This window comes from Tyto alba, unplaced genomic scaffold, assembly GCF_018691265.1.
Source record: "Tyto alba isolate M040663 unplaced genomic scaffold, T.alba_DEE_v4.0 Super-Scaffold_20000042, whole genome shotgun sequence".
Lineage (NCBI taxonomy): Eukaryota > Metazoa > Chordata > Aves > Strigiformes > Tytonidae > Tyto > Tyto alba.
In genome coordinates this window covers 7,262,580-7,836,688 of record NW_024881293.1, presented here as the reverse complement: position 1 = coordinate 7,836,688, position 574,109 = coordinate 7,262,580, and the positions used below count along the sequence as shown (strand labels likewise).

At 40.0% G+C, this 574,109-nt stretch overlaps 11 protein-coding genes and 2 long non-coding RNA genes across 41 annotated transcripts; 6 read left to right on the top strand and 7 right to left on the bottom strand.

Moving 5' to 3' along the window:
• The first annotated feature begins 12,096 nt into the window (after window positions 1–12,096).
• Window positions 12,097–45,785, top strand: MMEL1 (membrane metalloendopeptidase like 1). 2 transcript variants are annotated; one of them, XM_033007794.2, is made up of 23 exons: window positions 12,097–13,077; window positions 13,215–13,378; window positions 21,383–21,442; window positions 22,304–22,465; window positions 22,888–22,968; window positions 23,443–23,538; window positions 24,142–24,260; window positions 24,870–24,935; window positions 27,190–27,324; window positions 27,924–28,013; window positions 28,284–28,420; window positions 28,912–29,005; window positions 29,233–29,361; window positions 29,645–29,743; window positions 30,419–30,502; window positions 30,772–30,875; window positions 34,589–34,647; window positions 36,747–36,866; window positions 37,950–38,083; window positions 38,652–38,717; window positions 40,958–41,053; window positions 41,969–42,045; window positions 42,402–45,785. In XM_033007794.2, the coding sequence occupies exons 1-23, from the start codon at window positions 13,028–13,030 to the stop codon at window positions 42,550–42,552; spliced, it is 2,373 nt and encodes a 790-aa protein (XP_032863685.1). In that variant the 5' UTR covers window positions 12,097–13,027; the 3' UTR covers window positions 42,553–45,785. The 2 variants fall into 2 exon arrangements, with proteins under 2 accessions (XP_032863685.1, XP_032863686.1); XM_033007795.2 differs by having other exon boundaries at window positions 12,100–13,077; window positions 42,453–45,785.
• A 946-nt stretch (window positions 45,786–46,731) lies between these two features.
• On the bottom strand, window positions 46,732–57,030 carry TNFRSF14 (TNF receptor superfamily member 14). Of its 9 annotated transcripts, none has more exons than XM_042794745.1 (11): window positions 56,531–56,737; window positions 56,252–56,420; window positions 55,802–55,927; window positions 55,135–55,290; window positions 54,628–54,718; window positions 53,927–54,090; window positions 53,596–53,612; window positions 49,268–53,019; window positions 48,600–48,705; window positions 47,993–48,408; window positions 46,732–46,758 (listed from the first exon to the last, which is right to left on the bottom strand). In XM_042794745.1, exons 1-8 carry the CDS (start codon window positions 56,537–56,539, stop codon window positions 52,912–52,914), a joined length of 840 nt encoding a protein of 279 aa, XP_042650679.1. In that variant the 5' UTR covers window positions 56,540–56,737; the 3' UTR covers window positions 46,732–46,758; window positions 47,993–48,408; window positions 48,600–48,705; window positions 49,268–52,911. The 9 variants fall into 9 exon arrangements, with proteins under 9 accessions (XP_042650679.1, XP_042650680.1, XP_042650684.1 ...); XM_042794746.1 differs by having other exon boundaries at window positions 46,732–48,408; window positions 49,268–49,365; window positions 50,600–53,019; XM_042794750.1 differs by lacking the exon at window positions 56,531–56,737 and adding an exon at window positions 56,799–57,030 and having other exon boundaries at window positions 46,732–48,408; window positions 56,252–56,357.
• Window positions 57,031–63,979: 6,949 nt separating this feature from the next.
• On the bottom strand, window positions 63,980–65,698 carry LOC104361283 (transcription factor HES-5). Its single transcript, XM_009967400.2, has 3 exons — window positions 65,600–65,698; window positions 65,238–65,418; window positions 63,980–65,109 (listed from the first exon to the last, which is right to left on the bottom strand). The coding sequence occupies exons 1-3, from the start codon at window positions 65,660–65,662 to the stop codon at window positions 64,868–64,870; spliced, it is 486 nt and encodes a 161-aa protein (XP_009965702.1). The 5' UTR covers window positions 65,663–65,698; the 3' UTR covers window positions 63,980–64,867.
• A 7,745-nt stretch (window positions 65,699–73,443) lies between these two features.
• On the top strand, window positions 73,444–80,051 carry LOC104361284 (transcription factor HES-5). 6 transcript variants are annotated; one of them, XM_009967401.3, is made up of 5 exons: window positions 73,444–73,563; window positions 76,879–76,994; window positions 77,995–78,237; window positions 78,573–78,753; window positions 78,973–80,051. In XM_009967401.3, the coding sequence occupies exons 3-5, from the start codon at window positions 78,172–78,174 to the stop codon at window positions 79,233–79,235; spliced, it is 510 nt and encodes a 169-aa protein (XP_009965703.3). In that variant the 5' UTR covers window positions 73,444–73,563; window positions 76,879–76,994; window positions 77,995–78,171; the 3' UTR covers window positions 79,236–80,051. The 6 variants fall into 6 exon arrangements, with proteins under 6 accessions (XP_009965703.3, XP_042650989.1, XP_042650993.1 ...); XM_042795055.1 differs by having other exon boundaries at window positions 73,444–73,700; XM_042795059.1 differs by lacking the exon at window positions 76,879–76,994.
• Window positions 80,052–87,428: 7,377 nt separating this feature from the next.
• HES5 (hes family bHLH transcription factor 5) lies at window positions 87,429–88,166 on the top strand. The gene is made up of 3 exons (XM_042795060.1): window positions 87,429–87,512; window positions 87,647–87,812; window positions 87,913–88,166. Exons 1-3 carry the CDS (start codon window positions 87,459–87,461, stop codon window positions 88,164–88,166), a joined length of 474 nt encoding a protein of 157 aa, XP_042650994.1. The 5' UTR covers window positions 87,429–87,458.
• Window positions 88,167–89,845: 1,679 nt separating this feature from the next.
• On the top strand, window positions 89,846–114,363 carry PANK4 (pantothenate kinase 4 (inactive)). Its single transcript, XM_033007531.2, has 19 exons — window positions 89,846–90,145; window positions 93,410–93,492; window positions 94,331–94,539; window positions 96,629–96,812; window positions 97,359–97,451; window positions 98,989–99,142; window positions 100,143–100,324; window positions 101,809–101,890; window positions 103,023–103,123; window positions 104,841–104,996; window positions 105,965–106,077; window positions 106,553–106,640; window positions 108,518–108,669; window positions 110,150–110,205; window positions 110,786–110,835; window positions 112,186–112,293; window positions 112,695–112,795; window positions 113,297–113,365; window positions 113,939–114,363. The coding sequence occupies exons 1-19, from the start codon at window positions 89,986–89,988 to the stop codon at window positions 114,150–114,152; spliced, it is 2,355 nt and encodes a 784-aa protein (XP_032863422.1). The 5' UTR covers window positions 89,846–89,985; the 3' UTR covers window positions 114,153–114,363.
• Window positions 114,364–115,779: 1,416 nt separating this feature from the next.
• Window positions 115,780–129,924, bottom strand: LOC104363574 (probable glutamate receptor). 4 transcript variants are annotated; one of them, XM_033007536.2, is made up of 12 exons: window positions 129,842–129,923; window positions 129,075–129,272; window positions 127,634–127,744; window positions 124,688–124,719; window positions 122,210–122,269; window positions 121,364–121,543; window positions 120,469–120,695; window positions 119,521–119,618; window positions 118,811–119,028; window positions 117,556–117,781; window positions 116,700–116,947; window positions 115,780–116,147 (listed from the first exon to the last, which is right to left on the bottom strand). In XM_033007536.2, the coding sequence occupies exons 3-12, from the start codon at window positions 127,704–127,706 to the stop codon at window positions 116,046–116,048; spliced, it is 1,464 nt and encodes a 487-aa protein (XP_032863427.1). In that variant the 5' UTR covers window positions 127,707–127,744; window positions 129,075–129,272; window positions 129,842–129,923; the 3' UTR covers window positions 115,780–116,045. The 4 variants fall into 4 exon arrangements, with proteins under 4 accessions (XP_032863427.1, XP_032863426.1, XP_009968345.2 ...); XM_033007535.2 differs by having other exon boundaries at window positions 127,634–127,741; XM_009970043.3 differs by lacking the exon at window positions 129,075–129,272 and having other exon boundaries at window positions 127,634–127,741; window positions 129,842–129,924.
• Window positions 129,925–133,803: 3,879 nt separating this feature from the next.
• On the bottom strand, window positions 133,804–252,886 carry PLCH2 (phospholipase C eta 2). Its single transcript, XM_033007776.2, is given in 25 exon segments — window positions 133,804–136,954; window positions 140,528–141,587; window positions 148,675–148,754; window positions 149,701–149,847; window positions 150,358–150,442; window positions 153,950–154,074; window positions 154,260–154,367; window positions 154,791–154,973; window positions 155,769–155,866; window positions 156,819–156,900; window positions 156,903–156,918; window positions 157,395–157,487; window positions 159,449–159,607; window positions 160,991–161,098; window positions 161,330–161,501; window positions 163,491–163,611; window positions 164,704–164,907; window positions 168,516–168,609; window positions 171,485–171,655; window positions 175,824–175,953; window positions 176,515–176,758; window positions 177,111–177,257; window positions 234,854–235,339; window positions 247,017–247,907; window positions 252,843–252,886. Coding segments are annotated over 23 exon segments (5,487 nt in total). The 5' UTR covers window positions 234,966–235,339; window positions 247,017–247,907; window positions 252,843–252,886; the 3' UTR covers window positions 133,804–135,206.
• On the top strand, window positions 252,880–259,766 carry PEX10 (peroxisomal biogenesis factor 10). Of its 3 annotated transcripts, none has more exons than XM_033007779.1 (6): window positions 253,126–253,291; window positions 253,500–253,580; window positions 254,075–254,481; window positions 255,322–255,497; window positions 255,790–255,925; window positions 259,274–259,766. In XM_033007779.1, exons 1-6 carry the CDS (start codon window positions 253,186–253,188, stop codon window positions 259,367–259,369), a joined length of 1,002 nt encoding a protein of 333 aa, XP_032863670.1. In that variant the 5' UTR covers window positions 253,126–253,185; the 3' UTR covers window positions 259,370–259,766. The 3 variants fall into 3 exon arrangements, with proteins under 3 accessions (XP_042650214.1, XP_032863670.1, XP_032863671.1); XM_033007780.2 differs by lacking the exon at window positions 259,274–259,766 and adding an exon at window positions 258,359–258,602; XM_042794280.1 differs by lacking the exons at window positions 255,790–255,925; window positions 259,274–259,766 and having other exon boundaries at window positions 252,880–253,291; window positions 254,075–255,420.
• Window positions 259,767–260,894: 1,128 nt separating this feature from the next.
• Window positions 260,895–268,966, bottom strand: RER1 (retention in endoplasmic reticulum sorting receptor 1). 5 transcript variants are annotated; one of them, XM_033007783.2, is made up of 8 exons: window positions 268,750–268,966; window positions 266,020–266,099; window positions 265,613–265,698; window positions 264,957–265,061; window positions 263,695–263,794; window positions 263,118–263,196; window positions 262,882–263,017; window positions 260,895–261,984 (listed from the first exon to the last, which is right to left on the bottom strand). In XM_033007783.2, the coding sequence occupies exons 3-8, from the start codon at window positions 265,691–265,693 to the stop codon at window positions 261,895–261,897; spliced, it is 591 nt and encodes a 196-aa protein (XP_032863674.1). In that variant the 5' UTR covers window positions 265,694–265,698; window positions 266,020–266,099; window positions 268,750–268,966; the 3' UTR covers window positions 260,895–261,894. The 5 variants fall into 5 exon arrangements, with proteins under 5 accessions (XP_032863674.1, XP_042650215.1, XP_032863673.1 ...); XM_042794281.1 differs by lacking the exon at window positions 268,750–268,966 and adding an exon at window positions 268,662–268,743 and having other exon boundaries at window positions 265,984–266,099; XM_033007782.2 differs by lacking the exon at window positions 268,750–268,966 and adding an exon at window positions 268,662–268,743.
• A 116-nt stretch (window positions 268,967–269,082) lies between these two features.
• Window positions 269,083–448,463, top strand: LOC116965284. Of its 5 annotated transcripts, none has more exons than XR_006165484.1 (17): window positions 269,083–269,201; window positions 271,407–271,514; window positions 272,557–272,644; window positions 281,127–281,223; window positions 283,391–283,589; window positions 284,599–284,706; window positions 304,682–304,767; window positions 310,219–310,325; window positions 312,193–312,273; window positions 319,514–319,587; window positions 353,867–354,061; window positions 369,003–369,275; window positions 371,534–371,596; window positions 419,618–419,676; window positions 442,828–443,268; window positions 444,881–444,936; window positions 447,141–448,463. It is a non-coding gene; the product is annotated as an uncharacterized LOC116965284 (long non-coding RNA). The 5 variants fall into 5 exon arrangements; XR_004409255.2 differs by having other exon boundaries at window positions 444,881–447,258; window positions 447,786–448,463; XR_004409253.2 differs by having other exon boundaries at window positions 444,881–447,855; window positions 448,014–448,463.
• On the bottom strand, window positions 348,426–361,692 carry LOC116965285. Its single transcript, XR_004409256.1, has 3 exons — window positions 361,617–361,692; window positions 353,266–353,422; window positions 348,426–349,057 (listed from the first exon to the last, which is right to left on the bottom strand). It is a non-coding gene; the product is annotated as an uncharacterized LOC116965285 (long non-coding RNA).
• On the bottom strand, window positions 444,219–564,031 carry SKI (SKI proto-oncogene). Of its 2 annotated transcripts, XM_033007778.2 has the most exons (8): window positions 563,305–564,031; window positions 562,271–563,192; window positions 459,255–459,380; window positions 458,644–458,759; window positions 456,651–456,925; window positions 455,386–455,687; window positions 452,522–452,752; window positions 444,219–449,079 (listed from the first exon to the last, which is right to left on the bottom strand). In XM_033007778.2, exons 2-8 carry the CDS (start codon window positions 563,180–563,182, stop codon window positions 448,891–448,893), a joined length of 2,151 nt encoding a protein of 716 aa, XP_032863669.1. In that variant the 5' UTR covers window positions 563,183–563,192; window positions 563,305–564,031; the 3' UTR covers window positions 444,219–448,890. The 2 variants fall into 2 exon arrangements, with proteins under 2 accessions (XP_032863669.1, XP_042650213.1); XM_042794279.1 differs by having other exon boundaries at window positions 562,271–564,031.
• Between the last annotated feature and the right edge of the window lie 10,078 nt (window positions 564,032–574,109).

The following is a 574,109-nucleotide window of genomic DNA, read 5'->3' as shown; positions in this document are numbered from 1 at the left end:
AGGAGGCTCTTTCTCCACCTACTCCTGCTGTGGGTTCCAGGAATGTCTTTTTCATATTAATTTATTCTGTAGGATGCCAAAAGAATACTGCAGACCTGCACCTGCCTCACAGACGTGTATAACTCTGACACCCCAAGCACAGGACCAGTGGCTTATTTGGTCACAAAGTGAGAGGGTAGAAGACACATAGAGGATGTTATTGCTGTTTGTAGCATTCAGCAGTTGAGAATGTATGAGGACAGGTGAGGAACAAATTGCCGTCCCAAATGGCAAGGTTAGAGAACATGAGCCAGTCCCAAAGATATGTCAGCAGGGAGTGGAAAACAATCATGATCATAGTGATGTTATTTTCAGTTTCTCACCAATGGACTGGCAATAGGTGTGCAAGTGAAAATGCATAACTTCTGGTCAGCTGCCATTGCCGAGTCTTGGCCTTCCCTCTTGTCACAGCCTGGTGCCACCAACCCTCTCGCTTCCACACCTCAATACAGATGTATAACGTATGCATCTAAGACCCATGCAACTATTTAATTGTCAATTAATTTCATTTCCGAAGCTTATTTTGGGCATATGATGCATGGCCAAAGCCTCCTTGAGACCTTGACAAGTCTACTCTGTGTTCCTGAGAACCACTGAGTACTTGTTCTGCACACAACACAAGACTGAGTTTAACCTGCCCGATTAGCTGCGGCTTTAAATGTCTTACCACCCAACGCGATCATTTTTGTATTTGTGTGTTCCCTACACAATTCCAAAAAATCAAGAGTTACAGAGAATAAACTAGCATAAGGGTTTCCCCACAGACTGTAAAGGAAATTAGGAACAGTATCTGATAATGTGTTTGCATGTCTCATTCCTGAACTGCATCTCAGTAAAGGAGAAAATTTAGCTGTAAAGCCAGAGGGGGAGTGTAGGACGGAGCAGGAAACACAGGAGGATGTTAATGATTCCATTCCATTCCTGTTCTGCATTTTGTTATACCCCTCAGTTGTACTTTCATCTCCAGGTCAGTGCTGTGTATGCCAAACGCAACCTAGCAAATGCACTTCAGGGGTGTCACATAGCATGAAGTTATAGGGAGCTGAAGTCACAAGGGAGCCACGTTTTTAGATGCAGATCAGTAGTGGATGAAATGAAAAACTGACAGTGATTAGTATTTTCCCCACTTAAAATGACCATCTCATGGAGCATCTTGATTGCTTAGAAACCTCAGATGTCATATTATAAGACATTCAAACACTGATAACATACTGGATATGTTCTCTAAAAGTCACATTAAAATCTTAGAATATTAGGAACACCTCTGAGTACTGGTAATGGTGTAGGGTTTTTTCTTTCAGTATAGACTTTTAACAATAGAAACATTAATATCTTTCCATTTTCCTTTTTGTTTGTGGTTTTGTTTGGCAACCTTGCCAACACTATTTTTACAATGCTGTTTCTTCTCATGTATCATTTGTCCATTCTTGGGCAATAAAATCTACTTACTGGAGAAAACAGGTAATTAGCCATCTACATAAATTGCCCTGTGTCTACATCATTAATGTGTTTGGATGTTTTAATTGATTGCATTCTCAACTGTTTTGGATGGCTTAAATGCCAGCTAATGCAATCCAATTAAGCCTCCTAATAAACCTGACTGATGAACTACAATATAATCACATATCAAGTAGAGATGTAGAGGGAAATGTCACAGAACTGACAGTTTAGAATAGGCTGTGTCATTCCGAAAGACCCAAATCACTTCTCAACAAGGAAACTTCTAATTGACTATAACTGGTGGTGGATTTGGTATCCAGGACCTGATTCAACACACCTTATAAGCACACACTTAAACCAATTCCTATCCACAAAACATTTTTCATACAACCATAGAATGGCCCAGGTTGGAAGAGACCTCAAAAGATCAGCTGAGCCAGCCTCTCATGGGAAAGGGAGCCTAGATGAGATTATCCACCTGTCCAATTATATGTTGAAAACCTCCAGTGATGGGGACTCTACCACACCCCTGGGGAGGCTGTTCCAGTGATTGATTATTCTCACTGTAAAAAAAAAAAAAAATAATAAAAATAAAATTTCTTGTATCAAGATGAAAACTTTCATAGTGCAACTTGCACCCATCGCCCCTTGTCTTCTTCTCCACATGGCTCCTTGTGAAGAAAGAGCCTCCATCCTCTTTGTAGCCACCCTTTAAGTACTGGAATACTGTGACAAGGTGCCCTCTGAGCTTTCCCTTCTACAGGGAGAAGAGACCCAACTCCTTCAGTCTTTCCTCATGGGGCAGGTTCTCCAGCCCTTCGGTCATCGTGGCCTTCCTCTGGACCCTCTCCAGTCTGTCTGCCCAAGTGTTACTGACTGAATTTCCTCCCAAAAGCTTCCACTATAATTGTCTTCTCCATTCCGTAACATTTGCTACAATTTATTGCCATTTCTGAAATTATTTATTTCTAGACTTTGCAAATTTATAGGGAAATCAATTTCTTTGACTCTTCGACATCTAAAAAGTTTATTCAACAAGTACGTAAGAGTCCCAGAGGTAAGATCAGGAGTTTTTATTCCACGTTCATTTTCAGCTAAGCTAAACTAAGTAGTAATTTTACCACAAAAGTGCCTTTTAATATTCTGTGACCAGTCACCTGAATACTAAGCATAGAGTTAAGTTTTCTAAAGTTGATTGTATTGTTATTATTTTTATTATATAACACACAAAGAGCAATACACATAAGACCTTATTAATGAAGGCTCTAATTCTACAAATACTGGGCCACTCGTGTTTCCAAAGATTTTCATACTATTGTCATTGCAGTAGGGGCAATGAATAATAAGGGCAATAAATAAAACAGATAAGGTGGGAGAGAAGAAATTAACAGTAAATGCTAAAGATGCTTTCTAAAAATCATCTAGCACTTTTTAAATTATGAAAAGCCTAAGTCCTGTTACCTAAAAGAGTGAGTTAAGGGCATGTGTAGACTAAAGAAATAAGAAACTCAGTGTTGTCAGCTTATCCTGGAGAAGGTAGCAACCTGATAATTATCTCTAGGTAGCAGCAATGCAAAGGAGATTTCAGGCAATATGGGGGCCTCTTAAAAAATATATATAATTCAAACAAAACAAGATGAGGCAGCTAGAAGTTAAACAATCTAATACCAGAATACGATACAGGCTTCCAATAGTGTCCTGCAAGCAACTTATTTAAAGATGGCATAGTGTCTTTCTGTCATCTCTGGAAGTCTTTTTCTAAGCCCAAACAGAGGTTATTGATTTAAGGGAGTAATCTCTGTGAAATTCTCTGCTCTGTTCTGCCAGATGCCAGACAACATATAGCAACTCCTCTGGCATCAACATCTGTTAATCTAATCTTAACTTTGATTCGCTGTGGCTGTTTCATCTGTAAAACGGGGATAATACACTAGTTCAGATGCTTGTCAGCATCTCTCCATTCTGGGTACAAAGTGCTTTGAAGATGACACTATTTTTTTACATTCTACGTTATTGTAAAAGAGCTACAGATTCTCATCAAATTCCTTCAACAATCAGTGATACTATTAAAGGTCAACCCTCTGTTCTGTGTCCAATATCCACTTGTTTGTTTGTACAACCATCTCTGGCGCAAGTAAAGGCAGAGAGAGCCTCAGTCCTCAGTGGGAACAAGAAAGCATCCCTGGCATCCCGCAGCATGCTGGTACAGATGTTGTGTTTACTTTGTTGACAGTAGCAAGGGTTAAGAAACAATAAAATATTTAGATACCTTCTTATAAGTACTGCCTAACTTTTAGCCCCAGAGTCTTTGCTGTATGTTGGAATCCACGTGCCATTTGGGCCCACCCCATACTGCTGCTGAGAGCGAACATATGTGAACCAACTGGTACCTAATGGGAAACCAAGCACAGAGGTGCATCTAGAATCCAAATCCTGTTCTGGCAAGCACTCGGGTACCACTCTGCATCCCCCGAGCCAGGGTCCACTCCTGATGTGAGGCATCTCCAGCAGTTACTACATGAAAGAACTGATTAGACCTCTCTACCTTCTTTCATCCTGCAGCTCCTGATACTGCCACAACCACTTTCCACACAACCAATTGTTCATTCAGGAGGCAAGTTCAATACATCTCTCCATTTTGATGGGAATGATGCAAACCTCCTAGCTTCAACAACAACGTCCTAATCATCAGTGGGCGTGCAAGAAGGAGGTAAGGTATGCGTGGAAAGGGGGAAGTTTGCTAGAAGTTAAGCATATTTATAAGCATTTTAATAACTCAGGACTTCACAGCATGGACAGTCTTGCTGAAGCATAGTGTGACAATTTATTGAAGATCTTATGGTTTGGTTTTCTGTGTTCAATTAAATGGTATGTAGATGGTGTCTAAATGCATATGACTGGTTATATACTCTTAAATGCATTCAACTATCTTCTGTGACTTGTAAGATATAAACAGTACATTTAATAGATATTACAGCTGAAATGTGTACATGCTCCATAGCTGATAATAATTTCAAGTAAAATATCTTAAATTCAGTTTCTTTGTAATCCATCTTCCTATACAGCAAAATAATGCAAAAATATACCTTTTAAGTCATACACATATAATATTAATATGTTGCATCATTAACAATGTAACTGAAATATTCATCACTGTACTGAAATTAAGTGTATGGAAAATGAGACACTGCCTTCCAGAAGAAGTCTTCCTGCCAAGGATACTCAACAAATCCCCTGGGAAGAATGTAAAGAATGCTATGTAAAATGAGAACATTCCTAAGAATTAATTACTGTAATAGGACAGACTTTTCAAAATGCTAACAAGCTAGGAAATCGTCTTGTCCACTTAAGGACAGCGTTGCTTGTGCCTGCTGCACAATCAATTTCCCAGTCTAGATATAAAATCAGCTGAATTCAAATATGGTGGAAAGGGTTAATTCTCCCTGATAAGTCTGAGCAGAGCATTTAATTCATTGGGCATTCTAAGCCACCTGTGTGTGAGAGGGAATGTACAAGGGAAAGAGAGGGGGAGATGTAGGCACAGTTACTTTGCAAGACCATTACTGGGGAGAGCCTGTTCATGAGATCAATGCTGATAATAAAAATAAGCATTTGTTTCTGACTGCCAGAAAAGGTAACCATTCCAATTACATCCCAGAAACCACACAAGCCACCTGACCTCTGCAGCTAAAAAACATTCTCCACAAGACAGAGGTAAGACAACTTCACATTTTTACCTGCTTCTCTGTGCAAAGTGCATGCATTTAGAAATTCATTGCAAGAAATCATTGCATACCTTTTAAACCTGATACCATTAATGTAAGATTTTTTTTTCTGATGATGATGTTCAAAAGATCATTATCTCTAAAGGGAGGTTGTATGAAGAGTTGTGAAATATCATCTAAACTTCAAGGTTTTCCTGATTCTAATGTGTTTCAGATGTGCATCTACTAGGAGTTATTTACTCCACATACATCTGGTACCCAACCAGCTATAAGATATTTGAGGACTGATTTTTATTTTTTTTTCAATGCTAGTTGACAGATGACAGGGTTACACTGGCTCTCAAAGACAAACCCATTATTTCTGAGCACAGTGAGTTATTCTCTGTAGTTGGCATCCTTGCTACAATAAATCAAAGGGTAGCATCCAACCATTGTCCTGGAGTCATTCATTGTGCTGATTTACTGGGGGCTAGACTGTTTGGTTGTTTATTTTTTAATGTCACACAAGACAATCTGAAGGTACAGGGTATTTAAGGTAAATGTGTATACTAGACTCATTTCTATCACAGTTTCTTAAATATTCTTTTCACTCTTCAGAAAGCAACTGCTTAGTCTGAGGAGGCTGAGGTTAATGAAGACATTTGCTAACATTCAACACTATGGAATAGTGCATACTGTTTTGAATATTAAAACTAGTGATGTTGGTAGTAAATCTAACAGTTTTAGACATGCATTATAAACCTTGGTTCAAGTGAGCTTTCCTATTTAGATTAATTCATACACACAGAAGAAATATATCTCTGTATCTGTGTAACCTGAACATGGAAACCTGGTGACAACAGACATTAGCTATATTTCCAGCCTCATAGTTCTTTATTGTACTAAAGACAAAGAAGCAAGCAGCAAAACAGTTTTTAAGCAGTCTTTTCAAAAAGTTTTGAAGCTACTCTCCATACCTCTGCTTCTCACAGACACACAGAGGAGGTGGCAATTTGTAATCAGCACTAAAGAAGAAATGCAAAATATTTAACATGCAAGTGATTTCAGGTCTGGTATTGCACTTCTACTGGGATATGGGGATAGTTGGATTGTACATGGTGAATAAAACTGACTGAAAGGAAAAAAATTAGGATTTCACACATTTTTAAAAAATCCACTTGTAACTGACCCATCTGTTCTGAGTGTGAAATATTTGTTATCCATCAGTAGCAGAATCCAAAGCAACAGAAAAAAAGTAAAATGCAAAGCTGCAATGCAAGATAGCATAAGCATGTGCTTTGTCTATTAACACATTCATTACATTCTTTATTGTGCCCCCACTAGAATTAAGGTACCACCCAGTTCTAAAACTCTCTGAAGTGAAATATGACACAATTTTCCATATTGCTATGTTTTCCTCTATTGAAAGATAAAAGGGCTTAAAGAAATCAGATGGGAAAAAAGCAGGTATGTAGGGCAAAAAATATTATATTCATTGGCAAACTACTTGTCTTTGTTTTCTCATCTATGGACAACTTTACAAACAGCAGAAGTAGCTTGTTTTGAATCACAGACAAGGAAAATATGTTTCCACAGTATAATTCTTGTTGGATTATTATTGGAAGAAAACTACCCATCCAACACACATTACAGAATTTTTTCTTGCTAGATTTTGCAATGTCCTTTTTGCATGTGTGAGCCAGAAAAATCTTTACCTACGTAAGGTGTTTGGGAAATGAAATAGTAAGAAGAGTTTTGCAGCTAATCAGTTCTCATTTCTAAAGCCAGAGTCAAAACATATGATCAACAAGTACTGAACCATCACCTGTTCTGCAAAATTAGTGCTAAATTTTCAGAGACATTGCATGATGAAGTGCAGGGTCCTTTCCAGTCCTTCCTTGGAAGCTGCATCTGTATTATGCCAGTTTGACAACAGTGCTGCTGCACCAAAACAGAGATGGCTCTTCACACTTTGATGTGCCAGCAACATCCAAAACAGGTCGGGCCATTCCAGAGGAACGGATTTATAGAAAAGTTACACGTCATAGCCACATCACACTCCTCTAGGAGTTGCACTGACTTCTTGTGGAATGTCACATCGCAAGTAGTTGCCAAGGCCAGCCCATTAAAGCCCTTCAAAAGCCTCTGCATTAACCACCTGGTACAGAAGTGATATCGTGACAGAAGTTGCATGCCCATATCATTCGAAAGGACTTGGATGACTGCCTAAAAATCAAGATGTCTATGTGACTTTTTGCACGGGCAAAATATTCAGGGCAAAGTACAAAGCCCTGGCATCCAGAGGTACGTGATTTTCTCTCACATCGTAGTATGGATCAATTTATAAGGAGATACAAAATGTAACAGATAGAGATGGATACCTTGTTTCTATGGTAGCAATAAGACACATCATACTAAAGATGATGTCAGCACCACATCCTGTTTGGTTTTGATTGCTTTAGGACATCAAGTTGTTTATACAGTTGTATAATACCTGCAGGAGAACCCCAGAGCAGTGGCTGGGAAATAACTGCCCTGTTGTTCATGCAGTCCCTGATTTTCTGGAGTTCACAGACAGCAGCAATGACTAGAACATCTATTCAGGTGACCCAGCACTTTCAATTACATCAATACTAAACACAACAAATTGTCTTAGTGCAACCAGAGTAAGCTGGGAGAAGGTCATAGTCAGCAGTAAGGAAAGACTGCGCAAAATCTCAGGATGGCGAGAAACTAAATTAGGTAATATATTCTCATATAAGCCTAGCAAAGGGTTTTTGAGGTACACATCACCAATGGTAAAGCGAACTTATGCAGAGAGAAAAAAAATGCACAACCCTTCACAAATTTATCTTCAGAATCAGTTCCTTCCAAGTGGAGAGTTGAAGGTCAATTTGACATTGTAGGCAACTAAGACATAGCAACCAAACTTCTGAGAAAGATGGTAGTGTCCCTGAATACTGTCTTCTCCCAGCAGTGTCCCAGGTATAGCCATGATTATTCCAGATTCTCCAAGGGAAATATGAAAACAAAAATATTCACAGCCCTGAATCAAGTACAGTCTTCCAAGCAAGTGAGGTACTGGCTAGACTATTTGCTGTTCAGGGCTGGAACTCTCTGACAATAAATACCAACTAGACTTGAAAAGTTTCCCAAGAAAAGCATTGGGTAAAAACTCCAGACCAGCTCCCTCTCTCGGTACCAGAACTGTAGTAGTTCTGTGTGGTTTGGGATGCCTTATGCCTGAGGAAGCACCTCTTCAGCAAACAGTCATATGTGGGGTCTTAAAGTTCACAGTAAAAACATCCTAAAAGAAGGCAGTCATCCAGACTGGCTACTCAAGCCCCACCCCTTCAAAATCCAAGCGTAAAAATCTACGATTTCATGCTTTTCTAAAAGTGCAATCCTGCCATTGCAAGCTCCTGACAAATCCAAATTCCAGTAACAGAAGAACCTCCTTTAGTTACAAGGCAAGCAAAAGTGGAAAAATCCTTTCAAAGTACCCCAGTAGAAACAGCAAATGCCTCATTGCTTCATGTTTTGGGTCTAAATTGCTTTGCGGAAGGAGCATGTTTTTCAATAACTGAAAACTCCTGCTGCTTCTCAATTTCTGGGAGAAGTCCCCAGATCAGTGTTCACTCTCACATTATTGTAAATAGAGATTACACTTTTTAAGTCAGTTTGTAAAACAAGGGTCTAATTGATTATGAACTAAACCAGCAAATGACTAGCACATGAAAATTTCTGCAGGCAGTGGGTGCCATTGTAACTTTGCCAAGTCACAACACTTTCCTGTGCCTCAGTTTCTGCATCAGGGTATAAAGGAACTGAACTTCATTTAGTAATTTCTAGTTGACATGCACTGCAGAAATAAAAAAAAAAAAAATATATGAATAATTTAGTTGAATGTGAGATTTAGGGGGAAAAAAAAAAAAAGAACAAAAAAACTGCTTCCACTTTACATCATCAGATCTCCTTTGCTGTAAAGGCTACAAGGTGATACTGAGACTGTGTCAGAAACCAAAATAGGCCTTTCCCCTTAGAAGCAATGAACAGAACGGGGACCTCACTGCACCAGTGGAGAACTGTCAAAATGACGGATTACTCTATTTCAGTGACCACACAAAGTTGCTCAAGACAATCAAAATTAAACATTCTGCAAATATGTCCTTTACAGTTGCTGGTGCTTCTCCTCATAGAGAAGAGAAGCACTGTTATTTTTTTTATTTTTTTGCTATGTTACAGCATACCATTACCAGATTTCCCATGATGAAGAGAAACAGCTAATAAAACCAAGATACATCATTCTTAAATCAAAATCACACTGTCTAGTATTGCTACCTCCTTGTCTATCAATGTCTATGTTATAGCTCATGTCTCCCCTTACAAGCTTCAGCACAAACCAGAAACTTATCTTTTCACAAGATCCTTTCACACCCATAAAAATCCTTTACAGAATATTCAAGGCTTACCACCCTCAGCATGTCTATACTAGGGGCATAATTCTGCTCTCACATACAGCTCCCTTGATTGCCTTTAATACTAGTTCTGCTGCCCCTCCTTAAGGGAGAGAATTTACCAATAGATACATCAAGTAGAAGAAAACAGTTAAAAGGTATGAAAGGACTCTCTTCAGGAATGTCCACATCAAATTTTCCCAGTATATTTCATCAGCAAAAGTGGTCAGTGGTTTATTTCATCAATACTTTAAGAACAATGACCAATTTCAGCTTCCTTAGATCCAGCACATGGGATTTTATTATCTGCTTTCTGTATAATTTAGTTGTCTGAAAGCACATACTGATGTGATGTTCATTAGTTGCAACAGTTGCTGCTCCTAAGCCTACGGGCTGTTCTGATTGTGTGCCTCACTGCCAGGCACATCCTTTTGCCTTCCAATTGACATGGTTATACTTGCCTGGAAAAGACAACATACATATGTGTGTATATATATATATACACACACCTAAAGACACTTAAATTATATGTTGTGTTTGCCAATCACTCCAGATTTGAATCTTAAGAGGACAAAACCAGCTTTTCCCTAATAGAAAATGGCATTAATAGTCAGGCACTTTCTTTACTTCCCTGCAACAACTGCAAACTTCTGGATGACTGCTTTGGGTTGTACACTGCTATTGCTCACCCAGATGCTGACCCAGTGTGGAAAAACAGGTTAAAAAAAAAAAAAAAAACAAACAAACAAAACAAAACAAAAACAAACAAACAAACAAACAAGCAAACAAACAAAAAAAACAACAAACTTTAATAGGAGCTGAAGGAACATGATAAACTTAGTAATCCATTTTCTCCCTTTTCTGACATTCTCTAACCCAAAACAGGCTCAGCACTACCTAAACCATTTGTCACTGATACCTGCCTAAGAACTAACAATGGAAGCATCTTTCAGCTTTATTTCAAAGCTAAACTGCAAGAGTAGAAGAAACACAAAATAGTTGTCACTACTGAATTTCTAGTCTAATGTTCAGATTGGCCTAACGTAACCTTTAGAAAATGCAAGCCAACGCCATTGCTACACCCAAAGTTCCTTGTACTTCCTATTGGAAGCAGTACACCTTTTCCTCAGCTCGACGAGGACGTGAAGCCATTAGAGATACAGGAAGAGATTCTTGTTATAGTTCCCACTTCCAAAAGGAAAAAGGTGTTTTATGATAAGTCCGTGCTTTTTGAGGGAATCTATGAATTTTCTGTGGACATGAGAGAGATATACATTCTTGGTGCTCATGTATAACCTCAAGTCGCTTTGGGCCATGTTCAAATCCTTTACTACAGATGTTACTTAGGACTTTGTAAGTCCTCTGTCTCTTGATCACATGCAGGGCTAGGGTCTGCACCCTGAGTAGCAGGCACTCTGAATCATGCACAGCATTCCTAGCCTGAGAAACTATCTGAGCCACAATGGCTACAATAGGCACGCACAGAAAGCAGCAGGAATAAAGCTCTTGTATTCTTGGCATCTTGATTCTTATCTCACCTGTGAAACAGAGAAAATAATGCCCTTCAGTATCTTATAGCCAGGTTACAAGAATAACTGCATTAAATCCTGTGAGGCACTTGTCTATCGCAATATTATGGACCTCCCTCAGAGCCAGCTATGTGGTAACGTGACAACAAAACTGTTCTGCAGTAAGGAAGATTCACATGCATAGGAAACTACTCTTTTTTAGCTGTAGAACTTCCTGCAAACAGAAATAAGGGATCACTTAACTTATCATTGTGTGGATAGCTTTGTCCTTAAAAGCAGCCTTCCCTTCTGTAACTAGTTTTCACATATGGGCACCAAAGATCTGTGAGTGCATGCATTTCTTGCAGATCTTTGTGTTCTTATACTCCTCTTCAGATGGTGGGATGAGAATAGCTGCCTTCACACTTGACAGAAGCCAAAGATAACGTGACTGAAAAAAAAGGCAAATTCTCATAAGGGTTTTGAGTCAGAATACTGACTAGAAGAAGAGTCTTTGACTCCTGGCAGAAAAAAAAAAACAGCATTCACTGTTTCTTACCCCATTCACGGAAACAGGTCTGCCTTCACATGCTTGGAACACTCTGTGTGTACATTCCCAGTAAACAGGACTGCCACAAAGAAATCCCTGCTCTGCCTCAGCACTTCCTCCTGAATAAACACAGAATTTGGAGTGCTGGTGAAGCATTTGGGTCGAGAGAGGTACCAACCTTAAAACTTATATAGTGTGAACTTTGGCAGCGAGTTACACTAGCTCAATAAACCAGCCTGCAGGGGGAAAAGCAAAGGAAAGCAAAGCAAAACAAAACAAACAAACAAACAAAAAAAAAAAAAAAACAAAAAACAAAAAACAAAAAAAAAAAAAACAAACCAAAAACCTTCTTCTGCCTTTTTCCAAAGTCTGTTCTGGAAAAGAATAAAATAAAACCCAAGGGAAATCACATGCCTATCCTGCCCTTGCTTTTGCTGGCTTTCCCAGTTGTTACCAGATAAATTTCCAAGCAGTAGCGTAAAAGAATTCTGTGCATAGCCTGCAGAAAAATCTATAAATTGGGGTGTTTTCAAGCAAGAAGTTGTTCCCATATATTGCAGCCAAAAGCTGCCAGCACTCTGAGCCACAGGGTTTCACTAGGTTTGCACCTCTCCAACTTCACGCTCCTTCTGAGAGCACAGCAGCCAAACAACCTAGGGGAGGATTTCAGGAAAGCTAGAGGAAACTTCGGGGAAGCTGCAGCAGAGCGGAGCTTGTGCTGCTGGCAGGCTCGGAGCGCCCAGCCCTGGCTGCCGCTGCGATGCGAGCCCTCCTCCCGCTGCCGCTCGGGAGCGTTTGCCTGGAGCTGGGAACCGCACACGGCTGAGCTCAGAAGTTTGGGCATGGCTCTGAGGAGACTGAGAAGCTGGAGAACCCAGACTCCCACAGACCGGAGTGCTGACGCACGTCCTAGGAGCCTTCTATTTCCCAGAGCCTTCATCTGCGCTAGGGACAGAGCAGGCACAGCTCAAAGACACTCACACCTGAAAGGATCTCATTTTGGATTCTGCTGCTGTTAACAGAGCTCTACAGACCTGCTCATATCCACAGAGGGGAAAAAAAAAAAAAAAAAAAAAAAAAAAAAAAAGAGGAAAATTCTTCGAAACAGCAAGATACTTTTCAAGAAGGGGAGTGGAAGGAGGCAGTTTTTCCCCTCCTTCCCTGTTTGGGAGAAAGGAGTTGCCCAACCTGGTCATGAGACTTTTCCATACTTCCCAAAACAGGCTCCTGAAGTTCTGACACTGCTCCACTGAGAGCCTGGGGTAGCGTAGTCCAGAACAACCCCCCAGCAGCACACCCTGCGTGCAGGCAGCCTGGTAGGCACAGGAGATGGAGAATGAGGTTGGCAAATCCGTGGACAATCAAATGGACAAATACATGTAATAATTCAGAAGTTTTCTTTATCTATCCTGGCTTTTATTCTGCTTCCTTTTTCTCCCTGATTTGTCATGCATTTATCCCTATGTTGATTTAGCTGCGTTGTTAATTCTTTCTTACCCTCCCCTCCTCAATTTAGAGTTACAATAATGGGGAAATCAGAAAGTCAAATGGATATTGTGGAAAAATCAACAAAATCTGGGAAGAAATCCGGGAGCTTTGTGGCAATTGGTCTGGCTGTCTTGCTGCTCCTCATGACTTGTGCAGTGGTCGCCCTGGTGATCCTGTATGCCAGCAGCAGAGGTAAGGAACCTGTGAATAATTCTCTTCTTCCCTCTGCAAACAGACAAGTCTTTTTGCAGAGGTACATGAAAAAAAAAAAGAATTACAGGGAGAGAGTGAAGTCACCTCTATGAGGGACTTTGCTGTCTCTGCCTTCTTCCAAGTTCATGCATAGACAGAATTGTTGGATTTTTATTTCATTTTTAAATTATGTCATGTAAGATTCTGTGTTTTTAAATAATTCTATGCATTTTATTGAATTCAGCACTGTTTTAACAAAGGTAAAAAAATATTGCACTATCTTGGAGGGGAAGGTGTGTGTCTGTGACTGTGTGTAAGGCTTGACATTTCCGCCTGAGTCAAGATTTATTATTGCCAGGACCTATAAAGAAACAGCTGCTTAGCAGATCTAAAGGGATGTTGCTTGCTACAACAACAAAAACCAACAAACAGACTGTGCTGCTAAGGAAAGGGAGACTTCTAATATTACATCAGGCAATTTGCTCTCACCTTCCCTAGAAGGTGAGATTCGGTTCAGTGACTTTCATGCAAGTGTTTTACTAGGAACCTGACAATAAGGCATGCTACTTTGAGGTGCTTTGCCTAATATGTTAGCTGCAGAGTATGCTTACTCTCAAAACTAAGTTTTTCCAGTAGCACACCAAATACAAAGTCCCATTTAAAAATTCTGTGAAGCAATCAACATGATTGGTAGCAGCACCTGCCTCATGTTTGTCATTCCCATGAATGCGCCTCTGATTCAGAGCTAAACATGAGAGAATAAGAAGTATAACTAGTAAAACTGAAGGAAGGCATTGCTTTCTCCTTACATTGTCTGTGCATCCCCTGCATGCAGTGAACTGCTTTCTTCAGCGCTTGTAAAATACTGCACAATTCTGAGTAATAATTAATGAGGAAAGCCTCTTCACTGTTCACTTCTTTTGCTATCAGCAATTGAATGTTACCAGCATTTGTTCCAGTGTTAAATGAAACCTCTGAGTATTTGGTATTCATAATACTCATCAGAAAGGTGCTTAAATTTATTCTGTTAGCTCAGAGACAGCAGGAAAGAAATTCTCCAGAGCTACATCCCAGGGTAGGAGTTTCTGAATCAAAATATTGAGCTATGCAGAATTTTGTTGCTTGCTTGCATGCATAAAGTATTTGAGAAATTTGCTCTGTGTCTTGCTTCTTGCGTTCAGGCAAATCAGAATTCAGGTATTAATAATATTTGCCCAAATGTTGGTGTCTCATCCAAATCCATGGGAAGAGTCTGTGTCTGTAAATCAAGTGCTATTACATTTCTGTGATGGAAGGCTTATCTGTGAGAAAGCAGTTCCAAAACCTGAATATTTTGCAGGCTCATATCAGCAATTAAACTTCACTTGGAAACGTGTCCCAGATTCAGACATTCCTGAGCAAAATGTGAGTGCAAGGTGATTGCAGAGCTGCTATGCTGCTTGTCCTGCGCAGCGTGCAGCTCCTCCCGGCTCTTTTCTCATGCCTTAAAGGAGTGTTTCCAGCACTGACCTAGAGCTGATTTCTGCTTCTCTGTTTCAATTTGAGGGTACATAGTTGAACCACTGCAATAGGTAACACCGAGATGTAGCCATACCCTAGACTAGCCACGAGCTTTAGGTAATTCACAGGTAGGAATTGAGTAGCAGGAACCTCAGTCTACACCATGTTTTAGAAGAGTGCCTATATGCACTATTTGGGACTAAAACTGAGAAAGCAAGAGCTCTTCAGTGCAACCAGTGAATGTTCCTGAACAGGAACATTGTTTGTCCTGAAAGGTTTTGTCCAAATACTCCACTTAGCTCTGTGTTGTTTTGATGTTACATCTAGGCCCGTACCCAATACTCAGTCAAAAGGCTGAAGTCCCTCTTAGACTTATCAAGTGAAAAGCATGTATTGCTCAAAGCTGTGTAACAAATACAAATCCTACACAGCAACAGGAAAAAAAAGAAAAAATGTTGCTGAGCAGCATTCTTGTGATAGAACCAAGCATCTTATCCTTGGGATTCTTTTATTTCTAATTTCACTCAAATGTTAATTTTGAAAGGTGTATGGAATGCTGGATTGTTTACTAAGAACAGATTCAGATTCACGAGTTCATCTTGGTACATCCTTTATCAGAATGACATTATCCAGACAAGCTTCTAAAAAATAATTGTTTAGTTAATGGAAAATTAAAAATATTACCTGTCATGCCTTACATTCTTTCTTTTTGAATATATGAAGATATATATAAGCTTTGTGGTTGAGGGAGTATATTTTTGTTCTGCTTGTATAATAGCTTTCAGAAGAGCATTGTGGTACCTGAAACAGGCCTCTGGTTATAGCAGTAATGCCTGCAATACAGGTTAATACTGACTGTGTTTTTTATCTATATACCCAGACAACAAAAACACTGAAGCTCTCGCAGAAGTGCAGTTATATAGTTCTAAAAACAGTTTGGGGCTTTTTGACATCCAAATAAGTTTTCCTACCCATCAAATATCGTCTAAATAAGCTAAAAGAAAATAGAGTAAAAGAATAGCAGAGTAATATTTGGGTGATCATAGAAGGGGGAAGCAGACAGAACTGAAGTACTTTGGTTTTGAATCCAAACACACCATGCTCTCAATCTTTCCATCACACCCACACATACGTCTTCGCAGCCTTTTCACAGCTCTCTCAGCTATGTTCTACAAATATTTACTAAACTCCCAGTCTCATCACTTGTTGGAAAGGTTACAGTCTGAAGAACATTTCAACACTTATTGTAGCTGACACATCAAGTCACAGTCAGCAACTTCTCCAGACAACTTAGTTACAAGCAGCTTCCATTCTCACCTAATTGCTGGTCCTGGCTGCTCAAAAGTCGTGTTATTACTTTAATTGATATTTTACTAACTTGCTGGCTTCCAAGTTTGTAGGGTTTCTCAGAAGTAAGATTCACAGATTTTTATTTTTTTGTGTGTGTCTGCATCCCCACAGATTATCACTATTCACATCTATTATACAGCCTGTTAGAAAGCTAGAGGTCATGCTTATGCACCTATGCACTATCCTGTTAGGCAGGCTACAAACAAAGATAAATACAATAGTCGAACTAGGAAGCACTTTGTTCTGGGAGTGGATTTCAAAAAGCCATGTTACACTCCTCCACGTCCTGTGCTGTGAATGCAGTTAGTATGCACTTGAATAATAGATTTGCAAGAACCTGCTGACTAGGGACAACACCTAAACATGAATAAAAGGTTGTGGCTGAGATCTGGCTTGTCACTTAAACTGATGCCTGGTCATTCTTTGACTTCATGAATGTTCATTAACAAGGCATCTATTCAAAAGGAGATGGAGAATTTAAAGAAGTGGCAGCTAACACAAGTCATGAAATAATATTTGAGTGGCAAGACTCTTCTCAATTGTACTCAGATGGAGCTACATAAATGTAAAGTGTGAATGTGGAGTGACAGGCCATACGGGGCTGCAAAAGTGGACAAATAATACTCAGTTTACAGATTCTCACAGGAAATTCTGTCTCAGCCATGCTTACAGATAGACTATAGGTAAGAAATCATAAGAAAGGTGGAATGAAAACAAAACACTTGTGTTATGGAGGCCATTTGAAGACAGTAACATCTGGTATAGACCGCCCTCACAGGAAAAAAGCTAAATTTGGCAATTACATTATTTGTTGCAAACGATTCATTGTTATAATAGCAACAGAGGCACTCTGCAGTGCTGCCAGCACTTCTGCAGATGAGATCTGTGCGAGAAATAGATAAGGTGCTGAAAGGTAAAGCTCACACTTGACTGCCTGATGACAACTGTGGATCTAATTGTTTCAGTGTGTGCCATCCCCAGCCATCTGTGGTCCTCAAAATGCACAGTGGGAAAACACTAAACACAAACACAAACTGTGCTTCAGAGACAGTACAGAATGATTTGCTTTGCCTTTGTTATCTAAAAAGAAACTTCAGTAAGGCTGTGAAAAGCAACTTGTATTTTAAAAAAATTTCATTCAAAAGATGAACTACTTAAGATGACTACAGGTCTCGACAGATCTCAGAAGTTATTCTTATATCCTGCTGCTGTCCAGGAAATGTAATACTGTTCAGTGGCTTCTTACAAAGTCAAATTAAGCCGATAGAATTCTCTACAGTGAATCTAGTTGGGTCTGAATCATGTCCCATCTCTGCCATTTTTCAGGTGAACAGCTGACCTCTGAAGTAGTGTCTGGAATGCTTATTTTTCCCCCATTTTCTTCCATTTGGAGTAGTCCCACAGCTAGAGTCATTTTATTTAGCTCCATTAAAGTCTGACTTCCCTTATCAATTCTCTGACGCTGCTCAGTCAGACTGAAAGTGAGGAAAGCCTTCAGTCTGCAGAGGGTTCAATGGGGTTCTTTTCTGCTTACAAGACTATCAACAGAGCAAGAGTGTGGCTTTTTAAATGAAGTAAATGCAAGGGTAATACTGCAGAGGTCCTGAATTTTGAGAGCCATGAAGGAACTTAGTACTGCACAAAGTAGTTCCAGTAACGAAATCTTTCTAGCCCATTTCTGTTCTTTTGACATATCCCATTGATAGTTTTAAAAGCTAGACCCGAGGAAGGGTATCTCAGAAGAAAGACATAGGAAAACAGAGTGATTAATTTTAAAAGAGAAAAAAACCTTAAGAAGCTAGATCCTAGATGAACTTGGCTGTGGGAGAAGATGAGTGCGAGGTAAGGTTTGGTAGGAGAAGAGAAAAGCACTGATTCCCCACAGACTCTTCCACTGATGCATTCACTTGCTACTCAGCAGGGGGAACACGGGATTCAGAGCTGAACATCTGTGCCAATTTTCCTCTGCTACAAATCACTATCTTCACGCCTTACATTATTGTCAAACATGAGCCCATGTCCCACTTATGATTTTACATTCAGAAATTTCCCATCACATCCATCTAAATCCTGGGAGACATTTCTTTTAACTATTAGATTTTGTAGGACATTAATCCAGGTTGTCCCTCCCATATCTGTTCTTGCAGCAGTCTTTGTCCATAGATGTCAAAGCAGGAGAATATGTCACTATAGCTCAGCCTGTCAGCAGTATTTGACCAGGCAGGAAAAATAAATATACAGAGAAATACCTTTATTTATACTGAAAACTTAAGCAGTTGTTTTCAGCAAAGTAGTTTAAGAAAAGGAAGTGCATAGAGTTGTCTAGCTGAGACTTTAGGAGGTGTATTTTACATTTGTTTCTAGTCATTTGAAGTTAGAGAAACACAGTAGACGGAGCCTCAGTCAAGTGAGCAAAGACCCAACAAATATATTGTGAAGTAAAACAGGGCAGTGTTGGTCATATCTCATACAGAGTCAGGTTGGCTTGGTTCTTTGTCAGGAATGGTACTGAGGCATAAAAGAGATAATTGATAGAAAAACAAAGGAGCCACTTTTAGAAGTAAACTGAGAGCCCCACCAGCCATTTCTAATTATCTGTTTTTGTGGGAGAGTTTCAGAGCCCTGAGTGTGCAACCAAGGTTTCAAAACAGTTTTGGCTTTCCTACTTATACAGCTCAATTACATTTTCACAATCACAAGGGCTGTTTGAATATGTGGAGTTAGAATCTTGTTGAAAGCAGTTGGGTTCCGGAAGCTGAAGTTAGACATTGTCAGGTTATATTAAAGAGAGAAGCTTTGATAAAGATTTTTGTTTAAAAAAAAAAACCTTCATATGGGTCCTGTCTGATCCCTGAGAAATGAGGAGAGAAATACAGCTTCCTTGTAGTAGTTATCTCTTTCTCTCCATGCCCATTGCTATTTCTCCTTTATGGAAGATTTCCATATGCCTTTGAACAACTAGTTTCTTTTCCCTAGAAGGATTTTTTTTTTTCCTTTGAAAATATCTTGGGCTTCTAGGTTTTCAAGATTGGGGGCTTTTTGTTTGTTTGGTTAGTTGTTTTTTTAATTATTAGAGAGTTTAAGAAACTCTCAAAATTAGACTTAGCTTCACTGGGTAAAAAAAAAAAAGCTAAACCCCTCTATGCGACTTCACATTGTTACATGTATTTTGCTCATCCCGTGTTCAGATTTCTAGACACTAAACTATAATAAGGCATGCAGTTATTCTAATGCAGATCTACTCCCACGCAGCAGAACAGCACTCAGCTGAACCCTGAATGTTACAATCCCAATCACAGTGGGGGCTTTTTATGTTGCTTCCACTGATGAACTTCAAAGCCCTCTTTTCTTCCCTACTGTTTTATTTCTATCTGAATTACTGTAATCTTGTTTGCTCTCATGTAAAACACTTATTTTCATTGGAAGGAATTTTTTTTAGTAAGTCTTTTCTGCAAATATCCTAGTGTAAGGATAAAAAAAAAAAGTTTAAAAACATAGCTAGTTCTGTTGGAAAGTAATGGCATCAAGTTTTTGTTTTCCAGTGAGGAACCAAGTAGTTGTCTATTTAACATAAGTAGATAGTAAGCTAGTCCAGTTTCACAAGTGTGAAATAAAACCAGCAACATTAATTTTCTTGTGCCCAGGGCCAAAGCCACTCATCAGGCTGGGGTGCTTAGATACCTCCCATTCCAGTTCTGTAGTGAGCAGCACCCAAGAGTGACATGACCGGCATCACAAACACATCCACTTGAGCACTCAGCGTAAAACAATTATGTGGTCATGTACAAAAGCTTCAGAGTAAGTCTGCAGCAGAACCTACAGCTGTGATTTCACATCGAGACCTTCAGTAGTCACTGCCATCAAACTCCCAGCAGTGCATTTAGTGTAGAGCACCGAGCAGTAAGAGCTAGGGACTGTTTCAGTTTCTACTTACCACCAATACATTAAAAGTGCATGGGCTTTTTGTTGATCTTCTTCACTGGAAGAATTTCACAAAACAAGACTATATGATCAAAAATATAAAATTAATAGCCAAGAGTAACACATTCCAGCTTCCGCTGGAATGAGCATCCAGGGCACACATCATATTCTTCTATTTTAGAAGTCACAGCAAAATGTTTCTGCTAAGGTTTCATTGCCTGTGCTCCCTCTCAAATTCCTCGTCACATCACTCCTCTGTGGGCTGAAACTAGCAGGTCATAAAGGTCCCCAGAGTTCTGAAGTCTGATTGCTTTGGGACTACTGAAGAGAGTGATCAACAGGCCTGAGCCAAGGTCTTAATGGAACAAAATTCATATTTCACTAGAGATGTGCTCGTGTCACAGCTGAACCAGCTGGTACTACTACACCCATTAGCTCTTGGCATAGTTTGTGCTACACTTACTCAGGTGTGCTACTTGGAGTACTGAGATGCTTTGAGATCACTGATCATGACCTCACTGGACTTTCCCAGGCTCATCTCAAGGGCAGAACGCAGACTTGAACAGGTCCACAGTCTTCTACATTATATGCGATTTCATCAGCCCTAAACATTACTGATTAGGGAGCAGCCTCTCTGCTGAACAACAAGGAGTAACCTTAAAGGGCATGTCTGAAATTTTGACCAAACACAGGTCTGTTACGCACTCCTCCACCCTCTGACAACACACACATACTTAGAAAAGCAAAAGTGATTTCTTTTTCTAAATTTGATCTTTGTGACTCAAAACAGTGTGAAAGCAGCAATCCAGCTATGGTCTTTTTGCCCCCTGTTTAAACCTCTCAGTCACAACGACTTTGAAGATCATGAAAGAGCTCAGATGCTCAAAGCATCTTAGTACATTGTCTAGAAAGGGATCACATACTTTCAGCATGTGTCAAAGACTGTGGAGGCAGTTAGCACGTTAAAAAAAATCATCTTATTCTCCTTCCAGGAGAGTTAAAACTCACTGGCAAGACTGTTGTAATACTGCTTCCAATAAATTTTCCTCAAATCTGCAGAGAAGAGATTTCTTCACAGTTGTCATTTGGTATCTTACTGGCACTAATATTCACTCATTTACTCTAAAACTAAACAGAGCTGTCGCTGAGATTGGGCTCCTGGCAAGTGACATTGGTAGCAGTTTCTTTCCAAAAGAACTAATTCTATCTGCTTTCTTACTCCTCTCCCTGCAGGCTCTCACTATGGCGCCAATTCAGGCAACATATGTACCACACCTGGATGCGTTACTGCAGGTAATGATTGTCACTATGAGTGATTATTGCAGAGGTGATGTTTTACATGTTGTTAGTTCTACTGAACCTGAATAAACAAGAATTCAGGCTTTAGGACTGAAGAAGTTAAAAAGGAATGAGATTTCCCCTTGGGCTAGATACACATTGCTAATACTGCCAAAGGCAGCAAATACAGCTGTCCTCAAATACAGTTCCATGTGTAAACACTGAGCAAAACCCCGCTATTCTTACTTCTCCATTGTATAATTTCTTTGAATACCAGGAGTATCATTCATAAGGAAGTAGTACAGGAAAGTTGTCAGTGTGGTCAACAGTTCTCTGGCGCTGGCCTGAGCCACAAGGATACAGATTGACCAACGCAGTCTATATGAAGTATAATAAGAATCCCCTTAGAGCGAATTTTCTCTCAAAAGAGAACGCATTCTACACGTAGGGCTTTTCACCTTCTTATTTTTGGCATCTACTCGTACACCCCAAGAGAGACAAGACTCCAGCAGAGATGTTCCCATCTGCCCCTGGAAACACCGACTCCGTAGGTAGGTCCCCAAGCTGGGCCCCAGGTGGAACGCTGGGCAGCATGCTCATGCTGCAAGGCACTGTGCTGTGGGAGAACTTTGCTGCCATTGAGGCTCCCTCTGTAAAGCAGTACAAAAGCAGCGCGCACGTCTGCTGTCAGATGCTTCCTTGCATTTTCAAGCAGAAAATAGGATCCTTTGATCATAATACATGAGAACGAGTCTTAGCCACTATAAGCAGCATAAGCAAGGTGCCTTCTTACCAAGCCCCTTCTTGACAGTCTTTGGTAGTCCCAGAGATTACGGGGCAGCCTGTGGAATTCAACTCTCCAATTTTGATACCCAGCTGCTAGAATAATTCAGAATATGGACCCAACAGCCGACCCTTGCAAGGATTTCTACCAGTATGCCTGTGGGGGCTGGCTGAACCGGCACGTTATCCCAGAAACTAGCTCCAGATACAGCATTTTTGACATCCTGAGAGACGAGCTGGAGATCATCCTAAAAGGTAGGAATGAGGCTACTCTATCGTTGGTTATGCACTTGTGTTTAGTTTCAGATGTTATTTACTGCACTTTATACATAGAAATATACTTCCAGAGAAGCATCAATTGTGATTTTTTTTTTTTTGTCTCTAGTCCTTTAATCTCTACATCTCTTACTATAGCCATTTGTGGGAACATCCTGTTCCCACTAAAATTAGCCATAGGTGATTTGGTACTAACTTCAAAAGGAGCAGGACAAGCTGTATGCATGTCCTTCTTCCCTACACTTTTTCCATTAATAGCTCCTTTAAAGAGCACTCTAGTTTCACAGTAATTGAAGCCTACAATAGCAAGTATTTACCATAGCCCTGAATTCTCAGTGATTTCTATGAAAAGATCAAAGCTCTCCAGGGCAAAAATCTCACTGCAGTGGTTCTTTCCCCAGGTGTGCTGGAGACTTCAGATCAAGGGGACAGAGAAGCATTTCAGAAAGCTAAAATACTTTACAAGTCATGCATGAATGAGAGTGAGTCTCTTCTTGTTCCATTGATTCTCTTGTTCAATACCAAATATACAAAAGTACCAATGTACTTTTAAGCAAGAGTCCAGTCAATATCTATCTAATCTGCATGACCTTGCCTGGAAAGCTAATCTTCAGATGAATGAAAGTGCCTTGGTACATCATTAAGGCTTAACATACACATTCTGGGATGTAGAAACAACGGATATTGGTTACCTACCTCTGGCATCAACTCAAAGCTTTCCCTTCTGAACACAAAACTCTGTCCCATCTCATCCTTCCCAAGCTGATTCAGTCAACAGTATTTTCATTACTTTTCTGAAGACTAATGTAGGAGACAGATGATTTCACGGTATCTCTTACTTTCTACTGTGACAAATTACATTTAAGATTTAAACTATTTGGCCCGCTGCCTATTTTGCCTTTTTTTTTTTTTTTTTTTCTATGAAAACAATATAGTATTTGTTTTTTCCCTCTCAGGTCTTATAGAGCAACGAGATTCACTGCCTCTGCTAGAGGCCTTAACGATGGTTGGAGATTGGCCTGTGGCTTCTGCAGACTGGAATAAAACCAAAGGTAATGCTGTGCCTGAAAGACTTCAGTTGTATTAGGTCAGAATTATTTACTGCACTAAAGAGACTACTGTCATTGAATTAGATCCTCTGTTTTAACCTTTTCTTCATAAACAAAAGTCAGAGTATCAATAAATATTTAGCACACAGTGATCTGTGTAGACAAGATGGTGTTGATTTAATGTTATAAGATCTAATTCATGAGCAGTATGCATTTTTAAGGCAGTTAGGAAACCTAAAGGACCAACATGAATAAAGAAAACAAAAACAATATAACCAATATAGCTGTGTTCTAAAGCTTGCATATTAATTAGAGTTTGGAGCATAACTGCCTAAATAGGCAAGGTCATAGTGATATATATTATTCATAGGCAATTGCATATATATATATAAAAATCAATTTACTGATTACTTTGTATGACTGAGATAAGGCCAGGAAGAACAGTCTAGCAATTTCTAGACACTTTAGGAATGTCCTGTACAAATATTGTCACATCACGTTCAGTCTCATTCTAAACAATTTCAGCAATAATCTTGTAAAGTGTACAACTTAATCAGTCCTGGTACATATTGATAAATGATGTATATTTTCCCTTTAATCTCCCAGAGCCAAACTGGAGCATGGAAGAGAAACTCTCCATCATGAACTCCAGATTTAACAAGCGTGTCCTCATTGACATGTTTGTATGGAATGATGACCGAGATTCCAGCAGACACATCATTTATGTAAGAAAAAAATTGCGGGGAATTACCTATTTGCCAGAACCATAATGGATAGTTATTTACACTGCACACAGATTAGCCTTCCATAAGTCAATGGGTACACACAATACTGGCAAAATGCATGCAACAGTTCTGTACCCTGAGTGACAGATCTGATTTACAGCATTTAAGAATTGCAAAATCTTGTGACTTGTAAAATTATGAGGTTTAAAAACATGGCTTCCTGCTATCTATTAAAACACATAAATAATATGCGAAAGTTTGTTCGTGTATGCTTATGCAGGAACTCTAGTCCTCAAGTCAAGCAACTTCTAAGTTGCTTAAATTTATTCTTAGATCTCAATGGTTACTGAAAGATTTTGCTTAATAACCCACACTAAGTATCAATCCTGTCCTTATCTAGACATCCAGAGACAAAAGTTGTAGCTTTCTAGGAACTGGCGTGAGATGGAAGGTAAAGTTCTTTGATTGTTTGGTAGGAGTGTACTCTTGTTGTCATTCCAACACTGAAAGGATGGCACGGGCAGCTTTTCATGCTGCCTTTCAAGGATACCTTTGGACAACACCAGTTCCTGTTCATCACTAACTAAAGAAATGTATGATTTCCTTCAGATTGACCAGCCAAGTTTAGGAATGCCATCCAGGGATTACTACTTTAATGGGGGCAACTATCAAAGAGTAAGTATTCCTTGTAATTTATTTACAGTGTACTACTAAAGCAACTTTATTACTTAGCCTTGTGTTTTGGAAAGCTTAAATATATGAATCTTCACATTCTGTAACAATCAGAATTATACCGTGACATACATTGCTACATTTTTTTCCTAATTATGCCCAAATTTTTTAACATTTACAAAAGGACTGAACAACTGTATAAATATCAAGCCTCTCCAGAATTGGCCAATTCATACAGATGAGAAGATTATCATGCTTTATAGCTTAAAACAGCCTCTAATTTTGAAGAATAGGTTCACATTTTCAGTGCTGGTTATTTTGGATTCACTTATATCTTCTTCTAAAGCCACTGGTTCTGGCTACTATTTTACAAGGTACTGGAAAGCTAGATTATAGATATGGGAGAATAACTGTCATACTGGATCATATCTGAACATACAATACCCCAAAATGTGTTTGTTTGAACACCAGAATATTCAGAATTTTTCACATGTTCAGTCAGGGAAAAAAAGTGTAAAAAAAAAATAAAATGCTTTACATGGAGCAGCAAAAGCTGTATTAATGGAACAGACACTCAGCTAGTAAGAATCTGCTGCCACTTTTCTCCAAAATTACATGAAAATTGTGAGATACTATTTTCTAGCTGTTTTTCTCTGCCAATGCTCAGAGCAAAAATGTGAAGGTTTCTGTTAATACATAGAAAACTGTTGCAAACATAGCAAGATAATTTATCAGTTTCCAAGATGAAAATACTGCTTTAGTACACTTTATTTTCCTCAGTTATGTCATACTAACAAAGAGTATTTGCAGCCTAATGTCAAATCAGTTTTTGGAATACAGAGACAACAATCAGCATTTTAGACTCTTTTGTCTAAGGGTTGTAAAAGCAGATGAAAACAGAGAGACTAGTTTTCTTCTTACTTCAGTGTATTTAACTATATTCTCACATATAACACAGTCTAAAATATAGTCCTGTGAAGTTTTTAATATATTGTTTCCATGTCTTCCGGACACCTTTATAAGATGCCAACTTCTGTTAATCTGTCTCATGATACAAAACAATCCCCATGTAGTTGTGTCAGGAACTGCAGATAGCTGCTGGAACTAGGATTCTGTTCTACAAGTTTCACCTATCTAGTGGCAGTTAGAGTAAAGAGGAGGGATATTTAGGCATTGTTGCATGAAAGTCAGACTTCAGTTGTCTCATAGGAGATAGAAAATGAGGTACAGTACCTAGAGAATCCTAAATTAGCAAAAGAAACTGCTTAATACAGTTTTAATTTGAAGCTATGAAGAAGAAGGGTTAAGGCTGCGTTTCTAATCTCAATGAACAAGGAGGAGACACAACCCCTCTTTATTTGCTATTTAACAGCTCACTTCCCACAGACAATGAACCAAACTCTGATGACCTAAACTTCCCCTCTGCTTAGTCCATCATCTTTTGGCAAAACTCCTACTGAGGCCTGTGGGAGTCTGGCCTGATTAAGGCCTCAGCATCCAGCCTAAAAACACAAATCGTCATCATCATGTAAGTGCCCAGACTCAATTTCACAACAGTTACTGCATTTATCTGTTTTCCAAGGTCTACAGGCTAAGAAAAGTATGCAATAATAATAGGTAGTATTAAGCTTTCCTGTATCAGAGATCAGTACTCCCTCAGCAGCCAAATATTTTTTCAAGGTTCATTCTGAAGCATAAATCACAGCCATAGCCTCCTATTAGAAATAAAGCAAAGGTATCACTGGGAACCATCTGAGACAGAGCTTTTCTTTCAGACAGTAAAAACAAAGTTTAGGAGACTTACAGTATTACTTTCAGAGAACTTAAACCTTCCATGTTTACCCTGGTATTTTGGCTAGAAGGGATAACTATTCCCATAGTGTAACTTAAAGCACAGAGCTTTCTCTTTGCTCCAGTAGTAATTTTAGCACCAGAGATTTGGATTGCAGACGGAAGCAGGAAGTGTTGCTTTCACTATGTATTTTGAGACTGGCAACTGCACTGTAAGGTATTCCAGGATGAACTGAGGTCCCAGGTATTGCAGTAGTATATTATAGTAGAAAAAACAAAGACAAGAAAATGGGACTGGGTGGGGTTGCATTAGAGACAAGGACAGAGGCTGTGACCCCTGGGCCCAGCTTTTTCACAGCACACGGTGAAGCAAAAATGACAAAAAGAAGGGAATGCTGAATGAGACATGATAGGCAGAAAACCTTTCTTCACAATACTACACACATGTTCTGTTTCTTGTATGCAGGTGAGAGAAGCTTACCTGCAGTTCATGATCACCACTGCCAAAATGATCCGGGAAGACAAGAATATGCCTAAAGATGATTCCTTTGTCCAAGAGGAAATGGCAAAAGTTATGGAGCTTGAAACAGAGATTGCAAATGTGAGTACAGAAATCAAGAACTTCTCAGGATGTTGGCAACGACAAGGGGTGAGGGAGGGAGTCTCTGGCTGTTTTGCGCAGCAGTTTAATGCAGCACAAAACTCATGGGCTAGAAGGCAGCAGGGGGAAAATGAGTTGTGCTGTGAGCAGGACAGAAATCACAGCCTCTGTGTGTATAATTATGACTACTGTATACACCGCATCTGTGTCTGCAGTAGTCCTTTGAAGTCTCCTAAAGCAGGATAATCTACCTTCTGCTAAACACACACTGATAACACCACGGCTAGCTCCCTTACATCCTTAGAAGTCTACAGCACCCTGAAAATCTCTTAAGAGCTTAGTCTCCCATTCTAAAGAGGATAGAGGGAACTGCTCAGCTCAACACACTACAGAAACATTATTGAATAGGGGGGACCTGAGTTCCTATACTAAAATTTAGAAAGCAGCACTGAACACCATCACATGGGCTTTCTTTTCTGAAATAAACTGTTTTATTCGTATATCATTTGAGTGTGTATATGTGCATGTGCATGCATGCAATTTCAGCCATTGACACTTGTGTCAGTTGATTCTAGTAATAACCTTGTGAATGTCTTCAGGCAACTACCCCAGCAGAAGAAAGGCACGATGTAACCTTGTTGTACAACAAAATGACCTTAAAAGAGCTACAGGAAAAGTTTGCATTGAACGTAAGTGTTTAATGAGCAGTCTAATACTTTCAGCCTCCTCTTATTACCGTGCCAATTGGAAATAGATCTGTAAATTTATCAGTGGTGCAACAAAGAGAACTACAAAATCATTACCATTCTTAATCTTGTCATCAGAGTCTCTTGAAAAGCATTTTTCTACTGAACAGCACTACAGCTACATTCAATCCCACAGACTGTATGTAGAAGGTCCAGCCAGTTACCGAGACACTTAAACACCTGGCATTGGTATATGTCTTTCTGTCTGCCTAGGAATTTAACTGGACCTTCTTCATCCAAGGTGTCATGTCTTCAGTAAGTGTTCAGGTTGACCCAGAGGAAGAGGTTGTTGTATATGGCATGCCCTATCTGCAAGAGCTGAAAGCAATTCTCTCCAAGTACTCAGCAAGGTAAAGAAACTGGAGAATATCCAAGACAAAAAAACATGGAAGTATTGTGGAAATGTAAGTTATTGGGCCCGCTTGCTAGTTCTGCCAGAACTCCTCTGAGCAAAATGACACCACTGCAAGATATGGGTAATGTCTTCTAAGATCCTAGGGTCCCAAAGTACTGTGGTACTAGGTGTCTCACCTGCTCACATGCTTAGAAAAGATTAAATGGGAAGAAAAAAAAATACATCAGGCTTAGCTCTTGTTACACTCTAGACAAAAAAAAAAATGAATCTCTGAACAGACATGGTGGTACAGTCCTCAGTCTGGATGCCTCTACAGTTAGCCAGCCTGTTAAATAAGAACAGTCACCTGTAGATACTATGAAACTGATGACTGGCAGCAATCATTTCCTTTCTTATCTCCATTCAAAATTAAGATTCCCCCTCTGACTGTCTGCACCAGTGTTGCTTTTTACAGGGGATTAAACTCAGCTTTGCTTTCCCACACAGCACCATCCAGAACTACCTCATTTGGCGATTGGTGATTGATCGAGTCAGCAGCTTGAGTCGGCGTTTCAAGGACGCTCGGGCCAGCTATAGGAAGGTATTTCCTCCTTCCTAAAGAGACCATAGAGCATGGTACTGGAAGAGAGTCCAAACCAAGTCCTTGTCAACACAAGGGCAGTATTACATCATGTAATCCCCAAACAAATCAAAGAACAGATGACAACAGTGGAAGCTTTCATCTTATTTTAACCTCCTCTTTAGGCAATGATTTAGGAGGGAAATGATGTGTAGGCAAAATTAATCTTATAGCATTTTGTGTTGCAGGCACTTTATGGGACAACACTGGAAGAAGCCCGCTGGAGGGAGTGCGTGAGTTATGTCAACAACAACATGGAGAACGCAGTGGGGGCAATGTATGTCAGGGAGACATTTGCTGGTGAGAGCAAGAGGATGGTATGTAGTTTACCCTTCATACTATTGTACATCCATGGTGTCTACAGTGCCCACTCCCCTCCATCTTATCTCCCAACCTATTTTGTCTGTTAAAGATCTCGATCATCCTAGAGCCTGAAGGCAAAAGAACTCATTTATGATGCTCTTAAATGTCAAGTACCATGTGTTAGAGCATAGAATTTGGGGACATCATCTTTCAGCAGGAAGCTTTGCATCGCTCATTAGCTGTGCCCGGGGAAAAAGCAGCATGTAAATGATTAATGTCTTACTGCCTCTCTTTTAGGTCCGAGATTTAATAGATAAGATACGTGAAGTGTTCATCGAGACTTTAGATGAGTTACAGTGGATGGATGAGGCATCTAGAGAGAAAGCCCGTGAGAAGGTCAGAGATAACAAGAAACTTGAATATTCCATCATGAATATGAAATCTTTGGAACTCTATCGTATTCCCAGTTCCTCTACAAATAAGAGGAAAAAACTTTGATGTTCATTATCCTGTTATCCATTATTCTATTATATTGTCCTTTTTAATCCTTTGTTAGCTCACATACATTTTTATTTCCCTTAATGAGCTTTGTGAACCATGTTATAAATGAGGAGAGAAGATGGAACCAAATGCATCAGCTAGAATGACAACTGAGTACAATACAATCTCCTAAAGAAATTTTTTCAAACTTTTCATAGACTTCAGGACCATCAGCACTGTTCCAATAGCAAGAAGAAAAAAGGGCATTAAGTGAGGCTTAAACCCAATCCCTGTCAGATGGTGTAGGGTCTGCAAGTCTACCATAGTGGCTAGACACCAGGAGATGAGAGGAAGACTATGTTCTATATTAACAAAAAAGTCTGACTAGGCAATAGGGTGCATTTGAACAAGGTCTTTAAATATTTGCATCCAGTTTCTCACAAACAGGTGGACAATAGCAATAAAGAATTTGAACTATTATATGTATTGAAACTGTAAAAAAACAAAACAAAACAAAAAAAAAAAAACAAAAACACACACACACCAACAAAACCTACAATTAAGAGGAAACATTAAACTCTTCTCTTCTAGGCAATGGCAATTAAAGAACAAATTGGCTATCCGGATTATATTTTGGAAGATCAGAATGAAAAACTAGATCAGGAATATGCCAATGTAAGTATTGTGCATTCCTCAATAAGTACCTCAATATAAAAGCCTACATTTACTTTCTTGCCCCTTGGAATGCTTATATCTGCAACTCATTTACAAGTGACTGGACTGCATACAAAATTGATTGTGTTGAACATTTTAATAAATAAATGCATGCTAGCTATTAAGTGATACCTTGCAATCAAAACATTTTTTAGAAGATACATTCATTGCTAGGAGGAATTCCTCTTTCCACACAGCTTACTAATATAGTTGCTCATCTGTTTCTTTAGTTGAACTTCAGTGAGCATAATTACTTTGAAAACATTCTGGAAAACCTGAGAGCCGGAGCCCAGAAGAGCTTGAAAAAACTTCGCGAGAGAGTTGACCAAGATATGTAAGTTCCCAGACTGCATGCTACAGACACAATCTAAATTCTGAAATAATGGTTACTGTGCTTAAGTCATATGGTGTGGATAGCTGAGAAAGCTTATGTCTGAGATCTTGAAAGTTATTTCCTGCAGTGAAACAAGTAGTTCATTGCCTCTTGTGGTAGGAATTCATCCAGTTCTCCTGAAATTTCTAATCCTTCACCAAGCTGCTTTGCATGTAGATGTTACATTGAAACTGCTTGACACAAAAGTCGTGATGGATCTTTCTTACAACTCAGCAAGGAAGATACAAGATAAACAACATCATGGAACTTGTGAAAATTTATACGCAGGCAAAAAAAAAAAAAACAAAAACCAAAACAACTTAAAATATTCTGGCCAAAGTTCTGTTGGAAATATGCCCAATCTTGGGGGAAGTTGAGCACCTGATGTAGTTTAGGTCTATTTCCAGCTGATTACTTCACACTGCACCTAGTAAAGTGTAAATGTATTTTTAAGGAACTTCCTGTCATGGGTGCAGGTTTGGCTGCTTCGTGATTCAACAAGGCCAAGGGCAAGGTCCTGCCCGTGGATCAGGGCAATCCCCAGCACAAACCCAGGCTGGGCGAGGAGCGGCTGGAGAGCAGCCCCAAGGAGAGGGACTGGGGGTGCTGGTGGGGGGAAAACTGCCCGTGAGCCAGCACCGTGCGCTCGCAGCCCAGAACCCCCCCGTGCCCTGGGCTGCAGCCAGAGCAGGGGGGCAGCAGGGCCAGGGAGGGGATTCTCCCCCTCTGCTCCGCTCTGGGGAGACCCCCCTGCAGTGCTGGGGCCAGCTCGGGGGCCCCCAACAGCAGAAGGACACGGAGCTGCTCGAGCGGGGCCAGAGGAGGCCACGAAGATGCTTGGGGGGTTGGAGCAGCTCCCCTGGGAGGCCAGGCTGAGAGAGTTGGGGGGGTTCAGCCTGGAGAAGAGAAGGCCTCCCAGGGCTTAAAGGGGGGGACAGGAAAGGTGGGGAGGGACTCTGGATCAGGGGTGATGGGTTTAAACTGAAAGAGGGGAGATTTAGATGAGATCTAAGGCAGAAATTGTTCCCTGTGCTGGGGGTGAGGTGCTGGCCCAGGGTGCCCAGAGAAGCTGTGGCTGCCCCCTCCCTGGAAGGGTTCAAGGCCAGGTTGGACAGGGCTGGGAGCACCCTGGGCTGGGGGAAGGAGTCCCTGCCTGCAGCAGGGGATGGCACTGGAGGGGCTGTCAGGTCCCTTCCAACTCAAGACATTCTGTGATTCATTCTATGATCCCTTCTTTGACTCCATAAATGCATCCAGAGTAAGCCTCAGGTCTTAGCCTGTATCGCCTTAGCTGTTACCTCACAGTTTTCCACTGTTGGGCAAATCTTCAGCTAGTGCTAGTCTTAAAACCACCAAATAAAAGTGATACATTCATAAATTGTTACTAACAGCTCCAGGGTGAGCAGTTGGCATCACTAGCCAGTAAGAAGCAGTACTACACAACATCACCAGGACAACCCCTCCAGTCCTTCAAGTGCAGTACAGTTGAGTTCCTGCCAAGTCCATGGCATGGATACATCCCAGAAGCCCTGTCTTGCATGTTCAGCAACAAATGCCTTGGAATATGACCTGATTTCCAGAGCTATGAGCTAGCCAATCTCAACTTTTAATAGCCCTGTTCGCTGTGTTGGAGGTCTCCAGCCCAGGAAGCTTATCTGGCAAAGCTACTGCAGAATACACTAGTGACAGATACATTGTAATGGAAGGCAGAAATAAGGAAGGTAATGCCAACTTGATGTAGTGTTCACTAGTAGACTTCCAGCCTGTGTGATGCCTGAAGAGAATGTCTTGAGACAAAGGAAAGGAGATTCCAATAAGAAATTCAAATGCCTCTTCACAAAACATAAAATAACATTAATAAGCAAGCAAACAAAAACCTCTCCAAAGGGGAGCATTAGTCAAGTTAACAGTTGCAAAGCCTATTCATTTTTTCTATCCCCCTTTCCCATGAAGTGGTTTTAACTCAAAATGCGAGCACACAATGGAGATACTTAGAAACCTCCAGTGAATTGCTGATGAATAATTCACCAGGGAAGTTTTCTGATCAGTCAACTACGTAACAGAGCATTTTTTCTGCTTCCTCATTTCTTGCACAGCGTTGGTGTTCTTCATCTACAAACTGTGTTATAGATCACTGCTGCCTTTACAGTCTGTCTAGAGACAGATGGTAGCCCTTTAGCCAAAATCCCCAGTGCCTCTGCTCATTCTAGGTAAGGTTTAAAGCACATTTGTGGGAACCTTTACAAGGATTCATGCATTAGGACTTCTTTACCTGATAGCTTGGTGATATTTGAAATATCAATAATTTGCTCTTTTTCCATGTAATAAACTACATCTTTCTACTGATGTGTCTGCAGCAGCTTGAAGGGTTGTCCCAAGGAGACATAAAACCCATTATCACTGTTTAATTAAACCAAAGGAGAGTATATAACTAATATTGCTGATATTATTAGCTAATTATTGCAATTAAGAAAATTAACCTTGTTCACAGCCTGGTTAGAGGCGGGAGGGCTCTGGCTCTGTGTTTGGTGTGTTAGTTGTTACAAAGCTACCTGGCCAACTACAAGTATCTCATGTCAGTTGTGCCAAGGAGAAGTTTATGGACCAAGAATGTGTTTTCACAACAGACTGGCCTTCAGAGGAAAACTGTTTTGAAAAAATACCCCCTTGAATTCAGGAACAGATTCCTACTCCCTCTCTGTGCATGCGTTACACACGTTAGTAGCAATATCAGCACAACTCACTTCTACCAATTATTCCTGTTCCCAGGCTGGGATGATCAGTCCTCTCTATTCTGTTAGTCCAGAATAACCAGTTTTTCAAAAACTGATATAGACACATGCTGTATTTCTTAAGCAGGAAATTTAATTCCATTCCACAGCAGCCCACAAGTAGTTATATCCAAATATTAGTAGATACAGCACCTAGGGCATCACAAAATACTCTAAGGACAAGAGATATGGGAAGAAAAATATCTTGGCCTGATGCTGCTGGATACTTACCACGAGTTCGTGGCTTCAGACTCTTACTGCATAGTTCATTAGAGAAAGCTGACCAGAAGTGTATGTCAGAGGTAGAAGAGAAGGGGAGAAAGAAAAATTCTAAGAATAAAAAGTTTCAAGATATGGGAGAGAGTTTTCAGAAGTAGCCTACTTAAAAATTACTTCTCAAAGTTTACACTCATTATCTATGAAATACTGGACCCCAAATGCAGACATTTAAAACTGAATCATCAGTCAGATATGTAATTTTTCAGACAAGTTTGGTCTTAATTTCCAGCTTGAGTAACTGCCTTCTGCTTCTCAAAATGTCCTCTAAATGCTAGTTTTCTTTTCAATGTAAACTATTTCTTTCTTCTCAAGCCCATAGTGTTAAAATGAGCTGGTAAACAGTTACCACAGCCCACCCCAATGTGGCTGTTCAACACTCAAGAGCAAAAGTGTTTCTCACTTTGACTTGGCATTATTTTGGATGAAAGGTGCCCATAAATAAGAAATCAGTTGTTTTCTGGTATTGGTATTTCTTCACAGCTGTGTTCAATGGCACCCTTCTTCCCTACCTCAAACCTTTCCTTTTATGCAGCCTGAGATTTTAACAATAATAAGTCAATAAAAAAGAATGTCTAAAAAAAATAAAAAATCATTACTAACTTTGTGTGCAATGTTTATTTTTAGATGGATAATTGGAGCTGCAGTGGTCAATGCATTCTATTCCCCCAATCGGAACCAGATAGGTAGGTTACAACAGTTTTAAACAGCTGCATGGAACTAATTAATCATTCTTTGCACCGCAAGAGTGCAAGTCTGCTATCCAGAGGCAAATCTGCCTGTGCCCTGACAGGAAGCCTGCGCCAGGCAGCCAGGCTGTTCCTTTCAAGTGGTCGTGTTGGGGTGACTGTTCAGCCTTGCCCACCCCCGGCTTGGCAGGCACCGGTTATGGGCCTTAATCGGGACAGCCTGATGTTTGAAGGCCTGAGACAGTAACTGCTACGCTACAAGTGCCAGCTTCAGAGACCACAGAACGCTCACAGTGTGTTCTGGGCTGTTTGTACTCATGTTTCCGTATTTCTGATAAACACACAGGCAGCTTTCCAGTTTCCTATCTGTACAGATGGTGCTGAAATTATATCAGTAAGAGGCATACCAGACTAAAGAAGCCTGCCTCTGCCTACAGAACACCAGATCTGTGAGTTTTTGCAGAGGTGCTAGGTTGGCCTTTCTTGTTCTTAGCAGAGACAACTTTCAGACTTAAGATATAGTGAATCTGCCAGGCTCCTATGCTCCCTGATCTCTGAGCTGGTAGAGTCTTTGCTGAATTTTGAGCACCCTAAAGAGGAGAGAAACCAAGTAATTTCTACTAAGTAGCACTTATTCAAATTCCCAGACTACCAGGAAGATCTACTATCCAAGTACTGCCAAATACCATAGGAGGCAAAAATCCGTGTCCTTTTTTTAGGCCAGACAGCAACTATATCCTGCTCAGAGGACAAAGACTAGAAATGGAAAACAACCCAACCAACCAACAGTCACAAAGGAAAACTTTGATAATAGCTAAAAGCAGAAACATCCAAAATGCTCATGATTTAGCCCTCTAGCCTCATCCAAAAAAAAAAGCTGTTTCCCATTTGTGTAGTTTCCACTTACCTCCATACTGCAGGTACAGTAAAAGCTGTGCCCAGCCCCTCAGCCACAGCAGGGTGCTCCTTTCCCCTGCCAGAACACCTCACCTTGGAGCTGCACTTGCAGGCAGGCTCGGGCTCCCTGGTTATCCACGGGGGTTCATGCTGATCGCCGTCAGCTGTGAGCCAGCTTGCCAGGCAGGGAACTCGGGTCTTAAAGAAGACTGGTTCCTCTACAACTTTGCCCTTATAAGTAACAGGGAGGTAACTGGTTTAAGCAATTTGAAGATGAATAGGCAAGGCAAAAATCCAAACACAGCTACCCACAGTAGTGTAGAGGTCAGTTACATGCTGTTTCTTCCTGTCTCTAATTTTAGGAAAATCGTTTTCCACACTACTTTCAGTTTCCTGCTTCTGTATGTAGTCTGTCTTACATATTTCTCTCTAACATTGTATAGATAAAACCTTTTATAGAGTCACAAAGGTTTTTGTCTCTATGTGAAATATTTTCTATATAATTTCAATATCTCACGTCTTAAAAAGTATCTTATTAGAATGAATTGCATACAGTCTTAATTCCTCTAGAAGCATATATGCTTTTCATGTCATGTAGGTGGGATGAAGACTAAATCCCCTTGATTTTATATAACTTTTTTGCCAGTAGACTGAAGGATAGACTTCCTACTGCTCCCCTCTCTCCCCCCTGGCTGGCATCCAAGTGCACTGGGTGGTCTGTAGGAATTACTACTGTGAATTTTTTACTCACCGAGTATTGTTGGTAATCAACATATGATTGCTAGCCTTTCTTTAACAAAAATAAAGCAATAAGACATCCCCATTAGTTCCCCTATAAAATGGCTCTAAAACACGAACTGTACCTATCTCCAAAAGACAGTTACTAAACATTTTGTTCTTGACTTACTGCAGCATGCATCACGGACCAAATTAGGCTAAAGTTGAAATATAAATGATGCTTGGTTCTCAAACAAGGAGATATTGTGGTTGCAGATGTGCTAAATTAAACCTTTATTAACTTGTCATTTTCCATTTATCAAGAGAGAAACCATTTCATGTGAGGAGGCATGATGTTGTTTCTAATCATTTTATATTTTATGTTCTTTCCTGATCCTTAAACCAGACAAACAATCTGTCTGCAGAGTGTGCAAAAATAAAGCTGCCTTACAGTTTCTCCCTCTCTCTTCCCCTCTTTGCAGTTTTTCCTGCTGGGATTCTACAGCCCCCCTTCTTCAGCAAACACCAACCACAAGCCCTAAACTTTGGAGGAATCGGGATGGTCATTGGGCACGAAATTACTCATGGGTTTGATGACAATGGTGAGAAGAGAAAATGTTACTCTTTCAGTTGCACTCATTACACTGTAAGAAATTAAAGTTACCCACTGCTGTGACTGATGTATCCATGCACACCCGCTCACGTACCCATGACTGGGAACAACACAAGCACACTATTAACGTTCCGCTGAACATTTTGCAGTGGATGTTTCATGAACTAAGCGGGTCACACAAGAAGTAAGCAGGTGTTAAAAATAAATTGAGTCAATGACAATTCTCAGGAAAAGCTGTTGCTTTCACGGCATCACCTGATCAGAAATACAATGCAAGCGGATATACTGGCTCCCAAAGTAAAATGAAATCTGTGAACTACATTATTGGGATAGAAAAGCTGTCAGAAGTGTCTTGAAATCACAGGAGGTTGTTTTTTTTTTCAACATAAATGTTTGAAATAATTTGACTTTATTATCTTTCTGGAATGCTATTTAACATCATTTTGGGCAAAAACTCACTTCTGATACTGTAAGCCAGTGACTTCTTATACATGGGTTTTCTTCGATGTGGGGTTTTTATGTTAATTAAGCTTGTGCAGATTACATACAAGCACACAATACAGCCCCAGAAGTCTACAGCTTTAGTGAAGAAAAAGCATACTTTAGCCAGATAGCTGAGAACACAAACACCAGAACTGCAATTCCAGCTTTCTCCTGCTGTGGCAATGTAATTAATTCTCTGTGAACCTCAGTTCTGTTACACAGACACACAGAATAAGCACCTTGGACACCTCGAAAGTGGTAGGAAGTTTTGCTACATGATGTCTGCATAATCCAATTTGAAATAAAACTAGGCCTTAGTGCTATAACTGAAGTCAGGACTGCTGACTGAATAGCAAATCACGGAATAATAGAGAATAGAAATTAAAGGACCACAGTTGATTTTGTCCATTCTCTTGTGCCAAAACCATTTCTGATAAATGTCTGTAGCACAGACCATCTAAATCAAAGGAGGAAAGAGGGGAGGAAGTGCAGCTCTCACGTTAGAAAGGAACGGATGCTACACTGGAAGAATGGTTGCTCTAACATACTCTCACTCAAAACTTCCCTTTTTTCTTGGATTTTCATACAGGTAGGAATTTTGATAAAGATGGAAATATGCTTGACTGGTGGAGCAATTTCTCAGCTATGCATTTCAAGGAGCAGTCTCGTTGCATGGTTTATCAGTATGGGAACTACACATGGGAGCTCGCTGGAGGACAAAATGTAAGTAAAAACCAACTAATTCATGCCACTGTTTTTTTATACAGAAAAATAATAAATGTAAATGGAGAATCTCTACAGACGATAAGCATGAAACCCTGCATAGTACAAGATAATTGTTCTGGAAGTAAGTTACAAGGGTTGTTTCTTGCAAATTGGGGATACTAGTGTAGCCTAGAAACCCATCTGTATCTGTGTGCGCTGGGGTTAATGGTGACCTGGGCCCATGGGTGCTTCGCTGCCAGACACTGTGAGGTGGTTTTTTCAAGGCAGGAGGGGGCAGGAGATTTTTTTGATGTTTGCTACTGTGTTTTGCCAGTCCTGCTAGCCTATGTTCTGCGCAGCAGCCCATCCTCTGTTCCCGTTACATTTGTATATATGCTCTCAATTCTAATCTATAGCTTTTACCCTGCTTTTTATTTTCATTCTCTCCTTTGCCCTAGGACAAAGTCACTACTTCCTTCTGTTCCAGACATGACTGTCTATCTGTGATGCGTGACTGTGCTTCAGCTTGTGGTTCTTAGGGTTCCTAATGTTACTGACTACAGACCAAATGATTATTCTTTTACAGGTCAGTGGAATAAGCACATTAGGAGAAAATATTGCAGATAATGGAGGAGTCCGACAGGCTTATAAGGTAACTTTCAAATACACCGTGAGTTAACTTTACCCCTGGGATTCAGCAATGGGGCGATTTATTCCATCATTAAAAACTGACAGTTAAAATGTTATTACCATATTCAAAAACTTAAAGCCTCAATTATATATCTAGAAGTCTATGTCCCCATAGATCCAGCCAGTGTAGGATAGCTGGCATTCTTGCACCCAGGGGAAGACTACCTAATTCTCCTAGCTATACTTTGATGTACTGCAGTGCTTGATGCTGCATACTTGTCTCAGGTAAACAAGGGCAACGTTCATAATTAGGCACAGTATTAACTAGGAAAAAGGTAAAACACCTTTCAATTTCTAAAGCCCTTAATTCTGAAAATGGCAGCTACAACTTCAAACAGCTTGTCACATGACAACAGAGCACTGATTTCTTGGCAACACAGTTTGGTGATATTATGAAGCAGAGCAACTTTTTTTTCCAAGATTATTTCTCTCATGGTTTTCATCTTTGGTCTCAAAAGTGACATGTCAGGTAGGACATGAAAAGAAGAGATGGAAATGCCATCTCTTTCCCAAGAGGGATACAGATCATATCTACCAAAATACCTGTCTCTAAAAGCCGAGCTCCTTTTGTTGCTTTCTTTATGTGTTTTATAAGCTTTAAGAAAAGAAGACAATGTCCCTTCTACCTTGCTGCTATTTATTTTCCATGCACCTAGAAAGCAGAATAAAAATGCAAGGATTAATAATCTCAGAACTGCCTCCCTCTTTCCACAGTAAAAGGTTGCTTCAACCAGTCAGTTATTTTAAAAACAAGAAATGCAACTGATTTCCAGAGCACTGCCTCCATGCTGTGGTTGAAAACCTGTTTTGTTCCGCATGGGTTTAGCTGTTATAAACACGGTTGTATAGCACCTTATTTCTCCGGCTCTACCAGGGGAACTCAGCTGCCAGACTGAGGGACCTCTAATCCTCCAGGTTTACAAACCATCCTTACAAATAGGAACACAATATTTATCAGCACAAAGTCTCTTTCCGTGTGGAGCTCAGGTGTAAGCATGGAATGTTCTTTCTATGAATAATCCTAACAGATGTCATTGTAAAACTTTTTATCTCTGGTGTTTTGAATATGGCAACAGATAAGGTGTTTATAGGAGAACATCCTGAATTTTCAGAAATCTAAACTGACCATTCTGATTCTGAGATATACCATTACAATTAATTACTTTGTTAAAGTGAGTATATGCTTGGTTCTAAAAGCTATTACAAATGACATAAACTGCCTGCATACAGAATCCGCTGATGTTCTGTGGTGCTGAATGTATTTTTACCCTCAGCTCTACCTTTTATGTTTTGTGTGCTTTGGGACTATCTCAGCAACTAAGAGGATGAGGTAATAGAACGTTTCAAATTAACCAGCATGAGGACACATTAACTTGTCTCCATTATGTCAATATACCTAAAAAAAGAAAATTGGCCAATTAATGTGTAACAATAACAGGTAATGGATTTAACATTGAGCAAGGTTATTATCTGCTATTTTATGAGCAGTTACCTGAAGAGATAAAAATCATCACCACAGAACTGTGGAGAAGACTTAACACTTTATTTCCAGATACAAATTCCTATAGAAAACATCAGTGAAAGCTGATGATTTTACTTCAAACTGCATTCATGGGTATTCAGTCTCTGTAGCATTACTGATTTAACATAAATCACCAGCTATACTTAAACATGGTAGTAGCAGTGCACTTTGTCACGCGTGCTTGCTGAGACGCAATAGCAAACTAACGGCCCATCAGGGCGAAAACGCTGTGTGCTGCCTGGCTGAAGAAATTCAGAACAGCCCTCCAAGTGACTCCGTAGAAAACACACACAGCTTCTTGCATTGAAGGTCAACTGGCCAACAGTAACTGCTACTCTAACACTCCACTTCCACATAAGAGTTTGGTATTTTTTCCTGTTTTATTTTTTAGTTGTCAGTTCAGAGGTTACGCTACTTAAGAAGCTGAATGCAAATTATCTGTGTTTCATTTTTTTGCTAGAAAAGTCGACTGAGTACTTACGATGATAACTTTTTCATAAAATTAGCTGTACTGTTTGTATTAGAAAGATAAAACCTACAAAAATACAGAAGGGAAGACATGTTGGTTCATATACATCGTGACTAAAATCTCTCACCCCAAAAATAACATTCAAAATACCTATCATGCCTGAATAGGCCATCCTGGTGCTTCTCTGAACTGAATCTGTGATCATGTCTAGGCTTACTTAAAATGGCTGGAGCGGGAAGGGAAGGAGCCAAAGTTGCCTGGACTGAATCTGTCCCACAAACAGCTTTTCTTCCTCAACTTTGCTCAGGTAAGGACACTTGGACACCGCCGCTACACGCTGCTGAAGGTCCACATTACATTATCTTAAAGGTTAGAGAGAAAAATCAGTCCCAGGCTCCACTTAGACAGTGATTCACCATTGACTGCACTCACCAAAAGGTCAAGACAGATGTGAAAAAGATGGTTTAGTGATTAAAGAGTTCTCAGTAACATTTCTGAGGGCACTACTGAAGCCTGCTGGAGTGACGATACAGAGAAACAAGGCATCTACCAACAAAAAGGCCTGTCAAACATCTTATGGGGGACAACAACTTTCAAGAGCTTGCTATTTCATGTAAATATAACTAACAGGAGAAAACTCCTTTTGCTTTTGACACAAACAGGGTTTCATCTATTTTCTAACATCTGCTGGAGAAAACTGAATCCCTGAGAAATACCAAGACAGCAGCCCTGAAATAGGAATACATATTCAGATCACAGGTGTTGCTACAGATCCCACTTATTTTCCTCTGTTCCACTTTACTAAAATGCAGAAACAGTAAGTTTGCTCAGTTGAATTTCACCCTTCAGCCTGGATGAGAAACTTCCCTATGTTTACACTCTTAGAGTAACAAATATTTAACAGTAGGTCAAATCTTTGATAGTAGACCAACACACTTAGTGGTGTGCCTCAGACTCTCGGACTTCAGCTCATCCGTTTGAGGAAACACATCAGTGAAATCAAGAGCTAATATATCTATCCCAAAACATCCAGTCTTGATCCAAGAACTTGATAAAACAAAAACTGGTTAGTAAATATTTGTATCTATTCTGCCTCCTCTATAAAACGCACTCCAACTATACTGTAACAAATTGGGATGCCTCTTAGGAAAAACAGTAAGAAGGTGCCCAAACTGAATTTCCTTTAATACTGACCCACTAATTATTAATCCACCTTGTCTAGGTTTGGTGTGGTTCCTACAGACCGGAATATGCCAGCCAGTCAATAAAGACAGATGTTCACAGCCCTCTGAAATACAGGTGGGTTTTACCAACTTATTTACTAATTGATAACTAACTTGGTTCAACCCACTGCACCAATAGAGCACAAAAGGAGAGTGTAGCACCTTGCTAGCAGCTAAATTCTGACAAACAAGATAAAACTAGACTAACTTTCAGAATTTCTCCCATAGCTGGTAGGACACTGCTGAAGCGTGCGTTACTTTGCTTGGCCTGCTGAATTTGCCAACCTATAGAGAATGGACCAGAACCCAGACCCACTCTGTTTGTTCTAGCATTTAATTTATCATATTAGTTATTTTTCTTGTATATTCTGATACTGTAATTCAGTTTTGAGACTCTAAATCACTTTCTGGACATGGCTTTCTGTTTTCCAGAGCAACAATCTCCATGCACTGCATCCATGTACGTTCCTTCTCTTTGTTTAGGGTGATGGGATCTTTGCAGAACTTTGAAGCATTCTCAGAGGTGTTCCACTGTAAAAAAGGCACAGCCATGCATCCTGCAGAGAAATGCAGAGTGTGGTAACCAAAAAGAACACTGGCGAGAATGACACATACTCTGGTGACACAACAAACAGTTCTTGCCAGTGGTGTGCCTGACATTCTCCCCTTCAGTCACCGCCAAGGCCAATGGTGCAGCTACTGTAGTGAGGATCCAGGAAACCACGTCCCTGGAGCTCTCACAGTTCCACTGGGAAGTACACGGGTATCTCAGTGACTGACGGGCTGTGCTGAAAGCCACAGTATGCTCCAGAACAGAAATGACTGTTTCAAATGACATCCTGACTGTTATTAAGATACTGCATCAGGGTTACAAAGACTAATTCTTAAATAAAAAACAAAACCAACAAACAAGGATATATCTATTTTTCAGAAAGGAACAATAATTTTAATATGTCTTGCAACTACACCTTCTGAGACTCAGCAAACCTGTTTCAGATGTTTCACGGAACTGTTTTCCAGTATTCTGATTCAGTTTCTGGTGCGTTCTTCCCAAATCCAGGTTAGAGCTAGTTTAAACTCTCACGCTGTCTGTATACTTGCACTTCGATTACTGCTTTGTTGTAAGAGATTGCTATTTGTCTTGATACGTTACCAAGTGAGCTGTATGTTAAGATGTCTGTCAGCTGCTGACTTCCTGCAAGGCTGCACTCGAGTTCCTTTGCTCCAAAGAACAACTGTAACAGGACCTTAAAGTGAGGTATTACTAGATTGAAAGATCACGTTTTCAGGAGTACAAACTCTATTGTTATGGTTAAAATTACAAGGTCCCTCCCTTCAGATATATATTTAAAACGATGTTTATTCTTGTAGAAGGTGTATAAAATAATTTTGCCAAATAGCAAACATGTATCCATGGAAACAATTAAGCTGTTCTTAATCCTGTGCCTTTTTGTTTTGCCATAGGCTATTTTTCAGTATTTACATTTGAAAATGTAACAAGTATTAATTTTTAATAAAAAAAAAAAATCACAGTGGCCAATTCAGCAAGCATTTTACTATAGAGAGTTTTGGGTGGCTTTCCTCAGTAAGCACACTAAAATAATATTTTAAACTGCCAACACTTAACAGTGAATTTTAAATACTCCTCCAGACTTTCTAGCGCAGAAATCACTAGAAACCAAGACAGTAACTACTAGTGCTCAGCTTACAAAGTGCCAAATCACACTATTCATTTGCTTCACAGGTTTCAGCGCACCACTAGCAAAAGGTTTGATTACCTAAACAACAGGGAAGAAAATGAAAATCACTTAACAGAAGCAGCTTTAGAGATGACCCACTGCATTACTCTGGCCTTTTGACAATAAGAGCTGGCTAAATCACTGAATTAAACCCTCCTGATTTTTGCATGAATTTTACCTGCTAAAGTGAAATCAGTCTACACATAAATTGCTGCTTTTACTGTAGCTGAGAATATATAGTTCAATTACATTTTATTTCTATCTTAAAAGTAATCTTGGAAGATAACTTTCTCAGAGGATTGGTGCTACCTCAGGGATTAACCACTCTTCTATGCCCTTCAAGGTCTCAGAGTTAAGTACAGAAGGGAGAATAAATAGTAAGAGGGTTTAGTTGCAAGTTTACTCATTTAATCTCTTTTCAAAAGACTAAGAACAGACCGTTCAGCACCCACCAGCAGAGTTGCTTACTGCAAAGAACTACTCCACAAAGCATAGATTTTGGCTTTCAGCGCAGTTAATAACAATAGAAAAAGTGTTTCACATCTAATTCTTTTCTATGCTGCACCTCAGGTGACTATATATACTGACCTCTTCAAGGGAATGCAACTTGAATTACGTTTTGGTTGTGTGTTTATTTGAGCTGTGTGTCTGTTACCTGAGGAGAACTGCACTTGACCACATCGTTTCTAACAAAGATCCTGATTCAAGGCAAAATAAGTGGGAGGAAATTATATTTTTTTCAGATGGGAATTGTTGGATTCACAGACACAAGTACCTGAAAACCATAGGATTGATCCACACTAAAAAACAACAATACAGGAATGGTGGAGAGTGCATTGACAAGCTCCGAGACCCCTTTAAAAAAAAAAAAAAAAGTTACAATACTGCTTCCCTTTAAGTGACTTCAAAGCTCTTAAAGGAAACGTGGAGGTACAGAACCTGGCATGTGTGTCCTGCTCATGCCTCCATACAGTCTGAAGTCCTTCAGATGTTAAAACTTTTGGTTCTTCTGAGACACACCGTGAGATGTTTATGTGCTGTTACAGTTGGATAAGGTACTGTGTGCTCCTGGTACTTTACCTCAGAGCTGGGTTAGTTAAGAATACAAAACTCCCCAGATTCACAGTAATATTACTACACTTACTGTTTGTCTGTTTTGGAGAGTTCTGGTTCTCTCTGACACTGAACACCAAAACCTTTTGAAGTCAGACTTAATACTGCTACTAAAACACAGTGGAAGCAATTTCATATAATATCACAGTAAATCATCCACACGACTTTAACAAAGCGGATACAAGTTAAAGCTAGTTAGGAGGTAACACAGACCCTGCAAAACACAGATGGGCAGTAACTAATTTAGACATTAATCAAGGTTCAACTCAAATGATGACTAACCATGAGCTTCTGGCTCCATCCAGGACTACAACCGTGTAGTTAGATCACAGATGTAGCAGCAGATTGGTGAGATTCTGATGTCCTAATAGCCTTTATACCAATTTTATTATTTTCTGCCTACCTTCATTAGAGAGGCAAGAAGCCAATATATCAGTGATCTGGTGAGAATTATGAAGCCTAAATTCTGCATAACAACAGTGCTTTAAGATGTTTGCAACTGGATGTTGAAGACAAGCCTAATTATGTCCCATTCTGGTTTTTATTCACTTTAAAAGAGTTTTTGCTCTTGAATTAACCAAATGCTCAAGTCCCATGCCTTGTCAAAACTGACTGTCATACAGACTAGGTCTGCATTTGCTCCTGGATTGGATTACACGTGTAACAGGCCAGGGTCTTTATTTTTCTAAACTGCTCTTTATCTGTATAAAAACTGACACGGTCCACAGCACTCCTTAGTATGAAACGATGTCCAAGCTTTGTTCTGGCCATTAAGGTTCACCTTTCTCATCACATCTAAAACTGATGTTCATAGAAAGATCATTTGAGTACTGTTTCCTAGTGGAAGGATTTTAATTTAACATTAAATGACTGGTTACAAGACAGTCAAGTGCTCTGACAAATCAGCTTTTGTTATTTAATTATTTGTGTATGGTGGCAGGCAAAATAAATGGTATTTAACTACCTTTTGTCCATCTTCACTTACTCAGATCTTCCATGGCAGATTGCACGCATACAGTAAAGCTAAATTTCATGGTCAGGTAATAACTTTTTCCCTTGTGTAGCTGATGTTTTCATGTGGCACTTCCAGAAAATTAAGTTGGCCCAAGTGCCTTCCTTTCCTCTGTCCTCACATGCCTTTAACAGTTGGGTGTTTACAGTGCAACGGACTCTCTAAGAAAAGTTGTCCTGGCCTGAGATGCCTTTAATATTTGCCCCCTACATATCACAGTAATAGATCCCTGTTTGCTCAGCTTGTTCTGAGGAAAATGAGTTCTCCTGGGACTTCTCGGGGCAGCTCTGCTATGCTGTGAACGTACAGTCCCCTTCGCCAGCTTCTGCTCAGAGATTCATCCTAACAGGTAGGTCTAGATTAGCCTGATAATCCCAGATTTCCTAACAAGTTCAGGTAGTTTGCCTGCCATCATGAAAATGTTTTTATTCTAGGGTTAGTAAGAAGATAGTGACATTTTAAATACTACACTGTTCAATAGTTTAACTCATTAATGAAGTTGCCGCTAACAGTACCTCAGGATAAACTGCAATTGAAATTCTTCTTTAAGGACAGAAAAATTAGGTACCCTACATCTTCTAGCAGCAGAATATCAGAAAAAAAGAAGCAAATTTGAGGAGGAACTTTTTAATGTAAAATCTAAGAGACAATACATGGAGGGGGGAAAAAAAAATTACATCAACTATTGATTGACAATGTGAACGTTATCTCAAATTCAAGGACGGAATCTGGCACAGTACCTTTTACATATAACACTTACTCGTATTTGCAAGGGTCCAGCTATCATACAAGACTATTACTGCAAAAAAGGAAGTTTACCACAAATAGGGAGTAACAGAACAAAGATACTCCTTGCCGGCTGCATTTTTGCTTAGATATTTCATGCTCCTGTTTTTTGTTACAAGATGTAGACCTCTTCATTGCACTGTAAGAAATACAGAAATAATTATGGTTAGGGAGCAGGGTATATAGCCCAGTATGTTCCCAACATGCTGGCAAGGTCCCTTGCTCACGAGGCAGGTCACAGAGTCATACACAAGAACAAAAGCATGAGATTATGGAAGAAAATAAAACAAAGTTGTGTCCAGTAATGCAGTGCTATTAACTGTTTCAATTGGACTAGCTAATATCAACTTAGCACGTACTCTACAGATAACAGATATGGTCCTAGGGCTAGTTGGATTTGCGTATCTAAAAGTACAAGTTATTGTGCTTTGTGACCATATTCGTAGCACAGTTCTGGCCTTGCGAATTGCTTTCTTATATTTCTTCACTTGAGTCTTAGCAGAGGGACTACGAAACTGTCTGATACGAGATTGTCAGGCAGTCACTGCCTACCGTGAGGGAGCTCAGGAAAGTGCCAACAGTATATATGTGCCAAGCAAGGGAAACAGCACAAAACCATGCAGAGGTCAGGTGGAGGAGGTTCACACGGCTGACAATTTAATTACTCTGCAAAATCATTAAGCTCTGGAGATGTGCCATTAGAAGTTCTGGCACATACAACTGTTAAAGGGATAATTAAAAAGTGCCTGGGAGGTTTTATTCTGAGTTATTATTACAGCACATGGAAGTTACTTTATTTTTTCATGTAAGTTTATTACACCTCCCACCTGCAGAAGACTCTTTCCATCTGCCGCTCTGTGTCTGTGCCAGCACAACCCGAGCGCGTAAGCTACAACCTCCCTTCACAGTCCCACGCGTGTCCTTCTATTTTACCCCTCTGGCATTCACACCTCCCCTCTCCAGTTACAGCCCCCTACATCCCACTAGCTACCAACAACCCTGATGAAACAAGAACTGAGACAAGAGAGAGGCTCGAAACAACTAGGAAATGGCACTCCCTGTTAACCACTTGTCCTGGTCACAGCTGGAATAGAGCTTATTTTTTTTTCCTTCTTAGTAGCTATAATAGTGCTGTGTTTTGGATTCAGTATGGGATTTGATATGAGAAGAATGTTGGTAACATACTGATGTTTTTAGCTGTTACTGAGAAATCGACGACTTTTCAACTTCTCTTTTCCTATCTCAGCCAAAACCAGGACATCACTGTGTTACTTTTCCATAATCATGTGCACAAGGGTCACAGAAGAGATGTGCCACCACAAGTGAGAAACAACTCAAGATAAGGACAGGGGCAGCAGCGGAGTTTCACTGACCTTAGCCTATCAGTGAGCGAACATCTACAGAGAGATAAATGCAGAGGACATTCAAATTCAGATTGTGGCTTGTGAGCAGGGTCTGTTGCTGTGCGCTTCAGTCACCACGTGGCATTAGGTTTCCATCTGACACCTGTGCCCTCCGTAAGCTTCCCTCCCATCTCAGTTTAACACAACTGCCAATTCAAAGTGAAGAGCAGAGATGATGAAACCTCTCCAGTAAGACCCCGGGGTCCTGACCAGACCGAGCTTCAAAAACCTTCAGTCTGTCAAGTCAGGTTTTCCAGCGCAGCTTGTCGGCATCGCGTGGTACAACCGGTCACCCTGCGGCGCAGCCGTTGCGCGGCACTCCCTGCCATCCCGCTGCTGCGCTGCACGCTGCCAGCGGCAGCTACACGCTCGGTTTGTGAACACCCCTGGTAGTGACAGAACACAGCTTTACAAGCACTCCCAGTTTGAGAGCCAGCATTGGGAGCAGAGGGACCATTTGCTGTGCTAAGACACTGGTTAGCATTTATCCCCTGATCAGGTAAAGTTTAAGCTACAGCTGGTTTCCCCAGCTCAAAACAGGACAGCAATTCCAGCTACAAGCACCATCTGCCCCTACCTGAGGCTTTATACTTTCCTCAGCAGTTGCAATGACTGACTTTTCAGTTGTTTCCAAAGGAACAGAGTCACCTGGGGAGTCCTGTACAAGACCATCTTTTCTCCACCTGCACAAGTAAATAATGTATTTAGTGTTGGGTAAGAATTAAACTGTTTGTCCCTAAAACAATGTCTGTAATATTTTTTTAAAGGAATTCCCAATAATCCAGAGCTGTCACTACTGAAACAGGGCTTACGCTTTCCAGGAAGGAACAAGATGCCTATATCATAACGTGCCGAGCTTTCAGACGTGATTCTCCACACGCATCGTGCCCTCCCCAAACCAATGCAACCTGTCAGACAGCAAGACTGACACGCACACAGCACTCCACCATTTGCAGTTGCTTCCAGGCTAAGTTATGTATCACATATGTTCTTATGTCTCGGGCAGAGACTCTGGTGAACAGCCTCCGTTTTAGCCCCCCCTAGCACCCCTCACCCCCAAGCACAACAGAACACCTTAGTAACTCAGACAGTAGACAAATACATGTAACCAGACAGAAATCAGCAGATCCTGCAGAAAATACTTCAGCCTAGTGGAAAATTCTGTACCCAGAGGTTTTTTGTTGCAGATCTGATTCCATTTTAGACTCACAGTCAATTAAGCACCAGAGAAGCTTTATTACCTACCTAGGAAAAGAAATATTCAGGCGTTTTCCAGAATGAGAGAAAGATGAAGTCTTTCCTTCTCTCATGCTGCCACCTGGTGACAAATCAGGCTACAACTTCTAAAACAGACCAAAAGACACAACTGAACATTAGCAGGTTTCTTCAGACTCCATCAAACACACACTTGCTGTAGACATTAAACACACTGCTGCTATGGTAGGCACCCCAAAAAAATTTTTCTTAGTTTGTTGATTGCTGATCCTAGTCTGATGCTGCATCCCATCTCTTTACCTGACTCTGCAAAACTCCCAGCTGCAAACTGAAGGCATAGAAACCAAGAGTTCCTACCCAGGCTCAACTGCCTTTTAAATTTTAGTACCTTTTAGAGGGTCTTTCCAATGGTCAGCAGGACAAACTTTGTTTCTCAAATCAGCAAGAAACACAAGCTGAAATGTTATTTGTGGTGTTGGCTCCAGAATTCCAATTGTAGGTTACCTCTTCCTACAAGTCTTGCCTCTCCAGTCTCAGGAGTTATGAAACAGCAAAGTTTCTGCGCTGTTTTAGATGTGCATCTCTAGTTTCTGATGATCTAATAATTATGGGGCTGCAGGACAGGTATTTCTTTGCAAAAAACATCTTGGGAGCAATTGCTGCCTAAATACTACAATAAATCCCTCCTCCAAATGACAACACTGAACAGTAATATTTAACTCCTCTCCCTTCTTAAGATCTTAATCTCCTTTCACAGCTGTTTAATTAAAATTTCATATCAGTAAAAAGTAATACTGAATAACTTAAGATCCAGAGTATGCCAAAACAATAATTTAAAAATCACACCAGCTCTAAGGCAACCAGACACCCATGGTCCAGCAGCAGCCTGTCAGCACACCTGCAGCACCTATAATGGTTTACATGTGTCTAGCACCTGTCTGCTGAGGTTTACAAAGTGCTTTACAAACACTAATTAACCCAAGGTGAGAATTAGCAGATCTGGATTATGCAGAGACGAGCAGCAATGAAACCTTCAAAACCTGACCACCACCATACTGAGAGAAAGCTCTGTGCCCACCAGAAAGCCAGGCACCATGTCAGAAACGGTACTGCCAGGTCACCAATTGCACAATTCGCATTTTTGGAAGAAAACAATGTACATGTCAGCCAGCAAGGTACTGAGTAACACCTGCTACCTGTAAACTGAAAGAAGTGCTGGGAGTTGCAAAGCTGTAAGATTTGAAGTCTGTTCAAAGCCACATGTATCACTAGTGCAGGTGCAAAAGCAGGATGCTACTGCTGCCAAAGTAAGGCTTCAACAATAAGATTGAGTCATTAAAGGTTAAAAAAGCCAGAACTTACCCCAAGGTTGGCATGTAGCACAAAGGAGGCTGAAGTTTCCTTGTCACTATTCTCTGAACTCTCTCCATTTGGGGTTTTTGGTTTTATCTTTAAAGTTTGCTCAAGAAAACTTTTCATTAAACAGTAGAAGTAACCCTTCATGCACAAGTGTTGTGGAGGAACAAGCAGTGGTTAACAACTAGCAGATGCTACAGTCAGCCAAATGCTGGAAAACATCCAACCCCATGAAACATTAAACAGCTACCAAAGAGTTAATGTAGAGAAAAAAGGTCGGAAAAAAACCCCAAAGTGTGTTTGCCCAATGCATTTCACTATTGTTCATGGTGACATACTCAGCAAGTTGTACCAGACCAGCCACAAAACTGGCAAACACAGCAAGTAGTAAAGCATTTACTGGGTGCCACTGGTATTTTCAGAATGACATGTTAGAACCGCCTTACCAACTTGTCACAGTTGAGCACTGAAAGTAAAACTGATTCTAAACATGCCATAAAGTCAGGGCTTGTTAAGTTCTTTTTGCGTGGCTCTCAGCAGATGCACAAGAAACAAGAAATGCTGTATCTCAGTTTCAGATACTTTCAGAACTTCGACATAAAAACAGCCAGGAGTTAAAAAAAAAAAAAAAAATGTAGACTATGCCCTTCCACGATTACTGTAACATAAAGGTTTCATAAAGATGACTTTTATTGTGATTTTAAAAACACTAAAAAAATCACAACATCAACTTTATCCATAGAACTTTAACAGAAAATAATTCTTCATGGACAGATCTGCATATATACAGCAGAAATTTTAAAAGGAATTTTAAAGCATTTGCTAAAACCTTTAACTTTCTGTTGCTTGCAACTTGATTTTACAATAGACCTGCATTTTGTATAGCTACTTGTAGCCATTCTTACAAAATGCAGAGTTTCTGAAACATCACCTTACCTTGCACAAAAATACAGAACATGCTGCTGAACAAACTAATATAGTTTTGGGGGTTTTTAATGAAGAAGTTGTCCATCATATTTTCTCTAAGCAAAAAGGCAACCACCTCTCATTTTTCTTCCATTCCTCATAGTCGTGTGGGGAAGAGTTATGCGAGTTTGCTGATCAAAGAGCAGTGCTCTCTAGATCCATGGCCTGGGTGCACATGAATTCGAGGGACTGCCTGCATTAATGCAGCAAAAACACAGGCAACCCGTGTCGATTACTGCAAACTGTCCTCACGCCTCCCTTCCACCCCTCTGCTCTTCCTCGGCATCATTCAAAATGGAAATGCCAAGACACCTCCCATGTCAGTCTCTCTAACCCCACTGCCCGTTCCCCAGTGCCCTGGGCAGAACAGGCTCCTCACCCTGACACTGACGCTTTCGCAGCTCATCTGGGGATCTGCTCATTCCATCACCCCCAGTACCTCCTCCCAGGCATCCCACTGCACCCATCCTGGGCCTTCTCTGTGCCTCTCTCCATCTTCTTCTACATCTCATCTTATATACCATTCTTCAGCTGATAAACAAAGCAATACTATCCTCACCAAATCCTTCCTCAAAAATCTACATCCATCATGATGCCCTTTAAGAATAATGCTTTTCCTTAAGATAATGCCAACAGCCAAGCAACCCGGTGTTTCCCCTTCTTCATGTAACTGGAATGTAGTTTTAGAGTGTGTTTTCATTAGTAAGAACTTTACTTCTAGACATGATGTTCACACAGACCTTAACTTTGTCATAAACACATGATCGCAGATTAGAGCAGAGGTGACTAGCAAAGGATGGTAAATGTGTAGACATCATTCGTGAGATTACTAAAAGCTATTTTCCATTAGTATTTTCCTTACTTATAAAAGGAAAAATATATACAAAATACATCTGGAAAACGTGTTGTGTATTAGTTATATGGAATCTTTAAAGTGAAAAAAAAGCTATTTTTTTTCCAATGACAAATATATCTTGGGATAATTACATGCATACCAAGTGGTAACTGTCCAAATTGGTAAGAAAGAAACTCCGGACATACCACACAGCCCACTGGTCCATAAAGGGGGATGTAAAAGGAAGGAGCTTTACAACCTCTGACGATGCTGACCAACATCTTGATCACTCAGCTATTTTACACTTCAGTACTGAAGATGCCATTTGGCTACTTCCTTAGCTCCTCTGCAGATCCTCCTTTTCATTTCAAGCTGTCTTTTTCTCCATGAATATTTGGAAAAAATGTCAGTCAGGCTTTTATTGTTGGGGTGTTGTGCGTTTTGCAGGTTTTTGTGGTTGTTTTTTTGGTTTTTATTTCACCATCTCCATTGTCCAGAATAGTTCAAACAAAAATGGTCATTCAGGCCTGGTTTCTTTAGGATCGGCACCGGTTTCCTGCACAGGAAGAGTTGTTTGATCCTCATTTTCCACGGTTAGTATCAAAGCCTGACCCTGCTGTCCACTCTTTAAAACATGTCAAAGGAAAACACAGAGTATGAGGAGTCAGCCTTTATTAGCAAATGCCTGCTATTTTCACTACTAACAGCCAGACTTTTGCTCCTCCCTTAAGAGCAAGAGTCACTTTAGGTCCCCTCTCAAATCAGAAGTGCAAATTATACTACAGTTCATTCAGTGTTTTTCCTGTGAAAGTCTGCACAGATATCAGATCTTGCAAATCACTTACAGGAACTTTTAGGGGATACATAATACTGTAGGATGGAGAGATAAACAAACACAGTTACATATTCAGACTTGTATTTTTTAGTAGGAGTCTATCTCCTAAATCCCCTTAGATATTAATTCTTAGACAACGGCAAGAGATAAAAACGGCATTTGGCCTAGAGCCCAAGCCTCCTAACAAGAATCACATAAAATGGGTTTATACTGCCTTGTCTTGGGGATTCTGGAACTCACAGACACTCCCGGTATCCACAAGCTGCCCATCAAACACATAGCACACACATACACTAACCAAAAAAACCTATTTCGGATTTCAACATATTCTTTAAAAAAAAAAAAAAAAAAAAAGTAGATACTCACTCCAGATTCCTGCACCGCTGCAAAGAAAAGGAAACAGTCCCATCAAAATGCAGTAAGGTGAACTTTATACTACTGCATTTTTCTAATCATGTTATCTTGTTGTTACATGTATGCAGCGTGGTTCAGCAGTGAGCCTGCACAGGCACAGCCCTCTGGCAGGCATCATTACAACAGGTTAACTGTGGCACATGAAAACACAAGAGATTTCCTTACAGTTCACCTCTAATTGGCTATTAAGGTTTCAGCTCAGCATCTAGTGAAACAAAGACCATTCTTCAGAATACCAACTATCACAAAACTACCCTTTTATACACATGCTATACATACTTACGTGGCGTGTAAACTTTCCTTTTCTTCCTCTGCCAGATATAGATGCTGGTAAGGCCAACTGCAACAACTAGTATGGTTCCAAGAACAGAACCAACAATTGCTTCAGCAGAGGAATATGAGGAAGGATTCCCATCCTCTCCTTGTACCCAGCCGTTCTCCCTAAGTCTGATGCGAGAAAAGAAACAATTGCATTCTTAGAACCTGTCAGCAGACTTTGTAGTGGAACTGCTGTACCGTTTTTAACATCACACCTCCACATCCAGGGGCATTCACAAAGGTCTTTCTGACTTGGTGGGTAATTCAAGAAGATGACTTTGTTTTAACGCTTGTAAATGCAAATTGATCCTCCTCAGAAGCAAACTCTCACCTGTTACTATAGCTAAGGGATGTGTCAGCTGAAACCCAGGTACCCAGAGGAGTGCACGGCTCCTCACAGATCCAGATCCAGCTCTGTTAGAGCTGCCTGAAAGTCTCCTGTGCAGTGACAAGTTAGGACTGAAGAAGCTGAAGGCTAAAGCTGTCGTGTTAATGAGTTTATAAAGACAGAAGTTAAGCTGTTCCCAAGAAAGACTGGGTCACAGGAATGGGATTCCACAGTCAGTGCCTTTCTAGAAGCAGGAAACTGCTGTTTCAAAGCCAGCAAAATGCAGACCCAACAGTTAGAGCACAGGCCCGTGCCCATAATGAGCACGAGCTGCTTACCTGGACCACGGTGTACAACTGTAAGACATGTTGGCTATTGAGGAGGTTCCAGGAGGACAGGCTTCACACACATTGTCAGTGGTCTTTGTGCCTACAAGGGAGAAGGTGACAGGATTTCTGTCTGCACCTGTGGCTCAGGAGAGCTTCAGTTCAGTCGTAAATGACCGAGTGATGGTCACAGGCTCTTCACTACAGACAAAAAGCTCACACACTTCTGTATTTGCAGACATGAAAAATGCATTCTTGGCCACATCAACTGCCCCAGCATCTTTGATTTACACAGATCCTGAAAGCTTTCAGCTGCACACTGGTTCTCTGACAATTACAGTCAGTACAGCAGACCAGTATATATCATACGCAGTACACGCTGGCCCTATTCATACACACTGATCCTTCACTGATTTTTTCCTGGATGAACTGACAGCCAGCCTCCTCAAAATGAGACTGCAAAGGCCTTCCCCGTAAGAAAGTTTGGCTTTTGGTGTTACTGATGCTATGTTGGCTTACCCTTTTCTTTTACCATAGTGCCAGGAAAGCAGACAGTGTAGCGTTGACAAAGTTCACAGTCTTTGGTCCCAAAATAAGTGCAGAAATATCCAGGCATACAGCCACACACAGTATTCTTCGTATAGGTACACGCTACTTCTGGCACTAGGTTGGCTCCTAAGAGAAATGTATGTGCACAGCCACAGTATTTACATGGGTACAATCAACAGATACAAAAGCAAAAGCGAACATTTAGCCTTGCCTTGATGCACTGGTGGATTCACCAGAACTAACAGCACTAATGAAGGTGACTCCTTTTCTGACATATAAAGAGAGCCCAGTTCCTCACAGCATCCTGGGTCACATTTACATCTGTCCTACGTGTTGCATAGCAAAACCAAAACTATTCCAAGACAGCTCTTTAGACATCATGCTGCAGTCTAAATAAGCCTTTAAAAGTTCAGAGAGAGGCTGCAGATCAAAGTTCCAGAGGTGCCAGTGGAAGATCCATGCCAATTTTTCCCATCCATCAGCCAACTAGCATTCTGAGGCCTGCATAGTGACATGAGCCTCTCTGTTTCTCACACTTTAATCATCAAGCAAATGAGGCAAGAAAGGAGAAGGGGAGAATGTGTCCAAGAAAGGCATGAAAAATCCATTTAAACTGGCTCTTCAGCATCCTCCTTACCTTTATCACAGATTTTACATTTCCTGCAGTGTTCTGAACCATTGGGATCATCTGCGTATGTATCCCCTACACAAGGTATGCATGTTGTACTGGAATTTGCAGTGCAATGCTTGAAAACCCGAAGTCCTATAAACCAGAAACAACGTCGGAAACAAGTGGCTCCGTCAGCAAAGTTTTAGCCAGGGCGTGCCGCTAGCATTAAGCCGCCCGTAACTACAAAAAAAACAAGGGCCTCGGAAATACCCGAAAAGCAGCTTCAGAAATAATCCTAAAGCAGAAGGCAGGGCACAGAATCGAAGTGCTTAGATGTTTCGAAGCTGCCGACTACCGCAGCAGCGGCTCGAAGGAAGGGACAGGGCCCTGCGCTGCCCGAGGAGGTGCCGGCGGGGTGGCCCCGCGGCCGTGATGAGGGAGAGAGGAAGGCTCCCTGGTGAGCCCAACGTTACCTACCCGGAGCACACATGGGGCAGCACCCAGAACCCACGGGGTATTCGTACGGCCGACAGTCCGGGGCGTTCGCGCCGTCCAGCTGCATGACCACCACAACGGAAAAAACCTTTGGGGCGACACAAGAACCGATCTCCACCCCGCCGCTTGCCGGCCGCCATCTCGCACACAGCTGGGGGGGGGGGGGGGTGTTGTTCTGCCGAGCAGCCCCCACCGGGGCCGCTCCCCGTCCCCCCGCAGCCCCCCCAGGCGGGCAGCCGGCCCCGACCCCCCCGCACTCACCAGGTACATGGTCGGGAGAGGTGGGGCCGCGGCCCCGGGCCCCGCCGAGGACGAAAGCGAAAGCGGGGGGGGGACGGGGATGGGAGGAAGCGGGAAGCTGCGGCTGGTGTGGCTTAATCCCGCGGCGGGCCCGACTCGCGGGGGTGGGAGACCCGCTCGGCCTCTGCCCGCTGCGGCGGGGTGGGGAAGAGGCGGAAAAGGCGATAAAACGCCTCAAAAACCTGGGCTTGGCGTCGTCAGCGCGTTCGCGAGCACACGGGAGACCTACCAGGGAACCACCGGCTGTTGGGGAACGGTGTGGAGGGTGCCCGAGGGAGAAGCGATTTGGCTGAAAAGCCGATCGCCCAAATCGGCTGTTAGAATGGGTTCAGGTTCCTGCGGCGCCTCCTGAGTGTTTTTTCAGCGTTGGTGAGCTGGATTGCTTAAGCCAGTTCTGGTTTTTGCTCAGCTTCAACCTCCCAGCAGATGTTTTGAATTACCAAAAAGCGTAGGCCGTGTTTAAAAACGGATGTTGTCACGAATAGTAAAAATGTTGTTGAGATTGGACACTCTTCCTCGAATACTACAGGGGAGCAGTCTATGCAAATGCAGGTTTCCCTCTCTCTCTTTTTGAAGAAAAAAAGAGGAAAACCAAAAAAGTGGAAGTACTTGTTTCTGAAATGAGTGGGCAGCATTTCTTGCAACAGGACGCGGCAGGAGAAGACTTGCAAAGAAATGAGCTTTTTGTCAAGGCCTTTGACGAGTTCAGAACTGGAGTCTCTCATGGAGCAGGCAAGCAGACTTGCAAGACAAGGGAGCTCTACATCTGCTCCTCTGGCTGAAAACGGCTCAACTAGAATGCGTCAGGGATTGTATTTTCAGTCCACATCTGTTAAAAGTCAGCTACATGCCTGCGTAGCAAAAACAGCTAGATTAAGAGGTGTCACAGTCTGTTATTAGCGTTTCGTAATTCTGCTGACACCCCACTTTTTCAGGGCAAGCACGGCCGAGATGCCCAGTCAGTTTAACTGGCACCAACCAGCAGTGCTGCTGGAAGAAGACCGTCTCCTTTCAGTCCCATACCACCACACTACAAGTACACATGAAGCAAACAGTGATTGGGAAGTGGCTGAGACGAGAATTAATCCTGACGAGCAGGTGGAAGGCTCGGCTATAACATTAGTTTCAGTCCTCCGTGCCCCAGCCTCTTTCACTACGCGGCTGCAAACCCCTCCGGGCAGCTGCAGGAAGGGGGGTGCTGGGGGTGGCAGTGCTTTTGCTTCCCTGTGTCACGGCACGCAGTGAGCCAGAGGTGATGCCAGCGCGGGCTTTGGAGCTGCTGGGGACGCCAGGCCCTGGCACACACTCGCTGGCCGTGACGTGAAGCACAAGCCTACAGACACTGGGGCCTTCTTATCAGTCCTGTCTCTAACTTCCATCGATGGTGCATGTAGTTTGCTCATCTTTTCCCCTGATTTTCAGGCAATTATGCTAACTTTTGTAGCTATTTGGGATGGACAAAATAAGCTGAAAGAAAGCAAAAGCTCCTTTAGACATGAAAAATGGGGAAGTACAATTATGAAATATGAATGTTAAGCTTCCTTTTTTAATAAAGACAGAGGCTGGGGGTTTCTAGATTTGGTGGCTGTGGGACAGAGTTACTTACTTTTCTCCACTGTACAGCGATCACGGGTAGTCTGTTGACATGAACGGATTTTACCATACAGCAGCTGCCTCAGTTTCCTACACATCACCACTTCGTTTCCACTGCTTCTGGTTTCACTTGACGCAGCAGGTCACGCTTCTCTTACAAAGGACAACTGCTGCTCATGTGGCAGTAGGGTCTGAGCTTGCTTCACCTTGCCTTGGAATGGGTTTGACAAGTCAAAATTCATTGGCATTATCGCATTTGCAACAGGATTTTCACTGTTAGAATCCTCTCGGGCTGTGGCCAGCATTCAGCACTGATATAACACTAACATTTTAGGCAGGAAATCAGTAGTGCTGTCTACCACTGTGATCTAACAGCAGCTGGGAAAACCAAGGGGCCGTCCTGCTTAAAGTACAGTTCATGCCTCGGTGGGAAGTACATATTTAGCTCAGCGATCTTCCTGTAATCAGGTCATTCCTGACTTGTCTCCCTAACTGCTGACCAAGTTTGTTTGTTTGTTGTCCCCCCCATGTCCCTATCACCATTTCAGAATCCAAAACCCCTGAGCCTGGTGTAGATTCATACCAGCTTCCATCAGACTCCAACAAGCACAGATTGGTTGAGTCTGGTTCTTCACAAGCAAAAGGACTTTCCTGGGTGTTCAGGTACAGAAATGCCGCCCTGGACAGCTGAAGGACAGCAGATATTGTCTTCAAATGATTTAATACCGATTTACAGGATGTAAGAAATAATAGGTCCTGAGAGAAGCCTTTTAGGACTATGAGGAAGGCAAAGACCTCCCGCGCCTTCACACCACTATCCCTTCTTTCACACGTGCACACAGCAGCACCCTTAGTCCAGGATTTACCTTTGCAGGTGCCATGTATACAGCTAGTGTTCAAAGGTATCCCAGAGCTGTGTGCCCTTGATCACTCCTGAGAAGGTTAAATACCACCAGTCTCATTCCTTAGTTTTGTTGTCATTGGTAGAAGGCACAGGGAGCCTGGAACTTACGATAGCAGCAGTTGTCTTGTGCTTTCAGGAGGTTTTTTAACCACTTATAATTTAACCAGTGTGTTTGCTTTTTTGGACTGAAATAAAACAGCTGTGCTCTTTAAGTGCAGATACCTCTACTGGGAAAAAAAATAATCAGTAGACAACGCAGCCTGTTTGAGAATGAAGAGAGATACGTTTCCTGTTGTGATCAAATATGCTTGTGAGCAGTGGAACTTAGAAGGACAAGTTTCCTGTAGCTGTATGTCTTACACTCAAAGTATTTTGTACCTGATAGGGTAGCACTGATCAAAGCTTGTTTTGTGGCAGAAAGAACTTGTAACATTTCTCTCCTCTTTGAATTCTTCAGTATACAGCAATAAAGGTGAGTTCCTGTTGCTGTCTTTCCCTTAAGGGACTAGCAAATTTGAATCTCCCGCTCTACCTAGTTGCCCATTTTCCCTGAACTCATGTCAGCATAATATTCCTGAGACCTCTGACTGTCTCTTAGGTTATGTTGAAATTGCCTGTCAGCCTCAGTGGTTTGTTTCTTTTTTTTTTTTTTTTGCTCCTGTTTTGCTAGCAGCACCAGCATAGCATTGTATGTTTCAGTTTCCCCAAGCAGGCAATGTGAGACTGAGACATAGAAGATATCTCTATTAAACGCACCAGAGACAAATGAGGTCTGCAGCATCCTGGAGTGACCAGACAATTCGTTCCAAATTGGTTATGGTTTTCCTGCTCTTGTGGGTTTTTTCTGCGAGCATCTGAACCACCAACTCTTACAAATTGGTACTGCAGGTCTCTACCTCTTCCTTGCCCCAGGACGACTGCACAGCAGGGTATTACAAGCTGACTTAATTTATGCTGATGTCTTAATTCCTACTGACCAACACACATGCTGTTTCCTCATATGATTGTACAAAATATTGAGCAATTTTTTATTTGAGCCACACTATGCAGTTCATGTGATACTGTAGTCAGTAGATCCTGTGGCAGCAGTATTCAATTTACGAGATGAGACAACAGCATTCCTGTAACTAGAGATTCCAGTGTCGGGTTTGGGAAGATCCATGTACAAGCACTTGGCCAGGAGCTTCCACGCAGCAAGGGCATTGCGAGGTGTGGAAGGCAGAGCCCCAGGCAGGGCTGGAATCAGAGCCTTCATGTTAGGAGGGAAGGAAGAGGGGAAAAAAAAGCAACCCTCGATCTTGGGCAGGGGATAAGAAAGGATTAGTTCAAGGCTAAGTAACAGGAAGTCTGTTTATGAACATCTGTTAATGCATCTCCTATTCTTGCTTGATTGTGGAGCTGACAGGGGCCAGAGCCACCGTCCCATCTGCACCTGTCTGAACCTTCTCTCTGGTTCCAGTCCAGAGTTGTAATTCCAGATCAGGAATCCTGAATTCACCTCAGTTCAACATCCATCTAACACTGGATTATGCAGTGTGATGGTTGCTTTGGGACAGCACCTACAGGGTGTTCTCCACCCAAAGGGCATTGTTAGATTTCTGTAACTCAGGTATCTCAGTACACGGGCTGGTGACTCGTACTTACATGGGAATTTTTTCTGGCTGGAGAATGGAAATCGGTTCTATCACTGTCACATCATGACATGCTCAGGTTTACATTCAGATGTCTAATGCCTGGGGCTGAAGACTCTGCAGAAGACCTTAACTGCTTTAAGAACAGCACTCTTCTGCATCAGGGTTCCGATACAGATAATCTGCATGCAACCTCCGTGCATTTTGAGAGTATGGGTGAGCACGTGAAGACTGTACATTTATTTTCAGAACAGGATCTACCAGCTACAAAGGTGATGTGGGTAATGCTGAACTTCCATTAACACAGGCAATGTCAAATTCTAGTCCTTTCAAAGAAACCCAACACAGCATTATAAGTGTGTTTCCAATAGTGTACTGGTCTATGGTCCAGCCATCCTGCACATTGTTAAACCTTCATTCCCTGTTTATTTTAGTGGGGTTTTTTCCCAGTGCTTTTTTTCTGCTGTAACATCATGACAGACCCACATAAGCCACCTGAAAAATGTGGCCAGAATTAAAACTAATATTCCCTAGTACCTATAGCGAAATTAAATTACTCCAATTTAAGTGATATGAAGGCATTGAACAGATAAAACTCTTTGTTTCTTCTAACTTTGGTTATATCTAAAGCTCTAGTTTTAGGAAGCATCAATAAAAGAACACATAAGTGCGTGTCAGTAATATATCAGTGGTGTCTTTTCAAAAGGTCTCCTGCATGAAAATGTTGAGTAACATTTTGTGTGGGCAGAGCCTTCAAGTGTAAATGGAAACAACAGACCTGCAGAGTCCTAAACTTTACAGCATCACGAACTTGTTTAAATTATCCTTTACAGATACAGTTCAAATACTAGAGAGAGAAGCGATAGAAAGTAGCATTTGCACCAGATTACACAACTCCCTACATCGATTTTATGCTTCATCAAATTACTCTATTCATCTGTCCACATACAAACAACTACAGTGTCATACACCGAAACTGGGAGGTGGAAAAAATTTTAGAAAGTCTCCAGAACTGACTGACATCCGGTATCTGACCATTGAAACAAAGTAAACAAAAATCACATGAAACACAGGCTTGAAAACCCCTAAAATTCTGCTTGAACTGACTTAATTCATCCAAGGGGACAGTAACAGTAACTGTGACCCCTGGTGGCTAAAATAAAATTTTTAAAGTTGAAAGATCTTTTATACAATTTGCAAGGGCTTTAGCTTCCTAAAATTGTATTCATACTGCAATATTAAAAATTGTATATAAAGAATGTTTTGCAGTAAGGACCTTTTAAGTGTTCTACAATACTCTTGACAATTGTTTTGCATCATTATAGAAGTTTATATAGCAAGTTCTCTGTATCGCAAACCAATTCATTTGCTGGATAACAGTAACATCACATCATTATTACTGTTACTATTTACCTTATAGCAACATCTCAAATCCCCAAATGAAATTAAAGTATCACTTTACAAAGTTACTGCCAAGAACCACAAAGTAAAAGAGTTTGTAGGAACTCTCAATGGTATCTCCTACCACGGACTCCAAATTCCCTATTACAATAAAATGCATATATAAATATATATATATATATATATATGACAAATCAGTGATAAAATGTGGCAGAAAAAATCGTTCCTTGTCATAACAACAGACAGATGACAACCTGTATAAACAAGCAATATGTGATTTCTGGCTAACGTAACTGGATTATGTATTTCTGGCCAAAACATCCCATAACTTCATATGTAAATTGCCGAACTATCACGTTTCTTTCCTCAAAAGATAATGTTTTTCACCTAAGTTTGTGCTTGCACAAACCTAGTTTATTATCGTAGGGAAGGAATTTGCACTGAGCCTGGTCGGAGGGCAGACTAGGGATGTTTCCTGTTGTAGTAGAGCACAAGTTTTTTTGTTTTTTTTTTTTTTCCCAAATCCTGTACTGCTGTTTCATAAGTGCCTCTGTTCCACATGAAAGAAATAGAGCTGTCCACTTAAGACATGCAACTAAGAGGAGGATCTTGGCTATTCCTGCTGACCAATATCCTGAACTTTCTGAAGAAATCATGCTTGCAATAGCAACTGAGAGGTTTGGGGGTTTTTTAATGTTAAGAGCATATAATTTAGAAATTCATTAATCACTGTGAGGAAATAAGGCTCTCTAGGAATACCTTTTTCTATTCTACAGCCTTTTTTGCTGAGGGCAGAGACCAGCTCCCCCCACTTAAGTCAAGGTCCTGGCTTTTGGGAGGGCCCAAACCAGCATGAACCAGCACAGATACATTGCTACCCAAGGAAGCGAGCCAGTGGCCAAACAGGCTGAGGGAGGGTAAGGAAGCCTCAGCTAGAGAGATTTCCTCCTTCACTACAAATTTCCTTTGTGATCTCAGGCCAAGTAAATACAGACAGTGCCAATCACTGCTCCACCTGAGTTTCTGTTCCTTCTGTATTGATACCCAAAGCAGTTTTAAAGAAGCTGCCTTTGGTAGAGAGCAAAACCATTACCACCCAAAGCTGAGCACAACCCAGCTGCCTCAAGCCTATTTTCCACCCGTCCTTGCCCGGAGGGGAGAGGGGTTGCAGGTGGTTGAGGGGCCTGGGCTGCTGGAGCTCTGCTGCCCAATGCTCCTGGGGGATGTACCTGACCGCTGGCTCAGGTGCACCTTCCGCCGGCTGCCGAGGGATGCTCCGCCAGCCCCGATTTGGGGAGGTGCAGCAGCAACAAAGGGCCAGGTTCGTGTGTCCCTAACCAGGGCAGCACTCACCCACCCACATCTGCAGGACCCCCATGGCTCTGCCACCGCTGCTCTGTGCTGCAGGACAGCCCTTTCCCAAGATGCGGGGTGGTTTATTTGCCCCTCTGAGCTCTCAAAGGAGAAAGCGTGAGAGGGCATCAGAGGATAGACAGCACTGCAGTGATTAAGTCTGCCTCCTCTCAGTTTGAGGTGAAAAAAAATTGCATTAAAGGAGGACTCAGATTCCAGCTGCTGCCTTGTGGGAGAGCAGAGGGCCAGGTTCAAGGCTTTACAACTCAGGTAAGAAGGTTTGGTGTGGATTGGAGGGGTGGTGACTAAGGAAATGCTCAACACGATTCAGCTGGGAGAATCTGTGACAGTACCACTTGCTTACTTCTTGGCGTTAAGAGTGTAAGGTGCTCAGGTGATGGGAGTCAGGAGAAGATGAGCTCCTTTTGCTTTACAAGAAATCCCACTTCTTTAGAAAGCTAACATTTTAGTCTTTTTCAGGGCACAAGTGACTGCATATCCCTCGGAGGGAGAGATCCCAGACAGAAGTTGCACACAAATGCATTTTATTGCTCTCTACAAACACAGAGACGCATACATAGTATGCATGTAAGCCATAGGGCTGTCCCAGTAGTGGGAGAAACACTATCCACCATGAATTAAACCACTCAATACAGACAAAAGTCATTATTATAATGAAAATGCTAAAAAAAAGCATAGCTTACACCCAAAATGTATAACATTGACAAATCAAGCCTTTTACCTACTACCTTTTCTTTAACATAAAGCAGTAACGTACTCTTTTTCTAAATTGAAAAAAGCAGCAAAACAGTAGAAATATTCCACATAGTTCCCTAGCTTCTGTTCATCCATCACACTTTACATACTAGGACTAGGAAAGGGTCATTGGGGAAAAATCCAAAACAAACCAAAAACCATCTTTGATACTGTACAAGTTATAAGCAAACAGAGGGAAATTGATTTTAAACAAGTGTGTATGAACTACAGGGTGGTAAATTTATCCTCCGGAGTGACTGAGCAAACAAGTGTCTCTAGTCAAGCCAGAGCAAAGCTGATGGCTCTTACAAGCAATATGAGAGAAATGTCTCCTACAGCAATTTTTGTCCGTCACAACTGTAACATTTACAAAATACCCTCCTTCATTTTGAAGACATTCGCCCCCTGACTGGGCAGCATGCTGTTCACTGTTATCAGCAGTGGCTACACAGCTCCAGCACCACTCAACAGAATGCCTGAACTTTTGCCAAAGGATGCCACAGAAGTCAAAAGTATGCCATTCTTTTCACACATAAATAAAACACATGGGGAAATAAAATTTCCTACAGAAAAGAGGATAAGAGCTGGACTATCAGATGCAGTCAGATCCTTCCCCTGGACTGTAAAAGGCAAAGGTCCGTGAAGTCAGGGCTCCCCTGACTACCAGGGCCTCCAGAGAGCACTGGTGTCCTTTGGAGATGCTTGCTTCAGGGTGCTGGGGGTCCCAGGGGAAAAGGGGACCTCCGTAGCAGCTGACTGGCTCTTCTGGAAGTGGCTTAAGAGTTTGGTCTGTGTTTCAGTTCGGACTTTATGAAGCGAGAGGAAATGGAAAGCTTCTTGCAAACACCTAGAGTAGCCCTCTCTGAAGTCAAACTGAGAGCTTTTATGGAAGGAACCTGCAGCTAGAGAAGGGAAGAGAAGAGGGAGAAAGAAAAAAGAATAGTTTAGAGCAACTGTTCATGACTAGAGATTCATAAAACTGTCACAGATTTGCAGTAAGCTAGAGACTGAGGCAAAATTCAGTACTCACTCTTCATCTGCAGCTGGCTCTGCTGCTTCAGGTAGCTGACAGTCATCTCCAGGATGTCGGCTTTCTCCAGCTTGGAGTTGGGCTGGTGTCTCTGAAACTCCTTCTCCAGCAGCAGTTTCAGCTGCTCGATGCTGCTGTTAATCCGGTCACGCCGCATTTTCTCCACCACCGGCTTCCTCAGCTGTAAAAAGCAAAGGAAAAGAGACCTACTATTAGAAGGGTCTTCTCCCTGCCATTTCACAGGACTGCTTGTTGCCCATCCCTGTTCCTAAACAATGTGGGCCGGTTTCTCAGCTGGTGTAAACTGCTAAGAGGACAGCCGAGAGTGTGGCTCGAAGCCGCGTTGATGTGCCTGGACTTACTTTGTTTTTCTCCTTTGGTGTCAGCAGGTTGTCGGGCTCCATGAAAACAATGCTGGGAGCCATCTGTCCTGAGAAAGGAAGGACAGTCTCAAAGTGGAAGTCCAGGAGAAGCGTGTTGCTGGAAGCTGCCTCTGGCTGATATTTATACTGTACAAGCTCGCTGAGAGTCTGTGGGTCTCCGGCTTGGTGGAGTTTCCCACACTCCACAGCCAATCAGGGAGATAGGCAGCACAATAGGAGAAGCATCTATTCTTGCATGCTCCGTTGCCAGTGAATAGCCCGGGGATAATGACCTTCTCCCAGATGAGCAGGTGGGGAGTGTGTGGTAGGTGAAAGGCTGGGATCAGAGTTACGTGTCAGAAGCTGGGAAAGAGCTGGCCTTCAATGGGAAAAGGCTGCTGACTAATGCCACGGATCAATAGCATTCCGGGCGCAGCCTCGGGTTCACATGTGTGGAGGAAGAAGGAGGTCAGCTGCCGATGGCGGGAAATCAGCTACTGCAGGCAGGCTGCTACGTGGGGCTGCAGGCCCCCGGGGCCGCGCGGAGGCACACGCTTAAACAGGCACAAAGGCACATGCACACACGAGCAGTTTCTGGCTTTTGGAGTTAAAGAGCAGAGTTTCTTTAAATCCACTCACCTTGTTTTCTCAGGAAGCCAGAGCCAGTCGTTCTCCCTCAGGTGACTGTGACACCCGGTTTGCCCATGTGAAACAGAAAATGACTTGTCCGGTTTGCCTTACTGCAAAAAGATACATTTAATTGTAAGCACGCATAGTTATCGAAGATGTTTTCTGGTTTGATCTTTGTTATCTTCCCTTGGTATCTTATGCACCTCTTCAGAATGCTCGCAAGCCACGGCACAAGCATTTCATGTTTCTGTTTTCAAATACCTGCAAGATAAATCTGTGAGGAGAAGGATCTCAGAGTGTTTTGGGATCAGTTCAGTCTCGCATGCTGCTTTCTCGCTTCCTCCCCAAAACGTGTTTTACTCTAATTATTTTCATTTAATCTATGCACAAAGGGAAAGTAAGTGAATAAAAAATTTACATAGCACATAAACTTACTAGAAATCAAATTCCTGATTCCTCATTATTCTCCACTGGGCCAATTTCTATATTGAGATGCACAGTCTTTGCTCAACAGGTGCCTCAACAGGAAGAGTTAACGCTCTTGCTATTTGTAATCCTATGAACACACAGCCAGAGATTCATACTGGAAAACTTGAACCAGATCTGCCTGCATTTATCCTGCCTCCTGCCCCTGCAAGTACTGCTTCCTTTCGTGAGCTCTGACCTCTCACGAACTGCTGAAGAAGGAAATGGCAGCAGAGCGTTTTCTGCATCCTCCAGACATGCACCCTGGAGCAAGGCTGGAAGCAATGTTGCCCTGTTATGCTGCAAGCAGGGCAAAGCAGGCAGGCAGCAGCATTAACCACACATCTGGAACCATGCGTTCTGGCCCCAGATTTACTCCAAATGTGCTGTGTGACCTAATCAGTTCCACACACTCTTCTGTGAGCAGCAGTGTCTGCCTCTGTAAGATTCAGTACAGGAATAATGATCATCAGATCAATTACTGTCAAATAATGTTACGGTTTATGTTCAGGGATCTCTTACTGTAATAAGTAAATACTGTTTGTGTTTACAATAACATGTATGTGTGTTCACGCATATATTAATATATATATGTGAATACACATACGCACAGACATATTTCTCTCTCACTCTGCAACTCATTATTCCTAAGACCAGGTAAGGCTTAAATGACCACTTCCAGGATCTGCCTTTCCATCTCTATTGTACTGCTCTTGAATAGGCTCCCTTCTTTTCGTACAGAGCAGCAGCTGTTGAGCTCTGAGTCTTTTATGTCAAGTTGTGGGAAAGCTTTTGTGACACAATTTCGCATGTTCTCCTCAAAGCTTGTGGATTATCTTTGAGCCCATGTAATGCCACCTCTGAAACCAGTCTTTCACTCTGTGCATCCCTCTTGGGGAGATTCTCTGAAACAGAAACTCCTGAATAGTAACTCATTTCTTGAGCTCGTTAATCAAGCACATGAAGAAGAAATGTGCCAATCCTGTGATCAGCAGGGTCCACTAACAGTTTTGCTAGAGACAGTTTCTGTTTTCCAGATTAACTCACTAGTAAGCAGCTATAAGAACAGTAATAATTTCCCCTTCCAGTACAAATCATATAAACAGGCACTCCAGTTTTAGTACAACAAAGCTGTTTAAAGTGTCAGATGCCTTCCCTGCAATTATCCACAGCAGACAACAAGAAACTAAGCCTACTTCTCAGGAAGCTGTGCATTACGGTGTTCCTGCATCATGGGACTTTTACTTTGAGGCAGGACAAATTAACTTTCCATGATAAAACTGCAGCAGAGCAGATGTGGGACTTGAGCGACTTGGTCTGCCTTTGGCTTGCTTCTGCCATGTTCACGGGCCCTGGCTGGGTCTGGGATTTGCCCAGTGGTTCTGTGATGTGAGAGAGAGCTAGCTGCACCCCTCCGCCTGCCCACCCAAACGCATTGCCACCCACGGCCCATTCCACCTGGGACCACTGCAGCAGGATTTTACACATGAACCCCTTGTTTCCCCACTCAGTACCCAGGGGATTGCGAAGTTAACTCCATGGGAACAGTCATGCTAGCCTGAACACCCTTACTGTCCTTGGTCTCGGTAGAAAGTTTGCTTAATTCACTATTATGACCTTTAGTTCAAGTTAAAAGAGAATGAAAACCTCTATCTCCTTTCTTGCTCCGAGAAAGCAACTTCCATATGCCTTCTTGACAGAATTAATTGTATGGGATTAAAATGGCTACTTAATTTTTTTCCAGGATCCCAAGCATCAAGTCCTGTTCCATGTCTGCTTACTGTGTGTGCTTGAGACGTGATGGACCTTTTTTTTCTCCTGCTGTTTGGTCAGGCATTGTCACTGTAACCCAAGTTTTCAGACTTCTTGCCTCGAGCTCTGCCACTGACTCAGTGGAGCATGAGTCCAAGGGCAGGTGAAGGCTCACCGTGCTCTGTGGCTCGTGCCGCATGGATGTGGCTAGCCCCTTGCTGCCTGTACCCTCAGTTTAGGACCTGCATGTTGGGTTTGGGGCAATATGAGCTCAGGTCCCTTATGAAAAAAAGTCCAGCAAAGGCAGTCTTAGCTTTCCTAGCAGGGATCCCAGAACAGCTCCGCTGCCCCAGCTCTGGCCAGTCCAAGGCCAAATGGAAAAGAGTAGGAGGCCGTTGTGCCAGCACTTTGCCTGATCACACTCTCGGTGCGGTTGGGGTCAGTGCTCAAAATTTCTTCTCCACTAGGATCCAAACTGACCCAAAGCCTGCTACTGAGCAGGCTGAATGCTAAATAATCTTCTGTAGACTTGAGAAATTCACTTAGCTGTAGAGGCCCCACATATTTAGAACACATGTGATAATAAAAATTACAATATTTGATGTATTATTGTGAGGGGAATGTAGCAAAATCTCCCCCAGATGGTAAATCCACTGAGGTTCCTACTTTCTCACTCCATGTCACACATGAGTTTTAAAGCATCTGAAATAAAAATATATATTTAAACTAGCTTTTTATTTTCTCTTTGGTTTCACAGTCTGTGAGGGGAAAAATTAGCTAGTTACAGAGTTACTCAAGTTAGATGCTCAATTACCCCAAATAGATGCTCTGCTTCTGCTTTGGTTGGAAATCCTAAGGAAAAGTGGTAACAAAAATTCCTCCCTATTATAACGTTAGCAGAGTCAGTGGACTTTACATGAAGGGTAATGAATTCTGAGTTACACACCTTCTACTATGGTTCCAAACATACACAATATTGCATAGAAAACTTATCATGATCCCAAGATACTGGATCTGGATAACATGTTTGAAATGTGGCATTAGCAATTGCCTTTGCCCAGAATCTCTCCCAGATGTTAGCTCTTTAGGAAGACTCAAAGATGCTGCTGCTTTCCCAAGTCTTGAGAGATGCTCCCTGCTCCTGATTCTTCTCTCCTGATACGTGCTGCCCAGATGGCCCTTTGGGAGCGGGGTTTCCCACTGAACACAATGCAGAGGCAAACACCGTTGCTAATGTGGTTTGTAGTCAGGCACACTTCCTTTGTGACAGGAATGAATATAGTTAAGAAATGGTGTGGGAAACTCAGAAGTACACAAACTTCCCTTGCCTTATGTTAGTAAGTCATTTAGAAAGCTAAAATGCCTGGGAGCAGGGACAGAGCAATGCTTCTGAATAGAGAATGGGAAAGACAGCAAAATGTGGGAGTCTCGATTAGCAGCAAGTCCTACAGACCATCCTGTGGTGAAAAGTAAAATGGGTCCAATCCTAAGGGCCTTAGTTGGATCCTCACTGAAGTCAGTAGAAACTCTGGACTCCATGAAAAGTGAAGCAGACTGCTAGATTTGGCCTGCAGCTTTTGTACCTCCAGAGCTATTTCCTCACCTCCAATAAACTTGTGTAAACACAAATTACCTCTACACCTACAGTGGAATTTAGCAAAATCCTAATCAGAAAAATTTGAGCCTGAATTTTCACCTGCCAAATACCAATACCAGAATCTGGTCTGTTGTTTCCCATTTCTTTCATCCAAGCAACACAGAATAGCTTAGAAGTGCTAATGACGAGAAAAGCTTCCCCACACTGGTATAAAAACTGATCTAATTTTCTTAAAAGCCAAGCCCAGCTCATACAGCTCTAGATGGGTTATACAAAAGGATCACGACACCCTCGTGGTCCACTGGAGTCATCTTTTCCCCTCAGCTCCATGCAGCAGAGGCACAAAAATCCCATTGCAAAACTACAGCCGCGGCTGCCTGAAGGGCACCAGTATTTCAAAGCCCAGTATTTCCAAGCTTGCCCAAGGAAAGCACACCAGCTGGCACGTGGAGCTGGGCAGTCAGTGTCCTGCGGGACCAGTATGGGAGATGTGCTGCAGTGGTTGCCATCGTATTTGGGCAGGCCAGCCTTTGATAAAAAGAATAGCTTGACAGAGGTACTGAGCAACCTGGGGTATGGGCACTCCAACTGGTGAGCAACACCTGGCAGCAGAGTCTCTTGGTATCTCTCAGGGGCTCCATGGAGAGTCCGAGCAAAAAACCACATCATTCTTCTGGGCAAAGCTGAACTGAGGCAATGCCTCACCTACAGCAGAGGATCTCCAAACAGGCAGGAGGAGATTGTCCCTGTATTTAAACCTCATATTTAAATTACAGCAAACAGCAATTCAGATTAACATGCCAGGGTAATTAAGGATTGGAGGATTTTCTGTGTCTGTTTGCAACAGTTTGCATAAGCTTATGAGCAGCCTGGCTAATATGAAGGATCTGTGTTTCCTGGGACATATTAAAAAAAATCAGGAAATTAAAGAAGCAAACAGAATATGTGGCTCAGAAGTCTTAGTGTGGACCAAGACCACCTCTGCCACCTTCAGTGGGACAATTTTCTTTGGCCTTACTGGTGGATGAGCAGGACTCTACTCCTGCGGCTCCTTTCCCTGTCATTTCCTCCAAGCCCTTCCTTGCTTTGCTGCTTGGCAGTCCCTTGTTCGAGTCTGGTGCAATTTCTGTTTGCCTGCACAGCTTCCTTCACTTTTTTCCTTTTACTCAGGGTTTATTTTCCCTTCATGCAGTTTTTATAATCTGATTTTTCGTTCTGTCACTCTTTTCCCCTCTGTCTGTCACAGGCAGATGTGGTTTGAGGACAGGAGTGTCTTACAGACCCACAGGCTGTGTGAGTTTGGAGTTCCTTCCAGTTTCCCACACTGCTCTCCCATTCACTGCTTTCAGGCAGAGGATAAAGGAAGTGTGCCATGCTACAAGCTGAATTAGAAATGGTGTTTGACTTCCCTTTGTACTTCACAGAAACCTTGCTCTGGGTAGACCATCTGCATAGCACTCACTGTGGAGAAAACCATTGATCAAGGCCTGTCAGCCCAGCTGGGGGAACTTGGGAAAGTAATTCCTTGTGCCACTTCAGTTCTTTAGGGCTTAACATCTGGCTGGAGGGGGAGGCGACAGTTGATGGTTTAACAGTCTTGCTTCCTTTCAAGTTTGGGATGCTGTTTTGATCCCTGATAAGCCTTTCTGAAATCCTGATTTTTAATAACATGGAAAGCATCCAGAAGACTAGGAATAATGCACTGGCTTTGCATTTTCAAAGTGCTTTACAAATACCAGCTAATGAATTCTCAGCAACCTCCTCTGTGAGATAAGGATGTATTATTAGCAATGTTTTACAAAGGGAGAAAAATGAGGCAGACAGGAGAAAACCAAAATTTCAGTATTTCAAATAGCCTACTGGTTGCAGTGTTTCTATTGCCATGTGGCTATTTGAGACATCTGGTTTACAAAGATGCTCAGCACCCACTTTTGTTTTAATTAGCTTTGGCATCTCTGAAAAGGAGCCAACTCCCTAGATTGTGGGAGAATTTGGATTACTGGCCTGGACCACACTCACAGTCATGTACCACCTCAATGAGCAGATGCAAACGTTCTCCTTTGTACTCAAGTTCAGTGGTGGTTTTTGAAAACGTTAGTATAATTTGTTTAAGCCCATGAAATGGCTGAAAAGGAAGATGCGCTCAAATCCTTGGCCAGGAAATACTTAATGATCTATTCAACAGAAACTAACTTGATCTCTCTAGAAAGCAAAATAAGTTTTAGTTTGTTTATTCATGCTTCTGAAGACCTACCAAAACCTCAGTCTTAAGGTGCAGCTGCCCTTAGTCCTTGTGCAGATCTGTCTGTCGGCACCAGCTAATTTTGATCAGCTGCCTCCCAGCAGTTACGGTTATTCTGGGCTTGGAGCTCCTTGGAGGAAAGGATGCAGTGTGCCCTGAGTTTATAACGGAATTTTAGACCCTAGACACTTGGCCCAGATAAAACCAGTGACTTAGAATTGAGAAGGAAGCCACACTGCTTTAGTTGACAAGTCCAGTGCTGTCTGCAGCTGCGGTATTTTGTGCTGATCGCTGGTTGTATGCAAAAGGTGTCTGTGCAGCCTCCTGACAGCAGCTCCCGGGGACTTCATGCCAGATTTCCAGTACCTCGTGCTGCAGATGATTGTAGGGCACAGTTTATACTACCAACTACACACTGGAGATGCTCTGGGGGTCCTGGTCCTATTCTTAACCCTCTCTAGACTGTTTCCATCAGAGTCTGGCTCTGTTTATTGCACTAGATTCCCCTCATCCTGACATCTGACAATGTACCTTGCCCTGTGGCATGGTGATGAGGGCATCCAACTCTGCCTTGTATGCCTCACGAGGTCCACAGTCTTCCAGTTCTTGCATGTGTCCCTCTACTAGTCCTTTGCCTGGCTCAGAACCAGGTTATCTAGCTTTTGAGAAACTGTTCTTGCCTGCAAGGCAGGTGCTTGCTTTTATCAGACTTGGCCTCTTCATTCTGCCAGCTGGACATGGCAAAGCTGTTCCTCAGCCCTCCAAAATACCCCTGCCCAGCAGGGCAGGACCTGACACTGAGCCCCGAGACCCTTTCACCAGACCCACGTCCGTTGTGCTCCGCAGTGCAGTGACTGGCAGACACCAAGGGTGAGGGAGTGGATTCCAGTAGGAGCTTACATCCCAAAACTCAGGCTGAGCTCAAGGGAAGGGGGAAAATTCACCAGGGCATAAAGAAGAATCAGCTCCAGGCTACAAACTTGTACAATCAAGCAAGGCGCAGGGGATGCCAGGGAAGCCTGTGACTTTTATTCCCCCTCTCCACCACTGCCCTAGCTAGAGTTGAGTGATTAAATATCTGACACATGCAGATAGTAAGGGGAGAGGTAACTCCTCTCCTATCTGGCACGAACACACCATTCCTATCTTGTCAACGACAGCAAGCGGTTGTTGAGGCCAGACCTCAGGAGCCACACTCCCAATTCTGAACCTGCTCCTCCAGAATATTCACTCTGAAAGATACCTTCTCCTTGCCAAAATGCTCGGCAGCGCTATTTGGTAAGTCTTGCAATTTTTATCACGAGACTCATAATATTTACGGCCTTTAGTAAGACCTCACATCCAAGCCTCATGATTCTACAGAGAGAGAAAATTATATTGATCCACACAAAGCCCAAATGCTCAATAATCAAAAAGTAAGTTAAAAAAAAAATCCATTCAAATACCTTTATTTTTATTAGAAACATCAAAATGTTTTTGTTAAATCCCTATGACTTTTAGCCCATTTCTTGGTTTTTTGAAGCCCAAATTCTGATGTTTGAAAGGTTGGCAGTGATGCCAGATCCTCAGAGATGCTGAGCCCATTGTAAGAGCCGAATACCACCACCGTCCAAAAAAACCCACCCAAAACAATGAAGGAAGCTCATGAACTCAGCAGCTTCTATGTTTGCTCCCTCTTCCTTGGCCGGAGCTGAGTAAGTGACTGACTAATGGGGTCTGCGTATTTCGGAGGACTTTTGGGGAGCGGGTGCTCCCACTGAAGTCAGCGGTATCTGGGGTGCTTTAGAGCAAAACTCAAAACCATCTGGCAGCATGTGTGAGCTAACTGCTGGGTCTCAGCCCTGTTGCTGACATGGGGAACCGTGACGTTACTGAGATCATCACTAATTTAGCACTGGCTGGCATAGCTACACAGCAAGGTGTAGCTGAGTCCCCTGGTAAAAGCAGAAGGGTAGAATATATTCTGTGGTTGGTTCGTAAGGGTTTTTGAAGGAAGAGGGTGGTAAACACATAACATGGTGGCTCCCGAAAAGCCTGCTCCCAGGGCAATGTGTTCCTTTGAGACATAATTGATTCCTGCCATCAGGCACCAGCCTGCTCTCCCCCAGGGTCAGCGCTTTCCCACATCCAACCCCATTATCCCACAGACCATGCCTTTTGTACAACACACTCCAGCTATTCATGTGCAAAGCAGCTGTAATCCCCAGACCTTTCAGAGTCAATATACCAGGAAATAATAAATCCCTCTTGTGCACTCTTGAATATGCTGAGAGGTGACTTGTGGGAATTTCAGCTGGGCAGGAAAAATAATAAATTCTCCTTAATTTTTAATTATATGTAATACTCAGTGTAGAAAGACTGTCATTGGTGCATGACTATTTCATGGTCACCCACACAAGCAGCTATAGAAATTGCTTTTGCCTCTAACAACCCTGAAAATGCAGATCAAATTATCTTGTGTTTCTTAATGATCAAAGTCCACTTTCCTTCACTGATGCACCTGGGAATGGCAGCACATTAAGCATTCTGTATCTAAAGAAAAACTAATTAAAAAAGGTTAAACCTGTGAAGAATGTACTTTACAGTAATAAAAGACCCCTTTTTTCCAGGGTTCTAGTGTCTAAAGGAGGCAAGATAATGTCATGCTAATGACATTTAATGGAATATTTTACACAATAGGTCTAATAACAACATAACCTTTTCCCCTGAAAGATGCAGAGTTCACTACATTTCCACTCCGTTGGTTCACACAGCGGAATTATGCTTGGCTTGTGCGAGCAGAAGAAGCCAATCCTGATTAGCAAGTTTTGCAGGATAATTTCTTTATATATTACCTCCCATGCCAAACAATTTTTTTGAGCCACTTACTATGTAGAATGGGATATCACTGAAACACCCCGAGCAGAACATGGTAGGCAGGGTTAGGTGCACCCAGGGGGCTGGGAGAAGGGATCTTCATCTGTGACACCAAAGCAAGCAGTGGCTCCTAAGTTAAAAACTGCCAGAGGATCATTCAGATTCACCTCAAATAGGCAGTACCCTGTCTCTTCAAATCTTACCCAAGAAGCCTCCACAGAGCAAGTTGTGAGAGTATGAAGATGATGAGGGGATGTTTTGATACTGTAGGAATTTTTGGTGCTAAAATCCAGGAATCTTAAACATTAGGACACATCCACCCAGCAATAAGGTGTGAGTGTGGCTCTACATACAGACCCCATAGTTTCATCAAGCATTTAAACTTAATCATGTCCACGCAGATGTGTCAACCCAGGTCAGCTTGGGACCCTGGTAGGTGTTCTCATTGCTACTGCCTTCCTCAGTGATGCTGCCACTCGTTACCTGTGGAAGTGAGATCAGAGCTAGCTTCATCCTAAAAACCCTCCCAGTTTACCTGTGTAAATAAGCCTTTCCAGCAATGCTAACCATGGGCTGGCCTGAGGAAGCAGCAAAAGCCAGCTAGAGATGAGACGGCACACAGGACAGACCCTGCAAAGCCCTGCAGCCCCACCACAGGCACGGCCTTGGCTCCTGATTTCAAGAGGGCTCTGGGGAAGGGTTTGTCAGCAGCACTCCCATTTCCCAGAAGGGCAAACTGAGGCATGGTGAAGCAAACCAGCAGCCCCCAGGACAGCCAATGCTGCAGCTGAGCTCGCTATTCCTGCTGGCCACCCCTGAGTGTGCATCAGGGTCTCTGTCCCTTGCCCCATGTTGCCCCTTTCTTGGTAAACGCAGATCTCTGAGAAACCCCTGCCTGTCTGGTGAAACAGGCGCTTTTCAGCCTTCCTCGGTGAAAAAGCCATGTCAGTTCATCGTGCCTTGACAGAAGTGCAGGCTCCACAAAGGAGTTATTAGCACCAGGCTCTGTGGGTTTGAATTTCTCCTCGTTTCCCATACTTTTCCCCTATTGATAGCATTTCTTGTTGGGACAATAGAAGTGTGCCTTGCAACTACTCACGACATTAGTGACGGTGCTTGAGCCTGAATGATTTAAAGGGAAAGAATCCAACTCCCAAAAGACCATCTGGCTATCAGATATAATACAGCAATAAAGGTCAGGGCTGCTTCTCAGGAGTTGGGAAAAAGATGGTTTTTGACACTGAAGAGTCTCTTCAACCAGCTTGCTACAAGCCTACCTGTCAGGTCCTAGCTTCAAGGCCTGCCACCGTCGTTCCCTTGCTAGGAAAGGGAGAACACAGGACACCAACTTCTGGAAGAAGGCCAGCTAAAGAATACAGGAAAAAGGGCAACACCTTGTTATAGCTGGCAGAAACTATGGCATGGTCTCTGAGGTATATCTTATTTTGTGTCATAATCCTTTGACTGCTTCAAAGTGTTCATGAGATGTCTTGTCTCCTGGCTTTCCCACAACACAGGGAATAAAGGGCTCCAAGGACAACATCTGCCCTTCACAAAGGGCTAAGCCCATTCAGGCCCATACAATGAGAACCACGAAGCTGGCTATTTCAGTGACACCTCCCTCCTTCCTGTCAACTGCCCATTAAACTCAGGCTTCACTTCAGGATTTCCAAGCAAGAAATTGTCTTTGGCTTTCTTACCTCACTGCACACTTCCCTCCACCATTTTCATTTCCAGATTCTCAGCCACGCTCCAGTGCACAGGCAGAGCACTGGGAGAAGATGAGCTCAGCTCTGCCTCGGGCACTCCAGGCTGGACCCTTGGGTGGCAGGATGCAGCACAGCTTTTCTCAGGTGGGCTCTGGGTTATTCTCGGTGCTGCCTCAAGGACTGTATCCAGGCAGAGATTTTTCTCATAATACAAAATCAGAACTGACCTCAAGTGTCCATACAGCTTCATTCTTTGTCTTGCCTTTACCACAACAGAAATAACGTTTGTTTAATTTTTACTGACATAAAATTTTTATATCTGAAGATGGGCCTCAGCTACTAAATCCCATTCATGACCTGCCTCTGAATTCCCAAGGCCTAGGGCTTCTGGGCTGAATGATGCTATTCTTTAGCCCATCTTAGCCATCATTCTTGTAAATGTTTGTATGAAAGAGAGTAGAAAAGGGAAAAGAAAGAGCTCCAGGAGTGATTAGGCATGGGCCCAGTTCTGCTAGGTGGTGTGTGGCCGTCCTTAATGAAGGCAATGGGAACACTGGTGCAACAGGCTCACAGCCCCCAGGATGTTAAGGGGAAGAGAGAAACAGAGGTTACCATTCCCGTTTGCTCCCCATTCCCTATTTGTTCACCTTGTCCATCCAACATTCCACCATCCTGATGTGGATTCTCCACTGTGTTTGGAAATGTCATGCAAACCAACCTGTCGCTTCACACCGGTAAATGCTTTGGCTCACCCATTAGAAGTGTAATAACTGAAGTGTAAAGCACAAACACACCCAGCAAAGGGCACCTGGGAGCCTGGCTGTAACGTGCCCTCTCTAGAAAGAGTAGAGATGTCCTTGGTGCTGTTGATTTTACCCCTAACAGGGCTCCCCTTCTTCTTTTCCCGCCTTCCCCAAAAAGCGTGCCTCCTCCACGCCACAGATGTGACTGGCACATGCAGGGACCCAGGAATGTGATTGATCCCAGACAACCAGCTGGAGGGTCAGTGTTTTCCCAGATCCCTGGGCAGCCCCAGAGAGCCACACTGCACACTCCACCAGTCAGCGTGGGCAGAAGGTTATTCTCTCCAGGGCATTTGCAATCAATGTACCATGCACTAATAGATGCTTCCTCTATTGTTCAGCTGTGTGCCTGGATTGGCTGGATGGCTGTGGGAAACACCAGCAATCCCCAGACTCACATATCTGCTGAAGCTCCCTGATGTATAAATAGCAGCAGTTGGGAACTGCCAAAGCATAGTCGTACGCTCAGCACAGCAGCCCGACGTGGGGGTCTGTGCCCAGGACTGAGAGCACCAAGAATGGCTCCCAGTAACACTCTCATGATCCACATGGAGGAGAAACTGCTTCCAAAAGAAAAGAATAAAGTAAGTAGAGCCCTTGACTGGATTGGGAAGGCTGGTCTGCCTCTGATTGGAAAGGCACTCTATGCAATGGCCTGCCTCTATCAAATAAATGCTACTTGGGAGAAGATGAGATAAGGAGGGAGAAAGTGGTCTGGGGGAAAGAAAATAGATTAAAGAGGGATAAAGGAGACCGTATAGATTTTTAAAAATTAAATTGAGCGGGAAACAGGTAGGCAGCATCGCAAAGCTCTCCTACCAAAAGAAAGCGTCTTTGAACATGTGTATCAGGTCATCAGAAGGGGAAATGAGGCCAGATCTCAGAAAATCCTTAATGATCTGCTCCAACTATCTTACAGCTGAGGAAGCCAGTGGTGGAGAAAATGCGGCGTGACCGGATTAATAGCAGCATCGAGCAGCTGAAACTGCTGCTGGAGAAGGAGTTTCAGAGACACCAGCCCAACTCCAAGCTGGAGAAAGCCGACATCCTGGAAGTGGCTGTCAGCTACCTGAAGCAGCAGAGCCAGCTGCAGGACCAGGGTGAGTGCAGAGCACATATCGCACCCCACTCACAGTCTGCTCCCACCCACACAGCCCTGGCCCTCAAGCACTCAGGGGCCATAACCCACCAGGTCACATCACACAAGCAAGGCTCGTGGACTCGGGCTCTTGAAAGAAACCTAATGCATGAACCGCCACTGTCCCATGTTCTGGTCGTGATCTTAGCCCACTACATTTGCTTCTTTCTTTCTTTCCCAGGCTTCACTCACAAGAATCTAGAGCAGGACTTTAACAGTGGATACCTGCGGTGCCTCAAGGAAGCTATGCATTTTCTGTCCTACTATGAACCCAAGAAGGAAACTCAGGTGCAGCTAATCAAGCATTTCTGCAAAGCTCACATGGGTGCAGATGTCATGTACTCTCCTGCCCTGCGTAGTTCGCCCCTGTCACCCTGTCTGTTTGCCAGAAAGCAACCTGCCCAGAAGACTGTAGCTGCTCCCACCATCTGGAGACCCTGGTAGACCTGCTGAACTTTGCTTTATTCCTATGTTTTGCTACAAAAACTAGAGGGACCTGTGATTTAGTAGTTCCTCTTTGAAGTAGGAAACATTGCTTTCCAAAGGTGGGAGGGGGGCAGTTATTGTTTTTCTGTCATAAGAAATGAGGGTGGCTGAGTGGTTTCCCTTCATAGTGAAGGACGGTGTGTGTATCTTGCAGCAAATTTGCTGCTTTTATTGGTGGCTCCTAGCCAAAGAGAGAACCAAGTTCTGCAGTGATTTAGAGAGCCAAATGCCCTTCAGTTTCCATCACACCTTTGCTTGGCAAGGCTGTTGAGTCTGTGGCTGTCAGTGGAAAGCTTGCTACTAACTCCCTGGGTCACTGGCTCAAGTGCTCCATTGTCTCTAGATAATGTATTGACCTTCCTAAAGAAGGAGCACTTTGAAGAATGCATTTTGTATCATAGAGTATCGAGCCTTTACCTTTTGAGTGAAAGATGTTATTAAGAAATGCTGATTCTTCTGAAGTTCCTATGCTATTTTTAGTATATCTTCTTACAGAAAGTTATGATGATAACAGATAGCTCTAAGGAAAATTCTCTTAATGCCAGTATGTGCTACTCTCAGTTGAGGGATAATTGATGCCTTTTGTAAAGGAATACCTGTGATACATCTTAAGGAGAAGTGGGGGGAGGAAGGCAGTTAGTACTTTGTAATCATTCACTGAACATGCTAAAGAGCTTAAAAAGCTTTTATAAAGTTGTGATGTATTCATCCTGTGTGATGTTCAATTTTGGTGTCTTCACTGTACAATACAATAAAAATGGTTTCAGTCAATAATCCTTTGGTCTGAAATTATTAAAATGGCTAATGCTCCCGGATTAAGTGTTGCATGTAGACTCCTTCTGCAGTGGGGAAGCTATCAGGAGATGTCATATTTCTGAGCCCTTCATTCCAGTACATAGTTTATATTTGTGAAATTCATCTGGCAGAACAGGGTTTCAAACCCTGCAAAGAAGCAACCTCTGGAAAAGTTATCGAAAATTCAAATGGAGGTGAAATTGAAGTGAGATACTGAGAGATGTAGACTCAGATACCTAATATCAACCTATTCAGACTTCAACAAATCACTAATTTCACAGTCAGTTTATTTCCCCCCACTGCCCATTAATTTGCCCACCAACTTGCATTCAGTCTTACACTTTCTGCCAGTTTAGGCAGTAGCAACATGCATAACTCCTCATAACTTCCAAAGAGTTTGGCACCTGACTCTGGGGATCTTACCCTCCTCTTTGAAACTACCCTCAGTGGGGTGAACTACTTTTTGTTGTCTTTTAATTTTAACACCTTCTGCTACCTAAACACGAGTTCTGTTTGGCAATAACAGAAGTTATTATGAAGTGAAATATGCCTGTATATGGCTAAAAGTATACATCATTTGATAGCAAACAGGTTGAAAAAGCATTCCCTCTCCTAAATTATTTCCCCATACTCTTCTTCAGGCATTTTATTCTCTTTAACATCCTCCTGAGGGTCCAAAACATGTCATGAATAGGGCCTGTGCCTCAGAGTTGAGAAACTGCCACACTTCACCAAGCTTTTGAGGTTTTTTCTTTCCAGCCTGTTGTAGAGATGACCTCTTTACCAAGTATCTTTTAAATGATTCCCCCCTTGATTTTTTTCACCCCACCTCAATTCAGCAAACAAATCCAGCATATCCTCTCACACGGCGATTTCCAGCAGCCTGCCTCCTTGGCTTGCACCAGCTGAGTGACCCGAAGCGAGCAGCCGGGCTTCCCGTGAGGCGCAGGGAGAGGCACTGTGCCATCCGTGCGCAGGCTCAGCTCGGGCCCTGTTAGTTTTTTTCTGCAATTCTCTCTGTACTGGCCACATGGCTCCTGTCTCCTGAGGATTAAGTCAGCTGCACTCTGGTGATGTGAGGAAGAGGAGCGCATGTTGTAAAGGGTGCACTTGTCCTTCTCCCACACAGTTACACAGAGGGAATGGATGAGGTGAACAAGCAAAAAGGGATTCACAAGGTATTAGGGGAAGCAGGAGGAAAAGCCGGAGAAGGGGGTCCTAAAGCTACCCTTGAGCACCTTAAATACCAACAGTCTCTCCAAAACATAACACTTTCCCCAATAACATTCACTCACTTTTCCTTAGAAGAGTTCTCATTCATTGCTCAGTGGGGACTATTTGCCTTTTATATTTCCTGCTCTTCCAAGTCAAATAAATCTGCACAAATAATCAGTTCACAAAAACGTTATCCAATCACAGTAACACACTGATTTGGATATATAACAAGGAACCCTCTCATTCTTCCAGAGATATAGTAACAGCATGAAACACCTTTGGTCAACAGTTTCAACTCTCCTCAGATTTCCTGGGAGAGATGCTCTTGAAAAGCTTCATTTCTAGCTTATGCTTTTAACCTTAAGCAAAAGGAAACCTAGAATATCTGATCTTGTCAAATGGCTGCTTAGTTAAGCAAACTCAGACCTGCTAAGTTGACAAGATCAAACTGCACCCAAACACTGCTAACTGTGCCTGGCCAGTCCTCACTCAATTTGTGAGGAAACCCTCTGTTATATGCATGGAAAAGACCAAGAAGCTAGCTAGCCAGGTCAAGAACACATTGCTCCACCTCATTACAGTTTCATGGATCATTTTGCTTATTATTTTCCCCTGAATGCATGAACTGATTGAGTGTTCCTCATCTGTCTGCCACTGCAATACAAGGTGGGGTTTTGGTACAGTTCTGCAGTTCATCAGGGGCTCAAGCCAGTGCTGCAGATCGATTTGTTCTTCCTAATGTACTACTAAGTAATTCAGAAGAGATATTTTTAGACTTTGTGGTTGCTTAGCGATCTTGAAAAAGTCACTTCACCTTGCTGTGATCAACTTGTCTTTGTCAATTAGTACAAGCTTCTGAATCGCAGCAAAATTCAAGCTGTTCATCCATGCCTGTGCATTTTTAAATCAAGCCTAATTAAAGCAGCTTGTGGATAGGAAGTCTGGAGGAGTTCAGACTCAGTCAAAATGAAGTGTGCCCCAAAACACACCAAAACCTGACTGTGTGCCATAGGGACTGGGAAGAGAGTCACACATGGCACAGAGAAGTCTGCTGCTATTATATGGACGGGTATTTTCTGCAGTTAACATGTTAACACCCAAGAAAACCACGTCGTGAATGTCACAGTTGGCAGCATCACTGCAGTTTGTTTAAAACTGACACCATAAATGGAAAAGAGAAAAGGAAACCAAGTAAGAGCTGCACAAATTGAAGGCTGTTGGAATTGAGCTCAGTCCCTCTAATTCTAGGCTAACGCAGGAACAGGCCACAGAAATGACAACTGTGCAAAACTCCTGTGAGATCACAGTCAGACTTGTAAGCCCAGAACTCCTGCCACCCATATTGGCATATATCTGGAGAGACGCGGCTACTGTCATTCAAACCCGCGGTCTGATTCTCATTTACACTGAGGCCATATTACATTACTCTGGCTATAGTGGGGGGGGTGTCGCTCATGCTTAGTTGTTCATGTACAGGAGATTCAGACCTATTGTTTGCAGGGTGGTGTAAGGGAGAGGAACAGTAAGCAACTCCTTTCTGAGCAGGGGGAGAAACCAAACCCCATAAGAAAGCCCCCATTTGCTCCAGAGAGTCAGAGCCACGGCTGGTGCGAGTGCACCACTTCTGTTTTTCGCCAGCCAAAGAGTTGCCCCTCTCGGCTTTAGTTTAACAATTATATAAGAGCGAAAAGCCAGATCTCTGGTTTCACCAGTCTTAGCACAGCAAAGGTTATGTTTACAATTTATTAATTATTATCACTTATAATAATTGAATGCAAAGCTTCTTATTGCTCCTCTGTCCCCTGGGGTGACTCTCCCCTGATCCAACACATTCCCACCCTTAGGGAAGATGTTGTTTATTATGCTGATCCCACAGCCCTGGAATACTCTCCTGACAAAGCCCCTATTAACCTCAGAGTGTGGGCCCGAGTTTCTCAGAGTTTCCCACACTTTCTTCCCTATTTATGACATTCAGAGGGACCACAAAGGAAGCGTGCCTCACAACAGCCCACATTAGTGACGCTTTTTGGCTCTGCATTGTGATGACCAGCAATTCCTGTCCCGATAGACCATCTGGAGAGCTATTTTCCCAAGGAGCACATTGATCGATCAGTATTATGTGAGAGCCCTTTTAAAACTTGGGAACGTTATGCTCTTTGACACTAAATAGGTGTCTTGAGAGGTGTTGTCAGAAAGATTTTAAACCATTTAAGGAAGGCACAGAAAAAATAAAAATCGTAATTACTTCTTTAAAAACAACATCAATAGCATTTGTGAGACAGGCTGACATGAATGTAGGAAATGGTCTAAAATAAAAATGCTCTGAAAGTGATATAGAAAGGAAAGCTTTAAGCTATCAAGTTGTGTGCTATAAGTACCGCCACAGACATACAGGACCACCGCTTTTTAAATCTGCATAACAGAGACAATGAAATTCTGGTTTTCTGTACTCTTTTCTGATAGTCCACCTTTCTCCAGGCCTGTTGCTACACTGCGATACACTGGGCTCCCCTCCACGGAAAACTAAGTACCAGATGGGCCAAGAAAGCTGCCAACTGGTATTACAAGTAGTAGCAGCTTCTGTGAAAACAGTGTGTCGTAAGTCTGCACCTGGGCTGAAATCACCACCTACGAGCCAGAAGCAGAAAGCTCCATGGCCCAATACCAACTGCCCTGGCTAGAGCTTTTCCAGCTGTTTTGATTTATGGACTGTAGTGAACACAAAGCTACTGGTGATAGTCTTGCGGTCGGTTGGTTGGTGACCTTTCCTGGATGCTCTGTGGTTGTTCCTCAGCTCAAAGCAATCTATGGCACGCAGATTGCACACCAGAGCTCAGGGCCGGATGGGGAGCATCTACGGTTGGAGACAATTAACATGGTGGTCCTTGCCTTAGGAAGAATTGGGACTCCTGCCTGACCCGCAAGGTCTGTAAATACAGACACTGGCAATTGTTTGCAGATTTTTGTTTCCCCTTACGCTCTTCAATACCTGTACTAGGTGAGGGCGGAGACACCTCCCTGTCTTCATGTGTGATTTTGCAGGCTGCATCTTCATGATGCAACTCATGAGTAGTGAGATTTACAGATTAACAAGGCCACTAAGAAAGCAAGCCTCTGTCCATGGCATAGCTGTCATCTCTCGGGAGTGGGTCCAGATTTCACACCATCCTCCAAAGAAGGGAATTATTGTGTCACACTGTTTAGTCAACTCTGCGTGTTTGGCAATTTTGGGGATTTGTTTCTTTCGATCCTTCATTCGAAAAACAGGGAAACCCGTGCTTCTGAGCCTCAGACAATCAATCTTTCATTCCGACTCTGTAGCAACACTCAGAGGCACAGACTCCTCCCATGGATATGAAGGACAGAGACAAGGATTCGGATCACAGATGTGCTTCAGTGGGACAGAATATTACGCTAACAGCTGGATTTTAAAAAAGGCCAAACTAGTTACAGACCATTAACAAAAAGCCAGTGGACTGCCTACAGCACAGAATATTTTTTTTTTCCCTTACTGAAATCCTTGCAGGAAGTGCATACTGCACCCCATTCCATGACAAGTATATTTCAGAGACAGCCTTAGACTAGACAATTTGTTTTTCTGAAGCATCAGTTAGGAAATATGACTGCCATTAAGTTTTCAGGCCTTAATAATCAAACCAGAAGGGGGGGAAATATTTTTTTTCTCTTTTATCTATCAACAGTATACAGAGGGTAGGTGAAGGGAAGGGAGGAACTGAAGATTTGCTATCTTTTCAACTGACAGAGAGAGGAGGAGAGAAGCTGGGAGTCTGTGAGCTCAGAGGGCTGTTGTTTTGTGCTCTCGCTGCAAGGCAGCATGCCTGGTTCACCATTCACATCAGATGGTGCGAGTCCACAGTTCGGAGGATTTCCCACATTGCCCCATTCACAGTGTTAAACTGCCAACAAAAGAAGTGTGCCTCTGTGGGTCCTGAGAAGAAAGCTCACGCCTGCTGCACCATCTGCCCAGCACTTAAAGGAAGGGATAATGCTTTAATCAGTGGGAGTTTGTTTAGCCCTTTGGAGTCCAGGAGCATTATGCTGGCGGTAGGATGGCATTATTTAAAACCACTCATTTCATATTTCCAGAACTGAAAACTGGGTCAAAGCTTCCTTCCCATCTCACTGTTCCCGCTGCTGCTGCAAACATCTTCCTTCCCATACGGTGCGTGGTAGGACCTGCTGTCCATTCCATCTCATGTAATCCCTGAGAGAGATGCACAAAGCCCTGTGCTTGACTTCAAGCTCCAATAATGGCACAAATACATGCAGCCAGGGATCACCCCGGCTGCAAGTAATACTGCTGATTGCAAGCTGCCAAAATAATTCAGGAAACTGATTTTCAATAGGACCCATACTCCCTGTTCAATCATAGGTTTTTGACAACCATCAACAATTAAAACCGTTACATTCTAAGTGATCCATCTAAATCTAAAATGTCTTTGGGTTGAGAAGGGAGGAGGGGAGAATGGCTGACCTACAAAAATCACCATCAGGAGAAGCCAGGAAGTTAAAAGGGGGTTTGTAAGCTGCAGGTGAATAACGAGTTACAGGCTCATCCTTTGCAGGATCATAATCCTCCTATGCAACAACTCTACGTGTGCTGAAACACGCTGCGATCTATGTACCCACAGACACAGGTTTTGGGCCTTAACAAGAGGGATGCTGAGGGCAGGTGAAGCAGGCTGACTGCAGCTGACAGTGAAATGAAAGGTTTCCTTTCTGGTTTTGAAAGGCAGACACAGGAAATGGGTAAGCTTTTCATTAATATTGTTGTAGTAAGAAACAGGTATTCAAAAACTAACATCCCCAACCTGCTAGCCTATTAGCAGCAATCTAGCTTTACTCCCTGTTCTAGCCTCTGACCACGGAACAAGCATTAAGGAAAAAGAAAATTATGCCCATGCACAACTCCCCTTAAACCCATGGAGCTCCACATGCTACAGCTGAACCAGATGTGCCATAAATCTTAACTGCGAATTCATCAATATGTCTGACTGACAGATCTTAAAAGTGACTAGCTTTGGATTGTGCTTGATGGGGCAGTAGACCTGAGTAGGCAATCTAGAATAGCCTGAAAAAAAAACCCCATATCTCAAAAAGGCAGCTTTAATCTGGATCCTATCTGGTCCTTTCCACTTCATTACCTGTGTTCATTGCAATACACGTGGCGCATGTACTGAGAAAGTCCAAGATTGAACAGAGTCACAGGATATTCTAGCACCTGTATTTACCTTCTGCAATAATGTAATAATACAAGCAGTGTAACAGACAAGAATTGACTTTCCACTGCATCTCAGTCATCTGTAAAGGGAAAATATATTTAGGTGCTTTATGTGGAGGCTCGGGACCAAGGGAACAGTGAAGCATTTACAAAGTGGCATGAAATTAAATAGGACATGTTTGGGAAAGGCATCATAATCATTACATGTCACGGGCTGCCATAGGAAAGCCCAGATTACCCAAACAAAAGCAAGGAAGAGCTCTTAATATAACTTATAGAGGGACTTTAAGTATTTAAACAATGGAGATGAAAATATTTCAGGCTAACTGCTTGGCACAAATTGTTTTTAGGGTTCTTCCCTGGATTTTAGTCTCTAGTTGCCTGAAAATTATCTGGTACTGTATTCATCTAAGCACGGTTTAATGTCAATGAAAGGGTTTAGCCCCTCTAATTCTGCATCTTTTCCTTTTCAACCTCTCTTTTGGTCATGGGCGCAGAGCATTATCTCTTCCTGGGATCAGTCTTCTGTGCTTAATTTCACCCCAGCCTGGGAAAAGGCAGCACATTGAGATGTTGACGTTCCCAACATCAGGCAGAAGTTTGATTATAATGACGGCAAACGCTTTCCCACGTTCCTACCCCAGCGCCGTAATGCCAAGCCCTATTGTGTCACACACTCCCCAGTCCACCTGCTCCTTTGGGAGCAGGGTATTATCCCCAGGCAATTCACAGTCAATTTGCCATGCTGTAATAGATGCTTTCTCTATTGTCCCAGGGCAGGCATGGATTGGCTATCGACTGTGGGAAACTCAAAGTCACTTAGGACCCATACATTTGTATGCAGTCACTGCGTATAAATAGAGGAACTCCCCGTTCCCTTCTCCACCTGCTCACCAGCAAGCTCTGAGCAGAAACCAGCGCTTGGGATAATGGCACCCAGTGCTCTCTCCTTGGAAATCCTAACACCCAAAGAGAAGAACAGAGTAAGTATTTGATGTCTCTGTGACCGCAAGGGCAAAGAGCTGAGAATGGCTGAACCCCTGTAGCAGCAGGTTACATGGAGATGGGAAGGGGAAAGTCTCACTGCTAACTGTCCTCTTCCCGTTTTGTGTTGCAGCTCAGGAAACCCATTGTAGAGAAACTGCGCCGCGATCGGATTAACAGCAGCATCGAGCAGCTGAAACTGCTGCTGGAGAAGGAGTTTCAGAGACACCAGCCCAACTCCAAGCTGGAGAAAGCCGACATCCTAGAGATGACTGTCAGCTACCTGAAATACAGCCGAGGTGAGCACATCCCCCGATCACGCTTGCTGCCGTTGCTTTTAGGCAGAACTCCAGCCCGAGTCTCCCTGTGTAATGCTTCTCTCCTCTTCTGCCCTTTCAGCTTTTGCAGCGTCTGCCAAAAGCCTACAGCAGGATTATTGTGAAGGGTATGCCTGGTGCCTTAAAGAAGCTCTGCAATTTCTGTCTCTCCATTCAGCAAACACAGAAACCCGGATGAAGCTGATCTGCCATTTCCAGAGGTCACAAGCAGTGCCCAAGGACTCTGGTTCTTCTTCTGCACCCGCTTCCACCCACCAGCTCCCTGCAAAACAAGCAGCACTGAAACCCTCCTGCAGCCTCTGGAGGCCTTGGTAGGCCAAGAGTACGCTTATGTGTTTCCTGGACATTTGCTTATATGCCAGAGGAGACTGTGACTTGCTATACAAGTCGCCCCACTCCTCTCAAGAGTAGGGAAGAATGTTTTCCCTTTGCAGAGCATTACTATGCTTGGATATCTGCTTCCCTTCTTCCAGAAGGACTGACATGATCCCACCACGTGGAGAGAAAGTTATTCTAAAAGAATGCGAGATGTAATCCTCCTGCTAGGAGGGCTGAGAGGAGTTGTTCAGAGAGGAACACTGACTGTTCTTAACCTTAGTGAGGTTGAATGTGTACCTCTGTTGAGAAAGCAGTAACTTCCAAGATATTCAGGCTAGCATTTTCAGAAGTGTCTATTCAGGAGGAGCCCTTTCCTCTGACCTGCCCCGCTTGAGACCCCTAAGTGTCCCTGGGTATCCGCACCCACGCTGCCCGGCTGCAGTGGGGGCCCAAGGTGTCTCAAGCAGAGCAGCTAGTCTAACTGGACACATTTGAAAACCTAGCTTTCCTAGGAGTGTCATAATGGGTTCTATAATATTTGTAGACTGTACTGAGCATGCTCTGAAAATGGTTAAACCATAACTCAAACTATGTAGAGGAAATTCCTCAGGATGTCTTGCTCACAAAGTCAAAGTACTGTTTGTGAGGTTCAGGATATGTATGCCTTTTATAAAGGCAAAAGCTAATTTTTATATCCTTATAGGAAAGAAAGTTACGGCTGTGTTGTCCATTTTACAAGAAATATTTATGAAAGTCTTTCATGAAAGGCAGGTGTACAAATTATATTTACTCTTTGGTACCCTACAACCAGGGAAGAATGTGAATCCATTACTGTCCTTGGAGGATGATATGACATGTGTGAACTGCACCAATTGTATAACCTGTTCCAGAAATTACCATGAACTTCAGAAACTGCAGAAACTTTTAACAATAAAAAAATAAATAAAAATCTAGTTAATAAATCCAGCAAGTTATTCTTTCTTGAGTAGTTCGCGTAGCTGATTTCCCTGTGGTCCCTGGGGTTAAAGGACATGAGACAAAGATTTCAGTAAAGTAAAGATATTCAGAGTTGGTACTTAATTGCCTCACCAGTTTTGCATCCCTTGGGAACCCCTGCAATGCTGTTTTCCACATCAGAGAATACATAGCTCCAAAATATCAAGCCCTAGCTCTCTCAATGCAAGACAAAAATAGAGGCATGCCTAACCATCCATTCTTTGGAAATTTACAGCTGAGAGACTTGTCAAGAAAGGTCACAGCAAGGGCGAGTTCAGGAAAATTCATGCCTGACTCCCAAACATAGAAAGTACTTTTGATTAATAGATTAAGTTTGCCAAGGCACTTCACGTTGTATCTTACGATCTTGTAGCATGCATCCGAGTCCCCAAACAGTCTGAAATGCAGGGAATTTAAAACTAGTTTTTTGTCTCAAGGGGGTAGCTGCTCAATACGTATGTATGTGTGTGTGCATGTGTCTGTTCAAGGCACGAGTCAGCACGGCGAATGTCAAAAGCAGCGTTGCCCTTGGTAGCTGTTGCTCGGGTAAGGCTGCGGGGGATCGGAGGGGGATACGGGGCGGGATACGGGGCGGAGCATGGCGGCCCTGGGCACGGGCTCTGTGCCGGCACGGCCAGCCCCTCGCAACGTCCCTTCGCCCCTCGGGGGTCTCGTCTGCCCACCCGTGAGCTGCCGGGGCACTTCCAGCCCCACCCGCGGTCGCGGCGACCCTCCTGCCGGCGTGGGGCAGCTCCAGCCTCATTCGCATAATCTATGCGCCAGCCTTGCTTAGTATGCAGATGTATGCGCATACATTTGCATGCCGATGAGGCCGGGCGACGACTGGGTCGCGTTCAAAATGGCGGAGCGGGGCGGGCGAGGTAGCGGCGGTCACGGCAGTTTAGACAAGAGCATCACCCTCCCACCCGACGAAATCTTTCGGAACCTGGAGAACGCGAAGCGCTTCGCCATTGACATCGGTAACCGTGCGGGCACAGCGGGCAGGGTGGGGGGCGGCCGGCGGGGAGCGGGCGGCGATCGAGGAACGGGCGGCGGCTCTCGCCCACTGAGGGGACTCGCCGGGGCCGGGCAGCCTGCCGGCCGCGGGGCACGCTGGGAAAAGCAGTCCCCCGAGGCGCCCCGGCCGGCGCGGGATGCTGAGGGCACACTACAGCTACCGACAGGCAGCGCGGCGACGGGGCGGCGCGGGGTTCGACGGGACTGGGAGTCCTGGCAGCCGGCGGCGGCGCGGCGCGGGCGGTGAGCGGCACTACAAGCCCCGCCATGCCGTGCGCCGCCCTCTAACGGGCCGCCGAGGGAACCGGCTCGGGGACAGCCCGGGGCCGTCCTTGGCGGCGACTAGGCGAGGCAACCGGGCGGGCCGAGGCGGCCACCCGGAACGGGCAGGGAGTTGTGCTGGCCGAAGGGGAAAGGAGCCCGCGCCCCTCCCAACCCCAGCGGCGGGGCCTGGGGGCTGCGCAGCGACCTCGAGTGAGAGGACGATGCGGTGGCAGCGGGGCGGCAGCTCTAGGCCCGATGGGGGATCAGCGCTGAGGATTTCCCCCCCATAGCCGGGCGCCGCGGGAGCCCCTCCATGCTCCCGAACCGAGCCTCGAAAAGAAGAAAGAGGGCTGAGGAAAGCTGTTCCACCCGCCTTAGCAGAGCGGGGTGTCTGCAGGGATGAGGGGGCTTGGTGCGGGCTGGGGGCCTGGAAGAGCAGCTGGCTGCACTCGCTTCCTCAGCCACCCCCCAGAAACACCCCGTGCCCTGCACCTAAGCATGCAACATTCCTGGGTGCACCACAGCCTGCACCAGGGAGTCACACAAAAAGCAGCACCTGGGCACCCAGGAGGGAATTGTCCAGGTGTGGGGGGGCCGTACTGGGACACAGCTGAGCTGCAGCTGTTGACAACGATTTCACCTGTGCTGGAATTAGCATTCATTCTGTGGAGATTTGCAGAACCCAAAGTGCCAGTTCACACATTTTTGTTTTGCAGTTACTAGGTCAGTGGAACTATTTAGTACAAAAGCCAGAAGAAAAGCGTTCTTCAGCCAGTGCAAGCCTCCCTCAGGCCTCTGCTTAACACAGCTCTGGGTGTTCTAGGCTTACTGTGAAAGGGGAAGAATATATGCACCATAACATATCACAAGTCTACGTAACTCCAGAAGCTACTTGTTTCATGCATGTTAAAATAACAGCTGGAATTGGTCCTTTCTATGGGTCAGAGTGGAATTAGAGTTGTGGGATTAGTTATAAAGCCTAGTTACATGTCTCAGCTGGTGTTCTGAATGGATTTAAGTATTTAAAAAAACTAGGAGAGGATGTATAAAGCACAGCTTTACATACCATTTATCTGCTGATAAATTAATTGCTGAAGCACCTGTATCATTATTAGTACAAACAGTATGACATACCAACACAAGCTTCATGAGTCCTCTACTTAGAGATTTGGAAGAAAGCTTTTTCTCATAGCACAGAACTACTGAGTTCAGTTTTTAAAAGCTAAGAAAAAAAAAAAAATCTCACCTTTAAGCAGCAAGCTAGCAGAACAGAGGTTGGATTTTGTTTACCATAAACTTTAAAGCATTGGCTAGTACACTGAAATAATATCTGAGGTCAGGAAAGCTGTAGTGCTTTTGTTACTCTAAGTGTCTGTCAGCAATCACTCTAAGTTGACCTCATTTAAATTTTGCTGGTGAAAGCTGCTTATTTTTTCCTACAGGTTGCAAAAATTTTCCTGTTTATTTGAGCACTATGGAAGAGATAAGAGTATCATTATGAAGGCAAAGCAATAAGCACTAGCTGATTATTTTTTACTTGCACATGCTGCATTTCTTGATTACACTTGTTTACAAGGCAGCAGAATGTAGGGCCATTGAATTTAGCCATTATGTTATGATCTAACATTGCCAGGTTTTTATTTACTGGTGAGACTTTAATTTTAACCCAGTATTTCGTCATAATTACTTACTGTCTTATACACAGCATACTCTACAAGATACATGGTAAACTTGCTGAAAGGGGTAACCTGCCAAATCTTTGGCAAGAGGCAAATGAATGCAAACTTAAATTTATCTACACATGAGGCCTGTAGCACCAAGAGATACAGAGACTGCCTTGTGCTCCTGTTCTGTGAGCATCAATGCATAGTTAAAAGTGACTTTCTGTATAGATAAGGGTGGTTTACCCCTGCAGCCCAGGGCACTTCTTATGTAGAGTTAGTTTTAAAGGTTTTTCTCCCAACAGCCAAAGCAGCTTAGAGGTTTATGAAGCAAACCAATGCCTTAATCAGATCCTGATACTCAGGAGTGGTTGAAGAGGCATTTTTTCTTTCTGAAGAGGAAAAAGTATTAAAAGCTTGTTTCAACAAAGATAAACAGTCTTTAACAGCCTCCTACTTTCAGGCTCAAATATCTGCTTGATTAAGGCAGCAGAGGTATATCAGAAGCATCAGCAGGTACTGCTTTGTCCTAAGGAAAATCAGTTAGAGAAGTTACTCAGTTTAACTTCATAAATTCACTTTTGCAGGTCAGGTGCAAAGACAGCACAGACAGGGCAAGTGGTTAAGTTCTGTTTCAAGATGCGAGTTGCTAGTTTTATTGCCTTGATGTAAGCAGACTAAAGGCCTGAAGAGAAGAGGGTGATAAGGCTGGTCTGCTTAGACTTGCATGCTTGAGGAATACAATTCTAAGTGTTCTTCACTCCAAAGCCAAAAATAATCTTGCATAATAGTTATTCAGTACATAGAGTCATCTTCTAACCAGCTATGAGTTTGTAGCTTGTCCTTGAAAGCAAGTTGAGAATATTTACTTAAGTGTTCCTGATGAAGCACTTTTTGATTGTGCGCATGGCATGCATTGGTCAGTTGTAACAAACCTCCTTATAAAATCCCTCTTGTAAGCAGCAGACTTGGGGGTGTTTTGAGGAGTTTTCATAGTGATACATGCACTAGCCTAGCCAGTTAAGAACTTCCTCTTATATCCGCTCATCTTCAGTCATCCCCACATCAGTTGAGCCTACGAGAAAAGTTCCACAAGTTGACTTTAAGTAGTACATTTGGAGTTAACCATGCCAAATCAGTTTGACAAGGGTTCTCTGGCTCACTGCATTATGTATTTAGCTTAATTATATCTGGCTTTAGCTGATGAAATCGTAAAAATCAAGAACTCTCAGGTAAAGCACACATAAATTGTTTGCTCTAAGGCGAGGCATTAATCATAACTTGTCATCTTTTTACTAACAGGTGGTTCATTAACCAAGTTGGCTTATTATTCAACTGTGCAGCACAAAGTGGCAAGAGTGAGATCCTTTGATCATTCTGGAAAGGTGAGAATTTTATCTTTAATCAGTTGCACTTAATTGACTCATAAGAGTGAAGTACTGGACTGCCTGCTCATCACAGAATAGATATTTCATCTGAAAACCATCTAGTAACTTGTTCTATATAAAACTTTATCTAGAACTTTCTTATAGTTTGACCTTCTGTAATGTCTGTTACTCATACGTTGTCACAACTGAAATGTTTATTTTAAACATGTATTCTAGTATGTCCTGACACAGCCATCCCTAAGCATGTGCTACAGCTCAGATGAGTGTGTGGCTCCTGTTAACAACCCTTCACTATATTCCAGGAGAAATTAGCTGTTAGCATGGGTTTGGCATTTTTTTTTGTTTTGCAAGCTTAATATAGCTCTAGATCTTAATTCATGTGATGATACATCATACATGTTCTCTTTACTGAAAGACTCATTGCATGGCTTCAGAGTTGTGCAGCCCCTGCACTGGAAAACTCATTTACATTCCTTGCCTTCTTGGAAGTGCTTGTATTGCCAGTTAGTATTTAAAATAGCTATTTTCTAGACAGATAAGTATGATACTTTTGTTAAAAAAACCCCCTGCTCTCATGTAAACATAACTTCTCTCACAGATATTTCATGTATGTCTAACGCATGGGAGAATTTATTATATTCTCAGTTTAAGGAGAATTAAGATCTGTTGAAAGTGTATTCTTTGAAAGGAGCTTGGAATGTGATGTTTTTAATAGCATTAACACAGTTTCAAGGCAAAGGAAGCACAGGTATTGATGTTCAGTAGCTCTAGCATATCAAATAGCTTCTTGAGGAAGGATTCTGAGTGATCTAAGAAATTCTTTTCTCTTTTAAAGGACATAGAAAATGAACCTTTGTATGAAATATCGGTTCAGGAGGAGATTACAGCTCGTCTTCACTTCATTAAGTTTGAAAACACTTATATTGAAACCTGTCTAGATTTCATCAAAGATCATCTTGTCAATACAGAGACAAAAGTCATCAAAGCTACAGGTGGTGGTGCCTATAAATTCAAAGATCTTATTGAGAAGAAATTGGGATTGAAGTAAGTGGAACTGTTTAAAATTAGTTATAGGAGTGCATTTCTTTCTTCCTTCCTTCATGAGATTTTAGTAGACTTGCTTTCCACTTTGCCCATCTGCCCTGTGAGAGTGAAGCAGCAGAACCCGTGCATGCATCTTCACCAGACCAGGCTGAACTGACTTGTTAGTGAACCTGAGCTGCGAGAAGATAACTGTATCTTTAGCTGACACGTAGAAGGGCAGGAATGGAGCCAGACAGGAACCCAGGGCTCAGGAAAAACACAGTAAACCCAAGAAAGGAGGGTATTATCACAGCTTTTTTTCTATAAAGGCTCTCGCTTGCACCTACTCCATTTTTAAGTTAAATTAGTCTCTACCGTGGTTATGATAACGGTTTTTATTTTTCACCCCAGCTAGCAGCATTTCAGTGATGGTATCCTATTTATCAGTAGCATGCTTTGAACATGCTGTTGAACTCTACTGGAGTAGAATTGCAAGTACACAAAACCTACAACAGTATATAAAATGAAGTAATATTTGAAATAAATTAGTAAGTAGTTAGTAAATTCGTTACTAACAAGAATTAATTTGGAATCTTTGATCCGGTACTGTGATGAGGCATACCTAAGTGTGTCAGTCTTTCTACTCAAAGTTTAAGGATGAAATCCACAAGACAGCTGTATTATTACAAGCCAAAATATTGCTGGAAAACACTTTTTTCCCTGTATCTACCCAATCTCTATAGTTGCCTAGGTTCTCAAGTTAAAGTTCCGAAAGCTTCTAACATTTTGCTGTATGTGCTCAGAAACATGTAATTAATATGATATAGTAACTTACTGTATAGCTCCTGACTAAACTTCATGCAGAAGCACAGGCTTGCAGGAGCCTAAAGGGCAGTCTCATGAATTTGCAGCCTTATAAATTTACCATTCAAACATCTTTATCAAACACCACATGCTAAAAAGCTGCTGTAAGTATAGATAAAAGTATCATTCACTTACATCACTATAAAATGTTACCTGATGTTACTGGGAACTTCAAGGCACCTTACACTCTGTAACTCCATGTAGTACATACTTCTGAGGTATTGTGTTCATCTTCTTTTATACTACTTTTTCAAATTACTTTCTTCTTCTGATAGGTAGGATTCTGTTAGCTTTTTTTTTTCAAACAAGCCTATATCAGTACCTTATTGGCTGTTACTAAATATGAATTAATCAAGACAATGAGGCAATTCCCCCTTTTTCTCATGTGGAACACCTGTTTTTTAGTTCTTTGGTCATGACATACTTAATTGGTCCCCAGGCCCAAAAAGCAGCACCTTTGACATCCTGAGAAACATAAACATTATGTATCAAGATGTATATTTGTGCTTTGTTTATGTGTTTTCAACAAAGCTTATGATATTTCATGTAAGAAATTTACCATCAACCAGTAACAATACATAAGATACAGAAGTTTACAAAAGTCAGTGTTAGCTGACTTAACTACATCATTCATTTTACCTAAATTATATATCATGTTCCCAGACTCCATAGTCAAGATATGTACTGAGAATCCTATTATTCTTGTGAGATGTCTTTTTTTCCGGTGTTTGGTAGTCCCAGTAGTAGGCTCCTTGCAGTCACTTTAATCTGTCGTAAACAGGTGCTGAAATGTTGAGGGGACCTTTTTTCCGTTATTGAGAAGGAAGGGGAAGAGCAATAGAAAATTATTCCGTGATAGGAATTTGTTTTGTCAGATTAATTTCCAGTTACTTTATTGATCGGGTGCACGTACGTTCCTGCTAGCACCAGGACACTCAGGAGGCAGTGTAAACAAGCAAACAGGGGAGCAGGATTATTTTTAATGACAGCATGATTAATGCAGGATTAAAGTTACTGTGTCACTACAGTCTAACTTCAGACTGTATGTTTTGGCATGGAAGAACAACATCAGCACATAGGCAGATGTAGGTTTCATGTTTTAAGAGAGCTGGACTTTTGCCATCTGGTGTGGGTTACTATCCCCTGTTTGTAAAGTCTTTAAAAACTACTGTTCTAAAAGCAGACTTGCTTATCAGTAGGACTGTGAAATTTATGTAAGGGTTTTTTCTCTTCCCTTTCCCCTCAGAGTAGATAAAGAAGATGTAATGACGTGCCTAATTAAAGGATGCAACTTCGTGCTAAGGAACATACCTCATGAAGTGTTTGCATACCAGAAAGATTCAGATACAGAATTCCGATTTCAGACAAACCACCCAAATATTTTCCCTTATTTACTGGTGAATATTGGCTCTGGGGTTTCTATAGTGAAGGTGAGTGGTTGCTAAAATGTTTTATTGTAGAATTTGATAGAGGTGATCTGAACTGTTTCAGATTTTTAGTTGTTTCTTCTCAGGTAATACAAAGTTTAGAAAGCAAATAATTATTATTATTTTAAATTTCCATTTCTTACAGAGTCACAGATGCTTTTCCATTCACTACCATAGTTCCTGTTTAACCACATGTAATATAGTGTTTAGAGAAGTTGTTACATTAACTGATGAGGAGAAAGGCTGTCAGATCAGAGTGATTTTTAATAGTTGTTTACTTGTTTTGGTGCACTGTTGAGGGGACCAAATTTTGTGTCTGTATTTGGGATTACTGGCCAAGAATTAAATACAAAGATTTCAGAAACTGCTTGTGGTATAATTATGTAGAACACGCACCTCTGGAGAACTTCTCACCTGATATTTACACAATTAAATGGTTCTGCCTACACTAATTCCAGTGGTCAGAAACCCCTGCATGCTCTCATATCTAACTGTGTCTTATAGTTATCATAGGACTTTCTAGACAAATCTGCGTTGTTTTATTGACAGGTAGAAACAGAAGACAAATTTGAATGGATTGGAGGGAGCTCAATTGGAGGTGGAACCTTCTGGGGTCTTGGAGCACTGCTCACAAAAACAAAGGTATTGAAGTGTCAGTTTTAAGGGTCATGGGATTAAATGGAATGCTAAGAGGAGGCTTGAAATGTCGGAATGCCAAACTCTTTGAACAGGGAGAAATAATTATTTTAAGTAATGTTTGTATGGGAAACCAGAAGTCCAACATTTGTGTACTAGAAGATGAAAAAAATTATGTCTGTCTTTTGTGGGGGGGTTACCTTTTATTCAAAGAATTGCTGCCCTTGTGCAGAAACAGAACAGGCAGTTATGCAATGCTCAGGACAATTTTAATACTCTCCATTAGGTGCTTGTGGCCCTAGACTGTTAGATAACAAGGCTGAGTCCTTGACTTACGTTCATATTTTCAACACTTCTGATGCATAAAAGGAAGCTTTAAATGCAAAAAGATACTAGAAAAATGGAGGGACAAAAGTGATAAGATGCCGATCAGTGGAAAAATAGTAAAGGAGTAAAAATTTAAAAAGTAAAAAGGTAAAAAAAAGGAGTAAAATAGTAGAAAGGAGTTTGTCAACAAAGACAAATAATGCCTATAATGCAGAGAATAGCCTTCTCAAAGTGGCCTGTTAATTTTCTGCAATCCTTTTCAACATAAAATGCCTGCCTAGTTCCTGCAGTATTATCTGCAGAAGCAAAGCAGAGAACATCCAATTACTGCAAAATGTCTGCGGGTAGAGAGGAGGAATTCTAACTCTGTGTTAGACATCACAGTTTCAGGGGTTCGTCACTTAAATCCCAGGTTGGTGATATGCCAGAATAAAGCACTGCCTAACTCAGGTCTTAAATAATGCTGGATTTTCCTGTCTCAAAGATCCATGTGGCTTAAATAGGTGTCCCTAAATGTCAGTGGCATAGAAAAAGCTAGAATTACATATACACCAAATTAAAAAATGTCAAAGGGAAGACCCATACTTGCAATATTTTGTTTGATGCTTTTAAAAAAGAAATCTTAGAACATTACAATATCTACTCTTAGTTCTCTCTGATTTTGTAGAAGAAGTTAGAGTTAGCAGACTTATAAATTAAGTATTGGGATAATGCAGATTGTTTGCAAGTTTAATTTCGGGGACACTGATGCATTTCTGCAACAGTAAAGGCAGACCTAGTCTTTTGGTTTTTAAACATTTTTTTACTTAGGCTTCAAGAAGACATAATTCTGTTTGCTCTTAGTTACTGTGTTTCTGACTTCATTCCAAGATAAGAGATGCATGAGGCTTCTGACTATTTTGTATGTGCTGATCCATCTCTAGTTTTCAGGGGAAATTCAACAAATTATTTTCAGGTAATGGCAGATAACTGAAGAGGACAGTTGTGCTTTTTTTCATTAAAGGAGCTCTGCTTAAAATTGGTCTGTCTGATAAGATATGTACTCTGGATAAATCCTTGTAATTAGAAATAATGTATTTGTTGCTGGTAGGTTTGATTCGAAAACAAGCCAAAACCCTAGGTTTTGGTCAGTAAAGATGCTGCAGAACTCTGGGTCTATGGGCAAGGTTCTCTGGCTGTCCAGGAAAGTTAGAGTAACTCTGCTTCTCATCCTCAGAAATTTGATGAATTGCTGCAACTCGCGTCAAAGGGACAGCACACAAATGTAGACATGCTGGTGAAAGATGTGTATGGAGGCGCCTACCAGACCCTGGGGCTGAGTGGAAATCTGATAGCTAGCAGCTTTGGGAAATCTACTACAGCAGATAAAGGTATTGGTATACAAAAGATCTACCCAAGATTTGCTATATGGTTGATACTTTATGTTGTCTGTCAGCATGGACCTGCTGCTTGTGCCACCTTCCTGTGAACACTTACATGGATGGAGAAATGATTGCCAGATTCATCAGCACAAACATACCTTGCCTTATCGATTTCCCCACGTTATGCATGCTGGGCTGAGAGGGGACTTGGAGCGCTGCTTGAGTTGCTCCAGTTATTTGCAGCTGGTGTTTGAAACTAATGAGGAGGAGAAATGCAACCATCTCCTCTGGCCCCTGGGCATCTGATGTTTATAGTGATCTGACATGTAGAGCTGCCAGGTAATCACCAGTCCTGTTCATGATCTTGACTACGTGTGTTTTGCCTGTACAATATTTTATTGATTAAAAATATTAAGTAGTACTGCCTTACAAGCAGGCATTTGAATTTTCAGTTTGGGATTGCGTAAGTCATCGGGAATGACAAAAATAGCTGTCTAGTTAGCCCAGTGTTAATTGATTTCTGGGGGAAATATACGTGTCTGTCTTGGTCCAGAAAAGGACCTGTGGCAGTGATTTACTATAATTTGAAATTTTATTTGCAGTATTATAATGAAATGCTTGCAGTGCATCTCAGGTCAAGATGGATGGATGAACCATCATCTGTGGTTCCTAGAGAGAAGAAATGGAGTTCTTGCCATTTGCCTTTCAAGCAGGTTTCTTTCAAGCAATATTTCACAGAGGCTTAGTATTTTTTTCATGGTATCTTCAGTCAAATACACACTCCTTGTTGTTTGAAGTACTTTTCTTATAAAACATTTTTGAGGGGGGGGGGGAGGGGGGGGCGGGGGCAGCAGAGGGAGCAATACCTTTCTTCTACACACATAAAGAGGCGGGTCAAACTCCTTTTTTTTTTTTTCCCTCCAGCTGTAGGCTATCTGTTAGAAAAGTACAGTCCATTTGAGCATTCTTCAGCTGTGTTTAATTTGGTTTACTATTTCTTTCCTTTAAGAATTCTCCAAAGAAGATATGGCAAAAAGTTTACTACATATGATCAGCAATGACATTGGTCAACTCGCCTGCCTCTATGCCAAACTCCATAACTTAGATAAAATATATTTTGGAGGATTCTTTATTCGGGGTCACCCTGTTACTATGCGTACAATAACCTACAGTATCAACTTCTTCTCCAAGGTAATGAAAACAGAGATTTTCCTAATAGCAAAGTCATGTGTTTAGTTATCTTTCTAGGCTGTTGGGAGACTTTAATAAGCGAATTTGTGTAGGAAGTAAGCTTAGAGGGCTACTGTTTAGGTAGGTAAGTCAGGGCTATAAAGATCTATTGTGGGAGGGGTAAAATCAATGTGAAATGCCTGGGAGTTCTGTCTGGCCTCTCTTTCTCCCTCCCTCCCTCTCTCTGTTATTATTTTTTTGATTGACAGTCTGTCTTGTAGCTGCCAAGTAATGAGTTTTCACTATTTTCTTAGATAGCTACCACTGTTATTCAATTCCTCTTGCTGACTTGCATCTATTTCTTTTCACCCCGTAGGCTATGCAATGTGGGATTGTTCTGCTGAGATAGTTAGCAGTTAATATCAGTGGGGGGTTTTTGTTGTTTGATTGTTGTTCAAAGAAAAAAAACCCAAAAAACAACAAAGCTGTAGTTCTTTGCAGGTTTTGAAGCTGTGGAAAATACTGAAGATTTTTCACTAGAAAAACAGTCAAGTCCAAAAGCTCACTTAATGGTTGTTACAGGTAGATTAATTCCTGCACTTTTGCAATTTTATAGAATAGATTAAAATATTTTTTTCTCATCTGAGAGCTTCAGGCAAGCAACTCCTGTATGCTGCTTTTTTTTTTCCCCTTTAGTTCACCATTGTGGTCCCTTTCTGTAAAACTTTGTTGGGTTTCACAAAAACTATTGCAAAACTGCAGCTTTATCAGTGATTCAAATCCAAATCTCACCATGGATTGTAGCTAATCTTTTACTGTAGTTTACCTCAGTGTAAATTGTTCTTACAGTCTTACAGATTTTCCTTTAGAGAAAGCAGGCTCTCACCCAGCCTTGCTAGGAGAGCTAAGGGACCCGGCTGCTGGGCTGGAGGCTGTTCTTATTCTCCCTAGCATTCGTGTATTATTTTAACAATTAAACTAACTAATCTGATGGGGGAAATGCTTGCCTATGGATACAGAGTGTCTGGATCTTACTGAATGTTGAATAGCAGTGTAATGAAACAAAGATAATGAGCAATGTCTCCAATGTGTTGGATGCACAGTGGTGCACACTTATGTTGTTGACCTAGAAATCAGATGACTGTATATTTCCAGCCTGTTCAAGCAAGAGGAGTTGAATATTCATGAATAATGCAGTGGTCTTTTCTAGTGAAGGCACTGGCTTCCCTCTGCTTCTGTGGTTGTGCAGGCTTAGAATACACACCACTTCTGCATGTATTTTTTCCCCAGCTGTTTAATAATTGTGGAATGATGTATGTAAGCAGTTCCTCCTGAAGCTGTGTTTCAGAAGCACCATTAAAGTTACTGAATGTGTTAGAATGTAGCACAAATGAATATTGCCATCTTCTAGTTGTTTCTATTAAATTTAAGTGTAAAACTAGTGACAAAGAAGTACATATTAGCCATCAGGGACCATCCAATTGCAATGTTTCATATTGTGGCAGGGAGAGGTTCAGGCATTGTTCCTGAGACATGAAGGCTACCTGGGAGCCATTGGGGCATTTTTAAAAGGAGCTGAACAAGACAGTAAGTACAGCACTGCTATGTTCTGTATATGCTGTGTTCTGAAATGTCAGTGTAATGTCCAAGTTTCTCTTAAAAGGCTGCATGTAAGTTGTTGCCTAAATAAATATATTTGACACTAACAAATGCAGATGCTGGGCTTTGGTTTTACGTATTCTGGCAGGGACATCTTAATTTCTCACTGTTTTTCCTGCTCACCTTGGAGAAGCCAGCAGGATTTGGCTCTTCTCTTTTCTGCATTTCTGCTAAGAACAGTCATAACTCTAAATCAGATTGGGGAAATGTGGTTTCCGAGAACATCCCCCTCTTTAAGAGGCCAGCTTCTGATTTCAGTTAATGTACTGAAGAAGACCAGCATCTCAAAACTGTGTTGGTTTGAGAGTGAAAAGCCTCACAGACATTAAAGATGGATGAGACACCTCTGTCCAGCATTATTTGGGTACAGGGTGCTTTGGTTGAATTCTGCCCTTTCTCTTTTCTTTTTTTTGTTGTTGATATACTAACAAGCCAGTCAGTGTATTAGTTGTAGTGGAACAGATAGTGAGGTTGTTAATGCTACTTAGTTTTAGTAAATATCAAATATTCCTCAGAATAATGGATGTGGAATTATTTTCATACCCATTTTATAGATATGGGCAAGGAACCAGCTACTGAGGAATTAAAGATGTTGCTTCTGCAGCATGTACTGTACATCTGAACTTGATTAAACTTTTTCTCAAATAAAAAAAAAAAAGTTCTAGAGGTAACTTTAGTGTTTATATGAAACTTATATTGTGCTTTGAGAGTTTTGTAATTGTATTTTGTTAATAATGGATCTAGATTTAGAAATAAGAAATTATGGTGGTAGCACTGTGAAGGCATGCTGGTTATAGCCCTTAGTGACAAGGAAAGGAGGTTAAAAAAAGGTGTGATTTTATAACTTTAATTGTCTTATGTCTCATTCAGGTTGAACCTCTTTAGAGCTAGGTAACTCATTGAGTGGTCGTAACATTTCTTTTGGGGGTCAGAGGGGATGGGAAGATGGCTTTTGTAGTGAAGCAGCTTCTCTGAAGGGATGCTAACTCTTGACTCACTCATGGGAGTATTTTCAGTTTTATTTTCAGATTATGTGTGTCTCTGTCTTTCTCTTTTCTAGATCCAAATCAGTATAGCTGGGGAGAGAATTATGCTGGCAGTTCTGGTCTTATGAGCACATCACCTGACATTTACCCTATGCAGAGAACAAGGAGTGGTACAGTATGTGGTTGTCTTTTCTAGAACTGATTGCCTTCTCTGCGTAATGGTGATTTGAAAATAGATGACTGTTCTCAAGCTAGTTGCTGCTTGTTCCTGGGACTCCTGCTTACCAAAAGAAGTGACTAATATGGTGTCTTGTGCCATGTGTGATGTTGTCTTGTGTCCAGTGTGATAGTTTGATGCAACGTCTCATAAAACCAGATTGTGGCTACTATTTTGTCTTATTCTCCCTCACCAAAGCATGTGGGGGGAACATTCATCTCTTACCGTTTCTCTGAAGTAGCTGGATTTTGCTGCAGGTGAAATACTGCGCTTCAGAATTTTGAATCTGATGTTCCACTGTCTTTAAGCAGCGTTTATTTACTTCCTATGAGAAGAGAAATATATAAGTGAACAGAAGAGCATGAGCCCAGTCATCTCTTAAACACACAGACAATACAGTAATTCCGATTTCACAGTGAAACTGGCATACAGTAAGCAATCAGAAAATACATTAAGGTTCTTAAAATATTCTAATACTCCATCTACTGAAGTGCTTTTGAAAAGAAGCTACAATAATGGAGCTCACTGTGTTTTACTGTCTTTTACCAGTCTGCATGTCAGTGTTTTTCATGTCACATTTTTTAAAATTTTCTTCATCGCTGATTTCTCTCCTCCTAGTTTTTGGGAATTAGTTTCCTATACTTGCTACAGGGGGCGGGGAAAGCAGGTGTTGGCTTTGGTTAGTTGTATTCTGTTGGTTGTTCGGCTTTTTTAGGTGTGAAGATGAGGTGCAGAACTCTTACTGAATGGTGGCCCAGACCAAGCCTTAATATAAGCTCACTATGAGCTTCAGGTGATGGATTTTGTGGGTTGTGCCTATATGTAAAACACACACCTAATTTTAAGTTCTGCTGTAACTGAAATTATCATAATGAAATTTTGGATTACAGATATGACCAAAAAAATAACGATGTGATCCTTCTTAATCATAAAATATATGACAGATTTTAAAAATTATTTATTCAGCAGTGAAACTCATACTGAAGACAGTCATTCTATAGCAACCACTTTGGTTTATGTCCACAAAGTCTTGTTATACTGTAGGCTTTAATCTTCACTTAGTCTGAATATTTCTGGGCCATGCATTGTTCACAAATGCAATATGATTAGATAGTTGTATAAAACAAAGGTAAATGTGCAAGTTTCTTTTAGACACAAGAAATACGGCACACTTTCTATACAGAGATGTGTAACTATACGTATTTCACATGAATTTAATCTCGAACCTTAGAAATTTGATTCCAAGCATTGTTTTCACAAGGCATAAGGAAAAGTTTTGGAGACTTTATCAGGATTGTAAAAGGAAGTTGTAAATCAGCAGAGCAGCATTCCTTTACAAATAAGCCTGTGCTCAGCTCTTGGTGCTCCTGTCATTGAATCTGATAGTGCAGCAGATTTGACAGTACTGGGAAGGAAGGGAGGGAAAATAATAAAATAAAGGGTCTATAGTAAGTTTTCAACATGAAACTTGGTAATCACTATCTATAGGGTGGGCATGGATAAATAGTCCATGCAGGGCAGTGAATTATTTATGATGACATGTCCTCTACTATAGTTGTCTGCAAATTTGTCAGTCTTAACTGTGGATGGACTTCTGTAGCCCTTGTACTAGTTTAATATGTTATGAATATATTTCTGAGTAAGTTCTAATAAATCTCTTTCATTTTTCACCTAGTTTGACATGCTTGAAATGGATCGGTTGGAGAGACCGCTTGTTAACCTACCGCTGCTAAAAGACCCCTCAGCCTATATTCCAGACACTGTTGACCTCACAGATGATGCCATGGCCAGAAAATACTGGCTCACCTGCTTTGAGGAGGCACTGGATGGGGTAAATGTCACAAAACAGTCAAATGTATGAATGATGCAATTATTTAACAAATAAATCTGCTGTGGAACAAAATATTTACCCTGCAAAATATACCTGCTGTGTCAAACCTGCTGTGTGCAAGTAGTTCCTCTTTCCCCTGTTAACTGAGGCATCTGACTTTCTCCCAGTCTCCTAAGGAAGTGCTTGACATCTTCAAAGGCAGAAGTGTTCTTCTCCTGTGGTGCTTTTTTTTTTTTCTTTTTTTGTTAAGGTGTTTTCAAAGCATCTTCTCTTTTAAATGGCACTTACCATCACTTTATATGGAGCTGGCAAGCAGGATGGTTAAACAATCAAAGGCCAAAAAGGCAAAGGCCAAAAATACTCGCATTGTTCTTAGTCTTGGGCGCAGTCCCACTGACCTACAGCCCCTTTGGCATTCAAATAGCATGATTTAATCAGACATGAGTTATTTTTTCTGCACTGTGAAAGTGATTCAGTCAGTGCATGCCAGTACCTAAGAGCTATGTGTGCTTACTAAACAAATCTAAATCAGAAAATTCGTGAATCCCTGTCAGGAGGAAAACAGCTGGGAAAAACACAGGTGCACCACATTGACTTTGCCTTACTGTAGCAAAGAAAAAAGGAACACAAAGGGTTGATGTGGACTGTTAAATTTCTGCCTGTTTCTCCTTTTGTGTGAGCGTGCATTTGTTATGTTTTTTCCCCACCTATAAGTTGTTAGAACTTGTGTTTAATTTCTGACAGTACAGTGTTGAAAACAAACTTTAAAACTTTTGTGAAGAAAGGAGGTATTTAAAATTACTCTTTGGTGGTTGGATTAAAGGAAAGCTGGAAGCTGCTGTGTGGGAGGGACTAGATAGTATGCAGGCACTGAACAGTATAGCAGATGGAGGGGTTATTTTTCAGATTGACCTTCATGGAGGATGAATTAATTTTATAACTTCAGTCTTGCCTCATTTGTCTACCAGGTGGCAAAGCGTGCTGCAGCCAGTCAACCAGACTCTATTGATGCACTGCAGAGAGCTGAAAAGTTCCGACAGAAATACTGGAATAAGCTCCAGACGCTCAGGCAGCAGCCTTTGTAAGTGTCTTTATTTTCCCTTTTTCATTACTTGCTGCTTCTGTTGAGCAGAGCATATTAAAAGCTAACTAAAAGCTAAATAGGGCTAATTAAGTTATGAAGCAGAGCAAACTCAAAGCTACGTAGGCTGAAGGCTATAGCAAGTTGATGTGCCAAATGTCAAGTCGTCTGCACAGAACTTTTGGATCACATGTATTGGAATTATATCTTGGCAGAAAATTTATTATTAAAAATGGTAGCATGTTAATTCAAGTATCTAGCTCTGCTTTGAACATTTTCCCTCTGTGTATTTAAATAAAATGTATAGTAGATTTACCACATAGGGTCAGTGTTTAGCACATGTGGCATGTAAAGCCTTTTAACTTCAGTGCTTGTGTGACATGCTATGACTTATGGAGGAAACAGGAAAAAATAAGGTTTTTTTCTGTTTCAAGTAGTTGATCTCTTTCCCCCTCCCCCTTCTCCCTTCTTAAAGTGCGTATGGTACCTTAACAGTTAGAAGTCTTTTGGATACAAGGGAACACTGTTTAAACGAGTTCAATTTTCCGGATCCCTATTCAAAGGTAAGTTGTTCTTGCTTTACAGGGTGGACAACATGTAAGTTCAAGACACTTTTTCCATACTCTGAAACTTTATATAAGTAATGGCTTATAGGGGAGAGATTAGTAGCTGGCTGCCTTGCAGCAGGTTTAACCAGTTGGTGGTTGTCACTGGGGAGAAACAGCAATGGGTAATGGGATGTAAAGACTTTGACCTCAAACTTGCTTGTGGTGAGGATAATGCTAACCAAAACCATCACCAGCTACAGTTGCCTGGGAACTCTGAGCAGCAAAGTGATGGTGTCAGCCCCGTTCCTGAGGGGCACATGGTGTCTGTCACCAGACACTGTTGTAACTCGCTCCTCCAGGGAGGAGGCGTTGCCTTCAGTTGGGAACTGAGCGAGCTGTGCGGCAAAGCCTTTGCTTTGGCTCTGGGGTACCTCACAAGCGACCTGAGAATTTCAATTTTGAGCACAGTCAGTTTATTTCCCTTTTTGAGGCCGATACTGCAGTCTGGCAGACTTCAGGCTTTTTTTTTTTTTTTTTTTTTTTCCCCTTCTCCTCATTCTCATAATTCTCTTCATGGTGTGGAAGCCCTTTTTCAAGTTTAAAGTTATCTGTAGCCATGTAAGTACTTTCCAAAAAATATGTTCATTGCAGACAGTTGTAAAAGATACTGGGTATGCTTATCTTGTAGAGCAGTTAACAGTCACAACTGCTCCATGCAAATGAAAGGAAGAGGAGGGGGGAGTATTCATAAATAGATAGCCATCCTCCCCCACCTCATCATGTCCAGAAAAGGCCTGGAAAAAAACCAAAACCATTCACACATTCCCTTACCAGCTGAGGCAGTCAGTCCTTAAACCAGACTGTGCTGGTTTTCCTGCATATTATCTCTGGATTAATTCACTGCTGTGCTGTAAAAGGAGTCTTGATTACTTTTGTAATTTTTGAGATACTCAGAGTTGGGTTGGAGGATATACAAATTCATAACCTCTAGCTCTGAGAAATAGTTGATGCCATTGTGCAGCCATTTACTCATTTTATTCTGTAACATAATGTGATTGAGGGAGAGGATGTGTAAAGTCTGTATTTCTCAAAAATAACTTTCTGTACGTCTGATCTTCACCACTTGCCTGTGTGGACATATAAATAATAACAGTGCCAGCATCTGGTTAGAGGCTTTTTTCTGACTGTTGATGTATTTTTACAAAATACATAAAAGGTTCTCCTAGCTGTACTTCAGATGTTACATTCACTCTAAGAAAGAGGTAAAAAATATGTGAAGTGGCTTTTACTTATGTTTGCTTGGTGGCAATTCAGACAAGATATTGCCAAAAAGAGATCTTGACGTAAAGATGGTACCCAGTATCACTTTTAAATTTATCAAGATAACTAGCTATGTAACACTGATCTCACTGGAGATAGACGCACAGGAAAAAAAAAAATTCAAGAGTTTCTAAGCATCTGAGATGATGAAAGTCTTGATTCAAAAATCCTAAAAAATCTCCAGTTTTTGTAAAACTGCTGGTGGTAAGCCTTCTCATGGTAATTACCTGGGTTTGATGGATCAAAATCCTTCTAGTTACTACTTAAAGTTTTTTTTTATGTGTCCACTTTCTCATTCCCCAGTCTGTTCCAGATATATTGCACCTCTAGCTTATTAAGAAAAGTAATTCTTGGGCTACAGACCATATCCTAGCACTAGTGAAGCTTTTTATTAGAATCCCAATAAACTTTTTTCTTGTTGATACTAAGCATGCTGATAACAGTAACTTGTTGGTCCATTAGAGGCCATGAACGTAGAGGAGAATGCTTGAACGTGGTCTTGGGACTGAGACAACCAATGCTGGGTAAGAAATTTTTGTCTATAAATCCAACGTTTCATGTCTTTCTTACAGGTAAAGCAGAAAGAAAATGGCATAGCCTTAAAATGTTTTCAAAGCGTAATCGAATCTTTGGATTCATTAGGCTGGGAGGAGAGGCAGTTTGCTCTGGTGAAAGGACTTCTTGCGGGGAATGTCTTTGACTGGGGAGCAAAAGCAGTCTCAGAGTAGGTGTTAAATATTTTAAAAGCACCCTTTTAAGATACAGAATATCCACTTGTTCTTTTTTTAAAGAAAATAAAGTGCACCAATTAACTTTAATTGTAGTTTGTATTTCACCTTAATCAAATGTTGGTTGTTTATTTATGACCATTGTTGTGGTGTGGAAGAGTTTACATTTCCACCGGTTAGATCTGGTAGACTTGTCACTGTGAGTGTTTGAATTAAGTGATAGAGCATTTAATATTCTAGTCTGGCTGCTTTGCTTGTAGCACTGTTGTTAGTACTGCTTTTGGGTATGTGTTGTCATGTGTTCCTAGAATAGAAAATACGCTATTTTTCTGCGCCCTCCAGTTGTCCTGCTATCACAGTGTCTACTCAGCAGGCTGTAAGTTAGGTTGGGTAGTCTCTTTGGATGACTAGTTACAATTCTTTTTGATCAACATACATTTCTATTACCATTTGGGGAGGTTTTTTCCTTATATCCTGTCAGCAGCCATGAATTCATTTAAGGATATTAATGCCAACAGTCTGGAAATATTTTTGATTTTTCAATTCTAGAACTTTCTTTTTGTGGGGCTGATAATAGAGATCCAAGAGCATGGGAGAGGGATACTGTTTCACAGCTGACATTCCGCACTTCCTTTCCCTTTCTGCATCTTTGAGGAGTTTTCCCTCTGATTAAATCAAGAAAAGTCCATCAGAAACAAGGCGATTCAGGGCTACATGGGTGTTCTCAGTCCTGCGTTACTTCCGAAGTTGCCCATGACCAGAAACTTGAACTGACACCAGCTGGAGCAGTTAGTCTACTCACCACTCGTGTTAGTGTAGCTCTCATTCTCTTTAAGGAAGGGACTAAGAGATACAGACCAAGTTAAATGTCACTTCGTACTAGATTTAAGGAACTTTAGGAGATTGACTGGCAAGCCCTGCCCATGTGGTATAATATTTTAACTGACAGCTTAGAATCCAGCCACCTCATTATGTAAATCCTCATCACCAGCTACGTTTGGGGCTACTTTACTATACATATAGCCAATAGCAGTAGCTTTTAAAACCTGTATCTGGTTATTTTAATTCCTCTTTTTCCCACAGAGGTGCAACTTGAAAAAACTTCTGTAGATCAATCGTCAAATTAGACTTTGTAAAGCACTGTTTTACCATGTAGATATTTTAGACTACAACTACATTTTATGGTGGTCTGCAGACCAAAATATGTCTTTTTTGCCTGTAGTCTAGTGCCTGCAAATGTTTGTATCTTGCTGAAGCTTTTTTCTGTTAGCATAAGAACTCTAATTTAATGTACATATAAGCCTTTTGTTTTTAACATAAGCACAAAGTATCTTTCTCAGTCATTGGACCTATCCACTCTCCCCATTATAACCAGTGCAGTAAAATTGCTGACCACCTGCTAAAGAATTGTTTGAATTACATTTATGTGAGATGAAGTTGCTTAACTGTGTACCCTTTATTTCTCTTCTGATACAGTGTTCTGGAATCTGAGCCACAATTTGGATTTGAAGAAGCCAAGTCAAAACTACAAGGTATAGGGAGAGCTGTGGTGGTGGATGGAACTGGATATTGTGTTAATATGAGAGTGGAGGAGAGTGTGAATGTGTTTATTGTGGCAGTTCTGCTGCCTAGATGACAAGAAAGTCATTAGTACTTGGCTAGGGTTATCTGAAATACAGGCTGCAGGGTTTTGGTGGGATGTCCCTGTTTGCGTTCCAAAGGAACTGAAATCTGAAAACCGCTCTCCTTGAACAGAAGGCTTAGCCACGCAGATATTCAGAATATCTTGCCCATGTTGTTTTCATCATTGTTCTAACCCTGTCAAGGAGACTGTCCTGGGAGGTACAACACCATCCATCCCAGGATGAGTCGTTACGATGGCCAACTTGCATGACTTCACTGCTCTATTATGAAAATTCCATTTCCATAATGCTGTAATTGAGCTATTCCCATAACTAAGAGCTCAGGAACTCTTTGAATCTACACATTTAACGTTCAAAACCTGAGTTCAGATGCTTAAGCATCTGTAAAGAGACACCTCCTGCTTTTCATAACATACAGAATTACTGTTTGCCTAAAAGAAATGCTGATGTGATTTTGTCTGTGACACAGAACGTCCCTGGTTAGAAGATTCCTACAGCCAGTGGCTAGAGAGACTGAAGGTATGCCGCCACGATTGTTACTAACCGTTAAGTAATTAATTTCATTAACCATAAAACCACTTTATTAATCTCATTTTTTTTAGCAGATTAAACATAACTCCATTCAGACAACTCAAAATAAATTCTGATAACACAGTACCAGTAATTCAGCAGCCTTACCATAAAGAAAGGAACAAAAGCAATTAGTCTGACACTTCATTACTTACCAAGCTTCTTAGATGAATTCCTTCAGAAACTGCAGCATTTGGAACCCAACTGCTTTCAAAGCTGTTCCAAAGTAACCACATTGTGCCCCTTTGTTACAAGGGCACTTGCTTTTATACAATTAGCCCCTGATTTTGAAAAAATTGGGCCCAAATGCAGAGTTTGGATTGTTCCTCCCTCTGAGTAACCAACCTAAAAAAGACTTTAATTTAGGAGCTTGCTGGAAGTAATTAACTTATCAATTAGCAAAGATTTTTTTTGCCCCATGTAATATCTATTACTCATTAATTAAGGTTAATTGAAAAGCTTTTGTTTCTTTGTGTAAATCTGTGTTTGAAATGGTAGCCAGAAGGTTTGGTGTGAGTAGACTATTGCAAATCATTTTGTATTATGTCTTAAAAAAAAAGTATCAGCTAATCTTACATATCAGTGATAAACAAGGAGCTTCAAGCACTGTCCTGACAATTTTTTGTTAGGAATTAAGCATTGTTCACTATAAAAATTCTTCTGCTAGTATGAACTGAACTGAGTTTCATAACATCAGATTCAGAACAAATGAAAAGGTTAATGGAGAGTAGGCAGTATCTTTTCATTTGAGGATGTCACTGCCCCCAGCAGTCCGTCCTGCCCTTTCCTGGCAGAAGGGAATCCTGTTCACCCTACAGCTTGTTAGCTTAAAACAGCCCCAAAGGTAGGTTCACCCTGATAACCACCGCGCTCGCGGCGGCAGCTGCCCACACTGCCGATTACGGCTGCGAGGCGTGACGGAATGCTCGCCCTCGTCGGGGCTCCCAGGCAGGGCCAGAGGCCTCTGAAGCACGATCTTGTTCCAAGCTGCTGGAGGCAGGCGGGTCTTTCATTGGCAGATGTAGGTTTTACTCAGGGAGTTTCAAAGACCGACGTCAAACAAAGCAACTCAAGGCTTTTTAAAGAACTGTGCAAAGGCAGCGATAGGGAAAAGGGTTTCTCCTGAGATTGAGGGTAGGTGATGTTCTGTTGAGTTATGCTGCTGCTAGATAACCAAAACTGCCAGTCATAGAAGGGTATAACATGTGGGGTCTCAAAGCGAGTTGTTCTAAATAACACAAACTGTTCACTGAAATGAATTGTGAACTCGATCCTGAATACGTTGGTTTTCTCTTACAGGAGGGTCCCCCTCATAAATGTGCCTTAATTTTCGCAGATAACAGTGGAATAGACATAATTTTAGGAGTCTTTCCTTTTGTCAGAGAGCTTCTTTCTAGAGGGACAGAGGTAAGTGGGTTTTATTGTCAATTCACTATGTAATGGAGCTTTGGGAATTGGTGAAAGGGTTGTTGACCACCTACCAGCAGTACAGACTGGCTCCTAACACCTAAATTGGGAACAATCCAAACCCCGGGAACTCCCAAGTCTAACTTGAAGTAGACTGAAAGGTAGTGAAGCAGAGTGAGCTGCTGTCAGCCCTGTGTCTGCTGCACAGGGGTCTCTTGTCTCCAAAGATCTGAAATAGCTGGATAACTGAGGGGAGAGGAGGCTTGGGCCTCCAGCCTTTGTCTTTGCATTTCCTCTTTTGTAAAACAAGTCAGGCAGTGGTGACTTTAAACAAACAAGCAGCTCTAACACCGGCTGTGGACTGCGTTAATCGGTGAACTCCTCTGACATCTTTACCTCAGGTTATATTGGCTTGTAACTCTGGCCCTGCCCTAAACGACGTTACCTACAGTGAATCCCTGATTGTCACTGAACGGATAGCAGCAATGGACCCCATTATCCAGTAAGGCCATAACCACTCTTCATTATCTCTCATAGAATACAGAGAAGGAAAAAGGAGGTTCCTTGTTACATACTTAGTTCGTATTTAACCGTATTTATTAGTGTCTGAAATCTGCAACCTGGAAGTAAGCTAAAGCAGATCATTTACTGTTATTAAGGTGCAAAATTTAGAAATCAGATCTTTCTTGAACATCCATAAATGTATTTCTTGTCTGTGTTTTCCCTGATAAGCACTCAAGCTACTAAAACATAAATTTTCTATGTGAAAAAGAATAGAGGAAACGACATACATTTCACACATCAAGTATCCCTGGTAGAGGATGCAGAGCTGACTAAATAATCCTTTTGCTCAAGGAAACATGATGTTTCTTGGTGAAGTCCTAGCAGGAAAAGAAGCCTTTGCAAAGATAACTTAAATACTTGTTGTTGTCTGGCTTGTTCCACATTCGCATGACCCTGCTGAGGTAACTGTTTAATGGTTTTGTCTTTTTTCTAAATAAAGATCTGCACTGAGGGAAGAGAAGCTGCTGTTGGTTCAGACAGGTTCGAGTTCTCCGTGTCTGGATCTAAGGTAGATTGGCAAAGCAGGGATGTGTTGTTTGTCTCCATCAGCTGCAGGATGTTCAGAGCCAGCTCTGGAGAATCTCAGCCCCCTTTCCTGAGATGAGTCACTTTTGCACAACCACTAAGAGTTGCTTAGTCTGGATTCACAGACCTGTAACACTGACCAAGCCTTACTAGTTGTTGGACAGTTTTTTTACCATATTTGTGTTCAGCAACGACACACTGTCACTGTCGTGAGCAGTGTAGTTATGGATGATGTGAAATTTCTGCATGTGGCCAAGAAATCCACTTGACTATAAGAAGCATTTCATGTTATTAACCCATTTATTTTTAATTAGTTTCTCTATTGGAGACAGAACTTACCTGTGTTTTCTGGGGAATCCCAATTCTGCATGCATTTAGTGAAGCTTTTAAAACTATGTTTCAATCTCATTTCCTTTGATTTAAAGTGTTCCTGCTTACTAGCATCAGTAATTCCAGATCCCACCACGTTTTATGTAAACGATGAAGCCCTTAGAGCAGCCTGTCTCTCGCGCCATGCACAAGGACGACTGTTTCTAAACCAGCCCTCTCATTTCAGCCGTCTGGATAAAGGTTTGGCTGTGCTGGTCAGAGAACGGAAGACAGACTTGGTTATCATCGAAGGCATGGGCCGTGCCATCCACACCAATTACTACGCGGCTTTGAAGTGCGAGAGCCTCAAGCTTGCTGTTATCAAAAACTCCTGGCTCGCTGATCGTCTCGGAGGGAAGATTTTCAGTGTCATTTTTAAGTATGAGGTGCCATGTAAATGATAGGGATCCAGTCCGCAGGGTGAACAGGAGCAGCAGAATGGACTTGCACTAGTTTTACTTTAACTGTAAAGAATGTATTTTTATTACAACAGGGAAAAGAGTTCACAGGAAATTCCGTATTTATATTGTGCTTTTGTGACTTAAAAAGCAACAATATGATTCACTCTATAGTATACACACTCAAATATATATATGTATATCACTCATTGTTTATTTTGGTAAGTGTTTATTTTAATGCTGCAGTATTTGTGATGAAAAGACTTTATTTTTTTGTTCTGTGAGACATTCATATAGAAATATATTTAAATGTCAATGAAACCTTTTTTTATACATCTCTGCCTACTCTGCCAGCAATGACATGGCACATACCAAATAGTTTTTAAAGTGCTAAGTGAATCTGACATTGCATTTTCCATGTCAGCTTTTAAACTTACCCAAAACGTTTCATGCTCTTTGCAGTTAATTCGACTGAAGGCCTGATCCACCTCCTAACCTGACACACCTCGCTTAAGCCATAGTTAAGATAGAACTGAACAGCACTAGTTTACCACCAGGTGGAAGGACTCCTTACTCCTGTTTCACTGTTTGATCTTGTTAACAGCTGGGTGGGAGGGGAATTCGGCAACGGTACAAAGTGACTGAGCAGCAGGTGGAAGTTGAGTCTCACTAAGTCACCCTCAAAGTGAATGTGTAGAGCTTTATTCAGGAAGACCCGGCTGTCCTCCTGTTGCAGGCACATTAGTTTCTGTTGCCTTCAGTTATTTAATGCTGGGACTGATAAGACTTGGTTATGCAGTGCGGTTAAAACCAGTTCCAAGTAACTGAATTTGCCTTTTTTTTTTTTTTTTTTCCCCTGCATCAGATGTGCAGTACATAAATGGAGTAATTTAACCCTGAATTTGCAAACCAACATGTGTATGCATCGGTCATACCAGCTCTGAAATGAAAACCAGCTTAATTAGAGAACTATTTAATATGGAGCTGAGATAACTGTTCCCCATGAATGTCAAAGATTCTTCTCTGAGAGCAAGAGAATGATGCAAAATACCCATCAGTCACTGCCTCACCCTCGCCTGGTGAACTTGTACTTTGTTTTAATTGCCTTATTACAAAACTTCATGCGCTGGTCCTGTTGGATTTCAACTATCAGTCTTCTTCCTAAATACTTCTTGATCAGGTTGACTAGGACAAAACATCCTCTGCAGCAAAACAGTGACCCTTACCCTGGGGTGGGAAACCTAAAGGACAAGTCCAGGTCTTGCATTTCATAAGTCGAGTGGTTCCTTAACTGCACACTCTCCCTTTCTTGGGTTTTAGGCCACTGCAGTTACATCCCACATTTTGGGGGGGTTATGCTACAGTATTGTTGTTTCTGATTCAGAAATGACCTTCACAGTGACCAGCACCACCTGCTTAGAAGAGGGGAAGAGTACAGCCTATTTATAACTGAAATGTTTAAGAAGCAGTTCTTGATTAGAACAGGCAGATGAGAGCTTTAATTTTTCAAGATTGTACCTCATTCTGTAATTAGTAAGCAGAGGCTTCATATTAACCTATCCCAAGTCACTCCTATAGGCGTTCATGTACTTACATAGTAAACACCTAAACTAAGTAAGGATCCACCATCTTAGCCATCTCCACTTTATTTTACCAAGTTGTTAACCTCCCTTCCCAGTAACAGTTAGACTCTACCCCTTATCCATTTAAATTCTTCCAAGCCATTTAATTTTCTTCTGTATCCAGCTCCACCGCCAATCCAGAAGTGCTCTCTGTGTGTGTTTGTAATTAGAAAACTAACACTCTAGACTTGCAGAAAAACATCTTTCTACATTGCTCCTATGAAATATATATGGTATAAACCTAATACATGCCCATTCCTTAAGCAAAAAATTCTTAAGCATTAGCCCTCCCTAAAGTCTCCTGGCTTTGTCTTGTATTTTCTTTTATACGTAGACGAGTGCACATTTCTTCTGTGAAAACGGAGCAACAAGATTTCTGAAAAACAAAAGGGGAGAAAACAAGGGGGTGAGTTGTTCTGTGTCATGGAACACACGGGTGAAGTGTGCACGACCCATCCGCTGGACTGGATGGAGAGCAAGAACAGCACGGTGCACGCTCACATCCTGGGGCAGTTTCATTTACATGTGTTTTCCTGCTTGTCAAATGACTTAAGAACAGCCATACTTGAGAATAAACTTGTTATGGATGATTTACTGTTCTCTGTAAACACTCAGCATATCGGAATGCAGTTTGGCTGCCTAGGAGTTACAGTAAATGTTTCTACTTAATATTGGGGAGCGGGGGGAAACAGGTGGTTTTATGACTGTTACCCTGTTCAGGCTACAAGGTTATCACACGGGTCAAGCTATGAAATTTCTTAAAGAATAAATACGTAGCATGTTTTCCCCCTTCACTCTTACATTGCTTTCCCTAGAAAAAGGCTCAGTTTGAAAATCCAGCACCACGCAGTGGAGCGCTGGAGCCTCGCTCGTCCGGGCGAAGCAGAAGGGACCCGAGGAGGTGGGAGAGGAGAGAACTGTCCCCTACCTTGACGTGTCCGGCAGCGTGCCTGCTCCGATTGGAGAGCTCCAGCACAGCCGCGATCACCCCCAGCGCGAGGCCGACGGCCAGGGTGAGGAAGAGCCCGCCCAGAGCCTGGGGCTGCAGGGGACTCCACCGCTCTCCGCTCTTGTGAAGGCAGCTGCTCTCCCACCACTTGTTGCGCAGGTAGTCGAGATCACCCGATTCCCGCAGCTTGAGGACGGCGATGGAGAGCTTCTTAGTCCACGGGGATGCTGGCGGCAGCAGAATGGGAGAGAGAAGAGCATGGGAGAGATCACAGCCACTAGAACATTTTTAAGAAACCCGCTGCTACACTACCGAGCGGGATCAGCCGGGGGCTGCTTCCCAACCACCCCGTGGGAATTCTGCACACGGAATGCAACAGACTAAGCCACAGCTTTCCTTGAATATCGACCCTCCTGTCCTGTCCCCAGAGGTACAACGATACTGGCAGAACAATGACAGGGTGAAAGTACTTGGAGAAATACACACAGTTATGCTCCAGCAGAGAACGCACCATCTACCCTGCTAACGGCACGAGGAGGGCTGCATTAGTGGGACCAAGGCAAAACCAGGAACCACTCACACCCCGAGAGTTGGAAATTTTTACGTATTACAGTTCAAAGAGTCAGTGAGTGCCAGTGAGAATTCATCTACAGAATGAAAACACTGCAGAGCAGGGTTACCAGTTAGTTCATGCTGGATTATTAGTGTTAATGCAGAAAATGTGTGCCAATTTCAGGACTCGGCTCTGCCAGGCTTTTTGCTCTGCCAGTCTGCTACTTCAGAGCCGTGAAATCCACGTGTCGAAGCAGGACAGACGTGGTGCAGAATGACTAACCCTGAGTAGTGGCAATGCCAAATCCTCTGGCTCCAATAACTTCGGGGGCCCTGATCAAATTGCAGTGCCGGGCAGCTGCAAGGTCCTGAGAGATCGATTCACCAATGAAGGCATAATTTGATTCCATCACACGTTGAACTGCCTCCTGGTAGGTTTTGACTAAAACACGGTCTCGTCTCTTGTCCATATATTCATAGATCATCTGATGGGTAGGATTCTTGGAGTTCTGCAGCCCAAAAATCCAAGTGTCAAGTGTAAAACAATCATCCGAAACAATCTGCATCGATGCGCAACGGTTGCAAAACAATTTGGGGAATAAGAGTATTTAAACCATTGCCCTTTGAGCCCTCTCTGCTGAAAACTAACACACAGCTACACAGATCTCCCTCTAACGCAGAGTGTTACGGGGATGGAAGTGTTGCAGATGACACCAGGGTGGGTGGGAGGGTTGATCTGGGGGGCAGGGAGGCTCTGCAGAGGGATCTGGACAGGCTGGATCAATGGGCCGAGGCCAGTTGTATGAGGTTCAACAAAGCTGAGGGCTGGGCCCTGCCCCTGGGTCACAGCAACCCCTCTGCATCGCTACAGGCCTGGGGCAGAGCGGCCGGAAAGCTGCCGGGCAGAAAAGGACCTGGGGGTGTTGGTTGGCAGCCGGTTGTGTGCCCAGGTGGCCAAAAGGCCAACAGCATCTTGGCTTGTGTCAGCAATAGCGTGGCCAGCAGGAGCAGGGCAGTGATCGTCACCCTGGTGAGGCCACACCTCGAATACTGGGCTCAGTTTTGGGCCCCTCACTACAAAACAGACATTGAGATGCTGAAGTGTGTCCAGAGAAGGGCAACAAAGCTGGTGAAGGGTCTGGAGCACAAGTTGATGATCCTCAAAGGTCTTTTCCAACCTAATGATTCTATGATTAAGTATTTCCCACCCACCCCAAAAACCACCTTTGCGGGCATGCAGTTAATGTATCCAGAAATTACCTAAGTCAGTCCTCATGTTCAAGGTCCACAGAGATAACCCCTGAAGACGAGAACTGCTTTCTTAAAAGAGAACACACTATAAAAATACAGTTCTCTGTATGCTCTCTTCTCCAAGGAAAGGTGGAAGAAGAGATGAACAATTGAATTATTACAGGAAAACTGATGGAGTTGACAGCAATGAGGGTGGTGTAAGGACCTATAAGCCTGAGCTAGACAGCTTGGCCCCGGCTTAGCAGTTCTAGGGCACGTGTGTATGTGCACAATGAGATTCTCTGCACCTTGAAGAAGTAGAAAGTAGAGGAGCCGTCCAGTGTCCCAAACTCAAGCTTTCTTTGCTTCACGAGATCTTCAAAAGTCTGGATTGGGAGCTGCTCGCTGCCGGAGCTCAGCAGAGCAGTGAAGTTGGCGATGTAGGCAGCCAGCAAGGCGATGGTGAACAGCCACCAGACAGCAGCGATGACCCGCACCGAGAGCGCTTTGGGCCGAGGGGTGACACCTGCACGACCAGAGGAGCCGATAAAACATGTGGAAGGTGATGTATGGTGAGAGAGAGCCAAAGAACTTTAGAGCCATGAGCCTCAGTTAAAGACTTCCCTCTAAATAAACGCCAAACTGCAGATCTTGCCTTGCAGCTACATAAAGCAGGAGCCTGAAAAGACCCTGATGGCTGGTTTGACCTGCATCAATATTTCACACAGTGCAGAGTTGGAGCAACGTCAGTGGCCAAAAGCAACGACAAAAACTCCACTCTGCAAAGCACCGGTGTGATGGGTAGCTTGACACTCAGAAAATACACATCCCTCGACTGAAGCCAGCCATCTGTGCCGTTCCAGCAGGTCTGAAACCAAAACTCCCCGAACTGGGAGTTCTAGTGCTGCCGGGTGTCCCTGTCAGAACATCTCTCCCCCGGCAGGACAGACAAGAGCTGGATCAGCTTAACAAAACCTGCTGCTCCCAGAGCTGCCCTGCCACAGCGCTCCCAGCTCACCTTGCAGGGCAAGTGCTCCTGCTCCAAACCAGAGGCTGTTTAAGAAGGTAAAGTGGTTCTCTTCGTTCTTTGGCTCGTTCCATTCACAGGGGCTCAGTCTGTGGGAAAATGGCAGGATAAAATCAGACATTCAGGGGGAAAAAAAGTATAAATAATCCTGCAGTATGACTTCAGCAGTGCAGATAGCCTGGAAATACCCTTTCCTTCCATGGCAGCTTCTCCTGCACCCAAGCTCCAGTTTAACCAGTGAAGAGGAGAGTACTCCTATTCAATGCTGCCAGTAGTTTGCAACAGTGATGGCTTGGGGGTCCTGTCACAGGTTTGCCAGACACTTTCTTCCTGGGCCACTGCTAATCTAGGCTCCCAGGCACACCTGCGTGGCAATACTGGCTCTGTTCCGTAATATAGGACTGAATGCTGCTCCATGGAGCAAATCCTTTCCCATGAAGGTTGTGCATAAAACTAGAAAAGCAGCAATAGAGCTTCTGTTCAAGACTGCAGCTGCAGAGAGCTTTAGTGCAGCCTAACCAAGAAAGGGGGAGAAGCTGAATCTCTTGGGAAGGGTGTGGAGCAGTGGCAGAGAGAATCTATTCCACAAGTCAGTGCAGGATACAGCGCATAAAAATACACCAGGAGAGAAACCTGCATGTAGGAACATGGTCAAACTCTGATAAAAATGAGAAAGAAGAGCCAGCATACAAACACGGAGTCCTTTTAGCAACCCTGAGTAATCCACATCAAGAGACACGGTGCTCTTCGTGGGGAGGTCCTACTCTTAATGCTCTCTTAATCTGACATGACTGGAGCTTTATCAGCCCTGGTTCTGGGCCTGTACAGAAGGTTCCTCAAAGCAAAATGCACCCTGGTACTTCCTTTAAAACTGAGATCTTTTCATAGCTGAGAAAGCAGTTGACTTGAACAAAATCTGCAAAACAAATTCATTTATACCTGGCAACAAGAAAGAGGCAGAAGCAGGTCAGCACATAAGCAAATAAAAGGCCAGTCCAGGTCTCCTTACTGAAAGGAGCCAGGAAGTGGAAGAAAGACATCTCCTGAGAGACTGTGTCTTTTCGAAGCAAGATTCCAATCCCAGTCTGCAGGAACGGTGTGGTGAAGGAGATCACCTCTTCCCTCGCTGACGTGACTGTCAGCGGAGCCACTGCAATGTCTGCTTCCTGTGAGATGGAGATAAAACATAATCAACCATCCAGCCTACCTTCAGAGTTCTGTCACCCAAATAGAACACTTCCAGATGGAGTGGGCAGATACCTACATGACAAATCACTTCTCTGTGCCAACAGACAGCTACGGAGCTAGACTGGCAGCTCCAAGAAACAGCACAGGTTCCCATTTTGCACTATTGATAGTGGGGTGCTGGTTGGTATCTGGGGCTTCTGGTTTCCTCCTACAGCACCACACACACAGGCTGAGGCTGTGCACCATGAGCCACGTTGGGTTTGTCTTCCAAAAGCAGAAGGCGTGTTCCTTTCTGTTTCTGGCTGTGGCATCTCCATGACTGACAGCTGGACACAGCACTGAGTCCGGAGGAGCAAAGAAGGTTTAATTCCAACGTTACCAACAGAATGCTAGCCACAGGGAATGGCGAATGGTGGGATGAGATTTGCATCCCAGCACCTCCTTGAGGAGTCTAAGGCATTACCATTCTGAGAGAGACAAGTTTCACCTAGTGGTAAAGTTCAAGGTAAGTTTTCCTTAAAGCCATGATCATTGTTTCATTAGTGAGCTAAGTCTGTACAGTCTCTCAGAACACAAAGAAACACTAGCAAGAACTGTTCTTGCCTTCTAGAGCTGCAGTTTTTCAAAAATATAAATTGAAAATTACCTGTCTCAAAATTTCACCAATCATCCCTGTCCAGTTCCCATTGGAAGAGACGGCGCCGTATTGCCCATCGCCCACCACCTTCACCTTGTAGCTGAAGTGGAGCATTGCAGAAAGAGCTTTCAGCAAATCAATGCAGTATCCCTCCAGTTCGGCACTTCTCACCATGACGTAAGGATCTTCCTGGATATTGAGGGAAAACATACATAATTACATACTCTCATAGTCTGCAGTGCACCTGATTGGGAATGAAGCCGTTGTTTTTTGACAAACCCTCCCCAAAGACCTCTAGCCACTATCGGGGGGACATCTCCAAACTTGAAAAACATCCACTGGAGTCAGGTGCCACCACTAGTCATAGACTGCAGCTCCAGTGGGGCAGGGGCGTTCTGCAGGCCACATGTAGCACAGAAGTCAGTGATAATCTTCTCAGGCTAAAAGCCCAAATACATTTCATTTGGCCCGTCAAAGCACCAGAAGAGGGTCACATGCTGGTGCAGGGCCTGACATCAGAATCAGAATTTACTGTTGCAGCTTCTTCTGAGTAGTCTGGCTTGTCTGGTGCGTGTGGTAATGCATTTTCTTTTTTTTATAAGCTGTTTTTAATCCCAGCACATGTGTGATTTTTTAAATACTTCCACTGCAGGACAGAAACAACACAGAGGTAACACGACAGCCCTTAGGCATAGCCAAACAGCGAAGAGGCCTGGCTGCCTTCACAGAGCAGTCGTTTGTAGAAGTGTATGCCCGGTCCATTTTGTGGGCATAAAAAATATGGAGGGAGAAAGAAAGGCAAAGAGTAATTCCATCTATCTCCCAGCCACGATCAGTATTGTGTCACTGCCTTACCAGGATAGTTGTGACAGTCAGAGTTGGAAGACCCTCTTCTGGTCCCCTTGAGTCAGTGCCCTGCAAATCAAAAAATGAAGAAGAAAAAATTGGATTTCAAAGTCCCAGGCATGGCCCCACTTAGTTAAGGCTTACCTTATAACTCGGGGTGGGTGTCAGGAGGGGTGTGTACATGTGTTAAACCAGCTATAAATCTGCTGCTGTGAAATGCAGCAATCTCACCGCCATTGCCCCCTAACAGCAATTAAAAAATCACAAGCATTTCACTTTATTGTGTGTTGTCATCATACTTTGTCCAAATAAAAATCACTTTAAATGTTGTCATAATTCTTCAGATAAACAGTCTTCCAAATAAATGGATTCATGCTGCAGACAAACCAGTTAGCAGCCAATTAAAGTCTCATGAGAGAGCAATTCCAGGAGACAGAACAGTAGGAAACCTGAGAGGAGGAGGAGAGGAAACACGGATTCACTTCTGCACGGAATGCTGAATTCAAGAGTACACCTTCCAACCTTACAGTCACACAACTGCAGATGATTTCTGATCAGTACTACTTTGGAACAATTCAAGCTTTTGCCACTAAAGCAGTTTAATTCTGCAAGATTTCTTGGTCTTAAATGTATCCCTTTATTCTAAAATTACACAGATGTTTCTAGACAGAGTGAGAGAGCACGTATGTGTACATATATATATATTTATATATGCATGCAGTAAAAGATCTGCAAAAGAAGCTCCAGTTCTTCCAGGAGCCAAACGATCTTGCTTTGATTCTCTCTTTGCAGTGGAAGGACTTGAGGGCTGAGCTTTGTGTTTGAAGTTGTGCTCAGCAAAGTGTTCTGGAAGCAATGTTGTTATTGCCAGATAAACTACAATTTGCTTTTAGACAAAAGCAAAAAAGTCACATTTCTTTTCAGGTCTGTTTAAAACATTTATGCCTACCAAACAAGAAGGTGAATAACACAAAAGGCCAAAGAATCCTGGCCTGTACTTCTCATTTGGCTTCACCCACTAGTTATTGAAGGTTTCAAAGTGATTCTTAAAAAAACTAAAACCTCAACAACATACTACAACTTTTATAAATACACCAGAAGAGTATTCTATTGGGCAAAAGCTGCAAGGTTTCAGTAGCAGGAGGGTGGGTAGGGGTGGCACAGGGGTCACCTCTGCAGGAGGTCACGAACTGCCCAGTGCTGGACACAGCCATTTCAAGCCATCTTAGACATGAACAAAACAGACCCACAGTGCACCAAAACGGAATGAATCATTATGGTGCCTATTGAAAAACATCCTTAAAAAAAGTATGGTAACTGCTGGATGAGAGAACACTAAAGCAGGAAGAGACACTAAGGACAATGTCAAGTCAGGAGAGTTGCCCAAGCAGGAGCAAAGGAGAAATAAGAAAGCTCCAGGAGCAGGAGGGAGAGTAGAGTGGGAGAAAGGCCAAAGCAGAAGAGCTGCCCCAAGCAAGAGCAGGAGCACGAGAGCTTCCCCAGGAGGGACAGAGCTGCAGGAGACGGCTGTGACTGAGTCGGAACCACAAAACACAGACCCCAACCTCTTGTGCCGCCTTGTTGCCTCACCAAAGGGGCTGAGTATAAAATGTGTGCAACGAGGGGACTGGAGAGCGGGGAGGGGGAGGACAAGAGAGGAGCTGAGATGTGTTTCCCTGGGGTTTTTTGTTCGCTTGTGTTTATTTCTCAATATCAGCATCAACAATTGGAGGTTTATGTTAATTGAACCTGACTGAAATGCCATGACTTTCCCCAAACCTCTCTTTCTGGCACGCGACAGGCATCCAGCACACTTTGAGACTGAGAAATGAGCTGAGATTCAGGTGACACAAGTTCTGTCTCTACCTATGCCATTTGGACAAATAATTTCATTTCCCAATGCTATCATCCCCAACTCTCCCACCATTTTTGATTGGAAAGTCTTTAGGACAAATACTGTCCTGCATTACGTGAATATATCCGTGTTCTTGCAGGTCAGATTTTAAGTGGCATTTGCCATCTTTCCTCTAAAGCCTGAGGAATCACATCCCACGCAGACCCTTTTTATGTTAAGTGCAAACTTTTGGAAATAAAACACACATCTTAAGAACTAATAAAGGTATCTCTGCATGTTTGTATGTGTCTGAATTTTCTTCAATGATAAGTAGTTTATAAAGATCATAAGTGATGCAATAATTCTGAGGTTTAAATTCCGTAAGCCATGAAGACTGGGCTATGTGCAGATTTTTCCCTGAGGCATGAGTGAATTTTGGATTCTGGACAAAAGAATGAGTAAAAAAAAGCGTAGCCACACAGACAGATTTAGATATGGCCATCACTAGCTATGAAAAGCACATTAAAAATAATAACACTTTACAGATTAAAAGCATTGCACACTATGACCACATCTATTTCTGAATTTAAAATGTAAGACATTTTGTACATATGCCTTCTTTGGTAGCTCCGCACCAATGAACTTAAACATACCTTACTCACAGCATCACCATTCCTTGTAGTTCCTGAAAAAATACAACAACAAGATTAACTTCTTGCAGGGCTTATATTTAAAGCTCCTTTAAAATGAGGTTTCATATCCCTCACTTCATATAGCACTTAAATAGTCAGAATGATTACCCGTGACTCACACACTCATAGCACAGCTGACCTGCAGCAGTTCTGTCAAGTTTGTTTCCTCATTCCCAGCTCAGCATTTGTGTGAAACCCACAGAAGCAGAAATACAGAAGCAGAAACACAGCCAGCCAGATGCAGGCTGCAGAAGGTTCCGATTGTAACTTCATGATTACAGCTGTCACTCACACACTGAGGAATGGATTCCGGAGAATCAATTGCCTTGTTTCTTTATTGCCCTCCCTGACAAGGTGAAAAACCAGCTCTCCTGCTACTTCACACAACTAAGATTTCCCCCTAACTCCTGCAAAAGCCCTGTAAACAACCAAAAGTTCATCTCCATTATGCTCCAAGGCACTAGGTTTTCTTCTTCTTCCCTTCCTTAACGATAGGGTGTTTGGTTCAATGATAGGGTCCTACTGACAAAGCAGCCAAAGGGGTTGCAACCCCAGGAGTAGTTCTCCATCACGTTCTACTACACTCTCCTCTCAAATTATAAGCACCCTGACTTTTTATTTATGTGAAAATTAAAACCTCCAAAAGGGCCATGACCAAAGCCAGGAACCAACAGCAACAGTGCTAAAGAAAGAGGGACCAGGAATCCATCTGGTGTTGCCTGTGCTTTGTATCCCACCAAGGAACAGAGAGTAAGGGGAGTACATAAAATTGACAAATTGCTTAAGTGTGATGAGAGCCAGTGCAACCCTGTAGACAGCACTGGAATGAACACCCAGTGTCAGACTGTCAAATCTGCTATTGACCTTTTCTGTGCCTCTTCTCCCCTCTATGCCTCAGTTTCCCATTTGTAAAGCCAAGGCAATGATACTCCTTTCTGGTAAAAACACCGAGATCCACCCGTAAAAGTGCTATTATTGAGGTTAGTCATGCTTCTGGGTTCTACTCTCTGCTCTGCTGTGTGACTTTTAACAAGTCCCAATAAATTACTTGGTCCACAGCTTCCCTTTTAGTAATATTCACGAGAATAACTCAATCCCTCCCTAGCTGTAAGAGAGCTAAACTACAATGATTGAGATGCAGAATTAAAACCACAGTTATGTCAATATACAACTCATTAATTGCCTAGGATGTTTCTTCTAGAATGTTCACAGTATTGCTCCTTGGAATCAAAGAGTTCACAGTGCAAAAGCCAAAAATCCCTCAAGATAAAACAAAAAATTTAGGGTGTTTTCACTCTTTCAAGAAAAAGCTGTGAGTTTTTCATTAAATATAACAACATATTCATTCTTTGGTTTTGCATTTTCTGGCCTTGTGATGAACTCTACATTACTGTAAAACAAAACCTGTTTTTTCCCTCTCCACTACAGTTCTCCATGGGAGCTGGAAATCTTCACAAAGCAGTTCTCTTGTCTCCCTTCAGAAACTCATTAAAGCCAGTAAAAGCTTTTTGAGGCTCCTTTTTTGAAGACCTGCTATGGTTTCTTGGAAAAAGACAGCCTGTACTGAGGGCTCCAGCTCCCCCACAGTGGCACTGGATGCAGCTGTTCAAAGCCCCATTGTAAGAACTCCTGAAAGGACCATAAGCGATCAAGTTGCAGCACTAACTCAAAGTTCATTGCAGTGACACTTCTCCGAAGACAAGTCCTCATTGTGAGAATCCTTTATGAGAGTCTAAAAAAGTATAAGACAAAGAGAAAAGGCTCATCCCTCCACTCGTTCCCCACAGGCTGGTGGCTGCAGGAAATTACTGTGGTTGCAAAAATCAGCCTTGTCCTTACCCCTTCTACTCTGAGCATGCCCAGCCTTCGAAAGGGAGATGGTTAACTTCTCATAAAAAAGCTTGTAGAACTGTTAAGAACTGGCCAGCTCACCCCATTTTTCTACCTCATCCTCCTCTCTAGGCTGGTATGAGAGAATTTGACCACCATCACAGAAGCAAATGGCTGGAGTACCTGTAACCCGAGGTGACCTGCTGCTACCGTAGCCATGCAATTGCCAGCCTGGGGTAGACAGGAGATGGGTGTGCCAGAGGGACAGGAGGCAGCCCAGGAAGCGCAGTTGCTCTCCCAACCCTCTAAACAGAGAGCTGATTTTTATCTCCCAGTAATTTTGCAAGGTCAAGTTACTCCTTAGTGTGAGCTTAGACTCCAGACATCAAACACCAAAAAGCCACAGGAAGATCGAAGCAATAGTGTTTGTTGTTCAGTTGCAAAAGCAAACTCCCCAGCTCCTCAGGCTGAGCGCGAGGTGTGATCCAACCAGCTGATCGCTGGGCAGTCCCTGGCAGGCTCCTGCCACTGTCCCTCAGGAACTTCGGGGGGAATGTAGTGCTATCCTTTGTCTACAAGAAGTCGGGAGACTCGCAGAACTGACAACCTCAACGCACTAAATCTCTCCTTCCCAAAACATGCCATGAGCAGAGGGGCTACACAAGTAACATGAAAAACGTTGCTCACAGAAAAACAAGTTAATCAGCGTATCTTGCTGCAATTCAAGGGACCATAGACTCAAAACAGTGCAGCTTTAGCCACAATAATGGTGTTCAAGGACACCTAATAAGATTTTTCTAGGTTTTTTCATTTTCCCTGATCTCCGACATCTGGTTTACAACAGCAGCAGCAAAGACACTTGGTAACAGCACTCAGAACATGATAAAGTCACGAGCACAATCTGTAACAACAAGGTAGGCCCTGGTGATACCTTAATAACCAATTTGAAAGCAAATTCTTAGATTAAGACAGAATTCTGTAAGCACTAGCAGTTAGAGACTGGAAAAATTAATACTCTTTAAAGAACAAAAAAACCAGATTTGGATGCATCCAGCATTTTTGGATCATTTTTCTTACCTGCCTGGCTTGATTGTCTCAGGAGCAGCAAGGTTGTAATTACACAGAACATGAAGTGAAGAGCTTTGTCCATTGGAGCAGAAATATCTACTGTCTAAAGGAAACTTCCTGCTAGAGATGAAAGGCAAGTTGTTACATTGCTGGGTTAAAAATCAGTATGTCCTGGATTTTCTGCACCTCATTCTGAAGAGTACCCAATTCAAACAAAGGTCTCCAGGTGGAAACACAGTCACTTCCGAGACCAGCCATAACAAACACTAAAAAAGAGATTCTGGTGAACACCTCACTGCATCAGAAAGGATGTGGCCAACCTAGAAAGCAGATTTCTGCACTGGTTGTTGCACTGTTTCTCTCCCAGTCGGTGAGCAGGCCCTGGAGAGGGGTGGCTGTGGGCAACGAGGGCCACGCGCAGCCAGGGAGGGAAGCGGGGGGAGCGGGCTGCTCCTGGGCACGAGGCCCTTACGCCCTGAGAAGTGGGCAGGTGCTGTTAAAGAAATTTTAGTAGCCATCTGAGGCGCTAATAAAACAACCTCCTCCAGGAGGTTCTCATCTGGGGGGCTTAAAAGCAAAACCTTAATTTAATTTTCCACCTGTGTTGCAGAAAACAAGTGTTCATTTCAGTTACTCCAAAATGATCTGTAACAAAGCTGTTTCACCCTCCATCAAGAGAGGTGAGAAATTATTTCTGAAGCCCTCTTTTGTTTCACCCCCCTACTCTTAACTGAACAAGGAAAAAGGAGTAGGGAAAAGGAGGGTGAAAATCAACATATTTCATTAACTTTTTCCATTTCGAACCCTGCAACAAAATTTCTGCATGGCTTGATATAATTGTACATTTGTCATTGCAAAACAGCAACAGAACTATGAAAGGCAATCAATGCCAGGTTATATGAAGTCTCAAGCTGCTGCAATACTTTTTATTGTATTTGTCATCATAGTGTCAAACAAGGTTAGGACACCATTACCCCAGAAACTATAAAAAACATAGTAAAAATGACCAAGAAAACTTACCATTTAGGAGACTATATAGACAAAAAAATCATCCATATGGTATTACTTGCTTCTGACTGATGCTTAGAAAACACTGGCTTCAGTTCACGTTACCTCATCAACTTTTATGAAATTTTCCCCAAACCTGCACTCCTGTGAAAACACCTGACACTACAGCTCAGTAGTTTCCCTCACCTACTTTGTCTACATTTTTCACTTCATAAGAGAGTTGAATAAAATTTACACAGAAGATTCTGGGTTAAATTTAAATGCTGTCGTTTTTGTTGTTGTAAGAAATACTTCAAAATTGGAGTACTTTGATCCTTGTGAAAGTATCAGAGGACTGAGATTTGTGTTATGGATGAGCCTACATTTTCTAAAAAAGAAACTGCAGAATATAGACAAAGTGGTAGCCAGAGCAGCCCATGAACTGCACAGCTAAATCACCCACCTTGGCACGTAAAGGAAAAGTAGCGGTAGTCTTCAGGTTCAGCCAGTGAGAAACTGCATTTTTCCTGGTAGATTTAGCCTTTAAATTACTGATCCTTTTTCCTTACAATTTGGTACATACTACAAAAGGATCTTTATTTCAAGTGGCCTCCTTCAAAAAAAAGCTAATCAGAGCTGGTAATATATTGCTTGCATCACCCTGAAAAGAAAGAGCTGTTAGCACTGTGGCTGCTGACTGTCTAAAATAACAAATAGATTGTAAATATGTGCAAAAAAGAATTTTTGCAAAGGCTAATATACTTCCCTTGCTCTAATTTAGTACTAGAGTCGTTTAAGGACAAATAGAATCAGTTAGAGAATAATGGGAGGGCAGAGGGGTTTAGTGCCTCCCCATGTGTAAAGAGTTCCTTAGCTACTGCTTAAATTAACTACCTCAATATCCATTCACCATCTGCCTGAGGAGATACTACAAAGTTTTCTCATGCTGGCTTTACAGCAAAACAAACTAAGGGTTTTAAAAGTTACTTTGCTAGAATCAGCTCTCACTGCTCAGAGGGTTTTCAGTGTTTCAAAATGTAAACAAACAAGACAACATTACTCCTCAACCAGTCTTCTGGATGCAGCGCTGAAGGAAGGCATCAGAATTATAACAGCAGCGGAAAAGATGAACAACCATAAGCTAGGAAGGAGAGAGCCTGTTGCACACAGGCTTTGATCCTTGTCATCTAGACCAAGAACAGCAGTGACCGAAGGCAGCGTCTCACTTACAGTGACTCCTTTAGCCTCTCCTAGCTCCGTTTGGCTGACTGGGCACTAGCAGAAGCAACTTGAACAGGCACAGTGAAACTGCTGGAATACCAAATGCTCACAGGCATTCGGCGCTATTATAAAGCCAAAAGAGAGGGAGGAGCCAGGCTAAGGGGCTTCTGCAGAACATGCCAGCTCACACTGCTGACTCTAGGGGCACCTTGGGTTTGGGGAAAGAGAGGAGGAGATTACCCCCAGCAAAAAGACAGTGTTTGGAAGCAGTTGAGTCCAGCAGCTGAATGCTACACTGAGACTCAGAAAATACCACTACTGGCTTGCTGTGTGGTCCTGTAAAAGTCCTCTCTTTCAAATAGTGTCTTGCCAGGCTGTGCTCATCTCTCCTGGCTATTGATGGTGTAAGCTGCTCAAGGCTTTCTCCGCTATGTGAATATCTCAGGAGATCAGCTGGGGGACTCGTGCATGACACAAAAAGAAACCCCAACCCTCCAAACTATTACATACATCTAGTACTTCCTCACAATTCCCAGACAGCTGAAGGAAGGTCTGAGCTTCAAGGTAAACCATTATATTCCTCTCTGGATTGCACAGTTCTGTTTAATACACAGGCACAGAAGTGAAATTCCTGTCTCCCTTCATCCTTCTATTAACTAGTTTCACTTCAAAAGTGAGCTAAAGTACAACCCTGCCAAGTGGCTGATTCTCTTGGGCCACGTCATTTATAAATACACACATCAAGGCACTGTAATAACAAAGAAGTGCCTTCACAAGAATTCAGCAAACTATTACAACTCATCCTGCAGGGGAGTTGGAACATGTCCAAACTTAAGTAAGAAACAAAAATTTACTCCCTACTTGACTTTAAGCACTGTTCAAGATGGAAAACTCTCCAGCAGCTTGCACATCTTGGCCTTCTTCCATAAGCTTTTTCTATACATGCCACTGAGTAAATCAATTATTAGATGTCAACACAGCTTGCCTTCTGCAGAGTCAGAAATTACTTAGCTTTCAATAAAAAACACTTAGAAGACTGCATTTGGTGAAGCCAAATTAACTTAACAGTTCAAGGGCTTGACTCATAGCTCGCTGCAATTAAGGGGAGTCCTTAGATCACTTTTAACACACTTCAGACCCCAGATGATGTAAGTCATACTTGAAGTATAAATTCTGAGAAGATGCTAAGATAGGTTATAAACTATAATTACATCCTCTATACGGGCCAAAACAGAAAAAGAATCCAGAAAGATCTATTTACCTTGGAGTTCTCTCAGAGGCTTGGGCATGTTTACAGGTTCATTTCCAGGTGCTCTTTGGTAGTTCGAATGTGATTTGTTCATTCATTCTCACCTGATAGCTATGCCCTAGAGATTCTGGCAAAGGACTGCATGTAGGGGCAAGTTAGCAAAAATCAGACAAGGTGAGGTTTCCAGCTGCTTTTCATTAATATTTTCTAGGTTTTAATAAGATGCACATTATGAGATGTGATTTTTCACAGCTGGGAGCTAACAAGGGCTGATAAGCTCAACTACAAGCAGCTGAAGGCATCTCAGCACAGACAAAATCAGTTTTTAATGATACAATCATATTTTCATCATCAGTATTCTTAAACACTATGTTGGAGGAATACAGATGATAAAATCCCAAGTCCAGCCACATATAATACACTGCTTGTAATTCAGAAACTTTGGACTTCTAATGTTACAATTTAATAAACTGAAAAACACATACTACAAGAGTCTGAGGCCTCACAGGAAGAGCTCTGGACAAGGGAATATACTTGCTGTCTCTGTACAAGCCAGCAGGAGTAGAGAGAAAAGGGTTTTTCTCTAGGCAGCGTTATTGATTTGATTGGTGGGTGAGGTATAGCCAAGGAAGTGTCCTCACATGTGAGTAGCACCCCCCTTCCCACACCGCCTTTCTCTCTCTGTCCTCACTCAGCAGTTTAATTGCCAGACTGTCAGACCTATCTCAGTAGCTTTTCACTCAGTCACTGACCTTCTTGAAGAATAACGATTTCAACTGCCCTTCTGAATTCCTTCCCACCTGCAGCCAGGCTACTGCTCCCTTGCATGACATCCTGAATTGGGCGCACAAACAGTCGTGCTGTACGAGCCTCTGGCCAAGATTTGGATGCTTTCTGTGGATACCTAACTCTATTGTACTACAGGTGGACGATTCTAGTAAAAATTTGCAGCTCCTGTATGGCAGGAAGTGATTACTGCTGAGTGGATGTTATGACCTTAGCAGATAACACGTGCTGACCACTGTGTATCTGCCTGCAATTTCACACGGAGGAGGGAGAATCCGCTTCTCCATCTTGATTATCATATGAATGGTAGTGAAGATCATCGAGAGAGCAAGAGCAGTGAGGCTTTCCTAAAATGAAAATCAGTGCCGCTTGGAACCTCAGCTCCCGACTCCCTCCACTGTTAGTAAATATTTCATGTTTTCCTTACCATTTTAGATAGCACCCTGCCTGCTGAGAAGATCTGGATAAGCAATATTCCTCTTCCTTGATGAAGACTGGATGAATGAAGAACAAAACTGCTTAGTAAGCTTCTGCTACTCAACAGTGTAGGTACCATGAAATAAATGGACACATCATGAATGGTCTTATGTAGTGTAACGAAACAAGCTGTTAAGGTAGTTACTATTAATGTGGAAGCAGGAGAGCAAAATTCACATGTACCCTAGCAAGTTAAATACACTGTTTTTTAAAAATCTGAACAAAGAAAAATGTTTTGAATTGCTACATGATTCTGCCTTCTGTGAGGTGCATTAATTTAACAAGTATTGCTTCATCAATTAAAGATAAAAATAATCTGCTTGTGAAACTTGGTCTTTGAAAAGACACAAATAGGCCTTTTAAACATTAAGTTTCTAAAGCTGTCAAGTCGCAGGTACTTTCTTGTTCTTAAGATAAAAAAGCAGCAACTCCCTGCAGCTTTTCAGCCCAAAACTCAAGTATTACAGAGTGACTTTCCATCTAGAGAATGTTAATGAAATTTGCTTTGTGTTGACACAATGTAAGACTAATCTTGGCAGATCACACATTCTGCTGCTGATTTACCTGTTTTTCCTTCAGAGACTGCAGTGATATTGTAGGGTTACTTCAGTGCATGTTCCAAACCTTTGCTGCACAAACCTCAAGGGCCTCTCATCCAAATTAAGAAGACAAGCAACGAAGATCTGAGCTGGGATGGAAAACTGAGAGTATTTTTAGACAGGACATACTGAAGAATATTTGAAAAGGTTTAATGAGAGAATTTAAGTCCTCCCAGCCCCTATCTCTATGTCCTGATGATATATCATTAGCTACAGTTAGCCTTACATTTTGATATCTCAGGGTTTAAATTCTTGTGGCCAAATGATGCTAAAATTAGAAACCAAGAACTCCTCTCTAGCCCTGCAATCCACACGTACGCTGACAACCCTTCTAGGAGAGAGTATGAACTGAGTAACACATGCTTTCACTGCACACTTTGCTGGGACAGGAAGAGATTTTTGAACGAGACGAGTAAAGAGCAAATTTTTGCTGCAGTATTTTCAGCCAGACTTTAAACAGCCTCTCTGATGAAACAGAGCTATCTGTCTTACTTGGAGAGCTGTAACAGAATAGATGAATTTCTTGCATTATGTCTGGGTACTAATTACATGAGTTCCCCTAGAATTTCCATCTACACAGCCATCACTGGCTGCCAAAGGCATTGCTTCGAAATAATCCACGTGCCATCTATCACACAACAGAGTGCCAGTCTGGACCAATACTTGCATGTGTTCTGCTGGACCTGAGAAAATCTGAGCTGGATCTGAAATGGCTACTTCTCTGAAAAAGAGTGAAATTAAATGTTATCCACTAAGGAATTTTTAAAACCAGGCAGATGATAGAATTAACCATGTTTATATACCACAAACTGCTAGACACCATAGAAAAGGTGTTATGTTACAGCTAAAGAGTCAACAGCTGGAAGGTTAAATATGTTTATTTTAGTAGTGTAAGGTAGTTTTACAAACAAATTTTTAGATTTTGCAGTATACACAAAAGAATTATTACAAATAAAAACAAAATATCCTCTCAATAATAGGGACTCTATGCAGCCTGAAATAAAATTAAACCTCTGTTTCTCTTTAAAATGCATCTCAGTAAACATTCTTCTCCATCACTGATAAAATGTACATCTATAATAAATGACATAATAATTGGGGGGATGGGACAACATCCCTAAAAATAAAATGTAAAAAAAATGGGGAGGAAAAATTATTATTCTGTTTAGGTTGGTATTTAATTCTAAATATGTCCATCTAAAAAAATTAAATATCTCTTTTTTTTTAAAACATATCATTGAAAATTTTGCATGGCAGTGCAATACAGAAATAGTAAAATTCATCCAAAAAGTGCTATGTACAGCAGCATTTTTAAAATACCATAAAGAAGGGACGGTGCTGTTTTCAAGAAAAGACTAGCATGCTTTTTAGCCATTTCTGAATTAAAATCAGGAGATATTTCCTGTCTATTTTTAGTGATGCCCTTCTCTCTCCTGTCTCATTCCCACAGATGATGTTTTGAGACAAGGAACAGTCACAGTTCAGTTTAAGTGTGTGCATGTGTACATATATGTGCAGACATATATTTTCATACACACAGATGTATACATATATATATATTTATATATATAAACAAGCTTGGTTTTAAAAAGCATTGCTTTGGAACATAGTGAGAGCTCTTCTTCAAAAGGTGAGACAATATGGATTTTCACTGAAATAAACAGGTCCATGATGGAAGATGGACTTTATCTACGACATTATTAATTCGTGAAACAATTACACTGCAATTTTGAATATTTCCCAGAGAAGACACCCTAAGAGGCCTCAAACTCTTCAAAAAAATAAAACAGAACAAGGAGCATGATTTTAAATCTAGCCTCTTTTCATGGATCCACAATTTGTAAGACCAAAATTTACCTTAGCTGTTGTTAACATCACATAGATGTTTACCTATTATAAGAAGCAATTACTGAAATTAGTAAAGAACATAAGATCTGTACAGAGTAACCTGCAAGTGCAAGAAGTGGTCACACACAAAGGAGGCCAAATTTGAGGCTGGGAAAAGTGTAATTAAAAAAAAAAAAAAGAGGTCAGATCATTAGGACTGTAAAACTATAAGTCTCCGATCTCCCTTGATTGTTCCATTTCCACGGACTGCTGACAAATTTAACACTCATCTATTTTTTTGGCGTCACAATATTATGTACCCTTACAACCAAGGGAAGGCCAGGAAGCACTCAGCCATATGAGGATATTTTGTGCCTCTCAGGTCACTATGTTTTGACAGGAATGTAAACATTGCCTTATTCAGTGCTCCCCAGAATTACAGTTTCAGCATAAAGAAGACTTCTGTGTCAGCGTTATAATCAGTTTGGTTCTTAGGCTGGGATGTAAACACGGCAGGAGAAGCTATATCCATACAAACTGCTTTTGCAACGCTGCAGGCTCCCTCTGGATTCCCCCTCTCCTCGATGGGGCTCCCGCTGAGCTGGCCTCGGCTCTGCAGCCGCTGTCTCTCCTGGGCCTGCTTAGCCCTGTTGGCAATGTACCGCACCCTGCTCTGGCTGCGAGACGAAGACCTGCGAAGGAGTCCCAAGCTCTCCCCTTCCTCTTCAGATTCAGTTGGGTCCAGACTGATAGGGGAAGTGATATCGTTTTCCTGCTGAAAGGCTGTCAGCTTCTTGAGCTGCTCAGTCAGCTCATCCTGGGATTTGACTGAGGATCTCAGGCCCGAAGAGCGGCGCTGCTCCCGCATTGAGCGAGTGACAAAACTCCTGCTGATGCTACGGTATTTGCTTTCAAAAGTGCACACAATATCGTCAGAGGTAAGGTCTCCAAGACTCTTGGATTTTGCCTGGTTATTCCCAACCATATCGTGTGATTTGGATTTGTTAGAAGACTGTCTGAGACTTTCAATGTACAGCCTGCTCCAGGTATGCCTTCTAGGAATGGATGAGAATGCATCTTGAGGGCTCCTGGCAAGAGGACGGGGGCACAGTTCATCTGCTGGCAGCTGGCCAGACCTCAGGTTAGGATTGGATTTGCTCTTGCTCACCATTGGCATCTCGTTACCAGATGTTGTAGCAGACCGCGGGCGCATACCCTTTCTTATGGCAAGGGGCTCAAAATTTTCATGACGGATGCCAAGATCTGGGAGGCTTTTGCGAGCTAGATTGGGTAGAGAGAGATCTATCACAGTGTCATTGGAGGACATGCTGGAAGAGGAAGACATGCTGTCACGATGATTGCTGCAATCTAGCTTGCTCCAGATCCGGTCATTAACAGTGGCATCAAAGTATACTTCTGCTGCTGGAGACAGGCTACTAGGAATTTTTATTAAGGCTGAGGAGTCTGATGTCTTCAGTCCTTCACTCTTTGACCTTCTTACTAACATGTATGAGCTCGTCTGAGAAACTGAAACAGGTAGAGCCTGTGCAGCCTGAGATTTCTGGAAAGTATCTGGGGGCGAAGTTGTCCGCCTGCTGTTAATCACATTGTTCTGCTGCAGTAGAACAGTGTCTGCACCAAGTTTTTGCCCTTTGGATTCAATGGTGCTTTTCAGGTCTGTTAATACCTGACCTGGTTGGTCATTTTGCTTCTGGCATTTTTCAACAGGTTGGCCAGCAGTCTTACCTGCTGTCCCCGCCAGCCAGGCTTCCTGAGGATGCACTGCCAATCCATACTGATCTTCAGCTTTACTGCACGCCTGTGTCCAACCATTTTGTTCTTTGAGACATCCTGCCATGCTTGTCCTCTCATCTTCTTGGACTACTAGATTTCTGTCAGCTGCTCTTGTGACTACCTGCACTTGGTCTTCTGCAGCCAGATTTGTTCTTTGTTCTTTAGTGAGTAGAGATTCTTGAAGCTGGTTGGATGTGCTGCTTACTTCTGATCGAGATTCGGTGGAATGATCAGACACAGACCCTTCTTCAGAATCACTGTAAGGAGTCATGGGTAGAGGGAAGAAAAGGCTGGCATGATGGCTTTCATTGGCAATAACAGGCTCTTCAGCTATAGTTTCTAGGCTGCATAAAGAGGTGACTGACCTCTGTATTGAGAAATGGCAGATATCTACTTGGGAGACATGAAAAGATAGGAAAAAGAAAGAAACAAGAAAAACAGAGATGCAGGGTTAATTAGCTATTACAAATTGCAGTTCAGCTGAAGATTCATTCTTTATGCATTATTATTTTGTTTTTAAGGTAGTAGTTGCATATATTGATTATGATTTTTAAAATAACTCATGATTTCAAACTCCTGGCTGAAGGCAGCAAGAATTTCTGCTCATTCAGTTTTAGCTGCCCAAAAGCCCTGTTGCTTTCAAAAAATCTCAGTCTATGCCATAACAGCACCATATTACTTTTCTGATTATCTTATTCAAACAACAACTGTACCTATCAGTTTTTTTGTGTCCTTTGTATCCCCTCTCATAAACTAACTTTTCTTGCTCTATCATCCAACACCACTTAAATTGCTGTCTTCCTTCCTTCCAGCACTCAAACACGTCAGTGTGTCAGGTCATAACCAGACCATGTGCACTACTCTGAACACCAATGCCCAAGCAACAGCTCTGATCCCAGTGATCAATTGCTCAGAAGAAAAGCAGCATAGGACTTCCAGAGCAGATAACAAATAAAATGATCTGTATGCGTACAATAGAATGTAGTTAATGTGCCTTTTAAAAACAAAACAAAAGCTTTAAATGGACTAACTTTATTTTCCTATGAAGTTTGTAATTTCTTTTTCAAAAAACTATACAGATGCATGGTTCATGAACACCAGGCTGATAGTACAATCCTGAAGAACCACTACAGCCACCAATTAATTACCTGAAGAAAATGCTCTGTCCATCTACAATGTTTATTACCTGTACTCTAAGAGCCAAAGCAGTCATGCCAAAAAGACTTTCCCACATCTCCAAACCACAATGCAAACATGCACTCGAGAACTAGCAAAGCACCACGGATCAAGACAACAACCTTAAGAATACAGGAGCAGATAATTATAAGGCAGGAAACAAACAAAAACCAGGACTAACAGGCAACAAGTTGCTTGAATCAGTGACACTCAGTAGAAAGTTACCTTTGACTTGCTTGTCCTTTCAGTTCTTAACTAGAGAGAGAGTGTGCATGTGGAATAATAGGACAGAACACAGGAAAAATCCCGTTAATGTAGGGAAGGCAGGTACAGATAACAGGATAAATTAATGCTGAGGGAGGGATGGGAGACAGACAGAAACATTCACACATTTTTGTGGGATCCTAAGAATTTCTGACCAACCAGAGCACTCCGTGGAATCCATAAATGGATGGATATTAAGTCCATTATTTTGTCATAAAAGAATAAAAAGCAATTTTTGCTATTGTTCAAGAAATGCACTTCACTGAATTGGGGAATGGAAGCTAGCCTCCTCTTCTCCAAAGCTCCCTCCTAATGCTGTGGAACAAAATCATCTGCATTGCCAAAACATGCCAAGGAAATATTGGGCCTTTGCTTTCAGCACCAGTATGTCCAATCCAGCCTAGTGACAAGAAGCTTAACACTGGGGACAGCTGTCCAGTGGCCAATATTACATTAGCTGGGAGTGTTAAATGGGAAGGAGGCACATGTGAATGGTGGATTCTGCTTAGGGGCACAACACAGCCCATTTTCCGTATCTGGAGGAGTATCGGGAGGAGTCCAGATCTGATCAGACTAACGAGCTCTCCTTCTCCCCATGCAGGCAAGGCCATCAGCACGGATTAAGGCAAAATACTGGAAACTGTAATGCTGTTGCCATAAAGGGGTCAACTACAGACTATAGTTTCCTGTCTCATCCTTGTGGCACTTCCCATCAACGGAATGTTAATTAGGAAACGCAGCCATACAAGGCTAACTTTATTGGTTTCCTTGGTTTCTTGGCCCAAGGCACTAACATAGCAGGCGGATGGGGAAAGCGTGCTGTTTGTGCAAACATAGCGTTTGTCACTGGATCATCAGCATCCAGTCCAAGTGACTGCTTCACCATTTTAAAGGTTTGCTGATTCCATGCTTGAGAAGTCATCTGGATTTAATCAAATTTCAAGCATATCACAATATTTATTTAGTGACTTGGGGGGCTGGCGGGAGAGCTGGCACTGATAATGGGAAATGGTTTCATATGTCACACTACTCAGAGTTTATGAAAAGCCTAATGCCAATAATTTAGGCATAGAAAGAGTTCTGCTGCTTTGGATTAACTTCAAGTCATGGGAACCGGCAAACTTCTCCCTCCCCCTCCCATTGTCCTGGTATTTTCCTAAAAGTTCAAAGCAGATATTGGAAAAAGTACATACAAAAATATTTTAAAAAGAGAAATAAAGAAAAATTGTAGACAGCCAACCAGATTAAATTGATCAAACTGATGCAATATTTTAAATTTCTGTATGAGGCTTTCAGAGAAGCCCCACTATAGGTGGGCAGTCAGAATCTGTTACTAAAAAAGGGATTACATCTTAAGAAGCACCAAAGTCACTTAACCGTTCCTGAAAATGTAACCATCAGTGTCCAAATTCATTGGACAATTAAGGGGCAGGGGGAGGGATATGAAGAGAAGCTTTTGTAGTCATAGACAAAAGCTGTCTCTTCACAATTCTATGAAACAGAAAATCTTGTCAAAATCTTTTCCCTTCTCTCCCCTCCCTTCCAAATTGGGAGAAAAAAAAAGCCAATTGCCCTATTAAAACATATACCTTGATTGTCTCTTACTATTTTTCACCTTTACAAACATACAGTTCATGAGTAAAGACACCGCCACGTGCTCCCAGCGACCACATGCATATTGCTGCCTTGAAACAACTATAAAATGCTGTAGCTCAAGCAGCCTTTCTTTTAACGGACACATTTTACTTTGCAGTTGGGAAATGCTAGCAGTCCACCTAGCTTGGCTGATGTCAAGTTACATCAGATCACATTCTTTATATTATGCAGTTGTGCCCTCAGGTCCCAGTCAAATCGTATACATAACACTGAGCTCATCTATAAATGCTTATAGATCTATCCTATATACTGGGGATTTATACATTTAAGGCCAGAATGCTCTGCTACATTCATAAAATGTGATCTCCTGAATAACCCAGACCAGAGAATACCATCCAGTAATCCCTGAACCGATGGCAGTAATTTTACTATTTCTTTGAGGAAGGAACTGTTTTTATTGTTAGCAGAGTGCACATTAGATATAATTTCTGATGTGGTTATCCCTCAGTGAAACACAAATACCGATCACGGAAATATTGTTTGTTAATATGGCTTTCCCATAATCAATCTTTATTTAATGCTCTGGTTTGGATCTTAAAATTTACTTAGTATCATACCACATTCACTAAAGAAACTCGAGGAAATAAAAAACCCTGAACAATCAATCCAAACATTCACGGACTACTGACAGTTTTACGACTGCAGATGGTTAGCTAGGCATGGAAAGGACTAATCTACACCAGAGACATCTAAACACTAAAACAAAAATATTTATGCAGACTTCTTTTCTGTCATTACCAAAAATAAAGAAAAAGAGCTCTTGATAGCAAAACAACATACAGGAGCTTCTAAGTAAAGATGCTACGCAGAAGCTGAGACAATGATGTGATCTAAAGGTGGAGAAGGGTGAAGAAAATCTGGTCTTACCAGTAAAGAATATAGGGGATTTACTTCGAATTTCCTCCAATTTTTGAACGAACAAGGCATTCATTTCCCTCTGTAGGGTGCCCACTTGCCTTCGAGAAGTTTCAGACCAGAGCTTGGGGAATTCTGGGCTTCCAAGGCTTTCTAGACTGCTGGAGTTGGAGGATATAGAGCCATTGCTGGCTGCCACCAAGTTGACAGTGCTTCCATACTTGCCACCTGATTGGCACTGCCACCGCTGCCGGGAATGAGCCTTTATTCCATGACATTTAGAGTCAACATTTTTCTTCCCTGGGGTCACAAAAGACTGGGTGCTCCTTGTTAGATCATCGGCAGTTCCAGGGCTGCTGCAAGGCTGCAAATCTGATTGCTGCCCGGGCTGAGCTTTAACTCCCCAGTTTTTTAGCTCTAACCTCTCTTCTCCAGTTACACTGCTATACTGATCATGGTGAAGCATATCTTTAGCAAGAGGCCTGGTAGGATGGTCGCTCCACTTGCATTCTAGATCTGGGCTTTCTTTGGAACCAATCATGCATTTCATGCAATTGGTGGCCACTCCAATCCTACCAGAGCTGTTGATGGCACAGCGTGCAAAGACGCTTTGCTTCTCGCTCTGGTGCTCCTGAAGCCGGACCCTGTTAGACCTCTGTAGGGGTTCACTGAAAGCAGCACCCCCCTGAGCACAACTTTGGCTTTTGGCTTTACGAGAACTATGGGTCTTACCTTTCAACCCCTTGCCATGTACCTCCCCACTGGCACCATCTCGGGGAGCTGGTGACAGAGAAGCACTTTCTGGCTCTTGCTCAAAACGAGGCTGTGAGGCAGCTTCTACTTCACGGTCTTCAGCAGCCCCTTCAGAGCTGTTTTCTTTTGTGTCAAAAGCAATTTCGGGAAAGCCCTTCTTGTTTTTCTTCTGGCTTTTGGTGGGTGCGCTGGCTGTCCGCCTCAAGATGTGGCTGCTAAAGGAATGTTTGCGATGAAGCTGACCAGCAGCATGACTGTCCAGAGAGGCCTGCTTTGGATTTCTGAGAAACAGGCCTTTTAGACCTAGAGCTTGTTTGGCCTGGAAAATTTGGAAAAAAAAAAAAAAAAAAAAAAAAAAAAAAAAGAAAGAAGAAAAAAGTCCTTAATAGAAAATGCATCTCTTCCTTTGGGCACAGGAACTCATGTACAAATGATCAGTTCATACATGCACTCACATACAAAGTCTCCTGCCATATTCCTATCATCAGCATGAGAACTAAACCAGAAGTAGGACAGAGTTTAAAAATGAAGAAAAATCAGTAACAGCAGGTTTGCAAAATTTCACATCTGATTTCCTCAACTATGTTTTTACGATAAAATTTTCCAACCAGGCTTATCTTTCTATTTGTCATCATATTATCATCATTTATCATAACTTGTCATCATTTATATTTCATGTACTAGCATATAGCTATGTACAACATAAACATGAACATTAGATATTGCAAAGAAAAAGGAAATATTTCAGTCTACAGGGATCTAATTCTGAAAGCTGAGAGTTTCTCAGTGTGTGTTAAAAGCCACAGATGTGAAGTATTCATAACGCCACACACTTCAGACTCGAAGACTAAAGTCAGAGTGCTTCAATTTTACCAATACAGCTTTCTGGGGGTTTGTTGTTTGGTTTTGTTTTTGTTTTTGTTTTTTTTTAAATACAAAGCTTGTGAGGCATGGGTCAGTTTTCCAACAATGTGCACATTTAAAACAATTCTGTCCCAGCAGTTCAATGACATGAATATACTGCAGAACCTGGAGGACGCATAGGAAATCAATTCACTACAGGAATCCAAGGATAAGTGGAGACTTGAAGATTCATTGCAAACTTAAGTATTTTCTTTAAAGAATGTATGCTACTTGGAAATGAACATAAATCTACTTCTGAGCATTTATTTGATAATTATGCAAAATGTAAATCAAGCCCCGGCCTCCCCTTAAATTAAGATGCAAGTCTCCTAGATTCCCAAAGTCATCAACTAGAATAGCAGCACTTCTCCAAGGGCAACATGAAACAGTTAAAAGAGGTTCTGGCTCTGAACCACCTCTGAAAGTACCACCACTGATTACAGAGGGAGAGGACAGAGACCATCTTTCTAATCTGGGCACCCAAAGCATACCTATTTAAAGTACATGATGTAAATGCTTCCCTGAATGGCCACGGAGAATTTAGTACAATCTAGCTTCTGCACTGTGAATTCACAATCTATCAAACTGTGCTCTACTAGGAAATCCTGAACAAGGCTTCTGCATCACATCATAATAAAAATAAAGCAACAAATGCTGCAAGCTTATGTTATCTTTGAAGTGACATTATTAGCTTTGGAGCCTGGCCCAAGTTAAGTCCAGCTGGAAAATGCAGTAGTTAAAAAAAAAATAATGTAAGCATGTTTTTCAATATAATAAATCACCTGCAATTTTGTAGACTTAAACACGTTAAGACTGGGGCAATGAGAATTGCTGGTGATTTCAATTAAATTGGAAACATATGGCTGAATTATGCATCTTGTGCAGGTCATTATACATCGGCAGAACTGGACATCAGATGCTGTCAAATCTAATTTTTCCTGTCTCTTAAACTGGAGATAGCGACTAGCACTCATACGTTAGTCAAGAAATTTGTGGCATGAACAGAGGTCCCAGCTCTGGAACAAAACTGAACGCTCTGAGTAAATAAGAAGAACAAACTGGAAAAACAAACAAACAAACAAACAAACAAAAACAAAAAACCCAAACAAACCACAAAACAAGCTATAGAAGTGGTGGTAATTTTAAAACGTTACTTTAAAATCATTTTCATTTTACTTGTCATACAACCTGAGGTGGTTACAGAATTTAGCTGAGAGTGACCTCTTAAACTAAAGAATATTCTTGACTCAGATAATAATAAATTGGATGTTCAAATGGAGATTTACATGGTATAGGAACTGTTGAGAAATAAAGAGTGGACATAGGAGTATCATATTTTTTCAGTATAAAGGAGATTACACTTCAGTTGAATTGAACACTGTCATGAATAGAAGTTGAACTACATGCATGGCAAATTATCATCAAATATTTTGCTTTCTACCTGTGTGATTACATTTTGATAATTTCCTACCATATAACACTTATCCAAAGACACTCATGTATGTTTTCATCACTGAAGAAATACACTATAAACAAGTGAAGTTAGTCAGGGTGATAATACAGTGCTTCATATATTTCAGTACTTATTTAAGCATTAAACATATATATCCACCATCATAAATCTCCCACCATCATACAATTGATTTACATTTCAGTGAAACTGAGAGTTTCAGCATTCCTGTAAACATTCCAGGTGTACTTGCCAACTTTGAAAGCAATAGGCTGATGCCTGATAAAAAGTATGTTGGTTTTTCTCTGTCCGTAGAGCCTTGTACACATAAATCACTTAAAGCAGAAAAAGAGGTATTTCCTTTCTAATCTACTTCTCCTCCTTTGTTCCCTTTATTTCCCAGTTAGATCAGACTCTCTTTAGTAGCTGTAGCATAAAGAATGAATAAAAACAGAGTATATAAGCCAATGATTGAAATGCATTGTAAGAAACCCCTGATAAAATGTGATCAGCATCCATGCTTGTTGGCACTTGCTGTCAGTTAAATTTTTACACTGTGATGTCATGTGAGCTCACATTTCTGCGGCACCAAACAGTGGCACAGAAATGTCTCATTTCAATTACAGTGGTCTGCCTTCACCCCAAAATATTCAAGTGCACGCTCATGCACTTCAAATTTTGCATTGTAGGACTTAATGGATAGATATTAGCTGCACTGTACAGGAAGCTTGGGTTAAAACCTGCTTTTATCCCTGTGTCCTGCACAATCTGGCATATGGGATCAAGGTTTATTTGTCTGACACAAAGCCCAGTGAAAGCATTCAGAATATTAATTTTGTAATTGATTGAAGTTTAGTTACCACATGCCAAGATCCAGAGTGAGGAGGAGGTATATAGAGAGAGACCTAAAATGGCCTCTAAAAGTATATACAGGCTAAGGTAAAGAAGGTATGGACTGATTTTTTCCATACAAGGCAAAGAAAATTTAATTTAAATATTAATAAACCTTCTGTGAGAGCCAGTCTACTGAATAGTCTGCTTGGATCATTGTGGATTCACTTTCACTAGAAAGCTTCAAAACAACATTATGCATTTGTTAAGTCGTGAAGGGAAAAAAAGCATTCTGCTCCAATGAAGACAAGTTGGCAAGTACATGAATTTATTGCTATAAAAATCAGACAATATAAATATTGGCATAACCCAGAAAAAAATATCATACATACACATACACAAATAACATCCAACAAAAATAAAAGCACTGATGGAATGGGTGACACGCAGTGCAGGGCCCCGGGTATCATTCTAGTTTATTTGGTGCACCTTTGTTAAGCTAGCCACTATTGCTTGAATCCTTGGAGTGATTCAAGAACCCAAACCCAAATTTGGTTAACTTAGAAAAAAAAAGTTTTTTTTTTAAAAAAAAAAAAAAAAAAAAAAAAAGAGAGCCGTTTTGACGGAGATCCAGCACATGTGCTTCCAGCTTCTAGACCAGCTTTTTCATTCATTAAAGCAGATTTTAAAAAAAGCACAAGAAGCTTTCCCACAATTTAGCAAACAATTAACTGTTGATGTTATTTTCCATGTGAAAGAATTCTCTTGAATTCTAGTACACCGGAGAAAAGACAGTAGAGGTAAAGACTCAAAGAAGAGAAAAAGGGAGTCCTGGATCTGCTTCACACATAGAGGGCTCTCTGGCTGATCAATGACACAACTGAACTGACCAAGTCAAATGTCACAATTCATGTCACATGAGTTGAAGAGCTTCAAAATGCTAATAAGGAAACATTGATGCTAATGGAGCAACTAATTAGAGGCATGCAGGTGTGTGGTGGTGGTCACTACACCTCCTTGAGACAGGAGGGGGTACCTTCAAGGCGTCTAAAAACACTCTGCTTCTAAAAGTAGACTTTTTTGACATAGAGAAGCCCACTGAAATTACAAACAGAGTAAAGGCAAAATAATGGTGAGGGAGGATCTCAGAGATATGCACATCTAGAAAACCACAAGAAATTCTGCAATACATGAATAGACTAGAGAAGAGACAGAGAAAAGCGTCTCCAGGAAATAGTGCAATCTAAAAGATATTTCAGTTAAACACAAGTTAAGGTGAAAAAAAAATGTAAGACTGTGCTTTTGTAATATTAAGCTGCTGAGCAGGTGGAATATTTACATTTAGACAAAGGTCCCAAAAGGTTAATGCTTGCTTTAGAATATCTGGATTAATAAAGGATGGGTAAAACCAGGCTGATAACTGTGCTGATTTTGCTGCCCTTAATTAAGAGACGGGAAACAGAGAAACCATTTTAGTTTTAACAGAATTCTGTTAACTGAAAAATCAAAGGAGAACATGATTCAGAGAGAACTAAACAAAAAGGACCATGTAATATTTGCTCCATATTTTCAGTAGTTTAAATTAAAAATGATAAATTAAAAAAAAAAAAAAAACAAAACAAAACAAAAAAACAACCCCAAACACATACAAGCTTTCCTTCCAAATCCTGGTATTTTAATCATGTCAGTGCACAGCACCAGCATCTTAACACCAGCAAACCCAAAGAGACTGTAGTGATAATGAGAGGCAATATGGGATGTCTAATAGACTTAAAACATGAAAAGGGAATAAAGCATTCAAAAAAACAAATCAGTGCACTAGATTGGAAGCTAGTGGATACGGACAGGTGGGAGACACTATGATACAAAAGGGTCTTTCAGTTGTTTAATACACTTACCAAGAAAACTTTATGTCCTCAAAATAGCTGCCCAAGTTTAAATGGACAAGTTGCCTTACTGTGAATCATAACTGTCACCTGCCAATTACTCATGAAGAAGTCAGTAAGAGCAAATAATTATGAAAGACGAGGTAAAAGAGAAAAGAGAGATAATGCCTTGTGATATTGCCAAAGAACATTTGAGGTGAAAACTCTTAAAATGTTCACAACTATGGACACTGTCTCTTCCATGAAACACCGCTGTCAAGAGCAGTGCCTTGGAAGCTGATGAAGTTAACTAATCAGTAATTAAGGCAGGCAGACCCAATTTGTCTTTTATTTTAAAATCCCACTTGCCAGTGGATACTAAGCTACAGACTTTGACTTCCAATGAGGGATACTGAAATATTTGCTATCCTTATGATAGTACTGAAAGAGCAGCAGAGAGGACATCACCCGAAAGCAGCAAACAACTGGAGCGTCATGAATCCACACAACACTGGTAAGAGGAGGAGAATCTGCCTATTCTCTATCAATTTGACAAAGAACAGAACAGAAAAGGAGAATTTACAAAAAGGATGAGTAGGACTGACCAGGGCAGTCATCATCTCTGATGGATGCATACAGCAAATAGATACTTGCTTTCATTAAAGGACATAGGTGAGGGACGCAGTCGCTAATCACATCAATCCAATTCCCACTGGCCTCATGACTAAGGCTGAGCTATCTGACTTTCTTGTTACAGTCATGGAGAGTTTGATGGAATTATTCAAGAGCAATAGATCTGAACACAGCAACTCCAGAGAAGTTCAGGACAAAATTTAAAGCTGTTTGAATCAGTGCCAAGTCTCTTACAGCAAGTGTCTGTAAGGTTACTGGGACAACTGCATCTCTACCCACAGTCAAAACAGTCATGATTTACATCATATACAGTTCCTCTGAACCCAAAAATATAGTCAGGAAAGACCTTAGCATTGAAATGTTCAGCCTGCCATCACTTTCCCTGAAGTCTGGGACTAAATGACCTTTTTACCATGACTTGGGTGCTAACCTTTTATCTGAGACAGGCTCTACAGTCCAAAATTAAACATTGCTCATCTGCTGTGTCCAGCTCAGACCAACACCAACCACGTCTCTTTCACCTAAGTCTTCTAAAGTCTCTGGCCCAATAGAGCTAAATTCAAACAGATTAATAATACCATGACAGGGAGTTTCAGGCAAGACTCCTAGTTCTGTCAGGATGAAGCTGTACCTGTCTAAAGTTTTTGCATTAGACATCAAATTAAAAAAGCAGGAACTGAGCTAAAATATCTAAAGTGACATTCTTTCCAGAAACAGCCCTTCTTCCTATAAATACAAAACTAAGCTTTCCTGGGATTTACCTTTGTTTCAACCCACAAAAAAAATGGATTTAAAATCTAGCAGTTTAAAAAGCTGTTTTCCTTTCTAAGAATTGTTTTAATTGCTTTTGCATCAACAGCAGCAAACGGAAGGAATGCAGCATTCCGAGCTTGTTCAATGCCTCCTCCTACTGTCACGATGCTGATATTGCAGCTTGCTGCTACAGAGCTCAGCCTGTCATTGCGAGTGGGTATAAACTGGGCACTGGGATACTTAGCTACCTGAATTTTATTGAAATTAATACTACAGAAGGAACTAAATCCAGTGCACTGCGAAGAAAGAAGCTATCTCATTCTCAGCTGGCCTAGGAAAAGTTTGAATTTAGGGCTTTATTTTCAGCTTGGAGTTATTCATGTGAATTTAGATCTAGCACCCAGACAGTTGTATTTTTCCTCCATGTGAAGCAAACATACTCTTAATAACAGATAAGCAGTGAAAATAAGTCCAACAACTATTACAAGGATCATCCTTCCTCTGCTTTTTAAGTATTATTACGGGAAAACCCCAAAGAAAATAACAAGAATTTAAATTTAAAATGCAAAAGCATCTGGCAGACAGAGCCTTTATAGAATCAGCTTTGCAGGCAACAAGCACTCACCGTTCAGGTGCATAACCTTTTGTTCAGCAAAGTGCATTACTGTATTGGACCCCACCATATTTATATAAATGTCTGCATACTGCAATGAAACCAGCTTCCCCTATGTCTCCCTCAAAAAGGCACTGCAAGAATCTCTTTCTATAACTTTCCCTATGGTTCGCCTGTATCACCGTGTACATTCAGAAAGATCTCGGCCTACCATGACAATCACAGACAGGAAGTTTACTCTAGCTGAACAAATACGTTAGCTTGGACCTTCCCCCATGTGGCTTCCCTAGTGCGATACAAACTCCCGTCGGCTCATTTCCGTATGCAAGCTGTAGTATGTTACACTGAAGGCACTCACCTTACCACAGATGTCGTTAATAGCCACATGAACAAAGATGGATGCCTCTTCTATACCTTCCAGGTACACGTGTCGGTAGCCTGAAAGAGAGTAAATAAAGCTGACAAGGAGCTGGCACAGATGATCGGAAGAGCATCAGGAGACTTCCCTTTTGCAAACAGCAAAAGAAATGAAGCAGTTTTTTCCCCACTCCTCCCAGCAATAAGCATCCAGGCTTGTGCATCACCTAGCCACACCCAGTTATCTGAGTTGCACCACTCTACAAACTTAACTGCCATTTCTTCTTGTCCCTTCTATTTTATAAAAAAAAAGCCATGTCCTGTCTTTTCCAGTGTCTATTATTGCTGCGGTCAATCCATGACTTAAATTTGACTACGTTCTCTCTTGGGGACCTATAATCCATTAGTAATACTGAAAACATTTCAACCAAGTTCATTTGATAGAGACTGGATGTTTGTTTTCAATCTTACACATGAACATTTTTCTTTACTTTGGAAGAAAAGAAAAATACACACAGAAGAAGCTTTAATGTGAAAGAAGAGTGCACTGAAAACAGAAATAGGAAACTGACAGAAAATGGCATTTAGTAACCTGGATCCCATCATTAGAATAGGTAACTACCTCTTCTATAGTAAACTATTACTGATAGTAATGCGGCCAATGAAAACTCTAGTGCCTTTCAAAAACTGGTGTGAAGAAAATGGAGGAAAAAGTAGTATGGGATAATAGGAGTAAAGATTATGTATGGTAGACTTCTATGGCCACAATATTTAGCCATCCTGCTTGACAATCTTACCCATTTTTTTAAAAATCTAGTCCCACAGATTTAATTGATTTAATCTTCATCACCACCATATAAGTCAGTAGCGGATCAAGGTAGAAAACTCAGGGTCCAAACCCCCAGTGTTTTGTTCTAACTAGAAATTTCTGCAGCAGATACATGCACACACATTAATCCAGCATTTGCAGTTATCACAGAAAAAAGTCCTAGCCAACTGATGTGAGATTTCACCATTTCTGTCTTACCTGGCATCATACTGCTGAAAGCTATTGTTCTCTGTCCAATAAAATCACGCCCAATTGGATCATGATCCCACACAAGGAACCGAATCAGCGCAATCTCTGGCATGTGTACTGTGAACACCAACGTTTCCTCCCACATTGGGTTAAAACCTCGGAATGAAGGAATCAGCTTTTAGATATTTCGTTCACAAGATGCAAGAAAGAAGACTGCCTACGTAATGAATGCCTAAACTGCAATGCCATTCTAGTTTTCCTAATAGTTTGATTGTTGTTCTTGGAAAATCCAGTACTCCCACTCACTTCAGCTGGAGACACAACAGCACAAGAATTTGCAAGAAACAGAGTTGGATCTTACTTAAATTTGGCCATGCTTTCAGCATGTGTGTCGACAACCTGACTTTCTTTTGTCCACAGCAAGCTCAAAATACCCTTCTCTCATACCCAACGAGAAGTCAGACAAATGACTTGGTTTACACCAAGACCTTTGCAACATTATACCAACTCAGTCGAATAATTGAAGACCCAAGTCTGATTAACCTCAATTTTTCAGTGCTTTGTCATAATAGGCACCAAATTTAATCTGCTCATATCTTTATGAACAAAACTTGCCTGAAAGAAAATGTTTCAGCCATAAAAAAACTAAAACCCACATAATCTTACCATTATCATCAACTACTCTAGTTTGTTCTTTGAAGCAATCAACAGGTAAACCTATAACTTCTACTTCAACAAATGGATCTATGATCTGGAAAACAGAAAGTAACAAATATTGAAAAGAAAGAGTGACAAAGATGAAATTCAAGCACATGGCTTTTACAAAGTGGGCATTGTACATTATTGTCTTAAAAATGATTGGTCCTGAGCCTTTTTGTAACGGATTATTATGCTGATGAGAGATCTCTGGCTAAATCACCTAAAAATATAATTTAGAATAATCATGTTGTTTGCATTTGTGATTATTTATCTGTTCCATTCAATTCCTCTGTTCTGAAATGAACTTTAAACACTGGTCTGCATATGAACATTTTCTAATTTAGTGGATATTTGAGTAAAATCTTTAAAATATATCCAAAACAGACATTATGATAAACATGTTCTAAACCAGCAACATTAAAAAAATCCCAGTGAGAATCATCTGTTAAAAGTCTCAGCATCATCATGGTCAAAACAAATGGGAAATCTGAGTTCTACCTCTGGCTGACTGGCAAACATCTCCTATTACTACCTTCCATTTCTGGAAGAAAGTCTGCTTAGAATGTAAGCTTGTAAAACTAGAGCATTTCTTGTAGAAAGTTGCTGTAATTACCTAAGACTAGGAAACCTTTGACTCTGTTGAAACCTCTTAATTAAATGTGAACCTCAACTGAATTATAAGTTCCCTGAAGGCAACAGTGAAAGGACATTCTGGGGATCACAGAGGAGGACCATCCTGACACAGTCTCTACATTCTGCTAGGTAGCCACAGAGATATTCCTGTAATAGGCCTGAATCCCTACAGTTTTTAATTAGTGGATAAGTATCTCTTGTGTTCTCTGAAAGGATAACAAGTTTTGACAGAGTTGAGTTTCAGGGTGACACCTCTGTCCCAGTTCACAAGGAGTGGGAAAAGGCAGGCAGCTATAAAAGATTAATCTGAGTTCCAGCCTGTGTTATGGCTCATATAAAAACCTACACTGGACCTATTCAATTATTTCAATTATGTTGTTTCAAATTGTCATTTGAAACAACAATCTGATACTCAAATCCACCATCCATCTCCCAGTTAGTAACACTGAAGATAACAGTATCTATAATCAACTACTAGATTTTTTTGAAAGCTTGTGATCTCATTGAGACAATGTGATCTCAGCAAGAATGAAGAATCTTTTTGATGCTTAGGAGAACACAAATGTTCCTTGTGCCCATGTCCATGTAGAATACTTTGCCACTAAAGAAAAATTAGATGTGTTGTATCTGCTCTTTGCTGCTCTTTGAAAGACACCTCATCCTCAGTAGAAAAGACTACACAGCGTATTTGTCAGACGTCTCATCTTGTTTGCCTAGCTCAATTCTACAAAATCTTTTTCATAACATAGAGTGGTCAGCACAATAAAGGTCTGCTTTTCTCTCGTATAATTATATGCAAAGGAAACATAGAAAATGAAATATGGAATTTTAAACACCACCTAACTTACTGTAGCTTTCAACAGGGCTTTTATTTCTGAGGGTAGGCTTATGCAGTGTAGATACCTGACCTAGCTCAGACACTGATAGCAATCAAATCAGGGAGCACAGGAAATTGGGCAGGATGAGCGTCATGGTTTAAACCCAGCTGGCAGCCAAACACCATGCAGCCGCTTGCTCAGCCTCCCCCACCCAGGGGATGAGGGAGAGAATTGGAGGGGTAAAGGGAGACTTGTGGGCTGAGATAAAACAGTGTAATAACTGAAATAAAACAAAACAGTAGCAATAAGTACAAATGGGTAATGCACAGTGAGATTGCTCACCACTCGCCGACTGATACCCAGCCCATTCCTGGCCAGTGATTCCGAAAACCAAGATCCCAAAATTGCAATCCCAGAAGCAAGAGAGAACCCCCTCCTTCCCAGCCACCTCTCCTCTATATACTGAGCATGATGTTACATGATATGGAATATTTCACTGGCCAGTTTGGGTCCGGTGTTCTGGCCGTGCTCCCTCCCAGTTTCTTGTGCACCTGCACACAGGTAGGACATGGGGAGGTGAAGAGTCCTCTAAACCTCAGCAACAACTGTAAACATCAGTGTATCATCAGCATTCTTCTCATACCAAACCCCATACTGAATCCGAAGCACAGCACTATTACAACTACTAAGAATAAAAATTAACTCCATCCCAGACAAAACCTGGACGATGAGCCAGCCTACAAGTGCTTGGCTGGAGGTTTAACCCTTTCTCAGGGTTAAACTAATTGCAAGTTTGGTATCTGGACAGACTGGGTGCAGATTGTTTCCTAAGGTTATTTAGGCATTTTATCTTAACAGTGTTAATTTTTCTATGTATTAGCTCCTGACATGGGGAGTAAGTTCATATGTTTTGCAGGCACTTCTAGAGTAATAGTAATCACTTAAAACATGGCTGTTTGCAGCTGTAGGAAACTGGATTCATGGGCTTGGGGCGTTTTCTTCCAAGATTATGTTCTGCATGAGCTAACTCCCCCACTGTTCAGGATAAACTGGAATTCCAACAGATTATTCTTCATCTTCTGAAACATGAGTGGAATTGGAATTAGGACAAATTCCATGCTGTTGCATATGTGATGTTAATAAAAATAGAAATAAAGAAATGAAAATGAAAATAAATGAAGTAAAACATAGATAGGCTCCCTAAACCCTCAGTATAACTCTACTCTGTGTGGTTTTTAGGGAAGTTTACCTGGTTTGCAATCACCTACAAAGTTCTGTGGAGAAAGAAGCTGATTGCAACATTCATGTAAAATTCAAGCATGTAAGAACTTGTTTGAGAGGTTTGATTCGAATTACAGAAGGCTAGAAGAAAATTTTAATTCTGACAAAACTTCATCATAGAATTCATTAAAAACTATTATTTAATAAAGTCATGTGGATGCACTATTGCAACACCAATAAACAGCACAATAAATGAAGAAGAAAGTCTCTTTAAAAAGTTGCCAAGAGGTTGCAAATCTGGCTCCTTTTAGCCTGATATTTCATCAAATGAAGTTGCCACAGGTTTTGTAAAACAAATAAGGGAGCACCAAAAAAAAAAAAAAATCACACAACAGAAGCCAAAATGAAGGACAGAAAGAAAACATGTAATAATACTGTGCTACATGTAGGACCAGGAGCAGATTCGCACAAGCAGAGGGAGGGACTCCCAAGTAACTCTGCACGCCTTGCCTGACAAACTCAGCAGTATTTTTTTTTTTTTTAAAGAGGCAAACTGACTTGGCTCTATTTGCAACAGCGCTTTGGAGGAAGGTGGAAGTTTAGAGCACTGTGGTGAGTAGAAACTCATCATCATGAGCTTACTGGTCCTTTCTTGCTTCTCCTCGAGGCACTGTTATTGACAAACAGAGGAAAAACATCAAACTGTGGCTGTGATGCTTAGAAGTGAAGAAAATCACCTAAAGATCTAAGATGCTAATGACCTAATTTATTCATGTTCTATGTCTTCTGACAGATAAGAGCAGGAAGTTAAATCATGATCCTTAGCCCAGTCAATATGGAAATAAGCCTTCTCCAACACACAAGAACAATCACCGATTGGCCCATACCTCTCCTCTGTCTCCCAACATGGAATCACGTGGTTTTGGGAGTTGTTGACCACTGATAATTCTTAGAACCAGCTGTTTCTTCAATTGACCAGGCAGTGGGTCTTCAGAATTTGGATTAAAGACACCTGTAAGAATAAGAAGTCAAATAATGTGAAAGAAGTACAATTTTGGGGATGACTTTAGTTATAAATATCTTCTGGCTTATTTGCTTCTAGAATCAGAAATGCATTTTTAAACAAACTATAATAAGGACCCACACCCACTCTTCTCATGCAATTATTGATCCACTTAATTTGGTCGTTTTTCTTACCTTGACACATGCAGTTTGGTTTGAGGACATAGCCACAATTCCCATTGGCACTAAATTTGGCCCGGTTCAGCTGCAGCATTCTCCCCTCTGACTGGTAGTTTAGTGCAACTATTAAAAAAAATGGTGATATTCCTTACTGAGTGCATTAACAACACTCTAGTTTGTAGAATCAAGTTAAAAGGCCACCTAAATATATTTCCATATTTGAGTTCTCGGATGCAAAAACTCAAATGTTTTATGAAAAGAATTTTCCTATATAATATACATCACAACTTCAGGAAGAGAAGGTCTCCAAGAGAGTCTGAACTCTGAAGTCCTCTTGCATTTCAGAAGTTATTTATTTCCATTTACCAGATAGCTACGTGCATGTAAGACACACGTTTGATGCAATCTATGTAGGTAACAACATAGACAGCAACAAGCACTCAACTGTCAGTAAAGTTGGGTGAGCAGAGAACTCCTATTTGATTCTGGAGCTCCTATTGAAACATCCCTCCCAAAATAAAACAAACAAGTTTTCTTTCTGCTCACCAAGTTGGCAGCCAGCATTCCAGAATGGCTGGGGATTGTAGTTGCTAGAATCCACACGATAAGAAGATGGGTAGATGCGGGACAACTGATGCTGGTTGAAACGCAGATACTGTGCTGGCTTTTGCTGAAGTATCTGGTGGGCTTTTGTTTCACTGAAAGATGAAACCTGCCAGCTGGAAGAAACTACAAAGAGAGGAGGAGATTAGAAGTAATCCCTTATTTATTTATTATCTAGATAAAGCATTCATAACTACATAGCACTAGTTCCTTATAACTGTCAAGCATCATTTGAATATGTCCCACTCAGAGGGAACTATGCTTTTCTTAAATTACAGCAAAACTATTCTGCTTATTGGGAGGAGTTATAGTGGGGAAAATGAAGCTGTATATAATGAATGACCCAAATCTTCATTAAGAAGTTTAAAAAAAAATTCTCCGAGATTTTTTGAATTGGCTTAAGGAAAGTCTATTTTCTGGCAAGCAATTCTCTCTGACACTTAACTAAAACTTGATTCCTGTCAAAATAAGATGCAGAAAACTTAGAAAGATGACTGAAATATTCTGAAAATTTAATGCTGATATTTCATCAGATTTGACTTAACTAAACTTTAAGCTTGAAATGCTTTTCAGGCCATTCTGCCCAAGAGTATATCTAAAAACTCTGTTATTTCCCAGGATGCAAGTGTTGCATAGCAGCTTTTATACAAGCTAGAAAAGACGACCTGTATACTACCTGTAGTAACTTTTTCTCCTTTATGCAAGCTGTCACACAACTCTAGACTCACTTTGTGGATTCTGAATGGCAAGGGGTCACCTACTTCAAAGTAGTACAGCTTTATTTTGTGCAGCTCTTCCGTTAAAATCTTTTCAGGGTGGGGGAGAAACAAACCAGCTTTTAATTAGAAGATATGTATGAACATAAACCCTTTGATTTCTTTGTATAGCAATTATTCTCAGCAGACTTTTAGTTCAACCTACTTTCAGTTTCAACATCATGGATGCCAACAGACTTTGTGTACTTCACCAGGTCAGAGAGTGCCCTGGACAGCTTCATTGTTTTCTTCTGTCTGTTTACCCTAGAAAGATAAAAAAAAAATAATTTTCCATTAATTAAGGGGTAAATTTTATCTTTCATATTTAAAAATAAATCAAGGTAAAGACATGTAAGGTTTTCTTCCACCAAGGAATTACTTAATAGTTTCATACCGCATAGAGCTTCACTGTCAAAGCACAGAAGTTGTGGAACCAACAGTGTGAAAGTACACAGAACATGTAAGTCCTCTTCTTACATGTTAATGGCAGACATCAGTATTCACCTACTAAGATCTGGTGGGGAGGACACTAAATTGCTTTGACCAAAGGGTAGAATATTTATTCACATATATATTTACTTCTCAAGTCAAGTGCTAACAAAAAGAGGTTTTAAATCCCAAAGAAATAGTAAGACAGTAATGCTCTGATCCTCCTCACTTGCTTCAGGTTATCACTAACAGCATATCTACTAACCTTCCAAAGAAAGCTCCAAAGTATCCTAGAGAACTGCTTAATCTGATTTCTTACTTTTGAAGCCTGAAGCTTAAGCAACCAGTCTGCAAAGGATCTTTGATGTCAGGATTTTTGAATTTCAAAAGAAAATTCAAAATCATCACCTGAATGTTGATGTAACTTCATCTGGTAAATGATAAAACAATAAAAAAAAAATCAGCTGTGGACCTGATATACTGCAAATCTACCTTACTGGATCCATTGGGCCACCAGTCAAATGGCCTATGTGTCAGCTGGATGAGATGGTGAGAGCTCAAATACATACAAGGTCCACTGTACTTTGCTAATTAGTCTGAATGGCACCACGCAATCATTCTGATGATCTTGTGGCAGATACCGGATCTACCCTTATACCAGACTCCTGTCACATTCCTGCAGCCTTCAACAGATTGGTTCTAGTCCTGAAGCATATCAATTTAGTGGGTACATTTAGGTAGGTATCTTTTTTTAGAAACAGAATTGCCAAACCACTTGTTAACAAACCTGCTGTAATGTACAGAGCTCCTGGCTAAATTTCCTTGAGAATCCGAATCATCTTCACCCTCTTCCAGACTTGTTGCCTTTTCAATTTGCTTCCTTTTTTCTGTGCCACAAGGAAATAAAACCATAATATCATAACTGTCTGATCAATGTTTGAGCAGCTGGATACAATTTTGATTTGTTATGCCAATGAGTATGTTACAGAAAATGGGAAGTTACAGCTTTTGTAATACTCAGTATTGCAGAACAATATGCATGCACATGGGGAAGACTCAGCCCAAGGTCAGAGCCTTTTTATAATGGAATCAAAAAATCCTCAGATAAAAGGTGCAAATGAATTTTTATCTTTTTCAGTTTAGATCTTGGATACTTTTAGACCTTGATGTAAATTGAAACTATCTGTTATGCACAATTATAACCAGTTATCCAGCCTATCTATTCAGTGAACAGTCTGACTGAAAGCCTCTGCCAGACAATGGAATTATGGTATACCTCTCCACCACTGTATGCAAAGAAAAAACCTATCCAAGAACACAATATTTTGTGTAGACCTAATCTATCAAGTATCAAGTGGTTCACCTTGCGTTTAGAAAAACTGCCCATCAATGACCGACTGTGCCTTTTATTGGTGCTGAAGTCTTCCCCAGGTTCCACATCATCCTCAGGTTTATTCTAAAGCAATCAAACAGGAAGAATAATGCAGCAGACCAAATAGAGTGCTACAGACAGCATATTTGAACATCATCAGAAATAGTTTAAGCAATCTTCCCTAAAATGCCAACAGAACTAGACTAGACCAATGCAGACTTTCTTTTCTTTTTTTAAACACAAGCTGAGTACAAGACCTTTTATCCTGGCAATAATTGCCATCATTTTGTCCATGGGAACTTTCAGAGCAGACAGAAATCATACAAATACCAATCCAATTTTATTTTCATCTAGGCAAAGTTTGAATGTCCCCATACCATATACATTCATTGACACCAGGCTGGTTTGTAGCTTAATATTTGAAAAGCATAGTTTAACAGGACTTATTTCTGCCAATCATACAGTTTTACCAGGATACTCCATGGCAAGAAAGAAAATTCTCACAATCTCTTAAAATGTATATACTTCATTGGTGCCACTGGTTTTCAATATGACATTATGGTTTCATTGATTCCTACACTAATAAGACACAGACTATTCTGGTTAATACCTATGCAAAAGGATTCTTGAAGTCTTGGCCTTGTAGTGGATCTCACAAGAATAACTGTCTGATACATTAGGTAAATCATTAGGCTTAAAAGTACATACAAAAGTCATTCTATAGAAAGTTTTAGGAAGCTGACTTTTAGTTCTCATCTAATTTTAATCCCTAGTTAGCACACCTGCTTATTATTGGCAGATCTCCAATGTTCTTCATTTGCATGCAACAATCTTCCTAAGATTTTTGTGCCTTATTACATATTCTAAAATGACAATGCCTCAAGTTCATGAAGTGTAGTCTGTGGGCTGAGTACATTTTTATAAATAAGCATTAATAGAAAATTAATATACAAATGTAAATGCATAGAACATAGAGAACCAAGGAAAAAAAGCTCAACTTTCTTATGCACTTCTTATAATGGAAAATAAAATTCTTTCTGTTGAAAAGTCACTTCACGGGTACATTTCATGCTCCACTTGCTGTGCAAGGAAGAAAAAAAGCTTTGCATATTTGACAGTGATGTTCAACTGGCATCGTCATTAAATGAATGAATTCAGCTCTGAATCTGAAGTCAATAATACATGATTTATTCAGTAAGCTGACAAAACACAATAACTGGAAATGCTAAACACCTCTTACCCTGAAGTCACTGGAGAAAGTCATTGGACTGGAGAAAGAGGTGGTTAGCAATTCAGTTTATATTTTGAAGGACTGCCATATTTCATTATTCATCTGCAATAACAGACTATCCCTCTACATGAAGGGTGAATCATAAAACCATCTAAAATTAAAATCTCATTATCAGCAAGTTAAAAAGAAACTTCTAGTAAATGGACATAAATGTATAAAGTATTCTTCCTTATAATACAGCTTTTATATAAGCAACATGAGTTATTAATAAGATGTCATGACAAAATATTACAGAAAATATTACAGAAGAAGGGAACATGTTTGCCTATGTATTGAAATAGCCAAATAGGTGGTGGTCAGGTTAGTCATCCATGAATGGAAAACATCGCTTCAAAATCCCAGTTCCACCGAAGTCTGACTGGGGCTATGAACCTGGATCTCCCACATCCCAGGTGAAGGCTTTGGCATCTGGAATTCCTGAGTTGTATTATGCTTTTTCACCCAGACAGGAGACAGGGACCTAATGGCAAACAGACTCCACAAAATGCATTGTGTGACTCTCGCTATCTTGTTTTAAGGGAAGTGCTGAGCATTCTTCAGTTTCACTAGTACTATGATAGCTGCAGACACCTCAGCTACACTGAGCTATCTTTACTGGGGAGTCTCAAAACAGATTTAAAAAGCCTAACTTTAGATATCCACCTCTGAAAGAACAAGCATTATTGTTATGAAACAATAGTACTATGTAGCTACAGAGACAAACAAAACAATAATCAGATCTAGGGGCAACTGAAGTACAATAAAATATGTTCACCTTCTTACTATCTGACTTTAGACCAGCCTTTCCTGATGATGGTAGAATGGTAACTGTAAAATTGTTTGGATCTTCACAGTCACGGATTTTGGATTCTTTTATTAGTGAGTCAAGTTTTTTCTTTGCTATATTCTCCACTCTTTTCCTATTAGTAGATGCCTACAAACAAAACAGAATTGTTAAACTAGGTAGCGATAAAAAAAGTCGTAGTAATTCCATCTGGGATTAATGCAAACAAAAATATTATGTGCAAGAAAAAAAAAAAGTTCTTCATTTGCATGATGTGAAGCCGTTACCTGCAGCTCAGTATCAGACTTAATGTAAGGTATGGAAGCATATGAAACCCTGAAATAGGTGTTAGATCTAAAGTGTAAACAGATTGTCTGAAGTGGTGAGACAGTAAAACTAATTAAAACAGTTCTAATTAAACCAAGACTGACCACTGCCAGAGCTATTCAGACGTAATGCCTGTTACAAGCCAAGGATTGCTAACACAGAAATAGTTACTACTGAGATGACTCCCCATACTGAACTGAATTAACATATGCTATGTTTAGCAGTACATATTAAATAAAAAAATGCAATCTATTCCATGGTGCTGTACAATAAGCCACTCTTCATGGAAATTTAATAGTAATGGGTATGTGTGGAAACTGTGAGTAGATGGTAATTCTCTCACACATTGGGTTGATGGATAGCATTCACATGCTAGGTCAAGGTTGACTCTGCAGCTACAATAGATGCATGATTCTACTGGATGGATTGGGAGAAGCTTTAGAATACTGATTTCAGCAGTTCAAGGGCAAAATGTAAAAGAAGTCCTGTTCCCTCCTTCTGTGTACATCATAGCCCATGTGAGGAAGTAGGGGAAACAGAAATCCAGGGGTTTCTTTTTCATCTATGAGGCAACAACCCCAGGTCTTTTAAGAGGTGACAGGTTCTGTTTTCTCAGTAGGCCTTAAGAATTCCCAGTTAAATTTGTCATGAAACAACCTATGATTCTCTAAGCTCTTCAAAATTAGGCTTGGAAAGCAAACCAGATGTAGCAAATCTCAAATTTAGAGCATCAGTAAACCTCACAGCAAACAGAACTGTTAGTAACAAAGACAATGAGGTCAGCAAAGCAATTTCTACTGAGCCTTTAGTGAGAATAAGACACCCAGCTATAACACGTTACTACCTTATTAGGAAAGATGACACTTTTCTTACTGGCATTGATGTCTCCATCCATTTAATGGAAGAAAAATAAACACTATTTCATATTTTTAAATAGCATATGTGTGGTCTACGTTGAAAAGAATCATGGCAAGAGTAATTTCTAGCAGTGAGAGACCTGCTAACATTTCTGCTTGTTCCAGTATCTGCATTAGGATCCTCCTGAAGCAGAACATCTTTAAATCTAGAAATTATTTTAGAACCTAAGACTTATGATGAATCCCAAAGATTAGATTACATCCACATTCCAGAGAACTCACAGAGTTTCTTCTCACTGGGGTAGGAAAACTTAACATACATTTACATTCAAATGCTCACTTAACTTACATCTCCATTCATTAGTTTACAGTCATCATCAATCTCATCAGCACTGTCCTCATCAGAAACTTCACCTTCCTCTGCATCCTCACTGATGTTGGCTGGAAGCTTCTTCCCCTAGAAGATAAAATGATTACACTCTTGATATTACACATTAAAAAAAAAAAAAAAATTCAAATCATGCAACCAGGTTCTCACTGATTATGACCTTTGTTCAGAACTTTATGTACCAGGTCTTAAGGACTGCTTTCTGTAAAATGATTTAATTTAGGGTATAAGTGATAACCAGGAATAAATCATAATAATCACCAAAAAAAGAAGGATGGAACAAACAAAGCAGTTTTTTACCTTAACCAATATCTTTCCTTTAAGACTTGCTGGTGAAGGGAGTGTGGTAGAATCATCATTGTGCACAGAAGACAGATCCAGTTTGTCTCCCAGAATTTCTGTAAGATACTGAGCCATCTTCTTCTGCTGAATGACACTACAATGGTTCTCAATCGACAAGATAACAGGGTACCTGGCAGACACATAAGCAAGTATCATCAACTGCAAATTTACCTTTTATAGCACTAAAAGGACAAGGGTTATTACTGTCTGAGCCATTCCTGTAACAATCCTCACCAGCAGTGAAATCCATGGGGGTTAGATAAATCAGTGTGGGCACAGGACTGATATACCCCACTACTCACTCCAAACTGAATGGTCATTTTTTTGACAGCCCCAGGATAATTAAAATTCTGTAATCTGATTTGATGCATTTCTGATTTGATGCATTTTTTACCAGAGCACACTTTTCTCCTTGCACTACCCAGCCCTGACCTCCACTTCCTATCAAAGAGGTTCTAGCAAGCTATTCACAAGGAAAACCTAAGTAGCCAGTGCCTTCAACTCTCCTCTCCAATCAGTGCTTCAGCCCTTTTGTAGTCTCACAGGGAAAAGTAAATAAAGGTTCCAAGAACTTAAAAGATCCCCAAAGGGGCTTTGTCTTTACCTTCCCACTTCCAACAACCAAGTAATAAACCTGTTGTGTTAGTTCTTCCACAAAAACTTTTCTAGCTAGTAACAGAACAGTGTCATAGAAATAAACCTGCAGATAAAAACTCTTCTAGAAGGACAGTAAGTATTATTGCTAGATTTATTTTTATTGTTGTCATTTATTGTTCATTCTCCAGGTTGAGAAAGAAATAACAATGTCTGGTTGTTTGAAAGGCATCAAGATAAGATCAGTGAAACATCAATTCCAGTGTGGTTGGTGCCACATGAAAGCACAGTGAAGATGGTTTTCTGTTTAGAGATGATGCATTTTTAGGATGAGCACAAAAAGCCATTATACAGTGCACTTTTATAGGATTGAATTATGAGGAATTCATTAATTAAAAACTAATTGTGAATAAAAAGATGTCTATCCTGACATCTGTCCCTCATTAGCTCCCTATCAGGAAAAATGAGGCTTCCAGCCAGACAATCCCTGCAGGACAAAACTTTCCCAGTTCATGACTATAGTTAAATTCCTGGCTTTGCCTGAAGCTGGTTCCCCACCTGAATTTGCAGCCTACCAACAGCTATGCCTCCAACCCACCCTGGAAAGAAAACACCTGCAAGTCTAAAATATATTTCATTCAGTACCAAACTCTGACTGAGCATCTACACCTATCAAGAAAAAGACCCACCACAAATAGTAAGTTATAATTCAGTCCCAGTTAACCTTTCTATAAAACTTTTAAGAACTGTAGCAATTTTGGAAGCATTGGCATATATTCTGCTGGACAGCTTTCCTTTGATTTATTTATCATGTCTTCCAGCAAACTCCAAAATTTTCAGGCTCACAGTAAGGTTAACGGGGCTGAAATTTCAGTGCAAGTTTAGCCCTATTAATGAAGGCAGATGGACTGTTTTGGAGAAGCTACTGGAAAATTTTTACAGAAATAAATCAATGTATCTTAAAAAAAATAAAAATAGATAGGTTGACACACACATTTTGACTCTCAGGAGGAGAACAGTACTGCCAATGTATATGAAACTTCTCATTATATAATGCTCTGATTTCCTGAGCAATATACGGGTAGGGAAAATAACCCATTTCTCTTGAACAGTCTGCTTTCTCCACAACTGCGTTACTGTCTCTGCATTCCTTTGCTGCCTGACTTGTTTCCTATCCCTGGAGCAACCAAGTGTAACCTTGACATCACTGGAACACACATCCAAAGAAACATCTGGTTAAACTGTCAGCCACTCACTAAAAACATTCACTGCCAAAACACGTTGATCCTCTGGACTTCTACAAATGGGATAGACAGCCCCACAGCTATGTACAGAATGCCCCTACTCAGTCAGTTTTGCCTCATTATTTCTTTCTGAAGGCTTTCTCCCCATAGAAAACAGCTCAGAATTCTGTCTGGCATATGCAGGAACAGGTTAGATTTTCACTAACTGCCTTTACAAGGATGCCAGGGAACACTCCAGTTTATAGCCCTGAGACTCAAAAGTTGGCAGGCTGTATACATACTCATTCTTGATAAAGGCATATTTGTTGATAGTTTCAATCACATCTTTGAAGAGAATTTTGGAAGTCAATGTGTATCCATGGTGGACAATTGGTTCACCGTCCGGCCCATCCCAGCAGTCAACTGTAGAATAGAAACAATGATACCCATCAGACAAGTAACACCTGGGGCCACCATCTGTGGAAGACTATGAGACCCTGCAATTTCCTTCAGCAACCCAGCCAGACATTTACCCAACAAAGCAGGGTATAGGTTCATTCCCACCCTTCATCTGTTTGTCCCTCTTCACTGCGCTGAATGTCCGTCCTCTGAAGAAACTTCCTGGCCTTGACATTCTACTGTGTACAGACTGTTCCCATTGTTTGAGAAAGCCCCAAGCAAAAAAGATCTCCTTCTAAAAAGTGCTGAGGAGCACTATGTCAGGAAGAGAGATGACATAGCATAGCATTACCTTCATTATACTACAGCTGAACTTGAAAAGGAAAGCAGAGATTCTTAGCCAAGCTTCTCACACCACAAGCAAAGCCAAGACCTAGTCAACTCTAGCCCTCCTTGGATTTTGCCTAACCTTATACTTGTTTACAATCATATTTCCATGAAATGTTTTACTCCTCTGACGTATCCACTGGCATGTCCACAATCTAACGCGAGCAAAACATAACACTGGCCTTCTGAAAAAGTGAAAACACTTTAATGGTCAGGATGTTAAAGATCATTATAAATTTCTGTCTCAGAAAGGCACTGCAAACATTAGAAGGGATTTCCCATACAGGCTTCGTGGTTGCTGCAGAGACTGCCAACATTTCATATAACAGAACCCTACTTCCCTTATCAGAAATACCAGCTTTCATTTTATGAGTAGCAGGAACTTGCCCATATTTGCCAGTTTGGTTGTCATACACTCGGCTAGAAAGTATATACACCAATACATTCTACTAAATGTTAGTATCCTCTCTGCAAAAATATTTTTAAATTTTTTTTTCCTGAGTATCAATGGCACTAGTCTTCAAATATCTGCCTTATTTCCACACTCAGGAAAATTTGTCCATTATGTATGGCAACATTATTTTGTTGGTTTTTATGAAGGGAAAACACCATCTTACTAGGCTTTTTCCTCTACCCAATTACCATGTCTTCTGCAGAAGTCATGAGTCTTCCTTTACAGAGGAGAAACAAAACTACGGAGTCTACTGATGATTCCTTTTTCATCTTTACCTTCTACGCAACGACAGCCAGATTGTAGCACCCATGCATACATGTCCACCCTAGACTGGGACATCAGTTGATCTCCCATGAGGTAGGTATTATGTGAAGAGGTAATGAAATAGTGACTCAAAGGATAGCTCATGTCCTGATTCACTTGGTAGTGTTCTGGGTTGAATATGTCCCCTGATGGACTCCGCATGTAATTGGTGAAACCTGTAAACAAACAATACTATAAATAATACAGTTTTGTCCTTTTTGTTGCTGTAACCTCCCTAAAACCAGCCTAAAAATGCATCCCTACATTTACCAATACATTCATGAACATGTAATAAAGACAAATAAAACAATAGTACTGCTGCATCCAACTGTCACAACAACCAATTGCAATTATTGGTTTCAAGAAATTCCTAGTTGCTTTTCCCCTGCTCTGCCTTTCGTGAAAAAAAAAGTATCTATTTAATCCAAACCTGACATTTTAGGCTTATATTTTTTGTCAAAAGACTCTGCTGGGACATTAAGTCGCATGCCATATAAAAGCCTCAAGAGATCTGTGGTCATATCCTGACATCGGAACTCAGTGAAATGAGCTGAAAGATATACGGTATTGTACTGCCTAGAGGCAGTTTCTAGTGGCCCAACACAGTGTGAAGCAAGGGAGATACTCTCCTCTCCTCTATTTGTCCTAAAAATACCAGAAAAATGTGAACACACATTGGCTTGTACAAGAAACCATCTCTAATTTTGATATGACACCACATGCACAAGCATGTGCATGGATGGGAAAGATTTGCAGTATTTCATTACTGTCACTTTATGAGACCAAAGTTCACTCCAGACTTGACACCAACAAATCAATTACCTGCAGTACTTTCAGTGACACTACCAGGAAAATTTATTTTCTGAAGTAGCGGTGTGCTTGCAAATAATGCAGACAACATCACCTGGACAATTTCTGTATTGCAATCATCACTCTTGTTCAAAAGCAAAGTTTTAGGAAGTTATGTTTTTTATCTTTGTATGAAATTGCTGCTGTCAGATCACCAGTACCCATTTGTTCACATATACACAGACACTTTCACAAGACAGATTAACATTAAAAACTCTAACTTCCATTTCAATCTCCTCAAAATTCTTTTCATTCACGACCAATGAAAGACTAAGATTTCCATTCACATCCTGGCTTTAACAGCTGCTGATGGCAATGATGCCTTTATTCTCTGCTTCAAGACTTCCAATTCTCCTGACATTTCACTCATTATTCCATAAATAAAACAGTGCCCATATAAAAATCCTGCCAAACCTCTAAAGGTCTTAATGCACTTTCTCTGGTTGTGACAGACTGTTGCTTTGTTTCATGAAAGCTACACAAGGCAAAATAACTCCAGACCTCAAAATCAGTCTACAGAACACAGAAAAATTGAGCTTGAATAGAAATTAAGATAAGATGCCACCTCTATGATGGTTCTCATAGGCTTTACATTTTGTGTCGATGAGAGTTTTATTAAAGGAAAAGAGCTGATAAATACAAATAGCAACAAAAACTTTTTGAACAATACACTAAGAAACAGTGCTAGAGAACCTCAGCCTGGCCTCATATTTGAGTGTCTTGAGGCACATATCATAATCAACTAGTAAACCAGTAATACAGCTAGAGTGAAAAAAAAAAAGACTAATCAGTTCAGAGCAGATACCATGAAAAATTGATAGGGCACAGGATATGTCAGCAAATATACAGCTAATCTCTCATGGGAAATTAATAACTTCTTTTTATTACAAACCAATCAGCTGCTACAAGATTAATTCCACACACCACTGGTAGGGCAGCCTCTGAAACAACACTATTGTTTGCTTTAAGCACTTACTAAAATATAATATTAAAATTGTTATAATGACTTCACACTAACTGGATCTATCAGCCCCAGGATGAAGAAATACGAATGAATCAAGATATTGTCAGCAGTGTGTACTATAGATCTCCAGTATTTATGCACTCAGGAAAAGCATACTGACACTGTTTTATTTGGATCAACAGAGGAAGGTAAGAGGTTTTCTGCAAGACTTTGTTGAATGAGCTGTCACAGGCCAGTCCAAGGTGCTTCACGATAAAAGCCGTAACAGCTGAGGACACAAGGCAGTACAGACACATGAATGAACATGAATGGGCAAAGAACGCTGTACTATTATTTCACTACTACTGAAGTGCCTCCACGTGTTGGCAGGATGCTCCTGTCTGGGCTGTACCAATCTGAGGAATAAACATACAGCTTCAGTTTCCACAGCTGTTGTATTTCAGTCTCCCTAGGCAACACTTGATTTGTTTTCTGGAAGAAGAGAAGAATCTAAAGTCTCAACCACAAAGACATGAAAAGAATAACCTCTCTGTGTGTGCACACATGTGCATATAAGCATGCAGATAGATATCTATGTTTTTCAAGCAGTTCTTTCTTCTTTGTCAGTACTCAATCTAGCAGCGTGCCCCTTGTCATCTCCTCAGTCACCTCTGTTCAGATATTATCATCAATACACTCCAGAAATCTCCTACACTAGTTAAGATCTAGATTAGATACCTTCTGTTCTGTTGCACTTCCAGCAATATACTGGAGTGGTTAAAGTTTTCCACAGGAGCACAGCCTGCTAATGTGAAGCTTTTCCCAGTTGTCTCAAAATGACCTCATCTTCTACCTCCTCCTAAGCAGGAGATCTGTAGCAGATACCCAGCAGCATGTCACCCAAGTTGGACTGCTCTCTAATCCTAACCCATAAACTCTCAACTGTTTTATCATCCAGTCTTAGGCAAAGCAATTTTATAGATCAGGCTATTTTCTAAAAAGTTTTTATTTCTAGTATGAAAAAGTACAATTGTTTGAAAAGCTTAGTCTTACTTTTCTAGTTACAAGGAAGGCAAGATAATGAACCTGATTATTCATTATTTATGTGACTGCCACTGACTGTACACCACCAGAAAATAAAAATATGAACATGTTAACTGCTATACTCACTTGGCATTAGTATAAGCTTTAAAATAAATTGAAAATGTAGTCTAAAAGTAGAACAGACCTGAATCCATCCTAAACAACCATCATTTCTTGAAAAAAAACACACCTTATGCAATGAACTACCCACTTCTTCATGAAGTAAACCAAACTGAACTTTTATTTTGCCACTTTTCAGTATGACAACACACCCACACAAATGGACAAGACTGATTTCCAAAAGGTCCTAGAACTTTTGTACAGAATCTAATTCCTGAGGACTGTACTCTACCCTTGGAGTCAATAAGATTTGGCAGAAGATTTACTATTTAGGGGAAAGGATTTAGAATCAGTCCTCAAAATAACAGCTACCATCATGATGGTACAGCATCATTATATTCAGAGTGAAGGCTTTAGCAGCAGAGGTCATGAAAGCATGCTTCTAGCCAAATTTCATCTATCATCCCACTTCACATGTTTATTCTGCATCAGATCACTCCTCTTACTAAAACTTAAGGATTTCCAAAAATACCTGCAGGAGTGATGCAACTAAACTCTACCATATTTTCCAAAAGCATGAATAAAGACACATCCAGCTCCAGCTGACTTTCAATGACTGCTGCTTCATCATGATATGCACCTTTTTACATCTTCCAAGGAGTACCAATTTCCCTTTATGTTCCTCAGCAAATAATAGATATTAAAACCAAAACAAAATAGCTACTGAAAAGCATATTCAACACAACATGACAAAATTCTATGACTATATATTATGCAAACAAATGCAGTATTCTCATAAGCATTTAAACAGTTACCTCTTTCCTACAAAAACTACACCAGTCACCTTACCATCAATCCCCAGAGCTCCCTCCTTCTTGTTCTCCAGGCATGGTTCAAACTTGCTGATGATTTCCAAGCAGTGTTCTTTAGTCACATTCGTCATCTGTAAAAGTAGCAAAAATGAAGCGTTAACTAGCAATCACACCTTCTCTTGGCTCTTTTCTCTTTATACAGTTTAAAAACTGGCCAGATTATCCATAGCAGTACTAAGGATTGCCAGTTATCCAGTGAGATTCTCACTCCTGTCAATCCGTGTCAGGTCAGATAAGAGCTAGGCTGCTTTGTGAAAAGGTTCTGTCCTATTGGCAGCTGCCTGATTGCAGCCAATAAAGGCAGAGTTTTGCTTTGTAGGTCAAATTTGGTTAGAGTGTTATTAGGCACACAGAGCATCCAAGCAGAACAAGCTTTGTCACAAACCAATGGCATTTATTCTCTTGTAGGATTAAAGGTTTAGTTTGCATTATCAAAGATTTTTTACTTTAAAATAAAACAAGAAAATGGCTCATCTTTATGCAGCAAACAGAAAAATCAGTTACTAGCAGGGTAACAGAGAATCAGAACATAATGCTCTCAGAAAGCTCCTTGAGGAAATCTTCTAACTTCAAGGTTGCTTTGCATTCTCAGCTGAAAAAGGAAGGAGTACAAAGGGAAATGTTTGTAAATGTTGTCTTTGATAAAAAAAGGGCCACTTATGATAAGCTGTAGCTTTTTTTAATCTTGCAATATTTTCATAATTCAATTTTAATACTATTCCTTAATATTCCTATTTATTGTCAATTTATCCTCTAATTATTATTCCTGGTATTATTTAATATTCCTGTTCTGAGTGGTCCAGCAAATCCTTTGCATTAGATGCTCTACATGACACATGAAAATACAGCCCTTGTCACCAGAGGAGACTGCCAATAAAGTGACCAAGTTGATGACTGTTTTGGCAACATGTAATATTTGCTTAGCAGGAAATGAAGCCACCAACATATCTGCTACCAGATCAATGCCTTTTCCAGGCGTAATTTAAAACCTAATAAATAAAAGTAAAGGAAGATGAAGAAAAAAAACCTAATGTTTTATTTGCCCATACATTATAGGTTTTCTGGGTTCAAAAGATAAAGCTCTGGAACAACAGAAGGTTTTTCTGGTACAGCTTCAAATGCACAGAATGCACACTTGTTTTCCCTGTACATACGGTATGAGAAAGCGTAGCACTAGCCAAGGGAGGAGAAGCCCCACAGGCACAAGTTGTCCATGTCTGTGATTAGCTGAGCTGATTTGTGTCCTGTGGAGAGTGTTCATTTTCCTCTCACCATCTGGAGGATCAATTGACCAATGAAATGGAAACATACCCCGCTTATCTAAAAAGATAACTGCCAGAGAGGTGACCTTTTTATTCATTCATTTCTTAGACAACATTTCAAACTAATGGAGATTTATGACCTACATGCATGCAGCTTCAAAAGAGATCATGAGAGGAAAAGGCAAAGATGAGTCGATGTATTTGTTCCTGCATTGACCACATCTTGCTGTCCAATTATTTTTCCTCACTTCAGAACCTTCCACAAGTCTCTAGATGGAAGATCACAGGATCTTTCAGGGACCTCAGGAAGCCATCCAGCCCCAAATCCTGCTCAAAGCAGAGTCAATTACAAGGTCACATCAGTTAGCTCAGGGTGTTAGCTAGCCTGGCCCTCAAAACCCCCAAGGATAGAGGCTGCACAGCCTCACCAGCCAACCTGTTCCATTGGGTGAATGTCCTCAGGGTACAGGTATTAGATGTCTTGCAATTTTCTGGTCTGCCAAATTACCATGTACCAGAAAGACCCAAACTAGTCCTGACCAAGGGGTATTTGGGAAAGGAGTATAAGTGTTGAGCTTCCAGGTAGCTTGGTTACAAAGACTCCTAATGCCACAAAGGTTCAAGTCAGTGATGGAGGAACCAGATCAGTGGGCATGTATGTGGTGCACCATACACACAGAGATAAGAAACTTTTATCTTTTCCTATTAGAAAATAAGAATATATCAACAGTGGTTTCATTTTCTCATGAAAACATATATGAACTGTCAGAAGATGGACTTCTGTAACTTCAATGCACACAAGTGGCTGATGGACAAAATTTCTAAAGTGACTGATGTAGGCTAGCCCCCCCATTAAATATTGTAACATGAGTGGGTAGCATTTACTGCAACACAGCACATAGTTTGCTGGTATTTCGCTGAATATGCATAAACAATGCAATATGTATATGTCCACTTCAATACTTACAAAACTATAAATTAACATCTCTGAAGAGCTGTAAAATGTCTCAGATTCATGAGCAACATTAAATACCATGCTTATCAGTACCTACTGGCTGCTGCCATCACCACACCCTTCCCATATTATTATACAGGGCATATACAGGTTACTTGGTTTGTCAGACAAAAACACTTTACCTGTGTCCTGAAATGGGGAAATAGTCTTTAAGAGCCACTCCAGCAATGGGGTTAAAGCACTGAGACAACTTAATATGTACTACTACATATCCTCAAAAATCTTTCCCAGATGTTAATAATCCTCTCAACAGCTCTTCAAAAACGTAATCTTTCACTTTATAAACTGAGCTAGCGTGACAAAGTAATTCAGTGTCTCATCATGGACTATGCACCAAGTCAAAAGCAGAGCCATCTTTGTACCAGGGTATTGAATACTGAGAAAAGACAGATATTTGGAATTGTCTTAAGAGAACATATAAAAAAGAAAGAAACTGTAGACTATTTTTAGGGATACAACAAAAGGACTCTACAGAAAAAGGAGGTAGTGAGAGCAAGAAGATTCAAGAAACAGTCATGCCAACCTACAAGACAAAAATCAAGAGGCATCTAACTGTCTATTTTTCACATGCATGACAATGAAGTTCCCACCCCATTTAAATGGCAATGCAACCCCAGTGGCAAACAGAAAGCCATGCAGACTGGAAGTCTTTTCCTGGCTTGGGCTTACCTTTTGTTCAGTCTCCAGAAAGTGTCTCAGGTCATCTATATCTAAGTAGTCCTTGTGGTTACTGTAGGTGAGCATTAGCAAGTACAAATCACGTCGCGTTGACATCATCTTATAGAAGGTGCAGAACTCATCGAAGCCAAGTGTGCCCTGGTTATCATCCGTATCAGCCTCCTGCATTACATGGCAATAAGGCAATGAGATACCCAATTACTCAGCAATAGCCTGAACAAATTTTAAATAAACAAACTCCTGCATGAGAATAAAGCAACATGGAAATTAAATGTGGGTTGATCCAGCCTGCCATGGCTACTCACTGTATGGCCTCCTAGAACAGACTGATTTATCAGGCTGATGCTTGTCACTGATGCAGGACACAAAATTAAAAAATAAATAAATTGAGCAAGTTTTTACCAAAACTTCATGTTTTTCACTGAATCTCCTTCACGTACTGCCATACTGCTGATACTAAGCTCCCACAACCACAGCAGCAGCACTGAGCAGCCTTCACAAAGTGCTTCTGTCCTGGCAAGCTGACATCAATTCAGTTATTTGCCCAAGAATGAAGTACTGCCATAACCCTGCAATTTATTCTAATACACCCACAGAGATTTTTAAAAACTTACACAAACAGCCACCTCTTTCCTTGTTCCCAAAGGACACCTGCACTTGCTCCTTATGCTTTAATTGTGATAGACGTCACTATTTTGTCTCTTTTCTAGTCTCACAGTTCAGCAGTTTCAGAGCCTGTATCAGCCACAACATGGATGCTGACAGTATTATGGAGGAAGTGACTGGAAGAATGAGGAGTCATGAAGTCATAGATGAAGCTTCTTTAGAAATGAGCCCTGGGTGAAAATATTAATGCATTTGCGAGCAAGAAGTAGCTAATAAAAATGGCTTTTCCCATTGTAAGTATGGTAAGATTTTTTTAAACAACCCACTACTTTTTTAACTAGAAAAATTAATATTTCTGGTAACTTTCTTCAAGACCTGCGTATAATCTTCCCTAGTATATCTTAAAATACTTGGTGTAGCAGTTTCATTAACTGAGAGATTTGATTTTTCATTTCAAGGCTGCTTAATATGCTGATTCTAAGCTATCAAATAGCAATTATATTTTCAGTTTAGACCAGCTCAGTTTCAATTATGCAGTGCATGTGGAAAAAGCAGATCTATTCTTCTTTGTTAATAGCATTTCTAAGCACCCGATATATGTAGTAATTGTCATTGATTATAAACAGTAACACCAGAACACGGCATACAATAAGTGCAGATTTTTTCCCAGGAAAGTTTTACCCAGTCTCTTCTATTTGGCTTGCATCAAACTTAATGGTTCATCCTGGAAAGGGAGTCACTTTAATCTACTGATTTTAATGAGATTTTAAATTCAGTTCTTCACTAAGCTATATCCATAAGCCTAGTATTTGCTGGTATGAAAGAAAAAACTGAAGAAAAAATAGGTAATGAGTAAAACCCCTTGGTTTTATCTGGCTGTACATGCATGATTCTCAAAGGTTTTTGAGCTTGGAATGTGTCCCAGAACTGAATTATTGAAAATCCAGAGATCACTAGGCTAGCATGACTTTGTAGTAAGTATGAAGCAATGATCAAACAGCTGCCATTCCAACTGTGAAATTTTCAGGCACCTAAATGTACATCATGTTTTTTAAGGTACATACATACTCTGTCCAGACATTGTCTCAGAAAAATGAATATAGCTGGAACATTAATATAACTGGAAAACCCTCACCTCCAGTAAGGTACAGCTTGCACCCTGAGGGTAATAATTTTGGGTATGGAAACAACCAGGACCAAACACAGTAGCACATACTCTGGCAGAGTCAGGATTACAACCATTCATCTCAATGGCCAGTACTTTTGGAACTTAAAGAACTTTCAGTTGGCAGAAGACATCTGTTTTGCATAAACTGCTGTTTAATGCAATAGCCTCATGTAAAATTGTTTAGGGTCATAACCAAACAGGTCTTAATTCATCAGTTGGATAATTTATCATCTGCAGAAGTAGAAGACACAAATTGACTTTTTTTCTTCCCCAAACAAAAGCAAAGACAAAGGAGAGGGTACTTGCAAGTTCCTGGTGACTGGAATTTCATTGCATTTAAAAATTTCGTTTTCTATTTGAAAATGTCTATGATGTTATAATGCAACAGTGTGAAACAGCATGGACAAATCTACCTTCAAAATTCATTCGGGTCCACATAAATTTTATGCAGCAGAAACAGAAAATGATAATCAAAATGAGGGCTGGCATAGTGAGTGCAGCCTGAGAGAAATGACCATTCAGCTTCCTGGGGCACCTGTGTGCTATAAACCTGTTATTTCTCTTTTATTCAATAACACAGAAAAAGTGCTCAGGTGTTTTAACTCTACTTCTAAACTTCTGTTTAAATTTCCTCCCTAGCTGCAAACTCTTTTTTTGCAGGATTTTCTGCTCCTAAAGAACAACCCACCCAAATGATGGGTAAAATATCAGCCTGATGCATACACTAGCATAACCTGTATCAGCAGATTACTGGAAATTTTCCTATAGCCTTTCCTTCCCTCCCCATAACCTTGAGTTGCTGTGGTTTGCAGAGTTATCTTGTTTTTTGTGCTCCATTTGAGCATATTTTACCATTGCAGACCCACAAAGGAATTTACATTGTACATAAGGTGCAGCCAGGCAGGCTTCAGCATCCGCTGTCAGCAGGATGAAAGGAAGAACAGGAAGAGATGCAAGTTAAAAATATTTTTAACCCAGAGGCACTAGAATAAACATATACAGCCATGGAAGAGAAAGAAGGTTTCAAGGCCCATTTTTTCTGCAGTCAAACTAGACAAATTTCCAACTTACACTCTTTCCTCAAATGATTCTCTAACACTCTTCTCTTCTGCTATAGTTGAGACCATAGTTAGAGACCATAAAATGGGTCTGTAAATACTGTCCATCGCAAAATGCAGTGGCTATGTTGGTTTCTAACCAAGGAAAGAGATCATTTTGCCTTCATTTCTTCTCTCGGGAACAACAGCTTCATGTCCAAACTGAATACAAAATCACCCATCCAATTGTACAGATCCAATTGTTGTTTGGTCTCATGTTAAAATACTTGACTTATCAAAAGTCATGCTTACTGCTACTATTCTTAACTTCTCCTTGATCCTCACACTTCAGCAATGACAAAAGGACTGCTTCTTTCAAAGTGGTCTTCTAGCCACAGAGCAACAGGAAAAAATACATGTCCAGGCAGTTTCATTCCATAAGTACTTTATCAAACCAGGAAAAAAATCGCTCAAAACAAGAAGAAAAACTTTGGAAAATGAAGACATGAACTTTAAGAAATCTTTAATCAGTCTTAAATTGATAGAAAACTGCCCAGGAGTTGTACAACCTCAGTAAATGCTTAGAATAAAAGATGGCTCAGTCTTCAAGCACTGTGAGAGAACAGAATTACCTTTGCCTTGTCACAGGTCTTTGTGTGATCTTAGGCAATTCACTTATGCCTGCTTCCATTTTGTGAAATTTGGCTCAGAACATTTCTCTACCTTAAGTTAGGTAAAACTTAGATATTCAGCTACACACAAGGCACTGGACAGATATAGACTATCTAGAAAGCCATTGATAGGTATTTGCTAGAAATTCAGAGCTACTGAAATTCCAGTAATTCATTGTCTCTAAAACAGTCTCTCACAGCTTCTCCAAGAGAACATTCTTTAAGATACCAGACGTGTTGGAAAATTATGCGGAGATGTCCCTGACTCAGTGCAGTGCAAAAATCATGGTAGTTCACTATACTAAAAACTATTGATTCAACTTCCGCTTAGATCCTTCATACAACAGACTTTCTGATTACAGAAGCATATACATTCAGTTGCCCACTAAATTGGGTCAAGGTCAGTAGAATGCAATGTCAGACAAATAGCTATTAGCAGTGCAAAAAACCTTAACAGATATGGAAGAATACTGGATATTTTATTAGTACCAGTTATTGGAGGATATTGGATATTTTACTAGATAGTATTTATTAGAGACAACGTAACCAGAGGAGGAAACGTGACTGAGCTTCAGATCAAAAAGTATAGCAAAAAGGCAATCTTTGTACCTTGTGTCTGCATGTTATGTAACATCAGAAGGTACCTGGTGTAATGTCTTTTTCTATGAATCTATGACGTATTTCTGGAGCTCTTTTCAATTTACCAAATGGACTGTGTAGTATCTCTCAGTAGAGTGGAAACAAACCAGCTGCTGAAGTATTTACAATCTCTCCTATTTGGTTTCATGTTAAATCTCCAGCAGCTCCATCCTTTTTCTTTTAGAAAAAAATATATTTTCATTTCTTACCTTAAACATTTGCTTGACTTTTTGTCGGGGTAGGTTCACATTCAGTTTGTGCATTAGCTGGAGCACTTCACTAATACTTAGACTACCATCACCATTTTTATCTGCCTCATCAAATGTCTGCTTCAACCACATTGAACAGGAGTTAAGGAACAGCAAGTAATATTAAGGGATATTACTGAACATTACGTACATATGATTTTTCATGTTACAAAAGTCTGTATATGAGAGTGGGGATGAAAGAAAGTTCAAGGCAATATATAACTATACTCATATTATTTCAGTAACAGTTTCTAGACTTGCTATGCTCAACGTGCAAGACATGCTATTTACCCATACTACAGGACAGAAGAACTAACTTCTGAGCAAAATGCAATGCTGCATCACACTTTGTCCTGTATAACCAAATGAAATGGACAATTAGCAAATGAAATGAAAATACACAGGGAGTAACAGATGAAAGAACATGCCTGTATGTTTTTCAGTCCACTCCAGTCATCTCCAAATCTTGCCCCTTGCACAGAACAATTCTCTTCAAGGATTCCTCTGTCTCTGGAAACAGGGAATATAATGAGAACTGCTTTGAAGCTTTGAGCCTAGTGCCTACTTTTAGCAAAAAAAGTACTTAAAGGAATCCCTATGCTATTGATAGTTCCCCACCAGTGGGAAATACTCTCTGATAGTATAAGGATATTGGTCTCTGGTCCTTTGGCGCTTTGAGAGGCTGTCTTCATCACTGATCCCTGCCATCAGATATTTCAGCCCTGTGATCCAGGTGCGTGCTTCCTCTCCACTGGAAGATACCAGGTCAAGAGATTCCATGTGGTCTCCATAGTAGATGCTGAAGCAGCAGTTGGGATCAAAACTACCATCGGCATAGCGCTGAAAGATTTCTGATTGTTTCCCCTCGCAAACCTCCTGAATAGAGTCGATAGAAACTAGAATGACAGAAGCATGTGGTTCATTAATGATTGTGTGAATGCCCTAGGCCAGACAGGATGCACTTATCCTGTAAAGAAAGGGCCCAAACCTCACACTGCAAGGTCCCCAGTTCACACAGGTTTTGCCTGCAACTCACTTACAACATACTACATTACTGCAACCTGCATATCTAACAATAGCAACTTAATCTTCATAAACTATCAATTATAAAATCATTTCCTGCTCTTTAAATTCAAGGACAACTTTCTTCTTAAACACCTGTGAATGAGCCAATTCCTTCATGATCATTTGTTTCTAAGAGGGCAAGACCCTGGGAGGAATCAGAAGGGTTCTGTGGCTGACACTCACTTTTGGCTTTCTCATTCTTTCGAGAGGGTCTCCAGCGAATACATGACTTGTGCTCATCCAAGTAATAGAAGCGGACCAACCCTTTGGTACTGCCACGGAGTTTGATCATTTGGGTACCAGTTTGCATGGAACTCATACATCTTTCCACTGAAGAGAGAAATAAAGTGATATCAGTAAATCAGACTTTGCTGGCATTTCAGGCAACTGCTAAATTAACAGTTCAAGTCAGAGGGCAATATTTCCTGTACTGTCTAATAGAAGAGGTCAGTTTATATGGTCAAAAAGTCAGAAAGATTCTTAGCAACTATGGACTTACCTGTAAATGTGAAAGTTCTCATTCCTGTATTAATCGGTATGAAACATAAATATGTTGGAATTAGCACAAGGTACATACCTTTCCTTAAGACCATCTTGAATGCTTAATTTGAGCTCCTACAGTATGTAAAACTTATGCTGGACACAGTATGAAATTTCACCTGGAAGTCTGGATCTTTGGCAGCAAAAACTAGCATATTTCCAACCATTTCAGGAAAATTATTTTCATTATGGTCCACATGGTGTAATTTCAACAAGTTGTTTTTACATTTCTCTTTGTAAATTCTGAAGTTCCTCTCAGCAGTACCAATGCTTAGAAATACCATGGCTTCTTATGAAGCAGTTTAGTTTGCATTCTGTCTATTCAGAATCCAATTAAAAAAAAAAAAAAACAACACCAAAAAAACCTACCCAACTTAGTCATCAGAAGTATTCTAGGAACCCTAAAAATAATTCAAAGGCTTTTATGTACAAACGACTTAAGAGTTAAACCATTTTCACAGCCTTAAAAATTAACAGCAAGAAGGTGATTAGAATCCAGTTTGTGACAGCAAAGATGAAACCAGCTTCAAAAGCTACATTTTTATAAAGATGTCTACAGTTACGGTCAACAACAGAGTAATTTTATCCAACACCAGTCAGAGAAATGTATAACCAAACAAAAATCCTAACAAGTAGAAGGAGGAATTATTTTCATTTGCCTTCTCTAATATAAATAGCATTTTGCTTGATTAAAAAGATTCCAAAATTTTCTTCTTGGGAAGAAGCTAAAAGAACAATACTGAGCAGGTATTGTTTGCACTGATCAACGTTTTGTGTAAGGCACTCAGATACTAAAAGGATAAGTATGAATAAAAAACTATCAGTGGTTTTTTTTGTGTTCTGTAACATATGAGTAAATCTAAACATTTGCATCAAGGTGGATCCGAAATATCAGTTAAATATAGTTCTTTATGACTGAAGTTAGAAAAAACATTGAATCCTAACAAAGCTGGATTTGTAGCCCATAACTTGGTGCTACGGAAGACCTGTGATTTCCTCACAAGCACCTTAACTTCAGAAACTCAATTCTACAAACACTTACCAGATAAACTGCTCCCAGCATAAGAACAATGCTTATAAGCAGACTCAGAAAAACACCTCTCCCTACAAAAGCAGTTACAAGATTAGGACCTAAAATGCCTGGTGGATCTATGTAATTATATTTTAGCACTCAGTCCTAATTCATAAACATTCAGCCACCATTTGCCAATACCCATGACTGATGAAACTGAAAGCACATTAAAAACACACTAATAAGTAAAGTATAATAGAACTACTAGCAGTACACTTATTTGGGGGAATTTAGCTGAACTAATAGTGTTCACCTTCTGATCACACTCTAAATCAAACAACTATCAAGGACACGGACACGAAGCTGTTCGAGCGGGGGGGCCAGAGGAGGCCATGAGGATGCTCAGGGGGCTGGAGCAGCTCCCCTGGGAGGCCAGGCTGAGAGAGTTGGGGGGGTTCAGCCTGGAGAAGAGAAGGCTCCGGGGAGACCTTCGAGCGGCCTCCCAGGGCTTAAAGGGGGGGACAGGAAAGGTGGGCGGGTACTTTTTACAAGGACAGGTGGTGATAGGACAAGGGGTAATGGCTTTAAACTGAAAAAGGGCAGATTTAGATGAGATCTAAGGCAGAAATTGTTCCCTGTGGGGGGGGTGAGGCGCTGGCCCAGGGTGCCCAGAGGAGCTGTGGCTGCCCCCTCCCTGGAAGGGTTCAAGGCCAGGTTGGATGGGCTGGGAGCACCCTGGGCTGGGGGAAGGGAGCCCTGCCTGGGGCAGGAGGTGGCACTGGAGGGGCTGTCAGGTCCTTTCCAACCCGGACTGTTGTACAATCCTATGAAGCTTCTTTAGTAAAAATACAACATGTTTATAGTGACAGAACAACACTAGGACTTCTGCAAACCACAAAAGAGCTTTATAGCCTGAATGTTTACTCCTCTCCAGAAGGAAGAACGCCCATTCTCACCACATAGAGAGCCATCTAAAAGGGACTGCATGTCTGCTGTTTGCATCACACTTTTATTTGCCATCCAGGACAAAGAAAATAGTGAGCTGTGGAAATAGTCATTCTAGGAAGTTGATAGGGAGTATCAGGTTTCCCTCCTACTGCTTCTATGGATTAAGTCACTGATCCTACAAATTTGCTTCTAGATGTCGTAGCAAGAACCTAACAAGAACCTAACAGATTTTTCTTCTTTCAAATCACTTAAAACCACATTTCCCTAGGAGGAGGCATTTCACCTGCATTGTACTTTGACTCCAGGCCCTTAAAACATGTTCCCCTCCCAGGGATTTGGCTGCATTACAGGCAGTGCAGCCAGTGGCCTTCAAAGAAAGTCTCAGAAGCTCCCTCAAAGAGCCCTGCTCTGCCTCAGCAGGCCTCCTCCCCTTTCCTTGGGGACTGCTGTTAAAGGAGGCTCTGGCATGTGAAGCCCCTGGGAGCAAGGTTGGGGCCAGGCCTATGCCTGCCCAAACAGGAGGCATTCTTTTGAAATTCAGATGTTGCAAGGAACTAAGCTTGACAGCATTAATGCAAACTGTTAGCAACTGGCTATGTCCCAAGAATGAATGCAAACTCTCATAATTTCTGCCAGGTCTCTCATTTAATTCCCATAATGACAGAGTCTGTGACTTAATTTTCCTGTGGCTTTTCTGCCTGATCTGTTTAAGAAAAATTAAAATGATTACCATGTCCAATGTATTTTTTAATTTTTTTTCTCAGACGTAGAGATGAGAAGTGTAAATTACTACTCAGATTCTAGATGGAAGAATGAAAACTAATACATATAATACATACTCTAGGGAGTACGGATTTATAAATACAAGGCAACTCTGAAGTCAGGCTCCTCTTTTATCAGTCTGTACATACAGATTACAGATGAAACACTGACCAAACTAAAACATTCGTTCCATGTATTCCAAAATGCATCAAAACCAACACAATTCTTTGAGGTGATTCAAGTCTACCTCTCAAGCAAAAGCAAAACCACCCAAGAATAGCAAGGTAGAGTAAAAAGAAATGGAAAATGTCATTGACATTCCTGTGCTTTAAGAGCTCATATTCAGACACATTCAATTAAATTACTCAGGAAAAGAAGGTTCAAAAAAATAGATTAATTTGAAAGCAGATCACTCATAGTAACACAGGAAAAATTAAATTTATAGCCACAGTTCTGAAGAGTACATTGTTTATGTTAATGAAATATTTATGGAGAGAAGGTGTTAAATTAATAACAAGATAATCCCTCACATAACACCTCCTTTCTTAAAGCTGATTCCTTGGCTTCAATCACAAATGTCCTTAAATTAAATCAATGTGGTCAGCAGGTATTGGTCATAAAAGCAAATGCTGTGGTACAGCTCACAAGCATTACTGGAATTCACTACAAATCAAATCCAAAGTGGATTCAAACTGAGTTCAACCATCTCCCAGACACTGCAATCTTTTCATTATCTGCTTTCATTACAATTCAGAAGAAAGATAAATGCTTCTCAAATTTCCTGTGAGATAAGGCTGAAGTTTTCTTCTTGGTTAAATAACATTTTGCACTTCAGTAGTACCTTTTTGCAGTATTCAGTTGAGGTTCAGCTCTCGATCTAATGAGTTGCCTCAATTTGCTTCTGGACAAAATACAGTCATGGAGAGAAGACTGATTTCTGTACTGCAGCAAAAAGTAATGTCATAGCAGAGCAGGAATCAGAAATGTAGAACACTTAGTTCCATTCTCATGTTCTTGCAAAGCAATGCTAGACTCACACAGTGAAAAGACTCAAGGTGATTTTTCATAGCAGCATTTATAGTTACTATAAAAAGTTTTAAAGTAACAATAAATAGCAAAATTACACAAATCATAAATCCCTACAATTTGTCCTGATATAAGGAAAAAAAAAAAAAAAGAGCCCAATTTCATCCTTATTTTTAGAAAGATGTTCTAATGTCTGTTAATTAATTATTTATGGTTCAGTAGCATTATTGTCCTTTCGGAGTTTCTGGGTTTGATGTAAATGTGTGAACAAGTAGGAGTATTTTATCATGTGAGGATGAAAAGAAGTTAGAAAGATTGAGTCATTGAGTATTTTTATACATGGACCAGCTTTGTCAAAAGACTCACGTCCAGAGTTCAATATGACTCCAGGTTATGTCAGACAGCTTTGGCCCCAGCCTGTCTCGTTAGAAAAGTCAGGCGGCCAGCATCACACAGCTCTGCCGAGTCCTGCCTGTTAACAGATTCTGCCAAGATGCATCTGGATTGTATGCTTCAAACCAACCGCTCTTCTAAATACTATAAGGAGAGGAAAATAGATTTCTGAGGCTTATTTCACTTCAGGGCCTCCAGAAGATGCAACATGTTTGTGAGCCTACAGGAACCCCTCCAGTACACGTGCACTATAAGGTCAAGCTGTTCCCTTAAAGTTTTAGCAAACCAAAACAGCTTTCCCACATGCAAACAGAAGAGTCCCACACTTGTCACACATTCAGCACTGTAAATCCATTGAAGAGATAATAATTACTATGGTTTTTAAAAGTCTCACTGGAAATGGTTTTACAGCTATAACTGGCTCATCAATAGATAAACCAAAGAACTGACTAACTCCAACTATTCCTGCCAGAAATATCAATTTCAGTTTAGACAGGAGGCATCAAAAAATTTTAAAAATCAATATATAAAAATAATAATATAAAAGCATATAAAATATGAAATATATATATAATCTATCCAGTACAGTGTGGTGGGAATTCTGTTCAGCTGAGAAGTCTTGGAATTGGAAGATATTTTGAAAATTCTGCATATGAACTATACAACTGATTTCTGTGAGCTTGTGGAATCTCCATGACAGTTCATTATACCTCTCTCCTAATAAAGGCTCCCAGAATGTCACTTCTGACCCTGAAGACATTCACTCAAGTAACAGTCTTATCAGAGAAGATTTAACACTAACTCTTAGCTATAGCATCCTGGTTTTGCTCTTTATACAGGCACCTATGCGAATAGAATACATTAGTAGTAATTCCTACCTGACACATTGCCTTATGAATCAAATTAATTGTTATTAAAAACAATTTCTGTTACATAGACAATTTAGTATCCTGTGGTTCATAACAGAGGCAAACCGTCTTTTTTTATTTATATATTTTTAGTCATTAAACTTGTATTCATTTATTGTGGCATATTTAAAGAACAGTCTTTTGCTTACAACATGAATTCATTGAGGGAGATACTGGTTGAATTTTCTGTTACATAAAAATTGAACTGCTCTTACTGGCTGGATTTGCTTCACACACACACACAGAAACCCCCCAAACCAAATTAAAAAACCCAATCAAATGGAAAAAAAAACCCAACAAACAACAAAACAACCAAAAAAATCCAAAACACGCAACCAAAACCCACAAAACATGGAAAAGGAGACTAGCATGATCAAGAGTTAACCTAAGGTATTTTCTGTCTACAATGTTCATTGATCAGGTAAAGCAGGTGGATTGCATCATTATGCCAGGATCCAATTAAAAAAAAGGCCACATCCAACTTCATTAATTTTCATTTGTTTCATTTTGCATTCCTACAGCCTTGTGAGCAGGTCCTACTCACCTTCTAAACCAACCATCTTATAACTAATGCAAGAACTTTCTCCCCTTCATTTGCTCTCTCTGACTCAAGTCTCACTAAATTTCAGGACTCTCTACTATTCTTTTAATTGGCAATTAAAAACAATCTTTAAGTATCTTTGAAAAAAAAAAAAATATTCTGTATAATTCTGCCAGCAACGGTCGGGACACTGTTTGCTGCACACAAAAGAAAACACATGACTGAATCTGTCCTTAAAGCGCACAACCTCTAATAAATGAGATGTTAATGGGAGAAGAGAAGCTCTTAACCCTGTGGAAATTAGGGTGCTTAATTCTAGGTCAGTCTGTCAGCTCTCCATCTCTCATTTAAGACTCCATCAGCCATCTGGATACAGAGAAATGCAGAAGCAGAGTAGGATGGCATTACTGGACCTCTGCAAAAATGTCCATTAGTTTCTAAGCCATCTATGCCTCCAACTTTCTTGTTTAAAAAAATATCTTTGACTGGTGAAGCTGACAGATGAGTAGGACCAAAAAGTGCTTCCGAGGCAACAGGTGGTTCTGGTCAAGGCCACTGCAGATTTCCTTACTGGACACGAGTGGCTCAAGAAGACTGCTATTAAAATGCATTTACTAGCAGGAAACATCTTGTTTCTCTAGCCATTTCCAACTAGGTTTGCTGGCTTTATTACTTATTTAAAAGAAAGGCTGCTATAAAGCAAAAAGGGACCCTTCTCAAATAGCTAATGAAGCTTAAGAACTTTGCCACTGTGTATCAGTATTCAGGAAAAAACCTCCTAAGGGTCCAGGGACCTACTATGAAAGAAGACAACAGAGATACTTCTAAATATTCCCTTACAAGGACTGAAAACTACAAATATTGCATGAAAAATAAAAGAGTTAGGAGGTGTGCAAATTCTGTCAGACAACAAACCTACCTTACTGTGCGTATGGAGAGGGAAGTTGATTCTATCTATGCAACAGAAAATTTCAGAAGTTCTGCACATATCAAAATGTACAACTTTGTACTTGTTTTTCCAGAAGAATGTAGAGGAATCAGTAATGAAATTCTAACTGAGAGGTTCTTGAAGACCAAAAGAATTACACAAGCAACCATGCAAAATAACACAGGACTAGGACTGTGTCTCAAGTTCTTCCTTCTTTTCCATTTCCCCACACTACTGCTAGGCAAAATTGTCAATAAATAAGATTTAAACATGAAAGTTTTCAAGATGATACTGTCTTGTTCAATTAAGTGGCAGGTATTCAGCCTGCATCTTACCAATATGGCCGATTTTCCATCTCGGAGAAGCTACGATGCTGCCACCAACCCAGAAAAACTCTTCAGCCAGACGGGCCACTGAGAACTTATTTTGAAGCAAGGGAGTTTTTGAGGCATCCATATCTGAGATAAAGGGCAGCTTCAGAATTGAATACAAGCACTGATAGCCTGAGTAGATATCAAGATTCTGTAGTACACATTTTCAATGTAAGAGCATACAAGTATTACCAGGAAAAAAAAAAGATAATCGGTGATTTCCAAAATCCAGTGGTATTTTTCAGGTTGTTACAGAGTAGTTTCACAGTAAATTTAGGCCTCCTCCCCTGTCCAGATTTAGAATATTAAAATCCCAACCAAATCCTTTTTATTCTATGTGACGTACCTATGTGTCTATTTTTGAGGATTGGATGGGTTTCAGTTCAACTTTTTAAAGAAGCCACATGATGGACACAGAGAGAGCCGTGAGGCAAGATGGCATGTAAGTGAATCCATTTCTGGACAGAAGGGCCTCCTGGTGATATTCTTTTTCCTTTGCTACTTTACCAGCTGCTAAGCATCCACCAAGACATTACAGCAATTTACAGTTGTTGGCTTCTCCATGCCGCTTCCTCCTTCTGGCAGCAATTCCTACATAGGGACACCCCTTTTATATATTTGATTACTAACAGATTTGCAAGTCCCACTCTTCCTGAGGGCTCTACTTGCTCTTCAAAACCAACCAACAATATCCATTGCAGTAAATAAGTGCAAAGTTAATAGTACAGTCCATTCCCCTCTCTGCCCTCCTGAGACACCCTTGCCTTTCACTGTGAATCTGTCCAGATGCTTAAGCTCTTCAGCCTCTTTCCAGGTCTGAAAAAAAAACAGAATAATCACACTTTCTTCTCCTACAGCTCTTCAATATATCATTGCACCAGTCTTCATCTTTTCTCAGAAAGTTCTCTTCAGTATTTTAATGGACATGACTGATAAAAGAACAAACATTTCTCTCTAGGCAGACCATATCTCTCTAGATAGAATGCAAACACAGCAACACATTTGCTTCAAATCCTAAATCCATCATACGCACTAATCCTAAAGCTGTGGTTCTGCCCTATCCAGTCAAGGGATTTAGGCGATACGTTACAGCTGTAGGGAGGGGAAAAAAAAAAAAAAAAAAAAGGTTTTAAAAAAAGTGCCTTCTTTTTCTTCACCTATGTTAGCAACATCTTTCCATCTCAGAACAGATTTAGGAATGTCTTTGCAAACTGACTCAACCCCATAGAAGACGCTTGCTTAGGACACAAGCCCAGCAGCTACGCTGTACAGAACAAATGCATACACAGAAACCAGGAACAGTGAGGGTGCCTGAAAACTGACAGAGATAAAAGCAGGTAAGGATTAATTTTTAAAAAGCACTAAATCACTACCCCATTCCATTTGAAATGCATCCATTAAACTACAAATACAGAAATCTGTCATTTATGTTATCACAACCTCTTAATCTACATTAAGTTTTAACTACAATATACAATTGCTCTTGTCATCTGTAATCCGGACAAGGAGCGTTGTATACTTCTAGCTTGATGAGCTAAACACAAATTGCTTATTTAAAAACACATTCATTAAGTGCTTCCTACTCCTCCTTTCATAGTTTGAAAATGCTTTAGAGTAGTTAATTCTAAAGATGATTCACTCTCAATTAGTAGTTGTTTATTTCACCACTTATGACCAGAGTTCTTATATTAGGCCAAACTCAGAGTTTAACCACAGATTGATTCCAAAGAAAAAACAAACTGGGTCTGAGTTGAGGGTCAGCGGTGGCAATAATGCTACGTACACTCTTGTCACATTCTGCTATTTATTCAACACTTCAGCAATAGCCTTCCATTCTCCTAAAGCCTCTTTCAAGAGTAATTTAATGAGGTGACTGCAAACTAATTGTCATCAGAGGAGGATAACTTCTGTAAAATTCTAAGTGTATATCCATACAACAGAAAACTGCTACACAGAAGGCAAGAACCCATGAAGTATTGTTCTAAAGATCCCAACTCTTTTTGCAGATGAAGCAAGATCTAGCATGGGCCAGAATGACACCTGAGAAATGTGAGCTTAATTACCTGCTGTACCGCATGCTTCTCTGAATTTCTTAAATCAGTAAACAACTTTGTGGGTAATTTCCATGATACAGAAATAACATCTTAAATGGGGAAAATAACACTGTTGTACCTCACAAGGGAGGAGATACAATTAAACTTTAAGGCTCTCGGTTATGAGGAGACAGAATTAAGGTAAACTTTTGCAATAAACCGAAAGTATTGCAGTTGTTTAGCTCCTTTCTTTTTTTTTTTTTTTCTCTTGAAGCACTAATCAGAAGGATTCCCTGCAGTCTTACAGGTTGCACATGCAACAAAATCTCAGTAGCTGGCACTCTGTGTGCTAGGCATCAAAAGGAACTCCTTTTAAAATTCAAAAATTAATTCTGCAAGGACATCCTAGATTCTGCATTAACCATTTATGTGTTATCAACCTGGGGGCAAAGGGAAGGGAGGAGTGAAACATAACTCCTATTGCAGCACTGCCCAAGATATTAGTTTCGCAGTTCAGAATTCGAGTTCTGCACAAGCAGGACTCTGAATGTGTATTTGATTTTATTCGCATACAGAGAAATGCCAGTGATTTACGGTACCTGAAAAGAAGAACTATTTAAATGTTCAAGTTAGATTTGTAATCCAAAACCCACCCAAAGAAGGTTAATTTAAAACTTTTAAATTGGCACTAACAATCCATCCTTCAGGCCTCCTGAAAGGATGATCACATAAACAGAGACAAGTAAAATCTTTCAAAAAGCCCCTCTATTTACTGATTACAATGGATACTAGGTAACAGTGTGGGGAAGCAACAGGAAATAATAAAGGGTTAAATGTGACATAACCCCTCTCTCAACAATTAGGCATACTGAGCTGAGTACTAAGGATATAAGCCTATTGAAACGGGTTTCTATTCTTGCCTCACTTGACATCCTCAGAAAAATCTTGCTCACCTGACACAACATGAAGATTAAAGACTTCTTTCCATGGCACTTCAGAAACTTATTATTCTCCAAGTGTAACAAAGGCTTTTCATGCCACAAAAAGATTCAAAACTCAACAATGTTGGAGTCTGCAGGCTGGCCTGTGGCTTAGCTGCAAGTGGAACTGAGAACACTTGACAAACAATGCTAGAGTATCAAAAGCCTTGCAAAATAAGAAATTCACTTTGAGAATGGCAGAAAAGCCAGACTCCATCATACAGAGAAAAAGTATCTTGCAGAAGATATAGGAGCACAAGACACATATGGTTTGGAAGAACAGAAAAGTGAGCAAAATGGAGATCCTCCTGAGACAAATGGGTTTATCATTAACGCAATCCATCAGTATGGATGGATTCCTTCCCAACATGCATACTTTACTGTTGAGGGAAGGGAAAAGTGTTAAAAATTATTTAATACACAGGGAAACAGTTATAGCCCTCAAAGTAGAAAAGACAAAACTAAAAATTTCAATGCAGGGAATTTCAATATATAGGCCAGACTCTGATCTCTCTTTTGTCTTCTGCACATCAGGACTGAAGCATTACACAAAACAAAGAAGCAACACAAGGTAAATTAGGCTCACAGGTTAGCAAGAAGCTTGCGCATATCATGTAACAGCATGCAGACACAATTTCTATACTTTCTATACTTCAACTACAGTTGAAGATGTCACTGAAAAGACTTCAGGTGTACTTAATAAACTGATTTTCAATGTTCAATATATGGATCACCAGAAACATTAAATATTACAGGCCTGATACTGTAACTGAGCTGTAAATCTGAGAGGATTAGACTTGTAACTTCACAGCTATGCATTCCATTTATCCTTGCATGAACACACTACAGACCCAGTTTGCTAGATTAACAACCTAACCTCATAGAAGAGACTGATTCTAAAATACCTAGAAACACACAGGCAGCAAATAGTGATACAGTGATATACATACTAACTTTAATACAGGTATTGCTATTTCCCACTTCCCATCCAGGGGAATCTTGCTCCTAATGGCTGTAGAATAAAAAGAAAACTATTGCCAACCCACAACACAATTCATAAAATAAAAGGAGGAAACAAAAATGTTGATGTCATCTGGCACACTGCCATTTATGTGTACACTCTCTCTCACTTTTATCCTCCCCATTGCACTTTCTGCTGTAAACACCAGTCAAAACACCCTGGAAAAAACTGTAGAAATTACAGTTACAGCCTCATCTTAGATATTCCAGCCTAAGATCTTCATATGTGTTAGTAAGGCTGTTACTGTCTTCTGAAGTACTAAATGCTGAGATATTTCCAAGGGAAATAACCAAAGCAAAGGAATCTTGCTGAAATGCGTATCACCAAATACAGTTTAGAAATACATGTGAATTACGGTAAAGGTTGGTTCAAAACCCAACATATAAGCACGAACACGAACAGCAGGAGCACAGAAAGCCTGACCTGAACCACAGTCATGATGCTCATTTGCTGATTCTAAATGTGTGATTTACATTTCTTCCCTTTCCCCCAGAAATGCTGCTTCCTGGAGGTCTAAAGCATCATGATCTATGCAGCAAGGCCTGTCACCTCATTTTTCAGTTTCTCCTCTGCTGGAGCCATTTGCCTTTGGGTTTCCATGGCACTTTGTGTTCTTTTACTGCTATCTGTCTGCATGTAACAGCTGCCTATGTTTCTGGTATGACCTCCTCCCAAGAAGACGCTCCATGCAGACGGAGCGCAGACAACATCTGTCATATTTTCTATTTTTATCTGACAACTAAAAAATTCTGCATTAGTTATATTAAGAATTTACTAAAACAATCCCTTTCAGATGGTTCTGTTAACTTCCAAGGAAGGCAAAAATTAAGATATGTGGGGAGTTATAACCATATTTCCTGCATTCATTCACTTGCCTGTTCACAAGTTCAGAAAGGTCAGAGCACCGTCTGGACCACGACATTATCCCAACTGTATATAAACTGCCTTTTCTGTAATTCCAACATAACTCCACTGCACTGACCTTTGACATGGACACAGACAGAGCTATAGCCTGCTACAGACTGCTAGACCATCTGGACAGCAACTCTAAGCGCAGTAATCCACACTCAAGATTAAAGTCACATATCTTGTGCTGACAAGTGGAATCCAGCTTATTTACAAGCTTCTGTTTCTCACCCACCATGCTCCAGAGCTTAATATTCCTGCAGTGGCTCAGAATATATTCAAGTTATTCAGTTTGACTGAAATGCATCTGTCTTCAATATGCATCAATTTACAAGGCCACTAATTCCACTGGGAGAAACACCAGTGGCTGTAACATAGCATGTCCTGGTGCATCCTTTTGATATTGGAATTCACAATGGGTAAGCCCTGAGAGAGCTGCTTTAGTTAAACAACCACAAATATGAGTATCTCCAGGGCTTTCCAAAACTGTTTAGAAAGTTGCATTATTAAAATGAACCGATCCTGAAATCCCTTAAATTACTTCATTCACAGGAAGGAATATTCGTGAAACTGAGACCCATTAGCAACAACAGCACTAACATAATGACTACAATTAGCCTGCCTCCTTCCACAATGTTTAGTTCTCTTGAGCTCATCTGAAAAGAATGATGCAATTATTTTAATTAAACAAGAATAGGCTTTGTGTTTTGAGCCTTTGAGTAGGTTTTGCATTAAGGAAGACTGTTTCTTTAATAAACATATTAAGATTTTTATGTCATGTTTTATCAGTGAAACTGTAGAAATGTTATTAACCCATTGTCACTTAGATTGTGCACCATTTTTCAGCTATTTCTATAGTTTTTGTCTTCAATGATTAAAATATAACAACAATAGCTTACTAATGAACTCTGGTGCTAGTTTTAGCAAAGGAAATTCAATTTCCAAGATATCTTTAGTAAAAAGGATTTAAAAGCTATTTGAACTTTTTTTTTTTTTCCCTGCAGAACTGTAATAACGAAATTTTGTTAACTGTAGAAAAATGTCAGCATAAAATAAAGGTTTTAAGGCTATAAATGTTGCTCTAAGGTCACCTTGTTTCCAACCTCTGACTTGTACAAGAAAATGTCCCTACACACCTAATTGAAGTAAGATCTTAAACTCTTTACATTTAAAGATCTTTCAGCACTTTACCATCTGTTCGGTGACATGGGTTATAAACATTGAAAGGGAGATTAAGGCAGGTTGGGAGGGAAGAAATCCATCAATATGATTGAACGCCTTCTATGAAAACTTCCCTAAGAATTCAAGAATCCAAGGCAAAATTGGTACAGGAAAACAAGACAGATTGAAAGACATTCAGAAAAGACATCTGCTACTGAAATACATCACCATAAACTGATTTTACCTCAAACTTCGCTTTCATATTTGGGGTGACTTTTAATATATTCCACCTGTAAAAGATTCAGAACTCTTCTAGACCTTCCTTTTGTGCCATGTACATTTTAAAATATGTGACAGACTCCTTATTTCTTCAAATATACACCAGTTTCATGAAACGGAAAAAATGGAGCTGCACTGCCTCCAGGAATAAGCCAGTCTCTGTCTTCATTCAACACTTTCCTCAGCTTCTGTGTCATCCAAGAGAGAGCCTTATGAGGATATACTGTAAATTGAGAGAATGCAGTAGGATTAAAGCACCAAGCTTAAATCCACAATGGACACAGAGGTCATCATGCTTTCTCTTAGAAATACAGGCAGGTTACACGGCAGCACAGAGCTGCAGATGCACAAAGAAGACATTGCAAGGTACTTGCTCAGTTACAAGGGTTACTTGGGGAAGATGTAGCTGACAGGTGAGAATGGAGAGCTTCCTCTAGAGCCACTAGTTTAGTCCACCCTTTGCTGAAAACAAAATGTCAGAATCATGCATACAAAAAATTAGAAATCTGTCTTCAGTGAGGCAAAGCAGATAGCTTGTATTTGAACAATCTGGGAGCCAGAAAGTCATGTGCCCAGCAACTTCAGTAAAGAAATGTGTCCACTTCCCATCCTTGTGACTTCTTCCTGCGAATTATAATAATCAGGTGTGTTCCTTCCCCGTACCAAGGACATTACAAAATTCCAGCCTCTACTGATAAGTCTGACAAAGAAAAATTATTTATCTAAATTTTAATTATCACAATAACTTGAAGAAAATAAGACTTGGCTCAGAACCACATTTTGGCTTTGAACTCTTAACAAGGACACACTCTCATAGGGACATACCTGATCTTGGGACATTTGCTTTGGACTAGCAGGAGGAAGAGTGGGGAGGTGTCAATATATTTTCATTAATTATTAGCTGTTATAGAAAATAAGTAATTTTTTCCTGTTTCTACCTTGTAAGAAAACACGAAGCTCATGTTCACATCCCTTGTTAACATGTTAATGGGCAACTGTTCATGGAACTGAAATGAATAGGTAAAGCAATAATTTTGTAATCTGAATCTATGCCACAGTTTATAACATGCAACCAGTGTGTATTCTGAACAAAAGAGAGCGTGAAGCACTCAGCAATGAAGACAGAAGTGCGATTTTCAAATGATGGAGGGCACTGAAATTTCCTATGGGACCTGTAACTGTAGCTTTTGACTACACAAACTGTGCAAGGTATAGGTTAAAAGGGAGCTGAACCTTCCATAGGCTAAAATAAGGCAAATGCGCTTTCATGGGAGATCACTGCCTCGAGTTCCACTCCAAAGAATTAGAGGTTTTATTATTTGTGACAGAATTCTTGAGAAAGCACAGTCACTCATCAACTTATTTTCCTTTCAAAAACATATCGCCCAACAGAACCCAGCATCTGTAAATCTTAGAAATCAACTGCAGGTCCTTTTGTAAGCTTGAAAGACAACCATAATTGTGGTTTTCTTCAAGCAGGAACCATCTGCTGTAATCCCTGAAGGGGAAATACTACAAACAGTACGAGGCACAGTTGCAGAGTGAGTGCAGGCTGCTGCATTGAAATCCACAACAAGGTCGATGACTGCAAGTCAATACAGCTTATTGCCCAATTTTTTTTAGTCTTGGATTCAGTATAGTTCAAGTAAACACTGAGGAAGTAAAGTAATTTCTTCTGGGCTCTTACAGGAAAAGTATTTCTATCTTTTGCTATGGTTTCCAACATCCACCTCAGTTTGAATCAAAGCAGCCTGGCAGATTCATTTCCCCCCAGGGTTTAGAATCAGAAGCGAAGCAGGCATGGGAAGGCTGATGAAAGTCAGCTTGCTGGCTGAACTGTGAAAATGGGCTCTCCAGAAAATATTTTACAGAGATCCACATTTAACAATGTTTCTGAACTTTGTTCATTACTGGGCTGGTCCACATTCATTCTGTGTCAGGCCATGTCACGACATAAAATTTAGTTGCTCTCTGACACATGAACTCTTTTAGACCTGCAGAGGCCAATAGTGATTATCCCTCCTTCTGTAATTCCCTAAAACAGGAAACCTTTCCCTTTTAGCTCAACTAAACTCACATTCATCATACAAATTATTCCATCTAGGGATAGAAGAAATATTCACTACAAGAGTCTGCATGTAAGCTATCAGTTTTTTAAGTTGTTCGCTTAGCATTTACATGAAATTTTCTTTGCCATGTTTCTTTTTTTTAAAAAAATTGAACTGAAGATGAGGCATCTGTAACCATCTGTAACTAAGGTCAGAACAGCAAAAAATGAGTGTGCCTCTTTAGTAACAAGGCAAAATCAGTAGATACGATACTGAAGAAATAGAGAACACATGTATTGATTTTTCTTTGGTGACCTACATTCCAAGAATAATCACCTTGATTATATCAACTCCTCACCAGAAAAGTCTTAAAGAACCCTTGCAAATGGTGAAACAGAAATAATACCTAAGAAGGTGGATCATACCTGTGTAAATCAGTTTAATTATAAGCCATGTGAGTATCGGGACCTTAAAAGCAACTTCCAATTCCTTTTATCTCCTTCTTTCAATTCATCATAAAATTAACATCAACAGTGATAATAGGAAAAATAAAATAATTTTGCTAGAAAATCTCTAAAAATAGAACTGAAAAGCAAAAGTGTAATCATTCAACAAATCAACAGACTTCAAAATATGAGCCTGTAACAAGCTGATATTCAGCCCAAAGAGAAGCAATTATTTCAAAAATAAAATCCATTTGGAACTCAGACAGAAAGAACCATGAGGGCATATTTGAAGGAAATATCAACTGCCAGCATCAAATGCATCATATCTTCTCCCTCACTTCTTCTATCACACCTGTGTCAAACTAGCATAACACAATGACAGATCAACAACTCTAATAAACTGAGACAAGAGTGATGTCATTACTGATGCTTACAATCTTCACCTTAGAAATTCTGCACTTCTGCTATTTTATTGTTTCCAACCATTAACTTGCAGTGGGGTCTGGAGCAACTATTGCTAAGGGACAATACAGAAGTGGGTAAAAAAAAAAAAGACATGCCATAATTTCAGTGAACATGAAAATAGCTGTTTCAGTGAATTTGTTCTGCTAAGGCTCGCGTGACTGACAAAATAAAGGATCCATCTTGATTTATATTTGATGTTGTTCACCATGAAGTTTGACCTGAGAAGAACTTGCAAGATGTCGCAACTACCAGATATAAAAATTAACTGAAGTACATCAAGAAACAAAAAAACACACTATGCTTTAGGTTCCAAACCTGTGCTTGCTAAGCACCTCATCTTTCATCATCATGCCTTAACAAGGACTTCTCTTCCTCTCTTACATCTTACTGAAAATAAAAACTGTTTTTTTATTTATGCTAAGGACAATACAATTTCTCAACTGAGAAACTGATTTACAATCCTAAAACTAGACAAGTATTCACAACAGCTAAGTGTACCTTTAAAGAAGTGTTAAGTTCTTCCTCTTAGAAGCTAGATATTCACAATTTCCTTTCTATAATTCTATTTATCTGCTTAAAATTCTTAGAATTGCTATGGAACAAAATCTGAAAAGATATTTGCTTGATAAATTCAACTGAGAAATACAGCCGAGAACATTAGTTCATGCTAAGAAATAGAGAAGCTATTTTTCAAGGCATTATTTTTTGCAGGCTCCTTCCTTAGTTCAATTAATGGGATGCTGAATGACAGATTGTAGAGTTTCAATCACCTTAAAAAAAAAATCCTACTATAAAAGGTTGATGATTCTGAATGACTGGCATTTCATTGTATCTGATTTCTACTGGACTTATCTTTTATTCTGTATTATAAATAATAGCTAATATATTAAATATCAAAGAAGACAAAGCCAAAGGAAGAAATGCATTAAAACTACAAATCAGATAGCCTGTTCAGAATCACTGCTCTTCCTACAGTGTCTGAATACATCAGAAAAATAGCCAGAGTTTGGGGTTTTTTTCCAATCAGAACAAAAATTTCTGACAGGAAAAAAGCATGCATGGTAGCCCAATTTTCTCCAGCATGCTGAATTTTCACTTAGTTTCACATACACATTTTTTAAGAATAGCACTAGTCTTTATTAGAGCAATAAATACGTTAATAAAGTGTTTAAAAAAGGAATAGAAGTGTAAGTAATCTCTATTCCAGAGGCACATAAAGGGACAAATGCCTGAGAATGATTCCTTCTATGCTGCCTAGGGACTTCACTGAATGAGAAATATAGCAAATCATAGTAATAAATAATGCTTTCCTCTTCCCAGTGTTTAATAGACTTAGACTTACGTTAGTTACTTTATACTCTACTTTTTTGGTAACAATCAGGTAGAATTGCATAAGGAAAGCAGAAGGTGCATTGCAGCAAATTTCAGATCTCTATTCCAAAGCATAGAGGCACTTTATGTCATCATTTCTGCTTGTGAAAAGTGGATTTGATAGGTGCTTTCGCAGATGCAAGGTGAAAACTGAGCTTCAGAAACATTTTTCAATTGCTTTTTACAAGAACAATTGACTGAACAAGGTGCAAGTCAGTAAGAAATCAGGCCTGAAGTGTTTTCTGAAGACAAAAATAAGCTTTTTTTATCCTAATTAGTTCACTGATCCTTCTTTTGGATAATAGATGCACGATGCTCATTGTTCCTCTCATTCCACTGCACTCATGCAAGTAGAGCAAAGGTGGCTGGATATATTATTAGCTTCTTCAACTGAGTTCTGGTTACATTTTTATTCTCCAGATCTAACTATAACTAATCTAAACCTCCTGATAAATCAATGAGGAAGCTGTTCTTCCCTCTGACAAACAGGAGTAGAAAATAATTTCACCGAGACCTTTGTAGGATGATATAATGTAGTCACCCTCCAACACTTAAGCTAATTTTAAATTGAGTCCACGGTATAGTAACTTGAAGCCTATAGCAATTAAGCACAACCTTAATAAATGGACTTCTGTTCTCCTCAATATAATTTGAAAGCAATGTCCCCATTTTGGGTTAAGGATGTGAACGTGGACTGTACTAAATGATTTTTCCAAAGTCATCCAGATATACTAAGTAATAGAGATGGGAACCCAGTTCAGTTCTTCTAGGAACAATAGCAGTACATTGCCTAAAAGATGATTCTGTTTTTCTGTATTTACTGGTGGAAGATAATTGTCACATCTACCTTCACACCGGGATAAATGGTCTTCCAAACTTAGGAAGGAGCTGAGGGCATCCAATTACAGATCCATGAGAAAAGAAAATTTTACCCATGGAAGGAGTATTTATACATTTAAAATAATTTTCTTCTATTAAAGTTCTCTATGAAATCACTGGGGCTATTTTAGATTTCGTATCTTGGCCTCAGGTTTCTGTAGTTTTTACTGATGATCCAAGACAAGGAGTTCCCTTCTCAGTCAAGACAGGACTCGTTCCCAGGTGAGAGGTACTGCACAAATGCTATTTGCAGGAGTCTGTTGTGGTCTGGAGGCTGAAATTCTGCAACTAGAGCTCACAAGTCCTAATATTCATCAAACCAAAGGCCTTCGGTTCAGTCAAGTCTGGATCTTCAGATTTGGGTCTGGAGGTCCAGCTTCTTAACCCTCACCAGTTCATACAGACAGTAATCATATTGTATTATTGTATGTTTGTATATAGAGAAGCAGGAATATGTTGCTGTAGAGAAAGACTAAGTATTCATCAGAAAGTGATTCTGGAATGGTGTCCAATCTCAGTACAAAAGGTAAAGCAGACTACCAGAAAAGGACACGAAATATCACAAAAGGTGTTTTTCACCTACCACTAGCTAAATGAGCAGCCAGGGTCGAGTACAGTGAAATGAATGACATGAAGCACTGAAGAGGCATTCAAGTAAATGGGTAACTATGGTGTCAATACTACAGGCACACTCTGTTTATATTCAATTACTGGCTTGTCACTATGAAAAGTGGATCTGATTCTGCTTTCCATTAAGATGGTGTAAATCCTTAAAATTATATAGAACCTGTCACTTTTTGGAAAAAAAAAAAAAAAAGTTACCCTGATTTACAATAGATAATCTGAAAGCAGAATACTTGTCTTTCCGGGTTAGGGATAAACTCCAAATCCAACTGAGCCAATGGAATGATGTGTTTCATAACCAAAATCCAATTCACCACAAACACAGATCCTCAGACATGGGAGGTGGAAACAACTTCTAATCCAAGTAAAGTAATCATGCTAAATCACGGTAACACAGAAAACATAAAGCAAGCAATACACATTTTTATTTGACAATAAAATATATGCATTTATCATAAATGTTGAGAGTATAGCGATATATTCAGCCATACACAGAGTAAACAGGTAAATCATGTTCAAGCCAGCTTCTAACTGGCTTGGCAAAAGGATGAAAGTACCATCTCCTAGATCCCAGTTTTCCAACCTCTCTCCAGAGCACAAGGACCATCAGTCTGAAACCAAAAAGTAGTTGACATTGGGTTTTCAGCAGTATCTATTACATTGGATCCTTAACTGCAGCAAAGGTAGAAAACAACTACTCTAATACAGTTTTAATAATGATATAAAGGTGACAAAGCCTTCATCAATACAACTTTTTTTTGAGAAGATGTTTTCCTGACCTCTGTGAAGCAGGCAAACAGCTGACACAGCATATGGTTACAACAGGTAACAAAGAAGGCAAAGAGAAAAACATTGAAAATCACAAATTTCTATCTCACCAAATAGACCAGAGCAAAACACGAGGTTTAGTTAAGTCTGCCAGAGCTTTGAGAGGTCTTACACTGGAAGATTGTTGCCAGCTGTCACAGCCTTAAAGGACTTTCCCGGACATGAGGCTTCACTCAGTACATGGCCCATTCTTCTCCCAATGGCACTGACATACATTATGAATTGTTTCTTTAGTGATAGTGGGACATGTCAGAATTACTGGGAGCAAGTAATTTTTTAGATGATCATCTGTGACTCATCAGCTTCCAGGCAGCGAGAAGCTTTTAAAAAGTAAGAGAGAGAGTGGCAAGTCACTAGAATACGGAAGTCTTGAGAGCCAGGATGTTAGTACTTCTCATTAGGCATGTTTTAATAGTACATCATATGAAGACTTCTGGAGGCATTCATAGAATTACTAGCTTCAGTTGCACCATCACAGTTTTATACCCAAGTGAGGGGAAACTCACATTTCCTTTTAATGCTGCAGATGACAGCAAGAAGGCGGCCACCCTCTAAAACAGAAACTTAATTCAAGTGCCTTGCTGTGGCTTCAGCTCATGGAACCTCTGTTCTTTTAAGTTAGCCCATTTGTTTCCAAGGTATTCTCACTAGCTAGCTTGGAACGACCCCATCTGGCAGAAAGAGAGTCAATGAACACCCTTAAATCTCAGCCTCGGTATTTTCTAACCACAAACAAGGAATAAACCTGAATAACTGCTACATGGGTGATTCTCCACGGAGATCCTCAAGTGAGAGCCCCTTCTCTCTCATATCTGTTTTCAGAAGTTGGAAGCTGAAACTAGTAGTAAGAAGTCAAAAGGACTCTGGGTGATGAAATTCCTGCTCCATCATACCTTCCTCATGGACCTCATCTGTTTAAAGAACAAATGAATCCACAATGGTACATCAGGTTTCAGAGAACAGTAAATAGATGAGGAATACTTGGGCTGTCCCATCATGACATTTTCAAAACCAAAACATTTTGAATTTCAGTCCTGAAACACTTCTGTTAAAAAATGCAATCAACAAAAATATGTGTCCTGGTTCGGGCTGGTATAGAGTTCATGTTAAATGAAAAGGTTTCACAATCAGACTGTGTCATTTCGATCAACTCAATCTAAAACTTGGGGATTTACAGCTTATGAAAATGTAAGAAAATCACCTTCCTTCTTTGAAAGAAGAAAAATTATTGCACATAGGAAATAGTTTCTCACCATTCTGTCTATTAAGCATCTTGTTAAATTAAAGCTTGCATGCTTCCAAATCTCTAGACTCTATGCCAGCAGTATGGCACAGGTAAATACACCCTTCTGCCAAGTTTTAAAATATGCTTCAAGTTTTTTGCTATTTAAATAAATATTTACAATGCTTAAATGCATCTCATAATCTCTGCTTCATTGTTAACAAATCTCAAAAGTAAATATTAATGTTTTCCTATTCTTCTGATGCAGACTGAGACTCTTTCATTACTTATGTGAATTATCTGCATAGTTCTCACAATCATTTAATATGTCACTGACTAGATGCATTCTTGGATTTTATATTAATTTTATTAATAAAGATTGTAATTACCAAAATGGTCACAAAATGCAGGAAAAAAATGTCCATTCCTATTTACAATAGAAGACTTTTCTATGTGATATTCTATGGACATCTTCCTTTTTTAAATTACAATTCTGCTCTATAATGAGACTCTTCCAAGTCAATCTGCTTTAATTTTCACATTCACAACCTTCTTGAGTTACTGGAACAGTATTTGTGCAGTGATTAGACACTACACAGGTACAGCCACACCTGCCTGCATTACCTTTTCTCCCTTTCTGAATGAATAGCATTGCCTTAGCTTATTTTTGGTATGCTAATAATAGATGTGAAGGAGTCAAAACCAGAGTTAATGGATACCAAGTTTGATTCTAACACCTAAACATCAAGTTCAATACAAGCATTTTTCCACTTTGATAATGTTTGAATCTAGGTGTGATTTTTTCAGCCAATGTCACAAAAGAAAAGTGAACCATAACGAGTGTGTCCTTCAAAAGATGGCAAGATACTAATGAACATGTGACCAAGTATTCTATTAGTTGAAAATACAGATAGTCAGGGCTACTGGTCTGCCTTCCCAAAGACATGAAGATGTTAGAATAGTATGTAGTGCACACAGAGCAGCTTCTCTGAACACACAGAAGTCATACTTCTTTACTTGTTGCACAGCTATTGTAAAACCACATAACTAAGAGGCATAAAATACAAGCAATAAGGCATTTGATTCAATTAACATGTATCACAGGTAAGGGTTCCCCTCTCTGGGCTCTTACCAAATAAATCAGTGAGAATATAAACCTTCTGAAAAATAAAAACTGGACTTTTGAGAACTGGTCTTGAATTAATATGATTTCTTAAGAAGCCATCGGCACATGAGGTATGACCCCCAAGTTCAAACTGCAGAAAAGTGCAGCACAGTTTTAACAGCTTGAGGCAGTTCACAGAGAGGACTGAATTCATCCCCGGTATAACTCCACCAGGGACAAGTTCAACCCAGACTGCTTCTGTGCAGTCTTCTTATTTGATGGGTATAAAGAAACTATATCTAATTAGAAGCAAATCACATACTTTAAAAAATTAAAACAAGGCAGCTGACTCACAATAGTACTGGAAGCTCTTTTCTCTCTTCTAATGTGGGTAGCAGAAGGTCTATTGTTAAAGATAGAAAGCCTTTCTTTATGGTGACAGCTAGCTACTTAAGCAAGCAGAAAAGGGACACGAATATACCTGGTGCACTCCTCCTTTGCACTCTTCGTGCAGGAAGAAGCAGCCATTAGAGATGCAGGTATTATTTACGGTTTGGTGGTAACAGAAGGCAAAGGTATGGTACAGCAAAGGCTGCCTTAAGAAACTGCTATGTATTTGTTTTAAGCATTTAAGTTTGAATAACCGAAAACAAGTGTCCAAAAAAGCTCTGTAAACTACACTTTTCTCTATAGTGAAACTAATTTCCCTCAAAAAAGGTGGATAAAATAACATTTCCCCTTACCTTTATCTGGGCTGAGGCATTTAATGGTGCTTGCATCATCCATATTCCAGTGAGAGAATCAAGTGAACAAAACACCAGAGGAAGCAGCAAAGACCATATGTACATCACTGATATTTCAAAAGACTCTTTTAAATAATGAGAAAAATAACACTGCACATCGGTCTTTAATGTAACATCTGAAGGTTTCTAACAATGCTTGCTGCTTGTGGTCTGAGCAAGCTCATTTTTTATTCCCCGTATAGTAGTATATCAGGAGCTGCTGACAGGTAGAAACCAGCACAGGAGCTCAATGAATGTTACCAGCCTTTCACTGCAACTCAAGTGTTCAGCCACCTGGGATAATCGTTTATTAACTCTTTGTCTCCCCACTCTCAGATAGGATATATGGACTTATTTTGCTTCACTCATTCAAGAAAATAACTGAAGGAAAAACTTGTCGATGTTGGGAAATAAGTACAAAATATAACTCACTTTTAATTCCTCTGGGATGTATGTCATTCAGTACACAACAAACATCAGTGGGGTGCTACTTCATTTAAGATGGAAAACAACCCATTTTTTATTTTAATGCCTCCCCTGTGTCCACACAGCATCCTACATATTATCAAGGTATCCTCCCATACTTGCTTAAATTGAGAAAGGAAGTCTACAGTTACTGATAAAAATAGGCAAGCTGTTCTCTTTGGACTTCTGTCTGATTTCTTTTCTTGGCAAAGACCATGTACTTCTCTCCTTTTTAACTTTCAAGGCAATATTAATGCAGAAATCATGGAAAATGGCTAGCAAACAATGCACATTATTGTATGCTGTGTCCCAAAACACAGCACACAAGAAGGCAGACACAGACCTTTGAGATCTGCCTAAATTCTGGAAAAGAATTTCAGCATCTTTACATGATGGTGCTGCCTAAAAATTCCAAACAGGAATAGATCCTGCCTGTCCTACATGCCACCGAAATGACAGGATAAGACAATCTGTGCCTTTGAGAACTTGAAACCTAAATAAACAGGATAGATACATGAATGAAAAAAAATATATTCTTTTCTTTAGAAAAGGAAAACTCATGCATAGGGGCAGGGTAAAGAAGGATAACAGCATTCTGCTCAAAACCCATGGCATATCTGCTACAGAACCCTGCAGGCATTCACCCCACACAGATTCAGCAGGCACCATTGCTCTTGATTCTCTCCCCACCCCAACCACAGTAAGTGAAGTCAATGTATCTGTGCTGTTTGAGGTTGCTTTGTTGCCTTAATACCCCTAATTTCAATCTCGACCTACTTAAGTGTGTATGTGAGGTGCTGTGTAATGCTTACAATGATCCTTCTCCCGCCGAACTAGAAATGTTGACTCTCATTCATAGTTTCCATTTGTTACAGCTAGATATCTTTGCATTTTTGGCATCAGTCAGCGTTCCAGACAGATCAAGGTCTCTGCAAGATCTGACACAAAATGCCTACAGTTTTCATTAGGCATGAATCCCATTGCCCTTACCATCTAAGGAATGATGTCAGAATTTGGCTCAAGTCTACTTTCAGAAAAACATTATCCTATTTACTTACTTGTTTTCAACACTAGCTATGTCCCCTGAGATATCATCTCCTGAGCAGTCCAGTTCAAAAGCACTTGAGGAGCACTTACTGCAGAAGCCTCCTGGGGCATCGTGTATTTACACCACATAACATTTGAGTTATTCCTACTGCATCCACTGCATTTTTAATATATGTTTATCAGGGCTTTACGCACTGTGTAAGCTCAAGCTGACATAATATACATGACAGTGGCAATGACAAAAGGCACAAAGATACTGCATACATCCTAATGATTTTTTTACATATAAAGAAACCATAAGCTGCATAATAGGTTGAGGTCTGGCAGTCATCATCCTCCAACCTTTCGAAAAGGATGATAATCTCATATATAGTCTGCTCGACTACTGATACACCACTTACTCTAGGATAATCAGAGACAATTCTTTACACAGAAAAAAAAAATATAGATGTGCTAGTAAATTAATTGCTATTAAAAGACTCCAGTCTTCACCAAAAGCAAGTCAAGAACTAATTTAGAGTATTTTGAAGGCAAAATATATGCAGCAGCTCTATATATTCTGAATGCAGGCAGCAAATCCTCACAGAATCCAGTATTCCCCTTCAGTGTTTTCCAACCAATTTAGACCTGCATTTCTAATTTAAATAAACTAGCCCAACAGGTAAAGCACACTTATGAAAGACACAGTATCATCCTGTGCCCATGAGGGAAGATGGTTCTCAAAAACAGAAATGTTATTATCTAAAAGAAAATGTTGAGAAAATTAGCATTCTGGGAGGTAACATTTCACCTTTCAAAGCTAATAGATTTTGACGTGGTGATTGTTTTTCAAGTCCACAAGAAAGGCAGCTCTAAAACTACTGATGAAAATTCATCAAAATCCATTGATAAGAGGACAGACATGATGAAATCTTGATCCAATTTGGTGGTGTGTGGAAAAATAATCCATATAAATGTAGGAAATTATATTGCCTTTTTTTCTTAATTATTAATTTATCCTTTTCTCTTTCTTCCTCTATATTGAATCCTACCTGTGTAAAACTGTTCATATGTTGCCCTGGAACTTCAGAAAGAGAAGAAATTAGAAATAGAGACAATAACAATGAAAGGCACCTCATACCCTTACATTCAGGCTACTGTTACCAGGAAAGTCTCTTTATATAATAACTTTCTAGACTGCATTTTGTCTATCCTGAAATAAATCTTAGACTCGCAGGACCAACAAGCCCCTTCTCTTAACAGTGACAACTACATCATACAACGCATTTAATGGAATGTTACCACTTTATCCTAAACATGACTAGCATTTCTGTGCCACTGTTCTTATTTCCTGTAGGCAAGTACATGTTATCAACACATCACTGTCTTGCATCATAAGAGAGAATCAGGGCAAGTGCTGGTGCCCAGAAAATGTCTCTGAGACAACATCTCTGGGAAATACAGGGACAGGAAGCTTTCACACTACAGGCTAGGCTCAACACATTGTCTAGAGACAAATCTCCTGTTCAACACCATCCATTCTTCACAACTTTATCAGAGACAGAGCAAATTAAAAGATAACAGCTAAGACTGATTAACTAATTCACTGATTAGCCGCTCAAATTGATCAAAGCTTGTTGCTTTTCCAGGTTTTTTTTTTTTAAACAAAAGCTGAAATGTTACCTACTCACATATGAGACTATAATAGATTCAGAATCAGTATTTAGTTATCGTACCATAACAATTTCATAAAATAAAATGTTTTATTTCTCTGGGAATTTTTTGCTATGCAGTTAAACAGGGTCACAGAACAAGGATCAGAGAAATACTTGAACACATTCATAATACATGCAAAATTGTTGAAGTAAAGAAAACACAGATTGTGCTATCATAGACCCCAAAGTATCTTACAACTAAAAGGTGCTCTCACTCCAAGTAACATGTAGCCTAAACCACAGGAGATTTCTATATGAAAAGCCAATCCATTGACTCTTGAAATCAATGACAATTTATGTGGCTTTCATAAACTCCCAACCACAGCCAAAGTGCATATGTGACAGGGAAAGGTCACTGGCAGTTCAATTTGAAAATCACAGTGCTAGCATGGAACAAATCTACTCCACTGTCAGTTCCATATTATACAAAGCATAGCATGCCCCAATTCCTTCATTCTCCATTCCCAGCTATCTAGTTCTACTAACCAGCGCAGAAGAGTGACTCGCAGTGCAGTGTTATCACATCACAAAGATTCAAGTCCTATGAAGGGACTAGAAGGGATGAGAATTCTCTCAATTCCTACTTTTCCAACTACGCAGAGAAAGCACAACGTAGTGCTGCTGACCAGCTACCACTTCTAGTTAAAACAGCCAAGCCATTATGTGACTAAGATTTGATCTTGCTTCTATTCAGCTAAGGCTGAAAAGCACAGCACTGTATCTGATGCACTACTACTCTCTCATCTGTAAAATACAAGCAGCTTTTATTAGTGTCCTTAAGATTCATTCGGATGCAACTTCTTCACATGGTTGTGACTCACTGGCAACTATAGATCCCCAACCCATATAGGATGCAAGTCTATCATGGATCTCTACCACACAGCCACAGCACTTCAGCTCTGGCCACCATCCTGGCTAGCCAACTAGGAAAGGACCCATGCACAGCTAAAGCAACAGCATCAACTACCAAAGCTAATAACCAAGGCTTGTGACAGTGATATGCACTAGAAGGTCACACTATAATTTGACTATATATTCACCTGCACATTCATCCTTCATCCTGAGGCTCCAGAGGTACTGTTGTCACATATTATCACATTATAAGCCCTATTTTCTGATAGAAATAACAGATCTTATTGTCCAACCCAGGGGAGGAGCATTACCATGTCTGGGGATAAAGGCAACTGGGAAATGCGGCACAACATTATACTGCAGCTAAGACAAAGTGAGAATGTAACATCCACAATGCCAAGGACATTCTAAATAACTTATGAAAGTAGAATACTTAGCTCTTATTGAAAACCATCAAACTCCATGCCAGATAGTTCCATATCTCACAATTCATGGCATCACTTCAAGACCTTCTATAAATCAACTTCAACACATGTGGGTGTCTGTTCTTAAGTTTTTGTTCCCATAGTTACCAATGTACTTTGCCACAGAAGAAAACAGCAGGTGGCCAGACATAGAACAAAATCACCATTCTTTTAACTTATGAAGACTTGGGAAGTTTCAAATGAAGGCTTTATTGACAAATGTTTACAGACAGTTACCAAGACTAACACAATCAGACCAGGAAACTATAGGATCCTTCCATACGTTTATTACTCAATGGACAGTAAATTCAACAACATTCAGTAAAATTATACATTTCCAGCCTTACATCTGATGATGCCATGGCGTTGCACAATCTAGTGCAGAAATATAGTTGCCTCTTTTTTTGTGATTTGAAACACCCCCCAGGTCCCTTTGATACCTTTAGATCTGCTTTCTACAGAGAAAAGGTAAAGAAGCCCAGAATACTGTGTACAAGACAGATTTCTTGCAATAAAATTATCTTTGTGAGATAAAAACAGTAAAAACAAACACCAGCAGTCTGTTCAACCAAAATAACATTTTACTTGAAGATTCCTATCAAAACTATCACAGTTTGCAAGGTAATACCTTTTCTGTTTTCAACTAAAATAGAGGGTAAAATGCATTGATATTTTTCTGGTATAAAATGTGCTGCAGATAACAACATGATGCTCTGCATTAATATATTTTGTGATCTTTTCTATAATAAAACAAGATGTTGTGGTACTGTGTGTTGTCCATTACCTTTTGCTTTTTTTAAGGTAGATGAACAAAGCTAATGTCACTCACGCCCAATGCCTACAGACTCACTTACTGTCACATGTGTGTGACAGCAGGACAGGAATTAGAATTTAACAGTTAAATTTTTGTTTCTGCTATAGAAATCCTCTGCAACCCTAACCGCTTCATTTCTTCGGGACTCACCAGCCAATTCATAACATGGAGATAACAACCACAGGTTGTCTGGCTCTTGAGATCCTTCTCTCCTACTCCAAATACACATAACAGGGATTTTAAGCCTCTGCTCACCACAGCAACTCAGTCACTGACAGGCCACTGTCAGAATTCTTCCTTTTTGTCCCTTGATAAATTATGTTAATTGCATGTTTAACATTCATTGAAAGTTCAGAAAACAGATTTATTTTTAAACTCCAAATGTTGAAATAATACTAGTTATTATAATTAACTTCCTGAAGTAGTAGGAAAAATGAAGGGAAAATTCCACGAACATTAGATTTAACTTGAAAATGAATTTTACTTTGATTATGTTCAGTCCCTGCTATATCTTTTCTGCAGATACTTTCTTCAGATGAGAAATTAAAAAAAAAAAAAATGTTCAAGTTCCAGGCTACTCTCATTATCCAATGAATTAGACTACATTCTGAAAAGCACTCCAGCCTCAACTGCAACCTTTAGTAGCTTGGGAAGCTGGAACTACACTGTCCTGCATGTTTTCAGCAGGTGTTCTGCCTTAGCACCTTCTCTGTAGTACTCTGCTATACCCAGATCTAAGTAACATATAACAGTTTCATCAAAGATCACTGGAAACTTCAAAGTTTTAGCAACATATCACATTTCTGATTTTATAAATGGAATAGTAGAGGCCCACAAAGACTACGCCTCTTGCCCAAAGATCCCACAACCCAACAGGATTTTCTGAGAATGGGCTCTGCTACAAGTTCTAAATGATTCATTTAGAACTGAGGGAGCAGGAAGCTGAACATGGATCTCCTCAGTCCAATTCCATCACAGTAAACAAAACCATCTTTCTCTTTTGCATTTGCAGCTTCTGTTTTATAGTGGCCTAAGTGAGCTGTGCCTACTCAGCCTCCACTAAGCACAACAATTCTGTTCTCAAATTCTACCAGCCTAGATGCAAAGTAGACTGACTGACACCAGCATTTCAGGTGAAGCAACAATACTTTATATCACCATAACAGCTGCAGTGGTTTTAATGTCAACATTTGGTATTTTTGCAAGCTACTTATCATTCTTTTTTATCTAAGGTACAAGACTCCACTTGAAGTTGTTTGAGGTTTCCTCTGGAGCTCCAGTATCTTTATTACTGAAGGCGTGGTAGCATTCTAGACTCATAATGAAATGGGCTTGTAAGAAAATATTTATCAGATCCTTGTTCTGCTGGTCTCAGAACACAGTTTGCCCCTCTGTCAATTAAGACCAAATCAAAAACAATTCATAACAATTCCTGCTGCAAGTGTATTTTCTCCATTATACTAGCTGATGTCAAAACTAATCTTTCCAAACCCCGTGTTGTTTACTGCAGGCCACAAAGCAGCTTTTAAATATAACTTTAGGTCACTAGTAAAATCCTGGATTATCGACCAGTTTCACCAGCAAAATTATACTGTTACAGTAAGCATTCAGTCTCCAGCAGCTTCTCAGAACCCCCCACTGCTGGGCTGGCAATGGCAACCAGATAAGGAATAAGAAAAACACAAAGCAAATAAAAGACAGCATTGGCAGGGAGAGATCAGGTGCTGAGGCAGGGAAGGGAGAAATATAAATGTGAGGATCTATCAGCGTAGGAACCCTATGAGTAAAGGAGGTTTTCAAAGTAGAGAAAAAACATTCTCTAGCGTAGCATTGTAGTAATAATTGCCATTATATTGTAACCATCCACAACACTGAAGTTTAAGTGTACTGATATAATATTCTGTGTGTTAGCAAATAGCTGTTGTTTCCAGGCAAGAAAATTAATTATCAACCAAATGTACAATCTTTCCATAATTGGTACTGACAGCAAAGCTCACTCCTTTCAACAGTAGACATGGTGAACTTACTGCTCTTTTAAATTTATTGTATCTATGTATTTCAATGTCCAACAAGTAAAATTTCTGTTGAAGACTAGAAAGCAAGAGAACACCAAGGAAGTTGTTTTAACCAAGCTGGTTAAACCTGATTTTTTTACCACAGCATGTCTGAATAAATGACAAGCACAACCTTTATTATTTCAGTCTTACCTCCTTTTCTAATTCAGGGACTGGAAGAACTTAAATACTTTGTTGGCATATTTTCTTCAAAGACCCATAAATCATCTTGGCCATTCAAGGTTTTCAGAGAATCCACATTCTTCCAAGAAAATTTCTACTTGGTTGGGAGTTACTTGTGTCTAGCCAAGAAGGGGAAAAGGCAATAAGGAAAAAAGGGAAAACCAGTTTCAAATAGATCTTGGGGTCTTAGAAAGCCTTAAGAACTAAAGCTGAACTACCTACCACGCTGAACTAGTGCTGATGAGTTCTCAACCATTTCATTGAGAAGAGTACTTCATAGTGCTACAACTTCAGCAACACATATACCATAAGCCATTATGCTGCATTTCTATTTTCTATGGTGTTTTATAAACAAGTTTTCAATGTTTTCAAACTAAGAATTTGAAAATGAGAGAAAGACCATCATCTGGGCCACCTTGCTTAAGCAAAACCACTTTGGTAAGTAGGTCACATTGTCTGCAGGAGATGAAATCAACAGCTGCTCCAGTGGCAGGTGCAGACAGACAGATACAAGGCTTAGGCTGTTTGCTGCTGGAATGCATGCTACTTATTTTAAGACCATTAAAAGCAAGATATAAAAATCCCTTGGCTTTCCAGTCCTCTTTGGCCCTTCAAGTTTTATAATCGAAAAGTCAAATGCTGTGCTATATCTTGCTGTACAATTGCTCTCACTGGAATATCATTAAATATCTAACAAACTACAACCTGCCCATATTCAAAAGTAAGACACCACCCCTGAGAGTGACTATGAGGCTAGGCAGATGCCTCCCTTCCAGCCATAGCCATTTCCAAAATGCATTAAGTCTATACAAACAGAGTTCTCAGGCAAACATTTATCTGCCTTCAGGAATCAGACAGCTAAGGGAAGGCAGATCTTACAGGTATACTAGGAAGCAGTTGTATTTGAAGAATGACTCTGCACTGTGGTATTCCTGATGTCTATATTTTATGGGGAAAAAAGAGAAGCAAAATATTTTTATTTACCCTCAAAGAGGAAGTCCCTACCAGAAGTTACACAGCCAAGCTGAAGTATACAGGCAGTAACACTCCCACTGTTAGTACTTGTGAAGAATCACTAGTGCCCTCTTGACATCAAGAAGTATTTTATTAGAACACATCAACCAGTGAAATTTTGATGCCTCTGCTATTTAAGATTAGAAGCTACTAAGCCTTTCTAAAGATCACTCTCAGAACTCAGAGTCTTGTTGTCCCTCTTTGAAGAAACTTTTTGCCAGTGGGAGGAATGAGGGGAAAGACATTTCTCAGTGAGAAGATGAATATGCTAATCATTCAGCTTCAGCCACAGACTTAGGAAAGATGGGTGGTCAAATCCTTATTCTATCACAGTCTTCCTAGACATGTACATAAGTACCTAATTTTCAGAACCAAAGCGGCATCTACTTGCTATTTACTTGAAGAAGACTTGGTCATCTAGAACATTTGAAGATTTCATTAGATGCCTACATGTCTCTGGGAATGCAAATAATTTAAAAATACATCCAATGTTAAAACAGAGATTTTTAAGCTTCTGTCTTCAGGCAAATTTAAAAGTATTTGGTTATCAAGCAAACAAAATCCACTTGCATACTTTTCTGAAAGCTGCATTAACTGAATTTCAAATTCACATTAACCAAAACCAAGCCAAACTTTACTGTAACAGCTGTACCAACCACTCCAGATTGTAACATTGATACTCACTGACTTTTACTTGTTTAATGTGACCCCTTGGCTTATAGCCTGCTCTTTAAATTCATAGGGCCAGAAGCAGCATAAGAAGTATTAAAAAAATACTTACTGTTATTTCAGAAGAAACCTCATCTACTTCCACAGTCACACCTTTGAAGTACAATTTTAAAGGAGAAGACCAGAGCACGTTGCCTTCCTTACCAGTTGGGAAGTGCTTATCTGTGGCCTTTGTTAGCACACAACTGGACTGTGTTCAATATCAAATACAAACTGCAGTCTGAGAAATAGTTCAGGAGAACATCTGCATATCTGAAAGGACTGATTTTCCACCCTTTCTACTCTGCTGTGTACAGGTGTGTGTTTGAGTGTATATATAGCTCTGGAAAGAACATCAGGCTTAACGCCTCATTCAGCTACTAACCTGAAGAACATTTCCCTTCTTGGTGACTGCTGTTCCTAACTCCCAATACTTTCCCTGTCTTTTCTACTTAGTTTTGTAAACTCCTCAAGCGAGGGGCTAAATCTCATCTACTACAGTGCAGGCCTGGTTATCACAGATGCATCCAAGCAAGAGTCACAGCTCACATTGATTAACACGATATTATCTCAGATCCCTTTGCTTCTCCACATAATCTTTTTTTTATCCCCTTAAAAATAGAAATGCATTAAAATTCTTGCTTGAATACAGCCCAACATAATTCCTTTATGTCATTTTCCTTCTGTTGGTAGTGGAAGGGAGCATGCTCACAGCTCCCTTCTCTGTGTTTGTCCATGTTACTGCTTTTGACATGCTTTTACCCTACAGCCTATTGTCTGCAAAGCTCAGTTTCCTCTCAGAAGCTAGTGTCAGCACTACTAGAGCACTGTGGAAAAGGTGCAAAACAACCACAATCAGAAGAGAATCACAGCTGCCAGAACTACATGGATTATCCTTATAAACAAGTAATAACGTGGTTCATGATAAATTGCATCTTTGTTGTATGCTGGGGACAAGATACAAGATACTCAGAGACAGGAATGGAGAAAAGAAATAAGTTAATCTTTTCATTTTTCAGAAGACAGCAGACAGAACATATGACATATATGACAAAACGGGTGTAGTAAGTAGCATTTGGAAGTGAAACCTGTCCTGAGCTAATCCTCTCCCCAACCTCAACACTTGTAATTCACTCAGTCACAACTATGACCTGGATTTCTGAACAGAGACAGCTGAACCATGAAGGGCTGAAAAATGCATAGTGAGGTGGTCTCAATTACTAATTAGTAATAGAAGACAACATATGTTTGCATATATAAAAAGCAGCTGGGTTGCACTCTGTCCCATTGTTCCAAATAAATTGAAAAAGATAAATGCATTGCTCTGTATAAGAACTAAGTCAATGAAGCATTCATGCTTTGTTAAACTTTCCAGACACTCAGGGGTGTTTGAAATTAGGATGCATGTTAAATTTAAGCAGATTTATTAATCCACGTGTTCTGAATGTAATGAACACTTCACTGCCTCATACTTCCTACTTTAAAAATAGCACATTTTCTCAACACTAAACACACATGTATCTTGCGTAGGTCTAACAGAAAACCTTTAGTCATACAGATACTCTGAAGCAACAACAAGTGCCTAATTTTAAATGTTTTCCAATAGGTTTTTTATTTACATGCACACACTGTCAAGTGCCCACAAGAGCAGTTACAATAAAACAGACTTCCAGAAGTGTTGGACATTAAAGCCAAAGGAAACTTTGGGTGCTTTGCACTGGGAGTTCTTAAGTAGAAAGTTTCATCATGAAAATTCTACCTAACGGCCTCAGGTCACTACCTGCCACCAAAATGAGAACAAACCAGGTTGCATTATAAGGCCTCATATTAGATAGCTGCCACTCTAATATATTTGATTTTGGATAAACATTTTCCAATGTGTTTTCACACATGAGATTGAAGCAGAGAATAAAGATGCAGCTACACAAGGAAATCAGTATAGAGTTTGGAAATTATAGTTCACTAACTGCACTAATGTGGAGTCTGGACACTTACTAAGATGAAGTAATACACCCTTTTGCACAGTAGAAAGGCATTTCAAAACAGAAGTTATTCCACTGTATTTTGTGTTTTGTAATATATAATAAACTCCCTAAGCAGATACTATGGGGAGAAGGGTGCAATTTCCAGTGTCAGATTTTCAGTGTATGTTCAGATGAACACCCGAAATGAGATACCCAAGTCCTACTTGAAAACTTAGGGCTTGTTTCTTTACTTCCAAGCATTCTTCTTATGCAATGCTTTAATTTAGACTATCCTAAGTACTGGTGCAGAATTAATCAGGTCAGTGAAGGGAGACTGCTAGCCCTGATTACTACACCTTTAAATGCTTCTATTTACTGTCAGTTCAACTGTTACTCTTCTATTTTTAAATTGGTTTCAAACTCAAGACCCATGAAGCACGGGGCCAAGTCCTTCCCCAAAATGTCAGTGAGAAGAGGCCAACACCCTCAGCTCTTGAGGTTATTTCCCTGTTTTCTACAGCTTGTTTACTGGATTGTTAAGCATTCTGGCAGCAAATGGAAGGGGGTGGGGAAGAAGACGAGCTGCCACATTTCTAAAATTAGCATTTTCTGTTCTGAGAAGCCTGTGGAGATTTAAAAAATTAGGTTTCTCTAAGATGCAGAGATGTGGAATTTAAACTGTGTTACAGAGCTATAGTCTTAAGCTGTTTCCTACCAGAGCTAGTTCACTTCCCCTTTTCCCCCTCTGCTCCCAGCTGTCAGTCAGAGACTATTACCACAAAATATCGAGTCCATTTTATTATATAAAGTAATTGCATTCATTTGCCCTGTCATCCGTAAGCAGCTCCATGACATCTTCCACATGAATATGCCTATAAAGACACAGACTCATTCCCTTTTACAGGTCACTCCCACTGGGCTGTCAGAAAGGCATCGTGAGGACTGCAATTCCCTGTTCAGGGGGGTTTTTTGGTCCTCAGGTATCAGGTAATGCTCTGCTCAGAGAACGTGCTGTGTCCATCTTCAGCCTTTAAAAGGCAACCATTCATAGTAGAAGCTGCTGCAGTTAACTGCTCTATCATATATACATGTATAGATAGAGCCATTACTGTACTAATTCTAATGCCAGAGTAGAATTACACCATGACGTGTTGTTTTTAACACACATACCGTCAAGAAAACACAATTAAAAGTAGACAATATTTTTATCTTTATTTATTAATAAAACCCAGCGCTAAAAGAACTGATTGCACCTCAGTTCCTGTCAATCACACTCATGCTACCAGAACCATTTGCTCTGTACAAAAATACCAGAAGCAGAAATAGACCTGTGTTGCAAAATCTTAACTCAGAATGTTGGTCTTTTGCAGACGGGCTTTAACTTAGAAATGGAAGAGACTCAGGAATGAAATCAAGTTCCTTTCCAAGAACCAGTAGGAGTGCCAAAGTCTCACTTTGATTTACCTCCTGAAAAGAACCAAAGACTTAGCCATGAAACAAATGCAGGCTAGCACAGGCAGATTTAAAATATATGGGACTGGAAAATTTTGTTCTAAAATTCCGCCCCCCCCCCAATTTTTTTTTAACAATTATATTTATTCTTCTATGTTAAGTCTCAGTTCATGTCCTGTAACAACTATATTTGCTTAGATCATCCCACACCACCTCTTTCAGATATCAGAAACATCAGTGGACAGCATTGCAGAGAACTGTGAAAAGAAGTGGGAAAGTTTTCTTTCATGATTCCTACAAAGGAAAGTGCCCAAAATACATGTATTTTGCATCAAAATGTTTTGTTTCATCAAAATACTTATTGACTTTAAAAGCACATGAGATAGTAATACATGCTAAGTAATATATTATATATACGTAGTAGTACGTAGCTTATATGTAAGTACAATATACTACAAAGCAATATATACTAACATACATAACCTTAAATGAGATGTTTCAAAACAATCAAAAAATCTATACATTTTGTTCCAAAACTGAAGAAATGGGTTATTTAAAAGTACAGAAGTATTTCACAGAATGTTCAATCTCACATGTAAAGCAAACCAAAAAAATTCAATTTGACAAAACATTTCACATCTGATGAAATTCCATAGATCCAAAGTAAGTGATCTCATTCAAGTTACTCTCACCATCTCTAGTTTAGATATTTACTATAAAATTCTTCTGGACCTGCTTTGAACCTTGAAGTTAACAAAAGCTGGTCTTTTCAAGTACTACCTGACTGGACACTGAAAAATCTACAGAAACCCGAACCAAAATCTGACAGAGCTAGTGAGAAAGTTCAACAGACACGAGTTTAGGCCTTATCACATCCTAAACATTAAAGCTGTCCTACAAGTATCACAGAGATGCTGTAATTCATAGCTTAACACAGGAACTTGCTGCAAGTTAAGTCTCTACATATCACTGCTAAATTAAAACTACTGGCACCCCTTTTAGCTATTTCCTACTTTAAGGGAAAGCCCTACCCTCAACAACCCCGTGAATTTAGTCTGTCCTCACTGTCCACAGGCCAAGGTTTATTCATTCTTGGTAATAAATTATGAATGCCCCCCTATAGGCATCTGTTACTCAAATCACCAGCTAAATAATGTATGAATAAATGAAGAGACTTCTCTGAGGGGAGGGAACTGTGGGGGACTAAACTTTGAATCATGTGCTACAGCAGCAAGCATCAAAGCTTTACTATCAGGTTTGACCCCAGCTGGGTTTTATTTTTTAAAAGGGTTAGAACTAACCTCTCCTGAACATGAATGGCTAAACAGCAGGGGCATGGCATGAAAGCTTGCCCAGAAACGCAGGAAAAGAATGAAACTCCAAATGAAAAACTATCAAAGGTCTTCACTGTCTTATATCAGTCTGAACTGGGACAGAAGGTTGCAAGTGAATTGATAATTTTCAGAGGTACATTGGCAGTTAATTCTCACTAACAAAACAGTGTTCTGGTTCAAGAGAACTGATGCAGTTTGAAAACACAAAGCCTGCAAATAAAACAAAAGGTGAAGAAGGGCTGCTCAAGGAAGTTTCTAAGCATACAATAAGCTTAGAATGACTGAAAATTAGAATGAAGACCCTTGACAACATTCACCTAATCAAGTCACAGCCAGACAGCTACACCTAGTAAGATCATAAACTTTGTTATTCTTAGCTCATTATAAAGCAAATTTATAAACACATGTGCAAATAATTCATAGTTCCTGTTATGCAGAGATCTCACTGCTGCTTCAGGCAAAAAGAATCTTCATTAAAATACATCTGCAAAACCATATTTCAAAACAATATCTTTGGGAAGGGGAAAAAGGGCATTACCATACCGCATTAGGCTGGATCTCCACATAAAACAACTGCGGTATATTCCTGGATTATCCAATTAAAGCTTGTTAGACCAAAGTTTGAATGAGTTTGAAATCAACCAAAATTTGCCTAACAGATCAAAGAATGAAGGAAGTGTCCTAGTGTCATGAAGAAAAGAAAAAGGGAATTAGTTTCATCCTTGGATGCCTTATCTGATTACACTTTGTACCCAAGGAGTCAAAAGTATCCAGTATTATCTGGAGGTACTTGTTTTAGACAATCTCTGATGCAAGTTGAACTGTTACCTTCTGAAAGTTTGTGACAACAAAACCAGTGCGCCACAATTCCAAATTCCTAATGGATGCAGATGGCCCTGAAGCAAGAATAATGCATTTAAACGGTAGCTTTCTTCCTCTCAGAAGTCTTCACTGACTAAAGTTCCATGAGAGCCATTGCTATAAAAATCTGCATTTGACTATTCCATCTTAGAGTTATTTCAGCTTTTTGACCAGTATTTCTCCTTAAAACATGATGCAACAAGATAACGATTTAAGGATACTTCCACTGTAACATTTTCCACACACATGTTGAGTCTTCTATACATTTTCAGCATTCAAATCCCTCTAGCTTATTAGAAATTATTATATAATAATTTTACATCTCCCTCAATGTTAGTGTTCATGCTTTGTCCTTGTAAAAAACGTTCCTCTAATACTCTTTAGAAAAGGTAACTTATCAAGCTTTACCATCCACAGCAAATGAAAGATTCATACTGAAGGAATCAGTTTCCCTCCAAGACAGACTTGGGAATGCATTGAAAGGAAAGTGCCTACCACATATAAGCATTTTTTCAGACAAAAACAAAACCAAAAAGGACCATGCTACTTTGCACCTTCAGGGTGAGGATTTATTAGCAGATAAAAAGGCTTGCAAACCATGCATGTCTAGCATAAGTTCCAGGAGGAAACAAGGTAACAATGGAAGTTTCTATACTACTGCTGGGCCTGCCTGGTTTTTAAATAGGACCTTGCAATGGCAAAAAAAACCCCACCCAGTCGTGTTAAACCTGCCTGTGTTTCTTATTTAGCCACTGTATACAAATATTTTTAGATTAATAAAACAAGACTTACTATTTCTCTAATTCTCAAAGAGAAGGAAAAAAATGCTTTATACTACTATCATATAACTGACAAAAGAGAGAGCTGCAGGTGGCTTCTGAACAATAGCACAAGATGACCAGTTAATCCATAATGTTTGCAGCCTGATTAAAAAAAAAAGTCTAGCCTGTGTTTTGTTGCAACAATTAAATCAATGACATGCATTCTTGGTGCCCCAGCTCTTTGGCATCATACTAATTATCCATAAATTTCATAATGCAGTTTCCTGAGCTACATGTGGGAGCCACTTTTTCTCAGACACTAGATGGAAGAGTAAGGAAACTTAAGACACTATAGGTTGTATTCGTTGATAAAAATCACAACACATAGAGATGTAGCAGACACAATCTGTTTAATGGCCACAATTCCTAATTTTAAAAAAAGTAGTCACAAAATACAGGCACAATGACCAGCTAAACATGAAAGGATGTAGGATGAAAATTCAGTTTATTTAAACTTCACAAGAGCAATAACATCCAAGAGTTACGCTGTCAAACCTTCTACAGAGAAAATAACACCGTGTATGTCCGAGGAGAGTCAGGAGCTAGCTTCTCTAAGTACCAACTAGCAAGGGAAAACTGTGATTACATCTCTTCCCTGGTTTCTCTTCCCCAAGCTAGTCCAGTCCTGTTCCCTCAGCCTCTTTCCTTGGGCACCACCTGCTCCAGACCCAGAACACCTAGTCAAGCACTACGGGAGCCTCAAGTTGGAAACATCACCCACATGTTGAGGAACTAGAACTGGAAACAGCATTCGATGGGGCCTCAGAAGTGATGCTCAGGAGGGAGTAACCACCCCCCTTGGCCCCGACACCCTCCACAGTCACCCATGCAGTTTGGCCCCACAGCCACGGGGACGTGCTGCTGCTGCACACGGAACTTCGCACCGCAGGAGGAAAAGCACTCCCATCAAATTCAGCTGGCTTGGAATTAGCCCTGAAAAGTGCAACTGCTGTCGAGGGCAGGAAGAAAAACAGAGAATGGCACATCCACAGACTGTTCAATCCCCACAGAAACTGGAAATATACCTTTCATTATTTCACTGTGTAGAAGGACACAAGAACTCAATGCACAATTCACTGCATGAACTATAAATCTTGGACATAAAAAGCTGGGCCAATGCAGGCTAGTGTCTTCCAGGCAATTGCCCAAACCTCTTTACTTTTTTAGAGCATCCCATCCATCAAGAGGATAAGCATCACTTGCTCAGGTGCTGAGGACAGATACAATATTTATTTCTCCATTCTAAAAATGAATGGAACAATCTGTTACTGCATAACCTCTTGTCCCTAAATTACCTAGTTATGCTGCATGTTTCACAACAGGGAAGTAGTATAGGACCTTCACAACTCCCTCACGCTTCTAACTTATATTATTGCCTCAAACTGTTCTGATTAAAGTGTGAAATCTGCATAGCTTGGATGTTACTTGAAGTCATCCAGCAACTTTTACTGAGAAGGAAACAGCAAACTGCACACAGTAGTCAGCCAAGTCACCTGAATTCACAGTAGGAAAGAAAATCAGGTTCTAAACCGGACAGTAAAAAAAAAAACAACCCACACTCTGGTGATGGTCATTGACAAAGTCACTTTAATACCAAAACTATATTTATGAGACATCATGGCCATGATACACAGGACAGAGAATACAGACTTTATCCCTATCCTACCTGTCTGTAAGAAGCTTGAATCTAACATCTGGTACTTGTACTATTAAAAAAAAAGCTCTTCCAGTGAAGGATTATTCATAAGCATCTCAGTAGTAGTGTGGCAAATGCATGCTAGAAGAGTGGGGAAGGTTATATAAAGCCCACAGAGAAGAAAAATGCAAGAATAGAACAATTCTGCTGGAAGAATATCCCCAAAGTCATCGTTTCTGTGGGCACAGAAAAAAAACAAGAAGGTAGCACTACATCCTGCAAGACAGTTAAGTGGTTGTTCAGTAGATCTTAGAATAAACTCCCATCTCCTCATTTACCATTTTCTGAGGACCTGGCTTGCACAGCACCTGAGTGCCTGCAGGTGCCTTTAACAGTTAGATGCATTCCATGTGTTAGCGGTAATTTACTTGTCAGTCATTGACTTGACTAATTATCTACTCAAAATGGCTCAGCACACGGGATACCTGAAGTGTTACAACCATCATTAAAGACGTGACAGCTTTATCCTCAAATAGAACAAAGATACAAGTAACATCATCCTCTATACAAACCTGCTTTGCCATAAAACATGCAATTGTCATATGCATATACAGAACCACAAAAACCACACAACAGGAGAATAAATCTGAGATCTAAACATGTTCTTGGCTTAAATGAACTATGTACCACAGCCAAAGATAAGAGTGACTGCACAATCTAAACCAATCAGCATAACCTACCAGAGCAAAACTACTGTATAATCACCGAGAGAATGCAGGTACATCTGAACAGTGTGGCAGTTAGCATAAACGATTCTATTCCAGATAGCAATGATTAACGACATTAAGAAATGATGCGTAGAGTTTAGCACACTGCATTGTGGTGTAGCCCCTCTCATTTAAAAGCCAACCTTCATTTCCTCCATCAGGCAAGTTTGCAAGGTACACTTAAATGTAATGTCTATAGCTAATGAAACTGCTCTGAAGTAAACAAATTTGTCAGAGAATTATGAAGTGCTCTATCTTTAGCATTACCATTTCTCTGAAGCAGCAGATATTTCATTTACAGTCAGTGGAATAGATTTTCATTCACTTGAGAGTCTTTTTATTCAACTAGATACTATGGCCATAATTAATAAAACATGCCTGCGTAGAGCTAAAAGAGCTTTTGGAATGACAGTGTGCTGATAAGATCTAAAAAATATTATCCTCTAAACAGGCAGGGTCAAACAGCTAAATAAATATCTCTGAAAAAGTGAGAAAAAAGAAAGAGTAATGTGATGTTAGCAAAGTACTACTAAAAACCAACTGTGCCCATAAGCACAAGTACAATTTAGCTAAAATACTAGTGCATACAGTAAAAAGAATAAATCCACCTACTGTGCTTCTGCGGTGGGCTTCCTAAATCCATTGTCTTGTAGAAATAAGAATATTTTTTTTCAATTGCCTATGTTAGAATGTAAAAATGCTCAGCATTTTCCCTCCGTCTTGCTCCCTCTTCTGCAAGTCCCTCTTTCTGTTTGTGTGAGAAGGCAGTTTAAATTTCATCCCATTTATTAGCTCAGTCACTGAGGAATCACTGTCAGTTTTCCGATGGTACAAGCTCCTTTACTGTACACAACACCCGAGGAAGCGGGGGAGAAAAAAGAGGTAGGATTTTATCTAAACTACTTTTTGCTGGAAAAATTAACTCTTCAACGACTGACATCTCCTTCCTGGTATCTCTAGTGTCAGTTAACACTGAAATGTCTGTTCCTCTAAGACAACAGGGAATTCTTTATGACAGCTGTTTAATGCTCATGTTCCTTAAGATTCCCCTTGCTTTTCTCTTCCACTGCTTAACAAGGAAGTACAGTCAGGCACTGCCACAGCCATGATTTCTTACAACCATACAAGGTGTCCCTTTTCAATTATGCCAGAGTGATTATGAATCACAAATCCTATAAATTTTAAATCTACTGTGATCTCCCGTCACTAATGGTTTCTAAAACTTCTACAGATCTCCACTAGAGATTTTTTTCTCTGCCAACTAATGCTTCTTCTTCAGATAGAGTATTTAAAACCTCTAACCCTGAACATCCAAAATAACAGAATGAATTTATTTGCAAAGAAAAATTCACTGCCTCTAAAAAGATAAAATGCAGATGCACCTGTATACACCACCTTCATCCCCAACCACTTAGGTTTGCAAGGTAGCAGAACAGAATCATGTTCATTCCTTTGCTGTGAATTTACAGTCATGTAAGAAAGGACGATCTTGCTCCACTTCTCAATCACCTGCTCTAAAAGAAATACAGCTTAATAACATCATCCCATAGCCAGTTCAGTATAATCAACCAGGACTGCAAAGGTTTTCACGAGTTTAGTGTTTTTACAGTACTATATGCTGTCTAGATATTTGCAACTCGTAAGAGATAGTTTTAACTTTTTAGTCCCTGTCCACAGTAAAACTTCTCTAATGCAAATTTCTACCTAGAGCTGCATGAGAAAAAATAAATTGAAAGAACTAGATTTTCCTAACTAACCATTTTCCTCCGAAGGACAGCATACTGGATTAAGCACAAACCTTTCCATCCCTGCCTCCTTCAAACAGTACTTTGTTGTCTAGTTATTCCTTATTTCTGGTAATAAATGATAAGAAAAAAAACTGTTCTGCAATCATGGATCTGAATGCCAGTGCTTCCAACAAATGGCCATTTTGAACTCTCATTGGGCTCTGCTTCTTGACTTTTAAGCTTGATCTTGACAGCAGCCCAGCTCCTCCATCTGCCACTATTACAAAGATTAGTCTTGTGCTGGAGCACACGTTCTTGGAACAATTTTGCTCTGACTTTCACTAATGCTCTTGCACATTCTAATTATCTGCCCATGTAAGCACAAAGTTCCTTTACTGTGACACGAACCTGGAGTTTTTTCTGCCTTAGATCCAGTCACAAATCCTGCCAGCCTACTAGGAACCAACAATCCCCCTTCAGGCTCAGTAAGAGATACACCAGTTAAGGGGATTAGGCTGGTCTCTAAACAGATGCAAAGTATTTTGTCTTCTCCTCCTTTACTGAGCCAATTGTTTGAAACTTCAGCTCTTCAGGGAGGGAAAAAGATTGTTACCTCAGGGAAATAACAGTGGTTCTGGCAAGTGGTAGTGTACGGGATTAAATTATTTCATCTGCTGACTAGTTCCATGTCCTATGACTATCCAAAAAAAAAAAACAAACACTACCAAAAAACCCCAATACCTTCTGAGTGGTTTAAAGCAGTTGGTCTCAATTCTCCATTACGTTTTGGATTATTAGCCTTAGACATGGTTAAATTAGTATTATTCAGAGAACTCTACTATTTGAATAGTTATGGAAATGAACAAAATGAAAGATTAAAAACCTGATTTATACCTATCTTATTGTTTCACAATAATATAGTGCAGTGCAATATAATACTTAACAACACTCAAATATTTAAATGAATTAAATGAAAAAAAGTTTTAAATACATGGAAAAGATACACAGGCAAACTGACATGATGACATCATACAAAATTCAGTAAAATGCCAAAGCATGTTCTAATATATTCAGATCCTTGATGAGCTTATTGTGTGAACCTTGGCGCTTCATTTCCTTCCAGGTGAAGAGGGATGATGAAGCATCTCCCAAACTTCACCCAAAATTGAAGGAAGACATCAACTTGTTATAGCAAAACAAAATAAAGGACTGAACTTGCTAATATTCCTGCATCTGAAATACATGCCAAGTAACACTTATAGTACAGTAAAGAAAGCCTTATTTTTTACTTGAGATAAGGGCCATGTAAAAAAACAAACAAACAAACAAAAACAAACAAACAAAAAAACCCAACCAAACAAAAAAAAACACAAAAAAACCCCACCAAGCCACACAGGAAAAAAAAAGAAAAAAACAAAACAAAACAAAACCAAAAACCGAAACCAAAACCCCAACAACAACATTTGAGACGTTACTAGAAAAGACAAGCACTTGTTGAGGTAAGCTCCAGGTCTGTAATTACCAACTCTGCACATTATATAAGTTCCTTTATGGGGCTGCTCAGGTCCGTTATCTCCAAAGGCTCTTACCATACTGTTGCATGGCACTGTTCTTTCTCATTTACAAGAACTCTGTTCAGGCACATTCCAAGAATTACAGAGAAAAAAAAATAAATAAAAGAACACACATTTACTAGTAGAACTTTACTCATCATTAGAGGTAACATTAGTTTCTCTGAGCAACAGCATCTACACCAACACAAAAGGATAACTTTCTCAGCAGGATCTCTTTAACTATTTAAGACATTTTTGTCTTGTACTACTGAATCTCAAGCATTCAAAGAAGTAACATGGTTCCCCATCATTGCAAGCAAGATCCTTGAGACTCATTCTGATCACTAGCTAAGGAATCTGTCTCACACTGAGAAAAAAAATAACAAAAACTTACATTATTGCTTAAAATAATCTCACTCACTTTTATCTATAAACTATTCACAGCTCCTCTATTTTGTGCAGAACATTTTCAGCATAAAAGGTCCATAACAGAACAGCTTCCCTTCATATTGGCTATACAGGTTTAACTCATGGTTTGTATCTCTGAGATCATGAGTTCAAAAGTAGAGTATTATTTTTTTACTATATAGTCAGTGATGCAGCTGAAAAATCCTGAATTTACTAGAAGATAGCAGCAGCCTCACATAAAGCACTTCTTCATAGTTAACTGTAGAAAACCACTATGATTGTTTCAGAAGACACCTGAAGTTATTTGTTCTCTCAAGAAACAAAGCATTCATCTCTCTGATGAAGTATTTAACCTCAGATCAAACTGACAGATAAGGTTCTGATATGAACAAAGATAAAAGGAAACTGTTTGTAGATGAAGGGCATTTAAATGTTTTGGGAGTTAAGCAAGATCTAAAGCCAGGCAAATTTCACAGTGTCACAGACAGGGATGGCTTGGATTTTAAAAAGCCATTTGCCAAGCTCCAAAAGCAAATCAAAGCCAGACAACAGTTAATGCTGTAAGACATGACGGCTCAGAGTCACTTGGCTATATCTGCATTCAGTGACTTTCAGTGGGATTAAGTTTACCCGAACTATCAGCAGATACAAATTATTTGTGAAAAAATGTACAAGGGAGAGACCCAGCTTTTGTTTACAGTGCTTACAGGAACAGCATCCTTCAGAGCTGATTTGATTGACAGACTTATTCACAGCTAATGTCTGTATCTTAAGAACTTCCCACAGATAATGCCAATATAGTTCAACTTTGGTAAAGAATACTGGATTTCCCCCCACCCTCCCATCTTTGACAGACACACAGGCTAAGCACCCATCCAAATGAATGAAAGGAACATATTTTTCCCCTCGCAGCATTATAAAGACTTTCTATTTGATTGTTCCAGCACTGGTTCAGTCAATCCAGAAATTAGTTTTCTACCTCTAAACATACTGCACTTATTCTAACCATCTGACTAAGCATTATTTTTACTTATTTCACTAGTTTATAACAAAAAAAAACAACCAACCAACCAAAAACTATAAAGAAATGTAACTTCCCTGCTACCAGATACTCACACCTATCAAGAACTTTTATTCTGCCTTTCAACTACCAGCAGTTTTGAGGGCACACATTAGTAGTCGCCCTAGATAATAGCCACCAAGTGATGCCAGGTACAAAAGCTCTGGAAATAACAGTAGTCTGACAGACCTGGTTCTGAGGCATCATGAAACTTTCCAAACCTGCATTCTAGAAGCATGAAGTGAATATTTGGAGGCTATGTAAATCTGACCACACACGCAGTGTAGTCTCCTGGGATCTCTCTTTCATAGTAAACCTGCATAATACTGGTCATATATGGGAGAAAAGCCATATTTATGCATCATGGTTTTGTCACTGTACTGTTCAAAAGAACCGTTTAATAACTATGGAAGATACAGACACACACATATATATCTAAATGAAAATATAACTTCTTGTTCCAAAGTCTCCTCTCTCTCCTTTTTAGTCAGGTTTGTGCTATGATGCCGGTTGAGCATTTCTGCATTCATCCAGTAGATGGCAATAGCGATACAGACCACTGGACTGGCAATATCCTTACCCTGGACTCTGGAACGCGCGTGCAAACAGTACTATTTATTCTGCTCTTAGTGTCCCATTTCTCACTACATACTTCTAAAATCTTTACAGGCAGCAACACATATACAAGAGAAAGAGCAAGAAAACTTGAAGGGGGGCATTTTGGCAGAGGTGGAAGAAGAAACTGAAGGTAACACTCAGGTGATCTGGTTTCTAATCCATGTTCAACCATAAAAGCTCTTAACACCAGCGCACCAGAAATTTAATACGCCTCAGGCTTTACCTCAACCAAATAATTCCATTTCTTCCACAAGTGACAAAAAAGATCTAGTGACATCACAGCAGTAGCTTGGATCAGACAATATTATGATACTGATAGCATATTACTCAGTTGTTGCAGTCTAAACCTGAAATAAAGAAGAGCTTGGTCAGTCTCTCCAAGATTGGTTATTCCTGTAAGGACAATATAGCTTGCTCACAGATTCTCTAAAGATTATTAATTGTCTTGGAGTAATATAATAGTCTTTAGCACCTCAAGAACGGCAGTCTGAGTTGAATTTCTGCTCATTAGAAAGATTTAACCCATCAAACCTGCCATTTGTTACTTTCCTTTTCAAACTTCAAAGTGATGATTTTAAATTACAGAAATTAAAATGTGAGCTGCAGATTTCTACTATAAAGCTACCATATGGCTATATATATGTGTAGTACACTGTACTGTTTCCCTAGTACAGCAGAAACACCGATTCTGCAACACAGTTCAGTCAGTGCCTTCTATCTTGTTTTCACTAGTTAACTTGTACAGAACAAACAGACCTAACATATAAATTGACTATGCCAGTAACTCTCCCCTTCTTATTATAGTCGCATGACTTCAGTAACACACAGCAAAGAAAGGTGAAGCCAAACTCCAGTATTTCTACTGACAATGGAGAGCAACCAACAAACCAGACCTCCTTCTTAAGTACCTTTAAGGTTCCCATTCCTATTTCTGACAGTTGCACAGCCTTCCACACAAAACTCCAATACAACAAAGACAGATGATTATTAGTATTTCATGATTCTAAAACAAGGTCAAAGGATGCGTGAAGACCACAAACTCCCTGCTCCCTTGCAGGTGTCTAATAGTATTTAGGCTCCTAACTTCCAACAGATTTCAGTGGAAACGACTGTGCCTGAATAAAAGTTAGGAGACTAAACACCTTTAGGCATCTTGGCGCAGAGCCTCCAACAGCTACATTACAGTATACTTTACTAAAAAACAGGCAAACAAAAATCCCAACCAAACAAAAACCAAGAAATCCATCTAGAAAGCTTGACAGTTTTTCATTGCCTGTTCAATCTATTTAGGCTAAATGGCAAGGTTTAAAAAGCTCATTTGATCCAAACTAATACCCTTAAGAAAACAAACAAACATTCCTCTAAAACAGGAAAAAGGAATGTATGAATCACATCAGCTGAAATACAAGATACCAGTGTTCAGCACAGTCAAATTGAAATGTGAGATCCTCATACACTACTTGGTCCAGATTTACTCTTGAGCTATGATTTGTATCATCATTTATCCTACAGAAGGTTCAGAAATTGATACAAACCAGAACAGCAGCACTGTAAGGCTGCTCTGTAGATTGGTAAAGGCAGATACCAGCTGAGAAAGAACCCAGGTTGTGGAGTGATTGCATTAGTCTAAACACAAGCTTGAGGGTTTAGAGATTTATGTTGCTTCTGTATCGTGAGAGCACTGATCCAGATTATTAATCTGGACTGAAATATTCCAATTTATTCTATTGCAATCTTGAAATACTTAATCAGATGAGTTTTAACTGGTTCATCATGAATGTCAGAAGCCTCAAGAAAGATACTCCTACAGTGCAATACATCAGAGTACTTTTGAACCTTATTGAACTCTTTTGCATTTTAAAAGTTTCAGACACAGCGAGATTATTTTTTGTACAAATTATCTGAAATATAAATTAGCTGCTTTACATATATTTGGGTATCTCAAAACAAACAAAAAAAATAATCCAAGTGTATTACAATCAATCAGGTCTTTCCATTTAGTTAAATTTTCCTAAGGCATTCATTAATTTCAACTATTATTTCCCCTCAGTCTGTTTTCTCATGCTGGTTTCCTAGGGATTTGATTGCTTAGTTGTACTTTGTTCATGCATTTTAAGCTATCCTTCTCATGTGCACTTCCGCATCAATTCAAGTCCTTTAATAATGACAATGGCTAATACAGTGATTATAAAACTCGGTAACTATTATGTACAAAACCATGCCAGGTGCTTTCAAAATTTTTGTTGTAAATTCTCAGATTAACACTCCTCAATCAGCTGCAAAATAAGAATTCACTAGTGTGCGTTGTTGTAAAGTGGGGGGTTTTAAATCCAGTGATTATATGGAAATACAACCCACATTAGGGATGCTTACATGGAATCACTCATTGCAAACAAGTGATAAAGTGTAACTAAGCATTGTCTTTGTATGTTGTCATCTATACCTTACTCAAACTTCATATGATCTCTGAAATCTTCATTTTTGGGAGGTACACTCAAACAAATATTAAGTTCTAGTGACTTTTCTCACTTTTTTTTTTAAAAAAAAAAAAAAACATGTAAATTGCTGAAATAATCTGCAAGAGAAACTCTAATAGTCATCACAAAAATGATTGTTCAAGTTTTTGTTAAGTTGCCTTTTGCCGCTGGAGACAAATTCTTTGAGGCCCTGTAACCTGGGCTCAAGTGGTTTAATCTGGACCCTTAAAACTGAGCTTTCTGCTCAGCCCTGTTCTGGTGGAGCGGTGGGACGGAAGCAGGGACTGCATGCTGAGCCAAATGTCTTCCTTGTGCCTTCTGTCATATATGATTCACAAATCTCTGCCCTACAGCAGATGTATGTAATGTATGTATGGAACATGCATGTATATAGCATAATGAATGTATGGATAAAATTAAGAACACCTCTGCCCTCTACTGTTAAGTTACAGTCAAATATTACGTTCTGTACTGCAAAATGACCTGAGGACCAGAAGTTGCTCTTGTCATTAAGTAGTTCAAGATACTTTCTCCTTTACAATGCACACTACATTACATAAATGACAATTTCTTCCTTTTTGTGATCTCTTATTGGGAGATAAAACAGGTCAAAGACTAAATTCTTTCAAAGAGTTTTTCTTCTAAGACTTTAACAGTATTAAAGAGTGTTACATGAGCATTCACAACAGAAAACAGCCTTTTTCACAAACTGAAAATCAATTCAGTTTCACCGTTTCACCAGTCCTCAGATCCATTCCAGACCACCACCACCTGAGATGAAAACATATCAGTTTGATTTCTCAGGAAAAACACCCACCTAAGCATTTGGCTGCTTATTTGCATGTATGTGCCTGCAAATACAACAAACTGTTCTTAAAAACTCAAAGTCCGGCTAGAGATTGCCAGTCACATTCTGAATCTGCATTAGGAAGCAGTAAAAGCCTAAACTCAAAGAAATTCTAGTTTGAAATGGGCTCAAGCAATAATGTTGAAATACATCTCAATCTATCTAGTTCTGCTGTTCCAACTCTTAGGTACCAAGGTTCAGAGTGCGAAACCTCTGAGTTGCAGATAGGCGTATCGGATGCAGCATAGGTCTCTAATTTATGAGCGTCTCAAAGCTCACACCTCTTCCACAAAGGAAGTTAATACTGTTAATCTGGTACCCACCCAGAGGCCTCAATAGAAGTTCATCCAGTACGGTGCACGCAGAAACACTTTTGAGCCCCTCTATTTACACATTTGGTAAAAATTTATGTATTCTGGGACAAATTCTGCCTCTCAGATACACACAAGTTTACTTCCAAAGAAATCATCATCTTACATCCAAGGCATAGAATTTGTTATAGAAATTCTATATATAGGTGAAATGTTAGTCTGAACGGGGCTGCAGGGGAATTCTCTACCCAGACTAGGAACCATCTATCAGCTGAAGCAGGCAAATCTAGCTGACTGCTGCACAGATAGTCCCTTGTTGTCCTCCATTTTAATCTTGAGGCACAAAGCTCAGCCAGGATAACTGCAAAAAGCAAGCAGCAGAATTTGGAAACTGCTGACTGCCATCCTTGTGTACAGTTCACATGATAACTCAGGCACACAGCTCAATCAACATTTCTTATTGCCCTACTCCAGGTCTTTCTCCAATATTTTAAAATGTTAACCTGACAAAAATAATAGCACTTTTTCCCTCCCATTCTTAGCACGTAAGTCCCTTGTAGATTTAGATTACTTATCCCTAAATGGAACTAATGGTACCTAGAATACATAATGAGAATGCTAAAAGAACATCTGCCTTATACAACAGATGCTTCATCTAAACAGCCCTTCATCATAAAGGACATGGCTTGCTTTTTTTTTTTTTTTTTTTTAATACAAAAACATCTAAATTCTGTATGTTTTGATGGGGCAGCTTGGGCTTGCTTTTTTTGTTGTTGTTGTTGTTGATTTTTTTTTATCAGGAAAGAGAAAAAACAACACACCAAACTTATTCTCACCTAACTCTATTTCTAGCTACACAAAACTTCCAGGGTTCAGATATTTTTGAGGCCTACAAATTGTATTTTGCAGGACAGGTCCCAAGCAGCTGATATCAGTACACACAAATGTCATTGTCTAGAGGATCTTACCATAGTTATTTCATTTCTGAATTGTTTAGGTTGAACATCATTATTATTATACTTCTGTATTTCAACACAGGTAAATAAAGACCCAAACATGACTGGGAAGTGTCTGTTGTGCAGGAATAGCAGCTCCCATTCATAATCAAAATAAGAGACAATAGAAGGTCAAGGGGAAGCTACAAACACAAACAATAAATCAGTAACAGAATCAGAAGTAGAACTTCGGTCTGCTGAGCAGCCCAGTATTATATCCTTAGATTCATGTCTTTATTACAACAGTCCATGGACTCATGAACACTTCAAATTCATATAAACTGACATTGCCAACAAAGGAAACAAAAGTGCATTCTGCAAGCCTCACTTACTCATTTCTGCCTCTGCAGCAAAAAGGACAAACAGCAGCTTGCAATGTTCGTTACACTATAGCCTTACTCTCCATACGGGAAGGAAAAAAGGTGTTGAAAACATAATTCATTAAGTTGAGACTACATAAAAACTTCAGGATTTGGTGTCAGAATTTTGTAGTATCCACTGTCTATGTTACCAAATCAAGGAGAATGGCATGTTTAAGTTTAAACACTTGAGATAAACAGCGTGTCTTTTCAGATTTGATTAAAACTGCGTCAACAAAAAACAAACCCAAACCAGTATCCATTCTTCAGTCACTCACTCATATGTGCAGAACTAGTAGAACCACAGTATCAGTTCACATTTTAACTGATGGGCAGTTTCACAGAAATCTAGCTTGAATTCAAGTTAGTTTCAGACAGCTGATGCCAAAATTCACATAATATCACTTGCGTGTCTGTTCTTCAGCTAAATTTGTATCATAAAATTGTTTGGGCTGGAAGAGACCTTTAAAGATCATCTAGGCCAACTCCCCTGCCATGACAGGAGCATGGCTCATGTAGACAGGCAGCATGTTACAGCCATATGCTGAAGGCCATCTTAAATACTTCTCCAGGCTAATCTGATGTACTACATATCTAAGCAAACAGGATTTTTGCATGTCTCTGCACAACACTCTTTCATCAGATTACATGGCAAAAGTGAGTCTAGACATGCCAGAACATATTTGAAAAATAGAGGATTACAGAATTTGCCATATACCTCCTTGATTTTGGACTTTTCCAGTGCTGTTGTAATAATGTTGAATCACATTATACAGCAAAATTTTGTAAAAGTTAATTGCATTTCACTCATATATCCTTTTTACATAGCAATCTTATTCCTCATCCATATACAACCTACACAGAAAAGCAGAGTTGTTCCTCCAAAAAAAGCAACAAGTTTTGAAAACTGCTTGTCTCAACTGATGAAAAGATCAGAAAACTGCAGAAGAGTCCTAAATTTTAAGCCATCTAGGATTAATAACTATAGTATAGAAGCAGATTGTAGGTAGCTATAATACTATGGGACCAAATGATCAATTGAGGAGCATTTATTTGACTTCATGGATTTATTCCAACTAATGACTTAACTCTTCAGCTCCATCTTCTCCTAAATTTTCTTGCAGATATATTCATCTAGATAAGAAAGCTGAAGCGTAACATTTGACAGCACAGGCTTGATAAAGCTGAAATGTCATATTTGAAAGCATAGGCTACTCAAGACAACATCTCAACAGTATTATGTTCACTTCTGTGTAGATTGCTTAGCATTTATTAGAATACAAAGGCAAAATAAGATAATAGCTGTCACCACACTACACAGCATTTCAACTGAGTCATAGAAAGAGTTAATGAGGGAGTTATGAACCAACTCAAGTGGGTGTTCTGAACAAGTCTGCAAAGGGATTCCTGAGCTGCAGACCAGCTTTTGTTTAGGTTCAGACCCACTTGCATTGGAATGCTGGAAGTGCTGCACTGGCACAATGAAGACTTTCTCTCCCTCCAGCTATTTCTGCCATTTCTTTGCACTTTGTCCTAAGTATGTACGCTGATGAGTATAGAAGTATATAATGGGCAATTCTTGTTCAGGAGGCAACAAATCATGACTCATCCTACAAATAAAAAGTAGCTCCCTAAAAGTCAGTTTATATGATATAGCAATAACTGGAACATACCACCTTATTTCTGTAGTGCAACAAAACACACCAATGATGTAATACACCTATTTCACTTCTAAATTTCAGCACTTTTTCAATCCTCTTGGCAAACCAATTTATAAGAAAGAGCTAGGAAAAAAAATTATCATTGTTGGTGTGATCTGCAGGTAAAAGGCAGGAAACAGTTTTTGTAAATACTTATTTTGCTACTGACTCACTATAATGGCAGTATTGGGGCAACCTTCCCTCGAGCATATGAGCAAGCAGATCTTCACACGCTGAGAAACCACAAGCTGTGAATGGAAGAGCTTGCAGAGTTAAGGACAGGAGAGCTCAAGAGTTGTGCAAAGGCAAGAGAGAACACTGAAATGATAAAGACTGCACTACAGGCCTTCAGTAATACCTCTTAGGAAGGTCCCAGTTTAGCCAAGTACTGCAGCACATGCTTGGTTCCAGTGCTAGTGATCATGACACTCAAGTTTCATTTACCCAACTGCTTGGGCATTTGCAAACAGGACACTAATAGAGGCTCAACAGACTTTTAAAAGAATAAAAAAAAATTCTACAAAGTTGCTGAAAAAATTAACATTTAACACATACACGATAGTAAAACTATAGTTACTGTTTGCAGGAAGTTAAAAATTTGTCCATTTCCTTTAGATTACCTTTCAATTAAGAATATGCTTTATAGTTATTTTTATAAATTCAAAAAGCAGTCACTGGAATAATTTACTTGTGAACAGATGCTCCACTTACCTGCATACATTCAAGAATAAATATAGAATATTTAAGTACTTACTACATGCAGTGAACCCAAGAAGCACATTTAGATGATGGTCAAACATGATGGCTACCTCTATTAGGGAAAAACTAATATCACTAAATATATGATAAGATAAAGGTAAGAACTAGTGTAATGACAGTTAATTATGGATTATATTTTCACTGACAAGCTATTTCTAATACAGCTACAATACATTCAGTCCCATTAATGCTAGTAAACAAAAAATTTAAAAAAAAAAAAAGGCAAAAAGAAACCCAAAAAACAAAAACCAAAACCATATCAACCCAGATTGTAAACCAGCAGAAAGCTAAACTGACCTCAATTGCTAGAAATTTGGCTAAAACAATTAAATTAGTTCTTGTGAGAGCCCAGCCAAAACTTTTAGTGTTATCTGCTTCATGACCATTGGCAGTAAATGAGAAGGTATTTCAAGCAAATGAGTCCTGTGTTAGATACATGAAGTTCTGATCAAAATCATGGGTTAAATCAACTTTTTTTTTTGTTTTAAAAGCAACAAACCGGCTGCTCCTCCTTCAGATCTCTCCTGTAGCACAAATTCATCTGCCACAGACATCAGTTACACAATTCCCTTCCTCCTACCCGATTTCTAGTCAACACTTGATGTGCAAAATCACATCTGTAATCTCCAGAGCTTCCTAAGAGAAGAGCTCATTTTCCTCTGTGCAAGCTGTCAACACTCAAAAAAGAGCAACAGCTAACAATAGTTATTCTTTGAGCTCCGTATCGCTCAGCTCAATTCAGACAACTTCCTGGCGCACAGCCACAACCTGAGGCAGTATAAATCCTGCTCTCATCAGCTTCAAGCAATATTTTCCAGAAGCGCTTGAAAGAATCAAGGAAAAAACTTGTAATTGGTTTTGACAGTCTCATCCTATGATACTAATTTACATTTTTAAGATATGTGGCCCAAGATATTTTGCTTTGAGGAAGAGGCTGGATTTCCCTTGCTGCTCTTATGACCTTCTTAGCTACATTCTAGTGCAAGGATTCCTCCGGGTTTTCTCAGCATTTAGTCTTTCCTCTGGAATATATCTGGTAAAGATTAGCTAATAAAATATTTAGGCATACTTGGTGCTGCTGAATAGAAGAGCCTGGTTGAAAGGCAAAAATAGTTGACAGGCAGCTGCACCAGAATCACCCACAAAAAGGATAATGCTAAGTTAGAGGGTTATCACTGTTTCTTTCTTATTAGTACAAATGAGTTTGACAAGAAAAATAATTTTTAGTTTCACAAAAGGATTCAGCATACTTCACTGCCTTCTTAAGAGGAATTCAGCAAACACAAACATTTGTTCTAGCAAGGCTGAGTAGACCAAATTCTGTAATTCTTATATTTTGTCTTTTCTCCTACAATCTTCTGCCCTCTCAAATCCACTGTTCTTCAGAACATGATTTCAGACTAAAGACTTTTCTATTTTAGGATCAATGACCAGCACAAGATGCCTCAGAGTTCTATGGAAATAAAACTAGAAATGCCAGATATGAAAATATGTATATCTTTCCTCCTGATAGATATAATCCTGATCTCTACTAGTTCCTGGATTAAACCCTAAAAATTAAGCTTAATTGGGATATCACTGATACCATTAATAAATATTAGATCTCATATACACCTACATTCAAAAGCCAGTTCTTGCTGGCCATCTTCTGTCTACTTGCCTTGCAAAGAAAAGTGATCCACATTCCTTTTAAATTCCAGTGTTTATCTATTAAACCACCAAAATTAAGACTTCCATTCCTTTTCTCTCTCTCATCTGTGTTTACATGTCTGGTCAGCTTCATTTCTACATACATTATTTCCAATCTACATTAATTGCCAAAGGGAGCTACAAGCCACCAAACTACTATCCACTTAAGATATTCCAGCTAATTAAGTCTTCTCTCAGAAAAAGATCTCCGCTAACCAGCATTGAGAAGCAGCTAAAAATGCAATGGTGAAATTTAAAGCCGGCAGGTCTGCATTCTTTCAGAAGAGCGTTAACTTTTATTGGCCACATTTTCAAACTAAACCAGAAAGCCGCTACCTGTTGGGGACAAGAAGGGATAAGAATAAGAAAACAGCTTAATACTGTGTTCCCACTGCGTTTAGACATGAAAAATCAAAAGCAGGAGCGCAGTTTCTGTGTGCAGCTGCTTGGTTTTATACTTGAAAACCTGCTTACATTTGAAACATGTTAGTTTTTGAACACCTAGACCTTACGTTCTTACAGATACAGTGAAAGGCACACAACCAGGAACACGAATGCATCTGCTGGTTTCTGTGAAGGCACCAACGTTATGATTCTTTGTTAACAAATCGTGGATGATATGCACATCATCTGTGGTTTCAAAATTTCCTTATCTTGGAAGTAGAAGTCAGTTTCTCATCTATTTAAGTGCATCTCAAAAACACTCCATTTATTCAAGAATAAATGTCACCAGTTTCATGAAGATACTATGCTGTCTAGCACATCTTGGGAAATGCTGGTAACATTAGTCAGAATCTTACATTATCATGCAGCAAAAAGGTTCATAACAATTCATACTTAATGAACACTGAAAAAGCAAGTAGTCCTTCATGCGAAGTAGTTGATAAACAGCACATAGATAAATTTCACCCTCCATTAAGATCACGAAGGTACTAACTGTATGTAATGGAGAAAAGAGTTTAGGGGTCGGGGTTAGTCTAGGTGTTAGTTTAAAAGAGCCAAAAGAAGACTGGGTTTTAATCATATCTTCCTGCATGTTAGAGGGTTTGCTACTAGTGGGTGAACACAACACTGTGCTAACAAACAAATAAAAGCCATATGAGCCTTCCTAAGACTGCAAATGCAAAGCTCATCATGCAAAACTTCCAGTCTAAGAATGTGATGAGAAAGTTTTAGCAATTCTGCACATGAAGGGCCTTTCCCATGACTCAACATCACAGGCTGTGTGTACAAGCAAGGCCACAAGACTGATTCAGAGATATCCTTATTGTATAAGGAAATATTCCATATTTTATTTAAACTTGCTACAATTGTTGCCTTCCAATACCATCTAATTCCCAGCTTTTATCAGGTGTTTACAGTCTCATATATGCCATCAACTACTGGAACAGGTCAAACACAGGCCAGAGTAGTGATACTTTGTTTGATGTTTTGGGGGGGTTTTGGTGGGTTTTATTTTTGTTTTGGGTTTTTATGGCGTTTTGTTTTTGGGGTGGTGTGTTTAAATACACTTCACCCAAACTCTAGTCGTCATACCAACTACACAGAGAAAAAAAAGGGACTAAGGAATATACAATCACAATTCCCTCAAACAAATTTAAGGAAAAGTAGAAGTCCCATATGAAATCTCAATACAGTAAAAGTAAATTGGGAGAAAAATAAAGTATTTTCAATGCAAAACTTTTAGATGAAAGGATGGTAAACTTTCACTTACCTATTGCGATGATGTTTGCAGAGAGGAAATGGAAACAACTTCCATCATGACACATGAGTTCTTCTCTTTGCATCAAATCCCCTGCTACAGATTTTGGAGAAGTCAGAGCCATCGCAAGCTTTCAGAGCAGCCTAGCAACAGTGCCTGCTCCAAGTCAAACAAAGTATTACAGAACAGCTATCTGCACAAACATTCAGTTGAGTAATAAAAGTAACTGAGAAAAATCAAGAATTTCAGGATGTTGCTGGCTTACTTCAGAAGTCACGGCGAGTGCCTTCTCTGGGATTCCACATTCAAGAGACTGTCCTGTTTTAATTCTGCTGACACATATTCCGTGCATTGAAGAACAGAATTTATAGTATCAGTGAGGAGCAAGAACTACCACTGAGCTCAGTCTTGATAGAACAGATGTGATGGCCCTTCACAGGAGCAAAATAGTTACAAGTATTCAGCGTATCTTCCCAAGATCTCTTGCATGTTGCAAACCTGGAGAAGACAATTTTTTTTTAAACAGTGGAAGCTGCTTTAACAGTTTATTATACAATATTTACTACAGGAACATATCTAGATGACACACAACAGACTGACCTCAGCAGTTGCTTATACATAGATTGTTCCTCACATATCAGAAGGCACTGACTGTTCTTTCCCTCACTCCCGTATTTTCTATAATCATAGAAAACTATGCTTTTGCCAGCAGCAACTTCTCCAGAAGCCAAACTACTTGTGCAGGGTTTAATTTTTAATATGTATATATACACACACACACTTAATTCCATCATTCTACATAAGTGAATGTATCAGCTATATTCCCAAAGGACAGCTTTAAGAACTAGCTGCTGTGATGTTGGCTTGCTCATTCAGTTCTGTCTCTTACCCTTAAAAGCTCATTTCTCCTCTTACATGCCACAACTGTCTCCACACTGCACGTCTTCATTGTTGTCTGGCACTCTCCTTCCCTTTTTTTACCTATCTCCACTGGATACAGAAGACTCACCCTTCCAAAACTTTCAGAGGGATACCTTCCTCAGAGAAAGAAGGTCAAAGGCTCACTGCAAAACAGCAATCATACAAGACAGAAACCTGGGATCCTACCTTGTGCTTGTAACTGTTTGAATCTATGGGAGTCTCCTTCAGTTTGTAATTACAAGTTGAGTTCTGAAACATTGCCCTAACATGTTTTGTTGTGAAAGCACAGATCCAGTTTGACATTATTTTAAAAGAGAGAGGGCAATGAGGCACCACTATTAATTTACAGTGAGTAGAAATAGAGGGGGGGGGGGGTGTGTTAAGACATTTGTAACAAAAAATTACTAAGAGATGTCCCTGTTCAGTATATTCCAGTTTGAAGTTGTACCTCTCTTCTTGTCTTTGGTCCCTTATTCAGCTTCTTTGGGAAGCCATTTCCTCTCTACCACTATCTTTTCACCAAGCCCACCTTCTCCATTCTCTATCTTGTCAAAATCTCCCCTGTTGAGAGGGAGCATGTCAGTCAATGAAGTAATACCCATACACTCAGTATTCAACTGCACAAACAATTTACCAAGAATCAGACTCCTCACCCAAAGGGAAAGCCTGAGCAGAAGGTTGTACCAAATGACCTAACTTCTGAGGTCTCCTCACACTTGAATTATTCTAGGAACTGAAATGAATTTATAACTTGAAGTCAAAATTGTATGATACTCATTAGGAGAATTAATGACCCTATAATGCACCAGGTCATTACATGGATTAAAATGCAAGAGAAATATTTTCTGTTAATGGCTTTTGTAGAATTATCAAAGATCCCAAAGTTAACAAAGCACCATCAGACCCCTTTAACAGCATCACCTTATGAAGCAGGGATGTCATTAAAGTATGCAAATGCTGTAACAGTAAAGCCATTATTCTCAGATGAAATGAGCAACATTTATTTAAGACTAAACCTTTTTGTTATTACAATTGTTGAGGCTACTATTCCCATATATTGTTTATACTTTGCATTTTTGTAAACTTTTGCTGAAGACAGAAAATATGCTGATAGAGCACAGCAGAAGAAATGTCTTAAGATATGATTCTGCCCTGGTCACTCTCCCCTGTAGCCTCCCCTTATACCTTTCAAAACAAAAGCTAGGTAACAGATCTTCCTTCTCTGATTTTCCCATCCTACCCAATAAGCATCTTCAACATTTCCTGAGCATGACAAGATCTATAATGTGAAGAAAGGCAGACTGGATACAAGGAAGAAGTGAAGCAGCTATGAACAATTGTTCAGTATATTTGTTTTCACTGCACCTGCCCCTAATTTACAGCGAATGAGAAAAGACGCAAGACGGGTTTTTCAGAACTCTAGGACAGAACCAAACCTAAATGTTAGAAGGCATCTCAGGAGTTAAATCAGCTGTGTCCACTGAAAAAGCCAAAACCGCAGACAACAGCATTTCTGGAGCTATTCCATTGCGTACTGAGCAAGAACTTCTACCGATGACAGGCAGGTGAGTTATCTGTCTGCTTTGGTCATCTGGGCAGCTTCTCCTAACCACAGTTTTATAGCCACTAGCCACAAAGCACCATTTTCGGTACCTGCACATTAAATGTTTAACCCTGAGATTAATCCAGGAAGCCACAGCTCGTAGGACGGGTGAAATTGTTTTAATATTGAGATGAGATCTATCCATTTCCTCTTCAGAAAGTTGAACTGGTTGGTAGTTACTTTGCCAGATTCTCTCACCTCTACTTTAGGGCATTTTTGAGAGGTCATTTCCCTCGCAGGAGGTTCAATCACTGTGACTCATTATATAGCAAAGAGCATATCCACAGGAGCGAGGAAGACTGAATGGGCACAGATGTTCATGCTGGTATATACTGGCATAACTTCAGTGAAAGCAAATAAGCTGCAATACTTTCCATTGTATGAGGATGTGGCTCACAATATTTTATTCTCGAGTCATGTCAAATTCACATTCTTTACCCTTTTTTCTGATCTGAAAGTGAAGTTATTGTGACTCAGCTGATCCCTAAATGCCATCTCTTTTCATGCAAAAGATGTTCTTTCTTCACTCAGTCCCACCTTTTAAAGCTTCTGTACAGGTCCTCAGACTTCTCCCTTCCCCCCCACTTCTCAACACACCTCTACTGGTTTTTTGTTTGTTTAAAAAAAAAAAGAAAAAGGCCCATCCTCTCTCCCCAAAACAGCAAGCTGTATGTCCCTATAGATGCTAGGCAGCCAACAGAAAAGCACACAGTTAATCCTTAAAAATACAGCAGGATTCAAATTGGTATCGCACAACAAGATTCAGGGGCCAGACTTCCCATTAAAGTAAATTAAGGAAGCTCAGTTGGCTTTCCTGGAAAATTTCTTGCGAAGATTGTATAATGAAAAAACACCGGTTACCTTCTTTGAAAATGTTTCACCTCTGTTATACTAGGAAAGACTCTGACCTCTGAGAACAGCACTGCTTATTGACAGAAGTCACAAAATAGACAAAAGTGAATGACTGTATCTGTTCAGATCATACGAACAGGATTTAAACTGACTGCTCAGGTTAAGAGCCCTACCTAAGTATTATTGTGTGAGGTTCCATATTCCCTTAAGAAAACAGGACTTAAAACCCTAGAGGCAGGATAGATATCACTTACAGACAAAAAAGCTGTGTACACCATTACCAATCCTTTAACCATTTTTATATCACTGTCATATTTAAAGTTTAACCCCAAAAGACCTGCTTTTATGTTCAGGGAGGTATCATGTGGCACCCACCAGAACTCAAACAAGCTCTGATATCCTTCCAGAACAGATACATTGATACTGTGGATGAAATATAAAAAAACCCCAAGCCATCATTTAAACCTGAATATTTTTATCCAATTGATCTGCTTTCTGATCAAAGATCAAATGGGAGAAAAAAAATACTTCAAAGCATTTAAATCTGAGACTTGGGGTTTGCTTTTAAACTCGACTGTGGTTCACTATGACATGCTGCTCATTTTAAAGAATGCAACCCCATTCACTGGGCAATTCCATTTGAGATAACTTGCACGCCCAGGCATGTTACTTCACATCCAAAGCAACTGCAAAATGAAAGCAGTCTGTTTCAGTACAGTGGAACACAGGGATAAGCCCACACCTTAGGGTGTGCTACAACAGTCTTTTTCCCAAGGGACAGAACACGCACAGAACAAACTGGCATGTGATACACAGTTCTCTGGCAAACAATTCCATTAAAAATATAAGGGGCAGCACAGAAGAGGCACTGAAGAGGATATTAGAGTACCTTTCTGGCAGCCTGATGCATTCACCTTACACCCAGAGCACAGTCAACCCACTTAAAAGAAACACTTAACATTTGTCAGCTCTTCTTCATCCGCTGCTTACAGCCTGAACTAGAGCTGCACATGCAGGAGAGCCCTGCATTTTTGCTGAATGATGTAACTGAATATTCCTTATGCAAGTAAGGAGACTTATTATTAAACAGAAATAATTTATTTCAGGCTTATATTGACTGTGTCATACAACTTTTGCATTTACTTTACAAAACAAAACTTTAAATTTGCAACAATGTCTATATATAGGGGATAGACTCATTTGTAATTCCCTTTCCTATTTAGCCCAAGTTGCCAGAAACCATCTTGGTTTCATAATCATGACTTCTTGCTAGCCAGTTCCCAGACCTATCTGAAATGACAATGGAAACATAGCACACAGCAGCCTCTTGCTGCTTAAGAACATTTGCATTTCTTATTAGCAAGGAAGAACTGGAAATTTTTATTAGAAGAGCCAAGGGAACTAATTAAGCAAGCCTCTAAATCTCATCCAATAACTTGGCTCAGATGTACTTTGAAACTACAGATTTCATACTGTAGATCACGAAAAACAAGAAGCCTCAAAGAAGGAATGGGGAGAGGAAGATCTTGTTAGGAGTCAGATGGGAAGTGACTACTGCTGGAAAATCTCAGCTTTTGCTGCACATGGGAATTTATGAGTCATATTAAATAGAAGACTCAGATTATGGGCTCCAATGCCATTTGTAATCAAAAGAACTATAATACTAATAATGGTAATACTCTCAATTATGTTAGCAGGCTTGGTCACCCTCCAGAAGCCCAGCTTTTTTTTTTTATTTATTTTCTACCTCATCTGAAGAGACAGGAATTTCTTTTAAGAATAATGACTATGACCTTTAATCAAGCTGCTTTAGTTCTGTACAGCAGTTTATTGCTGTACTGATCAATCTCTTAGATATTAAGGAATAATTTATGCTAGGGGGGTTAGAAAGGAGGTGGCAACACATGATCTCCTTTTGCAAGTCAGTGGTAAATGATCAGCTTTCTTCTGAGGATGCCTAGTAGGACCAGATACAAAAGCCTAAGCAGAGAAAGGAAGACAGTAAAAGAGAATAGGAAATAAAATTAATATCTTGTTAACTAAACGATAAGGTAAAATGGTAACAATTTAACTATAGCTAGTGAAATTAAGAAATTACCCTAATTAAAAGCAAAGGGTTTTTTTTTCCCAACCACCTTTGAGCACATATTTATTGTAGTTTTCTATGACTCATATCATTACCAAGACAGAAAGGTCTATAGCAGAAATTTATATATATAACCTCAAATTGGAACAACATGAAAAGCCAGTCAGGGTATATGAAAACCTTCAGATGCACAGAATAGGTCCAGAGCACAGGTTTAACAACTCCGATGACTACATTTTCCAATATAAAATGGACCAAAACTCCCATCAAGGGAAGGTACGCATGTACTACAGCATCTCTGATCTGTACCCTGATCTCACTTCTCTAGCCTACCCTGGGTTACTGGAAAGGGATAAAACTTTGGCTGCGTTGGACACATCTGCAAGCCAATAAGTAGGCCTCATACCACTGGAGAACATCAAGCACATGCACACCCACTAAAAAACCTGAGCTAATTACGTGCAGCTTTGGGAAAAGAGTACAGAAGCCCATTCAATGAAAAATACTAGGTTGTCCTATCTTTGCAGTTGTGTAAATGCAAGTCAAGACTATTATCTTTAACTACACCGTAGCTCCCTCTTTAAAACTGAGATATCTTTATAACATTGTGCAAATACTCCATAAATCTATGCTACTTCCGAACATTTGACTTTCCTAAAAGCTCTACACAAAGTAGAAGCCAGTCATGACAGACTTCAGAAGTAGAGATAATAGAAGAACACAGAAATAATGAAATGACCTTCAGTGACAGAGAGAAAACTGATGAGCACTGAGCATGGAATACAAATTCCACGCACAAAGGAAAAAACGACAGACTTTAGAAGGATCTCTTACAACTTAGGTTGCTTCAAAAAATTCACACCATGTAGTTAAATAAGTGTAGATACCCAGTTTACTCTGGAGTACGTGCTCCTTTTGAATATCTCAAATCTAATCTATTTTCATTGTCCTTAAGGTCACGTGCTGCATTTTGTTAGGCTTAATAATTGCTCTATACTTAAGTCCCTCTATGACAAACAGTTGAGTTGTGGAGCATTAAATTCTCTTGGTTTGCAATTCACATTTCATTTCCAATAAATACTCCTAGAAATGAGTTGATGATAAAAACATTTTGCGTGCAGTCTCTTAATGGCATTGTCTATACAGATCATCTTTCAGACATTTTTGAAATGCCTAAGGCTGGGCAAAGTTTTTCATCAGGATTTGCACAGCTGGCAACATTTTAATTCACCACAGTAAGGAACCTGAACAGAATCAAAAGCATGCTCTCTTTTCAAGTGGGTCTTCCTTCACACCACCCTACTATAAGACAGAAACTGAGTTGGTGAAAGCAACTGCTTCACGTATATACTGCAAACAAGAAAAACATGCTTACACTTGGCAACTTAAAGAGAAGGTTGTTTGGTTGTTGGTTTTGTTGTGCCTTTTTTTTTTTTTTTGGCCAAATATCCAAACCAATTTCTTAATTTAATGAATCTCCTTCCTCATTAGCTGGAAGGGGTCTGAGAACCACTCAATCCATCCTCATTTTGCCAAATAGAGGGGAGTGTCATACACAAACACTAACTAATAGATTTGCTACCTTGTGGCAAGTCTCTAGGGCCTAGTCCAATAAAAGTCAAAGTACAGCTCTGCTTTGTTCACAACCTTATGGTGGACTTTAGTACTTTGTTAGTCAATAAATAACATTACTTTAGTAACCTCCTCTCATTCAGAATCTGTCTAAACTCACAGAAAGGGAAGGAGGAAGTGGGATAAGTTACTTTATACCGTAGGAGACAAAAAAAAAAACCCCTAACCTATTAAGATACTTAATGAAGAATGATCCAAAACTAAAATCATAGCCTACGATCTCACTAGCCATGGCGTATAGCACCAAATCCACCAACTTGTTTCTAAGTGTAAAGAAAAACCACACCCCCACCCCACAGTCCCCACCAAATCCATAGAGCAGAGGCCAGCTCTACGTGGGCATTACAACAATTGATAAACCCCATCTTTACCAAAGACTCACTCCAAAGCCAGCTGAGTTTATGCAAGTCTTCCTGGCAGCTTCAGCCATCTGACAACCTACCTTCAGCTCCACTCGCAGCCAGCTACCTCTACACCATCCAATGTGGTCATATCCTTGACACACCAAATCACGTAAAATGTATTTCACTTAGTTCTTGCAGCAATCCCACTAAACCATACCAGCACATAACGCATTCCAGAGTTCTCTGGTTTTTACTTTCTCCTCTGCAGGCTGTACAGCTGCTTCTTCCAGGCACCTCAATTGCATGCTTCCGTTGTCTCCTCAGGCTCCGTTCCTCGGTCATTTTTTTTTTTAAATAAATAGAACACGAATTACATGTTTTCAGTTAAAGGCAGAGAAAATTTCTAGAAAATATGTTCCAGCATCTAAGAGCACTAGGAAATCTGGAATAACAAGCTTGGGGGGCACAATGAAGTTGGGAGAAGAGGCAGGAAGGAGCCTCTTTTATTTTATAGTAACTAGTCCTGCAAGGAAAGCTATGAAGAGACACTCTCTTAACATCAGATTCAACACAAAAAGTGGTATTGCAAGTTTCTAAATAATGGCCTTTGGCAAACAACACCTGGAGGGAATGGGAACTACATAGTTTTTGCAGGGCTTTCAATCTCTCCCAGGAATGTTAACATGTAAAGCTCTGTCAACTTCCCACCTGATTTCCCTCTTAATTTCTGAGGCAATCCAGAGCTCCCTGACAGCGATTAAGGTGTCAGAAATTTCTCCAGGAGCCATTCCTTCATTAAACGGAAACAAGTGAGACTGTGATGAACAATAAATAAAAAAAAAAAAATGCAGGGCCAGATCAGAACCAGATATACAAAAATCAGTCTGTCAAGTTGCATGCTGTATTTCTGACTGAAATGGATCTGAAAAACCCCACTCAGCTAATGCTTTCAGGTCCACAGATATGGGGAAACAGCATTTCTAATATTATTTCAGTGCTTCTTTTAACTTTTACCCCATGCTTGCTTGCAATCTAACCTCAGGTGGATCAGTGAGCTCTTTAGCAAGTAAGATCCAAAGGCCTGCAGGTCAGCTTCAAGCAGCTAGAGGTTTAGCAACAAAATTCTTACATAGCTCTTCTCGTCAGAGCCCGATGCACTTGACTCAAAGTATATTTTATTGTAGCTATTTTGCACCTGAGGAAGTTGTTCATGACACGCAGGCCTAAAACATCATCTCCTCATCCAAAACCCTATCCTCTTCATTTTCTCATCTCTTCAAACACTTCAGGATTTTGGTTCAATTCCTGTTTAGAAATGAACGAATTTTTCAAGTGTGGACTCCAGCTACCATTGTTCTTTTGTTAGCCATTAAGCCTCCTGCAGAACAACAGAAACCAAGATTCTCAAAATACTGAATCATTAGACCTGCTTGTTTTGATATCTACACTCAAAATTTCTATCAATAATGCACAGACTCACGTGAAGTCTGCCAGATAGTAATGTACAGAAAAACAACAGGAAGGAAAGTCAGAACTTTGCCTAAGCATGTGCAAAGATTTGTCACAGCCTGTGGTTTTACAGGTACCTATCCAATGACTTTACTGTGTACTTAGGTGTGCTGAAGGGAAGTGCTCCACCCCCACAAAATGGAAACAGATTAAGCAATGAATAAAAGGTTTGGAAATTCCCTACAGGTTTAGAGTCTATGTCCTAAGTAGCAATGTGGAAGTCCAGAACTTCATGAGGACTTGCAGCAAATACCGGGCTGATGTTTTACAAAGTGGCCACGTATGTTCAGAGGCCAGGGAGGGAGAATAGCTGGCCCTTTGGAACAGGACTTGGCTCATGTTATACAGGCCTCTTCTTCACTGCCATCTGATCCTGAATGCATGGTCTATACCTACTACTGGTTTCACATATGTCATTAAGAATTATTCACAATACGCGATATACAGAACGGTTTGCTGTCTTTTGGTGAGGCCAGTGATATCAATGGGAGCAGAGGTTAACTCACAAATAAGGCCAAGACAGTGAAAGTAAGTGAAAGAAAATTCAAGTGTAACACTCGCTGCTTCCCGTGAAAGACTTCAATCAATCTAATCTTGCTATTGAAGTATATTCCTCAATCTTGGGAAACAGCAGGTCATTTTATTGATAACTAATGCAGAACTGAGATATCTTGGTGCATGAGAAATGTATTGCAGTGAATTCAGATGATCCTTAGTAACTGAGAGACTGTCGCTACTGAAAAGTATCTTCAGCTTCATGCTATTACTCACTCAACCGCATTTATACAGTTATTTTCTCAGCTCTGGACAAATTAACAGGACTAACGAACAAATTCCAGTGATATTCACTAATAAGTTGGCATCTTTGAATTATATTTAGGAACTGAGTGCTCCGTATATTTTATTTTAAAACCAAAGTACAGTTGTGGTGTTCTGAAACTGAATACAGAACTTCAGAAGAACCATACACTCTATCTCTTTTATTCCTAACCAAGAGTAAAGATTCTTTTATAAAAGAATTTCAGTCTTTTACCTCCACAGCTTTTTACAATATCTGAATGTTAACAACAAGCTCTCAAAGTGGGAAGGATTTCCTACAGCAACATTCACTTACATGTTCTCAGTTCAGGGTAAGTATGGAGTAGCTTTTAATTCAGCATAGATTATAGAAATTATGAATGTCACATAAGAAAACAAAAGCCTGTTCAGATAATGTGGAAGAAACTTGGCCATAAACTAGAAAGTTATCATTTTTGTAAAGCCTGAACAAAAACCAACTAAAAGCAGGGAATGACTGAAAAATCTGCAGTGGTCTCTAGGACATAAATTTAATAGGTTTCACAAACATTTACAGACAAGACATTCCAACAAAAAGTCTCATTTACTTACCAAAGACCAGACATGAGTTAAACAATCCATGTACCTGTAGCCCTAGAAGACTTGTGGTTCTACAAGACAGGAATCTCCACGAGTTGCAAGGACAATCAGAAAAAAATTAACTTTCCAAGACTAATGTAAGGATTAGACAAACTAACAAAAAATACTCAGATTAAAGTTCTCCTGGCTTTAGACACTTTAGGCAGGTGATCAGAATGATAGATTCTTTGGGCTGAGCTGGATCAGAATATGATGCAATATAGGACCTGATCTTCCCAACATAGTCATTAAATATAAGAATCAGTAACCCTTTGGTGTTTCAAGATTCAGTTATGCAGGCTTATATTATACAAGCATGTATGACAAGTAGATCTGATAAAATATTTTGCTTATTAAATATGAAAGCCCACTGTTAACTGGTCTGCCACTTCAAATGTATCTATATCTGGTCATGGTCTCTAGTCTATATATAATCAACCCACAGTGCCCAGAAGCAGACAATCTAAACCAAGCAGTCCACCTAGAGATGAGCTCAGAGACAAGTTAGCATTTATTCAGCTGTCCTTCACACACTGGTACTGGGGTTATTAGACTGCGGTAACTGTGACACCAGGCAAGCTCACCCACATTTATATAACTAGTACATTTCATCAGTAGTCACTGACCTTCCCTCACAACCTCTGTCCTTCCTTTGGACTAAAGAGTTCCTTCATACCTTATCTTACTAGGCAAAACAGAATTCTCCCCAGCTAAAATTTTTACCCCCCTCAGTAAGAGCAGACAAAACTTTGACCACTTTATTTTGAATAATAAAGAAACAACTTAACTTTGAGCTAGATTGTGAAGATGGCATCAATTTTCTATCTCAAACTTACTGCAGTCAGCAGTGAATCTTACTCTACTTCTATTTTAGTTTTCAAACAGTTGAACCTACGTGTACCACGAAACAAAACATGATTCAAGAAATTACCACCCTTACAATTTGGGGTACATTTAAGATCTACATTGACACTCTGGAGCTCGAGGCATTCAAAGCATACACAGCTCTAACAATTTAGCCATCATTATTTGCTGTATCTCTCCAATCATAACCCACATTCTTATGCCAGGAAAGAACTGAAAATTCCTTCTCCACAGCCCAAAACAACAACCAAAGAAATAAGCCAAACAATGCATACCCTTTCAAAGGGTCATGTGTGTCTTTCCTTCCAAGTTAAGACATACCAACTGTTCAGTCACAGAATCAGCCAGGTTATATTACTTAACTGGTATTTCACTTAAATATCTAAAGTTTATTTTACATTCAACTTCTCTTATCCAAGTCAGTTTTAGTTTTGGCTTAGTATACCTGTGAAAGTTCAAGGCTTAGGTTATCATTTCAGAATGAATGTGCTTGTGTCTTGTGTTGTAGAAAGCAGTTGTCCAGTTACGAAAGTCTAAACTTAAATTCTAAATGCAGTTTGCTTCATCCCTACAAGTTCAAGGAATCTAAAAACTTTGGACTAACAGAATTCCAAAGTTCCTGAACATTTTAATGAACAAGAGAGAGCATGACCAAAATAAACCAAGCATTAGATATCATGCTCTTTCTCCCTTAAAGAAAGGCAAAAGTAGTAGCAAACTCTGTTGCAATTATAAAGTTACATATATATTTCAGCGGTAGCATATTATAAAATTTGTTGCCAACTCCTACGAGTGAGCAAAAGTGTTAAAAGTACACCAAAATGATTCCTGAAAGTAGCATACTAAAATAAACCAAAAACAAACAAAAAACCAAACAAACAAACAAAAAAACAAAAAAAAACCAAAAAACAAACAAAAAAAAAAAAACACACCAACCACCGCACACACCTTTGTCTCTTCTCTCTGGTCAGTGCAGAATCTGTCCCATCTTCTTTGCACGGTGCATCGGAACCTTCATAAGCGTGACACAAAAAAGGGGGGGGAGGGAACTGCAAAGTCTGCGAGCGAAGGCTCCGCCCCTGCTTTTTACATGTTAAGGGCTCTCAGCTCACTGATCACAAAGCAGCTCTTACAGTCCTTATTCAAACAGTTCAGCTCCAGGGTAACAAGTTCAAAGTGGGAGGAGGCAAAAGGAATCAGAGGGTGGTAACCATCCTGAACAGACATTTCGTTCCTTTTACATCCGTAGAACCTGTTCTTCAGGTTGGAAATTGAAACATCTGCCTATTACCGTGTTTGAAAGCTGCACTGCAAACCTATTCTATACTAACAGGTCTGCAGAGGGAAAACCATATTTAATAAAGCACAGACGAGCAACGTGTGGGAGGAAAAGTTAATCATTACTGAGCACCGAGTTTGTTTTACATTTTGGACTTCCTTATGTTAACGTCAGCAAAGCAACTCACTCCCTTATCAGGTGTGTTATAAGGAAAAGTGGAGAAGCACGCAACGGAGAAAGTCTCCACAGAACTTTGTGCTGCAAAAAGCTTAAGTAAAAGACAGTAGCTAAATGTTAAGAGATATGACAGTTTTCTGCAGTTGCTGATATCTATTGGAATACAAAATAGAAGAAACAGATTTTTCTTGCAGATCACTGGGTAACAACTAACATTAGTCTGGTCTTGCAGTATGTGACGAAGGGAACAATTAGCCATGTTAATCCCAGAATGTTTCACCATGTCACTTCCAGCAGATTTTATGTTCCTCCTTGCACACAGTAGTATTGTCTGTAAATGTTGCAGTATTCAGTAGCCCAAATTCTATGAAGCATCGCAAATTCTGTGAAGCAAACAGGGAAAAATCTCAGTGTAAAGCAACAGAGGGCTACATTCAGAAGACCTAAACTTTCTACACAGTAGAAACATAACAAAAAAAAAAAAAAAACCAAACAAACAAAAGGAAAAAACCCAACATTTGCAAGTACAGATTGATAAAACTTCCTTCAGTTGAGAGTTGAGCCCCAGCTACACTAACACATAGAAACACTGCATGGCACTGGAACAGGAGCCATCTCAAGTCACATTCATATGAGCATCAAGAAAGGATTACTTGCAAATCCATTTTCATAGAACAACTCTGCTCTTTCAAAATCATTATTCTCCAAATGCAGAATCATATGGAAGTGAGAAAAAGGAAGGATGGAGAAGTAAGGTGTAATTCACTGACAACTCCACACATAGCAAAACATTTGCCAATTCATGTTTCCTCCTTCAGACTTTGAAGAACTGGCTTCTCACTCCCACATGATCACTGAGCAGTATCATCTTTAGCGTGTGTAAGTACAGAACTTGAATTCTCTACCAGTAAATTTTAGCCTCATTTCTAATCAGCAGCCACAAATCACTGTGCCAATTATCACTTTAAAGGTCTTTTGGTTAATAAGTCCAGCTCCACAAAATAAAAACTAAGACAACTGGTTTCCTGCAACCTCCTTAGAGAAAGAGAAATTACCTGAAATATACAGAATGAACACGTTTGAGTTTAGACTGACACCTGCAGCACAACAGGCAGAGTTTTTTATTCCGTTGCAAAATCATTTCAGAAGAAAATTCATCATATGACTTGGCAGCACAACTACTAAGGCACTAACAGCAAGAACAAAAAGAAAAAAGTGAAAGAATAAGGCAGAAGTGGAAGGCAGACCAAATAAAGATGTGTCTATCACTAGCCAAGTATCCTCAAGTTCCCCAAGAGTTCGCAGGGTTAAACATTTAATATTACATTATTTCATTTTGTTACTTCCCACTAACAGTCCTACCTAATGCTTTTAATTTTTTTGTTGTTTTGCTTGTTTTGTATTTTTCCCTGAATAGTCACACTTCTTAACTGTTACTTATTTATAAAGAACGAAATCTTAGACTACAAAACATTCCCTTAATAAAGAACTACTAAAAAAAGTCTGTCCACTATAGAACTACTCATAACAGCTACTTCTTACCAGTAGCAAGGGCAATAACAGCTAACTGTCCAAAAGCATATATGAGGACCTGTAAGACAGATACAAACAGGTGTTGTTTTGTTGTTGTTTTTTTTTTTTTTTTTATTCTGAAAGCATTCAGGAGCTTGTCAGGTTTAAAAACATATTTATGTACTTAATTTTTCTTATAAATAATATATTGATATATACACTTAAAAACTCCAGAGCAGTTAAAAATATAACTCAATGCTGTATGGGCAAAAAGACCTGATCCAGGAGACAGAACACTGAATTAAGAATATTGCCAACTCATTAGTTTCTAGATGCCATATCACCTCTTTGTTTCTCAATCTATCCCATCTTCTGACATAATGACATTGATTTATTATGTATTTTAGTGACAAAAAAGGAAGTATAGAAATATTACTGTTATACACACATGTCAATGCAACTCCTCACTTGAAACACAGCAGCTGCCTAATCAATTAGCACTGCTGGAAATCAAGAATGTGTTTCATTACTGCAGTAATCAGTTACAGCACGTGAGAGGTGGAGAGTTCCACCCCTCTCACTGGCAGCTTTCAGTTCAAGCAAGCCGCTAACTAAAACAGAGCTCAATTCTCCTCGATGGTATATACATGAAAGTTGCCTAACCCAAACGGAGAGGTTATTTGGCATGACATCATATCAGTTCAAAACAAAAAACCCCAGATTTTAATTATTTTCTAAATTTGGACAACTCTCTTCCTCTTGAGATTAAAACATATGTTTACTGCTATACTTAACAGAATGCTCACCCTTCAAAATATCACAATTTACCATTCAGAATATAACAAAATCCATTTAATCTGTCAAGAATGGTCACGTAAAGAGAAATTAAATACATGTTTTAATATTTGTGGGAACAGTCTTGGCAGCCTGGAACCCTAGGTGATAAGGAACAGTTAATGTGTGAATTCAAAAACATCAGTAAATAATTAGGTGACCCCATAAAATGTTGATGCAAAGAACAGACACTGCACACAAAACTGAAGCAGTTACCATGCAGCACTGGTAACTGCTTACAATTTGGATTTTCAGCTGTTAGGTGTTTGGGTTTTCTACCACAAAAAGTCAGAATAGACTTCACAATCAGTTACACAAACTTCTACTGGACCATCAGAGTTCATTATCTCATTCCTCTTACAGCTTTCAGCTATACTGTGTGCTGTTAAAAATAACTAACTCTACTGAAGGGTATTATTTACCACACAACCCTCCCAAAATAACAAATTTGTAAGGAATGAAAATCTGACCTTCAGAAGCCTAAACTTATCTTCAGCTTAATAAATGGTTTCAAATCTAATAATTAAGTGCTTATTAGCCTGCATTTCAGCTTTGCAAAAAAAGTCTCTTGATCTCTTCTTTGCTTTCTTGGCCTATAAAACAAGAAAACCTCTTCAATAAAGTGGCAACAAATATTTACCCTGCACTTAGTAAAACGTATCTCTCATACAGAGCACAAATGAGAAATTATACCTAGCACTCTAATCAACTTCTCTAACAGTTGTTCACAACCAAGCAGATATCACCTTAAGCTGTTAGTTATCTAAAAAAATATCACACTTTGCTCCTAACTCCCCCTAGATTTTTTGCATTCTAATTTTCTCAGGTGCAACTGATTTAAGAGGTATTAACTTCTTGATTGCTGAAGGACACAAGGACAAAGGACCTATCACAGTCAGTAGAAAGAGTAAATTACAGTTAGGATGGGATGCACTTGTTGCACTGCCTGTGAAATGTTTAAATAGCAACCAGTATTTTTGTGGTGAGAAAGTTACCAAGCTCTCTAGTTTTAACCACAGTCTTCCCATGGTCGGTATTTTTCTTAACAGTTGAGCTGTTGGGACACATGAGATAACCTGGAAATCATAGTTCTCACTTTAAACAAAACAAAAAAATATGGGGGTATTAGGTGAATTGGAATTCTAAACAAAATGATCCAAACACTGATCAATTGGGTTTAGATTCATATGTTTTTAAAATGCCATAATTTATGGGAGCAGCTGGAACTTGGAACATATCAGAACACCATGATATATCAAGATTTAAAGGGAGAGTGCACACTAGATGTGAAAATTTCACGTTCCGTATCTAATTTCTCATGGAGTATTTTCTTATGCAGGTGCTCCCCCTGCTGTTTTAATAAACAAAATGTTCTAATGATCTTCCTTCATTGCATTGATTTTATACCTACAGAATGAACAATCTGCAATTTCATTTATGTTACATACTCTTCCCTACACTAGCAAATAAAAATTTGAATTGCACCTGGAGGGAGGGGATATGAATGCATTACTTAACTGTATAGATTCATCACAACTTTACTTATAATTTACAACTTTTGGTACAGTTAAATTATAACTTTGATGTCACAAGCTGTGTTGCTAATAACAGGCTACCCAAAGCTAAAGGACAACAGATATCCATTTTGTTTCTATTTATGTTTGTCAGTAAGTAGCCTTTCTTTTTGCTTCTCAGCACTGAAAAGAAAAAACAACATGTATAAGATCCAGCTCTTTCACACTACTTTCAAATAAGTTACTGCAATATTAATCTGTAAACTCTTCTGGAAAACATATATTTTATTCCAAGTGAAAGTAGTTTTGTCAAATAAATCAATTACACTGCAGAACTGTTTAACTTCCCCTTCACTTCAGCATGTTGCAAAACTGAATTTATAACTGCAAGACATTAAAATCTGAAGAGAAGAAAAAATGTATTTTGACAAAAATTAATGTATTGGATTTCAAGATGCATATAGGTAATAAACATTTTCAGAACATTGCTACCTTTGTTAAAAAGGTGATTGTTTGTGGGGAACATACAAAAAAGTTGTTTTTAACACTAGTCACACCTGCAACAGCCTCATAGGTAGGTAACGGGGTTCTGGCTGTCACCATCAGAAGGCCAATAAGCCTTATGACAACAAGAGCACATGCTAAAATCCCTAAATAAACAAGCAACCAGACATAACATCAAGAACAATTCACAGAAACACTGGTGACTAAGGTCTTAATGCTTATGTTCACTCATTGCTCTCTCTCCAAATCCCACCTTTTACCAGTGATTCAACCACAAAGGGAAAACATCCAACTATAGGCTGGGGCAGATGGATGTTCAGGGACAAGCAGCACTGTGCTCCGAGACTACATCGTAGAATCAGAAAACAGTTTGGGTGGGAAAGGAACTTAAAGACCAACTAATTCCACTCCCCTGCCCCGGGCAGGGCCCCCTTCCCTCAGCCCAGGGTGCTCCCAGCCCCGTCCAACCTGGCCTTGAACCCTTCCAGGGAGGGGGCAGCCACAGCTGCTCTGGGCACCCTGGGCCAGCGCCTCACCCCCCCACAGGGAACAATTTCTGCCTTAGATCTCATCTAAATCTGCCCGCTTGCAGTTTAAAGCCATTACCCCTTGTCCTATCACTACCTGTCCTTGTAAAAAGTCCCTCCCCACCTTTCCTGTCCTCCCTTTAAACCCTGGGAGGCCGCTCGAAGGTCTCCCCGGAGCCTTCTCTTCTCCAGGCTGAACCCCCCCAACTCTCTCAGCCTGGCCTCCCAGGGGAGCTGCTCCAGCCCCCCCAGCATCTCCGTCGCCCTACCCAAAGGGATCCCTTCAACCTACAGAGGTGCACCGGGGAGGGCTGACACACCGCACACCAACATTCCCAAGCTTGCCCGGCGGATCTGACACCCAGCCCGGCAGGAGCGGCTACCGGGGCGCCCAGACTCCCGCCTTCGCCTGGCCCAGACGATTTACCTCAGCCAGACGTAGCCCAGTTTTCTGGGCCGCCGCCATGACACCTCCCCCCGCCCTTCCCGCCCCTCAGCGCGGAAGCGACGAGCCCGGGTTAAACCGGCTCCGCGACCGCGTTAAGAACCGCGCTGAGGGGAGCAGCCAGGGCCGTGTAGCCCAGGAGCAAGACAGGGCTGCTGGACACCCACCCAACGGCACCTCGGGGAAACCCCAACCACAAACCCTCCGCCATCCCCCGCAGAGGACGCGGCGGGAAGCGGCGCCGCCCCTCCTGAGGCACCTCCTCCGCCACCCGCCCTTCCCTGCCGTAACGTCCCTGCGCCCGGCCAGCGCCCCGCCCCACACGATGGCGGCCGCAGGGCCGGCGCGGCTGGTGCGCTGCGGGCAGAAGGACGAGGTGTACCGGGGCGGGCTGCGGAGCGCGGCTGGCACCGCGCTGCACGGCCTGGCGGGTAATGGCGGCTGTGGCGGGGCTGGGACTGCGGGGACACCGGCAGCGCTCCGAGACCCGCCGCGAGCAGCGGAGCCCCCCCGGCTCGCAGATCGCCTGGGGGAGCTGGGTGCTAAGGCAGCGTTGGAGCGTCTGGGAGAAATTCCCGGGGAAGGGCTGGGATCGGAATGAATTTCACGTCCAGTAACTGTAGCGATCCCCTCCCTTAGGTGCCAGGAAGTGGCTGGAATGGAGGAAAGAGCTGGAACTGCTTTCGGATGTGGCCTACTTCGTCCTCACCACCTTGTCAGGTAACGTGCCCGGTAGCTTCCTAGCGAGCAGCTCTCCCAAGAGCGGGAAAAGCTCGCTCGTTGCTGGTGAGTGCCAACTGGACTGAGACTGCTTGACAGGGATTTTTTTTAAGGCGGGGGTGGTGGTGGTGGTTGGTTTGGTTTTCAATAAATGCCTTTTATTAAACTACTAAATTGTCAGAACTGAGTTCAAATGCAGCAGTTGATCTACTAGGATATATGCCCTTTTAAAAGTTCTTTTTTAAAAAGTGATGCGTAATGCCATGAAAAAGCATCCCTGCTTTAAGCCTAAAGCCATTGCAGACACTGATGCTGCAGATGCTGATGTAAACATGCTTGCCTCATTCAACACAAGAAAATGCAACAATTTCTGAAACTCCAAAACATGATGTGTTCTGACCTGAGCAGCTTGCCACCAACTGCTCAGCTATGCAGAGAATGATATTGCAATTGCCATCTTACCCTGCACGTTTTCTATTGCACACATTATTTAGGTTATCAGACTCTGGGTGAAGAGTATGTTAACATTGTGCAAGTTGACTCAACCAAAAAAAGGATACCATCTTTTCTTCGACGGGCCATCTTCATTTCTCTTCATACTGTAGTACCCTATTGCTTAGAAAAGGGATTACTGCATCTGGAACATGAGTTGCAGATAGAAGCAGATGAGCTCAGAGCCTCACAGAGCAGCCCAGCACTTGGCTTGTCCAGTAGGACCTTAATACGAAACTGGATACAGAAACAAGCTGGGGAGCTTACAGAACAGCAGAAGAAAAGACTCTTACAAATCGTGTATCTTCTTAAACAATGCATACCTTTGCTTCACCGACTACATCTGGCAATATTCTACATAAGGGGCACTTTTTATCACCTGTCTAAAAGAATCACAGGAATCACCTATGTAAGTGGATTTATTTCTTGTTACGGGATCCACTGTAGTATTTTGGCCTCTTGGGGTGTCATGTATGCAAAAAGGATACAGAATTTGGCTGTCACTGATTATAATAGGGGCAGACTGGGTGAGGGGGAAACTTAAAATACTATGTAGATGGGTTATGAGTCCCTGGAGTTGAAAGGTTATGGCTAATTAAAGTGAATGCACCATCAGAAGCTAATACCCTGTGTAACTTCAGAATACTGTCTAGTCCAGTCTGTCTTCTACAAATATACAAAAAGTGAGAAGTGGCTTAATAAATCCATGGAAAATACTTCAGTTTTGAATGAAAAATCAGTACATGTTTAGATAGCATTTTTCTATATGAATAGCTTAATTTCACATAGTCTTTCAAATAAACATCTTTCTAAAAAACATCAGCCTCTGGCCCAGAAATGTGTATAGACACAAGACTCCTCAACAGTTCCCAAGATCAAGGTGGACAAGAGATGTCTGATTATTTGCTCAGAGCTACATAGTAAAACCAAACCAATTAAGGCAGCAGTTCCGATGGACAGACATTTCAAGACAACTGATCCTTGCACCAACAGAAGGTGTAGCCTGACTGAGAGGCGTTCAGGACACATTAGACCTCCTGAGAGACAGCAGGTTGATAAGTCCTAGACACGATCCAGTTTTTTGGACAGAAATGAGAACCCCAAATCAAGAGTTTATTGGGGGGGAGGGGGAGTGGAGGAGGTGAAACAACAGACACAGGACAGGACAGAGCGGGGACAGGGACACAGGGAGCAACATAGTTTCATAAAACCCAGTAATGAAGCATCTCTGTTTCTATGAATTATATAGCTGTGTTTTGGAGGACTGCACGGAGAAGATCAGAGTATTCGATCAAGTTACAAGTTTCTTGGAATAATTTCACTCTTCCATCTTCTTCTAACCATTGGTGTTCAGATGTACAGCTTCAAACAGAAGCAGAGGGCAAGGCAGGAATGGAAACTACATCGCAACCTAGCTCATCAGAAGTATGATGATTTTTTACTTACTAGGAAAGCGGTGGAAGCAGGGTTGGGAAACGTAGCAGCTTTCACAGGGAGAACACTGGAGTGACACTTAAGTTAAAACCTGATGTAGTGTAATGTTTGAGGCATTCCTCACTGTTTTAAGCATCTCCTATATTTCATGCTTTGCTTGCATGTTTTTGAGATCTTCACGAAAAAGATTAATACTTGAAGACAGGATTTACTTTAGGATTGTGTTCTCAAACATTTCCTACAAGCAAGCTAAATAAAATTAATATGTAACTATGTTAATTAGAAATATGACCAAGGGACAAACGACGGAGCGCCACTCCCGCTGCACACTGTGTTTGGAAGAACGGAGACACACAACAGCCACACCGTGCGGGCACCTCTTCTGCTGGGAATGCATCACCGAGTGGTGCAACACCAGGGTAAGGACAGGACAGACAGAGGCTGGAAGGGGTAGACTTGATCAAATTTCTAATTGAAAACACCTGTCAGCCCAGGTGTTGAAATAATACCCTCTCCCTCATGAAGGCACCCAAAATCCCCACAGGAGAGTTTACCAGGACCTATATATTTTATCATAACAGAATGACTAAGCATTACATAGCTGAGGTAAGGTGAGCAGTTTTCTGTCCCAACCACTGAAATGCAGTCTGACAACATTCAAGTCAGACATGGAAATAACTCCTTTATCTACAGACATACGCTATAATGACTTCTGACTGCAGAGAAACATCAAACGTGATAATGTTCTGAAGCTTTCTTCACCCAATTTCCAGTAAAAAGGAGTAAAAAAAGATACAACCAAACTGAACTAGCTCTTATACATGGTGTTTTAAACTTGGATTTTGCTCTGGATTAATGAAATACAACAGAATTTTCATTCATTACGGACTTTATAGACATTGTGGAATAAGACATCCATTTACTTTCTCTAAAGAATGAAAACTGCTTGCCAGAAAAAAAGGCATAAAGTGTTACTTACAAATAAACTCTTTGCCAGAGGCTATGTCTGTGCTCTAGCTTAGATGTATTACTGCAGCTGGTTTAGAAATAACAGATACTAGTATGGCTGTGGTGGAACAGAATCAAGCAAATACATCTTGTCAGAGAATTTCCCTAAGATACAAAATCGATCTTGACACTAAAATCAGTATAGCCAAAGGCATGTATTTACATGAACCAAAGTTATACTTACGCAAGCTGTTAAGTTCTATGCCAGATACACCATTTGAAGACACAAACTAGAACGCAGCTTGCGATGAGCTGGCTTCCTACCACCACCCTGACACGAATCATCAAGGAAACATAGAGAGTCATTTCAGATTTGCTTGTAGGGACCTAGCCAGGGTTTATCAGTCTTGCCTGAACTATAAACTTAAAACTATCCTGCTAGGCTGTAACAGAAAGTTCTCCAGACCACTTTTTTAACTAGATAGCTATCAGAAGAAATGAGTTATTGGAGGAATAGTTCCTGTACACAGATTCCCTATCACTTGAGTGTTCAGAATATGATACTAGATGAAAAATATAAGGAAGATTGTTGGATATCCTTAATGCAACGATATTTACTCCCAAGTACTGCCTTATGAATCTGAAGTTAAAAAGCAGAAAACTTAGTCCACCTGAAAATCAAGTAGAGGGAAATAATAATAAAAAAAAAAACAAACCCAACCAAAAAAACCCCACCACTCAAAGCTGATAATTAGCAAGCAGATGCAAAATGGATTTGTATCTACCTCCCAAAACTTTAGTTTGGGCTTTTACAGTTTTCAGTAGAAAACCGAAGCATCATGAACTAAAATTTTCACACACACATTTCCAAAGTCTGGTTAGAATAATTTAGGTAAATGATCCTTTTGCACTGTGGCCTTATTCAAGTTTATTTGCTCTCTTAGATGTTTGGGCACCAATTAAAAAAAGAGTTGTTCTGATAATCTAGAATGAAGATTAGTCCTCACTTCCTGTTAACACCTCTGACTGGAAAATTAAGGAAGAACTTCAAATGAGTTAGCATTGGAAATTGCTGACTCCCTGCCTGAAGTACTTTCAAATAATGTGGAGGCACAGAAATCTGAATGTAGCAGAGATACACTTAAATAGGCTACTGACAATTTCAGTCACCCATTTTCAATGTGAGTACTAGCTGACAGAGCTGCATCTGTTAGAGGACATTTATTTTAGACTTTTTTTGTGTTGTTGTCAACTCTAAAACTGTCCCAGATGCACATATCTGTACACAGTAATAAAAATGCATTACGTAGTGATATTTCAGATCTGAAAACATCCATTCACTCTACTTGCAACTTTACCTTATTCTTTGCCCTAAAGGCTTGGTGACTAATTTAATACTTGAGGAGCAGTTCAATGTCCATGGTACAGAATTTTGTTTCAGATACAGAGACTTAAGTTGTTTTTTTTCTTCACACTGACAACAAATGTTACCATTTCAGTAGCTTTTAGTCTTTTGCAATGAGCTGACCTCATGAATCCTTTGACTCTTCAACTAGATTCACCAACAAAGATATAAAAAATTAAGCACTCTGATTTAGAGAACTAAGAGTACCTTACAATATGAATAAATGTTTCCTCATACTGGCTCTAACTGTAGCTTTTTCTGATTCTGCTTGTTAGCAAAATTAACTGAAGTAGTATTGCTACCTAGATTAAAAAATAAACAAGGAAACACCAAAAGAACTGTTAAGAATCCACCACAAACCAGACTGAAAAAAATGATTTTTAAATTATGGATGCTGATTATTTCCTAGTAGTGGCAAACCAGTTATATTTGGATTTTTTTTTTAACTTTAAAATACAGTAATTCAGTACATCTTACCTAATTTATTTTCCTTCTGTAGACGGAATGTCCACTGTGCAGAGAGAAGTTTCACCCCCAAAAACTCATCTACCTACGTCACTATCAACTGTAAAGGAAAAAGTCTATTCTGTTTCATGAGAAGGGCCTCAGCTCTCATACTCTTTATAAAGTTGTCATACAGCTTGAGTTAGTCCAAGAAAAAGGCTTTATTATAAACCTGGTAACTGCCTTTGCAAGGTAGCACTTCATTCCTGTTTTACAGAATAAACGTATTTCTGCCTCTACCTGTCTGTTTCTTCTAACACGGTTCTTGACCTTATTAAAAATATGTCTTTCTAGAAAGTGCTTAACAAAAATGTAATAGCTTTCTTCACTTTGGGCAATGAAAAATTTAAATCAGACTTTCATTCTCTAAATATAAGTGTAGACAACAACTCTTCCAACCTTTCATAGCATACTTAAGGTATTAGTGAAATCCTGTACTTTGCAAGACTCCCTTTCTCCTGTAACAAAATAATGAGCCCATACTGTAGACTTCAGGGGAAAAGGACAAAAGCCGTACACAAACCCCTAGTTTAACTGCGGTGGAAGTTCTGATGGTAAACATCTGTTATGTACCATTCTGTTTTCAAAACAACGTTAACAATAAAGCAGGTTTCTTTGATTTGAAAAACTGAGTTTCCCTTAGAAAAACAGAAGCAACAAATGCAAATCCATAGTAACGCAGACTACTTTGCACACTGATCAATTAAGATTCAGCTTCCAAACTCAAAGCTCTTTTATCATTATTAGATAGCAAGACTTTTCATCAAGTATTCTAGATGTTTAGACTATAGCAATGTAACAAGTGTTGTTTCAAAAAAGCCCTAGTATGTATACTAGCAGAAACTAAGCTCAACTATAAAGCATTAGTTTTATAACACAACTGAAGTTTTGTCTGTGTGGTTTTTTACAGTCTAACACAGCCAAGGAAGAAGCTGACTTCAGCCACAAGACCCCCACTCTGCTCTTTATGGCAATAAGGGCTATTGCAGCTAAGCCAATAATTTAGACTATGAAGGAGGAGGGATTCAGCAGCATCACCTCATTAAGGTTTATTCCTGTAAATTATTCAGTTATGCAAGTATTTGGAGCAGCATGGGAAAAGAAAATTGTTAGTCACTGACATACCTTGTCATTCTTCCATGATAGAAAAAGTATGAGATGAATTTATTTGTATTCTTTAAATACAGATGGGGAAAAAAAGCCAGATGATCCACTCTGAGTTACAGTGTCAATAAATCTTTCACATATGGCATTGAATATTGACTTAGGGTGGCAGGGGGATGTGTGCTACAGTAAGAGCACTTTAAGATGATTATTTGTACCACAGAGATCCCGTTTAGCTAGTTACCCATCAAATCTCCAAATGTCATCATAAAAACCCCAATAAAATTAGTTTAACTTTTCATATCTATAAATGGAATAAAAAATAGTTGCTGGTACAAAAGTGATTTTCAGATCTGCAATACCATCCCTTTCTTACACCAGAAAACTTTCATGCATCCCTCACATATTTAAAACCATCGAGGCAATAGTGGAAGAAAAATGGTCCATAGCACAAATCAGAATATGACTGCCTAAGAAATCACTGCCTGATCTCCCTACTAAAAATAGTAAAGAAAAATATTTAGCTGCACATAAAAACAGATCGGAAGCAACTGATGACTAGGAAGTATGTGAAGTTGTCAAGCCAAGTTCTTCATGCATTTTGTAAGGGTAGTTTATTTTTAGCAATTCTCAGTGATAAAAATAGAGTAAAGCTTGACAAAATACCATCAAACGTGTCTGGCCATTGCATGCTAAGTGTCAGCTAGGGAACTATACCATTGTCCCAGCATCATCTACAATCCATATTTGAAAACTGCTAATCCCACTGAATGTGGAGCATCTATGCCTAACAGAGAGGAGGCATTAATCTTAAAATGCCACTAAAATTTGAAATTAAGTGGAGGTAAAAATGTCTAATTTGCAATGGATGTCGTTAACATTCTGTTGTTTAGTAGGAGTCATCCCAGTTGTCAGTGTTAATAAACATCACATTTTTCTCACTGACTTGAAGACAACTTCTCCAAGACAGGGCTTTCAGATTTTTAGGCAACAAACTGCAAGCATCCATGACCGGTACTTTTATAAGGCCCTTTCTGGGTTTCCATAATTTTAAATTTTGACATTACTAGATTCCACACTGCTAATAAAACAAACACTTGCAAAGAAACAAAAAACAGCTGGTCAACATGAGCTAAAGCTACCTGTCATTTGCCCAGGCTTACTGAAGACTGAATTCCAGAGCTCCATAATGACTTTGTTTGACAAGATCAGATGAAAGGGTTCCTACGTTAAGATTTCCCAGTTAAGTGTGTTGAAGTTCCTACTATTATCTATTCAGTTTTCCAAGAACTAATCTTTTCCTACTTTCTGCAAGTGAATGCTCCCTGAAGAGTTGAAAAACGCATCGCATAAAGATCAACTGAGGGTAACCATTACTGAAAAGGAGCCATAAATACTGTTATATGTATATAAAGATAGAGAACAAGTAAAGGGGGACACTGTTTTAATAAATTTTGGAATTAAAAAGTCACTTAATAAAACTGCAGTTGTATCACATGAAAAAGTTTACATGCAGGCAATTTATCTCCGAATTTTTTTTTCCCCATAGAAAATGAAAAGCTGTGTTAAAACCCACACCATTTGTCTGCTATGGCCAGTCTGAGTATAGTCTGAAGGGGCTGCATTAAGTCAGCTTAAATTAATCAAGAAACCCTTAAGTATGAAAGAAACTCCAACTAATAACAATTAAAAATATATATTTTTATAATTCCAGGTCCTCAAAGGAAATTGTGGTAGAGTCTGAACAAAGTTCCAAGTCGTCGTGAAAGACTCAATTTTAGCATCTGCTAGGAGCCGTAACGGTGAAACTGGCATTAAAACCCAACACAAACGAGTAACTTCAGAAGCTACGATGAGTATTTTTTCCCTATTGCAAACCCCATAATTTAGTAGATTTCTTATTCCTATCTATGTTTGTTTGGTTATAACTCAGTAATACCGTGCATTTAGGAAACTGGCTTAAGTTCCACAAGTCTACTGAGCTTTTCTATGAAAATAGCACACGGCCATGAAGCAGAAAACAGCATCATGTGTGCCACCTTACGTTTTGCCTCCACATATGTGCACAGCACTTGAGGGTGATATTGAGCAGGATAACTATGTAAAAATACCCAACTCTAAGCCATCAATCTCTCCAGCACAATGGACCTTGAAAGAAATACATTATCCCAAATCCATGGGATTATCCAAAGTTTCTCCAACTGCTTACAAAATATAATAAACTCAATGCAATTTGGTTAGAATGCCAGTTTCTTCAAGAAACTGATATTTCAGGTAAAAATAGCAAGATCCTCTTAAAATGAAAATTCAACCGCTTTGTCACCACTCTGTTAATCATTTTTTATGAAGAAAAAAGGCATTGTTACAATGGCTCAAAATCATTCCTTTAGTTAGAAGTAGAATTGGTCAACAGGCTGATTGCATCTTCTAGCTAGCAAAGGTCTTTCCCACATCTTCTTTCCCTTTGTATTTCCTCTTGCCGTGTGTGAAGGGTATATATCTGTACTTTATCATGTGCTGTAAAAAGAAAAGATCAATTTATGAGGCAAGAAACTTAGATAGTATTGAAAAAATGTTTTGTAATACACATTGTAAATTACAAAGTCCTCTAGAAAGACAGTTCTCCAGTATTGTAAAGGTAGTGAAATAGCTAATCATACCCTGTTTAGATGCAAATTGGTATATGAGCCCAATCTTACAGATCTCAAATTTGAGCATACTCAACAACTTATACTGTACAGTGAAGACTGCTGATTGGGTGATCACAGGAAATTGGAGAGAACATAGAGGTATTAATTCTTTACTACCCTCTAATCTTTGATTTACAACTTTGAACAGCAGTACCTACCCAAAACTCTGAATGTCTGGGAAAAAAATTAATTCTCTTTTGCAAATGCCAACAAACCAGAAGTCATTTGTTAAAAATGGTCTGAATGACTTGCCTACGTTGTTCTTCCCCTTTTCTCAATGTACTTTCTCACACCAACTGGTCAGAACTTCCCTTTTTACCCATCAGAGATCATAAAAGACCTCTTCATTAAAAATAGCCAGGTAACTGAGGAAAACAAGTGGATGAGAAATTATGAGACTCATCCTGCACAAAATCAGATACTGCATTCCAAGACTGAAACCTTTTGAAAGCAAGCATAAAATTTTGTAGTGTATGAAGACTTCTTTTACCAAGTATTGTTTCCCATTGTCAATATTTGCTCAAAGTTGCAAATATGCAACACTTGAACTAATCTTGAACTAATCTTGAACTAACGTTCAAGTGTTAGTTGCTCAAATTCCTCTAGTAGAAGAAGCATGTGCAATACATTTAACGGCTCTGACAGGCTCAACTGAATGGACAGTTCGCAACAATACTGTACATTCTGACATCACAAATGCTACTATCTATTCATGCCAGGTTACCTTGATTTGCCTCTTCATAGTGATACAAAATAGCATAATGAAGTACATCACAAGGATTGGCCAAAAAACAGGAACGTTGAAAGCCTCGAAAAATGTACATGCCATAGCAACCAGGATTCCTTTAGTGGCAGAGTGCCTTAAAAATAATATTAACAATTAATCCTTCAACCCCAGCTACCACTAATTTGATGCATATATTTTTCAAAACTAGAGCATAAGCAGATGCATCCACTCACCAGAATTTAAACTCTGGGAGCCTTCTAATGAAAGGCCGAAATTCTTCGTTTTGCCTTGTAGGTAAGGAAGGACCATCATCTGAAAAACAGAAAAAAAAAAAACTAAACCAAAACCAAACAACAAACCCTCTCACACTAATTTTCCACACTACTTGGACTCCAGATTTTTTTACTTTATATGTTACAAAAAAAAGAAAGAAAAACTTGCGCTGTCACACAGAGAATTCCAGTTACAGTGACTGTTTTATTGTAAATTAACACTGATTTCCCAAAATAAAATACATAATAGAAATGAGTGCAGGGTCACTTAGGTTACTATGGGAAGAACTTAAGTCACATAAACCTTCTTTCAAAACATAGAAAACTAATACAATATGGAATATGTTCAAGTCCTGAAAAAAAAAAAAAAAGGCAAATTTTACAGTAACATCTGGTGTCAAGTTCTATAGATTTTTTGCAAGTCTAAAAAATACAGTGTCATGCTAGAACTGCATGTCTTTGCACTAATGTATCAGATAGAGAGAGCTGAAAGCTTATCTAAGTTCACAATTATTGCGAAATGAACTATTCATCATACCTGAATCTTCCATTAAAGAGGGGTCTACCTTTGGCGACAAGAAAGCTATGAAGAGATTTAGATGGTAGATTCCCAAGGCATATGTCACAATGTACCAACCCTGAAGCAGGGAGGAAAAAAGAGGTAAGATTAAAGGATTTTGGAAGAACATTTTCAGATACTAATTTTTCAAAAAGATTAAACCACCTGGTTTTCTGCTTCATTCAGAAATGCTTTTCTACATCCTCACAGTAACACAAAAAGATTTCTGGACTTGTTAAATAAAATATTAAAAATTCTTGCTGTATAAAATAAGTATTCTGACTTTATGAAAAGAAGAAATAACTTCTATGAACCTATTTCTTTTATTTCTGTACTAACAGATAAAATATGTAACAGTTGTTATTTAAAGCTACCAAAATACTGACTAAACTTACTGCAATACAAACAAGCAAGAGGAAAAAATAAAATAAAATCTATTAGCTTTTTCAAGCTACATGTTTTATAAGGTTACCGCTATAAACCTAATATCCTAGTCAAAACAAGCCTTAGAACATGAGAATAGGGCAAATCCCTCACTGTATTGATGGATTTTAATAGGAAAGCTTTTCTCAGGCATTCAGGCTCTACGTTCAAGATGCAGACATCATAAAAGCAGCAATGGAGTAGTAAACAGCATAAACCCATCACTTAAAATCATTTTTCCAGGTTTCAGTCTCTTACATGTTCCTATCACTACCACCTGAGCAGCTTTCACATTCAGTCCGTAATCTTCAGGTTTGGGGAATAACAATTCTCAAGTTCTTAACTGAATTTCAGAGTGGCATGAAATAGAGGCATCTGATCAGTGGAGAAATGCTCTGCCGCTGGCCTGCAGTGATAACAATGCTGAAAAGGCAGTTCTTTACAGTTTGCACAACAGAAGGTAACCACTGGCTCCTGAACATGCTGTTACACAGCTTTATTATCAAAGCAAAAAATTAACTGCATCACAGTTTTCAGAAGTTTGCTATATAATTTCATCATAACTAATGGAGTATTTCCACTTCCTGTTGCTGTCAGACCAATATCCTCATGCATTTCCACATTCTCCATTCTGAAGCAGTAAGTTTAACACCAACAAGATGTGTTCTTTCTTCAGACTATCTCATTTATCTTCTGCTGTGTGCTAAATGATACCATATGTAATTCCAAAGCAATACTATACTTCAAAAACACTCTTAAGACAAAAAATAGAACAGTAATGTATCTAAAACTACTTTAGCAGTAAATCGTTTTCTTACCTGCAGTAAATAAACTCTAATCATGTAGATAAAACTCAGACCCAAAGTTACAATCCATCGCACTGCAGTATATGGAGTAGATTTGTCTAACCAGGATTGGTAGATCTAGGAGGAAATATAAAGTGTAGATCTGTAAAATACATGATGCACAATGAATGAGGTTTATTACAGGGTAGCATTAGACATAGTAAGCATTTGTGAAGAGTATTTTGGGAAGGAGAGTAATGTGAAACACTTGTATTGTTTATTACAAATAAACTGAATTAAACATAAACATACTTACAAGCATTTGAAAAGTTTGGTATTTTTACAAAGGAAAACAAATTCTGAGTGTCTGAAGCATCATAAAGAAATTTAAATTTTCAGTTTTTTATGCAAGTTTACTTTCCTTAAGATGTATACAACATGAAATTTGAAGTCACTACTCATTTTTGACAGTAACACTGTACATTTTCACTGTGCAGTGTCACATATATGCACATTAAATATTCCATGAAGCTACCTATTATAGTATTTCTCTCTTTATAAAAAACTTCAAAGGAAATTTTTCATACAGATTTTAGTATTTCAACAACTCTTCCAAACAGTAATGAGTTTAAGAAGGTACATTGAGACCTGCTTCTAAGGGAGTCAGAAAAACCCTAGAGAAAACCAACCTGTCCAAGTCTTGAGAAAAACCTATAGACCACAGAAGGCTTTCCATGTACAGACTCACCAATACTGTCCCCTTCTGACATGGTTGCTGTGGAAACAAAACAGGATATATAGGTAACACTTAAAATAAAAATCTAGGCTCAGTGAAGCATTACAGTACATTATCTGAACCACCATTTACATATGATACTCTTTTGGATTGCCCTGTTTGAAATATTTTTTTTTAATAAAGTAGTCTCAAAAGAGGGGACATTTATTCCAAAAGAAATTAATTTCCAAAAGAAATTTTCAAGAAATCGAAGAACAGGTTATTTTACAAAAAGCAAGACAGGATCCAATCCATTTTAGGGAGGGAAAAGAAAAAAGTCCATACAGAAATGCAGGAATGAGCCTTGTTAGACATCTTCACCTTGATAAGGCAGGAGCTGAGTTATAACATCTAAGCATTGAGATATGAACTGCAGCACCACCCTCCTGTCACCTCAGTTTCTAAAGGCAAAGAACAAAACCAAAATAAGTATTTTTTTTTTTTTAAAGCTGCCTAGGATTTTAAAATACTGAGTAACTAGATAGCACAGAAGTTTAAGTTCAGGACTCTGTACAGCAGTGGTTACAGACAAAAAACTCTCCCACAAGTACCTAAACCAAAACACTGCCCACTGCTAGAATTATTCAGTGAGTTTATGTATCTCTTGAGCATGAAGAGCTCAGCAGTCACAGAGAAGTTTCATGCATTAGCAAAACAGTATAGTAGAAGGGACGGAATTCTGAACTCAGGTAAAAACATTAACCAAGGGAATTATTTTTCAGTAAATGCTCTGCTACCAAATGAAGATCTTTATTTTTCTTTTCAGCTAAGCTCAACTAAGTTTTACAGTTCACTTCAAGATATAAAACAAATGAAATAAAAAAGATTCTAAACAGAAGCATTTTTGCCACATCACCAACAGCAATCCCTGACATTACTTCCTGGAGTCCTCATCTGTGGGTGGGACTACACAGCTCTGGGACAGTGGGAGTACTTTCAGCCCAGTATTAATAACTCAAGAGCGTCAGATGATAATAAAGACATATGGAACATCAGTAAATCAGAAAAATATAAATTATCTTAGATGCTGCAATACAGTGACTGTTACAAAAAATAATTTGAGACCTAGGACAATCTGGGCAGGCACAGAACCTTCCAGTTGCGTATTTTTTCTGTAAACATCTGAAAACTACATCCTATAGAATAATTAGTAGAAAAAAGGAGTCCTGTTACACTTCAAAAGATAAGGGGATTAATTATGAGGCTTCAGGAGCTGCAGTCCACTTTAATTCAAGCTACAGCTAAAAACTAAAAAAAAAAATCAAATAGAAATAATAAATATAGAGACCTTTTCAATACAGGCAAAAGAAAGTAATTATTATTCTCCCCGTTCATTGCACTGCAGAAGAAAGAAGTTACTAAGCATTATTAGCTGAACGTAATTTTGTGCTTTGTTTCGTTTTTTTTTTTCAAATGTCCTGAAGTATAAAGACATAACAAAAACATAGTAAATCTATTGATCATACAGCAATTCTCTAAAGATCACAAACAGAAAAAATCTCAAATTCTCAAAATTAATTTTACAGATACATCCATAGCAAATACGGGCTCTAAGCAGACCTAACATTACAATCTTGTAAATGTTAACCTATGCAAATCAAGTGAACAATCACGTCTGTAAGGCTACCGATGGCTTTATGATGGACCAGGCATTTTGCTTGGTGTAAAATATTACACTGTATGTGATTATGTGTGATTGTTTATTGTACATACAGTGTCTCCATAGCAGACAAAGAAATACAGCCAGCTAACAGCATCTTAATGGAAAGAAACCTCTCACTAGCTCCGTATATCACATGACATAATTTAGAATTTAATTTAGCATTTCTTATCACATCAAAACTTTACTGAAAGAACATCTGAAATTAGATGATTATGAAGAAAAGCAGTCTTTGGCATTGCTTTGAAGGTAGTTTACAGTTAAGAACACAAGTCAGACCTCATTGGTTTAAGGGAATAATAAAATCTAAGCAGTAGCAATTCTTCTCTCATCATGTAACACAAGACTTTACTGTTCAGCATAATGAGTTATGATAACCCTTCAGCCATTTCAGTAAAGCCAATTATCAGGAAGATATACACAGGTTAATATAATAAACAATTGAATAGTTTGCTACTAGCTGAATACAGACTGCTACTAAAACTAAACCATACTAAAACATTTTTCTCTGATGAAAAATACCAAGTAGGTGAATGTATGACCTTCCAACAATTACGCTTTTTACCACAATTGCTATAGTAATATCATTACAAATACCACCGCATAGCTGAGTGCTTAAAAATTAGGACCTGGGGCAATAAAGACATTTAACTTATGCCTCACATCATCGCATACAGAGAAGCACAGAATATTCAGATGCCGCACTGATCATGATAGAGATTTTTCTTAAATTTAAAATACAAATGAAGCACATAAACTAGCAAACCCACATTACTGCTCATACAAGCTGCCTCATCTCGTAGAGGAAACATCTGTGAAAAACAAGACACTAAAGCGATTTATTAACAGGGTAAACGGACAACCACTGGAAAGCGACCCATGAGTTACACAGGCTGGATTTTTATCCTAAGAAAGACGTTGCTTCATTTTAGCCGTTAGCCCAGTCTGTCAGACTCCCGCGCCCTGCCAGGCCCAAACGCCGCGGGACAGCAGCACCACAGGCCGCGGGGGGAAAAACCCGCCAAGCACACTAAGGGGTTTAGCCCAATCTCGGCACAAAGAGAAGAACGAGAGGCTCTGGCAGGGCCCACCGAGGCGAGGAGGGGCCGGGAGCAGCACCAGGGCAGCCCGCGAAAACGAGCCCCCCCGGCAGGCCGGCCCGGCCCGCGAGAGCGCTTAGGCCGCAGTCACCGAGGCCCCAAGAAGCCCCCGCGCTCCCGGAAGAAGCCCCTCGCCCGGGGACTGTCACCGCCTCGTCCCCCCGCTTCCCGCCCGCGGCCCCGGCGAGGCACCAGCTACTCACAGCCGCCCAAGCCGGGTCCTTCCTTCCGCTCCCCCCCTCCCCGGCTTCCACAAACCCAATATGGCGTCCCAGGCGGGGAGAAACTCACTTCCGCTGCCGGGGCAGAAAGGGCGGGATAAAGAACCGGGCACTGCCCCGCCATTGGCGTCTGGAAGTGGGGAGGAAGGGAGCGTGGCCGCGGCGCCGAGCGGTGAGGCAGGCAGCGGTGCGTATGGGGACGCGGGACCCGCCCGCAGCCACCGGGAACCGAGCGCGAAACTGCCCTGTGGCGCCGGTGCTCTGGGAGGGACCGGGGACGGTGGGGGGGGAACGCCCCGCCCCTCGCTCCCGCGCAGCCAATGAGAGCGAAGGGGGCGGTGCCCGCAGCTGGCGGCGGGAGCGGGGTTGAGGGGGAGGGCGCTGCCGCCATCTTCCCGCCCCGCCTCGCCTCGCCCCGCCTCGCCTGGAGCGGGGTGAGGACGCGGCACCCAGCGACCGCGAAGCGCGGTCTCTCGTTCGGGTGAAGAGACGCGGCGCCCGCGCTCCTGTGTCGGGGCTAAAGTAAATACAAGCTCTTTTCCTCTTGCTGGGTTGGCTTTATTTTCTGCGCGAGCGTTCCTGGTTTTTGCCGAGGTCGCGGAGTCGCTAGCTCTTCGGCTTCTGGCTGTTCCCGTGTAGTCTGTAGTACTTACGAGGTCTTTTAGGCGTTTAAGGACCTGGGTTCTTGTTGCCATGTAAAGTAAATATAAGTATTAAGCAAAGTAATATATTATCTTCACCCCAATGTTGTTTATACGAAATTTTAAAATAGGTATCCCTGAGTAAAATAAGCGCTTTTACTTTTGCGTTACTAATCAGTCAACATTCAGCCTAGTTTTTCTGCATTGTTTAAATAATTTCAGTTGTTTTTTCTTTTAACCGGATTGGCGGGGTGTACGCAGAGGCCTCCGGTGGGGCTTGTCAGAGGAGCTGGGGCCTATTGGGTGTATTTAGGGTTCTGACCTGAGGAGCATAAATTAATTGAGCTTGCAACAATCCCTTTAGTTTCCTCTTTTTTTTTTTTTTTTTTTTTCAAAATAGGGTCATCTGGGGTCATCTGTAGTCTTTTTTCATGTATAAGACAGAATAAGAAGGCAAACAGATCCCCCCTTTTTACACACTACAGTAAATAATCATGACCTGTAAAACTACTATAGCTGTAGAGCTCACAGACTGCTGTGAGAGTCAGATCCTTCATTCAAGAGCCTTAATAACTGTGATTCTGTTCTGTCCTATTAGGAAAAATTTATTTTAATGGATTTAGAATTTCTGCCCTATAAATACTTCATAAATCCCTTCAATTAGGGTCAGTGTTTAGATGCTAAGATAGTAAGTCTTAAGTCTAAAGCATATGAAGGTACTGACAATACATAGATATAAATATATTTATATAAATGAGAAAAATACGAGAAAGTTTCCACTTTTTACTTCAGTTGAAAACAAAGGTGGGCATTTGCCAGTTAAAAGGGGTTAGAAGTATTGGTTTATTTTCTAGGTCAGGACAAGGTGTTCTTTAAAGATGGGAGATACTCTGAGGGCAAGTTTGTATAGGGACAAGTTATGGAGAATTGATTTCAATACTGGGCATTGACAGGCGAGCCTGTAACTATTGCATACTTTTCTTAAAAAAAAAAAAGTCCTTATTCTCTTAAATTCTGATATGTAAATACATATCATAAGCAGCCAAACAAGTTGGCAGACTTCCATGATGTTTGTTGAAGAATTGTGTTTTTTCATGCTTTCTTCTTGGTCTCTCAGTTTAGGCTGTGTTAACTTTTAGTCACCTCAGAAAGTTAATCAAATGTATTAATGGTAGAAACCAGAAACATGTCATCAATTTTTGCTAATGGTCTTAGTCCTTCAAAGTTTCACGCATATACTGACTTGTGCTGATGTGAAGTACTGCACAAGATAAGGCTGAAGATGTTAAAGGAATTAAAGAATTTGAATACGCCATCTGTTAAAGAGGGACATCTCATGCATGATTTACCAAGGGAACATTTCAATGAATTTACTCTCCCCTAGTATCCTGAACAGAACAAAGTTCTTTTATTAAAGAACTGTCCCAGTAAGTTGCTCCAGAAAAGTATTTCTCCTATTTCTATTTATTCTTGTACAAGTCAGTCAGTGATTTCTCCACCTGCCTAACCTCAACAATCTGTAAGGCTGACAGGAAATAAAGGGTGACCACATGGAATACATTGTAGCCTATAAATAAATCAGGTAAATATTTGACAAAAAAATAGTTATCTGTTATTCTAAGACCACACATACATCAGGAAATTCACAGTACAGTACTTCTAGTTCTAAGCAGCTGATTTTTCAGGCTTAGACACAGAGGATTTGAATGAGTACATGCCATCAAAAAGCTGTTAAGGTGACTATGACATTCAAGTACTTTTTTTATATGTTCCTTAACCACAAATGAACATACTATGAATCTTTTCTTTTTAACACATCACTGTCAGTTTTAAAGACCAGAAGGATTATGATTCATTAGTTAAAATAAAGACTGAATGAGCACATTTCTAGTCTTCGTTAGACAGCATTAATAGTAAAAAAGTAGTTGTTAATTATACATTTCTAGGCTTTTAGAATGTCTTGTATTCATGTACTGTCAGTAAAATATCACTTATTGATGAATCTTAAATAGATAAAAAAATATTAAACCGTTTGACAGATTGTTGTTTCTTTCTGTATCTGACTTTCTTATCTACTTGGTTCAAGGGAGTGCTTACTCTGGCCAGTGTGTTTTTGGAAAGCAGCATGGACACAAAGTCTTGTAATATAAAGATGGTGGAAAATATGAAGGAGAGCTCAATGGAATGAGAGAAGGTAAGTTAGACTCTTTGAGTAAGCTTTGTTTAAAATCTACTTTGTCAAGACTGAACAGACCTATTTATGCTGCATAAATACAATTATTTAATGACTTGATTTTTCAAAGATGGCTTTGGTCTACTGAAAGCCAGGAAACTAAGTTCTCCTTCTTGCTTTTTGTTGACTTAAGCTGTGAAAATTAGTTTTTGTTTCAAAAATAAGAGCTATAAAGTGCTGAGTAATTATTGAGTAAGTATGTAAAAATAGTAATGTTTAGTAAAATTTAGAGATGGAAAAAAGCTGTTACTGTCTGTAATCTACAAGGAAGAAGGCCATACTGATAAGATTCAGAAAACAACTGGCACTGTTACAATTACACAAATAGTTTAGTAACAGCATGGGAAATGGAACTGTTGCCTTAAATGAATTTCCTCTATATGGTTGATTAGTTTTCAAACAGAATGAATTGTTAATCAGGAAAAGTTTTATGTCCAGCTCTCTTACTTCTAGTCACTTCTTCATATTAGGAATTAAATAAATTTTAAACTAGCAGCAATTTCATCATGTATGCAGTCTGTTGCCTATTCTGAGTTTAATGTAGACATTCATCCTGTATAAAAACTATGTGTGGAGTTTTTTCCCCTCATGGTTGGAGTTTACTGTGCATAGTACCAGTAACTGTGATTTCACTAAAGGTAGATAACATTCTGCTGATTTAAGACAAAAATTTGGAAAAAAAATCAGAAGGCTCTGGCTGAAAAGTTGCTGAGTCCATATCAGAAACAGGCTCAAAACGAATGAATGAATAAACAAGATTTTGATTTCCAAGTTGTCGTGGGGCATATTGTTCTCATTCTCCCTGATGAAAGGTTGGAATGTTGTGTTTAGGGAACTGAACTGTGCCATTTCACTGGTCGCTTGAATTTCAGGGAAAGAGTGTAGATTAGATTTGATTGCCATTGCTTATTGTTACTGGCTCGCTTTCTCTGATAGTCTGGTGTATCAGGTCACCAATTCTGTTTTTCTTTAAGAATTTCCTGGGTTTTTTTCACTGTTTTAGGAATGAGGACAATTATGAAGGAGCCTGGATTCTAGACAAGTATAAAAGTCATGGAATATTGCCTTGCGCTGTTGGAAGAGTATATGAGGTATCTAAAGACTTATGAGAACCTGTACTGATTTGTTTGGAAAAGCTCAAAGGATCATGGTAGAGGATGCTTCAGGCAGATAAGCAAAAAAGGTCTATGCTTAGAACTAGTACTGTTAGTTAATTTAACAAATTCAGTCCCCATTTTTAATTGGAAATATCTTCATGTGTTACTCAATTTGATTTCTTTTTTTTTTAAAAAAACACATTCTAGTAGTATTTTGTATAGCTGAACCTCAGATTCAATTTCAGTTTGATTTTTCTCAGCTATACAGTTTACTGGAGAGTCTTCTTGTGATTATTTAGAGTATTCCTTATTTGTAAAACAGGTGTAAACATAATGATTTGGGGTGGAAGGACATATATGTGTAAGCACATATTAATACTCACTGACACCTACTTCAAGGTAGAAGGATCAAGGAATATATTTTCAGGGTGAACTAAACAGGGTAAGATGTGGATTATTTTCCAGTAATTCAGTGAGATGACATAGAGGCCTGGGACTTAAGGACCAAATGTGGTTGTAGCATGTAAATGAAGTACTGCATGACAAATCAAGAGTAAGATTCTTTCGTTGCAATCACAGGGCCAGAGGGTTAAAAATAATCTGAAATTTATTACTGAAATTTTGAGAAACTAAATGAGAGCACTATCTGTGCTTATCTTGTGAATTTTTTTATTATTTGATTTGACATAATAGGTAAGTGTTTAGAGAGAGATACTATTTGAAGAAGTAGCATTTTATATTTTAATAGTAACTTTAGAACTTGAAAACGGTGGCTTTTAATCATTGCATACATATTAAGATTTGGAACAGGCACTTCATAAACTATTTCATTACCCAGTTATAATGAAGTATAGGAACACAGTACTGATTTCATTGTTTAAGTCTCTTTCTTTCTGACTGTGATGCTCATTGAGTTTTCTTTGTTGTTGAAAGAGGAGTCTTCCTTAGGTTTAGTGGAAACTCAGGGTAGCACATGTTCAGAGTAGCTAAAAGTTATGGGGAGGGCTATTCAATGTAACTTCACTGTGTGTCTCTAGCCAGCTGACATTTTTTCCTGTGGACATGAAATCACAACCAAAAATCTACTGAATACTGTTTATGTAGTTAAAATAGAGCTCCTGTGGGTATATACATAAGCAGGTATCTTGGCTGTTCAGTTAAGTGTTTGGATTTTTGGTTTTGTTCTTTTTTTTTGCACCTGTCAACACCCCTAGGTTTCTTTTCAATATACATTAAAAGTTTCTAGTCTTAATCTAAACTTAATTATTGAATACAGTTTTAAAATCTTTATGTATTATTCCATGAACACGTAAAAATTGGGAATTAAAATCAGTAGGACAAGATAATAAATCCTTGTTAGATAAAGAGACAGATGACTTAAAATATCTATAAGTGGTGGTGTGCATTTGTTTCATTACAACCTAAACACTGTTAAACAAAAATGGTGTTACAATAACTTCTCAATGTACTTATATATTTGTGTGCGCATGTATGCACACACAGTTTTGTACCACTGGGTGTCTCTCTGGCATCTGTTTTGAGACAGAATTAGTAAATTCTTCAGGCTTACACTTGTTCAGTAACTGGTCTGTCACTGTAGGGTTGTAAGCATTTAGTACTACTTGTAAGTACACTGGATATGGGCCCAAAAGTGACAAGATACTTTGGCCAAAAAAAAAAAAAAATCCTGACGGTACTGACAACAGTATCTGTCGATTGATTTAGTATTTATATTATTCAGAAAACAAACCTAAAAGACAGTAACTTAATGCAAGTGTTCACTCAGAATATACTGCTTTCAAATTATGTAACTTAACATAAACCAATAAAAGCATATAAATGGTTTTGGGTGTGTTTTTGTTTTTTTTTGTTGTTTTTTTTTTTTTTCTTTTTTTTCCAGGAAAAATGACAGGTTAAAGTTCTTTTTTTAACCTGTTATCACAGAATCATGAAAGAGCTAACCAGCCTTCTGAGACATACCTGTGACCTCCACCTTCTGGGTGAATGATTTAGCCTTCTGTTTCTGCAGTTTACTCTCTTTCAGCATGCTGCTTGTAGAGCTGTTCCCCTGAGTGGTGGCAGTATAAGTAGTAGTGTCCTTTCTGTCTTTCTGCCCCAAACACTGTCTCAGATCTTAAGTCTTCTATGGCACTGTCATTCTCTGAGAAAGTTTATAGCATGCCTGGTCACTTCTCTCATTTCAGATTAGAAAGCTGACAATAATATACTTTGATAATAATAATAATGAACTTAATAGATATAAAATATTGAGTGCTGCTTGGTTTTCAGCATCCAGTTTTGATACAGTAGAAGTAACTGGCAGAACCTACCACCTGCTTTAAAGATCTGTTGTTAATGAAAAGTTGACAAAAACTATGTGATCGATTAACCATTGGGTTTGTGTACATGATATTTATTAAGTTCATACCAGTACATTCCTGACAGATAGGGTAATAGATAAGTATACACCGAAGTCCAACAAAAATCATGGCACAGTTCCAGCAAAACATGAGCCTGTGTAATTTGGAAGTAAACAGGAAAAATGTGAAAACTAATAGAGGGATTATATATGGCTAGTGTAGGGGATGCAAACCCAGTCAGAACAAAATGGTAAGACTTGCTTTGGTGCCCAGAAAAGGGCACATTACTAAGAAACTTAAGTTAAGGATCTGGAAATTCTTTCTGCTGTGTCCGCAAACTTTTGCACATGAGATTTTTGAAGTTTGTGTTGTATGGTCAGATATCTCAGTGAATACCAAACTTGATTGCTACTCAGTTAGTGTACCCATACTTTGTACAAATAGTTACATGCTTGTAAACTGTGTGTGACTGAAGTTTCCTTTACTGAAATAGTACCTTGGACATACTGAAACAATCTGCTAGAACAGAAGAATTTCTCCCCAGTGTGGGGGGTGAGGCGCTGGCCCAGGGTGCCCAGAGCAGCTGTGGCTGCCCCCTCCCTGGAAGGGTTCAAGGCCAGGTTGGATGGGCTGGGAGCACCCTGGGCTGGGGCAGGGGGTGGCACTGGAGGGGCTGTAAGGTCTCTTCCAACCCGGACTGTTCTATGATCCTATGAAATATTTCAAGCTTTAGACTATTATTCCAGCATTACTTCCATGTGGGATAGAATAGATTGAATTATGGCATGAATTTTTCTGGTTTTCCTCTTCAGTTTTAACTGTTATAATGCCAGGGCTAATTTTTTAGATCAATTTTTTGCAAATGATAAATTTTCAGCAAGTGGATGCTGTCAGCTAGTAGGATATTGTAGTCTGCAAACCTTCAGAGATTCCGGTTGATTAAATGTCCAGTAAAAAAGCAATAATTATATCAGCAGAGGATTCTAATAATAACAAACAACTCTGATTTATCTCCTGCTTAACCATAAAACTGATTTCAACTTGGGTTAAAATGTTGTCAAGAGATGTAAGCTGGAAACTGTAACTGAACACTGGGGAACATGTAACAAAACAAAGCCCCTGAAAGCTGCTGATTTAAAAAAAAAAAAAAAAACCTCCAGTGACCTGTGGTGGCCTGTCTGATTTTCGTGCATTTGTATGTGCACACATTTGAGAATGAAAGAAAACGACATGTAAATGAAGTTTGCAGAGGTTAATGAAGTAGCACTCGTTTTCTTCATGAAAGTGTTTCCTTTCTCTGATTTCTCATTTCTGGCTGCTGCGTAAGCCCTGGTAAGCAGATGCTGTGTTCCATTCTGTCCCTGTTGCTGCGTCTTTGTGTGTTTTGGCTGTGTGCAGTTTGTCGCCTTTCCCAGAGGAAGGCCTGCTGGTCGCTACACCTGCTAACCACCCTGAGCAGGTGGCAAGCCTTATGGGCTTCTTCACCTCCAGGTTCCTGTTCCCCGCCCCCCGAATCTGCTGGAGCTACCTGTTTGGAAGAGGCATCGTTTCAGTTCTGATGCAAATTATTTAAATTACTGCAATTTCAGTTGCTTGGAATTATACTGCATACTAGTGGATAATATGAAATTTGAAGATTCAATAAATCTTCCCAAATCTTGATTATGATGATAGTTACAATATAATGATATATGATATAAAAATGTTAAGAAAGCTATTGCTGATATAAAGACCATGACTGAGTCTCCCCACTAGTAAATGTTGAGCTCTATTATTCTGATTGCTTGTGGATGTGACCACTGACTACTGCACCACTCACAGTTCTAGTACTTTTTAGTAGTGTCCCAGTAGTGGCATGGAAGTGTGCTGCACATGTTTCTGAATGTATAATCTGTGTATTTAATTGCCTTTTTGAGTGATTTTTAGTGATCTTTAGTTGATACATAGTTCTGATGCTTGATAATAAGATGTGACAAAGAGAGAGTGGGAAGATATAATTAGCAGTCTTCATGTAAGAAAAAAGGCTAGTAATGGGGGGGGGGGGAGGGGAAGGCAAACCAAAACCCTACCAAGCTACTATTTCTGTAGTTCATCTAGATTTTGACACAGTATACAGCATTTTACACTGAGGATTTGTTGAAAATTTTGTCTTGTGTTGTAGTGGTCTGTCTTGCTAGAGAGAAATCTCATTGAATGCTTTTCTGCCTCAGCCTAACAGAGAAATCATCAGGACTTCACTTGTTATCTTCGCTTTAGAAGACCAGTAATGAAAGGCCTTCAGAGAAGGATAAAGTAAGGTTTTGATAGAAATTGTTAGACCAGAAATAAACCCATGAAAAAACTAATCAGGGATGAAACTTGTGTTTAAAATAGGTACTAAAGTGGCTGCAGAATTTGAGGGTTTGGTCTTATTCTGAAGTTCATGCTGATTTGAGACTAAGGTAGTCTGACAGGGCACACCCATCCCTGTGTAAATAATGCCAGAAAAACATTATTCTCTAATATGTCTTGATTTAAAATTATATTAATACTTTATATTTATTTCCTTATTCAAGGATCAAAAGCATGGAAAAGGGTTTTTTGCCTTTTGTATGTATTAAGCCAGTGTATTTTCTTTTATTACAACTATTTCAGTGTCAATAACTTTTTGAAATGTTGCGTACAAACTCTTTGAAGTTTGAAGAGGAAATAATCAGTTCATGTCAACAGACACACAAGGTTTTTACATTTGAGTCTGTGGTTCTTGGAATAGACATAGATTCTCTGAAGTTCTAAAACCAGGCCATATAGCATGAACTGTCTGAATGTATTCAGCCAGAGAAGTAGTCAGGATGTGCTGGAGTAACTCTGTGTATTTAAATATAGATGTGTTTGTCTAAATTAATGTCATCTGAGGCTGTATGGCGTAATGCCAAAGATTTTTATAACGGAAAGCATGGTTCAGTCATTACTTGAATCTGTTAGGTGACATGATATTTAAGATCAGACCCATGAAAATAAGTTTGATTAATGGTTGAATAATGAAAATGATTGATAAAAGCCCAAATTAGAGTATGTGGAAATCATATACTGTTAGAGGCAGGCAAGTTTGGATTTGAAATAAACAGAATGAATTGCAATAAAGTGTAGGAGCCACTAACTGAAAAATGGAAACCTCATCGATTAACTGTAAATTGCTTCCAGAAATAAAAGAAGTGGTAAGTGCCTATAACCCATTTACAAAATCCTTTTCTATATTTCTAAGCAGATGTATTTGAGCATCTTTCTCTGCCACACGATGTTGGGAGTAACCAACATTAAAAATGTTGTTCATTCCTGAATAAAAATTGACAAAATTTATGTCCATCAAAGCTAGTATTTGAAAAGCTTGCTTAGTGAGAGTCTACCCTGAGTAGAGCTACATGTGAATTTCTGTAGTTAATTTACTACTGTTTAGTTGTTTTCTTAGAACTAGTTGTTTCAAAGTTGTCACCCCTGATGAATAAATTCCTAACATCTCATTTTTTTTAAACAGTCATGCTAACCTGTTTAAGTAGGCTGCTGCAGAAGTTAATATGATAATACGACCTTGTGAAATTGTTACTGTTTGTGTACTAAATGTTCTTATTTATTACCTGTAACATTTAATTGTGGTTTAAATAAATTTCATATAAACACACTTCCTTTAGAATCTAGAAACAATCCACAATGACATTGTGCAGTTAGCAGAATGAATTACTTACTATTGGTTCTTAGGATAGGAGGATTTCTGTGGCTGATACCTAGCTGATGATAAACAATTTTGCTTTCAGCTGTTACTGTTCTTCATGAACTTCTTTATTTTTGTTTTGGTCTCTGTTAGTAGATTGCAGTGTCTTTGTGTCTACTGCTCTGAATCACAGAAAATACAGGACCTTACAAAAACTCCAGGATTTTGTTTTGTTTAAAGCAGAATTTCCTGTTCTAGTTTAAAATCAAAACCAAACACAAACAAAAAAACCCACAGCATAATACAGCCCATCACTGGAAGCTTGTAGCTTTTGCTTTTTCTCCATTTCCTGCTCCCCTTTGTTTGTGTACTAACTGGTAGCTCTTTTTCTGGAGGCCCCTATGTCACTCTGGGTGTTCACGCCTTTGTTTCTCCGCATAAATGTGTGATGTATAGATAGTGCTTATGTGGACGTCAGCATTTCCAAACCTTGCATGTGTTGCATTGCTAAGCAACTTTTAGCAACACTTATCTCTCGTCCTTATGCCATCTGGAAAAGAGGATTAGACAAGGAAATGTGCCAGAGAGAGACAAAGGCGCATCTAAGAGGTGGCTTAATTACTTAAGAGAATGAGTGACATTAATAGTAGGCAATCATCACAATTGATTGAAAGCAAGCACAATGCCTTTACAGGTAGCGATAAGGAACCCCTGAGAAAGGTTGCATATTTTATAGCCCCTGTCCTTTTTCCTTCCCCAGAAGCAGCAGTACACAGCTGAATCCTACTGCGTGTTTACATACTGTGATGCAAGATAAAGACCCCTATGATTTCAGTACAGAATTTAGATACAATTCCAGTTTCAGTGTTTTTTCTAGACCACCTTCCAGTTGTTACGTGCATTCAGGAGTGCGACTAGCTGACTATTGTTTTAAAGGTCTCTTCTACTAGGCAGAGAAGGTTGTGGAGCTTGAAGCTTGTGTACAGTAGTTACCACCAGTAACCACTGAAGATAGCATCATGTGCTTTAAACTGATGGAAGGAGTAGACCAAAGCAAGTAGTATCAGAAGCATATTTCCAAAGAACTGCTTTGTCTTTGCTTTTATCTTCTAGCTTACAGCTGTAATTGCTAAAGGTGTAAACAAAGTGCTAGAACTTTAGCTGCTAAATCCATCTGGAGTTTCAACTGGGTTCACACACATTTTAAAATTATAGTAGAGCTTTTTTTGGTACCTCTGCTGCTATTGCACAAAAAGGCACATATCCAACTTAATAGAAGAATGGTCACTTCAGATTTTAAATATTCTTATTCTCTAGTTCCTTATGTACTCTAACATTGAAAGAATGTTGTCTGATAGCTAAACAGGATTTAGTACCACATAAAAGAAGTGACATTTATTACTGACTTATTTTACTTCCCATACCTGGACTTTTGACTGTACTTTGACCATTGTCTGAATATTTTCTTACCAGTTTCAACTCAACTCTTTCAGTAATATCGGACAATTCAGACTGATATTCAGTGCCAGCAGTATGCTTCAAGATGTTTTTTACATGTATCTTGGAATAAAAGCACGTAATACAGCGTACAATACTATGCTTTCTTTCAACATCTAAAACTGAAACCAGTCAGTATTCCTGATTGTGACCTTCCTTGTCCTGTCGGCAAATATCTGTGAAATATCTGACAAATTTTCCGATTTCCCCCCCCCAGTATAGGACCACAAAGAGGAATTGGTTGACTCTGCTATAAGTTAAAGTTAGCAAATTGTGACTGTGAACTAATCACCTCAAGATTATACTGTATTGAGCAGGAAAGGGTACACTAGAAAAACTGCATGTTCGTTGTGACGTATTATTAAATTGCATGATTACGTATGCAAGTTTAACCTTGCTAGAAACTTTAATTGGCTCATACCTAAGTTTCTCTGGTATTTGGCCTTGCAACCTTAGGAATCTTTAAACCTTTATGTAAAGGGTGTATCTTGGGTGAAATGCAGTCCAGATTTAAATAACCAAAGCTTTTTGGAATAGAGTTTGATATACTTTTTCACTTTTCACAATCTTTAAAAAGCAAAATAATGTGTTATTCTGTATGTGACAAAGCAGTTATTCATTCTTGCTATGTAATTTAATGCAATGTAATATATGAACTGAAGGACCTCACATAATAGTATCCCACAGTAACAAACCTTGGGCAAGAAATGTTTGATTCTGCCCCTCCTTTCCCCTTTAGAGGAGTGCCACATAATCCTGGTTTGTTGTGTGGTCTCCTATTCAACTTTTCACACAAATGTTGGAAGGGTATTTATAAAAAGCCTTGAGGACCACCCACTTCGCTATTGAAAATTGGCTGAAATAATCCCTTCTTTATAATTTAGCAGTGGTGTTGTCCAAATTTAAAATCCATGTGTATTTCTGTTTAAAGGGGCAGTGGAGAAATGACGTATTCAATGAACGGGGTGCTATAGTTAATTGTTCTGGTGACATCTGTGATGGACTGTGGATCAATGGCTACCCTGCTGGTACGTACGTTCATTATGCTCTCCAGTTATTAACAAGTCTTTGACATAATGCTTTGGTTGTCCCTCTTTTGATTAATATGATCTGACTATAGTCTTTAGCATCCTCTGAGTACTCAGTTCCCCTAGAATGCGTAGTTCTCTGCAGCCAGGGGGATAGCTATTTGACTGAGACTTTTCCTGAAGGGAGTTGTTCATTCAAATTAAATGCAGAACTGCAGTGCGGTATTGAGTGTTCTTGTAATGGATTTTTATTCTTGTGATGAGGGAGAGTTTTGGGGGTTTAATAATGAGAATTTTTAATTTTAAAGTGAAAGTATTTTGGAATTGAAAAATTAGAAAGATAGCAGAAGAAACAAACTTTATATGTGTGTGCATGGCATGCACGTAGGTAAGAGAGTAACTTCAGTTAGTTTAAGTTATGTCATTGGAAATAGTAAAGAATTGCTCAGCAGATTTTAATTTGTTTAAGCAGAAAGCAGAAATGAATCCCATCATAATGCAGAGATATGGCCTCAGTGGCTTAATAGAAAGCTTTTCTAATCCAACTGACTTCTGCATGACGGGACTGTTTACAATCCGAATGCAGCTGATCAAGAAATGCTCATAAGTAAATTTTTGTGTTATCTTGGGTATGAATGTGTCACCTCAAAGGAAGTGATCCAAAAAACCTTAAAATACAGGGTATATGTATGTACTCATGGTGTCAAGCAGCAAAACATATGGAATGGAACTCAGAAGAGCAGATCTGTGCAGCAGTCCATCTTCAGAAAACTTGCGTGTCAGAATCTTTACTGTAGGATGTTAACCCTCTAAGATGGAAACATTACATCAAAAAAATCAGAAGAATATAATTCACTTGATTGATTTATTTTTACCTTTAATATTAGACATACTTGCAATGCTAGGTCATATTTTCTGCACCCAGAATGAAAATTTATTTTTAGAAGCGTTTCCTACAAAGGAATAAGTTTTTGTAGGTTTCATAAGTCTTACAGTAAAGTGTTTCTTTAATCCAGTCAAAGTTGATAGTAATCAAAATTCATAGCTATGTTCAAACCCTATAAAATGTTGTGATGGTCTGTTTCATGATTAGTTAGCAGATGTTAACTTTAACAGGCCCTTTTTTCTGGCACTGTAAGCTGAACAATAAGGAATTGAATAGGTCTTGAAGAAATCGCTACACAATCATGGAAGTATTCTCTTCAGATTACTATAAGGATATATTTGAAGAGAGAAAATTTGTTCCACTCCTGTTCATTGGGTACTTATACTTAATTTTCTCCTTTCTCAGCAGTGCAATCATTTACATTCTGTATTAAGAAAGCATGATATTCCTGTTTATCTCTCAAACTTAATTGTTTTTTAAATCTTTTTAAAATGCATTTTTGTGGAAGTCAAGGTTATTCACAAGACTTCAGTTTAAAGTAAATGTCTAGATAAGTATTTCAGGCGGAACGATAGCTTGGCTTTTGTGAAGAAACTGCCTTCATTAAGAGCAATGAATGTGTATCTTCTTTCTGTCCTTCTGGGAAGACAGGTTTGCTTTACTGTCAGGATTGTGCAAGCCAAGTACTGATGATATTGTTTGTTCTGTCTTTGTAAGACATTCACCTTTGCAAGGATGGGAGACTCTGGATGTCTTGGGCAGCATTTTAACTGTACGTTTCTTGCTAGCTTTCTGTTGGAACTTTGCAACAAATTTACCTAGCAAAGCTTCAAGTGGTTTTCACCTATGTAAGTGAACTGTTCAGTTGCTGAGCTGCATTGTATCACTTCACCTTGAACATATGATTGCTTTCGATGTTCATCATCAATTCATATGTTCAATCCTGATGTAGTTATGTCAGGAAAGAGTCAAGGTCATAATTATTTCCTTCGCTTTCTCCTGTTCCCTGAAATAACGAGAGAATACATTTTACAGGTGCTTAATGAAAGAACCTGCTGTTCTGAGTTCATTCCTAAATAAGCAACATAAAGATAAAATTATAATTAAAAAAAATTTACTTTTTGCAATGTGCCTTTTTGAGGAAGTACAGTAAGAGTGTTTTATACTCTGACTTAAAAACTTTACCCAAACTTGTGACATGGTGACGCAGTAACAGTAGGAGATCATTAATATATAATTGTGACAGACTAACTATTTATTTGTTGTTCTTTTGATGATCAGCTGCAAATAGTTGTGGTCCGGAGGTCTGGGCTGGCATCAGAAACCACCAAATCCCATCAACTTCTGCTACAAACTTACCTGAGTTAATGGAAGAAACCAAGAGGAAAACAGTTAACTCCTGTGTACATAGTGTGGGGAAGAGCCAACTTCATTATGTATTTCCCTTGGTTAATATGCATATGCAGTAATCTAAAACCAGGTAATTAGTTTGCCAACTTGATAAATTACAGCAAATGTATAAGTGTTACACCCTAAAAATAGTAGTAAATACCTTTTTTAGATGCTGAGGTGTCTTCGTGATTGTTTAATACACTTTTATAATATAATATTCTGCCTTTAAAGAGTACACATTGTTTATTGGCCTCCCCTGCCCCCAGCTGGTAGCTTCTGACTATTCAAGGAAGGATCCTCTAGTCAAGGAAATACACCAAGCTCTGTCTACAAAAAATAGGACCATAAAAATCATCCTTCTACACACTGATTTGCTGGTCCTAAATTAATGATTCATTTCTGAAGTATTGATAAATCCACTGAAGTCCCTGGAAACTGCTAAATGTGTTAGTACTTCTAAGAAGCCAAGAACCTTTAAATCTCACTGAAACTTGTTTCAAAAATATCTCACCCAGCATTTGGTTTCTGTATATATTTTTATAGGAACAAATTTCTTTTTTTTTTTTTTTTCCTGTCAAGGATAATAGCTGATGTCAGAATTGTAAATACTCAACAATAATTACTTGAAGTACAGTGCCAGATGAAATAGAATCTACAGTGAAATATTTCTTTGAAGCTGTGAAACTTGATTCTTTGTTTATTAGAGAAGTCACTGCTTTAAATTTGTACAGTGTTTCAACAGAACTTGGAAAACACAAGGAGTAACCTTAAATGAGTTTTATATCCGCATTCATCAGCTATATCTCCAGTTTGACAAAATCTAGTAGACTTAAGTTATTGGAGAGGTAGTTCTCAATATTAGGCTTAATATATGTTTTCTGCTGTCTACCCAGCTGTAAATTTAACATACTGAGTACCTAATGGTTGTCATGGTGAATTTGGTCTTATATTTGGACTTAATTAAAATTTAAAAACCTGTAAGCACAAGCAAAAATGTCAAAACTGTTTTCTTTCACTGAATTTGGGTGTATAAGCTATCTTTTGACATATGTTGCATCTGGAAACTGAGAACTGAAATCTACTGTTTCTGTCATCAGCAATTCTGGATTTGTACTGGCTGATTTACCAGTCCCAAATGGAAATAGAGCCAGAATTGGGATCTGACACCCTGTATGGAGTAGGACAGGCTTCAAGCAGCCAGCATGGTAAGTAAACTGAAAAATTAAAAAGTGTCTTTGCATAGCACTAAAATACCTTGAGTATAAGAAGTTGCCTTTGTAACACAAACAGGCAGTTCTTAAGCGAGGGGTTTTTTTTTGTTTGCTGTTTTTTTGTTTTGGTTTGGTTTGTTTTTTTAGCACAGAGTGCTGAATCTCTCATAATAAATAAAACCAAAGATAAAACTCTCCCTCCTGGGTTTCTTTTCAGTTACTTTAATCGGGCAAAACATACTGGTGTGCAGTAGAATCAAAAGAGTTCAAGTAGTAATGTCTACATTTTTAATTTTACCAAAAATGAAATAGGGCCTAAAATTTGAATCTGGAGTCCAGATTTTCATACCCTTTGCTAATGTTTAGAAATGCTGCCAGTACTCCACATACTTCTAGTAACAGAGTTGACTGGCATATGAAACTGATCCCATAAACGTGGCAGTTACAGTATCTTAAATTGTGGGAGTGCTAGTTTCAGGAAAAATCAGAAATACGCAACCATGTAGGCTTTTATGTCCATGCAAAAGCCATTTTACATTGATATAAAATGTTTAGGCAGGTGGTACAGGCAGAAATTCTAAATTTTGTCCTGACTTAATATTATTCTGTTTCCTGTCATGTCTAACTTGTAATTCTTGGTGAATGAATAGCCCTCAAGCTTTCACCCATGAGTTATTTTGCTGGAGTAACAAGTTCTAATACTGCCAGAAGTTGAGAGTCAAAAAAACAGTTTTCCTTCAGAAACACCCATGACCTGATTTGGCTTATTATATGAAGGTGGCGAATGTGGGTTCTGTTTGTTTATATTGTGAGATTTGAAACATTGGAATTGACAAAGTTTTACTCTGTATCCATAACACTAGAAGACAAAACACTCTTGATCCCCTAATTGCAACAAAGAAGTTTAAGAAAAAAAGAAACAAAATACTCCTGGCCATGTAATAAATTCACAAGAGTTGGTGACTTTGATTTGAAGTTTCACATTTGATGCTTCTGAAGAGACTTTTTGTTGACCACTTGGTAGCTGGGACTGCAAAGGTAACTGTCCTAGCTATGTGTTGCTTTGTGAAATTCATGAAAAACAAGCAGTTGCTTTTGCAATCCATGTGCAAATCCTGTCTGTGACTCATGCAATTTAATCAATTAGAAACAAAATATCTTGTGACTCTCTGGATGGGGTACCATATGTTGCAACAGAAAAAGAGCACTTTCAGAGGAGGCATTTCAGTGTTTTTGGAAAGATGTCATTACTGAGAAAACGTGAAAAATGTGTTTTGCTTTAAATATTAGGACTTCAAAACAAAGCCCAGTAATTCTTTTACCTAGTTCCCTGAGCTAAAGGTAGCTTTGGGGATTCAAGGCATCTGGTTATTACAGGCAGTTGACCATAGTTTTCTAGTCTTCCTTACAGTGTCACCACTTGGGTATGCATGTTTGTGTGCATGTGCATATGTACTTGTGCTGGTTGCTCCATTTTGCTGTGCCCTTTAGGAGGATGTACCTTTAGGTACAAAGGATTGCTTTGTTTTCCAAAATCTTTAAATATTTTTCTGTCCTGTAAAAAGATGGAGCAACGAAGTGACTGTGCAACAGCCATGCACGCATTCATCCCAGACATCCCTCTGTCTCCCAGTGTCCTACCGTAATCATTTTGATTCACACTGGCATGCATAATTTGCAAAAAAATGCTAGTTCATATGAGTCTATTTTGTCCTTTTTCAGTTGTGTTTTATCTCACCTAAATAAATGAAAAACACTTAACACCTGAAGTATTAAAGATAACCCAAATTTAGCAATATTAAATAAATATGTCCCCCTTTTGGTTGGCTTATTCTAAGGGCATTTCTTTACCAGACCTTGGGGTCACACATAAAAATAGTGTTCTTCCTTTTGTGGGACACTGAATCAGAAAGAGTGGAGGTAGAGTTCTGGCACAGTACTTCCAGATGTCATCCTTGCACAAAAATCATAATTCAGGTCAGGTAGATGCTTCATTCCTATTGTACTTTGTAAGTTAGAATAGTAGTAGTGGTAGTATTACTCTGTGTTCTCTACTAAGACAATGCAGGTTCATTTCCGTGTGTTTTTAAACATGAAATCTCTTGTATAATTATGTAATCAGTCTTCTATGAAAGGGAGAAGGTTTATAAGCTCGGGTGCTTTTGGTCACATGTGAGGTCAGAGGAAGCAAATGTGGACTTATGGGACATGGTATTTTTCATTTTTAGACTCTTTTTACTCCCAGGTCAAGTTTGCCCAAAGCAACATGTCAGTTTGTGATGGTCCCCTAATGTGACCATTACTTCAGCAGGACTTCTTGGACCACAGCACTCTAGTCTATTCATTAATTGTCAGCTGCAGCAGAATATGAGGACCCCACTACTTTATTGTCTGAGTTGTATTTAAGAGTACAGTGTTTTTATGGTGCTTGGCTTTTACTTTTGAATTTTTAAATTAAATTTTTCAGTGTTCTGTTGAGATCATGTCCAGAGTGATTTCTTCATAAGATAACATTGTCTGTCTTAGTTTCATGGCAGATAAATAGTGGGACTGTTCAGAGTTAACTAATCATTGATTTCAGTGAATGGATTGTGTGTTTGGTCAGGGACATCAGAATAATTGGTACTGGAAGGCAAGTTAGATGAAGTGAGACAGAGGGGGTAGAAAGAGTGGGGAAAGGTGCCTCAGAGACCAGAAGAAAGGAAGGAGGGAAGAACAAAATGGAAAAAAGAGAAGAATGAACACTTGAAGAGCTATTGAAATATTCTTCTCTCTGGCCATTGCTTTACTACTTTCGCTTCTGATTCTTCTCATCTCTGCTTTTGGAGAGAAATGTTGGCTAACTCTCAAAATACCTTGGGAATAACTTCTGCTGATGGATAAATGATGAGATCCTTGAGGCTTTTATGCACCACTGCCTACAGTATGGATCTAATCATGCAATGACGGAGAATCATCCAGTTTTTATCCTGTATTGATGAACTGTCAGTGAAAGAGTTCCAAGAGGTTTTGTTGTTTAGCAATAACCTATATGTAGCTATTGTTTAAATATGGACGTTTTTCCATATTTCAAATAGGTAATGAGATCCACGCCCCTGAAAGATGCATTAGATGTAATTTGACTTGAAGGCCTCTTCAGTCACTGTTTAGTAACATATATCCTACGCTTACAAATTAATTTCCAGTAGAGTCATGGTGTTGGCCAAACAAGTAAGTTTGCTATCAAATGCAGCTTTTTATGTTGTTTTTTTTTTTTTTTCTTACTGCTAGTGATGTATTTTTACAACACTTTTTGTTTCCTTATTAATTATTTTCCAAGACTCTTTTTAGAAAAGATAATAATAACTGCTTAAAGTAGGATTAGATACAGTACTAAACAAAGTAGTAATGATATCTTGGTTATTTCAGTTTGCTGCGATAATGGAAGCAATGCATGCATGTCAAAGAATGTTCTCCATATTCTTGATGTTATTACAAGACATCACAGTGTAATAAAGCAAGAAATTTCTAGGCACTGTTATCAGTGACATAATGTTGCTAGTTGTCCAGGTTGTTGTAATCCCTCTGTTTTACATTTGCTTCATATCATCACATTTCTGCTGCATCAGCTAAAATATCTTTCATATTTCTGGGCTGAAGCACGTTATTGTGCTACATGTCTTAAATTTAGGGGCATTTACAAGAATGAGTAACAAGCTTTCAATTGAAACCAGGGCTAGGAATGTATGGAGCTTTTCATATTAGGCCAATTCAAATGTATCACTGGCTCATTGTTTAGAGAATTGGAGCTATAAAAGTTCAAGTTTTGGCTTCTACTGTTTCTAGGTCATAAGTGCTTAGCCTTAAGTATTCTGCCATCTAATTCAAGCTTATCATTATTTAATACCTTTTCTTCCTTCACCCACTAAGTCCACTGAGTTCCACTGAAAGTATATCTAATTGAGATACTTTTTTGAAGGTTTGTTGTGCATTAATGGATTCCCTTCTTATTTTACCATTGTGGGTATTCAACCGATAACATTGGCTTTGAATGAGGAGCAAAACACACTTAGGTGAAGTAGTAACTGATAATTTTAGTTGGTCACTTCAGCAGAAAGATCGTAGTTCAAATAGACCTACATTAAAATCAGTGGGTAGGCAGGATACAAGACAAACAAGACTGGATTTCCAAAATTGGAGCTAGTGGAATTGTAGGCAGTTTTTTTAACAGAAAGGAGCTACTCTTCCCATCACAATGTCATAGCTCCAGGCTGTCCTGAGTTTGGCTGGGATAATTTTCTTCTTAGTAGCTGGTGCAGTGCTGTGTTTTGGATTTAGTGCAAGAATAATGTTGATAACACACGGATGTTTTAGTTGTTGCTAAGTAGCGCTTATCCTAAGTTAAAGATTTTTCAGTTTCCCATGCTCTGCCAATGACAGCATGCACACAAAGCTGGGAAGGAGCATGGCCAGGAGAGCTGACCCACACTACCAAAAGGGATATTCCATACTATAGGATGTCATGACCAGTATATAAACTGGGGGAGCTGGCTGGGAGGGGTGGAGCGCTACCTGGGGGCTGGCAGGGCATTGGTCAGCAGGTGCTGAACATTTGCATTGTCCATCCCTTGTCTTGTCAGGATTTATTTCTCTCTCTCTTTTTGCTATTTTCTTTATTATTATTTTATTTTAGTCATTAACCTGTTCTTATCTCAACCCACAAGTTGTACTGCTTGATTTTTTTTTTTTTCTGACTCTCCTCCCCTTTCCACTGTGGGGGGGAGGAGTGAGCGAGCAGCTGCATGGTGTCTAATTGCTGGCTGGGGTTGAACTACAACACAAGCTAGCCAAAAGTTGACTATGCATAAATTTAATCACATAATAAATGCTTTAATGGATTAAAATTGTGCACGTAATTAAATAGTCTGAGGGGAAAAAAAATTTTCTGCTACTTAATGTTTAAAGTGTTTTGTTTGTAATAGTGCTAAAGTTTTCTTCATGGCCTTGATAATTCAGGAAAATGCATATTAATCTGTAAAAGAAATAATTTGATCATAAATATTTTGGGATTATCCTTTAATTGGCAGTACTCGGTTTGATTAATTGAAGTTTTAGATTCATCATTAGTGAGAATTTCTGTGATGAGAGAGATTATCTTTTACAGGAATTTATACCTTGAAACTTACATAAAAATGTTTTATCTTTAGAGCATGCAGGAGGGCCAAGCCATACCTGTGGCTTTTTATATGTAGTTGGACGTGTTATAGTGTAAGGATTTGGAGCAATTTTATACCTTCTATATGGAAAAAAATGTCCTGTTTTCTCCCCATTATTTCTTCATCCAAGAAGCCTGTTTTAGACTATTTGACAAAAGTGAATGTGTAACTTAATTCAGGAACAGCATCAGATGACACACAGGCTGTCATATGTTAGTTAAAAAAAAAAAAATAGTTACCATATAGTTACCATAACAACTGACTCACCACTTGTATTTCCAAGAGAGAGCATATCTTAAAAGAAAATGTAATAGGTCAGTCATATGCATGTTAGTAGTGTTTTAAGAGAGAAAGCATGGAACATTTTTTCATGGGTAGCAGGAATGAATACCCCCCCCCCCCCTTACTGAAGTAAGGTTTTGATATCAGAAATAAGATCATGCTTCTTAGATGATCATGTCCATTACTGGAAGCAGCAGCAAGTAAGTATGTTTAAAAACAAAACAAAAACCCCCAATCCTGAATACCTGATTTCTGATCATATTAGGGAATACTTTGATCAGACAAAATCTGTATTAAACAATGGAATAACAACACCATCAGGTGTCTGTCTTTTTTTAAAAAATTACTGACTTTTTTTTTGTTAATCTTGAAGACTCAGAACAATCTATTTACATTTTTGATTCTTTATTGAGGACCTGATTCTCCTCATGTTTGAGGTCAATAGGATTTTTACCTTTGACATCCGTGTTTGCATGATCAAGCCTCAACATGATTTATTTCATATTTTGTGCCAGCTTCTCTGAGCTCACTTCAAAGCCCACTTCCCCATCCATGTTTCCTACTTCTCTACTGAAGCCCTTAGTGCTAGAACTTGGCATCATCAATAGAGGTAGCCTGAGGATCATTGAAGACTTCTTTGAAGACTTGTTAGTAATTTCCACTACAGACAAGTATTCTGCTGAAAAAAAGGTTTTGACTCTACCCCCTCTTTCCTGCGGGCAGTGATAAATAAAGAATTTCTGCGAAATCAGATTATTTTAAATCTGGCATTTCAAATGTTCTCCTGGGTGGGGGCAAGGGGAAACTGCAGCTATAATTAGGTTTCTCCTCTATTTTACTATTTAGTTTTGTTCTTATCTGGCCTGCGTTTCAGCTAGCAGATACTGCTTCTTCTAGCTGATAGTTATTCATTATAATTTTGATCATTTTATCTATAATTTTATATGAACCTATCACTGTAGTAATTACCATATTTCAGAAGTAAAGAAGCCTGACTTCTCTGTATATGACATGGAAGAAGTACCAGGCTTTGGACTTGTGTAAATTAGAGTCATCTAAGGAGAAATAATTTTTCATTAGCAACAATATGTAAATTTAGTATCTAAACTCCCTACAATAACTTCATTTTCTTAACAGGTTCTCTTTTAGTCCTTCTAAAGGTCTGAAAAGACACTTGGTTTGGTATAGTATCGAGAACCTGTTAGAGCCCACAGTTGGGCATTTCACTGATGTGCTTGCAGCCCTTCCCGTTGATTACTCAGCCCCACAAAGCAGTTGCTTGAAAGAACGAATTAGTCTCAGTGTGCATAAGTTCTGTAAATTTAAATATACACGTTTAACTCCTTGAGACAAGAATCAGGACAAAAGACCAAATATAACTACGTGGCCAGAGCACACTATCTCCTGGTTGTCTGTAGTATCTCAAGATCTCTGTTGTACTCGCTGAAGCAAAGTGGTTACGTGGTAGTTCGCTGTTCGTCCTGTGAGATCTTGAAGTAATGCTGGTAACAGAGTTGCAGCATCTGACTTCAACTGCAGTTTCTTTTAATGTTGCTTAAAATGACACTGGGTTTATAAGTCCCCAGATTAACCAATCTTAACATTTAAAAAGTAAGAGGGGAAATTTGCATTCTAAATATCTATGAGCATTTTAAGTCTACTACTCAAATAATAATGAAAATATTATTTTAATGGACCTAAAAGAAAGATGTTGTATGTTTCCTCAGCTGCTTCTGTAGCAGCTGGAATAAAATATTACTAATGCTCGTTCCAGATCTTTGTCGTATTGCCATGGTTTTATGTGAACATTTAAGCAAAAATTGGCATCAGAAGCGCTGTTATAGGTACCTACAGAAATTACCACGCTTATTTTGAGTCTATTTACTGTATGTACACAGTAATTTTTAAAAAATTGATGGATACTTTGCATAACAAAACTGTGTGCAAATTAAAAAAAAAAAATATCATAAGGGAAAAGTTAGAGCAGTACCCTGCATGTTTGACAAGAAAGGTATAGGGATACACTATAGGGAAGAATGTGTAATTTCCAGATGTTAAAACAATTATTGTGTAGGTCTCTAAAAGTAGGAATAGATATAAAATAAAAACTATTGCCACTACCCATAATTTATTTTTGGCTTTGAGGAGGAAAAAAACCTATGACCGAACCCGCTCTATTGACAGATGACCTAACAGATAATGGAAGGGAAAAAAGAATGCTAAAACTTGGAACTTCAGTTGACTGATACTTTGGGAAAAAAATCAGTTCAAAAAATCAAAGCCATGGTCATTTAAACTCTTATTTTTTAAACCCATGTGAAACTTGAGAATAATAATTTTGTCCAAGTTCAACAATTTCAAGTTTTCAATAATTCATGTGAAAGTGGGCTTATAAAATCTGATCTTAAAGATTGTCCTCTGGCAGATAGGTATGTTCTGTAGCTGTTTCAGTGCAACCAGGTGAGCTTTTTCAATGAAAGTTAGATAAATAGTCACAAAATTGTATCGTAAGATAGGTAGATATTGTTGTAGATTTTAATTTTTTCTTGGAGGGCCATCTTTCTGATTTTTGCTGGACTGTGTACTGCAGCATTTCCTGGCATTAAACAGAGTTCCCTATGCAAGGATTGTACTTTTTGAGGAATGAGTTCCATTGCAGTCAAACTCGTATATATTGACTCCTCGTTCTCAGTTCAGCAAAACCTTTCATAAACTACCCAAGATGTTTTAAAGACAATGAGATTTAAGGATATTTTTACACATTCTGCATGTGGTAGCTTGTGTGGATGAGTAATTTTAAATCCATATTTTACTCAACGTTTATATTGCAAATTGGGGGGGTGGGTTTAAAAAAAAAGGAAGGATATGGTAAACTGGAGTACACTTTCTTATATTTCTATATGGAGACTGTTGAAGAATATAAAGCATTTACAGGGGAGGGTGCAGCCTAGCTGGAGGTGAAATAGTAAGGAAAACTGCTGTTGGGTGCTCATTTTGCAGATTATACCTTTGAGGGTTTTTGTATCAATGTTTTTGGTTTATTCTTCCTCCTAAAAATGATGCAGACTTCAGTTAGGACTGGTATGTTCTTACGTTATTGGTTGGAACAGTTGTGAATTGCAGGCCTTTCATATACAGACATTTTAAAACAAAGCAGAAACCATTACTGTCTTTTAAGTGATGGAATTAAATGTGTTCCTTTCAGTCACTCCTATCTTCCATCTTCCTCTACTCATTCCAGACATTTTGAGACTCTTGCAGTGTAGTACTTCAGCTTGTATGTGGGGTGAATAACACCTTTGTCTGTGCAGATGATTTATTCTTCTCTATTATCTGAACTTCTGAAATAATTAACAATAATGATCTCCTTTTTTCCTCTCATTTTTATTTTTTTGCAAGTGAGACTAGCAGGTTATGTGCATCCATATCCAGAGAGAGCCTACATACTTCTGTCTGCTACTGTGACTGACCGATCAAGGCACTATACATATGTATGAACATATATATACATACATATGTGTGTGTGTATATACGCAGTGCTTGTTTTGTTTCTTCTGAAGCACCAGAGTTACTTCAGGTGGGATTTTACAGTTAGGTGTGTCTGAAGAAAATGGCCAGACTAACATCTTGCACTGTGCAGAGCTGTAGAGGTAGGTTAGAAATTGAAAAAGGCCCAGAAATGCCATTGATGCTCATACAAGAGGAGTCCCCTGCCTTTGTGCAGGAAAGCAGGACTTAAATCTCTCCCATGTAAAACATACCTGCCTAAGAGGCTTTTGGTTTTCAGCACAGAGGAACCAGTGCATGCAGTAGCTGAATGAAGGCAGGGGGAAGCTCAGGGTTCAGTGTATGTTAACCTTCCCTGTAAACCCTGAAACTGCTCTGGGATCACTATGGAGTACCTCTATTTTTATCTCTAACCATTTTTCCGTTGGTGGTAATGTCTGGTTAATGACAGCTCTAGAACTGAGAGTTAGCACTTCTTTCCATTGCATTGTTCACCCCTGCTCTCATACCTTGTCCCCTAAAGCCCCCTTTTTTCCTGAAGGGTTTTGCAGTTAGGTGGTCTCTGTGTTTTCTGTAATCTTAATTAAAATATTAATTAATGTTCATTAAAATAAGTATGTTATAATATTAGGAAATCTTTGCAGAAAAAAAAAAAAAAAGGAAAGAGAAGTTCTGTTTGTACTAGAATGTGTATAAAAGTTCGTAATCTGGCTCACCTTTTAGACAAATGTTAGTACATTGGTAACCTTACAGAAATATATCTGAAAAGAAGTAATTATCAAAAGCATCTTACAGTACTGTGTTGAAATAGTAGCCAAACCAATTTGTTAGATTCCTATCTATAATCTTTAATACACATCTGTAATCTCATTTCACAACAACGGGGCAAAAAAGTGATGATTAACATGTTTACTGATTTTGCAATTAGAAACCTTGGGCTAGTCCTAAACATGCCGATTCTATTAGACTTGCGGGGAGTGCTGGAGATGTTGCACTAATTGTGATAAAAGGGGTCCCAGCTTGTCTCAAGCACATCCACATTAACTCAATTTAATGAGGCATCAATTTGGAGTTAGAATCTAACTGTACAAGTCTCTTACCTGCTTTGATTTACTTCAACTTCTATAGTTTATAATGTATCTGGGTAATTATGTTATTCTGAGACTTGCCTTTTTTTTTTTTTTTATAAATATATATTATTGGGTAGTAAAAGGAATTAAACTTTCATGTCAAAGTTCTTTCTCTGAATTTATCTAGATCCATAGTTCCTGTATGACCATTTATCTTGTCAACAAAAAACACAAAGAACAACCTAGATAAAATTTTAGACTTATCAAGTTTGTATATTTATTGAAGATGCTTCTTGCTTATGTCTGTTAATCTTCTATGTTCTCATCAAATTCAACATTTTGATTTAGTCCTGTTAATGAGCAGAATTTCTTTGTTTTCATCTGTTCTGCTTATATCTTCAGTCTAAATAAAACAAAGTTGTGGTCCCAAGTATTATGAAAAACAGATTTTTTTTTTTTTTTCTTTTTAATTTTGATTTCCTCTGGTAGCTACACAGAAGTAAAAGCCACTTCTCAAAAACTAGATATTGTGATGTAGTGATGACCTTCTGAGAAAACCGTTTGTTATTAGAGTTCATTCAAGTCCAAAAACTTCTAGCATCCTTTATTTTGACCACTAGAATATTGCCCTCTCGAAATCATGAAATAAAATAATTTCAAACTTTGAATCTGACCATATGAAGGATCATTTTGAGTCTTTATAAGAGTGGTGTTCAGTTTGGTACTAAGCATAGAAAACTTAAAAAAAAAAAAAAAAAACAACAAAAAAAACCAAACCAAAAACAAAACAACAACAACAACAACAACAAAAACAACAACAACAAAAAAAAACAAACAAAAAACAAACAAAACAAAACAAAAAAAACAAAACCAAAAAATAAAACAAACCGATTTGCTGTCTTTGGTTTGTTTTGTTTTAAACTTTCAGATTGGCTGCTCGGCATTTTGCTTAAAAGAAAAGCCAAGCTCACACATATGGAAGATTGCCAGATACTCTAAACCTTATTTTGGTTAAATTACACTACCCAGATTTCGGTAACAAAGCACATTGATTTTATATTCAAAAAGATTTTTATATTTAGTCTGTTAACCTTTTGTAATTCCCACCCACAGCTTTACACTGTAGAACATTTTTATGCTAATTGTTGTCAGTAGGGTATCTGCCATGGCCCCTTGGTAATTTAAATCCATTGAATTGTCATGCAGGTGCTGATAATTGCGGAACTGTTATTGTCTGACTGACTGCAGCATATATGTCTCAAACAATTCTTTTCAAATTGGATTTGAGAACACTTTTTAAAAATCCCATAGTTGAAGATAACCTTACATCATATTTACAATAAAGAAAAAAATTGGAAGAATTTTTCCTCCTCCTTCTAAGATAGTTTTACATACAGCTTTAAAACAGTCTTCACAGTGGCAGATTCTGAGGTTCAACAGCTATTGTGTAGTTTTTTAAATTGTCTGTTAGTCCTTTTGATTTTGGATGTTTATAGGAATTTTTGTCTAGAAGTTTCTGAAAATATGGCTGTTGGGTGTAACATGATAATCCAGTGAATATGGAATGAGAGTGGGAGGAAAAAAGAGGGTTTGTTCTGAGCCCAGATCCTCTGAGTGATATCGGACAGATTACTTGCTTCTAGTCTTGCTTTTCTCAGTATAAGATAATGACATAGCTTTTCCTTTTTAGCATCTCGGAACATTGTGTCTAATCGGAACTGTGTTGTAGTGCACAAAAATCTGTTTTATAATCTTAATGGGCATATGTGAATGTGTTTTCTATTAATAAGAAAATGTAATATTCTTTATTTTACTAGAATCTTCATTATATTCTCCATAAGATCTACATAGTGCAGAGTTAATGATTATGCAATAGCACTTTGTTTGGAATACACAATATGCTAAAGTGCTGCCTGGGAAAATATTTTAAATCCAGAGTAGTCATTAATTTTATTAAATGATTATAATTTTAGTGGGTCTGATGAACCCTCCCTCTGAGTGAAGTCTTTGTTTCCACAGAATGCTTTAATATGGATGAGAGTCATTCTCACGAGAAAAATCTTTGGTTAACTGAAGTTACTATACAGAGAAAGAAGGTACATTTAGGGTTAAAAAGAGGAGCTTTTTCTAGTCTTCACTGTAAGATGGTGTGGGTTTTTTTTCAATTAAAAGCTCTTGAATTCAATTTTGATTTCCAAAGATCAAATTAAAAGGGTATTCCAACGGTTTACAGGCAGTGACCGATAGTAGTGAAAAATCATTGTTAAAAGCAGGAGTTGCAGGCTCCTGGCTGGGAGTGCAGCTTTCTCCGCCGAACAGGATGGGCTGCCTGCTTTTGGCTCTGGCGCTTGCTGTACAAGTTTAGTTGTGGAGATGCAGTTATGTAACCGCTGCAGGAGCTGCTGGTGGTAGCAGTGGGATTCACTCCAGCGGCTTTGCATTAAGATTCAGCGCTGTTTCCTCGGGCCCCTTTATAGCTATTTGTCTGGGCCTCATCACTGACGTGCCGGGGATCTGGGCACTTTCTTTTGCCTTCACCCTGAAATCGTTCATTTAGCTTATTTTGTAGCAGAATTGGTTAATATTGCAAATGCAAGGAAAAAAAAAATATTTGGAGGTTAAATTACCAAGAGTATAATATTTTACATCTCTTAGTGAATATTCAGATTTAATTGGTTAAATCTTCAGTGGTGAATAGCTGATTGGAGCAGAGGTGCTGCTCCGCCAGCGAGTTACTGCTCCTACCGGAAGACTGTCCATTTAATTCTGTTCAGGTCCTGTTGAACGTACGTATATATTATATGGTCAACATATATATTTGCTTATTTATATATTAAAAAAATCAGTCTGTTCTTAAATGATGAAGCTAAACTTGTTTGAGGGTCTTTCAAACCAGAGACTTTTTTTTTTAGTTCGGCTGGATAGCTTTATTATCTTTACTAACTTACTCATGTAACTAAGATACTATGAGCCTGTTGAGATAAATAGGTGCAGCTTTTATTCATATAAAGTTACGTTCTAACTTATATGGTACATTAAATCCATTCTCATGTAGTTGTCTTTCCTTGACAACTTAAATGCAGCTGTTAAGAAGATTTTGGGGAGTAAACCCCAACTGGAGCTACATACTTGGAATTCTGATTGACTCAGCCTCCCCAGTTCAAGATTTTTGGGGATTCTGTTTACCTGTGCTACAATTATACTGGTGCTAGTAACAGTTCTTTTTTCTTTCTCCTTGAAGTGTTATGATGCATGAGTATGCTGAACGAGGTCTTCACAATGTGGCAAGACAACTCAGGCTCAACAGCATAAACTACAGATAATATAGAACACTTAGCTCTTAAATGCTTTGGGTTTTGTCAAATTAACCTAAAACCTCCCCCTGACATACTCTTGGGGTTTTTTGTTAATTGAAATTAGCTTTGTAAGACACTAATGACACAGAGTTTTCTCAGATAACAGTTGATTTCAGTCTTAGTGCCTTCACGGTTTCATGTTTTTCTACAGCAGTGAAAGCAAGCCATTTGCTAAATATGCTGTCTGTGTTTTACATTAGGGAAGTTTGGGTTTTGCTGTTGGAAACAAGCAATGTGTTTTCTTATGGAAACTGGCAGTCTAGCTGTGTGTGGTTTATTTCTCTTATAGGTAATTTGAACACCATTTTCTAACATCGGCTGTATTTTTAAAGCAGCACTGAGAGATAAATTCACTTAGTAATTGTTTTGCAGTGTGTGGGTGTTTAAAAAAGGGGGGTTGATATAATAGCATACCTGTTCTGGAATGCGAGTAGCTTCCCAGATGGGATTTATGATGAAAAAGAACAAGACTCTTTAAGCATTATCAACAGGCAAGGCATAGATTCCCACCAACTATACTGTGTTACAACACTGCCGGTGTGATTTAAAGCTGATAGAGCCCTTTCAAAAGGCAGAAATAGACACTGGGTTAGTCACTGGGTGTGTCAGGTGTAAATTCAATTCTGGTAGCATGATACTAGAGTGACAAAAGGCCTTGTCTAGAAATAGTCCCAAAGGTAATCTATAGCTGAACTGTGACTGGGATTTTGTCATTTCAAAATGTTGACAAAATGTAGCATTCTTTTAAATAAAGTTTTTAAATAAAATTTTAATCTAAATTACAACAGCTTCCCATGTGTTAGCAGTCACAGACATTGTTTATCATTAGTTTAAGGAGGACTATGTATTTATGTAATTAATAACAATGGCATAATTATATTCCTGCATATGTTGTTACATAGTTTTTAGTGTAGGACCTATTGAAATGTAGCCTTAAGGAAAGAGAAGTTTTGAAATTTAATTAGGAGACCTAAAGCCAATATTATCACAAGTTGGAAGGAGGAAAAAAAATACATTATTCGCTTAATTTGAAGTCATGATGTTCACTATGGAACTATAGTTTTATAGTTCCTCAGTTTTGCTGTATTTTGCCCATTTGCTGAGCTTTGATAAATGGAATTTGGCAGTAGAGCTAAATTACCTCTTTGAAAATGGCTGGAATACATGTATTCCCAATGACCAACAGAGGACATATCTTAGAGAACAGGATACATATGAAAGCAATGTCACTATGCCTGCTTTTGTGTAATGATCATACAGTGTGTGACAATCTAAACTGAATTGTCTGTGTCTTACCCTGCCTCTCATCTTGAAAGGTCCAAAGTAGGTCATGCGAGGTGCAGAGAACTCCTGTCCTCAGCCGTAATAGAAGGTGAGGGTGGCCGTCAACTTGTCATATCCCATGGAGAAGACAATGTTAATTGGTTGGTCTCCTTAGGAGTTGGTAATATTGTAATGTGATTTAATAAACTTTCTTGGGTTTAACCTTTTTTTTTATAGTAACAGTTGGTTCCATTTTCAGTCATAGTACTTGGAGTATTAAAGCTTCATAAAATCCAGCCTGGATTTGTAGTATTTGGGTGGCTAAAGACACCAATATTTTTTTGTGGATGTGTTCCTTCTGACTAGATTCCAAAATAATACTACTTGTATTATTCTTATGTTGGTTCCTACTGCATACCGGATTGAAGAGGTTTGCCAGCAAACCCCATTTGTCAAGGAAATTCAGTTGGTACCAGCACTTTGTATGGGAAATGGACACAAATATCTGTACTCTAGCAGGACAGCAGAAAAAAAACATTAAGTGTAGAATAGTCTTTTGGAATAGAAAGTACTGGTAACTGTCTGAGGTGCAGTACAGAATGTACAAACCTGTCTCAAAACAAGTCATAAACAGGAGAATGTCTCTTGTTAGGGATACTTGCGGAACAGACACTTGACCCATGTTGATTACATTGCTTAGAATACTAGGGAAGAGTTTTTAGGTACTGCAGCAGTGACTGGCCTAAGAACCTATATAGAGTAGACAGAACTAGGAGAGAAATTCCAGTAGGATGTTCTTCAATGCATTCATGAGTCTGCAGGTGAAACAAATAGTGCTTTTCTTTCAGAATACTTTTTGAAGAGTGCTGAGCAAAGATAAACCTGCCTTTTAGGAACAGCACACTGTCAGTGTTACAGAGTAGTGACAGAAAAAAATCCACGTTGGCTCCTCTCTCTTACTGTAGGATGATTTTCTTCTATTTGCATTTGCAGAGTTACATCTACAAGCTTCCTCTTGGCAAAGCACTAGGGAAGATTCAGAAGAGTTACGCCCCTAGCCTCTTTGAAACTTTCTTTGCACTCTTGAGTGATATGGAACACTGAATATGAATGCCCTATAATCCAAAGAGATCCTAGCCCCATAGAAGTAACTAGACTCTGTTCTCTGTTGCTTGGATGCATGGTATATCATCTATTTTGGTTACAGAAGTTAATCTCCAGCCTATAATGGAGTTTTCAGAGCTTGCTTTCTTTAGGAGTGTAAGTGCTAGTGACTTTCAGTATGTTATCTACAAAAAACTTGAAGGTGTCACTGCAGCATAGGTTTGTGTTTTAGCCTTAATCAGGCTGTGATAAAAATGATAGTAATGAAGATGAATCAGAGTAGGCTAATAAACTGCCAGTGTTCCTTGTAAATTCTTTCGATTTACACACAGGTTTCTCACTGCTATTGTTACCACACTGGCGAAGGAGACTAAATTTTTTTGCTACTAAGAGATTGCCAGTTATACTACGGCCATACTGTGAGAGTTTTAGCATCACAATTACTGTTAAGCGCTTAACTTCTGCAACTGTGTTGTCAAAATATTTTTTTATACTTTAAATTCTGTCCATTAGGATTGCTGAAAGGAGCAGTCTTGCCTTACTGTTTCAGATTTAGACTAGATAACTTTTTCTTTCAGGTTCTGTTATCTATGCTGAATTAATGGTGCAAGACAGTTAGAAATTCATGTGGGAAGAGATCCTTTTAACATATTCCTTTCAGCCATTTTATTTCCTGAATTCTATAAATGAAATAGATTCAAATTTTGGTTTTGTTTGCATTCACATTTTGCATATACTGATGTGTTTATACATGCACGCATACTTTTTTGAAGTTTGGCCTCTGTAGCAAAACTAATGTGATCATCAATTAATACATGTTTGCTTATATACTAATGATTCTGCTGAGTGCATTATTGTAAATATATCACACTGATAACTTTCTTTGGGATCAGTATAGTAGTTAAATAGTCCTCCGTAACTTGAGTTAATATTAGTTTGTTTAACAAAAGTTAAACGTATTTTGATTTCTGCTGAATAGATAATCTCTCTCTCTTTTTTTTTTTTTTTTTTTTTTCCCTTAATGAACAAAGCTCTTTGGTGAATTGACTCTAACATTAAAGTCTAATGCAGTGTGTCTGGTCACCTTTAAATGAAATACCTATTACCCCTAGGAGCTATAACTATTTTTTAGAAAGTTCAATTAAATGAGGATGATATTACAGCATTTAGTCTGCTACAAACAGATAATACCCATCTGTACCATGATGTTAACAAACGTTATATCCGCAACTGTAGGGTTACTGCTTTGTTATCCTTACTGAGGGTTGTTCACTGCCAATATTTTTTCCTTCCTTTCCCCAACTTCCCCCCAGCCCCCAGCTTCTGGCTTCATGTCCTACACAAATGATTAGTGTGCTGGAATTGAATTGGCTGTAAAAAGATAATTAATTGATATTTCATTTTCAGAGAGGTCAAGCTGCCCTATGGTTGTTATGAAAGTAGTCATCCTGCTGGCACTTATCCCTTGAAGGTGGCACATGATCTTTGTCTTGCTGATAGTAGTGATTGTTGTAATTAAAAGAAACATGAAGGGGGTATTTAAGGAGTGATTCTCTGATTTGGATGCTTTAGCTTTGCTTTGAAAGCATGTGAAACTGGAATTTGTTAACCTTTTTGTATATGTGTGTGTTTATATATATGCACACCCACCCCCCTTACCTTATATTTATATATATATATATGCACACACACACCCCTTACAGGTAGCTCTCTGGGTAGTATGTTTTTAATGCCCGGCACAGTAGTACCTCATTTGCTGTCTAAACCTTCTTTGTGCCATACCACATTCTGTGGGACAACAGAAATATGACTATTGATGTGCAAGGTTTCTGAGATGACTGATGTGAAATTCTGCCAGGCACCTTGAAACCTCTGGTCTTAAGCACCTTTCTTTGAACAGCTGCTTATTTTGAGATTGTTTCTGTTAAAGATTGGCATGAAGAATTTATTTGGCAAGTGGGATATCTACATGTAGGACTTCCACTAATGTTTAAGAGGCTCTTAAATAAAAAGAAGAGCAAAATTCTACTAGTGACTCTCTTGGAAAAATGTGGGAAGACATAAATAAAGGTGAGAGTTGGGTTCATTGTCTCCTATGAAAGGTAGATTTAATTATTTGCTTTGTGTACTTACAGCTGTATCAGAGAAGGATTAGGTGACACAGTAAATCTCCTGTAGGCCTAACAGCTATGGCGCTTACTCCTTTTAAAGACTCTTCACAACTGTAGACTTAATGACAATTAAATAATTCTGCCATTCCTAGTAAGCCGGGTATGTACTGTTACTTCCCTGTGCATCAGTGTAGAGAGATGCTCAAGATCATACAGTTGATCAGGGTGTGAATTTGAGAGTTCTTTGTTTCTGGTGCTTCCTCAGATCACACAACTGTAGCAGCTGTAGTCTTTGCTTGTTACTGTAAGTATCTTGACATTCACTTGTGCGAATAAATATGTTATGGGCAAACTTCGTGAAGGCTTGTGACAAACAGGAAAATGTCTGCACTAGAAATGTTCATCTCTTCTTTCTTCCTTAAAGGGTCACTGATACTCCTTCTCTGCACTGTTTTAGAAGAAAAGTTGAATGGAGTCCCTTATTTTTTAAGAAAATTGATTTCCCATCTCTGATAACAGTTACACTAGCCCTGTGACTGGAGTGCGCTACTAAAAGTATCTTCTCAGTGTTAAACATTTCCTTTGAAACAGTGTGCCACAAGAGCTATCAATTAATAATAATAATTTTTTTTAAAGTTAAATTTAGTGATGCAGGAATCTTTCAGTGAAACTGTTAGTGCATTAAGAACCTGGAGTTACTCTGTAAGCGGTGTCGTTCTTATTCATTGCCCAGAGAATAAATACTGCTACTACAGCAAAAGCTAATGGAGAGAAAGATGTTATTTAATGTCCTTGCAGAGGCAAAGACTTAACTTTTATCTTGCTGTATAATGATAAAGTTATGGCACTGTGGAGATAACTGCAGCATTCACAACTAGAAATTTCTTACTTTAAGGTATTCTATCTAAGGTGAAGTATTGCAGTTAGAATATTATCTTTCTTTCACACTTCACCCCACAGAATTTGAGACAAGCACTATTATTTTTAGGTTTTGTCCTGAATTATTCAGCAACACTTTTCAACACAAAATATTCCTGCCAGGATGGGAAATTACCTACCAAAGCATTCTCCTGTCTCCTGGTTTCTATTATGAAATGCTTCTTCAAGTTCCCACTCATTAAGAACATGATCAGAACAGCCTTCTTGTAGGTTTTGCTGGGAACAGGAGTTATTTAATTGTGAAATTTGAGTTTCTGCAGGGTGGGTTGGTATAAAATTATCATGAGTAATTGCAGTATTGTGTAATTGTTTGCTATGTTGGTTGTGACAAAAACCATCCAAGATGGCATCAGTTCTGTTACACCTGAATGAAAAGAAGAAGAAAAAAACAACCCTATTTTGTGCAATGCTGTCAACATAATTTCTCAGGCTTTGCAGTACTTCTTACAGTGGGATCTTGAAGAATATTTCAGAAAAGAAAGAAATATAAAAGCTATCAAACTTCTATCTATGCCAGCCTTAAGCTGAATACTGTATTTGCATGGATGTGATAAACAAAAATGAAGAAAACAATGGTGTAGACATTTAAAAATTCCAGGAAATAGTTCAGAGAATAACTTGGTCTACTAACTGAAGGCTTGAAACTATACTGGGAAAATTCTAGGGAAAAGTCTTGATACTCTTGTTCTAAGTGAGCAAGTAAGATGTGCCTGTTCTGAACGTTCAGGTATAGGTAACTACTTACTTAACTCTCAATAAGATTTTAGTTCTAAAAATGAAGAGCAGATAAGAGTTTCAGATCAGGCAATTTGATACAACTTCTGATTTTGAGTTCTTTTGACTGTTGAGCTGCACATTCTGGCTTTTATCTTTTTTATGATTTGGCTCAAATTACTGTAGGGAATGCTAATAGTTTAGTGACCAGGATCCAGTTTTGTTTACAGAAATAAATAATAGGAAATCATGAGAGAATCTTAATATATGTAAATCAAAATCCACCATATTCAAGTGCTGATGATTTTGCATTTGTTCTTAACTTATGAATGCAAAGGAAAACACTAGCACATCATAAATTACACCATTTTTGGCACTTTCCTTAAGCACTACAGAAATACTTTTTCTTTTTTTTTTTCTTTCTGTAGAAAGGCGGCAAAAAGCCAAGTGGCAGGATATCTGCTGAGAAAGCTGAGAAGATGACAGTCTCGCAGGAGAAAATGGAAGACAGCAGGTATGTGTGAATCAGTATTCCTACTGCTCGGCTGGAGAATGCTGTCTGCCGAAAGCCGTTTTTATCTCTTTGCAGCGCACCACTTCTAATTGGTCTTACTCTCGTGGACAAATGACCCTGTCTTTTCCTTAGCTGACCACTGTAATATAATAATGCCTTTCACATTTTATGCCAACACATCTTTTACTTCCTTATAACCCGGGCTTGTGATTGCAAGAACAATGTTTCTAGTCCTTCAATTTGGAGAGTGTTTGGTGTTGGGCTTTTTGGGTGTTTGAGTTTTGGGGTTTATTTAAAGCAATTTTCTTGTTTTATTAGAGCTTTTCAAATGAAGTAGGTGTGGGAGGTTTCACTACACCTCTAAAATTTCCATCTACTACCTGTTTTTTCAGCTAAGTTCTGCAGTCCACTCTGATTTCTCTGTTGATGTGATTACACTGAATAATTAACCTTGCTAGTTTAAAACTGGTGTGTTTAAAGGAACCTCCATTATTGCCTTACACGTGATGTAGATAGAGAGTTAAAAAGAAAAGAATTTTATAGAGAATAGAAGCTTCTCCTTGGTTTACTTAAGTTAGTCAGGTTTTGCAAAGGTGAGTTGAACAACTGTGGCAACATAAAAATTACAGTTTAAGCACAGAAAATCCTTGTTCTCTGGAGAGAAAAAACAAACAAAACAGGAAAAACCCACTAGTTTGAGTTTATGGAAAGTGTAAAATGGAATTAGACAAAGAAAGACTTGTGTTATGACCCTTTGGTGTTTATGTATTGGGAGTAAACTCCAGCTGTAGGTTTTTCAGTGCATGATTGACATACTCTCTATGCTTTTACTGTTTGAAAACAATGCTGGCATTGCATTTTTCTGCTTGATATGAAAGAATTCTCTTGCACTGTTTTGTAATTACATGCTCAGGAAGCTTTAGGTATTTTATTTTGCATATACTCAATAGTTTCATATTCTGTTCCATGTTGAGATTCGTAGACTCAATGTTTAATGTATTTTCAATTGTGGATGGACCAATGGCAAATTCCTTCATGCAGGAACCTGGTAGAATTATCATTATCATTAAAATGAATTAGAACGTAATCCAAAACCCAACTGAAGTTGCATTCTTATAGGTTAAAAAAAAAAAAATATTTCTATCATTGCAATTACAGAGAATCTTCAGATTGCTTAGATAGCATTCTACTTTTACCTATTGGAATTCAAATTATCTGTTAAAAAGTTTGTGAAGTTTCATAAACACTTTTGTCATGTCTTTCAGGTAGCTTCCTATTTCAACTCCCTAATAGAAATGACTTTGTACACTGATTATAGGAAAGTTGGGGTTTGTTTTTGGTTTTGTTTTTTTTTTTTTTTTAATCAGGACAATCTATGTAAACTAATGATTTTCAATGCTTCAAATAGAAGCTACAAATCCATTTCCAACTCTGAAACTTAACTGCAGTCTGTAAGATCTTAACTGGAGTAAGCTTTCCTTGCCCAGCGTCAAGGTCTAGGTGAACTTTTAAATTCTCTTACCCTGTAGTAGGGAAGAATAAGGTGTATGCAGAAGCCCAACTTGGGAAAAGTCTTAGGTTCTCCTTTATCATATTGGAAAACTTAAAATGTAAAATTCTGGCTCTGGCTGATGGCCCATTTAGCTGTTACCTGCTTTAGATATTAGTCACAAACTTTCAAATCCTATTCCTTTAATTCCAGTTGGAAAAAGAGAAGACACTCGTTCTGTAATTTTGCTGATGCAAAGGAATGGCAGGCAGGCATCTAAAGGAATAGTAGGAGGCTTTTTAAAAAGTCAAGGTAGCTTTGAATAACGTGGAAGAGCAAGAGAACTTGTAAATGTCAGGATACTGATGTACAGAAACTCGAGCTTTTGACAAAGATAACATGACGTCTCTGCTTTCCTGGATTGAGGTGATTTATCCTGATACAGCTGATTTCTGGACTTGCACCAAAGCGAAGTTTGATTCAGTGTGTGTAAATTGCCTTGTGTGTTAAAAAGAAGAGAAGAGTAGAAATATTTTTTCAAATAGCATTATTTCCTCAAAACAAACAATAATCTCTTTCTTTCTTGATACAGCTTAGATGTGAATTAAAAATATTTTTTTAGCTTTTGGATAACTTTATGGCTTTTCAGTTGTTTTCTGTGAGAATGCATGTGCAGGTAGACCTCCTAGTCCTACTTCTTGTATGCAGTATTCTCATACAGGTATTTTTGCTAGGTGACTAACTGGAATAATAAACTGTGATTTCAAGGGCAGTGAATAAACCTTCCTTTTTATAAGTAACATGTGAGAATATAGTAAATAAAATCTCTGGTTTCTCGTGACCATTTAATCGATATGCAACTCTGAAAGCAATACTGAATCTTTTCCACGATCCAGCCACAGATGTGCTTGCATTAAGGCTGTGGTATGAGATGACAGTAAATGAAACTGCAGCAACAGCAGCAAGTATTAGGGAGAAATGAAAATTCCTGACTCAGAGGAGCAGGGCAATGACAGAAAGACTCCTCATTATAGATCTTTTCATATGGAGAAGAATGGCTGGTAAATGAGGTTTCTGTGACACAAAGAGGATGGAAATACAGTTGGACATTCATAGAAATTGTGCTCACTGTACAAAACAAATAGAAGAATAGGGGATATCTAATTTGCATTTCTTAACTGACAAAATGAGTACAGAGAGATCCTCTGAGACAGGTGACAGTTGCACCAGTTAAGAGAAAAGTATTGTTTAATCTTCCCATTACGTGGGTTGTTGATGAAAGTGACTTTTCCTGTAGCCAGGCTAGTGGTAACTTTTCCAGTGTTTGCTTTAATTTATTTACTGTACAATAGGTTGTAGGCTTTTTAAAATACTGACTTGTGCAAATCTGTAGTGATGACTAATTCTCCACCCTTTTCACTAGTTTAGCTAATTGCAAAGCATAAAATAATTATAATTGGACTTGCTAACATGAGCAGGCTTAGTGATTCCAGTGTCTAATCGGGTTGGTCCCGCTGATTTGCAATAGCTTCTCTGTAGCAAACAAGGTCTTTTTTTGTCTTTAACCAATATAAGAAGTCAGATTTCTGTCAAAATAGACAGGACAATGTGCACTGGCTAATAATAGAAACCAGAGGTACTGAACTATTTAAAGCACTTTCAAAAATGCATCACTTACCACATGCAGTAACTGTGTGTCTCATTTTTGCAGTGTGACCAGGGAATTTAGTGTAGACTGTTGGGTTTTTTGTTTTGTTGTGTTTTTCCTTAAATGGCTTCGCTTGGCTGCATTCCAACCCCTTAGTCTGAGCCTATTTTGCTTTATCCTATTAAGTGGCCTAGAGAGCTGCTAATTCTCAGATTTCTGGATCTAAAATAGCTGGAGGTGCGTTCTCATAGGACACCATCTCTCTCCCATGGTCTGTCTTTAGGCATAAGATACCTTAATTTTTTTTTTTTTTTTTTTTAATACTTGAAGAAATAAAAGAGGAGGTTGTCTTTCGGTCAAGCTTAGCTGGACTTTTCTGCTGTGATGTGAAGGGTATGTACTTGTGTGCTGAGAAGGGGATCTTATCTTTTCAGGTACTTGAGAGGTACTTGAAATGCTTGACTTTGTCTTAAATGTTTTACACAATCAAAGATCATGAATAACCCATATAATCAATGTATATAGAAAAAAAGAACGCTGGAGTTTCAGACAGGTCACTTAATGTACTTGCAGCTGTCTCGCACATCGGTCTTCACCGCTGTCTAGTAATTCTTTCAAAACTACAGTAAGTCATACATTAAGGCATTAATTAGCTTCACCTAGAAGTCAGTCTCTGCCTACAGTGGCAGCCACTCCATTATCATCTGATGTATTTCAAACAATAGAAATGATTGAAACAGGAACTCCTACATTTCTATGAAGATTAAGAATGGCATACCACCCTGTAATTTTTAGGTAGTTGTGCAAGTTTTCATTTGCATTAGGAGAATAGTACAGCTTGTGTTGAATTATTCCGTAAAAATATCTTCAGGTTTTGAAAGATTTACTGTGCCATATGTATGTTGTTTGTTTTCAAGTGTTCTGGTTCGGTGGTGATGGATTTTGTGGTTGTTTAAATGTATGTGTCTTCAACTGAAGATGAAACTAAGATTCATTAATTCTCTAGAAGCCCAGAGTGTGGCACATTTGAGTCTCAATGCTGGTTTTAATCCTTGAGAGCCACCTTAAAACTCTGAATTACATTTATAGAATAGCTGAATTTAATTTTAAATCTATCAGGCAGTTCCATTTCCTTTATTAATAAAATGAACTTCTTTCATATGTGACACTGTCAGTTATTGCAAGCAGAGATTTGTTGTCACATATTTTTGTTGTCTTCAGTTATGTGGTAAGTAGGGTCAAGTTTGTTATAATTAATTCAAAGTAACTGAAATTTGTATTTACTTGAAATCTGGATGAAACTGGCTGATGTAGTTTACATATATTTTTCTGTGACTTGCATGACTTTGAATGGTTTAGACAGGATAGTACTTAATTGTGCCAGAAGTGTAATTGGATGTTTTGTAGTCATGACTTTAAGATTCTTTTATTCCTTTTTTTTCTCCTGTCCCTTTAGCTTCTCCACCCATATTCTGAGCACTATTTTTAATCAATTTGGTACAGTTTAAAGCAACACATTGCATGTTCACAGGAAGATGTATATTTTCAGTGTCACTGAAGATATCTTTTTATATGGACTCTTGGTCAGAATATTTCTGTTTAGGAGAAAGGCAACAGTAACTGCAGAAACTTATTCAGCACTAAAAGTTGCTTCAGTTATTTTAGAAGAACTGGCATTTACTTGGCACCTAATTCTGCAACTGTAACTGACATCAGTGCTGCACATCTGAATTCAGGATTTTGAAGGAATGTAATGTTCACAGAATTGGACATTTATTGATAATAGTGACAGGGCTATACCGACTTCTTTTTTTTCCCCGTTAAGACATATTTAATTATAGTTTTATGAAAAACATTCTTTTAGACATTGTCATCTGGTATATGCAAAATTGTTGCAGCTAGTGATATGACAGACTTACTGTGGCTGCAAGTAAGATTTTTCTAGAAATGTCAGGACAGCAGTGAGCAAACAAAATATTTTTCTGTTACAGTTTATACTTTGCACTTCCACATTTTATATGCAGCATTTCATCAAAAAGTAGGTCCTGTGTGTGACTTAGACACAAGTGGAAAGTTGGTTTATCTAATCTCAAGACGCATTTTTTTATTCCATTACTCATTTTAATACATTGTTTCAAATAGATTAGTCTCAGCTGTTGAGGTAGAAGCAGCTTGTTATTTTTCCATAGAGAAGGTCACTATGCATCAGGGTAGTCAGGTGGCTGGCAAATAAAACTTAAAATAAATTCTACACTGCCATCTTGCTTTACTTGAAAAGGATTCTTTTAATTGCCTGGTCATTTTTTTCATGCAGGAAAAATTTCACGCATATTACAGAATTTCACTGTGTGATGGAGATCCTTGTCAATTCATGAAGAATATTGAAGAGCTGAGGAGGATGGGCTTGATTTAACGTATGAGGTATGGGACTTCGCCCAACAACGCATGAAAGTTGTATATGAATCTCTGACCGGGTTGACTGGTGTGAAGATGGAAGAGGAAATGTCAACTTCCTTTATCATTTATTCTGAGCAATATTAATTACCTGTTTTGTGATTGGCAAAAAGCAGCCACATGTAGAACCTAGCCAAGCACTGAGCCCTAATCCAATCAGCCTGATGTATGCAAAAAGTTTACAGAATGACCTTGTGCATAATTACTCATTTGATGGCTGTTTAGTAAATGGCACAAATGGAATCTGACATACATTATAACACATGAATGATTGCCTTCCTCCCTCCATCCTCTTCTGTACAGAAAAATGATTTTAATTAAGACTTCCGTGATTAGTCATTTAATCAGTCATTAGGCCAATACAGATGGAGTCAATTAATTTTTTTACACTTGAATAGAGACTTGATGCTACTGCAAACTATACAATCTATTTTTTTTTAAACATTGTATCATGGGCAATTGCCTTGATGTCTGTCTAGTAAGTGTACATTACTCTTCCAAAAACTGGGTAGCATTTACAGCACATCAGTATTATGGCAACTATAGGTATGTTTTATTACATGCTATCCAAATGTTAATGAATTGGTTTGGTTTTGAATTCAGATTGATGGTTGTTCTTGTTATGGAGTGTCCTCTAGTTTTTAAAGACTAGTGGGGCAGAGTTGCCTTTTAAAGCAAATGTATTCAGAATCTCCTGCTATATTTTGATATTGCAAATGATAAAACTTTGTGTTTCAGTGCTAAATTTCATGCAAGAATTTCAAATGTTTTATGAACTTAAGAGCCTGTTCCATTTGGTGTGGGAAGACTTTCTACCTGGCAGATTTTAAAAATTAGGTTCATATAGCTATGAATTTACTTGCTAAAAATCATGAGAGGAATTGAGTGATCAGCATCCATGTTAGATCAACAATATTTGAAATAACTCATTGGCTGTAGATCAAAGTCATTGGTCATTTACAGGACAAGAAGAAAACAGAAATCTTGTAGTTTTTTAAAACTATTTTAGAATAGATCATCAGCTATTGTTGTGGTTGACTGATATATCTTCTCTTTAAAAGATAGCACTCCAAAACAATATAAAAGCATGTTTAAAAAAGACAAAGCATCTTTGATTTCTATTCTGCGAGCAATTAAATACAGAGAAAATTAATGAACTGGTGAAACTTCCATGATGTTTTTATTGACTGCTGTATGTTGGCTCATAAAGCAGCATTGGATGTTTCTAGTGGTGTGCATTTATTGAGGTCTTACTGCCCTGTTGAAAAAAACGCAAATCGTCCAGGTTTTCTTCTTGAGGATACATTGTGGATAAAACCGAAAACAAAATATAATATAAATGATTAAAAGAACTGTTGTCTTGACTCAGCACTCTTGCCACTCCTGCCAAACTAAGTTCAGCAATTAACTAAATCTAGGTTTTTGTCTGGAAGGACAAAAGAAAGCACTTACTGGTAGAACGGGGCATAAATGGATCACATATGAAGATATCCATGAAAAAGGAGCAAGAATTGTAAGTTTCTAAAGCAAAATGTCACTTTTATGGAATTCTGGAATGGTAAATTTATGATGGGTTTCAAAACATCAATAGTCTTATTCTTTAATCTCCAAGTAATGATTAATACTGTTTACAGTGCTACTTTTCACATGAAAGAAGGATTTAGCATATTGAAAAGGACCAAAGTGTACCATGCTTTGCCCTGAACACATTTACCTATCTGGGATACTAGTCAGAGGAAGATAAGAGTTAACATCTGCAGTATATATTTCATAGATCTGCTCTTGTCCTCTTTGTTCCTCCTGTCAGTTGATTCTTCATAGTGTTCCTTTGCAGGATTCCTGCTTGCTGAACATTGTCGTTCATGTGGACAAATGCTGTGGAGTGGTGCAGAGTGCTGAGGCATCCTCCAGTGTGGTAAGCAAATCTGCTCGGAAATTGTTATTTTTAAAGTGAGTTTTTCAGGGATGGTCTACTGTAGAGGCAGGCAAAGTAGTTTAGATCCTAAAAATACTGGTTTGTATGACTTCAGCAGACCTATGGAAGGTAGGGTAGGAGCAGTGAAAATCTTTGATTGTACAGAAAACATACAGAAAATCATTTTAGTAGGTTTTGTTTATATTCAGGAGTGTAGAAGAGAAATGTCTGTATTCTGTGCTTATATTTAAGAAGTATTACAACTCCATCTGCTATCTCCACCATGTTCTGTCCATATTTTCACTTATCAAGAAAGCAAGGTTTATTCAAGGGTAAAATTTTCAAAAGCAACTAGCTGTTTTCTCATTGACTTCTGCTGTCACCTCTGTGCCTCCATGTTCCACTGTGTTTGCTGATGCTCATGCTTATTTAAAGCGTAATGCTTGGTGAGTCATGTTCTGGCTGCTGTGGGCGTCCTGATGACCAGGTTGCAAAGAAGGGAAGCAGCAGAACGTCTCCACCATAACAACTGGACTGCATTGCAAACAAGATACAAGTCTGCTCCGTCAGATAATAACCTGGTATGCTAGGTATGAGATGAACAACTGCACATGGGAAAATGTTTGTGCAGTAAGTACAAGGAGGTCTGGTGCATTTGGCTTGCATTTTAAATGTGACTGAATAATTACTGTTGAGCAGTTAATTAGAAAGATCCTAATGTAAGACTGGCCTGTGACACCAGACAAGATTGCAAAAAGAATGACTTGTGAGTCCCTGTCTGGAAAAGTTACTCGATAAAAAGGGACAATCAACTGCTGAAGCAGTGTGATCTCCTAATCAAGAATATGAAGGCAGTTCAGCTGGACTGCCGACAAACAGGCTCTGTGAAACGGTAGCTTGAAATAAGTACAAGTAGAGAACCCCTGCAAAAAGTGGTACATGAATTAGTTTGTTAATTTACTGCCACCCAAACCTCAAGTCCATTTCCAATGTAAATTAAAGGCAAGGCAATTGCAATCTGTGGCAGTAAATGGGGTTAAGAGTCTATGCTAACAGCAGATTTTTGTAGTAGCTGGTGTTTCAGTTCCATTTTGCTATGTTGTTGCCATGCTGGGAGGTAAGAGGTTGCTGCCCAGCCTCTGTTTTGGAGTGGCTTCCTATTAGGTCAGATCCTCACCACCTCAGTTGTTTGTTTCACTGTTGTCTTGGTGGGCTATTGCAGAGGCAAAAGGGAAAGAAGTAGATTGGTTTGAGTCTTTCTTAAGAAAGCTTTTAAAGAATGAAAAATGAGCCCTGTCTTGTCTATCCCAGGAATAATAAATAAAAGCAGGTGTGAGGTGTTGGAATTGAAAACAGCTGGATGTGACGGATGTGATCTGACTTCTCTAGAGCTTCAGTCTTTAATCCCTGTGGCTCAGTGTGAATATTTCCCTCCTGATGCAATGCAGAAATAATAAATAGAACACAGCATATGGAAGGGTTCCTAGGCTGAGAAAGGAGGAGGGAAAACGCCACAGTTAACTCTCTTTATGCTCACTTTTCATTGTATATGTGTGCCTCAGCAACCTTTCTTAATGCATTCTACTAATCCTCATTGTCTGTTTCTTGGTGTTTGCAGCAAGGCATGTCATGCTAAGATGAAAAAATCAGAAGACTTTGGAAATTTGTATTGCAACTGGAATCTACCTTAATTCAGAGCTATGCTTTTGAAGATGTATAGTGATCCTCTCCCCAATTTTGACGTAGCTTTTGCACATTAAAACTTCTTCCCAAATAAAGTAAGCGCTGAACCGTCACTATAAATTGCAATGAAATGCCTCTCTGTAGCATTAAAATGATCTGATATTCAGTTAGTCATACAGACTTTTTCTGTAGCTTGAATCTTGTCAAATCTTGACCCTTGTACTCTGCCAGAGGATGTGTTTGTCCACTGGAAAAACTCTGCCATCTAATTTAGAGTGTTCCATACAAGGAATGGATAGGCAGAGCATTTTAGTTGATTAGAGCTAACGTGATAATTGAGATGACATCAAATGATTCATTACACTTGTCTGAGACAGCAGGATTCAAAAATAGGCATAGTGCAATTCTATCCTATCCAATGATTTTTTTTATTTAACCTGGGTATAAAATGCTTTGTATGTTGGAATGAATACTTTGGACACGGATGTGGATGTGAAGTAGTATGTAAAAGAAACAAAGAAATGCCTGCTTAAGTAAATGCTATGTGGGTTCATTCTTTCATGTTTATTTTATTCCAGGAGTAATGATAGGATTCATCAGGGTCACACTTGGAAGCTGTCTTGCAAAGTAGATCATTTAGAAAAACGTTTTGGCACCCTGCTGTTTTGTCATATATTCCAAGCAGGTTGTGCCAAAAGAAAATTGTGGAAACTGCTGTCATAGAGTACAAAATCATTGGATTTATAATAGGGAGCCAGTGGCGAGAATTCATTATACATTCACACCTGCAGATAAAGAGCATCTAAAATTGGAAGTTTTATTCCACTCATCTTTGATCCTGTTATTATTAGATGATATTAGCATCATCCTACACTAGATTCTGGAATTGCAGCGGATATGAATTCCATCCATTAGTTTTTTCATATGTCATTCTTTCTGTACAGCAACTGTATCCTGTATTTACAGCAGTAATTCTGGATACTGAGACTCTTGGTTTCTGTTGTTGTATTGTATGGGACTAGTGTCTTATGCATAATTTACCTTTTGTAAACTAATAATATAAAAATCATTCAACTCAAATTCTTCCACCATCCTGAATAGAAACTTTTTTGTACTTCTAAAGTATTTGGAATCATTCATCAACCTCTAGACATAAAGTGATACCTTTACATAGAATTTGTTAATTTAGGCTCTTTATTTACATTTGTAAATACATAGCTTTGTGTCAAAATACCACTTAAACAGTAACGCATACTAAGACTAGGAATTCTCCTTAATCTCAAATTAAGCTTGGGAGCCCAGATTCTCTGTTTCGGCTGAATAGTCATGATTCTGTTATCCCAATTCAGATCTTCCTGCTCAGTTTTAGAGGTGAAACCCTGGATTCTACATGTGCTGGTTCTTTTCCTTACTCTGCAACAGATAAATTATTAATTTACACTTACATGTATTCATACAGAGCTATTTTAAACAGAATTACAAAATTTGGGCCAAGCTGACTGGTAATAGCTGAGTATTTAATCAGTTGAGTCTAGTTAAAGATGAAAAATACTTGCTATGAAGAATGATCACAGCCAATCAATTCGGCCTTTCTGGATGTTTGAGAGCTAAATTTTCAGAACTTGTACAGGGAATTTTTGCATAGCTCCTGTTCCCTGAGTAACGGCTGGTGGTACACACTTAATTGTTTCAGTAGCCATCATCTGTGACAACTTGTGTTGCCATGTAGAGAGTTTATAGCAAAATAAAGTAAAGATCTGCTGCCTGAAAGTTTTAATTTGTACCCCAGGGAGAGTTAAAACAGGAATGCAGATTTTTGTCTGTTGTTGTAAAGGAATTGATAGTTTACTCAGATGAATTAAAGCGATATTATATAAAACTTTATAGACGAATACTGTACAAACATTGTGAAGGCAATTAAATATCTAATAGCAGTCCAATTAAGTTATTTTTATGACAAGATGATGAGTTACTGGTAGTTTATTTGTAGGCAGCAATTTAAGTAAATCCTAAAGGTTACATACTGCACACAAGAATCTAAATAATTCAAGGTCCTGAAGATCTTTGGAAATAATCATTCAGTCTGGACATTTTTTGCCATATAGACTCTGTATTCAGCTATGAAATCAGCAGGGCATTGAATGTTTCTGATTTTATTGATGGGGAAGATGGGATATGAGTTAATTATCCAGAATTATTTCCACTTGGTATAAGAAGTCTACTTCCACAAGACCATGTAGATTTACTTGTGTAGTCCACCTTAGTATTAGTTTGCAATTTTCATCTTGAGAATTTAGAGAAATTAAACCCATATCGGTTGGATTACATGCTTTTCAATGAGAGTATAAAATAAAACTAGTAGTATAGTATTAAGGTAGCAGCCAAAGTTGAAACCAGAATAGCAGTTTGTAGTGAGTCCTGCAAACTTACCAGTGCCTTTGCTTCCCAAAGGTGATGAACAGTGGAAGGAGTGGTAGAATGCACGTCTGTAGAGTGTGGAGATGCCCCTGCGTTTCTGAGAGAGATCGATAGGAAATCATTAATACAGCTTATAAAAAGAAGATAATTCAATTGATAGATTAATCTCTAATAGAGAATCAGACTGGCTATTCCTAGAACTAAAAGAGATACTGTGTGAAATGTAAGGTTTTCCAAATATGTAATTTTGGATTTTTACAGAGAGAAAACAGGATGTTAAAAATAGGATTTTCTAGAACAGCATGTCATTCACAGCATATCAGACACATTTATCATTTTATCTGCTTGTGGAATATCTTCTAGTAGACTGAGATTTTTTTTTTTTTCATATACGTTCAATGACTGGCAAGATTCAGTCTTTTCTACAGCATATTCTTTGGCAAGTATTTGCTGCATTCTTTTTCAGCAAATACTTGTATTAAATAATTTGTTGTTAGGAGAGGTATATGCCTAGTCTTAGTTAACTCACTGAAAATCTTAGGGAAAGTCTGTGGAACAATTTTGGTTTGCTGCTTTACCCTATGTGTAGAGAAGAACTTGAAGCAACAGTGACCCTGTCCCTTGAACTTCAGTCATGGCAGAGGTCACCAAGAAGCGAACGTTCCCTTTTGGGACCGTTCCAAAGCAACAGGGAGTTGGAGTGCCTTCATACAAGTGGAATATACCTGTTTTCTTTCTCATCCCAAGTGCTCATTTGTACAACTTTGAATGATTAACTATGAAGACTTCTAAATCAAACTCGATGGCAGATTCTACAACCCCTCCCATGATATATTTGATCTGTGGCTGCTGAAGTTCTAACAAAGAAAAGAGAAAATGATACTCCATTTCTAATTAAAGAAGTAATTTTCCTTTGCAGATAGACTTTTTATCTCAGCTGCAGTGTTAAGGATCAGTGGGTTGTCACATGTATGTCTTTTTAATAAATGCCAACTGAGATGACATTAAAGTGATAGACTGATCACTGTAATCAATGCAATTCAAAATTGCTTTATGTCTTAAATGAACTTGGTTCCTTTCTGTGATTCTCCTACATTTAACATTGTCTGAACAATGAAGTACAAGGTTACATCTTAGTTTGAAGTAAGAGCTCATGATGATGTGGAACTAAAATTTTTTACATAGGTGCAGGTTTTGTTGTTTAACTTGTGATTTTATGCAATTCAGAGGGTGTCACTATATATTCTTATTGGAAAAAAAAAAACAGTAAGAGAAGAAGAAAAAAAAAGTGAAAGTAGCAGAAAATAACATGAAGCTTCCCCTTTCTTCCCCCCTGCACTACCCTTCTGTCATAAAAATAGTGAGTGGCCAAGGCTTGATAAGATTTTTGTTTGCTTAATTGTCTCACATTAAGCCATGAATATCAATACTCGGAAACACAGAAATTACTCAACACAAAGTCAATCAGAATTGGTATGTGAGCATGAACATGTGGTTCATATTAAAAGAATAGCTGTGTATATGTTGTGCAGTGTCTGTACATTTAATAGTAAACACAGACTTATTGGTACTATTTCAAATGATACTGATATGTTTCGGTCTCCTGTAAGCACATCTTCCCTGGCTTCTGCCAAGGTGATGCATCTGTGAGAAGAGCGCCCTACTGATGGTGCGGGTGGTGCTGATACAGGAGGGCAAACAGAACACCAGAGAACAGTCTTATTTTTCACTAAAGGAATCATTCCTTACCATTATTCTCACAGTCTAATCAGTGTCTTTAAAAATCTATTTATGCAGATTACTTCAGAACTCTTTTCTTGTTCTGTCTTCATTTTTTCAAAACCCTAGAGGTTCTGTAAAAACTCTCAGGCTCTTTGTAAACCCTTTTCTCTTAAAGTTGGCAGACTGACAGGCTTTAGTTATGCTTAGTGCTAAATTGTTTATCTTCCTTTTCCCTCCTAGTCCTGACTTCTGAATCTTTAACTTGACTCTTGGGATGTATCTTCTTTTTCTTTTTTTTTCTTTTCCCCTTTAAAGTGAAGCCATTTTTATCTTTTGTCTTTATTATTTTACCATAAAAAAATGTACATGTAAAATTTTAAGATGCAGTGTCTGATTATTTTGTAATTGTAATTCTAAGCGTAGCAAGCTAACTAGGTCATATAAACCGTTTTATGTTTACTTGTGTATGATTCTTTGTCATCACCTGCATTCAATAGTGAATCTCAAATTGATTTATATTTTTTAAAAATACTATTGCTATACTATCTCATATTGTCTTGGGGCTCTCTCCTCTAGAAACAAAATCTTTTGATTGACAAGAGTTTTCCAATTATGATGTTGAAATGCTGGTAAAATAAAAAGTTAAGCACATAATCTCCTTTAAACCCAGCTTCCCACAAAGTACAATGTAGTGTCACTATATCAGCCTATTTTTGATGGGATATAAGCACACAAATGCCTTCCTAATAACCATGTGGTTGTGTGCTTTAAGTAATGTATGTCCTAATAACTTTCAAGTAGGAAAGAAGTGAATAAATGGTAGAAGAGATAACTTTTTTCATTGCTCATTGGTAAGGATAAGTGCTTATTTTTACAAAATACAAGGATAACTATTTAAATGCTAGCTTCTCTCAGTATGTTTTAAGCTTTCTTATATGTAAGGAGTTTCATACACTAAAGTATCAACTTGTATGCTATAAAAAGTGAATAATATGTACACTGTTTTAATATATGTGGCTTAGTAGTCTACAGTGTAACATGGTTGTGACTGTGACTCGGGTAGTACTTGTTAGACACTTCCTTCTTTATAATTTTTGGAGTATGATTTTATCTCACAAATACGTTTACACCTTTTAAAATTGTTACATCAATTTGTAGTATTTGGCTTATTTTGACAAAGAAGGGAACATGGCTTCAGGATACCGAATGCTTTTGAATACCTGGCCTGAAGTATCTGAAGCTTGTTACTACATTGTTTTGAAAGTGGCTAAGTTTTTCACATTAAAGGGAACAGTACAAAACATTTTACAGGAGGAAGAGTCTTGAACTGTCTTGTGAGCTAATAACAACAAGCTCTCATCAACATGTGAGTAAGCATCATTATTGGTAGTAACAATATATTTATTCTAATCTTTAGATCTCACATGACATCCAAAGAATACAAGCTACAAAAGGATCGGCACTTAATGAGGAATTCTAAGACATTACAAGGTAAATATCTTTTTTTTCCCCTGTCTGTATTATCATATTCATCAACTAAAAAGATGTAGAGGCTGGCTTATAGTATAATTTCAGTACTTGAATGTCATGGTCATGAGAATTATGTAAATTCTTAAATTACTCCCAGGGTTACTAAAGACCAGTCATACTTTCCTGGAACTTTTTCTTTCAAAACTTTTATCTTTAGTGTCTTGATTAAGTGTCTAATATGTTATGTGTCTGACCATTTTGGGTGCTACTTGTAATTACAATTCAGTTGTTTCTGATATTTTCTAAAACAGTTACACTTATCTTGTACATGATTATAAACAAGATTGTGGGAGCCTTCAGTATCCTGCTTTTATGACCCCAAAAAGCACAGTCACATATGGAAGGAAACTTGCCTTGAAGTTTACTTTGAAAATAAATATATGGCAATAGCATGAGAAAATGTGAATAAACGCTTGTTCTTAAAGCTACAGAGGAGTAGGAGAAGCAGCGCAATGTGCTACCCACTGGGTCCAGATCATCAGTTCACATCAAATACTGTCACTGAATTATGTTAGTGAGGTTGTACCTACTTGGTTAAGTCATGAAATTGGCCTTCCAAGGGGAAATATCATCTCTGGACTGGAGGGAAAAGATTGAAACCCCACACCTTTTATTTCTTTAAAATAGATGATGTATACTTGTTTTGTATACTTGTGCTGTAGAGAGTTTTATTAGTCACTTTAAAAACTCAGGTATTTGCCATTTCTTTGGAAACATGATTGACAAAAATAAAGGCCATTGTTATTGTAGAAGTCATGCTTCCTTGATGTTTTTGTTACTGTGATCTTGAATCATCCCATGCATACAGCATAAGAGTAATGGAATGGAAGATCAGCTTTATTTCCTGTTGTCAGAATGGACATTCTTTACAATAACCTTATTTTTGAGCATATTTCCAAGGGGCATGATAAATTTCTCCATCACTCTGTGTCTGTAAACTCTGATCCTAACTTTCCCTTCTAGCTTAAAGCTATGAATCTGCGTACACGTGAATTTAAAATAGCCAGAAAGTGTTCAAATGCATCTTACTCATCTTGAATATTCTAGTTTTGTCCTTCTTCATTCCAAGTTTTTGACAAGGTAGATTTCCTTATCTCATTTTATTAGACTGTTCAAATTGCCACGTGTGATACTTGCTATAATACTTCTGTTTCATTGTTACATTAGTATTAAACAGTAACTTTCTATTCTATTTTTGAAGTTGGTGACCTCTGAAGGATTTGGAACTCTGAAAGTTTCATTGGTGGAAAATATCTGATATCATATTCTGAACAGCCTATGGCTCATTAACTTATGTCTATTAATGGCTGCAAAATTCATAAACCTTTACATAATGATTTTCTTTAACTGTAGTACTATTAATTTTTATCGTAATTTTACTATTATTTATGATCGTCAAAAGAGTCTGTTAGAAGAAGAGATAATCACACAGGGCTTCCAATTTGTAGATCCTCTATGCCTTATATTAATTGTTGCAGGCTCTATTAAAGATTAAGGAGGTTACACGCTTTGACTTTATAAGGTGAAAGTAATTCTTTGAAGAGAAAGTTATATTATTAATAGTGATTGGACTTGATTACTCAAAGAGCTATAGTAATTCATTCATGAGTTCCATTCAGTTTCACTTCTTTAAGGGTTTAAAATGTTTCTGTTTAATCTGAGGGATCCTAATTTCTTTTCATCTGTCTGCTTACCAGTTATCGGAGCTTTTACACTCAAAAAAACCTCAAAACCACAAGCAAACAAACACACAAGCAAACAAAAAAACTAACAACCTTTTTATTAGAAACAGTTCAGATTAAAAAGTTAAATTACTATGTTATCTTTAAAAAATATTGGAGAAAAAAAACGATCTGTACTTTTGTTTATCCCTCCAGAATATACAGACTATATGGTAGTTCAAGATCTATAATGGACATGGTGTAGAGATATTTAAACAGACTATTGTCTGGATAATATAATACACCAGAAATAGAGCAGCTAGCAGATATTTTCCATATATTTTGATCCTTTTTATATGCACAGAGTAAAGAACAGAAACACCTAATACAGGCTGGAGATGTTGTGTTTTAGGAGATGTTAGATTGTTTTACTGGGCATCCTACAGATTCACAGGTTTCTGTAAGAAATGTCTTTTCTGTTCATAATTCAGAACTAGCGCCAGAAGCTGCAGCCTGAAGTCTCATTAAAGATTTGCATGTGAAGAGATTTCAGGTTCAAAGATTGATCAATCTGTGAGTTAGGATTTTTTTTTTTTCTAGTGTCAGTGCAATGTATGTAGTACCTTAAAATTATTTCTTTTAGTCACGCTGCACTATTTCATGTTTTAAATCTCATTCTGTGAGGGAAAGCAGTATTTCTTTAAAGTTATTTCCATTGTGTAGGATCTACTTACCACTTTCCAGCTATGGCTCTTTGCACTACACTACCACCATGCATTTCTGTTATTTGAATTTAGCCTTCCATCTGCTAAGGCAGAACACTGATGTCTTGTCTATTTGTCAATGTTTTAAAGGCTGTCACTATTTCCTAGAAGATTATGAACTCATACATCTGATATGCATGGACACTACAGATTCTGGGGCCATGTTCATGAGAGTCCTCAGCTGAACTTTCTCACTACTTATCTTACTATTACAAATCTTGTAGTTGATTGGTGGCCTGTTTGTGTTAGTCTTGCACAGTCATGGCAGGTTTTCATGGCAATCATATATATATTGGTACCTATCCAATTTACATATATGGATAGTCCCATAGGAGCTATTAACACTGTTCGTATGCATAAAGGAGAGTACAGTTATACATGCTTATGGCACTTGGCCTATTGTTTATTTTATTACCTGACAGTTTTTGATAGAAAGTATCCTACTGATACACCAGCTAGTATTAAAACCCTATATGATCATAAATCACTGTTTAATTTACCATTGAGGTGTCTCTGCTATTTTAACTGCATATTGTCTCGGGAGATTATTGTATATGCTAATAAATAATAGTCCTATTTGGTAGCACAAATTGTCATGCTGTCTACTCAATTATGGTTGTCATCTATTTGTGATTTAGCAGAAATAACAGCATTTGGTGTTGGAATTGTATAACTTTTTTCATACTTTGTTTTAATACTTGTTATGATTATAAATTTTTTTCCTGTCACTTCTCCCTGTTTGTGTACTTTAACTGTTCTGTTGAGGAGAGGTTTTACTTTATTAATTCCCCATCTGAAATGTTTAATTCCCAACTTTCCCTTATCTTTTTCAGGCCAGTATGTGCTTATGGTCCATGAAGTGACCATGCTCTCATTCTTGGGCCAGACTCTCCCACCTGCCTTCAAACTCTTGAATTTTTCCAGAGCAAACCAAAACCAAGAACAAAGATTCTTTCAAAGTCACCAGCAAGTAAAAAGGATCAAACCCCACAGCCAGGGCTCTTGTCCAAGGCACACTGAAGTCAATGGAATTTTTCCCATTGAATGCAGTGGAAGTTGGATTCAGTCTTTGCATCCCAGTCATCCTTGCAAGGTTTTTTCATGTAGTAATGGGGCTTAAGCTTTGAAAATTATAGTCTTCTAATAGCCAAGAAAATAACTGACTTGGAGATCTATGTCATGGTCATCTTCTTACTTATTAACATTTTAAAAGGAAGAAAAGAGAGGTTCTACTTAGAGAATTGAGATACAGATTAAAAATTTTTATCACTTCTTTTTTTAATATCTGTTTGGGGGTCTGTTTGTTTTGCAGAATTTTGATCAAATAATATAGTAAATTAATTTTTGTGACAATTGTAATCACCTCTCTAATAACCTGTTGAGACTATTTCATGCAATTCTTGTTCACAAGGTACCTCTATTGCATGAGGATGGCCTAGCAACTCTCCTCAAACTGATAGAGAATCTACCAGCTTCAAACAACCGGTTTTCAAAATAATTATTTATCAACTTTAAATCTTACTGATTTTTGGGTAAATTTATCTAATGGTTGCAAGCAACAGAGAGCACTTTCATTAGGAACATGATGGTGATGTACCTATCTGCTCATATACATCGATGTCCATGTGTTTACTGTATGAAGAAGTTTTCACCTGAACAAGATAGGAATGCTCTACAAGCCTCCTAACTTAAGCCTTTGCATGTGGATTGGAGGTTGATGATATTTGTAAAGGGGGGAGGGCTAGAGTTAATTCACATCACTGATGCAAAATCCATTACTTGCCTTACCTTAGATGTCCATTGTTGAATTGAAAAAAATGAAAGTTAAAGGAGATAAAGCACCTTAAATCTAAATTGAAGTTCTCCCTTGAGAGCCTCTTGGGGTAGGAATCAGCTTTGGAAATGCAGATGTGGCATTGCAAGGCATGCCCATGGCATTCCATAACCTGTAATGTCTTGACTTTTTTTACCGTCAGAATACATCTGATTCATCATCATCTTCCTTGCTCCTTTCTATGGAGATAAACTTTATTATTTTCTTTGCATTTTCTTAGAATGCAATCCTTTTGTTTGAATAGTACTAGCAATTACAAATAACAGCAGTATTGGGTACTTTTCCTCAGTCTTCATTCAAGAATCTCAGCCCTTCTGTTCCTTGAAGGTATGGCCAGAATTTCACACCAAGATCCACTAGTTCATGGTGAAGCCCCAGGTTCGACTCTTTGAAATATGCTTTTTAACGAGTGGAAAGCCTGGAGTATGAAGTCTTTGTACCAGTGGACTTTGTTAACCAGCCATTTGTGAATTCTTTCTAGACTCCAGAATAATGAGCTAGATTTCCTATTGATGTAATGGCAACTTTCACTATGAAGAAACAATCTTGTGCTTTCAGTTCTCTTAATCAAGTTTTAACAGTAGCCCTTTTTTAGGTTAGCTGATGTTGAACAACTACATGCTCTAACATCATGTCTCTTGGGACAGGGAGTACTACACAAACTATGTCTCTTAGAAAAGCAGGGGTCTCTGTTTTTTTTTCAGGGTGTCTGTTTAGAAGTCTAATTTTCAAATATGTTATTTCATCCAGCTAGATCAGGGATAGGAAAACCCCTTTCCCTGCTATCGTACAGACACTAGCTCAGTAAAACAAAGAAAGCAGAAATGCCTGATAATTGTCTCCCCAGGGACATTTGTTGGATTCTGTGTTAGGATTAGGGAGACTGTATATAAGGGCCAAGATCTCAAAATGTAACAATAAATAAGGTGTTCTGATAATTTGTAATATTTCCCTGGGGCTTTCCTCTTTGTGTGGAAACTGCATGCTGCAATGTGTTAAGTTTGAACGCTTAGTTCGAGAATGTAGGGGGAGCAACAATAAGTTCTGCAAGATGAGAATATTTAGTGACTTGGCCTTTCACGTACTAATTTACTACATGGCACTCTGTAAAACCCCTTTGTTGAAAATCACTAACGTGCAGACAATTCTAGGGACAAGATTGGGATTTTGTTTGCATGTAAAGCTTAGGCACTTTGTTCAGAGTAATGTCCCAAGAGAGTCCCTGGTAGGAGGCAATTGCTAGCTGTTAGTCCTATATCAAGACAAATTTTTAAATATCAATTTCTGCATCTCCTGCTGACTGCCATCTTTCTTAAGATTGACAGTACTTAACAAGTAGCAAGTTTCTCCTTAGAGTGGTAGATGTGCAGAATGGATCATTATCACACAGTATACTGTAAGAGTCAGTATGAAAAGAATTCAGACTGAATATTGCTAGTGAAGACACATAGGAGACATAGCTACATCACCTTTAAAAATATGTCCTTCAGAGCATCGTAATGCCGTCAATGTGTTTCTTAGTACTGATGTACAATTTTTGATGTACAACTAAGTGTTATTTTTATTCTTCCTCCTTTGTTTAGTTTGTCATAATTGAATGCAAAGTTGGGGCTGTGGAGGTTATACAGCAGGTCATCTGTGGTCTTTAAAAAGTGAATGACCTTCCTATTTTATAGTGATTTTATAGGATTACAGAATGTGCGATCGAAGCCAAAGCCTCCTTTTACTTACACACCCCAGTGGTGGCAAAATAACAGACCACAACTAGTGAGAGTCATTTATTCTAATCTTGTAAAACACTCAGGGGCTGTGGTGATCTAGGAATCATAGGTCATATTAGCTGCATTTTTATACCTTTAAAAGCAAGTTTATTGCATTGTCTACTGCGTTTGGTATAAATTCTCCAGACAATGGTTACTTACAATGATAAAATTTTTTAGACTTCTCTCTATATTCTATCTTGATCAAATATTGAAGTAGGAGTAAGGAATTATGGTTTCAGAATGCACATGCTTCCTCAATTGATTAAACTAATACAAGCCATTAACTTCGGTAAAATTCCATGAAATCTATATTTGGATTGAGGATTTGTCTCTTATTCACATGTAATAAGTTACTAGTATATGATATTCAGTGGAACTATAGCATGTTACATCTGCTGAGGATCTGACCTACCTACCTTAAACCAATGCAACATCCATGTCCTTTAACTCTGAAATGCTTTTTCAACTTCAGATGAAAAAAACTGAGGCAGGAAGAAATCAATAATTTTTTGATGCATAAAAGTATAAAAATGGTAAAACCAAATCAAATACTAACAAGGGTGTTCTTTGGATTTACTTTTTTTTACCATTTTCCACTTCTATTCCTAGAACTTTTAATTTGTTTTTCTTCTATCTTTATCTTTTTTTGTTTGTTTTTCCTCAATACAGTTGAAATTGGCTCCATTTTGTGTTCTTAGCACAAAGATTGTTCTGTTAAACTAGCAGAAAGGCAAGGAATTATGGCACAGTACTGGAAGTTATCAAAGCTAACACATACCACATACTAGATTTTTTTTTTCAATTCCAGCAAAGCTAGTACCAGTTCATTAATAGAAATACTATGTGGGAGATGCAATTGTCTATGTTTAATCATAAAGTAAATCAGTAACTAGCTGTGTGTGTGTACCTTATGGCATTGCAATTTGGTTGGTGTCTGCTATTTTAAAATACTACTTAGAGAAATCAGTCACATCTAGGATAGTATTTATTTGTACTCTGTAATTTTTAGTGGTAATTGTATAGATTTGCAGCAGAAGAGGAAAGAAGGATTCTAGCAGAAAATTGTGAAGATGATGACCTTGAATTTGAAGTCTTTCTTTATAAGTATTTTTCCCCAACACTATGGGGCTCAGGAGTGTAGAAGAAAAGTAAAGGTAATAAGAAAGAAACAGTTCTCTTTTTGTGTACATGTGTTGTAATGAAGGTGAACCCAGAAAGTTGTTTAATGTTTTCCTGGCTTCTTCAAAATGTTGATTTTTTTTTTTTTTTTTTTTTTTTTTTACTCTTTCAAACGAAACTTCTGTGGAGGAATGTCCTTATTTTATTACAGGTACATACAGTTTACCCCCTAGCTATCAAGGTGACCAATTTTAACACATTTAGAATTCCAGTTGCTTGGATCCTATTTGATTCTTCAGTCTTTGAAAAGGCCAGCAGGTAACATTGTTCAGGTTTTTTTACAAGATTTTGATTTAAGATTTTCTTAGTAGTTTAATGAAATACAGTTATTTTTCTTCATAATAGAAATGTATTCTGTAGCCAGTCTCTTCCTAATTATAGGTCCCAGCACGGACATAATGAACAGATGACACGGTTCAGCTTGCATGATAAATCATGGCTAGGAGTATGAAAATACCTAAATAAGAGACCTCATTTGATCAGCAATCGCCTAGTTTCAAAAGTTGGTCTATAAATGGATTTACAATGGCCCAGTGTGGGGGCTGACTGGGGGGATGATTCTATTTGTAGCTCTGCAATCAGTGACTGGAATTCTCAATGAATTAGTTTGGAAAGTAGAAGGAGTTTAAGAGTGTGCAGATATCTGTCTTTCCTGGTCTTACGAGTAAGGCACAGTGGTAACTCTGGGTAGCACTTCAAGCCATCAGGTCAGAGGAGATACAGGTGACTAATACATCTGTCATGGAAGAAGGGAAAATTAATAACTTATTCTGAAAATCTTGATCAAGATAGGAATGAGATGGCAGTTAATTCAGGAAATTAAGCCAATTCTTTCTGTTGACAAAGAAAAACTTAAGACCAGAAGAACCCCAGCTCCTTCCATTACAATCCCAGAGCCAGAGGGAAGAGCATACAAGCCAAGAAACAGCAGCATCTTTTCTATGAAGCTATTTTTTTCTCTCAATGTCCATGCATCTTCCCTGTAGTCTTTGGATCTGACACTGTCATTTCAGAATAAAATACTGTTTTTCAATGAGCTTCATCACGGTAGTAAAACATGTAAAGGAGGGCTTAACTCTTCCTCAATTTTCTTTAGTCCTGCAGAATTTATTGAATACTAAGAGTCCTGTAGTAGTATCTAGAATATAGGTTTCCATATATGACAAGATGGATGTTGATCTGAGAATCTTACATTCCAGCAGCATGATGTATTAAACAGGTATAGAATCCACAATTTTTAAAGTAACTGACAACTTCTACATACTCAGCCACAATCTGTGTATAATCCAGAAAGATAGTAGGAAGCATAGATGTAATAATTGCCTGGAAGTACTGGTGCATTGCACCTGCAAAATAAGGTTTTGTACAATGCTGTTGAATTAGAACATAGGTAATACAATTATTGCTGAAGGCTCAGGAGCCAGTGTATTAAATCTGTTTGGTAACTTTTCATTTTGTGGACATAAATAAGTTAAGATGTTCTGTTTTGGTGGTACCTAAATGCTGGAGTCCTCCATTACTTAGAATGAGCATAAATAGTTATCCAGGCACTAATCCATGTGAGAGAGGCAGTATCTTAATCCATTCTGGCTCTTGCGGAAGTGGTCAGACTCAAACGGATTTTATCATGGAATCCCAATGAACTTAGTGGAATAATAGAAAATATAAATCAGGAATGAATAGGTGATACTGATTGAATGATACCAGCTGAAAGCAATGTGGCTGGTTTTTGTTGTTCTATTAGGCACCCATTCAAGAAGCAGGGAATCTTTCAATTGAAATAGAGATTGTTCATCCTTACATTTCTTATGGGCTGTAAAAGACAGTGTTAGCGTGCTACTGTTCTCCTACAATAGCCTAAACTATGTTAATCAATTTAAATGCATAGGGAAGTTCTAGCATGCTGTTTGAATTACAGCCAGCCACCACAGAGGTCAGAAGCAAGAGGGAAACAGAGGTAGGAGTGGAGCAGGACAAAGGGGATTTACCAGTGGACAGGCACGTTCTCTGTCTCAGTTTTATCATCAAAGAGGAGTTTGCAAAGTATTTGGGTGCTGAATCTGCCAAGACACTTAGTGGCAGGATTGTCTCATTTTATTCTTCCCCTTTTTGTTGCAGTCAACAGTAGGACTGCAGAAATGGGGGCAAAGTCTGGAATGACATTTCTGATTGTGTTGATTTTGCTGCAAGGATATACTCTGCCCTGGAACAGCTTCTGTCTCACCCAGATCACATGGCAAATCCCTGATGAGGAAATTGTCACTCTTCTGGCTATTTGGTTGAATATAATTTTTTTATCCATAGGGTTTTGTGAATGTTTTCTGAATTTAAAGTACTTAGCTAAATAATAACTTACTCAGAAGTCTTGAAGAAGGTAAGGAAATAAAGTGAATTTGATGGCTTTTGATCTGTTTTATTCCAGGTGGGGAAAAAATAACAAAGTTCTATCTTGTTTGCCAAATTCTGACATCCAGAACTACCTACTGTCAAATATTTAGAGACATCTCAAATTAGAAAAGCAGAATTCTGAAAAAAAAACTAAGATTAAAACAACCTAATAGAAGAAAGTAGAAAAATAGCCGAAGATGACTGTCCAACTCTGCAGCTGATTATATTGGCATAGTTCATCTGACTTTAGGAGAGATGAGGCTATAGCACAGAAGTTTCAAAATAAAAACCTCTCTTATTTATTAGGCTTCCTAGTACAGATAACCTTGTTAATTAATATTTGAAAATTATTTATAAATTGGAATACCTAGCTTGCCAAATGGAAACCACAGTCCTTTCTTTTCTGATCCTTTTCTGTTTCTATGAAGAAAACAAAAATAAGAGACAAACATGTAACAGAAAAGTAATAAATAATGTTCCATAATTATCAATGATGAGGAATATGTGCTTGGAAACTGGGAAACAAATTGTTCCGGAAGCATGATTTGACACTGGTTAGTGCTTTTCTATAAGGCAGTGCTTTTTGTCTCGGTAGCACACGGGTGCTGTGGTTGCCATGGTAAGGTACGTGTTTTGTTATGAATGCTATAAATAGTCACATCATTGGCCAAAAGCATAAGTGAAGATCCTGCTCTGGTCGTGTTTATTGTGAGTTTTGATCATGGTCACAAGGGCTGATGTGATGATTTACATGGTAAATTAAATAGGCATAAAGACAACCATCTTTGTGTGTTTCTGTGATGGAAGTTTCTGCCACATATGTAGTCATTCTCTCATAAATCATAAGTACTTCTGAACTTCTAATTTTAAGTGACTGTGAATGAGATTTTGGTATTGTCTTTCCAACATTCTGTCTCACAGACTGTATCGCTGACTTAAAGAGAATAGACTGCAGGGTAGACATACACAGACCAGAACTGAAGTATATATGGCCTTTGTACCTACAACTGCGGCAGATGTTTTGTTGTTGAATAATTCTCTATATTTGAGAAGCAAAAGCAGTAGAAAAGGGTAAAATATTTCCTGTATTGAGATGGAATAGTCTTCAGTGTTTCTAAGCATTTTGAGATCTTTGGGTGAAGAATGCAAAATGTTACTATGGCACTTCTTGACATTGTGCATATGGACTGTGCTTGTCATGTACAAGTCAGGTTTTATAGCAGTATGGATATAAGGGTTAAACCAGGATTTTTTCAGAGTTGTGTGCAAGTTGAACTGCACTTCAAAAGGTACTGTTGTCAGAGTAATTCCAGATCCGCTCACGGTAACAAATAGCACATAATGCTGCAGTTTGATTGCTCTAAGCAATGGCAGAATTGCAGAGTGAGCCTTTCACAACACTGCTACCTTGCCTTATGCTATAGCCACGCTCTTCTGATGATCACAAAGAATTGTAGGAGTTTTCCTGTCTAATTCAGTCAATTTTAAAAAATTTGGTATCATCTCAACCTAGTGGGAGGAATTTTTCAGGACTGAAAAAGTATGATGATTAAAAAAAATTTTAATTTTTTAAAAACCCACTCCCATCCCAACCCCCTGTTCCCCAGTTGGAGATTTTACTATCTAAATTTTTCTATGTCATTTGGAAACATGGCAGACCTGGATTTTCTGTCTGTTACATCAGTTCTACAACATCTGTAGGAAATTCTATAAATGTTTGTTATGGAAACATTTGCCTAATCATCCCTGTAAAATTTTTGAAAAGCTAAGAAAACAGCCTGCCACTTAGTGCATGACATGGCAATACAGACAGCCACACCAGGAGAGATATCCTGTTCTCAGTAATTGAATTTCTGTTGCAAAACACATGCTTACTAGAAACACACATGGAAGGATTATGTCCTCTTTGAGTCCTAGTGAACTTGATGTAAAATTAACCCTTTATGATGATTTGTGGGGTACTCTGGAAAACCTGAGGAAAAAAATCTCCTAAATACACAGTCTTTTCTCAATTACGCCACCTTGAATTCCAAAGTAATTCCATTATCTGTCGGGCTGTCATTTAATATCAGAGAACACAGTCCAGAGTTGTAAGAAATCTTTTTTCTGTTACTGTAAGGGAAAGTTGCATATAAAACAATTCCCTGAAATTCAGCATAATTATTACTAAAAAATAAGTCATCCTTGCAGGCTGTTAGTTGCTGGGTGCTCAAAGTAGAGCTTGAGGGATAAGCTAAGGCTGAAGAGATCTTTGCATCCCTAAAGGAACAGTAGCCGCATAGTGTCTTGGCTGCCTTACTATTACAGAATAGAGTATAGGTACAAAGGTAAGGAACATGGAAAATGGAGCTATGTGTGGTTCCTGAGGACCTTGCTGAAGGAAAAGGGTGAGATAATTAACAGCTAAATCAGAAAAACCTTGCTGAGGCCGAAGCATCACAGATTTGTAAAGGTTCTGAAGCATTCACCAGCACTCACTTTCTAGCCTATGGAAATTTTCTAGTGATATTTCTCAATCTGATAGGTCATGCTGAGAATTTGCCTGTAGAGAAGGAAGTTGTTACACTTCATTACAACAGTGAAGAGTTTACTAACTGAGCAAATAAGATGGATGGACAGATCTTTAAGTTCCCTTCCAACCCAAACCGTTCTATGGTTAAGTCCTTATAGAAATAGGTGCATAGATCTGACACTGTTAGTGGGTTTGCTGTTGTATGCTGTGGGAACAGTGTACCTAAGACAATGATCCTCATGCAGTAGTCATTCTCACTTTGGTGCCGTGTGTCTCTGAGGTAAGTGACTTTTTCTTATTTGTCAAAGTATTTGGTATGGTTTTCCACACTATGTTCAGATTAATGCTTTACTAGTTTCCTTGGCTTCCTTTCAATTCCTTTGAAAATAAACCAACATCAAGTGTAACTGATGTTTATAGCAATGCAGAAAATGAATCAACATTTTTCACCTGTATGGACTTAACCTGAAAAAGGTGAAAGCACAGGAAACAACTGCAATGTGCATACACACATCTGTTCACAGAAACTCTTAATTGTTTATGAGTTTGTAATTGCAGGGGCGCTCAGCAGTGTTACGTGATGCGTGCTCTCAGGTAATGCTGGAGCAACAGCTCTGGACACTGTCTGTTGAGGTATCTCAAGAGCAGAAGCAGAATAAACTTGTTCTTTCCATCTTGGAAAGTTTGCTTTGCTTTTGCTGTTGAGATTGCTAGCCAGGCTGCTTACTAGTGCCAGTGCAGTGTAAACACCTCTTAATTAGCAGCTGGGTTGAGTTTTCCAAATCATTGTAAACAATCCACTGAACACCCAGCAGAAGCCAGTCGGTTCCATTTGTTATTGAATTTGGTTAACTAGCAGCAATGCCCATTATACAATTCTTTCAGTCCTTTGGCTAAGTAGGATCCAAGTCAACCTTCTGTCTCCTTTAATTCTGTGGCTATCAATGGCAGTTCCTTTTCTAACGCACGTGGAAGGAATGCATTAGGAATTTGGAGTTCAGGAGCTCTATAATCTGGAAACAGCATCCTTCTGCCCCAGTTATTACTCTGGCCCACATCCCCCTTTTTCTGTCATACAGAGAGAGTGTGTCATGTAGAACAGGCTATAGCTGAAGGCTTTTTGGTTTACAGTGAGATTTATGTACCTCTTTAAATATTAAGCTAGGGAATGAAGAGAAGGATTGGGAAATGTTACAACTGTGATACTAGTATTTTGAGAAGTGTAATGAAAGCTTTATCCATAACACTTCAAATATTGCCATTGTTAATATATTCTGAGGGAGAGCTAAATGCAGGTAGAGAAAGTTTCTTGGGTGTACAGCAGTAGAAGTGCTGTGTCTGTCTGTTTTTCATTCTTTGCAGACGGGACGAGCAGTTGCTAAAGCAGTTGCTTTAAAAAATGAGTTAACAGTCAGCCTATCTGGAATATATTTTTCAAAAGTTTGGAGTGTTTCCATTAGTATGTAAGTACCAAAAAATATATCATAAAAGCCAGTTGGCCTCACAAACTTTGAATCTAATACCAGTTAATTGTATCGAGTTGCAGTTGTTTTAATGTTTTCTATGTAAGGGGTCAGAGTTCCAGCAAACATGTTTCTGGAGTTGTTGGCAGCTAAAAGAGAAAGGCTGCTTTATTGCTCTTTCATAACTGTTCTGATTTCCATAGCCAAGAAAGCACCATTAGGGTTTTTATTATTTTTAATTTTAAAAATGCTTTAGAAAATATATTACACAGGGACACCTGCAGGAGCAGAAAAGTTCTGAAATTTTGGAAACTAATTCTGCTTTGGAAGGAGACATTTTCTTTTGTATGCTAAAGAAAACACAAAATTTCAAAACCTTTTTCTGTGGCTTTGTAGCAGTGCTAAACCTTACTTAATAAGCCATCTTTCTGCTTAATATCATGTGGTCACATCTTCTCTGTGCTTTTAGACCAAGACCAATCTTTGCTTTCATTGCATCTTCATTCCCATTTATGGCTTTTAAGAAGTATTAACCCCAATTCGATACACACCCTCAATTCCTAATACACATGTGATGTTTTCCCCTTACATTTTTGATCTATTCCATGGGTAGAGTCAATAACTTTTAAGAGAGACTGCAGATGTAACTGTCAACTCCTCTGGTCCCATATCAAGATGGAATTATGTAATGACAGAAATCAGAGATGGAAAAAAACTATTAGGTCATCTTGTCCATCTCTTCTGCCAGTTCCTAATGGCTCCCTGCAGTATGTTCTCCAGTGAGCAGTGTAGCTTAGTTCTGGACAGTTCTTTTGAAAGGACTGCGAAGCCTTTCCTGTGATTCTCAGTAAGTACCTTTCACTTGTCTGGTTTTAGCCTTGTATGACAGGGCCGGACTGTATCCAAATTACTCCTATAATGCAAATATTAGTAAGAGCAATTGGCAGTTTTGTTGAATAAATCATTTGGATTTTAGGACCAAGCCTACACCTTCTGGTTTTGGTAAGTGGCTGAGGAGGTAAATGGCAGCGAAGAATTTGAGCAGTAACGTTCACCTGTTCTATCTTCTACAAATAGTTCGTAATTTCTGCATATTTACTGGCAATTTGCTGAATTGTTTCCAGGAATAGCTCTTGGTCTATGGTTCTTTCACAAGTAGCTTTGAGTGACCCAGAACTGAAATGACAACTGCTTTGGTTAAGTACTGAGCATGTGACATTTTATATGCCCTGGTAGGTTAAAATTAAACCAGTTTAAGTGACAAACATGGCAGGAGGGAAAGAGTGTGTCTGGCAACCGATGCAGGAGGTGTCTCATTTTTAAACCTGGCCACACGATTGAATTGTAATTTCCTTTCTTTGTGCCTCAGCTTGCAATATGTAAGTACTGTCAGAGGGTGAAATGACAGTGAAGTTAGTTACCTTTCACAGTGAGCCTTTGTGAAGGTATAGGAGACTTTGAAATTCCTGGATAGATGGTGCTAAAGAAGAACAGTGGTCATCACCATAGTCTGTAAGGATTATTTAATAACTTAATTGGATTTGAAGATTTCATCCACACATTCCACTCTGCTGCTCAAGTGTCAGAGGAAAGATTTTATAATTGCTTGAATGAGTACTGCTGCGGCCCAGACTGATAAATGATAGTTGTCCATTATGCAAATGTTTCCTTGTATTGAACTGTTGCTTTTTGCCTTTGCATTAAGCAACATGTCTGCATTATTGTTTTGTGTTGACCACACAGAGGTCAGAGCACCAAGTAGTAGAATTGCAGAGTCCCTCCCATCCACTGGAAGGGAAAGCAACAGAGTGAGAGGAGGCCAGCAAAGGACCGCAGTGCAAACGGCTAGACATCGTTAAATCAGATTTTGCAATACTTGACAACTCTCCATACAAATATATAGGGCATTGCACTCAAACAAGAACTGATAAAATTTTGTAGAGCTTGGTTCCAGTGTAGCAATTGCATATTAGCAACAAGCAGACTGTGTGAGAAGACTCAAATGTAGCAGATTTCTGTAAGACATGGAGGAGTTGGGTTTTGTGACTTGGAGAAAACAGGCCTATGAATTCCCTTGTTTCAATCTGCAGCCATATGTTAATTTTCACATATTCTGTGAGTAGGGCAGAAATGCCTTCTTCATAGGGTATGCTAATTTCCTTCCTAGGGATCTTTGTGCATCACTTCTGTGAATGTAGGGCTCATCTGTCAGAATTTTTCAGACAGGAAAAAAATATAGCTTATGCTTTTGAGAGGCAATGGACACAAACTGAAATACTTCTTTCTTAGGTTTGAGTAGAATTTCCTGTATTTTTACCGTGAAGGCCATTGAACAGTGGAACACTTTGCCCAGAGAGCTTGCTTAGGAAGTCTCTATCCTTGGAGATACTGAAAATATGACTGGCCAAGACTCTGAGCAACCTCCCCTGTTTGATCCTGCTTTGAGCAGGGAGGTTGGACTGGAACTCCAGAGGTCCATTACAACCACAATGTTCCTGTCATTTTGTGATTATCAGAAAGGCCCAAAACTTGGAAAAATAGGGATTTTTCTCTTGGAAAGGGACAGAGTTGTCCAGATTTAAGACAGGTAACTTCAGATTTTTGATCTTCAATATCTGTCTTTCTGAAAAATATCCTAAATCCTAGATTAAAATTGAGGGTTTCAAATAGAATGACACCCTCATTACATTCTTTTTACTATTCAGACTCATCATGAAACCTAGTCAGTGCCACTCTGATCTTGAATCACAGAATGGTTTTGGTTGGAAGGGACCTTGAAGACTGTCTAGTTCCCACCCCCCTGCCCCGGGCAGGGCCCCCTTCCCCCAGCCCAGGGTGCTCCCAGCCCTGTCCAACCTGGCCTTGAACCCTTCCAGGGAGGGGGCAGCCACAGCTCCTCTGGGCACCCTGGGCCAGCGCCTCACCCCCCGCACAGGGAAGAATTGCTGCCTTAGATGTCATCTAAATCTGCCCTTTTTCAGTTTAAAGCCATTACCCCTTGTCCTGTCCTGTGTCCCCTCCCTCCCCCCTGATAAAGAGTCCCCTGACTTGAGCCCCGGGTGAGCAGCACCCCTCTCTCTAGAGCGCATCAGGGGGGCAGATGGTGCCTCTGCACCTCTCAGCAGAGAGTTGCCCACCACTCCCACCCATCGCCTTTCCTCAGCTGTGCTGGTTGTTACGCGGGGAACAGACTGGGCTGCCTTACTCAGCTCCAGCATCTCTCCCGATGGGACGGGTCTGCCTTAGTCTGCAGAGCGGTGAAGCAGTTCTGCAAAGGCACCTCTGGCTTCATGGCAAGTTTCTTCCTCTTTCTTAACTTTCCTTTAAATTTCTCAGCAAAAGAAACAGGTGCCAGTGAACCTCAGTTAACCCTGTATCAGCCACTCATTTCTCAAGAAGGCCCTCAGGATTGCTGAGTCACTGTTACTCTGCAGAAGCCTGCTCTCCTCTCTGTGATCCAGCCAGTCATGAGAGACCATAATCAGCATTGCTTTTCTTTCCAGGAAACCACAGGTACCTAGTAAGAAAGTGAGGGAGGGAGGAAGTTCGGTAAATCCAAACCCGTGCTGCTGCTCAGCAGCAACTGCATTTTCATAAAACTTGTGCATCCATTATAGGATACTTTAGCATCTTGCAGAATGCAAGACAATATATAAAGTAAATATTTATTTAATTAAAAATCCTTTATTTTCTCAATAAGCCATCATTTTGAAGTGGTAAATTATCAGATTTCGAAGGTTTTGAGAGGCATTTATGCAATACTAATGTCATACAATCTTCATGGTCTGTTGGAAAGAGGAGATTGTCACTGCTTATAAAAATAAAGATGAGCTCCTATATGGCATTGTGAAATAATAAATTAGTAGGTAAGAGCTTGCCTCAGAATCTTAGCTTCTGATTGGGCTTAATGTCAGAGCAACAGTCTCTGCAAGAGGAAACAGTTTTTTCCCATAATGAACATTTTTTCCAGTAGGAAGAAAATAAGACAAGTTTCAATCTTAAGAACACATATAGACTGTTATGGCCAGAGTGCTTTAACTTTTTTCCCCTTTCTTTTCCTTAAATATCTAATTTAAGTAGCATTATTCTGATAGGTAGTAAAGTACAAATGTGGTGAGTAGAAGAACTCTAGATGAGCACTGGTAGTTCACCCCCCAAGTAATGAACAGCTGGTTGGCTTTGGCCATTTTCCAAAACCCACAAAGAGTTAAATCACATTAACTAACTTTACAAAGAACTAAGCCATTTGTCTTCACTCTGACTGCAGCTTCTTCTCTTGAAGAACTGACTGTTTTAACCCTACCCATGCCTTTTGAGATTCCTCTGGATCTCACTCAGGGACGCTACCCTAATAAGGATGTAAGGAAGAAATTGCATGGGAATTGTGAAGAAAAATAGATGGTTCTGCTTCTTCCTACTATAACTTTAATTCTGATTTATTTATACGTTTACCTAATAATCCAAATCAGAAAGGATATAAAGAATTGGTGAGGTTAAACTGGAAAGCACTCTAATTGCTGACGGGGGGTGGTGGGGGGAAGGAGAGTAGACTAGTGTGCAGAGAGCTATTTGTCTGCATCCCAGCACAGAGGGTACAAGGCTCTCCCTGTGTTTCCTGCCTAGGGTGGGGTCACCTCCCATGCCTTCTCTCTCTTCCACTTTCCCTGGGTCTTGAAATTGCTTTTGGTTAGCATCTGGAACATTTTTTTTTCAAATCAACATCATTTCCTTAGCTAGAGCAGAGCATTTTTGTAATTGGGGAATTCCTACGGTTTGAGATCAGCCAGAAAAAAGTCAGATATTTTGGCTTCTCTTCTCTTTTTTCTAACATGTGAAGAGGTGTGTCTGAAATTTGTGTAATGCTTAGTCTTACTCCACTGTAAAACTTAACATTCCTTAAAAGGAATACAGCAAGCTCAAGATTTTACTAGGAACCTTTGTTTGTGACTAAAAGCTATTAAACCATACAGTCTTAGGGACACAGTGCTATAGTTTAGTGTCTGTAGCAATTCAGATCTGAAAACATGAAGCATGTTGTGAACTCCGAGTCACAACTCCTCTAGGAAAGTGTGTGAGAGGTATGCAGAGATCATCCACCACTGAAGGGGAAGGCAAACGCTTTTTAACTTCAAACACAAATGTTTAAAACTGAGTGAAGAGTCTGTGGGCTTTGGAATTTACATGGGAATATAGGAAATGGAATATGTTTGTAACATTTGGAATTGAATACTGAGCTGGGAACCCAAACTTTTCATGCTGTCACCTCAATAACATCAAGTGGTGATGAATTTTTTGTTCTTTGTTGCACTCAGAAGGACACCTTTCCTAACCTAAGTTCCTGCGAGTATGACATACCACGGCAAGCAAATGCTGCCTCTGTTTAATAATACCGTGTCTTGTTCAGTCTAAACACACTTCTGGTGCCTTCTCTGCCCGACAGAAGCCAGTGCTCCCTTAGTAGTGGTTACTCAGTTGTTATTTTCAGAGCGCAACATACTGTGCTGATTCTTAGTAACGTTTTTCATGCTACCTTTTGCTGCAGTCCTCAACTGTACATTCTTTCCACATACAGAATTTTTGCTGCCCCAGACTCAACTTTGTTGCAATTTTACCCTCTTTGTAGTTGGCATATATAAAGTTCTTGGAATGTAGATGCCACAGAATTCTGAATATTTCTGAAAATTATGTTTGGGGATTCTCAGCCATCATATATTTGTGGAAAGAGAGAATGGTCTGAGGTATATAATTGTATTTCACTGATAAGGAAGGGATGGCGTTATTGGAAATGTCTCAAGTTAAGAAGAGACCTCAGCAACTGCTCATCTCCCTCAAAACTGTTTTTTTAAAAAACAACTCTCTGCTCACACAAATTTCCCTCTGATTCTTTAGCTAGTAATTTACTTTGTAGCTGTGCTGTTTAAAGTTCTGTAGCAATGAGATCCTGAGAGGTTTACACGGTTACTTGACTTATTCTGGGAGCAGAAGATGGTAGTCTCTGCAGTTGCTTAATAAAAATCATTTAAAATAGCTATATAGTGATACTCCATCCCCCAGGACCTTTTCTTCAGCTTTGAGAGAGCAGTCATGTAGAAGTATGGAGATAGAGACCAATTTTGTATGGGATCTTTTTTCTTCTGTGAGCTTTTCTGAAGTCATTACATGGGGTTTAGCTAATCCTATTGCTAGTATCTTGAAAAATCTATTGCTTTCATTTTCTCCTTCACATACATGCACATACACTTCTAAAATGTGGCATTCACAATTTTAGCAACCTACAAAAAGCAAGGTGTATACAGTCAACTTGGAAACAGAGTTAAATACCAGTAGGGAACCGCCCCACATACTCTTCCCCTCCAAACAAAACAATACTCTAACCTTGAAGTTGCACTTTTTATCATCAGTGTGCTGTCAAAACAGTAAGCTATTTGAGTCTGTATAAAGGAATATGATGTAGCTTTTATAAACATGAAAGCATCACAGGGGATGCAGCATGTTATGTTTGAGGCCCCAGAGGGAGTCAGTAGCAGAGCTGGTGCTGCAGTTCAGAGATAATTTCAAATGTTAGAAACTTCAGCATAGATTTGCCAAATCATACAAGGAGATTGGGAGCATCACTCAGGCATTCCATTTTGGTGACTTTTGTATAAACTGTCTCATGTCTTTGTGCTGTCTGTGAATAACACTGGCCACAGTACCAATGGGAGTACTAGTGCACTTGTTTCTGAGTGACCCTATTCTGTTGGACAGTCTCGATACTGTTAATACTTTTGACACTCTCTCTCTAAATCTAACAAGTAGCTTAATAAATACCTGCATACTTTCAAAAGGAATTCAAATTCCTCTTGCTTCAATGATCTATTTCCTAAGAGTGAAATGATCTTAACATTTCTTTCCAAATGCTTTTCAGACTCTGTTCCTCCTTGGCTTTCCTTCATTGTGAAAAGCTGTTTTTGGTTTCTTGGCCTGATTTTTCACTCACATAGTTAATCTTCCTCTGCCTTCTGGTAAGATGCCAAATGTTTAAAATCTGCTTTGGTATTCCCTTGTAAAAGAGGTTGGATTTACCAGAGTTCATCACTGTAAGCTATTTCCCAATTTTCAGTGTTTATTTTGCTATAAGATCTTTCTAGCAAACGAACAAACAAACAAAACCCCAGTTTTACTGGTTACTTGTTGTCAAGAATATGAACTGTCATTTCACTTCTAATGAATTCCATCCTTTCCTCTGGCACAAGCATTGCTCTCCTCATTTGTAATGATTTTGTCCAGGCTCAGTGGGACTCCTGTCTCTGAGCTGTTGCAGCTAGTGACTGGTTTTGTGGCTCTTCAGATATTGTTAGACTGGCTACATGCTCTGTGTAGATCATTCTGGAAATACATAAGTTTGCTTTACACTTCAGTCAGCAAACTCTGCTCCTAACTTCAGGCTAATACTCAAAATTTCTTCACTAGAAGGGGTGGTTTCTACTTCTTTTACTGTGCTCTCTTGTAGCACTCATACACTGCAGACGGGCATAGTTTACCCACTGTACGTTAATTAGTACTTTGCCTTTTGCTGTAGTAAATGTGGCTCTGAAACTCACATTTGTAGATCTGTACCTACAGGACATGTTTATCATCAACTGGTCTGACTTTCTGCAAAGCACAGGCTAGAGATTTAGACGTAGGTACAGAATGAATTAGGAAAATATTTGATGACTAGCAATCTGGGCAAGAGGGGTAGATCCTTTAATCAGATTTCATTAAAAAGCTGATCATTTGTCACTTGTCATTTTGCAATAGTACTGATCTATAGGTGGGAAATACTGAGGTTGGGATGATAGAATTTTGGGGGTTCTTTGTGAATAAAACTTTCCTGAAGCATCTCCATCAGTATGCTAGGTGAATATACAGTATTGTGAGAGTATGACGCCCACGGTTCTTTCTCTGTGTTTCTTATACAGGCTAAAGGATTTGACTACCAAGTATTCTTACCTTATGCCTGAATATTTCTATGATCATCGTGTTTCATTTGAAAGTTTTTGTGAAAAGCTTTCTCACTGTGTTCAGATGCATGGTCTTGCACTACCAGAAAAAGATCCTGTTGCTGTTGGTTAATTTTTCTTGCATCGTACATGGGGTTGTGCAAATGGGAATTTGCTCAGCTTCCGTGTCTGCCAGTGTATCCTGCCTCCTGTGGTGGTGACCGTCTCTAGCAACCAGAGCACACGTGCATGTGTAATTTGCCTGGACAGCAACTTGGCAGTGCAATGATGTAGTCCTTCTGTATACCTACAACATCTTTTATAGCTGGCATTGTGAAGTTACAATCGTACTTGCAAAGCACCTTTTTCACAATGATATGTTTCACTAGTTCCTACAGAGCAGCTGTTTATTCTTTAGGCAAATTCATTAGAATAATTGCACCATTTGGGGAATACTCAGTTTTGTGAAACCTTCAGGGTACCTTTTTTTTTTTTTTGAAGTGGAAAGCATTTGCAAACACTTTTAGTGTATTATTTTTAACCTCAGTTTAACTTAAACTATTTAATTTGTGAAAGAATATTTTTTAGAAACTTAAATCTAATGATAATAGAAGTGTGTGCTACGCTATCAGTAAGATATCTAGTTGGAACGCCACTGCTGGTTGTCTCCTAGGAAAGTCCTATATTTTGTAAAGCAAGCATACAGCAGGGAGCCTCCCAGGATGTCTTTAATCACTGCAAATTGCACACTGAAACCTGATACTTTACATTTCTTTCCAAATCCTCTTTTCAGAGACATTCTAAATCTATAGCCCATTAATTTACTTTTATTCTCTGTAGCAGTAATTCTGTTTGAAAACATTGCATCTTTCTACATCTTTGCTGTCATTTTTTTGTAATACAACATATTTGACTTTTACCATCACAACAGGTCAGTGCTGCTGTGCTAACACGTGTAAATTGAAACTGTATACACAGAAGTGGAGAGCAGGCTTTGAAATGGAAGTCTGTGAGCTAGGCTTAGCGTACAGTTAGGAGCTGGATGAGAAGCAAGCTAGAGGGTTTCAGTAGGAACCTGTCCTGCTCATATGCAATTACACCTGTGAATAAAGGTTACTTAAATGAGTTTGCATTTGTGAGTTTGGGCTTTGTGGTAGCACAGGTTGGCCTGAAGGGATAAGCTACAAAAGCAAGAAGTTCCCCTCCACTGGTTAAGGAGCATGTCTGTAGTAATACTGCCCTGTTGGTTACTCAGAGGTCTTTGCCTACTTACTGTCTGCGGCAATAAGCTGCCTGCCTTTGCCAAAGCAATTATGATTCATGAGTTTAATTAGTTTTCATTTTCTCTCTTCTTGGAATTATTTTCTGTAAGATGATTTAAGGAAATGCACAGTCAACCAGTCAAGTGCATAATTCATTTTTATTTGGAGAGTACCAACATTGGAGTAAACCAAATTAAATGTCCTTCATGGCTCTGCAGCACTGCTGCCTTCTCTAACAGCAAAGGTCTGGCATGCAAGTTACTGTGGGATAGACTATATGTAAATTTGTGGGCAGTTATGATGGGTAGTCAACAAATAAGCTCGTGTCTGATTTACTTCCAGTAATTCAGGTTATTGATCCTAAGAACTGAAAAGCAAAATGCCTGCAGCAGAACTGGTGTAATTGGTTTTGTTACAGCCTAGGACCCTGAGTGAGATCAGGACCCATTTTCTTGCACAGTAAGAAACATTTTTCTTGCATTTCTCCATGATCATAATACAAAGAACAAACCAGATACTGTACATTGTGAAATGAGGTTTCAGTGATGTCCTATTCCCTTAGAATGATGAGTAAATATTTGAGGAAGAAATAGGAGTAATACACTCTTCTAGGCACCTAATAATTGGGTGCCTAGAAAGTTGGCTCCTTCAGGATATGTTGGAAGACTTCTTCTTCCTGTTTTAGAATGAAGGCATTGCCCTCCTTAAACTGTCATAGATGTAAAATTTTTGCCTGCGAGTGGATATATAAACCATGCACAGTATGTCTGACTCTTGCCATTATTTATTTGCATACCACACAATCCCAAGCTCTTTAAGTGTTTTCTAAGCACTTAGAAAAACTGAGAAAGTATCTTCTCTGTCCTCAGAGTTGCCCTTGTGCTGTGCATGTTCAGATACAGAGGAAGTGGGACACTTCCTTGCTCAATGCCTCTCTGATAGCTTTCACCTTTCATTCTCAGGAAGACAGTTTCTATCGTGTTTAAAATATCCCCATGTTATCCTGATACGTTACTATGATGATACATCCTCTGGCTTTCATTAGCAACATACTTACCAACTATTGTTTCTAATGTTTTGAAACGGCCTAGATTGATGTTTATTATTAAGGCCTGCAAATATTTTTCAACTCAGTGCTATTCTTTATTGCGAAAGAAAAGCAAGCAGTTCCATTTGCAAGTTCAGATTTCATGCACGTTCATAAAGCCTGGTTTTTAAGGTTTGTGTTCGAAGAATTTTTTTGTCTTTCATGCCATGTTTCCTCCCCCCTTTTTCCGGCCTTCTTTTCCCTTTCTGCTCCCCCCCCCCCCCCCCCCCCCCTTTTCCCTTTTATGTAGAATATTAACTTTACTGGAAGGTTAAAGTTTTTAAAGTGTCTTTTTGAACTGTCTGGGATCCAGTCATCAGCAAACAGTTAAGGTTCTGTTTTAAAATGTCTTTTTGCTTCTGGGCTGAGGGAATAAAAGGAAAATTAGTGGTATCCTCAGAATTCATAGTGCCAAAGGCAGCTGCCAGTGAAGTTTTAACATTCCTTGTTTGGTTCTGAAATGTATATTCATCCAGTGTCTAAGATTCTTCTACCTTTTAGTTCATCAAGTAGCATTTTGAAAAGGCTTAGATCAAAAAGAAACTATTGTGTAAGTAGAAAAAAATTTGCCGTCTGCTTGTAGGAACATTTTAGGAACAGCCACCTAGCATTTCTTCTGTGTTATTGCTTTTCAGTGTTTGTTGTGTGTGAGTCTTTCACATAGCAACAGAGTGATAAAAACATTTTTAAAAGGCAAATGTAAAATAATAAATTCCAGTTTCATCACCAGGTGCCAAATTAGAATATTTATTTCATTCAAATTTGGATACTGACAAAATGTCAAATCAATATTGGCCATCTTAATTTTGAAAATATTTATTTGATATTATGTTTGACTTTTGCACATATGGAAGTCATGTGACCCTAGAAGCTAAAAATTGGTATTTGGGGGGAGCGTATAGTCCTGTGTTTTCAGCATAAGACAAAACCAAGAAATACAGAAAATAACACTGAGGAAGACGGACATTTAGGAAAATGAGAGGAACATCAAGATCTCAGGATTTTCACTGTTGATTAAGCCTATAAGGCTTTTAAAGTTCATATAGCTGTAATTATAACTGCATACTTACAGAAACAGTTTCTGCCACTAACAAATGTTTTTTCACCAAGTATTTGATCCATGAGATGTGTCCATTTTACCATCTAACAAGAAATAAGTGCTTATTAAGGGAATCTTTGCAGATTCACCAAAGTACAGAAAAGTTTTAACTGATGCATTGGGTGTTGTGTTGGTTCTTTTACATAAATGTCAAATTCAATCCATGGCCTTTTTTATTGCCAATAATCTAAATTGCTAATGGGAAAATAGAACCCATGCAACAGTTTCCTCCTTTATTTATGATTTAAGAACAGTTTTATCAAATAGCCATGCCTCAAAATAAAAAACATCTGGTTGGCAGAAGTGCCCTGTCAGCAGACAGCAGCAATTACACTGAGGCCAAACAACATCTTAATTAGTTACAAGGCAGGCCAGCAGACAAAGAGGGGAGCTGTTTAAAGCTAAAAAAATCTGTGGCTAAATTAAGCCTTTTATTTAATGCATTTCCCCCTCCTTTTTTTTCTTTTTTTTTTTTTTTTTATTTAAAACTCAGACCAAAAGAGGCTTCACCAGAAGTGAAATCAAGGCTAAACTTTATTAACAGAGTGGACTTCAACAGGAAACATTGATCTATATTAACATTTTTGCTTTTAATTTATCTTACCATAACATATGCAGCAAGCCCCAGCTATTTGTATTCATTTTGGTGAGGGGCCCTGGTGGGGTGACAAACAAGAGAGTATTTCAGCAAAAGGCTACTTACTTAGCGTGGCAATCTTTCCATTTTCCTTTTCCTTTACTGTCAATACCTAATATTTGTGGAAGAACTTTCAAGTTTGTTCTGCTCTTTCTCCAACTTACTACTATCTACCATGGCTATCTACACATATAGTCTAACTGCTGTTGTGTCAGAATACTACTATGTCGGAGGTGGCTTTTTTCTTTTTATGTCCCTGTCAGAATTCACCAAATGGCTTCCACAGAGTCACTCAGGATCTCTGTGACAGAAGCATGTTTTCTGAACCACAAGCTAGCATGCAAACCAATGGACACTCCCTTCTCATCATGGGGTGGAATCATCTTCTTCTGTTATGATATATTTAATAACATATACGTGTCAAAGATGAAAAGACCCAGAGGGGCTTGACACATTCACACCCATTGCCAAATTTAATTTTCAACAAAACCGAGGGGATTATTATAATAAATTGCACACGCAGCAAGTAGTGGTTTGCCAGGCACAGTGTCCATCAAGTTGCTGGTGCAGAATCACAGATTTTATAGTTAGTATTGACTCCCCCTTTGGTTCTGCTTCATCCAGCAAGGGAGGCTTGAAAGCTGTGGGAGTTTCTCCTCCTCTGGGACTTGTAACACTTTCTGTATTTTCTGTTAGTAATCAAGACCTATGTTGGCCAGCTGGTGAGTATAGTATTTTGTTCATGTTGCTGAGGCCCATATTCTTATAATAATTCAGTTATCTAATTCATGGATGTTTCAATTTATATTAAGATATAAAAAGCATTAAAATTTTGGGTCTGCATTCTCTTTATAACAAATACAGATGAAAACAACCTGCTGTTAAGTGGCTGTTATGAAGATGAAAAAAGGAATCATTTCATGATTGAGAAGATCAAATTAGCATCTAATTTTTAGAATAAAAATCAACATTTTATTGTGTGTCTTGTGTCAACTTACATATTTGTATAGCACCAAATAATATCGGCTTTGATTTTTTTGTTTCGGCAGCGTTGCAACTGTAGAGCCACCAGAAGTAGTTCTGTTTTCTCTTAGTTCCGACGAAAATTAGAAGTGACCCTGAAAAAATTAAACCTGATTTGCTCAGATCTGTAGGGAGAATATGGGGTCTTGCCAGACTTTCCCAACAAAAACTCAAAGCCAAGAAGCTAGGCATCTTATATTGGTGTGCTGATCCTGTTTTGGCGCATGGACAGTGAGGGCAAGAAGCAAAGCCAAAATGTGGAGTGAATTCAGAAGTACTGAAGCACTCTGAATCTCTTTTCTGTACATATTCTGTTCTTTTTCATTCAATGCTTTTGTAAGACAGTGGGCACGTGGTCATGGGGAGAAAAGAGAAGCTGAGATTTAATGCAGAGGACTTCTAGCACAGCTTCCATTCAGCTGTGTTCTTTCTTCTGTGCATTGCTTGAGCTTTTTTAGAATTAAGACTTGAGTAAAACATGCCCTCCTTGACATGCATATTGTAGTTAATTCTCTATTAATGCACCCACCATCCTGCAATACAGTGCCGCCCAATTATCTCGTGAAGAACAGTGAAGATGACTCAGCCATTGGCATGCTGCCTAGTTTCTGGGTTCCATTTCTGAGCCATTAACGTTATGGATGGGGCAATGTTACATGAATGCAAAGCAAGTGCGTTTCACTTGTTTGACCATGTGTACCCAATGCAGAAGGAGCAGGGAGAAAGATCAGAAGTTTGGTGATGAGACTATGGAAAGCTTGGGAGCCATCAGGAGATATTTGGCCATGTAATGAGTTTCAGTTTTTTACTTTTCCAAGCAGTAAACAAGTGCCATTGGAGGCTTTCTCTTTCTGAATGACTAAAAAATATTTCCCTCCTTTGATGTTTCTTTGGGGATTTCAGATGAGGAAATGGTAGTGGGAGGAAGTTTGAATGTAAGCCTGGATACACAAGCAAGTGTGAGCCATCAGCCAAGTGGTGAATCCTAAAGTATTTGCTATAAATGAAGGTCCTACCCTATAGGAAAGTCTGTCAGGCTCCAAGAGGTGGTAAAAGGCTAGAGAAAATAACAACCTCTATTTCAGCATCCAGCTTGGGAGAAATGTGTATCTCTATGGGTAAGAGGTAAACTCCTGTGGGCTTAATCCAAACACTGCATTTCAAGTTTTTAATTTTTCTGGCTTCAGCTTAAAGCCGTTGCTTCTTCGTAGGCTTAAGAGTCATCTGATGCCTGATCTTTTCATCTTGCATGCTGTATTTAAGCCACCTGTCGACTGTCTTTTTGATATAAGTAACTTTCTTGGTCTAGTAATTATCTTAGAACAATCTATTTTCTCCAGACCTCAAATACTTTCATCCTGTGTTAGTTCTTTGTGTTGTATCTGATTTTTCAAATATGGTTACTGGAAAGTTTTATAAGATATGCTAGCATTACCAGTGCTCCATGTCAAGATAAAATCATCCTTCTACTGCCTATTGCCATATTTATCCGTTCAATGATCCTATTAGCTGTGTTTGCTAATGTTTTGTTAGAGTGAAAAAAGACAGACATGAGAAAGGACTGAAAAGGGAAGTGCAACAACTATTTTCCATTTAATCTTTATCAGTGTGTGGACAGGCTGGAAAGGGTCCGGAGAAGGGCCACAAAGATGGTCAAGGGACTGGGCAGCCTGCCATGTGAGGAAAGGCTGAGAGAATTGGGTTTGTTCAGCCTGGAGAAGAAAAGGCTTGGGGGAGACCTTGTCACCACGTTCCAGTATTTAAAGGGTGGCTACAAAGCAGATGGAGACTCCCTTTTTGCAAGGAGTCCCATGGAAAAGGTGAGGGGTAACGGGCACAAGTTACTCCTGGGGAGATTCCAGTTGGACACAAGAGGAAAATTTTCACAATGAGAACAATCAGCCACTGGAATAATCTCCGTGGGGAAGTGGTAGATTCCCCAACATTGAACACTTTTAGGATTCAGCTGGACAGGGTGCTGGGCCAGCTTGCCTATACCAGGCTTTTGCGAAGAAATGTTGGACCAGATGATCCTTGAGGTCCTTTCCAACCTGGTATTCTACGATTCCATGAATGTGTCTTGAGAAATGAGATTTTAAATTTTATTTAGGACTTTTGCAGAAAATATTAATCCCTCATTAGCCACTTTAATATTAAAGCTTACTACGTCCCTGTTCTTCACTTATCTATGCATTCAATTATATAGAACCCATAAATGGCTTCACTGGACATACTAGTGGGACAGACCTACAAATGGCTGGAATCTGGATCATCCAGAGGCTCTATAATTGTCTTCAGTCTCTGTAATGCAAAAATTAATCAGAAGTGATATGTAGAAACCAGATCTGTGTTCTAATTCTGCCGATTCCAGCATATATGGAATGTCATATAGTGACAGAAAGCGGGTAGTCCTGAGTTTGTTATGATAATATTGCATGCTGAAGGAAGCCTAGTTCTCTAATAACAATGCAAAGCATCGCTCCCTGTAATACATACGTGTATCTGCTTGTGTTCCAAGTGTCACTGGGTGGGGCCTTAAGGAAAACCACGAGCAGCTGTGGTGGTGAAACAGGGTGAATAAAAGTTTGAATTATTGTTAACATATGTACCACTGTAATAAACCCCGATTTTGATTACTTACATGAACACAGCATATTGCTGAATAAACCCCCTCTGGATACGTTTGTATTCCAAAACATGTCATAAGGAAAGATTAACAGTTTTGGAAAGGGATCTTTTCCTTGGGATGAAGATTTCATTTCCTTGCCTGGTATTCTTGGAAACCTTTCAAAAATCTGAAAGCAAAATAAAAAAATCATAAGATGGTGTGTTAAAACCTGACCAATGTCTTGTTTAACTGGCTTAGCAATCCAAGCCCAAAGGAGCAAACTGCAAGCAAGACATGGGGTTGTAGTCTTGGGAAGGCCACTTTTTCTCTGTGAATTAAGGTAAAAAAATTTAGGAGTTACTGCATTTGGGAAGTTTGCAGTTTTCAAGAAAATAAAAAAGCTTAGTTTTTCAAATAAAATTTTTTTTGTCTGCTAGAAGGAAAGGGTATAAAACAGTTTTCTTGAAATGAAGATATTTGTTTCTGTTACACAGGATTGGAAGAATTCACTTTCGCATCTGCCTTCTGCCCTTTTATTGCAGTCCCTAGAGAAATGTTTAGGTCATTCTGGTTTCGCCTCTCAATAACATCCCACTGCCCAAGTCCTACCCCAGCATTCATAACTTGCAAGTCATGAAGACAAATCTGCATCTATTGCAGCCTGAATAATTTAAGAAGATGAATAAATGAGAACAACTTGCATCAGTGGGACTGCAGGTTTTTTTACACCAACTGAAACCCATGTTTAACCGGTGTGTCAGAAAGGATATTTGAGTATCCAGTATGGCCTCTTTATTGAACCATATTGCTCTCCAATTCTTCCTTGCTTGCAGATCAAGTAACCACCTTCTCATCTACCTCATTCCCACTAATGCTTAAGAAGAGCAAAGATAAATTACTGTTGTGGACTAGTTCTATAGAATGAACTGTAGCCAAAGGAATAAAATGCAGAGTTAATTACTGCCTTGCAGTCAAGCCAGTTTTCAAGGGCTCTTATAATGCTCACATCAACCATAGTATAACTGTGAACAATGCAGGAGGGATGTTTTCTTGGGGGTGGGCTTACTCCAGCGTGCTGCATTTCAGATGTGTGACGTGGTGTTAAAAACGAAGAGTGCTATGCTTAATTGCCATTAGAACTGAGGTACTGCATTAACCCTGATCCAGAACACAGCGAAGCTCAGCAGTGCAGCCTTTTGAATGAGAAAGGCTGAAGAAAGCACTAAATGGACTAGCAGGGAGGATTTGGGCAGGCATGTTTGAACGATAGCACTATTTGTGTACACAGCTCGTCCCATTTTCCAGTAATGATGCAGCTGCACTTTTGCTAGCAGCAGCATAGTTGGGCTAGCTACCTAGTAATTCATAGATATATGAATTTTAAGACCAGGAAAGACTGTTGTCATCGTCTAATGTGATGTGTAATTTCTCTCTATTCATTCCTGCCTCAGATTCAGTAGTGGTGCTGGAAGTGGAATGTGGTATTGCATTAAGAGCTTATCTTTTGCTGTTTCTCATTGTTTTCAAATATATAAGCCTATACTTGAACACAATGAAAAATATTTTTTTCTGTATAAACCTTATAGAGCAACTAATTTCTTTTTGTTATAGGTGATAAGTACTGTTCATTATTTTCCTTGCTTCATTGTTTCTGTTCTAAATTGTTTACGCTTTCTAACTTTAATTTATAGCTGTTGCTATCATTTTCTCTTATTTCATTTATGGTTTTTGTAGAATTAGCTGTATGATTACTTTTGCATCCCTGTTGTTTTATAAATGGTTTTATCCATTTTTAACTAACTTAGCATTCTTTACTGTTAGTGAGATTGCATTTTTTTTTCCAATAAGTAAATGCTTTTATATAGTTTGCATATATTATCCATATTTTTCTTTAAGGTTATTTCCTCTAAGCTTTTTTGTCTTATAATTGTTTTTGTCATAGTGAAATTGTCCACTTTAAAGCAGCAAGTATGTGTATTACTGATTCAGCCTTTTTTCTCAAAAAAAATGACAATCAAATAATATTCTGACACCAGTAATTTTTTATTACTAAATAATTTTTTTTTCACTTCTAAAAATTTCTACTATGCCAGATACAATAGTTTTTGAAGGAGAAAATTATTTGTATCACTTGTAAACAAGAATAATTTTTTGTCTGTGTGTTTCTGGCAGCATAAAACCTTCAGCAGACAGTACAAAAATTGAAATCACTCACTGTAATACATTTTTCCTCCCATTTCAAACAAATGTTTAAGAAGTTGACATTTATTTCTCTGGTGTGAGGAACTGTGAGTTTTCTAGTATGGGGAAATACGATATATGGGGTAACAATTCAACTACATGATGATGAGAAGGCAATGCTAACATGATGGCAATCGGTGATGGGATCCTGTGTAACAGCTCCTCCCTTGGGTTATAAATGGGATTGAGTTCATGAGCTACAGAGCTGAAAACCTACATCCTCACCTCATGAACTAAAAGCTAACTCTTGCCTCCATTATCAGTAGCAAAATCTTACACCTCATCGGCAAAGTTACAGTAAGGTAACTAGAGGATGCATGTTGTACTAGAGCAGGCAGCATTTATACAGACAAGAGGCTTTTTCGGGAGTGTTGTTCAAGAGTAGAAAATAGGAATCTGTTCAAAACATACGAGCAAATCAAAACTGAAATACGAAACTGAGGAATGAAAGAGGGGAAAGACAAAGGAACACACAATATAACACACACGACATATAAGTAGCTGCCTAGAGCAGGCACGTTCACGTAAGCAGACTTACTCTTAGTTAAGTCCGAAGTTGACGACAGAGGAAGTGGGGAAAAAAGTAGAGGAGCACTTCAGGCTGAGTGTAAGAGCTGGAAATTGCTGTGGTAAAAGACAGGAAGACAGCATGAAACTGTGAGTTCGGAATTGGCATCACACTGGATAAGCCTTGAAATGTGACCTGCTAACTATGGGCAGGATAATATTCTCAACAGAGAACGCGTATCAGTGGCTTCTGAATTTTGACCAATATCCTTGAAAATTCCATACAAGGAAAGAGTCAGGCCATATCACATGTTTGAAATGTGTATTATTTATTCATCACCTCACTGTCAAACCCAGGCTACTTGTAAAGGTTCCATCCGCACTCAACTGGATAATTTCTGTTCTTTTCATTTATCACTGCTCAGAATGACCTCAGTCAAGAACTGTTTCTATATGGCTGTAGACACAATATATCTTTTGTTTTCTGTACACCACAGATGAATGCTGTACTTGTGGATAATTGGCTCATTTCTATAACTTACTGTATGTTCTTATAAAAGAGAAACATAAATGGTCACTCTCCTATAAAGTGCTACTGAGATCTCTCTGGATACTTTATGTCTACTTTATTGTCATTATTTTTCTTAGTCTAAAATAAGATACTTTGAATTGAAAAATGTGTATTTTGTTTTTTGCTATGAAGTGAAGCAAGTGGTCCAGTTATAAGGGAGGAAGTGGTCTCATGGTTTCTTCGGATGGCTGTGGTACTTGCATGTGATACAGCAGAAATCCTCCTGTTTGAGGCCTTAAATCTCCTTCCCCGTGTGTACACACTTAAATTGCACCTGCAGTCTGCAGGGACCTTCCTGCAAGCGCTGGGGACGGACCTCAGCGTTACTGCAGTCTGGCAGGTCCTCCAGGGCCTCGGTAAAATCCCAGCTCTATTCTGCTTTACAGCCTGCCCTGCCAGGAAGGCGTTCCTTCTGTAGGCATGGTAGGCAAACAGTCACCCTAAAGAAGGGGGCTGAGGCATTTTGTGCTCAAGAGACAGCTACTGGCTAAAGTCATGTTGTTGCCTGGAATGGAAGACTTCCATTCAGTTTTCTCTTTGTTCCTTTGCTTGAAATGGGGATTAGCTAGTGGAGACAGGTGAATGTAATGAATGAAGGAAGGAGCACACTGAAAACAGAATGTAAGCAGGAAATAGGAGAAAAAGACTAGCAAGAGAGACTGCAAGAATAAGGATGAGGTGAAGAAACAGCAGCAGGGGAGGGTAACACGTGGCTAATCTATAGGCTAGTCAAGCATGTGTTGTGTGCTGCTATATGAGCACTGAACTGTCTCTGTGCTTGGACACAGCTCAGTGTATTTAAAATAGAAAAAGAAAAAGAGATCATAGGCTGGCCAATCCCTGATAAAACAGTGCATGTATTGTTTTCATACCGTTCTGAAGAGCAGTCTAGATACTCTCGTGAAATAAAAAAGAATCGGCCTTTTTATTGACCGTAGTTCTGTGTGAACAGCAGCTCCTCCTCTACACTTGGTTTTCTCAGACTAATTTATGCTACAGGCTGCAGTGAAGTGTAAACACTCAATGTGCTTGTAAATAAGTGAGTTTAGGTATTGGAAGGCATCTAGCCATGTTACCATGAAGCTCCACATGGGTTAATTTTCCTGGATTCTTGAGGCGGTGCTTGTACACTGAGCTCCAAGTGTGTTGTTTTGAAGCATGGCCACACCCTTAGGAATGAAATTCATCCATTTTCTGGGTGCAGTGTGTTTCCTAATCAGCAGCAGTAATGTCCTGAAATGAAAATAATTAGTAAGTTAAAACAGTGTTGGACCTCATCAGTTCTTAGATGAGAAATCAGGCTAGGAGGGAAACCGCAGAGGTGATTGTAACAGTGCTGTTTTAGCAGGTAATACTCCTCCATCCAAGGTTATAAAGCAGACAATGCCCTAACAAACTGGGGGGATTGTGGCAGGCTGGTGTATGGTATAACTCAGTGCTGGTAAAAGCGTCTGCCTTCTGCCACGGAGGCAACTTAATATCAGTAATGGGAGAAATGATACCTCGAGTGTATAAAGCATGGGGTCTCCTCTTGGGATCAAAAAAGCAGTGAAATTCAACACTCTTTCTTGGTCTATTTTTTTCTGTTTTCATTCTATTTTGGTGTATACTCCTTCCCCTCCTCTATCCATCTAAATGGTTAGTGAACTCTTCATCAGTCTATGTATCTTTCTGCAGGGTACTGAGAGTTTAGAATCTCCTTTGCAACACTGGCTGCTCTGAAGGGGCTCTGGATGTTTTATGAGGAGTCTTTGAATCTGAACCTTGTGAGACAAGGAAGAGACAGCAAGCAGAAGCTTTCATGTGTCTCACAGCTGCCTTCCTATCAGAGTCAAGATCTGATTTCCTTCCTGAAAGGTCCTATTGTTTTCGGTAAGGACTGTGAAATAGTTACTTGTTGAGTGACAGTGAATGGGAGGGCAGCTGGGCAAGCAGGGGTGGTTCCCCCTGAACAACTCACAGCTGTGCGCTGGGATGGCAGATGTGAGGATCTGACACCTCCTTTCCCCCCCAGGACAGAGTATGGGAAGCTGCTGTTGTCAGCCTAGATGAGACTTTGCATGGCAAATACCTTTCCAGATCTGAATAACCTTCACTTTCTCAACAAGATAGTCAGGTGCTGTTTTATACAAGTTATTCCCAAAAGAAATGTATGTCAGATTTTTGATCCAGGTTATTGACTAAAAAGAAAAATACCATGTAACATGGACAGAATAATGCAAACAGTTGTGGCTGAGAATGTATGCACAAATCAGAGAGTTTTGATAAGCAAATGGCTGGTAGCTCACGTAACTTCTACTTGCTTTTCCTGACTCTAGGAACTACAATTAGCATCTTCGGCCTGTTTTTATCAACGTAACTTCTGCATACAACTGTAAGATGTCTAGCATTTATTAGTTGGTCTGTAATTGTTCAAGTGACTAGTTCTTTGTCCTTTCCAGTGGGAGACTATTCTGCTAGCTTTGAATACATTATTCCCAGTAGTCATACTGATATTTTATATTGCTTTGCTTCACTTAATTGCTTCTGAATTTATCCTGTTACACTTTCACTAAGCAGTACCACTCCCTTTTTTTTTTTTTTTTTAAGACATTACACAATTACTAAGTTTATACTTTACTGTTTGTTTTCATGTCTCTGATGTTATTTATTGGCTGGCCGAATAGTGAGCCAAAAGTTAAGGTTTGGGGCTTTCTGAGATCTAGACTAATTAGTGGCAGGGTGAATATGTTAATCCCACAAAGTAAAAGAGCTTCAAATATCTCTCAAAACTCCTGCAACAAATAAGGAATAAATTTTAAGGGAACAGTTCAAAGTTCCAAGGTCTCAGAATCCAAATTTAGAGACAGATCAGAGAGGAATAGAAGAGACACCAAAACCCATTTCACATCTGGTTTGGAAGTGAACAAAGTGGTATGCAGCTGAGAGCTTCCTTAAGTTGCACTTCATATTTTTGTGGATTTGGAGTTTGTGGGAAAACAAGACTTAGAAATTGAGCAGCTGCCAATGTTGACAAAGGGCCTTTTGTCGTGATCATCATGTTATACACTATTGAGAGCTCTTCTGTTAGAAAAAGTGAGTGAAAATTGCGTTGCACGCTATAGAGCAATCTTTCTGTTGTTCCCAGGCAAGCGGACGTATCTCATGCAATGTGTGGCTTGAGAATGTAATACCTCCCGCCGCAGGAGCTTCACAATTGAGTGACCACATAGTTTATTCTAGCTGTCAATAGGGATATAGTTCCAGACGATGACTAACCACAAGCTCCATACTTGGAAGAATCTTAATGGTTCTAACTGAAGTCTGGAGACCAACCGTTGTGGAGTCAAAGGGGGAGGCAGATCCTGGAACTTACGTGACACTGCTGTGGTGCAGACGGAGCTTTCTTTCTCTGCCATTTATAAATCAGGTGTGCATACATGCACTGTAGTCAATACAGTATGTAATAGCAATAGTGTTCTTTTGTAGCTTTTTTGAGTTCAAGTATCTCAACGTAGTAAACATTATGTTGCACAAGTCTGTCTCTCACCACAGTAAATCCTTTCCCCATTTGACAGATGGGGAAATTTTGTTGAACAAAGATAAAATGGTTTTCATGTTCTACAGCACCTGGGTAGCAGACGTGACAGAAGAATACTGATTCTCTGTGCTTTACTACTACACTCTATGTGCTATACTCTGTCCTCCACGAAGCAACACAATCTCCTATGATTTGTGAGGCAAAGCTGTTTACTAGAAAACTTTCTCAGCTTAAATTGGTAAAAAGAAAAATAAGGCCGGTGCAAAAGAATAGGTGACTATAACAGTAAGTTAAGTTGTGGGGCTCACCAAATCTTTCTTTCCTATAATGGCATGTTGTTATACTTGAGCAATAGGATATCTGAAAAATGGTCTAAAGCAAAAAACTCCAGCTGCTCTCTCCTAGACAGAGAAATGCTCCAGAAATATAGCCAGTGGGTGGCCCAGATTCCGTCACTTGTGATACTGATGTTTTCAAGCAAGCAGGCTATGGCTAGCACCTACTGTGGTGGCTCATATATTGCTAGGTATATAGACACCACAAATGGTAAGCAGCAGTCTCTAGACCTTGGGGGTTCAGGGAGAACTGGTAGGAGCAGCACAAGCTGTCATTTAGCTAGGAGTGGGAACAATTGCATTTTCTGAAAGCTGGTCTTAGTTTTACAGGGAGGGAGTTCCTGTTGGGAATGAATTCCATTTGCATGCTACCTTACCCTGGCTACGAACAGCCCATGGTTATTTGAAGTCTATAAATAAAATAGGACAAAAGCAGCTACCTGCATGGAGTCTGTAAGTGCTTTTAGGAAGGAGAATAATTTGTCCTCTAGGCAGACAGACCTAACTTTAGTATTCCTCACCCTTCCCTTTTCCCAAAGTCCTTGAGTCAAATCATCCTCAGATTCCCTGACATAGTCCCAAGACAGTTCTTGAAATCAGAGGTTTTAGAGACTGAGATTACAACAGGGCCAGACCTACCTGTTCTTTTGGAACCAATTCTGAACTGCTTCCAGTAGTTTATCTCCCTTCCTGGGCCTAGATTAAGGGATATCAGCTCTTATGTTCCAAGTAGCTGATCAGTTCAGTGGCAGAATTTAAAGATCAGGTGTGGCATAGGTGTCCATAAAAAGCACAAACCCTTTAACAGATACAGTTCTACATGTATACACACATTCACACACTTGAAAATACTTGTCTCTGCATAAAACTACATGCAGCCATAATGCTAATTTTGCCCAAATAAAAGCAAGAAAAACATCTGTAAATGAACGTGCACCAAGAGCACTGCATAAACACATACCTGATTCCAGGCTTACAGTCCACATCCTCAGCTGCTTTCTGCAAAGCCACCTCCAGCACACAGATAACCAGATCTCAAACTGACACTCAAACATGTGTGTTCATGTCAACAAAAACACTTCCACAAATAAACTAGATGGGCACATTCATATATGGCAATAAAAATGCTCTTCAGCACATTTACATGTACAAAATCTTACTGCTTGCAGGAACAAAAGAACACACAAGCAGCGCGCACATACACACACACAAGACAGGAATCACTCAGCAGCTATAGTGTTTATGCTGGCAGGAGAATGCCAGTCACTGAGCAGCCTGCCTCCAAACAGATGTTTGATTGTTTTGGGGTTGCGGTTTAATTGTTGGATAGTGTTCCAGCACTCAGAGGGGATCGAAAATACTCCAGGTCTGCAGCTGCAGCAAATGCCAGCCTTAAAACAAGGCAGATTCTGAAATCATTGCTCGAGGGGAAACTGCTTGCACAGGAAACCTTAGCCAAGCTCTGCATTAATACTACTTTGAAGTCAGAAAATTAATCTCTGCCATTTAAAAAAGTTCTGTTTTTTCAGGGCGTTTTGTAAGTTTATCTAAGACAAGCCAATTCCTTCTGGGCAACTGTGACAGTTTATTGACTTGCCCAGGCTTAGAGACTTTATTGGGTCTCTCTTTGTTTTCCAGAAAATCTTTCCTGGATTCTGTCCTGCACTTCAAGGCTCCTGGTAGAAGCGAGAAGCAACTTATTAGTCAGTCTCCTAGTCGCTAGTCAGTGTTTATTTCATTAAAGACTTACTCAAAATAATTGATCTTTGTCAAGAAGAATGAGTATTGCAAAACTGCATCTTTGCTTCTCTAGCCACATAAAGTAGCAGGTTGCATTGTCTGGATGTGCCACTGGGACTTCACGATTGGTGGTAGAAGGAGTGTATGGGACATGCTCCACATTTAGCTTAGGTTTGTGGGAAGAAATAAACAGAAGGGAGCGTGTAGCTGTTCTCTTGAGGACTAGAAATGAGAGACATTGAGAGACCCGATGAAAGGCAAGGAGATATTCAGAGGATACTGCAAAGAAAACTTTACTAAGCGTAATCAAAATGAAAATCCAAAGTGCGCATTTGACCAACCATTTTGGATTCATTTAAAAGGCTAGTTGCATCACTGACTCTCTTGATTCATAATATTCCTTGGGAACAGTTTATTTGAAGTAGACAGGACAATTTTGGACCTGTCGTTGTGAGGATTCTGGCATCCTTAAGAAGATCCTACGATTGCCTGCTGTAAGAAAAGCAGATGGGACTTGTATCCAGTAAGTGCTATGTCTTGCAAGTAGCTTGGGATTTGAAATGTTGTATAAGATCTCTGTTATCTACAGTGCAAATATAGAGAAGGTAACTGCACATTCCTTTGGGATGAGAGACACTAAATACTTGCAAGTTCTTGTGACTATTGTAAATATGAATGAATCCTCTGTGTGGCCTTTTAATAATACAAACATTGTAGAATTCAATATTTTTTCTCTATTCTTTTGAAATTGAGGGATATTTCCTGCAAGACTGCAGAGGATAAGTGTAGGCCCAAGCCCAAAAACTAGCTTTCTTAAATTCATCCAGCATTAAACAGTACATATGGAGGATAGATAGTACATTATTCTTTTGGTTCTCTAAAATCAATCCTAGAATATGCATAGAAAAAAATATCCTGAAAAGGCAGCCAAGAAAAGAGCAAAGAGCTTCTGTGCAGGGTCTGTCTCATTCCCCAAAATCCACATGGATTCTGTTAGTGTCCAATGCAGTGCTACCTTGACAACTCCAAACCCAAAAGCTGTAGATTTAATAGGTGTCAGGAGCAAGGACCAGAGCAACAAACTAATTTAATGGCCCATCAGAGCAAAATATGACATCATGGAAGTAGCTTGGTCAGCCCTAGGTTAGGTAAGCCCCAGCACAGCTGTCTCAACTACATTCTCCATTGCAGACTTCCTCAGCTCTGAATTCTGGGCCCTATATGGTTTTTTTCACTGACATTTTTCCATTTCCATTCCCCTCCTCTTGGAAAAAAAAGAATGACTATAATTCCGATATTTGTTCCAGTTTCTGTAAACTATCACTCCTGCTGAACTGACCTGTCCAGATGGTCTTCCTTTCGGCTCACACATACTAGTCAGGAAAGTAGAGAATCTGAAGTTCAAGCCCCTTAAAAATCTGTGTTGTCCAACTTGGGGGACAGATGAAAGCAGTGGCGGGCCTGCCTCCAAGCCATGTTATTTTCCTGCTGGATTTCTACTACAGCTTGTTTTATCTTCCTGTAGTCTGATATTAGATGATAGTTTTTTAATCCTTTCTGAAGCAAAACCAATTTTCTTGTCAAACGTATGCACACTATCAAACACAGTGACATATTCACTTCCAGACTCCATTAGAATAGAAAATTAATATTTTTTAATCTCTTTCCACTTCATCCAACATTCTTTCCAGGCCTTGTGACTCTCCCACATCTTATTCTTGACCTCTGTGTTAAATCCTTGTTCTCTTTCTTTTCCTGTAGCTTTTCAAGTAGGTTACTAAGTGTGTTCTTATTAGCATCCATTTGCTACCTAACATCAGTTTCAAGATTTTCAGCAGAATGATAAATGCTCTTGGCTTATTTCTTCCTTCTCAAACTGTTTTCCATGTTGTGTTAATTCTTCTCCGCCATTCTGAAACCCTTCCAGAAGGACTCTACCCTACTATTTAAAACAGTCTCCTAAACCTTACTCCTCTCACAGTCACAATCCATGTAAATCTTCTAGTTTTGCAAAACCAACTGTATTAATCCATAAAAAATATTTCACTGATTTAGTCTGTATGCGATGAGCTACCCTCGAATCACTCCAGTTTAGACAGCAGGCTTCTTGGAGCAGTGACTACATTTTCTTCACTGCATTGTGTTGAACAGAACGCCTAATACACCATTAAGTTGAACAAAAATGCGGGTTTGATTCAGGTAATGTTGAATGGGTTTTGATCTAAGCCGAGTTCTACTCCTATTACTCAAATGCTGCCAACTTGATCAACGCTGGAGGTTGATCCAGTCTAAAACCAAGAGTCTTACAGTTTATACTAAATGAAAAGGCACTGAAGCAGAAAACTCATATACCACAATTTTCTGTGATAACATTCCAGTTACACATGTATGTACTGATAATGGTGGGTTACACTTACTTCAGACCATGACTAAGCTGCGTAGGTAGATGCAACTGCCAAAGAAAGATCTAAAGTAACAAAGGTGTAAAACCAAACACACTAGAGCAGTCCAGTTATCTTAGCAATCTTACTGGAAAACTTATGTAATGCAGGGATGGAAAGTCAGAGGAAAGATAATCAGTAAGTTATCTGCATGCGACAACAGATACTTGCGAGCTTCATCAAAAATCAAGGAGCTTTTCTGAATCAAAAAGCTTTCCTAAGCCACAAGAAAGCCCCAAACTACAATCCAGGAAGCCAGTTTCTCAATTATTTTTAAATTTACCCTTAACAGTTTAATGGTGCCAAAACCCAGCAACAGATAAAACTCAAAACGGAAAATTCCTGGCGTAAGAATAATAATTTATTATCTACTTTGTACATTTTCTGAGATGAGATTTCAAAATGAAAATGAGCAGTGGAGGAAATTCTAATCCTATTGCACTGTCCCTCCTTGTGGGAAGAACAGAATGATTCACTAATCTAGGACTCCAGCAGAACTGAAGTCAAGTGGGTCTCAGCCCTGTTACCAGTATATTTTGTAATCACCTGGAAAAATATTATTGCTTCCTCTATGGCTTTTCAGTCAGACAGTGTCCAAATACTGTATAATAAAAGCCGAATATCTGGGTAGATAGCTGGGTAGCTTAGGTTGAATGGTCCACTGAGGTTGAGCTGTCTCCCTTCTGCTTTTCCAGACAGAACTAGTTGGAAGGAACCTGCCAATGTTCAGCCCGATCTGTGTTCAGAAGCTTCCTAACATTTTCAGTCTGTCACCTGTAGCAAACTTCTAAATCCTGTCTAATTAGGAAAAAAGTTGAAAGAGTTAGTACAGTTTACCTAGTTTAGTTCTGTTCCACCTCTTGAACTGAGCTACAGTTGCTAAACCACAATCCTGACGTTGTTCAAATGTTGGCTTTTGTTTAGTTGAACAAGTTCAATTGAGCTATAATTCCTGAAAAAAAACACCTTGTTCCTAGTCTAGACAAAACCTAAGGACTTTAAAAACCAGGCAGAAAAGGACCAAGTTAAGACAGGACCAAGTTAAGGCAGGACAGCTATGATTCAGACATAAATACTCTGCTTCTGACTGCCTTCCTTAGAGCATGCCTTAAGAATAATAATGAAGTCAAACAACATATGTGAGAATTCTGCTCTTTGCCTCTTCACGTGGCTGATTGTTTTGTTAAACCAATCTTTGAAAGGGAAGGAACTGCATTCTTTCCTGCACAAACTCTCTATAGGTAGTTTTCCAGGAACGTATACATTTTTTAAACCATTACTTCTAATCCTAGACTTGCTTTATGCTCTGAGGAGCCATTTCAAACATGATTCCCCACATAACCAGGATGTTCCTCCGCCCTCCCACTTGCTCCCTCCCTCCCCTCCGCTACCTAGTCCAGCCGTGCAGCACTGTTCTTTCAAAGTTTTCTTGAGGGAGTATCCTGCATCATCTTGCCAAGCGATGCTCTGCTGTGGTAACATGATGGAGCAGTAATGGGATCCACCATTCATGCCAAAGTCTCATCCAGAAGGGAGGTGGTGTGCATGTTCTGGCTGCGAGAGTGTTCAGGGAGGGGAAGAGCTGAATAATTTATGCCTTTTGCTTGACAGCCCTATCCGAGGCCCTTTTAATTCTTTCCTGTTTGTTTTTCTCCCTCCTGTGGCAGCATTTAGTCATCTCCTCACAGTGTGTCTGTGGGAAGGGAAGGGGAATGGAGTATTTTCAGGAAGACGTATCATTCTTCCCAAAGTGGGTTATACAAATTACAGTTTAAGCAGATGAAACCCGTAGGTCTGGCCTACTAAGAACATTGTTACAACCAATGCTGCTATAAGGGAAGGGATAAAGTCAGAGCTAATCTCTCAGATGTTTTGCAGAGAATATAGTGTCAGCACATATAATTCTTTACTCATTTGAGACATGTTTCCTTCATTTTATTTGAAGTTGACTTGAGACAAGTAGTAACACACAGAAATTTGGAGAACTGGATGTAAACTGTAAAGAAAGGAGTAGGCATGAAGTAAATTTGGAACAGACTAGCAATTAATCCAAGCATACATTCCGTCTTTAAAAAAATCACAACCACCCAGGAACGGGTATTGTGTGCAGTTCTTACTGGTAGTGACTTCTGCCAATAATATTAGGTCATATTCCTACTGTAATGTGGGGTCTGATCCTGCTTCTACTGATGTAAAGATTCTCCTTGATATTTTAGTGTCCATGAGCTGAGGACTTTGTCCGAACCTAATTAAATAATAGGTACAGATTGTGCTGTGATTCAGTTTCCAGTCACTTTTCTCCAACTCTTCTTATGCCATCCATGCCAGAACACCCAGTGCACCTAGCACCCGTGATGTTTCAGAATTGCTTTAAAGCCACATAAGTAAAACATAGTCTTTGGGGGAGACCAGTAAAACTTTTTTTAAACATAAACAAGAAATGTTCTCACTGATCTAAGATATAATTAACTGTGTTTGCATTGATACAAACATTCTGTCAGATTTAAATGAATATAAATGGTTGTTCAAAAATAAAGGAAAGGATTCTTTTTTAAAAGAGCATAGTCTGCTCTAATGGGATCTAATAACTCTTAATAGTCCTCCATAAAAGTAATGGTGTACTTAAATCTCCACTTGGCAATAATCCGGGGCAGAAAAAAGTGCATTTTAAAAATGGGAACAGCTCAAGGCTGCATGTTCCCAGCCAGCAACGACAAGCTGAAACAATACAAGGAATCCAGATAATGAAGCACATATGTCTTTCCAGTACCATGCGAGTCAACAGCTTCCTCATTTACGCAATCAAAAGGGGAAAAAAGCTCCCCCATTAATCCCAGCACCTGAGGTGAAGGGGTGAGGACTGCAAAACTAAATAAGCCCTCATATCAGGGTTGACTAAGATTTACATAAGTGAACTCACTCTGTGCTTTGATTTCTTTTCTGTTTTCCTTCCCCTCTCTTTCTTCCTGATACATACATTTCCAAACCTAGGAACTCTGGGAAAGCAGATTAAAGCCAGCCCTAGAGGTTTATATAAACTAAATGAGGCACATGGCAAGATGCCTGGCATGAAACATAGGGCCCAATTCATAAAATAGTTCAAACGCATATATATAAAGTTTAAAATGGGGGGGTCTCTTGGCCATAGATTGTAGCAGAGTTTCCCAGTAGAGCACAGGCTGCTGTGCCACTGAAAGAAGCCCTTGAGGCTTCTATTTACAAGGCAAATGTCCCATTTTACACAGCTGGAAACTGAGGCCTAAGTGACATTGTACTATATTAAACCATCAGTGTAATGTGCTTGGAAAACAGAAGGAACCTGTATCTGTGGTTCTTTCAATACTCTGAGGTAACTCTGTCAAGGTCATTTGTATGGATAGTGCCAACTACGGGGCTCAGACCTCTTGGCTTATAGTGTCCAAACACAGCCGTTGGAGTGTAACATATTGCACCAGTATAAAGGTTTGGTCTTTGCCTGCTGTTATAAATGGCTGTAAGACTGCATTTTCATTTGCTACTTGTCTACCACACTACCCAGTACCTTTTTTAACACTGAATATAGAGGGGATGGGTAAAAGAAAAAAAAAAAAAAAAAAAAAAGAAAAAGTCTTTTCAGGATGTACTTGAATGAAAAAAAAAGCAAATTTTTTCATTTTGAGTTTTAAAGTCATCTTTCATTTGTAATCAACTCAAAACACTTCCAAATCTACTAGTCTAAAACAAAAGGGTGGCAACGTGTGGTCATATATTTAGGAAAATGAATTCCATTTGAATTCAGAGTGATTTTTTTTTCATAATGTGAGTAAGAAATCCCTCCAGACTGACTAATAGCAGATCCCATTAACTGCAAAGGCCAAAGGGGAGATTGACAAGTGAATGATTTGGCTATGAAATGAGGTGAACTAATTTGCAGAGGAATGAGTATTTCTGAGCATCTGGTGGCTGGCCTGCCTATGATAGCATGGATAAACTGCACGCAAAAATGAGTGTTTGGCTTGCTTGATAGTAGACGGCAATGGCCCCAGAACTCTCTAGTGATTTGGAGCTTACAGAAATTCTCTGCGTTACCAAAGATTTTCTTTTTTTTTTTTTTTTTGACTAAGCTCTTCTTTCCTACCCAAATGTGTTCACAGCTCTGTTCAAAGTAGCAGTGAACAAAGACTATTTAGGCACACAGTTACAGATGTTTCCCCCATTTGTGTGATCTACATGAAGCAGATATTATTCCATGCCATGTTATCTCAGAGATTAATGATGGACAAGTTTCAAAAGATTTGAAATTCACAAATAATTGATTTGGAGGAACTCCCACAACAGTGAAGCTTCTTTGGATCTTATCAAAACTCTCTGTACATAGTGGGTCTGTACTAACAGCCAAAGATGACTGAAACAGCACAGGGAGCCCTCAACCCCCTGCCAGAGCAGAAGGGATACAAGTTAGTCAAGCACAGAAAGAAAAGGAAATCATTTCCATGACTTCTATGGAGAGAAACTGTTTCAGATAATTATGTTCTCTAGCAACATGTGCTCATTTTCCAGAAGCAATTTGGTTCTGATTTAGTGAATAAAAAAAAATTGCAATTTAATTTTTTAAACATTGCTATTTTATTACCTGAAGTAGACTTGGATGACTGCTGGATTTTTCAGGTGAGTGACCTTACCAAGAAGTCAGGAAAAATCTCTCCTTTCTGTTAAGAAGATGCAAGGAAATTGGGTGGAAATTTTGATGCTTTTTTATTTAAAATCCTTCTTTGGAAAACTGACACTGTTTTTTAACCAGTCATTTTAAAGTAAGTATGTACAATACACCTGCCAAAGATCCTTTCCTACTATCAGGGAATGAAACATATTTGAAAGTAATAAAACCATATGGAAAGTGAAGTTTACATACTGAGAAGTATGTAAATTGAATTGAGCATGATTCTTGTGTATTTTTTAATCAGTAAGTGCTTTGGATCATCAACAGGGAAGATGCTTTTTCAGTTTGTTTCTGCATCAGGCTCTTGCCTCTCAAACAGAAAGCCAGTGTATTCGGCACCACTCCCTCTCGTCCTGCATGTTGGCAGATCTTGCTCTTGAAACCTTTCAGAGGGGACCTTCTCTCCAAAAGTGGGAAATTGTTTCCCTCTATTCTGTGAAAATATGTGAAGGCCCTCCCCACTGCTGGTCCCTTTACCCACAGCCAGAGGAGGTCCTTTCAGTATTCTGTGAGAACAGCCAGGGAGCTCATCCCTCAGTTTCCATGTAGCTGTACAACGGCTGAGTTGACGGCACTCGACACAACGTGGTGTTATGTGATGACTCAAGGACAAGTGGAGAGGGAATTGGGGATAATGTTGCCGAGGGGCTCAGTTTCTGTGGCCATTACACAAGAGTTGGAGTTTATAAGAATGAAGCCACAACAACAGTGATTTTGTCAGTTGTGAACAGACTGATGGGAATGTTTCTTTCCAATTCTTTGCAACTCTCCATAACCCAACATATTATTTAGACTATGTGCTAGATTCCACTATGAAGACAAATTTCTCAAATAGCACCTGGACATTGCCCTTTGTGCTCATGGTGATTATTCCTTGCAGAACTTCAAAGCAGATGTCTGGACTTGAGCAGGGGGTAAAATTATAACAGCAGAAGCTTTCCCAGAGGAGACTTAGAGTTGTCCCTTGAATTAACAAGGATGAGGACACAGAGCCTGCTAATTAGTTATACTGAAATGTTCTTCCTACGTATTTTTGTTTTTGGAAAAGCAATGGAGTGGAATTATGAAACGTGTGGTCTTGTTTGCTAGAATCAGCTGCCTTCTTTCTGAAAGCATTTTGTGAGAGAAGGGTTGAAGAACATGAGAAATAGCAGGCTTTACTCCGGGAGTGTTAATTGCCATTTCTCATTTGTTGCTATTCTCCTGCTAAATCAGCTTGCATGCATAAAATCAAAAAATCCACAATTTTAAAAGTTGTTGCCATTAAATTCTTTTTTTGTGGAGGTAGCTAAATGGTAAAAGATAGAATTCTGAGATAGCTGTTAGAAGAGAGAAGCAAGGTCCTTAAGGAGAACTATCTTTTGTAGACCGAGTATTACAGGCAGAAGCAGCAGCCAAGTGATTTGGTATAAGAGGATAGATAACTGATCTGGTGTTTATATAAAATGGAAAAAAGGAGAGCCAGAGCAACTTCTCAAAGTGATGTAAAGCTGGAATAAACCTTTAGAGGCCAAGGAAGGTATAGCAAAATGGAGATGAGAATGAAGCCATAGGATATTTTATCTCAGCCAATCGGTTTCATTCGCTATTACGCACGTTTATCTCCTTTTATCTCTTCTTTCCATTAAAACAGACCATTTTCTTTGTCTTCCATGATTATAGAGGACACATTGCTTGCTCAAACCATTTTTTTGCCTCCAGTCTCCATTGCTCTCCTGCTGTGTAAGCTGCACAGTACTGGGTTGTGCTGCTGAAGAGCGTGGTTGGTGTTGGAGTGCTCTAAGGTATTTTTTCCCCTTCTCATTCTCAGTTGCGTTGTAAACTGCTCTCTGGAACCGTGACAGAGAGAATTGCCGATTGCATGATTGCTTTCTCCTTCCACCAGTGAAACTATGTGGCACTCAGTCTTATCTCAACCAAATCTTGTCTGAAACATCAGCATCTATCAGCCTCCATGCAAATCCTTTTTTTCCCTGCAGCTAAGAATCAGATTCTCCAGTTCATTGACCCAGTTTCATCCACCTCTGCAGGCAACCAGTTGCATGAAAAAGTGGATCTTTCACTGTCAGCAAACTTGATTACCAGTGGACCAACAGGAAGAATGAGTTACATAATCGAAAATGCATTTCCAAAGACTAAATGTATTGGGAAAATAAGGTTTTTTCAGCTGCTGTCATGAAGGAAAGCACTGTGTAGGAGGACAGGCAATGTCTCTGAAAACTGTTCAGCCTATTTATGGCCCCTGTCTAAGTCAGATTAATGATTTTATATCAACATGATACACATTTAATAATTTTTCGTTATCCTTGTAGTTTGGCTAGAAATAATGACCATACCAAGCTCTGAGTTTGAATATCCTGGGGCCTTTGAAGGGAATACTTGTGTCTCAGTGCCATGAGAGCTTTAGTAAAGCTCCATGGACTTAATCAAATGTTATGTTATAATTTTACAGTACATTTAAACTACGAAGTTTCACAAAAATTCAGACCTCTAATCCTACTAATCCAAAAACGAAGAACTTTTTTTATGGCATATCTTGTATAGTCCTATTTTTCAGTCAGAGTAAATGCAAAATGCCACTTTAATATGACTTCACATTTTTATTTTAATTTCTTATATCCCACTTTGAAAACGATGAAACAAGGTGTCTGTCAAAAGACGGTGCAACCCCATTTTTGTGCCAGCCCAGCAAAGCAGATCTACTGCTTTTGCCCAGCTTTAGGCTGTAGCCAAAGCCCGTGGAGAGAGACGGACAGTGAGGCATGCCGTGCTACGCCAGGCAGCCTCTCCCACCTGAACAAAAGACCAGTGCTACACACACAGCGGTGCTTTGTCTCCTCTGAAGAAGTTTCTGAACGTGGTTAAGAATCACCGGCCTCAGAACCCTCCCACACAATCTTTACATAAATTGCAGTGGAAATAACAACCATGTAAAACCCCATTCTACCTCCAGTAATGGCTTGAGTCCTACAAGATTAGTGATCCTGGACTCGCACAGTCTGCTCAGATACAAGGGAAAGAGCCACTCCTCTGGATGGCTTCACTCCTCGCGCTCCTGGCAGCAGCACTGTTCAGGAAATTGTAACAAACCAGAGACATAACATAGACATTGCAAGGAGAACTGTTTACATTCCTGTCAAGAAAGCTGCAGCAAAAACTGTCTGGACCACTGAGTAAGATACTACTTAGCTCCTACACTGAAACTTTTGCTCGCCCATTTCATGCAGACATCATGTGCAGCCCCTGTGATGCTTAGTTGCTCTCTGTTCAGGCATCCTCAGTGGTGCCTTTTCTCTGTGAAAGTCTGGATACTTTCCAGACTTCTCAAGTTTTATGGGGCTCAAGTCAGACTTTAGTATCTTCTAGAAGTGGAGCCATCTAAACCAGGAAGAAAATTCCTAAGACAAAAGCTGATTGAGGCGATGTCTGACTGTCATTATGTGATTTTACACGCTGTACTTTTTATATATAGGAGAAGGTATATGTCATCAGCTGTATGCATTTCAAAAGTCTGATGGGGCTGTATCTTAGAAAAGAGTGTGGGTTGTTATGTTTGTTATTTTATATCAAAGATACTATTTTAAATGGGAAGGAGCACACACCACAGAGATTTGTGAGATTTCTACTTGCCATTCAATATAGCACATACTGTATATGGTTGTTCAGTTTCAGAATTCCGTAAGGCCTATGGTTGCTTCAGAATCATCCATGAAATATAGTGTTAGGAGTAGCTGTGTTTCCAAGAGACGGATTTCTGGGCTACAAAGAAGTGCATAGAGATCTTTGAAAGAATTCTTATCCCACAAGTATTTTACTTACACATCTTGAGTACCTTGCAGAAGGTCTGGTGGGTCATGGTTATACATCTTGCTTAGGAAGAAAGTAGGGAGTTCTATATTCTCAGCATGCTTAAATGTCTCTGTTCTCAGTGTAAAGTGGCTGGTGGTCCACCCTTAATAGTCCCTAGATGACATGGTTGCCAACAGTGGACGTATGGGTACAGATTTTACTGGTAGTGATTAAAGGCTATGCCGTACCTCTTTGCTGAGAGGTAAACCTCTTGTTTACCCACACACAGGCAAGGACTGTTCTAAAATCTACTCCCAGAGCCATGAAGAGCAGAAGAGGTGTGACATGCCTGTGAAAACATCCTCATCTATCAGCTCCTGAGGCTTTACGTAGGTCGCCATGTGAGAGGGATGCGTACATCCACGCAGCCAGGCCACAGGTGGGACGTGTCACAGCTGCATCAACAGCCTCCAGCCGGCAAGCACGCTCTGAACACGGCTCCTCACTAGTTAGCACAACGTGAAATTGTTCCTTCATGACACCACAGCACCTATCCTGCTTGGTAAGCTCCACTGCCTGCCCGTCAGGTTTAAGTCAGGCTTAGTAATTTTCTGGTGAGTGAGGTTACAGCAGGAGCATGGTCATGGCACTATCTTGCAGATGTAGGAAATACAGGCAACTGTAGCAGTGGGATGTGATGTGTGGGCTAAATGAAATGTTGTGTAGTGGAGGTATAATGTGTTTGTAATGTGTTTCAGTGGGTCTGAGCATGTCAAAATGTGCACTGGCCTGCTTTCATCTTATATTGATACAAACACAATGTAGAGGCCAGAACATCATCTGTTGTTCGCCTGTGGAGCTTTGTTAAAATTCCACAGAGTCTTCTCAATTTACAGCACTTAAGGATTTCATATTCTGTCCAGAAAACAGGTTCAGTTGTCCCCAAACAGCAGAAGGACACGGAGCTGCTTGAGCAGGGCCAGAGGAACCATGAGGATGCTCAGGGGGCTGGAGCAGCTCCCTTGGGAGGCCAGGCTGAGAGAGTTGGGGGGGTTCAGCCTGGAGAAGAGAAGGCTCCGGGGAGACCTAAATTTTGTGCTCATGGAAGTTCTATGGGAGTTTTACCATAGACATTAGTTGTAAAGGCTCAAAATCAAGCTCTGAAGACTTGAACCTTAATTTTGCAGTAAAATTAATTTAATTTTATCTTTTTATTCAAATTATGGCAGCAGCTGGAAGTTTAAGCTAAAGAACAATTACTCTGAGGCTTTTTGGGGAATTACAGGTATGGGTTAGATTTGTGTAATGCCTATCACGAGGGCAGTCCATCAAGGACTACTTCTACGGATAGTTACAATATAAAGCATCACTTGCAACTGCTTTGTAATGCTTTGTTTGCACTGTTAGCTTCTACCTATGTATCCAAGATACGGTGGAGACAGTAAAGAGGTTAAGCTCAAATTGTGAGGAAAGTCTGTCCTGGTTGCTGACGCCTGTACATCCCAGATAATCAGTGAAAATTTTAAAGCACTGAAAATTAGTAGCATATAACTTATAGACTGCACCAAGTCTGTAACCTTGTTGTACTTACATAAAGTAATTTCATTTTGATTGCCTATTGAATAAGTCTGATTATTCTTTAAGAGTCACTTTGGAATGGAGCCTGAAGGTACAATATAAAATAATTGAATTGAGTTTAAAGTTCCAGCTGGTAACCTTGTCAGTAATTTGAACAAAGATCTTGTATCTGTAATTTAGAGAGCTGTAGATGTGAATGTGAAGTGGATTCTACTAATACTTAGGAAATGTACCCGTTCCTTTTTCCCCCCACCAGTGTAACTTCTGTTCTTACCAACAAGCTCTTTTTTATCGAATTAACATACCAGTTGACGGCAGCACACTGGAATTAGAACTGTATGGTTGGCTCAGATTTATTTCATGCTATATCACAGTATGAACTTGAGGAATGATTTCCAGGAGACTAATTATCACATTATACTGAACTGCACCATAGCTACAATAAGTAGAGCGACAGGATTCTTTTTTATCTTTTCTAAGTTATTTGTTGCAATTTTTGAGCTCCTTAGTGAAACTTTAAAAAAGAGGAATCCTAGAGCTGTAGCAAAATGTTCTTTAAAAAGTGACAAAATTTACTGCCACGGAGGTTCTGTAGACCCTCAGGACTTCTGAAAGTGGACTTGATTGTGTTCATAATTTGAGTTTTGATAGCTGCTCTCCCTGGGCCAGATTCTGTGCTGCTCTGTCATGCAGGTGCAGTCATGAAGAATACAGGGCTGTGGATTGACTGTAAGCCACTTCAAATTTGTCTTGCCTGTTAATTGAATTCAGGGGCTCTTCAAGAGTTGGTGATTGTAGCCCTTCAGACTTGTCCTCACGATACTCGCTCACTCTACAGGTGGCATATTAAATCTGGACAAACTGGCCTTCAAGGATATAGGCAGGAGCTGAAGAGCTCTTCTATTTATTAGGACAGCCTGTTTATTTCAAAGTAAAACTAAAGATGAAATCACCTGGATGCTAACTGTTACCCAATTTTTTCTCACAAGTTTACTTTGTGCATAAATGAATGAACAATTTATCTTGCAAATCTAAGCGGCTCCCTTTCCAAAATCTAAATTATTAATAACTGCACTAGTTATCTCACGGAGAAAACAAAATACTGAACAATTGAAATTTAATGCTATTTGGGATACGAAAATCATGCACAATTTGTGTTGTGTTGCTTAAAATCTGCATTCTGTTAGAAATAAAATTATCAATCTTTGTTCAAAATTTAGGATGTACTCTTTTTTATTTCAGAGGCAGCTTCATTAGACAAATCCAAACATGGAAATCAACTTTTTGTAAGCATCAGGATAAATGGTATGTTACTATGGCATTTTGGATGCCTTCTTATTTACTAAGCTTTTTAGCCCAGTGTTGCTAAGATGCAAGGCTGATGCACAAAACAATAGGCCAGCCTAGTCTTCAGATAATAAGGTCAAAGTACAAAGTCAGTAGGATGTAATTTGCCACAAATGGAATGTGTTCTGATTAGCAAGGTCTGATTTTTTAAATACTATTTGAAGTAAATGCTTTCTGATCAAAATAGATTAGTTATTAATAAAATCTAATTCACTACTTTGATTTAATAACTGGTAAATTTGCCAACTGGAAACATGCTACAGATATGCCCGTGTGTGTGTGGCCTCCGCAGAGTCCCTGCCCACCTGCCATGAGCCGCAGCTAGTGACACCAACACCTCGATTCACTGTCTCTCAACAGCTATGTCTCATTTCATGAAATGCTTTGAAGAAATGGTGCCAACCAATTCCATGATGCTTTTATACCTCCCTCCTCTCTTGATAGCTCCCTTCTTATGTCCCAGCTGGTATTCCTTGGAGCTTTGCCTTTGGTAAACTGCCATATATTCTTTGCAAATATGCCACAGCTATTCACTTTTCCTTCTACAAATGACTCGCATTAGCTTCTATTGTTGTTGCATGTCAGTGAGAATATAGTTCCTTCAACTCACTAGCTGCTATTATTTTTCTCTAGCTATTTTCCATTAAGATGCATTTCCTCCCAAATGTTATGAATGTTTTTTTTGTTGTTTACTTAGAGTTTGTAAAGCTTTTCCCATAGATAAATATCTCCCGCAGGATTGACTATAGAGAATGTGAGAGGTTGTTGTTCTTTTCCATCTGCAATGCATTTTCCCCCCTTAAATTTATGTAAATGCCCGCCCCCTCTTTATGGATACGTGTGGGAAGTAACTGTTACAGGAGAAAAAGGAGTGTCTAGTGCTAGATACGTATGTGCTTGCACAGAGAAGGGATAGTTTGGGGAATATCTGTGGATAGTGCATTGTGGAGAAAGACTTGTCTGTGTATATGAGCAATGGAAGCAGGTAAAAGTATGTGTGTACCCGCTGAATCTGATCTATACTGGTCTGATTCTTACCCCAGTTAACATCTATACCCTGTATGCAATCATACAAGTTTCAGTTAATTTACTTTGTGCTTTGCAAAGGTGCTTCTTTTTTTATGTCACTGTGGAATTTCAGATATCAGCAAGGATGTACTTTTAAATCTCCAGTAAGTCAGAGGTGTCTTTTCATCAATATGAGAGGACAAGCATTCTCACAGGATCTTGTTTAGTTTGCCATAGCATCTACACATCTGGACTGTGATGTGAATTATTTAACCCCTTTAAGTGTGCAAAACTGGAAATCTTACCAAACAGAATTGCCTTAGAAGAATTGTAAGGGTTTTTTTTATCAAAGTCAGATATATCTATAAACTCATACTTCTCAGAGGATTTACGCTTTTCCCTGTTAGCAAACAGACATAAGAAGGTATATCCCAGCCGCTTCACTCTGTGAGAAGTCAGGTAGCTCAGATCTGGGTCTACAGAAGCATAAAGGGGATTTTTGCCCAGCTAGTTGCCCTTTCTTTGTGACTGATGATCACTTCATGAGTGCTAACAACTTAAAGAGATTGGGCAGTAAAAAATGAAGACTAGAGTTGATTGCTCAACAGCTGGGATACAATTTAGTAGATCTATTCATATTGTCTCCATCTAGTGCTATTGAGAATTAGGGACAGTTAAAGAAGAAAATAAATAATTAGAAGCATTTTTAAAATGAAAGTATTTTTTTCTCAGCTATGACTTTTTTTTTCTTTAACACTTTTCATAAATTGCATTTTAATGATGCAGCATTTTGTTGCTTTCTTTTTGTCAATAAACATGAATAAATAAAAATATAAATTTTTTTAGCTTCCCCTTTTTCTTCCTGTTGTGCCCTAGACTTCTTTGAAGGAGTTTTACTTGAGTATGGATTGCAGTATTTGTCCTACAGCATTTACGCTGTACTCTTAAAATTGTATTCCAAGTTCTACAAGTTTAGAATTTAGACCATGGTACCAAAACCACAGTGGGAGGTAACAGAAGACAGATAGTACTGTGATATAGATACATAGCTTTAGCACTACAATCAAGTAATAACCTGACCCTCCCTCCTGCATAGCAAAGTCCAAGAAGTCTTAGCCTTAATCTTTTCTGTAGTATAAACAGGCACACTAGGAAGTTTTTTCTTTAAGATTTGATTATGAGTAATCTAGCCAGTTCTACTAAAGATAAAAATTCCTTCTGAGGCAGTTGGAGAGGTGAGTTCCACACAGTGAAGGACTCTCAGGATTTCTTTCAAGCTGCAGGACACAGACGATAACCACGTTAAAGCTCAAGATTGTTTTCTGCACTGTGTGCTATCTGCGGTGTGCCAGGAGAGCTCTGATCCTCTGCTGATAACCGTCACACAGAAAACAAACCTCACACAAGCGTATGTTCTGAGGTAGTGAATCAAGTGAGAGTTTTCAGAGACCACTTATCTTAAGGCTAACAATGGAATATGCCTTTTACCTGTGCATGAAGAAGCAAGGATATAACGTATGTGCCATAACTCGGGCATAGTTTGTTGATTTAAAACCACATGCTTTTCACAAGGCTTATGAAAACAATTGCATTTGGAGAAAAGATAATTTTGTAGACTGTTTTGCTGGAACTTAGGAGTTCTTAGTTTCAACTTCAGTTCTGGCACATACTACCTCTAGTACTGTATCAGTCTGCAGTAGCAATACAGCTTGTCTTTTGTATTTCATTCAAAGTAGAGGGAAGATGGAAGTAGAAGAGTTGCTCTTGAAAGACTTTCACACCCTGAGATTGCAGAAACAGTGTGAAATCAGTATATCAAATTAGATTTCTGCCATTCGGAGCCCCAAATTTTTTCACATTCCTTCACGGCAAATCACTGCTAGTTGAGCACTAACCCTCAGAAAAAGGTGCTGTTGCCAAAACTGGCCTTTATAGCACAGCCTTGAAGAGAGAGCACATGCAGTGCACTTGTGGCATATAAATTCTACTGCAGTTTTGGCTGCATTAATTACTGGTGCTTGTGCTATGAGTCACCTAACTTTATGTTGTCGCAGCAGTATGTATATTTTTAGGATGTGGAAAAAATAATAAGAGCAAATATTGTATACAAATAGCACGGTTTCAATTCCTGTCTTGAATATTTGATCATCCCATTGGTCAGGTAAGAGGCATTGGTATTGCAGCTGAGCAGTAAGGTTAAAGTAGACCTGCTGCTAATGTAGCAAAAAGATACATTCTCTACTTAGATTAAGCAGGCACAAATTGGAAGGGAGGGAAATGGAACGATTTTTCACATAACCATAATTGTGTGCTAATTATATCATGGAATGAAAGCAATTGCCCAATTATAAGACAATGTATCACTCTATCACAGGCAGTGCTTTGAAGGTTTATGTACTTTAAATTACTGTGACATTCCCAAGGCTCCTCTGTTTACACATTTGTCTCAACATCTTCTAGCAACAGCAGTACTATGACTAAAGCCATTAATTAATATATTCCCTGTGTCTTCGCAGAAGTTACAGAGTCCTCTTTGGAATGAATTTACACTCTTCTGTAAAGTAGCTTGATTTTCCTATTACTCTGCTAATGACCACTCTGAGTTTGATAACTGAGGGTAGATGAGGTAGTTTTTCTCCTCTACTCTCCCTGCAAATGTTTTTCTGTCAGATATTATAATACTAATAATAATTCTGTGTTACTGAATTTTTGTTTCTCTCTGAATTTTAATATAATTTTACACCTCCCCCCATGACAGTAGATTCTCCAGTCATGACATAATTACTTTCTTGATAGCCAGAATGACTGAGAGGAAAATCTTGACCAGTAAATCTATTTTCTTTTTTACCATCAGTGGGAAAATACATTGTATGTTGACCAGTATTACCACTTTGTTTTCAGTTAGTTATCAATAGAAGTTCGTCATTGCAGGCAGGTAAAACTGTACTATACACAAGCCCATAACAGCATTAATCAAGCTAGACTGAATAACCACAGTAAACGTTCAGTGACAGAGACTTTGGTGTGGTCTGTAAAAACCTGACAAAACCCCCAAGTGTGTGGTCAGATAGCTATGCTGTACAGAAGCCTAAATGTTTGCCTCTTCACAACCATTGTTGCTTATCCTTGCAAGAATAAACCTGATGTAAAACTACCTGTAAAACTACGTAGGAGTCAAGCCTTTATTTGCCACTAACCATTTGTTCATTAAATAGACAATGGAAAGCTGTCCCCAGCACACAGGAATTTAGATTCTTTTCTATCCTTAGCATGAAAAGACTTCATCCGTGTCCATCACTTGAAATATATCCAACCCAAACCCTTCAGTGAAATTCACTGGTTACGTCATGTTGTAGCTGCTAATATACCTTTCCTGTACACCAACCTCTGAGCCCCAAAGCACAGAAAATCAGTGAGGGCATAGCAGCACTGCTTCCTTATACAATTCCATGCACCCTCTGGTAACTAACCATATGACGAGTTAATACTTACTCTACTAGGCATTGCAGCGTGACAGATAGGTCATGGAATACCTGTTACCTTGGACTTTGGAAGAGGATGGATCCTTCCAGGGAGTGGTCACCCCCAGAGCATCCATATCTGTAGCAGCAGCGTGTGAAGAGACAGGATCTCTCAAGTAAATAGGTCTGAGGTTTTTCTGCATGTTATTGGTCAAAACTAAATTGTCAGACCCCCACATAGAAATCAATAGGCTGTCAACATAGATCTTGGCATGCTGGGAACCAGTTAATAAACAGGCTGCCGCATTCCATACCAGCTTCAGTTCACAGATAGATTGAAGGTGCAGCCCCAAGTACAGCACACTGCAATATGCCTTGCTGTCAAAGGAAAAACTAGGGAGTGTTGACTTATTCAGCAGTTTCACACAAGGACAGGCTTGACAGGTGGCACCAGAATGTGAGGTCTGTTTCAGATTCTTTCATTAATTTTTTGCAAACTTTAGTGGCTTTTGAAAGGAACCATATTGACAACACTAGAGGCTGCACTCTTCTATTTATCTATAAAATATAAATGGGAAGGGGTAGTGCAAGCTTACCTGTTTGCTAATTTTCCTGACTGAAAAGCATTAGCTCTTCTCTGTGATCTTTTGTGGGAGTGAGAATGCAGTTGTCTCATTCATGAGGATATGTGTACAGAGCCATGTAGGGTAAAATGACCTTTCCTGGCCTGAAAGTGTTTTGGTGAGATCTAATGGGGTATGTGTCTCTGTCACTGACTGCCTGGCCAGGGAGCCAGGCAGGGCCAGTGTATTTTTTTTCATACAGGAACCCTTCCACACAGAGAAGTGGCTGGTACTGAAAAAAGTTATTTCACAACCAGCAGGGAGCACTGCTCATAATTTTTGGTAACTGAATACCAGCAACCTTTGCCCCTCTGTAAAGGGGACAAAGAAACAAACTGAGGGCAGGTGTTCACTTTGCTCCTGAAAAAACTGCCCAAATGCTTAAAAGCATTACAGTTAGAGAATTCTGATTTGGTTAAGTGCTCATCACAGTGAAATAATACCGCAGTCTACAGAACTGGGCTAGAACATCAATGGAGTTAGTCTTTGCTGACTGCAGAAATGGCAGGAGAAGACTTCTCAGGCTATTAACGGCTGTTACATGTCCAGAGCTCACAGAAGTCAACTGCATGAGTTTAAAAATATGTGTGGACATAAAGGAGTTTAGAATCAAGCCTTTATATGGATTACCAGAAAATGAAGAGGCAGCTTCAAAAGGGCCACTTGACAGGATCAACACTTGTTCAAATTTCTGATATTCTCTTCAAATTATTTTCTCTGGTCAGAGGTTCACTGGGGGTTTCTGAACTGTTTCCTCCTATTAAAATACATAAGGAGGCTCAGACGATAATATCTAGCATCTTCATTGGAACCACTTTTCAACTACATGGCATCACTTTGTTCCACATTTTTTTTCTTGTTTTATTTTTAAAGGTGTTTGCCTGGCTTTATAGTTATTTATTCTGGATGTTTATCAAAACCTGTTGGTATCTTGCCATTTTTGCCATTCTTTGTGAAACGAGTTTTATGGATCTTGGAACAGTATTAAATTAATGGCTGTCTGGATCACAAATGTCACCATTCAAAGTGCTGGTAATTGGCATCTCACCATATACTCCCAGCAGAGGCCAAGGACCAGATAGTTTCAGAGATGGAATGACCATCTGCCTCATCTTGGTGGTTCCTCATGGTTGACTGAGCAATGTCAGGAAAGCTTGTCTGCTTTACCTTTCTTGGGGACAAGTCAAGGATTTCTCTACCACCCATCTGGTACCTGATCCTGGCACTATATTCTTTATTATGTTTACGATAATTTGTCTTCCTCCCCCTCTTCCCCATGGCAAAGCATTTTAATCCCCTGCCACTCATATATTTGTAAGTGGCACCTTAGATGGTGGAGACAAGTGCATGGCTTGCTGTCCCCTCTGTTTTTGCTTCCACCAGTGATGCAGTGGACAGCCTGGTTCCCTGATGCAGTACAGCCTAGGTGTTTGGCATCTCTAAGTACCCAAGAACTTGGTATCTTCCTTTCCTGCACTGTTCTGATATTAATGCTTTGGCACATAAAAAATGCCAACAGATGCCATCGAGTGTAAAGAGACAGGTGGTGTCAGTGCGTCAGAGGAGGGACTTCCTCCAGAAAGATGGCACTTGCTGAGTTATGTAGGCTGCCCATGCAAATCCTTACCCGTGTGACAACCATCTCCTCGTGAGACAGTCCTAATGTCCTTGTGAGCCGGCACAATGCCATGCACAGCCCGTGAATGGAAAAGTATTGTAGGTACTAGATAAAAAACAGATTTTACATGGTAGATTTGTGAGTGATGTTTCATGCTGCATCTGTGTATCCCACAGAATTCGGTATGACACAGTGGACTGAGTAAAAGTCTGCGAGCTAGGCAGCAGTTTAGTCTTTGTCACTGCTGTGTGTGTTTGGTAAAGTGGCTGCAGATTCAGGTCTCCATCTGTAAAAAATGTTGTGTCCAAATTTCATAAAGCCTTTGGGATTTGTATTACGCAGCTGTAGGGACACTGTATTGTGTCAGAGATAAGAACACTGAAGACTTTATGAATACAAGTTTACTGTTCTCCCACAATCTTTTTCAGTCTTGCCTTCATGCCAGAGTTTTTTGGTTTTTCCTCTTACCGCTTCCATATTTTGCTTCATATTTCCAGTCATATAATGACTAGATGAGCTATGAGCCCAGACTTTTTTTTTGGCATCAAAATCCTTCGACAGATAATAGTCTTAATTCTCTAATATGGGCAGACAGCTTGATGAAATATCGAATCCCCAGACAATGAAAAAAATGTTTTGTCTATTTTTTTTGGTTTATGTCACTATTGACCTTTTATATAACACACCATTATAACATCATTCTTGTATGTTAGTTCAGGGTTCTGGAATCCAAGGTGGAAGGTATGGTTCTCTGTCTTGTGTCTCCCTTATGGGTCAAGTGGCCAAAATGTCATCCCTGTTACAAAGCAATGCAAATGTAGTTGACCGTACTTCCATCCTACACCTATCAGTTATTACTATATGGCCATATTCTGTCATCTAGAAACCTCTTTCAGGATCAGGACTGTATTGTTGCAAACACAGAAACATCACCCTTGCTTCTGGAGAGCTCACAGTCTATAAAATATGTGACCTACTGAAATTGATTGGCGGAAGACTAAAATTAAATATCCTTGCTTTTACACAAATCTTTGCCTTTCTAAAAATATTTTAAGGTGCCACTAACCTCACCGGTCCATCAAGTTGTGATTACTTTTCTGACAGGATTTGTCAAGGGTGACAGTTCTATGACCTGCATGTCAGATACTCTCTGCCAAATCAGACTTGCATGTGCCATTACGCCGGCTAACTGAAATGTGTCTTTTCATAGGATGGAGGATTCGTGGCTTTGATTCCAGACGTTTGAGCTTCTAGTAATATGACAGCAAAGGGCTGTGGGCTGTGGGCTGTGGTTTACTCCCCTTTTGTACTTCCGTAAGAGGGCTGTCCTGCCAGACATTCAGCTTCCAGTGGGCTGGTATCTAAACAGAATGAATTAGTTACACCCCACCGCAACTGAGTGCTCAGATATAGGTCTGCATGTTCTGTTTGGAAGCCAGTCTGCTCACGAACTTTCACCAGTGCCACTTTGTCTTTTCTGAGTGTGAGGAGAAAACTCTGTGCTCAGTTTTTACGTTCTTTCTTTACAACTACCGATTGCTTAAAGCTAAAGGGGGGCTTGCAGGAAATATAATTAAGGGCAGAACTTGCCTGCTGTAGCTTTTCAGGGAGCTAAAGGGCACTCCTCCTCTCCAGAAGGTCTCTATTCCTTTCCCAGTGATGCTGTAATCTGTTGCTAAGGCAGTGGCTGTAACACAGTGTTCTCTCTCTCATTGTATTTATGAGCAGGTGGAGCAGAAATTGCTTGGTTTCTACACAAATAGCTATAGAACAAATGTACCAAAGGAAATGGGGGGTGAGTGGAGAAGATCCACAACACAATTAACATGAGAATAAAAGATGTGAGAACATGCTATATTTGAATAGTAAATACATAAATAAAGTTTATCATTGAGCACCTTCTCAGTGTGAGGCAGTCCAATTCATAGAGGATCAGACTAAACATCAGGAAATCATAATTTTATTCTTAGCTCTTCCACTAGGCTGCTGAATGGTTTTAGCCAAGGTATTTTCTGATTCTGTGCTTCATTTTTTCCATCCTTATAGAGGGTTGCTGATTCTTTGTAAAGATGTATGAAGACTGATGCAGAAAAATACTGGTTGACATCTGGATTTTACTGTCACAAGAAGTAGGAATTTGGTGAAGTACTAGGAAGGGCTATTGCTAAAGATTTGCTCAGAAGGACACTAGTAAAAGAAAAAGAAAAGAAGTATGCACCAAAGAAAAATGATTCAGTGGGGAGGCTTGTTTGTATTCCTGTTTTGTGTAATTTTACAAGGCCAAAGAAGTGGAATCCAAAGCCTCTCAAGTCCATTTACATCACTGTGCTGTATCTGTAGACGTCGTTACCTTGACATTAATGTATAACCATTCACAGTGCTGGCGTTAGCACAGCACGTTTTGCCATGTATCAGACACATTGCACTGCAGAGGAAAACAAAGGCAGATGAAGTGAGAAGTGGGAGTCATGAATCATTTAAAAAGAAATAGCACACACAGAGCCCACTGTAACGAGAACGCCAGCGTCACCGTTCGGAGCGCTGCCAGCCGGTGAGCGTGCAGCCACCACAGCTCAGGGCAGCGGGAGAGGGAAGGCGTCTGCTTTTTGAAGTTGGGGTATGCACCTTCTCTCACTAACCATCCTCATAACCTGAAATCAGGCCTTCTGTAACACTTGCAGTGAATTTTTACCCATGCCCTTCGCAGGAGGAGAGTTTGTACAGGTACGCTTGCACACGCGCACACAACTCGCACCGCTCTGCTGCTGTGTCCCTGCCCCAGGGTGCTGCCAGGAGGTGGAGAGAATCCTCTTTTGTTCATGTTTTGTATCTCCTTGGCATATTCTCTGAAGGCCTGATCCTTCGCTCTTACAAGTTTTACACTGGTAACACTTTGGTGATTCACACGGTTGCAACTGTCGTTGTAAAAGGGGATAAACTGTTTTAAGACATGGTGAGAGGTAACAGTTCTATGCACAGCTCTGAAACATTCTGTCAGGCTCCAAGCACACTCCCAGCCCCTGACCAGCCTCCTCTGGGGCCTCCACCTGCACCCCTCGCCCCTCCACCCCTGCGCCCAGAGGCCCCAGTTAAGCCCAGGGCCAGGCACCCAGTCTGTGTTTGAGCTAAGCGTGGGGGACCTGGTTTTAGCTGTGTCCCAGCAGTGCCTGGATATGCACCCACACCTACTCTCACGTCTCGTGACTTCATATCGACCTCCTGGCTTGAGCTCAGACCTGCCTCGTCACCCTGGCCCTGCCGTGTCCCTTGCTCCAGCACTGTGGGACTGGCCCTGGCTGCTGAGGCCCCTTGCCCTTGTTATTGCAGGCTTGTTATTGCTCGCCTCACTTATCGCTTCGCTCTCGTTGCTCTCTGGCACTCTTATTTACTGATAACGCAGGGTGCACATTTTTGCCTTTCAGATCTATACTCTGCTCTTTAGCAGAGTTGGTGCTGTCCCATATTACTTTGGTTTTGAACAAATAAGCAAAATTTTCTCCTGGAAACACAGTGGTGCAATTCACTGACACAGTATTGGCTTTAGGTGATTATGTAGCCGTCGCGCTCTGGGCTCCATGAAATAATGAGTCCTGATAAAAAGGGGTCACTAAAATCAGTGGTTCTGTGACTCTCATTTTGAAAACTTAGGATATTAAAAGCTAATTCTTTCATCGATCCTTAATGAAAGAATTTAAAGTTCTTGATAGTCTGGGTTTCTGAACTTTTTGGTTTGTCCTGAAGTGTGCCCTGAAGTTCCTGTTCACAGCGTGGTAGCCTACACAGGTATCCTTTGTCTGCCCTCTCACATAAATGCCTTCTCCTGGATGCTGAGTTACTTGAACTCTGCAGGTGATTGTAAAGCATTTTTTCCTCTTTATTAGCAGGGAGCTAATTCCAATTACTAATTTTGAGTAGCTGCTGCTTTTCTATTGTAGCCTATCTGATATTTTCTCAGGTACTGAACAAATCGTGAATTTCATGAAATTCACACCATATTAACCTCTGTAGAAATAATCATTCGGTACCACCTAGGTCCACATAGGACTCTTTCACCAGAAGTGATGAATGCGCAATTGAAATTATGAATCAAGCACTGTTTTATTTAGGAACAGTCTGGGCCATCAAAGAAAGCAGGTTCAGTGGTTCATTACAGTGTTTAGAGACCACAAGCATAAAGTGAGTATTCTTGCATCATAAGTGGACTGTAAAGCTTTAGTCGTTTAATGATTGTAATGAGTGAAAAGGTAAACTGGTAAAAGATAATTTAAAAGAACCTGACTTCTCGAGTCATCACAGAGGACCCTTATCTCACAGACCAAAGTCTTAGCCTCCAATCTTTCATTCTTAGTAGATAAAACATGCATCTATCTTGCTTTTGGTTTTAATCCCACTTTAAAACAATTTACTATATTTTGCCAGCAATGACTGTAAGTTTCAGCAAAAAAACATCCTGAGTTTTGCAGAGTTTATATAGTTAAAGTAAAATTACTCTCTGAATTCATAGGTTAAGTGTTGAGTTTTATTTGAAGTAAAAGAAAAAAAGTAGGTTTGATTACTAAAATGAACCAGTTTCCTTGACATACTGTAGAAGCAAATAGAAAAAAAGAAAGTCGCTTAATGCAAAAAAAAAAAAAACCACCCAAAAAAACCAACTGCCAAGACAACATTTTTAACACTTACACCAGACAAACTGTTGGATTTCAAATTGGCAAACAGTCTGTTATGACAGTCCTTTGATGGAGCAATTCATAGAAAGAAAACTATCAGGAAAACTCCACTCTAAGCAAGTGGGGCTTCTAATCAAGATTATGATGCCACTCAAATCTAGATCAAAAACGAGTCACAGAAATAAAAGACTTGATTCCACAATGAAGTTTGTGTGGGTAGAACCAATTGCAGGGTAGAATCCTAAAGGTAGCTGGGATGATGCAAAACAGCACTGAACCCCGCTGGGTGTGCAATCAGTTACACATTTTTTTTTGGCTCCTGGCCTATGGGTTCTAGCACTTTGCAACCTCCAGTTCTCCTAAGCCACGGTGGGAATACAGTTGTTTTAAGGAACCTTTGTTTTCGGCCAGAACAATCCATTCTGCTTTCTAGAGCCCAGAGGACTTAGTTGGGCAGCTTTGCATAGTTGCTTAACTTAAAGTAGCCCAGAGCAATAAGCTTCACACAGAATTGCCAAAGGCTTCTGCTGCTTCTTGGAGCTACTTCTGTATGTCCTCACTTGTGAGAGTCTGTGGCTTCGTTCCCAAATCTGTATACAGTGGACTCTGTCATGCAAGAATTAGGGAAGAATCCTGTCACCCATTTCCTTCAAGCTTTCCCCTTGCTTAAAATACCTTCAGGTATTTCAGGATTTGGGCTTTTTTTAAGTTCAGTAGTGCCAATCTTATACTAATAAAGGCATAAGCCTGTACTTCAAAATCATGAGTGGCATAATTATGACTTTAAAAATAGAACACTTTTTGATAAAGGCTGAGGTATTCAGATGACATTCAAGCAGCTGCATCTTCAAGAGAAATAACACATATTATGGTATTGCTAATAAAATTGTAAGTACTGGCAACACAGTACTTCACGTAATCACAGTCTTCAGAATTTGTATTCACTACTTGAATTACTTTGAACTGACACATCACATTGCATGCAAGTACGTCTAACACACAAGGTCTAGTTTGTGACCTGGTGGCCACCTAGTGATTATGACACTAGGCTCCAGTTTAGATCTGGATTTTCTTTTGTCACGGACTTTTGGTGTTCCCTTGAGGAAAATCAACATTCAACCTCAACTGTAGAACATGTGTAAACTGGGAGGTATGTCTTGATTCTCCGGTTAGATCGGGGTTGTGGACAGTGTGCCATATCTCCCACCACACTGCCTGCTAGGAGCACGAAGAAACTTTCCCAAATCACCCCAAATTAAACAGATTCAGGTACTGTGCTTCACAGCCCCAGCTTTAAAATAGGAGTAACAGGACTGCCTTATACCACAGAAATGTTCAGAAAATTAAAGACTTTTAAGCACTTCAGGATCTAATCAGAAGCGCTACAAAGTGTTGTTAATTATGGTTAATTTGTTCTTTGACTGGCTGTACATAATTTTTAGCATGAGGTTCTCTGATACAATGCTAATGAGGACTAAACGGGTATCTTAATATGATTTTCTGTGATTGTCGATATGAAATTCACTTGCCATGTATTTCCAGCAAAGTGTGAATAAAATTAACTATCACTGCAAAGAATATTCAGCTAGACATACTGGAACAAAAGCTTTAACTAATGCTTATAATGATGGTATTTTGTTAATGAGTGACAGGTGCTCTTGTTTATGTGCCGTTCTCACAAACCCTCCTTTTTCATTCAATTAGGTTGATTCACAAAAACGTGCGCTGTTTGTGTAATCAAACAAGTGGTTTTAGAAAAAAAAAAAAAAGAACTTTCCAAATTCCTGTTGGGCTCTACTTTTCTCTTTAAATTTTTCTTGTTGCTGAAGAGCAGCAAGACTGCTTAAACTTTAAATCACTTAAATGGATGTGTTACACCTACAGCTGAATGAATAATTCAGTTCCTAGTCACTGTCTGAATTTGATAGGAAGAAAAGGGGAGGGTCCCTAAGGGTCTGAATGTGTGAGCAGAGGGGGAAGGGGAAGGCTAATTAATTACACATTTACAGTGGGGAATACTTAAAAAAAATCCACTTAAGTACTGTTTTTTTGTTACATATTGCTGATCACAGCTGAGAGCATAATACCAAGGCAACCATATTCTTGAAAACTTAACTCTTTGAGGGCTGTTAACAGTAGATTGAAATGAAGAAAAAAAGCCCAATCCCAAACACCAGGGTTATCTTTCATTAGATAAATGCTTTGACTAAAGAATGATTCATCACCTGCTGATGTCAGATTCATTACTGATGCAATTGCGATGTGAATTTCTTTTCTTCTCCATATTATTTTCAGAGATCTTCTTTCTGAAAGCAGTGCTGAGCTGGCTGCATCTCCTGGAGCATTAAGGCAACATGGTAGTATTACCACTGACACCAGGATGCAAATTATTTTTCTCTTGGCACAAGGAAGATTTTTGCTGCCAAGAGAACTATCTCTAGATTAAGCTTTTTTTAAATACTGTAAACTATTTTGGTAGCAGCAAATTACTGTTACTTGGTGGTACGTGATCTCTGACTATTTTAAATGCCCCTGTGACAGAACTGCAACATGCTTTCCAGTGTACATGTATGGTCATTTTCTGAAGGAATCAAGGCCCTTTTTATAGCTATTTCCATTCTCTGCACAACAAACAAGAACTGCAATTGGAATTGATTTTTTCAAATAGCTCTGGAATTATCTCTGTCTAACAAAACCCTACCAATTCAGAAGCAATTTTTAATGACTGCTTTTGTTTCATATTCCCATGTGGGTTTATTATTCATTTTCTTCTCTAAAAATTGAACAGACTTTGATCCTCCCTTGCTCTGCATCTTTAGTAAAGGAATGTGCTTTCTAAAAACCTGCTTTATTTCATTCCAAAGTTGGTCATGGCATGGTATGTGTTTGGGAAGATGGTGATTATTGAATGTTTGTGCATTTTGAGACATTCCTATATCCAGCAGGCAAAACCAGTTGGAAATTTACTGCCACAGGTCTGCTTCCTTTACACCTCAGCTGCCATGAGTTTCTCCACAGAGAGTTCAGTGCAGTGCAGGCACCTCACAGAGGCGTAGGCTGCTATACTGGATCCATCTTGATTCCTTGTGGAATCATCTCCTTCCATAGTAAATGACAGAAGATTGAAGTTTGGAAATACCAGAACTTACCACTACTGTCTGCTGTCTACAAATACGGAGACGTGGTAGTTCTCATATCGTTTCCCATTCTGCCTCCCAAGGTGCAGTCAGCAGTTTGTAAAATGTTTCAGAGTCCTCTGAGTGGAAAGTTCAAATGCTTTTGTTTGGATCCTCCGCTTCAACTGCACAATATTTATTGTCGCCATCAAGGAGAACAAAGAGTCTAGGCCTTTAAGCCTTGGGGGAAAAAAGTCCACCTAAAACACATTAGTTGCCAAACTTCTCTGTCCCTCTGGAACCTCTTTGTCATCTTGGTGGCATATCACCTCCCTGCTGTACTCCTTTTGTTGGAAAACCATTCCCATCCATGCTCCTGCTTTACTTGCCCACCTTACAAAACACAAGCAGTATAGAGCCTGGTACAGCATCCTTACACCCTTCTTCAGGCAGTAGGAATCCTATGTAGCTTAGTTACACTGGAAGAAAGACCTGTCTATTAAACATAACAAAGTTTAATAACAATATTCAAAAAGGAAAACTGCTTTTTCCAGAAAAAGATTGCTTGGAAATTAGAACTCTTCTGGAAAGAGTAGTACTGTGAGACCTTTTCAGTTTAGCCTGAGTTCTAGCATCAGGAAAAACAAAAGCATTATCAGCACATCCCCTAACCTTGCTTATCAACTCCAGCAACAGGTGGAGTAGAACAGAACATTATGCTTTAGCATTAGTTGCTTCTGGAAAGAAATGGTGTCTCGCTTGCAGATAGCTGTTTCATAAATGGATCAGCTCCGTTTACCCTTTTCCCCACTGTCCTCCAGATTTGCCAATCTGAATGACAATCTTCTTTCTATATCCAGCAACTGAGGAGAATTGTTGCTTAAAACCAGCAAAATTATTTCCACAATTTTAGCAATCCCTCTTTTTGAAACATTTCAGGACTTTTCTACCTGTTAATCTTTATATCAAACCCGAATACTAGAGTTTAACGGCTAACTTTTGGAGAGTGGTATGGTCTTTCGAGACAGTGCATTCCTTTGCGCTCGTTCTCCAGAGTACAAAGATGTCTCAATTTAGCATGGCTCTTCACTTAATCGTCCATCCTTTTTCATCCTCAGTTATCAGTTGCATAATAACACCAGTGAAACTGGTGAGTGAAGAAGTCTGATGTTGTGGCACATAACACAGATGTATAACACCTGTTTCCATCGTCTGCCTTCAACTTTTTATGGAACACTGAAGAAAATTATTCCACTTGTTTCCCCATCTGTAAAGTGAGTCAATGGCATTCATTCAATACTGTTACCTTATTTAAAATCATCTGATGTGATAGGATACTCTTCTGCTGCAGTACAAAGTAATCAAAGTTGAGGATAATTATTAACTGGAGAACCACATCTATAAACTGAATTACAGGGTAGGGGTCTTTTTTGTTTCTTACATGCAATCTTTGCTCATTTAAATAAGCATCTAAAAACTGGGAGAAAGTAGCTGTTTGCTTAAGGCACAAGGCTGAGATTGAGGAAATCTGGACTCTTCCTGATACTGTCACAGACTCTCTGATCTTGGGCAAATCTTGGTGGATAATCATCCTTCTGGCTGTTTTAACTTAAGTGAGAAGAGTATTTTTTAGTAGTGTCAACGGAGGGTTTAGGAGAAGCTGTAACATAGAAGTTTATAAGAATGTTCAGAGTAATTTAGTTCTGGATTAAAATACAGCTGGCAGGAGAGCTGGGCAATTACCTACTCTTTAATATAGACAGGGAATGTATTCTTCCTCCCAGCTATTATTGTCCATACCTATTATTTCAGAACTACTGGACATGATCATGCCTCACTGTGGCGCAGCTTCCACAATGAGGTCACCTGCAGCTTGGAAGTACAGCTGTTTCCCTTGCCTTCATTTTTAATTCATAGGCTTGTTGTGGGTGTTGGGTTTTTCTATCTGCTGTTTATTCTGCAAGCCCCTTTTGGGCACATTGATGCCTCCAGCAAGCTTTATATGCCAGGGAATTATGGGTCCAGAGATTCTGCAAATCTGCATCCCAGCCAAAGCTTTTGAAAGCTGCTTCTTTTGAATGCCATGCATTTGGCTCTCACCCCTCCTTTCCTCTATGTCTGTCTCTCTCTCGCTCTCTTCCTCCCTTTTCCCTCCCTTCCCTCCTCTTTCTCTCCCTCTCTCCATCTCTTACTCCTCTTTTTTCCCACTTTTCCCTTCCCCCTCTCTCTCCTGCCCCCTTCCCCCTTTTTCCTCCTGCCTCCCCTTCTCTCTTTCTCCTTTTTCCCCTTTCCCTTTCTTTTTCCTTCTTTCTGACCTAGTGATCCCCTCAGCAATGATGGGAAACTGTCTGCACTGCATGGTGAACTTGGCTGGGAGGAGTAAAAGGGTGCTTTTCGCTTCATAAAAGACGAGCTAGAAGCCTTTCTACGTAATGATTGAGACTCCACTGCAGTCCGTATGTGGCCTAATGTCTGTAAGATTCCATGTGCTCTATAAATTCCCACCTGAGCACCCACAATATGTCAGACAGCTTGAGAAGGTGCTCTGACATTCAGTTCCTCCATCACAACCCTATGATGTCTATCTCATTGCTCCATCAATAGGGATAACATCCTTTCCCTTCTAGCTCTTTTTTCCTGACTCTCTATTTTATTTTTAAATATTAAAGCTCTCTGGGTTTCCCTAGTAAATCAGTGTGTGTGTGAAGTGCTGGTTACTTGTAGCTGGAGGCTGTTTTCCCCCCCTGATGGACTGCAAGCATTTTTTCTAAAACCGTCTCTTCTTTCCATCACTCCTCCTGTCCCCTCCTCCCCCGCCCAAGCCTCAGCTAGCTCAGCTGCACATAATGACATCCAATCTGTTCAGGAAAAGAAAAAAACAGGAGGGGGAGAATATTTCCCTTTGATTTATACAGAAGCTGAGTTGGCAGAGAACTCAGCTCAGGGGTGGGTGGAAGGGGAACCAAAAAGCAAATTTGCGATGCATGGGCATACTCTCCCCTGGGGTGGTGCCAGTCAGCACAGCAGCCAAAGCCGACAGAGAAGCTTTGCAGGTTTCGTGTGTGCGCCCAAGGCATCCTCCTTCCCAACGTATTACTATCGCCATGCAAACACACACCCACAGTCTGGGGTTAATTTAATTTTTAAATGACATTAGAGATAACACAGGCCAGCTCTTTAGCACTAGACAAAACACGTAGATCCCTGTGTAAAGACAGACTCGGGAAGAGGGAGAGGTCAGCAACCGAGTACTTTTCTCATTCCAGCAGTCAGTCTTTGAGCCAGGGTCAGTTCTTAAATGAGAGGGACAGGGCTAGGTTCGGAGGGAAAGGGTAATGGAAAAAAAGAAAGAGAATCTTGTGCTGCAGTTCAGGCATTGGAGTGGGATCTTCTGGCAAAAATCATAATGTCAGCTCAATGAAATCATATTGATGTGTATCATATCTTAGAGGACGTTCCCTAGCATTTTATACCCACATTCTTCATTCATAGAAGGCAACATACAAAAAGAAGTCAAAAGACGCCCAGGTTTTATATTCAGTTGCTTTAGGAGTGATTATGAGTGGAAAGGACAGCAAGGGGTAGATGCAGGATATGTGGGCTGGTTCCACCAAGTACTAATAAAGTATGCAGAATCCCTTATCTCCATTCTGAGCTACTGCACAATTCTTCTGAAACACTTCAGCTCTGGTCTGTTATATCTTTATTACTCCGTTTAAAATCTGCCAGTAACTAACACATACGGACCCTTGTTTATGCACACAGATCCTGACCTGCAACGGTCCTGCACTCCCACTCTTGTACACAGATGCCGCTATGTTTGCATCACAGACCTCACCATCTGCTTTTCCAGTATTTGTGCCCCTTCGTGGCCTTCCCATTGACCTACAACTTGTTGTCCAGCTATTTTCAGTCTTCACCCCAGGTTGGGTTATTTCCTGCTGTTCTAGATGTGAGACCTGTTTTGATCGAAACCTGTTAGTGACATCGAGGTGTGGTGATTTCTGTTCTAGGCACTATTATTATATGACAGTTAACTACCAGGACCAAATACCGAATTCATCAGTGCCTCCAAAACAAAATTACTTTAGTCCACTGGATAGACTGATATCTGTGCACCATTTCATTACAGTACTGAATGTAACTCATGGACAGAACAGAAAAAACTTAACAAATGCAGCAAAAATTTGCCAGTGCATAACTCTCTAGTGACACTGATACAGGCTTGTTGTTTAGTTAAGTTTTTCGACAAGGCGGTATGTGTGGTACAGAGAACAGAAAGCGCCACAGACCCCAGATATGAATGAGAGTGGGTGTCTATTTTATGGGGCAGTCTCCATCAATTCTGATTGATAGAATAAATTCCAGATAAAATGATAATTCAGCCTAGTCTGAGGGCCATGGGGAGTGATAAACACTGGCAAGTGAACTTGATGTTGACAGCAGAATCCAGATTGCCACAAAAATTAACAGTGTGTGTCTGTTGTTACTAGAGACTTAACCAGATGACCTGACAATAATTAATGGAGAGCTAAATTGAGAAGGTCTGTCTCCCTTTGGAGAACCACCCCTGAAATCTAGCTGTTCTCTCCAACTGTACATACCCCGCATACTCTACACGGGAGAGAACGTTTGCACTCCTTGCATTTAATACCCAAAGGGATGTGAAAACTTGGTGGGATGTGACCTCATGTCTGCCCCGAGACGGTGTCCAGAGAAGGAGTAGGAATGCTCATGTTCCAGGAAACGATACACATTACAAGGTCATTTGTGACCAACTGTAAAGAGGTAATGCCAGAACAGTCTCACTGGCTGGGCTTTTCCTTGGCTCAGACCCACCTGCAGACACAAAGCCAAGCAAAGCCAAGGCTGTCAGCCTGCAACAGGCTCATCTGCCCATGGTCACTGTCGAGTTTCTAGGTTTCAGGACTTTGTGCAGTGGCTGCTCTGGCACAGGAACACAGTTCCTCTTGCATGCATAATCCTGATGTTTGTGTTCTCAGTGCCTCTGCTCCAGAGGACTCAGAAGATCCCACTGCATTTCAATAATTTAATTAATAATCTCTAGAAAGTTAGGTGGGCATTCTTATTCTCTGGAGAGGTCACCAAGGCATCCAAAGGTGACATGGTTTACCTAGGACACAAAACAACAGAGTATTGAACAGAAGCCTGACTTTGTGTCTTCTGGTGATGTTCATAAATACCTATTCAATTCATTTCTATTTTAATGGCATTTGTAGAGCTCTGGGTCAGACCCCAAGAACTTGGTGACCGCAGGTAAACACAGCCAAGCAGATGTTGTGTATTTAGTTCTGGACAGTTCTGGGCATTAAATTCTCTTTTCTGAGGCAGGGGATCACATATGACAGACATGAGTCTATAAACTGATACAGAATAATTGAGTCAATCCCATTTTATAGGTTTCATTTAATTGTTAACAATATTAGAATATAAACTAAGGATCCAAAAGTCAAAACTGCTGTGTGGCTAAGTGCTAAACACACAGTGAAAGGCAGTCCCAGCATCAACAAGTTTGCAGTCTAACTAAATGCACAGTGTAAGAAAGAGGGTAGGAAAAGACACGGATGCTCAGAGCTCTGCTCCCAAGGAAATGGAACCAGGCTTCCCTGGGTCTCTAGCCAGGACCACAAGGCTTCTCAGCTTCCCTTTAAAATTCTCCTTTTTGTCTGCCTCTTTACTCTAGCACGGTTTTGTTGGATCAGGGTGGTTGGGGAATGGACATGGCTATAAGCCTGGCTTGCCTTTGAGAGAAGAGCCGCCTGCAAGCTTAGTACTTAGTCATGGTTGTTCAATTTCTGAACACCTTAGTTCCCATTTATGCCACCATGGGCTGACACCTGTCCTGGGGACACTTTGTCATCTGCAATGTCCTGTGGGGACTCAAGCCAATCATAGTCAGATGGTCTGTGGCCAAAACTGCTGGAAAACTGAATCACTAAGACAATCGCCTTCTCTTTTACTTCTCACAACATGTATCTAGTCTCAACACCTGTCTGGATGATAATTAAGACCCTAGTCCAAAACTCTCCCCTCTACTCTCTCGCAGCTCTTCCCTTGCATAAGATTTCAGTTTTCAGCTATCCCCTTCAGTTGCAGGGTCTGAACAAATTAATTTCCAGTTTTCTACATAGGTTTGTATGTGTGTATGTGCATCTATAAATAAACAGACCAATATTCTGGTAACTGAATTGCTACCCTCCCCTTCCCTGCCTCAGGAGCATCTTGTTCCCATCTCCCTCCAGCAGAACAGTGAGCCAGAATGAAATGCCTGATTCCTAGTAAGTACTGTCAGCACAGCAGCTGGGGAGAAAAATATCTGAGGGAAACGCACAAGTGCACTGGCATTTATTTATTTCCTGGGGATATTTATATAGCACAGACCTCAGAGCACAAGTGCACTTGATGCTTCTGTCAACTAAGGAGGGAAAATGAGACTGTAACACAGGCTGAACTGTGCATTTTTTGCTCACAGAGCCCCCATTAACTGCCATGGATGGACCCCAAGGCTCTGAAGGCTACTCTGAATTGCCGTGTCTGACTACTGCTTGTGGGAGGCAAACAACCATGCAAGGTTGACACTCTAGAATGAGATTAACTGTGATCACTGATTTGATTATTGTGCTAGTTGTCAGGTCCATAACTGTTGAGGACCACTTAGCTCATTATGCCCTAATTCTATAACTGAGAAAAGATTTAATAAGCAGCTTACCAGAAACTACTACCCTTCCTCTTCTCTCCCTACAGTGTGCACAACCATTTGAAGATGACAAACATGGGGGAAATAGCGTGATGTCCTGCTAAGGCAAGACAACTAGCAGTCTTTTCTCTGTTCAAAACTGACACTGGTTCTTTTCATAGCCTTTAGTAAGTCACTTAGGGGCTTCCACCTACCCCAGATGTGCTTTCTGTGAGGTAATCAGCACTGGAAAAGCATCTAAGGTTTAGAGAAGAAATCCTTGTTTCCTTGTGCCTTTAACAGACTGTGTGTTATCAACACAAAATCCAATTCTGATAGATGCTCAGACTCTCCTGATCACTCTCTGAATGCCTCTCTGTAATTTGTTTTATTGCAGAGAGCTACTTACACTTTCTAGAACCCTGCATTTTTTGGCCCACTTGTTTATATCTGGACTTAATTTTCTTATGCTTGTACAGTGTTTCATATGTTGGATCTAAACCAGAACCACACAGCTAATGTCACTTAATATTCCCATGATCTCGTAAATAAGATCTTTAACCAAACTGGGTTTTCTTTTATCCTGCAAAGTAAGGTTACAGTTGATGAAGTTTTGCATTAAATCAGCAGCTCAATTTTACTTAGTCTGCTGTCATGCTATAGTTCTTCTATGGGTAGCTAGCTTGTCTGATGAAGATTTAGCATGCTGGGATCACTCAGATATCTGCACCATCCTTCCGTTCCCCTGTTAGGATTACCAAAATTTGCCAGTGCTAATCCAGGATTACATATTAAAAACTGAATATTGTTTAGCTGGTTACATACAAATGGCGTCCCTGCCTGTTTGGTTGTTCTAACTGCTTGGTTTCTAGAATGTTTCCTCCTCAAGTAAATAGCACACGGTTCCTGGAAAATGAGATTTTGTGTTTTCACTATCAGATGCAAACACCAAAGCAGTGAAACTTCCTTTTGTTTACAGTGATGAAAAAGAGGTTTCACTACTAGCTAATACTCCAAGGTGCATGTTAGGACAGCTAGCTTTTTGTGACGCTGTGGGGAAATCATAGCACCTTGGTGCCTCAGTTTCTCTCTCTGCAGAATGCACCATAGCCTCTCAGGAAACATTATTATTAATATTATCATTTACATTGTGCTTTTCTCCTCTAGGAAAATTCCCTGCAAAAAAAAGGTAGTGTCAACATTTGTCAAAGGTATAGTTATTTCTTTTTTACTAAGACAGGTTTGCCTTGGCTTCTCTGGGAAGTTTGCCTGAGCAAACAGTGAGGAAAGCCTAAATCAAGTTTTAATTGTCCATGATTTTCAGTTTCTGGATTTTCCTGCTCATTCCTCCCTAAACATCCCCATGCTCCCATTTTCTGTAAACTTCTCAGGAGTTTCTCTTTCCACTTAAATTTCCCATGTTCTAAAGAGTAAAGGTCCAACGTTCAGAACTGGATACATGACAGCAGCATGGATCCCACTGTTTAATTGCAACTCCTTCTTCTGGGCAGGCTCCTGGCCCTGCACTCGTGGGGCCAAGGACAACTGCTACCGTACAACATTTCTACAGGAAGCAAGCACCTATGTCTGTCATCTTGTCTCACTCTTGTTTCACACAGAAACCAAGCCTAATCCCGCAGAGACCTCGCGACGGCTGCTGTCTGAGACACTGACTGCAGTTATTTCCTCTGCATATGCACCTGGGCCCATGAACTCAGCATCTGTCTGCTGTGGGGGAAGAGGAGCAGGGAGGAAGAGGAAGGGCTGGGTTAGCGGTCATGCAAGAGGCTGATTTGCTTCCCAACATGCTGCCTTCATCAAAGTGGCATGCTGAGTAATTAACAACCCCTTTCCACAGCTAGCAACACCAGGCAGGGGAGATCTTTGTTCCTGTTTGGAGAGCGAGGGCTACAGGAGAAATTAGGAAACACAGAGATGAGAGCAATTTGGCTTTGTTCCACCAGTACACACTGTTTTATTTATAGGAGCTGCACATGTTTCTGAGCCACGGAGCCAGCCAGACACTGCAGCAGCAGCAAGCCAGGACTGACTGCTTACGTACTGTAACTTACCACCAGTGCAAGAGGCAAGTGGGTGCCCTTCTGTGAGGATGTAATAGAAGTGAAAAAGCAACAACAGTCATTAAGTTGTTCCGAGCAGGAATTTATTTACTAAGAACTGGTCCTTTAGGGTAGCAATTTCCTGAAGCTGTACTGTAGGCAGATGATTTGTCCCCGAGTTCATTTGCACAGTTGTAGTTGAATCAGCTATAATTTCTACCAGTGAAGTACATATGATTTCTATTGACTTTGAAGCTACAGAACCAAAAATGTTAACCAATTGTGAAAAACTTCTGATATGTGAAATTGGGCTTCCAAGACTTTTTACAGCAAGTACATTCTCTTTGGTGGCATTAGAGCACAGAATGCTGGACTCCGGTAACCTCCTTCTACCATTTCTGCAGTACACGCTCTCAAGCAAGTTACACTCCCAGCTCACATCAGGGGCTTGAGTGATCCTCACCACTATAGTGCCTGACTGCTTCACAATCTATAATGTATTTACCTACTCCTTATCCTTCTTAAATAGGATAGAATTGTTCTTTCAGTGTTTTAGATAGGAATCTGACACCCTGAAAAGTGAAATTACTTGGCAGAGCTCATATGGAAGATCTGTGTTGACAAAGGAGAGTGAAAGCAGCTCTCCCAGCTGCTGAAATAGTGTTTTAATCATTGCACTAGACCTCACTGTTCTTTGGTAAATAGCTCTCACACTTCAGCAGCAGAGATCCAAATTTTCAAAATATGTTATGCTTTTTGAATGCTTCAGTTTGTCCATACAACATTCTCCATGGGTGATAATTTACAACAAACACAGCATGTATACATATTGTTAATTATTTATGTTTCAGTTATGTCAGCTTCTTTTTCACAAATAAGTTTCATTTATACCAGAGATTTTTTCCCCAATAGGCCTTACTCTTCTGCCTTTAGGTAGCTAGTCAGATAGACAGTCGATTATTAAAATGAAACAAGCTCATCTTCCTTCATTTGTCTTTTTTCCTATTTGCTTTTTAGAAAAAGTTATGATAAGCAAAACTGCTACCAGTATCCCTATCTAATTGAGGCTAATCATATGCAATGTATGCATGCAAAAAGTCCAAAGGAGAGGAAGCCATCAGTAGCCCACTTTATTTGGTAAGGTTTTTATCTTACTGATTGGTAGGAAAAGCGGGGGCATCCCAATGTTATTAAATTACTCAGTATTCCTTCTTCTATTTAGGAGCTGCTATTGTGGAAATAGCACTTCATATCCTCCTTGTTTTTTCTTCACAGCTGATGTGCACTAAATTGTTTCTGTAATTGGCATAATCTGTATTCTGTTCTCATTAGATCGTTCCCACCTACAAATATTCTTCATAGGTCTTCATCCATGAAATGACCTGCTATAATACAAGCTGTCCCAGTGAGCCAACTGGAACTGGTACTTACATGAGTAAGGCTTAGAGCACTCGATCCCAGGCTATTTAGACTTTAGTCGCTCAGTTACTGTCTAGTCCTACGGGGAGGCAGGATGACTGTATACAACAGAGCAAGCTAGGAACATTTGATTCACCATCACAGAAATCTTTTGCCCATGTCTGCCTATTTGATTTAAAAATATATACTTGCCAAGGGGCTTGATATGTCTCTTGTGCCCCATTTAGCATCTGCTGAGCATCCCAGAGCAGCCTGCAGTGTAACACAAGTCACTGGAGGATAGATTTGATAGAGGGAAAAAACAAAGCAATTGATACCCTCAGGCTCCAGAAGTCTTCAAACTGATTCTTGCTGACTACAGGCAACAAAGCAATTTATGGCAACATGGTTGAAAGTTCCTTTTATTTCAAAGCTGCTAAACCCTCCCTGGCACTTAAAGTCACTTTTCATAAGGCAAGCCCAGTGAGCTTGCTGGGTTCCTAAGATCTCAGCCCCAGGAAGCTTTTAACAGAAGTCAAAAGAGACATTAAGCATTGGGGAGGAATCAGGGAGACATAAAACAGAAATTAGAGTTTAACACGGGGCCACAAGGAGCTCAGTGAAGAAGAGGCAATTTTTTCATGTGTTATTTCCTTCCCTTTTGGTCAGACCTTCAGTATAGCTTTTTCCGTGGAAGTGGCCCGCTTTGTCCAATGAATGAAATGCACTCTGCAGATGGAAGCTGGGGTGTTTGGAAGCGGGTGTTTGGAAAGTGGTAGCCAGATTATTTTATTTTAAGGCCCTATTGCAGCAAAAGGCAGGAAAACAGACAGGGGGAGAGTAGTGAGTGGTTCACTGGCACCGATTGTCTACCATAGCAGGTTCAGCACTTAAATTTGAGTGACTTCTCTCTCCAGATGGTTGGTGGGAGCTGACTACCCAGATCTTTGCATAGCATGCTCCATAATGAAAACGTATGGCATCACTTGCTATCTTTTAAAAGCTTTTTCTTCAACCCAAGTATAGCTCACTGTATTATGGATCCCTTCTTTGCCTGATGCAGGAGAAATGGGTATCTGTCATATGCCTAACCAGGGACTCTGAGCTAGGAGTTCCTTTATTTCAAGACAGACTAGCTCATGCTTTTACAACTGCATAATCCTACAATAATGTAAGTGTAGTCTTCTGTCCTTTTGGTGCTGCCGCTGCTGCTCTCTTCCACTGAGGCTTGTTTCTCTCTAAAGTCATGTTGTAAAATTATTCTGAAAAATGCAGAGGATTTACACCGATTGAAAAACCTGTTTTCTTAAAATCTAACCATACTGATTCTTGAAAAACAATAAACAATGTAGGAAGATTTACTAATTAGAAGTACCCCCAAGAAAAACACGTCACAGAGAAATTGATAGAATGCCCTTAATTTTATATACTACGTTGTCAGTTTCCATGCTTTTCTCTGACCTAAATATTCAGTATAATGGGTGATTCATATACAGTCACTGATTCTGTGAGAACTCAGAAATTCAAGTAATCTAAATAATGTATCTTTGTACCCTCTTACAAAGCAACAGTTATTTTATGGACGGTAAACAGACTTAGAGAGGCGTCATCTTCAGAAATGCTGGACAGACATTTCCAGTTATTATAGGGTGCATACCAGTGTCTGGCTTTTCTAGAAGTGCAGTATAACGTTACTTGTCCAATCGTACCTAGTGATTTTACTTGAATGTGGAACAGAACTATATTCTCTGAGTTCTGGTGCCCAAACCAAACTACTTCTCTCAATATTGTAAAAGAGAGAAAAAAGTCAAATAGGTTTTGCTCCAGTATAAATTACAAGCTGTAATTCATTGTAACTCAGGTTCAGGTAAAATTACCATGTACACATCCTTCTATGTATCAATTCTCAGTGACATCCTGACTGGTATCTTGTCTGAAGCACCCCAGTCACTAAGCCCTGCCTATGTTCAATACAAAACTATTTCCACTGTCTATAAGCACATTTTCTGGATGTGAAAACCCACAAATCTGCCCTCTTTCATATGTCCCCAGAGTCTCTGGAGTAATCCAGTGACCTTGTTTGTTTGTTGTTTTTTTTTTTCTTTTCTCAATGGTTTCAGGATTTTGCATCTAAATCATTAGACAAACCAGGGTTAGATTGGATTCTCCTGACTCCCTCCCAGGCAAAAGTAACTCTAAATTCCTAGACAGCCATTCTCATGCTCCGGTTAACCTCAGCTTATATGTTACACGATATGTGTGACGCACTGGATTCCCTTTGTTTCCCCCACTTTTTATTTTCCATCTGAGATGTGGTGTGAACTGGGAAATGCAATCAATAAGAAGAATATACAGGAAATAGAAGCCATAAACAAAAATGACTGGTTGACTCCCAGTGAGGTCTGGAGTACAGTTGTTGAAACAAACCACTGGTGACCCAGAAAGATCTGAAGCTAAACAGAATGCTTTCAAGATGGAAATGTGGGACAAAGATGGCATAGATGAGTTGGTCATGGTCTCTTCTTTTATAGGCTCTATTCCAGATGTAGTTTTAAAATAACAGCAGCATGTTAGACCCACAGAAGGGCAAGCCTGAGCGTCAGGAACCTTCATCTATTGTGAGAGTCACACTGTGACTTTGCCTTTCTAAACCTGGAGAACTACCTTTTAAAAAATCCCCATATTCAGAGCTGAAGGCACATTATCAGAATAATTCAGATTCCATTTCAGGACTTGTAAATACATACCTTTACAATCTATTTGTAGGACATACAAAAAGAAGAAAATACCTGATGCCAATGTCTGAGATGTTCAACACAGGAGAGACTGTTCTTCCCAGCATTAAAAATCTGTAAACCTGTATAAGTGTCCAGATATTCAGCAACCAGAAGCTTCAGGCTTTATCCATTAGCACAAGGTGAACAGGGAAATTGTATTATTCTCAAGAAACAGGGTATAATGAGGGGATATTATGTGCTGTTCTCAATGGGAGATACTTGGTTTCAAACTTCGGAAAATCTGGATGCTTATCACAGATGTTAAAGAAAACACAGGGGTTTGGATTCTGACTTATGGGGTAGATGCTAAGCCAGCTTGAAAATTTTGGCATCAGTTATCTCAGGTTTTAAACAAGGGCTAGGGAGATTTCTGCTCTTGTTTGGAGGCTAAATGCCAAAGTTCACTACACCTAGTTAAATTTAAAGTTTGTTATTTAAACAATAAAGGCAACAACTAGAACACCCTTCATTGTCTCATGCTGGCCTAATGGTACAGAAAAAGTTATCAAGCAGGTGTTTGTGGTTTGCGGGCAGTGTGAAGCAGCCATACATCCCAGTGACGGTGTGTTTTCTAGGGTTTGTGTGACAGGGCTCCTAGGATCTGTTCACAGTTCTGCCTTGCATTTTGCTGTTTGATCTTTGGCAAGTTACATTGCTTTTCTGCCTCCATCTTCACAGCAGTGAAATGCAAAGTGTTCATTTGTATCTGTGAGGGTATCTGGGATCTGTGAGGCCTAAAATTAAATCAGCAAAGGGCTCTGATGGTTATGACAGTATTCCAGAGTAGGATACTATGTATAGGGACAGTGCCACGTCTCAGTTATTTTCTTTAAGTAATAGAGAGCATAATGGTAAAAATAATCCAGTTATGATGAATTGAGATGGATTGAAAACTGGCTGAATGGCTGGGTCCAGAGGATTCTGGTCAGTGGCACAAAGTCCAGTTTGAGCCAGATCAGAAGTGGTGTACCCCAGGTGTTGCTACTGTGGCCGAGAGTGTTTACCATCTTCATTAATAACCTGGTTGATGGGGCAGAGCTCAGTGCCTTTGCAGATGATAACTGAGTGACTGGCACACCAGATGGTTGTGCTGCCATGCAGGGGCACCTCGACAGGCTGCAGAATTAGGTGAAGAAGAACCACAGGAAGCTCAACAAAAGGAAGTGCAAAGTCTTGCATCCAGAGAGGAGTACCCTCAGGCACAAGTATGTGCTGTGGGCTGACTGGCTGGAAAGCAGCTTTGCAGAGAAGAATCTTGGGGGCCCAGTGGACAAGCTGACCGTGACCATGACCTCACAGGAGGGAAGACCAGTGTCATCCTGGGCTACGTCAGGAGGAGCACTGCCGGCAGCTGGAGGAAGGGAAGGTGATCCTTTCCCTCTCCTCAGCACTGGGGAGGCCACACCTGGAGTACTGTGTCCAGGTCTGGGCTCTCCAGTACAAGCAAGAAACGGACTTCTTGTGTTCAGTCTAGACATGAGAAAAAGCTTTTTACCGTGAGGGTGGTCAAACACTGGAACAGGTTGCTTAGGCAGCTTGTGGAGTCTCCATCCTTGGATATATTCAAAATCTGACTGGAGATGGTGCTGGGCAAACTGCTCTAGCTGACCCTGCCTGATCAGAGTGGTTGGACTAGATGGTGTCAACCTCAATGGGTCTGTCATAAACTACATCCTTGTTCGTGCCATTATGAGGACTCATATGTGACTCAAAAATCTTTCTGCTGTAAGAATTTGAGAGTCTTAACATCAATTTAAATGGGAGTGAGATCAGGTTCCAAGATGTCAGAATGGCAGAAAGCTCTTTATCTCATAAAGCTCCTGGGCACCTTTTACTGGAATTAACTCTGGGCTTTTTTACCTTCAGATATTCTCCAGCCTTTGCAAAGGAAACTGCAGTAACAAATCAGATTCTGCAGTAACACATTTTAAGTCCTGAAGCAAAATTCAGCAGTTTTAGAGGGACAGCATAAAAGGGAATGGGGCGGGGGGAGTGGGGTGGGAAGTATTTATAATCCCTTTAATATTTTAAAATTTAATTATTTCCAAATTGGGTTAGCAAGACTGACAAGAATACTGCATCTAAAGCATGGAGCCCAGAGGCAGCATTGGAAAATGAGAGGAGAAATTAATAATAAAAAAACCCCTATTGCTTCAAGGCAGCAGACTGGAACACTGACATTCCATTACTCCGTCTGTCTGCTGAATTCATTTAGCATCTGTGGCCTAAATAGGCTAGTTTTAAAGAAGCATGCTCCAGTTTTTATGTTGGAAGGGGGCGGGGGTTGTCAGAGGATTTTTCTCCATTGAAATCTGTCTCAAGGAGGCACATCAGATTGTAGTTAGTAGGGTAGAGTAATGCTAACATCTTAGCAGTTGTAGTTAAAATAATATCTTGAAGTGTTTTGTAATGCTTTACAGATTGGGGTCTGCATCTAGCATTTGGGCCACTGCAGTTAGATTTCTGAGGGCAAAGCTAGAGCAATAATGTTGTGTATGTAATTGAAGCACTAGGTCCAAATCTGTAAAGGCATGACATCAGCCATCACTGAAGTACAGCCATTTCCAACATCTCTGTACTCAAGGTATTAAAAATGAAGGTGCTCTCCTTACCTCCCCTCTGAAAAACAGTATTGTCCAGCAGCACAGCATTCCTTTGGCACAGACTCTTCTCTTTCAGGAATGCCACCCCAGACATCACTGCAGCAATTGCTGCAACACACAGTTTCTTCCTTGGGATACTCCTTTTCAACTGTTAGCTCCATCCACCTTCGCACGGCTTTTGTAAGATCTAAGATCAAAAGCCTGAGGCAGACTGTCTGCAGTATTACAGGGAACTTGTATGCATGTACTGGAGGCTAGGTAGATGGATGGCTTGACAGCAGGCTAGAAGGAAAAGAAGAGAATATTCCCCACTTTATTTCCTAGAAACCTACAAGTGTTTCACTTCTGGGTATTTTCTGAAACATCTGGATACCAGGAGGATAAAAGGTACCAGTGTAACCTCCCAGTAAGATCAATTGTTTAAAGCTTTCTGTGTATTTCCAGTCTTCTTTGGCTTCCTTCCCAAGATTATAGAAACAGGTCTGTGAATTTCCTTGGAGTAGAATATAATGTATTCTGTATAGTTCTATTTTTTGTTTCCATTTTATGCAAATAATCTTTGATTCCCATTCCCCTAATTTATCATTTTCAAGGTCTTTCATTGTGTAAATTATGCAGAAAGGAAAACCATGGATTTTAGGGAAACTCATATATAAGCTGTTAAAATTGGCCTTTTCTCCTCATTCTCATTGTTCTTTGCTCTCAGTGTGGATTTTATCAAAAGTTCTTGTCGAGCTTAATGGAGATTACCCAACAGACAGAACACATGATAAAAATTTTACTAATGCAGTCTACCATGTAACACAGCCGTGCTTTTTGCTTTCAAGCATATAGGGTCTTATCCAGCAAGATTCTCAGAGCTATCTACAGAGCCCAAGTCTTCAACTCTCATTAGCTACATGAATCCCCGTGGGCTCTTGGGCCTTATTAACTGCCAGCTGGTAGAGGATGACTTTGTCCAGTCCTGAAGGGAAGAAGGACTAGATCCTCTGATTTCTTTAGGTAGTGTGCTGGGAGTAAGACCACATAAACTGACCATAGTTGCTCTCTAGTTTGCTATCAAGGAGATACTGCCGATTTCTGAGAAAATGTAATCTGGCTAATCTTTTGGATCTGAAAAGAATCTTGCCGGTTGTCATCCGGTCATAATCAACACTGACACAGGCATCCTCCAGCAAAACAACTCCTGCCCTAAAAATGTATTCACAGTTTTATTCCTTTGACTGGCCTTTTTTTTTTCATTAGTGAATACCATTGCTTTCTCCTCCTTTGGTCATCCTCTGCTTGATTCTGCAGACACTGAAGTCAGAGATAAATTGGTTTAAGAATGTAGTTGCTAAGTGTAAAGATTGCATTAATGCTTCTTGATATCATCCACTTACAGCCTCTACCTTGGCTGTTACTAAAACCGTGTACTCTGTAAACTTTTTTGCTTTGTCCTGAACTAGTTATTTATGTTTCCAGGAGGGTGATCTTCTTTTTTTTTGCATTTCAACAGAATTGAAAATAAATACCTGACTTACATCTTCCCATGTGTGCTTCAGGGCAGTCCAACTAAGGGGATCCAGCCTCTGGAGAGTTGCTTTTAAAAAAAATCCTATTATTCCTTCTTTCTCCCATTAGGCAGCAGTCTAGCCAAATTTATCTTTGCTTTTACTTAAACATATTTGTTTCCTATTCTTTTCATACAGCAATAGTCTGGCCTTAGGCAAATCTCCTGGGAGACTTGGTTAAAATGCACCTGTGCTACACAGGCAAACATACATTACAAGTTGATGTTGCTCTCTCTTGGCTAAAGCAGTAATATTTCACTAGGGCTCATGCTCCTCCTCACAGTTCTTAAGGGATTCATCTCCATCACAAAGGAAATGTCCTGTAGTGTTGAAAGAGGACTTCATTTCAGGTACCATTATTTTATGGAATGAGAACGACACAGTTATAAATCACCAGAGAATTTTCTGCAGTTTTCATTGAATTCTTTCTGCTTTGGTCTCACAACTGTTTCTTCCAACTCACAGCCTTTTCTACTAAGCTTCCTTCTTTCTTTAACCTCTCACCTCTACCTTTCCTTTTTTCTCTATGTAGATAAATATCTACCAATTCGATCCATGCCCAAAATTATCCAAGGTTGCTTGCTATCTTATTCCCCTTGCTTATGTATCTTAATGGCAGTGTCTGTCTTGTCCATGTTGATAACAAACAATTCTGTAATCATATCAAAACTAGCATAAGAAGACCTATTTTTGGTGAACATATACATATTACTGTTAGAGATGTGATTATTAATGGTAATAATAAATCATTGGTTTCAGTGATTTCAGTTGTATTTGACAGGTTCCATCTCTTTAAGAACTCTCCTTTAGGGAGTAGCTTAGTTCATTTTTCTAAAAAGAAGCAACGCCCTCCCCCAGGTTGTTTCTTGACTGAAGTAATTGCTGTGACTCCTCAGGTCCCAGACAACCAACAGATAATTAGTTCCAATTAAGTTCTCTCACAGGTGCTTATGAAATTGCCAATTGGAAGCAGCAGTTTCTCTTGAAAGGTGAGCTGAATAGTGGGGAAGGGAAGACCAGAGATCAGATCAAGATGTGAAACAACAAAAGATTGATCCTGGTATGGTGTTGCTTTTTGTTTAAGCAGGGGTATGTATGAGGTATCTTTTTTTATTTTTAGAGATGTGTTTGCTCAGTGTGAGTCACTGTTGGGCTTTATTTTTTAAAAAAGGGGCAAGCAAGAAGTAATCTTAGAGTAACCAGTGTGTGAACTAAGCTGAAGAAAAGCCTGGTGCATACACAGCACTTCAGTTTTACCATGAAGTAAGCCAAGCAGGATCAGTGTTAGTAGGTTACTAACTTCAGCTGGTTCACCTCATAGTAAGTCTAAAGTGATATTTTCCTTGCGGAGAGTTTGTGTGTGTTGGGTAAGTCGAGTTTGAGTTGCCTTAGAACTTCTAAGGTAAAGCAGAGTCTGATCTTTTCTGATGTTGGCTTTTTACTGGTGTAACTGTTGTGTTTGTCAAAGCTACTTCTCATCCTTATCTGACAAAGAGAAGGATCATGTCTTTAACTAGCTTTAACCTGCAGCTTTATGTAGGAGGGAGTTACTTTTTTTTCCTCCTTAAATACAGGTTCTGTATCTATAAATCTCCCATGTGACAAACAGCTGTAGGTTTTAATCCTTTTCCCAATTGTCACTGTTTCTGTTTGTTTGTCCTTAGTGGTGGTGTTTATTACACTATTTTTCTAATTATGTACTAGCACTTTTTTTTTCATAACAAATATGTACTGTTTCAGGTTTGCAGGTTGCAACGGATTCTGCTCTGTGCTTGCATCTAGTTGTTGTAGGGCCTAATGCACTGAATTTCAGCTTGTGGCAGTAGTTTGAGTCAAAATAGTGGGTTTTATTGTAGGCTGCAAAAAGAAAGTGTATGTAAAACACTAAAGTAATCCCAAAATGGTGTCAGAATTGCTTCACTGCTATCCTGGGAAGAGTAACTACTTTGGTGGCAGTGGTTTGTGAGTGGAACTGCTTAACCTGGGTTATATAGGAAATAGGACTAAATGCCCCCGAAGAGGCTCTCGAGACCTCATACCTATGAGCCCAGAAGGCCCCTTTTTGCTCCCTGTTGCTGCTACAGGCACATCTCTGGGTGATACAAGTGTATTGTACGCTGTGTTATGTAAGTGGGCACCCTCTGGAGAGATCTGAAAGCTTCATGGCTGTATATTTCATAGATTATTCTTCTGTCTTTTTGTCACCCATAAGGTCCATCAAACCTTCCATGATAGCAGACCCAAAAAGAAGAAAAATTGTATACCTCTTCTGAATTTTGAAGGCAGGGAAAGCTCTGACAGCAGTTTGTCTCCTGTTGCAATCGAAATGTTGAACCCTACCAATATTCAGCAATTAACTGATGAAACCTCAGACAGCTTTAATCATCAAAGCATTTAAGAATTTGTTTAAATATATTCCTACCTGGCAAATGTATAGGACTGGATTAACCAAAAGATATTAGACCCTTATAGAAAAGCTGCTATATCTGGCAGGATTTTTGAGACCACCCAGGATATCTTACTGTCCAGTGATTACTGGTGGCAGGTAGATAGCTGTGCAGTCTTGAAAATCTAAGTATTATCAACGGTTTTAGATACTAAAACACTTTAAAAAGCTATGCGTTTAATCCTGTTCCACTTGCCACATACTCTACCTCATTACAAAAGTGGAGGAGAGGTGCAACCCAATCAAATATTCTGGTTTGCTTGAAAATAGGAATATTAAGATAGTGCTTATTTTATTCCAACTATTTATTTGTAATTTATTCTGCATAGATATTACATGACTTCAAGGGTAGTAACAAGTTAGCTCATACAGTCAGTTTAGCTCAATTTATGCATCTTTCCTACATATATTCAAAGAAATGGGTTTGTGATCCATATGGAAATCATGATACAGGGATCATGTATGTTGCCTTTGTAACATAACGTGCAGTGAAATCTTTAAAAAGACTTCTGTGGTGGGAGAAGAATTGAAATGCCAGTTATTCCAATTGTTTGTGATATGGTCTCTGAAAAGTGTTTCTTTTTTCTGAGAAAAAACATTGGACATATCTTTTCTCTAGATGTAATACTCAGATGTTATGCAATTACATTTTCTTGCTTATGAAATCTTTAGTTTATTGAGAAAAGAAATTGACACAACCTGTTTTGCGATCACTAGTTTGTTCTTTTACTCTGCCTTGCACAGGTTGTATTCCTTAAAAGACAGTCTACATCACACAGCTGAGATCAAGCAGCAGTAGCAGATAGGTTGTTAGCAATGATTGAGGCTAAACATGAATCAGCTGAGCAGAGGGTAAGTTAGACGACACAAATGAAAAAGATACCCAGATTTATTCCATGATTTTTGAGACAGCAAATTCTTACTACAAATTGTATTCTATTCTGTTACTCTTGTTTCTGTGTTGTGCTGCCTTCTGTGACATAATATCCAGTTCTGAGAATGAGAAGACAGACATATGGAGAATGCACATAGGCAATCTAACTCTTGGGTGAAAATTATACAACATTTTTTCCTGTTATTTCTATAGTTAATTTGATATTACAGTCTTGTGTCAGAAGTCAGTAGAAATAATCATACTTTATTCACTTGGTTAAAGACTGATTGAGAAAATGTTTCAATTATTTACTTTCTTAAAATTGCAGTGTACTTGAAATTGTCCCTCCATCTCTGTGTTTGACGTGACAAAGAATAGTAAACTTTGTTCAGGCAAGGATAGGCATATTTTAAATAGTGTGGAACACTTTGTTCCATCTTGTATCTTCTATATGCTACATACTGCAAAATAAGAAATTATGTTTTAATAACTGGAAGAATATTTACTAGTGTCTATCTAAAAATCTAGGAATTTGATTACGGGAAGTCTAAGTATATGGGCTTCAGTGCCAAAGGAGAAAAAAGTATATCACAATCTATTATTAGCCCAAAAGAAAACCATTATTTTTCCTTTTTTTTCTATTTTTAACCCAAGAATATCTCTTCCTAGTGGTATAACTCAGCCACTTCTCATCCCAACTGTGTGTAGATCTTTGCACCTTAAACCTACTGCTTTTCTTAGATTACAAAATTCCCAACTTTATTCACAAAATGGCACTGGCCTGAATACAAAGTGCCACACTTTATGTGGGAGGAAGAAGACGGGAAAAATGTCGTGGCAGGTGGCTTAAAATAAATAAGAATAAAACAAGCTCTGTTTGAAGCTGCTTGGAGCTTTGAAATGTTCGAAGCAGTCTCTCCAAACCTGGGTTGCTTTGGAGAGCACTTGTGAGAAGGTCAGTTGCAATTATTGTATAGTTTTACCTTTTTTTTTTTTCTCATGGATATTATTACGAGCAACATAGTGTGTGTGCATTTGCATCCTAGGAGATACATAAACTAACCTCTAAATACCACACCAAGACCCTAATTATAAATCCAGATATAGGGTACGTATCATGGACCTGTATGCTAAATGTAATGCACCTGAGACTAGGATTTGGCCTTAAAGCTGTAGTTTCACTTAAGTTTTTCTCTGCCTGAATTATAATTTTAGTAATGTGAATGAGAAACTGTGCAGATGCTAACCAGATGCTAATATCAAACCGTAGTTCAACATGTTTCCATGTAATAACTACAGTGTTACTATGGTGATAACAGATTCACTAGAGGCTTGATTTAATAAAGCAGGATTGCATGTTAGTATCTGTACAGTTGCCATAGTTTTAGCCAAACAATTGTGCTTCTTCTGACTGAATTGACGGTGTTGCCACTGAGCTCAGTTTCCCTTAAATCTCTTTTTCAGGAATAAATTTGCTATGTAAGCAGGTTCTAGTATATTACTTTAATTGACCTCTCTTCTCTCCAATGGCAAAAAAAAGAATAGTTTTGAATATGAGCACAAAAGCCATTTTGCTTAGAGGGTTTTTTTTTTCCCCAAGTGCTGCATTTGACTTCAACTTTAAACATATTTGAGCCAGTTACCCAAGACTTTCCAAGAAAGCATAAGAAGTTGGATTAAGCAAAAAAATTAAATTGGCTTTCACGGGAGATCAACTGAACCTGAAAGTGGCAGAAAAGGATGTTCAATTTTATTGCCACCCATCCAGGAAACCAAGTGATAGGGACTTGCATGTTATTATTTTAAACTAATCAACTGCAGTCTGATAGGTACCGAAGCCCAAATCCTGCTCTATGTTCTGCAGTTACCAGCTCAATAGACTTTGTGGTGTTGGTCTCAACGTGCGCCATGAGAACTGCTTACACTTTTGTTCTTGCACTTTTTGGTTCTCATCTTCCTTGCCTTGCATCCTGTCTAATCACTTACAGATCTTCAGGGCAGCTAACAGCACCGTGAGAAGAGAAAGCAAGAGAGTTTCCACTCACAGCACCCTGTACAAGACACAGGAAAGTTAGGGCCAAATGAGTCAATCTCTTCCCTCACCTCAGAGTGGGTGCTATTCCTTTTCTAACTGGCAGAAAGCCTTGTAGCTTTTTATGGTGCAGCATCTTCTTAACCCTCTGTAGCTCCACCTTTATGGATATGGTTGCATGAAATGGAGGGCAGCATGTGGGTCAGAACTGGGAACTCTTTTCTGTGAGACCAAGAGGAGCTTTTGGCTTCTTTTATGTCTTAATAATAGGAGTAATAATAACAATAATTAATAACTATAATGATAGTGATAACCTTCCAGCTGAACATGTGCAATTTGTATTGCCTCAGCATTATTCCCAGGCAGAGTTTCATTGATATTCAGAGCATTGCCATGTCTGTCACTGCTCTATGCACTTTGGGGTTGGAATCCTTGGGGAGCCTCGCAGCTGTCAAATTGACTTCCATCATCTCTCTCCAAGCTGAGAGACAAATTATCCATCCAGCCATCAGACTAGACTTTGCAATCGAACTTGCAATCTCCAAGTGATAAAATGCTGCCTCCCAGTCCAGACAAACAGTTTGGCCTGTGAGGAGGGGGGAGGCTGGCTGGGAGCGTGGATGATGCAGTTTGTTTTTTGGTGTCCTGTCTTTATTCTGTAGAAACTGCTATTGGACTGCCTTTTTTTTTTTTTTTTTTTTTTTTTTTTTTTTTTTTTTTTTTTTTTTTTAAGATGTATTCATGGTCTAATGATTTGGCAAGTGTCTGAGTGAGTCACTGACATATGTCGGCGCAGGGCCCTGCTGGGAGAGGCTGCGGACGGCGATCCAAAGCCAACTGCACAGCCATGCGTGTTGAACGGCAGAGCCCTGGCCACAGAAGGGCAAAACTGACCCCAGCAAAGGCCTGGGGCAGGGGTGCGAATGGGGAAAGGGCTTCCCCAAAACGCCCGAGAGGCCTGCGGGAGGTTTGTTCTGGGTCTGCAGAAAGCGGTGTGGGAAGAGGCTCAGTCCCCCTGCCCCCATCAGCGCTCGCAGCCGGCCGTCCTGCCCCGAGAGCTGCACTCGGGGTCCCGCTCCCGCTTCCCAGCGCCGGTTTGTTCCTCAGGGCGCACATTTGTTTTAGGAACGGGCAGGTGCTCAAGATGGAGGCGCGGCGTTGGGTAGTAGTGCCGGCATCGGCGGGGTTTTAATAACCGGAGTGGGGGAAACACCAGTGGACCGCCGCTTCAACCCCGCGGAGCCCGCCTGCGCTCCGCTCTGGGCGGGAGGCGGCGGCCGCGGAGCTCCGCTCCTCCCCGGGGCCGTCACCCCGCGGCGGCCCCGCCACCCGTCTGCGGCCACGGCGGCGGCGCCTCCCGCGCCCCGGGAGCCGGCGCGGCCGCGACTCCTCCCGACGCCGGGAGTCGGGGGGGGGGGCGCCCGCCAGGGGGCGCCGCGGAGGCTCTTAAAGGGGCCGTGTCCCCCATCCCCTCCCCCAGCGCTGGTGACCCCCAGCGCGGGGCAGCGGCTGCGCTTCTCCTCTTCGTCCACCTCCTCCTCCTGTGTCGCCGTGCCCTTGGCAGGACCCCGGGGCGCAGCGCGGGTTCCGCCGCTCCCCTGTCCCGCGGCTGCGGCAGCGCCCGGGCTCTGTGGGGCACCTGAGGCGGCGCGCGCGCGCCGGCCGCCGCCATCTCGGTGCTGCCCGGAGGCCGCGGCGGGGCCCGGGGCTCGTTGTCCGCCGCCGCTGCTGGGGCGAAGGTTTCCCGTGCTTGGCGCTCTTCCCCGGAAGCAGCGTCGCGTTCTCGGCTGCCGAGGGGGTTCGCCTCGCTGCTGCTGCTGAGGGGCGCAAAGATGGAGGAAGGAGGGCAGCTGTGCTTGGAAACTGATTGTGGATGGGAAGCTGTGTGTAAAGAAAGCAGCTGAGCAGTTAAAAAGGCCTTTTCCTAGGAGGGAATCTCAGCCACGCTTGGCGTGTGGCTGAGGGAAGCCTGCTGCAAAGCAGAGGACTTCTTTCTTTGAAATATTTGCTGTGTGTGGTGCTGGGTTGAGAAGGAAACACTGCCGGAGTACCAGTGGGCCATGTACGTGCTCGTGCTCTCCCCACAGACAGGCCCTGTGCCGAGGAATGTAGCTGAGAGCAGTGCTTTCACCTGTTCTTCCTCCTCAGGCCAGTTTATGGAAGTTTTTCATCATAAGAGGAGGAATTGACTCAAAGAGGTGAGGTTGACTGGAAGATTAGTATTAGAATCTACCCTTGGGTTATATTAGAGGCAGGCAGTGGGGTTTTATATATAGAGCAAGACATCGCTCAGCAGTTCTCCAGCCACTTGTATTTTCCCCTGAAACAGGTTGCCTGTGTACTTGAAGATCAGATATGCCCACTAAAGCATGACGTATCCCTCAGTTTGTCATCTTAACTACGTATGTGGATGCTCAACCTCTTATGTAAGCTACCAAAGGTCAGTCCCCTATGCCCCTACCTCCTCATCCTCCTAGGTCTTTCCTAGATGTTCTGGTTCCAGAAAAAACAGACATCTCTCAATCCCTAGGAGCTTGTGGCTGGCAGAGGATGAAGGCATCTGGGTTTCTTGAGATAGCAGTCCTGCTGGGTACGACATTAGATGCCATTGAGCAAGCTGCCTTTATCAGTGCACTGTGCTTTTCTCTAGACCACTTCTGAGGTCAAGATTTGACCTGGAATAAACCAGTCAATACGAAATCAGCACTTCAGAGCTGACTTGTTCTCTTGGTGATCTCCCAAATGACTCTTTCTCTTCTATCTGGGGATCTAGATTAAGAACAAAGTGACACAATTCTTCCAAACAGTATTTTCTCTTTAGCTTCTTGATACTAAGTAGCTGCTTTTACAGGCTGTTTTCTGTTCCACCTAAGAATTTTTACCACGAGGTAAACAAACAAACAAACAAACAAAAAAAAAGTGTTATTAGTGTTGTATTTCTATGTGATAAAGCAGCAAAGTGTCCCACAGCACGTCTGCTGCCTGCATGCAAGCTCCCAGATGGAGGTCAGTTTGACCTGTAAAGCCATAGGAGATGAGGATCTGCCTTGTAGTGATCCAGCTCTTCTATTTATATGATCCCATTACTGTTATAATCAGCTGTGTTTGGGTGAAGCTGCAAACAGGATCTAAAGACAGGTAGTTTTCAAAAGAGGATTTTTGCCTGCTCCTTCAAAATAGCTCAAGTTTTGTGAAACTTAAGAGGTTTAAGGACTTGAGTTAAGAAATGTAGAGACTTTCAGATCCATGTTTCCTGACAGTGTAATTGTTTCTTTGCTCATTTTGCAGTCAGGATTGGTTGCTATTCTACCTTTGGTTTTGTAATCATCATATGGCTCTATCTTGAGGATGCCCAGAGTTGGTGATAAAATACTTTGAATTTAAATCTGACATAAATATGCTACAAGTTAAACAACAATCTACAGTATTTATTTTTCTTCAGAATGTTCTGAAGTCAGTTAGCATCAGTATCAGGTCTAGAATGCAATCACTTTCAGGTATTTCACTTCCTTCTTTCCATCACCTCAGCTTTTAATTATGGCTGTCAAACAGAGTACAAGCCAGACATGGCATTTAGCAACCTAATTCTACCATCCTTTTTTTTTTCATTTCCTTTCCTATAGGCATCCACAAATGCCTATACCAGTGGGTACCTCTGACATTTTGAAATTGCAATTTGACAGTGTCAGAAGGGTTCATGAATTATTAAAATGTCTCAGCATCATAAAGGTTGGAAAATTACATCTAATTTGACAAAACAAGCACACACAGAAAAAGAAAACCCCACCCAGGCATTCCCAAATCAAGAGAGCACCTTTAAAACTTTCCTTTGAATTTGCTTAAAAGGCTCGAATAGTAGGAGAGATGCATGAGTCATTCTCTCTCTGTCTCTCTCTAGAACAGGAAAGCTAGCAGAGGGTGGAGGCATGTCAGCACATAGTGTGGTACACTTTAAAATATCAGCTGAAATGACTAGGCTGAAGAAGTGGGAGGACTGATATTAGTCACACGCTATTACAGAGTTCAGAAGATGAAGGCAGAAGGAATTACCGGACAGGCATATGCCACTTGGCCCAACCTTTTAAAATGGGTATCTTGACTTCAGATCTCTTCATTCTTTCTTCAGAATGCCTCTGTTTGCCTTGCGTTGTGAGTGAGATTCATTATCTTAGCCACACAGAGAAGATCTGACTGTTTTTAAGCTGAGATGTTAGAAAAATGGTTGAGTTTACCACATAGATGGTATGAGCAACTTGCATCCATGATCATTTTGCTCAAGCCTTTTGTTCCTTGTCCCACTGGACAAGCACAGGAGCTGTTGCAATCTTCCAGCTCCATGAGCTTTAGTCAGGAGGATGAGGATCTGTGTGGGAGGTGCCAAGATCATGGAGAGATTTTTGATATGATTTCCTGCCCTGTTGCAAGCAATTCTGTTAGCTGTCTGCCCAGTGAAGTAATACATTCTCTGTTTCTTGGGCCTTGTACCTTCACTATTCTTGGCACAACATTTTGTGGAGTTGGCATACCTTGTGGGGAAGAAGGCTGCATTTTTTATGGTGACCTCAATACATAGGTCAAGAAGTTTGGTGTAAGCACTACATCAGGTTTGGTGATTGCAGTAATGAGAGAACTTCATTTGCTTCAAGTAGCAATGTATTCGATTAAAGAAAAGGGACAGTGTATCTTTGGGGGTGGGAATTTCCCAGTTATAATGGAAAAAAGCTTTTTGAACACCGGAGTCTTTTGAACATGCTGAATATTTACTTTTATTCAGAGTCTGCAGCTGAAGGATTTTGAAGCACTTTGCAAACCTGAGCTCACCTCTGTGTGCTCATCTTGCTCTCCCAATGCATCTGAAACTATTATTTAAATCTACTTTATATGTAGAACTTACCCTAAGTGACCTGTCAGATTTTGGGAGAAACAGCTGGTGTCACAGCCACAGATTGAGCTCAGGAGTTACTGTTTCCACATTGTGTAAACTGCTTGTCCCTGCTACCTTTCGATATACTGCAAAAAATCTTGAAGCCAAATAAATCATAGAAAAGCAGATCACACAGCATAAGATTTTGTCTTGTCCTGGGTTGAGCGTGGCTACTTCCAAATTTCACTACAAGGCTCTGCATGTCCCATCTTTCCCAAGCTATCTATTTTTGATAGTTTTTAAGTCTAGGCCACGTGCAAGGCGTAGTGCACGGCAACTGAGTTGTGCCAAGCAGGTCTGGAGGTCAGTCTGTCTTGAGCTGAGTCACAGACTGCCTTTGGTGGTGAGACAGAGGTGGTCCCTGCTTGGCCCAGGTCTTAGTGTAGGTCCTGCTGCTTACTGGTTTTACTGAATGATGGGAAGAGGTTTGTATTTAGGACTCGTCAATAAATGAAAACAACAGTTTGCTGGTTAGACCCTCTGCTTGGGCCTGTAGAGGTTTGCAGGATACAGCCATTTTATGTAGCTGAATTTTTAACAGAAGGTGTTTCATTAAATAGCCCAGATCTTGTCTCTGTTCTATACTGCTTTATCTCTCTGCAGTACATCTGATAATCTTATATATCACATTTAACCAAGCCAAAAATAAAACCTGCAACAGACCTTCCTAGTTGTCTGTGATTGTCTTGAGAAGTACTTCCATCAGCCCTGTGAACCACTATGATTTGTTCTTACCCAGATTTCAGCCTGTTTGCCATGTGCAAATATTTCCTTAATACCACTTCTCAAGAAATATTTTTGATGTCAGATAAGAGCACCTTTTTCTTTAAAAGAAAAAAAGTCATCATGATTTTCTCTAATTTTCTGACAAATTCTGAAATTAATTATTGGAACTATCATTCTTGTGCCCTGATTGGATAGGTGGAAGGTGTCTTAACAGCTGTCAAGAATTCTCAAGTGAGTAAAATACAGTGCTAAAGCTTCTGGAATTTTTTATAAGTGAGCTATACTAGCTGATGTTATTAATTTATTTCATTTGTTAGAGCATCCAGAGTAGTTCCCCTCTGGTTAACGTGCTCTCTAGGCTGGCCACAGCTTTGTATAGGGCATATATTGAAATATCCTTCCCAGAACCATTATTTTAAGGATAATAAGGGCGATAGCAGGCAAAGAAAAAAAGACCCTCTTGCCTTTCATGATGAAACTTGGCTTACTGAGTGCATTTGTTTGCTTTTCTGATTTATTTTCTTTTGATCAGAACCATCTGACCCTCATGTTTAAAGGAATGTTCTTTGCAGTTTTGAAGTCTGCCTATTATAACATCAGTTCTGCAACCTGCAGTGAAAGGAGCAGGCAGATGCATACTCAGCTGATACTTAACAAATCTGTCTCTCTTGGCATGCAGAATCCACACCTGGAGCATATCAGCAGTATCCTTGGTCCCTATGCAGGGGGTAAAATTCCAGGTTGCAAAGTTATAATTCTCTCAATTTGTCAGAATTTTCATGTGCAAAATACTGTACACAGTTTTCTTGCGTGCACCTTTCCTCTTAGTGTTTGGAATGGCAGCTTTCGTGCTCAGTTTGAAATACATTTTCCTTTCCTCTGCATGAAAAATACTCCCAGCCTCTCCATTACACATGCTGTTTTTAAAGGCAAAACCAAAAATACTGGATGCTAAGGGAAGCGCACCCAGCAGCATAAGAAAAATGTGCTAACAAGTCAGCCAGTATACACCCATTTCATGCACAGAACCGAGATCAATGCTTTAGCAGTGAGATCATGCAGGCTTTGGGAGGAAACAAAGAGAACCGAGATGGGGATTGCTGTGTTACGTGGGCTCCATATTTTATGTTTCTAAGATCTCCACTGTCAGGACAGAGCAGTAGACAGTTTGTGTTTAGTTTATTACAGAATGTCAGAGTAGAGAGAGTAGTAGTTACTTTCTTGGGGCCATGTTTCTTGTTCTTTGAGGGTGCAGTTTCAGTTGTCAGTCAAGTTGGCCTAAGTTGGCTCTGCCTCCAAATAATATCATCTTGCCCCTTTCATTTTGTAGGCAGTCATGATTGCATAGTTGGTCATCGAGATGAGATGACTGAAATGTAAAGTTTTTTTTTTTTTCCCCCTTGCCGTATCAGCTCCATGATCTGGCCGGTTGCTATGTTAAGGCTCATTTGGTTCAAGAAAGGGAGCAAGAGCAGGAGATGACAGGTCCACAGCTTTTGACATCGGAACAGGTTACTGATTTAGTAGATTATGAAACAATACCTTCCCTGCTAACTTCTGATTAGTATTGAAAGAGTCCATTTATGCTTGAAGTTCTATTGGCTTTCCAAGTATTAAGTTCTTATGAAAAACACATCACTGCAGTTGCAAAAAGAGTCAGAAAGCACCGATTTCCTGTTTGCTGGCAAATGAGCTCTCCTTTTCTGTTGATGTGAACCCTCTTGATTTTGCCAAAATATGATTTTCCAATGGACCAAAATAAATCAGAATACAGTTTCAGACAAGATCTTGTCCCATGAGTTTTTGGTAATTCAGCTGTCATTTAGGTACCTAAACTGGGAGTTGAGCTAATTTGGAAAATTTAGGACAAATTTTTGGTAGTGAACCATGAAAATGTACCGCCTTCTTTGTGAAGGGATTACTAGTCAGAAAGAATAGACTTGTCATGAAAATTGCTGCTTCAGGTTTGAAATTCCTGGCTCTTAATTCAGAAGCTAACCTCTGAAAATTCCAGAAACTTTTCAGACAGCCATTCACCAGGTATTTAGTTGTATAAGTACACTCTTCTCTTGATTTCTGGTTTAAATTGTTCTCATTAAGGAGTTACTTCTGATTTATGGGACTCTGAGATTAGAAACTGTCCCTGATAATGTTTATCCTTGTGTAGTTTATCTCCAATTGTGTAAGTTGCTCATGTAAACAAATAATGTGTTAAATGAGTGTGGTTGTGGGTTTAGCAGATTTCTAACACGAACTCATGCAGGCAATACTAGAGAGGGCTGTGCTAACTACACAGAGGTTTTACTGCAGTCAGTGACCAGGTACTGCTCTGGAAACAATTCCTAGCATCTTATTTCACTATCAGACGTAAAATAGGTCACCTTGTGGCTTTGAATTCTGTAGTGAATCTGTTCAGGTGACCTCACAGCAGCATCCTACAATCTGGCATGATGGTTTGAAGCAGCAACAATTTCTTCACAGCACAAACCTGCCACTGCCCTTCCTGGTTTTCCTTTGAAGTAGGTCAAGTCTATGAACTGCTAAGACTCTGTGGACCCCTCATTTATTTTACCATTCTAGCTTCCAGAATACAGAGTAGAGAGATCAGCTACTTCATTCTGTCTGAGCACTAGCAGCGTAGGTGCAGAAAACACAGGTAGTACATGCTAGGCCTAAATCAGAAAGGCTCTCAGTAGCATTGTACTTCAACTTGAAGAGGATAATCTGCAAAGGGAAGGTCTTAAGACAGTGGTTTCCATTCCATTGTTTACAAATTATTCTTTTCATCCCTGTTCTCTCATTTTTCTTTGTTTTTCTGGAAGTGTTACTGTTGTATCATCTGTTTTAACAGATTATGTAAACTGTGTAACCGCATTGAAGGTTTAACTTGGGGCTATCTCAGTCTGCACAGCTCCAGGAGAAACCTTTATGTCCAGGAGAGTCACCTGGGATGCCGTACTCAGAGAGGGCCTACTCGGAGCACAAAGGTGCCGGTGGAATCGTGTTGAGGGAGAGGGGGCAAGAGACAGGGAGACTACTCCAATGCATTTTGGTCATGGGTAGACAAATCCTGTGAAGACTGGAATAACTGAAAAAAATCTCTGGCTTTATCTGCATGTTTCTAACTGGGGTACAGGACATCCAGCATCTCCTCCCTAACTGACCTGGATGTACTGGAACTGTCTTGTATTTGTCTCATTGCAGTCTCACTTGAACCTTAGAGGGTTAGAAATGAATTCTAGTTACCTAAACTTCACTGATTTTCCCATAAATACCTGTGTGGCAGACTTTCCATTCTGGACATCATACAGACATGGTTTTCATAAGAAAATTACTTTCAGTAAAACAGAAGTATCATTATTTAACCCAAGTAAGGAAAAAAATAATCTATATTGATTGATCAGTGATAGAATCATCTTCAGGTAGCAAGAGGCTGAATGTATATGACAATCTTAGTTGCAGAGAGGTTAGAATTACAATGGAAATATATTTCATCTATATGTTTTGGCATTGCGCTGTCAGTTGAAGCCTTTTTTTTTTTAAGTTAATAAATGTTCGGTCTGTTTTATCTTGTGTATACATTTGTGTGTGTGTGCACATAAGCTTTGATCTCAAGCATATTGTTTGGGGAAATACAAGAACTTTCAGCAAAAGGTGTTCAGATTCACTCCAAATAATAGACAGAATTTTAACTAGGACTCGTGTTAGTGGTGATACTCTCTCATACTGGTACCTGGCAGGCTCAATCCTGAAGCCTGACCTTGACACCTATTTGTACTTCGTATGTGTATTTCTCATGTAGTGATCATCTTGTTGTATAACTAGTCTCTATTGTTCTGACGTGTATGGGTTCACACATAGCCCAAGGCTTTAATAGCCTTATATACAATTATTTGGAATCGTTGCCCCTGTGTCCAAAAGAAGACTAGCAGAAATAAAAAAGCAATAGATTTTTTTTTTTTTTTCCCCCCATTTCTTTGATGTTTCATGGTTTGGCTAAGACCTTTCTAGTTTTTCCTTTGAGTTGCTACCACACAGCTTTTCACACAGACCTCTTTGGAACTGTTCTTTGATGTCTAGGCTATTTAAGCCAAAATTCTGTTCATTTTTTCCTGGTGGCAGCTTCTTCACAGCGAATACATTAATTAAAATTTGTGCTTGTCAAAGACTGTGACTTCAGGTTTTTTGCCTTAGGAGAATGAATCTTTTCTTTAGCCCAACTAGACTATCACAGTACAGCCAGAGACAGACAGTATGGATTCTGAGATGTAAAAAACAAAGTCTCACCTTGAGAGCATCAGTTTAAGCCTTATCGTGCTTCTGTGCCCTTGTATGGGCACATGGTTTATAATAGTGCTGTTCCCCAACATCTGCCATATTGAATAGATTTGAGCAATTATTATTTTATACTCTAGATGGTACAAATAGAAATAGCTGTCAGAATTGTCCATGTCATTTTCTATCAGTCTGACACAAGAGCTGAAAAGTTCTTCAAGCTAAAAGATAGTTAGGATGGAAAGGTGGGGAGCATTCTGCTGCTCTCATGTTGATGATTTTTCTGTCCCACTGCCAAACTTTTCAAAAATCCTCATTTACTGTTTTTTTTTTTTTTTTTTTTTTAATCTTTTATTACTGTTTCTTATTAAGATCCTGCTTAATACAAGCATTGTTTCACTGCTTCAAGCGGATGACCTAAGGAGATCTGCAAGCAGTCTTCAAAGTTAAAATTTGGAGCAAAATCTGGATGATATTTAACAGAAAATCCATGTGTAATTAAGTCCTAGGGCCTTACTGGAGTGTCTGTCACTGAGTTCTGGGGGTTTTTTTCTTCTTTTTTTATTTGCTTCTCAAAGAAAGATCTTTTAACATCTTTGAGTTGGACTTACGAGCTGGTAAAAACAAGTACAAAGTGTTACCGCTGTTTTGTTTCATTTTTTTATTTATAGCAAGGGAAAGCAAAGTTTCCTGTTAGAACAGATATTCTCAGGATTCACTAGTGAGTATTGGGTGAGAAACCTAAAGCAAACATGTATAACTTTGTCACTGATATGGTTGTGACTATGTCCCAAGATACTTGGCAGCTGGTCTCCTCCTTTATTAATAATATTGCACAATTAGCTGTTATGTAAGGGTTTGTCATTAAATACATTTCTAAGGAGAGTATATCTAAATTCTCCCATTTTACTGAGTGAGGAACTTAAAGTCTAGAAAACGGAAGTAATTATTCACAGAGCCTGGAGAGGAAATTGAGTCCAGAATTCTGTATAATAGACCATGGTAACATGTCCTAAAATAACCATTGCATTTCAGATATGCCTCTGTTGTTCTGCAGTCCAAAGAAACAAAGTATCTGTTGCTCTTCTTTTTAACTAACTATCCCTCTTTCTTTTTTCCAGCTAATATCTTGGAGCCAGGACTTGAAAACACAGATGACTTGTGCCCAGCAAAGTTTTTGGTAAGTCAGTTAAATTTCAGACCTGAACAAAAGGAGTATGATCAGTGATCCTGCTGCAAGGCTTTACTCACTAGTCAGTTAGTTGCAGCAGAGCGGGAAGCATACATACAGCTGTTCAGTCAGACATTACTATTACTGTGTTTGTGACAACAGGTAAAATTGTGGCTTCCAACAGGCTATCAGGGAAGACTTAGCCTACTGCGAGGAAGGTGCAGAGGAGGAAACTGTGCCAGGAAAATGGTGTCGTTGGAGCCGAGAATGCAGAAACCCCTTTATTTGCTCTGTGACTCCAGGTCTCAGCCCAGCTCTTTGAAATTGGAACTGTCAGTACTCAGCACAAGAGTAATAACATGTTGCCACAACAGCATTGTTTGTTCCTGTTGATATCCTTGTGCAAAACACAAATCTTAAATCTTGGCTCAGAGCAGCTAAATCAATTCAGTCTCCTCTGAAACCTCTTGCTTCTGTGGGGCCCTTACACAGTATGGAGATGCTGAACCAGATGCTGACAGGTCTGTTGTTGTGCACAGTTTGTGTCTTTTTTGTTTCTGTCATGAGTAAACTCAGTGGTCCTGGTCTTGTTCTTGTCAGACTAATCCCTCCTGTGATGGGTACTCTCTGAGGTCAAGGGGAGTTGCTTGTGCCTACTGGCCTTCAAAGCTTAGTCCTCTGAATTCAGGGAGGTCTTTGCTGTTAACTACACTGGAATCAGGAGCTACAGCCTGATTTTGTTTACTTCTGTAGTTAAATCTGAGTAGGGAATCCCTGTATTCATGCGTTCTTTCAGTCCATGGGTACTAAAGCAGGCAGCATCAGCCGCAAAGCATTGGTTAAAAAGACAACTTCCCATTGTGTGTAAATCAAGATTGCCACCATCAGTTAAAGTCAGAAAATGGGATGGTTGGAGAAGGGCTTGTGGGGTCTTGCAGCTGTTTTCACATCTGCTCTCAAATAGAATTTCTTCAATTAGTGGCTAGGATTTTATGCAGGTAAACTTGGAAGAAATCAAGTTGCACAAATGCCTTTTTTTTTCCCAGGAGCTGCCATAAGTTGCATTACTGCATGTTATTTCATTCCTCTTTTTCTCTCTCTGTGGAACTGCAGAAGTGACAGTGCTTTAAATGGAAAGATTTGCAGCAAGTCATCAGTCATTGTACATGGAGGATATATCTCCTGGTTTAGTCTTGCTTGTGCTTTCATAAATCAGCATAGCTAAAATATTTGTGGTTGTCTGTAGGAGATTTATGCAGGTGGGAGATTAGAGTCAGTCTGTCATTTTTGTGTGGGAAGTGAGAGATGGAACGGGCTGGGGAATGCTGACTTGCAGGAAGGAAGGATTTATAATAATGTCAGTGGATATTTAGGGGTTCCACAGAGGCAGTTAGCAAAAAATCTCTGTGTGTACATGTGTACACATCTCTCTGATTTGGAACCAGGCTGTTGTTTCCCTGCATCACCTTTTAGTTAGTCTAGTCAGAGAGACTCATTGTATGGAAAAATTTCTTGTCTCAGATCTGCCTTCAGACTTGGTTTTGGTGGGATTTTGTTTGGTTGGTTTGGGTTATTTTTCCCCTTAGGTCCAAAATGTTCTGTATGTGCGTGTGTCTTCCTTTTGCTGGCATATGCCTATCGTGCAAATTGATTGTATGAATAATTGTGTCAGGTTAAAAAGATCTTACAGACTGCCTCTTGACACAAAATCACTGAATGTAGGCTTAGGTACCTTTGCTAATAATTGTGACTGTGTAAGTTCATCTGAACAGGGGATGAAGAAGAAGGAGGGGCATGAGAAATATGTGTTCTAATACTGGCAGCAAAATCCAGGTCACATTCTCAATTGCTGTGACATTGTATGACTCCACTGACCCTAATGTTTCACTAGTGCATAGTGGCTGTGAATGTGGCCCCTGACTTCCGTGGAGATATGCTGATTTACACCAGCTGATATCCTGACACCGTTTCTGTGTGGCAGAAGCAGCCCACCAGGAGCAGTAGGGATGGAATAGCTGTAAGAGTCCTCTAGGCCTCTGCCAGTTAATCTTCCCTTTGTGGGCTCAGGCAGAGGCCAGGACTAAGCTGTGTGAAGGTCATCACTGCAGCTTCTCTTTTGCATCATTACTAATGAAATCAACCTTGTTCCTAAGTGCTTGCTAGTTTAGGCAAAGTTCAGCAGACAGTGGGGGAGGCTGCAGAGCCCCAAAACCGAAGCCAAAGTGAAAGTGTTTTGTTAAGCTAAAATAAGTCTCCAGTGCTTTAATAATAGAGGAGAGATGCTTTGCTAGTACAGTTCAGGGCGAAAAAATATAATAAAAGGAAGTATCAGCAGCTTTGTTGAAGTAGCATTGCTGTACGCTGTCACCATCATGCATTCTATTAAGCTGAAGTAAAAATAATTTCCAGGGATGTGTGTAATATGAAGGGACAGAGATACTAGTCTTAAATCAGACTTTTTTTTTTTTTTCTGTTTTCCGTCTTTGCCAAGTCCCTATAAATCTTTGCAGTTGTAGAGACAGCCTAAAAAACTGCTAACGTTTTCAACTACAGAGCATAACACTGAATAAGGATAGTTGAAAAATTTCTGTCAAAACTGTGTTTAATGGAAAATAGAGTTTTGATAAAATAGCATTTTCACCAAAAATAGCTGCTTTCCACGGAGAATGTTAGTTTTTCACTGCAATATTTTGACAGAAATTTTAAAATCTTGGGCTGAAATACGTACAGCTGTTCAAGTCCGTCTAGTGCCACTCACATTTCTTCACCTCCTCAAATTTGAGGTATTTTGCCAACTCTTTGGTTTTTAACATTGTGATACTTCAGAGTTTTTGTCAAGCCCACCTCTAGATTCATGCCATGGGACTATTAGCTTCGTGTTTAAAAGCTGAGTTTCTATGGTGTTTGAAGTTGGAGGAAAAAAACCTCTTAAAAATGCAATTTAAGAACATGAGGAAATAGAAAACAAAGGAAGCAAATGAAAACTTTGTTTTCTTGTTTCAAATAACTCTCAAGATTTTTAAGCCATTTAAAAAATATAGAAAGTGTTTCACGGTCTGATTATTTTGAATATATTTCTCTGATAGTGCTTTTTTGTGTAAGATTTAAATGTATGATTTGTTAACCAAATTATGTAAAGAATGTTATAAAAAAAAAAAAAAAAAAAACACAAGAAAAACACAAAACCAAAACCACCTTAATTCTCTGCTGTGAAGTGAGGGATACTGATGTCTCCCTTGCCAGGCTGTGGTAAAATTTTTTGGAAGTATGTAAACCATTGTGTGATCTTAATACGTCTATGTACACAACTAATTGTGTTTAGTAGCAGAGATCAGCAAGCATCAAAGAGCTCTGATGTAGCAGCTCGAGATGAACACGGGGCTGGCGGGGTAGGAGTTGGCGTGCAGACCCATCGTGAGGGGGATGACACACGGATGCTTATTCCGTTCGGTAGCTATGAGGAAGGCTGTGATACCAGCTCCTTAGCCCTGTTTCTCTCCTTGCTGGCTAAATTAAATCAACATGAGAACAGATACACAGTGTCAGGCAAAATATTTGTCTAGCCTAATATCCTGCCTCAGTGAATTGCTCATGTCATATGCCCAGGGAAGAGGAGGAGAGCAGAGCAAAAGTACAGTGATACCCACCCAGTATAACTCCCCATCTCCATGTTTCAAGGCCTTGAGTCGAAAGTGCTGCTTTTTATTTAGGGTTTGATGATGTTTCTTCTTCTGTTTGTCAAATTGCTTTTTAAATTTTAGCATCTGCAACATGCTAGGCAAGGAGTTGCAGTTTACTTAACTGCTCTCTAGCATAGAAATTGTTCTGTGTCTTTACCTATCCTTTGCTTCATATTCTGCACCTTTTCCAGTTCTACTATTTTTTTTTTTTTTTTTAAATGGGGGGAAGAGGGCAGTACTGGATCTGAATGTGGGCATACTCATAAATTTACCTAGTGATGTAAAAATGCTATCTGTTTTGTTTTCCTGTTCTAGTGATTCCTCACATTGTTTCCCTTTCTGAACATCATTGGGTATTACGCTGTTTTCATAGAACTTTTTGTTACAACCCAAAGATGTAGCTGCATGGCAACTAGAATTGGTTTCTCTCTCTGTGTTAAAATGACACCTTTATTGTACTGATCAAAAGGGGCTAAGAGGGTGAAGAAGGTGAAAAGGAGGAAAAGAGAAGCCTCAGAGATTTGTGGGCAGGAAGCATTGTTTTGTCTGTGCTTTTACTAGCAGAGACACTTAACATTTCTCATTATAGCTGGTATTGATTGGTGCTTTGAGATCCCTTTTTTAATTCAAGAGTTAAGATCTTCTGCCAGTGGTGTTTGAATTGAATCTGCCAGCTGTGTGAAGGTACTGTTGTCATTGTTTATTCCAGGACAATAGTAGAGTGAGGGTGTAGAATAAAGGTCTGATGCACATACGGCTTTCTAAGAAGTGCTAAATGGTTCTTGTTCCAGGCTGGACCTGGGATCCCTTTTAGGAAGTATTGTTAACTGTAGCATTAATTTCTGCCATAATAAAGTCTTTTGTTTGTTTGTTTCTCATGGGTTCTCTGTTTAGAAGCTAGTGCCCAAGTAGCAAAACTTTATTCTAGTAAGCATCTGGAAATCTTAGGCTCTGTCCATACTAGTAAAATCAAGGATGCCTGGGAATGTTCCCAGGAATGTTCCTCAAGCATAGAACATGATACTGTACTACTGAAGTGCTGGAATGTTTCTTGGCAGAATTTTGGCACTTGCCAGCTAGTATTTTTCTAAACTGTTCCCAGGTATGGTTTGAAGTTGGAGACCATTCCCAATAAGTAGTCTACATGCAGTCACCCTGTCTTAGAGATTTGAGAGAGATTTCTAATAGATGTGTGAGCCATTCTCTGTCAGCTGCCCTTGGTGTTTGGGAATGTTCCTATGCACATTCAATTTACCAGTGTAAATATCTGTTACACAAAGTTAAAATCTGGCTAACTACCCTCCCCCTTTTGCTTTTCATGTCACATTTACTTTTTAAAGAATGTGATTGTACCACTAAATCTATTTCAGGAGGTTTTTTACATCGTGTTTATTTTCAATTATGATCCAGTGGTTGTCATTGTAGCTGATGCTGTGTTCAGTAATTTCCTTTGATCAGGTAGGAATACGGTGATTTTAAAGTGGTGTTCATGGGCATGAACTTTATTACATATTCACACTGCTGCATAAACTTTTGAACAGTATTATTTATTTTGTGATGTGCTGGCTATAAAGAAAGATCAAAGGCGTACTTTTCTAGAGCTATGTTCATATGTAGTAGGAAGTTCCCAACCCCAAAATACTACAGTTTCAAGACCTAATCTACAACAGGAGTGTCTTGGGTTCACCCTTTTGTTTATCTGAGGGTCCAATAAATGCAGGGTAATGGCTAGTGTAAAATTCAGGCACTTGTATGATGTAAAAATGAACATGTGAAATAGGTATGGGCTCAACATATAGATTGCAGGCATCTTTTTTTTTTGTATGTGTTCATCAGAAACTAACAGTTGCTATGGCTCTTCATTTTACAATTGTTTAAATTTATATACCTTCATTATAAATATCTAGATTTATAGATAATATATATTTGTATATGTAGCATAGAATGATAATAAGATGGCGATGGTGAAGATTTTGCCTACACATTCTGAATAATTTGAAATTTGTTTGATGTGCCAATATGAATTAAAAGGGCGTGCTTCTGTCTTTGAGTTCTGGGGTGTCAGTTTGGGGGTTGACTCCATGTTAGTGTCTGGTAGAATCTTAACCCAGTAACAAAGAAGTGGTAGTAAATGGGCCTGAGTGATTCTGGTGAGCAAGAGCGTCTGGTGCACTTGAAGTAAACGATGTACCAATAATAAGCAAAGCTGGAAAGCGGAATGTGTAATTGAGACCTGAAAGAAGTAAATGCTCCCATGATGGGAGCTGCACGCTTGCAGGAGACTTTCCTGCCCGAGTGCAAGCGGCTTCACAGCTCCTTTAAAACAAGACATCAAGCAGATGCCAGTTTACTGGTTTCCATGGTGACTGTTACTCTGATGTGCAAATGCTGTGACCTCAGTGATCACTTGAGGACTAATATAAGTAAAATGGGTAGAGTTAGGTCCGACACTGTTGCACTGAGACCTGCACACCCTGTTCTTAGCTGGCGGAAGGGAAGAAACTTTAGCCCCTGTGGAGTGGCTCATATAAAGTACCCCAGCCCCTAACTCAGCTTCCGATCAGAGAGAGGATAGCTGTCCTCAGCCTTAGCTCACAGACTACTTTCCTACTGAGTCACTGGCAAAGTGACAGACATTAGCAGTTTGAAAATTTGGAGCCTGTGAACGTTAATGTGAGTTCTTCGAGTCGCTTCAGTGGGCCCTAAATCCAGCTCACAGAACAGAACTTTAAAAGTCCAAGCTTCCATAACAAAATCACAGAGCTTGTAAAAGAAAATTTCCCAGACTTATTTGAAACAAAGTTTTTGCATTGTTTGAGATGAAATGCTTATCAAGGTTTACAAGCCTTCCTGGTAAATTTTGCCCATGTGTTGGGGGAATTCCCTGCAGGGGGTGGTGGTAAATGTTGAGGAAAGAGCTATAATGTAATTGTGAAAGCATGAGAAACCATAGAGGGTTTTTCAAATGAGTTTTCAGGTTCGTTCACAGCTTGGCTGAAGAGCAGCTGTGGGAAACAAACCTCCTGAGAACTGAAACCTCTGAGTCTAGCTCAGAGTTGCAATTCTTCTGTAAAGCAGGGAATTTAAACGTTTCAGACTTGGGGAAATGAAACTGGCCAGTGCTCTGTTTCACTAAGTGAGAAAGCAGGCCTTTCTGTATGGCTTGGACTTCATTACAGAGAAGTTTTCAACCTATAGGAAGAAGAAAGTTATTTTAAATTTCTTTTAGCCCTGACATGTCTGAGAAGGGAAATAATTTTGTTTAAAATCTTAGAACTCATTATCAGGGGCTTAATTTAGAGAGACAGGGAGCATTATTTTGAAAGCACTGGGTCCCTGTAGCTGCCACTGAGTCAGCTGGAGAGACGCATGGGTGTTTATCATGTGGTGAAGGCACAAAGATGTCTTAATTGTTGTCACTCTCCAAACTGAAGGACTCAATTTTGGTGCTGGGATCCTGCTTGGAACTGGTATCTATCACAGAAACAAAAGTACGGGAAGACTTTGTATCTGTCAGTGGAACTAGAGGGTATTGGGGTAGAAAAAAGCCTGAAATAGCATCTGGAAAACAAAATTAAATTGTCCAAAGAATGTTTATAAAGCATTTTCATGATGTTACAGGCATTTATTTAATCCACTTTTTTTTAACAAATGCAAAGAGGACTAGCCCTTTCTATGTCTTTGCCCTGTTACATGAAGTTACACAGCAGTGTGAAACTGGAGACGTATGTTAAAATCTAAGTATGATGTTTCTGTGCAGCATTCCATGGAAAGTAGCATTGTAGCTGAGCCTGCAGCTCCTCAACTGTGCTTCAATTTCCCCAGTCATATGCAGACTAATTCTAATAGAAGTCAAAGATAACTCTGAATTGTTCCCCTCTTCCGAAGTTCCTTGGGTAACCAAAGCAATCTTTGCATGGAGCAATGAATTCAAGTAAGATAGGTGCCAATATGGCGCATAATTACATATTTGCGGTTTGTTCTTGAGACCAGTGGCTTGTGAGATTAGCTTTCTTCACTAATTCATGCTCCAGCCTTGGACACTTGACAGTGCGTTCTTTCTCTGCACCACAGCTGGACTGCATCCCAGTAAAAGGGTCCATATGAGAAGTGTTCAGAGAGATGGTGCTTTGGATTTTTGTTAGAAGAAATCTAACTTCAGGCAGCTGCACTGCCTTTTCTCAGATTGTATAGGATATTTTTTTCTAATGGACCTTTTACCAGACTGGCTTGTATTTTTGTGATGTATGCAGACTCCCTGAGCACATGTAAACAATTTCCTGAAATATGTCAGTGGCACTATCAAATTAAGGATTACAATATGCTTTCTAGCTGTTTTCTTTGTGTGTGGGACAGTATGAAATATGGAGCATGCTTCCCCTGTGATTCTTCCCTCTATAACCTAAATTTGCAGATCCATTTCTTCCAACAACTCATGAAGAATTAAATGTGGGACAGACAATTTTTTTGAAAAGTGTTTTATAAATTTAATCGCACTTTAAAATCAGTGCCATTAGGATCCAGATTTTTAGACTCCTAAATGCTTTCTGTCCAATGATTTTAAATTGGAACGAGACACCTCTACATCTCTTGAAGGTCTGCAACTTTATCTTTTAATTGTCACTATAATGAAGAGGTGGGTTTTTTTAAGCCTGCCTGTTGTTCTGATAAGCTCATCTTCCAGTGTCCACCCTACAAGACCTCCCTAGCTTTTATCTCTAAAGCACCAAGTTCTTTGAATGAGTTTTCATTTGTTCTCAGCTAGATAAGCAGTCTCCTTGTAATATCCACTTGCTACACTGTCTTCATTGACGCATATAGCCTGTGTGGTTAAGTCTTTATCAGATTAGCGCTTATCAGACTGCACAAATGCAGCCTGGACACTCTTCTTGTATCTCCAGGGTTACATTAAAGACTAGTCTGCCCTGTAGGTTAACACAGTCTCTATTCAGTAAAGTGTTTAAGCACACGCTTAGGCAAGTAAATAGTCCCATTTAGTGGTAATACAGTTACTCTTTTGCTTTGTTAAGAACACGCTTAAACATTTCCTGGGATTAGAGCTTGAGGTTGGCTGATTTACCTTGTAAGTACTCATATGTACAGGAGCAGAAAGGGTGTAATTGTCAAGATGGAAATAGGTTCTGATGCTGCATAGTTAAATGTGAAAAGTATGCACCTATTGCAGGTGGTGTCATTGGAAGGGGAAGTATCAGTTTTCCTGGTAGTACACAAGTAGTTCTGAAGCATGAGAAATATTGGCAGAGGAAAATGTTGTTCAGAAGAAAGTGCTGTTGCACAGATGCACTGTATTGTAAACTCTAACTAATTAGGCTAAACTCTAATTAAATTAGATTTAATGCAAGAACATCACTTATGTAATGGATAATTGAAATATGGCATAAGTGAAATATGGCATAAGTGCACATATTTTGAATTCATGCTGAGGGGAAAAAAAAAATCCACAGGAAAGCCCAATCAATGGGCAGGTTATTGCCAGGACAAAGTAATATTGCTTTTAAAGTAAGGAGATATTTTATATTTCATCAGGCTCTTGGGTCGTAGAAACCCAGAGATGACACCAATGCTCACTGCTAACAGGCTGTGCAGTCAGCAATCAAGGCAGAAATGTAGTGGAAGGAATAGTAGGTCACCTGTTCTCTTGCCCTCCAACCTGAACTGCTCAATATTCTGTAATCACTGATGTAACCGGGACTGACAGCTAACCAACAACTGTGGAATTCTTGCGAAGTGTGCTCTTACAGAGGTGACAGACATTCAGCCCCATGAGGGGAAAATTTCACTGCAGGATTTTTCCAATTTGTAATTGAGTTTGCTTTGGGGAAGACAAGGGGAAGAGAAAAAAGCCCTGGAACATTGGCAATGGTTGTAGGTCATGACCTGTGACAGTGAGTCAAAAACATACCTTGGTGATTTCTGCCAGATGGCTTAGAGCTTTGGTTCCCCAGAATTTCAGTTGCTTGCAAGAGGTAAAACCAGGTCTTTGGTGAAAAGGGAGGAGAATTGTTTTTTTTTCCCAGAAAAATTTCTCTGGATTGGGTACCTCGCTTCATGGCTGATTGGAACACAAGTCTCAGACAGATTAACAGCATTGTCGAAAAAGAGATGTATGTATCTGGTTTTGTATGCCAGCTTTTAAAAAGTGTTGCTCAGGGCATAGAGAAGCATTTGAGGTGTCTGAAAATACCAGCACATTTACAGTTTGTGTTCACTTGTGACGTTCTTATTCATCCCACTAAAAGTGCCAAAGAAACTAAGCTATTCCTTTGTATGCCTCTGAAGTGGACAGGAAATACTCCCAGATGTTTGAGGAAAGCACCAATCTAACAGGGTGCCTAAAATTCAGGGGACTTGAATATTCCTGCCTTTCTTCCACGAACTTTGGTGAAATCATTTATATCCATACAAATGAGTGGTTACCATCTGATTGCATTGATCACCCAAGCTGTAGATAATGAAAAATCAGGACTAAGTAATTTGATACATTCTTGAAGAAGCAATATTTTGGTTCTTTCAATAACAAGTCTTTGTTAACTTCCCAGTATTGGTTGTAGTGTTCTGACCCAACCTGGGGTAGGTATGAGCATGTCACATCTTCTTTTTGGGAATCTGAGCTTTTTTCTAACCTTAGATGTATGGTTAATCTTTGAACTGTAGAGATCGCTGGACCAATCTTCAGTGTGGCAGCCAAGATAACAGCCATTATACGTAGCAATGAATTATACTGAGTTTCAATTCATATACATTTTGTAAATGATTAATAGCTACTTTAGTAAATAATTGTTAACCCTACATTGTGTAGTGCCCCAACCTGTAAAATGTTTATAACATCAGTGAATAGTTTATTTCCTCAATATAAACTGCTTATAAATGGAAACTATGTATGATGTGCAGGAACAGAGGAGGAGAAGACGGGGTGTTTGGCCTATGTTATGAAGATCCACTGGATTCTCATGACGTGGTAGGGATGTGAGACCCTATGTAGCCCTGTGAACAGAGGCAGAAAATTGTTTTCCTTAGCACTTGTGCCATTTAGCGTACGAGAGCTAGAATTTGTCAGAGCCCTTTGGTCTCTAATGCATATGGGATTTATCTTGAGAATACAGATGAGAAGGTATTATGATGACTGGCAGCTGGAAGAAAATGAGGAAATGCTGCCTGTTCCAGTGCTAGAAGGCATAGGATGGTTCTCAGAGATGTGTTGCATTTCCATTGCTGACTTGTGTGCTACTGGAATACTCAATTCCTTCCTTTCTCGATGACTGTCTTCCTCCATCCGCTTTGACATATCTATCTACGTGACAAATCATTCGGGGCTGGGTCTGAATCTCATACTCAACTCAATCCTCCAAATTCTACCCAAATTTAAATAACCTACAAAATCTGAGTAATAAAAATCACAAATATCTTTCAGTATAATTGTGATAAGCATGTTTTGCTTTATTTTCTCCTTCATCTTTCATTTAATGATGCTGGCTTGAATCACCTGCATTTCCTCCATTTGGATTGGCTTCTGGTGTGAAGTTTAGCAGCTGTACCTTTTTTATGTGCTCTCTCTCACTGCTGCACTATGTGAAATTGCAGCTTTCTGTATGACAGACAGTTTCTTATGTGACTACGTTAACCAGAAAACACTGCAATACCAAATAGATAGAAATCTGTACTGTTATTAACTGGGGCTAGAAGCGCCTCTGCTGCCTCCTGTCCCCAAAACTCAAAGCTCTAAGGAGGCCTTAAGGATATTATAGGGTTCAGTTAACTTTGAATTAACCCAAGCATCCTGTCATCAGTGTTTGTTTTTCATGGGCTCTTTTCCTTCCAGAGGCCTGTTTGTGGGTGTAAAATAACATTAATATAGGCATAAAAATAACAGGATCTCTTCTCTCGATTCGGGCTTCAAAACCAAGATGAACGTGTTACATGAGCATGTGAAGACCATGTTAATTTGGCCCTGCAAATGTCTCCCTGGCATATAAAAAAGCCTATGGAAAAACATAAACACAAATACTAGGAGTATCATAGAATGGTTTGAGTTGGAAGGGACCTTTAAAGATAATCTGGTCCAAACTCTAAATACATTTTCCCTCATGTTTTCTGCCCTAACCTAAGAGCCAGCATGTGTATTTGAGAGTGCAAAGTGAATTCAGTCTTTCTGATGAGCATCCTGTTAGAAAAGTGTGGAAATTTGTGATGTCATAGGTTGGTATAGTTGTGATGGTGATAGAGCAGACAGACTCTAGCTTCCAGGTCCAAAGGTAAATTCTGATCAAAATGATAATGTGTTTTGGAAAAGTGAAGCCGATTTCAAGTAATGGGTAAAATTTCTGTGGTCTTTACTCAGTTTTGTTTTATAGATGAAACTCCAGTTTTACATGTGATCTCGCATGATTCTGAAAAGTAGTAGTCCTATTGATAACTTGGATGAATAAAGACCCAGGCTATGTATCTGTATGTTACAGTTGCTGTTCTGAGGGCTTCCCAAATTGGTTTTCTCATTTTCTGTTACTATATATAATACTGACTATTGTGTCTACTTAGATCCCATTTTGTTAGAACATGAGTTCAGTCTGAAGTAAAAGGGAAACCTCTCTGGAAAACTTGAAAGTTGGGGCCTGAGTTGTTGGAGAGGGTGTATAAATTCTTAACTTCTCAAGTATTTCTAGCGGTCTTTGGTGCAAAGCATTGTTGGGTTTAGTTTATTTTTTTTTCCTTCTGTGTGTCATCCACCCCAGGCCACCTTTCAATATTTTTCAAAGTAACTTCTGGGACCTCACATGGATGTTTTGTGCTGCATCATATGTACAGTAGAATCTATGAGAAGAAGAGATTCCAGAATGATTTGGTATCTGTTTTTACTAGTTGGTTTACATTTGATAAATACCTGAATTGTTGTACTGCTGAGTCTTCGGAGAATGGAGTCTAGGAAGGAGAGAAGTGTTATGGGCAAATCTGCTTTTTTGCTGGGTGCAGTTTATTTAGCACCTCTGCAAGATTTAACACAATAACTTTAAATCTTAGCACATTATTCAGAGAGGTGGAATGTCATAGAGGTGTCTGGTAAACAGATGTTACAGTCTTTGTAAGCTGCTGGGAGAGTGTGCATCATTCTTAGTAAATATGGAAGCAGCTGCAGCTTTGGAACCTGTAGTTTCCCAAATAAATACTTTGGCCATCTATTCCACTTTGGCGATTGTGGCTGTGGTGATCTAAAGATACAGGTGAAGCATAGTTTACAGTAGTAGACTATCTTTTATTAAACCAACTGATAACATTAGAAAAATAGATTCACTTTCAGGGATTTAAGTCCTTCTTTGAGTTTATTAATACTTCTTAATTATTGGCACCTAATTAATGCACGTACATAATGCAGAGAGAATCTTCTCTATTGTAGTCTTCTGAAGGCTGAGTACATTTTGTGGCATTCTCTTACTAGCTTAGCTCCTTTAAAAACCATTATGATAAACAAGAGTAGAAGTCTTGGGAGGGTTTCATAAAAGTGTTGATACAAAATCCAGAAGCTTACAGTAAAACTAGCATTTAACATTGTCAAAACAATCTGAAATTAGGTTAGTGAAAATGAATGTCTATAAATCTCAATGTGATTTTTCTTTTTGGGAAAGAAACCATTAGTACCTAGCAGTAATAAGTCAGGATTGTTTGCTGATTCTCTTTTTACTGGTAGTGAAGAGGTGTTACATGCTTTAATAATGGCGATACACATATCATTGCTGCAAAATCACCAGAAGATACCTTGAAGTAAGATTTGCAAGGCTTTACAACAGAGCAATTCAGCAAGATTATTAGAGGAAGATGTTTTCTTTAGGGTATCCACTTTCCAGCTTTTAACTTGAGATACTTTAGGCAGCTGATTTTCAGAAAATCCAAGTGGTTGAAGTTCTTATAATTATGTTAGCCAAAATTAACACTTGGCTTTAAATAATTTTTAAAATAAAAGTTGAAATGGGCATTCTGCCTAAAATCATGCTAGAAGATTGCAAAATCCAAAACAGAACTCAAGACTCTTGCTTGAGCTCCCACAACTGTTATGAGGTTGAAATGAAAAAAATGCAGGGAGGAGGGAAATGCCTTACTGGATGAGTCTATGACCTGTTCCATGCAGTAACACATAGGCTCAGCGGGGTGAGCTAAGTGGGGATTTCCATCATGAGTAAAACTCCTGCTTCTTGGAGGTGTAATTCAGAATTTTTCATTATCTGATCTCTGGGTTGGTTCGTTCTTTTTCCATGTAGCTGGCTATCTATCATATTTGACAGAGAAATTGCTATGACAAAATGCTAAAAGATCTTGCTCTGGGCTATTTTTAATCTACTGTAGGTGAAAGATCAGAACACATTTTTGGGAGATTTATGTGTTGTACCCCTGCGCTGTACTGGATAGGATAAATGGGAGTTGACAAACCACAGGACATGAGATTTAAACCATTGACCTCTGACATTAAGAGTCATCACAACTGTATGTTATCACATGTTAAGGAGTTAAGGCCTTTGCTCTGAGGGGAATCTCATAAATGCTTAGCAGAGCTACAGAAACACAGTTCTTATTCAGTCTTTTAAGCTTTATTATTGGTGATCGGTAGGTAGAGCTCCTCTCAGACTGTTGTGGATCTAAGTGCAGAATATTTGTAAGCAATCTTTAAGTTTTCAGGTGGTTTGTGCAGAATAACACATCTCTTCCTTGAAAAGGATGTAACTACTTAATGACAGTCCAGCTTGAGCAGACTCCTCATTTTTTGCTGATCCTTTAATAGTTCAGTCTTTCAAACTCCTTCCCAACTCTAGCATCTCTCTTAACTGAGTCCATTTCTGAAGTAAAAGCCCTGATAAAGCAAAAGGACTTTGGGATGTATGAAACACTGTTTTCAACTCAAGTATATGCTTCAGTGTTCTGCTGACCTAAGCCCCAAATTTCTGCAGTGCATCATAATGCAAGAGAATAATAGGGGGAGGATGGGTGCACGCAGCTGCTCCTCTGCCTGTATGACAGATGTCGCCTAAACCACTACCCAGCCTTTTCAGAAAACAGGGAGGAGAGGAATGAAGAAGAGAGGGTGAAGCTGATGGAGTGGAAGGAGAGTTGAAAACTGATGGCTAAAGGGGAGGACTGAGCTTCCTGCAGGTTGAGGCACTGCTCTGGACAGTCACCAGGCTGGAACCTGTCCTGTGTAGAACGTCAGTATTTCACTGTCCTTTATTGCCATCTTGAGATTTTTCAGGCGTGTGTACCTGACTAGCTGACCCTCCAAGTTCAGGTACAGGCTCTGTGCAATACTGAGTACTGTTCATGATGTTCACCATGCAGTGCATGCTTCCTAAATTATAGATGATTATGAGGGCCACATAACCAATTAGTATATGGATTTGTTCTGCATGTGCAGATCTTTTCTTGGGCTAAGGAAGTGTCACACAGAGACTTGGCTGAAGAAAAAAAGAAAACAGTTTAATCTTAAATTGTAATTGTCATCCTCTGGCTAATGATAAGCAATATTATGGCCTGCATATCAGCTGTAATTAAGCAGTAAGACACAACAAGGTGTATGTTACAGAGTGATAACACAGTGCTTAAGAGCCAATGACCTGCAAAGCACATTATCTCCCAGCTGCACAAGCCCTACAGTCAGTTTGTACATGTGTGGTAGCAAATCCACGGTCCCCTCTTCCCCTGCCTTCATTCTGCTTTTCAAGGTTCAAGAATTGTAAAAGATTTTCATACTGCTTATTGTGTCTTATGATTTTTTTAAAAAGCTCTCTTTTTATATCAGTCAACTTCTGCACATATAGTAAGTCAGTATGCAACATTCTAAGTTACCATTTGCTGGAGTTCTGGGTAAGTAGCATCACTTAAAATGAGGCCCTTCAGTGTTTTGTTAGACAAGTAGGTGTGGAGTATGCAGGGAAGGATTCTCCCTGGTGATTCAAGCACTGAACTGACAACAACTCTTCATTTGCTCCATGAAAGATTTCATGTTGTTTTCAAAGATAACAGAGGGAGCTTTGAGCTAGAACACAGTGTTAGGTGAAACTTGTTTTAAATTAGGATTGATTTTTTTTTTTTTTTGTTAGAATTAAAGATTGGAAGCGTGAATCTTGTACTGTTTGTACTAAACGTGAAAACCTTTCCTATCAAGGTACCATTGCTCATGTAAATGTCCTGTATAGACTGACTAAACTATGGTGCTGCGTGAGAGGCTGAATTAATAGCAGGGCTGACAGTGTGGCACAAGAACTCAAATATTATACATCAAGAAGACAAAGGGGATTAAGGTGTCTGAGTCCCATTTCTTTGATGAGGATGCATGATTTCTGTTGTATAGTGAAGGAACCCTGATGTAAAACTTGTGTTGGAGGAAGAAGCCCTAGTGAATGAGACCTTCCAAATAGCGACAGAAAATGTAGAGCGGGATCAGTTTTTCCCTGTTGAGTCCTATCAGGGTGATTCTCTGCTCAGGGGAGGTCTGCCAGAGGCAAGGGGGCTGTGAGCCTTCCACATGGCGTTCCCCTCTGAAGAAACTCCTGGAAAGAGGGCCAAGTGCAAGTATCTTTGTGCCAAGTTTCAGTGGCATATTTGTGGTGCAGGATCGATATGTATCTATGATCACAGGCAGATACTGTGACTGTTCAAAAACTGAACAGCCAAATACATGTTTTGAGGCTTATTCCTTATGTTACCCCTAATGAAACTTGGCAGGGCAAAAAACTTTGATGTTGATCAAATTTTCAGTTTAAGCATCATGGACATGGATCTACTGCCTCGATATTGGGCAGCTAAACGTAATTGTATGTACGAAATTAATATAAAATACAGTAGATCAAATTGCTTAATTTTGTTTCTGTGTAACAGTCTGGCTTATGTTTATTTATTCATATTTTTTCTCCCCCTGCTATACAAATTGAATTCCGGATATCAAATTAGAATGTCACTGATCTTTGTAAACTACTGATGATTTAAGCCAGGCAGAGTGAGAAAAGCAACAGTAAACTGAAGCAAGAAGAGAAGTGTCTTACCTAATGTCTTTTAGCCAATAATTACCAGAATATGTATTTCTTAATTTTTCAAATTTTTTGTTATGCTACCCATTGAAATAGGTTGATGCTTATTTAGCCGAATGCAAGGTTTCAGCAGTATGGAAGGACAATCCTCTTGTAACCTGAGCTGTACTACACGGTGTCAGAAGCAGAGAGAGGTTCTCAGGGCTTGAATGGCACTTAGCCCATCTGGACCCTGATTTCAGTTGTATGGCCTAGATATTACTGTATTAAGAATATAAATAAAGTTAGGCTTAATATAAGAACAGAGACACAAGGCAGAGGCAACAGAGACAGCTGTCTCTTCCGCAGAGTCCTTCTCCTGGGTGAGACTGTTTCTGATTACAGCTGTAGCACTGTAAATGCCTGCTAGATGTCTGGTGATAATCCATTCAAAGCAATTACAAGGCATCCGTCACCAGCAGGGTCTGAGCCACAGGCTTCTTATCTGGGAAAATTGATGGAAGAGAAGGGGGAGTGAGGGAAGAAATCAATGCCTTTCACCAATGTTATCTGCCAAATTGAATTAAGCAGCATGGGATCTCTGCTTTACAGACTGTGAGAGTCAGAGCATAGAGAAGCTGTTTATAGTCAGCTCAGTTCATGGGCAAGGCAGGTGGGGGAGCGAAGCTTTACTTGCAATTTCTTGGGCATCCACCAAGGTCAGTGGGACTCGTGTGTGCAAAAGGAGTTCAGAACTTCACAACATACAGAACCTTTAACCTAATAGCACCAGTGCTGGTTGAGAACCTCGTGTCTGCTTGTGGTCTTAATGTAGCGTTCCATGTTATTTTCTTTTTTTGGTGTAGCTGAAAGCATCTTATGGCTTGCCACATCCCAGTTTTTACATGCAAAGGATTGTAGAGAAAGCAACAGTGGTGACATAGGCAAATAAAGAATAACTGCATACTTCAGAGGCAGTACTAGTAAAACTGATGCTCAGAAATGATGCACATGTTGAATGTTTTGGCAATGCAGTTGTGCTGCATCTCAGGTAATCCAGTATTGAGATCTAGCGACAAGTCGGCGGGCTTTGAGTCTGGGGGTGGGGTGATGCCCACAGAGGTGGGTTTTGTGGGAGGAGGGGAGTTAATATGCAAGGAAATGTAGCATATTGTTGTGGGTTTTGGTGGTTTGCTTTCATTAGTATATCTGCTTCTCCCGTACATTTCCAACCTATAAGGTAAGTGAAGTAAAGTATATTTGACTTCTATATGTCTAACTGGTTAGTTATTTTACAAAGCGATGTTGAAATCCAGGAGCTAGACTTCAGAGCGCTTAACAGTATTACCATCTGTGAAATGGCACTTTCCCTTACTGGGCCTGCAGTCGACGTTGCAAAGGGCACCAGTATATCTGTGGAGATGGCTGGGAGGTGCTTCCTGCTTGATATATGAACAAATAAGAATGTAGATCCATATAGACGGCAGCAGGGACATTGTCACTTGGGATGTGACAAAAAAGACTCTGTACAGGCTGAATTGGTTTCATCTGTGGGCAGTGTGGCCAACAGCTTTGTTAATGCATTGTGTAGTACCTGTTTTTATACCTTGGCCACATAAAGGTAGGGGTTTAATGCCATTTTTTGACAACTAGACAATAAAGGAGTTTCTGCAGCTCAAGAGCATCTAGTGTTAGAAGCCTTGGAACGGAGTCCTTGCTGACAGCGAGCTCTTGTTTCTTGAACTCAGAGTCATGTAGGTAAACTGGGTTTATAAATTTCTGTTTAAGCTTTCTTTCCAAGATAATGATGATCACTCAAGCTTTAGAGTTTATGGTGTTCACAGAAGTGAGCAGATTTTTGGAACAAATCTGATCTTTTTTGCAGCAGTAAAACCTCATTTTCCTTTGACCCGTGTAGGTTTTTTCTTGTCCTGAGGGGTTTTTCTCGTAGAGTTCACGCATAGGGGAGATACGAGAGCAGTTGCGTGGGATAGGCGGTGGAAGGGCCAGAGGATGGGGATAGCTGCGCCAGTGCTCTGGGGAAGTACTTAAAAGCATGAAATTCTCAAGGTTCCATATTAAGGAGCTGACTCAGCAGAAAACAAATACAAAAGTAAATTCAAAAAGATGAGCCAGAAAACCTGCAGATACTGTACAGAATAATTCAACTAAATCAGTTCAGTGCAGAGATCTATGGAAACTTTTTTCCCTCCCAAATAAAAGCGTGTGGGAATTTGCATTGCAGTCAGGTATACTTAAAGTGCACATAAGCAATCTAATAAAAATTCCACTGGAGTGTACGTCATACAGCTGTGTTTTATTATATTTGTGCTCTCTTCCTACTGACAGTGCCTTTATAACTGGATTACTCACATATCATCATTAACTCTGACACTCCTGGGTTTTTACTGCTTCCCTGGTTCCTATCATCTTCGGCAAGTTTTATCCCTTCCCTGCAGATGTGCCAAGATGTATTTCTTTAATACCCTTTCAGCAAATGAACGTGGGAGCACATAAAAAGTGTGGCTTGGATGCCATGGGCAGTAACAAGGGCTCTCATCATTTCTACCAAAAATCCCCATCAAACCTCAGCTACATCTGTGTTAAGTTTTCCCTTTGCTCCATCTGTTAGGTATAAAGAAGGGGTGCTGATTATGGTGAAATGGAAACGGCTGAGGTGCAGCGCTGAGCTGCTCATTAATCCTACCTTAGATATTTTGTAGCTATCTCCTTCAGTTGTGCTCCATACCTGCATTTTCATTTTCTATGTATAAACCATGTTCGGAGTGAGCAGCTCTAAGAGTGTGTGTGTGTGTGTGTGGTTTTTGGTTTAGGATTTTTTTTTTTCCTGGTGGCTGAATAACATAAGCTGTTGAATAAGACATGAAGACTTTTTACTTCAGGCCTCAGGAAATTTGATTTTTATTTCTGATCTCCAGCAGCTACTTTGAGCTTGAGTCAGTTCGGCTCACCTTGCTATTGATTATCCCTCCCCACCCCCAATTCTTTGTTGTTCTTGTTTGGATGAAAGTTCTCTGGGGCAGGGACTGTAGCTCACTGAGCATTTATAGAGAACAGAGCACAAAGGGGGCTGGGGCCTCTGTTAAGCTTTTTAACTATTTCTACTTGGTGAAATTAAGTTGAGCTCAAGGGGTACTTAAGCATACCAAGTCAGGTTTCTGTGCACACTGACAGCTTTAGCTGAACTCTGTATCAGTTGATCTCTGAGTATTTTGATTGGGCTTGGGAAGAACGGCTCCCTGGAGTTTCGGTTGTGGACTGGGCTACAGCGTACTGAGCCTCGCTCACTCTCCAGGCGGTCAGATTCCCTGTAGGAACTTGCCCAAGGTGCTCCACGTCCTCCCCGCGTCCCACTGGACACCGCCCGCCAGCGAGCCGAGCCGGCGCTGCCCTGGGAAGGGGGCTGCTGGCAGGTGGGGCGGGATGTGGAAATCGCTTATAACCAGTCGATCGACCAGTCAGGTACTTCCCTGTAGGACTTCCTGCATTATAGAAAATGTATTTTAATCACAGCAATAACTTGACAGCCAGTATATGCAAGAACATTTCCTCCAGTGCTGTTCTCTTCACGCAGTTTACAGTGAGAATGTAGAAGGAGAAAATCCTGTGTTGATAATGAATCAGTGCAGTGACAATGTGAGTGTGCTTTTGGTTTTGGAGGTACTCCAAAGTAATTGACTGAGTAGGTGCGCATCTGATTCATAGTATTTTGGTTCTTATATTAAGTAAATTGAAATTATTCTGGCAGAGTAACTAGAATCTCAAAACCCAGCTACCCCCTTAATCATAAACACAAGAGAGATCGACTGGTCTTTCCTACCGGTATGTGTTGTTGCACTCAGTTCCTTGGTGATAGAGTATAGGGTGATGTTTTCAGCTTCTGCTATGTAGACTTATCAATCCAAATCTGGTTTTCTATTTTGTTTCTGTAACGGAAATAGCATGAAGAGTCAGTCACTCTGAGAAGTGACACCAGGAGAGGTGGCTCAACTCTTCAGCGCAAAGCTCTGCTCTAGACATAGCCAGGTTCCTCGAATGGTCACAAGTGCTGTGTGATTTCGTATCACATGCTAGGCAATAAGAATTTCTGTGGATCTACATCCTCAAAACAGACTAAACAGTTCTTCATTAACTCTTGTTTAATTGTTGAACAAGCAATGCTGAAGAATTTGCTTAATTTTCCCTGTTTCCACTACCTCTACTCTGCCCCGCACTTTGCCGAGCAGTCGTCCTGCTCGGGGCGGTGGGTGCAGATGGGCGTTCTGGGTGATGCGCTGGTGAAGGGAAGAGGTGGCGATGACCTTTGCATGAACTGCAGCTGCATCGGCAGAGGCAGGTTGCCCAAAGAAAGGCTATAAAAATCCAGAAAAAGTGAGAAATTGGAGTGAAAGAAAAGCTTTTTATGAGTGTTTTGAACATCTCAATTTCTTGCTGCCCAGTAAGAAACTCTGACAGGCACCTGACTTAATGCCTTTGGAAAATACGGCTCTTCTCAGTATGTCCTGGCTGTCTGTTTAGACTCACAAATCACTTCTGAACCACCTAATTTACACTGTCAAATTAAACTGGCATCCTTGATACACAGCTGTAGCTGGCAAATTAGAAGTTTTGGAGGTTTTTTGTGTGATTTTTGGTTTTATATATAAGCCAGTTAGAGAAAGAAACGAGAAAAAAAAAAAAGATAGCAATTTTGTGGGTGTTTCCAAGCTTTGCCAAAATTTACCCATGGCTCCATGGGGATCTGTGAGAGTCATCCCGAGCACACAGCTCCCATCTGAAAGTCTTGACTGAGTTCAGGACAGTGGAGGAGGCAAATGAAATACATGTTTTTTTGCTTTGTGTGTTTGTGCTTGTAATCTAGGTCAGCTAAATGAAAGCTCCTAGAATACAGAGTAGCCAGAGAAATTTGGGATAGCTGAGAAGAGATAGTCCAAGAATAAGGAAGGTGTCCAATAGGACTGGAGAGCTGGATTCCGGCATTGGAGCTTTCCATATGCGAGGCCAAGCCTTATTTCCAAGTTAGCCTCAGCTAACTTCAGAAAGAAACTAAAACAAACAAGATTTATTCCTAGATTCTTTAGAAAACTCTAGAAAGGCCGTGTCCATCTTACCTGAGTTGGCAACCGGCACTAACTCAGGGGTGGGTCTGGTCAGTCTCTAATGGCAAAACCACAGCCTGTCCCGGTGGGGGAATCGTCGTTCCCCTCGGGGAAGGGCTGCTTTGGGCAAACCTGGCCCTTCACCAGGACGGGTTTAGCACTGGGTGTCGAGTCCAATTGAAGCTGCTTTCAGGGTCTGGAAAAATCTGTGTCTTGTCTTTGTCTCCTTGCATAGTAATTTTGAAGTGTTGTTTTATCAGTGTAGGATCTGTGTCCATTAGAATTTGAGTTAATTTACTGATTTGCAGTAGAATGGTAAATTAAGTTGAAGTTTTTCCCTGTGTTCCTAATTGAAGGAATTCTATTTCAAGTTAGGAAAATGAGCTGGTGAATTCTTTAAAAAGCCAGGAGTGTGGCTCCTGCCCCTTGTGATATGAGAACATCTTCCTTTCTTTAAAGCCATTTTGCTCCAAAATGGGGTATTTCCAAAGATACTAAAAATTTCAGAGAAAATATCAGTGTGATGTGCTGACAGAAACACAGCTGGTCCTTCCTGAAAGTAGCTGGCAAACTGCTCTAGACCTATTTTTTTGTTACAAAAACTGTGGAACAAAGTTACAGTGTATTGTTTATCAGAGAACTTTGAGAGATTTGTCAGCTGTATACTTTGCCTACAGAAGATAACTGTCAATAAAGTTATTTGAACTTTTGTTTTTAATTTTAGAAACCAAAACCATAGTAACAGATGGACAAGTGAAAGGATGTGGATATGAATTGTATTTGGGGCCACAAGATCTTTTTACAAGTGAAAGATCTGGACCTGCATTTAGACTTAAAACCTTATTGATTCCACTTGGTACCAAAAATGGGTGGAACCACCCTTTTGCTGCGAGTCCTGGGGGCAGGAGTTACTGGTGCAGTTGCATCCCGTTCCAGCCGTAATCTCTGTCTGCTCGTGATCTCCAGGAATTGCCTGTGCATTGGTTCGGAATTTTTGGAGATGTCCGTGGGCCAATTCACCTACGGTCCTGCAGACAGTGTTCTTTGTATACATTCAAAGTAATTGTGTCAGAAGACGTTATATACAATGTGCATGAAGCTAACTGATAACACTTTGTCATCATTTTATTACTCACTTGAATTTTTTCCAAGGTAAGTTTTTGTCATCAAGCTGTTATAGGAACCCTTTGCTCCAAAACCAAGCCTGTCCCCGCAACCCTTCCTGGGCTGTTGGGGCTTGTACATGTCTCTTCATTTCCAGCAAATGTGCTGACTGTTTTGTTTTGTTTTGTTTTTTAAAAATTTTCTCCCTGTTGGGAGCAGGAGAATGACCTCATCTCTCATCTCTCCATACAGGATGCTGCGTACGCCGCTGTTTATCCACGAGCTCATTGCTGAACATGAGGCTTCAGTCTTCCAGCCTGTAGTTCCAGCACCGCTTGTGAGCCAAGGTCCCGCAGGTTCATTCACGTGAAAGACGAGGGCGAGAACGGCTGGATCCCTTTGGAGTCTCTCGTACCTTGGAAAAGGGACCTTACAGCTCCCTGTGCTCCTTTTGCCACCACCGGGGCGGGGGAGGAGGAAGAGAGCCAGTGGACGGGCGCTCTGCTGGGGCACGTTGGAAGGGAACTGCTTGAGCTTCATATGGGCAGGCCAGGAGCCTCCAACAGCTTCCACCTTCCAGAGAAAGAGGCACCAGCTCAGCCTGGATTTGCCCACTGTTGATACCCAGCTGGTAGAAACAGGAAGCAAACCAACCCCTTAGAAAGCAAGGCTGCAATGACTCACAAATCTAAAGTAGAGATTTTTTTTTTTTTTAAGCTGTTCAATCATTCTCTGGCTTTTCCACTGTTTTACAAGGGCATGTTAAGAAATGTACCAGAGCTGTGGAAATTCTGCAGCCATTTCTCAGAAAACCATGAGAGAATTACTTTAACATATGTTTCCATCTTCTGCTTTTTGCATTTTTCCCCTCTTGTATTTCTTTTTCTTTGACCTGGTACAAACTTGTGTATGCTTACAGTTCTCACTATTCAAAAGAAATTTCACTCCATTGTTAGAATTTCCCCATGAAGTGGTATGCATAGTTTTTAATTAAATTCCATTCTCCTGACAATATTGTCAGGTGCAGACCTGAAAAGGATCCTCTGTTCAACTGATGCGGTAGAGAGGCTCGTTACTAGGCTGTCAGGGAAGCAACATGAACATGAGGCTGCTTTAACTCTCAGCCTCAGGTTGTTGATGTGCCTCCACACATTTAAGGGGATAGGGCAGATTTTTTGGCTTTGGCCTGCCAGAAAAGATAAAAACATGACAGGAAACCCGAGCTTCTCTCCAGCATGTGAGAGAATTTAATGCTACTTCCACCTCTGGACAAATGGGATTTGTTATGAGTTGGGGGGGGTCGTGTCTGTTTGAGGATGAGTTTGTGGCTGTGTTACGTGATCTCAAAATGAGCTTGGTGCACAAGCTAGCAGGGCTTCGACGCTTTATAAATGAGGGCCTGGGACATACGTGCAATAAATACACCAAGTGTAGCATTAGCGCATCATCACAACTGCTCGGTTCCACGGGTGCAGTGGAGTTTCTGTGGGTTTGTGGTGTTTAACTTTTAAGTCTTGACTTTTGAGCCAGAGGCACTTTGTGCTTCTGCAGATGCCTGGACGGTCTCTGAGCTTTGCCTGTTCAGAAGAATTAGGCCACAGCTGCAAGCACAGAAAACTCAAAAACCATACCGGAGTGAGTTATTTTTTTCTGGACAAACAATTTTATTTTAGGTAATGCGTCTATACACTGTACATTCAGTCACTGTGGTATATAAGCATAGCTATTTTCATACATAATCTCATAAAGTCCTTTATTTTACAATATTATCTGCTTCAGGGGGAGGGGATGTGGAAAAGGGGGTGGAAAAGGACTATCAAGGTACACAGCGAAATAGATAAATATGCCAAGCTTTTTTCTTATTTTTTTTTTAAATCAGGCATTTATAAACAAGAAAGCATACATTACTTACATAAAAATAGTTCTAGAATAGTAGAGTAAGTCATAATATTGTCATTAGCAGCAGCATAGGAGAGACCAGGATAACAAAAATGTGCTGAAATGCTATTGGCTATTATAAATGTAAAGATTTATTTTTCTTCAATTGAAAAAATGTCATTTCTGTGAGTTCTTTTTGATTTAAAAAACAAAACAAAACAAAACCCAAAACAAAACAACCAAACCAACAAAAAACTTCTCTCTAAAACACATGGACTGATGAGAGGGCAGAATGGAAAGAAAATCAACCTTTTGGTAATAAAATACTTTACAGTGAAAATAAGGACAAAAAAATGCAAATGATGGAGAAAGGTTAACCCACATTTAAAACTTGCAAAAAGATTTTGTTTTGTTTTTTTCCTAACAGACAGCAAAGGTTCTTCTTAGTTAAAAACACAACTCATAAAACAAGACAACTACCAGGTAAGAAAGAGTTTTGAAAAAGTAAACACCATATACACTTATAATACAACAGTGTAAAATGAAAAAAAGTATTTACATGTTGAATTTACTTTTAACTTTTTTTTTCTTTACATTGGCTAGTTCTGTTTGAAAAGCAGAATATTATGTATACTAGTTAGCTGCTCCATAGATATGAATGTTATTGCTGTTGTTTTTTTTTTTTCCCTTCGTTAAGTCTTCTTTCAGTAATAGAAACAATGAGTAATTAAACTGAATATACAAGTACTAAGTAATATATTTTTAAGTACAGGGAGAGTCAACAGCCTGTATGAAACACCTCTTCTCCCTTTTAACTTCTTAAAGGAAACTAAAGCGCAGATGAAATGGGAAGAGGCGAGGTTCCCGCTCCCGCGCTGGGGGGCCGGGGAGCAGCAGGGGCACCCGCGCGGGCGGCTGGGGGGTGACGTGCTGCACGCACAGAAATTACACACAGAACTCCCTCACCTTCAGCACCTTCACAACGGGGTGGTTTTCCCCTGAAGATTCCCACTGTTTTGACAGCCATTTTCTAGAATTAGTGTCCCTGTGGCCATCTTGTGACAACTTTAAAATTACATGTGGAGGAATTTTGAATTAGAAATTATGTATTCTGCAGAAATAAAGATTATCTTGTTAAAATGTATTTAGGAAAGACACAATTATTGAAGATAAGACTACTATCCTGTAAACCTCTCCTGTTGATTAACTGCTGGTATAGAACGTTTGTTCCCAGTCTTCTTGCACCTTATTTAGTCTTACTGATTTTAAGCCTTAATTTATAGAAATATTTTTACTAGGAAGTTTTTCCCTCCCAAGGCTCAAATATGATCGAGTCTTAACCTCAGACATTGTCAAGTTCATTTGTCATATACGACACGTCACAATGACCACAGTGTGTGGCAAATGAAGCCAGGGCTTTGTTACAACAGTTGTAACTATTTTGGAGACTTCTTTCTAAAGAATCTCATCCCACTGGTGTGTGAGGCACAGGTGTTGCTGGTTGGTTGACAAGGCTATTTATTGTTGATAACACTATTTACTGTTCTGTTTTTCCTTGGGAAAAAAATAATGCAGATTTCATTAATTTTGGAGGATAAAAGCATCCCATGCACCAAAGAAATTGTGCCAGTGCATCAGTTTGCTTCCCCAGGCACCCAAGAAAGAAAAGCTGTGGTGTGCCACAGCTAAGTGCCCTGCTCCTCCTGTGAAAAACCAGAGGGAGCCACGGTGCCGCCTTCTGCTGCATCGTAAGGGGACAGACACCATCCAAGATGGGGGGACAAAGCCCCAAACAACACGTGAAAAAGCTTTGAAGCAGCTTATGGGGGGTGGGGATACAGTTGTTCTCTGTGTAATTTCTTACCATGGCAGTAAAGCATAGCTTGAGACTTTGAAATGCACAATGATCAACTACAGCTAAAATTATTTAGTTTCCCTTGAAGAAATAAGTGAATAATACAGATCTGGAAATCATAAGGCTGAGAACATTTTTATGCATACTGCGTAACAAAACAAACCCTTTACATAAGACAGTAATAATGCCCATTAATGAATATACGTATGGCAGAGATTTTAATTCCATGCATATGATTTAATAATCGCAGAAAAAACATACAAAGAAGCAAAAAAAAAAAAAACAAACCCCACATTAAAAAAAACCTGCTTAAGCATAATCAAAATTCCTTTTGCATTGCACTTTAGAAGGAGATCTGCACCTAGCCTCAGTCTCCAGCATCCCACACGCACAGGGCCAACCCCTGCATCCCCCCACAGCTTCGTGTCCTTTGCCTGATGTCACTGGTTCTTGCTCCCAACACTTTTACATTGTCCCAGTAATTTTACTCCGTTCATATTTCTTCTTTTTGTACCTAAAACATATATATGAACTTCTTTGTTAATGCTCACAGTTATTATAATGATTATAATGGTTTCAAGCAAACAGCTCTTGTTTTGTTTTAAAAAAAAAAAAAATAATCTCTAATGTACTGAAAGTAAATACTATAATTTTAGGATTGAAAGCCGCTTTTTGTCTACCGGAAAATAATTTTCAAGCTTACATAGTTTGTATTAATGTCCAAAAGCAAATAAGATTACTGGAAATATGTTCCTTTGTTTAGAGTAACTTCTGTGTAGGATGATGCATAGGGTTTTATTTTTTAATATTTTTTTATTTTTTATTCCTTAAGGTAAAAAAGTGTCAGCATTGCCTATGTAAGATGCTGAGAGGAAAAATGAGCTGGAAGGCACATCTGCAGCCCCAGGTCAAATTTTCACTTCGTGCTGATAAACTTGAGTGTGCAAGAGGTGAGTGTTTGTGGGTGAAAAGAACTTTTCTCTTGTTCAGTAAAGCACCAACTGTATTTGTTAAGCACGGCCGGGAGCAGCTCTACTGCTTCCCACCGCCGGCGGTGGTACAGAGCCAGGCAGAACGGGTTTGGAACCCCACACACGTTCTCTACCTGCGGAATCCTCAGTCTGCAAAAACGTCACCGATGCTGTGAGTGTCAGATGGTGGAAAATCACGTTGCTGATTTTCACATCTGTCCAGCAGGGGAGAATCTAGAATGCTCAACTTGTAAACTTTAGAAATATGGAATAAAATGCAGAGTAAGATTTTGACAAAGTGCAGTTTTTAAAAAAAAACAAATCAACAACAACACCAACAGTAAGACAAAGTGATGGCATGCTGCATTTTTATTCCGGGGCTGCGGCTTGGATCCCAAAATTAAAGTAATTTCTCTTTTTGAAAACAAAAAAGTTTCTTTTTTTTTTTTTTTTTCCAAATGTAGGCTTATTCACAGCAGCAAAAATGTTGTTTTTCTTTTCTGTAGTATCCGATAATGCGATGTTACGCTCTCCTTGGGCACAGAAATCCTGACCGACAGTTCATAATAAAAGCAGGTAAATACTGAATTTATGGTAAGATGGTGCAACAAAGATGAGTTTTCCAGAAAACTGAAAGCTGAAGATTTCAGAATGACTTTGAAACGCATGTGTCTTCTGCTTTATTTCTCAACCGACTTAACGGATCCTCCATTTCCTTCTTTCTTTTCCTAAAGCTGAAGTGCTCTTGGATGAAGTGAGTCTTTTGAACACATCGATTGATGAAGATGTCTTTAGAAAAGATGGCGTGGTTTGCAAACAGGGCAGGCTGTAAGGCTGGGTTTGTAATCCTAAAGCATACCTCTCCCCCTCCCCCCACCCCTTCATGATCCTGCATCTTCCTTTCTTCTTGTGTTCAGGACAGGAAATGAAGATAATTCTTGCTAAGGAAAAATCAACTTTGAAAAGTACTCTGAAATTCTCCTACAACCACGTGACGGGTTTAAAACTGCGATGGCTTCCTAGATGGCTGGAAAACTGCTAATGAAATGGCATCATCACCAGCGGGCTTCGACGTTAAGAATCCCAGCGCCTATAACAAGTCATTAAAAATTGTGCATCGAAGGTTTCTTTTGTTTTGCTTTTAAAGGTTCATTATAAAAATCTTGTGGATTTTTTAATACCAAGTCTGTGTAATGAATTATTTTAAATAGCTTATAAGAAAAGTTTGTTTTTAAATTCCAAAATGTCCCAACAGGCAGAAGGGCAACATAAAAACATGGCCATGCTTGCCTTTGACTCTGATTTTAGTTGGAGGATGCTGCTTGCTTGGAGTTTGCCAGTAGAAAATTTGCTGTGGACTTAAAAGTATTTTGTTTATAAACACTTTGTGTTTTATAGGCACAGTAAGATGTTGTGCTATATGGATTGGGAAAAAAGAGGCGTAATTCAGTGCTTCTGTTATAGAGAGTAACATTTGCCTTCCAACTACTAAGAATCCATATTCATAGGTGTGTGTGCCCAGACACAACTACTCACACATGCACTTACACACGTACCCCACACGTCCTCCCTTACTGTGCACCTCTCACCCCAGCTGTGGCGGGCAGCAGGTTAGTTCTCCAGGTGGCTTGCTGTGTTTTCACTGCTGGGCTGGCTGCTTGATTTAGGCCACAGTTGTTCCTGAAGTTCCTTGACTACTTTTTCCAAGTGTTCCCGAGCCTCCCTTTCATGCATCAGGTCAGCTCGGAGCTGCTCCCTGTCAGCTTCTGCATGCTGAAGCTTAACCTGTAGGTCCTCAATCTAGAGAAAAGCATATTAAGAAACACAATAAACTATTTCAGCATTTCTGTTTCAGTGTGGTTTTGTAGACTTTAACACAGACTAGTACCTTAGCACAAAGTGAGAAGAGTAATAAGACCATCTATTTCCTGACATAAAATTATCCAAGTTGGGGTGAGGAAGGAATTCCCTTCTCCCTGCTTTTTTTCCATATACTACTGTACAATTCTGCAGGTGCACTGCATGGACAGCTTAGCCTTGAAACTGTTAAATATTTCTGGTGGCTTCAGTTCTAGAAAGGAGGGTGAGAAACAGAATAGTTAAGAGTGCCTTGGCCTAACAGAACTCTGCTCACTGTACTTCTGAACCCACTGCTGTTATTTCTTTAAGCAGACAGGAATTCAGCAAAGTAACCTACAAGGTGCTTTAGTTTCAGGCCCTTTACAAGGGTTACTAACAGGAGTGACCAGACCCACCCGCAGCTGCCTCTGTAAAGGGTCCAGGTCTCAGCAGTAGATTGATGTCCAACAAAAGCAACTGTAGCAGTGTCATCCTAGAACCATTCCATCCTTCCTGCCACAGGTAAGATGGGCAGGGAGGGGGGCAAGGGGCTTGTGAAGAGGGAGGCCTTGGAACCAGCTGTGACAATTAGCACCATTTTAACTCCTAATGAAGCAGCTGGACCGCAGAGGGCAGGAACAGGACTGAACAGCTCCTACTGTCTAGTGACAGCACAGAAATGGAGCCAAGGAAATACACATTCCTAACGGCCCCAGAAGAGATCACGGCTGAGATCAAATCGGTGTCTTCCCCCTCCCAGTGTGCCGCACAGCTGGCCTCAGCCTCCCCAGGCCCCATTCCTATTCGCTACTTACTGATAGCAAAGGCAGAGAGAAAAGCCCCAGTAGCTGAGGGTGTAAACATTAGAAAAACTGCACCGGTCTGAAATACGCAATTTTAAGCCACAAATCGGTAAGATTAGCAGTTACCAGAGATTGCCATTTAATGAAGAAAAAGGCAAATACTCCTGTTTTGGGCTAAAACGAAGGCTAACTCACTGCCCAAGGTAAGAAAAAAGAAAGTCATAAACCGCACCGGTATTCACTAGGTATTAAGCAACTAATACTTTAAGCTTACACAAAGACATTTACACCCCTGAATGTGTTGTCTTATTTCCGCTCATGGTTGCCTAATGCTATTTCTCTCAGCCTAAGCCTGTCTAGAGAATTGTGGTTTCCTCAAAAATAATAAGTGATGAACACAGCGTAAGCGACAAACTTCCTGTGTGCTCTCCAAATTAAAGATAAAAGGATGTCTAGAGCTCTCTTAAACTTACATGACTTAAGAACTTAAGTCATATCGACATCTTGTAAAATTCAGGCTTTGAAGTTACTTAAAGTATTTCTCCATTAAGTGCACGCAGCAATCTGAGGTAGGCGCTGGATAAAGCAGCTCTTCCAGACCCCAGACATCAGCCACCACACATGCCGTTGCCTGAGCACAGCACGAACTTGGCTGCACAGCAGCAGGGCCCCACTGCAGGACCCTGCAGGTGATACTGCACCCGTGTATCTGCATCCTTAGAAAAAGCTGCAGAATATTCAGCTACTTGCATCCTTTTTGAGGTGATTTTAGCCTTTTGTATTAGGAGACCTCATCTATTCCAAGGCAGGAGTGCAGTCGGAGGCTGAAATTCCAGCCTGTCAAAACCCTGTGTGCACCTGCAGCCCCACAGAGCTCAGTGGGGCACCGCTGGCATTTACTTTTCTCTGCACTTGCTGTCCTCTTGGTTTTTTTTTTTTTTTGCTCAGTGGAAGTCAACTGCTGGTAACACCCAGCGCAGCCGCTCTCAATCTGGTCATGTTTAGTCTGGACACCTCTTATCAGCGAGACATCCTGTGATGGTAGAGAGGAAGCCCACATCATTTCCTGCTTCTGGGCTCCTGGTTAGCCACGTCGGAGTGGTACAAGTGGACCACTCCCCTTCCCGTTATTGAGAGCCTGGGCTCCGAAACATTTCTGATTGCTCTGGCTTTTTCTTTTCCTTCCCCCCACCCCCTCCCTTTAAAGTGACCACACCAAGTATTTGCAGCTCCTATTTCAGGCACAGCATGTGTGTTTAACAACATGCACAGCACAGAAGTTGCTGCACTAGACATGGTGTAGAAGAGATCCCTTTCAGGTATGTTACAACGTGCAAAGTCATCTTGCGAATGTGACACCTACATGGCATTTGCCTGTAAGCGACAGATCTCTGCTGGAGTAGTTTAAGTTTAGGCTAGTGTGACCCGTTTTGCAGAGCCCTTCTGTTGCCAACGCCTGCTGACCCTTGCCTTTTATTTACTCCTTTCTCAGCCAGGCTCTTGGCATGGGAAGCGGCGCCCGGGCCAGGCAGAGGCACGGGGGTGGGGGTGGGTGGGAGCAAGGCCCCAGGGAGGCGGCTGCGGTGAGGAAAGGAGCTGGCCTGAAGGAGAGGGGCCGCTTGAGGGGGTTAACACTGGGTGTGGGACCACGGCCTGTCATAGGAAATGCAGTACTGGGCAACTGGGATTGTTTTACTGGAGGAAGGGGAAGGCAGGGCAGGCAATGGATTCCTCTTCAGGGCTGTTTCTCACAGAAATCCAGGAGGCTGCCGTTCTGCTCTCAGCTCAGCCTCTTATCCTGGGTCATTTCAGGGGGCTTGGAACAGTGGATGGCCTTGCATTCCACATGCCCTGCAACACCAAGACACAACAAGGCGACTTAAGGATGTGCAGCCCGAGCTCTTGGTTCGCTTGGCTTTGGGTGGGTTGAATAAACTAACAAAGAATCTGATGCCGAGAAGGCGTGGAGAGATTTTTAGGTCGAAAGCTTAAAGGCTACACGTTGCTTGTAACAACATGTTCCTGCATTCCTAGAACTTTCACAGAGATCAAACTGGAAGTCTTTTCTTAGACCTGCCAGTTTGCGACTCTTGTGCTTTGTAACTGCAAACATCACTCCTTCCCAGCACTGCGGTTTGCTTATTGATGGGCCTTGGTTGCCTCCCTTGTCTTAAATAGTTCCTGTAGGTTTAGCCTGATCTTCAAGGAAAAATACTATTCGAGAAAGCGGCTCTACCTAATATTTGCAGTACTGAACTGGACCCCTACGCACTGGCAGTGCCAACAGAGCGTTAGTGGAACTGCAATAATGTCCAGCCTTTGGCTGACTTCTCTGTAAATGGTGATTTTCAACTGCCGGCTGCGCGCAGCTCGAGGCAGAACTGTGGGCCCGACAGAGGCGGTGGGAGCACAGGCAAACGGGGAACACCTTGCTCTGACACAGTGGGGGCAGAGGCAGCGGATGGACGGGAGCTGGACTCGTGTCAAGGGAGACAAAGCGAGGCCACTGGCGCTGCAGGGCACAGACCCTGAACTGACCCCCAAACCGGCAGAAATCGGAAGCGCTCTCGCTGTTAGAGCTTTCCGTGTTTGGGTCTTACCTGGGCCGAGTACTTGGCCCGCAGCCTGCCGGCTTCGCAGCCCTTGTCACACACCCGGATCTGCCTGGCTTGTTCCAGTTCCCTCTTCAGTCGTATCCGAGACTCATTGGCTTCCTTCATCTTCTTCTCATTCTCAGCTCTCAGACGTTCAATCTCTTTCCTTAAGTTGCGCTTTGCCTCTGTTGCTTCTCTCAGTTTCTCCTTCTTAGCCACTCTTAGGAACTCCAACTCCTAGAATAAAAGAGCAGTTAACTTGTGAGAACTGAGGAGCAGAGACTGAATTAGTGCAAAGAGACCGAACTGTAGAGGAAGTGATCCAAACTAAACTCTCACCTTCTGCTGGTTATGACCAAGGCGGCTCATGTCTAAACCTCATTCTGAACTTTGTACGAGCTCTTCTCCTTTAAATCAACATGAGATCCTGCACTCAAGATACCCTGAATTCTTGGATAATAAAAAGCTATACGCTACAGCCACATTTTGCTTTGTCAAGCAAAATAGCTGTGACCATCTGTGACTGAATAAAGATGAACTGCAGTTGGAGAGAGCTACGAGCAACGTGCTCTACACTAGCTCGAAGTTTCAAACCAACTGTAATGCCTGCACTTTAACTGAAGACACTGAAGATACACAACGTTATGATAAACGCACTTTGTGAATTCCCTTTGTGTGTCCAGCAGAGCCGAACAAGGAAATTTACTACGTGCTGAATAAATGAGTAAGCTCATTTTATGAAGCCCCCCCCCCCAATCCACTTAAGACAAGAAAGAGACAAACTGAATAGTGTATCTTCTCTCTAACTTGGCAATTTTGTTTTGCTATCAGTAACTGGTGTGAAGCCCCAAGTCTCTTGGCAGCCAGCCAAGGGACTGCTCTGACAACATCTGGAAAACTCCAGGCTGAAACCTTACCCTAAATTGAAACCATGCTTCGCTCTGGAAATTGCCACTTTCACTGTCCAGGTTCTTAAATAGGAGCTGCTACCTTGAAATCTCAAATGCAAGAGAGCGCCATTAATCGAAGTGACAATGATAAGGAACCCAAAAGGTACAAAGGTGTTAAAAAGCTGCTGTTAAAAGACATGTTCATCATAAGCACAAAAATGTGGCTCGCCAAAGGTCTGTCTCCTAAATGGTTAAATTAGAAACTAAAGTTCAATTCCCCCCCCACCCCCCACCCCCCGAAGCAGCATTTCCTCTCTGTCAGAGTCAAACCCTCACAGCAACATGTTTCTGTTAAGTAACACCGCAGCCGGGTCATGGGAAATTCACTCTTTTGACAATCTCACTTCCCAGCCAGGCCATTGTTAGCTCAGCCTCGCCGCCCTGGAAGCGCGCACATGCACTTTCCCTGCCCGTGGAACTGGAAACCCGCAGCTGCCCGAAAGGAAAACCATGGCCAGAAACTGTATTCCCTCTAACTCTGACATGCTGCTTGATTTAATGCCTCAACACTCCATTCTGCTTCATCAACGACTTCACGTAATTCCTGCTTTACTTTAAGTACACGCTATGTATTTGGTTTAGATATTTAAAAATTAGCTTTAAATATATATTACTTCTCAATATTTGCTTTTAAAAACATAAAACATACATTTACTGAAACACAAGGGAATGAAGTGATTTGCTCAAGGTGACAAAGAACAAGCAGTTCAGCTGAAAAGGCAGCTCTGGGCCTCCCTTCTCTGGGGCCTGGAGCTGCAGCTGGTACCCACCGAGCCACCTCCACACGAGAGGAACGCAGCACAGCATCAGGCTCGCTGTACTGCAGCTCTTGCAGAAATCTGAGTTGGCAAACTTTTGTTAAAATTCTAATTGCGATTGTATCTACACACTTACACAGTCTCTCTTTCACCTCCTCCTGCCTGCTAGTAGAATACTTGCATCTACTAGTGGGGGTTTGGGGACTGGGTTTTTGGGGTGTTTTTTTAACAGCAGACACAAATCACATCTGTGAGCTACTGTCCTTTGTTTCATTCCCCAGAGAAACAAAACGCCTTGTGCCAGCTAACAGGGCTGTGTACCTGCTTTTGACCAGCCGTGCAAGTACAGGGTTTCTACCCCCAGTGCTGGATGAAACAAGGCCCGCATTTTACAGTCGGTGCCCCAGATGCATCTAAGGGATCGCACTTCCAGTTTGGTTATGGCTCCACATAAAATACTCAAAAGCGGACAGGCAAATCTTCCTCACTGGCTCTATCTTCCATTTCTTTGTGCTGCTTTTGCTCCAGCTCAAACAATAAAAGGAGTTCGCCCACTGTTCTGTTCAGCCACTGGGATTTGCTCATGGCCAGTACTTAATGGCAGCTTTTTTTTGTCTGTCCTCTCTCTCTCTGATATGACCGACGTACCGAGGATTCCCAGAAATAAGGAGCTTCTTCACTGAATGAGGCAAGGAACTTTGAAGCATGGCTAACGCAATGCTGAAGAAAGAGCTGTAGTTCAGCTCATCAGCAGAGATTCAGCAAGTGTCTCCGTGTCCCAGGAACACCCTCCCTCAGCTGGGCAACAAATCTTTTAAAACTACAAATAAAGCCTCGGTAAGGACAGAAATGTTTCTAGTTCAGTGACATGAAAACAAAATAAACTCTGCTGGACTAGGAGATTTTTTCAGTAATGAAAAAATGTTGACTTTGGTAACCATGGATTTATACCCCAAGGCAAAAACAGGTGGCAAGCTTAAAAATGTAGGACTGGTTCCCGTATGCTTTGGTTTCCCGGATGAATTTACAAACAGTACCCCAGTAAAGGCTGTTGCTATTTGGGAAAAATGAGGCAATTCTTTTTTACATCAGACTACCTAATGGTTTCTACCTGGAAGAGCATTTGCAGACAGTGTGAGAGAAAGCTGTTTTTCAACATTACCTGATGCAGACTGCGTTTGGCTTGCAAGGCAGCATTTAGCTTCTCTTCCTGCTTCACTCTCATTTTAACAACTTCATGGAGGAATTTTTCTTTGGCTTCTTTTGTATCTAGGCCACTGTCCAGGGCCTGCCTTAGGTGCTCCAGCTCAGCCTCCAACCCGCTGCTGTGAGAGTCAGAATGTGTTGCAACCTCATATGAACTGTTGACTGTGACTGGGGCTTGCATCCCAGGTGAGCTCATGTCCTTTGCAGAGCTGGATGAAGTAAAGGATGGGGAGGAGAGCGAGGATAAGGAGGAGGTGACTGAAAAATAGAAACATTGAAAATTAATAAAAAAATGTCTAAAACTAATAGAACTCAAAATATGCTGAGGCCCTTTTCTACAGAGGAGATACTCAATATTCAATGAAAAAAAATGGAAGAAAGATAATACTTGTCTTATACTTTGATACTTGAAATGGGATGAAAGTGCAAACCTGACTGACTTAAGGGAGCAGCTTACAATTTGCTCGACTTGTGACTTTGGAATTTATGTCACAGTGTTTTCTCCATGGGTTTCTTCAGGGAAACCTACAGTATCCTGCTGTTTTCAGTCAGTAAAGTTTCTTCTTTTTGCATAAACTGCATGCACTGAGAAAGGGCAGCAGCGGATTTAACCAAGTGGCATTAATGAGGTGATACCGGTGTCCATCTTCCTCTTTCGCTGAGATGCCCAACTTCCGAACACCGTTTAAGAACATACTGGCTCTTGACCTCTGCTTTATGTATGCAGCTCCACAGACGCCATACTGAAACTGGGTGACCACAGTCTGCCTTTGACACAAAATTCCACACTTGCAAATGTGCATGCTCTGGCGTTTTTACGGGCTATCTGTGTGTATCCCACAAAGGCTTTTATTGAAGGCTCTCCATCAGAGAGCAAACCCTCGGTTTTTATGTGACCACTGCGCACATTTTGTCCTCTGCACAATGTTTACCTCCTTTAAGACTCCAGGTTAGTGGACACATGTGGTTCAGGTGGTTCTTTTTGCTGATGCGTGTTCCTCTCCCAGGAAGATAGCCCAACCCTTCACCCCCCCAGCCAGCTTCTGTTCCATTCTTAGTTTTCATTATTACTTAAGGTTGCATTTTTACATCCCGTTGAGGTATTAGACTTCCAGAATTATATTTAAACACAACAAAAGTTGAACAGCCAAATCCTGTGGATTACGAAGGAAAATCCAGCACAAATAAACCAAAATAAAGGCAGATACAGCTGTCACTTACACTCTTCCCTGGTTTCTACTTCAATTTCTGCTTCTGATTCCTTATCCTCTTCAGTGGCAGTAACAGTGGCTGCAACAGTGGCGGCTGCTTCTGGGATAGCTGTGTTCTCTGCAGCAAGTTTTCTTTTCCGTGGCTGGACAGTGCTGCTCAGTGGCTCACTGCTCCGTGATACTACTGTGGCACAGGGCGGGTTGCTCACAATTTTCTGTTGGGCTGGAGGCGCCAGTGCCACATTGGGGGCCACAGCATTCTCAAAGCTTTTGTAGGAGTAAAAACTGTTTCAGAGCAGGAGACAAAAGGAAGGAGACAACAGTCACATTCTTGGCTTTAAAATGCTTCCCAATCCATGTGTTGCACTGAAACTGCAAGACACTGCAATGATAGTGAAGTTCCATTGATTTACACCAGCTAAGAATCTGCCTCTATATTTGCTTAGTGTTTTGCACTCATTTAAACATGGAGATGATTTATACAGCTCATCTCCATCCAGTTCAGAAGGGACCATATTCAAGTGCCACATAGTCTAATAGCACCAAAGAGATGAGATATCCCAGAGTCTAAAAATTATAATGTTTCCTCATGATCTTCATGCACTATTGTTTTACTGAACTGCGTAGTTTTACTTCTGTCTATCCACAAATGTTTTGTAAACTTGGAAAAGGCACTTCCTTAAGAAAGGCCACCGGAGTGCAAAAAAATATATTCTTGCCTATCCGTAATTTTTTGACACAGCATGCATCTGAGTGCATGTATATAAAAACACAGTTAAAAACCCCAACAAAGCACAGTTAAAGGACATTAATACTGTAACATCAAATGCATAGAATTTTGCTAAAAACATGGCAAAGACTGTCTTTGTACCTTCAATTCAGCATCTACTATATGATGTATCTTCAGTTATATATCAAAAATTTCTCCTGAACCTGCTGAAGGTGGGTTTTTTCCCAAGATTTAAACTGGCCGAATTTCTCACAGAGGTACAAAGGGCATACTCTTACACCCATTTAGCCCTTCTCTCCCTACCCAATTTAAAAGTCTAAGTCTGTTTAAAAGCAAGGATATGCTGGTAGGGTTTTTTTCCTTTTCTTTTCCTTTTTTGTTTTATTAAATCAATCCCCACAGCTTCTACGAAACTTGTTAGTAAAGGCAGCAAAATATGTTCTCCCTAACGCTCCCTAAAAACACCTGGCCACTTTAGTCAAACTTTCCAAAGAAATCATTACCCTTAGGCAGAAATCTGGCACCAAGATTTTTCAGACTGAACAGTTCCAGTCTGGCAAAGGAACATATAACTGCCCTGACACTTTCCGTTCTGTGACACCAGTAGTCCCCCCTATTATGGGTAGTGACTCATTCTTGTACAGGTTAATTACGTTCCTATGCAAGGGCAGGATCTGGCCTACGACGTCAGCTTTCCAGCGGGTCTGCAAGCCGAGTCTTCTGCAGGCTCTGCTGCCCGCTGGGCTCTAGCAGGACCCCGAGGACCCCTGCCCATCACGGGAAGGGCCTGGGGCAGCCCGTGCTGCCCCGTCAGCCCCTCAAGGCAGCGTGGGGCCATGCTGGCAGCACACTGACCGCCCAGCGCTGCCAAGCTGCGGCAGGTACCAACTGGCCTTTGCCTGGAAACAGCTGGCTGGCCCCTGCCCACCCACACTAAGAGAGTAACTCTATCTTCCTCTGAGCAGTGAGGCCCAAGAGCTTCTGATGATTGTACCCCAAAACAATCAAAAGTTCAGAGAAGCAGCCTTCATTTCAGACCTCTATGCCACATTTCACCTAAGAAAACCTATTTAATGAATGCACAAAATATCAATACTTTTTTGGATTCCCTTCTGCAGCTGCAAATGCTTCTTACTCTGATACTAGTGGACTGGCTGACTGAATTACAAAGCCACCAGTTAACAGTGCAAGGGAACAAACATAACGCAACTTGCTGTCAAATAAATCTCCACAGCTGCCAGCCCCATTCTCCCTTCAGCTCGCGCCTCCTTACCTGTCTCGGATCAATGCGGGAAGATGGGTTGAGAGCTCTTTCTCATTTGCTGATACAGCAGGGGACCAGGGCCGGAAAGCTGAGAGACGCTGACGGGGATGGACACAGCCAATACTCTGGCAAGGAGGGGAAAGAAAAATAAATACGAACAATCTTTTAAACTATAAATTGCAATGGAGCGCTAGTGATGCTTCTCAGTACACGTTCTATTACCTCTAAAACTACTCCCCCACTGGCTAGGGCCTCATTATTTAGTAGAATCTACTGGAAGAGGTGAACTGCACTAACGTAAAACCTCACGTTTTTTCTTTGCCAGTAAGTTACGTGTAGTTTGCAGAGACCACAAAAGGCTCTTGAGTCTCACAGAATTCTTGTACCTCAAAGGCACGAGGGGATTGCTTATTTTGTTGTCAGAGTCAAGGTCAGTGAACACGGGAAGATGGCAAGAAAACTGGGAGGGCTGTATAACTCAATGGTTACTAGGAAAAGGATAGAAATGTTATTACTTTAGGAAACCTGGGCAAGTCCTCTCTCTCCTTTTCTGGTTTCAGTAGGGCAATACTACATGCTAATTTGATCTCCCTTTTCATTACAAAACATTCAGTAATCACCTTGTTAGATGAACTGGATAAGGACCGTAACCAACTGGACTGTTTTTCCTTCTCAGTAGAAGCTGGAGATTGGGAAGCGGAGTCATCTATTTTGGGCTTTTTGGAAGCAGGAGGATCTGAAGGGACCTGAAACAAAGACAGGCAGGAAAAATCAAAGACAGATTTACTCATTTTGCAATCAGCTTAGAAACAGGTTATAAGGCAAAAACAAATTTTGCATTTAAAAGAAAGAAACACTGGGGGTTTTCTGCTTTTTTAAACCTAAGGACAAACAAAGGAGTGAAAACAAGGGACAGACACAAACTATGACATAATGTGGCTTCATTCCTTCATTTAAAATACTTTGATAAAGTGTAGATGATGCAGGAGTGATAGGCAGTAATAGAAGTGAGACATTCACACCGTGTTGCAGAGAACTATCAGCCTTTTATTATTTTTGTATGCAGAAAGGTAAGGTTTAATGTGGTTGCTGAACTGGAAAGATTATTTTAAACGAGAACAGAACAGACTTTGTTATTCTGTTTGCAGTGGTTGTTATGCCGATGACTTCACTACCCCACAGCTGCAGTGGATTCTGGGGGTGCTGCCAAGAGCTGCTTTGCCTTTTCCACAAGTGGCTCAGCTTGGCCCATAAATCATCCTCAAGCATAAGAAAGCCCTTTGGCAAGCAAAACCCCTTTCCTTCAACACTGTGAAGGAATAAAATTCCTATAGTCCCAGAGTGGCTTGCAAAAAAATTGGTAACTACTGGTTTAACTGGTGCACTGGGGATACCAGCTTGAAGCCTTGCCAGTACAAACACGTCTATCAGTAGGGAGGGAGAAGGTTCTGGACCCTATGCTGCATCATGACTAGAAGGAATCAGAGAAACATACCTCCTTGGTTTCTATTCTTTCTTTTCTCTCTTTTTGCAATTCCAAACTCTCTACCTTTCCATGCTCCCATTCAACCTGTTTCTAAGGAAGGCGGCAGAACCATGCTGCAGTAACTAGTGATCGTTCATATTTGTATCACATTTTTTCATCCTTGCACCTCACTGTGATTTTTGTCAGCAAACAAGTATTTATACAGGTGTGTCTCTAAAACACGGGTATGGGCAACATTTTGAGAGCCTGAAATGCTTCAAAACCAGGTCTATTTGACAACGGAAGAAAGGATCTTATTTGCCAATCTCTAGTGTTCTGAAAATCAGTCCCCTTCAAGGTATCTTAAATTGGGAACTTAGAGGCTGCTTCTCCAGATGATTATTCAACTCCTGAAAACTGTGATCTAAAATGACTTCACCTGAAGAGTACATGAGGAACTGAAAGCAGTATTGTTAAAAAGCACTTCTCCAGATTCCCAACTGACTTCCAGACAAACCCAACAGCTATATAACTAGAGCAATGCCATCCCTTTTGCGCACATTAATTAGGAGGAAATTATAACCTCATGTCCACGAACAGTCTACTACTTCCATGGAAGCAGGGCAGTAGTGTAGAACTGTGGCTCAAACCGATGAGTATCTAGCTAACGCCAGTTCATCTGGCAGCACACACCGCTCTCACCGCTTCTACAGCCCAGTGTGCATAGTAACATAATCAAACCAAGTCTGGAGGTTTTAGTAAAACATTCCCTGGCACTCTGGAGCTCGAGGCAGCTTTCCATATGTAGCAGATGAAGAACAACGACATGGGTATGTGTATGTGTAACCCCAAGGACAAAATTAGCCCGTGCCAGTGCCAAATGCCAACTTCAATGGATTTGCAGAGGATTCTTTCGGCACAGCTTCAGGCTTCCCTAGGGTTGACTCCTGTAGTGGCTATGGCACAGTCCCTCCCATCTAACTCAACTAAGAAAAGGCATTTCTAAATGCTTTTTGGAGAAAATGCAGGACAATGCATTGGAAAAGATTTGTTTTTGCTTTCAGAGATGCTGTCTGTGCAGACTTAGTGACAGCATTAGAAAGGTATTTGGCAAGTGACTACTGATCCCAACCCTATCCACTGGGGATGGTGAGCTGTGCGGGGAGGGGAACTTGGGGTGGAGGGTGGGGAGGAAGGGGGGCTTGGAATGAAACAGGCAACAGGTGGCAAGACTCAGCATGGAAACCCGTTCCTCCCCCCGACCATCCGCGCTCTGCTGTCTGCAGAACATTCTGTTCAGGCAGGCGTGGAGACGGCCACCCTGGGCCGGCACCCCTCCGCCACGGGACACGCATGAAAACACGCAGCTCTGGGGAAAGGAGAGCAAGCATTAGGTTTTAGAAAGGTTCAAGGAGAGGTGTTTCAAATAGAATGAACTCATTTGCGTTTTGAAAGATATCAAGTCTCATCTCCAGCTTTTTCGACTTCCTTCCCCCTTCTTTTTCCCCATTCTTTCCCCTTTAAATCAAGGCTGGCACCAACGGTCAGGAGGGCTCTGAGCACAAAACATTTCAGTAGACCTGAGAAATGATGCTTAACCTTTTGTTGCCAGGAGCCAGTATTGATCTGAAAATATGAGCTGCTGCTAGGAAAAAAAAAAAAAAAAAAAAAAAAAAAAAAAAAAAAAAACCAACCAAGGCAGTAAACAAGGTGTGTGCATGGGGGCAAGACAGATTTGCCTTCCCACAAAGAGATGGAAATGGGGTTAAAAAAGGGGGACAGAAAAGCAAGTGCTAAGTGGGGCGTGCAGATTTTTCTAACTTCAAGTCATCTCCCACCAGAAGTCTCTTCAGTATTCCTCACAAACTAGTGCTGTCTAAAGTGGTAAAGCATTTCAGCTAGACTCCGAAAAGGACTGCTGGCAACATAATTTTTGAACTGCTATGATGACCTCTGCCAGTTTTCTTTCCATCCACTATCCCATTTTGTTTACACAGATCATCTGCTGGTTGAGGCAGGAATTGCCTCTCAGTACGTGCTTTAAAAAACCCACCATGTATTTAGGTTCCATTTTAACAATGTAAAAATGTAAGAGTGCTAGTAGTTTCCCACCTGGTCTGAGGCACCACATGTTGTTATTAGTCAAGAAATGGAGGTTGTCCTCTGAAACTCATGAAACAGAAGGCTCCTAGCTACTGCCTGGAGTCACTTGGTTAAATTTTTGCTCTGGTATACGTTTCTATCTGCTTGGACATCCCACTGAAAACATTTTTGTCCCCCCTCCACAGAAATACTGTCATGAACCCATCAAAAATTCCACTTATAAACATGCAAAGCAGGTCAGTAATGTACTGTACCGCACTCCTTGTTTTGTGCAGCCTCTTGACGCGGAGAGAGGCAGAAGCAGATTTGCTCACAACTGCAAGAAGATAGATGCGGAACAAGACTAGATACTGAACACAAAATCTTCTCTTCATATGACTCACCGATTACATCCCACTCTAGGACAGATTCCAGGCAACAATATACCCCACTCTGACACTTCCAACCCAGCCACAGCAGCCAGCAAACCTTGGTATCGGCTCAAATATGGATGATTTTATTTCATTTTCTCTTTGCCAAATAATGAAACATAAAAAGTTGCTAAAGAAATACTGAATATGTAACTTTTTTGCCATCTTCATAAATGACTTATGAAAAACTTGAACCCAAACCCTATAAGACTAAAGTAAGTATTTCCTTATTTCCTATTCAGTTTTTCTTCCATTGCAGGCAACTTAATAATTTGTTCTCGAATGGGCTTTGCGCTGGGCAAAGTGATTTGTTAGTACACATCTTCTCCGATCCACAGATGTAAGAGACTTCATGATACAAAGTGGGCCCAGAAATGCCATGTGAAACTTTTACTTAAGCTTTAACACTGTTGTTTTCTGAAGCAATTGATTTTTCAGAAAAAAACAGATACAGAAAGATTTATAAAGTTACTGAAAAAAATTTGAGAAGTACATTCCAAAGGGAAATTTGGACATGTGAACTTTACTGTCAACCATTTTAAGGAAAACTGAAATTAAGCAGCCCAATTTGGCCTCTAGCCAACCAGGGCCACTTTTGACATGTCAGATCAAATTTTCTACTTCAATTAAGTATTACAGTAACAAACCATGAGACCAGCAGAAAGAATTTTTGACCTTCTCAAATAAGACAAGCCTTCCCTAGTGCTCCGTGCCATGAATGGAACCAGCAGACCAGGCAAGTACGAGGTCAGCACAATATCTGAACGTTACTTCCCGTTGCAACACTGAATGGAAAATGAGCCCAGAAAATGTTCTTAAATTTTAAGATTTGGGAGTGCTCATGGATAGGATTCTGAGTATCTACCAAAGTACATCTCCTTAGGTAATTAACTTTTTTTTCCCTACCTTATTTCCAACAGTATGTAACTGGGATAAGTGAATGACTTTTGTTCCCTCCTCACTCTTGGCTTCGCTGCACCGGCACCGGGCACTCTGTGACAGGGCAGCTATTCACCGGGGATCAGCTAACACCAACACAAAGTGGGCAGCACTCCCTTTGGGAAGGACACACCACCAGTACAGTACAAAGCCTGCAATGTGGTCATGTCATTGGAACTGCAACTGGTCTTGCGCAACTGGCAGCCCAGGCCTACATAAATACATAAATAAATACATAAAGGCATACATTGCCAAATGTGTGCACTTACATCTTGTGTAAAAAACAACCAGCACTATTGAACAGGACTAAATCGCAGTGCAACCCCGTGTTCACAAAACTCCAAGGTCCCTGTTAAAATACTTCAAACTCCAGTGTGCTCTTTGTCAACCTAGGTTTTGCTATGTTGCTCAGCTAATGTGCAGTGATGCACGTGGTAGTGAAAAATAGGCTTCTTTTGCCTTGTTAAGAAGGGAAACATTAGGTGAAAGGAGTTCAAAATATTTAAGAAGCCTTCTGGCCTGTGCAACTTTTAGCTTAGAAATGTACCTTCAGAAAAGCAGCCCATGCTCCAAATTCTCATCTGTCCTCTGCCGATAAAATCTCCCCATAACTGGGTCTAAGTTTAGCATCAAATCCAAAACCTAATTGAAAACACAGATCGCTGTTAAAACAGGGTTAACGGCATATGTTTATCTGTGTTTATAACCTTTCCCATGCTAGGTGTGAATGCATTTCCACTGTGTGTGGTGAAGGATATGAGTGAAAGAATAAAAACTTCAGGCTTCTCTGCTCTTCTAAACTCGGTGATGCAGTGCCAGCCCAGTGCTGCAGCAGCTATTATTGCAGCTTTGAGGACATGTGACAGGCTGGGGGCAAGTGCAGTGACCCACACTGCATGGGGCTACTGAGTCATTGTAGGGCTACCAAACCAATTCATCCCTGCGTAGAAGCCAGACAGTTAAAGGGACAAAGGTGCTCTGGGCAGATGCTCCGATGAGGCTGGGGCATCTGTCCCTTGGCCCAGTCCACTCCTCTTGCAGAAGGATTGGAAACGCAGATACCATACCAGCAGAAATCACAGCATCCTATGCAGCATCTTTAAAAATGAAAGATTTAAAGTCCCCCAAAGCTATCAGGCTATCCCAACACACAGCAACCTGTATTTCAGTCTCTTCAAAAATTAATTGGGAAAATACTGGGAGGCTGAAGAATTCTATTTCATATTCCTAATTCTGGTGTAAAACAGAATCACCTCCACTGAAAACTCTGCAGCTAGAAAAGCATGTGTAACCAGAGTAAGCAAAATAAATAAAAACAAAAGGGCTGTAAATCTATAGATAGCGTACTATCATTTTGTTCAAGCTATTGCTTCTGCTGCTAGTTCATGCAAAGAGCTGAGTTCAGTTATGCCATGAGAAAGGGTGGGGCTTCCTGCCTCATCTGATACTCCGTCTGGGTGTGAAAATTAAGCAGCTTTCTCATTAGGGGCACAAACCGCAAGAGGAGACACTGGTCTGATACAAGCGCAGAGAAACCCCAGAGAGAGACTACTTGGATTCGAAATGTGTCAGACATCAGAAGATAAAAATACATTGAAAGAGCAAAAAGCTGATAGAGAGCACACTGTGCCACTAGCATCAAGTGCCCCTACTGGTGTTCAGTGCTAAAGCTGCGGTGGCGCAGCACCACCAGCTCAACGGGTCAGTCCTTGAGGTTCCCTGAGGGTCTGCTGGCTGAGCAGGGTCTTCCCACTAACCTAGTGAGCCTTTGATTACAAATTAACTGGTTGTTATGTTTTTCCTATTAAAAGCTACCACCTGAGCATCTCAGCTCACATTTGCTCATTTACTCCAAGGGAATCTGGAATTTAGGCAAACACCTAAACCAGCAGCTGTCCTACAGAGAGCAGTAAAGGTGCAATATCCTATTGGCAAGTAACACATCTGTACCACAGGCCATGGAAATTCTGAAAGACTAGCCTAACACCTATTTCTCAATAAAACTTTCCTCCTTAGGTAAATTGGATAGGAAAGATGATTTTGTAGCCGGGACTGGGGTGGGACACACAAGCAGGAAAGGGCTTGTGACTCCAAGTTTTGCTACTGATTGATTTCTAAGACCCTAAGCAAATAATTTCCACTACCCTCCCCTAGGAAACTAAAACTAATTCTGTTCAAAAGATGTGTCAAGAATAAAACTCTCTGCCACTACAGCTATACCAGTAAAAATGTTACAAAAGTGCCTGAAGACTTTCACCCATTTCAATTTATGGATACCGCAAGTTTTCCAGAGCAGTGAAGAGCCATCTCTAGTAAATTCATGCCAGTCAGCAACAGGCTTCTTTTCCTTAGCTACTTTATACAGGCCGATCTGTCAGATACTTGCTGGGTTACAAGGAAGGGACTGGACAGGTACACATTTCACTAGGAAAACAGCATCATTTTAACATACTTGGGGAAGCCAAGGACCAAGTGGGAGTTTAGTCAACAATCTTTCTCACCCTTCGGAGGTGTTCTTCTATGTCAGGATTTAGGCAGGATGGATGGCATTTTCAGAAGCTCATAAGCTGTACTAGAGCAAAAGCACGTGAAAAGCCAGGAGAAGTCATGCTACTGAGATGCTCCATTTATTCTCCAGGTTCTGCCAAGCTTATTTCACCAACACTACCTTGTTCTTAAGAATAAACTTATCCAACAGCCAAAAAAAACCTCCACACAGTGAAAAAGATGGATTGAAACTACCTTTCCAGGCAACTGCACTGCATTCAGTTATGCCATCTGCGTATGAGAATGCTGCTAGTGCTTCTTATTTGGCTTGGCAATTTATCTGTTAACCAGTACTGGGACAAAGCTTTTAATACTTGTTAAAATTAATAAACTAATTAATGTTTCCTTGCAGGAAAGGCACTACAAAAACTAAAATGTTGGGATTCAAAGAGCAGCAAGGGAACAAAAAATTCTAGAGATTATTATTTTCATTACCTGCACTGCTAATTAATAGAAAAACTAAGCACGAGAAGCTCTGAAAGCTTATTTCTAGAGGAATTGATGGCTTTCCTTACTCATTGATGAAAAGCGAATCTAAGCAACTACCCCAATCTCTGTATTTCACGCTACTAGTAATGCCTGAAGAGCCCTAGGAAATTCTCCAGAAAATATCTGCATAGACCACTGTTGAGAAATCAGAGCATATGAGTTCTCTTCTACTCCATGAAGAGTGCACTGTGTAATACAAGTGGGAACTGAAAGAAACAGCATTTAGGTTCTACTCTAAATGGCTTTGCTTGTTCACTCGTGTAACCATGGACTTAAACTCAGCTGACCTGTAGATATAAAATGACTAATATTACTTAACCATTTTTAAATGGTGCTATAAGGATTTTCTTCTACTTCTACTTGGAAGAAGATGCAGTCTTATTTTAAGCACAAGGAAGCCATGGCACCATGTGGCAACTCTTCCTCTAGTAGTACCCATGTAATTTTTTTCTCAGAGCCCTAACACTGGTTCAGGCTCCTGCTGGCACCATGATGGTGTTGTGTTGGACAGCCTTGCAAAATGGTATTTCAGAAGAAATGTACCCTTACCAGTGATGAGGATTCAAAGCTACTTCTGGATGCCACCAAGGCTGCCATTCCTGAACTTGGGAACTCAACTTAGAATTCTCCACATGGTGCTTTCACGAACTGCAGGCCTGAGTCTGTCCAAGAGCTGAACCACATGAGAACGGAGCGTGCTCTGTGCTACTCTGGTTATCCTAAGACTTCTTTCAGATTTCTAGTTAAAATCAAACTAAAAAATGTAGAATGAGAGGTATATTCAACATGGAGAAAAAAGGCCCTTTATATGCATCCTTTAAGCCTTCACAAGCACGTCAATGGATAGATAGAACACTTGGTTCCTAAAGCCTCTTTGTGACGTGGTCCAAAAATGATTAATAAGGTATTAGAGGTCTTTGTAAGGACTGCACTTTCACATGGATTAAAAAAAAAAAATATCTTTAGCTATAGATTGAAAGCTATGAAGGGTTGTCTCGATAATAAAAAAAGCTAAAAATAATGCTGTTCTACGGAGCTGTAAGAAGATTTACTGCTTGTCTACTGTATATATTTAAAAGAGAAAAAAGCTACCACATTGCCGTGTCAGTTCTAGGGAGTGTATGTAGCATTTGTTTTATTTTTCTTTTTTACAATTTTGGTTTCATTGGGCAGGAGTCCAGACTTTCCATCTTCCCATTTTTCACTGCTCTGGTGGAAGCATAAGTACTCATTTTACCCTGTCATTTTGGGATGTGTGATTACGGGAAGTATTTGCTTTCTATTCTTGCCTTCACAGCACACATGCTGGCTGCCAGTGTGTCCCCCAAGTCTGACCTGTGGGGAATCTTCACAAACCACAGTTGAGAGCGCTTCGGAGAGCGCTTGTTATGCACAGGCATAAAAAGGAGCTGTGAAAAAAACCCTCCCTGGAACTAACCTGTTCTCCCTTTCTACTGATGAGCATACAAGGATTCACTTTGTCTCTTCCTGAGAGGGGATCTTCTGGTTGTGCAAAGGCTGATATTACTTCACTGATAGCAAAGTAAATGCAATTTCCCAACTAGTTGAAAAGAATGCTGTGTAAAGAGGTTACGCCTTAGTCATATGGTAGTATAAGAAGTTCATCTTAAAATCAGGAACTGAGTTTTTATCACACCTGTGCAAAAAACTGTAATTTCTATGGAATCACATCCAAAATTTACAACAGAAGTGAAAAGGGACTGAACTATTTTATGTCAGATGCTATCTCAGTTTAAAGCAGATTCCTACAGAGTACCCTTTGATGAATTCACTTTGTAAAGTCAAATTTAAATTATTTTCTAGAACACTCTATGTAGCCCCTGGCATAAGTCATCAGTCATTTTCAAAGCTTATTGGCTAACATGAAAGAAAGGAAAAGAAGTTTTCTCTCCTGTCTCAACATTTCTTTCCTTTCATTCTTTCAGTACAAAAATTAGGCCAGATGACATCTGATGATTGCACTTATTCTAAGAAGCAAACAGTAAGGCATTTCTAGTAAGCTGTGGTAAAGCAAAACCAGCATCAACCTCCCAGGTGAACCCCAGATCCAGAAACTTGATTTTGAAATGAAGGAAATGCAAATAACCTCACCACTTTTCTATTTCACAAAGATCGGTAAGCCTTCTGGGATTCTTCTGGGCCACTGGAGACTTAACTGCACCTTGCTAACTTTTTCCGAAGTTCAGTATTAGTGAAGCTTGGTTAGCATGAAGATGCAGCTAGTGTTATCTACATTGAAAAATCTACATTAAAAAACCAAATGGTCAGCTGGTTCAACTAGCTGTTTAATCCCTGATCTCAACAATTAGTCCTTTATTTCACTGTTCTGCTTGTAAATCTATCATATAAAATTCCTCTTTGATATAGATCTGATCCTATAAATCCTCAAAACTCTCCCCACATCTTCTACAAACATTGCCTTTTAATAGCCATTCTTCTAGTCTCAAAATTCTATGAATTTTTAGCAGTTGCTCAAGAAAATCAGTATTTCCCATTCAAAGTGATTCTGCTTCGCTGATTCTTCTAGTCGAAATCCCTCTTCTATGGGCAAGCACAAAACCACTCTAGTATGATACCCGCTGCACAGATGGGAAAACCAAAATAATCCAGAAACAAAGTAAAAGCCCTGCGTGAACGTGGCTGTCAGCTATCTTGATGTCAGTGTTAAATCCCTCAAATAAAGTATCCATCTGATTTTTTAATTTTTTCTTTTAAAGAAACATCTGAAAAGATAGCTAATTATTTGTGACATGATGTACTTGTGTTTTGGCTCTTGGCTGATGCAACTGGAAGCCTCTTTTCCATTGGCTAAGAGTCTGTTTTGCCCATCCAGTGGAAACTAAAAGTTACGGCTTGAAAATAATTCCCTGCCCTGTGGTTTAAAACAAAACAAACCGAAAAAGTTCAACTCACACTTCCCACCAGTTGAGTAGAGCCAGTAATCAAGACTAGGATAAACCCAGTCAGAGGGGCCAAGAAGAAAGAATGGCCCCTTTTCCTCTGGTCATTTTTATTGGCAACAGTTGCCTGGGAACTCTCTGATGCCCTGTCAATACCAAGGGAAGGAGAGTGGGACTGACTGAGGAAAACAAATGAAGCAGGCAAACGCGCCTGCACACACACATGCATGGGTGTTCCAGGAAAACAGAAAGCAGGTTTGGCAGCTGGAAGGAACTAAGGGTTCGGCTCCTGTTGCAAATGAAGCTGAGGGAAGTTATGCCACTAAGTTCATCAAGGAAAAAATCAAAATTTCCTCTCTGAACAAATTTGCTTTGCCCAATCTTTGCTGAATTGTTTGTAGGGTCACGGTTCTGGTAATTAAAAAGCCATCTGTGGACAAAGTTTTCTCCTCACACTTTCTTTGAAGTGAAACCAGGCTCTCGTGCCATAACTGCATTTAAGTTCCAGCTTCAAACTCTCTCCAAAGCATCAGTTCTTGTATTGTGGAGACATGTCCACTCTGCCAGCCAAGAATCTCAGTTTAGTTTCAAATGTTACACAAAAGGACAAGTATTCCCCTTGTGATTTCCACTAATACCAGCTCTCTACCAGACACCGGTGTTCTTCCCCAAGTACCAACTAATGCATAATGAACTTCAGCAACCAGACAGCTTATGAAGCCAGGAAAGGGGAGAGAGGGCTCTAAATTGATGGAACACAGATGGGCTTTTGGTGCTCTTTTGTTAAACTCTCCTGCAGCACCCAGGCAGGCAGCTACGGAGCTCCAGACTGCCCTGATCTGGGTTCTTCTCCAACTCCTCTTGTGCCCACAGAGCTCCCAAGGGCACAGAATCTGTCCCTGATTCAACACGGTGATGCAACCAAAAATCTACCAGCACCCTACTTCCCCCCCGCCCCCCAATTACATGGACAGGCCTTTGTAACAGAGACCTTTTGGCCCTTCAGAACTTACTCCTCTTGGGTACATCTGACTTTCAGCTCTCTTACTTTGCCATCTTTCCTAAGCACAAGCCCTACTCGCAGGTTTCGTGACTATTTAGGTGACACATAATTTTATCACTGCAGTTACAAAGTCCCATCCTGCTAGAATCTAGTGTCTTCACAGCACATCTGGTTTCTCCCAGACAAGTTTAAGAACTGTCCATGTCCTGAAGTCACGACACCTCCAGTGCAGGTAACAGCCACCACGGTGAACCTTCAGGGCAACTGCCTCCCATCTCTAGTCTGCTGTGCCAAAACTACATTAGGCACTTTGATACTAATCCAAACCTCTGACACTCTTACAGCAGTGCACATCAGGCAAAAATACAATCAAGGTCATATGGATCAACTTTAGGGATAGTTACCAGATCTATGGCTTCGCTGTGCATTTTTTAAAACAAAGCTCAAAGGTCTGTGTTTAGTGTTAAATTATGGGAGGAAAAGAAAATAGAATATAAAATAGCAAAGTCAATAAGCAGTGTATATTTAACAATCTCTCACAATTCAGTTGAAAAATATGGCCTTCAGTCCTCACCCCACTCTTCCTCTTATTACTTAATCTGATATTTGTGGCAGGTTAGTTTTATTTCAACACCTTTGCCAAAAGCCTGGCACATGTGTGCAAGCATGTGACACAGAGGGGTGAGGGCAATGGAACAGAGTCTTTTGTCAGTCTAAACGAGGGTCAACTGTCTAACGACATCATGATGAATTACTTCATGATGTCTTCAAAGTCTGAAGAGCCAGTGGAGCATAGCAAATACAACCCCACTTGTCTGCACTGTGATCCATACTTCCCTGGATTTATTTATAGGGCTCTTTCTGACAACCTGTTCCACACCCTCACCCTTCTACTTAATAAAAAGGCATTTTATCAGCAGATCTAGTTTGGTTGTAGTTTCATTTTGGTAATCATCTCTACACTAGAATAAAACCTCTATGGAACAATTGGGATCCTCGAGGCTGCAGAAAGGCAGCACTGCCCTACGGCTGCAGTACGTTTATTTTTCACTTGCATTTAATTTACTTGACATGACTATAGGAAACCTTGAGACTATTCTGGAAGATACGGTCTATGTATCTCATGACAGGACTGGGAGCCAGTCTCTCTGCTTTGAAGCCCAAGTACAACAAGGTACAGGAAAACAACTGTAATTAGCTCAAATACACTCACAAAGACACTGAGTATAATGCACCAGTGAGCCTGAATTTTCTGTTCTAACCAATGGGCAACACAATTTTTAAACCCAAGACTGCTTTAAATGTATATCGGTAAAAGTATACTGTCAATACATTTATCATGAATTAATAGTTACAAATCCTACTAAGGTTAAAAGTGTGAGCGAAAGCCCCTCGTCCTAGTGAAAAAGTGGTGCAAGGCATCAGTTACCTATCCTGTTCTAGTGGAAATTACCACCTTCAGTCTTTTTATCAAAAGATGACTCCATTTTTGACTGAAGGAGTAGTAAACATAGAGTTAAGGATATTTTAGATGCCAATAACTAAGACACTGAGCAAATTTAATATCATGAAAAGAAACTTGGTTTTCCTTCATATCTTTTCAGTCAAGGCAGGCCATTTCTGTAAGAACACACTTTTTGAGGAGCAACTTCTCACCATCCATATATAGTATACAGGAAAAACCTAAATTATTTGCTTACAAAATGTTTTGAAAGCTACAGACAGGCAGATGCTTCCTTAAGCACCCAACAACTAACGTGCTCTACAATTCTAAGAAAGCCACAAGAAGCTCATCTACTTTAAGTAACAGTTATTACTTCTGAGACCTCCCCAGAGCTCCAAGGATGAAGGCAGACAACCAATTACAGTCTTAGACTTTCAAAGCTTCTTTTGCTGCCTTTAGAAATAAGCATCACATGCTCTTTCCACCAGATGCTGAGTTAAGGGGGGCTGGGGGTGGTTTAAGAGGGGAAGGAGGAGGAGGAGGAATGAAGGAGAGGAAAGGACCCTTTAGTTTGGTCTTTCTGGCAAACCCATGCAGCAAAGCAGTCCTCCTCTGTCAGAAAGGGTTTGCTTTGGAAGTACCTTTTATGTTCCACTGAATGACTTGTCTAAATAGAACTAACTTTAGCTAGGACATTTACCATGCAGGAGTAATACACTTTTGAGAGACAAAGGTCCTTTCCTAAGGGGCTAGTAATGTTGAGAAAAGAGAAACATTTGCAACAGTTACAAAAAAATTTTTAAATAACTGAGCAAAATATTACCCCCCCTACACTGGGATGATCAACATGAACACCAATACTAAAGAAGCCTTGAGTAAATTGTCTCATTCAATATACAAAATTCTGATAAAAATCTCACCTGTTTTTTTCTTTTTTTGACACCATAAACTCACCTTTTGACTGCTGATAGATCTGGGAGGAAATGCCCACAGAACGTATGTGAATACATATATAGAAATACATGCAACATATTTCAAAAAACCTGCTTTGTAGAACATCAAATAAGGCAGCAAAAGACAATCTGAAGGGAAAAATGGAAGGGGAATAGGATGGACAGGAGGGGGAAATCTGGGACACTACAAGATGGCTTTCAGTTCTTGTATAACACGATAGATTGTAAACCTTTGGGGGAGAACTGGCTGAGCAATATTACAGTGCAGCGTGACTGCACAGCCACATGGGTCATGTCTGCTACAACTCTATTAATAGGAGAGATTAGAGAGGTTTGACTCTATGCAGTCTGCATCTACCAATATAATTCCTACTTTCTCTCCCCGCTGCCTTTCTCATTGCCACAGAGGTACCTGGGGATGTAGGAATGCCAGCAGCACCCCGAAAGGGCCCACACAAGACTGGACCTTACTCAGCTGAGTAACTCCCCCTGAGGTATTTGCTGGCCCCAATGCAGCCTGACAAAGCATTCAAACTTTTGTTTACATCTACTCAAAACTAATAGGCTTTAAAGAGAGATTTAACTTTTAGTACTTCTGTGAATTGCAGAATTTAGGCCTCAGTCGGTATATGTGTAATGAGTTATGCTTGTCGTGCCCAAATAATAAATATGAATACCCACCGGGCATGATATGTACTGTTTTTTTGCTCTTACTTCGCACTTTCTTGTTACAATGCGAGTTCTATTCCACATACCCATTCTGTGTGTGTAATGTGCCTGACCCCTATAAAGACGGTCAAATAAATATCTGGTGACCTCACAAGTATGAAAATAAGCTTATTTGAAAGAAGAAGTATATCTTCAGGGGTTTGGCAGTAACTTTCAATTATTTTTAATTGCCTGGAAAATTAAAGTAAGAAAATAGTGTGGTATAAATGTTAGGGCACATTATTAAGCCGTTTTCATAATATCTTAGCCATAAGCTTAATAGACAAAAAGGTTTTTTTTTTTTAAGCCTCGGTCATCTGTTCAATATGAATGGACTGTCTGTTCCTATACTTCCTCAAGGGGTAACTGAACTAAAATATTCCATGATAGAAACCAGATTCAGTTTGACCTGGTAGGCAACGAGAACTCCACAGAACCTTCAAAATTTGGGTTTAATTACAAACCACCATGGAGTCTGGACTGCAGCCTGAGATCAGAAATACAAAGAAAGGACTTGAGAGAAAGTTTGGAGCTATAAATGCCAACTTCCCTTCCCCCACTTTCCTTTTCTTAAATGATGGGATGGATTTTTTTTTCTTATCGTCAACACAACTGACTTACAAACTGCAAAGTAAGCAAGATTTCCAGTGTAACAGTCTAAGTCTGCCATCCTTTCTTCTCACGGAATTATGCAATCACAACACTGACACTGCATCAAACACATCACAGGAATCAACACAGGATTGAAATTCAGCCCTGATATCGTGATGGCTTCAAAGTCTCATATTTTATTTTCTTCTTTTCTTTGAAACTTTAAAGACTCAAAACCAGTTGCGAGTTGAACCTTTCTAATGAAGCCTATAATGCAGTGATTGAAACACAATCCTTCTCGAAGTCTTGCGTATGTTAAAAATCATCATGAGCAGCCCAGCCAAAATGAAGCAAGCAAAACCTTTACATAAGTGCAGGTTTGTGGCCTTCCCTATTCTGGGCAGAGTAGAACTGTGCTGTATATTTGCCAAAGCTGTGGTGTAAATTAGCTATAAATGCCTGACCCAAAAGTCCTGGGTCAAAGAAAAGACTGAATCAAGCCCTCACTCTGTGAAAGCAAACACCGTAACACCAGTATGAACAGAAGGAGGAAGATCAGACCTGTGCGAAGAGAACGTAACTGCTCAGCAACAGAAATAGCTTCACAGGGTTTGCATTTCAGTGCTGTTTACATCCAGTATGCAACAAATAAAATAAATAAATAAAATCAGGGAAGGAGCTGGTGTGTATCATCTAGAACAGGGTCAGGAAATCTCTGTCTAATGACAGAAACTGAAGTGAGGGTGCATCATGCACAGGAGGGAACTTAATAACCATAGGCTGGGTCCTGTATAGGAAATTGTGATAACATAAATGAAGGGCTTAGATCTGTGGGGTGGCATGAGAAATGTCCAACATCTGCATTCAGACACATGCTCCCTTGCTTAGGAAGGGAAGGAAGGGAAGGAAGGGAAGGAAGGGAAGGAAGGGAAGGAAGGGAAGGAAGGGAAGGAAGGGAAGGAAGGGAAGGAAGGGAAGGAAGGGAAGGAAGGGAAGGAAGGGAAGGAAGGGAAGGAAGGGAAGGAAGGGAAGGAAGGGAAGGAAGGGAGCTACTGGTCATTTTCAAGAGGACAAATTTGGGCAGCAGGCCCTGTGCTGCTGGTCTTTGCAGTACTATGGTGTATTCCTGGACAATTTCCTGTGTATGTGCACCACATACACCAGACAAAGGCATTCACTTAGATGCCTGCACTTTCTGCATACACATTTATTGTTACTACAGAGAGACAAGGACGAAGACCAGGAAGATGACTGTGTGGAAAAAATGGCCTGACATCTTCCAAAAAGGACTAAAACCATTCTGCTTCTTCTGAAGGGAAATTCCTTCTCGTCTATAGCTCTGGAAGACAATTTTCTTTATTCTCTCTCTACAATGTTGCCATTAACACCCTCTACCACCCCAAAGGAAGCAAGTCCATAAAAGACTACTTGCTGTGTAACCTTCACCAATCTGACTTAACTGCAGCAGTAAACAGACCAACAATGAAAATCCAAGCAAACAATCTATCCCAGTGTCACTCATCGTGCCAGCACAACCAGTCACATCTGATACGAAGATTCAAACAACAATGCAGTCCTCCAGTACTGGAAGATTGGTAGTCCTATGGTTTACTTTGATCTTTGAAGTTCCCCATAAAAATAATTTAACTCATCTTACATTGCCAGATCTTTACATGGTTTAAAGGATGTATAAGAGAAACACAAAGTTGCGAGAATAAACTGGTATAAGGACTTCACATATTTGCGAACCATCATACACTGAAGTGTCTTGGTGCACTGCAACACCAAAAGAAAAAATTGCACAACTCAAACATGAAAGAAAAATCTGAAATTAGACTGACCACACATTCACTTGTGTAACCCAACATAAAATGAAGAGCCTGGATAGACACAGTCATGGTTCAGATGTTACTGTTATAAGGTGGTATTAGAGGTGAAGAGATGTTCCTACTAATGCTTTTTATTTATTTTATTCCCTGCTTAACCATGAGACTACATGTCACCAATTCTAATCTCTGAATCTTTACCTAGCTCATACTAAGGATCTCTCTGTTCCATTTTTCTGAGATTGAACATAAAAAAAAACAGGTTAATTTGAAGGTTTAATGGAATAAACCTATGTCAGTTGACACCCAAGACCTGCACTGGAAATGGAGCAATGAAACATTTCGCTGCTCACTATCCCAGCTGGACAAGGCGTGGAGCTGGCTGGCTGAAAATCATTCATCTCTCTGCGCAAGGCACCAACCCGGCAGACGGAGGCCTGAGAAGGTAATGTACCATAGAGAAATCAGATAACAGTGGACAAGATGGGTTCGGTGACAGGATGACTCCAGACAGGGCAGATTTTTGTCTCCTCAAGGAAAAAAATAACAGCCTGCTGGTAAAAAAGCACCATACTGTCTATGGTGTAAATTTAGTTTAGAAAGCGTGAATCAGAAGGAAGTTGACATTTCACCTAAACAAACACCACTGAGGCTGAGAAAAATAAAAGTTCATCTCGAGGAGAATCTTGCCAGCCAACAATGGGAACAAAAATTATCACCTTTAGATAGACAGAAAACTGAAGTTACCTGGTGCAACAGCCAAAAGCTCCAAAGGCCTCAAACACAAAGGCAAACATCCTACACAGTCATCTAAGCTCTCCTATACATGCAGCTTGAGGATTATTTCCCAAGAAATTTGGGCAGTTTCTCCCAACCACGATAGCAAGACTTCTGCTTAAGAGGGAAAAGAACTGAACTATGCTGCAAATTAGCAGAGGTGGTGAAACTCGCTGTGACAAACTTGCAATCCTGTTCTCAACAAGGCCAAGTTTAGTCAACTCCCATAAGAAACAGGCTGAGACATTATTGTACAGAAAAAAACTCTGCAAATGGAACAGGGAATGGCGGTAAAGCAGCAAATTTCAGGAGGAGGGAAGGAAAAATTATTTGAAATACCAAATAGAATCCCAAACCTTTATTAAAAAATACCAATTATTTTTGTGGGAGAGAAGTTTATCATTTTAACCACTACTGCTGCTGAAATGGGAGGAAGGAACTGCAGGAAACCAGGCAAATAATGCCTGGCTCAGCTGTTCAGGGTAGCAGCTGTCCTGAAATCCTCATTGGAGGGAACAAGCCAGGAGGTCATGAAAGTCATGATTATTTGGAATGAAGAGGGGAAACAATAGGTTGGGGCCCTCTGTCTTCTTGCCTCTCTCATGTCTTTTGTTAGCTGTTGCCTTCCCAGAATAGCTGGCGGGCTGTATTCTAGGCAGACCTGCATTTGGTTTTGTACATGCCTTTTCTCCTCTGCAGCTTGATAAAAAAAAAAAAAAAAAAAAAAAAGTGACACCTCCACCTCCCCTGTATTTATGCATCTGACTCGCATGCACATCTTGCAATTACCTTCAGCTGACTGAGGAGGCAGTTGGAAGCTTTTAGGTTCTTCAGCAAGGGGTAGTATAACTCACCTCAAAATAGAGACAGTCCCTTAAAATTTAGTTTTCTCAGATCTCTCTCCTCTGTTGAGCTTTTCTCCTAGGGCAAAGCTAAAGCCATGCTGCAGGGGACATGACAACTAACAAACCTGTCAAAAATCATCGCTCTGCCTGCAGGCAGGAATGCTGTTGTTGCTCTAGTCATCCCTGAGAAACTTTACAAACAGGGGAATAGGTTAGTGGAGACACTCATTCTGTTTGTATACGGTATAACAGAGCTTGAAGCATCTTGAGGCCTAACAGGGCTTGTTAACAGTTCACAACATTTAATGAACAAAAATGGCCAAAAATTGGTTTGTTAAGATTTTGGACACCATGGTATAACACGATTCTTGTCTTGTCTCTCACACTGCAGACTTGCATGACCTTGGGCAAATCACTTAACTGGTTTACATCACCCAGGAATGCCATGAAGCTGATTAATTTGCAGAACTTTAAAATGGCAATCCTTACATAATGGTATAGTCTAACTGTTCTGGCTTAGTAGAGCTAAAGCGAGAGTGTAAACAAGGACTTAGCTGCAAAACGAAGCTTCTTCAGATTTTCAGATAAAGACACAGGCAGAAAAGACTGACTTTTCTCTCAGAATTTTTATAACAAAGTCTCACATAGCCTGACCCCCACTTCATGTGAGTTTGGGAGAAATAATTCTTCATTTTCACTCCAGGATGAAACTGTTGTAGTCCTGCTGACTCAAAAGATCAGGTGAAACAACATTTAAAAACATAACAACTTTAATTTAGGATTAGCAGTCAGTGGTAGATGTTCATTGCCTATAGCAGTAAGGATGAACACAGAGTCTATTGAAAGCTACACTGCAAGTAATATCAGGGTAAATCTAAGATCAGAAAAAAACACATTTCTCATTTTAAATAAGTGGGGTTTCCTCCCCTATTTTGTTCTCTGTACAGCTTTAATACTGATCCACAGATTAAGGATTTTTGTTGGGTGCCATCAGAATTCTTTAATGGGATACTTCTGTTACAATCTTGGTAGAGACACTCATGTACGGATTTGAATAACATCTTGAAAAGAGATTGAGTGTAATAGAAAACAGACAGATTGAAAGATTAAATCTCCATTTGATCCCCAACTCCCAGGCAAAGCATGACAACTCCTCCCCTTTCTCAATCCTATACATACCTGATTCCTGACACCATATTAAGAGACAGAAGACACAAGATTAAAAAAACAATAAAATCCAGAAGGTTTCATTTTATGTTTGGGACAGGTTTCACGTGTTTGCACAGGAGATGAAACCTCAGTATAGCTAGGTGATTTTCGTTTTGGATGTCCACCATCAGTAGACTTGGAATATCCTGTTATAAAGCAGTGCTATGTGATTTACCACATCACCATACTATTTGTGAGAGCTAAAGTTTTTATTTTTTTCTAATGGTATTTGGCTTGGCTTGGTTTTCTGAACTGCTCTTGTGCTCAGGTTCAACAGGAGACATGTTTCTCTAAGCTGATTTCTCTGTGGCTGAGGATTTAATCAGATCAAAGTAGTGATTAAAACATGGACTATAACCACAATCCAAAGGGAAAGCTGCAACATTAAGCCTTCCCCCATTCCCCTTCAAAATCAGAAGTGAAGCAATATCTATCTCTGGCAAATGTATGCTTTTAAAATACCTTGAAAATTTGCCACCTTCTGGGTAACCTTCCCTCTAGATAGGGTGCAAAGCTATTGGTAAGTACCAAGAAACTAAAATATGCAAATGAATTAAGGGCTGCACTTAATGTGCATGCATTAACACCATCAAGACATCCCTGACGGTGGGTTTTCTGACACTCACTTTACTCCAACACATACACTGTAAATTTCCAGCACAGCTACCTCAGACCCTGTCAGTGCTCTTGACATTCTTTCCTACAGTTTTCCACTTGCTACTTTGTAGGTCTGTGGTTCTTTTCATCCATCCAAAGACAGCATGATAGCGTGTTTAGAGTGGTGAGAAACAGGAGTATAAAAAATGTAAATGGAGCAGCATTTCCACAGCTCTACACAGAGTGAACCAAACATTAAGGCCAAACCACTTTTTTAGTGACAATTAATTTCAGAAATTAGGACTAATTTTACAGCAACTTCAATCATGACCTGTATGAAGAGCCAACAAGCTGTGCCATCAAATGCATGAGCTCTGTTCCCATCTTCATACTGCATAACAAAAGCAGGCCAAGTGACTCACTCCAGCGAATGCCAGAGCTAAGGATGAAGGCTGCTGGATTCTGGCTCCTGATCCTATCCTCTAAACACAAGAAATCACTGGCAGTTTTGATGGGTATTTATTTTCAAAGACGTAGAACAAGAACAGTTTTTCCTGAACCTTATGGAAGCTCTGTGTCAGGAGTACCAAGGGATATCTTCAATTAATGGATTAGTGCATGTTCCATTGACAGTCATTATTTGTTTGGTAAGCCTGCTTGGCAGTTTAGTCCTCTCCTCACTTCCATCACTGTGACACCTTTGAGATACCAACTCCTTGGTATGTGGGATAACATCTTCTTCCAAGCTATTCTTGACACTCTACTCCTACTCCTCTTCTATGCATTTAACCATTTTAAAGCTGATTTGGGTCATGACTAATAGGATTAGATACTAAAATCATGTGCTGTTAGCAATAGTCATTGTACAGCTAAGACGACCCATGTGGAATGCAAGCTGGGGTAGCACCCAGGTGGGTGAGAAAGCATTCATGTTAATGTGTTCTTTTTCACCCTTTTTCATCACAATTAATAGTAAAGCTGGACAAAAATCACACCAAACCCCAAAACCTCAACTTCACTCTTTTTAATTGTTTATTTCTTTAGTTTGCCTATCAGTCTAAAACCGAAATTCCTAACAAGGGGTGATGAAGTGGTCTTCAACCACTGCTAGGAATGAACAGGACACCACAAATAAATGCCAATAGCCTAATTTTAAACTCCACTGAATTAAACCAGGCACGCTTGGTTTTTAAATCTAGGGTCAAAGACCTAGGTTTTGTGCAAAATTCACTGGTTCTAGATACTTTCATCTCACCCAGGCTAACATGAAGGGCACATGCCCTTCTCATGGATATTTCCAATGACTGTTTCTTGTTATCACAGAAAAAAAATATTAAAACAGAAGAAGAGAATACACCTCTCCTCTCCCTTCTGACATTTGGAGAATGATCTGTTTATTTGCTTTAGGGCAACAGTAACAGTTACAAAGGCCTGAAGGTCAGGATTACTGTATTTTATTCCTGGCTCTTCTACTGATGTTATTTGAATGGCTTTAGGTAAATCAAATAATGTAAATGTTTAATGAAACCACATTACTGTAAACAGTATCAGAATTTCTAAAGGAGTTTGAGATTTTCAAATAAAAGGGACTACAGAAACGAGACTAATGTTTTCACAGAAAACAAAACTCAAAGAATCTAATTTTCCTAATTCTTTAACAGGGTTAAGCACCATTAATTCCAGCTGGGAAACAATTCAAGATGGAGCTCATGAGTTTTGTCTTCTACATGTTGTTCATTCAGTTTTCAAACCTTTTTCTGCAATTTCCAAATAGCTGCAGAAAACTACTGCTGGACACAGTTGTAGAAACTCCAAACAACTGCAAATGTCTCAGTTTATCATTCTGAACAAGAGCATGCAGTTTCATTAACAAGAAGATTTAAGTTAGCCTCCAAAACCGGACATTCCACAAGAGTTGCTCTTTTTTTGCTCCTTTTCCTGACACATCTCACCATAAGATGCTGTACCACACATATCTGCAGCCTGATCCAGTATGACAGATCTTTTCAATATGTTCCTAAACAGTAAATTTATGTGCCAAGTTCTAACCTGAGCACCTATATGCTGCATATGGGTATTTAAAATCAGATTCACCACAGATGAGATATTATCTGCTTTTAGATGTTTACAATGGAGTTGTCTACATTTGAGATAGTTGTCTAGATTCCCTTGCAGTCAACAGAAAGGCACTTTTAGACTGCAATTTATCCTAAAGTAGATGCTTTAAAACATATCAGATAATCTATCAGTTAGCACAGACTTAGACGCCTACACTGTAGCAACCAGTAACTTTCCTAAGTTTATTCAGGTTCATGGACGAGACTTCCACAGAGAGAAGAAAGTGTCTAAATATCTTCGAAAGTCTGGTTGAAACCCTCTGCAAGACTGGTCCCTGTTTAAAGGGGCAATGTTTAAGCATCTTTTCTTCCAGCTCACTTACATCAGCTGACCAAGATTTGTTAACAACACTTTTATGCCTCATGCGTAAGGCAAATTTATTTTTGTGGTATCTTCTCCTCTACATGAAACAATGAAGCTAAAGAATTATTTTAATAAATGTCTCTCCTTTAATGATGACGTATTCCAGTAGGACAAAAATACTTTTCTGGTTCAAAATAGCAAAGAAACCAATGCACATTTCCCCCAAATGTGCAGAAAACCCTTAGGGTAGTAATCAGATAGTGAAAGGCAACTCCTTCCCGTTGGCAGAGATGTTTTACTTGTATATGCCTGAAACTGCACCCAAAATATAGATCAAAAATAAACCAAGTTATCCTTGTGTAAACATGGTTTAGCCATCATACACAAGTTACACAGTTTTGAAGGTTTTTACCGCTCCAAGTGCACACCTGAATCATTTTACCTGCTCTAGCTGTGATTTTACCCATTCTGATGGGTTTATTTACAGCATTATTAAGGGGAGGTTACAATTCTGCAGGAATCATCAACAGTCTGACTAATATCACCTTAGTACATGCACTCCTAGTAGGACACCATGCAACTGAACTACACATACTCACTCCTTTGTTTTCTTTTTTCCCTAGAAAGGATTCTACAAATTTGTCTCCGGGAGAGAAAGGGGACACCAATATATTCTATAAAGTCACAGTGCTTCTAGTGTAATGCTGAGATTGTAGTTTTTCTCTGTCCTCTACTTCCACTTTATGTCAGATCACATTAAAGTAACAATCAATTTTTCTGTCTGGCTCTTTCCTGCACTGTGCAAGCACCACCCCTCTTCCATCCCCTCCACCCAGCCTGGATCTTTCAGAGGCCAGGGAAACCTGGCTTTCAGCCCACAGTTCATCAATAAGCCAGCTACATGCCTGGTGGAATAACCTGGCAGCAGTTTGTCTCCTTTCTTCTTTTTATTGGCTTATAGTCAAGCATCATGCCTCATAAGTATGATTACTACAAAGATTAAAATTTGCAGAGGTGCAAAATAAAACTAGCAGACACAGAACCTGGGCAAGGACAGAGCTGTCTTACCAGTCAAGGTTTCACCAGAGTGATGGAACAAAATTAACCCTTTCTTGGGATTCCAGCATCATACTTGATTTTAAATAAAAATATTTCAAATGGTCAAACAGGCACTGTACACAACTGCCAAGTACTCCAGCCCAAGCACAATATCCACTGTGTACTACTGAATCCTAATGTTCATTAGAAGTTTGAGCAAAATCCAGTTTTTACATCTCCAAGCATGCAGGGATGAATCTTTAAGGAATGCACAAGCACGATGCTTTCATTGCACTTTCTACTTTACCACAGGTATGCCAAGTTTTTAGGCAGAAATATTTGATCAGTATCTAAACATCCACCTCTCTGAGCCTGTGTCTTGACTTGAATCTTGTGTGAACTGTAAAGTTTCGATTCCACCCTAAATTCATGAGAGGTTCCAACAGGGAAGTTCCACAGTGTGAGCATAACTCAGTCATAGCAAAGTTACATGGAGGTTGAATGCTAAGCTCTCCCACCACACTGCTTGCTCAGAACAGACATCATGAGTGTCAGGTACGTAGGAAAAATCAGTGCAAGTGAGAAAGGGGTTGCATCTAGAAGACTAGGTCTCCAAAAGTTGTGCTCGTAGTGTTTTCCATTACTGTAAACACTGAATACACAATAATAAGAACAACAATTCAAATGATCACCTGGAATCATGCACACATTCCTATTGGGTCTGTGTGAAACCTGAGAGGTACTGTAGGTACAGTCTAAATGACCACAACAGTCAGAACAAATATGCAGAAAATGTCCCGAACGTGCAAAATACACTGAAGCAGGACAGGTAAAATTGTTGCATGCAGAATATAGAATAATTCCTGAAATGCAGTAGCAACCAGAACTCTTTAATGCAAATTACGATGCCTGATGCACCTTGGTTTCCCCTAAAGATGGCTACTATGTTTCTTTGCATAGTTTGCATACTTTGTGTATATCAATACAACTCCGACACACACCACCTTTCGAAACACTTTGTAAATCTGTGATTTTAAACAAAAGCTATTCAACTTCTAGATTGTCTAGGAAGTTTTGTAAAGAAAATTAAATATAATAAATTGAAATTTTCACTGTTACCACTGCACTGAAAATAATACATTTACTACATGCTTAAGGAAAATAAGTAATCTCATTTTCAGCCTCGACATTTCACTCAGAATAACAAACACTTTCACCATGGCCACAGATTCTCTATCTATCCCTTACCTACAGACAGGTGTCCAGAATAGATCTGCTCTGCCTGAATTATTACATCAGTGCTGACAGCCTTGTGCCTTAATAGAGTTAACAGTCAATTTTGAAAAAGGCTGCTGGGCTCAACAGGATTATTTCCCGCTACCAAAAGGGATTTTAGATTGGAGGAAAGGCACTAGACTCTCTGGCTCTATAAACTAAAAGCAACTCTACCTATAAAACAAATGCTCCAGTAGCACGCAAGTGCCATGCAAAATACCCTCAGCTACTCAGAACAAAAGAGGAAATCCATTTCCAAGGCTCATTTGGTCTTGGTCTCCCTCCCCAGCCTGCTCGGCAGGGCACTCCGTGCGCACCCAGAAGAGAGGGAAAGCCAGTGTCTCCAAGCTTTGCTGATGGACCAAAGCTGACTATTTTAACTTCTGCCAGAAGCTTACAGGATTTTAGGGGACAAGTGCAGCAGTGCAGGTGTCTGTGAAAATAAAGAGAAACCACCACGTCTCCTGGGAGGATGGACTAAGAGGAGGAGGGGAATTATTGTGGTTTAGAAAAGGGAAGGGGTTGGTCAAGAGAAATGCTATAAAAGCACCATGACGACAGAACAGGGTGATGGAAAGGTCAGCCCCTTTCAATAATGCTCTTTTTTTCTTGTCCAAATGAAACACTTGGCCACGTCCATCGCCAGAGTTCAGTTGGAGGTAAATGACTAGACAGGGGAGCCATAAACTGTCTAGAGATGAGATGCTGCTGTGCCACGGGCGGGGCCTGCCCTTCCAGCCCTCTTTCCATTCTTCTACCAGGGCAATTTCCACAGCAAAAGACTCCAAAATTGCACCAAACAAAAGGTGCTCTTGTGCTCCTCACAGGCACAGAGTTGGATGGTAGCTCCTATTTACCTCAAGCAAACACCTTCTGATGCCTAAAGCCCACCATGAAGGATTGCAGGAGTGAAAAATAAGGTATTTTCAATAATGAAAGAGTGATTAATTCTGATAGGCATGCAGCCCTTAGAATTACTTCTCAGCTGCTAGTGGTAGGTGGTCAAATTATACCTTTCCATCACATTTCCCACTATACTGCACATCTCCTCAGTACATTTTCTCATAAAACACTGTAAGGATTCAGAACAATTAAACCTAACCACTGAGTAATTCCCACTCCTTTTTTTCCCCCTAATATGAAATCATTTTTTCTAGCACTTTAGGAAAATGATTGTAAGCTCTAGAGCTCCAACTCAGTATTCACGTACAAAAACGGTGCATTATAACAGGAGATGAAATACAAAGATTTATTGTTTCACCATAGTGGGTGCTATGGTCAGCTGAATGGTCATTTAAAGTTTTCATCTATGCATGACAGGTGGAAAAGATCTGGGGCAAGGGGGGGAAGCATTCTTGCAGAGTGAATGTTTTTTATATTATACAAATGAGGACATTTCCTGCCTATGAAAACCTTCCTCAAGACTGGGAGTTTCTCTCTTTATTCACTGACAACTGATCCTTCTAATTTATTTCTTAAGAGCACAGGAGTGGTGGCACATAAGCAAGCATGTGAGGGAGCAAATATACAGTACTTGAGCTTCTCTACAACAACAGATACGTACAACTGTAAAGCCAGAGTAAACCTTGGATAGCCTTCCATTCAGTGATGCAGCTTTCCTTCCACCACTAAAGGGTGAGCTACCATGTATTTACAGAAGCTGAAAGTCTTTTATCAAAGTAGCTGGTGTATGGTAAGTTCAAATCCCAGCTTACCTGCAGTAATGTGTGTGCCTGTTATTCCTTTAGTAGATCTGCTGACTGATTTTACATACCCTTCCTCATTTCTAAATCCCTCTACCTCAACACAAAGAATGTTTGCTTTTAAGAAAGGGGAGGGGGCAGAACAATGTGATCGTTTCTTACTTCCACTGAGCAAGTTGGTTTTTTATCTTTTGTTTTTTTAATGCTATCCCCTTCACATTCCTTTGGAATAATAAAACAGAGTAGTTCTTTCTGTTCTAAGTTAAATGTTAATACGCATGACCTGAGGATCTAAAAAGAATATGCAAAAAGCCTTTTTTTTTTCCTTAGATCCTAAAACTTCAGCTCCTCCCTGACAAATCTCTATTTTACTTTTCTCTAGTCACATCAGTTCTTTTTTCATAGTCACTAACAGTGTCTGGCATTTCAACTAGATGACTGGGCTGAGCTGGTGTAGTGGGGGGAACTAAAGGGACGCTTGGTTCAGGACTCTGCTGGCATTAAGGATCAATAATACAAAAAGGATCAACTTTTGCATCTAGAATTAGAGGAAACACTAAACAAAAATGAAATGTTATTCTGCTTGGAGAATTTATTTATGAGGAATCTGAGTAAATAAAAAAAATGTTTTATATGAATATTAAATTTGTATGGCTGTGTTTACATTTTCTTAGTTTACCACCTGTTCTTGGGCTCTTCTGAGTTTTGCCATTAAAAAGGCTTTACAAAATGGCTGACAGTTTTGCATCTCTATTTTTCATACGCTATCAGAGTGTGCATTTTCATGCATATTTTTCATCAATACAATTTTGCAATACAGTCTACAACCTCTGCAGAAGGAGCAGTGAGGCTTTATAAGTATTTAAAGAACAGCATTAAAATGGGATGTTTGGATGTGCAGAGAAGAAAAAAAGGAAAAGAAAAAAAAAAAGGAGGGAATAAGCAGAACTCCGCAGGCAGTAATTATAACAATACCTTGCTGCCTTTCTAAGTGTTTCATAGCATGACTCATTAGATCCCAACAATGCCTGTAAGATAGGAAGCGTCATTATCACTATTTAATAAGTGGGGGAAACTGAGGTAGAGAAATGGGAACGTACTTGTCCAAGGTCACACACCAAACTACTACCAGAACAAACAGAATCATATCTTCTAACCCCCAGCCTTGTACTTTCCTCTGAAGCACTTGAGCTGACAAATTGCTAATGTTGAATAGGTTGATGATATCCTTTCAGTAGCATCCACTCTGTTACGACTTCATGAAGAGATCACCAGAATGGAAAAGAATTTGAGCTGTTAAATTACATAAGTGTGTAGTCACCACCTAGCAATGGAGAAAAAAGGGCTGGATATTTTCAGTTACAACTAGATTTTCTAACCAGATGGCCAGAAGAACTGACGTCACTCACATTCCAAATTATAGAGCTGCTTGAAAGCTGCTCCAGCATTACGGATGCAACCAGGCCTGCATTCTAAGTCATTTTTCCAAACCCGAATCTGCAAAGATATCAGGAGGGGTTTTGCTGTCACTTTTGCTACGCTGTTGAAAATCCACTTCTTCTGGGACACACCTGCCGCAAATGCCCTCAGGGATGTTTACATCTCTTTTTCCTGGAATGAGCTCCCAATTCAGGCTTAGCACTTAACACAAGCCTCAGAATACAGCTTAACAAACTCAGAAATCCTTAAGAAATTCATCAGAAATCCTTAAGTTGGGAAGTTTTCTAACTTTCTCTGAAAACTTCATAGAAGGAATTGTCCACTAACATTGGCTGCTCATATTTAAATCACCTGATCAGTTAGCATTGCGCTGCAGAAGAAAACCCCGGGCAATGCACAGGAACCCAGGCAGTGCAACAAGACAATGGGAAAAAGGAAGACAGAAAGTGGAAACCTACCTGTTCTGAAGTTTTAATTTTCAGCTTCAGCACAGAATCAACTGAAATATTTCAGGTCTGCTGTACTTTTTGCTGCTTTCTCTCTCTTTTCTTTATAAATTAAAGAGCAAAAAGTCAGTAAGAAGCCAGCAGGAGCTTTGCAGCATAGGGAATGCTGGATCAGATTCAAATATAAGCACCCTCTCTATCCCAGCTAAGCAAAATGTCTGAACAAGTTCCAAAAAGACATCAATCTTTGGCTGGACATTTTCCCACCTTCAATGCAATGAAATACGTAAGGGGCGCCTGCAAAACATTCTTAAACCAAGCCATTTCAGAGTTATGGGATACCAACAGAGAGAAACAGAAAGATGTGAAACCACAGCATGTTTTATTTTATACTACAGCACCTTAAGAACCAGAAAAGTAGCATTATGTATCTTATAATACTATTCCTCCTGAGATCTGGTATTACTACAGGACAGCTGGCCACATTCTCATGGAATGCTAATACTGACAGGCTGTGGAGTATATACAGATGTACCACATCCAACTGTGACAGGATGAACACTTCTCTCAAGAAGCTATTCACCAGAGGAATGGGACAACTTCTGTGTAGCATACAATCACAGCTGAAGGCTGTACTATGAACAGGGCTTAAAAACGAGTGTAGAGTCATGTACTAGATGGTATTACCATTATTTTTTTTGTTCACTGCAGTAACATTTTAAGATCACCCATCAGGAGGCTGTAATTAACACATATTTGCAAAGTGTTCTGAGATCCATAGATAGAATTGCAAAGCACTATCACTATTTGCAGGCACAGAGAAAAGAGCAACAGGAAAAAGCTCTTTCCACTGGCTATCATCCTTAAACACATACAAGAGGAATGTTAGTAAAAGTAATCTGTTGAAAATACACGATTTTGAAGGTGGTAAAGGAGAGGGAGTAATAAGAAGAAAGCAAGTTCTAATATTTCTAGCAAGAGGTGTATTTCTTTAAATCATACCCCTGTGCAAAATAAGCCCAGTATTAGTTGTGTCTGGAAGCTGGCACATGAAAGTCTGCCAAGTTTCCATGCAAACTAAAACCTTTTATTTGTTCAGATTTTCCTTCCCTCCCCGACCCCCTCCACCAAAAAAAAAAAAAAAAAAAAAAAAAGAAATAAAGAAAAAAGATTTATGGTTTGGCATAGAATGATGAATTACACATTACAGTTTTATTATGAAGAAAGAGGGTAAGGAGGGATCAAAACTGGGGGGAAGGAAGGTAAGAAGGAAGAGAACATTAGGTAAATTAAGAAGAAAAGAGAAGAGAACTCAAGGAAATTTTGGAAAGCTGAGAAGGGGTAGGACGTGCTACTGCTCACAGTCTTAGAAGAAAAGCCAAATAAAACAGAATAGGGAATGAAAGCTTTCAAAAGATGTACGATACTAGTCCTCAGACATCAAAATGCATCCAGCACCTTGCTCACCCTGCAGGTCACCAAACATTTGACAGAGAGAAATCCCATCCAGCTTGTTTGGGAGCATGTGCATTCCCTGGGGAATTAGCTGTGGTAACTTCATGACCAAACCACAATTTGCAAATATAAATTATCTGCAGTGGGAGATGAAAACCCCAATTATAGTATTCCATTATTTCCTTTTCCATAGTAACTGTTTGCCGTAAAAGGCCATTGAAACAAAAGGCATGTGCCTCAACTATAAAAGTTCTGATCTATCCATGCAAGAAGAGATTAAGAAACACTCAGTAATGCTACTACAGTCATCATAGCACTGAATGTTCTCCTCAACATGGATACTGTAATACCGTAATTGCCACTACACCAATTACCCTGGGCAAGGGGAGGGTGAGGGGCAGCTGATTCCTTCCTCCCACAAGCATCTCATCAAAGATTGCCTTTCACAGATCTGCTGCTTAGCTGCCAGGTTTTAATTAGTTCATTTTCCAAAACGTTACGTATCAGTAGCCACAGACAGCACACACAATTAGAGAAACTTCTCAAGAAGGTCATATGACCCTCTGTGATATTCCAATAAAGTATTGTCTTGTCTACTTCACACCCAGAAAATAAAAATAAAAAAATACAGTAGTAAAGGGGCAATCTCATTTTTAAAGGTTGTCTTCAAAACGATTTAGTGCTCTTCAAAAGGAGTTTTACCTAAAAACCACATCAATTCATATAATAGTTGATGTAATAAGAGAAGCTAATAGCAGCTGTCAGTTCACAAGATCTACACAACTGACAATTATGGGGTTGTTCACTGAGATACTGGAAAAGAATTGCTTACACTATTATTAATGGCTACCATTCTTGCACAGAAACATGTACACACACTTTCATTATTCATTACCCACAGCCCCATGCTGCATGACTTGGAATACTCAGCTATAATAATGCTTCATGACTGCCCTAGTCTTTCCTGAAAAGGTCACGTCTTATTACTGTTCGCTCTTAATGTTCACGGCTTACATTGGCTTGGAGAGCCCCAAGTCCCAACAGTAAATACGTAGTATACAACTCTCCTTGTGCTCCAGTAATCAGACCTAACTGCAACCTGCAGAACCATCAATCACCACCACAACACTACCAAGAAAATTTGGTCTAAGTACTTGTGAGAAATAAAATGCAAACCAAGGTAATTTATACTGAAAATGACTGGGAAAGCGTGAAAGCAGCTGACCAGCTTCGTGTTGGAAAGCACATACAACATACACACCATTCTGCAATCTTCCCAAAAGCTCCTGAAGTCCCACAGCTCACTGGAAAAATTCAGTAAGTGACAAACCAATCCACTAACTTTATATATTTCACATGTTACTTAATAAATGGCCTATATCAGGTGGTCTGCAGTCTTTCAAATTATTATTCTTGGGAATACTTTTACTGGATAAAGTCATAGTGTGTATGGGAGAATTTCAAGACTGCACTCCTAAAAAAAAGAAAGTACATTTTGCTCACCTCTGCCCCATCTCCACCAATGCAACTGTGTGTACACTACAGTGTCTGTAGTGTACACACAGTTTTATAAACATAAGATGCCACACACAGATCTGAATTTTCTAGCTGTGTTGAAAAGCAATACTTGAGTCACTTTATACATACCTTTAATCAGTGAAAACCAGCTATTAATCGTAAACCTAATGTATTGCAGACTGAGACACTTCTATAAACTCCAGAACTCTCCAAGGAACATACTAGGATTAAATAATAGTCTTACAGTCATTAAAGGCTCTTTGCTTCTCCCATGTATTGGGTTTTCTTGCACTAACTGGTATTTTATTACGCACATCAGTTGTCCTAGACAATTGATTATCTATCATGATCAAGGGAGGTGAAGAAGGGTTGTTTGACTACAGCTATTAAAGATCCATAGGATTTGTTAAAAAGGGAATAATTACTCCATTGCTTTTCTAGTTTCTCTTCACCCTCACTTCCTTGGTTATAAGAAAGTCCATTTTTATCAGGGATCACAGGCACAAGCCAGGATCTCCTGCAGCTTACTCCACTGACTGAGGTGTGCCAGACTGGATTCTCCAAGAACAGCCACCCTGCCCCCACCAAGTTAGTTGCTTTGTCAGACTTGGGAGCTATCATAAATGTTTACTTGCAATCAATGTGTTAATTATGAAACAAAAACCATAGTACTAATAATGTATGTTTTATTTTTTAAAAAAAAAAAACAAACTACAATAAAACCCACCTCTTATTATCAGACAATACAAACTCACCAGAGAAACTGCAGCTCATGCACTTGAAAGGATCTCCCTGAAATGTAGCAGGCACGAAGGCAAGGCTAAGGCAAAAACTGGGGGTACTCAGACTGGCTGGTTTGATACACAACTTCTGCAAGTGCTGTTCCAGCAAAGACATACAGAGATTCTAGATGCCAAAATAATTTCCCATATATACTATGGGTAAAGGATTAAAGAACAAGAGAGGTCAAATATTTACCTCTGTCCTCTGTAAGCACAACAACTTCTGCTATTCACATTTACAGAATTTATCTATTAGCGTGAAAACAAACTAATGTGGAAAATAAATTCAGACTAGGCAAAATGCCCTATGAATCCTGTTTGTGGAGAGTTAACTCAGTATAAGCTCATCAAGCAATAGAAAGTATCATGCCATGAGTCTTCAAGAAAGGACTTCACTGCTTTCCCATGCAAGACCTGCCACCATGAACTCTGAAACCTGTGTTTTAAGTGCCCAGTAAAACGCCTGAGTTCCTCCATTATTTGCACCTTAGGTTACATATGTTCAATAACAAAGACTATCATAGCTTGGCAAAGCATGCACAGTTCATTATTTTGCCAAATTTAGAATTTATCTAAGAAAATCAGACTCAGAAGACATAGTAATATAGGAATTGACTACAGGCATCTCAGTCTCCAGAAAAGGGAAATTATTCTCTACACGCAGAATAATAGCACTTGCTTATCCACAGATCTCAAGCCATTATACTAACAGGTAATTATTATCATCACTACCATTTCACACATGCAGCATGCAGATGAGTGAAGCAACCTGCCACGTGGCAGAGCCAGGAATAGAGGAATAGTGCTTAAAACCAAGCTTGGTAACATCATCCTCAAGGTTTTAACAAACACACAACCCATTTTTTTCTAAATCATGTGCGGTCTGTGGAGTGGAGTCAAGTCCTTGAAAGAGTGAATATTCCAGACATACAGACAAAATAAACAGCCTTACAACCCAAACATCCAACACAATTAGACTAAATTGTTGATCATTCCAACAGCCTGAAAAGAATAGATGATGAAGAAACATCTGTGTAAATTAAAAGGATACTTACAGCCAGAGGAGCCTGCCTTGAGATTTCAGGATGTATTATAAACACTCAAAGCAGTACTCCTATAGTTTGTGCTAACTTCAAGACAGCTGTTATGCATTTATAGTTTGTCAATATAGTTTACTGTTGTTACTCAGACTTACAGTAAGGTAGCAAATACTGTTAGTATTAACAATCTTTTCAAGAAGCAAATGTTTTTTACCCAAAGTCAACGTGAACAGCTGGAACGATGGAATGATAGATAACATGGGACATGAAGGAGGACAAAGTAGGTATTCTTATTTTTACTACATAGCTGAGGTGCTTTGGAATTAATCTTTAAAACAAACAACAGCAAAAATCCAAACTCCCCAAACTCTGATTCTCCTATCACTTCTGTTCTTCCCCAAATACAAACAACTCTACTTCACAAAGTTATCTATGAGAGAAAACATACAGGGCACAGTCTTCCAGCCTGTGGAAGAAACTTTGTAGAAGATGACAGGCTGGTACATGCATACTGACATAGCATGGACATGCTATCTTTGTATGCAAGAGCATTCACTGGATGGAATTCTCCTGCTTGAGTTTATCCATGAAACCTCTATATTCCTCTATTTAGAAAGCTTTTCTGCTCTCATACCTAATATGATTTCAGGTAAACTGAAAGACTCTACAGGGTGAAGGGAGTTAATATGGTTAAATTTATATACTTATATTTAGTGTTGTGAGAAAAGTCAGGCTGCACAACAGCTATCTTGACTACTGATACATCTACTCATTACCTTTGTTCTCCTCTGAACATTCTCATTCATTTGCTTCATTTTCTGCTAAATTAAATTTCAAGAAGTAAGGAAGTAAATGCCTCTCAATGCAGTTATAGAGCACTAAGCACAGAAGGTTGTGATTCTGGTTTCCAGCCTCTACTACAGTATGAATAATAATGAATCTGGTCTTGGTATTACTGTGAAATGGAGCCTTTAATCAGAAAGGGACGTACTAGTATTAGCATAGAAAGAAACAAATGTCAACAGATGAATGCCAAGACAATGTCGATGGAGCCATTAACAGAACTGTCATAAAAATAACATCTGAAACTTGGGGGAAAAATTCTGACCATTCAGTTGCACAGATCACCCTCCTTAACCACAAATACTCAGAAGTGGGAGAGGATTCAGCATAAATTCAATTACTTCAATTGTCTATCCAATGTCCTAGTGTGACATAAACACGGAGTAATTCCAAATTGTTGTTGGGATGAAAGAGAAAAAAAATTAGTTAAAATGAATAGCTGAAACTCTTAAAAGTAACAAATTAACTAATGCAATAGGAAGGCATTTCTTCTCTCAGGTCTTTACAGAATGAAGCCTAATCTGGATAAGAAACTGCTTAAACCTAAATACTGGATTTTTTTTTTTCCTTTCTGAGGTCAAAACTGTCTATTTAACAAGGTCTCTTTGTTAATTATATATGCATATGCAGTTTACAAACTGAGTCAAGAGAGACATTTTGTGCCATTTTTGATAACAGTTCAGCCAAGACTTAAACACCTATTTAGCACTCAATCTATGAGTCAACACTTCAGCAACTGACTCTAAACTGCTGTTTTTTTCCTATGGCAACCACCATAATCACTTAAACGAAAACATTCTAAAAAAAAAGAAAAGGGAGAATGGGATTAAATCTTTGCCAGCTCAGTTTCTTCCATGATCAAATTAAAAGTAAAAAGCATAGTTACTAGATGGTGCACAGTTGTCTGCAGATTCTTCTACAGGTCATACAGAAATGCATAGATAGAGACAGAAGGCTGGGAAAGGACAAAAACTAGCTCAATTTACGTCCTCTGTAATCTCCTCTTCTTTCATACCAGCAGTGGCTCAGAATGCTGATGCATGTGTCTTTTGAAAGTTAACATTTAACAGAGATTTCAGGTCTACTGAATTCCAAGAAATAAAAATAAACTTGCCCTGCTTTAGCTGCCAGCTGAGGCCAATGTTTACTGAGGGGAGTGTTAGGAACCAAGGAGATTTTAGGGTGGAAGAGTTCCAGCAGACTTGCTGGCCTGTGCCCCCCTACCACATACACAATTTCCAAGCAAGTAGCTTGGACCCAACTGCTACTCTTCTTTGCACATGCACACCTCCTTATCATACTTTTTCAGCTACACATTTTTAGTGGAGTTATTACAAATAATCATATTTATTGTGGTCACATACAAGAGTAAACTGAATAGCCTCCTGAGAGTGCTAGGCACTATTCAAATTCAACACCTCAGCCCCAAACACACCAGCACTGAAGCATATCCCTCAGTGTGCAATGCCATAAAATCATTACACCTTCATCTGCTAGGCCAGGGCTAGGCTGTTGAAATAAGTAGGATTACAACAGAAATGTCTCACCCTCCAGACCATGTTGCAATTAGGATATTTGAAACTGCCTTTTCCGCAGTCAGTGTCTGAACCGTCAAAATAAAAGGGCAAATGTGGTTAAGTTTACTAAGTGCCCTAGAACAAACTATTTGATCCTCGAGGAGGTATCCTTCCAACCTGATATTCTATGATACTATTTGGAGAAAAACCTAACTTCCTAGGCTCTTTTCAATGCTGACCTTTGGTCTGCAACTAAACTGCTCTTCGAATTGACATTGTTCAAAAAGATCAGGACACCCAACAGGAATAGCCAGATTCTAAATAAGATGTGTATGGACAGCTCAAAACAACATTAACAGTAACAAAATCCCATGTGAGCTAGGCTGTCTTTTTCTTACCACAAAATTACTTTCCATTGTCGGCTAGACAAATGATGATCCACTGTGTATGCCTGTATCTTGTCCTGTACTTTCACCTGTCTTATCCCCAGGTAAAAATACCAATATACAACAGGCAGATGCACCATTGTTTGAAAAGAAAATTATCACTATTTAATTAAAAAGAAAAGATACACTGGACTGACTGAAGTAAGCATGCATTTATCTTGAGATTGTCTTTAATGTGCAATATTCTGCTGGGTTTCTTCCCTTTTTTAAAACAATCTTTTCCCTGTAAAAACAATATATAAAATAGAGCATGCTTTTTGAATATTTCTGAGAACATTATCTACCTGTAAAAGCAATGATATGGTGCCCTAAGTTGCACATAATTATGCCCACAGAGAACAGAATTTGTTCCCTGATTTGTCTTGATTTCTTATGTAAAATGTGGAAGCAAGAAGTGCCCAGAACGTGACACACTATTATCAGCACAGGAAAGTATACACAACCCAGAACTAATGATTTCTTTTAAAGGCAAAGATACCAAAATTTTATGACTCTGCATTTCTGAGAGAGTACCTTTAGGTCTTAAAAAGAGGGAAATTCCTTATAATGAGGAACAACTGAATATTCTACCGTGAGAAACTGCACTGATGGGGTTTTTTACTTCAGCTATATATGCCTGTATACGTCCTTTGACTATTTCTGAAGGCAATAAAATCAAAACTCAGGGGAAAAATCCCTCAGAAATTCTGTCTGGTTTCTACACAAAACCATCAATTGCTCCCAGCTTCCCTGGAACCCAGCTCCAGGTCTGGTCAGAAAACAAGTTTCCAAATCTCAATTACCTCAGTCCAAGTTTGAATTATTATAATGACACCTGAAGACTCTAGAATTTCCTTCTAGTTTGAGGTCTGGGACACTGCAGAGACAATACCAGCTCTTGTTTAGGGCTGCTTCAGTTTCCGTCATGAGTGAAATGAGGGTGGGGGGTTCCACCTCTAGTTGCGTAGCAGCCCAAGCTACAAAACGGAGGATCAAATCCTGCAAGACTGAAGGATTCCCACTGAATACAGAAAACATGTGAAGGGTTTACAAGAACAAGTTAGTATCAATGGCTGGCTGGAGTTGTTCTGTCTATATAAGACTAAAGATGCAAACAGTTTTGGAAATCATCCAAAAAAGCAACTATGAAGTTATAGATTTAAAAATCGACATCTCTCAAGAGGATGGAGGCCGGAGTATTAATCTGAGGGCAGATAATTTCTTCTTGCTCTGTTTTGGTTCCTTCTGCATCCCAGTCGGAACACGTAATGCCTCACCACTTTACAGGAAGCTACAAGAACTCCCTAGAGTCAAGAGCTTGAGACGTCTCCTATGCCAGGCAGAGAGCAAGATGATCAAACCCATTCACTTCCATTAACAGAAACGTTGCAGGTGTTTTTATCTGATGCCAGAGGTTGCTACTGAAAAACACCTACTGAAACATAACTTAAAATGTAGATGGAAACAGAGGGGTAGCAGTTTGAAACTACTCCTAAAAGAGCAGAGCACAGAGCTTGCCGAGATTTACTTAGAAGATCTAAGAAAAGCAAGGGAGGGCTTGAAACCACTTACATGAAACACTCACTCCATCAATCTCTAATTCTGTCGAACATCCAGAGGCCTTGACAGAAATACAACCTAAAGCACCTCTGTGATCTACCATGGGTGAACCCTAATCTGCTTCCCACACCACCGGACATACGAGCTAGGTTCAGGGTCAGAAACCACCCCTGCTGAGAGCACACCTCTGTTAGATACCTGTGTTCTAGTTTGACTCTGAAAGCCTGGGAAGTCAAAAACCACCACGCAGAGTTCAAAAATGGGGCAAGAAGGGTGAAATCAAGATTTCACCTTCGGAGCATACGAGGATCACATTTCTTCTCCACCCCATACTCCCCTCACCACCCTCCTCCCCCTTCCTTCTTCTCCTTTTTTAATACTCTCCCAGGTCTGGCAACACGTATGTTTTTTTTTCCTCCATAGAAACCGACATAACAGCAAGTTTGAGCCAGCCTCCAGCTCCACAAACACAGCCTGGCCCAAGGCAGACTCAAGAGAAACACGGAGACATGGAAAGAAATGTCCAGGATACCCACAGGCTGCCAAGCACATCTGATCCTTCAAGGTATTGTCCTAAACTACTCAGGATAAAGGCAACAGTCCCATCTATCTAGTACTGTGAGGCCTATCCAGGAAAACAGGAGAATGTTGTGCCCTCTACTCCACACCAGATGTAATTTTACAACAACAGAAGTTTTGCTAACTTTTGGCTTTTAGCTGCTGCATTTTTTTTTCCCTCTGCAGCAGTTAGCAGGAGGATGAAAACTTACAAAAGGAGATGGATCAGATATCCATGCACAGACTGTACCAGGCTCAGAGGGTCTTCAGAACACTAACCAGACTGCATAATCTTAAAATCCTTGAAGAAAAACCAAATAGCTCATTCACATTTCTTTGCAAATAGTATTTGCACAAAAAATGGACCCAAATACATTCAGTTCTCTACTAAAAAGTCATCTGTGACATGGGATAAATACAAAGACAACACTCAAAAAAGGTTATGCTGGTTTCCAAAGAGAAATAAAACTAGCAGTTGTAGTAGACCCACAAAGATTTCCAGTGTAAAGCTGGTCTAAAAGAAGTGACATTCCTTCTCCCAAAAGCTTTTGAGTAACCACTAATTCACAGGTGTTATGAGTACTTGATATGAGTACTAACATGATCAAACCAAAGTCACCACTGCCTCGAGGGAGTATCTAGAGAGACCCATCCTTCCACGAGCCACATCTTCAGTCCTCACGAGACTGTCTTCATTCCTTTAGACTTCTGTGTCTTGCCATGTACAGCAAAAAAGCCCATGTTTCTAGAAAGGGATTACCAATGCCAGCAGCTCCAGGATGCTGTTTTGTACAGTGGTAAGCTAGTACAGTTAATTTAATTTATACTTCCTCTCTGATAGGGCAGGGCTGCCCCAAAGAAATGGCCTTAAGAAGACCTGGAAATTTCCCTAGAACAGGCTGACTCCCTCTACTGTGTAAAAACCTTACTGTTCATCTAGTTATGTACACGTAATACTCTTGACATGCTTGCTCTTGCAAATGGGATGTTTCTTTGGAGTTTTTTGTACTAACAAGGGTTGAAAGAGGCCTGCTGCTGACTGGCACTGCCCTTGCTCTGGAAGATGCTCACACAGTTCAACGTTCTATCTGGACTCCAACACACTGTGGGCCAACCCAAACATGGTAAATATTTATTTCTTATAGTAAATACTATCTTTTCCATTCTCATTTTCCCTTAAAGTATGGAGGTGAACTTAATGAGAGAAGTCAAAGGTTGTAAGGTGTATCGTACTCCACTGACACAAGCATAGTATCTTATTTTGGAAATTCTACTGTCTCAAGTCATCTTGAGATTAAGAACAATTTTGCAATTAAAAGAATTGTTTTATCACCTTTCACAGTATCATATACTTTTGCTGCCGTTCTACCTTCATCAATTTCCATGTGCCAATAAAAATAACAGCTCACCCAAAATCAAGACAATATGGAAGAAAACTGAAAACAAAGAAAAACAAAGTCTTTCCGGCTATCTGCTGCTCCATTTTAGCTCTTCAGTGCTCACCGTTCCACAGTGAATGTCACAGCACATCTCACTAGACATCAGGACCCCACTGCCTTTGAACCATTTCTGAAGTACCACTGTCAGAGCCTGTGCACAGCATGACACATGCTGTCCCAGCCTTTTACAAATCTCTTTAAGCCAAGTATCAAAAAGAACACTGTAAATCACCAACTGACCTTAAACTGTTTTATTTGGGTCACATCCTTCTAATACAGCTTATACTAAGTCAAATGGATGTAGCCAACAAATAATAGAAGGGGGGAACACTGAACACATCACACCTTAAACACAAAATTTTATGAGCAGAAACCAAGGATGCCCAGAAGGACACCTGAAATGATCCACTGTCTTCAGACTAGTACACAATCCCGTGAACCAGGATTCCCAAGTTCTTTTTCCACCCTGATAAGGACAGATCCTTGAACCTATTTAGCATGTTCTCATGCATATATAAAACAAGCATAACAATATTATGAAACCATACCTATCACAGATAATTAAGGACAAAATCAAACACACCAGAAAAAATAATGTGCACAGAATCACACTAAATAAGCAGCAGTTTGTCACAACAGTTTACCATATTCCAGCAAACATCATTCATGTATGACTTTGCAGACATCAAAATGCATACAAATAAAACAGACTTTTAAACTGACATTCTGCAGTTGGAGAAACGGAGATAAGAGGACATGATAATTTGCTGCAAAAAGCCAGTACAATAAGGAACAAAACGCAATTCTTCTAAAATTCTGTTCTGCACAGTAACCCACCGTACCAAACAAGCTCAGCTATGTGTAGATATCAGATAGTTCTCCTTTATCTAGCAATATGACTGTGCTTGCAAGAGCAGAAGACTGTCCAATGTTAAAATGAAGTTCTGAGTGGAGAGACAGGGAGAAAACACCTTGCCGGATACTGGTTTGATCCATTACTGTAAAGCTTTTCTATCAAAAAATCTTCCTACAACGAACTGATGCAAGACAGGAGAAAAACTAAGTAGTAATAAAAGGAAGAAATGATTTATCACAGCTTAAGGGTTTCTGTAGTATCTTTTGTTTGCCTTTCAACACAAGAAGCCTCAAACCTTTGAAGAAAAATATTTCCTAAAGGTCAGAGTAAGTGAACTCCCAGCCTTGCAGTATTACAATTATTCTTCTGCAATGTTAGGTATGAAAACCAACATAGCTGGAGTATGGAAATGCCATGTGAAAACAATTCCTACCAAAAGAGGCAGGCTCAAAGCTCCCTTGCTTCTCTTTGCCTCCCAATCTGCAGAAAACACTAGCCTCCTTTCTGCACTCACTGGCCTCCCTCGTGCACTCAGAGAGCAGTAAGGACAACAGAAGCGCCCACAGAAGGCTTGTGAGTAGAAAGCTAGAGGAATCCAGCTTTTTGGAGAGGGGAAGAAAAAGGGCAGAGACTGCTGACAGCCAACATTACCCTATAGGCTGTGAAAACAGCATGTGCAGGACAAGTTTTATGACTCCTGCTTTTGTGGGGTCCCTCAGGGCAAATGGTGCTTCAGCCCTGGAAAGAAGGAAGTTCCAACACTCCCCTCTTCTCTCTTTAAAGATAGAGAGACAGAAGGCTGCAGAGCACCACCAGAGAAGCTGGCATTATACTAGACCCCATCTGCTCTTCCATGCTGTCAGAAAAGGAATACAGTTATGTGGCAAATGCAGCAACTGCAGATTTGGGGGGAAAAAGCCCTGGGCCTAACAGCTGGATTCCCTGAGATGCTACACAGCATGCCTGTAACTTAGCCAGGCCTGCAGCACACTGTGAAAACATGACATGCGTTCCTGGTGGCAGTTAGAAAGCTCACGTGCTTTAAGAAGATGCTTATGTAGGTGACTGGTTCAACTTTTCTGATAGTGGTGACCTGAAACTTTGTGCCAGGGCATTAACCATGATCCACTGTGTAAAGCACAGAGATGCAGACTCACTTAAATGCAGGGAATTAAAAGACTGGACTCTCCATTCCCCCACCATGTACTTCTTCCTCAGGACATTCTGCTACCTCTGTGCACTCCTTTTAAACTTAACAAATGCAAAGAGAAGAATAATCAAACAACTCTTGGGTTTCAGTTGTCATACTGAAGATTCCCGTCAATATACTGACATGTGACTTCCAGAAAGTCATCTTTGATTTACCCTAGCTCAAGAGAGATGGGATCAATCCAGCTGAGCTGAACTCCAGCTCTCACTCTGTAGCCTCACCAGTATATCATCTCAGCATCACGAGAGAGATCTCCTCCTGCACCCTCAACATCCTGCTCCCGTTTTTCCTCTTGCCTGCTGCAGTTCCTCTGTGACCCTCACACAGTCATGCGTTTGGTTTGAGTCCAGAATGCAATTGCACTAGCAATAAACAACTTTTCTCAGAATTTTAATCCCAACCCCCCTCCCCCATCCTATGTATTTTGTCTGAGGCTGTGGTTCAAAACACCCAGACAGAATTATTGCAACCCATCTTTTTTACACACTGTGCAGACTGTCTCCTCAGCATGATGCATTTTTAATAGGTTTCCTAAATGCAGACAACCAGGCTGCTAATAACAAGCTTTTTTTTTTTTTCCTCTTTCTTTCCTCCTTTTAAATTTTTTTTTCACAAGGTAAAGCTGCTACAGAGCTTTGATGTCTCACTGCACCTTGCTCAAAGAAACACAGTTTATATGACAAACAATTGCAAAATACACAGCACTCAAACTGTTAAGACTGCAACATTCACCATCCGAAAGATTCTAGTGCTTGCTTGCCACTTCTATGAGGTCCATCACAAATTTTATTCTCAGAAGCCACAAAAAGAATATTATTTGAACGTGAATTGTACAAAAGATCTCAATGCTGGGCACTGAACCAGCAAGAGAGATAAACTCCAAATTTAGCATGCCACAGGCAAAGCCCATCTCCTCCTGCAACACTTAAGACAATTTGGGTAGAACTCCTCCTTCTTGTTGGACTGAGATGAAGAAAAGAAATCCTGCTATCTGGTTAGAACAGCTTTCATCTCCTGTCCTACCTACATCTCTCCTATTTCTTTACTTTGCAATAACCCCTCTGCTTCCTTGGCACCTCATAAATTGCAAGGCTATCCTTGTGCTGATCAAGCCACAGTTACTTGAAAAAGGACTGATCCTGCATTGCAATGTATTGTTTTAATGTATGCCCCAGGTGTGACAGGCAAGTTACTGAGTAATAACATGGAGTAGAAGGATGGAATGCAGTAAGCAGGAGGTTCTGGCACTGCATGTGGGTGGGTGGATGGATAGATAAACAAAAGATGGATAGGCAGGCAGACACTCCTTGCTATGAAAGAAAACGGCATCGTCCTTCTTAAGCTTTCCTAAACCAATTGCACTTTCAACCTTTAAATGTAAAGCTACAATTTAGCTTGACTTTTGCTGGAAAAAATATGCATATAAATAAAAAACAGGAGCACTGATGTCACTAACTTATTTTCCCCCTGCTTTTCCAAAAACGGAACTTTAAAAATGGGCCAAAATTCAGGAGAAAAGGCTCTACTGTCTCCAGAGCTAAAATGTACCAGTTTGACTTGGCAGCTGAACAACTTTCCACTGATTTGATGCTTTCCCCCTCCTCGAATTCTCCCATCCAAATGCAGCTGGAAATGTCGTTAGAGAAAAGAAGAGGCATTTCCTGTGCGGTTCCCCCTTCCCCCACCACATTCTTGGCACAAAAGGCAAGGGAAAAGCTGGAGAGACAGAGTGTGCATGAGAGGGAGAAAAGAGAGGCAGTGTGCAGGGATTTCTGGCTACTCACCAGAAAACGTACAACAGGAATTGCACGACTCAAAAGAGACAATTTACCCCCTTTCTTCAAGGCTCTGAAACCAAGTTGATGAAGCACTTAGTTCAGTATGGGCTAAGCGGTCAGAGACAGGAGCATGGCACTACGTCCTGGAAAGGACACTTTTCAGATACCATAGAGTCCCTAGAGGAGAGATCAAGGCTTCCTCAAACCAGCCATACACAGCTAAGTTATTTACACCTTAAATCCAGCTGCATTAAAATCCTTCAGCGTTCCAAATGTATAACAAATAATGGGGAAGGGAGGAAAACAACAGAGAATAAGGGCTGTTTTAAAATACTATGGTCTTTGACCATACTTGATCAACCTTTTTAATATCATTGGTGTGACATTTGAAAAACTGACCAAAGAGCACAGATTTTGAAAAAGGCAATAACCAAGGCTTTTCATATGACAAGTTTCCAGCATCCTGTTTTTCAGAACGTGTGTATCCAGCACTTCTTGAAAATGAAATCCCTCTAAGGTATCCAAATGCAAGCACTCAAAGGGGCTGGCACTTCTAAAAACAGTCTGAAGAACCCCAAATGTTTTGTGACACTGGCTGCTGCCCAGTCATTTTGCACTGTTGTGCACTGCAGAAAGCAGCCATTATCCCAGCTCCAGAATTCATGATGCCACTCCCAAACTGCTTGTAACATTCAGTGTTCTTTGTGAAAACGATCCTACAGCAAAAGGCATAAGCTAGGGTACTGCAAGCTGACTTCCCCTGGTTTCACTTAGTCACTCTTCTCCAGAATGGATCAAAGCCTCCATGAAGGTTGAGTCAATTTAAACATTCAGTTTGCTTCTTGATCTGTGAATTAAATGCATTCTTTGGTGGCTGGGTAGGGATGGGTGACTCAGTCTGTATAAACATTAACTGACTCTAAAGCTAATGGAAAAAAGAAATATGGAAAGGAGAAAAACAGAATCATACGTAACTTCTTATTTCAGCTGGCAGCAAAACCTGATAAGGTTGGTGCACAGCAATTTGCATAGACTGTACCACTGAGGCTATTTTTTTTCTAGGTAACAAGTACACCCTACCTTTAAGGTTCTCTACATCTCAGTCTGAGAGTCACATCTGTGCAGGGGAAGGGAACATATAAAGGGTGTGGCCTAATTACTTCCTTCTTTGTTCTGCAATCAAATAACAGTACTAGGCTATCTATACCCTTGCTTCCTCCTTGGCAGAGGGGAAGAATTCTCAGTTCACTGACAAGTAACTCTAAAACATTTCAATTGATCCCATTCTTCTGGTATGAACATTACAGAAGCTTTTACATATCTCAAACAAGAGCACAGTGCTACAAACACATGCATATACATGCAATTCCTATCCCAGAGAGTTTACAACCCAAAAGAGGAACAGAAAGGCCCCTTTTTACAGACCTGGATTAACATGATTTGGATCGTGCTTACAGAGAATTTATATGGCAAAGGAATGACATTTGAGTATCTTTAGTTCCAGCTTTCCCTGGAGCAACTGCAATACTCTTCACTATAATACCACATACGCCACACTGAAAATTGTATCTGGATACCAACAGGAGACACAGGATACAAGCACCATGTATGGGCCACCTACAACACTGAAGACACACTGCCTGCCTGCCTCTGTCTGTTCAGAGCAGATGTTCTACCTGGAGCTGGACTGGCCCTTCAACAGGAAAAAAAAGGCAAAGCAACAGATACTGTTATTGACTTGCTAAATTGGTACCAACACCTCTGTAAACACTATCCCACTACTCGGAGGAAACTAACCTTTTCTTATCTGTAAATGGCTGCACTACTCAGAGACGCAATGATAATATGCACTTGGCAGGCGGCATCAGGAACTGTTTAATGCTGTTTGACTTCAAGATGATTTAGAGGGTCAGCTCCTGCCGTTCTATTCTGCTACTGCATTTCACTATCACCTCTGTGTTCCATTAGAGTAGGGGAGAGGTGGTCCTCAGGAAATCAGCTACACTTGAAACAGCTGTTAATTTTCCCATTTGTGTGCTTGGAAGCTGGTGACAGACTATGCAGTGTGTTCTAAATTGCATTAAAACCACTTTACAGCAGCATAAAAGAGCCTCAAAGTAAACAAAAAGGCCCTGTAAGAATAGATCTCATACAAATGGCTTTTGTAATGGTGCAAGTTCTGCTTCAGCCCAACCACAGGTGGAACAATGCACTGTGTGTTTGATCACTTCAAGGATATGTCTGTATCCAGAAACAGTAAGACAGAGCAGCCCTGAAGTTCTGGCTGGGAAAGTCAGCTTACCTTGGAATGACTACTAAGGATACTGCTTGTGGATGTCCACTTCTCCACACATGCAGACATCTGAGCCCTCACATCCATCATCATCTGAATAGCTAGAATGCTTTAAAATAAATTCAGAACAGAGAGGGGAGAGGCAAAAGCTACAAGCCAGATTACTGAGGGTGAGCTAAACAATGGTCATTTTGGCCTCTTCCTTCCTCCACTAAACCCAGAGGTATCCCAAACACTGGCAACTGGGCACTGTACCTAAAGAACAGTGCACATATTCCTCCATGTAAGTAGTACAAACTATAGGAAGGCTGAGTAAGACTTGCTTCCTGCATTTTTCTTACACCTGATGTAGTCATGCATTAAAAGAAAATTCAAAGCCTCCCAGAGTATAAGGAAAAAGACAATTTCATATATTGCTCTATATATCAAAGTAACCACTGGAGCCTTATACATAGGAATGTTCTAGAACCAAAGCAAAAGCAAATAATTCTCATTAAACGGAGGTGGCATTCATATCTCCCCCTTCCACAGATTCTCCCCACTGCTGCTGCATAGCTCTGTTTCTAAAAGCATGCACATAGGCCATGCAGGCAATAAGAACAGTATTCATCTACAGTTTGCTATTTTTCTAGAAAAGGAAGTAAAAATGCAATAACATAGAAAGAAGTTTTAATTAATGCTGCAAATCAGCAAGAGCTACAGCACACTGTCTGGGTGTCTCTTGTGGCCCCAGCATGCAGTACTATCAGGCAAACTCTTTGTAGACAGTCTAGTCTCTCATTCCTGCCAACACCACGTAAGCAACTATTTTCCCTCCGGATATCCCTCTCCTCCCTTTTCCTGCATGTTGGGATGGAGAAGGTGTCCATCCACTAACCACCAACCAGGTGCTGAAATGAAACCCAGAGCTCCACTGCACAGCAAAAGAAAAATATTACGATGAAAAAAGGATCCCCTGAGCTAATTTAGAAGCACCTCCTAACATGTGTCAGTGAAATTCTGGTCCTCAATAACTTAGAATAGTTTAGAGCTGCCTATTTTCAGTGGCAGAAATGGATGGAGAACACTTCAGAAAGCTGCTGTGGGACAGTAAGGAACTGTAGGCCTCACTCAGAACTGGAAAGCTTGCTCACTTTACAGCACAATACTGATGTGAATCTTGACTTTACCAAGAATTAATTTGAGCCATACCAGCTATGTCTGTAACTCAGAGCCCATCTGCATAAGAAGTCCTTATTTCAAGTGTTCTGAGCCTTTAGCTCCAGCTTGCTGTCCAGTGTACACATGTAAAAGAGAGAGAGAAATGATCTGCAAGGAAAAAAATGATGGAACAGATTGTTCTACAGTCTACTACGCTATAAGTGAGCGTTTTTTCCCTGTATGTCAACTCAAGTGAACAACCTTAAGCTGTTGCCCTCATCAGTTTTCCCAGAGGAGAAAGAGGGATAATAGTGACCTGCCATTATAAAACACTGATATAAACAAGGCTTTAAAATCATTACTAACAACTTAATTTTTGAACTAGTTTCAGAATCTGACATTCCATAATCTATGAAGTCACTTTTGAGTAATGACGCACACGGGCACTGTTCATAACTTACCCCAGTGTGAGTATAAGTGTTTCAAACAAGTACTCAGTTCACAAAACAGATCCACACAAGTTCACTGTATTACTACAGCTTTTTCCTTTGAAAGTTTCTAGTCTTCACCACGGCTACCAGTGTGGCTAGATTAAGTTAAGAAACCGTGGTTTTAAATATTTGTGGTCATACTAAGTAAGTGAAAAAAGGTGGTTGAAGTCAGCAGAGGTGGGGGTGAATGCAGACAAGGAGGAACGAAATCTGTTAAGTATCAGCTTCTCAAACCTTCCTCACATGAGCAGCCATGCTCACTGTGTTCTGGGAAAAATGAGGCAAAACACCCTCCTTTTTACTGGCAAATTTCAGTGGTGATAACCAGATGTGTCGGCATTTACCAAGCAGCAACATCCACATGCAAATAAACACTTCAGTTTTGTCAGGATGTTTATCCCTGGTGTGTGGATATAACTGCCAACTACAGTTGGATACTTCCAGCTGTTATCACCATTATTTTGTGCTACAAAACTAGAAGGATGGAAACTTCCAAAGCACTAGTCCAGTATCGAATGGCAATGGATCTTTCTTCAAGTGTGAATTGCCACGCATTTTACACCCAATTCCTGAGATTACTGGGCCCAGGTGGACAAGAAGCTGTGCCGTGTCTTCACCCCAAGTGACAGGCTGCGGTACTTGGGCCAGTCACCGCCCCTGGACGACTGACAAGTCTGACATGAACCAGCCTGGCTTTTATCTGAGCTGCTCTTTCGAAGTCCCTTTTGTTTCCCCACAACACTTTGCATACTCACTGTCTGTCTCTGCTTCCTACTGCTTACCCTGCGGTCGGTGTGGGGAGCCAAGGGACTGGGGCCAATTAAATGTGGGAGCAGGTGGCAGCCAGGTGGAATTATGGGAAGGAGATATGAAATTTCCTCTATTCTTGAGGATCTGCTCTCTCTGCACTGAGATCATACTTACAAAACAGGTGCTGCTGCACCATATGTCTCAGAGAAAGTCACACTAAGCAAATTCTATCTTGCAACAGAAGAATCCCTTTTTCTTTTTTTTTTTTTTTTTGATCCCTTAGGTATCAAAACCCTCTGGGGCAACTTGGGGTTGCTTATGTAAAAGGTGCCAGGAGCATAATCTGTATTGATGAACCCTACAGTTGAATTTATGTGTAACGATGTTTAGTCCATTACTCCCCTTCTGTAGAAAAGATAAAAAGAACTGGGACACTGTTGTAGCATCATAACAACACAGTGTAGACACACATACAAAGGTTTTCTGATTTCTGACTGCTTCTTTTTCATACCCTTTAGTGAAGGAGTAGAAAAGCTGTCCAAAAAACCTCTCAAACATAATGATGTTACACTTTATTAGGAAGCCATTAAAGAATTATTGGGGTTGCCAGAAATGCCTAACAGAAACAGTTAAGTCATCTGCCTACTGTCCTCTCTTTCACCCCTATTCTTGGCCCTTCCGTTGGAGATGAGTATCTTGCACAAACAAAATTACCTTTGATTGCAACAGCTGAACTTTTGAGCAGTGAAAAGAAGCTTGCTGACTACAGGGAGTGGGCTGCCACAGACATAAACACAGGAGAGCATACAAGAAAAACAAGTTTCAATTAAAGCCACTTCTAAACAATCAATTTTCCCTTTTGCATCATGAAGTTCTAATATCCATCTGAAGAGTGTGATACAACTGGCATGTTACAGGAGCTGATTCAGTGCTTGAGAGCAAGGTGGCAATGTGTGAAAAGCATGATCCTGCAAAGTGCTGAACACCTTCAAATCCAAGGGACTGCACAATGCAGCTAGAGCAAGAATATCTCTTACGACACCAAAAGATAGAGCAGCAAGAATATCTCCATACTATTTTCAAAGCTCTAGGTGAAAATGCGCCAGTGGTAATGCTGCTACAGTAGCGCTTCCAGAGGCCTCAGCAGGGCTTCAGGGGATGCCTATGCTGACATCCGTCATACTCATCCTTCCAAGAAAAGCTTATAATTTGATTTAACATTGCTGATAGAAAGTGAAGGAGTCAAGGTGGCATGTTCAACATCACACAGCTGGTCAGAGGCAAAATTACATGTGTCTCCTGTGTCTCTAGCCCAGCGATTTCTATAGCCTGCATTACAGTGTCCCAGAGGAACCAGTAATCCTTAAACAGAATTTAACAGCCCAACTTTTAACATCAAATGTTCTAAGCTTAATTGATGTAATCTGAGAGAAGAATTTGGGGTTATTTTTAGCTAGTGGCTGCTGCTGCTTTTTATGTATATATACTAAGTAGACAGCCATTACCAGTATCATTTTACATTATGCTCATGCATAACTGGATGTAAGAACATTTTTATATATTCATATATACACACTCACTCTTCCTATATTTTATGTACTTATTTTTTACATATATGCCAAAGAATCATTACATGTGCAAGGAACCTAAGCATATATATTGTATCATCCTGCCACTACGTTAAACAATTTCCCTTAAACCAATCCGTTACATCAATCTTTAGAGACTTGTAATTTGTCGTATCCTCAGAAGAGAAAAATTAATCTACAGCATTGTAAAAAAGAGCAAGCACAATGAAGCAAAATTTGCAATTCATGGGCTCGGTGGTTTTCGTGTGTGGGGCGAAGGTTGACAAGGGAAGCTGATGTGATTTGCTTTAAACCAAAGGGACCAGCTTGCCCCCTTCCCAGCTCCCTCCCAACACCCTCCCAGCCCTTTTTTCCAAGTGCAGAGTGCCTGTAAAAATTCCTGCGCGCTATTTGCAGGCAAGGTCACTGCGAAAGGGCATGGCTGGGAGCCAGGGTGGTTTTCAGCCGAGCTGCAGGGCGGGGAGGAGAGGCTCAGGAACTCAATGAGAAGTTTCTCCAGTCTAGCCAGGAGGCTGGGAGCCCAGACTGCGGCTGTTCCGGCCGGCGCGCCCCCCCCCCCTCGCTGCCCCCCCGCCGGCGCTGCTGCCGGCCGCAGCCACACCTCCCGCCGCCGCGGCCCGGCTCGCCGCCCGCCCGCAGCCGGGGGGTTCCCGGCGGGACGGAAACACCGCTGGGACGGACACGTCGCACGGCCTTTAAGAGGCATCTGCGCCACACGCCGCGGCCACCGGGCCATAGGTGTGCGTGCGCCTACCTATGGGCAAGGGTCGGTAAGCGCGGGTGTTGGTGGCTAGCCCTCGGAGAAACGTGCCAGCCCGGCTGTGGCCCGGCAGCGCGGTCCTGGCTCGCCCAGCCTGCAGACATAAACCACTCCTTTGTCATTCAGAGACAAGCAGGGTCATCCCCAGCGAACAGATCATTAATTCTCTGAAGCCTTATTTGTCTCAGGGCAGAGGAGTAACGCACACGGGCTCAGTAACGCGCACAGTATATTTGAAATACTGTCGAGTGTCACCCAAGGGGAACCTTTGCCCTAAAATTGTCACACAATTTCCCTCACTGGGATTATGTCCAAGGCAAATCCATTCACCAGCACCGCATGACTTCCTCTTATGCCTCCAGGACAGGCAACCCCCTACCAGTAGCTTAAAGAAGCATTTGCATGGGAGCAGTTTGCTGCTTTCTGTATCGCTGTGTGTGCAAGTGTACGTGTTCTCGAGCTCCACCCTAAACATCACCTTGAGCTTCTTTCAGGTTTCTGACCTGAATTCTCAGCCTACAGACCAGCAGCAAAGGCTGTTACACAGATCACAAGGTTCTACCACCATAGAGCCTGGGAACAGAGTATTTTAAAAGTGTTTGGATCCCATAAACATAGCTCTTGTTACTTTTCAAAACACCATGGACATGTTTTTCACATGGAAAGGTTACCCACGCTCAACATAAGTATAAATCCCCCTTCCCTCACACTAGTTTTCTAGTTACATGTTCTAATTGGAATCTATTTGGCACATCACCTGGGAAATAAAATGGCATCTTTAATCTACAGAATATTTCATATGTAGACCTTTCAAATATGTATCTATATACAGACAGTCGCATCCTCCCAAATATTCACTTTGGTTGCTGAAATATGATGAGATTAAAAATTCCAAACAGGGTTAACAGACCAGCAGGACCTTATCTCACCTGAAAACTAGGCAGCAATTCCCTAATTCCATAATGGCACAACGAATCCTCCTCTAACAGACACATGTGATGCTCCAGAAAATCCAGAAGCCTGAATTTGCTCTACAATGCAAGCAACTTCTTTTGCAGACAGATTCCGATCTCAGTGAGGCTCGTATTGCTCCCCTGAAGCCAATGCATACCAGAGTATCTGAAATTAGAATCCATTTTCTGAAGTTTTTAAGGTCATGTCACCTTAGATTTTTTGATAAAGGCTGAGTAGGGCTTGCCTGAAAATAAATTCAGCCAGTCCTTAGAGGCGTTGTTGCATGTCGACCGGAGGAAGTGATTAAAAATTAATGCAAGCTAGGAGATAGAGAAACCTGAAAGGGTGTGCCCGTAAAATACACTTCAATCTGTCTCGTCAGCAAAAGAGAGGAGAGATCAGATTCTTATAATACCAGACTCTTGGGAAGTGGTTGGGCCATGAACTCCGTGTTCTTTTACAGATTCACCTTGAACAGTTAAGAACAAGAAACTCAACATTACCACAAAGATGTTTCTTACTTTCCAGGTGGGGATGCTGGGAGGAGGGGGAAGGGAGCATGGAGGTACAGCTGCAAGTGGCAATTACACTGCTGGGATGTGTAATCTCACTAATTCTATAACATATGGGAGTGAGCTCTCCTTGTACTATTCACTTCTGGCTGGTAATTTTTTATATTATTATTATTGTTATTGTTGTTGTTTAAGATACATCATTAAACAACCTTGAAAGAATACCGACTCTGTTTCTCAAGGCTTCTCTGAGCTGCTAGGACACAAAGTGGAATACATGCATAGAAGGAAAAGGAAAGGCAACAGCTTTTGGGGAAGTTGGAAGTCAGGTAATTTCGTTGTTTTCTACTACCTTCATGCACGAAACTATGTTTAAATACTTAGTTTGGCTGGTAAGGAAGATCTGATGTACCAGCAGAACATTCTATTGCCCATTAAAGGAATGTTTGGAAGTTTCATGGCATTTTGGATTTTAGTAATTTAATTAGCAGATATGGTTTCTTCTTTGGTGCCTGGGAAACAGCAGGTTCAACCTTATTCTCCTAAATAGAGTGAACGGTTTATCTGGAAAAAAGTTATGAGGTAGAAGGTATCCAGTTCATTGGATTAGCAACAATATTCACAATAAAGCGTTATGAGACTTCACACAAAGCTTGGACTGCTATTCTTTCCCAGTCTCTTCACTTTCTCTACCCAACACTAAAAATCTGTCATTTCATTAACAAGTTCAGACTGCTTCTGTTCTTCCCAGTAAAGGGTCTTAACCTGTGACCTTTGCCATTTTCAAGCCCTCTTGACTCCTCCATGCACCATCATCTACCCCTGGGACTTCCATTTTTTACTGCTCCCTCTCCATTACTGGTAGTATAATGGAAGATGGAAATGAAGCATAAAAAGGGAGAATACTAAATGCATGGCCTCTATATTATGACAGAGCTTGTGTGTTGTGAGGAGAATACCTTGCTATTGATACCATCACTGACAGACAGGCCTTGGGAGAAGGCTAGCATCAGGCCCTTGGGTCAAGACCTTATTACCTAGCAGAGCTACATCCCAGCACGGCCGTTATTAACATAAATAAACACATAAATAAATAAACAAATTGATTCAGTGGTATCACCAGTAGGCCACCTTATAAAACCACGCAGGGGCAAAATGTTAAGGTCTCTAACAATCCCATCACTGACCGCTGTGAGCTTATTCCCAGTGCAAAAATAAACCTAAGCAACAGTAAATGTCATGTGGGGGGAATGAATAGAGAAATGGTCCCCTCAACGTTTCTTCTCTTGCGCATAGAGCACACACTACTTTTCTTAATTATTCCTGATGTTCATTGTAGGTTGCATCATTTTGGAACACCGACGGTATCATTTTTAAAACTCTGGTTGCCATGGCAGCACAGAATGTGGCTCTTAAATGTACTCTGCTTGCACATTCCTCTGACAAGAGGCTGCTTTTTTTTTTTTTTAAGGAAAAAAAAGCATCTCCACTGAGAAACATGATATAATGACAAAAAAAACCCTAGAGAACAAGCATAGGAAGAAAATGGTGGCTTAAAAAAATATGGGGGGGAGCAACTGGGCTGAAAAATATATTCAAGAGAACACTTTTCATTTAAAGGCAGAATCTAAGCAGTGCATTTTGGATTGTCTCAGGAAGGCTGTAAATTCAGACAAACCAAGCCACTTCCTTAGTGACAGCATTTATAGCACTGTATTCAGCCATTGTTTCCCTTTGTAAGGTCTTATGCTGGACTGATTACTCAAACCCAGAACTTTAAACCTTGAGCAACCTTTCAAAGAAGTGGTGGCAGGTGATAAGGGCCAGGTTTCTATGCAACCAAGCAGACACTCCCTTACCTCAACTGCTACCCCTTCCTAACCCTCAGCTGTCTGCAAGAGCTCTCAGGGCAAAGCAGGAAGTAGGCAGGGCAAAATAGCCACTGGGGCAACATAGCCACTTGTAAAACAGACTTTACCCACATCCCCATAACACAGTAACTACAAACATCGATTCCAGTGTGACACAGGAGTCTTCTCGGAAATACATAATTTGTAGAGATTGAGAATCGCGAGCCCTTCACATCTCCACCAAGTCTGGCACTAACAAGAAGCTGGTACTAACTAATAATAATGATCTCTTAACAATAAATTTTCCATATGACAATAAAAAGTTTTGCCATCACTGCCCTATACATTTTAAATGCACTGTATAGTTTAGGATCCTAAAAGTATTGTCTCCACTTCGAAGTCTGATCCTTTCATTAGGAATCTTCTAAGTAAGAGCCTTAGCTCAAATTAGCAGGGTGCTGAGCAGTCCCTATTTAAAAAGGAATGGTGGAATAGAGTATTTTTTGCACCTCACAGGACTGTGTCCTTCAACACTGCTAGTAGGGTTTGAAACTTAGTTTAAATAAGAATGCAGTCTTGTCAGTGATCCTCCAACCTTATTCATTAAAAACATGGGTTGCACCTCCTTCATGGGAACTGCTGCACTTCCTGCTTTCCATGAGCCCTAGAAGAAAAAAAGCTAGTGCGACTTGCTTTCTGAAGTAATTCTCCCCTTCTGGCTTTCACTAGCAGCAAGAGTGAAAATTTAAATTAAAATCAATTTCTCCAAATGTTCAATGCAGTCTAGTTTTGGCACAAGCACTCAAGCCATTTTATCCTTCCCTAACAAGCAGCCTATCAAAAAAGAGATAACCCTCTAAGTGCTTCATATAAGTCTATAAGCAGCATTATCTCCATTTTTGCAGATAGGTTAACACAGGCAAGGATTTTGAGTCCATCACTCAGCAACAGACAGAATTAGAAACCAATTGTTCTGACCTTCACGCTCATGTCCAGTTCTTAAGATCACAATATACTCTGAACATAAAAAAATAAATTAAGTCCTAGGTCACAAAATCAGCTGGAATGATCTAAAAAGGAAAGACAATGAGTAAATGAGAATTAGAATGACTTAGCAACCTCCTGGTTTTAATAATGTCATGAGATGTTGCTCCAGGTAGAATGACCAAATCACAGTTTGCTCTGACTGCAGTAATGGCTTAAAATTTTGAGAACAAATTATGATTTTACATGCCTTCACTTCGGGGTGGGGTGGGGTGGTGGAGGAAAGGGGACAAGAGTGTAGTTCAGCTAAAACCAGGTCCTAAAAACCAAGATAAAGAGATCTAATTTTCAACAGCTGCCCAGTCATTACTGTCTTAACAATCCAGGCTCACAGGTGGCTTAAGGTGGTCCACCCAAGTTGACAAGCAGCTTTTGTTAAAGAAGGTAAATTCCTGGTTTTAAAGTTTATGTAATTTAATTTCTTCTTGCAGATTTTCAAATAGCTAGTCATTCCACATTTCAAATACCCCCGGGGTTCACTCTATGACCATTATAATCAAGATACAAATATGGCCCCAGAATAAGTCTCATCCTACTCCTGTGTTACAGTCATGAACTATTTTTTCTAAGTTCTAGAATCTCCTCAAAGAGGTTTTCCTCACACAAAATACTTAACACTAGCAATCAGTCTTGTTCATGTGTTTAAAGAATCAAAGTTTCGTGTCTGAGAAAATAAGACTCACACAAACCTACTCATTCCCATGTTTTCCTACATGGGCAACTTCTTGAGAACTTCACCGAGGGGTGAAGTTAGGAGGAGGTAACTACAACAATCATGAAAAGGAAAGCACATTAACATGCAAACTAAATAACAAGCCTCTACTGATAAAATATTGTACTTGGAGTCATGTCCAAGTCCGATTTTTATTTTGAAATTGAAATATTTCCAAATGAAAGCATAGCAGCAATCGATGTCTCTCTTCCCCACTCTTCCTTGCTTGCACAGAAGCAGGTAGCTCCTAATTTGTTGCTTCCATAGTTGCCCAGTACAGTCACTGATGGAATTCCCAGTGACATGAGAAGTGCTTGTGTGGACACCTTCCACTGATTAGCTATTTCACAAGTCTATTTTGCTGCCTTTGACAAACTGTTGCTAGCTAGAGCAAAATGCATTCCCCAGCCACATTAAGTTGAAAAAAAAAAAAAGAAGTACCTGATTCTCTTGCTGCAATTTTTAATACAACCGTTCATCTATCTGCAACACAGCAAATACTGAGATATACAGGAATTTTAAAAAAAAGGGGTGGGAGGGGGTGGGGGTGTCAGAACAATGGTCTAAATAGAAAAAAAAAAAAACAAAAACAAAAAACAACTCCTCTGGAAGAAGACTAAGTTGCATGAGACTGAATGGACTATGTAACCTCAGAAGAACACTTCCTCTACGTTGTGGGTTGTTTTGGTTTGTTTTTTTTTTTTTTTTACACTACTGCTTTATGTGCTTCAAAGCTCAAGAATAACACAATACACCTTCTCTGCCCTCTTCTCAGGTGTAATGGCCTACTTTCTTTATTTGAACAACTTGAACGGGAGGAATAGTGTCCCGACTCAGTCAGACAGCTGATGCTGCTTTTATTGGTGGAGATTAACGTATTAACTGGATTGTGCCCTGAGTTCAGAGTTCAGCCTTATCTATGGAATCTTTCCCCTCTTTACACATTCCAAGGGTTCTTACAACTTCAAGTCACTCAAGCCTGAATATTAACCCCTAAACATTCTTTCACAGAATTGTTTGAAGGAAAAGCAGGCTTGGAAATTTTTTGACAATGTATTTTTAAATGCACCAGTTTGCAGAAACAAACCAATTTTCACTTCCTTCAAAACAATCTATATGTCCATTCCTGTATCTGTGCTATCTAATGCAAATCATTCTGCTTTCAAGCTGTATACAAATACAGACCAGCCACTTCTCACTGGATACTCCAAAAAAGCAAATATTCTTGTAACTAGTTATGCAGCCAACAGGGACACCTCCCTGTGGCCCTTCCTTTTTCAGATTCCCTCAGAAAATGCAGCTGGGAATCAGATCTATTCCATATTCAAACAGTGACAGGCAGATTTGATGTGATCTGAATGTTGCAATATCATTATTTCCTGTGTTCACAATGGCATTTCTGCTTTTTGCAGTCGGTAAATTGCTCTAGCCTGATAACCAAGCAAATGGAAACTGGAGATATTTTTGGTTGTTTTCAGGGCACGTGTACCAGTGCATATCGGGGAGTTAGGCTTTGCTCCTCCACCTATCTACTGCATCCAATTAGTCTTCTTTGGGCTTATGTACTAAACTTCTCAGGAGTAGGAATATCTACTCTGTATTTACGTAGCTCCCAATTTCTACCATAACACAAATAAACTATGTCTAAAAATATACGCAATAACTGAATAACATTTCATGGAACACTGTATGACATATCTACAAACATGCTCATTACTTCCCAGAAATTGAACCCTTTTGAGGTGGTTTTGGTTTGAACAACCAAAACTAAATATTCACTTCCTCACTTTCAACATTTTGTGACAAAAAGGGGAAAGTTCAATAGCAGTCAAGATGCTGAACTTTGATTATGAACTGCTAAGCAAAGACAGCAATTCATGCCACTAAAACACTATCAAGTAGCAGCCTGAAAGTTCTAGGATAGGTCTAGCTCTGGGCCAACAGGCTATCAGCCTACAAACGAAAGGAAGACTTAAGGAGGAAAGTCAAGATCTGACAAACTTTAATTTTCATTGGGGAAAAATTGAAAGAAAAAAAAAAAAGAATATTTGAAATACTTCTGAATTAGTGTATTTAAAAATATGAAATTCAAGCATGCAGAAAACAAAGCTTCATCTGCTACCGGTAAACCCCAGCAAAGCCCATATTACAAACCCTGTGGCCTGAAGTCAACCAACTTGTAGCCATGTTCCTCAAGAAAATGGGTTACAACAAAAAAACAAAATACCACAACACTAATGTTGTATGGACTAATGTAGTATGTGCCTCTCTCCTCTCTTGGATGCTGCTTTTTAAACAGCATCTCAGCAAAACCTTTTATTTTAATGCCATCTGCAAAGCACAACTTTTACAAAAGAAAGCCAACGTTTCTAATCAAGACAACTGAGGTTTCCCCAGAAGTATGAAAAGAAAAAGCAAAAATTGAAATTGGAACTGCAGTATAATCCCTCTGCTTTTCAAATGGTGATCCTTATCGTAATTAAACACATCTTCATTTTTCTGCCTGTTCACAGTCTTAAATTTTTCACAACTTGATAAGCAAATGTTTCTTTTTGGGTCTTGTATTTTTTAATTTTTAAGGAAAAAACACTATTCCAAAACATTTGCCCATTTTTAAAGTAGCATCTGAAATGTAAAGACTTATTTCAGTATTTAATTTAGGCTTTTTTCCATTCCGTATTTAGTTAGGCTACCTCAGCAAAAAAACAGGTTTCCTTCTACTAACTTTTCAGGAGTTTTCTGAGAAGGTGACTGTGATGGATTAGAAAACATACCAGAGATTTAAGAAAGCTAATATGCAACTGGGGATCATGCACTTCTCAAACAGTCTATCCAGGTAAAACAATCAGTGTTCTTATATATTTCTCTAAGGATACATACAGATTCTGTAACACAGAACAGCAGTTCTGCCATACCTTTGCAGAAAAATGCCCTGTTGCTGTCTCTTACCAACAAAGCTCCAGATGAACCCATTTGGAAAATATTTTTCTATACTGTTTACAAGGAAATCAAAATGTAATTTGATTACAATGCATAGGAATGGTAAGACAGATGTCTTCTAACAAGAAGGAATAATACATAGCTCTGGTGTTCAAGTGTTTTAATGATCACTTGTTCACCTTCTGTTTGTTTGCTTGTTTTAAATTGGGAGGAGCAGAACTGAACTACTTCCATCACAAAATTAAAGTCCCAACACCACAAGGAATCCCCTGTGAAACAAAAGCCGATATGTTCCACCTTTCGAAGGTGAAGATAAGGAGAAAACATATATTCCAGTCAGAAAGCAAGACATTTATCAGGAAAGTCTCTTCCAAAGCCAACATCACAATTTAAATACAAGACACAAAATACGCATTACTTACCTACTCCACCATCCAGCACAGACAGAGCAACAAAAGGAGAAGAGAGAGAAGCAGTGTGATTCTTGCTCCTTCTCCCTAAGCCTGTCTGATTCTCATCTAAATTTAGGTGCGTTTTCTTTGTGCCTCTTGTCATAGCAAGTCATATTTCCCAGAATTAAGTTTCACGTTTTCAAGGGGGAAAAAAAATAATTCTGAGTGTCCTTGAAATGGTTTATGAATGTACTAGACACCAGTAAGCAGCAGCATACAAGTCCTTCACTAGGTGAAGGAAGAATTCCTGTTGTTAGAAAAGAGAGGCAGAAAGGATGCACAGCTGTTTCTCTCCCATTTTCAACCATAGGCTATTATTCTAGACAGCTGTGAAGTCTCAAAAGTGTTTTGCATTTTGAAGTTATTTGTCTTGTTTTAAAATTAAGGTAAACACTCAGCTTCTCTTAAAGAATAAAAATGTTTCAAATATTGATAGCCAATGTTATTTCTAGAACTTTCAACTGAGCTTGTAAGAAAGAGAAGGAATGACTAATTCTCCTAAAGAAACATCCAAGAGTCATAAAGAAAGAGATAACACCCCTGACCTGCCCAATGCCCTGGCCATGGACTGATGATGGCCATGAAATGGGACTCCTGAGAACTAAACGGAAGGTAATAAACACACTCACACACACACAAGGGCTATGACCTTTTGAGCTTTGAATCTACACAAAGGTACTACACATGACAGCTCCATAAGGAATAGATACCTGGCAGTTGCAGTGACCACAGGTCCTTACTCCTAGTGCTTGGAAGAGATCCCTGGGTTTGAACCACTGAGTGAGGTAGGCAGAAAAAACAAGAGCCTCGGACAATGAGGCTATAAACCAGTGTTATCTTAATAAATTATATGCAATTTAAATGTCAAATTGGATGCCAGGACAATCAAAGAGGCAGGCATACACTAAAATGAACAGCCTGCAAACAAATTAATTAACAAGAGGGAAAAATTCAGACTCAAGTCAATTATTCCCTGAATTATCTAAGTAGGATGCTAGTGGATTATTTTAACTGTATTATGTGAGGTGTCACCTGCATTCCTCTCCTGCCCTATACTGTCATCCTATCAGTAACAACTATGCCAGCAGAGTTTGTAAGCAAGCAGATGGTCCCTGATGGTCCTCACAGCAATCAAGGAGGAACGGTTTCTTCCTGGCCACTTTCACACTCACTCCCAAGTGACAGGCACTAAATCCTGACATAAATCACTCACGCCTGCTTCATCTACCCACCTGCATGGCAGTTCCTAAATGCAAAATGTAGATATGTCAGCCTATTTCCTACAGAACCACCCTTCTAGACTCATATTTTACAAGAAATCATGTGTCCTGTGCTTTTTAACATGCTTTAATATCAGACCAGCCTTTCATGCTCAGCAGTTGATTGATAGCAATTAGTTGGCACTGACAAGGATATTGCTTGATGTGACAGACCAACAAAACACACCAATTTGTGCCAAGAAAAATGTGTTCAAAAAAGGTGGTACATCTAAATCTCTAACGGGGCTCCTGCAATAACAAAAAGAAAAAAAAATATATAATGAGCAAGTTCAGCATAAATAAAGGGAAAGCAGCACCTCACTACATGGATGTATATGGATTTAATAAGTTGTACAAAGTACTGTTACAGAATGGGGTAATTTTAAAAATTTTTAAATCATCACTGTAATAAGAGTATCGGGGCAAAATTCAGTCTTATGCTAACAAGGCAACTTCGTATTACCTTATTTTTATCTTTGCACCTAACATCATTTTCAGCTAAGCCAATACATTCAATAAGTGATTTTTATATGCCGTGTTGTTAAATAGCCAGCAGAAAAAGACACAGTTCAACTGTCATGCATGTCAGGAGTCTGGCATACACTCAGTTGGAGATTTAAACTTCCTCTTTAAAGGAGAGCAATTAAATAGTGCATGAGGAAAGGAACACCAACATCATTTGTACACTGAAAAGCTGCACTAGTTTCAAACTAAACTGGTGTCAACAACAATGGACCCATATTTTGTGTTGGTTATACTTAATTTTAAGATGTTCCTAACTGACAAATCTAAACAAAAAGACCATTCTTATCAGGTCTGTTTGCACACATACCAAGTACAGCTGCACTGATTTAGCTCTAGGAGTTTAAATTCACCCATTAGGTTGAATATTACACAGATTCCCCATGTGGACGCAGCATGTTGTGGGTCCCAGATGTGTAAAATCTTAGGACCTGATTCTATAAATGGCTCACTGCTTTATGTATATCCACAGCCCACTCTGAGCTCCAGTGTCAGCTGGGATGCTTAACAAAACTGTTTTCACTTCTTGGGTAAAAAAAAGAGAAAGAAACTATCTGAACCAATCCTTTATTTAAGGTAGGTTTCATGAGAGTTCTCGTTATCACAAGCTGTTGTGCTAAACAGCACACCATATACTTCCCTTTTCCATGCTTGCACTTCTTATACCCCATACAAGCATTACAATTAGTAAGTTAAAATACTTCAACCACCACTTTAAAACAAAAAAAAATGCAGAGTAGCTTTCATAAGCATGGGCCTGTAAACATTTTTTTGAAGAAAACAGTGTCAGAGATAGCTTTTCTTTTGTAATGTGAAGGTGCCAGAAGTTCCCTTACCACTAGGTTCTCTGACACATCTGGGAAAATGGGGAAGAAACAAAAGGAGATGTTTTTCATGTCTCAACTACAACTGGGGAATTCATTGCCACAAGATATGGTAGATGCCAAAAGCCTGTAAAAGCTCTAAAAGCAATCAGAGGAATTTGTGGAAGAAAAATCCATCAAGACATAATAAAAAGGGCCAGGAAGTTCTGGATCTGAATGCAGTATCTAGGAAAGGTATACTAGGAAGTTATTGCTGGATGTTTGCCCTTGCCGTACCTGTACCTGGTGCACCTGCCCAGGCACTCTTAGGAATGGACTATAGCAAATGAACCTTAGATCTAGTCTGCCAAGCCAGTTCCTAGGTCATCACTGCTGAAACAAGAAGAATACGGCAGTTTTGAAATGGCTTCTGTATCAAAGCATGTGTTTCCATATTTAGAGCAGGACTGTGACTTACTAAGTTGCCATAGACAGCGCTGCAGGCGTTTTTCCCGAAGGCACAACTGAGTAACAGTAGGGTAAGCTCATTTTTCTGAGATGTGGGCAGAGCACTCGAGCACTGCCCTCTGGACACTTTACATGCCATAGTCCAGTGTTGTTCAACCACAGATACTTCTGCCAAGTGACCAGCATGCAAGTTATGCGCTTCGAGATGCGCAGGAACTTCTTGCATGCCCGGGGCCGCTGCACCACCTCTGCGCAGCAGAGAGAACACCTGAAGATCAAACTGATTTCCAGGGTAGGGCAAACCTTTGTGTGCAGAAACTGAAAGAAATAGCCACAGAAGTCACAACTGTGACAAAAACCATCAAGGATTGTCACATTTATTTGAAAAAAAACCCAAACATTCAATTTCTTCTTGCCCGTCTGGATAGGAACTGTGTAAGTTCTCCATCTGCATGCAAACATGCCCCTATTGTGAAATGAAGGAAATGGCACTGGAAGATGAAATACCTGCAACCTCTCTATCCATCAGAGTCTTTGCTTCTCTATGTAACAGCATTTTAAAATAAACTTAAACAAGACAATTTATACCAGAGCAAGATATAAACTTGCATGCATTCTGTAACAGCTCCTAGATTTTCCACTGGACACACTGGGTAAGAGAAGAAAGTACTCTGTATGAGGACACGCAGAATTACTGGACAGGAAAAATCCACTTGGCCAACAAAGTCTGTTGTGACTGGACATCTACGGAGATTAAGGCAGGTTTCTGTGGTTTTCCGGTAGACAGTTGTGACTGACACAACACTGAGAAATCAGCCCTCCTTCTTCCCTTTCCTGCCTTATGACCTTTAGTGCCACTTGTTAAGGTTTACTGTATGTACGAATTTAATGCACACTTTTAGTTGGAAATGAGAATAACATCCTTATCTCAAGAGAGTCTTAGTTCCTGAAAAATTCTGTGGAAGTTTTCCTAACCTACCAAGTGTACCACCTGTAACTCTTGCAGGATGTTAATAAAACAAGTATAGAGTTTTGCTGTAATTTATTTCTAACTTTCTACTACTAGACACCTCCCCAGTATGTCTAGATGAGCATGTGTTGTGAGATGTTTCATGGATATTTATTAACCCAAATTTCACTGAGTCAAACTTTTGGATTTATAGTAACACTTTTAAACTCAAGTTCTGGAAAGCATTGCTAGTCGGGTCAGATCAGTATTCTAATGTGAAGCATCTTTAAAGCACATGGTAAATCTTAATCATTTTAAGTCCCTAAGAGAATTATCCTAAGCAACTTCTAAAATTATGTCCTGAGAATTGGGATTCAAAGTAAGCATTTCTAATCTTCCATGCATCATTAGAAACCCTCCAGCCCTCAAAACTAACCCCTGCCATGCTCCCCTTGGCTACTATACATTTTGGTTTAATTCCCCACTTTTAGACTAGAGGTCCACCAGGAGTACTAGCTCAGCCTAGGTAGTGATATTTTAATTTCCATGTCATTCAGATCTGCTGCAGCATTCAGGCAAAATGGTGGTTGTAATTCCAGCTTCCTTAGCAACCCATTATGACTAGGCTAGGCAAGGCTGTCAAGATGGCAGCAGCAACTGGATATTCCAAGAAGAAAAGTGTTAGCGCAGACAAAAGCTCAGGCAGCATTCACCCACCACATAGTACACTGGTTACTCTCAGCCCCTGGAACTTTAACAATGGGAGTGAAGCTGTGCATAGATTTTCATGGTATTCTGAGCTCCTCAGCAGGACACTATATTGAGCATAAACTGGCTGTTTTAATAAAAATTGCTTGGCAACAGGGGTTTTGTATAATACAAACATTTCTACATAAAAACCCAAGGTAGCTTTCTCCATGTGATTACAGCCGGGTCCACAGTAATGCAGACCAGATGTGCATTCAGCATTCCAGAATATTTGTTAATCTGGAGGTTCTGTGTTGTGCGGGGGGAAAAGTTTACAGAATGATTCACATTAACCAGGTATGGCTGTTTTAAAGTGGTCTTTATTATTCAGAAAAAAATAAATTAAATGAGTTATCTTGTTTAGAAAAAGCTCAACTATCACCTTTAAAATGTTGCATATTCCCACTTTAACCTCCCTCATATTTTATACTTCCTCCAGCTTTCGGACTCTCTCTCTCTAATTGCTCTCTGAATTTTGTTGTTGTTGTTATAATACCTTAAGCCTCATTCTGCCTGCCCACTGATTCTGCAGTGGGTGTAGCTGCACGCATTGATGCAGTTACTCATGCTTCTTATTTTCATTATGAGGAGGAGAGGCAGCCTGAATGGTTATGGCACTGGTTATGCACAAAGCATATATGTCAGATGTTACTCCTGTCACATCTGGTAAACTGGAATTTTCACCCTTAAAGTGATGGGGGCTACATCACTGGCTAAGTAGCTGGGTGGGAGGAGCTGTAATTGTATACAACATGCAAGTCCGCAGAAGAGAAAACCTTATATAGTTATTCCAACATTTACTTTCCAATGGTATAATTCAGAGAAGTATCAGATCTGCTGAATCATTGACCTGTTTTCCCCTTTAATGTCATCTGCTTCTGTGATAGTATTGCCCAGGAGTGCTCTAATGACAACGCATCGTCTCTTTCAAAACGATTTTGCATGCTACTCTAAACAGCAGTCTCTGAAATCTTCATCTTCTTGGTTTCCTCCAAGGTCTGGTACAGCAGCATAACAACCTTTTATAAGCTACTAATTGTGTTCGGGGGGGGGGGGGGGGGGGAAAAGTAACCAAAAAGCCTGAACTTGCCAGTTCATTGTTTGGGAGGCTGCCTGGCTGCTTCATCTAACTACAACATTTTACAAAGTTCAAGCTGCGTTTAATTTCTCTGTTCTCCAAGTGCTCCAGCAATCTGAGCCTGCGTTGCCCAGCCTCCACCCACAACAGAGGCAGCAACATACGGGAGAAGGAAAGAAAGGGGTAGGAGGGGCTAGCGAGGACAAGCCATTTTACAGTCTCTCGGCATTCCAGTCCCCTGCCTAATTCCCATCTTTGGAAGAAAGAAGAAGGGGGAGAGGACAGCCTGAACTTTTGACCTGTAGCGCAGACACCCAACCAGAACAGAGAAGAGTCATAAAGGTGTCTGTGCAGGGCCGTGATCTCACGACAATCGTCTGCAGCTTGTTTCCTCACCATCCTCCTCAAAAAAATGTTGATTACTTGTTTTATGATTGCCAGATGGTGGACTCTACTGAGAACCTTCTTCCATCCACAGTGACTGCCTGACCCCACATAAAACTGGAAGGGACCGAACCTTTTTCTACCCATCCCACCACGGGAGGATGCAGAGACCTTCAAACCTTAAAGAAGCTAATCCCATCTGAACCAATGTGTTTTCAATTCTGTGCAAGGAATTCATGCTTACGTTTAGAACCGGCAGCAGGGTACCTATTCATACAACATTTATGTTATACCAAAAGTATATAACATGTATATAAGAGGCAAGCACAAGATGAGCTTCTCCTTGCCCTGAAAAGCAGATTTAATGATACTGCCACATAAACAAGGGCTAGAGACACTGTCTTAGGGAGCATTTTGCAATTATTTCTGTTGATTGCTGTTCAATGAGTGAACAGCACTTATGGACACACAAAAAATTTCCACACCTATTCCTGAATGGCTTCTGTGTGGATGAAATATTCTAGAACAAAAGGCACAGTAACTAGTGAGCTTCCACAGCAGAGCTCTGGGATACAGTCATTTTTATTCTAGAACAGAAAGCCCAGGCAGGGAGCTGTGGTAGAAGCTACATTGACTCTTACTCTTCTTTCCATTGCACTCCGTTTCCCCGCATGGACAGGCTCTGGACCTCCAACCGCAACTGCTTGTGCTTAGACTGAGCAATACTGCAGAGCCTAGGGCAGGGAGGGAAGATACGCCTATTCCTACTGCACTTGCATACAACTCATATTTTGTTTTCCCACAACTGTCCAGATTCTTTTCCCCGAATCCTTTTTTCCTCTCGCTCTAGCCCGTCACCGTAACTATTCAACCAAAGCAGTAGGAATTGCCACTAGGGAGGCAGTAGGTTCATTTTAACAAATCTGGTTACTGATACATCCTAACCCTGTCCCTCTAGCCATTTCCCTGCCTGAGCAGTGTCATATGCTGCTTCTACTTCAAGGGCTGTTGTAAATCAGCACAGCTTCTTTCAATTACTGCAGCTGCACAGATCTTCATTGCTAAAAAAGCATGGACACCAAGGGTTCATTCCTACAGGGACAGACAGGATTACGAAACTAAAGGAACTGCTATCACCAGTTAATCTGCACTGAAGCAGGTGGGTACATCCCTATCCCGCTGCAAATGTCATGAGGGCGATACAAGCAAGTATGTTTTGTTTAAGATCCACTTATAACAGGCTAGGACTACGTATACCCGCTTGCTTATCATAGCTCAGCTGATGATGAGGTATGGCAATTCAAATGCCAGTGATTGTTTATATATAACTTGACTTTTCCAGTACTTACTCAGAATTAGCTTTTCACTGGAGAAGACAACGACACTGCTAAAATGGAGTACTGACAAACTCAAGGAAGCGAAGTCCCTTAAGGCTATTAAACACAAAGATGTAACTTCCAAGTCAGGAAGCCCTTAAAACACACATGACTAGAGTATATATAGGGGAAAGTAGGTCTGTATGCTTAGCCTAGTCTCTTCTCTTTCCTTCAGTGTTTACTGCTGTCCATGTTCTGAGACAGGATACTGGGTTAGATGGAAGTGCAGAATGGTCATTCCAACATACCACAGCTAATAAGGTATTTTTTTCCTTCTAACTCCATCCCACAAGCAGAGCTCAGTCACTTGGCCTTATTCTGTTATTTCATTCCCTCCTTCTTCCATTATTCCCTCTGCCATTTTAACTGATAAAACCCCAAAGTTCACAACCTCACTGTCCTAGGATTCCCCTCAGATATGGTATCCTCCCCCACATCAGTGATAAGTAAGATTTACAGGGATTCTGACTGCATCATCCTCTAATCTTCCCGACCCTCCCCCCCACCCCCGACATACCAACAAGCCATAAAGTTTAGTGTGATCCCCTTTCTGTTGTTGTTTACAATACAATCCTGCTTTAGCTTCTGTCTTGAATAGCTATCACGAAGGTCAGTTGGACCTAATTGCTCTGGGTGCCTCCTAATGACCACAAATAGCACCTTTTTAATGAGCAGAGGAGGAGAAAGAATGAAAATGAAAAAGAAAAGAATTCAGCCTTTCAGAACCAGAGAAAGCCTTAACTCCATGCTTCTCTCAATTACACACATCTTTAACTTCTCATGTACTTTACTAGGAAATGCACAGACAGGAGCTCAGAAGGTATCTTAATTTTTAACACCTAGATTTAATTAGGGGATTGATTCTCCTCTCACATACTTGAGTTGGGGTTTATTGCTCCCTCTTCTCCTTAGGTGTTCTCTTTATTCAGCGTGGTACAGTACATGATTGTAACACAGCAGCACAGATCCAGCCACAGTCACAGATGCAAAATGAGTACCTATGGTTGGGTTTAGGTAGAATTTCTTATTTACATGCAGATCTGTTCAGGTTCAATCATCACTTAAATTTTATTTTTCTTGTATGGATTCATTCTGGTCTGATATAATTTTCTACACAAGACACAGTTCCAGAAGACTTTGCAATACTCCATACTTCTCTTTTCCTTGTGATCCTGATCTCACTTTTGCTAGATAACAAGCCCAAACGTTAGCAGGCATCCTCAAGATAACACATCAGTCCTTCACAAAGCAAAACAAACCCATACAGGTGCATGGTGTGTTAGATTAGACAACTTTGAACAAATTCCCATAGGTTTGATATTTACAGTTTTATTCTGTTGTAACTCATGATTGAGTTCCCAAAAGAAATCACTTTAATGGTGAATGTAGTCCAATATTCAGTAATGACCAGAACCAAAGAATATGAACATGGTTTCCCAATTGTTCCACATGGGGATTAATACACTTCGCTAATCTCTTCTCTTAGAGGTATACATTGTTCTGGAAGGGAAGATTTCTTTGCCTTAGAAATGAGCCTCGAGTTCTTTGGGAATTCAGTGTCAGCTTTGTCAGCTCTTCCATTTTCCCTGCTTCCAGAAAAATGAAAGGGTTTCTAATTCTGTTCCCATGACTGAGTTCTCCTTATTCACTCCTGTGACAAAGGACACATTATTTTGGCCATACTGAGTTCTCTTGCTATTTGTTGTAAAACCTACATAGAATTGAAACGTAAATTCTTAGCACACCTTTTCTTCTGCTATTTTTGGCTTAGGATTTTGTGTTTTGTTTTTCTTTTCATCTAACATCTGGTCAGCAGAAGGGCTGATACATCCTTCTTATTTACTGCATGCATGTTACTTACATCCCAGCACTAAACAAAGACCACATGAATCCTGCCAATACTTTTAAAATGCTTATAAAAATGCAGGAAGTTACTTACTGAATTTAACATGTACTTCGCCTATAAATAAGTTAACACCAAGGGGGGAAAGAAAAAAAAAATTTTTTTATTAATCAACACTGTGCAGGGAAACATTTTGAGAAAGGGGTATGTGGAATGTGGGTATCTTTTATAGTGGTGCCTAAACACAATGGGACTCACTATCTTAAAAGAAGTTAGTATTTTACACATACACCCCTAATTTTTCTTTATCAAAGTGACAGACACCCAGGAACCAGTCCAACCTAGAATGAACACTAGCCAGTCAAACTATGTAGAGCTGAACTAGAAGAAAGGAACGTGAATTCAAGGCTTACTATAAAGCAAGATAGGTAAAGTTTCAGTTTATTTACAGTCAATTCTTGCTATAATTAAGAGGTTCAAGTAAATAGTTACGTATCTCCTTCAGCTTCTTCTCTATAAAGTAACGTACCATAAGCATCTTTCATTAAAATAAATACTAGTTTGCAAAGCATTTTTCTGCAGAAAGCTCTCATAACATTCAATGTCATACAAATACTTCTCCCACACAAATGTGGAATACAGTTTAGGGGGAAAACCAAAGCTAAACACGATTTCCATTTTATAAAGAAATACTGTATATGGGAAGGAGTATTGTGACGTGTCAATTTAGTGCTGTTTAATTCCCCCCCTCTAATTTATGCTCGTAAGAAACTCTACTTTGAATGCAGCTCAGGGCATTTTGATAGTCATCCAAACTTTTATCTTTCTTCTCCTACACTGAGGTTGGTTTCTGGGTTTTCTACTTCTTCAAAGAGGCACCATGTTACCAAACAGGATCCTGCTTAATTTTAGTGTGTGTACAAAGGGCAGCAAGAAGTTTTTCCAAGATCCCACCAGGCCAAAGGCAGCATATGGATTTTCTTTAAGGTACACCTTTCTTCTGCTACTAAAAGCTCCACGCAAGCAGGCTGTAACGCCTTGTTCCAGCTATCTGCTGAAGTGTTGGGGAAAGGAAAATTCTGAACATTACATTTGCTATCTCGCCTGTAAAGACAGTACAACATTGCCAAAGTCTGTATGCATCCATCCAAATGGGTAGAAGAAAAAGAAACAAAACAAACAAGCAAACCACCACACCAAGAGCAGCACAGAGATCAGGCACTTATTGGGAAAAGTGAGGCAGGCTCAGAGGCAAGACACCAGATGTGCCACAGAGGGAGAGACCTGATCACTTCACACAAAATACCAGAGCTATACATCGCCTGAAACCAACCAGAGACACATTACCCGTTCACAATTGTTTGTTCATGAAATTCTGGATGTCTTGAGAAGTATGCTATCTGGCTCATAGTTTATTGGTTATAGTTGCACATCAGTCAACGCAAAGGCATGCTAAGGGAACACATGGAACAACACAGCTCTGAAGGTTAAACTTTCCTAACTGTGGCCTAGGTATTCCTGGAATTATATTAATGGTATCAGCTATTAAAAAAAAAAAAAAAATTAGACTTAGAACATGCGCCAATTTATACAGCAAGGAACCATAAAAGAGCTTGCAGAGCAGTTTTTACACTGTTCATGTATAACCTGAGATTATATATGCATGGTATTTCATCCTAACTTTTGACCAGTCCCAATAGGCTTTTAAGGAAGAGCAGTAACTTGACGTTTGTGGCCCATGAGAAGAAAAACCTACATCCCAACAGACAAGATCTCAGACACAAAGCTTCCTTCATAGCCTTGTTAACTGGGATCTCCCAAGTGAAATGGCATAACATCTACTTTATCCCTGGGAAATGACTGAGGGGAAGAAGGGAAGAAACAAAGACGAAAGATTAAATAAGTTGCATTTAGCTGTGCACTGCAAAAACCACCTCTTAAAAATGTTTTTTTCTTCTCCAGTCTTGCAAATGTCAATAAAGCATATATTTATCTAAAACAATGTAAACAGTATGCATTATCTCGTGTTTTCTTATCTTAGTGAATCTCTAAAGTGTTTTAGAATTGTAGAATCCATACAAAGTTAGCACACAAATTAAGATATAATTTAAAATTATTTAGATAATTATCAAAAATGCCAGTACAGACACATAAAGATGAGTTGAAAGTAACATTGCCTCCAACACAGAATCCCATCAAAAGCATGGAAATTATTTTAAAAGAAAAGCTTTTTGATATAAGGCTGGTATTAGTTTCTTTCTCACCCCCTCTTTAAATGTCTCATCCTCCCTCTAACCACAGTGATGACTGCTGCATAGCTGACTGTCCTAATCCATATGCCTAATGATATTTCCCCCTCCCCCCATGTAGTCTTTCTCAAGCTAGCTATACACATTCATCAAGGCTCATCTGAGACATTCAGTACAGGTGGTCAGACCATACAATATCATCAACAGGCTTATTTTTACTATATTTTATAATTTTCCAGGCATGCAAAAAGCACAGAACAATTGCCTGGCAGGAAAAACAACTAGGTAGGGTGGATGTAAAGTAACTTGAGGAAGAATCCAGATTTCTTAAAACGATGAGTGATTTTGGGACCTTCTATGTTTGGATATTCTCCATGGGATATTTTGGTAAGCCTCTCTTTTCACAGCACAGGGCATACATATTCTGAAAATCAGACCCCAAGGAAGTATCCCAAAGCTGAAAACCCCAAAACTGAAAGGGGCGAGGGAAGGAGGGAGGATACCTGTACTTATCTAGAGCAGTACTGCTCAAAGCAATCCAAAAAGTTCTAGCAGCATCTAGGGAGGGAATCAAGTGGCAGTGGAGCTACCAAGTCTACACTCAATTAATCTAAGCCAGCACTAGTTCAATGAAAGCTGGGAGGTCAACCTCCTCATTGACTACACCGTTTCCTCTGGGCACTCATACTGCAGTTTTCTGACTTGTAGTCATGACATCCAGCTTTTATTCTGAGGCCTGGAGATACAATAGGGAGGGTCAGAACACCACACTGGAGGTGAAGGCTTGCTGGTCCTAGGCTGCATGCCAGGAGGAAGAGCTTATCAAGTCATCAGAACACAGCAGAGCCTGGACTCTAGGGTTCTAATTGCAGGTCCACCAGATAACTTCTTGTGTGGCCACAGACAAGCCATCAGGTTGCTCTCTATCTCAGTTTACTCCTCGAAGGAGCAGATAAAATAAAACTCTTTGTCAGAGGGTCACACAATGGCTGTTTAACATATGTAAATGATTCTAATAGTCTCAGGCAAACTAATCAGGAAAGGCAAAGCACTGCTGGTGGTATTGCTGCAATTGCAGTCCTGACAGCGTGTGATGTCACTGGGGCAGCAAATCTGAATGCTGAGCACACAGAAGTTCCTTTACATGCAAAAGCAAAGCACTGTGAAAGGATTGTATTCCTAATCACGCCTCTTGTCACAGCCCTGGTTTCCATTTGCCCTTAAATCCCAGTGCGGCAGCACCGTGTGCGTGTGCAAAAGTGCATGCGTGCCTGGCCTCTCCTTTTGAAAAAAGAATCTAACAAATCCTTCCAGACAGTATTAAAGAGGAGACAGTACCAGATCAAAACAGCCACCTGAAGTGACCCCTCTTCTGCTTCAGAGACAGTTACATAAGCTTCGTGCAGGAGTAGGAACCGACAGGAACGCGGCGTGACAGGAGGAGAAAGCTCTCTTGCCAGCAGGTTCCTTTTAGCTGATTACAGGCAGGTACTTCTCTAATACACTCTGATGTACCGGGCTTGCCCTTTAAAAGCAACACTAATCATCAACTGGCCACCCTACTCCAAAGAAGGGGCACCACAAATCTAAGAAGGGACACATTTCACAGAGAAGTAAAGTACAGCCTCTTCTGTGTATTAGACCTGAGAAGTTACACCTCAACAAAATATAGCCCACTAGATGTTCAGACCCATCAGAAGTATCCCTCATTCACAGAAGTATCCCTCAGTCATTGGGAAGCCCCAGACAGAAAAAAAAAAAGAACCTACAGCATGTTTATTCCTGCTTGGCCCAGCTCCTTTGCCTAAATACAGTGTTTGAGAAATGTCTGAGGGACTGAGGTCTGTGCTTAAATTCTGTGGCTGATTAAGCATATGCTCCTGACTCGGAGTAAAAGAACTATCTGGAAAAACTGTATGCCAGGATCAAAGTAAACTCTGGGGGAAAAAAAACAAAACAAAACAAAAAAAAAACAGTAACACCTTTTGAACTCATCTATGCAAGTAAAAGTGAACAGGCTGGACTAAGATTTACCAAGAGTTTTGGTTTATTCATTTTGTTTTCTGAGTATCTCCACAGTCTTAAGGAAAAGTGGCAAAGGGCATTCTGAAGATCTTAAACGCTCTTCATCCTGTAGTGACCCAAAATACCATCTTGTGATGTACTTGTAAAATTCTAAATAAGCCACACAAAAGCCCAGAAGCCACAGGCAGTGGAAAATGGAGCACAGCAATGCAACTTATGATCACACAGACCACAGGAACATACATAAGAGGAGAAAAGAGAGACATTCATTCTCTAAATGAGTAGTGAATGGGAGCCTGGGAACTGCATGTTTGGGAGAACTTTAAAAGGGACTTTTAAAGAAGGGGTACAGGCTTTCCCAGCACTGACCCGCCACCACAAAATCACTGAGTTTGCTGGCTTTGTACTACTGCTGGTATTGCCTTGTTTGAGAGCCTCAACACTTTTCATCAGTATCTGACTTTAATTGCAAGCTGCTCCCAGAAGATGCTAGGGCACAGATGAAAGAGTGCTAAATGGCTTTAAAGGCTTTAGCCAGGGACCTGTGCTGTGGGTAATTTAATTAACAGTTCAGTATCCAACACATGACCGCAGCCAATTCAGATACTGCAAGTCTTCAGGCCCTTGGAGAATGACCTATGAATATTCCAGAAGAGAGAATACATCTCCTCTTGCTTACTGATTGTTCCTAGACAAGGTCACTAAGTGGAATACCACCGTGCTTCCTCCTCTCCTTCTTACATTAGAAGTTTTTCCTTTATTACATGAAGGAAGTGGTCTCTCCTCAAAGATGTTCCTCAGAGGACCGAAAGCAACACTGTACCACTGCCCATCCAGCTGCAGCCAGCCAGGCTCTATGATGTTAGACTAATACTTAATGTTACTCAGAGGGGTCCTGAAACATGGTTTACAACACCACAGTGCCTCCAGACATATTCTAAAAGTTACTACTGAACCAAGACTGCTTACAGGAATAGACCATGAAGTATTTCTCAATCTTTTCAAGTAGAAAGATTACTAGAACCTGCTGACCTCTCCTCTTAAAGAGGAAAGCGCAAAATATGCCAATAAGAGGGGGAGGAGAGATACTTTCTTGCTAAATCCTTTTTCTGTGAAAGCAGAACTGGCTCTTTGAATCTGCATTCAGGTAGTTCTGCTTTTGCTCAGTTCAAATGAGAAACCAATAGAAAAAGAGAGAGACAAACAATATGAACAGCCTCTGTGGCTCCATAGAAGAGCCACCTACCAAGCTCCCTCAAATATCCTTAGATCAACACTGTGGATTTTGGCTCATTTAAAGCAAGATGTGAAGGAGAGTAGGTTGCTGAATATTTAGCTTTATCTCAGGAGAGCAGCAGGAGGCTGGATGGATGAGAAACATGGAACCAAAAAAAGTTACCTTGTCTTCTCCAAATGGCTTTTTTTTTTTTTCCTTGCCTTTTTCTTTTTTTTTTTTCCCCCCTCCTTCCTTTTCTTTCAACACTCCTGGACAGAACCACCATGACTCAACTACAGAAAACATGAACTTAGCGCTCCCTGTTTCTTCATGGTCACGCGGCTACAGATTTTCCAGAGGCTCAGTGGAGTTTACAATTTGCAGTCTTGTATGGCAAGCAAGAGATGAAACAGAACAGATTTTTCTTCAAAGGGAATACTAATGTGAAATTACTTTCATCATATCAAATTTTGGCATCAAGTGCAAAGAGCTATCTAAAACTTCAACTGCATCAGCATGCACAAATAGGAGTTGGAAGCTTCATTTCACTATCATCTTATTCAAACAGATGATGCCTTACACCATCACAGCCATTTCAAAGAAGAAAGGAGTCCTGTAAAAAGTGGCTGAAAACCTTGAGGGATCTTGCTCTGCACTCAGCTATCCATAAGCCCATCCATCCATATCAACAGAAATAAAAGGTGTCAGAAAGGAGAAATCTGGGCTAACACTGTTTACCAGCTGCATGTTGCATCTAAAAACAATTCCAATGTTTCGGAAAAGTTACTCTTATCTTTCAGTATTGGTAACTTTAGAATGTGTGTGTTTGGTCCTTTCTGAAAAGCAGGCCAATACCAGGCATGTCCAGATGTGCACACAGACTCACTAAGGTCTTTTGAAAATCATAGGCAATGAGCAAATTATGCTCTAGTTATGTCAGTGTACATCCAAAATCAGTGGAGTTACACAGGCTTTTCTCCGAGAGCAGTCTCTGCCCTATTTACTGCATCAACCACACACAAAGCACAACTGACATCTTACTGGCAAGAAGCTGAATGAGAACATGCCTTTCATAGCTAGCATTTAACACTATAGATACATGTGAATATGTATTTCAGAGTTACTATTGTTTTCTTTTCCCTCTAAAAAAAAAAAGATTCCCCATCCCCCACCCCTCTGCAACCCTCTCCACCTCATTTCCATCTGGCTGACACTGCATTAATGCTAAACCTCCAGCTGGATCCCACAGTATTGTCTTGAACATTTTGTTCCAGCAGAGCTGAACTCTAGGAGACTCTCGGCTCTAAACACAAATCACAAGGCTTTATGTACATACAAGAGCAGCCTCTCAATAACAGACTGTGCCCTGGTACCGTGGCGGACAGGCTGGAAATAGGGCCGGTTCATGGAAGGAGGCCAGTTGTTGTGCTATGGTCTTTTTTGTTTGGGGTTTCAGACACTGCCTCTTTTCACATAAAGCAGACAAACCTAATGAGAGGGGGTTTACTCCATAAGGCCTTCCCAGACCGTGATTTGAGAGGGTGGGAGCCACCCTCACACAATGTTATAGTAACACAGTATTTTTAAAGCAGGATTCATTGAAATAGGTAAATGAACTGAAACAGCCCACAGCACTCAAGTCACTGTTCCATATGTTTGCATTTTTTCCTCTTCCCCACTGAAATACATGACAGCCTCTGGCCACAACAGAAGCCAAAACACAGGGCCAACTTGGAACAGCTTGGTCTCCACATCTCTGGCCCAGGTCAGATGCATACCAGTAAAGATCAACTGGACCAGGCTCCCAGTTAAGTCACCAGAAAACATTTGTAATGGGCAGTAAACTGCATTTATGAGGGCAGAAGTTTCCTCATGACTACTTCAGGCAGAAGGCACAATGCCTTGCAGTAGGAGTTAACAGGACTGGGCTGTTTTAATACTTTAACCTCATCAAATATGGTAAAAGGCCTCCCATGCTGGAAACTCCTATGACCCAGTTAAAAAAGAAAGTGACCCAATTCTATTATGACAGGAATGAAGCCCTTGTAATTTTCTTGAACAAGAACAGTTTCAACTAAACAATTTAATTCCATTAGAAGCAGCCCTCTCACAGAACAGAAATCTGCAAAATTCCTTTTTTTATTGCCACAGACTTACCCTTTTATAGCACCATTCATGCCAGCAAATCTTCAAGTGCTTTACCAATTAAGAAAGCACATTTAATATAGAATAACTGCTCATATTCAAAATCCCCTCTTACTTTCAAAGGTAAGAATTCCAACCTCAAACCGGAATGAGGCCTTCTCAGTAACCTTCTGCACTGTTATGAGTGGTGCTTTCAAGGCAATATTACTCCTAGTAAGACATGTACAAACTATTTTTCATTTACACTGAACTCCCGTTGTCACTTGAGTAAAAAGGTAATGCAAAAGTGCTGTGAAATGCATATAAGCATATTGGAAAATATCTTCTGTACTTCCCAAAAAGACACTTCAGATGAAAGCTGTCTGACAAGACCTTTGCATAGAGAATCAGGTGCTAAGTGACATACATATCTCACTGCAAGTACGAATATGACAAGGTGAAAAGTCAGCCACAAATACAGAGAGGAAGTGCTAATCAGTGCACTTGTGTTTAAAACAGGGAAACAAAGTATTTGCTTCATGTGAAACTTTTTTACTATTGTGGAAAGTTCTGATTTACACCACTCCTCAACCTGAAGCCTCCTGATGATGCAATTCTAAAACAGATACATGAAGACTTTTCAAACTTATCCATACAATACAAAGCAGAGAAAGGGGGGAGAGGGGCTGACAAAAGAACAGGTTAAACAAAATTTCTTACTCCTTTAAACAGTCACCACCAGCTAAGTAACATCTGGCTGTTTAGTACAGGTCACCCCACTTTGATCACATGACCCTTACAGGATCAGGGGTTGCATCAGGGGTAAAAGCACACAGAGCCACGACAAGCAACAAAAACCTCCTGAACCTTAAAATGAAGGGAATTCAGACAGCAACTTCTGCCTCTAATGAAATCCAACCAGACTGTTTCTTTATACATAGCATGTTGCTTGCAATCTGGAAGAGGTATGTTCTGTACCAAAGAGAGAGATCTATTTCCCTCAAAACAACAGTTAACAGAAAGTTTGAATTTCATTCTGTCTTCCCCCACTGAAACTAACTTTCCTTTCTCTAAACAATAATCTGAATGTGGGGCCAAAACTGTAAATAATGAGCTACATAAAGAATTTTTTATAGTTCACAAACTGTTGCTGCTAGCATGCTTGTTTGCTTAAAAGGTAAAGCATATTCATTTTAAACCACACAAATACAGAACTTTATAAGCACTTACAAAAGCTCCACCCCTGCAAATGTTATACACACAAAACTTAAACCCCACATGAAATCTGTAAGCATGCTTCTGCAAAGAGATGTGTATCTGCTTAGAAGTCACACGAATAGAGCAAAAATACTATTCTTTCTTTCAAATATTTCAACATGACAAATATGGCTGAAGGAAGTAAAGAAACCTAAGACACAGTGGGGACATGGGACAGACCTGCAGAGGAGGCAATCCCTGCAGAGATGCTAGTAAGAAACGTTTCAGGGGATTCATTTGAAGACTGGACACTATCTGATCATATGAAGCAGTTGTAGTTTACAGCTGCTCTAAGCTAAAAAACAAAAGTGTTTCTGTAGCCAAACTGAACAACCCCCCAGCAGCCTTTATCATTCGTCTGGACTAATAAACCTTGAGTGCACAAAACTCCTCTAGAAATTCTCAGCTGAGTTTGAGCTGAAAAAGTTGCAAGAATGAGTCCCAGAAAAGGGACAGGTAGATGGGTAACCACACATGCCTGAGTATTTTCAGCTAGCATAGATATCCACTCACGCAGGCTTTTCAGAAGTTTTTTTGTGGACACGAGTGAGCACCAAATGTTTTACTGGTGTAATTAAACCCAATTATTTTATCACAGAACTCCCCTAAAATGTGTAAAAATCCACTGCATCTCTTGAACGATTCAACTTGATAGGACTTATAGAAGAGACAGGGTTATAGCACTTCAGAAATTTCCAACAAACTGCTAAGAACAACAGTGATGCTTCTACACCATTTTACGTTTCTTCATGTCACAAGTTCACTTTTTAATTCATGATATCCACCACATGTGCAGTGAGTACAATGAGATTTTAGAAATGAGTGTTAATATCCTGGCCAAAAAGCAGAAACTAGAACATGTCAGAATAGGGGGAAGCACAGTTGTTTATTCAGATCAGAGCTTCGGACAGGTTTCTATCTGACCTAAACTTGCCTTGCCAACACAGTAGACTAAAACCTAAGATTGCTGGCTCTGAGCAGGGACAGATGTTATCTGATAGCTGTCATTATACAACTAACACATATCACCTGAGAAGACCTACGAACTACAAGGCTGGAATATTTATTATAAAGCACTTGGTACTCACATACATCTGTCTTTCAACAACTTCAACCCAAACATGAAGTCCTATGACAACTCAATGCAAAAAGGTGCTTTTCTCCTCCCCCCCCCCCCTTTTGTTTTTCCTTTTAAAATAGATAGGACAACTGAAACAGTGAAAAACTGACAGAGCTCAAGAATAACATCCATAAAACCTTAAAAAAAATTTCACTAATTTTTCACATGGCATCTGGGAACACATATATATGATAAAATAACCAGTGTTTGGCTGTATGATCACCAGCACAACTACAAATCAGAGTGGTAGTTCAAACTAAGGCCACAGCCATACCAATTCATTCTGAGCCACGTTTCCATCCTCAACACACTGTAGCTTGCAAGAAGAGCATATAAGGCAAGCTTATGGCCATATTTTTCAGCTTCTGCCAGAGAAGATTCTCCCTCAACAACACAGGACTGATATGGGTCTCCTTTACAATGTTCCTGCCCTTTTTCCACTGTGTGTAGAAGATCAAGTGAGATGAGGATCACATCCTTCTTTCCTTTACAAACTGGAAACCCTCCCAGCTATGACCACTCTTTCAAGTGGCACAGCTGCACTGCAGTATTGATTAAAAGAGGAAGTCTTCCTTGACACCACAGAATGACACCCTGGATACAGTGATTGTGCAACCTTCTCATGGGTCTCTGTGCTGTTGATTCCCCTGTCAAAGCTCAGCTGTCAGGATTCAAAAATAAAACTATAGCACTATGTTTCATCATTATTTCTCCCCTTCTCCCTCAGCAATAGGAGCTGTATTGTAGGATCTCACAAAAAGGTCTATAGAAAAATAATACATACTTAGTTTGACAGGAGCCTTCCTAGGCCCCATCCCCAAAACACTACCCAAAGGACTGCATACTCAGAATAAATACATTTTTCTTTTAACACAGTTCTAATTAGAGAAGGAAAATTTGGTTTGCTACTTTCTCTTCTGAGGACAACACTCCTTGTCTCTTCCACTACCTAAATTCAGAGCAACCACAAGCCTATAATGAGTTGCGTGTGAAGGCCAAAGTGAGGTTAACGTCTTAGCACCTTTAATACATATTAATAAAGAAACAGCAATTCTCAGTAATCATACAATCCTGTATATATGTAAAATGCTTCACAAAAATCCTCTTAACACCTTTGTTGGGCACGGAGGTAAACATTGTTAGTCCTGTTTCACAAAGAAGTGAAGTAAGTTGCCCAAGGTCACCCAGTTAAATGGTATCAAGAACTGGGACTATAAAAGAAGTTCTCTTGACTCAATCTTCTGCCCTACCCACTAAAGCAGTATTACCTCCCTGCACCTTTGGTAATAACAAGGGGAGGACAGTTCCTTCCCCACCACCCATGAACAAGTTATACCTAGCAAACACCAAGCAATTTCAGAGGAGGAATGAATGAACACCTATGTAGTTAATTCCAGGAGCTGATCCAGTCCAGGCCTGCCCATGAACAGAAGGAAATTCTTTCACATACACGGGAAAAAGAAGAAAGAAAGAAAGAAGAGGAAGAAATACAAAAGTGAAGTGCTACACACAGGGTAAAGCTTCATAATCTTTGAATAGGAGATAAAACAGATTGAACACCTCAAGAACTGAGCTGCCTCAATAGGGACACAAATTTTAAAGTACATAAATTTCTTGCTAACCTGACTTCAACTGCAAAACCTCCAAGGTGTGCTTGTGGCTTTAAATATTTTCTTGTTGCTGCTTTGAAGGCAAGAACAGACATGATCTCCAAAGCATCCACTGACATGCGGGGGGGGGGGGGTGGGGGGGTGGGGGGGGTGGGGCAGGGGGAGGGGGTGAGAAAGGTGAATACTGTAGCTAGCTGAGAACTGTCAGATTGTGTTTGCCATCAAGGAATGCCATTTCCCAATGCCTGAGTTTAACTCTGGGATGAGATGCACGCTGCTGCTGACCCCTCTGCTGACATTTTATAGACTCCCTTATCTCATCAGCCCCTGAGCATCCCATCCTCACTCCTCCGCGTTCATGTTCTCAAACTGTCAATCTCTCTGCAGTGACTCACAAGGTTCTGAACCCACCATTCGCCTCTATGAAGTCTTACTATTTTTTCATACATGTCCTTCTGGTTTAGATTGAGAGGCATCTTATTCTTCTTAAACGTTAAAAACAAAATTAAAAAGAATCACTGAAAGCAATATGCCCTCAGCACAACAGCCTCCCTGAGAGCACTGCATACTTCAAAGAAAAACACAAGAATCTAATTCTGCTCTCCAGTTAGAGTGCTGTAAATTAGGAATCATTCTACTGAAGTCAATCAAGCATCATCATTATAACAACCACTGTGAGCAAAAGCAAAGCAAGGCCTGCCTATGGGCAGATTTCAGGAGTGACAATGGATTAGAAAATATATTGCAAGCATGTATTAAAGTTTAGGTCAGCTTTACAGATTCCCTATGTACTCCCCTTACAATCCACTTAAAACTAGAATTTTCTTTACCTACATCGTAATCCTCATCATTATACATGACAGTAGAGTTGTTTATGCATTTACTAGATTAGATATTCAGAAGCAGTGGTGCAATCACCACCTGTGCATTACTAACACAATTCTGAGGAAGGTGGAGTGGTTTGAGATGGATGCCAACCAAAATTCCAACACAGGCTTCGTTTGTCATACCTACGTGGCACAGATGCATCATCCATGATGGATGGTTTCAGTTCTTTACCTTCTGTCACCTCACAATTCAGATTATCGCGTCTTAAAACAAAGGCTCACTTAATGGGATATTTTTAAAACTGGTAGAGTTCAGCAATCAGTAATGGAACTGTTTTAATGCCTTCTCATCCAGTCCCACTGCACAGAGCAAGAGGAAAAGAATGGAATAAAGATAGATCTCCCCAAAACATTTATTTAGATGCTTTGATATTCCTTAAACTACTGAGTAACTTGACCAAAATGGAAAGGGTTAAAGAATACCTAGCATGCTTATTTTTCAGAGAGCAGAGAACCAAACACAAACATGCACATCCATACATTATTGGATTTGCTGGTTTAATCAGCAAGTACCAGTGACTCAATTAGCCTCTTAGCAGTGCCTAAATGCCACTAATTCAGCCCGCTGGCTGCTGCAGCATACATATACAAGCTTGTCCCTTCAGATTTAGCAGTAACAGCACTGCTATTCTTCTCATGACAGCACTAGGGGCCCAGACAGTCTCCTTCTCTCTCTCTCTTTTTCTCTGTTCTGCCAACCACACAGAAAGAAAAGACCCCAGGGCTGACTGTGTGTGAGCGTTGAGTAGGAGGAAAAAGGAAGAGGGAGACACTATTTCTATTCATTTTACAGCTTCATCCATCAAAAGCCTTTCTAAAAAAAATGAAAAACGCATTCCCAGAAGCTCATGGTTTAGAGCAACAGCCTAATAAGGTGTTAGAGAAAAGATACTGACCTAATCTTTAGCAGCCACATCTACTACACAGAAGTTTAACAACTTACAGAAGCTAGGGCTGAAGAAGTAGTATTTGATTCTAATTCACACGCTCACCATTGCTGGTTTGTTCCTTATAGTGTTTGGTTTTAGGAAAGGATAAAGCACCAACATCTATTTGACTGAAACTTTCATACCTTTGGCCATCTCAGTAATAATACATAACACCAGTGAACAAACCAACCAACCAATCCTGACCTGTTTTTTTCTGTACACTCAACAGCACATTTGTTCAGTTAATTTTTGTGACTATCCCTTATATAACGACTAATTTTCAGGCAGATTGATTCCCTGGTGAGTTGTTGCACATTGTGCAGCCATAAAAGCACTAGTGACAGTCAAAGAAGGTGACAGGAACAGTAGGCTGGTGTTAGGGCAGAAGCCAAAAGGAGTTTTGGCAGCAACTAGGTATATGTCAAATTAAAGTGACCAAGCAACTACAGCTTCAAAAGTATTGACTCAGCATGAACAAAATGTGCTGTCAAAACACAACGTGTCAGAACTGAGCCCATCAGATCTATTTCACTTGATGACTACACATAGAATTACAGGTCAGGAGAAATACAAGCGATCCCAGAGGAGTAAAAAACCTTTGCTAATTAACTTACAATGTGGAAAGCAGAGTATTCTTAGCCAGAAAACAGAGCAAAAGACACATGAGCTCCTCTCTCTCTTCCTCATAATCCTTCTCACCACTTAAAAAGGCAGGGCTGCTTAAAAATGGTCAAAGGTGCATCCACTCCAGGTTTTGAGAGCCAGGACATTTGCAGAAGAGGTAATATTGCTTTAAATCCCTCCCAGCAGCTTCCCAACTGACAATCACTTGGCATCCAAAGGCTAGGTAGGAACTTGGCAATCACACAAGATTTCTACAACAGTATTTGCAACATAAAATCAAACAAACAAACAGAAAAGAATACCCCTTTCAAGTACTAGACAGTAAATAGGCCTTGCACTCCCACTCCCCTTTCCTCATTAATATTCAACAGTTTAAAATAAAGATGTACCAAGAAACCTCCAGGGAATCCAGCGAATTCATTAAGTCTTCACTATTTCAGCTCACCAGTCTCTGATTTCCAATCAGCTGAAACTGGAAAGTCATTACTTCAGCTGCAGCCCAGGTCAAAGGAAAGACTAATCTCACACTCACAAAGCTGCCAGATTTCAGGTTCAGGATGAATGCAGGGTAGTTTTGGAATTATAAAGGGCTAAGGAGAATGCAGTATCTTAATTAAGGAAAAGCAAGCAACCTGTCCCCAACAAACAACAGCATATATTCAGCTAACATAGATCCACACAATATGAAAACTGTAAATAGCATGGCACAAAAAAATGACCAAGTTTCCTATTCTTGTACATATACTTGGATTGGATACCTTGTTTTAAGAGATAATCAATGTATAAATTTTACATATCCTTCACACATACCATCCAAACCCAATCACAAATACCTCGCTATCGTCTCAGTACAGATACTGCCAAGACTATTCCAGAAGCAACACTAGCACAGTTCATACTACAGAACTCCCCCCTGTACAAAAGCCTACATCTTTCCTGCACAAGGAGAGGGGAGATTGTTGCCACTTAGGGGAACTCCACAGGAAAAGTGTGCAGAGACAATGTCCTGCTTGGTGAATCCCAGGAGCCAAGCACAGCTTCTAAAAATGGACACAGATTTGCACGGCAATTCTGTGTCGCTGTTTCCCCTGACCACGTCCCGGCTCCTTTCACTGCCTATCTAATAAATCCCTTTATACGCCCATAAAGGCAGCTGCTCCCAGAGCACCCCATCTAGCAGAAACTGCTGCTCCTCTTGCAACTTTGACTTTACAAAAGCAGTAGAACAAGACAAGCAGAACTTTGTAGAAGGTTTTTTTGTTTGTTTGGGGGTTAGGGTTTTGTGTTTTGTTTTGTGTTTTTTTTTTGTTTTTTTTTTTAATAGTCAGAGCTCAACCACCCAGGGTGTAGGTAAACTTCAATGTGACAATACTTGCTATTTTGAAGATGCCTCAGAAATTATAAATTGCAGGCTGTTGTTTGGTAAAATATGCATTTCCCTACATACTGTAGTGAGCAGGCCAGACAGAAGTTCTACCCAAATGAAGAGAGATCACAATCAGATAAAATGAAACTGAAGACTGTTCAAAAACGTTATCTTGAGTAGGTGATGTTACTGCAGCTTATGGACATTTTGTCTTCCCTTGTCAGAAAAGCTGGCTTGCTAATTTATGGGCAGAGTGGGAAAAGCAGAGGGATACAGACAGACACAGAATACTTAAAACAGGACTCAGAATGGAGACAAAGCTCCCCTTTCACCTCCCGCTGCTATTTACCATCTGGGATCCTGAAAAGGGGGTGATGGGTAGTTTTGTGATAGGTTTGGCAAGGGGCAGGACATTTAGGATTTTCTATGTGTAACGAGGTCATGTGTCAGCGCCTTCACAGCACATGGGAACACTATCCAAAAGAAGGTTCAACAAAAGGGTTGCCTCTGCTGAACTGGAAAGAAATTCTATTAAAAAATATCCTGGCCTCAATGCAGGATCTTAATAAGATTAATAATAATAAATTTGAGGAAAGTGCCTCCAGAACCTAGTTTGGGAAAGCACAGAAAAAACGAAGGCATGAACACATCTAATTAAAAGATGGATGTTATTTATTATTACTTTTTTATAAGTGGTATGGTATTTAAGAGTAAAATGTAAATTCTGAATCACAGCATTTACACTTTTATTTGGAAACCAAACAGGCCAGTTGACTCCATGTGTTTTGTTAACTTTTGCTTTCTTGATCCCCTTACATTGCGATTAGGAAGTAAGACCTCAACAGGATTATATAAAATGTACTGCATCTCTTTGGAAAGGGAGAAGTACTTTGTATTACAGTATTCATTGACATTTTTCACTAATATTTGGGGTTGGGGTGGTGGAGATACAGCAAGGACTAAAGTCTTATGTGTCAGAAGTGTATCTTTTTTTTCTTTCTTTCTCAAATGTAATTTATAAAAAGCAGTTATATGAAATGAGGAGTTCTGGTTTAGAGATGTTTCTTCTGTTTTCATAAAAAGAATTTATGAAAGGGTGAATTTCCTATCATATGGTGCTACAGTAAATCTTCCAACAGGATCCTTTAATCAGAGGACCTGAAGGAAACATGAGCATCCTAGTCTTTTGCCCAGACTCGATGTCTGCTGACTAAAGTGATTCTAACAACATGGATACTGCAGACTGTAATCTGTGTGTTAAATTATTTTAAATCTCTACTCTACAAGATGCACAGATGCGAGAACTAGTCACTAGAACTAATGCAGTACCTTCTTAGCCACATGTCTCAAACTCCTGGTTGGTAAAAACCCCATTTTCAAGAATAAAAGCTTTAAATTGAGGATGTCACTACTACACCATCAACTATACAGTGAAGCTAAAGGCAGTTTGTGTGTTGTGGAAGACAAATGTGCAAAATTTTTAACTGTACTGATGGAAAATCAAAAACTTGTGTCAGATCCTAAAGAACAGATCCTTTAAAACAATCACTGGATAATACTTGTACATCTGTGATGCAGTGGACTATAAGTGAAAATGTTGTTCTTGTTCCTCCCCAGCCTGTCCTCCATGCGTGTACATACACACATGCACCAATCCAAAACTAGAGCCAGCAAGCAGTAAAAGGAATCACAACCAGCATATTGCTGTGAGACACGAACAGATGGACACTTTCAGTCCACCAGAGAAAGGCTCTTCAATGAATCAGAGTTCACGATGGCTCAGTCCTACAGCAGTGGAGTCAGGCTGCACTAAAATCCTTCTACCGTACAAGCCATACTACACCTATTGTCTTAAGAAACTCCTGGCGAAGCCATATATATGGCACCAGCTGCACTCCTGAGTGTTCATTTAGGCAAACCCTGCTCAGCATCCTGCCACCCAACACCCTTCCCCCCTGACTTCCCGCGTATCCCTTTTGTGTCATCTTCAAACTGCAGAAACAATCAGTGGTTGACCATAATGAGAGTGGGGTCCTTTAACGAACCATGGAATAACTGACTGCGTACTACAGTTGCTCCAAGGAGCAAGATTTGCTTTCACTTAATAATGTCAGATTTACATATATAACATCATCATAAAATGTAAGCAGACCATCCAAACTCTTAAACACCATCACTTATCACCTGACTACTGCCTACAGATACTTTTAAAGACAGAGGAAGCAGCTGTTTCTCTGAACTTTTATGTAAAGTGAAACATTTAAAATAATGCAGTTTGGAGGCCAGGGGAAGCTCTTTGTACCAAAACAGCACCTTCCAAACCAAATGCTGTGTTACAGCATGATGCTTCACAGCTAAATATCCTACAGACCTCTCACGAGTTATCACTGCTATGTGTTCGCGTGCATTTATAGTGGCATCCTGATATTTGGCAAGTCCAGGAAAGGAGATGGTGAGCAAGGATGAGAAATATCTCCAGGCTAAGCGCATGAAAGTTAGCCAGGTTCTTCTCTAGAGACCGTACGCCTCAATGACAAGAAATTATAAACTTTGCTTTGCAAATTGTATCTGGCTTTGATATATATGCTATCATAGGGATAAATACTATTTGTTGATGAAAATGGGTATCAAAACAGCAGAACTGCACCCAGTTATACTAAAAATTGCAATGTGCAAGGAATCTTCGTAGCTAGACCATCTGCTGTGCTGAGACAGAGGAAGGGAGGGTCACATACTTGTATCTGTCCTGGGATACATTCAAATGTGATTTGGGGTTATTAAGGGAGGAATTTTTAGAAATTAATCTTGTTTCCTCTGTCTCCTAGGTTTTTGCCATAATTCTACCATTCCCACAGATTGTCACATTGGGGCAGGGAGAAAGGGGAATTAAAGAGAGAAAGGGAGGAAGAGAAGAACCAACAAATCTAATTGGAGACTAGCTATTTTAAATCTGGCCCTGGGCCAGACTACGCAGGGATCCATTTGAACTGAAAGTATTTTTCTTGTGATTTCCCAATCTAAAACACATAATGGGCCTTCTGAACAAAGTATTTTCTCAAAAATAATCCTCTTGCTTTCATTATCAATTCAAGAATACAACCATGAAATAAAACTGAGAAATAATAAAATATGAAGCTACAGTAATCGATAATCTGTTTTACAGTCTTGATGTATATACAAGTCATATGAGTGGGGATACAGTACTGGGTGATACCGCATCGTTCCATAGCACAGTTTCTCACCCTTAATGTTATAAGAAACCAAACACAAGGCCTCAAGACAGCACCATCCTGATACATAAATCAGAACGGCAGGGCTGGCCTTCTGAGTATCACAGAATTAAATGGTGCCCCTCTCATATGCTCAGATATTCCAAAGGAGATGATGTGAAACAAAAAAACACCACAGTAAGCACCAGTACGAAAGTATTCTTGTTTGTATTGAGTTCCTTGTATCACTGCAACCCCACTGACACAGCAACATACTGACAGTCTGCAGTGGTGTAGAAAAGCAACTTGTCCAGACAGTGTGAAAAAGGAACCATTTCATATGATGCATGATACCCATATTAGGCAGCTACACAGATACGACTTTATTGGTGTCATCTAGCTACAAAGGACAACAAATAAATGGCCTTTCATTCCAAATTTTAAGTACAAAAGTCCTTAATTTTTTCCTTTTTTTAATATATTGTTCTACCTGAGACAATAAACATAGTTTTGCTTCATCCCCACAGCTCTGAGAATAGCTTTATAAATAGAGGGGTGCAAACACACAGAAGCAGTACAAAGGTCAAACACACTGGGCAATACTCGGTATTTGAAAATGGTACACACACAAAAAAAATAAATTCACAGTTTTGATAGTTCTGTGGGGAAAAAAAAACTTAGCAAATTTGCAACAAAACTGTTAAGTAATTAAGGCAAGACACTTCACACATGAACTTAAACTGCTAATTAAATCCCCCCTGCTTAATTGACTAGATTTGCATATCATTCAGTGAGGAATGGGAATGGCTTGGGCATTACACAAGCATTTCCTTGTGCAGAAGGCAGCTATGTAAAATAAGCTAAGGGTAATAAGAAAAAGCAATGACAGTTTCTGAATGAAATAGAAATTTTCAGCTGAGATTTTCAACATTTTTTGTTAATAACATTAGAACACAGCTGATTCCAATGGGTTAATATTCCAACAGTGATATTCAGAATTACAGCAAATGTATTATAACCATGCTAACTATTCCCCTACTTCAACCTGTGATCACTCCTGTCTACTCATATGTACAGCTCTGAGTTACTCTCAAAACTGGGTTTATGTCTGAGAGCATCCATTTCTGATTTAAAAACCCAAATACCTTAATTTCCATAACTGTAGGAGAAAAAGTATCAATGTCTGCCCTTCTCTGCCACTAAACATAGCGTGAATTTAAAGAAAGATTTGAGAAAACTTTCATACCTGTAGCGGGAAAAAAACCCCTTTAACTAAGATCAACTAGAGTCAAGGAAAACATGCAATTATCTGCCAGCTACATTGTTCATAAATGACCCAAAGTGTGCAGGATGAAACTAGTCTGTCAAAAGCACTGTCAGGTTATGATTTTTTAATTTAAGTGGATATGGATTCAGAGTCAAGAACACAACCTCCCCCCAACATAGAATGGACTCATTGTTTCAGGCTGGTTAACAGATACAGGCAGACACTACAGCAAAAGTTAATACCTGCTCACATTAGGAAGGTTACCACTGCAGAAATGATGCTAACACGCTTTCCTTTTCAGAAGATGAGATTCTACAGCATTTGAAAATGTTGTGCATGAAAATTAGTTTAACATACAAACCAGAAATCCACTAGGTCTGCAGTAGAGCACTTCCGTCTATCTCTGAATGTTATACTTATGTGACAAAGACACTTTTGCAGTTGAAAAGTGTTGTTATTACATTATCACTCCCATAATTTCTGATCTTCTAAATCAGAAAAATAAAACAATATGAAAGACATTTAGCTTTATATCTCGAGGCAAAAGGATTTTATATAAAGCCACTGATAAAAATATCAGAACACTTCTGATGCCTAGGGCTGCACCATTACTAAAACAGCATTATGTGAGATTGCCATCAAGTTTACTACTTGTAAAATATCCTGAAAAGAAACACCAGTGCTATGAGTTGTTCCTTTTAATAGCCTGCTTTTTCAAGTGAAGCTTCTTATACCAATAATCCATGAACAAACTTTTTAATTTAATGGCAGCCCCCATTTATTTCAGAAATGGAAACAATCGTGTCTTATAATATGTACAATCTTACAAACAGTAACGGGAATGGCCACAGGGTCAGCCTCGTATTGTTAGTGCTGAGATACAGATGATGCTCATATCACTTCCACACTATTAGCTACAACAGAGACACTGCAGCCTCAAGCCAGTATAATGCTCTGCATTAGTATTTGCTTTGACAAATAAGACCGAGTAATAAAACGGTGGGGGTTGCATCTACACTGTACATTAAACAGGATTTAACACTAATCATTATTATGATATCTTTAATGAGACAAACAGAAGGAAGGGGTTGGGGTTTTGTTTGGCAGGTTGATCTTTTTACCTTAAACTGTTTTTTAATTGATCTCCTACTAACCTGACCAGGAAGAACGAAGACGGCAGACAACTGAGTAAAGTATAGATATCTTCTATACTTTTTGAGTGTTACAAAAACTTCCCCATCAGATTCTTGATGAATAATCACTGATGCAAAATAAAAATTTTCAACACTGGACTCCTCATTTGTTGCACAGATTATACTGCTCCCAGCTGAAGCAACATTATGTTAAGATTGGAAAAATCTACATTTATTTCTTTTGCTAGATCACTTATCAGGCCAAGCAGGAGAACCTTAACTGCAATCAAATTACTCACAGATAATACTGATGTGAGCAACTGAAGAATCAGGGACATTTTTACATGCAAATCTCAGAAAGAGTAGATTGTAACAATGTATCTCAGTGAGCTCATGAATGTTGTGGAAGTTGATAGTACATTCCATTCACAGATATTGATAAGGAGTTTTTTTTTTTTACTTCAGCTTGTATCTTAAAAAAATTCATCCTTTATCTCATCTTTAAAAGGTTCTGTAAGTCTTTGAAACATTAATATTCTCCCTAAGAAAGCCAGCAGCTGCTCTGCCAGTCTGTGACATGGATGGTTTTGTTAAAAGGTTTTCATGTGTGGTGGGTTTTTTTTCCAGTTCAGTGTGCTTTGCATATGAAACAGGACAGTTCTCCACCCTCCACCCCCATTCCCTCCTAATCCAGAAGGGACCTTACTTCCTCCCTCTCAAACAAGCAGCTCATTCAGCAAAAGGGAAATCCCAAGATGCACTTGGGCAAGAAGCCTACAGAAGGAGCTAAAAAAAAAAAAAAAAAACACCACACAACCAAAAAACCCAACACAAACCAATAAACCAAAAAACAAAAACGCCACCCCTCCCTAGGAAAAAAAAAAAGTTACGAGTATGTCCAAAACTGCAGGAAGAGGAGCAACTGAGATGGTAATCATGAACTTACTTCTGCAAACTACTACTTTAGGACATGGATCTGCCATGTCAGTCATTTTAAAAGTTTTTTCAGGGTAGCAATTCAATTTTAGGCCTACAGTAATATAATCCACAGAACTGCAGTTCTCCCCTGCCAAAACAGAAATTACAGAAAGCCAGTTTGGAGAATCTTTTACATGATTACTGAGGTAGATTTAGTGGGGTGAACTTGGAGCAATTCAATTGCTACTTAGCAATTACAATCTAAAGCAAATTTTGTTTCTGTTTTTAAAATGAAAACAAAAATCAAGCAACCTTTTCTTCGTTAAGAAATCTGTTTGAAACAGGATCCATGTGTCTCCATATTTCTCTTCCCTGAGACCTAATGCTCACTTTGACATCAAAACTGTCTATAACAATTAATTCTGATGTCACAGGGGATTATGATTTTGACTGAGGGAGTAAAAAAGTTCAAAAGGAAGACAGGGGGGTCTAATAAAAGGTTTTTTTCAAGGAAAAAAACACCACGCACAAAAATAACACAGCAACTTCAATGTAATGGTTTTCACATCTGTCAAGATGGGATCCAGCTGCTCTTTAAGAACATCAATGAACATCCCTCTTAGAAACAAGGAAATATATGAAGTTTAGTGTGAATCTACTAAAATCATATCAAGTTATAATAAAATTGCATCAATAAATTAGTTCAGCCAATGATGGCAAATGTGATAAATTTTTAGAAACCTAAATTATACATTTTCATGTAAATTTATATGAGTAGAATTTAAATGCAGAAACAGACTTCTGAAAAGATCATCTCCAATGAAATCCCATTAACTATAAATTTTCACTTGTAAAATCCCAGCAGAATTTGACCCTCAAATTATAACCAGTGAGGAAAAACTGCATTCTGAAGCTATGACAAGTGATTTCCATTCTAAGACACATTTTGATAAACTTGGAGCAAGTCCATCGACTTCACTGCAGTCAAACCACAGAGCTAAACAACCACAGAGCTCAATGACCTTGCCTGAATTAAAGCAAGGCACTAGGTCCAGTTATGACTACACTTCAGGGTCTTTCTCAAAGAAGCTCCTTTTTCTTCCATTTACTTTAATCAGTTCCTGGCATGGTTTTCATGACAGCACAACTACACTGATGTCAAGTGGATTATTCTTACTATATAGCAGGCAGCGTAAACTGATTAAAGACCCTTAAGGTCTAGACCACAGAGTCATTTAAAATACTATCTCTTTTCTATAATGCTAAGTTAAACCTCACCTATACATCTATAAATACTTAAATATAACTCCACACACTAAAGCAATTCAGTAATGTAACACAAGCTATGGTTGTTTACATAATACTCAGCAATGATACCAGGGGAAGATATTCCTGCTCTTGCCTTCCCCGCATACTGTCCCCTCCATTTGTGTTAGTACAGCTTCTCCTATAGCTACACTTGAACCAATGAAGCTTTACAAACTAAACCAAAATCAAGTGAAACAAAGAGAACACAGCAATTCTTTCTTAGCAATTTCAGTCTCATTGACTCATTTTGTTTTTTAAAGACTGGACTGTCCTCTGGTTCATGAAATTAGAAGCTGCCATCAGTAAAAAACTGAGTCAGTTGTGCAGCACAGCATGGAAACTACAGGTGGGGCAATAATCCATAGGCCACTATTACTAGTAATCTGGTCGACATGTGAAACCACAGCTCATACTTCAGCTCCTTCCTACTCTTCCAGTGTAGTATGCGTGTGTCGCCTAACAGGGCCCTAACAGGGAAAAAGATATGTAACATTTTTCATCCTGAGCACTGAACTGCTAAACTCAAAATAAAGCAAAGCGTGAAGATCTGTACAAATGCAAATGTCCCAAATGTCAAGACTAACATTTCTAAAACCTAATTCAACTCTTTCATTTCTTAGCTGCAGGCCGTTTACTGCCACTCCTTTTTTCCACCCAAACAAAAGACGAAAGGGATGACTCAAAGCAACTTGAATTTCAAGCTAAAGCCACAAAGCACTGAATGCCTGATCTTTAATATTAAACAGGTGTACAGATGATATTCACTCAAGCCTCATCACAGCTCAGTTAATTGTTAAAAAAACTGCAAAAAGACTGAATTTACTTAAAAGACACATGGATAAGAAAAACAACGCTATAAATAATGATGCAAGTCATACAATAAATACAAGCAAATAGTAGTTACAACACTGCCAACCCTTCCACCTCTTTTTTCCCTCCAAATCATTAATTTTTCTATTTTTCTTTGTAATCACACAATTTCTATAATCAAATTATATAATGATTTGTAATATAAAAATAATAATATAGGGTTTTTTCCTTCAGAATTTAGTAGCATTACACACACAATCTTTGCTCAAGAACCAACAAGGCTAAAGAAGGATCAATGAATCCATTATAAAAAAGATTTTCACATAAATATGTTTCTAAAAATTAAGTTTTTAGAAAAGGAACTCCTAACTTGCTATGCTGTGAGGACCAAGGCCCTTGAACAGTAGCTGTGCATCCCACTGAGTAGTATAATAGAGTACTTTACACCACTTCACCACTTTTACCAGTATCTACTGCTGAACATGGTCCAAAGATTATCCGGCTTCACCAGTTTTGTAAAAAACTACACTGCTGTGGGGGGAAAAAAAAAAAAAAAAGCCAAAACTAAATCTTTGGATATATTAGTGCAAGGACTCATTCTATGACATGTTTCTTATTAGTGAATGAATGGGAACAAAGAAATATCAATAACGGACCTAATGCTGCAGCCTGTACTCTTCTGAATCTGATTTACTTCTCACAGCAGCTCTGCACCATTCTAAATACGTTTATTTCAAATGAATATTTCTAAATCATACCAGCATGGGTGAGATAATTCACGCCCACTGAATAAACTGAAACTGCTAGTGGGGAGTTAAGAATGACAAATTATTTTTTTTTTTTACACTCCATTATCTTTCAACTCAGGTAAGTTTTTCAACTGTGGAATGATGGTACTTTGGAAAAGCATGTTTAACATATAATTGCATTAGAAATTAATAATAAAAGTGTAAATCTGAAATCCATTATATCAATGGTTACTGAAATCAGACCACATTGTAGCCTTAATATTGTCTGTTTTCTGCCTTTCTAGACCATTATTCTGTATAAAGCTATAAAACTTATTTTACTGCTATAAATATGTAAACCTGAACAATCTTGAGGATGTTTGGTTTGGGTTTTTTCTTTTAAAGATACTTGTCAAAAAATATAGGACCCAAAGAAATTTAATACTTAGAAAAAGTTTTATTATTCAAAGTAATTCACTGCTTCTAACTGGTTCTACTACAATCTCTGTTTTAGTAAGCAGCATGATCGTGCAACCTGTGTTTTTTAATACTCTGCAGAATTAATTTTGTTAGCTAGATCCTGAAAACAGCACCTACAAGCATTAGGTATGCAGTCCAAAATAAGCAGCGCTCCAGTATTACATAATAATAGAAAGAAAATTACTATCGTGATCCCATTTCTGCTAGATATGTGCAGCTCCCCCACAGAAATCGATATGGGTTGTGTGCACAGGTTAGCTGCCAGATTTCGGACTGCAGGATACAGTCACACAAACAGCCTCACGCAAAAGTTCACATTTAAGAAAGAAGTTAGTTTGGCCTCTTCAAGTTCAATAAACGCACTTGACTGCAGCAGCTTTCTTCTGAGTTAAGTGATACAAAACAGTTTAATTTTGCTGAAAAGCAGCAGCAAAGTTTATACTAGATGGTCAAAGATTACTAAGAGCAGCATTACAGAAATATTTTAAATGCTCTTTCTTCACTGACAGAATTAGGAAGCCTCACCATCATTATCTTCTGCTTAACAGTAATAAAGGCAACAACTTCTTACAGAAGGAGGAAAATATAAAAATTGAAAGAAAACAGGTGGTACTACTGGTGATTTTAGCAGTGCCACTGGCACATAACACCAATGCAGATATGCCTTAAAAATTCTGCAGACCCCTCCCGAAAAGAGTGTCCAACTTGAGTACCTGGCTGATTCTATTTGGGCATGAAGAAACAGAGCCTGTAGCACAGGTGATGTAGGAATTGGAGGGGTAAGGGACTTCATAGAAATGCAGGATGTGACAGTGAAAAGACAAAATGGTTCTTCTTCCAACCCTAACAGATGTTGTCCAATTAAGGATGCAAATAAATCACCCTCTCCATTGCAAGTCAGAGACACATACATAAAAGCTTTCTAAATACATTTCAGTTTAAACTTGCATAATTCTCCCAGTGGAGAAATCATCTTCAACTTATGTAATCCTTAGAAAGAGACATTATTACATACAATTCTGTGCCACTAAGAATCAAGGAAGACACACTCTAGAGAAGAGGTGCACCCACATGCAATTAATTACATGGGTGTGGAAGGAACAGAGGGGAAAAGCTGTGACAGGGACGCAAAGACCAGAGCCTGCTGTTTCCACAGAGACTGATCTGTAACCAAGCTCAAGGGGCTGCTCCCCTTTCACCAGCCAGAACTGTCTGTTATACTTAACCCAGACTTCCGAACACTTGATATCCTGTCTGCTATTTCAATGCCCTTACTCAATGTTTCAGACAGACATTACACAAACTGGCTGGTGAAAAGGGTTGAGAAACCAAGAAGCAATCCAAGTCAATGACCTTATTCTATAAAATGATACCATTGACTGAACAGAGGATGAAGAACAAAGCACAGGGGTACATGCCTTCTGAATATATCACTGGAATCTTCTGTAGGAAAAGGCAAGCACTAGGCTGTATCTTATTTTGTTAATGTTGCTGCTGTCTTTTAATCCTTAAAGCCTAAGCAATTCTTTTGCTTCCAGCACAACCGATTCTCATACCAAAACAAACCAGCTTCAATTAAAAAAAAAAAAAAAACAAACAAACAAAAAAACAACCCAACAAAACAAAACAGAAAATCAAACCAAACAGTCACATTTTCTACAAAGCATGTGCAAAGGTAACTGTACATAAATCAATAAACACGAAAGCCAGAAACCAAGTTACTGATTTAGCTCCTTTGCTGTTTATCTCCGGTACACAGAATGATGCTGCAATTTTTACATATACACAGAACCTCTATCCTCATGTACATTTTCCCTGACTTTTTAAATAAGACTGTTAAAGTAGGTGAAGACTACTTAACACGAGTAAGGGTGGCAGGACCTGTCACATTTAACAGAACATACAATTGTGCAGCTTATCAGGTTGTTTTAATATGCATCCACTGCTTGGAGAAGCCCAATCTTATGTGAGAGCAACCAAACTATAGATGAAGCCAATGATAATTGCTCCACACATGGGAACTGCCATTGGCTTCCAGAAGAGCTCTGTCCATGAAGCACTGACAGGATCAGAGCTTGAATTTGTATCAGTGTTTTTGTTACCTCATCCAACCACAAGTCAAAGAAAAATAATTAGCTCAGTGCAGAGGGGCCAATCTCTATCAACCAGCAGGCTTGCCCAATACCAATGGCAGGCACGCTCAAACAACTGCGCCTGCACCTGATAAAATTTTAAGGCCAAGTTTAAGGTCCTTGAACTTGTATCAGAAAAAAAGGCTGGCCCTTATCCCAACTTCAGACATATTTCCTCATCAGTAAAATAATAAAGTGAAAAAAAAAAAAAACTGGCAAATCCTAGATACAGGAACAAAAAAGCCCACCACTGGGTATCTATTGCAAGCTTAAAACTTGGCCTTGCATGTAGCAGCCAACAGACAAAATCCTTTCAGTCTGAAGGAATTCAGGATCAGAGCACCATCAAACATCTATGAAACCAAAACCTCATTAACAAGCAAAATGAAAATACTGCAGCTTTAGCACAGTCCTGTAAATGCCAGGTAAGGTCAGAAACTTAGTGAAGCTACTTTTTCTCGCTGCCACCACTATATTCTGGTTCAGAATCTGTCCCTCTAGTCTGTGACTGTAAGTATTGCCAGTCAACACACAGGAAGAAGTCCGATACATATACAAGTCTTCTGTGGTTTGTGGGTGAACTGGTTCCAATTACTATGCCAGCTGATTGCTTGAGTGAGAACTGGCCCAAACCTTCAAATTATCCTCATATGTTCCAGAAGATATGGGAACAGGTGATTTTAGTAATAATCTGAGTTTGAATCCCCACACTGACGATGAAATGTAAAAAGCATACAAGACTACACAAGGCATAAATGAGGAAGGTGAAGGACCAGAGCACATTTTTCAGAGCAAATTTGCTTCTCTGTAATTATTTTCCAAGAACACATACTGACTGTATTACAGATTGAGAAAGTGGAATGGCATTTAGAAAAGTGGTGCAGATTTATTATGTCTCTTACGCAGCTCCAGAAAACGCATGCAAATAAATTAGATACCATCTAATAAAATGTATCATTAACACACATACTGTAATTGACAAATTTAAAACAAAAGCATGCTACATTTTAAAGTAATGCTTCCTGTACATGAAGGTCAATTTGAATTAAGTGCTCTGTGGCCACTCAGCTAAAATAGATTAGCCTAGTAATTGACATTATTCTGTCCATAGATTCTCTACAACTCAGTTTAAGTTACTTTTGTCTAAGCTCTAATTTCCTTCCAAGAACCCCCTGTTGTATTTAGCCTAACTGTGCCATGACAGTTCCCTCTAAACAAGAGTTACAGAGTCAAGTTTTAAAAACAAAAAAAAAAAAAAAGTCAAAATTAAAAAAATTTTCTGGGTCTAAGTACTACGCACATTGAGACACAATTCTTTGTGCAATGGCAAAGCAGTTTGGCCAGCTAAGCCAGCAATGTGAGTTCCAATCATCACTTGTCACCAGTAATAGACAGCCAGCCCACTCCTTACTGCAGTCAGTACCATTCAAACCCCTTAACTTTGGCAAAATAACTCTGCTAATAGATGAAAATAACAAAGGTTTTCAATAAGAATGGACAATGCATCTCTTCAGATACCCAAATTTTGCTTGGGCTTAACCACCTAAGATGTAGCCCCAAAGTTCCTCCTGTTCTAGCAGCATTGAGAATCAAGGAAGGTGTAGATAAGGTACAAGTGGCTGCCAAAATTTTAACCGCTGCGTTGTCTAGACATGCTCTGAGCAGCCTCATACAGACGCCTCCAGATGCTTTTACAACACTGATCTAAATGCGCCTCTCAGCAAGTGAAAACACACCCTCATCGGTCAGTCAGCTCAAACTAGTGATAACCATGTTCACATCCTGGCAGAGAGACCAGGTGTTAGACTCTTAACGCATCCAAAAAATAAACTGTGTTTACATGCATCTTCAAAGCATGCTACTGTTTGGGCAGAACATACGCCCAAGCCTGAAACCACAGAAATGGAGAGGCAAGCGAGACAGCCCAGACAATGAAGGGAGAGGCAGATGTTTAAATATTTCAGGCAGTGGTTTTCAAAAGAAGAGATTGCACATAATTCCCTCCCTAATTCAAGAGGACTGAATTCAGGAACTTAGGAACTATTCTGGGGCAACAGAGAACCACAGTTGACTCAACATCATTAGGTCATTATTTGCAGCATATTCTTTGTCTAACACACATGCATGTACCTGCTTCTTTGTTCCCGATCTACAACATCTATAAAACTGTTCACATGCTTGCGAAGAAAATGCTGATGTCTGCTTAAACACTGACATCTCCTCAGGTACACGGGATTTTGTCTAAGCGTCATACCACTTTTGAAGTTCAACTTTTAAGCTGTAAAAGGATTCTGCACTAAACTACTGCCTCAAAACTTCAACATTTTTGTTTTAGGGACTTCAAAATTTTTACTGGAGAATCTCTAGTACAATTCTTGAACATCAGGTAAGAGAACAAATTCCTTCATTGTTCCATGGAAAAACAATTGAACCCTCAGTTCACAGGCAAAATTTTCCAAGTATATTTATCAAGTCAGTTTGTACCAAACAGAATAAATCCATCCAATAGTCTGAACACCACTGCCTGTGAATAAAATCAGAATCTCTCTCTGCTATATCTTCCATAGGATATATACAATTAACAAATAAAAAATGTTACTGCCATGAGGCAGGACACTAGGATACAGAAAGATGCATTCTAGCTCTACTACTGCAGCATCTCAGGTGTATCCCCAGCAAGCACTGTGCAGCACCCAGAAGTCCATAGCTACCCTACAGCTCAGTCCGTACTCCACTATTTCACTTCCAGCAATTTTTATGCTTTGATTTGGCCGCACACTTGACCTGGCTAAACCTTACTCCAGCTGAGAAAGCTGCATGTTGTGGCAGCACTGGGTTGGTAGGCATTGTGAAATAAAGTGGGAGGCCTTATGTGCTCATTTGTGTGTCAGTACCCAGAATGCTGCTTCTAGCTTCCAGCTGCTTCATAGAAGTGCTGCTGAGACTTGAACCGTGGGAACACTGCAGTGCTGGTGTGTGTGGGTGTGTTCACACGTGTGCAAGGAGAGCTCTTATTCTGTTAGTGTCTGATCACCTACAGTTTTGCTAAAAGTACAGATGTCTGGCACACAGGTAGGAAATATAAAAGCACTGACTCATGTTGCTCAGTTCAATATTTTACAAAGAAAAAAAAGGTTCAAAAGGGACAGAGTTGAACCCACACTCCTTTACTAGAAATAGCAACCAACAAAGCCTTCAGGCCTGCTTTGTGAACTAATTCAATCACAGCAGAGGCATACTGATGTTAAGAAAGCAGAGAGCTGTCTGTCACACAGAAGAGGAAAGAGAACGTGAGAGACACACCAAGGCCATATCTATGAATACGCACCAGCTGCTGAGCTCAAGAAAAAGGCTTTGGCACTGATGATGGATTTCTAGGACCCTGTTTTGCAACCCTGTCAGGTTATTCGCATTTTAAATTTCTAGAAATACCTCAGAATGTAATGGTTGTGCTCCATGCCGGTAATGGTGGATGCAATGAGAGACAGGTAGGGAAACAGGACACATACTCAAGTAAAAGCCATGTTGGTTCATGAAGACTCTGAAAGACCAGAGAGAAAACAAAGCAGAAAAAAATCCCTGCCTGAGCATGCAAGAAGGTCGAAAACCCAGTGAAGGATACAAAGTGTCCTGGAGAAATTATCATATGGCTCAAGAAAAGAAAGAGCTTTGGGAAGTGGCAGGAAGGTGATTGTGGGAAGTCAATCACTCATCCAAGGATGAATGGAAAGGATACAAAAATCAAAAATTTAGAAGAGGGTAAGGAAAGCGGCCGAGGCCTCTACGGTTCCTGCTCTAGTGTGGGTTCCGGCTGTCACAACTCCCTCCAGTTTTCCGTTAAGGCCCTTTGCTGACTTCATACTGGTCTAGAAGAAAGCTCCTTCTGAGAGTGGCAAGCCAGGCAACATGCATCTTGTTCAACCAGCCAGGCTGACTGAGACAATATATCTGCATCTATGTATCCATCTCTCAACATAGACGGAATGATCATGCACAATAGATACTGGAGGCATATAGAAATACATGTTGGGAATAACATATCTAGGTAAAGCTATGCCTTCTAGCAATGCTTTAAAACCACACCAAGAGACAAAAAAAAAAAAAAAAAAAAAAAAAGGCAGGAAAAAAGACAGTTTTGCCAGTAGGTTGAATTTGCAACTGGGGGCTTGTGCCAACCCAGCTCCTCCATTTAAGTCAGACCCTTAAAAGGCAGAGTTGTGCTGGAACAAATCTACATACCTCATCACATAAACCTCATGAAGACACACAAAAAGGTCAAAAAACTCACTGCTTCTTAAACAGCCATAAAAATGGTCACATGCATCCCGTGCTACCAACATACTAACAGAGTCCCAGGGAAAAACACAACATACAAAGCAATGTGTATACACACATACATACATAAATAGAGAAATTGATAAAAAGTCCACTCTTGAAAGTAAAAGACCCAATGTCTGACACAGCAGATTATGGCACACAGCACACGCAAATACCTCTATATAAAATAGAACAAAGCAATGCAGAGATCTACATCAAAAAGGAAGACCACCAGAAAGACACACATGCTTCACCCTTTCATCCAGAGACAGACAGACCCAGAGCCAAACAGACACACAAAACCCACAGAGACTGACAGTAATTAACACAAACACACAGGAGCAGACATGGGACCATCCTTTCATTTCCTTACTAGGCATCTAAACTTTACTCCAATGTTACTTGCCCCTGGCCACAACCTACCAATCTTAGAGCCTGATTAAATCTCTCCGTAATTATCTGCACACACTGCTACAACACAAATGACCTTAGCACATGATATCCGTTGGCTAAGCCAAATGGAAAAAGACTTCAGAAAAAGGAAGGATAAGCATACAAAACTCCGCCAGCACCGTCAGGGTCTCCTCCAGACTGCACCACATTAGTTGGAGAGCCCCGAAGACAGCTCAAAAGCCTTGAAACTTAAGACCAGTTCTGCATAGGATGTATGATAAAGCGTTCTTTTTTCCTCTACCCTATCATCTAAGCACACACCACTCTGTTCTTCCCCATCAAACCCCTTGCCACCTCCCAAATGAACCTATGCAGGAGACATAACATTTTATGGTGATAGATTTTTGGCAAAATTTTCTATGAAATAGATGGCCACAATTTCCTTACATTATTTTTGGTGTCCACGATTAGGTACCATGAATTCACTCTGCAAGAAGTGCTGTGCTGCATGCAGATTTTGGAGGGTGGGGGAAGAGTGCCTGCCATGTTCCAAACTAGGACCTATTAAAGGGTTACCAAAAAAGTCACACAAAGCCAAGATTTAGTAATCTTTTTTTGTTCTCCACCTGCAACCTCACCCAGGGTGTTGGATAAATCGTACAACTTAATAAAATGCTGTAATAGCCTTGTAAGGAAGGGAAAGCACGCCTCTACTAACATTCATTTTAATTAAACTCTGGAAATGACCAAACTAGGGACACAGTACCTTTCAGGGGCAAGCATGTGGAGATTTCTTGATTTGCTTCCCAAACGAAGCGCCCTAGAAAATTCATTTCCCAACCTGAAAAATGTCTCGACTTTCAGAGCCGTATTCTCCTCACAGACATTCATATACATCTATCCCACCATTCTATCTTAGCACATGACTGACGGAGAATAGACAAGCCATTAAAAACACATCCACCTCCAACCACGGAGATAATGTGCCTCATTACAGCCTAGCTTTGTCACAGCGGTGCTGACACTCAAGTGGGAGGAAAAGGAGGGGCGAGGACAAGGATTGAAATGGGGGCTAAGCGCAAAACCAGTAGAGACTGTAACTTCAACGAGCGAGACTCCTTAATCAAAAAAACGCAGAGGCCAATCAAATGGGTTAACTAGGCCTCGTAGGCTAGCTGTAGGAATTACTGCATTGTTTGAGCAGGCTATTTTAAAAATCCTGGGTTTTCTTTGGGTATTTTTGTTGCGTTTTTTTTTATAAATAAAAGCTCTATTTAAGTCTGAGTGTGTGTCTGCCCCTTTAAACAGGTGTTTGGTAAGTTAATGAAGAATTTTACTGAAAATTCTCAGTGGGCTTTAAACATTGCTTCTCTTTTTAAGGCTTGTGTTATTGCCCTTCCACTCCAGACCCATAAAACCAAAGAAAAGTTCTAAAATCTCGGCCAGATGAAGCAGAACGCAACCAAGAAACCTGCCGTGTAAAACTCTGCAGGCAAGAGTTTGCTTTAACCTTAAACTGGGCTGGGGGGAAGGAGCAGGGAGCGAACTGCTCATCCCACAGCCAGCTGCCCCACTGCCAGCCAGCCCCGTGTCTGCAAGCAAGGCCTTGTGGCACTGCTGCCCATTGATCAGGGCTGGTGCGAGATGCCAAGGCAGCCTCCCACGCACACACCAGGGATTCTGGGATCTAAAGGCAGCTCAGACTGAAAGAAAAACAAAAGACACCTAAAAAAAAAAAAAAAAAAAAAAAGTGCTTTAGCTGTCTGGCTCAGCACGGCATGGCATACCTTAAGAAGCTGCTGCAGCTGGCCCTAGACAGATTCGTTTACTGAATGTCTACATAATCCAGTATACAAAAGCCTGTCTGGTGGGGAGATTCTGACTCCACAGGGATACTCTAAAAGCAGGGACTTCTCCATTCACGTTCCACACAATCTGAACACCAGTAACCTGCATTACTGTCAGGATTCTTTCTCAGCAGTCACATTTTATTTCAATACAAGCATTTAGACAATTTAGCCCACGCCTCCATCCTTGGCAGCGTTCAGTTGATCAGAAAATCGTATATATTTTAGTCTAGAGTGATCAGTAACTTATTTTTTTCTGGCTTCTTCCTTGTCTTGACGCCTAACTGAAGCTCTACAAGACCCGAAATCACATACTTCCTGCTAAAGTCTGGGGTAGTGTGATGGCTTGCAAAGATCAGGTTCCATGTATAGTAAGATATGCAAACACACGTATATAGTTTAAACAAACTCCCGACTACCATGTTCAGAACACAACCAGAGAAAATAGGTGCCATCTCAAACACTGCTCGTCTACATTAACACACACGTGGTAAGAATTAAGAACACGATTAGATTGCTAAATGACTCAAAGGAAAAGCAGCTGGTAACAAATTGGGTATATCAATGGATGTTACCGAAATAACCGATAATTCCTTTTCTTTCTTCCCCCACCCCCCTTAAAATTAAAGGCATCACTTACCCTGGGGGCTTTCCTCTTGTATTTGTTGTTATAGTCAAATTTTTCTTTCATTTCATCTAAGAGCTGGCCCAGTCTAGCTTTCTCCTCTTTCCCAGTGTAATCCTGGCTGAGGAGGATATAGGATCTCCAGTTTGCAGAGTCAAAGCCCCAATGGCAAGTCCTGTTTTCCAGCGATTTGTGAGAGTGGACCACAAATTTGTGAGGTGGGTACATAAGCCTGCAGTCCAAGCACTGGATGCAGGCTGCGCTGGGGTTACTGTAAAGCTCTGGCACCAAGAGTCCCTTACACTTCCCAAAGCACTCATGATACACCTTGAAGCTCTTCTCTGTAAGCTCCAGCTCAATTGTGCTAGAGAATTCCTTCTTGCAGTGGGGAGGATAGGTGCCACCATAAAGCAAGGCATTACAAAGCCTCTCCGCATCAGTTTTAGTGATGAGCCCGCAGGAAGGAGCAGAGAAGGGCAGGATGCCCATGACTTTGAGGATTTCCAGCTGGTCAGCAGTGCATCTGGAGCAGTAAATATGTAGCTCATCACACACCGAATTAATCTGCTGCAGGGAGAAGTCCCTGAGCACCGAGTTCAGGATCTGGGGCAAGCAAAGCCGCTTCTCTCCACCCACCACGAAGCAGGAGATGGTTTCCCCTTCCAGGATGGTCTCGCACCTCTCGGTGGATCTGTCCGAGGGCATGAAGAAGGGACCAGGCATTACCGGAGGAGGCTGGATAGGGGGCAGATGCAGTACAGGTTCTGCTGGGTCTTTGCCATTGTCTTTCTTATACATCTCCTGTGCCCATCGTGCTGAGAAAGCAGCAGGGCCACCCAGGGAGCTCATAGAGCTCAGATGAAACTGTTCCAAGGTCTTCTGCAGTCCTGGATGAGGCTGGAAGCTGCTTCTACTTACAGTCTCCATTTTTTAGTTTCTATTCCCAAAAACAAACAACAAAAATCCCCAGTTATCTTCCACCCTGGTATAAATCCACTTAAGGGATTTTTTTTTAGGAAAAAAATTATGACCACAATAAAACAACCCACCCTTGTTTTTTTTCTCCTTCCCACTCAGGTTTAACAATCCACTAACGAATAGGAAATAAATCCTTTTGTATGCGTGTCTCTCTCTTCTTTCTTTTCTCTTGGTTCGTTACAATTTCAAAACCTCCAAGTCTCCAAGATGCCCCGATGGAGCAGAGAGTCACAGCAAAAAGAGGTCTTCATCCGAGCACTCACCCCCTCAGCCAACCCCCCAGGCAAACCAATCCCGCCTCCCACACCTCCACCACACACACTCACTCACACACACGCACACGCCACCCACAGAAATACAAAAAGTCTGTGCCACGCTCCGAGCACCACGGGCTCAAATATGTTCTGGCGGCTGCTGCTTCTCTGCAGTAATCACCCTTCTGTCCATATCCACCGAAAGGAAGGCGCGGGGGAGGAAAGTAAAAAGCAGGAGGAGGAAGAAAGCTTGGTCTGTGGAAGGGAACAACGCAGAAGAAAAGGAAAAGGCCCAAATCTCTGGCACTTCCAAAACGGCGCGGGGGCTTCAGACGGGCAATAGGCAGGCTCCCTTCCCCCTCGTGGTCCCTCAGCTTGATCTGGGAGGACTCCTCGTCTCTCAGTTCGCCTTTCTTCCCTTATTTCTGTCGGTCTTCTCGGCGTGCCGTGGGGAGCCGCGGTAAGAGAGCGCACATCCTCCCAGGTCCTCTTTCCAGCAGAGACTGAGAGTGCCTGAGAGCTGAGCTAATGCAGGCTGGCTCAGCCTCCCTCACTCCTCACTCCTCCTCCTCCTCCTCCTCCTCCTCCTCCTCCCCCCCTCTGTTTGTTGGTGTCTGCCTCAGTCATTGAATCCCAGCCAAGAATGTGACCAACTCCCCAGGCCGGGCTCTTCCAGGAACAGCGCCCGCCTCCCCCCTCCGTTCTGCGCCGAGCCCCTGCACAGGCGGGCGCGCGGCGCGGCCCCGGGCGGCAGCGCCGGGGAGGGAGGGAGGATAAACTGCTGGGTTCACAGACCGCTGCGCCGCCGAGGAGGGGCGGTAGGGCGACAGCTTTATCCTCTTGGCCGCTTGTTTTCCGGGCAGCGGTAAAAAGGGGACGAGGAAAAACAAAGTTCCAGCACGCCGCGCGCACACACACACACACACAAAAAACAAAACAACCCAACCTGTCCGTCGCAAAACCTGCTTGCAACGCCTAACTTCAACTTTGAGCACACGCCCCTCTCTCCGAGCAGAAATCGCACGCGTACGAACGCAGTTGCTGGCCGAAAACAGCACGCCCTAGTCGCACACCCCGGGATGCGCGGGCGCGGCGAGCCGCGCACCGACTTCGCCGGGCGCACACGCGTACCCTGCTCTCGACACGCCCGGCTCACGGGCGACGCTTAACGCGTGGAAGGAGCGTGAGGGCACAACCGCGGCACAGGTGTGCAGGAGGGAGGCGTGCTGCCTACGCCCTCGCTGAAATAACGACGCGGAGCCGAGGCGAGAAAACCCGCGCTGACCGCCCGGGCGGGCGCGGGGACGCGGCTCCCTCAGCTCCGGGGGCGGCCGAGGCGGGCGGGCACACGCGCCGCGCGCCATCGCAGCCCCAGAGGCGAGCGCCCTCTACCGAGCGCTGCGCGCCGGCGGCTGCGAGCCGGGCCTCATGCACGCCCCAGCGGCGGGAAGAGCCGCGCGCGCGGCGCCCGCCGGCCTGAGGGGATTTTCTTCCGATCAGGACTAGTCTCATTTAACACCAAATTCCAATGCAAAAATAAATTTAAAAATTAAAAATTCGGCTTCTCCCTTTTTTCCCACGGGCTGCGTAACTAGAATTGCAAAAAACACTGCAACCAGGGCGAAGTACCAACATAGGAACCAAACTGAAAATGTATAACACCCGTTACCTCCGAGCTCTGCCAGTTGTCTGTGCCAAAAAAAGGCTGGAGAGCAGTTTCACACCGACACAATTGATAAAATATTGTTTGTAATGCAACAGTGACTTTAAGCGCTATTCATAGCACAGAATGTGGCTACACTGAGTGGTGCAGTCTCCTCTGAAAGAGTTTACCATTACAGTATAAAATCAGAAAAAGCAGATCAGGACAAAAGAGAATGAACAAATAGACAAATATCCAAACACTGTTTAAAAAAGCAAGCAGAAAACAAAAAGGTTGCAATTTACTCAGAATAAGTGTAATGGGGCAGGGAACACACCAAGCTCTCATATTTTATGTGTATTTTTATATTCTGAAATCTCATTCCAAGCAAAGACGTGTCACAGAGTTGCAAAAGAGCTTTGATCTTGCATTTAAATCATCATTTCCCCAGAGAGGAACCCACTCTCACATAGCCAATTTTGACAAAGTATTACAGGGTAGGCCAGAGAAGGCAAGAACCAAATACACCGGTCCCAGTCATCAGTTGAATCTTCACATCCTGAGAGAAGACATTTGGAGAATATTTACCAAATTGCTTTATTATAGAAAGCCATTGGTGGCAAGGAGTACCCTCTGAGTTTCTGTTTATACAATGCATTGCACATGGATTTACGGATCCACAAGTGGAATTTTTAGATATTACCCCAATACCAAGGTTTAAAGACGTGACCGAACAATCCAGGCCATACAGTCCTTGTTGATTCCTGATGCTAAAGAGGTTACCACATTAAGAGAAAGCCAGGCTAGGAAAATTCTTCACTGAGTAACAGGGATATCTAAAAGGTTTTAGTTAAGAATAATTTCCAAGAATATTCTTTGGAAACTATGTATGGCACCTTTTGATAATAGGAAGGCCATCTATGATGTTCCATGCATTCCATCATTTCCAAACCAAAGGGTATGCTTTATTAGAATGAAAACCCTTCCCACCATTCAGCCTCATCTTAGAAAAGTTCTGACTATGACAAGGGAGAAGTACCAGCTGCCCAGTGAAGTCCATTAGTGATACGGCAGTCGAACTGACTGTCACCAAAGGTACTCAGACACGATGGTGAACAGCAACAGAATAATTCCCTAGATGTATTTAGTCCAGTTTCAGTCATTATTTTTTGAACTCACTAAAATAGAAATGGCTAGATATACTCAAACATCACATATGGAGTTCCTGATTCTTTTAAAGAACACAACTAATGCTTGCAGGAAGTCTGGATGGCAATGGAGAAGCTTCTTAGCTCTGTAAGCTGATGGGTTTTTTGCACTCCTTTACCCCTTAGAAAGAAAGGACAGTAGTAACTGCAGTTCATTTTAAGAGAGATGCCATTTTCCCTTCCAAATGATTCTTTTATGCAAGTAAATCACTGGATCGTGCAACAGATTGTTTATGGGTAGAATCCATAAACGGAATTCCTGAAGCAGAGGGGACTACCAAAAAGGCAGGAAGGATGGTCTTGTGGTTAAGACAGAAAACTCAGGACATCTGGGGTCTATTCCCAGATCTCCCACAAACTTCCTGTTCCCTTGGGCAAGTTGTTTAGTCTCCCTGTGCCTCAGTTTCTGTATCTGCAATAGCCAGATGGTGACCGATTAGAGTGGCAGCTTCTGAACCTCAAGTCATGATGGGACAGAAACCAATTTTCAGCTCATGCAGTAACAATACAGTAAACTTAAATTTCTTTATATCCCACAGACTCTGCAGAATTAGACAGCAGCGGGGCAGGAGAAGGGGAAGAGATGAGAGCTGTCATTTGGGACTAAGGTGGCAGTGGCTTCTGAAGTCTCTGCCACCCCTGGACGGACTGTGAGCAGTGCGCATCTTAGAATCAGATTAATCTTTCCCCCAGTAACTGTTTGTCTTGCTCCAGATCCAAAGCCCTCTAGCTGGAGAAGAGAGAGGGGAAAAATATCTCGGAGGAAGGGCCCTAACACCACAGTGTTTTTCTCACTCTCTCCCTCTTCTCCTCCCCCTCTCCATTGGCTTCAAGGCCAACAGCTCCTGGAACACAAACACTCTTGTAAACTTCTGAACCACACAGCCCTATGGTGGGTGGGTGTTTGCTCCCTGCCTGCCAGTTCCAATCCACCCACGGATTCCAAAGGCCCAGAACAAAAAGCAGACTCCATTTTCCGTATTTAACAGGCAGTTTGTTTCCCTCCTCACTGCCTTCATTTGCAGAACTCGGTACCTCTCACAAGTATCATGTCCCACCTTTCACACATTCTCCAAGTGGAGGGTATCATGTTTATGCATATGTTTATATAGGCATATGAAAAGTACATTCTAAACAAATTCACCCCAGTCCCTCTCTGGTTTTAGATGCCTGCTTAGTCAGGAAAAACTGGGGATTATCAAGGACTGTTCTGCATATTGCAGCTATCTTACAAAATGTTTGGGAAGGGCCGATTGTGAAGATTGTGAAGAATGAAAGTGAAAAATAAAAGCATGGGTGCAAACGTGATACATCAAAATTCCCTACTGTAGCTCACAGTAGACAGGAAATTTTTTATAGCAGGAAACATCTAATTTCTCCATGTTTGTATCGTGCATATTCATTTCTAATTGTGACATTCCGGTACTGAAGTAAAACAATTTCTGCATGACCAGGATATTTCCTTCCCTTCTTTCCTCTAGAAACTATCTGTTAAAAGTAATAATTTTCATTGATCATTTCCCTTACAGTAAAACTGGTGAATGCCAAACTATCCAGAACCTGCAGAATAAGGTTTCAAATTCTAGGTGGAAAAAGATGTATCTGAAATTCATGCGGTCTTTTTCAATCAAATATTTAAATTTTTCATCAACACACAGATTCCACTTACAGAAAATTATTTAACAAACATGTACCAACTTCTTATCTTTTTGGCAAAACAAATTTTGAATTGTTTCTTTTTAAAGCGACCACAATTTTTTGTACATATTTCTCTTAGATATGTACTGAAATAAGTGAATTTTAAAACATCTGAGAAGTCACAAGGAAAAAAAAAAAAAACGTTTCATGAATCAGTCATATTTAAGATGAACACAAAAAAATACTTCACTGTCTTAGAAGGTCAGCAATGGACTCATGTCAGCAAAAATATTCTCTTTTTTAATTAGTGGAAAAATCAACTATTTACAGAACGCCCTTTAGGCCAAAGAGCTCAGTGAGATGGCTAGGACTTCTACGGTATTTTTCACCAATCAAGTCCCACCATCTTCTAGGTCAGTTTTGGAATGCTGCACAGCCTGGAAAATCTACCCCCTATACTAACTTCATATAGACCGGTTACAGGTTTGATTTACATACTAATGGCTCGTTTATAAGGTTATTTTAGGCTTTTACTGTTCTCCAAGTAGTGGCAAGATCTATTCTGGGAGCAGTAAAAACAAAATTGGTAATTATGAGACTATAAGTGGGGAGGTGGTACATAGGTAGATGTAAAACTTCTTGAAATTGCTCAGTTACACGAGTTGGCAGTTGATGAAGATTTCTTAAAGTAATCTTGATATTTCTTAGGATAACAGGATATCGGGAGGTCATTCCAGTGGGGAATTTCACCCTCAAAAAAGCACATGGGAAGCAGAGCTGGAACTGAATGTGGGTTCCCCTGGCATTCTCAGGGCACCCTCTGTGAATCTCACCACAATGTTCTGGCTATAGGGAAAATCAGTTCTCACTTTTTGGATCAATGAGCTAATGAGTTCAGGGTTTAGTGATCGCTTATTCTTCATAAAGCCATCCAGCATATATAAAGTTACTAACAGATAAAAAACAGGAGAACAGCAGCACATTTCACTTACTGTCTCTAGCCTAATTCAAACGGGAGCAAAAACAAGTTAAGTGGAATTTTTTCTGACGGCACAGAACAATACACACTTCATCCTGCTGTCCTACTCTCCAGCCCTTTCCACTACTGGCTGAAGACACAGGCACCTTAGCATTTACTGGACTTAAGCCTTAAAGTAAAACCTTTTTTTGACCCCTAAAAATGCCTGAAAATCTTTTAGTTTTGTTTTTTGAAGATCATAACATTGGCTTTATGACAATAAAGATCAGACATAAGATTTTAACATTAATCACCCAAACAATGGTCTTGATTTTCAGTCAGTACATGCAACCAAATCTCTTAGTGATTCCTTAAAGATATGACTTGAAAGATGTGATTTCTAACAGTGCTACAAAATAGTACGAGTGAAAAAAATCTAGGCTCTGCCATTCTCTCTTTTGAGCCAAATTTTGAAGGTGGTGTGGTTTAAAAAGATTATCCAATGCATAGAACAAGACTGCAATCATGCAGCATCTCTACCTTCAGTTGCCCAGTAGCTTGAAAATCTTGTAGGGTTCAAATCATGGGAAGGCTGAGAAAGCAAGTCCAAGGGGAGGGCAGAAAAGCAGAGCTCCCCTTTCACAGGTTATTCCCAATCCTGACATGCTATGTCGTTTCAGTGAAAATGCCCAAGTTGTGTATTTCGAACAACAAAGGCTAAAGAGCCGAAGGGCTGCCCTCTACCTCATGAAAGCTAGAGCCAGCTTAACTGTGCCACATAAATTCTTCTACAGTTTGAGAGAAACTCAAGACCAAGGAATAAACTGAAGAAAAAAAATCACAGTGACAGAATTTAGGAATACTGGAAACATACTCCAAGGCATATACAGAAAGCAAGCATATGTACAACAGAAGAGATCTTATCTTCTTCCCTTTTAGCATCCGTGACCTGGGCACAGATGATAAAGCAAGCTCTCTCCAGAACGCTGTTCCTTTCCAGGGTTTTGCCTCTCCTTTCTCTGCCGAACATATTGGTTTAATATCTGATCTTTTCAGTGATGGCAGTTAGCTATGCTATATTTTATGGGTTTGGTTCAGCTAACTGATTATATTTTACCATGTTTGTAGCAGCTTCTGCCACCACAAAGAAAAAATCCCATGGATTCAGAAATCATCATTGTTTTCTTAACCCCACTCACAATTCTCAGTTCCTGTTCAGCTCAGCTCCACAGCCCATCTCTTTCTAAATCTTTTACTTCTTTCCAAAGTACAGACCTTCTTGATCAATATACATCTCTTAGTCCTCTCTATTTCTGATCCTCAGAGAATAATCATCTAGGATAAGATCTGGCCTTTAAGCTCAGGTTACGGTAACGGATGCTTTTTTGCTCCAGCAGTCCCTAGTGCTGGCCGGCATAGCAGCTATCATGGTCACACAATTCAGCGGGCTATTCAGAACAAAAGCTGTCTGCTCTAGTGAACTTAAGAACTGGCTTGAATTGTTACAGAGTTTGACTAATGGGCATACATCCATGATTAATGTATGTAATGAACATATGACCTGTTTAAAACTTGACTTGCTCTCACACCTAAAATTCACATTTAAATTGCAAGAAATCATCAGGCATCCTAGGAAATACAGGAGGTGAGGGGTTGTTAAAAGCACATGAAAGAGTTCTCCATCTTTCAGAATTTTTTCGCCCCATGTTGCCTGGTATGTTGCTCAGGGCTGCCCCTCCCACCCACACACTCTGTACCTACATGCCCCAGTGGAGGCTGCCAAACACCTCATTAAAAAAAAAAAAAAAAAAAAAAAAAAGACAGACATGCTTGCTACCGCCAATAAAAAAATTAATTCACTGGAAAAAGTCAGAGAGGGGAATTCAAGCTGGAACTCTTGGGATTCCCAAAGGAGCTTACAGAATAGTCCTGTTAAGTGATTCAGGGCTGCACAGACTTTCTGTCATTTATATTAAGACAGAATCTTTCATTTCTCAGCATATCCAGCAATAAGCAAACAAGGCATAGCATACACATTGAACAGCAGAAGGGAAAAGAACACCAAGCCAAAGCCCTGTCCTTGTAAAAAGAGTAACTGAACTACTGCTATCCAGCCTCAGCATTTCCTCCTGCCCTGGTTCTTACACAGGCTACAACCAAATAGTCTTTATCACTTTAGTAGGGAAGAAAAATCAACACATCTAAGACAAAGTTAAACCTAGAAATTAAGCAAACTATCTCCCCTAGCTCAAGGCTTACAGCCATCTAGTGTATCCCACAGCAATCAGTATCAAAGGAAATGAGTGTGCCAACCTTGCACTACAGGAGTTACTGATTAGCAAAACCTCAACTTTGAGCTTCACCAAAACAAAGTGGGTTACCTCCCCTCCACTGCCCTCCCACACACACTCTATCATGCAGAGAAGCTGTGGGAATACTGATTTGATCTGCTGCAGCTGCTGTGGTGAGTAAAAGGGCAACCAACAGAGCTGGGCTCTACAACAGGCACGTATCAACTTGCATGACAGTACCATTAATACTGCCTCACTTCCATTTCACCTGAAACCCATGTGCAAATTTGAGGCCAAACATTCCCTTCTTCAATAGCCTCTCACAGGCTCTAGAGAATTCACATATCTTTTCTGCAATCTCTTCCATCTTTGAGATAATTTAACATCATCGTGGCATCCATATTTTGCAAATAATATTGATATGCTTAAGTGTACCTTTGCTAGAAAGACTCTGTAAGACCTTATTATCTGCTAGTTGAGTTATCACTGAGGCTTAGGATTCTAGTCTCTTTTCTCATGTTCTTTAGTATGTGCTTTACAATAGTTCAAGATCCAAAATCATAGTGGGGAATGAGCCCCATGGTCTGCTTGAAATTTAAGGTATCTACCCCTTGTTGTAAAGTGATCCTTTATCTGCTGGTCTGACATATGAACCTGCAATTTATTTTAAAGGCCTGTGTCTCCTATAAATAACACACAGAGCACTAGGCACTCGACGGAGATAAGTGCTTGCATCATCAATTCAGTAATTCAGAACATGCTGTCCTAAAAATCTGGAATTTCTACTCCTTTCTCACAAATTCTTATGGGTTGATCTCATGTTTATTTTATTTATGGGCTTTCTGAATGAACCTGTGATCAAAGTGTATGCATACCTCATTAGCATAATGAGATTTTTCTTACAAGCATGTAATGAAAAAGAAACAAATTCATACTGTCATTTTACAGATGTGGAACTGAGGAACAGAGAGGATATACAACTGGCTTAAGGCCAACCTGCAGATCTTTATCAGAATCCAAACTTTTTACCAAGTTAAAATCAACTGCGTTAAACTAATGACTATTTTTTTTCTAACAAAACTCCACTGGTATTCCTAGAACTATTCCCAAATGAAATTTATGTGAGAAGAGAATCCAATACTGAAAGATAGAAGGTTTTGGCGGTTTGTTTGTTTTGTCCATAAGACCTCTTTCATAGTCCAATGGGCAAGACAGGCTGTTTTCTGAATCAGACTCTTCAAACACCTTCAGTCTGGTAGAATCAGGTAATGAAAGTCCTCCACAAAATTGGTATTCACTGAAGTGTCTGTGACTTAACACTGCCCCATTCTCTTTTTCAGGAAAAGACACTTAATGGTTTCTAAACAGCTTAAATTGTCAGACTAGAATTTATGTAAAACATTTTCATTTCAAGTTTCTTCAATTTTTAATTAGTTATGTCAGAAAAGAGGAGTGCAAAAGCTAGCAACAAGAGATGTTAAGGCAGCAGGTTCTCAGTATCACAAGCACCATGTCACAGCAGAAGGACACTTCAGCAGCCTACCCTCTTCTAGCTATGCAAAGCAGAAAGGCCAGCATAATGTTTCAGCATGACATGCACGGGCAATGCTCAAATGAGCTTACGCCATAGACTTCCAGGGAGTTTCACTTCTGTTTCCAACAGTCCTACTCTTTCAATATTCGCTATGTCTATATGCACAGTATTTATGTAAATTAGACCCACTTCATTTGTCTTATGTGGCCCTCTGACAAAAAAAATGGTCTCCAGAATAATTAGGGTTTAAGATTAATTTAAGCAAGCCATGAACTCATATTCATAGAGTTCTGTACTACTCAGAGGTATAGCATTTGTATTTTATAAAAAGATACACAGTGACTGTGAGCGGAAGGACTGTAGGAAAGGCTGGTCTTGCTTAGATTCCTCTTTACCACCTCCACCCTTTCAGAAATTTCTACTAGATTTGTTTTCTGCATGTGGCAAGCCTGAGAATGGTACTGTCTCTCTCTTCTTCCTACTATCCATCATGTAATCCAAAGCCCATCTTGAAGCAATGATCATGTCTGTACTGTGCATACTGCAGCATTACCACTAGGACCCAAGATCCATCAGCTAACATGCCAGCTGGCACCTTTCCTTCCCCTCTGCTTTCCTTCCCTGAGCAGGAGAAACCATTCATTGCCTTCTGGGGTTAGCACTGGACCCACACTGTTCTTAGTAATGAATGCAACCTGTTCTAACGAATGTGAAGCTTATTTGTGAGTGTGGAGCTGCACTCAATTGCCTGACATTTCACATTTCTCACCATAAATCTGGGTAACACTTTATTTTAATTACTGGGACATTTTCTAACTTTTATTGTTTCTGGCAAACACAGGCAAAATGAGCTCATTCATTATATAAGGTATGTGAGCTATTTCTTCAGGGGAAACTGTGTTCTATATTATCCTTGCCATCCAACAAGATGCCATTCACCTCTCTTCTAGATGTCATTAAGTATCACACAGACTGAGAATAAGTAACTAATCTTTTCCTGAATGACAGAGACCTTGGAGGATGATATATCTATCCGTCTTTCTGCATTTCTAACACACCCATTAATGTAAGTAACTAAGGGAAAATATATCTCATGCCTTTTTCACATATTCACTCCAAAGTGAGTGTGGATACCACCTTGAGATGATACATAGGAAATTCCAAACTGCAGATTTCAGACCCTGATTTGATTTCTCCACAGCAATGTTGATCTACCAGTGTTGCAAAGACCAGTACAAGAAACATCTGGGTGACACAGCTGATGAGTACTGCTTTCAGGAAGATGCTGTGTATTGAGGACTAGGCACCAGAGACTGCAGTTCAGGTCCTGAAGAGAACCAAGGGATTTTAC

Bases quoted from the DNA above. Each gene is read 5' to 3' on its own strand.
- SKI (XM_042794279.1), bottom strand. From the start codon at position 563,182: ATGGAGACTGTAAGTAGAAGCAGCTTCCAGCCTCATCCAGGACTGCAG. The intron at 458,760-459,254 runs GTGATTACTGAA...CCTCCTTGCCAG, and splicing joins TATCCAGTTCATCTAACAAG to AGTATTGGCTGTGTCCATCC. The intron at 455,688-456,650 runs GTAAGTGACAGC...TCTATTTTTCAG, and splicing joins AGTAGAAACCAGGGAAGAGT to TCACCTCCTCCTTATCCTCG.
- TNFRSF14 (XM_042794743.1), bottom strand. The intron at 54,719-55,134 runs GTAAGCCAACAT...TCTCCCTTGTAG, and splicing joins CACTATGGTAAAAGAAAAGG to GCACAAAGACCACTGACAAT. The intron at 54,091-54,627 runs GTAAGCAGCTCG...TTCTCGCATCAG, and splicing joins AGTTGTACACCGTGGTCCAG to ACTTAGGGAGAACGGCTGGG.
- LOC104361283 (XM_009967400.2), bottom strand. From the start codon at position 65,662: ATGGCTCCCAGCATTGTTTTCATGGAGCCCGACAACCTGCTGACACCA. The intron at 65,419-65,599 runs GTAAGTCCAGGC...TGCTTTTTACAG, and splicing joins CACCAAAGGAGAAAAACAAA to CTGAGGAAGCCGGTGGTGGA. The intron at 65,110-65,237 runs GTGAGTACTGAA...TCCCTTCTCTAG, and splicing joins GAGCCAGCTGCAGATGAAGA to CTGCAGGTTCCTTCCATAAA.
- MMEL1 (XM_033007794.2), top strand. From the start codon at position 13,028: ATGGAGAATGAGGTTGGCAAATCCGTGGACAATCAAATGGACAAATAC. The intron at 23,539-24,141 runs GTAATGCTGTGC...TTAATCTCCCAG, and splicing joins AGACTGGAATAAAACCAAAG to AGCCAAACTGGAGCATGGAA. The intron at 27,325-27,923 runs GTGAGTACAGAA...GAATGTCTTCAG, and splicing joins TTGAAACAGAGATTGCAAAT to GCAACTACCCCAGCAGAAGA.
- RER1 (XM_033007783.2), bottom strand. From the start codon at position 265,693: ATGTCAGAAGGGGACAGTATTGGTGAGTCTGTACATGGAAAGCCTTCT. The intron at 263,795-264,956 runs GTAAGAAAACGA...TCCCTGCTTCAG, and splicing joins TTAGAGTTTATTTACTGCAG to GGTTGGTACATTGTGACATA. The intron at 261,985-262,881 runs GTAACCTGGCAT...TTCTTTTTACAG, and splicing joins CTATGAAGAGGCAAATCAAG to CACATGATAAAGTACAGATA.
- LOC104361284 (XM_042795059.1), top strand. From the start codon at position 78,172: ATGGCTCCCAGTAACACTCTCATGATCCACATGGAGGAGAAACTGCTT. The intron at 78,238-78,572 runs GTAAGTAGAGCC...ACTATCTTACAG, and splicing joins TTCCAAAAGAAAAGAATAAA to CTGAGGAAGCCAGTGGTGGA. The intron at 78,754-78,972 runs GTGAGTGCAGAG...TTTCTTTCCCAG, and splicing joins GAGCCAGCTGCAGGACCAGG to GCTTCACTCACAAGAATCTA.
- HES5 (XM_042795060.1), top strand. From the start codon at position 87,459: ATGGCACCCAGTGCTCTCTCCTTGGAAATCCTAACACCCAAAGAGAAG. The intron at 87,513-87,646 runs GTAAGTATTTGA...TTTGTGTTGCAG, and splicing joins CACCCAAAGAGAAGAACAGA to CTCAGGAAACCCATTGTAGA. The intron at 87,813-87,912 runs GTGAGCACATCC...CTGCCCTTTCAG, and splicing joins CTACCTGAAATACAGCCGAG to CTTTTGCAGCGTCTGCCAAA.
- PEX10 (XM_042794280.1), top strand. From the start codon at position 252,880: ATGACACCTCCCCCCGCCCTTCCCGCCCCTCAGCGCGGAAGCGACGAG. The intron at 253,292-253,499 runs GTAATGGCGGCT...CCCCTCCCTTAG, and splicing joins CGCGCTGCACGGCCTGGCGG to GTGCCAGGAAGTGGCTGGAA. The intron at 253,581-254,074 runs GTAACGTGCCCG...CACATTATTTAG, and splicing joins CGTCCTCACCACCTTGTCAG to GTTATCAGACTCTGGGTGAA.
- LOC104363574 (XM_009970043.3), bottom strand. From the start codon at position 127,706: ATGGACAAAGCTCTTCACTTCATGTTCTGTGTAATTACAACCTTGCTG. The intron at 117,782-118,810 runs GTGCAGAGAATC...TTTGGGCTGCAG, and splicing joins CTACTTTCTACTTCTTCAAG to AACTCCAAGAATCCTACCCA. The intron at 116,148-116,699 runs GTAGGGGACAGT...TTTGTTTTTCAG, and splicing joins ACGCTGCCGGACACGTCAAG to AAATCTTGTTGCTCCGTTTT.
- PANK4 (XM_033007531.2), top strand. From the start codon at position 89,986: ATGCCGATGAGGCCGGGCGACGACTGGGTCGCGTTCAAAATGGCGGAG. The intron at 93,493-94,330 runs GTGAGAATTTTA...TCTCTTTTAAAG, and splicing joins CCTTTGATCATTCTGGAAAG to GACATAGAAAATGAACCTTT. The intron at 108,670-110,149 runs GTAGGTGTTAAA...CTTCTGATACAG, and splicing joins GGAGCAAAAGCAGTCTCAGA to TGTTCTGGAATCTGAGCCAC.